Source organism: Pelobates fuscus, chromosome 10 (genome assembly GCF_036172605.1).
Source record: "Pelobates fuscus isolate aPelFus1 chromosome 10, aPelFus1.pri, whole genome shotgun sequence".
In the NCBI taxonomy this organism is placed as follows: Eukaryota; Metazoa; Chordata; class Amphibia; order Anura; family Pelobatidae; genus Pelobates; species Pelobates fuscus.
Genome location: NC_086326.1, coordinates 70,338,306 through 70,840,610, shown reverse-complemented (window position 1 = coordinate 70,840,610; position 502,305 = coordinate 70,338,306). Strand labels below are relative to the sequence as shown.

The 502,305-nt window shown below is 40.8% G+C and overlaps 2 protein-coding genes across 9 annotated transcripts; one reads left to right on the top strand and one right to left on the bottom strand.

Annotated features, from left to right (window-relative positions):
* Nucleotides 1-85,192: 85,192 nt before the first annotated feature.
* Nucleotides 85,193-427,161, top strand: PLCE1 (phospholipase C epsilon 1). Of its 8 annotated transcripts, none has more exons than XM_063434567.1 (35): nucleotides 85,193-85,297; nucleotides 149,791-151,324; nucleotides 263,925-264,186; nucleotides 310,863-311,179; nucleotides 346,798-346,943; nucleotides 348,117-348,375; nucleotides 354,461-354,669; nucleotides 364,692-364,724; nucleotides 365,642-366,314; nucleotides 370,990-371,172; nucleotides 372,645-372,762; nucleotides 373,559-373,721; nucleotides 374,012-374,134; nucleotides 374,215-374,351; nucleotides 375,346-375,584; nucleotides 376,098-376,159; nucleotides 376,247-376,412; nucleotides 377,380-377,487; nucleotides 378,964-379,080; nucleotides 379,175-379,333; nucleotides 380,316-380,445; nucleotides 382,708-382,749; nucleotides 383,916-384,040; nucleotides 384,136-384,253; nucleotides 385,876-386,007; nucleotides 386,704-386,994; nucleotides 389,669-389,832; nucleotides 405,485-405,746; nucleotides 406,849-406,967; nucleotides 410,131-410,259; nucleotides 419,562-419,771; nucleotides 419,878-420,045; nucleotides 422,142-422,360; nucleotides 423,440-423,557; nucleotides 426,686-427,161. In XM_063434567.1, exons 2-35 carry the CDS (start codon nucleotides 150,149-150,151, stop codon nucleotides 426,841-426,843), a joined length of 7,035 nt encoding a protein of 2,344 aa, XP_063290637.1. In that variant the 5' UTR covers nucleotides 85,193-85,297; nucleotides 149,791-150,148; the 3' UTR covers nucleotides 426,844-427,161. The 8 variants fall into 8 exon arrangements, with proteins under 8 accessions (XP_063290637.1, XP_063290644.1, XP_063290640.1 ...); XM_063434574.1 differs by having other exon boundaries at nucleotides 423,440-423,650; nucleotides 426,686-426,772; XM_063434568.1 differs by lacking the exon at nucleotides 85,193-85,297 and adding an exon at nucleotides 101,155-101,242.
* A 3,963-nt stretch (nucleotides 427,162-431,124) lies between these two features.
* NOC3L (NOC3 like DNA replication regulator) lies at nucleotides 431,125-474,394 on the bottom strand. Its single transcript, XM_063434582.1, has 21 exons — nucleotides 474,331-474,394; nucleotides 471,302-471,509; nucleotides 469,182-469,305; nucleotides 465,943-466,100; nucleotides 465,558-465,614; nucleotides 464,683-464,813; nucleotides 463,746-463,907; nucleotides 457,703-457,796; nucleotides 455,133-455,308; nucleotides 451,756-451,884; nucleotides 451,118-451,249; nucleotides 449,404-449,484; nucleotides 448,632-448,732; nucleotides 447,266-447,338; nucleotides 442,537-442,600; nucleotides 441,187-441,258; nucleotides 438,091-438,272; nucleotides 436,900-437,028; nucleotides 433,530-433,627; nucleotides 432,250-432,334; nucleotides 431,125-431,457 (listed from the first exon to the last, which is right to left on the bottom strand). The coding sequence occupies exons 1-21, from the start codon at nucleotides 474,337-474,339 to the stop codon at nucleotides 431,338-431,340; spliced, it is 2,385 nt and encodes a 794-aa protein (XP_063290652.1). The 5' UTR covers nucleotides 474,340-474,394; the 3' UTR covers nucleotides 431,125-431,337.
* Nucleotides 474,395-502,305: the final 27,911 nt, after the last annotated feature.

Below are 502,305 nucleotides of genomic sequence, written 5' to 3'. Positions count from 1 at the left end.
GGCTTCTGCTGGGGATACTAGAGCAAGAGCTAGTTAATTCTGGTACTTCGTACATTCTAAATAATTCCATATTCATTGAGCCTTCTATACCCATCATCCTGAAATTCAATGCTGCATTGACTGGGACACGTGGAGTTGAGCTACAAGCATAGATTAACATTACAAATACTAGAACCGAAACTATGAAATACTGAAATGTGTGCAGTAAGGTATACACCACTCAGTCACAGCATACCCCCCAAGTGTCCCTATTCAGGAGGGACAGTCCCTATTTTGGACCCAAATCCCTCTGACTCTATTTTCTATCCCAATGCTTCTTCTCTAGGAGATCTATATTGCTAGTGTGTTATAGTAGAACAATGTTGCAATAATACTCGCTATAATGTGTCTTTAAACTGCAACAAATGTGTTTAGAAATCAAACTGTGTAAATAAGATCAATTGTTATTTAAAAAAAAAACAAACATATATTTTAGTTGTACAAATTGTTATTAGTAAATCACCTAAAATGTTTCAAAACAGCCCCGCCCCTGGCCACCCTCCCTCTTGCATGCCTAACCTTAAAGTGTTCCTTTTTGCCCATTTAAAATGTTGAGAGGTATGTATGCAAAATCCCCACCCCAGTCTCCTACTTTAGGACAAAACTGAAAACAGATGATGTCAATTACATTTGATGACTGTGTAATGAATCCATCAAAAGGCGGACCCCTTAACATTCTGTTTTTACAAAGGCTATAAGGAACCAGGGATGCTCCCTAAACTCTGAACTAAAGCAAACTAATATCTTAAAATGAAAGCTGAAATAGTCAAGCTGTGATTATAACTAATTTAGAGATTTTTTTTTGTCTAGGTCAGTTATTTTTGCCTGTATTTCTATATTTAGATTTTAATTAGTTACAATTTTGAGTTTAGTTAAAAACCAAGAGAAATGTTTTTAGTCCCATCTTTGCATGGAGTAAGCGGTGACGAAATCTAATTTGAGTTGCTGGTGTTTTCCTTTCTTTATTGTAACACATACTGATGGCTGTAATTACCTTTTGGATTTATGTCAGCCAATTTTCTATCCAATAAGCCTAACTTTGCAGGAGTATAGGAATGGGAAAATTGCCAAGAAGACGTTAGTCTTGTATAAATCGGTAGAGACAGCACCAGTATTTGTTATTTGGCTGCATAGATGCCAGTAACACAGTTCATCAAAGTGTGCCCCTGAAATATTTAACGGTTTGGATTTTTAGTTTAACAAAATAAATAAAGGTGGACATTTCTAGTATGATCATTCATAAAACACATGAGAACAAGGGTACATTATTGTTATAAATTATTTTTTTTCTATTTCCTTTTGACAAATCAGGCCCAAATAGCCACGAATAAACAACATCTGGTGCACACTCTGCTTCCAACGACAACTGATGATGTCACCCAACCCACTTACCCCTATCACGAATGCCGAGGGCAGATACACAGACCCCTAACGCAATATGAGTTTCTATGCACCAGGAGAGAATATGTCTCAAGGGGCATCTCTACCATGTACTCGGTGCTCTTGTCAAATAGAGGTGACGTTTCACTTGGGTACACAAGTAGAAGGGAGAGGGAAATGGGAGTCACTCTCACGGACCAAGAATTGGACAATATCTTTACCCTCACACACAAATGCTCGATAAACTCTAAATTCCAAGAGTTAAGCTACAAACTGCTAACATCTGGTACCGGTCGCCAGACGTCCTGCACTGAATGCACGCGGGAATGCTGTTGTTGTGTTCGGGGAGAGGGGAGCGTACTCCACATATGGTGATCCTGAACTGCAATCATTCCCTTTTGGAAGACGATACATGCTAAAATACAGGAAATCACTGACACCAACTTATCATTCCAACCACTGACCATGCTGCTACACCAAACCTCAATTTAAAAAAAAAAACATATTTAAAAAATCACTAACCCTCTCTTTGCTAACAGCCACTAAGTCCCTGGTCCCAGCACTCTGGAAACAGTCCGGTGTCCCCACCCTTCAGCAATGGCTAGCTAAAGTCAAAGAGATCTACAACATGTAATCTCTGATGGCGACCCTGTGGGGACATCTTGAGGGCCCGTGCAGGAACGTAGGTTCAATTGGGTTATATTATTACCAGATCGTGACACCTAGTGGAATAATTATGTTGGACGGGGCGGAGGGGTGGAGAGGAGCGAATTTGGATCCGAGGTGGACTACAATAGTACTGCACATCCGGCCAGATTTACCATTAGGCAGAGTAAGTACCTGCCTATAGGCGCCTATCCTCTACAGTCTAGAGACTAGACTAAGGGCACCTGTTTTCAGCACTTATAAAAATTTATATTTTTTAGCTAAAGTGGGTGGGGAGAGAGAAGTACCAAGAGTCTTGGCCAGTGTCCTCTGTAGTGGAGTTAGCCTCATGTGCTTGATAGCAGAGCTGCACAGTTATAGAGGATGTAAAACTCAGTGCTGCCCCAGCTCCTCCAGTGTTTGTGTGTGGGGCTGAAGAGAAAGTGAATTGGATCACTTTCCACTGATCCACTAACAGCCTTTCACATAGGAATGCCTTGCAGGAGGAGCAGGCAATGCTCTGAGTGATGCACTCTGTATAACAGCCACTGCAGCTCTAATATCAGTCTTAGGAGACTGACTGGAATACCGAAGACATAGGTGGGTGAGTACTTTGCAAATAATCCTTCAAACTCCACCTGCTCTAATGACCTAATCACTAATCACCCATTTCCCTAGCCATACATGTACCATCTCCCAAGACATAAACAAATCCTACATCCAAAATGTAAGAACTAAAAGTTCAAAGTTGAAAAAACCCTTTACCTTGAAGGATCACAGGAACACAAATGTGTATTTCTGACACTATCGTTCTAAAACACCATTTAAAACCAAACCCCACCGTGGCCAATCAGCATCACCTCATAGAGATGCATTGAATCAATGCATCTCTATGGGGAAAGTTCAGCCATTGAGACGCTGAACGTCAGTCCTGCACATTGTGCCACACTGATCCAGGAAGCACCTCTAGTGGCCATCTGAAAAGTGACCACTACAAGTATTTCTAGGCTATAATGTAAACACTGCCTTTTCTCTGAAAAGCCTGCATGGACTGACTATACTCCCCAGAACAACTACATTAACCTGTAGTTGTTCTGGTGACTGTGTGTCCTTTTAATCCTAGATTAAACTCCTCTTATTATACCCAGCTTGAAAGGTGTTATAGGTGTGCTATAAAGATTTTTTAGGGTTAGAATGGGGTTGCATTTAGTATCTTGATACTGGGGGTTCTTAGGTTTATTGAATTTAGGTTCAGAGTTAGGTTGAAATTAGTATCAGCCCCCTCCATCATTGTGGAGGAACTCTTCTTTACAACGTTGCTTCAATTTATTGAGGTTTGCTGGCACTTGTTTACGCACAGCTCTCTTAACGTCCCGCCACAGCATTTCAATCAGGTTGAGGCCTGGACTTAGACGGGGCCATTGCAACACCTTAATGCTTATCTTTTTCAGCCATTCTGTTGTAGATTTGCTGGTGTGCTTGGGATCATTGCCCTGTTGCATGACCCAATTTTAGCCAAGCTTTAGTTGTCAGACCGATGGTCTCACATTTGACTCTAGAATAGAGATGAATTTGTGGTCGACTGAATGACTGCAAGATCCCAGGTCCTGTGGCTGCAAAACAAGTCCAAATTACCATCCCTCCACCACAGTTATTGACAGTTGGTATGAGGTGTTTGTACTGATATGCTGTGTTTAGTTTTCACCAAAAATCTCCACTTTGGTCTCGTCTGTCCAATGGACATTGTTCCAGAAGTCTTGTGATTTGTTCAGATGCAACTTTGCACCCCTAAGCCGTGCTGCCATGTTCTTTATAGAGAGAAGAGGCTTTCTCCTGGCAACCCTTCCAAACAAACTATACTTGTTCAGTATTTCTCTAATTGTACTGTCATGAAATGTAACCTATAACATGCTAACTGAGGCCTGTAGAGGCTGAGATGCAAATGTTGTTGTTTTTGTTTTTTTTGTAATTTCTTTGAACATTGCATGGTCTGACCTTGGAGTGAATTTGCTGGGACTCCACTCTTGTGAAGATTAGCGACTGTATTTAATGTTTTCCACGTTTTAATAATCTTTCTCACTGTAGAATGATGGACTTTAAATTGTTTGGAAATGGCCTTATAACCTTTCCCAGATTGAGGGGCAGCAACAATTGCTTCTCTCAGATCATTGCTGATGTCTTTCCTCTTTGGCATTGTGTTAGCACACACCTGAATGCTCTAGACCAGCAAACTGCTAAAACCTCTGCAATTATAGAGATGGTCACACTTGATGATCAATTAATCAAGGCATTTGAATAGCAGCACGTTTGCTACTTAGCCTTAATTCTTAATACTTCGTTTTTCACACGTGGCTTCTCCATTTTGGCGTTATTTTTGTAAAATAAATCATGATATGGTGTAATATGTAATGTGTTGTATTTAATTTTGATACCTGCTAAGGAACAGATAATTGTTATGTCCTGATATATAAAATCATAAAATTCAAAGAGGGTGTACTTTCTTTTCCCTATGACTGTATATACACACACCAATTTAAACATTCAGTGCCCCTCCTGAGATTATAAACGGAATGTCCAGAGATAAGGACATATTTCATCAGATAAAAATATAATTATTATTATTATTGCCATTTATATAGCGCCAACAGATTCCGTAGTGCTTTACAATATTAATATTATTATGCTATATTAATATTATTTACATTTTATTTTCTTTTAGATGAATGGCTATGAAGTGTCCCTCAAATTAAATTGTAACCATAACTGCTTTAGAAAGTACATTACTGAATAAAACTTGGGAAATTATTCATCGTTTGTGTTCACTTTATTTATGTGAAACTTAATTTTCTCTTAACTGTATACTAATGATTTAGCAATTAACAAGACAATCCAGTTAACCCATGCACCAAGCTGGGCGCACATTGCACCGGAGGAGAAAACAAACAAACATTGTTTCTGGTTCTCCACCTATCTGCATGCTCTCTCTGTGCTAACTGACAGATGCAAAGGATGTTTTTATTACAAAAATGAGCAGAACATAAAACAATGATTGACATGAAGATAAGATGGAGGTGCTCAGTTGCACAATAGAAGTGAATACAGCTTTGTCGATTTCTACATCTCATTTTTAAGAATGCACAAACACATTTTTATTCCCGATGTTAAAGATCCCATTAAATCTCTGCTCCACTTCAAGTACTATGGAATAAGACTTTCTAGATTTGTACATTTAATGAAAGTCACAAGCTTATAGAGCCTGTTTGGCTCCTTGTTGATGTATCAAACCACTTTACAGTAAGCTACGTAACACGAATCAACAGATTTACCATTTCTTCACTCTCTGAAGATGAAAGGCTAAGTGGGAACTGAACCGGTAACCTTGAGGTTATACTCCAATTTCCAGGCCAGACACATCTACGCACTGAAATATTCCACCAATGGTCAAAGAAACCCTTAATAAAACCTTCACTTAGGGTCACTGAAGTGTTAATATTATCAAATATTTCAGGGTCTTTATATGTCAAACGTCCCATTAGTTTGATAAGTGGTTTAAAAATACAACTACTCTGCATTGAATCTGAGAATAGACACATAACTGTATCTCAGGAGCAATGCAATTCTATATAAACATTTCAAAATCGTATTATTTCATTGAGCTCTAGAGGGCTCTTAGTTTGTTTTAAATGTATTCCGTCCGTGTCTCTTTACTTTAACCGAAAATTGCTTATATCTTTACCCATTCTTTCTCTGCCTGTATAAATATGTTTATTATGATGCTAAATGCTGTCAAGGCAAAAATTGGAATGCCTAGAGTGTAATTCTTGCTAATGCATGTCCAATGTGTGACCATTTTGCCTTTCGCATGATTGAATACCTTAGTTTATGAAGTTGGACATTATAGGATTTTTTCCTGGTAACCTCTATAAAATCAGAGTGTAAAATCTAACAATATAGTCACCAGAGGATCTATGGTTTTGTTGCCTGTGCAATTATATGCTCCGTTGGCTGCTCTGTTTTAGGCAAGCAATTTCCTTTAAATTCATGGATAAATTGTTTATAATTGTTCACAGGTATATATGCTGAGATCCATTCACAAAATAAAAAATCCTTAATCCGTAGCTTGGTTAGTGATGGATGAAAAAAAAAATTAATGTTAATGTAGGTCATATAAATACATGCTGTTCACAGATCTCCTGTTTTTAATTACATGGATGAAGTGAGAGTACATGATAAAGCATTGGCAATGGTGCTTCAAAATAACAAGGGGCAGCTTTTTCCTATCAAAATCCAGTGCCCCCTTATAATACATATAAATACACCATATAGCACCTAGTTTTCTTCAAGTGCAAATAGTCACATTAAGAGTTTGAACAGCATTTCGAGTGTGTTTGTACCAGGTATGAACTGAGATTTGTATTTGTTTATTGTAGAGAAACTTATGTACGTTTTTTGAAGACAAGGATGGACTATACATTTTTTGCATTTGTTTTTTAAATGTCCTGACTTCATTGTTTTAATATATAGTAATGTACACTATCTCACTAAACAATCTTAATTTGCACCGTGTATTTATACAAAAAGATTATGATATACATTTCCACTGAATGTATTTTGCATTTCCTTATTAAAATATCTCTTGGCTTGCCTGTAAGAAATCATTTTTATACCTGATGTAAATAGTTTTTTTTTTTTGTGTGTGTGTTTGTTAAAGAGACACTATAGGCACCCAGATCACTTCAGCTCATTGAAGTTGTATTGGTGCACTGTCCCAGTTCACTTAACCCAGCAAAGCTAATTATTGCAATTGTTATGAAACTGCAGTAATTAGCTTGGTGGGTTAACTCCAGCTCTAGTTGCTGTCTACCAGACAGCCATTAGAGGGACTTCCGGGCCCTCAGACGTCCTTCCTTGTGCAAGGGGACGTTCAGTGTCACCCAAAACCACATAGGAAACCACTTTATAACACTCCGATGGGGAAATCCTAATGCGAGTGGGGCCATTGCCACGCATGCGCATTAGGTCTCCCCCGCCAGCTGACGTTGCCGGGGGAGGAGCAAAGGCGGACTCGAGGGTCTAAGGTAGGTGACTGAAGGGGTTTTTAACCCCTTCTGCACAATTCTAAATCTTAAGTCTAAAAGGAGTAATACAAATTTATAAACTTAATAGGTGATAGGGTGGGTGAGAAGTGATTTCTGTATGTATATGTCATTGACCTTTTTTTAAAATTCAAATGTTTAATGGGAAATAAGAAAAGCTATAAAACAAGTAATTATGCACACAAACCTAATAAGATATGGCACAAGTTAAGTGTATTTAAATTTGCAAGTGATTTAACCAGTACCATTTTTATACAGGGATGTTCACTAAAATGAATTGGAATTCCCAACAATTTTGATACACACTTGAGCTAAACCTACTTGAAGATACAGGGTTATTTTATACAGAAATTAACTTTGAATTCACTTTTAAATTTGCTGTCAATTTCCATTTTTCATGCATAACCTTGAATCGTACAATATAAACATTGCAATTAATTACCCAATTCTCAATATCTGTGTCAGGCTAAATAAACTTTAAATTTATTTTTAAGTTTGCAATATTGATGCACTTTGTGCAAAGAGGTATAGGAAATAATGTACATCGATACAAATAACATTCCTTTATTAGTTTGTTGAAAAGTATTCTTTCTGGTACAGGCTAGATTTCACAGAGATTATTTTCAAAAACGTCAAATGTTGCAAAAGGGTGCAATATAGAACCAGAGCAGCTGTTCCACACACAGTAGAGATTTCCATAATTTAACAAACCGTACGTAAATAGAAAGTCTTACCAGCAATATTATATGGGAACAGCTGCTGCAGAGGTTAGTATCTTTATAACATTGGTGTCCCGTCAATATGTTGGTAACAAAGGCACAATTTTAGAAAGATTCATAAAAGAAGATATCAAGCCAAATTTACAATAAAGAGATTATGGTCACAGACGGATAAGTACTTTCATCCATTCTATTTCCTTTCTATTCAAATCACCTAGTCTGATCATCCCAGCCCCAACTAATTTAGACATTTTCATCAATGGCTAAAATTTTAAAGGGGTCTATGACTTCCAAGTATTTTTAATATTATGTTTCCATGTCCCTTATATTTAGCAAATATGTGTTTGTGGAGTCTGAAAAATAAAATTAATTGTATAAATCCACATGATTGTATGAAACAAAGTGACCTCATGGTTCCCTGTCCATAATGTTTGTTTTTCCTTTAGCAAAGTTTTCCCAAAATTCATATAAAAATTCTATTTAGCCCAATAAGGCTACCCTCATCAAATTACAAACCTTTACATGTATCTATTTAAATCAGTTTTTAGTCGGGTGAGAAAAAATTCTCTCTCAGGCCCCCGATTTAATGTTTGTTAAGCTTTTCAAATAATTAAATATTTTTAGATTAACTTTAAAAAAAAAAAAAAAATCAAAATATTAGAATATAGAAAAATATCAATAAATCAAAATATTAAATAATTAGAAAAAAATCTATAAAAATATTAAATTGGATCCTCAATTTAGGAATACAAGTTTTGCGTTTTGTAATATGGGCATTTATTATTTTTTTTCTGCTTGTTTATTTTTTCTGTTTACTTTTTGGGGTATGGTATTGTTCTCTCTGGGGAAAAAAAATTCTGTGATTGATTCAGAGACATCTGTTCATGTTGGATAATGTAAGTAAAACTGTTGAATTTATTCATATGCACTTTGTTTTAGCTACATAATAAAATATGCTGTCTCAGACAGACAACATATGTGTTCGTTGAAATCACACTGCTCATCAAATCATGTTTGTTACTGCACTTGGACTGTAAATATCTGTGTACAAGAATCCTTTGACTAAAGTGTTTTAGATAAGGACCTGCCGTGTATAACAAATCGTTTCTTTCATTTTAGCTTCACAGGTTAGTTAAATAATCTATCGCAGTGGTTAAAAGAGTAACACCATGGAGTGTGATGAAAGTTACATGATCAAGGCACAATTCAAAATACTTCATGTGTGTCGGTGCCAGACCACAAAAATGCAATATAATCTATCTACCTGTCCTGATACAATATAGCACAGATTTATGGATGACTCATGAACATTTAGACAGCATGGATAAATCAATTAAAACCAAAACAAACTCCCTTAGTCTAGACTCACTCTGGATATAATATATCAATATTATAAACACAAAGGTTCTTGTTGTGTTGGCCTAATGTGCTACTGTTTTTTTTTTTACATTTTTAGAATTTTGTTGGTTGCATGTGGCTATGATTAGACTGAAGATGCTCGTGAGACAGGTGAACCAACATGATAATGAACACTCTTTTGGTGTCTATAACTTTAATATTGAAATGTGACAATGAAGGCATTGTCATGCATAGCATAGGACAACTAATCTACTTCCATGTTATATCAGGATATACATATTTTTGTCACTGCATGTTATTGCTGTAATGTCCCCTTACTGTCCCTTCTGATCTGAGCTCCCTCTAGCTGCTGACAGTAGTACATTTCATATTGTTCATTAAAATGCATCTATGCTTTATAATGGGCCCTTCTATGCAAAATGCAAACCAAATGTGCACTCTTGCATCTCGTAGAGCAGCTGGATAAAAAGGGTTACTGTCAGGGACCAGGAACCAGACAGAGACAGAAGTAGATGCAAACACACCTTTATTAATAAATAACAAATAATAAACAAAAGCAAAGTCCAGGAATCAAGCAGGGGTCAGTCACCAGAGCGGGTAGTCAGACAAGCCAGGATCAGGAGCACGGAGAGCAGCGGAGTCAGGAACAAGGCCGGAGTCAGGAACCAGGATCAAACAGGAAACACAGGAACAAGGAGACTTCTGGGAAACAGGAAACCACGCAAGGGCAAGGAGGTTCTGGGCTTAGCTGCTTAAATAGGCAGAACTGATTAGCAGCAGGGTTGATTACTACTCACAGGTGAGTAACCGTGGCAACAAGCAGAAGCAGCTCATAGTAATTGCAGCTGAAAACTCAATCACTGAAACAGAAAGGGTTGCTGTTTAAAACAGCAAAGAAACCCTGACAGTTACACTATGCACCATGACCACTTCGCTGGTTTGAAATGTTCATGGTGCCTCAAGTCTCCACCTCCAGCGGCGTCATTAGCCAGCTCGGGACAACTAGTGCGGTTTGGCTACTTTCAATTCTCTACATAATTCTATGCACAGAGTTGCATTCCCGGGCTGGGGGTGATCATCTAACACTTAGACAATAAATAGCGATGGTTTATGGCTTCTGTAGTTTTGCAATCCAGATGTCGTCAGAGCCAGGAGAACAGGACCCTCTGCTACCAGAAGGACCATTGAAGTGGTTGTAGTTCATATGTTGCTTAGAGTAAATGTTTAACACCAACTTGAAAAATAATTCTGCCCTATATAAGCCGAGAACAACTGGGGACAAACTTCCTTTTTATGGCACTAAGCATTCCTACGTGCACCATGTTTGATCCTAATTTATTGTGTTTTGGCTCTGTTTGACTATTCTCATATGCCAATATCCTGGGTTAGTGTGACTATCCTATATTCTGGTATCATGCTCCACTGTTCAACTGTATTTTTCTCAGCACTACATGTTGTATGGGTATCTCTGTAGTCTAGCTAAATCTGTGTATTGTATAGGTATCGTTGTATTGCCCCGCTCTCAGGGCTGGATTAAGAGCACACTGGGCCTGGTGCTGACAATTATGATGGGCCTAATTACGGGATCATATTGACCAAAAATACTAAAACAATCATGCCTCCCAAAAAGGGGGCATGTCTGTCTAAAGAATTTGAAGGACAGCCTGGCATGAATGCATGTCAGGCTGCCAGCCAATCCTGCAGGCTGTCCAACTAAGGGCATACTATGCAGGCAGCACCCTGAGCTTGACATAAATGCATCCTAAAATGCGCTCACTCCATGCTTTCTAAGGACGGTCCCCTAACACTCACATGTCCACTTGTCTCCTTACCTTCTTACTAGCAGGCAGAAGTTCCTGGTATATAGTCTGAGACAGAGAAAAGGTGTATGTAATGCGTGTAGAAGAAAGGGGACATGCCACAGTGTTAGAGAGACCAGCGTCTGTATTACCCAAACTCATTTCATTGTAAGTCAGTCCACACAAGTTTTGTTCCCATACATCCCTCTTAAGCTTCTAAACTTAAAGGGACACTATAGTCACCATAACAACTACAGCTTATTGTATTTGTTCTGGTAAGTAGAATCATTCCATCCAGGCCTTTTGCAGTAAACACTTTCTTTTCAGTGAAAATAACTCCACTGGGCACTCTTTAGATGGCTTCTAGAGGTGCTTCCTGGGGCAGTACTGCCTAGTGTGCAGCACTGCCATTCAGTGTATCCACCCTCGGCATGCAGACACTGAACTTTCCTCATACAGATGCATTGATTCAATTTATCTTTATGAGGAGATGCTGATTGGCCAGGGCTATGTTGGACTTGTGCTGGCTCTGCCCCTGATCTGCATAGTTGACAGTCTCAGACAATCCTATGGGGAAGTATTGTAATTTGCTCAGACCACCACTTCTGATGATGTCAGAAGACAGTCAGTTCAGAGGCAGAGCCAGCAGCTGCAGATTTAAATACAAGTTATATTTTACTATACTTAGGGAGGCAAGAAGGGGTGGTTTTAACATAATAGGGTCAGAAATACATGATGTGTTCCTGACCATATAGTGCTCATTTAAACAAGAGTATGGGAAGAGTAGTTAGGGTTGCCACCTTTCTTGGAAAAAAATACCAGCCTTAATCATTTGTATAATCACAAGGAGTGACATCAGAGAAAATTCTGTAAAATCACCAACAGACTACTCACAGTTTGATTCTGCTGTATAGATGGATTGCTCCCAGTGTCTCAGTCTCGCAAGTCACCCAGTGTCTCAGTGTCCCTATGTATCACAGTGTCAGTGTCCCCATGTCGCCTAGTCTCTCAGTGTCTCAGTGTGTCCCCATGTCACTAGGATACTGGGGACACAGTGAGACATGGGGACACAGTGAGACATGGGGACACAGTGAGACATGGGGACACTGAGAGACCCGGGGACACTGAGAGACCGGGGGACACAGAGACATGGGGACACTGAGACATTTAGGGAAACTGGGAGAAATTGGGACACTGAGACACTAGGGAGACATGGGGACACTGAAACATGTGTGGACACTAAAACACTAGGGACACAGAGACATAGGAACACAGACACTGAGAGACTAGGGGAAACTGGGAGACTAGGGGACACTGGGGACACTTGCTGGGAGACAGACACTTGGAGACACTGACAGTTGAGAACATAGACATGGGGACACTGGGACATATAGGGACACTGGGAGACATGGGGACACTAGGCACACCGAGACACTAGGAACACAGACACTGGGAGACAAGGGGACACTGAAACATTTGGGGACACTAAGACACTAGGGACACAGAGACATGGGGACACCGGGAGACTATGGGACACTGGCTGGGAGACAGACACTTGGGGACACTGGGAGACATGGGGACAGTTGTGGACATAGACATGGGAGCACTGGGACATATAGGGACACTGGGACACATGGGGACACTAGGCACACTGAGAGACATGGGACACAGACACTGGGAGACTTGGGGACAGTGAAACACTAGCGACACTGGAGGGGGGACATGGGGACAATGGGAGAAATGGAGACAGAGTGTCTCTGTGTCCCAATTTCTCAGTGTCTCCCAATGTCCCTATGTTTCACAGCATCCCCATGTGTCTTAGCATCCCCATGTGTCTCAGCACCCCCATGTGTCCCAGTGTCCCCTAGTGTCTCAGTGTCCCCATGTTTTCCAGTGTCCCCAAGTGTCTGTGTTACCAGGTCTCCCAGTGTCTGTGTACCCATGTGTCCTAGTGTCTCAGTGTCCCTTAGTGTCTCAGTGTCCCCATGTGTCCCTGCTGCCTTTCCCCCCATCCCTCTCTTACCTGAGCTGTAGAACTGCTGTCTAAACTATGTGTTGTATTGCTGCTCCCCCACGGATCAGTAAGTAGTAGAGAGAGGCAGGGATATGCTGTAACTTCCTATCCCTGCCTCTCTCCACACACAGTGACCCCTACTGGCCGGTGCTGGTATTGCAGAGTAATCTCCATTTATTCTGAGAAAAATACCTGCATTTGTATTGCCGGTATTACTGCAATACTTGCACGGCCAGGCAGCCTCAAATACCAGTCAGGTGGCAAACCAGTAAAATACCAGTCAGATGGCAAACCTAAGAGTAGTGTTTAAAAAAAAAATGTTTTGTTTTTTATAAATGGGCCTATAACATGGGCCTGGGCCTGGAGCTGCAGCTCCATCAGCCCCTATGTTAATCCGGCCCTGCCCGCTCTGTGTATTATATTCTATATTTTTCTCAGCTCTGTTTGTGGTATGGTTATCTCTGTATTGTACTCCGCTCTATGTATTCTATATATAGCTATATGTTGTGCACAGCTTGTTTTATTCCATGAGCATCTCTGTATTATGGTCAGCTCTCTGTATTGTATGAATATCTATGTATAGGGAGGAGTCCGTTACCCCACCATCTTAAAATTTCGCCAGCTGCCACTGCCTACAGGACCATGACACCCAGACCACTTCATTAAGATGAAGTGGCTTGAATGACTCGAGTGGTCCTTTAATCTCTTTAGACTATAATTTATCTAAACTTTACTTCTTATTTCATGCATCATATTCTAGAATACTTGGTGTTATCATCCAATATTTACTTTAAGTTGTTTTGGCCAAAACATAATTTTAAAACCCACGATATAATCACAAATTAGTCATTTTTATACCCGTCTCTCTATTAGAGACATTTTATTTTTCAACATTCACCCTGTGTAGCGGTACTTACCTTATCCGGGGGCCGGACGCGGTCCTCTCTTCAAGCCGCGCGCGGTCCTGCGGCTGCACGAGCCGCGCGCGGCTCGTCCGACTGTTCAGACAGGAAGGCGGGCAGTGACCGCGAGAAGCGGTCACGTGTCCCGCCTGCAGCTAAGAGCGCGCCGCGAATCTCGGGCGCGCTCTTAAAGAGACAGTGGGAGCCTAAATTGCAAAAAGGCTCCCATTGGCTCCTGTCATGCCAATCACCCCATACACTTACCTGTTGGGGGAGTGGAAGTGACAGGAGCCAATCACATTAGTTTGAAGGCTACTTATACTTACCCTTTTCCCTTAGTTCCTTGCCCTATCGTGGTTTCTGCTACAGTTCCCTTTAGTGCTTGTTGTGTTCAGTTGTGTTTCTCCGTATTTGACCTTGGCTTTGTATTCTGACTTCGTTTTCGCTTTATCCTATTCTGTACTGTTTGCCGGCTTGCTGATTCCTGTGTACCAGTCCCCGGCTAGTTTTCGTTTACGCTGTCTCTTTGTGCCCTTGACCTCGGATCGTTCCTGACTCTGTCTTATCCTATTACGTCGAGTCCGGCCACTCTAAGGTCCGGTAGACGTATCTCTCCTCTGTACTGTCTTCTGTTAGGCTGGATCCTGCGTGTAGGGGTATATACTCGTTACATTACGATAGGGCCATGGACCCCGCAGATTTAGCTCAACAGATGGCGACCCATGAGGCTAGATTTGTAGAGCAGGATCACCGTATGGATCAAATAGCTCAGGCTCTCCAGACGCTCTTAACTAGAACCATTCCAGCAACCGCACCTAACCCTCCTGCACCCCTGCTTCCTGAAGTATCGACTATGCCTAACGCTACAGCACATTTAACGCCTCCTCCTAGGTATGGAGGGGATTCTAAGACATGCAGAGGGTTCATTAACCAAATAGAGTTTCATTTTGAAATGTATCCACGTTCATTTCCCACAGAGAGGTCTAAAGTTGGATTCTTTATGCACCAACTTACCGACAAAGCACTTGAATGGGCAAACCCTATTTGGGAGGCTAATGGACCTATGGTGCATAACTTTCACAGTTTCCTAACAGCTTTTCGCAGAACTTTTGATACTATGAAAAGGTCTAAGAATGCCGCTAGAGCATTAATGAGGGTTAAACAGGGTTCTAGGTCTGTGGCTGATTACGCTATACAGTTTCGTACCCTTGCCTCACAGGTCGATTGGACCAATAATGGGTTAACTACGGCCTTCATGGAAGGTTTATCAGACTCTATATTGGATGAGGTAGCAGCTAAGGAGCTTCCTATTGCCTTAGAGGACCTTATTGACTACCTCATCGATATAGATAATAGGATTCGTGACAGGCTCTATACTAAGAACAGGAATAGACGTTTTGTTACACCTATTCAACCCAGAGTTAATATACCAGAGAGTGTTAAAGTATCTGAAGAGGAACCTATGCAATTAGGGGTTGCCAAACTCTCAGATACTGAGAAATTACATAGGAGAAGGGAGGGACTCTGCCTATATTGTGGTAAGAGAGACCATATGGTAAAGGAGTGAAGCCTGCCATGAGTCATGTACTATTGAAGTCACGCCTGTGAATTCTATTAACGTTCCTACTGTTCCTCCTTTATCTACGACGATACCCTCTCAGTATTTAACTTTAAAGACTGTCTTTGATAAAAGAGAAGCTGACAAATTACCGCCTCACAGACCCTACGATTGTGCTATTGATTTGTTGCCTGGTACTATACCTCCTAAGGGCAGGGTGTACCCCCTATCGGTTCAAGAAAACCGTGTCATGGAGGAATACATTAAAGAGTCATTAGACAAGGGATTTATTAGAAGATCCTCTTCTCCGGCTGGAGCGGGGTTCTTCTTTGTATCAAAGAAAGAAGGTGATTTAAGACCTTGCATTGATTATAGAGGTCTTAACAAGATCACCATCAAAAATGCTTACCCTATACCTCTAATAACAGAATTGTTTGACAGGCTCAAACATGCTACGGTATTCACCAAATTAGATCTTAGAGGAGCATACAATTTGATACGTATTAAAAAGGACCACGAATGGAAGACAGCCTTTAACACTCGGTCAGGTCATTATGAGTATACCGTCATGCCATTTGGGCTTTGCAATGCCCCAGCAGTGTTCCAAGAATTTATTAATGATGTCTTAAGGGACTTTATTCACTCATTTGTTATTGTGTACTTGGATGACATTTTAATATATTCTACAGACATTCACACTCATCACAGACATGTTACGACAGTTCTGAAGACCCTTCTTGCTAATGGTCTTTATTGCAAATTAGAAAAATGTCTATTCGACCAGTCCGAGGTCCAGTTTCTAGGGTATTTGATTTCCGCCGAGGGTTTTCGGATGGATCCCCAGAAGCTCGCTGCAGTCATAGAATGGCCTCTGCCGCAAGGTCTGAAAGCCATCCAGCGTTTTCTGGGTTTCTCTAATTATTATAGACGTTTTATCAAAGGTTTTTCGTCTATAGTAGCGCCTATTACTCGTATGACTAAAAAGGATGGCAATACACGTGTCTGGTCTACTGAGGCACTTCAGGCTTTTGACTTTCTTAAAACTACGTTCGCCTCTGCCCCTATTTTACAGCATCCTGTCCCCTCATTGCCATATATACTTGAGGTTGATGCTTCCGATATAGGGGTAGGTGCTGTCTTATCCCAAAGAGAGTCTCCTGACAAGCCATTGCATCCTTGTGGCTTCTTTTCTAAACAAATGTCCAAGGCAGAGAGGAATTATGATGTGGGTAATCGCGAACTCCTTGCTATCATTTTAGCACTCAAAGAATGGAGACATTTGCTAGAAGGAACTAAGGATCCTATTCTCATATTTACAGATCATAAGAACCTATCCTACCTTAGCGAAGCTAAAAGATTGTCTTCAAGGCAGGCTAGGTGGTCACTGTTCTTGTCTCATTTTAATTATATAATCACCTATAGGCCAGGTGACCGGAACACCAAAGCGGACGCTCTGTCCAGACAATTCGAGACTATTGACAAACAGGAGATTGATGTCACTCCTGTCATTCCCCCAGACAGGATAATAGCAACTACTATATTGTCTATTTCCTCGTCCCTCTTGCAGGCCATACAAGCGAAACAAGGCATGGCACCCAGCGAGAGGCCTAATGATAAATTGTTCGTTGACATTCCCGAGAGACGGGATATTCTGTCACTTTATCACGATACTAAGACTGCTGGACATCCTGGTATTTCCAAAACAGTGTCAGCCGTTTCTCGGTATTTCTGGTGGGATACCTTACGTAAGGATGTTACTGACTATATAAGTGCTTGTACTACTTGTGCATGTATGAAAACTTCTCGTAGAGTTCCTTGTGGGCTGTTGCATCCGTTGCCCGTTCCCGAGAGACCTTGGTCTAATCTATCAATGGATTTTATTGTTGAATTACCCCCTTCGAATGGTAACACAGTCATCCTAATGATAGTAGATCGGTTTTCCAAAATGGCTCACTTTGTGTCTCTTCGCAAGTTGCCCACTTCCAAGGAATTGGCTCTTATCTTCGCTAGAGAAGTGTTTCGATTACATGGTATTCCCTTATCTATTGTATCCGATAGGGGTAGCCAATTTGTTTCCAGGTTCTGGAAAGCCTTTTGTTCGGAGATGGGTATTTCCCTCTCATTTTCTTCCGCTTACCATCCCCAGTCTAATGGAGCTGCTGAACGTGCCAACCAGTCTCTTGAGCAGTACCTCCGTTGTTTTGTGTCTCACCATCAGGACAATTGGTCTGACCTGCTTCCTTGGGCTGAATTTGCTCGGAATAATGCCACTCATGATTCTTCCGGCAAAAGCCCTTTTTACGTTGTCTATGGCCAGCATCCCGTTGTTCTTCCGGCTGCATTCTCCTCACAGGGCATGCCAGTTCTGGATGAGCATTTGGCTGGTTTGCGTAATACTTGGGAGCAGGTTCAGCGTTCTTTGGTGGACTCTGCTGCCCGCCAGAAGGCTCAGGCTGACAAGCATCGCAGAGCGGCTCCTTCCTATGTTGTGGGGGACAGGGTTTTGCTTTCCACACGGAATATTCGCCTCCGGGTGCCTTCTATGAAATTGGCTCCCCGCTTCATTGGTCCTTATCGCATTATACATAAGGTTAATCCCGTTTCTTATGCCTTGGGTCTGCCTAAGAATCTGCGTATACCCAATGTATTTCACACCTCTTTGTTGAAGCCTTACGTACGCAATCGCTATACCCGGCATACTCCCCCTCCCCCTCCTGTCTCTGTGGAGGGTCATGAGGAGTTCGAAGTATCTGCTGTTATTGACTCTCGTTTTCTCAGGGGTCGGCTTCAGTACTTGGTACATTGGAAGGGTTATGGGCCTGAGGAGCGCAGTTGGATTTCTGCGGATGCTGTTCATGCTCCCCGCCTTGTACGTTCTTTCCATTCGCGTTTTCCTGCCAGGCCTGGTCCTGCCCGCCCGGAGGGCGTGTCCTCAGGGGGGGGTACTGTAGCGGTACTTACCTTATCCGGGGGCCGGACGCGGTCCTCTCTTCAAGCCGCGCGCGGTCCTGCGGCTGCACGAGCCGCGCGCGGCTCGTCCGACTGTTCAGACAGGAAGGCGGGCAGTGACCGCGAGAAGCGGTCACGTGTCCCGCCTGCAGCTAAGAGCGCGCCGCGAATCTCGGGCGCGCTCTTAAAGAGACAGTGGGAGCCTAAATTGCAAAAAGGCTCCCATTGGCTCCTGTCATGCCAATCACCCCATACACTTACCTGTTGGGGGAGTGGAAGTGACAGGAGCCAATCACATTAGTTTGAAGGCTACTTATACTTACCCTTTTCCCTTAGTTCCTTGCCCTATCGTGGTTTCTGCTACAGTTCCCTTTAGTGCTTGTTGTGTTCAGTTGTGTTTCTCCGTATTTGACCTTGGCTTTGTATTCTGACTTCGTTTTCGCTTTATCCTATTCTGTACTGTTTGCCGGCTTGCTGATTCCTGTGTACCAGTCCCCGGCTAGTTTTCGTTTACGCTGTCTCTTTGTGCCCTTGACCTCGGATCGTTCCTGACTCTGTCTTATCCTATTACGTCGAGTCCGGCCACTCTAAGGTCCGGTAGACGTATCTCTCCTCTGTACTGTCTTCTGTTAGGCTGGATCCTGCGTGTAGGGGTATATACTCGTTACACCCTGGTAATGTCTTTCCTTCTTTGGCTGCAGTGTCAGACTCAGATAGCGATTTGGTCATGCAAGCAATAACAACATGACTCACAGAAGCCTAGTCTGTCTCTCAAGAGCAATAAAAGCTGTGGTTCATCAAAGTCACTAACTGGTCAGGTTGCCTTGCTGAATCCTGACATAAATGATTGATATAATGTCTGTTTCTGTAAAAAAATTCCGATAAATGGGGCAGAAACGAGGAGATGGGGAAAGCAAACTTTGACATTTTATCCATGTTTGTAAAGTAATTTTTTTTACTTTTGTTTTCTTTACTTTAAGAAAGAATTGTCAGGAATTCAAAGTAAATCTTAAATTTAAGATCAAAGTAGCAAATTAGAAGGCAGATAATGAGTATTTTTCCAATGTTGGTGTTGTGAAGATCCAGTAGATTTGGTGATATGCTGAAATTGATTTTTATTCTGTAAGGGTAATAAACATGGATTATTTTTAACTAGTAAAGATGTGCACTGTGTGTCTTGTTTCCCTCTCCATATATGGTTTGTTGTTGAATAGGAAGAGAGGAATACCTCCACTGATGTTTGTATGGTTTTCTATCAATTTGCTCTTTGTGACTGTGATATATACACAATCCCTCCTTTTTATTTTTATTGTATTACACTATTTGGAGTCTTTCATATTTGTAGATATTGGTGTATATTTTATGATCTCAAGAAGACCTGGAGAAGTCTTTCTGTATCTACATTTTAAAGAAAGGGGTAATTAAAACATATTTACCCTTTTATTTTTTATTTTATGTTTTCTTTCACAGTTGTTGCTATTTGTTGGGCGTATTAGCGTGTGTATTATTTTCCAGTTTCGGCTACTATGTCTTTAATTTTCAAATTCACTTTGAATTCCCATGAGTTCTCCATAGTTTAAATGACTTAGCGTAACGTTATGCTCCAAAATCAGTCAAAACGCATGAACAGGTGGCATGGGATAAAGTCAAAGATTGTAGACGTGCATTAGAAATCGAATTTTAGGACCTATTCAGGATCATCAGAAATCGAACAGTATAATCCTTTTAGGATTTAGACAGGTAATCTATGAGTTAGCTTTGTATTTGGAATCTTGTAGAATTGTCAACTCAATATTTATTCTATGAAGCTTCTGTCCTTTAGTACTGAAGGTTGAGCATTTTATCCAGTTCAATATCTCGTAAGAGCATATTTAAATTGATCACTATATAATTGATGCTGTACACAGAGATGGTTAGAGCAAGATTAGAGGGGTGGCTTGGTCTGCTTAAATTTGGGAGGTTATGGTTGGGGGTTGTGGACATTATGAGTAGGGTTTGTTAGGGCTGTAGGCTTAGAGTTTAGGGCTCCATAAGATTAGTTGGAACAGATAGTTGAGGGGCATTGTTAGACTATAATTCCAAAATTCTTTTTTAACCCTACGTTATTATAGCACGTGATAAATACTCCATGCCAACAGCAACAACTTCAAAGTAGCTGCTAACATTATATAATCTGATCAGCAAAACATACTATATTGGATTTCACACTACAATTTAAATTATGAAAAACTGACAAAATATTTACAGATTTGAGGTAAAAATAGCCAGAATGAAAAATGAGCTATGTTTGAGTATTTTACAGTTTGTCTACTCTGGCCTAAAATTGCATTTATAATAGTCATCACAACAGTCATTTTGCATCCTTTTTAGTGCGATGCCAAATAAATGTCAGTCTAAGTGGTGGAGATTTTTTAATATTTAAATATCTATTATTGTAGTGAATTATAATAGTACAAAGCATGAACTTTTCTATTGTAAAGTGTGTCGATGTATATTATAGTGCCTTGCTGATAGAAAAATACTGTGCAGTACTATATATATATATATATATATATATATATAATTTGGAGTTATTCATTATACGAGGAAGTATGGATAAATGACAAAAGAACTGCACATTTTTGGCTAAACTACCTGGAAGATGAGCTTATTTGGAAAATGTGTCTAGTTTGATATTTTGCCCTACAATTTCCAATTCCGTTGTCCGTTTTTAGCACTACCTAACTTTCCAAATGATTTAATATTTTTGGAAAAGCTTTCAAAATACAATTTCCAATATATAAAAATATCAAAAATATGATATTAAAAAATGAAACTATCAAAAAATATTACAAAATTAAAATTTTTCAGAATATTAAATAATTTTAACAGTTTATCCAAACATTAAATAATTTGGAAAATGTATCCAACAATATTAAATCAAGTGGAATGAAAACAGCTGGGACCCCTTTTCAACTGCCGATAGGAAGCCCAATCAGAAGAGGATTATGTACCAACGCCCACCACACCACCAATGGACTCCCAGCTCGAGTATATTTAAGGGTTTGAGGGGAGGGAGAAATAGGCTCATTTGTACACTTGTTGATTTTTTTGGCAGTGTATGTGATTGTATGTTTTAACTATAGCGATTTAATATTTGGTCCCTGAGGAAGTTTCCTAAGGGAGACGAAACGCGTAGGACCAGTAATAGTATTTTATTGTTTTATTTTTATACTTTAAAGCCAATAAATTCCCTTTTTTTTTTACTAACCATTGGGAGTGTGCGGACTTCCTAATTTTGGAATTGGCGTGGTAACCAAACAACAGGAGGAACCCCCCTAACCCTAGGGGAGGCAACCTGAGGGCTTGCAAAAAAACATCAATTTGTGAGTGCAACCTTGAAACATGAAATGCATATTTAATTTGTAACTTTATTACACTATGCTGCATTTTACGTTTATATTCTAGTGATACAAGCTGGATCCCTGGTCGATTTGTATTTTGTAATAATATTAAATCAAGGTCTGTGTACTCATTATGAATTATAGATAGGGCTTAACTGCCAAGGCATGTCTGAAAGCACATTAAACCTGTCACGGCTTACCTTAGTTGGGAGTCTGTAGTGCAGATATGTGCTCACCCTTACAATTAAACACAGGCTAAGGTGGTCAGGTAAGAACTCACCAGGCCTGTGAGTCTGTGCACGGGGGCTGTGCAGGATAAGGCTCCAAGTTGCAGTACAGATACGGACATAAGCAGGAGAATCGTTGTGGGTAAGCCAAAGGTCAGAGGGTGCCAGAAATCAGGATACACAAAATAACAAGCCAAGGTCAGGAGGCAACTAGAGAACACTGGAACACAAACAGCAATACGGGAACCAGAGTCAATGAATGAACAATGCATTAATAACTAAAATAAGGGGCAACAGACCACTCTATGCAAAATGCATACCTCTAGTAATAGCTGAGCCCAGAGAAGACTCAGAATTCCTAAGAGACACAACACGCAGAATGTAAAAGAAGAACTTATACTGGGCCTTAGAATGGCCGGACTTTACATTAGACAGATAAAGAATGGTCGGGGACCAGCCAAAGTCGAAGGAGCCAGAAATCACAGAAATTAGGGATACAAGTTGAGTCGGGGGTACCAGAAAACACAGTAGCGAGGTACAAAAGCCGAGTCAGGGATATGTAAAGGAGAATGGTCAGACAGTCGAGATCGATACACAAGATAACACAGAGAAAACATAGCACTATTGGGAACTGAGATAGTACCACAACAGGCCTAAGTGCTATGGGTGAACCAGCATTTTATAGTCTGGATCTTTAATTTTGCAGCCACACCCCCCAAACGTCCGAGTTCGGATGTTTGGCGGGCCGTGGAGTCATTTGCGCCATGACGTCGGCACGCACGCAAGCATCGCTGTGATGTCATTAGACCAGCGTGTGCGTCATAAAACTGGACAGAGTCACAGCGGCCACTATTTGAACCACTGGAGGGAAGCCTGACACTGTGGAGAGGTTCCCTCTCCATCTGCTGACAGTCCCCAACCTAGGTAAGAATGACATGCCAGCAAAGAAGAGTGACGTGCATCAACAGACCCGAATTCCTCCCGTAACTAAACTCCTTTACTCACCACTTGCACTCCCCTCACGATCTGTTTTAGAACTCCTGATCCATAAATGCAAAGTAATGGAAACTGAAGAAACTTTGGAAAAGCCATGAATCCGCCCATTTCCTATCCGCAATAAACATTCCTATGCAGAGTGCCCCATAAAAAGCAGAGACAAGACGGCTCAGTAAAGCAAAACCTCAGAGTATAAAAAGCAAACAGGTTGCAGAACATGAAACAAACCGTGATACCAGGCAGGCTCCTTCTCCTCCATCCCCTAACCATATTCCTTATCAGAAAAGCCTTAGAAATGTCCTTCCACTCAGGAAAACTAAAAATAAATGAAAGTGTAAAATTGCATTCCACCTCAGAAGTGGACAATCCCCTTAATCGGAGATTATTATTATTATTATTATTATTATTATTGCCATTTATATAGCGCCAACAGATTCCGTAGCGCTTTACAATATTTTGAGAGGGGGGGATGCAACAATAAATAAGACAATTACAAGAAAACTTACAGGAATAATAGGTTGAAGAGGACCCTGCTCAAATGAGCTTACAGTCTATAGGAGGTGGGGTATTAGAAACATTAGGATAGGAAATATCAAGTAGGAGTGAAGCAGAGCTGGAGGAGAGAGCAAAGCACTATCCCATAGGAGAGCAAGAGACAGGTATGTAAGGGAGAGATTACTCTGGGAGGCCATACGCTTTCCTGAAGAGATGGGATTTAAGGCCCTTCTTAAATGATTGAAGACTAGGGGAGAGTCTGATGGCAGTAGGCAAGTTATTCCATAGGAGAGGAGCCGCCCGTGAGAAGTCCTGCAAGCGTGAGTTGGCCGTACGGGTGCGAGCAGCGGTCAGGAGGTGGTCGCGGGCAGAGCGGAGGGTACGAGGAGGGGCATACCTCTGGATCAGTGAAGAGATATAAGAGGGGCTGGAATTGTTCAGTGCTTTAAATGTATGGGTTAGCACTTTGAATTGACTCCTATAGGATACAGGGAGCCAATGTAAGGACTGGCAGAGGGGCGAGGTGTGAGAGGACCGACTGGATAGGAAAATCAGTCTAGCTGCAGCATTCATTACAGACTGTAGCGGGGCAGTACGGCTTTTGGGGAGACCAATCAGATGGGACAAAAAGGACAAAGTGGAAATCACATGACTGTGAACATCAGAGAAACCACACTTGCCCTGACAGATCTGAAACCACGACCTCCAAATTTTATCCTAAACTCACCAAGTGGAAGGGTCCAGGGGATCCCGAACTAGTGCCATCAAGTGCCAGAAGCGAGGCTCCAGATGCACCTTCCCCTTTTCCCTTCCCCCTGCCTCCAAAAAACGCAGCCACTGTGAATGAGAAAGAGAGAGAGCATCAGCAATTATGTTCTGAACACCTGGAGTATGCACTGCTCATACCAAATATTAAGCTCCATACACCTAAGGACCAAGAAACAAAGCAAAGAAAGAGCTAAGTGAAGACCTCTCTAGAACCTGAACCACCCCCATATTATCCAACCGGAAAACAACACTTTTGTTGGCCTGATGCAAACCCCCACCACTATGGGAAAACTGCTCCAGAAAAGTTAGATTCTGAAGTAAATCCCCATCCTAATCAACAGGCCCAGAACCCACATACCAACCATCCTCAAAATATGCCTCAAACAGTAGGAACCTGTAGCGTCCATAAAAAGCTTGCCCTCCTGCCAAAAAGACATGCCATTATATTAATCCAAAAAAGTGAGCCACATCTCAAGGTCAGCTTTCCTTTGGCAAGATACTCTAACAAAATGAGAACAAACCCGCACTCCTCTAGCCACCAGGGACAGGCACCTGCAGAAAGCACACCCCATGGGCAAAACCCGGCACACAAAATTGAGATGGCCCATCAGACGCTGCAACACATGGTGATCAATGCCTCCAGCTTATCGGCTGGGAGACAGAAAACCATGTCTATCTTGTTAATTTCTATGCCCAAGAAGGAAAGAAACTTCTCCAATTGGACCAGTAGACTCTGACAGTAACTTGGCAGCCATTATAATAGCTATGTTCTTCTTTTCAAAAGGAGCAGAGTCAGAGATCTGTTCTTGTGCTGCCAAAGACCGAAAAGGAGTAGTGGTTTTATGGAGTTTTAAGATTTTATAACTTTCCTAAACACTAGTGTAGCCAACCCATTACTGCCCTGCAAACAAGTCCTAAACAGTCATGCAAGGCAGTCATGGCCCAAAAACACCTAAACAGTGCCTTGGGCTCCCCTTCACATTATGCATGAGTATACTTTTCTGTTGGTTTGCTTTTTAAGACCATTGATGTCTATCCCTCTATAACTCAAGTAGTTTTCTTTTGCTTAAACCCCCAACAAACATGAACAAATGATGGCATGGTATGTTGTAATGTGAGAATTGTAATACGCCCACCCCTATGGAATAAATACTTTCTCTTTTTTGTGAAGGACTGTAGGTCAATGACATGCTCCCTATTTGTGTTGTAGCATTGTGTCTGTAAACATCATCATTTAATCAGTTTAGTAGAGAGAAGATCAATTTACGAACACATAATTGCATTGTGAATAAGCAGTAGCTCATTCAGGCTTAATCTCATTCTGTTGCTGTATGTACATATTTTATCCTTTTTCTTTTAATTACTTTATATGTTCTTTTATGTATATTTTTTCAACTGTTTTTCCACTTTTCAGTGTATTGTTAGATCTTTTGTGGGCCTTGTCTGTCCAATAAACAAAACTAGGCAGTAGTGACATCTACAGGTTGTATTTAGGAAAGACGCTGGCATTTTAGTATTATGTATTTGTAAGGTGATGGTTTATTAACTAAATAAGAAAATCTAACCCATTCTTCTGCGAAAGGCAATATTCAGGGGGCAAAAATTGATTTGAAAGAGTCATAAAAAGCTTAAACTATTTTAACCTGGATTTTGCAATTAAATTCACTGTTAGATCAATAAACGCATTAATCTTATATTATCATAGAAAATAAATGTGACTGCCAGACAGTTTGTACAATAGTCTGTACAATTTAGATACTATAAACACTGTGTTCTGACCAGCAGCAGTTGTGCCTCCCCCTTTCAGATTTCACTGGCAGAGAGATGTAGGTAGGTTCCGCTTCATTGCTTATGGTCTCAATTTAATATTGTTGGTTCCGCTTCATTGCTTATGGCCTCAATTTAATATTGTTGGTTCCGCTTCATTGCTTATGGCCTCAATTTAATATTGTTGGATAAGCTTTAGAAATGATTCATTATTTTTAGATAAACTTTTAAAATGATTTGATATTATGAAAAATACTGTAATTTTGTAATATTTTGATATTTTTGATCTATTGATATCTTATTTAGATTTGAGATCTCTTTTTGGCATATTAATATGTTGAATAAATTATTCTAAAAGTTTATCCAAAAATATAAAATAATTTGAAAAGCTTAGCCAACAATATTAACTTGATGCATATGTTTGAAAACCTTTCTATAAAAGTGAAAGAATGTTTTCCACGCACTTACCAGCACCAACATCCTCTGCTGATTAGCTGAAGTCTTAAATTAGAGGGGCAAATATTTAAAAATAATTTCAGGAAGTATTACTTTACTGAGAAGGTAGTGGATGCATGGAATAGGCTTCCAGCTGAACTGGTAGAGGTTAACACAATGAGGGAGTTTAAGAATCCCTGTAATAGGCATAAGGCTGTCCTAGACTTAAGATAAGGCCAGGGTGTAGCGGGCCGAGAGTAACTCGACCGGTTACCTCGGCTAATACAGAATGAAGAAGGAAGAAACCCATCTAATGAAGAATGAAGAAACCCATCTTCCCCCCGGTAACTGGTAGACACACAGGTCCAGGGGTACAACGACAACTCCTTTGTCCCCAGTTCCCGCCACCCATCCTCAGGATTTCCCACCTCTGGGGACCGCCTCTGTGACTCCCAACCACAGAAAGCCTGCTAAGCCGCCATTGTCCCCAAGAGAGGGTCCCCACCAATCTCAGGGACCCTCAGAATGGTAACTGCTACCGCTCATGGGGTCCCTGGGTGAAACCAGTCAAGGGTGAAACCAGGCAAGGGACACAAATGCTCCCCCTGGCCGCTGTTCGTCTATACGAACGGCGGCCGCCCAGGGAAGCACTTATTATTTACTTACCTTGCGGTTTCACACTTATGTTTCTATGAAAATGTATCTTGATTTAGTCCCAACAGGCCTCCAGTTTGATTATTGTGTTAATTGTAAAACAACAAATATACATGGCACCTTCATCACTATTGTCCACTGTAGTGGTTATGGTGCAAGGAGTGCTCTAATGCAGTTCTAAGTGGCGCCACATGCTTTGCCTCAAATCTTCCCATACAGGAGAAGTTGGTTGTCTCTGTAAAATAAAACAGGGCCATGTAGAATCACGCTCATTTGCCAAGAGCATCAGTTAAGTGTTCTCAAACAATAACCGCTAACCTGCATGGCCCTTCTTTACTTTAAACTAAAAGGGGTAAGCAACCTTTGGCACTCCAAATGTTGTCGACTACATCTCCCCTGATTCCTTTCCAGCATTATGGCTATAAGAGAATTATGGGAGATGTAGTCCACAACATCTGGAGTGTGAAAGGTTGTCTTCTTCTGCTCTACAGAGCAATCCCGACTTCTCCTCCTCTTGGAGAAGACAGATACAGGAGATGTGGTCACAGATGCACAATAGCAGACATACAATAAATGCATGCATAGCAGAAATACATAATTAAATCCTCAATACACCTCTATCAATACTCTGAAATTATCTAAAAAAGTACCAAAACATTGGTAACACAGCGTGGGAAAACAGGGGAGAAACAAAGAAAAATATATTATGTTGTATAGTCCATCTGCTAGATGGAGGGATTAGAGTAATATGTACTAAATATTGCTCAGACTGGGTCAGGGTACACCAATCCCTGAATGGAAAATATAAAATAAAAATCAGCTAGAAACTAGTAGGATTATCAGGGGCTGATATTTACAATGTACAATAGTAGGTAAAATATATTTAAATCATAATCTAATTAAAATCACAAAATATATAGCAACAAGTAATATGCAAAGTGTGATAAAGGGAGTAGTGGGGATACCAATAAAACCACAAGAGACATAAAAAACAAGCATATTAAAAAACAAAAATATACAATAATCGAGGATCTTAAAGTAAATAGTGAAAAATAAAAATATTGGGTAAACAATATAGTAAAATGCAAGTCTCTTATAAGTGACTAATAAGTCTATGTAAAGGCAATAGGTCTGAATTATGTCACAACAATTAACATTACACCTGTGGGGTGAAAAATAAATGTTGCCTTAACAGACCTATTTGCTGAAAAAAATATATTATTTGTCAGTTAACCAGAGAAGTACAGTAATCCTGAAGTATAGTCATATATGGAAAAAAATGACCTTATTAAAACAAGATTCTACTTCAGTAGCCACGAGGTGCCTGAAATTAAAAAAAAAAATGCTCCATAGTTCTCACTGTAATAAAATTGCTTTATTAGAAAATAAGAAAATAAGCACTATGGATCATTTTCTAATAAAGTGGTTTTATTACAATGAGCCCTATGGATCATTTTCTTTAATTCCAGGAACCTTCGGGTTACTAAAGTGGAATTCAGAGTCTTGATATACATTATAACTGCATTGCATTTTTGATTCTCCGAATAGCACTGACCTTTCTTTTAGTATGTTGATGATTTAGTTTTGTATTTCTGTTATGTGTGTATTCATGTATGGGATTTTGTTTTATGTAACTCCTAATGAAAGTCCTTTCTTTTTAATATACTAATCATAATTATATTTATATTCCTGTTAACCCCTTAAGGACCAAACTTCTGGAATAAAAGGGAATCATGACATGTCACACATGTCATGTGTCCTTAAGGGGTTAAAGGCACACTCCAATGCCCAAATACAAAATAAATGAAAATCACTTTTTTGGTAGATATACCACAAATGAAAACTTGCATACATTTAATTATGTTTTTTTTTCATTGGAGTTGAATCTAAAATCAGCTTGCAAAACCTGCAGTTCTCTTGTCTGCTGTCTTTGCAAGCCCTCCCCTTCTAACCCTTCCCAGACTTTCTGTGGCTGTCCAATCACAGACTTCCCAATACAGCTCAATGAGAAGTCTTTGCAAGTCAGATGCTTTAGGCAATTGCTGCCTCTTGAGGTCAGCTGCATTGAGCTAATGAAACCAGGAAGCAACATTACCATGTAACCAGGTTCATTTATAAAAGTGTCAATTTCTTTTGAAATCTGCAATTTTTACAAAATGAAAAAAAGAGGACACACTCTTCACACATAAAGCTTTTCAGCAAGTTAAAGTTGTTTAGGGGTCTGGAGTGATCCTTTAGTTTGGTGAAGAAATGGCGACAAGTTAAGGCACAATATACACCATATAAGATACCCTGGGGTGTCTGCTTTATCAAATGGAAGCCCTTTGTGGGGTTATTTGAACATTCAAACAACTATAATACCCCAAAATGAGACCTAGCCCCATCATATCCATCTATGAAATTTCTAATTATAGAAACTGAAATTGCCTTTTCTCTTATAAGGCATTGTAGCTTCACAGAATATTGCCGAAGGCATACAATGGGGGTATCGTTATAATCAGCAGATGTAGCTGAACACAATATGGGGTTCTGTGCAGGAATAGCACACACCAGCTTTACGAAATACACATTACATATGTGTATATGCCAAAATAGAGAAAAACACAATTTTACTCCAATATTTAGCAGAGATTGGCAATGAAATGGCTACATAAAATGTGTCAAAATAACACTAGGTAAACAGCCTGTGATGTCTACTTTATATAAATATATACTTCTGTGTGGCAATTTTGTTTTCTGTGATGGCTACTAAACCTACAAGACAAACATACCAACTTCTAAAATTGTTTCACATTGGAATTTTATTTTAGTCCTTTTATTTAGTTTTTTCCCCATTTTTTGGCATTTGTTTTATAATTAATGAGAATTTATCTATGTATATGTGACATAAAATTAATGCCCTTTTTGCCCTCTAAAACCGGTATATAATATGTTTTGGTGCAATAAATGACAGAGATGCAAATTGCGTTTGAACACAAACAGCAAAAAAAAATGGCTTGTGTCCTTAAGGGTAAGTCCTGTTTTTGAAGCTGTGTTCCTAAGGGGTTAAAAGAGAATTGTATTGATCAATCTCTTACACCTTATTTTAATTTTTTTTTGTTAAATGGATACTATAGTCACCAAAAAAACTTTACCTTAATAAAACCGTTTTGGTGTATAGATCATGCCTTCACAAATACATATTTGTTAAATATAGGGATAAGTAAACATAATCTTAAATATAATTTTGGAGGTATTTGTGGTTCAGTGCAAATTGGAGATAGTCACTATCCTTCACCCCGAAAATATTGCATTTCTTTATGTTGTTATTATTATTATTATTATTATTAATAATATTTATATAGCACCAACATATTCTGCAGTCAGGGATGGATTTAACCTCCTTGATGCCCCAAGGCTAGTTTCCTTAATACATCCCCCCCACCCCCAGTTCCTTTGTCAAAATGTTGATTTAATTTCACACAGATGACATGATGTCTACATTAATCACTAATTGCTAGATTTGAAGACCTTTAAGTGTCCCTCTTTTTTGTTTATTCTGTCTCTGTCTCTATCTATCTATCTATCCATATATTTATATAAAGAAAAAAAAAAATCTGTCGGCACTGAAGTTGCTGTTTAGTGGATAAGGGAGTGCGCTGGATTTCCTTTTTTATTGTACTGTATAAATTGGTACCCAGCAGCACCCTACTTATGCATGTTCAGGTAAGTGCAGCCAGCCCCCTGTTTTTATTTATATATATATATATATATATATATATATATATATATCTTTTTTTAAATGAAAACTGTCAGGTTCCTTGCTGAGCATGTTGGTCCTGGTATTGGCAACTAGCTGGAAAGGAGATTGAGAAGGGCAGGGTAATGTAGTTGTCAGGCCCCCTGCCCGCTCGCCGCTCCCGGCGGCTTCTGTTGCTCACTCACCGCGAGCGGCAGGTTCACTTGCCCGCTGACCGCGAGCAGCGACTTCTGGTTCCCGCTCGCAGCCACTTCACTTGCCTGTTCGTGTTATAATTGATTCTAATTATAATTATATATTAAGAATTATAATTCTTGTCTGTGATCTGTCAGTGTGTCTGGTTCCGGAGAGCGTGGCAGTACTGGAGAGCAGTTGCTCTTGCTTGCATTGCCTTCTTTTTGGCCCCATCTCCCTCCATCACATGGATGAGGTCCTGAAGGGGTTATGACAGTGATGTCAAAGCCCTGCTCACTCTCCTCCACTTGGTGCAGCTGCTCAGCAGCCCGCCGGGAAGGAGAAGAATCAGGTCTGTGGTCTCCTTCCACACACTGCTACAGCGGCCTGTTCCCTCAACTGGAAAATGGTCTGGTCTGGACGGTGAGGAAGATCTTTCATCTCCCCAACGACCATACCTAGAGGACATTCAACCCGTTTGGCCTTATGGGAAATCTCTCTTTGTCCACAATGCTTTACAGTTATAAAAAGGAGATATTTAGAGTTTTAGAGTTTACAATCTATGAGGATTTGAAACCTGCATTTCCCAGATCTAAGAGAAATAACATTACTACTGTTCTAACCAGCCAATATGTGTCATAAATTACCTTACACATAGAGAAGGAAAGAGCATTAGCGCACCCCATAGGAAAGCATTGAAAGCGATTTTCAATGCTTTCCTATGGGGAATTGAGCGACGCTGGAGGTCCTCACACAGCGTGAGGACGTCCAGCGACGCTCTAGCACAGAAAACCTGTGCTATAGAGCAGGAAGTTCCCTCTAGTGGCTGTCTAATAGACAGCCACTAGGGGATAACTTAACCCTGCAAGATAATTATTGCAGTTTTAAAAAAAACTGCAATAATTACACTTGCAGGGTTAAGGGTAGTGGGAGTTGGCACCCAGACTACTCCAATGGGCAGAAGTGGTCTGGGTGCCTACAGTGTCCCTTTAAGTATTCAATCTAGAGTCTTTCTCTCTAATGCAGGTTGTGCACTACAGAAAGAGCAATTTGGCCATTTACAGTCCAAGCTACATTTTACCACTGCTGAAGAAATGATTGCTTCAATCCTTTCTCAGGAAGATTACTTTTTCTCCAGACTAAAATGTTACGTGAAAGCAGCCAGACAACCAAACCAAGGATTAGCTGGAAACAGCCCCAAATGCCTTCAGGTTAATTATTACTTAAAATTGCAAATAAATTCTTGGTTGATATGTCCAGCTTTCGGGAAAGCTTATAAGGTATGGTTTTGGTTGTGTGCCCTGGCACAAGAGATAGTAGTATAAGTATTCTCTGTCTGTCTTTGCTCAAACTTTCCATTACAGTCTCTTGAAGTTTGAATTCTATATCGTGTCAGTAAAAGTGAATTTAGTTTGTGAAATACAGGCCATTTCTGGAATCCACTGTTCTCTGAATCTGTCCTCAGCAGCCCTTGGCAACTTCGAATTTCATAATACTCCTGCTTTAGCACAAGGGGGGATTAATTGGTAGCTCAGTTTTATCACCATACCAGAGCACTGGTTAGTACGAAATCTTGGCCTATCGAAAAGTTGAAGAATACTACTCCACTCTATTTTGTTATTTTACTGTAAACCAGTGGGCTCTTCGAAAAGATTAATGGTGACTGATTACGCTAATTCCGGACTATGTATGCCAGTAGTTCATTTTATCAGAATTCTCAAAACTAAATATAAAGGATTTCCTTCTCCAGCGCCATGGGGATAGTTAAAGCTTTGTGGTTTGTTTTTGTCAAACACTCTGGAATTATATGCATTTGTGCTGAGAAAATAGGAAGTTAGGATTGGCAGAAAATTTTGTGATGTCTGCAGAAGCTGCAAATCCTTGTGATTTAAAGTATGCCCTGGAACTTTAAAGGTGAGTGCCCTATTATTTCTATAAACTTATATTGCATATTTTAGTGACATTCTATGGTGTATTTAAAATGTGAATTCACTCCCGCCTGGAGTGTGCCTTTAAGTAAATTTAAAATATTCTGTGAGATTGCGTGTTTCGTTTTTACACATGTTATATAATTCTTTTAGAGCTAGGGTGTCAAACCTCAGTTACAATAATAACTTTATTACTAGCTGAGATCTCATCTTTCCTACATCCAAGTTTATGACTGTGGTTCTGTTCTTACATCATCAGTTTCACAGCTCCTAAATCAGTGGACTTGAATGTCATATATAATCTCAACAATGGAACCATTGAGATTATTATGTCTCTAGCCGCAAGATTCCAATCTACAGCTTCGAAAACCTCTTGAGCTCCATGTTGTTGCTGTGGCTGTGTCTGCACCTGTATAGGTTTAGTATCCTCAGTCTCTAAACAGATGCGTACAAACACCTGCTTACTCATTCACCACCTGCTATTCTGAACACCTGCGTGTGCCTCGTTTATAACTGGACTTTAATTGCCATACGTTTTCTGCACAATCGATTCAGAAGGTTTATCAAGCCTAAGAAATGCATGCCTAATTACCATTTCAAATCTGGTTCTTGAAAAAACTATCAAATGAACATGTTTAGCTAACCTATTTTGAATGTCCCTGAATAATATTTGGATTTCAATTGAAAAAGTTATCTTGACACAGCGCCTTACAAGCATTGTGTTCAACAAGAAGACTAATAGGATTTCATATACTTAATTTCTATTATACTTTAATAATGGCTCAAGAAGAAACTTCATATAAACATTTAGTGCAAATATCCAGAACTTGGGGAAAAGTAGCAAGTTTCAACACACACACAACATGGCATGATTATAGGGGGCTTTTCAATACTTCAATAATCAAGACCGCACCTTTGATCGCCCAAGTGGGTCCTTTGGACACAGGTGGCACTTGGAGAGGGTGAGGTACTTTTGCTACAGTTGCTTTCTCCTACAGATGCTAACTTTTCATGTTGCTTTAGGATGGTGGCCATTTCATTATTCCATGGGAGCATTCTGTGAGTCTGTGTGTAAGTGTGTAGATCTTTGTGTCTGTGTCTGCATGTAAGAGTGTGTTTTTTTTTGTCTCTATCTGCTAGTGTCTAAGAATATGTAACTGTGAGTTTGTATGTAAGGATGTAGAGTTCTTTGTATGTTTGTGTGTGTGTGTCTGTGAGTGTCTAAGAATTTGTATATGTCTGAGTTTGTATTTGTTTTGATGGGCAGGACAGCTCTGTATTTTGGAATCTGGGAAACGCAATGTATTTGATGTCCCTGCGTTAAGCATACAGTGGTGAGTAGAACTTTATGAATCCATTTGTCGTTATCAGCATTCTTTCCTTGCTTTGATCTCTTGCAGGATTTATTCTTCACTTAGGCCTTAATGGTAGATAAAAAGAATCTCTTTGAAAAAAATAAAAACATTTATTTTTATGTCTTTATTGAACACACTGTTTCAACATTCATTATCGTTGTTGGCAAACTGTATTTACAGTTACTGGCAGCACCTCCCTCAAGAACAATGCTTTGTACATTGCTTTAGATGTAATTTGAACCATTACTCATTACAGAATTTCTTTTTTTTTTTCTAAGAGGAATTATTGGCTTGACTGTCACCAACATGGTTTAGCATAGGTTTTGAAACCGTTTACAACTTTGTGAGCACAAACTCCAAGGTGTGTAATTCACTACACAAATCTGTGTGCAAAAAACGCTGACACTGATGGTTAAAAACAAAAGTTTATGATTGGGTTGTAGAGATTCACTATGTACCATCTGTGCTCTCACGTTCAAATAGACATCTGACAAATAGACATACCCCTTAATAGAGATATTAAAGGAACACTACAGACCCCTAAAGCACTTTAGCTTGCTGAAATGCTTTATGTGTGAAGAGTATGTCCTCATTTTTTTTTTCAAAACAGTCCTGTTACTTCCTTGTTTGGTTAGCTCAGTGGAGCTAAACTCAAGAGACAGGCAATTGCTCAGAGCACCTGCCTTGCAAAGACTTCTCATTGATGTGCATTGTGAAGTCTCTGATTGGACAGCCATGGAAAGTCTGGGCAGGGTTAGAAGAGGAAGGCTTGCAAAGGAAGCAGACAATAGAACTGCAGCTTTTGCAAACTGTTTTTAGATATAACTCCAATGCAAAAATGCGTAATAGACTACATAGTTATATAGTTACATAGCTGAAAAGAGACTTGCGTCCATCAAGTTCAGCCTTCCTCACATTTGTTTTTGCTGTTGATCCAAAAGAAGGCAACAAAACCCAGTTTGAAGCACAATTTTGCAACAAGCTAGGAAAAAAAATCCTTCTTGACCCCAGAATGGCAGTCAGATGTATCCTTGGATCAAGCAGTTATTACCCTACATTGAAAGATTATATCCTTGAATATTCTGTTTTTGCAAGTATGCATCTTGTAGCTGTTTGAACATCTGTATGGATAAAACCACTTCTTCAGGCAGAGAATTCCACATCCTTATTGTTCTTACAGTAAAAAAAAACTTTCCTTTTCCTTAGACAAAATCTTCTTTGTTCCAGTCTAAACGCATGACCTCGTGTCCTATGTAAAGTCCGGTTTGTGAATAGATTTCCATACAATGGTTTGTATTGGCCCCGAATATATTTGTATAATGTTATCATATCCCCTCTCAGGCAACATTTTTCTAAACTAAATAGGTTTAAATTTGTTAACCTTTCTTCATAGCTGATATGTTCCATTCCTTTTATTAATTTTGTAGCCCGCCTCTGCACTCCCTCCAGTGCCACAATATCCTTCTTTAGAACAGGTGCCCAAAATTGCACAGCATATTCAATATGTGGTATTACCAGTGATTTATAAAGAGGCACAATGATATTCTCGCCCCGAGAATCAATGCCCTTTTTCATGCATGACAATACCTTACTGGTCTTGGCCACTGTTGATTGACATTGCAATCTGTTGCATAGTTTGTTGTCTATAACAATTCCCAAGTCCTTTGGGTGTTGTTATCCCTAATAAGCTTCCATTAAGGGTATACGTTGCTTGTGTATTCTTTACGCCGAAGTGCATAACTTTGCATTTTTTTAACATTAAATTTCATCTGCCATTTGAGTGCCCAGTCCCCCAGTCTCTTTAACCCCTTAAGGACACATGACATGTCTGACACGTCATAATTCCATTTTATTCCAGAAGTTTGGTCCTTAAGGGGTTAAATCCCTCTGCAGCAAAGTAATATCTTGCTCACATTGTATTATTTTACAAAGTTTTGTGTCATCTGCAAACACTTAAACATGACTTTCAATGTTTTTTTCAAGATAATTTATAAACATGTTAAATAGAAGGATTACGAGATCAGAACCCTGAGGGACACTACTTGCCACCTCTGTCCAGCTTGAAAATGTACCATTAACGACAACTCTATTTTTAAGCCAATGTTCTACCCAAAAATAAGTCTTCATCTAGACTGATTTCTTTTAGTTTGAAGACTAATCTATTGTGTGGAACTGTATCAAATGCCTTGGCAAAATCCAAATAGATCACATCCACTGCAACACCCTGATCTATACTTCTACTTACTTCTACGTAGAACGCAATCAAGTTAGTTTGACATGACCTGTGCTTCATAAAACCGTGCTGATTTTTGCTGAAAACCATGTTCTTCTCAAGGAATTCTTGAATATTATCCCTTAATAACCTTTCAAATATTTTCCCAGCCTCCGAAGTTAAGCTCACAGGTCTATAATTTTATAACAGGACAGGAGGCTTCATATTTTGCATAATCTTTCTTTACTAAAACTCCAGCAGCACAGGTTTAACAATAAAGTTTAGTGAAAAAAACATTGCCATAGGTTATAAAAGTCCCTTTCCTCTTTCTTTGCTGCTCCAGTCAGACAGGTCAGAATATTTTATTCTCTGCTCTTGAATTTACATTTACTCTGTCAGAATATTTTATTCTCTGTCCATTCTTACTATGGTTTTACATTCACACTGGGTTTGATGGGTTGTCTCTATATTTGATTATCACTATTTATTTTCTTAAATATTTCCCTTTCTCCCCTATATCCCCACCTGTAGTACCTTTGCTTCCCTCTCACTATCTCGCTGTCATTCATTTCGCGATTGCGGCAAGTTACCATCGCGATCGGGGCAAGTTATGGTCTATAATTTCCAGGCAAGGATTTTGAACCCTTTTTGAATATAGGAACCACATCTGCTTTCCTCCAATCCTCCGGAACATTTCCTGAAAGAAAAGAATCTTGAAAGATTAAAAACAGAGGTTCACTTATTTCTACACTTAGTTCCTTAAGTACTCGTGGATGGATACCATCAGGCCCTGGAGCTTTGTTTATATTAACTTTCTTTCGTTGCTGCAGCACCTTGTCTTGAGTTAACCAATTACAATTATTCTGCAAGTTTTTAGTAGCAATCATTTGCACATCTATTGCCATGGGTTCTTCCTTAATATAAACGGAGGAGAAATAGTTATTTAAAATTCCTGCCTTTTCCTGGTCTTCCTTAACTAACACCCCTGATTCAGATTTTAGTGTACCTACACTTTCATTTTTGCTGTTTTAGAATTTATGTACTTAAAAAATGCTTTGGGTTGGTTTTGCTCTCGTTAGCTATCATTTTTTCATTTTGAAGTTTAGCAAATCGAATTGCCTTTTTGCACGCATTATTTGCTTCCTTATATCTTTGTGCGATTTAAATGCTTTAAATGCCCTTTTCTTATTTTTAATCTCTTGTTTTACTTCTTTACTAAGCCACATTGGTTTTAATTTGTTTCTTTTATATTTATTTCCCAATGGTACATACTGAGAAATGTACCTTTCTAATATTTGTTGGAAGATGATCCATTTATCCTCTGTGTTCTTTTCACTAAAGAGTTTATGCCAGTCAATATATTGTAAAGCTGCCCTTAACTTATTGAAATTGGCCTTATAAAATTATATGTTTTAGTATACCCCATGTGCTTTTGTTTTTTTGAGTTTATTTCAAAGGACACTACATTGTGATCACTATTTCCCAAGTGCTCACCTACTTAAATGTTGGTCAAAAGATCAACGTTGTTTGTTAAAGCCAGGTCCAGACAAGCGTCCATTCTAGTTGGTGCTTGTACAAGTTGTGACATGAAGGTGTTATTTAACAAGTTTAAAAGCCTAATTCCCTTTGCTGAGTTACTAGTCCCTCTGTCCCAATTTATGTCCGGTTAATTAAAATCTCCAATAATTAAAGTGTTACCCAGATTTGCAGCTTTCTCAATTTGCTCACAGCTGTTGTTCCTCGTCAATATTAACATTAGGTGGTTTATAACATATCCCAACAAATAGTTAGTTTCCCTTCTGTTGCCCCAAGCAGATATTTACCCATAAAGCTTCCACATTTCCTCATTGCATTCCACTTGCTTAAGATTTGGCTTTAAAGGAACACTATAGTCACCTAAATTACTTTAGCTAAATAAAGCAGTTTTAGTGTATAGATCATTCCCCTGCAATTTCACTGCTCAATTCACTGTCATTTAGGAGTTAATTCACTTTGTTTCTGTTTATGCAGCCCTAGCCACACCTCCCCTGGCTATGATTGACAGAGCCTGCATGGAAAAAAAAACTGGTTTCACTTTCAAACAGATGTAATTTACCTTAAATAATTGTATCTCAATCTCTAAATGTAACTTTAATCACATACAGGAGGCTCTTGCATGGTCTAGCAAACTATTAACATAGCTGGGGATAAGAAAATCTTAATTAAACAGAACTTGCAATGAAGAAAGCCTAAATAGAGCTCTCTTTACAGGAAGTGTTTATGGAAGGCTGTGCAAGTCACATGCAGGGAGGTGTGACTAGGGTTCTTAAACAAAGGGATTTAACTCCTAAATTGCAGAGGATTGAGCAGTGAGCATGTTCTATACACCAAAACTGCTTCATTAAGCTAAAGTTGTTCAGGTGACTATAGTGTCCCTTTAAATCATAGTTGACATACAAACATACCCCACCACCCTTCTTGTTTTTCCTATTCTTCCTAAATAACATGTACCCATTTAAGTTAACTGCCCAGTCATGTGTCTCATCCCACCATGTTTCAGTTATGCCTATTATATCATATTGTTTAGTGTATGCTACTGCCTCTAGTTCCCCCATGTTGTTATTTAGGCTCCTTGCATTAGCAAGCATACATTTAATATCATGAGTCACTTGTACTTTTTGTGAATTGTCAACATTACATAGCTTCTCTGTTCTGAGCTTGCCCCTCCCCCCGTCTCCACCCCCCTTATACTGTGCTAAAGCCCATCTCCTTTCGGTCCTATCTCCATTTTGTAGATTGCTATGACCCTCCCCCCCTACTACTAGTTTAAAATCTCCTCCAACCTTCTAGCCATCCTATCCCCCAGCACTGCAGACCCTCTCCCGTTTAGGTGCAATCCATCACTACTATAAAGGTTGTACCCAATCACAAAGTCAGCCCAGAGCTCTAAAAACCCCAAACCCTCCTTCCTGCACCAAGACTTAAGCCACGCATTGACCTCTCTAATCTCACGCTGCCTTTCCACTGTAGCGCGTGGCACAGATAATATCTCAGAGAATACCACCTTGGAGGTTATTTTCTTAAGTTTGCTACCTAATTCCCTGAAATCATTCTTTAGGACCTTTTCATCTTCCTCTTACTTTGTCATTGGTACCAACATGGACCATGACCGCTGGGTCATCCCCAGCCCCTCCCAATAATCCATCCACTCTGTCAGCAACATGCCGGACCCGAGCACCCGGGAGACAGCCAACTGTCCGGTTGAGCCGATCAGAGCGGCAGATTGCCTTATCTGCTCTCCTAATGATAGTCCCCTACCACCACAACCTGTCTTGCCTTCCTTACATTTTGATCTCCACCCGTACTAGGGGGGCTGTTACCCCGGCTGTTAGAAGTAACAGCTTCCTCTAATACAGCTACTCCTGAGCTGATGCTCGCAACATCTTCACTCAAACGGGCAAATCTGCTAAGTTGCACCAAATCAGGACTCTTCCCTTCCCCCCTGCTTCCTCGCCCCACTGTCACCCAGCTACATGCCTGTTCCCCATCTGTTTTATCTCCTCCCTCTCCACTACCTGTCCCCACTAAACTCTGCTCAGTGAGCAGCAGACTCCTCTCAAGATTGTCAATCTCCCTCAAAGTTGCGATTTGCTTCTCGAGATCTCCAATCTGAGCTTCCAGCGAAGCCACTTGCACACGACCATCACAGAGGTATGGACCCTGGACGGGTACATCCAGGCATCCATACATGCAACAAGATCTGCATTGAGTCAAACCACCACTCTTGCTAACACTCATTTCCCCAGATACAGAACAATAAAACAATTACCTTGTTAGTTTTAACTTCTGGTTTTCTAACTCCTACTTGAAAGCGTCTACTTAATGCAGTCTGCTTTTCAAGTAATGTGAGCAAGCTTTATGGGGATACAAATCCCACACAGGTGCAATTAATGAACACTCCCCCAATCAATCAAGCAGCAGCACAAATATGGGGGGGAAACCAGAACACAGAAAAAAAAAATTACAATGTTTTATTTTATTTTTTAACTTTACCAATTGAACAGATTAAACAAAAATAAAAGACAAACCACTCTCCACAGTATACAAGCCACTCCAAGCAACTCCTGGTTTTCTAACTCCTACTTGAAAGAGTCTACTTAATATAGTTTGCTTTCAAGTAATGTGAGCATGTATGTTTTAATTTGGGGTATATCTACTAAACAGTAATATTTTTTTTTTTTGGGAGGGGGCAATGGAGTGTCCCTTTAATTTCATATATTTATAATAATAGTAGCAGGGGCCAAACTACCCACAATGCAGCCTGTGAATCTGCACTAGGACCTACAGCAGTGTAGGAACAATTCAGAGTTCACATCATATCCTGGCCAGTTTGGGCCCAGGGCAATAAGGTAATGAGCACTCAACTCTGCTAGGGGTCGCCTCAGACTGAATCAAGCCAACCAACCAAATTACAGAAAGATATTGTGAAGTGGGCGATTGGCTGCCTGCTGTTGATCCACCTGTTCGCAAAACTCAACATATTAGTTAATCCTAAATAAGAAACACATTTGGGGCAATAATAATATTTCTAAACAAACTGTGTGCATGAGAAACAAAACAAAAAAAGCTTTTTATTTGAGTAAAATACATAAAACTGCAGATAAGGTATGGAAATTGTGTCATAATAAAATGATCTGGGGAAAAAATAGGGCATTTAAAAAATATATATATTTTAGTCATTGTTTGTGATAAAATTCCTAAACAATATTTTGAGATTGCAGATCTATTTTATTGCAGCTGGCACAGATACCTATATCTACAGGGAATCATTTTATACATAAGCACAGATGCCAATTGTGTTGCAAATACCCAGTTTTCTTTCAGAATCCCTCTTATACATAATTCCCCACTGCACAGCTGGCGATTAAATTAACCTGTCTGCTACAACATTTTCAGGATTATAAGAACGTACTCCGTTAGTTGTTTGTTTTTGGTTTTTAGAGGAAATGAGACAATCTACTAAAAGATATTCAGCATTAGTGGACACTTGAAAAACTCAGAGCTAAAAACACTGTAAAACTCCTGTACTTCATAACGAACTAACTAAAATGTGCAGTTTTTTCCCCTGAAGTTGTAGATTCTTTAGAGAACAAACACTGATTTCCTAATTATATCCCCCTACCCTCCTTTTAATTAATAGTGAAAACGCTTTATTTTAATGAGACGCCAGATGGCAGCAAAGTGAACATTCTATTGATGTTTTTTCTTTTTAAACCTATCCATAGAGAGTATAAGTTTGAACCCATATGTACCTTTTAACATGCTACTATCAGCCCCTCTGAAGGGCCTCTTTTATAGTAGGAGGGTCTCAAAGTCACTTAGCATAATCTTTTTTTATGTAGATCACTGAATCCTATCCATCTGGACAATGCAGGACCAGAATTCAACCTTCATTTAACCTCATGCCTGGTTTATAATGCATGTAACAATGATATGCAACTTCTAATACTCCAACCACTGTGAATTCCAACTCCAGGATGCCCTGGCTTTGTTCCAGGCTTGTGGATAAAGACCAGTTTCCTATTGTCTAGTACTATAGAACATCGTATTTGAACAGAAAACTCTTCTGTTAAAATACCACATGACTCCACTGCAGACATGTATGTTACCTTTATGCACAACCAAAAAAAAGAATTTAAAAAAAAAAACAATACCACATGACTTTTGCTACAGAGAGTACGTATCACAAAAGGACACTAAAGTTTACTTTTGGCTAAACTAAAACAACAATCCAGCCAAAAGTATGCAGTGCTTAGGGGAAACATCTGTATCCTGAAAGACCATGATGACATCAACAGCAATATAGGAGCCACAGGTATAAGGAGGACCAGAACCCAACCCGAAACATTAAATGTATAAATGAATGGAAGATGATGTCTGCAGCTAATATATCCAGGAAGCTATTATCACAAATGGGGAGGGGTTTTGCAAATTTACACATGTATTTGTATTCATAGGAGTTCAGTAGCAATTTGTCATCAGAGTTTTCATTTCACTCAAACAAACAAACTTATGGCATAAGACAGGCCTGTCCAACCTGCGGCCCCCCAGATGTTGCTGAACTACAACTCCCATGAGTCTTTCAATGAAACAGATAGCCAGTGAATTATGGGAGTTGTAGTTCAGCAACATCTGGGGGGCCGCAGGTTGGACAGCCCTGGCATAAGATATACCTATACCTAATTTGTGATAACCTTTTGTTGTTAAGCACTGTATAAGTACAACCTGTGCAGGGGTTTAACTTACCCCACAAATTCTTAGTATGCTGTAAGTCAAATAAATAAAAGACAAAAGTAAAAGGACAAAAAATAGTGCAGATGGTACTAAAAACCACAATTAAGTTTAGATAAAACCAACTCGCTCACATGTAACGGAGCCTATAAGAATTTGCTCCGTAAGATAAACTTTTATGCTCTTAGGACAGCATCACACCACTGCTTCTTTAAAACGTTTTCTCCAGAGAAAATATAAAGAGAGAAACAACCAATGTGGATTATATATGCTTAAAAAACTTTAAAATGTGAAATATGATGGTCTTCTTCAGCTCCTGGTGCTTCAGCTGTCAGGAGCCAATATCAGCACTGTACTCTCACGTATGTTTAAGAGTTTAGCATTGAGGTCTCTGCAGAATTCAGCGAGACCGTAGGATCCTCCTTAGAAAGAGCTTAATTTCCTTTCAGCTGACCCTGGAACAGCTTGGGGAAATTACAAGTTTGATGGCAGTATCTCCGTCTAGTGTCAAGATTGTCAGGTATAGAGAAAATACTACCACCTACTTTGTCTCATTACATAATTTCACTGCGTTGGAATTTCGGTGAAATTCCAACACAGTCAGTCTGAGTATTTAATAAAGATTCTATATTTATAAAATACTCATTTTGCAGGTGATTGTACCGCTTTAAATGTAATAGAAAATCAAAAAGATAGTTTTTTTTTTTTTTTTTGTAAAGTTACTAGATGGTATCGAACTACGGCACGATTACATAAATATTGCCCAACTGTTAGCGAACTCTGCTGGAGGTGCGAGGATAGTAGGGGAGACATGGAACATATTTGGTGGGAATGTAACTATCTTAGAGCTTATTGGCAACAAGTCTTAGGGGTTATATATAAGATCCTACCAACCCTTAAACGATTAAACACTTCTAAGATATTGTTGGGATGGCCAGTCTCTTTTAAGAGAAAATATAAACCGGTATTGTTGAATTATTTGCTGAATGAAGCTAATGCTATGATTCCGGTCCTTTGGGGTAAAGCCATATCACCAACTAAGGAACAATGGATACAGATAGTGGAAAGATGAGGGAAATTGAGGAAATCCACTGGGAAGCTCAATGGATTGCCTCAATTTTTTAAGATATGGGAGCCCTGGATGGCTCAGTGGAAGGATCATGAGTAGATAGCTATTATGAGTCTTTTGATAATGGAGATTAATAATTAGTTGAAAAGAAAATAAATAGGCAGATATAGTCTCCCCCATTCCCCATCTTTTTCTATATATCCTTTCTTGGATTTTGTCCCTTTATTGACTTAGGATTGACTTAATAAAAGAGAAAATAAGAAACACATGATGATTTGGTACGTGGCGAAGCCACTCTTGAGATAAATAGGCCTAATCTAAGGCCAATTCTGATGTGACAAAAAAAAAGATACAGTTAAAATTCCTGAATTGGAAGTCTTTGCAGCATATGCATTGTGAGCCCATGTACTGTAGTTGCTGTGATAGAGTAGAAGAGCCACTTGTATAATAATTCTCCAGCTGTCAACTGAGTCAGACTGTTCTAAAACAATTTTACAGTTTACCATTAGATGTAAGTCCTGTCTGCCTAACACATTTTTGGGTCCGGTCCTGGTGTCCCGACTTAATGATGTGCTGGCGTTATGCTTGTTGGGGACAGTTCCCTGGTGTGTATGTAATTTAAACCCATCCGGGGGATCTAAGGTTCTGTCTGACAGTAACAAAAATCCATTTTATGATTTGTACAAAGGGTTTTCTGCACTTAACATGTGGCTTTGCTGAACACACAATCTCTTTCTTAACCCCTGCAGGATTAATGACATAACCATTCTGTCAGTTTAAAAGGGGCTCTTCCTAACTCTGATCTTGAAAAGGTTAATCAAACCAATGATTAAGTGTCATCTCCATTGGGTGTAACTTTTCTCACCTTTTTATGACTGGTGCCTATTTGCAAATTGGAATGAATCCTATCAGCCCTCCATATACACTAGGACTTGGAACTAAAATTGGTCTATTCGCTATGGACCCTTAGCATACTACATTCTGTATAAACAAAATAGTTACATGCTGTTTTCATACATAATAAGTAGCTTCGTTTTTTTTTCATATAAATTGCTTTATATAGAAAAACAACTAATATTTACTGTTCATTAATGATTTATTCTGGAGTGTCTGTGTTGTATATTATCACCATCATAATATAGATTTCTGTCCATTGCATTAATAATAATTAGCTTTTATATAGCACCAACATGTTCTGTCGAGCTTTACAATTTTACAAAGGGGATATAACCGCATGTGAGAGAAAATATAACAAATGTTAACAGCAACAAAAGATTAATGATGCCTGCCCAAATTAGATTAAAATCTAGAGGATGTGTCAAGTTGTGAATACCCTTATGTACAAACCCATGACATATGGTATAAACAGGTGCATATTACCGGTCCTTAGAATGGCTGGAATTCAGATAAAAAGGTAGAAGATACAGTCTGCAGGAAGACAAAGAACAAACAGACTAGTCAAGGTCACAGAACACAGACTTACACAGAATCAATAAACGGGTCAAGGTTAAGGATCACAGACGTCAAGAAAGTCGATAAACAGGGCAGAGTCAGAAACCAGAAAATCAAATCATCTGTATGAAATGTATTATTGGATAGTTAACACCATGACAATGCAATGGACAATCTGTGGAGTGATTTTAAATAGCCCAGAAACACATTCTATTAGAACGCTTCATAATTGCAAAGCCAAAACATTCGTGAAATTACATGACCTGCTGGGGTTATAAAAAATGACGCATGTCAGGATGGATGTCGGGAACCAACAGACTGAGTGGTCCACATAATAATGGACACCACAAAGACTCATGGGATCAATATGAGTCCTATGGCAGTGTCCAGAGAGGATAGTGAGGAGGTAGTCATGGGAAAAAGAGCATGGGTAGGTAAACTAATAGATGAACATGTGTAAAAATAAGCTATGTGATGGGAAAGAAGGTGAGAGAGTGAAATGGACTATTAATCCACTAATTATATTAGAAGAGACAGGGTAGACAGGTTTAAGGAGTGAAAATTATCCAGAGAGATTATAGGCTTATCTATAGAAATTATATTTAAGAAAATTGTTAAAGGATTGAAGACTAGGTGGAAGTCTCAGTGGAGACAGGATGTTCCACATGAATGGATCTTCTCTTGAGAATTAATAGCACTGGAACAAACCGAGAACATGACGTGTATTTGAATTATTGAAGAAATGTAATGAGTGTTGGATTTTACAGCTGAATTTGTTTATAGATTTTTAGGCAATTGTTATGAATGTTAAGTGCTTTGTCAGTAGGTATTTTTAAAGGAATCCTAAAAGATTGTCATGGCTTCTGTCCCGTCCAAGTACCACCATAGGGCATGTATTGATACTGTGCGTCACACTGGAGTCCTTTCTGATACGGAATTATTTTACTCTGGTGACAGGTAGAGACGTACATAGGTCACTTGTCAATAAGTATGTCTATGCTGTGGTGGAATTAAGGGAGGTGAACAACTGTAGTACTGTATGGTGCATGTTTGCCATTTATAAAAGAACATTTGAATATCTTATCTCCCTCTCCAAAAATGTCAGTAGTTTACTCTTTTACCATTGGCAAATAGATTTTTATTCAGTTTGAAATCATTTTTTTATTGTATAACAGAAAGATCCATATATCCTGCGCAGAGGATGCATTACCATTTACGTCAAACATCGTACAATAAAGTCATATAAACAGTGTAACATTCAAGTAGATTATCTTCCGTGTAAACACATCAAAGGAGCCAGGACTGCTGCCAGCAGGTAACCTATGCTGCGCTGTCCATGTGTCTAGCCCTGGTTTACACCTAGAGCCTACACTTTTTTTGCATTCAGGAAGCATGCGGTATATGTTGAGCATGTAGGAATTATGTCTGTCCCCCCATCCCCCCCTCTCTCGTCTACATCGTAGATTTTTATTTTGACAACAATTAGCTGGTGTGGTTCGACCTAAGTTTTGCTATAGGTGATTCATCAGTGGTAGATAAGTTGCCTCCCGTTCATACACTCCTGATGACAGGTAAGGAAGACAAGTCTGGCAGAGGTTTTGTAACTATTTATTGGGAGAGAGAATAATATTGTGAACGAGGGCCTTAGTTGCACGAGAAAGGAGCAAAGTTATTAAGGTAAAAATGGCAGGACTTGGAAACAGATTGCACAAGGGATATGGAAATGAAGCTAGAATCAAAGATTTCAACAAGACCATACATTTGCAAGTTTGGATGAACCACTGACAATAACCGCAACAAATTAGGATTCATTTTAGGAAATGGAAAATAACTTTCCATTAACAAGTTTTGGAATGACTGAGAGACAATTCTCTAAAGTTAGAATTTTAGGGAACTCTATGTGGATTCAGTGATCAAAATAGCCTAACTGTAAACATTCTCCAAGTCAGCTACCAGTTCAGTTTCTTTGACCTTAAATGTAAAAATTGAATTCCCAACAGTTCACACATTGACAAATAACCCTGTGAGTTTTTGAAAATGGGAGGACATAAAGTGGTAAGCAGAAGAGAGGCAGTTGTTGACACATTCTAGGAGGGCTACAGCCTAGAGCAAGAATAAAATAAAAGCTAATAATCACAATTTTCACACTGCTCTTACATATATTGACTCCAGCCTCCATCCAGCGCAGGTCGCTCAGAAGAGATCGAGCCACACGCGGCTCGTGTGGATGTGGGAGTGCACGAGCCAAGGAACACAGCCGGCCCCCGGATAAGGTAAGTACCGCCACAATTCACTTCAGAATGCAAGATACCCTACTACAGGCATAGGCAACCTTCAGCACCTCCCATGATGCTTTGCCAGCATTATGGGTGTAAGAGCATTATGGGGGATGTAGTACAAAACATCTGGAGTGCCGAAGGTTGCCTATCCCTTCCCTAGTATATCAATTATTGTAAATAACTATGTATTATCTGAAAATGCTGCAATCTAAGGCTTTTGAAAACATCTACCAGCATATGTGTGTGTAATTATTTCTTTATTTGATAAAACAGTAACAATTACATCTGTAAAATGATTTATTTTACGATCCTTGTACTGAGATTTTATAATTTTCCGCAAGTTCTCGTTTGCTTAGCTAGAATCCACATTTTCCACAAAGTCAGCACAGTCTAAATTGTTGGGGAAGCGATTTACTGATATAGGTTTTGTCTTTTCTGCGAAACACATTATCTCCTTTACTATACCATTTTTTTCAAGCCTCCCAGAAGCTGTAGTGATAATACCTGCAGGACGCATTCCAAGTCATATTGTTTTTACGATGTCTTCAATGGTTGATTAGGTGCTATTGAATTTGAGCGCAGTTTATTCCGTCTTTTCCACGTCTCTAGCCAGCTAATTAAACTACAGACAATGATGTAAAATCTGTGGTGAATATCCATTCATTTTAGCTGCAAAAGACGTGACGTTAACAGTTGAAATGGTTTTGCTAGTTTATGACAGTTAACCCTTTAAAGCTTTTAAAGTAAAATTCAAATGTATTTTTAAGGGACGATCTAAGTACCATAACCACTACAGGACCGGGGAATTTAGTGCAAGGGTAGGTTTTATGGCCCATCCCACATAGGTTTAACTAAGCCCCTCCCAAATTCTCCATCCTATAGCACACCCTAAGTCCAACACAAAACCCTAACATGTTCTGTAAATCACATTATGACACAGAATCTTTGAATTAATTAAGATTATTATGTAAACTAGACTTGTGCATGTTGGAACATTTCAGTTTGTTCGAATGAATTTGAAAATAAAACTTCTGAAATAATTTTAGTCTGTTAGTCGATTTGCTCCAGCCAATATTAGTTTACTATTTTTTCCGTTCTGGTTTTCCATTTGGAAGAATGGAATGCCGCAATTGCTGAATAATCTTTCGGTAGTTCAGATAAGTAGATAAGTCCCTATTGTGGTACCCTTATGTGGGAATGGGCTAACAAACTTATTGCTGTGACACTGAACCTGCCTCAATAAATTTGTCCTGTGAGTGATCTCTTCATTTGTTTGCTCATATATCATTATTATTTTAACTTCTTCTATATTTGTACATTATTAATTTACGGATGTTAACGTGACCTGCTCAACCAATTGCTACAGTCCAAATTTTCATTAACTTCTAGAGGCTGCACACAGTGTATCACCCCCTGCCATTGATGGTCTAGCTACAAGACCAATAACACACATATATATTACAGCTGCCCATCACTGCATCTGGCTCAGTGTGCGTCACTTTAATAGTTCCTGAGGCAAACATACTTGGAAATTAGAAAAAAACTACTCCACTGCTTGCCAGTAATAAAAAAATAAAACAACATTAAACATTGGAAGGGACAAGCAAAATATAAGTATAGGTGCTTATACATCTCTTTTGGGATGCACATAAGGGTAATCCCAAATTAGTGCAAAAAAAAACAACAAAACCGATACTAGAAAAGCTACAATTTCTGGGGAAATTGTGTGAAGTGTTCTTGCCTCCACCAGTAGTCTACAACTGGAGTGGGCGGAGCAATTGTTATTATTTATATAGCACATTTTATTGCAAAGCTGTTGCCCAAAGTGCTTCACAGTTACATTAAAACATACATTTATAAAAACATTAGATAAATCAGTTCAATCAGGTGTGTGGTATGTCTTTCTCACCTGCTCCATACAGGGTTTATTTATTTTTTACTGGTTTTCTGACGTGGTTGTAGCATTTTTAATGTACATAGATGCTGAATAAAGAGAATATCTTCTAATGCTCACCCCTCTTTTACTTTTTTCTCCCACACTGGAGTTTCAATGCTCGGTTATATTATTTTCTGTTTTGCAACACCTAGGAATTCAAAGTGAATTTCTAATTTAAGGGCAGAGTAGCTTTTTTTAACAGAATGTTTGACTATTTTGAACTGAAATTTAAAATTAACTTTGAATTCTCACTTTACTAAATGACCCTGTAAGGAAGGGGTGCTTTTTTTTGAGAGAACAGTATCTAAATAGCTTTTGGCAATTGCCTTTTTATTTTTTTAGTTGGGAAAATACCCACATGGGACACATATACAAAAACGTGCTTATTATTATAAAAAAGAAACAAAACAAAAAAAAAAAAAAACTTTATGGTCACATATTTATGGGAAATATGTAGCTATCAGATGGTGCAGGCTCAGAATGACTGTGTGTCTGAGAGAATTAATGGCTGAGTGAGACTGTGATCTGAGTGAGAAAACATATAACAATTTTGAAGATGTAAATTCATTTACACTGCTGGGCCATACTTCCCAACTGCCCTGATTTAGAAGGCACAGTACCTATTCTGGGCACAAATCCATCTGTCCCTCTTTTCAATCAGCTTCAGTCAGCACAATTATAATCAAATGAATGTATTTAAACTACACTAGGTGATTGAATTCAGTCTGTGTAAATAGCATGCATTGTTCTTGTTCTAAATTATTTTTTTATTTCATAAATTCTTATTAGTAAGTCAGCTACAATTTCTCAGAACAGCCCCTCATCATATCCCTACTAACACCTTAAAATTAAAGTGTCCCTCTATGTCCATTTGCTTTTGTTCTGAGGTACGAGCTGGGTGCTAGGTTTGGGGTCTCTTATTTTTACTAATACAGATAGTAGCAATGATGAACCTGCAGAAAAAGACTTATGCAAAGGATTACAGAGTTATTTACTAAAGGGAAAATTACTGGGAATGCAAAGTGATTTTCAAGTTTAAAGCCAAAGTAGCAGAAGTGAAGCCAGGGACATTGTGCTGCCTAGGTCCAAGGATGACATCCTGCCCCACTGACCAAAACCACGCCCACCAAACCACGCCCATATCCATTATGTTAGGCCCTTTTATATGCCCTTCTCTCTTTTCCCATTGTGCCTTATACTTACCTCGCTTCGGGTAGTGTGTCCAAGTGGACCATGGTAGAGGAGCTTCTGCTTCCACTAGCCAGACGGACAGGAAGCTGTTCAGTTTTCTCACTGAGCACTTCCTGCCAGACCAAGTAGAAGATAAATATCCTCTACTACTGCGCGATCCACTTAGCCACACTACATGATGTGACTGACAGGAGGCAAAGCACTGTGCGCTCTCCTTCTGCCAGTTACCCAGAGCCCAGATATTGCCCCCCCTGAGTCGGTGCACCCTGAGGCTGGCACCAGTACTGCCTTGTGGTAGTGTCTGCCCTGACTGTCCCCAATAACCCCACTGTTACCTGAGGCTTAGGCTCCCAAAGACCATCCCGGTGGGTACCAGCTGCTGTCAGACCTGGCTGTGAGAGCGGTTTTGGGGCAACACCTGTGTGACCACAATATCAGGCCTGCTGCTGTCTGAAATGCAACGGCCCCAAATTTCAGAAAATAATATATACACACATTAACATAAACTACCTAATCATACACACACAAACTACCTAATACATACATACACACTGCCTAACACATAGGCAAACACATTTGCTCATTTATGCACATACAAACCTTCTAATACATAAGTACACACACACACACACACACACACACATAGATACTGCCTAATACAGCCATCACACAAACAGACTAATTTATACACACACTGCCTAATGCATACATACACACTGTCTCATTCATGGACACACACACACCCTGCCTAACACAGACACTCTGCCTAATACACACAAACCCTGCCTAGCACAGATACTCTGCCCAATACATACACAAACCCTGCCTAACACACTGCCTAATCAGGGCCGGATTAACATAGGGGCTGATGGAGCTGCAGCTCCAGGCCCAGGCCCATGGAATAGGCCCATTGGTTTAAAAAAAAAAAAAAAAAAAATTTTTTTTTTGTACATTTTTTTTTTTTTTTTTACACACTACTCTTAGGGTTGCCAGATATTTCTCATGTATTTCTTAGGGTTTCCAGGTATTTCTCAGAAGTATTTCTCAGGTATTTGAGGCTGCCTAGCTGGTGCCGGTATTGCAGTAATACCGGCAACACAAATGTCTGTCTCAGTATAAACATAGATTATTCTGCAATACCAGCGCCGGCCAATAGGGGTCGCTGTTTGTGTGGGGAGAGGCAGTGATAAGAAGTTACGGCATCTCCCTCCCTGCCTCTCTCTACTCACTGATCCGCGGGGGAGCAGCTCTGCACAGAGTGTCCAGACAGCAGCTCCGAGACATGGGGACGCTGATACATTGGGACACTGGGGAACATGGGGACCCTGAGCATGGACGTCCGCAGGAATATTTCCGTGGGGGGGGGGGGGGCATAATTGTAATGACATCCATGCTTGGCCCCTTTTTGACAGTGTCATGAAAGGGAAGGAGCATAGTCATTTTCACATAAAGCAAGGATGAATAGCGTTTTCGCAACTATGGTGTCAGGAATATATGTTTGTATTCCTGACACTATAGTGTTCCTTTCATCAAATTACAGGAACATTCTGGTCACCATAACAACTTTATCTAAATGAAAATGCTGTGATGCAAAGAGGCCCCTGCGTGCTCTTTCTTTGAAGGGGTGAAACTGCTCTCAAATGGTTTACGCCCAAAGGCTTCCTTCAGCTCCAGATCTCCAGGTCGCTCAGTGGTATTCGACTTCTGAAACAGAGTGTCAGGAAGTGCAGATTGACGTTGGGCATGGGTGCCGCTGATTGGCTAGAGTGGTCAGCTGACACTCTAAGCCAATCGCTAGTTCCCGATTCATAAAAATGTTTTAGCCAACAATGTTTTAGCCAATCAGCGGCACCCCTGCCTAGCGGCCCTCTGTGTTTCCTGACACTCAGTAAATAAAAGTGAACACATTAACACTGATATTGTTTCCTGTTCCCTCTTCCTACTCCTTGCTGCCTCTTCCTACTCCTTGCTGCCCCTTCCTGCTCCTTGCTGCCCCTTCCTGCTCCATGCTGCCTCTTCCTACTCCTTGCTGCCTCTTCCTACTCCTTGCTGCCTCTTCCTACTCCTTGGTGACCCCTCCTGCTCCTTGCAGACCGTCCCTACCCCTTCCTGCATCCCCTTCCTATTCCTTGCTGACCCCTCCTGCCTCTTGCAGACCATTTCTACTCCTTGCTGACCCCTCCTGCTCCTTGCTGACCCCTCCTGCTCCTTGCTGCTCCTTCTACTTTACCCTCCTGCTCCATGAAAACCTTTCGACCCCTTATTGCTTCTTGCTGCCCCTTTCTATTCCTTGCTGACCCCTCCTGCCCCTTGCAGAACCTTTCTGCTCCTTCTACTTTACCTTCCTCTATGCGGTCTCCCCCACCCCCCATCCCTCACTTACCTGCTCTGTAGGCTGCCTTTGTGCTGCTCCCCTGCGGTTTCAGTCATGAGAGAGAGGCAGGGATTAGCTGTAGCTTTCTGCCTTTCTCAATTCACAGCGCCACCTACTGGCCAGCGCTGGTATTGCACTGTATTCTCACACTAAAATGAAAAATAGCAGTACAAGCTGAAAAATCCGTGGGGGGGGGCAAGTACCCCCCTTTACCCCCCCATTCGGACGCCCATGACCCTGAGACACTAGGGACACAGTGGCCCCATGTCTCCCAGTGGCCCCTAGTCTGTGTCCCCATGTCTCCCAGTCACTGTCCCTAGTGGCTCAGTGGCCCCATGTCTCCCAGTGTCCCCATGTCTCTAAGTGTCCCCTAGTGTCCTAGTGACATCAGGACACTGGGAGACATGAGGACACAGACTCTAAGGGACACTGGGAGACATGGGGATACAAACACTAGGGGACACTGGGCGACATGGGGACACTGAAAGGCATGGAGACACAGGGAGACATGGGGACACTGGGCGACTTTGAGACATAGGAGACATGGCAGTGTCCCCATGTCTCCCAGCCAGTGTCCCTAGTATCTCAGTATCCCCATGTGTCCCTGGTGTCTCTCAGTGTCTGTAGTGTGCCAGTGTCCCTAGTGTCTCAGTGTTCCCTAGACTCCCAAAGTCCCCTAGTCTCCCAATGTCTCTGTGTCCCCATGTCTCCTAGTGTCTCAGTGTCCCCTAGTATAAAAGAAAAAATCTCAGGCACTCACTGTGATAGATTTAGGCAGGTTTATTGGACACCGCAACGTTTCGACCTGTGCCCAGGTCTTTATCAAGTCTCCAATGTCCCCTATGTATCAGTGTCCCCTATGTCAGTGTCTCAGTGCCCCATGTCTCTATGTGCCCGTAGTGTCTCTGTGCCTGTAGTGTCTCTGTGCCCGTAGTGTCTGTGTCCCCTAGTATAAAAGAAAAAAATCTCAGGCACTCACTGTGATAGCTTTAAGCAGGTTTATTGGACACCGCAACATTTTGACCTGTACCCAGGTTTTTATCAAGTCTCCAGTGTCCCCTATATATCACAGTGGCTCAGTGCCCCATGTCTCCCCGTGTCCCCTCGTGTCTGTCACCCAGTGTCCCCAAGAGTCTCAGATTTCCCAGGTCTCCCAGTGTTCCCTAGTATCTGTGTCCCCATGTCTCCCAGTGTCCCAATGTCTCTCAATGTCCCCTAGTGACATAGGGACACTGGGAGACATGAGGACACAAACACTAAGGGACTGGGAGACATAGGGACACAGACATTCCCCTTTTTGTGTATGTTCGCCCTTTCAGCCGTTCTGGTTAGGTGATTTGTGTCAGTAGCCCACCATTTTACCGCATCCATAGACTTCCTGCTTTACTGGACACTGCTGTTAGGGGGTATGGGTTTACTTGAAAGATGAAAGCATGAGATTAGCAAAGGGTATGTGTTTTCTCATAGTTGCATCCTATGCGTTTCCCTACAGCATCATCTCCATCAGATACATGACGCTTAGGAGGTAGGACTGTTTTAGTGTTTTTGGTCAATAAGATTTTGTAATTAGGCCCATCATAATTATCAGCACCAGGCCCACTGGGCTCTTAATCCGGCCCTGTGCCTAATACACACACGCACTCACCATGTCTAATACACACATAAACTGCCTAATGCATACATGCACACCCTACCTAGCACAGACCAGGGCCGCCATCAGGGCATGACAACCGCAACGGTTGTCATGGGCCCGGCGGTCCTGGGGGGCCCGGACTGCTCAGGTCGTCCGGGCCCCACATTCAGTGGGAACATACCGGGTCGCAGGGGGCCCTGCGACCCGGTATGTTCCCACTGGGCCAGCCTCTTCTCCTGGGGGGCCCAGCAGCCGGTCACCTCAGGGCCCCCCAGAGGCTGGCCCTGCTGACACCCGGCGGGCGCGCGAGGGAGCACTCTCCTCTGAGTGCTTCCTCTTCAGCTCCCTCGCGCACCGTACTGATGCCGGAGCCGGAAGATGACGTCATCTTCCGGCTCCGGCATCAGTACGCGGCGCGCGAGGGAGCTGAAGAGGAAGCACTCAGAGGAGAGTGCTCCCTCGCGCGCCCGCCGGGTGTCAGTAAATTTGAGTGAGTGAGTGGGGGTGGGGGTGGGGGGGAGAGGGAAGGGAGGAAATTTGAGGGAGTGGGGGGGGATTTGAATGAGGGGGGGAGGGAAAGGAGGAAATTTGAGGGGGGGAGGGAGGAAATATGAATGAGTGGGGGAGGGAAGGGAGGAAATTTGAGGGAGTGGGGGTGGGGGGGGAATTTGAATGAGTGGGGGGGAGAGGGAGGAAATTTGAGGGAGTGGGGGGGGAGAGGAAGGGAGGAAATTTGATGGGGGGAGAGGAAGGAAATTGGGGGGGTAGGGAGAGGTAGGAATTTGAGGGGGAGAGGAAGGGAGGAAATTTGAGGGAGGGGGAGAGGAAGGGAGGACATTTGAGGGGGGGAGAGGAAGGGAGGACATTTGAGGGGGGAGAGGAAGGAAATTGGGGGGGTGAGAGGAAGGTAGGAAATTTGGGGGGGAGAGGAAGGAAATTTGAGGGAGGGGAGGGAGAGGTAGGAATTTGAGGGGGGAGAGGAAGGGAGGAAATTTGAGGGGGGGGAGGAAGGGAGGAAATTTGAGGGAGGGGGAGAGGGAGGACATTTGAGGGGGGAGAGGAAGGGAGGACATTTGAGGGGGGAGAGGAAGGAAATTGGGGGGGGAGAGGAAGGTAGGAAATTTGGGGGGGAGAGGAAGGAAATTTGAGGGAGGGGAGGGAGAGGTAGGAATTTGAGGGGGAGAGGAAGGGAGGAAATTTGAGGGGGGGGAGGAAGGGAGGAAATTTGAGGGAGGGGGAGAGGAAGGGAGGACATTTGAGGGGGGAGAGGAAGGGAGGAAATTTGAGGGGGGGAGGAAGGAAATTTGAGGGAGGGGGGAGAGGAAGGAAATTTGAGGGAGGGGGGAGAGGAAGGAAATTTGAGGGAGGGGGAGAGGAAGGAAATTTGAGGGAGGGGGAGAGGAAGGAAATTTGAGGGAGGGGGGAGAGGAAGGAAATTTGAGGGAGGGGGAGAGGAAGGAAATTTGAGGGGGGAGGGAGGAAGGAAATTTGAGGGGGGAGGGAGGAAGGAAATTTGAGGGGGGAGGGAGGAAGGAAATTTGAGGGGGGAAGGAGGAAGGAAATTTGAGGGGGGAGGGAGGAAGGAAATTGGAGGGGGGAGAGGAAGGAAATTGGAAGGGGGAGAAGGAAGGAAATTGGAGGGGGGAGAAGGCAATGAGAGGGAGGGGGAGAAGAAGGAAATTGGAGGGGGGGGGGAGAAGAAGGAAATTGACGGGGGTAGGGGGAGAGATTGACATCCATCACACACACACACACACACACACACAATGCACCCCTTGCACACAGAAAAACACACAATGCATTACACACAGACACACATACACAAGCAATGCATCCCTTACACACAGCAACACACAATGCACCCCTTCCACACACTCAGTGCATCCCTTACAGACACACACACTGCATCCCATACATACACAAACTCACCTTGCAGCCCTTACACATACAAACACAGATTCACACAATGCATTCCTTACACACATCAGGACATCCCCACACACCCCCCCCCCCACACACACCCCTGTGAACAAACTCATTCAGGGAACATGAAGGTGGACCCTGGGACCCAGACCTTGAGCTGTGTAAAGGGCCCTCAAAAAATGGAGCTGCTTCCCGTTCTCCCAGAACATTGATTTTTGTGACCACAGTTACAAACCGCCTCCAGAGAGCCTGTTCTACACCAGACCAGTGGAGGCAGACAGCAGCTGAAGCCCATCATCAGCCTCATCTGGTTGTAAGTAGGCAATCTAGTATATTATTCGTGGCACTAATCTTTAATTTACCTCACATTAAAGGGACACTATAGTCCCCAGAACACTGCAACTTAATGTAGTGGTTCTGGTGTTTATAGCCTGTCCCTGCAGGCCTTTTATTGTAAACACGGCGGCACTGCAGCACTGTGTTAGTTAACATGGCAGATCATATGGGTGGGGCACTGTGATGTCACATGGGGGGGCGGCAAACTTTACTTTTGCCTAGGGCGGCAAAAATCCTTGCACCGGCCCTGCAGACACTGCATCCCTGTGGGCGGACTGGGGGGGGGGGGGGGACTCGGGTGCAGGCGCCAGGGGGCCCAGACCTTGAGCTGTGTCAGGGGCCCCAAACTTTCTGATGGCAGCCCTGGCACAGACAGTCTGCCTAATAGTCTGCCTAATACACACATACACACACACCCTCCCCAACACACACATACACAAACGCATTCACAGCCCTTCCTTACATACACAGGTGGTGGGTTGGAGGAAATCCAAGCAGTCCATTACACACACCACAGTACCTCTTACATGCACAGGGCAGGTGGCGGCAGCTCCTGGATGCCATGCCCTCGCGGTACCCTGCTCTTCAGGAGTCATGCACTGGCTGTCCACATCCTGCCTCGATGCCAGGCAGGCTGGAGTAATTACTGCTTCAAACAGCAGTGCGCCGCATACTCCATCTTCGCTGGCATTTGTGTTCACGTGGGGGTGCTCCAGACAGCCAGTAAAGGTGCTGAGAGTACCCCCTCGATCTAAGTGAAGCACAGGCCTTGGGTAAGTTATCCACTGGATGGTGTGACACACGGGGCAGGGAGGTAGGGAATAATTTAGGTGACACCTGCCCACCTTAAGCGGCGCTCATGGAATGTGATAATTGCAGCATGCAAACATGCTTTGACAGGAGCGGCAAAATGCCACTACTGTCATAGTGCTGCCTGGAGCCCAGGACGGGCTGGTCCTGGTTGAAGTATAGATGACTGGAAGAATGTTTCCATTTCAACTATTTTGTCCTTAAATTTGAAAATAACTTTGAATTCCCGGTAGTTTTCACTTTAGTGCATAATCCTGTGAGAGTTTGCCCAGCAACACTGCAGCCCGTGGAGGATTCATGGTCAAGCGTAGGTACCGTAAAAAACACTCTTCATTTAAAGGGACACTCCAGGCAACGAAACATCTTTATCTAAATTAAGTTGTTTTGGTGCCTGGAGACATTCTTACCTCTATGGGTTAAACCGTTCTCAAAAGTTTTAACCCCTAAGTTGCCTCAATTGCTGGTTTCCACTCCTCCCATGGTGGCTTCCGGCTTTGAATTTTGAGATTCAGGAAGTGCGGAGTGCCGCTGATTGGTTGAGAGTGGACAGCTGACCTTTTGCAAGTCAGTTTAGTGAATGGGGAGACACCGATTGGCTGAGAGCGTCAGCTGACCACTCTTAACCACTCTGCGCTTCCTGAATCTCAAAATTCAGAAGCTGGAAGCCACCATAGGAGGAGTATACACCAGGCCTGTCCAGCCTGCGGCCCCCCAGATGTTGCTGAACTACAACTCCCATGATTCTTTCAATTAAACAGAGAGTCAGGGAATCATGGGAGTTGTAGTTCAGCAACACCTGGAGGTCCGCAGGTTTGACAGCCCTGGTATACGCCTTGAGGTAAGAATACCTTCTGTTCTCCTCACACAAAAACAACTTAATTTAGATTAAGTTTTTTTGGAGCCTGGAGTACTCCTTTATTACAATGTTGATTATATAATTAATAACTCTTCTCTAAATAATAGTCCACCAAAGTTAAGAAAACTTTTATTTTGAATTGGATCTATCATGTGGCTACTACTGCCTATTTTTATGGGTGTGTAAGGACTCCCCTGTCAGAAATTAAAACCAGGAGCAGACGCTACAAGACAAACCACAAGAAAACATCGAAAGCATCAGCAATGAGTAATTCAAAAACTGTCAGTGAGAGACATGAGGAGCTATTTCATTGGTTCTATTCTATGCTGTCCAAGTATTCCCATTGCAGACTTTGATTAACATGTTGATTTATATAACCATTTCAGAACAGTTAATTTAAAGAAAAACTATAGTCACCAGAACAACTACAGCTTATTGTATTTTTTCTGATGAATAGAATCATTTCATTCTGGCTTTTTACAGTAAACACTGTCTTTTCAGAGAAAAGGCAGTGTTTACATTACAGCCTTATGATAACTCCACTAACTACTCCTCAGATGGCTATTAAAGGCACTTCCTCTAGTAGCCATCTTCCTGGGGCAGTGCAACACCATGTGCAGCACTGACATTCAGTGTCTCCACCCTCTGCATGGAGACACTGAACTTTCCTCATAGAGATGCACTGATCTTCCTCCTTGACAGTCTCAGCAAATCCTATGGAAACACATTGAGATTGGATCAGAGAATCACTTCTGATGATGTCAGCCAAGCAGGCAGATAAGGGGCAGAGGCAGCAGCTAGAGACTTTAATAGGAGTAAGATTTTACTCTATTTAAGGAGTCAAGAGGGCACCAAGAGGGCACCAAGGGGGGCTAGATGATGGTGGTTTCTAACACTAGAGGGTCAGAAATACATGTTTGTGTTCCTCACACTATGGCGTTCCTCTACAAGGGTTTTTTTCAAACATAAAGCACACAAACCGACCAAGTGGTGTTCGTGACAGGCTGCGAGACTAGGGACAATACCATTAGGGCATTGACAATCATGCACGGGAGGCCGGATGGGCGTGGGGGCCTTCTCCTGCTCTCTACGGATGCAGAGAAGGCCTTCGACAGGGTTGGTTGGACTTACTTGTTTCAGGCAATGTCCCACCTGGGGCTGGGGCCACACATGAGGGGATAGATAGAGGCACTATACAGGCAGCCTAAGGCAGATGTGATAGTGAACGGGGCCCTTACAGAGGAATTCATCATCTACAACAGCACCCGTCAGGGATGCCCCTTACCCCCGCTGCTCTTTGTCCTTGCCCTAGAGTCATTCCTAAATGCAGTTCGACAAAACCCAGACATTACGGGGGTGGAGAGGGGAAAGGCACACCACAAGATTGCGGTGTACGCAAAAAGCCTTCCACGAGTACGGAGCAGTCTCCAAAATGAAAGTCAATTTCACCGTCAGAGCTACACATTCCAATGGGCTGAATCTAAAGTCCGATACCTAGGCATATGGCTCACCAAGAATAGCACCGACTTATACGCAGAGAATTTTGCCCTGATGCTGAACACATTTAAGAGAGACCTGCAGGAATGGTCGTACCCACACATCTCCTGGTTAGGGCGCATTCAAGTGGCCAAAATTAACTTTCTCCCGCGGCTTCTCTACCTAATGCAGGCCATACCTATACTGATCCCACAGTCATACTTTAATTCCTTACACACAGCATTGGGGAAGTATGTCTGGAACGGGAAAAGACCCAGACTAAATGTTACGCTACTAGGGGTGATTTGGATTGGAACTCAACTGCAGCTTGTAATCTCCCTAATTACAATAGTGAAGAAATGGAGAATCCTTAAGTATCAATACTGTAGCTTTAAAAAAAGAGAATCACTGGTAACTTGATTCAACCGAAGTTTTAATAAGTGTTAAACTTAAATGAATTGCATTTAGGGAATAATCCAATAAGAAGAAGTGCAAGTAATCAACAACACAAAGTTCATTGTTAAGTATTTCTTCAGAGATGCATTAAGTAACATTAGTTCATGAGACTAATCTTCAATAGGAACAATAATCAAGTAGCTAAGGATATTTGCAAAGCAAGAAGAGTTCATAGTGAAGAAGCATGATGGGAGTTGTCCTTCATGAGATTAGTAACTTGAAGCACTGAATGTAATTGCAAAGCAAGAAACAGTTCATAGTGAATAAGCATGATGGGAGTTGTCCTTCATGAGATTAGTAACTTGAAGCACTGAATGTAATTGCAAAGCAAGAAACGGTTCATATTGAATAAGCATGATGGGAGTTGTCCTTCATGAGATTAGTAACTTGTAGCAATGAAGATTTGAGTAAGCAAGCATTAGTTCATTAATAAATGATATTGCAGACAAATAGCTGAAAGATATACTTAAGGTTAATATGGGTAGTCCTCCAATAGTTCAGCGATATGGTCCACTTGTAAAGTAGCAAAGTATCCGTTCTCCAGTAATCCTTTATGGCATGCAGCAATCCTTGCATTTGCTCAAAGGCTGGAACGGCTTGTCTGAGCTTGTGGAGAGGTAAGTCTGGTGGAAGTAGCTCCCAGTAGCTGAGCCTGTGGAGCCCGCGGTCTCGCGGAGGCAGCTCACACGTTAGCTCACACAATCAATCACCAAGCACCCTCTCTCTGGCCCAGTCTCCCTAAATACCGTCAGAGCTGTGTCAGAGGGGGGCAGGGTCCGGCTCCTCACCGCTGAGTGCCGAACCCGGAAGTGTTACTCCATGACACTAAAATATGTTCTACTCACACAGACCAAGGAAATGGGAGGTCTGGTATTACCGGATTTCTCTCTTTACTATGCCCATAGCCCTACTCCTGTGGTTGCCTGGGGGAGGCAGGGGGGACGCATCCATGTATGTCAAAGCCACCTTACAGGTCTGGCACAGGATAGCGGGACGGAGAGGCCTAACTTCCTATCCATCACCACTCCTCCCACTGACGCACAATACAGACTTTCAGCCGGGCCTCGACCTTAATGCATTCCAGGATCTCTTCCCAGACTCACTACCTAGGCTCCACCACATACACCCAACGACGGGACGGAGATCTCTCTCAGACATCTTAGAAGACTCCACCCCGACTTTCATACAGACGTACAGATACACACAACCCTACCGCAGGTCAGGCAATTCAGCGCCCAACTACATCATTTGAACAGACATGCATTGACCCAGAGCCGCTCCCTCATGGGGTATCCTTCCTATATTCCACGCTGCAGATGCTCATCCCAATCGAAACACCGAAATTTAAGGGGAAGTGGGAAACGGACCTGAACTGTAGGTTTAGTGAAGGGTAGTAGGAGAAAATATGCTATCTAACACCAGCTCCCCCCCCCTCTCCCCTCCAAAAGTACGCGATTACCAGTCAAGGCTCAAATAAGTCTCATGCCCTAATGGACCATCACATCCAACACTAATATGGAATGCAGTACAATAAAGTCCTGCGAGGCCCATACATGATCTCCACTCACATAACCTGAGACCCTTGACTCTCATGTACTTGAACTCATGGTAGTAGACGACAGGGGCGGACTGAGCACTCGGGCAAATCGGTCATGGACTGAGGGCCCGAGGCATTGGGGGGCCCGCCCCTGCTGCAGTGCAGTAACGGCTGAGCTGGGGAGTTAGCTTAGCCTGCACTCAGCAAGGGGCCCGCACAGCCATCCGCGGGCCCCTGCTGCCAAAAATATTCTCCCTCCGTGCAGGGCACACTGAGGGACAGCTATAGGGCCTTCCCAAAGACCCCACTAGGCTGCCCCTCAGTGTGCCTGTCTCAGAACACAGCCTCACTGAGCTGCCTGTAACACTGCTCAGGGCAGTTCCGTGCGGCTTGTTCTGCAGGAAGTGACATCACCAGTCACAGTGCAGAGTGAGCTGTGCGGAGCTGCCTGATTAGAGTTACAGACAGCATGTCAAGATCCTGTGCCTGGAGTGGTGAGGGACTTTCCAGGAGAGGATTACCAGAGAGGTAAGACTTGTAAGGGGGGGCTTTAATTTTTTTAAAATCATTAATTTTTTTTACATTACAAATCTTTTAATGATATTTCCCCCACTACTGCCCCTGCACCCTCTGCCACCACAACCCCCCTGCTCCGTCTGAAGCCCCCTACCCCCCCGCTCCCTCTGAAGCCCCTACCCCCCCTGCTCCCTCTGCAGCCCCTATTCCCACTGCTCCCTCTGCAGCCCCTACCCCCACTGTAACTCCTTCCTTTACACTTACAACTCCTATCATGCCAAGGCACTTTAAACTTACAACTCCTATCATCCATACCCCCAGCTCCCTCTGCACACCCTACTCCCCTGTCCTCTCTGCAGCCCCTACCCTACTGCACCTTCTGCTGCCCCTAACCCATGCTCCCTTTGCAGCCCCTACCCCCTCCCTTTGCAGCCCCTACCCCCCTGCTCCCTCTGCAGCCCCTGCTTCCTCTGTAACTCCTTCCTTTACACTTACAACTCCTATCATGCCAAGGCACTTTACACTTACAACTCCTATCATCCCTACTCCCTCTGCAGCCCCTACCCCACTACACCTTCTGCAGCCCCTAACCCATGCTCCCTCTGCAGCTCCTACACCCCACCCCCTCTGTAGTCCTTACCCCCCCCACTCCCTCTGTAGCCTCTACCCACTGCAGAGATCCTACCCCACTGCTACCCCTGCACCCTCTGCTGCCTCTCACCCTCTGCACCCTCTGCTGCCCCCACCCTCTGCACCCACTTTAGCCTCTACCCCAAGGCACCCACTACAACTCCTATATCCTATGCACCCACTACAGCCTCTATACCATATGCACCAACTGCAGCCCCTACACTCCCTGCACTTACTACATCTTATATTTCCCTTTGCAATCACAACAGCACCTATTATCCTACCCCCCTGCTCCCTTTGCAGCTCCTACCCCCCCCCCCTCTCTCTGCAGCTCCTACCCCCCTGCTCTCTCTGGAGCCCCTACCCCCATGCTCTCTCTGGAGCCCCTACCCCCTGCTCCCTCTGGAGCACCTACCCCCCTGCAGAGATCCTACCCTCTGCTACCCCTGCACCCTCTGCTGCCCCTCACCCCCTGCATTCACTTTAGCCCCTACCCCCAGGCACCCACTACAGCCTCTATACCCTATGCACCAACTGCAGCCCCTACACTCCCTGCACTTACTACATCTTATATTTCCCTTTGCAATCACAACAGCAGCTATAACCCTCTGCACCCTTTACAGCCTCTCTTCCCCCCTGTACCCTCTGCAGCCTCTTCCCCCCGCATCCTCTACAGCCCCTTCCTCCCAGCACCCTCTGCAGTCCCTACCCCTTTGCACGCACAACCATAAAGGAACGCTATAGTTACCAGAACAACTACAGCTTAATGTAGTTATTCTGGTGAGTATAGTCTGCCCCTGCAGGGTTTTTGCTGTAAAGGCTGCCTTTTCAGAGAAAAAGCAATGTTATCTTGCTGCCTAGGAACATCTAGGTGCGTCTTGTGTCAGTGTTGCAAAATGTGCAGCACTGACATTCCGCATCAACATGCTCCGTATGGAGACGCTGAACACTTGTCATAGAGAAGCACTGATTCAATGCATCTCTATGAGGAGATGTTGATTGGCACAGCGTAGTGTTTTGCCGCACATGCACAATAGCCTTGCAGTGCTTTCCTATGGTAGAGCATTGGGCTGGCTGAGATCATCTAAAATTGTTGAACTGTACCAAGGAGTTTGGTCGGTGATGGAAAAAAGGTGAGTAAATCCCGTTTTTAAGGGGGGTCAGAAACCTATAGCGTCAGGAATACACTTTTGTATTCCTGACACTATAGTGTTCCGTTAAAGGGACACTATAGTCACCCAGACCACTTCAGCTCAATGAAGTGGTCTGGGTGCCATGTCCCCCAGGTTTTAACTCTTCAGATGTAAACATAGCAGTTTCAGAGAAACTGCTATGTTTACATTGCAGGGTTAATCCAGCCTCTAGTGGCTGTCTTCCTGACAGCCACTAGAGGCGTTTCTGCGGAGCTGCATGCGAAAATCGCATTCATCATGCAGAACGTCCATACGAAAGCTTTGAGAAATTATTTTCTTTGGACTGTTTGAATGCACGCACGTTTCTTGCCGCGCATGCGCATTCCGCTCCACTTGAAAGCTGACGTCGGCGGGGGAGGGGAGGTAACCAGCACCGAGGGAGCCCAGCGCTGGATAGAGGTAAGTGGCTGAAGGAGTTTTAACCCCTTCAGCCCAGCGGGAAGGGGACCCTGAGGGTGGGGGTTGGGGGGTGGAACTAAGGGTTATATAGTGTTAGGAAAACTAGTTTGTTTTCCTGACATTATAGTGATCCTTTAAGGTAGGTTGTAACATTTAACACTTGATGCATTGTAATTTAAGACGCAAAATTTGGACCTCATACAAACTCATTGTCAAAATTCAGAAATACCCCTTTATACAAACTGCCATACTACACAAACACACAAAAAAAATACTACCCTATTTATAAAACCCAAAAAATGTATTCAAATATACTATGAATTCACATATCCTGACACTACACACAAAGACATACATATATTCACTCACACTAGCGCTTACAGTTAATATACACACAGAAACATACATTAACTTTACACGTACATATAATCAAATACACGGTACACCTACACCAGCATATATATCGGTCTGCTTGGGGCCCAGTTGCTAATTTTGCCCGGGGGCCCAGGCCACTGTCAGTCCGTCCCTGGTAGACGACACCCCTTACCATACCATTTGCAACAAAGGAGCCCACAATTGTATCCACAACTCGCCAAGATGCTGGCCATTCCCGTCACCTTTCCCACCATTCCTAAAACCTCATCCCTCCCACCCATCCCCAGTACTGCTCTACAGCAACACAGAATGAACATATGGTACAGATCCATAGACTACTAACGTGCAGGACTTATTCCTATGGTTTTTTACTGTTCACATTCTTAAGGGACCTGCATGTCCAGTTAAGGATGAAGGATGCTATTAAGTAGAGACCTGCGTGTCTCACATGTGGAGCTCAAACCGACATATCGGAGACCTGCGCGTCTCTTGAGTTAAAGTTTCCTGCTGTTCTAAGAGGACCTGCGAGTCCCACCCCTGTTTACGGTTAAATGATATCCAATGAATATTGAAAATAAAAATCATATTCACAAAAAAAAAGAAAAGCACACAAACCAGTCACTCAAAATTATGCTGTGTTTAGGCTTAAAGAGGTTTGCATAATGTTTCCCAGGTTATACCACCAACTGAACACAATCAGAGTTCTCCACTAAACTGAAATCTAGAAACATACTGTGTTTCCAGTTCAGCTACTCTGGCCCTAAATGTGACATTCACTTTGAATTCCCAACAATTCTCACTTTAGAAGATAACCCAAAATGATACTGAAATCTATATTTCTTTGGTGAATAGAGAGGTTATTTAATTTTTGTAGTATGCCCATTTCACCAAAAATGGTTCAAACCTTACTGCAGACAAAAAAGTTCAATGTAAGATTAATCTTGCTCAAACTTGCCAACAATAATGTTGATTATGTGAGTATAATAATGATGTATATATTATATGTGGATGCATACAGGTCGACTGATTATGGTCCTACTTTGGAGTGACCATGCTTGAGCTATAACTGCACATAGTGTGTATTAGACTGCATGGTCAGTGTGTAACAGGGTTATTCAATAAGGTCCTGTACTTAATGGGGAAAAACAATCCGGCTGCATACAGGGCCATTCAGAAAGTAAATTCCAGACATTGTTGATGGAATTCATCAATATCCCGATTTTGTAAATCCGGCCCCGAGCAAGCCTGATTTGGTCCAAATTTCAGCCGTACCAATCCCAGACCCATTCTGAATCACTAAAGAGCCTCATGCCTCAGTTTGTATCCAATCTGTCAGGATTACTATAGATGCCCAACACGCAGAACTTATATAAAGTAAATACCTAAGATGTATTACCGAGCCTTAGAATAACAGGGTTATTCAATAAGGTCGTATAAAGGCAAGATTTAACGTTTAAAGGCAAGAAGTCACAAGACAAGGAAAAGCAACAACAAACAAATAACGCAAACGATGAACAAGCCACAGGTCAAGGAATGGAGATATCAGAATAGTCAGGAGCCAAGCCAAAGTCAAGGAATACAGAGATCGGATTGTCAATATGGAAAGCCAAGGTCGAAATACACTAGCATTAATACAAGGAACGCGCTCTTGGATAACCAACTGGAAACCACGACAGGGCACAGAGAAATGGACAAAGTAGGCTTAACCCCTTAAGGACCAAACTTCTGGAATAAAAGGGAATCATGACGTGTCACACACGTCATGTGTCCTTAAGGGGTTAAATAGCTTAAGATGTTCCCTGATTGGCTGTAGGGAACATGTGATCATGTGATCACACCCACAAGATAATTACTGGTCTGGCCCTTTAACCCCTTAAGGACACATGACATGTGTGACATGTCATGATTCCCTTTTATTCCAGAAGTTTGGTCCTTAAGGGGTTAAGGGTTAAATAGGAAACCCTTAAGTATTTTACAATTGCAACGGCCATCGTCTTTAATGATTACAGACCCGGCCGCTGAGAGGAGGAGCCACCACCATGGGTGAGTGATTGGTGGCATTCCCATCAACACGTGGGAATGCCGCCGGACCGAGACGTGCCCGTCGGGTATGAGCAGACCCGGCGGGCGAAGACCTAACAGGTAGGGGATCGGCGGCATTCCCCTTAGTGAATGGGTATGCTGCAGCAACAATGTGCGCCCGCCGGGACCCACGCTGCTCGCTGACAGGAGCTGACCCATCTGGCGGCGTGACACAATCTATAACCCTAAGCCTATTCATCCACTAGATAGAAGATTCCCCTGAGAAAGCTGTGTTATCAAAACTATAAGTAATCTGTGGCTGTATTGCCATTTAAAACAACACAAACTATTATATATTTTTTAATTAATGTTTCTAATAGTGTACTAATAATATGTATTTATTATAATAAAGTTTGTAATGGAATGCGTATACAGTGCCTCACACGGTAAAAAGCATTCTCGCAGTGAATGTTAACCAAAATAACAAAACAATCTAAAACCTATGAGTTCAAATACACAAAGGAACTTCTTGATTCGAAATGTATGCGATTCTGTCAAAATGACTAAGAGCTTCTATAAATATTATTATTTGCCCCTGAAATAGAAAGAACAATTGATGTAATAAATTCTAAAAGTAATGGGCTATTTTTAGAAATTGCTGCCACAATTGGATGTATAAAGAACTCTCCAAAGTGAGCATTTTATAATTTCACTTTGAAAAGCCCTATTAGTGGTACTTTTAATACTCTTGGCTTTTTTTTTATCACTTTATTTTTTTGTATAATAAAGGAACTCCACAAATCTTTTGGACTTCATCCTCCATAGTCGGGAATGTACCACCGGAACCTTATGGATTGAGCAAAACCTTACCGTGCTCCTAGGCTAGTAAATGATCTTCATTTATTATAAACAGTGTGCACTATATATTTGTTTTTGTCTTTCACATATACCACGGTGAAGGCACTACACCATCAACACATTCTTAGAGTGGGATTATACCACTTCACACTGTTTCAAGGAGTCATGCAGAAGGCTCCAATTAATGTGAGTGCACCCTTATCCACCTATCTTATAGACCCATATAATCCCAAGAAAAAAAGGGATGGAACAGTGATACATAACTGGCCAAATAAACGTGTGGGAGGATAAGGGTATCCCTCTAACCCTTAAGTAACTAGAGAGACAAAACAGAGAGTACAGGTTGCCCCAAGAAATATATTAAAAAGTGCTAATAGCTTATAGACATATAAATGAGAAAGGTACTGGGTATAAAAAAAACACATAGAAAAAATAGAAAAAAGTCCAAATGGAATGCCAATAGTCTAAAACAATCCTACAAAACAGTATTTCTTCAGGACAGGAGGAACCAATAGTGCAATATGGCAAAATAAAGTGCGCTACAGACAACACTGAGATATAAAAATGCCAACTCATATATCATAGAGCTATGCCCAGCTCTTGGTAAAACAACATATAGTGGTGTAAAATCCCCCAGTTGTAGGGTATGCCTCTGATGGTAATTTTCACAGCTTGGTAATGATGGTATGGGTCATATGAAATTATGAGTGGAATCTTAAAGCCCTAAAGGGTGAAACACGTTATGGTTTTACTACTCCTTGTTTAAATAAAAGTATATACTATTTGGCTACTTTATTGTCACTAGTTAGCCTATATATCTTTTATTATTTTATTGCATTTTACCTGGCATTAATTTTATCATCTGAAGCACCAGCATTACCACCATCTAAAGAATCCTTGGTGGGGATTGTTCCACTTACGCCTGGTACACAGAGCAGATAGTCTGCTGTTTTCAGGGTAAGTACATTTCTTTATTTTTATTCATACTTACCTGTATGGAGAGCACTTTTAGCTTCCTTTTTCATATGACCACATCCTGTTTGTAGAATATACTACAATTGTCCATTGTCCTTCTATTTCTCATTGCATATATCAACTAAGCAGGGCCGGTGCAAGGATTTTTGACTACACAGACGCATTTTGCCGTGTCCCCCCCCTCCCCCAAATAAAAAAAAAATCTTCACCTGTGTGTCTTGTAACCCCCCTTTTAAATTTCATACCCCCTTTAGTGTTTTATACCATAATTTTTATACCATCTTTTTCTATTTATTCATTCTGCTCTATTTTATTCCTTGTGTCTCTTACAACCCCCCTTGTGTATATTTTACTTCCACAGCCCCTTTGTCTGTCTCTTTAATCCCCCCAGCCCTTTTGTGCGTCTTTCCCCCTCCCCCCAAGCTCCTTTCTGTGGCTCTTTCTCGACAAACACATTTGTGGGTCTTTTTACCCCATCACTTTTGTGCATCTCTTTCTCCCTCCAGCCTCTTTGTGCTTCTTTCCCCCCAGCCCCTTTGTGCTTCTTTTCTCTCCCCAGCCCCTCTGTGCATCTTTCTTCCCCCGGGCCCCTCTATGCGTCTCTTCCTCCCCCCAGCCCCTCAGTGTGTCTCTTTGCCCCCTCAGTGTGTCTCTTTGTGCCCCCAGCCCCTCTTTATGTCTTTGTGCCACCAGCCCTCCTGTGCCTTTCAATATCCTTCCTGTGCTTTTCATTGTGTCCCCTCCTGTACCTTTTTATTTTCTATCGTCCTTCCCTCCTTACCCTTTTAGAGTCCCCCTTTCCCTCCTGTGCATTTCAATATCCCTGCTCCCATCATGTACCTATTATTGCCCCCCCTCCCCTTCTGTACCTATTATTATTCCTCCTTCCCCTCATGTACCTTTCCTTGTCCTCCCCTCCTCGTCTGTATCTTTCTTAGCCCCCTCCCCTCCTGTATCTTTCCTTGTCATCCCATCCTCTCCTGTATCTTTCATAGTGCCACCTCCCCTTCTGTACCTTTTATTGCCCCCCCTTCCCTCTTGTACCTTTTATTATCCTCCCTCGCCTACTTTCTATTGTCCACCCTCCTGTATCAATTTATTGTCGTCCCCCGTACCTCTCTGTGCCTTCCGCACCTCCATCCATGTAGCTGAGCGGGCAGTCCGCAGCGGAGGATCTGGGTTTCCTGTCCCGGTCTGACAGGAAGCAGTTTGTTAAATTTCCTGTCGCGGTCTGCCCACTCGGCCACACTAATGCAGTGACCGACAGGAGGGGAGTGCTGCTCTCTTCCTGCCAATAGCCCGGAGATCACACCCCCTGGGTGTGCGCCCCAAGGCGGCCTCCTTATGGTAGCGTCTGCACTGTAACTGAGGATACATCAAGATGCTACTCCCAACTCCTCCCTACAAATATTTTATTTAAAGAAAACTGTAGCATCAGCAGCACAAACATGTTTTCCTAACCCTATAGTGTAACAAAAAAAAAACAAGCTTGCCTCCTTAAATAACTAGAAAACGGACCTTATTTACAGTGCTGCACGGGTCTGCCAGGACTGGCTCCACCCCAATCTGCCTCCTTGGCTGACATAATCAGAATTGATTTCAGCCATCCCAAAGCATTGCATTGTCTGAGAGCGTCAATTCTGATGATGCAGCACTAACCCAGAAAGAACCTCTAGTGGCTGTCTGAGTGAATGCCACTAGAGGTGTCCCTAGGCTGTAATGTAAGCATTGTCTTTGCCTACAGGGTTATGCTATAGTCACTAGAACAACAACATTAAGCTGTAGTTGTTCTGTTGACTATAGTGCCCCTTTAATGTTTAGAATAGTGTATTAATAATATTCATTTGTAACAGAACGGATGTACAGTGCCTCACACTCTAAAGAGCTTTCTAACAGTGAATGTTACCCAAAAAAGATACAATCTATAATGTATGCATTCAAATACACAAAAGGAACTTCTTATAAAAAAATAAATCTGCAGATTCAAAATGTATGGAATTCCGACAAAATGATCAAGAGCTTCTATGAATAATATTATTTGCCACTGAAATAGAAAGGACAATTGATGTTATAAATTCTAAAAGCAATGGGCTATTTTTACAAATTGCTGCCACAATTGGATGTATAAATGACTCTCCATAGTGAGCCTTTTATATATAATTTACAGACTCGGAATCTAAGACGCCATGTGATTGGTATTATTTGGGATCTTGTATTCATTTTGCAATTTTATTGTAATTTCAAATGTAGGCATTTGAGACCTATTTGTCGTTTAAAATACAAATTAAGACGTCTTTCTATGTACTGTCCTGCGCACAAACAAAACAGAGGCTTATGTTTCATGTTAAAACTCTCCCCCGTATACTCTGCTTGTAAAGAAACAGTATGAATACTCCAGCTTTTAGTCTGTACTTTAGATTTATTGAAGCACATAACCTCATTTTATTCTTTTTTGCTTCTCCCCCACTTACTAACATATGGTGTTGTACAGCTCCTGCGCACTTACTGGTACGGCCAATGGGACCATCTCCCCTCCTCCCCCCCCCCCCCCCCCGCACTTGGTGATGTCATTTATTCCCCTCGCTATAGCAGTGGCGTCAGCGTGCTTGTTCAAATTAAAATGTGACATTTAAATACTATAAATAAGGATATTTAATTAAATAAAAAATTCTCACTTGATTAATTGACTTTAAACAAGCACAGAAACCGTCACCTAACTAAAATTTAAGTAATTATATTAGTTTAGAAAATATGATTTATGCTTGAGAGTGTGTGGTTGCTATGTGTGTGACATCATGGGAGGAATGCATAAACATTCTTATGTGGTTTTATTAACCCCTTAAAGCCCAGCGATGCTTTATGTCATAATACAGTTTTTCTAAAGATCTTATTCCAAAATGGATGACCCATTTGTGACAAAAACGCTCCTTTACACAAACGTTTGCCACAAACTCCTAGAGGAGTGTGGAAGCTGGCCTCCTGCCCACCGACTATGGTCCAGGTCAGAGACCCCATTCAGAAGTTACCCTACACAGCCGCCATTAGCAGCTTTCCCTCGGTGCTCCTGGTCATGCACTTTCCCTTCATTCCCTTCATTCGAATGGAACTGAACTCTGGATCCCAGCGGCCGATCGCATGAACAAAACCCACGAACGGTCCTTAATGGTACCTAGCAGTGACCGCTATGGGACTAATTTCACCATGAGGACTTCGTGGTTTCCCAGTCACCTCAGCGTCACTTAGCCGGGAATTTTATTGAATTGTTTTTGGCATGAGGTGACCTTGCGGTTCCCGGACAATTTGGTCTGGGGTTTTAAAGCACTTTGTGACCCGCCAGGAGAGTGCTTTTTGAAGGGAAGGTGCCTGAGACTAAGGGAAACAAACGCTACCTGAGAGCCAGATGGAGCACCCCATATTGCGGCCACAGGAGCTCCCGAAAGTTGACCGTCAAAAGCACCAAGCGCCCTGGAACTATTTTGGGCATAGGACCATGTGTGCAGCTGGTCAGAACTTTAACGTGGTGGCATTTCCCCTACACTGCATGGGTCTGAGTGTTATTTAGACAACTTGGGCGCTCAGATCAGGGCTATTTGGGGATGTATGATATGTGGGGTTACTGTATATTTTTATGATGTTTTGGGATATTTTTATGTTTTTGTGTTTGCCTCTCTGTTCATGGGAGATAATTAGCTTACCCAGGCAATTATCTCCCAGCCACAGAGATCTGTGGGACGGGCTTGCATTGTATTGTGTGGAGACCCCCTGCTGGGGGTTGTGTATTTAAGCAGACAACTTGGCCATAATAAACCAGTTCCTATTTACCCTTCACTCAGTCTGGACTAGTGTTTTGGTGCATCCGCTATACTCTCTGCAGGAGAGCTTAATCACTTGAAGCTTGCCCAGGACCTTGTTTCAGGGTGGGAAGCGACGGAGAGACCCCTGCCAAGCAGCGGCAGCTAGGGGCTGAAGCACTCCTGTGTCCCGGAGGAGAGCTAGGAAGCGAGCTTGACTGAGGTACCCAGTACGGGTGCCAGGCGGTCCGTCACATCATTCAACTAACAATCACACGGCAACATGGTGCTGCCAAAGTGAAAGAGGCAATGCATGCTGTTCCGTGGCGACATTAGGTATTTTAAAGGGAAATTATAGTGCCACGAAAACAAAGTTGTTTTCCTCTCTAATGTGGGTAAGGGGTTAAAAAAACAAAAAAAAAAAACTTCTGTCACATACCTAAATCCATTATCGATGTCAATTTGCGCTGTCCATTGGCGCTTTGTTTCTGCATGATCAATGCAGAAACAAAATAATTAGCATTATGCCAAAATTAAATTTTGTCCAAGTTTTAGAAATTAAAACAGCTGGTTATATTTCAGCGGGCTGAATAAAAATAAATATCCCTAATAATTAAGCATTCAATAATGGAAAAAATTAACATGTTGCACTTGCATGTAAATGGCAGTCTTGTACAATTAAGTGCAAAGTTGGTAGACACTGACCCCCAAAGGGCTTATTAATAGCATTTAAATTTGTCAAGACACACAGAGACAGACCAGAGATATAAAGGCGGTTACCACTGGGAGTTACACATAACAATTTATAAATGACAGACAGCACACGTGTTAAATCCTGTAAGCCATTTACATCCATATGAACTTAGTTTACACTTACCGCACTACTTTACCCCAAAGTTTGTGAAATTCCAGGCAGCCTTACATACCAAGTGCTGCACTACTGTTGTGCCACCAATATAATCTTAAACATGGCTGTCTTGTCCAGAATCCCCATGGGAATTCTCAGTTCCTTTACATAGTCTACTACTATGAATTTCAAAGGAAGATGCAAGCCATGCTTTTTAAAAAAATTTTTTATTAATAACTGACATTTTGATTACACGATTACAGGTTGGTAATATTTTTTGGTATTTTAAAAAAGCTATCCTTAAGACAAAACAATTTCTTTGTCTTTAGCAAAGTAGGGTTCATATAAAAGTCAATTTACTAAAAAGCAAACAGGAGAGAGAGAGAGAGAGAGAGAGTGTGTGCGTCCGTGCCTTAATGTTTATCTGATATCTTAATTTGAGAACTCAATAGATAGAACAGATTCAATTATGAAGATACATGTTTTACTTAACGTTACTTATAACATTTCCTGTAAGAGCTGAGTCTGACTAAGTAACCTTTAAGACATAACTGAGAACCAGCAAATTAGCTACTGGGCTGTTATATCTAGAATCATTTAGATGGGAGTAATTCATTACTTGTTCCTGAATGCTCTGTTCCTCTTCCAAATTCAACAACAATGTATCACTAAACTGCCAGTGTGGAGTTCCTTGCCAGAATGTGTAGGCAATCCAGTCTTTAATGGCGATAAGAGATCAGTCTGAACTTGATTATCTTTTGGAAAAGCTAAATAAGGTGACTTAGTCATCATTAGATGAACTAGTTTGGGAGCTGTTTAGTGGATATGGATGCTCTAATGAAATTAGGTGTTTGGTCTCCAACTTTGCGACCAGACCAAAAATTGGTCTGAGAATATCTCAGGAGGGGCACTGATAGATTATTTAAAGGAACAATCCAGGCACAATAACCACTACAGTCCTCTGTAGTGGTTATAGTGCCTGGAGTGCTGTGGCACCCTCTCAAAGTAAAGAGTTAAACCGTCTAAGAACAGTTTGAGAACTTATCTGGGGTCTGCCGTAATAGGGGCTTTAGTAGTCAGAGAAACCAATATAATTTATAAAAGTGTCAATTTCCATTGAAATCTGCACTTTTTCCAAAATGAAAGAAAGCTTTTCCGCAAGTTAAAGAGCTTTAGGTGTCTACGTCCCCACTCCCCACTCCCCAATGATGCTGGGAGCGCCAACCTTCAGGTACTGGAAGCCTGGCACTATTATTATTTTTGGTATTTGTAAAGCACCAACTTGTCCTGCAGTGTTTTACAATATTAGAAAAAGGGTGCAACTTAACAATAAATGAGACAAATACAGAATGTTATAGAAACAATAGGTTAATGAGGACCTTGCTCAAACGAGTTTCCAGTCTAAAGGCACTACACGTAGGACATTTCAGTCCCGCATTCCACTAAATAGATTTATAAATGAGGGTTATGTTAGAATTTGGTGTTCCATTAATATCTGTATGTAACATAACGTGCAGAACTTGTACTCCACCAGTTTAACTACGTTTCCCACAATTCTCCTCTTGCCACTTGAAATATAGTCCAACAATAAGCAGTTCACTTATTGGCACTAAGTTCTTGAACATGAAATTTACAATCAAACTTTTTTTGTTATGACTTTTGGTTTTCTGTTCTGTTTTGTTATACTTGTCCTAGTTACACTTTCACATATTGTATGTTTCTAATTTCTGTGATATCTCTGATGGCTCAAGGTTACTTTAGAGTCAGATAATGGAAAGTCGGAGAAAGGCAACCGCCACAAAGTTGCCTGCTCCATATTTTCACATTCCCATTCTATTTATTTATTCTTCAGTCCAAAATATGCTAATGTTTTTTGTTTGACACCGTGTGGAATAGGAATAAGTCCAGATCGCTTGTCTTATTTTATCAAGTTTTTCATCCCAGACAAGAGAAAATAGACCAAATTTAAGGAATGGATTACAAACTTGAAATTGTGCAATCTTTCAGTTCATTTCATCTGGAAGCCAGTGGCTATGTGTTATATAGTTCATGTACGTGACATATAGGGGGCCGGTGATCTAGAAAATATTGGCAGCCAATAAACATTACATTAAAGTGACCCTATAGTCACGAGAAAAACTACAGCTTATTGTATTTGCTCTGGTGAGTCTAATCAGTCCCTGCAGGCTTTTTAATGTAAACACTGTCCATTTAGAGAAATGGCAGTGTTTACATTACTGCCTAGGAGCAGGGGCAATACTAGGAGTGTGCAGCACTGCTGTTCAGCATAGCATGGAGACACTGCTCCTTATAGAGATGCATAACTTCAATGCATCTCTCTGAGGAGATGCTGATTGGCTATGGCAGAGTTTGAACCCCTTGGCTGAGATAATCAGAATTGACTATCTATCTATCAATTCTGATGATGTCAGCCAAGTAGGTAGATCAAGGCAGACCCATGCGGCACTGAAAATAAGGTAAATTTCCTTATTATTTAAGGAAGGGGGGGGGGGGGGGAGGAGACCTCACATGTGTTTTTAACACTGAAGGGTCAAGAATACATATTTGTGTAAATGACCCTGTAGTATTTCTTTAAGTCCATCATATCGACAATCAGAACTATGCACTAAACTGTGAATTGTTGGGAATTCACCAGAGTGCAAATTTTAGTCCAAAATAGCTGAATTTAAAGTTTTCCAAGACAGCTATGCTTTCAATTTAACAATTTTGGCAAAATATTTTATAAATAAATAAAAAATTAAAAGTTATTTTGGATAAGATTTTCAATCCCCGGTCTATTCCTGCCAAATCATGGTCTGTTGAGTAACATTGATCAGATTGTTCACTAAAGTGTAAATACAAAGTGAAATTCTATTTTTAGACAAAAATAGCTGAATTGGAACACTTGATCAATTCAGCTACATTGGTCAAATATTTGAAATTGTATTTGCATTCACAATGAATTCCACTAATTCCCACTTTAACCCCTTAAGGACCAAACTTCTGGAATAAAAGGGAATCATTACATGTCACACATGTCATGTGTCCTTAAGGGGTTAAGGAAAACTCCTAAAAGCATTCAGATCAGGGCCAAGGAAATGTGGGTGCAAGGGATCAAGGCAGCACATCTTTGAAGACAGATGTAAATTTCCTGCAGCTACTGATGATTTTCATAAAACCTGTTCATCCATTCAGCTTAATAAGAGCATTGTGGCTGTAAACATATATGGTAGGTGACAACAAAATAAATGTGCAGTGCCTGCCAAGGAAATATACCAAGGAAGGCATTGCAATATATCTTAGCCAGGTGCCCTCTAACCAACACAGCTCATCAGAAGATTAATAAATAGATGTGTAAAAAAACAAAACTATACTGCAGATTTACTAACCAACCATGTGTAAGAATGATATATACAGTTGTAAAAAATATTGGTGCTCTATTAAGTTCTAAAGATGTTTGCCATGATGGGGTTGAATAATTTTGAGACTGCAGTAGTCATAATAAGTTACATTTTCAGTTGAATTTGGGGAAACCACTTAAAGCATTTGTTGTGTTGAGCTATTTCAATTGCTTTGGTTTTAGTTTGTCATGATTACTATGTGACACAACACGCAAAACTATATTAACACAAACAACGTATACCGGACCTTAGAATGGCCGGACTTAAAGTAAAAGAGAATGGTCAAAGAACAAGCCAAGGTCAGGGATAAAGAATGAGACAATATGAATAAATAGCCAAGGGTGAGGATACCAGACAGCGGCGTACATACTACGGTTGCAGGTGTCGCAGCTGCGAGTGGGCCCATCACTCCAGGGGGGCCCAGGCTGCCCTGCGGACCCCCGTAACTGAGTACCAGCTGCCCCATTTTGTGGCCTCGGCCCATTCGGCAAACCGCCGGGGCCACATGTTAACGGGTCCATCGGGTGGCCCATGGTGTCAGGGCCACCCGATGGATAGGGATTGTGAGGGGGCCCGGTCTTCTTTGGGCACTTTAACAGCACGACCGGGCCCCCTGTGATGACATCACTGTTGGGAGGAAGTGACTCCCCGGTCACTCCTCCCAGCATACAGAGAGCCCGGGTGGGAGGAAGCAGGAAGGAGGAGGGACTCAGAGTGGAAACTCTGACTCCCATCAGGCTGAGCCCCCACTGGACCCCAGGGAAAGTAACAAAAGGTAGGAAGCATTTTGTGTATGTGTGTGTGTGTGTCTGTCTCTGTATGTGTGTCTGTATGTATTTGTGTCTCTGTATGTGTATGTGCCTGTGTGTGTGTGTGTCTGTGTCTCAGCATGTGTGTGTGTGTGTCTGTATGTATGTGTGTATGTATGTGTCTGTCGGGGGGGGTGTCTGTCTGTGTGTATGTGTTTGTGTCTATGTATGTGTCGGGGGGCCCACTGATCGGGGGAGGGAAGGGGAGAGAGGCGAGAGGAGGGTGGCCCATGGAGCAGTTTCGTACCGGGGCCCCATGGATTGTGTGTACGCCACTGATACCAGAAGTAGGGAAAGTCAAAAACAATAGCCAAACTCAATAACCAGAAAAATATACAAAGAACGCACTCTCTGACAACCAACAAGTGGAAACCATGACAGGGCACTGAGAAAAGGCATTACAGGGTTTAAATATGCCTCTCAGTGCTGTGATTGATTAGTACATGTCCTTTGAGCCCAAAACGTGTGTGTGTGTCGTTAACATGATGTCACACGCATGCCAGCACCATCTTTAATGTGGGCAGTGCGCCTTTTATCAGTAAGAATGGGACCGCAGAGGCCGGCATCCCTTAGAACATCGCACTAGCCGGGACCCGTCTTCTTGAGGATCAGGCGGCACTCCGCCGTGATCCAGTTAAGTTTTCCCTTTTCAATTATTGCACATGTGTGCCTTAGGCTGGCCACAATAAAACGCCACTCTAAAATGTGCAGTGTTATCACATAGCACATTGCCACAGATGTTGCAAGTTTTGAGGGAGCGTGCAACTGGCATGCTGACTGCAGTAATGCCCACCAGAGCTGTTGCCGTGAATTGAATGTTAATTTCTCTACCATAAGCAGTCTCCAAAGGCATTTCAGAGAATTTGGCAGTACCTCCAACCGGCCTCACAACCGCAGACCATGTATAACCACACCAGCCCAGGACCTCCACATCCAGCATCTTTACCTCCAAGATCGTCTGAGACCAACCACCTGGACAACCACCTGGACAGCGGTTTGCATAACTAAAGAACTTCTGCACAAACTGTCAGAAACCATCTCAGGGAAGCTCCTCTGCATGAGATACTGTGCCGAGATCCTGAGGCCCATTGTTGTGCTGTTCATCCACGACCACCACCTCATGTTGCAGCATGATAATGCACGGCCCCATGTTGCAAGGATTTGTACACAATTCTTGGAAGCTGAAAACATCCCAGTTTTGCATGGTCAGCATACTCACCGGACATGTCACCCATTGAGCATGTATCTAGGATTGCATCTAGGATTGCATCTAGGATCTTTTTGTAATATTTTGACTTTTTTTTTTGGCAACATTTTGCAGAAGATTCTTCATTTTTTTCATATATATTTGCAGTCTTATTTAAAATAAATAATTAAAAAAAATTGTATTATAAAAATATTTAACCATTAATATTTTGTAAATCTATTTCCAAAATATGTTTTCAAAATGATCATTTTTATACTGTAATTTTTATCTATTTACTGTTTATTGAAGTGATAGGTAAAATAGCCTGTAAATTTTGTGCCAACAGACGTATGATATATAAATTAAGCCCGGACTACGAGGATACTTGCCAAGACATAAGGTCAGCACATGTGATATCAGCTTAGCATCTGCAAGAAAAAAAAACAGATAATTAATCATCAATGTGGGTATAAATATTATACTAGATCCACTTAAAGTTAAACATTTTCCCCATGTGCCTTGTTCTATGATGTTGTAAGAGGTTTTTTTAAATAATCACTATTTATTTGTATTTTTTATAGGGATGACGCTTATGTGTATATTTTGGATTTGATTCTCCCACACCCTGCTTTTCTTTCAACTTAATCATAAAAAAAAAATAAAATTGCTTATTTCTAAAAAAAAAAAAAAAAACTATTACTGGACGACTGGTTTGAGAATATAAAAAAAATGTCATCATCTGGACTCAACAATTTCCCGTACTTTTGAGATGTGTAAAATATTTGAGTTTAATGTTCTAGAAACTGTATTTTTTTATTGGTCTGTTTTTCTCATTTTCCTGACTCTCTTTTTACACAAAAGGGATTAAAGGCTCGCATGCAATGTTGCACAGCTGAGTCCACAAAACCATATTTTTCATGGAAAAGATGGAAAAATGGGCAATGTTTCTTTGCACAGAATTTATAGTGAGTAGTCTTTCTTCATCCAGATAATGGCTGGCAACATTACACAGTGCAGAGGTTGTGTGCTGTACTCATGAATTGGGTCATTGTGTATAACACAGGCTATAATTTTTCTGGAAAACTTGGTCGAGGAGAGAAAACAGTTACCTTGTGTGCAATTCGTCTCCTTGATCTGTGAGCATCGAAGAGAGAGAGAGAGAGAGTGAGAGTGTGTGTGTGTGTGTGTGTGTGAAAAATAGAGAGAGTGTGTGTGTGTTTCTGTAAATAGAGGATTGAAATCTATGCAATAAACAGATTTATTGGTTAAATTACTTTGCTGAATAATTAATCCACTCAAATTGTAGCTTGCAATTATCTGTCCAAAACAACTATAATTTAATTTCCAGTTGTTGTTGTAATATTTCATTATATTTATACGTTGAAAAATGAAAAGGTTTCATAATTGTTTTAGATAATTATATAGTTTGAAAACGGTTTTAAATGGTTTTCTGTGTGATCTCTGTAAATCTTGTAATGTTATGGTATTTCTGATGATAGGCATCACCGAAAATATTTATTTTGAATAAACATGTGTGTTTAGTCTTTCAGCATTAAAACAAATGTGAAATTTAAGAATTACATTCATAAGTTTATTAAAGAGGAGGTGTCACTTTAGGAATTTTACATTTTATTTGTACGTATCCGTATAACTAACAAATCAGTATTTGTGAGATATGAGAAATATAATTAAATGTAAAAAATCCACACCTCTTCATCTTGCAACTAAGCTCTATCCATTACACCAGGCAGCTAGAATTGAGAAAGCATAAAGAAACGAGGAGAAATTAATCAAAGTTGCAAAGTGTCCATTAGCCTCACTGAGCTTCTTCCTGCCGTGTAAAGCTGACTAATTGGCTAAGATTGTAAAATCAGGACAGCACTTAGCACAGAGGCTGCAAGAAAAGCCAGACCTGTCCGAAGGCCTATACGAGCCAAAAAATACATAAATAACCAGCACGTCCTCTGGGGTAAATGTCCCCTTTTTAAAGTGGAAAATAGCAACGTTTTGGCCGACAACATGGCCTTTATCAGCTGAGATGTTGCGGACTCCCACTTGTGGCAATGATAAGGGTACAATGATACATACCTCTCAACACTGGGGAATATGAGATTGTGACGAGTGGGCGAGTGCTGGTGGGAGGCATTGTTAAGTATGCTACTTGCCTTAATGGTAATGCCCATGACAAGTGGCCCAACTTGAAACGTAGCATGTGCACCCACTGAGAGGCATATCAGCCTGGCATCAAGCAGACCATGCTGACTGACTGCCTGTCTGGCCAGCCACCAATATAGAGGACCATGTAGAGAACACTGCTGAGGCTGTCTTGCTCTCTGAAGTTCTTTCTGCATTGTCCTCGTGCCCGTTTACAGCGAGAGTGCATCTAATGATACTGTGCTGCCCGAGGACATTTTCCCTGGTGTCCCTAAATGAGCTCTCTCACCCAATCAATGCCTGCCAGCACCACAAGGACATAGCTTACTTGCAGAGCTTCTGGCTGCAGAGGAAGTGGTGGTAAGCTGCACCGCCAATGTTCCAGGTTACTAATTAAAGGGCAAAGAATCCAGGACACCACTCTCCCGCATTTAATCCTGACAATCATATGTAATACTCCATGTGTCCACTGTGTAGTTCTCCAAACGCTGGCCCTCCAGATATCGCTAAACTACAACTCCCATTAATCTTTGAATGGAATAGATAGCAAGATAATCATGGTAGTAATAGTTCAGCAACATCTGGAGGGGCAGAGTTTGGAGAACCCTGTTATAGAAGGAGCATCATGGGTAATATAGTTCATATACATCTGATTTACTCATTGTTGCTCTGCACTTGTTCCATTATCATTTTCAAAAATGACTTTCACATGTCTTTCCCGGTATTTGAATCACAAGCCACCCAGGCTGTGGTCATTTTGAACAGCTTAATGCTCAATCACATTCTTTTAATATCCTTATAATTGCATTCTTTTAATATAGCCTGACTGCATTTCATCATCACTTGGCACGGTAGTAATTGTGTGTGCCTAGTCGGAGGATTACACTCAATATCTCTGCAACCAGCTGTTAAATTTCCAATTCACCAATTTAATTTTCCTATTAAAAAAAATAATAATAAACCCTTTTTAAAAAAAGCTCACATCATTGAATGAGAAAAGTTTGATGATTCTTTTACGTTATAATATTGCTCATCAATGCATGCCAATCCGGGCACTGGTACAAAAACTTAATTGATAATATTAAAATATTTTCAACTTGTCTATTGTTTTAGTTGCTGTGTTACCTTGCTGCCATCTGCTAAAATGTGCAGATGTCCAGTTGATATTAATGTACAAAATGAAGGAGCATTGGATGATTTCGGAAGATCAGGAAGCCTTATTGTTATTTGAACTCATTCACAACAAGTTGAGAGCTCTCTAGGAGCATATTATACTATAGAATGTATGACACATTGAAAGCTCTGTTCAGTCCCATCAAAAATGAGAATATTTTCTATGACAAGCATTGGATTGGTCAATCAGCTCTGTGAAAAGCATTTGATTGGTTAATCGGCTCTGTGAGAAGCATTTGATTGGACACTGCCCAACATTATGTAAGCAAGTTGCTTCGTAGCAAAAGGGCGCATAAGTTTAGTTTTGATCTGCAGATAATGCAAGTTACGCATTTTGTATTCAAGAAAGTCTTTAAATGTTTTCTATAATGCATTACTCATTTGTATTTAAAATGCAAGTATTAGCTTAACATGTCCCTTTAACTTCTTCACTACCAAGCACTTTGATTGAAAAAAATATTAGCGTAGCATTTATTTGAATGGATGCATAGTTAGCATATAAACATATTGTAATTAAAAATATGTAAACTAACACAGTTTAGATTTTTCACTTATTCGTTTATCCTCTCTATGCAAATATTTGGGAAATTAAAAGCTTTAGACAGTATACAATGTCCGTTATCTCGCAATACATCACACAGAGTCTGAAATGTTAACATAAAAGCAAAAATTATATTTTTCTCTCATACAGTAGGTGTCACAAAAATGTATATAAATAAAATGCTTTTACAAAAAAAACAAAAAAACCACTTACTTATAAGTATTTGTAAGGACCCTGAAGGCATCACTAGCAGTGCAGCTTACTAAAAAATGTAAGAAAAAGAATGTCTGCATTTGAACATAATGTCCACATACAGTAAATACAGGAAAATCATATATTTCTACAATAAAGGTACTTTAACCTGTGCATGCGCAATTGTACCTGTGCAGAGCCAGCAATTGGAACAATCACAGACTTCTCCATGATGAGCCTGTGATTGGACCGCGCACAGCCCCATTGACGTCAGGAGGGGGAACGGAACCGCACATTGAGAGACCTTGAATACAGCAATGGGTGAAGATCCCAGCACTGCTCTACCATACCCCCACCTTCCCCACAGTGCCCAGTAGGGCATATTACACCAGAATGGTCCATCCTTCAAATGGTACATGTATTGTAATGAAAGGATGGATCACACACATTCAGGAAGACTCACAGTTATTAAAATTGCAATTCAATTTGTGTCTTCATTACCTGCTAAACACTTTCCATATGGCCATGATCACATGCAAGACAAGATCCGCAGGCACAAGGCCTGGGAAAGCAAATGTGAAGAAATCAGAAGTACAGGTAGAATTCGCTGACTTTAAATGATTCATACACATGGAAATAAGCAAATAGAATGTTTCCAATTCTTCAAATTCATGTCTCTAACCATCTCACCAAACACGTTTTCTTACCCAGAGACTGAACCAGCAGGACTGTTTCTGTGAAACCTTCATATTTCTAGAACATTTAAGGCAGAATATATATATTTCAAACAATTGCAACATGATAAATGTGAAAAAAATTAAGAGATATGAATGCATATATATTTAATCCACAGAATAGCCAGAATATGAGTAGACCCATGATCGCCCATATTCTTGCTACCCATAGATTATACTTTGCTGTTGTTGGTGCACACAGACGTGAAGTTTTTGTTTTATATACCCGAGTGGGGTTGTACTGCACTGTGGGATACTATAGCTTCTGTTCTAAGAAAATCCTACCCATTATAGTTTCTATTATTATTATTATTTACAAAGCGCCAACAAATTCTGCAGCGCTGTACAATACTGTTGACATGAATGGTACAAAATAGGAGTGTCAGCCAGGAGTAAATACATAAGGACTGTCTATCAAACCTGGGACTGTTGGGAGGTGTACAATTGAGAAGAGGAGTTTTTTTTTTCTCTCTCTAAATGTTATCAAGTGATGTCAATTTGATATGTTGAAACTCTTAATTGCTTTGCACTTGTAGCATTTGAATTCTGCGTACTGCAAAACAACACTTATCAAGTACTGTCCTTCAGCATGACAAAATATGCTTCTAAGAAGAGCAACCCAACTGTACATCCATTTCCTAACATGAACTCTCTATCTGCACCTGTCTGTCTGTCAGAAAACAAGTTTTGATGTTGCAGATTTTTTACAATTTTGTTACACTATGTCCAGATTAAGAACAAAATGTACAACAATTCTTTCCTTTGGAACATTGCCATTTTGGAGAGTATTCCTATTCCCTTAATTGTAATTTGACACTTGGAAAAAAAAAGTTAACCATAACTGCTTTTACTGTATTATCTCCTAACATATTTGTATGGAGTTATCTAAAAAAAAAAAAAAAAATTAAAAAAATAAATAAAAAATAAAGTTTTCTACATGTCAGTGGCAAATCAGGAGTGTGAAAATATTGACATTTCCTCCCTTTTTTTTTTAACACTGGGTTTCCCCTCTGCTTGCCATCTCTCCCCCTCTGCTGTCCACATGGCTTGGCTGTCTGATCAGTAGTGAGCCATTTAGCTTGTTAGCTCAGACATTCCAATGCTGTGAGGCAGCACTGTCAGAGCTGGTCACCCAGCCCAGTAATTACCAGGCAGCAACACCCCAGCCCACATCTACTGAACTCCCCATTCACAACATACAGGGATACTATGGCTACAAACCAGTGCTCAGCACTGCAAGGACCTGAAACCTCCTATAGCCCAAGATCACAGCTTGTACATGCAAGGAAACTTCTGTGTCCAGCCCAGGGGTAAGAGATCTATCATACAATGTGATCTGCTGATTGAGAGACCAGCTGCAGCCTTGGCCAATTCATTGGGTTACACAGTGATTTGTTTGCTTTACACAACGTGCTCTGTTCTGCTCCTGAATATTTGCATACAAGCACCATGCAGAGCCTGCACTTTAGTCTTTTGTTAATGTTCCATTCTGGCAGAGTGTTCTTTATGCTATTATACTCAGTTACTATATTTGCTACATTAGAACTTTATATTTTGTGCACACAATAGAAATGTTATTTGCATCTAACTTTATGTTTTGTCTGTTGTTTTTTTCAGTCAGTGGCTTTTTTAATGGTTGTTTACTGAAATCAAAATGTATTCACTTATTCTGTACATTATGGTGAAGTTCAGAATCGAAATTTATAAAATGTATAAGGCGATTTAATCTAAAAATTTACAAGGCGATTTAATATATATATATATATATATAATTTTTAAAAAACGTTTTGGTAAAAGTGTATTTTAGCGTATTTTATTATTTACCGTTTCGTTCACGTGCATTATAGTGTTTAAAAAAATAAATAAAAAAAATTGCATTGCTATTATGGTGCACACCCATTGCAGAGCACCCATTTCAGAGCACACTCACTGGCCCAGACAGAACCCATTGCAGAGCTACCTCACTGGCCCAGACAGCACCCTCACCCCATTGCAGAGCTACCTCACTGGCACCGACAGCACCCATTGCAGAGCACCCTCACCCGGTTGCAGAGCTACCTTACTGGCACAGACAGCACCCATTGCAGAGCACCCTCACCCCATTGCAGAGCTACCTCACTGGCACCGACAGCACCCATTGCAGAGCACCCTCACCCGGTTGCAGAGCTACCTTACTGGCACAGACAGCACCCATTGCAGAGCACCCTCACCCCATTGCAGAGCTACCTCACTGGCACCGACAGCACCCATTGCAGAGCACCCTCACCCTGTTGCAGAGCTACCTTACTGGCACAGACAGCACCCATTGCAGAGCACCCTCACCCTGTTGCAGAGCTACCTCACTGGCACCGACAGAACCCATTGCAGAGCTACCTCACTGGCACAGACAGCACCCATTGCAGAGCACCCTCACCCTGTTGCAGAGCTACCTCACTGGCACCGACAGAACCCATTGCAGAGCTACCTCACTGGCCCAGACAGCACCCTCACCCCATTGCAGAGCTACCTCACTGGCACCGACAGCACCCATTGCAGAGCACCCTCACCCTGTTGCAGAGCTACCTTACTGGCACAGACAGCACCCATTGCAGAGCACCCTCACCCTGTTGCAGAGCTACCTTACTGGCACAGACAGAACCCATTGCAGAGCACCCTCACTGGCCCAGACAGCACCCTCACCCCATTGCAGAGCTACCTCACTGGCACCGACAGCACCCATTGCAGAGCACCCTCACCCCATTGCAGAGCTACCTCACTGGCACCGACAGCACCCATTGCAGAGCACCCTCACCCTGTTGCAGAGCTACCTTACTGGCACAGACAGCACCCATTGCAGAGCACCCTCACTGGCCCAGACTGCACCCTCACCCCATTGCAGAGCACCCTCACTGGCACACAGAGCCCCCAATGCAAGGTATTCCTTTGAACGCACCGCACTCATTGTACTATGCACATACAGCACCCAGCGCAGCGCCCACGGAGGTCTGGAGCTCTTGCCCATTATCCCAGACACAATGTTTTTACTTTAATAGTGACTGTTAATAATAAAATACGCTATTTGCTTTTTGTAAAATTGAAAAATAATAAAATACGCTAAAGTACACTTTCCCAAAGTTTTTCTATTTAAAATTCTTATTTGTCATAATTTCCTGTTTCGTGCATAAATCCATTCTGTAAAGTTTTGATATAGGAATATTTGAGGCAGGCTAATAACAACAACTTCACACACTTAGTGAAAATATTATTACATATCTGCATTTGTGAATTTATTAGTCAGACTGGATTAACCTTGAAGAATGTGTGACTAACAGGGTTATTCACTATAGTGGGACTTGTCAAGAAATTAAAGTGAATTTCAAAGGCAAGGCCAAAATAGCCAAACTCGAAAGAATATCCAAGTCACCTCTGCTTTCAGTTTAGCTACTTTAGTCTTAAGTTTGACATTCGTTTTATATTGCAGACATTTCTAATTTTAATGATTAACATTGAAAGAATTAATAGATATGTCATACTGAGAATACTCTGACCTTACTGCAGTAATATTGTAAGAAACATGTATTTTTGTATTCTTTTTATTGCCATAAAATTAGTTTAAAAAAATCAAACTGCATCCTATTTTCCATTACAATGAGTGAATATCACTTATATGTATTTAAGAAAATACTTTTCACACCTCAAAGGTTTAATCCTATTTTACAGGTAAACAGAGTATTGGAGGTTGAGATTTGCAGAACAGAACGTGAATAGCTTTTTGTTGTTGAGTGGCAGCACATGACAACTGCTGCTTGGGGTATATAGAACTCATATGCTGTAGGATTCCTAATTGATTGGCTTGCAGTCTGTTAATATTATCATGATGCTTACTGGTTACCGCATGTAGATAATCCATCTGTATTCAGGGATATGCACTAGAACAGGGGTGTGCAAAAGGTAGATCCCCAGATCTACGCCTCCCATGATGCTTTTAGAATGCCTTTACAGTTATTATTATTTTATTTATATAGTGCCAGCAAGTTCCGTATCGCTGTACAATGGGTGGAAGCTGTAGTTTTAGAACACCTGGGGATCTACCTTTTGGGCACCCCTGCTCTAGAAAATCTTCAGGTATCTATGGTCACTTTGATTTACCACATCAACCTAGGAAGCTGTTTAATTTTTATTTTTTTCCTGGATGTGACAGGTGAGAGTTTTAGTAAGTCCCAGCATGCAATTTGCAGTAATAATTTGTACTGCTAGCTTTAACGTCTGAAGATGTAGGTGCATGCATGTGCTGGGAGGCGGACCCTGAATTAATTCCTACTGCAATTATGTTAATTTATTCCTTCACCTAATCCAGAGAATTTAGTACTAGGAACCCCATGCAATTAGATTCCGGTTACCTACAACTTAATAGCAATTACATCCATACAGTCTGCTTCATTTCTATGTCTTAAAATACACATCTCAGTTTAATATGGAATCGAGGTGCAGGGCTGCACTGTAGTCACCAAACCTTTTTTTTTTTTTTCTGTTCAATTCTATGTTTCTACAAATCTTTCTGTCATTTTTTTCCAAAAGATCTTGTATCCTAGTAGCTTCAGTCCGAGTATTGAGAAGGGAGCTAGAGTCAGTAATTGTACTAATCCTATAACATTTGCAACAAAAGCCAGAGATGTGTCTGGCAGTTCTTTGTTCTTGTTCAAGAAGATCTGTTGAAGATATTTATTGGACTGGTTTGCAGTCTTGAGCATGCGGGAAAGTCTAGAAATTGTATTTATGGTAGCACAGCTCCCGGATACTTTATTTGTCAGTACTTAAAGAGAGAAGCTGTTGACATTGAGGACAGAAGTTCTCACTTTTCTTCCTACGGATGCCATGATTGATTTCATCCTGTCATCTGGTTGGTTGTTTAAAGAAAACACAAAAAATATCAAAACAACCAACCAACCTGTCAATGGTACAACCATCAACCCAACTTGAGCTTCAATTTGAGTTTGATCTTTATTTTAGTCAAAGTCGCTGTTCACATTTCCTCTTTACCTACCTAAGAAGTACCAAATTGCAATCAATAATCGGGTATAAGGTGGCACTCAGGAGTTGGTGGTGATGGTATCTGAGAGCAAGCCCCCAAATTCTTAATGTAGAAAATGCAACAAAAGCAATAAAGATACAGCACTGATAGAGATTTAGATATGTAAAAAAAGTATATTTTTTAGCACACAGAAAAGATAAGGTCATACTCCTGAGACCCATTCTCATGAATTCTACTTCTTATCTATAGCACATATGTTACCTTTTGGAAGAATGTACCTGTCTGTACCACTTTCTGTAAAGCCCTTTTATTTCATCCTACTCATGTCTAATATCTTCATACCTTCAATACCTCCTACCTCATAATCTTTTAAGACTCTATAATCTATTTATGAATTTACATTTGTTCCATCCCCTCCACTATACCGGAGTATTAGATCATTCTCTTTAGCTTCCCTTTTCCTCAATAATAAACGCCAGTTATTCATATTTTGTAAATGTGTACAATTTTAATTCAGGTATCAATTCACACTTCGCATATAAATTGTCGGTAAATTTGTAAGAAAGATCGACACCTCTCTATTTTTTTTCGTCAAGATAATTATAAGAGAAATGCTCACCTCAAAGGCTGCGGCATTGGATATAATGATAGCTACAGATACCATTTTATTGCTTCGAGCCCTAAAGCGTGCAATTTTTATGAGCATCCGTGAATTAAAGAGCAGAGTGTTCACTGTACTTTTAAACCATTGATGCATTTTGATTATATGTTCGAAAAGTGCAAAGGAACAAGCTTAAGTTTGAAACAATATGCCTCGTATTTGCAACATCCTACTGGAATCAAGGTGCTTTTCATACGTCAACGGTTGAATTTGATCTCCGGTAAAAATACATATTTTTTATTAAATTTTGATTTTAGCTTCTATTCAGCATTCTATTCATTCTCCCAAGTTGTGTTTGTAGTTTGCTACTCCAATCCTTAGCTTTCTACCTGTCCTTGATTGTCCCCTTATACAAGCAGGCTGCCCTCTATAAATTCTAAACTTCTCACCTGTGAAATGGAATAGAACATATGGTACACAAGTGTAACATAAAACCGTAAGCATTTGTGCAGATTTTGCAGTGTGTTTATGTAGAAATAATTATAATTTACTGTAGTGCATCACCTGTATATTCTACGTTGAACTTTGCATAGACCCCTTTGGCACAGAAACTCGAGAAATCGTGTCTCCACAAGTATCCCAGAGTTCCCAGCTTGATATGCAAATAGCACAGAAACCTAGCAGGTTCCCTTAGTAATGGACGCTGTGTTAAAAACAACTGTTTTAAGCCATAACATAGATTATGATCCAATAGGACCGTTGGCCAGAAACCAGCGATGGATTGTACAGTTTCAACCATTTTGGGACCTAGATATATATTATATATAGAAACACAGTAACATAGAATGTGGCGGCAGAGAAGAACCATTCGGTCCATCTAGTCTGCCCAATTTTATACATACACTGAACAAAATTAAAAAACGCAACACTTTTGTTTTTGTCCCCATTTTTTTCATAAGATGAACTCAAACACCTAAGACTTTTTTTCTATGAACACAAAAGTCCTATTTCTCTCAAATATTGTTCACAAATCTGTCTAAATCTGTGTTAGTGAGCACTTCTCCTTTGCTGAGATAACCATCCACCTCAGAGGTGTGGAATATCAAGATGCTGATTAGACAGCATGATTATTGCACAGGTGTGCCTTAGGCTGGCCACAATAAAATGCAACTTTAACTTTGGAGAGAAATAGGCCTTTTGTGTACATAGAAAAAGTCTTAGATCTTTGAGTTCAGCTCATGAAAAATAGGGGCAAAAAGTGTTGTGTTTTATAATTTTGTTCAGTGTACAGTCCCTGGCCTTATCATATATATAAAATTGCCTTATTCCTATCCCATATAATGTGACAGCAGGTAAGAACCATTCAGCCCATCTAGTCTGCCCAATTTTCTAAATACTTTCATTAGTTCCTGGCCTTATCTTATAGCTAGGATAGTCTTATGCCTATCCCATGCATGCTTAAACTCTCTCACTGTGTTAACTTCTACTACTTCAGCTGGAAGACAATTCCATGCGTCCACTACCCTGTCTGTAAAGTAATACTTCCTGATATTATTTTTAAACCTTTTGTCCCTCTATTTTAAGACTATGTCCTATTGTTGTGGTTGTTTTTCTTCTTTTAAATATATTCTCCTCCTTTACTGTGTTAATTCCCAAAAGTTGTGTTGATTATTTTATATATAATGGTGTGTATTCAGATATCTGAAAGATCGGTAAGAACACATGAAAAGCAGTGTGTAGATATAAACCACTTTATATGTGTCAGTACATGGAATAAGTTTATTTAGTTTTTTTTTTTTTTAAGAAGCCGTGACTTCCATCATTATGCTATACTAGGTTCCAGCTGGGCAGTCAGCAAATATACAAAGAGTCGTGGTTTGGCAGGTGTTCTCTTGGCTTCAATCTACTTTACATTTGACATTGCTTGTCCCGTTTTGCTCTGCTTTAGATTGCTAGGATTTGAAGTAGATTTAACCACTCCAAAGCAGAGCACTACTAAGAATCGCATTCTAGAATTGTGGTGAAAAGTAACCAGAGCATTCTAGAGGAGAAGGCAGAGTCCAGCAGCAACATATCGGGAAAATATCTTCTCGGGAAACAACTGTCCCTGCTTTATGACTGAAGCCAGAACAGATGTAAAAGAAGAAAGAAAGAGAGAACTATTATAGGAACACAATTTTGAGTAATTATGTACATTTTTACAATTTACATTTTTATCTTGTCTTTAACCACACACTCTGCTTGCATTTGTGGCCTGTGGTATCATCAGGATTCATCTGGAGTCTTTGTGTTTTGGAAAGTAATTACCAAGATTACTAGTGGAACAGCTTTTCCACAGGTGGGAAGCCAGACACACCTATTGTGTCTGGCTTGGTACCAAAATATTTAGAGTCCGGATAACTTTCCTCCAGCTTCCTCTTTGTTTTTGGTTAGGTCTTCACACATTTGTTGTTGGGTTTCTCCCCCTTTTTAATCTTCTTCATTTTTTCTTTCTGAGTGAAATTCCACTGCTCAAAAAAATCTGTTTAGTAGATCTACACTAATGAAAAACCTCCCCTTCTAACCTCACCCAGACTTTCTGTGGCTGTCCAATCACATACTTCCCAATGCAGCCCATTGAGCAAGTGCCTACCTCTTGAGTTTAGCTCCACAAGGTAAAATGCCCAGTTGGCCAATTGACAGCCAAGAGGTGTAACCTGGTTAATTTTTAAAAGTACAATTTACTCCTGAAGTTTGCCTTTTGTAAAATGAAAAAAAGAGGATAAACTCAACACACTGCGCCATTGGCTGTCTGGCGTCAGACTCCAGTTTTGTACAGAAACAATATTTGCCAGACCTGAACTTAGTTAAACCTCCAGTAGTTGAGGTGTTAACATCTGTGCATAGCATAACTCTGCACATACAGACTACATGCACCATAACCACTTCAAATCAATGAGGTGGTAAGGTTGCTTGGAGTAAACGTTTAAGTACTTATTTCCTTTCCATTCCACAAAATATATTATTTTAATAAGTGGGGAAAAAAATCATTCTTATAATATATATTTATCTTTTTTCTTCTTCTTGTTGGTTGGCTTGCCATGATGTTAATATACATGTATTATAATTCTTCTGTGTGTCTATTAGAAACTTATGTTTTCTTTAGGTTTATTCTACTTATAATTACTAATATAAAATAAGATAACAAAGGATGTTACAGGATGATGGATGTTCAACAGCAGATATTAATTGTTGGACTCCAGTTAAATAAATGATGTATGTGACGAAACCTTTTTCTTTATAGTTACACAAATCAAATACATTCATATGAATCCTATTGGTTCAGACAAAGAAAGCCATGTGACTTACTGATACCATCGTTACTCATGCTTACTCCAGACGCCTGGATCTCATGTGAATAGAATATGCAAGATTCCATATAATATCTACATTTTATCTATATTTTAATTTGCCTCTGCCCATTTGTAATGGTTTAATGATTTGCTATTCCAGTTTGTGGCACAAATCGTTTATTCAGTTTATTTGACCATCCAAAGGTCTAATGGTGTGCAAAGCATACCTCTGTCATAGACAGTCCGTGTTGCCAGGTTTTTACTGTGACAATATCATGTTTGTCACTTTGAATGAACAAGAAACTACTTATTCCCCTTTTAAGTTCTGTAATGTGAATTGCATATCTTAAAGGAACACTATCGTCACCTAAACAACTTTAGCTAAATAAAGCAGTTTTAGTGTATAGATCATGCCTCTTGGGTTTCACTGCTCAATTCACTGCCATTTAGGACTTAAATCACTTTGTTTCTGTTTATGCAGCCCTTGTCACACCTCTCCTGACGATGATTGACACAGCCTGCATGGAAAAAAACTGGTTTCACTTTCAGTCAGATGTAATTTACCTATAACAATTGTATCTCTTTCTCTGTAAATTGAACTTTAATCACATACAGGAGGCAAGCAGGGGATACGAAAATCTAAATTAAACAGAACTTGCAATAAAGGAAGGATAAACTTTAAATGACTCTTTACAGGAATTGTTTAAGAAGGCTGTGCGAGTCAGGTATGACTAGGGTGTGACTAGGTGTGACTAGGGTTCAATAACAAAGTGATTTAACTCCTAAATGGCAGAGAATTGAGCAGTGAGGCTGCAGGGACATGATCTATACACCAAAACTGCTTCATTAAGCTAAAGTTGTTTTGGTGACTATAGTGTCCATTTAAGCTGTTGGAGCTGAAGGGTGGAATATTTTTATTTATTTCACAATGTTAGGGATTTTGTAGATATTGGTTGGTGATTGCACTTCAGATAGTGCATATGTAAGACAGAGAAAAGGCCTTCTTGACAAGCTGAAACGCATTAGTGTTTTTATATGCTTTTTATTGTTTTTTTTATAAAGTTACTTTTTACCTTCCTTGTAGATCTTGTTGATCAGAAATATGTAAGCAGGATTTATTTATTTTTTATTCCACATGGTTTTGTCTACAGAGAGCACTATTTTGTCTTTTTTTTTTGTCTAACACAATACGGCTGATTACATCTGGCTGAATATTACCCCAATATTACCCCCTTATTGGAGCCACACAAGGCTCTGAATCATGGGAGTGCATGTATTATACATTTATATAACTATCCAGAGCTGTATTACATGCTACACTATATATTGTTTCAATATTCTGCTCTATATTTCATACACGCGTTGTGGTGAAGACCTATATATGTTATAAGAATCAGGGGCGTACCTAGAGCACTTGGCACCTGGGGCAGATCCTGTGTTTGGAACCCCCCCCTCATACAAATGTTAAAAAACACCCACTAATTTATTTGAATGTTTTCTAATGTTTGTTTGTTTTCTTAATTGTCTTGTACAAAACCCTGCCCGGTCCCCCTTCTACAAAACCCCTGCCCAGGCTCCTGTTTACAAATCCCCTGCTTCCTTTTACAAAACTCACCTTTTCTGTAACCCGTGGCCACCGGACCCACACCGGATCTGTGCAAAGACACCTGAAATTGTTAGATATGCTTTAACTTTAATAAAATATTTGTTTCTCTCACAAGTCTAACATTTTTACGAACATCCAAATGAGCATTTAGAAAGTAGTAAATGTGAATGTATTATTGTAAAGTACCCAGTGCATCCATTAATTGTTCCATGCAGGTTATAAATTCTGTTAGGAAAAAAGCATTTACCAGTAGCACTTATAGGTCATGCCCTTTAAGGGGATTACATGATGTAAAGATCACAGCTAAACATAAAACTATAATACTGTAAATGAACTGGAACAATACACAATAGAGGAAAGGGCATATTAATTAACACAGATAAGTGAAAACTGGAATCCAATACTGATATTCAGAAAATAAAGTTGACACCAAACTAGGTCATCTCATAAATCTCTTGCATAGTTAAGAGTACACAGGTCTAGTCCTTTGAGCTAATTTTGTAGACATGAAAGAAGGTGTAGCCAATCATGCACATAATTAAGGTAAAGAAAAGGCCAAAAAAAGATGAAAGAAATATCAAAAAGCCAAGAAGTGTCACTGAATGCAATTAAAATATTAGCAGTACTACAAAAACCTTTCATGGAGTAGAAAAAAACATAATTAAGTCAGAGGATTTATGGTATGTAGTGCATTTTCCATGGTAACAGAAAGCATCACAGCCGCGCTATGCAACCAGATAGAATCTTTAAGTAGTGATACTAGTAAAGTAGGATATATTGTATTGTTGCGTGTTCTGCTGCAATTTGTTCCTGTGTTAAAATGGCTTTAGTCAGCGTACCCACCTCTGTTTTTGGAATATTTCAAATTAATCAAGTTCCTACCACATTGATTATGTCTAATTAACATTTATGCATTACCAATGTAATGTTGTACCCAATCTGGCTAACATTGATTAGGAGAAAGCGTTAGAAAAACCCACCCATAGCACTCTCATTATATTATATAAGAAACCTGCATTTGCACAAAATCCGGTGAAAATGGCCAACTTACGATCGGGATGGGAATTCTCATATTTTACTAAACCGTGATCCAACGGTTGGTGTTATATGAAGAGTAACACCCACAAAGACGAGGAAACAGCAGTGCTGGATTAGAGGTCATCTTTGGTGATCTCTCAATATTTGAATATTTACATTGAATATATCATGTATATTTAAATGAAGTATTCAATGCATTTGGGGGGGGATTTAACATATGTTTTGCATGTGCATGATAATTTCAAGTAATAATTCCCCGCTTGTCATTGCAAGGGTTGACCATATGGTGGCTGGCCAGCACTTGCTATCCAGCCGCTACATCAAATTGTAAAAAAAAATAAAAAAAACAAAAGTGGGTTAATTTGACCTCCGTATTACTATTAGGTAGGTGTAAAAATGTGTAAAATTGTTTGATCTTCTTACGGTAACATGTAGTGGTTATGGTGCTTAGAGTCCACATTTAATGCTAATATTTTTTTTAAGAATGAATCTACTGGAACATGCAGGGATTCATATGCCATTAATTCCTACTGAGTTGGGGATTTATGGAATTTCAATAAGACTACCTTTTAAGAACCAAAATAAATCACGAGGCCAGGGTTGTCTGTGAAATTTCATCCACTTCTTCGCTCCTGAAAGGACAGAACAAACTAATGACATTTAGAAACAGGTTACATTTTTTTTATGTATTATTAACAAAAATCATGAAGCTCTACTCTCACTACAGCCGGGGGTGTCCTTGTGTTATCTGCTAACACAAAAACAAGTTTTTGATTGTCGGTTGAAAAAAAATGTGTGCTCCTGTTTGTTTTGCAATACGCACTGTGTGTCTGTGACCTTTTCTTCATGTTTCCATGTTTGTTTTTCTTTCTTTGGAAAGCTGCTAATATGCCCCTTTTAACCCACAGTCAAAAAACCAATATGGTATATTACTTGTAAAAATGTATGTCTAGGTTACAGGGGTAGGCAACCTACGGCACTAGTGCCATGCACGGCACTCGAGGTGCCTTTGCACGGCACTCAAGGCTACTAGAGCCAAACAGGCTCTGGCCTATCAGGAGTCCCAGTAAAACAGGCTCTAGCTTATCAGGAGTCCCAGTAAAACTTCAGATATCTGCTAATCCGAAAAGGTGGTGAAGGACAATCCTCAATTTATGCATTGCAGCATGTAGAGGAAGTGATCTCAGATCACTTCCTCCCAGCTCTTGTGAATGGGAATCCACACCGTAGTAGAGCAGCACGCAGTTGCAGCTCCTGTCTTTGACATGTACCTGGCCGGCCTGGTCCCCACTGGAACCCAGGGAACCCACCCACACTGCTAGATACACACAGAAATGCAGAATAACCCTTCCCACCATACAAATAATATGGACAGCCCACACACAAACATACACACAATTTGAACAAACGCAACACCACTAACAATCCACATACATGCACACAACCCCACATGCAGCCTCTCACATGCAATACCCCAAACAGCCCCCACACACTACCAAACACACAATGTGACATATCCATCCACACACACAATTCCACAAGCAGCCCCCATACACAGCTTCATATGTATCATACACAATACCATAAACTACTCAGAAACATATACAATATACTCATATACGCTCATATACGCATAAACGCCCATAAACATATACAATACATATACAATACTCATATACAAAACATATACAAAACATATACAATACTCAATATACTCATATACGCTCATAAACATATACAATATACTCATATACGCTCATATACGCAGGGCCGTCTTTAACGTGGGGCAAACGGGGCAGCTGCACCGTGAGCCCCGCTGGCCTGAACTATTTCTCACCCCCCCCCGGCCGGTAATCCGCACACTAAGGAGGCCACCTGGCTGGCCCATGCACAAAGGGCCACCCAGTGGGCTTCTGTCAGCAGGGGTCTGGTCGCGTGCTGAGGTGCTTTAACAGCGCGAGTGGGCCCCTTGCTTTTTGGCAGCAGGCTGGGAGGAAGGGACTGCCATGCATCACTTCCTCCCACAAAGAGAGGGGCGCGCAAGAAAGAAGAGTAGGCAGAGTGGCGGGGGGCTAGACGAGAGAGCCAGACCCCAACTCCCAACACCTTCAGCCACCAGCAGGAAAGGTAGGAAACTGGAGGGTGGGTTTTTAAAGTGTAAATTTTGTGTGTGTTAGTATGCTTGTGTGTGTGTGTGTGTGTGTCAGTATGTCTGTGTGTCTGTCTGTCAGTGTGTGTGTCAGTATATCTGTGTGTGTGTGTGTCAGCATGTCTGTGTGTGTCAGCGTTGGGGTGGAGGACGTGATTGCACGCCTGGGGAGGGGGGACAAGGTCCAGGGGGCCCCAAGCAAATGCTTTGCCCAGTTCCAGTCAATATTAAAGACGGCCCTGCATATACGCACATATACAAAGATACAAAGCAATTACAGTAAAAATAACACAAGCAGAATACGGCAGCACACGCACCTCAATTAAAAAAAAAAAATAGGGCCGCACGCTTCGGGACATCACAATCCTATATCGGCACAGTGCTGCTAAAAGGTTGCCTACCCCTGGTCTAGGATATCCATTATTACAGTTTGTATTCTTCTTGTTTATTTTTTACTAAAAGTGACATCTCCAACTAGATGCAAAGAAACATTTACATATATGAGTTTGTAACACAGGCAATGCTTACTTAAAGAAAAAGGACCTTTAATTTTTATCATTGTCATTTTTTTTCAACTAAATGTTATAACATTTGTCACAAAATCCTTTTTTTGTGTTCTATAAACTAAGGGACTAGTACCTCAGTATGCTGCTCTGAGTATTTGCATTACTTGTCCCTTCCTTAGTTGTGGTACTGCATGCCTCCCAACTATCCGTATTCTGGGTCCTGTCCCACCATCCTAACTTTTGGGGTCACCTCAAACTCTCCCCAGCAAGCATAGTGCGAGTGCATTATTAGACAGGCTTGCGCTATGTTGCCATTACTGAAACTGTGCTTGCTGCAGGGTTTTCCCTGAGTGGGCTGGCCTTACGTGATTGGCAGGCAGCCTAATGTACATTCATGCCAGGCTGATCTGCTAGTGTGGGTCAATCACGTTACTGGCCCACCACCTTTCACCTCCTCCCTGCAGCATCCCATTTTGAGAGCTGGTAGGAATGGCATTGTGGGGGATACCATTTAACAAAAAGGGACTGCACTCCTGGTTGTTGCCCTATACCAATGACTTGACAACTGCCAATTTGGCTGAATTACTAGCTTTTGTGCTCATGGTTCCTAATAAAATCTGCACCTAGTGAGAAACTTTGAGTGACCCAAAAATTCTATGTATTATGGCAAGTAGTATTGTGGGGGAATAGAGTTTTGCTGCTCTCAGAGGTGTGAGAGAGGGACTGGGGAATATTGTAACCTTACCTTCTCCAAATTTGGCTCTCACAAAACAAAGAGGAAATTAGAGAGCTGGACTGCGCACTGACCACCTATCTCATAGCTACTTCACCACTAGAGTACCAGCCTTGGGGGTGGTGGATCTTTGAAGCTAGGGATAAAGTCAGATGTATGTGTAGCTAGGGACACAGAAATTCTGGCAATATGATAGCATGTTGAGTGGTCTGTGGGAATGGAGCTAAGTAAATTAATGAACCCCATCTTACGTTAGAAGGACACTATATAGTCACCAGAACCACTACATCTTAATGTAGTATTTCTGGTATCTATAACCTGTCTCTGCAGCTTTTTCACTGTAAACACTGCCTTTTTTGTTTTGTTTGTTTTTTACATTGCTGGCTAGTTACACCTCTAGTGGCAGTCACTCCAACTGTCACTAGAGGTGCTCCTTGGGACAGTGTGCAGCACTGGCGTTCAGCATCTTTACGCTACATAGAGGCGCTTAACGTTCCCCATAGAGATGCATTTATTCAATGCGTCTCTATGAGGTGATGCTGATTAGGGCAGTGCTGCTCATGCACAATAGCCTCCCGACGCTTTCTATGGGAAAGCATTGAATGGGCTAAGATCATCAAGATGAATAATTTCAGCCATGAAGGCGGGGCAAGCCAAGGCAAGCGATTGGCGAAAACGGATTTTAAACTACATCTTCTCATGCAAGCTAAGGGGAACCAGGTACCAACATAATTAATTTAACTCTAAAGTGTCCCTTTAAATGGTTAAACCATTACCAAAGTGATGATAGAAATTGGAGTGAAAAGGGTCTGAGTCTTTTTTACTCTGTTTTCCGAATGGGGATCTAGTGATAAGCTGAGTGTGTCAGCTGACACCCTCAGCCTGTCAGCGGCGCCCGGTCCAAAGTTTCCTGATCAAAGGCTCTGTGGGGATTGGGGTAAAAATATTGGTATAATGTGATCATTGGTTTAGGGGTATGTGGGGATATGATTGAGTTTGGTCTATTGGGAGATTGTAGGGGCATACTTAAGATTTAAGTAAATCTAGTCCCTTGGGTGGTTTGACAGTAGCTACACATGCTGCAGAGTCTGCATAGATTAGGTGCTAGGGTTGCTACCTTATGACTGGCAGTCCACCTGTATTATATATGGCAGGTACACACATTGTTATATATACACACAATGACTCCCCTACACTCACAGTAGACACACAAAACAATCAGACACCATATGCATGCACTGCTCTACACACACTTAGACAATGACAGCTATACACACTCAGACACAGCATGCACACACCACTATATACACCCAGACAGTATACACCCATGACACAATACTAAAAACATTGACACAATCTCACAGAGTATACACCCTGACACAAACACCTATGCACACATGCACAATTAGTACACACATTTTGAGTAGTTTTTCAGTGATTTAGGGAATTTTCCCATTCCAAATCTGGTGTGTCCCCCCCCCTTCTTATGTCCATCCCTGTGATTTTACATGACATCTGATTATGTCATGGCCGGTAATATCATTCATATATAATTATGCAAATTAACATGATCTTTTATTTATTTTTTCCAAGAAAGGTGGCAACCATACAACCATACTTGGTACCAGCCAGTGGTTAATTCTCTACTTGGTGCCAAAAGATGTTGGTATGAGAGCATGAATAATTGCAAAGGGAGCACTTGCCTAACCCAAAGGATGGACTTCATGCACCATCTATTATCACTGAGCCATGAAGTGTTGGGAATGGTAAATTCTAACCCAAACATCAGAATTGAGTTATAAAACACAGCCTTTACCATACTCTCAATTCTCAGCTAAATCCTACCAGTTTATTATGGCTGCTGGTTTGGGATATGAAAGGTTAGCCTTGTCTCATACAGGGTGATTATGGTTAATACATTTATATAACTGTTGGAAGAATTTACATAAATATAAGTAACAAACTTGGGGGTATAAAAAAAAAGTAGTAAAGTACTTAAACAATACTTTACTTCTTTAAACCCCACATTAACATTACTAACACAGTCGCAGTGATATAGTGCATGAAGCAGACAGAAACCCCCCTCCCCTCGCTTTGTCCCCTCATTTTGTCCAGCGCCCCCTCCTCTCTCCCTCCTCCCATTCCCTGCCGGCGGGGCACGTGACCTGACACCTCAGTGTGCGGCTCGGACTCCTGGGCTGCGCTGGCCGGCTGGGCTCTCTGATTGGCTCCCTGGCTGTTCGGATGGCTAGCTGTCTGTGTCCCCGGGAAGAGTTTGGGTGAGTTGGAGTGTGTACTCATTGCTCCCTTCCCGTCAGACCTGCCGCATGGCATCCCATTCAGTGTGCCTGTTCCCCATTCAGTCCCATCCAGGGATGCAATTGGCTGTCCCCTCACCTAGGACTTGCTATCAGCCTGGGGCACACAGAGACCTGCAGCCATCCCTGTATAACGGGATCCCCGGGGGGGACACAAACTGGCCCCTGCATGCACCATGATCTGCTCCTATTACCATAGGCAGCCTTTACTATCACAGTCTGGGCTCCTAAAGTGTTATTTCTGGCTCCTACCTCCTGAGTAGCATTGACTTTCCTGGCTCCAGCATGCTCTGTGTTGGCTGCCTTCTCTCTCTCTGTTATTAACTCTGTGTACTCACTAAACTAGAGAAGAAATACTTATATCTGGGATACTTTGCAAGTGTTCTAAAGTGTAACGTTCTAAAACTGGCGCAGTCACCATGGAAACCAATGGAATGCCCTTGGTGTTTGCACTTTGAGAACTTTGTCTCTTTATGTGTAAGCTCCATTTTGTGTAATTTTAAGGTTAATATTGTTGAAAGTGTTATTATTGGTATATCATTTTAACATTGCACTGCAGTTACATATTTTATTTCTGATATGTTTAGAACACATCGTGATACTTGTTAAATGCTTTATAACCATAATAATAATATAACAATGATGCATGTTTAAGCTACACATTGCAACATTTCAAATTGTCTTACTGAGAGTATCAAAACGGTTTTGTCCAGTATAATACTTTTTTCCACCCTTTAGCCACAACTGTAAAATAAATAGAAAGATGCATTCATAGCTGCCCAGATGCAATGCATAGGAATGTGATGAATTGTAGCAGTTAGTGTTAATTGTTCAGCATAGATGGCCTTTTCCTGTACTAAATATAAGTCATAGTATCAGATGAAGAACAATAAACTGAATGGGTTTTGTATTAGTTTATGCTTCAGTTTATTAAAAGGTGTATAAAAGTCTATAGATATGTTTCATGTATATATATTTTTTTAACTTCAGAATGTTAAAGTGAATTATATCTGGCTCTCTGGGGTGAGTTGCAAGTTTTGGGCACCCATAAATTCAAATCAGATTGAATTGATAGTTTTCCTAAGTTGCTTAAATGCCAGACCTGTTAATTACTTTCAAAATATATTCTCTCAATAAAAAAATAAAAAAAACTTCCCTGGCTTAAAGGGTAACTCTGTGCACCATAACCACTGTAGCTAACTGTTGTGATCATGGTGCCAGCGCACCACTTACGCCATCCCCTAGTTCTGTGTTAGACTGTTTTTAAGAGGTTTGACTCAAATCAAGAGTCCCCTCGGTGACCCACGGCCAGCCACTTACTCAGAATATTGCGTCTGAATTCAAAAAACACTGGTTGGCTAAATGCAAAGACACTAGACTAGAGCACATTGTGGGTGCTGTTTAACTTTCAATTCTTTGGTGAATGTTTTAGAAAGGGGACTCTGGGCATATTGGGTGCTTGCTTTACCTGTGAACTCAAACTCCTTTTGGGGCAGTAAGGTTTAAGGCATGATGGTTGTACCCTCTGTTTTCCATGTCAGGCTTAAGTCTTTTCTGATATGGAGTGCACTAATCATTAGGGGATAGGATGCCTCTAGCCCTCTTAGACTTTGAATTAAAGAAAAGCTCCACACACCCCTTCACAGCCCGCCTCCTCTCCCCGTCCCCCTCCCCGTTGCTGTTAGACAACTAGTCCTGTTACTTCCTGGTAGTTTAGCTCAGTGCACCTGTCTGGCAAAGACATCTAATTGACCAGTGGTGAATCTGTGATTGGACAGCCACAAAAGGTATGGGTTTAGAATAAGGGGAGCACTTGCAAAAGCTGCAGACAATAGATCTGCAGCTTTTGCAAGTTGTTTTTAGATATAACCCAATTAAAAAAAATGCATAATTAAAATATATGTATGTTTTCTTTTGGGTTATATGTACTAAATAATGATTTTTATATATTTTGGGCAGTGGAGTGTCTCTTTAAGTAGGATCCCTTATCTCAGACTTGTTCAGAGTCATTGATTACAGAACTAGATTGTCTATAGCTAACAGCTAATGGAATTGACTCTCCATTACCCCTTTCCCAAGTCTCTATTGCTTTCTGCTGTATCCGGGGCTTTTTTTGTTGCCCTAGACATTCTGTAGTTCTTACCTTTTGACTTTATTCATTTCATTATATTATAAATGCAACAGGTCATCACAGGTAGCAGAAACGTTTTTAATTTTGTACTTTTCCTGAAACTCAGCACTGGATCTGTTTGTGATTTGCGGATACCTTAAGTCATTTGCTATTAAATTCCTTTTCAGTTCAGACCTCAGTTGTTCCTCCAATTAAAAATGTTATTCTTCATTTTATTTGAGCTGGAACTTCATTATATTTCACTTATCTCATGTATGTTTGTATTTTAACACCCAGTGGTCACACTAAAAGAAAATCAAGTAATCTTTTAAGTTACAATTATAGACCTAGATTTTTGTCTTTGTGCTTAGGTTTTGAGTTTAATCCTAACTTTCTCTTTGGTAGCTGACAGATTGAGCTCAATTGAAGTGGATTTTGTCAGGAAACCATGTCAGCTGACAGATAAAACAGAAGATGGAATTTTTGTATTGTATTTCTGTATTGTGTGTTGGCAGCTTGAACTTCCCAAACCAGAGTCTCTTCTTTCTGGTGGTAAGATGGATGTAACCGGGAGTTGCGGGGAGCAGTGCCTGTGGTGATATTTCTCAAATTTGAGGCAATATAGGGGATAAGATGGGAAAACATAATATAGTGTAGTATGTATTGGATATCTAATAGATACAGAAAAAAATAAATGCACTTACATTTTTACGGAGCTTGAAAGCAGCTCCAGATTTATGAGCCTGGATGGTACAATCCCTGTCTGTAAATGTGATTGTGGTCCTTGTGTGTATTCGGAGATGTTTTCCACAGTGGTACGGTAGTCCAGGAGTCAAGTATCCTCAGTATATAAGGAGAGGAATAAAAACAGAATATAGTGCTCTCTGTATGTATTAAAATGAATTAAAAGCAGATTAAAAGAGGTATACTCACAAACGGACCGCAATTATAGGTATTGCTCAATTGCTTAATCCTAATAGGTGTGGGTGGTATAATCCCCACTAAGGATATCACTGTATGGGTCCTCTGATAAGAATCTTCAAAGATAGGTCTGGAGGCTCCAAATTACATAAAAATTACTATCTTTATTTGGAGACAAACAAAACAAGGTGTAGTATAAAATAAATAACACTAATGTGTTTCACCTACATAAAGCCTTTGAGCAATACTGTGGGTATACCTCTTTTTATCCGCTTCTTATTCTTTTAATACATACAGAGAGCTTTTTATTCCTCTCCTTATATACTGAGGATACTTGACTGCTGGTCAACCGTACCACTTTGGAAAACGTCTCTGAATACACACAAGGACAACAATCACATCCACAGATTGGGATTGTACCTACCAGGCGCATAAATCTGGAGCTGATTTCAAACTCCAGAAAAATGTAAGTGCATTTAGTTTTTCTGTATCTATTAGATATCCAATACATACTACACTATACTATGTTTTCCTATCTTATCCCCTATATTGCTTCGAATTGGAGAAATATCACCACAGGCGCTGCTCCCCGCATCTTCCTGTTATGTCCGCTGACAGCGATAGTAGCGGGTGGGCTAAAGTCTCTCATGGCCATTGGAGAAACTAAATAACCTCCATTTGTCTAAATATGCATAGGGATTTAGGAGAGCGCGCAGGTAACCTTTTTTTCTTTGGTTTTTACTGTATATATTGGGGCTGATGTGTACTATGGTCGTTGCTGCCACCCAGGAGTGATGGGAGTTTGAGTGCAGGACTTGTTTTTTTTTGTAGCTGACAACCCTAACCAATAAATGCAGATCAAATGTGTGCAAAATTCATATTGCTTATGAGAAAAGGTAACTTTCACATCATCAATATGCCGAGCGAGGCCCCTGACTGTGGGCACCTGGAAACCTTTAAAGTATATGGGGATGCCCAAAAAAGATGGCAAAATAAGCAGTATCAGAATGCTAATTTGTTCATTTACCACGTTTAAGCCACCCTTTCTTTTTATTTGCGTTACTTGTACCATGTTACTCACAAGTCTTTATTGAGAGGACAGCCCATTTTTCGTTCTATCCCAAATTCCTTTTTTGTTAGGACACAAAAAACCAAATTCTTGAGCTCTGACAAGAAGTGCCCAAAAAGTGAAAGAATCCAAGCAACTACAAAAACGACTGTATTATTAAGTAACAAACAAACCGACCAGCATACATTGGATTAGAATTTTCTTTAACACAGAAATGTCAGATTCGTTTTAAGCTTTAATTAAGCATTTTTTTTTTCTTTTTAAATAAAATGATCTTATTGCTTGTAATACGTGTTTAAGAATAATATAATTTCTGTTTAGATAGCTGATATTTTTTGACATATTCATAGTTCTCTAGATTTGTCAGACATATTACTATGATGTATTAGATTGTCTTCATTGTTTTGAAGAACAATTGGTAAGAATTGTATTCGGCTGATAAGAAATGTCTCTTCACTGGAAGAATATTTTGTCAGTTCTGTCCCCGTTCAAAACATTTGCTAAATAACACTGTAACAGCTTTCAAAATAAAACAAAAAAACCATTCCCTTAAGAAATTCGCTTTTTTTGGCATTAGTATTTCGATGGGTATGAAAGGAGGCAAGCAAACGCTGTATCACAAACTGATAAGGAATTAAACAAGTTGAGAAAGATCTGGTAAATGGCTATTAGTCATTTTAAAGGCTGCACAGAGGTTTGTGAGACTTATTAGGGGAAAGTGACCTTTTGTTATCTTAGTAGAGTGAAGGGGTAAATAAATTGACTAAACATAATAAGACAGATCATTTGTACAGAAGAAACTAGGTAGGTCATTATACCTCATTCTGTCAAATTATCAAGAGGGAAACCGAGGCAGAGAAAGTGAGCTAAATTTTAGACTGCATGGACGGATCCTGGAAAGTTTTTAATGCTAATTACAAGAACGTGCATTTGCAATTAAAGTATTTATTTATTGACATTTTCAGCAGTAGATAAAGAATCCTAAAGTAAGAAGATGATTCTTATTGTTGGTTAATTATAATTGTTTTAAATGGGCATCCTCCAGGGGATATTGTCTCCTTATATCGGAAGTGGATGTCTCAGCAGGTAGACGATCGGAAGGAAAATGATAGAGGGAAGATTGTGGAAGGGTGGTTAGAGTGAGAACAAAGGGAAAAAACGTTCGGGAAAAATAAATTTAAAAAATCCACACTTACACGTCATATTCCAAGAACATGTTTGAAGGAAAATGGGATAGTTCATGTAACTACGAGTAAGTTGAGAACTGTCTGTCTTTGCAGATTGTATCAATATAAAATGTGTATTATAGGAAGAAATTAACTTTATGTAGACGCGAAGCAAGAACAAATGTAAAAAAAACTGTGATAATGGTTTACATGTGTTTAAACTTTTTTTTTGTTCTTATTATGTATATTAAAATACATTTTGTTATAATATTAAACATTTTAGTTAATTGCACCACAGTCCAGTTCTGACAAGACTGCATCAGTGAAAACATTGCTAATGAAAAGGAGAAATTTAAACACGTTTTACTTTTTCTCATCTGTGCAATCTTTCTCTGTGCTGACAGCCAGGGAAAAAGGACAGAGTGTAGAACAGTGACTGTCAGGGAGCCAAGGTGGAGGCTTCCAGTTGCAGAGAAAGATTTATGCATTTCTACATTCAATATTTTTTTCACACCTCACAAATACATATTTGTTAAATACAGGGAATGAGTTAAAATAATAATAAAAGAGGATGGACAGGCCCCTGGGACGGTAGTCACCATCATCTGGACCTCCACACAGACTATTTATGTAGGTTGCTGGACTTTTCTTATGTTTTAGTCACCCTGTACCCATTATAGGTGCAGGGTGTGTGAAATGTAATTGTTTTTAATGTGTGTATACTGTTAAATGTTTTGCCTGTTCTCCTGTACTGTTGAGGATTGCTGCCAACTAGATGGATTTGGCTATGGAGCCTGTGTAGTGCCCTCTGTTGGTAGCAACAGCAATATGCACTACCTGAGTAGCAAGGCTGGTCTGACACTCCCCTACAGTGTACACAATCCCTCCCCTATGCCTGTGATACAATTAACAAAGACAATGGGCTAACTCAATGAACTCCAAACAGAAAAAAACATACACTTTTACAAACCCCAAAATACAACATATCTCCACAATCACATAATAGCCCCGATCTGGGTGAACAACATATCCAAAAATCACCCAGATCGGTTCAGGGGTTCAGGAATTTCCTGTAAGTCATGGTCCTATGCCAAAAACAGTTCCATACACTCGGCGACAAAACACTGCTGGACAATTTAAGATGGCCTCCAGTGCATGTTTTAATCTGTTCCAGTTAAAAGTCCAAGGGGCGGAAACAGTACTTTTGAACATGGGTTATCACAGGGCCAATAGTCCCAGGGTAATAGGCTGGCAAGTAGTCCCCTCCAAAAACTCGTGGCAAATTCAGCTAAAAGGGGGAGTTTGCCACATATCTTCCCCCTCCCGGGGAAACTATCCAAACCCCAGACCTTCAATCGGTCTGGGTCTGTGATGGTCTTGTGGCCTTTCCAAAAAGGCATAGTCATCCAGACGGCCTCCTGCCACAAGTGCCCAGTTTTAGATCCAGCATCTGGCGGAGAAACAACCTGGATGCACTCCCCCCTGGTTGGATCAAATTGATGCTGGGGGCTGGGGGTGCATCCATGCCTGGCGGGCAGAGGCCAGCGGCACTCTGCCCCGTAGCCAGAAGTTCAACTGGGTTGGTTGGTGGGTCGTCAGACCCCGGAAAAAAAGGCCAGTTATGCTCTGCCCAGATGCCAGCTCTTTTGCTCCACTCCCTGTAACACAACCTGCCGCAGAGGATCAAGACCAGTTGTCTCCACTCCCTGTAACACCTCCATCTGGGATTGGAGATCTGGGCTGGCTGCCCAGCATCCCTGTAGGACCTCGGTCCCATTTCCACCTGCCAACTGGGGGTATTCCCAGGACCAGTCGATAAGGTCTCTCATCTTTGGGGATGGTTGGGAAGTAGGTGGTACAATACCCAGGTCTCCTGATGACAGGCTTAGTTGCTGGGGAGGAGGGACAAAACTCAATGCTCCCGGTGGTGTACAGTTCATAAGCCCCATCATGTCAGAGACAGGCGGCGTTGGCCGTTGGAATAGGCAAACATAATCCTGTTCTAGTTCCCACTCCCGGTTGGCAAGAAAAGATAGGTCTGCCTGAATGGTATTGATCTCAGTAAGGTCCCAATTGTCTGCCCGCTCAGCTCGGATGGACCAAAATCGAGCAATGTCGGCTTCTCCAAACCAGAGACTAGTTTCCATAGTCTCCCACAACAAACCAGGGCCATCGTAGTCTCCCCCCTCAATAAACTTATACTCGATCAGCCACGGGTAGAGGTGGTAGGCATGCCAGCACAGGGCTGTGTAGGAATCATCTAGCCACACCTCAGTCTCCACTAGCATCTCCAGTTCGCTTACCCATTCCTCTGAGGGCTGGTTTCCCAGGTACAGCATCAGCAACTCTAGCTGTTCCCCTTGGCGCTTGTTGGTGGTCAGGATTTCCTCCCTCCAGAAGGGTCGAATTTCGTCGAGGTCCTCCTTCCAGAGATACGTTCGAAGCGCCACCCTCCACTCTGTCTCTTTACCCTCTGGGATAGGGTATTCCATACTGCGCAGAACATCCTGTAGTCGCTGCTGGAGTCTGACATCGATGCCGGGTACTGCCCAGCAGTACTTGTCTTCCATACTGCAGTAGTGCTTGTTTTCCCAAGGCTAGGAAGCCATCCCACCGCTGCCACCAATTGTAGTGGAGCCCCCTGTACCCCACTGGGTACCTCCTTCAAAGGACCGCTTCCTAGCTGGAACAGGGGACAAACCGCAGCACTTCTGCCCACAGCCGCCGTGGCTGGACTGGGGCCCTGGAACTGCTCCTTGCTGGAGCCGAATGGGGAATTAGCTCTAGTCTTTACAAGGACGTTCCCAGTTGAATCTCCTGCAAGCTGGAACAGCAGACACAGGATCAAGTCTTCTTTCCCTTCAATAACAGGAAGACACACAGTTTTGGAGTGTAAGCAGGAATCTCAGCTTTAATGGTTAAGGTTGGCTTTTATACAATTCCTCAGGGCAGGGGAACACCCCCTGGACCCGATGGAACACTGAATTACAAGATGTACAAACCAATACAGTGTACACAATCCCTCCCCTCTGCCTGCGATACAATTAACAAAGACAATGGGCTAACTCAATTAACTCTAAACAGAAAAAAAACATAAATTTTTACAAACCCCCAAAAGTACCCCTAAATGCAACATATCCCCACAACAGTCACATCCTGATAGCCCCAATCTGGGTGAAAAACATATCCAAAAAATCACGCAGATCGTTTCAGGGGTTCAGGAATTTCCTGGAAGTCTTATTTTTGCCCCACCGTGCACATGGTCCCCTGCCCAAAACAGTTCCATACACTCGATTACAAAACACCGCTGGACAATTTAAGATGGCCGCCGACGCATGTTTGAATCTGTTCCAGTTAAAAGTCCAAGGGGCAGAAACAGTACTTTTGAACATGGGTTATCACAGGGCCCATAGTCCCAGGGTAAAAGGCTGGCAAGTAGTCCCCTCCAAAAACTCGTGGCAAATTCAGCTAAAAGGGGGAGTTTGCCACAGATGGCAATTTGCATATTCGGGTAGATTTGCATATTGCTTATTCTGCAGACAGGAGAGATATTTTCTGATAATTATTGTCTTCCCCACCCTTTTATAAATATGTCATTGTGTTATAATAAGTTGCTGTATGTTGTCTGCTATGATTTGACTTTGTATTTTTTTATTGAGTTGTCACAGCAATCTTTATGTAATAATCATATGGGCTAGTCTCAAGAAAATGGAAGTATTGTATGTCAATTCCTTTTGGAACTTGTGTCCTGTGTTGATTTGTAGGGCTTCCAGTGACAGTCTATGGACCTGTTTGCTTAGACCTGGGATAAAGCAAGATAGCTAGGTCTATTTAAAGAGCTATAACATTGCAGGCAGATGTGGATACCTGCCCGGAAGAAGGGTTGCAGAGGCAGAGAGGACTATACCAGCCTGGAAGCAGGGTTGCAGTGTATGAGGCAGAAGGGACGATGCCTGGAAGGAGAACTGCAGCCTGGTTGAGTGGAAAAGCTCCAGAAGAACCCCAGTCAAGCTTTGGCAACTGTGGCTGAAGCCTTTCAGGGTCCCTGCAAGCAGTTAGGAAGCGGACTGGGAGAAGGTACAGGAGCTCCGTCATAGCCGTTATGCTTTATTCAAAGATATTTACATTTATCTGCCTACCTAATGCCTGAAACTGCATCATACTACTTCGGCAAATGTCGGTGCTGCTAATCAGTCGTAAAATGGTATAAATGTGAGAACTGTGTTCCCTGAGACTGCAACCTACATGGGTGGGGAGAGAAGTGGACAGTCACTGCTTGCTCTCTTAACTGACGGCTGCTCATCACCAACTCGATCCATCATTTGGCTGATTATGTTTCCCCCATTTGGACCGGTGGGAGTTAACCCGGCCCTTACTGGAGGGCTCGTAAGTTACTCAGTGGCCGATCCCTGTCAAAACCTGTAGTGCGTGAACATGAGGCCTGCTTCTAAAATGGCTGCCGCTAAGGCCCCTTGGAGAACTAATTCAATGCTAAGCCTTCAGAGAGGCACTATCGACATGGCATTCAATAACTTATGCTCTCCATCCTGGTTTCTGTGGTCCCAATGTCGCTGTCCACCTAACATTCGAATTTGACCTCTCTCTTATATCTGGTTATGTTTTGTATTTGTATTTTATTTTTTTCACTATGTAAAAATTAGATGTTACTCCTATCGGCTTGCATTTTTTAATGTTTTATGTGTAAGTCTACCTGTTACTCAAATGTACGCTGGACATATCTGCATGTATAATGCATAATCATTTCAATAAAAAAAAAAATGTCATTGAACAAAAAAATAAAATAATGATATAAAAAACTGGGATGTGACAATTCCCCTTTAACAGAGCAAACGGTGAAGAATTGCATGACATAAAAGAAAAACATAATGAGTAATACAAAAGTGATAAATACGGTATCCTCAAACAGGGAGGAGGGCTATTTACAGTAAGGAGGCAAAGCAAGACGCCAGATATCTGATAGTGTAGGCACATCTATCTTATTAAATGTTTTATAAACTAGATATGTGGAATGTTAGACGTGTGTTCTTAAGTAGTGGAAAGTGGGAGTTTCGGCAAGTAAGTATTACATTTCATAGGCCTTCTGCATACTATTTCTGTACTAATGGTTTGTTCAGTTGTTTGAGTGCCCTTTATGACAATCTGTTGTGGAGTTAAATCAACTATTCCCTGTTTACAAGTTCAAAAGTGCCAAATTATGGTGAGCAGGAGACGTTCTTGGTTGTTTTATGAATTTGTTCCAATTGATCTTTGTTAAAGATTTGTTAAACCACTCGTTGAAGTGGTTTTGATGCAGTGTTGCAGTCCCCTTAGCCCTGCAATTGTAATTATAGCAGTTCTTGATAAACTGCAATAATTACATTGCAGGGTTAACTCCACCTCCAGTGGCTGTCTACCGGACTGTCTGCTAAATGACGCCAGATGTCCTCAAGCTCTGCTTATGGACAGCCAGCGTCCGCTAAAACCCCATAGTAAAGCATTCATTCAGCAGAGGCGGGCCAGGACCCAGCGCCGAGGGACATCAGCGCTGGAATCAGGTAAGTGAAAAAAGTGTTGAATGAAGGTGATTAAACTTTTTTTTTGCCACTATAGTTTCCTTTTAATAGCTGGTCTTTTTAGTGACCGCATCAATAAGAGCTTGACCCTCCACTACACGGGAATTCTATTTTTCTGGTGCGGTACTTTCACTCACGAATGGTAGTCCTTAGGCTAGCAAGGAACATCACCACTCTAATAAATATATTAATACAAAATAAAAACGGATATATACTACCTAGTACGTTGGCTTTGAATTTAATATCTAATTCATATAAGAAAGCCGCATGACAAGCATGACAAGTTAACCTTCAGAGAGGTAGGTATACCTCTATTGTTAGACAGTGAAATCACAGTCAAATGTTTACAGTAAAGGTAACAATTACCTGAAATAAACTTCCTTATTCTCTCCAGCATTAATTATGGTAATAGTTGCATTAAGAGGGAAATTACACTATCAAATAAAACTTTGAACATCACCTAGATCTTGTGTTCTTTCGTGTGATGCTCCATTTTTATTTTAAGTGTAAATATCAAATTAAAAGAACACTCCAGGCACGATAACAACTTTATCAAAATTAAGTTATGGTGCCATAAGGTCACTGGCTCTGGCTCATTTAAAACAGTTCTCGGTTTAACCCCAACGTCAGTATTTAACCCTTTAAGGACCGCGGATCTACTAGGTACGTCCGACAAAAAGGCAAATCTATTACTTACCTGATCGCCGCCGTTTCCCCGCCGTCGATCTGTGTTGCTCCCGGTCTGGGGGGACTGCCTGACAGTCCCCCCTCGGCAAATTGGGCCCCGCATGCCATGTGATCGCTCTGAAAGAATGAAATTATATGTATATAATAGAATGAAATATATGTATATATAAATAAATAAAAATACAAACTATATGTATATCCATATACATAATTTCATAAATATACACATAGACTTCAAATATTTGAAAATGTATATATATTTAAATTCTATGTGCATATTTATGTAATATTTTTACATAATTTAAGTTCTTTTATTTATTGCAATTTGAGGGACCTGCCTGACAACCCAGGCCAAAAATTCAGAGCATTTAGTTTGCTAGCACTGTATTTAACCCTGTAACTTTCTATGACACCCTAAAACCTGTACATGGGGGGTACTGATTTACTCTGGAGACTTCACTGAACACAAATATTAGGGTTTCCAAACAGTAAAACATATGACAGCGATGATATTGTTAGTGAAAATTATGTTTTATGCATTTTTCACACTCAAACATCACTTTCACTGACTGATATCATTGTGATATGTTTTACTGTTTTGAAACACTCATATTTGTGTTTCTCCTGTGAAGTCTCCTGAGTATAACAGTATCCCCCATGTACAGGTTTTATAGTGTTTTTGAAAGTTACAGAGTCAAATATAAGGCTTGATTTTCTGGGTTTTTTCACATTGAAATTTGCCAGATTGGTTATGTTGTCTTTGAGAGCGTATGGTAGCCCAGGAATGAGAATTACCCCCATGATGACAACCCATTTGCAAAAGAAGACAACCCAAAGTTAGCATCCCTAATAGTCTTTTGCATTTTTAACACACAAACAAATATAAATGCTAACTTTGGCCATAAAGTGACTAAGCAGCTACTAAAAAAGACTGGACATACCCCATATTGAATACCTTGGGTTGTTTACTTTAAAAAAATATGTACATGTGAGGTCTGATTCAGAGATTTATGACAGATAACAGTGTTACAATGTCACTATTGATACATTTTTAAAATATATATTTTGAAATGGCAATGTCCTGCTTGTACTTATTGCCCTATAACTTGCAAAAAAAACAACTAAGAACATGTTAACATTGGGTATTTCTAAATTCAGGACAACATTTTGAAACTATTTAGCATGGGTATTTAGTGGTTGTAGATGCGTAACAGATTTTGGGGGTCAAAGTTAGAAAAAAGTGTTTGTTTTTTTAATTTTGTCATCATATTTTATAACTTATTTTCATAGTAAATTATATGATATGAAAATAATGGTATCTTTAGAAAGACCATTTAATGGCAAGAAAAATTATATATAATATGTGTAGGTACAGTAAATGAAAAGCGGAAAATTACAGCTAAACACAAACACCACAGAAATGTAAAAACAGCCCTGGTTCTTATCGGTAAGAAAATTGAAAAACGGTATGGTCACTAAGGGGTTGATAAAACGAAAGGACGGAGAGGGAGGGAAATTCAGAGCTGGACCACAGATTTTGGGGTAAGCTATTTAAGAGTGATTAACCCCTTAAGGACACATGACGTGTGTGACACGTCATGACTCCCTTTTATTTCAGAAGTTTGGTCCTTAAGGAGTTAAACACCTTAAAGTGAACCACTGCCAGGTACCTCCTGTCACCATAACAACTTGATTTCGATTAAGTTGTTATGGTGCCCAAACTGGTGTTTTAAGTCACATTTCAGTTCAGTACTGGCACAACTAGGGCACCCATTACAATGGAGAAACTCAAACATGATTTCTGTTTATCCTTCTCTCTACACCTTTATTCTGACTAACCGATACAATTGCTATTTTTGTTTTGTGGTTTGTTTTTATTACAGTAACGGCACAGCTTTCAACAATAATTGATTGACAGGGAGGGAAGGTGAAGGCACTTCAAGATATAAATAAATACAGAGAGTTCTGTGTATACAAAAGTGATGTATGTGATTGGCTTTAGAGCAAACATAGTCTACCACCAGCCTCTGTAGTGGAGCCCTGAAATAAATGCACTTACCTCTATATAGTCTTTTAGATATATAGGTCTGGTTCTGCAATGGGGGAAAAACAAATATAGTCTATTGATCAGAAAAAATTGGGGCCTCAGAAGGCCTAAAGCTAAAAATTGGTTGGTAGACAGTTTCAAGGGCATGACCCTAAATATATATAAAACATAACCTTCATTAATCAATTAAAATCCCTAAATTAATTTAAGTCAAAGCCAAGAGAAAGTATTTATAAAGTCAATTTGAATTGACTGATCGACACAAAGGTCAGCAAACCTACATTGTAGCTTTAGATTTCAGAAAACAATTAGTAGCCAACAACCACCAAATATATAGACATAGAATTAGTATATTCCGAGGAAGATGTCGGCATGTAGATTCAAATAGAATTGGGCTTCTATTATGACTCCTAAGAGAGAAAGTTGGACAATTCCTAATCCAGATATTTGATGAAAGGTGAAATTCCAGATTTAATCCCAATATGGAGTTCAGAGGTATAGTAATATTAGTTGTTACCATGTATCGATAGATAGTAACTGTATCTACTCAGTAGGTCTGCTAGAAAGTTGCTCTACATATACAATAATCCAAGCTACAGCTTTTTACTGTTGTGGATCAGATTCTAGAATGTAGGATAATTTATTAGAAGCACAATTGCAGTCCTTATAGCTCATATAACAGATAGCTGGGTAGGGGAAAAATCACAACAACAAAAAAACAGGTCAGATAAAGGGAAAAAGTTAACCCTATTAAGTATATCAATTTTCGACTGGGGACTTCAAGGCAGTCCCCAGTCTAAATAAAAATCAACCCACACCCTCCGTCTGGCATTTTACCTACTGCCTAGATACTACGTCATTGGTGATATTGTGGATTAAAAACACATCAACACAAAAAATGAGGAGTGAAACTTCAGAGGCATAATCTATACAACAAAACTGCTAAGTTAAGCTAAAGTTGTTTTGGTGACTATAGTGTTCCTTTAACTATCCAATTTGGTTTAGTTGTCTATAATCTTATTTTTGATATTAAGGTAACTCCCGACCCTCCACTCTAATAGTAGCCCAAATCTATTTGAATCAACATGCCAACACCCTTGGAATGTACTAATTCTATGTTTATATATTTGGTGGTTGTTGGCTACAAATTGTTTTCTGAATTCTAAAGCTACTAATTGTTTTCTGAATTCTAAAGTTACAAGTGTAGGGTTGCTGACCTTTTGTGTCAATCAGTCAATTCAAAGTCACTTCATAAATATACCTCTAACTATCAACATTCATCACATTTCAACAAGTTTTTTTATTTCTAATACATTTTGGTGTATATTGTCTTTTTGGCCTAATTTCTGTATCTTGGCTTTGACTTACATACGGTAAATTATGAGAGATCCAAGAGGAAACTTTTCCTTTAATTTGAGTGAAATTGAGTCAACTTTTCAGTTCTTTATGCAAACTTTCATCAGGAAACGTCGACTCTGTAATTTTACTCATTTCATGGAAAACACTTTTTGAAAATTAATAAAGGAAACGTTTCCGCTTGGATCTCCCTGAGTGAGTGAGTGTGTGTGTTTGTGTGTATTAATAATATACAAACCAAGGTGCTGCACAGAAATAATATTCAATACCAAAAATGAGAGCAGTCACTGGATATCAAAATAGTATATTGTGTTGCAAAAAAAAAAATGAACAACGTTTCAACCTCACGGTCTTTATTTGTCCTGATGAAAGCTCCATGTGGGAGCTGAAACGTTGACTTTTTAAATGGATTGAATAAAAGTTAAATTTTATTTGAAAATCTCTATAAAGTCCTTAGAGTGCGGTCATTTCTGCTATCTGTATGTATGTATCTGTGTGTGTGTGTATATATATATATATATATATATATATATATATATATATATATATATACACACCTTGAAAAGACATGCACTCTCCGGTCTTTTATAAACAAAATACTATTTTAATCCAAATGTCAGTTTACATTCAGCTTGATCTTGAGAAAGACCCGAACGGGTCGAAACGTCGATCAAGCTGAATGTAAACTGACATTTGGATTAAAATTTGTATTTTTTTTTTTTTTTTTTTATAAAAGACCTGAGAGTGCATCTCTTTTCAAGATATATATATATATATATATATATATATATATATATATATATCTGCTAAAGTGGGATTGCACCAGGGCATTAAACTACACAGCAGGAGAAAGGGTGAGTGCCAAGCTACTTATCGTTTTTTGTGTGTGTATGTATGTGTATATATATATATATATATATATATATATATATATATATATATATATATATATATATATATATATACATACTCACCATGGATTAGAGCCAAATTAGGATAGGCTCAAATCACACCAGCTGGAGTGTACTCGGGTGACACTGTCCCTCTTTATATATTCAGTCAGGTGTACTCAAATGAGAAGGAGAGAAATACAGAGCTGTGGTCAGTGGCGGAACCGCCGGAGCCGCATTGAAGGGGCCCGTCAGCACTTTAACAGCACGGCCGGGCCCCCTCTGATGAGGTCAGAGGCTGGGAGAAAGTGACTGCCCCAGTCACTTCCTCCCAGCAACCACCGGGAGCCATGCGGGAGGAAGGAGAGGAGGGAGTCAGAGTGGGTACTCTGACTCCCATCAGGCTGAGCCACTGGAGCCTGGGAAAGGTATGTGTGTGTCTATGAATCTCTGTATGTGTTTGTATGTTTGTGTGTGTGTCTGTGTGTATATTTGTGTGTGTCTGCATGTGTGGGGAGGGAGGGTAAAATGTATTGGAGGGGGATGGAATACGTATAAGGGGAAGTGTTGGGGGGTAGACGTACAGGGGGGGCCCAGGGCAATTTTCGCACCATGGCCCTGTGGTTTCTAGTTACGCCTTTGGGTGTAGTGTTTAATTTTTCCTTTTTTCCCCAGACGTTACAAACACATAATATAGGTAATGAAAAAGCACAGTATTAAAAGACATGCAGAATGACTCCTGTTTAAGTTACTGCATACTTGCGTGTGACCTTAATAGACATGTTTGCAATGTTAGACTTTAAGCTTGTAAATAGTAGATAAAACCTTTTGTGAAGTTTAAATGTTTCTAAAGTCATAGTAATTATTTACTTTCAATCTACTCAGATAATATACCAGTGAAAGCAACCAGTCTTTGGACTGAGATTGTAGTAGGCTATATTGTAGGAGAAATAGTTGGTTGTTGCCATTGTGTCAGTTGGAGTAGACTGGCAGCTGTGTGGTTGCTACTGTCACACTCTATTAGAACTCGGTGTTCTGGTTTCAGTTGGTGACGTTCGGTTCTATTAAGAGAGCTATCAGTTGTACATACATGGAAATAAAAGGGCAGTGACTTCACAAGTTATTTACTTTTTGTAAATCGGCTCATTATTAGAACATGCAAACAAGAGTTTTTTGTTGTGTAGACCTGATACAATAAGGTAATGGGGTAACAAAAATTCACTTATTGGTACAGGTACACTTAGAGGCTCTTGTCAGTGACTATTTTATGTTGCGTTTTTATCTTTTTCTATTTTTATTATTTATTTTCACTGTTCCCTTACCTCTGTACAAAGGGCCAGGTCTAATTTTGTCATTTTGGCCCTCATTGTAGCAAGATGGCTGGGGAAGGGATGTGGAGGTGGATGCATTTTGGATGCAATAGCTGATAAAGCAATGGGACAGGAAGCCTATTAAACCTCAACCTCACCCCAATCTCACTATGTGCTGCAGAGTGAATGGTTCTCCTGTACAGAGTGAATGGTTCTCCTGTGCAGAGTGAATGGTTCTCCTGTGCAGAGTGAATGGTTCTCCTGTGCAGAGTGAATGGTTCTCCTGTGCAGAGTGAATGGTTCTCCTGTGCAGAGTGAATGGTTCTCCTGTGCAGAGTGAATGGTTCTCCTGTGCAGAGTGAATGGTTCTCCTGTGCAGAGTGCATGGTTCTCCTGTGCAGAGTGCATGGTTCTCCTGTGCAGAGTGCATGGTTCTCCTGTGCAGAGTGCATGGTTCTCCTGTGCAGAGTGCATGGTTCTCCTGTGCAGAGTGCATGGTTCTCCTGTGCAGAGTGCATGGTTCTCCTGTGCAGAGTGCATGGTTCTCCTGTGCAGAGTGCATGGTTCTCCTGTGCAGAGTGCATGGTTCTCCTGTGCAGAGTGCATGGTTCTCCTGGTTAATATTTTTCTGTATGATGGCAACAAGCAACAGCTGCCTGTTCAACTTTTATAAAGTAAGCAGCTTAGGATGTTCGCATGGATATTTTATCTTTGGTCTACAATTCATGAGGCAGTGGTAGTCGCCCTGGTCTGTGTGGTACCATCGTGTTGATCTATATCTATATTGGTGAGTGTCATTCCTCATTAAGACTTTGGAATCAGTGCCAGTTACTTTCTAGAAATTGCCATTTTTACTTATGAGTGCAGCAACTGCCAGTGCCTTTCTGTACACATTATTTATATTTTACTTTGGTATTCTTCAGTATAAAAAAAAAATAAAGCATTTCCCCATATTTTCTTTTCTTTTGTTTTTGGCCATGTAGATGAAGCAATAAGAACTCTGGACTGCACATTCTGGTTAAAACATATTTTAGTAGTAAAACCAGAAATGTAAAGAAGTAAATAGCATTTTGTATGCTCATAAGAGACATTACCAAATATTCCCCTCAGCCACATTACTGACAATCCTTGGTCATAATGCAAGTCTAATTCTCTTAGTAGAATATGAATTGGCTATAAATAAAATATCAAGAGAGAATTTACTGCAAAGTTTTGAATAGTAAAGCAATGCATAAAAAAAACATACATTTTTAAGAGACGGTATAATCACCAAAACAACTACAGCTTATTGTGTTTGTTCTAGTGAGTAGAATCATTCCCTTCAGGTATTTTCAGAGAAAATTCAGTGTTTACATTACAGCCTAGGGATACCTCCACTGACTACTCTTCATATGGCTACTAGAGGTGCTTCCTGGGGCAGTGCTGGACAGTGTATTCTCCCTCTGCATGCAGACACTGAACTTTCCTCATAGAGATGCATCGATTTAATGCATATCTATGAGGAGATGCTGATTGGCCAGGACTGTGTTTGACTTGTGCTGGCTCAGCCCCGATCTGCCTCCTTGACAGTCTCAGCCAATCCTATGGGAAAGCATTGTGATTGGCTCAGACAATCACTTCTGATGAGGTCAGCCATGCAGGCAAATCAGGGGTAGAGACAGCAGCTGCAGATTTGAACAAAAGTAAGATTTTACTATATTTTGGAGAGAACGGAGGCTAGATGGTGGTTTTAACACTAGGGTCAGGAATACACGTTTGTGTTCCTGACATTATAGTGTTCCTTTAATAGGCTTTAAAAAATGGTGTAAATGTGCATTGTCTCATAACTGCTTTAGTGGAGCAGTCTCAACGTGAGTACCACAATCATGCAAACTTATGAAGAGAGAAATAAATTTCTAAACGCCCAAGTAAATAAAAAATGGAGTAATGACCTAAAACAAAGAAACGAACAAACACATATTAGTATTAGGACTATAAATGATAAAACATTGATCAGAATCTATTAAATTCTTCAAACAATACAAACACAATGTCAGTAGGTTATATACCTGTTTTATGAAGATTTATTTGTGCGGGGTTAACAAAAAAAAACCATCTCATTATGGTGAACCTTTTTAAATATCTGAAACTGTGGTAATCGTTGTCTACCCAGTAATAACAGGGGCTTGATTTAAAAAAAAAAAAGAAAAGAATTTTAGCAAATGTATAAAAGAATGGTACTTCACAGTAAATTATATGGTTGAATAATTGGTTAAAATTGATTGACAATTTGTTTTAAATTTTCTTGAGATGCTCGGTTTAAAAAAAAAAAAATAGTATAAAAGATTTCGAAAAATCTAGTTCAGATGAAAAGCCAGGACAAACACTACAAATTAGACATAGCAATGTTGTGTGAAGTGGCACTGTCACAAAGTGGCAGATGTAATCTTTATGAAATACTAATTTCACTGAAATTCCAACCCAGTCAAGACATGTAGCGATAAAGTAGGGACTACTTGGTCTTTGTATTTCTACTCCACCTAACTTTCTTAGACTCAGGGAGGAGTGGAAGTGTCAATCCTGGCAGGAAATTGGATAAGTCCCCAGGATACTCAACAGACCTCAATGCTGTACTCTTGACCTGTACTCTTGCGCATACATGAGAGTACAGCAGTGATGTTGGCTCCCAAGATGAGCCAATGATGACCCTGCCCGCGAGGGACAGGTTCACGCAAGTAATCTCACCTTTACTGGCACCCACAACCAAAGAACACCCAGCTGTGATTCTGCAAAGTCCCCCGACAAAGAGAGTGCTGCTTTAATTTCTCCTCTTGTGTGTATACATTCTTTATGCCAAGTGTCTGGAACAAAGGACAGAGCTTATAACCCTGATTAACAGGGAGCTAATATGGAGACACCCGGTTGAAGGATATAGAGATTTCTACATTTAATTTTTTTTTCCACACATCAGAAATACATATTTATTAAATATAGGTCATATGCAAACGAATTATAAATCCTGTGAAATAGCAGTTCCCCTTTAACAGTTGTGTTGCTCATTTACATGGCATGCCCTAACTGTGCCTTGACAGCCAAGCATTTGCTGTAAATTTATAATTAATAAAAAAAAAAATAATAACTTCTAGGAATTTTAGGGGGGGGGGGGGATAAAAGCACAACCCACAACTAACATATTGCCTGTTGTGTTGTGCTGAAATATAAGAGGTGGCAACAAAGATACCCGCACAGCTAAACTGGTTACAGGAACAGTTTTATTTGTCATGCCATAGAGAAAGTGAACAGCATGATATTTTAGCCAGATGACCTTCAACCAGCAGTACATCAAGTGATTTAGAGAAGACAGAATCTCTTCTGAAATTCCCGTACAATCAGAAATTCTCATTTGACAAAGTGTAGAGAGCTTTTTCTTATTGTTTGTTGTTTGTTTTGTGTGTTTGCAAATGCCTGGGTAAGTGTAATCATAATCGAGACATGGACAACTTACTCAATATGCCTAGAGGGTTGTCACCCACACCCCACTGACAAGGCACACCAAGTCCAAAACCATTGCTATATCTGTCATGCAGAGGGAACCAGCCAGCATATTGGATACGGACCAATCTTTAGTTCTCTCTGCAATGATACAAGATTAGCTAAAACTAGCTTGAGAACAGAATGAGGACCGACCAGAGGGCAAACTACCGGAGTTATTATCCATTTTCAGTATACTCTTGTGCTCTGTTTTGCTTTGTTGACTTTGTCTGTGGACAAGATGGCTTTTGGCAAAATGTAGTAAAGAGTGAAACATCAAGCTGCTTCTTGCTGTGACATCTGGCAATTTTAACATCAGTCATCACCTGTGAGAGGGATGTTAACAGGCATCTTCCTTTTCGATGCTTACTTGATGCCTATGATATGTTATTGTGCGTGCAGGAGAAAATCTATAGAGGATCCTGTGGTTTTTCTATAGATCCCTGTTTCTACTCTTCTGGCTTTATCTGCCAAAAATAATGAGGCTTATGGGAAGCAACGTGACACATTTATCTATGTATTGCTGCATACTAAAGGAAGCAGCAGGATATCCTATTTAACCGAAATAAAATGAAATCCCTGTGTACCTCTCATGTCATAGGAAGGACAGACTCATGATGTGCAAGGAGTTAATCACTTCGCAATAAAATCCTTTCCCAGCTTCTATCACACCGGTATAGACTGTGTTTGCTCTTGGCACATGCAAATCTAAGCATGATCAGAGGTTATGCATGAAGTGATAGCCTCAACACACACAGAGTGATAATCTACCACCTGCTGAGCCTTCTGGCATAGTGTGTCTGCAGTGTAAGGGAGTGTGTCTGTGTGTGTGTGATACCTATGTATGTCCATGAGTGTGTGTATGTAAGAATACTAGTGAGTGTGTGTTAGTATGAAAAAACATTCCCAACCTAGTATCCGTTTTAAAATGCTGTTTTAAAAGAACACTATAGTCACCATAATAACTTTAGCTTAATGGAGCAGTTTCGGTGTATAGATCATGCCCCATGCAGTGTCACTGCTAATTTCTTTGCTATTTAGGAGTTAAATCACTTTTGTTTCTGTTTATGCCACCCAGGCCACATCTCCCGTGGCTGTGACTGACACAGCCTGCATGAAAACAAAATGGGTTCATTTTTCAATCAGATGTTAACTTGATATAGAAGTTTTTATCTCCAGTTATATAAATCGAACTAATTGAACTAATCTAGGTCTGACTAGAGCTGCATAGATTTATCGAATTGAACTAATCTAGGTCTGACCAGAGCTGCATAAACAAAGTGATTTAACTCCCCAATTACAGAGAATTGAGCAGTGAGACTGCAGGGGCATGATCTATACACCAAAACTGCTTCATTAAACTGAAGTTGTTTTTATGACTATAGTGTCCCTTTAAGGTTCTAAGCTTGTACACGTTGCTTTTTCTGATTGGACTTTGCATTTGGTAACTGAGCTGCCTCCCACCTTTAGTTAGCTGTGTGGTATACTTTAGTAATGGATATGGAGGTAAGGTATCGGTATCGTTATAAGGTATCGTTTAGCTGTTGTTATGTTCATTGCTGCCAATTATTTGCAAAATAAACAATCCAAGTTTTTTTAAACATAAACCTGCGTGCAAAGTGCTTTTCTACTGTGGGAAGACTTTCAGACTTATTTACTAAAGGGTGAGATATCAGGAATTCAAATCAAATTTCAAATTCTAGGCTAAAACAGCCATAGCTGATTTGCATAATTTTTCCAATTCAAACATATGTATCTAATATTTGAAATTCACTTTGAATTACTGATATTTCACACTTTTGTGAATAATCCTGTTAGTGTTTAACCCCTTAAGGACCAAACTTCTGGAATAAAAGGGAATCCTGACATGTCACACATGTCATGTGTTCTTAAGGGGTTAAGCTGATCCCAGGTTTGGACAAAGTGTGTATGTATGTGTTTGGTGTGAGCTTGGTAACCTGCTTACTGAGGGAGCATAGATATGGCTGGGCTTAGTACGGTTAAAATAAAAAAAATAAAAAAATTAAAATACACTACCGACTGAAAAGGTGGCATTATGAAAAGGGAGACATTTATATCTCACTTCTACCTTTCTCCCAAAGGGAGCCCTGCTCCTTTTTGGGAAGAGGGGTCTGCGCAATTTATAGGAACACCATAGGCACAGGGACCACTTGATCCCAATGAATGCCCCTCATTTTAACCGTGCTAACCACTAGAGGTGCTTCCACGAAATAGCAGAGTAAAACTCTGCAAGAAGGCTCGACGGCAGCGTGGATGTGTGTATGCATAAGGGTCTATTCATTAAATGCTGAATTTGCTTTTGCAAATAAGGCCGATTTAATTCCATTCAATTCGTCTCTGCATTTTACAATTCCTGTCTGGTTCACTGCCGTTTGCTGCGGACACGCACCAGCCTCACACTGCTTCCTATAGGAATGCGCTGAATTGGCTGCGATCATTGATCGTAACGATCACAGCCAAAGAAGCAGAGTTTCGCCAAATATTCCCAGAGTAAACTACTTTTTTGTTAACCCTGGCAGTGCTGTCCCAGTCATATAAACAGTGACCAGGGCACTATAGCATTAGCAATACATATTTGTACAGTATTCCTTTAATGCAAAACACAGCGCCATTGTAACCTCTAGCAGATTCTATTAATTACAAAAAAATGGTTGTATGATGACATGTATTATGATAACAACTAGTTACAGTGATATGTAGGTTTTCCCCGTCCAGAAAGGAAGCCGTCGCCTCACTCACTCTGCCGCAGAATGAGACAGGGGTTTGGTTCCCATTTATGTGTTTTGTTTGGCAGCTATCCTGACTGTCATTGAAGTCTCTTCCTCTTTAGTTTTGGAAATACTCCGTGTCTGCAACATATTTGCTGTATTTCATTACAATTTTTTACCTTGTTGTCACATTTTGCAAATAGTTCTAACAGTGCTATAAGCAAAATCAATATTTATTTATGTCGGGGTTATTTTTGTACATTTTTCATGTGTTAAAAATGTATGGGCTATTTTTAGTTCTGCCTGTGTCCAGTAAAATATGTGACCGAGTGCAATCCGTACAATAAATACCCATGTTTTTAGCCATAGTCAGATCAGGACGTATTTGAAAGTAGGTACAGATATGTGCTTTAATCTATAAAAACCTGTCTCTTGAAATCCCTCCTACTCTCAATCCGTTTTTATTGAAAGTTTACAGCGCATACAAGAAACAAATTGTCACACAACATACTTTCATCTTTCGTACAATATAGTATGAAAGGGATGATTTTAAATAACCGAGAAACAGCTGTAGTATGGGCCAGTACGTCACCAAAAAAAATCAATAATAACAGTATGGCCATTGTTCTGCCTTTATAGGTAGAGATAAATGAAAGAAAAATTACTGAGAAAGAGGAGTTGAGGAGAAGAAAACATGGGGTTGGGAAGGGGGAGAGAGGGAATAATTGAATCTTCAAGATGAACCTTGCTCCATATGAATTAAAGGGACACTATAGTCTCGAGAACAACTACAGCTTATTGTATTTGTTCTCGTGAGTATAATCATTCTGTTCAGGCTTTTTGCTGTAAACACTGTCTTTTCAGAGAAAATACTTTGTCTACATTACAGCCTAGTGATAACTTCACTGGTCACTCCTCAGATGGCTATTAGAGGTGCTTCCTACTGACATGCACTCTCTGCATGGAGACACTTAACTTTCCTCATAGACAATAATTGATTTATTATGTTTTGGCTCGTGCTGGCTCTGCCCCTGATCTGCCTCCTTGACAGTGTCAGCCAGTCCAATTTCCTATGTGAAAGCATTGTGATTGGGTCAGATCACCATTTCTGATGATGTCATAAAAACAATTTCTTATAAAGTTACTGTGTAATAGAATAAACATTGTAACACCTGCACTAAGTGGTAATGTGAATTTGCAATATATATATACACCACAGTAAATTGATGAAAAAAAATGTGGAAGACAAAAAGCAATATCCAAAACTGGTTCAGTATAAAATGCAATAAAATAGTGAAACATCGGTAGCCTTTCCTACCGTCTTGTATATTTTGCAGGTATACACCAGTTTGTCTTTACTGGTGCTGCCAAGTCATGGTTTCCAGTAAAATGCCTGGAATGCCTTTTAGTGGTTTGTCCTGAGCTATTTCGCATTCATGTATATGACCCATGGACACAGGTGAGGCGATTATGACCTGTCTATATACGTATTTACACCATGCTTTAGAAACTTGATAATAAGTGTTCATCTTTCTCGAAGTGACTAAAGAAAGCTTTGGGTTAGAATATATTTTGAACTGATACTTTTGCTGAGGATTTGGATAAAAATGTGACTTTAAATATATAGGAATATCTGAATGTAACTCTCTGTGGATGACCGATCTACTTTAAATTTTTCATTTCAAAAACTGCAATAATTACAATTGCAGGGTAAATGGGCTTAGGACACTGCACCCAAAACACTTTAATTAGCTTAAGTGATCTGGGTGCCTATAGTGTCTCCTTTAGGCTCACTCACTGAGGATCATGTGACTAGCTCACCTTGTTTTACTTCCTCTCTACATGTTGTGCAATGCCAATATTTTGTGCTTCAACAGTTTTCATGACCTAACCTCTCTGAAAACATGTGAATGTATAAGGGTGTATTTATTAAATGCCAAATTTGCTTTTGCAAAGAAGGCTGATTTTATTGCTTGTTCCTCTCTGTATTTGGATGTTACAATTCCTGCCTGGATCACTGTATTCACGAACAGCTGAATGCTTAACACATTTACCAGAGTGGGTCCCTGCTATTTTCAAATGGCTCACGTGTCTGCAGATTCATTACAAAATAGCTCAGCTGAATTGCAGCTGAATGGCAGCCACATTTTAAACTGGGTTTCCCTGCCACAAAGAAAATGCTGATAATGTAAGAGTAGGGTTTGGGGGGAGATTAGAGATTGGGGTCTCATTAAATAGTTATGGGGAGGTTTGCAGAAGGAGTAAGGATTTCAGTATTTTAGGTGCAATTTCCCTGGTTCGCATTGGGGAAATTGGAACAATCGAATGAAGGTAATAAAGATACAGTTTGGCTGTTTTGACTAACCCATGTTATTCAAATGGAGATTTGGCTGAATTCATCAAGCTGCAGCCGAAACGGAAGTGCAAATTTAGTTGAAATAACCGAACTTCCCTTTTTTGAATAGTCAAATGTGTTAGAACACTTAAACATTTAAAAACTGATATTCAATTTCAAAGTTTGGAATTTTCCTTAACCCCTTTCATGCCAGTCGTTTCCACAACCTAAAATTAAAAATAACATATCTTTTTCTTTATTGGAAAGTTGAATCCTAATGCTTCCCCACTCCGCCCCAAGGAGTCGGTCAGAAAAGATAGTCTCCCCTCTACCTAGACAAATTTGGCGCATGAGCGGCAATTATCAGTAATTATAAAGGGCCATCACATTTCTGAAGTGCTGTACAGTACGTGGACTAACAAACAAGTATTTGCAACAAGACAAGGTAGACGTACGGAACTGGAGGTGCTGATAGCCTGACATTGTAAAGGAATGACTGTAAGTGCACCCCTCACACAATAGAAGGCTTCTCATAGTGAAGCATTAGACTAATACTCCCCTATAAAACATCTCAATTCACGATTGTTCAAGCACTTCTGACCATCAGCTTGATGACTAGGTGGCGCTACTAAATCAATTCTTTAAAGCTGAATTGCTTAGGGCAGTGCTCCTCAACCCTCTCCTCAAGGCACACTCAACAGTCCAGGATTTAGGGAGGATCCAGGTGTATCTATGGTGTTTAGAAAAAGAGAAAAAAAACAAAAAACTTGGAGTCCAAGATGTTTTTTTTGTTTGTTTTTGTTTTGTTTGTTTGGGCACACCATGGTAATCCCTAAATCATGGACTGTGAGCTGTGCCTTGAGGAGAGGGTTGAGGAGCATTGCTTTAGGCTATGGAATTTACATTTAAAATGATTGAATTGTGACAACCGAACTGCATTCAGCTGCTGTTTAGTTCCTAGTGGGTGTATTTATGTAAATTCCCTACGTATGCGTCATTTTATTCATCTTTAAAAAGGGACACTCTTCCTGATCTTTGCACACCTATGTTGTGTGTGTGTGTGTGTGTGTGTGTGTGTGTGTTTTTTAAGGTTTTTTTTTTTTTTCGCACTGTAACTCAAATTAATTGTACTGGTTATGGTGCTTCGAGTGCAAGTTTAACTTTGGTCTCATATGAAATATTTAAATGCTGGTAAAATCTTTTTTTTTTTTTTTTTAAATCTTTTTTCCTCATATTACGGCAGGGCCGGACTGGCCCACCGGGATACCGGGGAATTTCTCGGTGGGCCGTCTGCACCTGGGGCCGGGCAGGCAGCTGGCTCTTCTGGCGGCCGTAGGGGAAGCTCTTTTGGCGGCCGCTGGGGGAGCTGGCTGTTCTGTCTCTGCTCCCACCCCCCGCGCGCTGGAAAAAGACTGGGGCCGGAATATTACGTCATATTCCAGTCCGGTCTCATTAAGCTGCGCGCTGGGAGGGGGGAGCAGAGACAGAACAGCCAGCTCCTTCCGCGGCCGACAGAAGAGCCAGCTCCCCCATGCGGCCACCATCAAACTGAGCTCCCCATGCGGCCGCTAGCACAAAGGTAGAAATTATGAGTGTCAGTGTGAGTGTATGTGTGTGTCTGTGTCATGGTGTGTGTCTGTCTGTGTCATAGTGTGTGTGTGTGTCTGTCTGTGTCATTGTGTGTGTATGTCTCTGTCTGTGTCATTGTGTGTGTGTGTCTGTCATTGTGTGTGTGTGTGTCTGTCTGTGTCATGGTGTGTGTGTCTCTGTCATGGTGTGTGTGTCTGTCTGTGTCATGTAATGTGTCTGTGTCATTGTGTGTGTGTGTGTCTGTCATGTAATGTGTGTCTGTGTCACGGTCTGTGTCATGGTGTGTGTGTGTGTTTGTCATGGTATGTGTGTGTGTCTGTCTGTGTCATGTAATGTGTGTCTGGCTGTGTCACGGTGTGTGTGTGTCTGGTGTCTGTCTGTGTCACGGTCTATCTGTGTTATGGTGGGTGTGTGTCTGTGTGTCATGGTGTGTGTCTGCATGTGTCATGTAATGTGTGTCTGTGTCACAGTGTGTGTGTGTTTGTGTCACGGTCTGTCTGTGTTATGGTGTGTGTGTCTTTTTTAAGGTGTGTGTCTGTCATGGTGTGTGTGTGTCTCTGTCATGGTGTGTGTGTGTCTGTCTGTCATGGTGTGTCTGTCTGTGTTTCTGTCTGTGTCACAGTGTGTGTGTGTCTGTGTCATGGTCTGTCTGTGTCATGGTGTGTGTCTGTCATGGTATGTGTGTGTATGTGTGTTTTTACTCACCTTTTTTTTCCCCACGTCGTGCTGGTCTCCCCTCGACTGGCCCTGCCTCTATGGCTGAGATCATCAAGCTTGATGATCTCAGCCAATCCGTACTGACACAGGAAGCACCTCTAGTGACCATCTGAGTGTCTGTCACTAGGAAGCAATGGAAACACTGCCTTTTCTCTAAAAAGTCAGTGTTTACATTGAAAAGCCTGCAGGGACAGGCTATAGACACCATAACCACTACATTAAGCTGTGTGTGTGTGCGCGCCTGCTAGTGAGTGGGCTTGCTTGTGTGTGTGTGTGTGCCTGCTACTGAGTGAGCTTGTGTTTTTATGTCAATTACCTTATGTATATCAGTGAGATTTTTTGTCTATGAGGCTGTGTATCAATCAGCTTGTGTCAGTGAGATTGTCTGTGTCTGCATGTGAGTATGCTTACTGTATAATTAAAAAATTTACTCTGAAAGGACCAATATTTTATATTGGAAAAAGCAATATATATATATATATATATATATATATATATATATATATATATATATATAATATATATAAAATCAATCATCTGGGGTGGCAAGACATAGCCTTACATGACTTATGACTTATGGGGCTGGCATAGATTTTTTTTCCAGGGCTGCTTTGTATCCCCAGTCCGGCCCTGTATTACGTTGCATTTCTCGTTTTCAGACGTGTAGTTAAATCACACTGCATAAAAATATGTATGTCTTGCGTGTCTAATGATTAAGTTCTTTTACTGTTTCATGGATTTCCTACATTGCTAAAAGAGCTTTTTCTTTTCAATAGCAAATTTTGGACATGGGATTTTACCGTGGGCTGCTCTGAGTTGAAAGAAAATGACTCATACATGACTAAATGGTAGCCCTTAAACAAAGCCCTCCTTTTGGCTTTTACACTTGGAAATATCTCGACTTTTTTCAGGTTTGTCAGATGTAGGTCAAAGATCTCACACTATGTAATATTGGAATGGGTTTTTTTGGGATTTTTTTTTCTCTTGTAAGAATTTTTTTTTAAATCTTTTTTTTTTCTGGCTTATGTCTGCACATACCGTATATAAGATTTAATTATGTGTGTGAGTCACACCAGCCCCTTGAGAAACCAAGCGCAAACTTCGTTACTAGCATTGCAGAGTCATGAATTAAATAGTGCTTTATTCTGACACAGGCAGCAGGTCATTGTGTAGGTTGATTATCGTTGGTTCGAAATCCCAGCCATCTGACACAACCTGCCTGGAGATCATGCACTCAATCTACCTTTATTATATATCTGCCATCCTGCACCCACATTATTGACATCACTAACTTTGTAGCTGTGGTAATCATGCTACTTGGTACTTCAGGCCTTCATCACTAGACAGGCGCCATCTTACTACTCCCACTCGTTATTGGCACCATTTTGCTACTCTGTTTACTAACGGAGGGTAAGGGAATAATGGGAATTCCCTAATTTTCTTACACACAACCACGTAACAGTTTGAGTTGCATTTTTCATATAAACACATTAAAATATGCAAGCACTGAAACTCGATTGTATTTATTGCTCTTTTTAATTTCCCTTAATACTTGACTAATCAAATTAGGATCACGGTTCTGTTGGGACCTACTTTGGAAAGGACATTTAGATAAACACTCTGCAGACCACACCAAAACATTTAGGTTGCCTTTCAAATACATTAGCCTAGCCAGCCATGTTGTAGTTGGCGCAAATTCCTCCAAAACTGCATTTGTGAGGAAGACCTTCAGAGGCAAAAATTGTGCAAACTCGGGTGGCTCTGGATTGTGGATTGACAAAAAAATAGTGAAGTGGTGTAAAATATTGTTAAAAGCATGCTATTAACTGGTTATTGTGACTGGCAGATATTTAATCGAGTGTGATTGGTTGAGAAAAGGTGAGATAATTGAGATACCACACAGTAGAAATCGTGTTAACCTTATTTGGCAGTACAGTAATGCATTACACTACTAGTTTTTTTTTGTTTATTATTTCCAATTCTTTTAATTTCTATTAAAATATGTTCACTGAAGTGAACTGGTGGAAAAACAAAAAAAACATGACCTAAGTCATTTTTTTGTGTTTATTTCCACTTTCAACAGATGTACAGTGCCACTTTATGTGGTTTTGTTACTTGTGTGTTTTGTGTAAGGTGCAGCAGAGACCACCTTACTTGCTGCACCTCACTCTATTACATATTTCACATTTGTGCTAATTGCACCCTTTTACTTGGCAAAGCCGCGCTGAATTAGTATATGCAAATGTTAAAGCCATTCGCTTGAATGTCTGAATCCTGCCAAGCCATCAAAAGATCTGAGACTAATGACAATAGTCCTTTAATTGGTCTAAAACTTTGATCTCACCGAACAACATTTTTTTTTAAATTGCAGTTGAGGATACAATCTTGCGTTACCATACCTCCAAAGTGTCCCTATATAGGAGTGACAATCCCTATTTTCAGCCTGAATCCCTTTATCCCTCTTTCCTATCATAATGTCCATCTTTTATAGGAGCTCCATATTGTTAATGTGTCTGAGAGTATAGAAGAGCTTCACAGCAATGTGGCTTTAAACTGCAATAATATGTTTAGAATTCACTTTGTGTAAAAAACATACATTGATCTATTTTAGTTCCATAATTGCCTTGCCTCCATAAATAGCCTTTTAGGTAAAAATAAGTCGCCTAGAAATAAGATCACCCCTGTTCCACTCACACCCCTAAAATTAAAGTGTCCCTTTGAATTGTTGGCAGGTATGTGAAGTTTTAAAACTCAAATCTCAACAGTCTAGTTATGTGGTGTTGTTTCTCCAAAAACCTTTACCATTTTAATTGATGCACTCATTTATAGTTTAGGTCTTCATTTCTACTAATATTTCAGCTTTTATTTAACCAGTAACCAGTTATATTCTTCTCAAAGTTGATTGGCCGGAAAGGGACATATACTTATTACAGTGCCTGCACTATCTTCTAACAAAACTTGTTGATTTTGCAAAAAGTATGATTTTACAACAAAGTATTTTAGAGTCAAATGTGAGGCCACCTGTCTGACAGCTAAAGTTTGGCTAAAATTGGGTCATGCAACAGGACAATGATCCCAAGCACACCGGCAAATCTATAACAGAATAGCTAAAAAAAAAGAAAAGAATCAAGGTGTTGCAATGGCCCAGTCAAAGTCCAGACCTCAACTCAACTGAAATGCAATGATGTGAGAGACTGATAGTCATACAGAAAACGATTACTTCATGTTATTGTTGCTAAAGGTGGTTGTACAAGTTATTGAATCATATTATGTCTTGATATGTAAAACCATAGTATTCAAAGAGGGTATACTTTATTTTTTTGCACGACTGTATGCATGTACATATATATTTATATAATTCAATTTTGTCTTTGCACAGCTGCATTCCCACATCAATGGGACAATCTGGCCACTGTCCCTCCATCCCAGATCTGTTTTTTATTTTTCTGCATCTAGGTACAAAAGGGAAATGTAATTAATACATGAAGCACAATTTAATTATTTTACTCTGCACAAAATACAGTCCAGGTATTATACTGATATGTGACTCACATCTTGAGCAATCCCACAGGGGAGCAAGACGTCTGAGCTGCGGGTCAGCCTAGTCCTAGTGTGTCTGCATTCCGGACTGGAATGTCCATTTTTCAGGAGTGTCTATCTGTAAGCGAATCTCATTATGTATCACTATTCTCATATACAAGGGATTCACACTTGGGAACAAATTGGCATTTTTCGATCTGACTGTGTAATATACCGTGGCATGTGTTTTCAATTATATTTGTGTTTGTAGGTCGCATCTCATGAAATACACAAGTTGAGTGTATCCTTCTGAAATAATTGTTTCCTAACAATTCTATTCCATTCCATGAAATATTCTCAGAATACTCACACAAACATCCTAAGCCTTTAGGTGCCCACACGATGCAGTTAAAAATTTCAACCTCAGAGAATAAAAGATTTTTCCTTATGACAGATGTATTGTGCATTACCGGATAGGATTTCCTGAAAGCTTCAGTGGTTTTGACTTATAAAATCTGACTAGCCAATTTTATTTTATGGAGTTCATGTGCTAGAGGTCTTTTATAAAAATAAAAAAAATCCTGAATCCTTTATAATGTGTAGAGTCTAGTAATCTATCATCTGGTGTTATGTTGATATAAAACATGACTCATTGACTCCTACTGCAATTTATTACATGATCTTATAATAATACAGGCTATGTTTGAGATTGATAGGCAAAACCGTATGGATCAAGTAATTGGAGTTAAAGGTGATATTTTTTACTTGTAAAAGGAAGGTTTGAAGAAGATACCTCTGTCAAGGCTAGATTAAAAAAATATGTACAATTTTATTTGTTTTAAGTGTTTCTGTGTCCTTAGAATCTTTTCATAGTTTTCAATTACTTACATGTTCTGCTAAATGTTTAATTGTTTATCAATAAATGTTTTTGCCTTTGATTTTGCTTCAGCAAATATATAATTCTTTGTAGATCACATTAAGGAAAACGCCAAGCACCATAACCACTGGAACTCTATAGGTTTCACTGCCAAATGCTGCTCCCTGTCTTCACTGCTAATGTCAGAGAGATGGAAGCTCTTAAGGGGCAATGCATAGCTTAGTTCATTGGCTGAGAATGACTTCTGGTTCTCCGGCATGAGTAGTGGAGGCGGAGAAAGGTGTCAGGTAAGAGGAGTGACAGGACGCCTTAAAAAGTAAGTAGTCAAACAGTTTAAAAATACACTGCTACCCCAGTTACAGGAGTTCCTGCCAGTGAGCTGGGCTCACGTGGCTAAGAGCACGTATATGACATGCTCAGGGAATGATCTGGTAATGAATAGAAGCTCAGTGGATCAAATTGAAAAAATCATTGCAAGGGTGGGAGCAACTGGCACCTGAAGGGTCCCAGGTAGGTTTTTAAACCTATTTTGTTTGGTTTGACTGCTTAGTCTGGGAGGGAGCAAGGACACCCCTGGCACCATAAACACTGCAGCAGGCCATAGTGGTTTTGGTATCATAACTACTGGTTAAAAAAAAAAAAAAAAGGTGCAAATCTGGTACTTACCAAATATCAGGGAACAGAATGTTGGATAAACTGACACTAAAGTATGCAAGACAGCAATCAACATATCAGGGTAGTAAACAGGGTATCAAGAGTCAAAATAAATGAGAAATTAGCAATAAATCAAAATTACAAAGGTAGTGCTCTCAAAAGTACAAAACCAGGTAAGTGCACCGAGTAATAGCATGAGGAAAATAGAGTCAAAAATGACAGAAAACATGTAATTCATGGAATCCTAAAAATCAGAGTGTACAGATCATGCTTGCAATACAATCCATAGAGTGGGGTAGGTTTTATATGCACAGACTCTTTCTGCTTCTAGATTGCAAGCTTGTTTAAGCAGGGCCGCCTTCACCTTTGTCAGTATTTTGTATGTCAATCACTTGTTGTCAGATTACCCCTTTATATAAGTGTATTTATTTATATCATTGTAAAGCACTGCAGAAAATGTTGTCACTCTATAAATAATGATAATGTTGATAATACTAACAAGTTTGTGTACGAAAGTGAGAAAGTGAATTTCAAATTTAAGCTGAAAGTACATAAATTGAAAGCGTAGCTGACTTGGATCATTTTTCCAGTTTTGACCTTAAATTTGAAATATAGTTTAATTTCTCACTTTAGTGGAAAACTATGTTGTTTATTATTATCTGGTGTTGTGCAGAGAGGCACTGAGGCTAGTGGTGTTGTGCAGAGAGGCACTGAGGCTAGAGGTGTTGTGGAGAGAGGCACTGAGGCTAGAGGTGTTGTGGAGAGAGGCACTGGGGCTAGAGGTGTTGTGGAGAGAGGCACTGAGGCTAGTGCTGTTGTGGAGAGAGGCATTGAGGCCAGTGGTGTTGTGCAGAGAGGCTTGAAGACTATGATGAGGCCTAATAGAAAGCAGTTGTTGTTGGGGGATTCCATCATAAGAGGTGTGGAGATGGACAATGGTGGTCTTGTGAGGTGTCTTCCCGGAGCTACTGCTCACAGAGACAGGAGACGTATCAGTAATATTGTTAAGCAAGCAAAGCAGGAAGGGGAATTGGATGTACTTGTCCATTTAGGGACAAATGACTTGGCTTGCAATGAGGTTTCAGAGGTTAAGGAAGTTTTTAGTGTTTTTGCCAATGATATACGGCAGGTTGCTTCCACACTGTCATTCTCTGAAGTTCTGCCTGTGCATAACACTCAGAATGACAGGCGGATGCGTATTAGGGACTTTAACTTGTGGCTTGGTGAATGGTGTCGGGAGCAAGGATTTGGCTTTATTGCTCATGGTAGCTCTGTTTGGAATGGAAATAAACTGTACAAAAAAGATGGTTTGCATCTTTCTCAAAAGGGAACAAATGTTCTCAGTGAGCAGTTCAGAGGTTTTGCTAAGATGTATTTAAACTAGGAGGGGGGGGCAAAAGGGTGATAAAACATCAATCCAATTGTCCCCCAAAACAAGGACAGAAGGTGCCTGTAGCAAGTGTGTTAAAAAATGATAAGCTTAGAGTCATGTCTACAAATGCTCACAGTTTAGGGAATAAGATCCATGAACTTGTGGCAATAATGGCAACTGATAGTGTAGATTTAGTCGCTGTTACTGAGACATGGTATAATGAAAAAAATGACTGGGACATAGAAATACCAGGGTACTCTTTATATAGAAAAGACAGGGAAGGCAAGAAAGGGGGAGGGGTGGCCCTGTATGTGAAGGATAGCATAAAATCTAGCCTAATAAAGGTTAGTGAGACGAACATAGAGTCCATTTGGGTTACGTTAGAATTTGGTAATCACACAGTAGTTCGTGTAGGTGTAATTTATAGGCCCCCAGGACAAATTGAAGAGTTAGATAATCTACTAGTTGAAGAAATAGCTAAAATGACAATGAAGGGGGAAGTTATCACCATGGGTGACTTTAATCTTCCTGATGTGAATTGGAAAACAAAAATAGCTACTTGTGCCAGAAGCACACATATTCTAAACTCCCTACTGGGATTGTCTCTAAAACAAGTCGTTGAGGAGCCAACTCGTAAAGAGGCCATACTAGATTTAGTGTTAACAAATGGAGATTTGGTATCAGATATTACTGTAGGTGAAAGTTTAGGATCCAGTGATCATCAGTCAGTGTGGTTTAATATAAGAACAGTGACTGAGTCACACCACACAAAAACAAAAGTTTTAGACTTTAGAAAAACAGACTTTTCTAAAATTAGAATATGTGTAAAGGAGTCATTATCAGACTGGAGCAACTTAAATGGAGTCCAAAATAAATGGGATTATTTAAAAGCTGCACTACTGAAGGCAACAGAAAATTGCATTAGGCTTGTCAGTAAAAGCAAAAAATTCAAGAAACCACTGTGGTACTCCGCAGATGTGGCCAAAATAGTAAAAAACTAAAAGTTAGCATTTAGTAATTATAAAAAAACCCAGAGTGAGGAAGACAGAATGACCTATAAGATTAGGCAGAAAGAGGCTAAGCAAGTTATAAGAGCTTCCAAATCACACACAGAAGAGAAAATAGCACAGTCAGTAAAAAAAGGGGGACACAACTTTTTTTAGATACATAAATGAGAAAAGAAAAGTAAAACAAGGATTAGTTAGATTAAAAACAAAAGAAGGAAGGTATGTAGATGAGGATAAAGGTCTAGCTGACTGCCTCAATGAATATTTTTGTTCGGTATTTACAGCTGAAAATGAAGGAAAGGGACCTCTGTTAAAAAAAAGGATAAATGAGTCATTTATTACATGTGAGTTTACAGAGGAAGAGGTTCTATTTCAACTGTCAAAAGTAAAGACAAATAAGTCAATGGGACCTGATGGAATACACCCAAAGCTATTAAAAGAGCTTAGTGGTGTACTAGCAAAACCATTAACAGATGTATTTAACCAATCATTGATAACAGGAATAGTCCCAGAAGATTGGAAGTTAGCGAATGTTGTGCCCATTCACAAGAAAGGTAATAAGGAGGAGTCGGGCAACTATAGGCCAGTAAGCCTTACTTCAGTAGTGGGGAAAGTGATGGAAACCATGTTAAAGGATAGGATTGTTGAACATCTAAAAACACATGGATTTCAAGATCAGAGACAACATGGGTTTACTTCAGGGAGATCATGCCAAACTAATCTTATTGATTTTTTTGATTGGGTAACTAAAATTATAGATCAGGGTGGTGCAGTAGACATTGCTTACCTAGATTTCAGTAAGGCTTTTGACACTGTTGCACATAGAAGGCTTATCAATAAACTGCAATCTTTGAGTTTAGATTCCAATATTGTTGAATGGGTAAGGCAGTGGCTGAGTGACAGGCAACAGAGGGTTGTAGTCAATGGAGTATATTCGAAGCTTGGGCTTGTCACCAGTGGGGTACCTCAGGGATCTGTACTTGGACCCATTCTCTTTAATATTTTTATTAGTGATATTGCAGAAGGTCTTGATGGTAAGGTGTGTCTTTTTGCGGATGATACTAAGATATGTAACAGGGTTGATGTTCCAGGAGGGATAAGCCAAATGGCAAATGATTTAGGTAAACTAGAAAAATGGCCAGAGTTGTGGCAACTGACATTTAATGTGGATAAGTGCAAGATAATGCATCTTGGACGTAAAAACCCAAGGGCAGAGTACAGAATATTTGATAGAGTCCTAACCTCAACATCTGAGGAAAGGGATTTAGGGGTGATTATTTCTGATGACTTAAAGGTAGGCAGACAATGTAATAGAGCAGCAGGAAATGCTAGCAGAATGCTTGGTTGTATAGGGAGAGGTATTAGCAGTAGAAAGAGGGAAGTGCTCATGCCATTGTACAGAACACTGGTGAGACCTCACTTGGAGTACTGTACACAGTACTGGAGACCATATCTTCAGAAGGATATTGATACCTTAGAGAGAGTTCAAAGAAGGGCTACTAAACTGGTTCATGGATTGCAGGATAAAACTTACCAGGAAAGGTTAAAGGATCTTAACATGTATAGCTTGGAGGAAAGACGAGACAGGGGGGATATGATAGAAACATTTAAATACATAAAGGGAATCAACACAGTAAAGGAGGAGACTATATTTAAAAGAAGAAAAACTACCACAACCAGAGGACATAGTCTTAAATTAGAGGGACAAAGGTTTAAAAATAATATCAGGAAGTATTACTTTACTGAGAGGGTAGTGGATGCATGGAATAGCCTTCCAGCTGAAGTGGTAGAGGTTAACACAGTAAAGGAGTTTAAGCATGCGTGGGATAGGCATAAGGCTATCCTAACTATAAGATAAGGCCAGGGACTAATGAAAGTATTTAGAAAACTGGGCAGACTAGATGGGCCGAATGGTTCTTATCTGCCGTCACATTCTATGTTTCTATGTTTCTATGTTTCTATTATTATTATTATTATTATTATTATTGACATTTATATAGCGCCAACAGATTCCGCAGCGCTTTACAATATTATGAGAGGGGGGATGTAACTATAAATAGGACAATAGCAAGGAAACTTACAGGAACGATAGGTTGAAGAGGACCCTGCTCTAACGAGCTTACAGTCTATAGGAGGTGGGGTATAAGACACGTTAGGACAGGAAATATCAATCAAATAAAGTAGGAGTGAAATAGAGCTGGAGGACAGAGTGAAGCACTGCCCTATAGGACAAAGCAAGAGACAGGTATGTGAGGTAGAGGTTACTCTGGGAGGCCATAAGCTTTCCTAAAGAGACGGGTTTTAAGGCACTTCTTAAACGATTGAAGACTTGGGGAGTGTCTAATGGCTGTAGGCAGGCTATTCCAAAGGAAAGGAGCCGCCTGTGAGAGGTCCTGCAAACATGAGTTGGCCATACGGGTGCGAGCAGCGGTCAGGAGGTGGTCAAGGGCAGAGCGGAGGGAACGAGGAGGGGCTGTGGATCTGTGAAGAGATATAAGAGGGGCTAGAATTGTTCAGTGCTTTAAATGTATGGGTTAGCACTTTGAATTGACTCCTATAGGATACAGGGAACCAATGTAAGGACTGGCAGAGGGGTGAGGTGTGAGAGGACCGACTAGAGAGGAAAATCAGTCTAGCTGCAGCATTCATTACAGACTGTTGCGGGGCAATACGGCTTTTGGGGAGACCAATATAACCGATTGCTCCAATTAATATTTTTACTTTTTCCTGATTCATTAATTAGGAATTAATTATGCATTTAACATCATGCATGCATTTATGCTGATTTATTTTCCAATGAAAAGCTACGTTAATTAAGGAACTGGCTTAGAATACTCAGCCATGTCCTGAGTTTGGTGAGAAACATATGTGATTAGAACAAATACCTAGATTGAAAGGAGAAAAAGGAAACTTAATGTTTAAATAGATTTTAATGTCTGTCTCCTGAAGTATCCTTTTAATATCGACAGATTCCAATAAATATTTTTACGTTTTTTTTTTTTTTCCATTGTTTTATTTTTTCTAGAATATTTGCATCCTTGATAAAATTGTTCCACACTGATTTAAACATAAATAAATTAAAAGCTCTATTGTGTTAATTGGTTTGCGTTTGTATTCAACAAATACATGAAGTTGAGCTAGTCTTTCCCCTCATACAATATTTACTACAGTTGAATATTGTATTGTGCTCAGTCCTCGTGTCCTAAAACTTTTGCATAGATTAAGACTTGATTAATTAAGTGTTCTTGCATAGCAAGACCACTTAATGCTATCTCACATATATATTATTAAGTGTTCTTGCATAGCAAGACCACTTACTGTTATCTCACATATATATTATTATTATTATTATTATTATTATAGCCAAGTTTACCACCCTAACTCCTCACACAGTTTTTACACTACATAGACAGTAATATACCAAAACGTGCAGATTGTTCCCGATTGGATTGCTATTACTTAGTGGAACGTTTCGCCAATAAAAACACAATATAAAGCTCTTTGCTGTAGGATGTATGCTTTTTAAAATACGACCGTTTGAAGATGGCAACCACCAAAATACTCTGACCTGTGCCAGGCTGGAGCAGCACGTGATGTCATAGACAGGGCCGTGATGTCATGTTTTTATAAATGTATGTTTTAATGTAACTGTGAAGCACTTTGGGCAACAACTTTGCAATTAAATGTGCTATATCAATAAATAATAACAGTCACTCCGCCCACTCCAGTTGTAGACTACTGGTGGAGGTAAGAACACTTCACACAATTTCCCCACAAATTGTAGCTTTTCTAGTTGTGTTCTTGCAAAGCAAGACCACTTAATGTTATCTCACATATATATTATTAAGTGTTCTTGCATAGCAAGACCACTTACTGTTATCTCACATATATATTATTATTAAGTGTTCTTGCATAGCAAGACCACTTAATGTTATCTCACATATATATTATTATTATTATTATTATTAAGTGTTCTTGCATAGCAAGACCACTTAATGTTATCTCACATATATATTATTATTATTATTATTATTATTATAGCCAAATTTGCCACCCTAACTCCTCCCACAGTTTTTACACTACATAGACAAAAACCTGTGCAAGGCTGCAGCAGCAAGTGATGTCATAGACAAAGCCTTTTACACCTGCTAATGTTTTTATAACTGTATGTTTTAATGTAACTGTGAAGCACTTTGGGCAACAACATTGCAATTAAATGTGATATATAAATGATAACAGTTACTCCGCCCACTCTAGTTGTAGACTACTGGTGGATGCAAGAACACTTCACACAATTTCCCCAGAAATTGTAGGTTTTCTAGTTATTAAGTGTTCTTGCATAGCAAGACCACTTACTGTTATCTCACATATATATTATTATTATTATTATAGCCAAATTTGCCACCCTAACTCCTCCCACAGTTTTTACACTACATAGACAAAAATATACCAAAACGTGCAGATTGTTCCCGATCGGATTGCTATTACTTTGTGGAACGTTTCGCCGAATGGTTCTCGGAATATCGTCGTTCTTGTGGCGAAATTTGTCCCATAGGAATGAATGGCAAAGCTAGAGTGAGAGCTGGCAAAAGCTGAAAAATCAGGACATGATTTCTAAACTGCCACCACTCCCTCATTTTCAGGCCCACCTACACAAATCTTGTATCAAAACGTTCAGCTATCCCTGCTGCCACTAAAAATGTCAACAGCTAAGCCATAGTCCTTATAGTTTTCACAATATGACCATTTGTTTGCAACTCACGCAGTCCATTGACATTCATTGAAACTCCACTCTGCAAAGCTCACATTTGAAGGGCAATTTCTAAACTGCGACTGTGCCTTCATTGTTCATATCTCAGAGACATACTATACATCAAAATGTAGGTCTGGGTTTTGTGATTCTCACAATATAAAGCTCTTCGCTGTAGGATTTATAGTTTTTAAAATACGACCGTTTGAAGATGGCAACCGCAAAAATACTCTGACCTGTGCAAGGCTGCTGCAGCAAGTGATGTCATAGACAGGGCCTTTTGCACATGCTAATGGTTTGTATAACTGTATGTTTTAATGTAACTGTTAAGCACTTTGGGCAACAACGTTGCAATTAAATGTGCTATATAAATAAATCATAACAGTTACTCCGCCCACTTAGCAAGAACACTTCACACAATTTCCCCAGAAATTGTAGCTTTTCTAGTTCTTATTATTCTTATTATAGCCAAATTTACCACCCTAACTCCTCTCACAGTTTTTACACTACATAGACAGAAATATACCGAAACGTGCAGATTGTTCCCGATCGGATTGCTATTACTTTGTAGAACGTTTCGCCGAATGGTTCACGGAATATCGTCGTTCTTGTGGCGAAATTTGTCCCATAGGAATGAATGGCAAAGCTAGAGTGGGAGCTGGCAAAAGCTGAAAAATCAGGACATGATTTCTAAACTGCCACCACTCCCTCATTTTCAGGCCCACCTACACAAATCTTATATCAAAACATTCAGCTATCCCTGCTGCCACTAAAAATGTCCACAGCTAAGCCATAGTCCTGATAGTTTTCACAATATGACCATTTGTTTGCAAGTCATGCCGTCCATTGACATTCATTGAAACTCCACTCTGCAAAGCTCACATTTGAAGGGCAATTTCTAAACTGCGACTGTGCCTTCATTGTTAATATTGCAGAGACATACTATACATCAAAATGTAGGCCTGTGTCTTGTGATTCTCACAATATAAAGCTCTTCGCTGTAGGATTTATAGTTTTTAAAATACGACCGTTTGAAGATGGCAACCGCAAAAATACTCTGACCTGTGCAAGGCTGCTGCAGCAAGTGATGTCATAGACAGGGCCTTTTGCACCTGCTAATGTTTTTATAACTGTATGTTTTAATGTAACTGTAAAGCACTTTGGGCAACAACGTTGCAATTAAATGTGCTATATAAATAAATAATAACAGTTACTCTGCCCACTCCAGTTGTAGACTACTGGTGGAGGCAAGAACACTTCACACAATTTCCCCAGAAATTGTAGCTTTTCTAGTTAAGTGTTCTTGCATAGCAAGACCACTTAATGTTATCTCACATATATATTATTAAGTGTTTATGCATAGCAAGACCACTTAATGTTATCTCACATATATATTATTAAGTGTTCTTGCATAGCAAGACCACTTAATGTTATCTCACATATATATTATTATTATTATTATTAAGTGTTCTTGCATAGCAAGACCACTTAATGTTATCTCACATATATATTATTATTATTAAGTGTTCTTGCATAGCAAGACCACTTAATGTTATCTCACATATATATTATTATTATTCTTCTTATTATAGCCAAATTTGCCACCCTAACTCCTCCCACAGTTTTTACACTACATAGACAAAAATTTACCAAAACGTGCAGATTGTTCCCGATCGCGTTGCTATTACTTTGTGGAACGTTTCGCTGAATGGTTCTCGGAATATCGTCATTCTTGTGGCGAAATTTGTCCCATAGGAATGAATGGCAAAGCTAGAGTGGGAGCTGGCAAAAGCTGAAAAATCAGGACATGATTTCTAAACTGCCACCACTCCCTCATTTTCAGGCCCACCTACACAAATCTTATATCAAAACATTCAGCTATCCCTGCTGCCACTAAAAATGTCCACAGCTAAGCCATAGTCCTGATAGTTTTCACAATATGACCATTTGTTTGCAACTCACGCCTTCCATTGACATTCATTGAAACGCCACTCTGCAAAGCTCACATTTGAAGGGCAATTTCTAAACTGCGACTGTGCCTTCATTGTTAATATCTCAGAGACATACTATACATCAAAATGTAGGCCTGTGTCTTGTGATTCTCACAATATAAAGCTCTTCGCTGTAGGATTTATAGTTTTTAAAATACGACCGTTTGAAGATGGCAACCGCAAAAATACTCTGACCTGTGCAAGGCTGCTGCAGCAAGTGATGTCATAGACAGGGCCTTTTGCACCTGCTAATGTTTTTATAACTGTATGTTTTAATGTAACTGTAAAGCACTTTGGGCAACAACGTTGCAATTAAATGTGCTATATAAATAAATAATAACAGTTACTCTGCCCACTCCAGTTGTAGACTACTGGTGGAGGCAAGAACACTTCACACAATTTCCCCAGAAATTGTAGCTTTTCTAGTTAAGTGTTCTTGCATAGCAAGACCACTTAATGTTATCTCACATATATATTATTAAGTGTTTATGCATAGCAAGACCACTTAATGTTATCTCACATATATATTATTAAGTGTTCTTGCATAGCAAGACCACTTAATGTTATCTCACATATATATTATTATTATTATTATTAAGTGTTCTTGCATAGCAAGACCACTTAATGTTATCTCACATATATATTATTATTATTAAGTGTTCTTGCATAGCAAGACCACTTAATGTTATCTCACATATATATTATTATTATTCTTCTTATTATAGCCAAATTTGCCACCCTAACTCCTCCCACAGTTTTTACACTACATAGACAAAAATTTACCAAAACGTGCAGATTGTTCCCGATCGCGTTGCTATTACTTTGTGGAACGTTTCGCTGAATGGTTCTCGGAATATCGTCATTCTTGTGGCGAAATTTGTCCCATAGGAATGAATGGCAAAGCTAGAGTGGGAGCTGGCAAAAGCTGAAAAATCAGGACATGATTTCTAAACTGCCACCACTCCCTCATTTTCAGGCCCACCTACACAAATCTTATATCAAAACATTCAGCTATCCCTGCTGCCACTAAAAATGTCCACAGCTAAGCCATAGTCCTGATAGTTTTCACAATATGACCATTTGTTTGCAACTCACGCCTTCCATTGACATTCATTGAAACGCCACTCTGCAAAGCTCACATTTGAAGGGCAATTTCTAAACTGCGACTGTGCCTTCATTGTTAATATCTCAGAGACATACTATACATCAAAATGTAGGTCTGGGTCTTGTGATTCTCACAATATAAAGCTCTTCACTGTAGGATTTATAGTTTTTAAAATACGACCGTTTGAAGATGGCAACCGCAAAAATACTCTGACCTGTGCAAGGCTGCAGCAGCAAGTGATGTCATAGACAAAGCCTTTTACACCTGCTAATGTTTTTATAACTGTATGTTTTAATGTAACTGTGAAGCACTTTGGGCAACAACATTGCAATTAAATGTGATATATAAATGATAACAGTTACTCCGCCCACTCTAGTTGTAGACTACTGGTGGATGCAAGAACACTTCACACAATTTCCCCAGAAATTGTAGGTTTTCTAGTTGTTATTATTATTATTATTATTATTATTATTATTATTATTATAGCCAAATTTGCCACCCTAACTCCTCCCACAGTTTTTACACTACATAGACAAAAATATACCAAAACGTGCAGATTGTTCCCGATCGGATTGCTATTACTTTGTGGAACGTTTCGCCGAATGGTTCACGGAATATCGTCGTTCTTGTGGCGAAATTTGTCCCATAGGAATGAATGGCAAAGCTAGAGTGGGAGCTGGCAAAAGCTGAAAAATCAGGACATGATTTCTAAACTGCCACCACTCCCTCATTTTCAGGCCCACCTACACAAATCTTATATCAAAACATTCAGCTATCCCTGCTGCCACTAAAAATGTCCACAGCTAAGCCATAGTCCTGATAGTTTTCACAATATGACCATTTGTTTGCAACTCACGCCTTCCATTGACATTCATTGAAACGCCACTCTGCAAAGCTCACATTTGAAGGGCAATTTCTAAACTGCGACTGTGCCTTCATTGTTAATATCTCAGAGACATACTATACATCAAAATGTAGGTCTGGGTCTTGTGATTCTCACAATATAAAGCTCTTCACTGTAGGATTTATAGTTTTTAAAATACGACCGTTTGAAGATGGCAACCGCAAAAATACTCTGACCTGTGCAAGGCTGCAGCAGCAAGTGATGTCATAGACAAAGCCTTTTACACCTGCTAATGTTTTTATAACTGTATGTTTTAATGTAACTGTGAAGCACTTTGGGCAACAACATTGCAATTAAATGTGATATATAAATGATAACAGTTACTCCGCCCACTCTAGTTGTAGACTACTGGTGGATGCAAGAACACTTCACACAATTTCCCCAGAAATTGTAGGTTTTCTAGTTGTTATTATTATTATTATTATTATTATTATTATTATTATTATAGCCAAATTTGCCACCCTAACTCCTCCCACAGTTTTTACACTACATAGACAAAAATATACCAAAACGTGCATATTGTTCCCGATCGGATTGCTATTACTTTGTGGAACGTTTCGCCGAATGGTTCACGGAATATCGTCGTTCTTGTGGCGAAATTTGTCCCATAGGAATGAATGGCAAAGCTAGAGTGGGAGCTGGCAAAAGCTGAAAAATCAGGACATGATTTCTAAACTGCCACCACTCCCTCATTTTCAGGCCCACCTACACAAATCTTATATCAAAACGTTCAGCTATCCCTGTTGCCACTAAAAATGTCAACAGCTAAGCCATAGTCCTTATAGTTTTCACAATATGACCATTTATTTGCAACTCACGCCGTCCATTGGCATTCATTGAAACTCCACTCTGCAAAGCTCACATTTGAAGGGCAATTTCTAAACTGTGACTGTGCCTTCATTGTTAATATCTCAGAGACATACTATACATCCAAATGTAGGTCTGGGTCTTGTGATTCTCACAATATAAAGCTCTTCACTGTAGGATTTATAGTTTTTAAAATACGACCGTTTGAAGATGGTAACCGCAAAAATACTCTGACCGGTGCCAGGCTGCAGCAGCAAGTGATGTCATAGACAGGGCCTTTTGCAGCTGCTAATGTTTTTATAACTGTATGTTTTAAAGTAACTGTGAAGCACTTTGGGCAACAACGTTGCATTTAAATGTGCTATATAAATAAATAATAACAGTTACTCCGCCCACTCCAGTTGTAGACTACTGGTGGAGGCAAGAACACTTCACACAATTTCCCCAGAAATTGTAGCTTTTCTAGTTATTAAGTGTTCTTGCATAGCAAGACCACTTAATGTTATCTCACATATATATTATTATTATTATTCTTATTATAGCCAAATTTGCCACCCTAACTCCTCCCACAGTTTTTACACTACATAGACAAAAATTTACCAAAACGTGCAGATTGTTCCCGATCGCGTTGCTATTACTTTGTGGAACGTTTCGCTGAATGGTTCTCGGAATATCGTCATTCTTGTGGCGAAATTTGTCCCATAGGAATGAATGGCAAAGCTAGAGTGGGAGCTGGCAAAAGCTGAAAAATCAGGACATGATTTCTAAACTGCCACTACTCCCTCATTTTCAAGCCCACCTACACAAATCTTATATCAAAACGTTCAGCTATCCCTGCTGCCACTAAAAATGTCCACGGCTAAGCCATAGTCCTGATTGTTTTCGCAATATGACCATTTGTTTGCAACTCACGCCTTCCATTGACATTCATTGAAACGCCACTCTGCAAAGCTCACATTTGAAGGGCAATTTCTAAACTGCGACTGTGCCTTCCTTGTTAATATCTCAGAGACATACTATACATCAAAATGTAGGTCTGGGTCTTGTGATTCTCACAATATAAAGCTCTTCACTGTAGGATTTATAGTTTTTAAAATACGACCGTTTGAAGATGGTAACCGCAAAAATACTCTGACCTGTGCAAGGCTGCAGCAGCAAGTGATGTCATAGACAGGGCCATTTGCACCTGCTAATGTTTTTATAACTGTATGTTTTAATGTAACTGTGCAACAACGTTGCAATTAAATGTGCTATATAAATAAATAATAACAGTTACTCCGCCCACTCCAGTTGTATACTACTGGTGGAGGCAAGAACACTTCACAATTTCCCCAGAAATTGTAGCTTTTCTAGTTATTATTATTCTTATTATAGCCAAATTTGCCACCCTAACTCCTCCCACAGTTTTTACACTACATAGACAGTAATATACCAAAACGTGCGGATTGTTCCCGATTGGGTTGCTATTACTTTGTGGAACGATTCGCCGAATGGTTCACGGAATATCGTCGTTCTTGTGGCGAAATTTGGCCCATAGGAATGAATGGCAAAGCTAGAGTGGGAGCTGGCAAAAGCAGAAAAATCAGGACATGATTTCTAAACTGCCACCACTCCCTCATTTTCAAGCCCACCTACACAAATCTTAAATCAAAACGTTCAGCTATCCCTGCTGTCACTAAAAATGTCCACAGCTAAGCCATAGTCCAGATAATTTTCACAATGACCATTTGTTTGCAACTCATGCCGTCCATTGACATTCATTGAAACTCCACTCTAGCCAGGTCAAACTTGAAGGGCAATTTCTAAACTGCGACTGTGCCTTTATTTTTGTTACTTCAGAGACATACTATGCATCAAAATGTAGGTATGGGTCTTGTGATTCTCACAATATAAAGCTCTTCGATGTAGGATGTATAGTTTTTCAAATATGAACGTCTGAAGATGGCAACCGCCAAAATACTCTGACCTGTGCCAGGCTGCAGCAGCGAGTGATGTCATAGACAGGGCCTTTTGTACACCTGGTAATGTTTTTATAAATGTATGTTTTAATGTAACTGTGAAGCACTTTGGGCAACAACATCGCAATTAAATGTGCTATATAAATAAATAACAGTTACTCCGCCCACTCCAGTTGTAGACTACTGGTGGAGGCAAGAACACTTCACACAATTTCCCCAGAAATTGTAGCTTTTCTAGTTCATTAAATGTTATCCATTTACTTCCTCTTTTCTTTGCTTTGCAACTTTTTTCCCTCTGTTTTTTGTTTCTTGTTATCCTAAACATGCACCCTCTTATGGCACATGTTCAAGCTCAGTGACTGCTGAAGATATTAATTCTGGTAATAAACTATTTTAAGATTAGACATAAGACTGAATAGCTCCCGCCTGTGCTCTGTAATGCGCATTTTATGTGTTCACCGGTTGACATATGCAGTTGTATTCTATGTCAGTTATTGACTTGTGAAATGCGTGGGGGATCTGCATGAACTACCCTGAGTGTGGCTACAGCCAGTTTTGTATTGAGCCAGGCTGGTGCACACATTCTTTGGATAGCTCAATCTCATTTCTGGTCATTTTGGCCATTTTAATTATCACTAATAATGCAAGTAGCGTCAGTGGAACACTCCATAGGCCCCCTCTGTCTCAATTGTGTACCTTCCAATGTTGGGAAGCAGTTGTTTGGGCGTTTTGCAATTGTCTAGACCAGGGATGGGGAACCCTTAGCCCTCCCGATGTTGTGGACTACATCTCCCTTGATGCTTTGCCAGCATTATGGCTGTAAGAGAATTATGGGAGATGTGGTCCAAAACATCTGGAGGGCTGAAGGTTCCCCATCCCTGGTCTAGAACAACTGGCTATACATGCTTACACGGTGAAGGCCTTGCTTCACCTGCTGCAGATACACAATCCTTTATTATCAACGTAACAACTACCAACTATTATCAACTTTGCGTAGTGCACAAATCTACTGAATATGATCTTTCCATCTTATTATTCTAGTCGGGGCCAATGGTCATATTTGGAATACATGGGCTTTTGCATGACCCTCAACTTGCTTGAAAAACATTGTGCTATAAAACCATTATTTATTACAATGCAGAACAATATTGGTCTAGACCAAAAACTAAATGTGCAGTTATTAAATTAACTTTTCATTGTCTTATTCATATAAAAGGAATCCGTACATCAAATACTAAAACATATATTCTGGATTTACAGTAAATGGGTGTGTGTGAAATTACTTCAGGGATCTCTCTGAAAGAAACCTGTTATTTGTCATACATTACCATGCAGAGGTCCATTTTTAGTCTAGACAAATAGCATCTAAAAAATAAATAAGTATTGAAACGGTTTAAGACAGTTCTTACACTTCCATAGTGTTTTTTTATGTGTGTGCTACTCGGTTAAGTGTGATCTAGCATCCTCTTCACTCTTGACTCTTAAAAATATAAATGTGTCAATTACCAAAATATGTTGCTTTTTGGTCTAATTTATGTATTTTTGTTTTTTGCAGAAATGATATTTCAGTCAACCTTCTGCAACATTAGAGTCTCCTGGAATGAAACTGACAATCACATGATGTTTATCGGATATTTAAATAAGAGCTAAGCGCTGCGTTCATGTCTCCGGTGTAAACAGCTGGATGAAGCTACTGTTAAAAAATGTATAATCTTTGACAATTCAATAGAGCATTTACAAAAGGGGATAACTTGTTTCAGCATTCTAGAGACATCTGCTCTCAAACAAAAAATTGAAAAAAAAAGTATGTTTTATATTTTGTTGTAAGCGTTTTCCAAGAATACAAAACACAAATATATGGTAAATACTTTAAAGAAGTCTATGAAAAGAGAGGCAGAAGCCTGGGTGTCGAGATGACCTCCGAGGATATAGCAACTTCTGTTGTTTTGCCACCAGTGGAAGGAAAAGTGATATCGTCTCAGTCAGCCGGAGATGAAAATTCTATGAATGCTTCGGATACTAGTGTTATAAAAAGACATACGACAGAGCAAGAACTTGAGAAGACTGATACTTTGCCTTGCTTAAGTAGGTTAAAAGGCCAATTTGTTCAGAACTCCATGACACAAAACGTTTCACTTATAAAGAAAGAAGAGAACGCAGAAAATTCCACTTGTGGCGGTGTTCCAGAAAAAAACAGTTGTATTTCTCATTCGGTTCAATATTTCAACCTTAATTGCAATATCTTAGAGAAAGCCAACCTACGTTTTAATCACTTTTACAAGTCTTACAAGCCTCTGAAAGGTAACAACCAGTGTCATGAAGCTAGAATTCCTGCTATGCTGACTGAAATTAATTTTAAAATGGATACAACTGACATGGACAAGAGGACATTAAAAAGTCGTTTAGTAATGAATGATCATTGCACAGATGCCGTCAGTCACATTCCAGCATTACAGATAAGTTATTCTACTGAGAAGTGTCCTTTATATACAACAAACAGCAGTTATATTTTCGGCAAACATTTGCAGAGCTTAAAAGAAAATTGCATTGACCTCTATACGACTTGCACTTGTAGCTTGCGTGAACATTCTGAAACTTATCGCGATAAAGATGGACAGCATGTTCTCTACTGTGAAAAAGATCACTGTGCGAGCACTCCCTCAAAGTGTAACGTGGAAAAATCTCTAGTGTTTTCAGAAGACCATGTCTGTGAAGAAACAACACCTTGTAATTTGCTACCGCATCCTTTAGAAAGTCACTTTGACGATATGGGAGAAAGCTGTGAAGAAGATCTAGAAAAAGATTGTGCTCGAAGCAAAAAAGACCGTTCGACGTTGCTAATCAGGAGATTTTGTAAAAACTATAAGGAGGTGAAAAAGTCCATTTATACTGGAGCAAACGCAATTGTTAAAACTATACCCTCTGGTCATATTGGAACTGAAGCTTGCATGTATATAGAGAAAAATAGAAAAAGTGGAAATGATGAGTTAAAATACTTTTGGCTTACAAGCAAACGCTCAACACTTACTCAGAGATCCATCAGGACAGAAGATCTTCTTTGCTACTTGGTGAAAACTACAATGTGTCAGGTTTGTGTTAAAATCTTTGCATATGTTTGTTGTGGGGGTTTAATTCTGGGATGAGTTGAGTTTTGATAGACAAAAGCAATATGGACCTTAAGAAGCAAATGTCTGTTAGAAAAATGAGTCATCTCTAAATCTTTTTTGGAAATAACTGCAGGGTTCAGTGGTATCAAATACACTGAAATGCACACAGTTCTAGATGAAAAATTACAAGCTGAACTTTCCCAACATCTTGTAGATAATCTAGAAAGATCACAAGGCTGCCAGTTCTCTTATATATTGAATACCTGAAGATAGACATGGACAAGAAATCCAACTAAAAGAAGTACCAGCAGAAGGAAATGGCTAAATCATTTGGTGTTTTATATCAATTAGTAGGGTAGGCTCTCCAACAATGCACAAACAAAAAACACAATGTTATGCATGTAAAACAACATAGACACAATACACCGTATATGATTTAGGATTCTAAAAAAAATGGACATCAAAAATACATTTTAATTCTAGAAAATTCCTTAATGGATCTATTCCAAAGTAGGCTTTAATGTTTAGAAAAATGTTAAATAAGAATAAAAAATGACATTCAATGACATTACTATAGCCAAAATAAAAAATAGTGCTAAATATTAACAAAATCTCTGAATGATGTGTATAAGTTGACAAATGCAGTAGTGGTTATTGCTTAATGCGTATTTAGGGTGGTCTTCGTAGGGGAAATATTTATCACACTGGGAATTAAGAAAACTGACCAGGAATTATTTAACATTTAGTATCATATCTGGAAATGCATAAGAATTGGATATTTTTCCAAAATGACTCCTTTGGCCTAAAATGTGAAGGTCCCCGTTGATTTTTGACAATTCGCAGAAAAAATTACCTTGGTATAAAGGTAAAACAATGTAGAATGTTGTGGAAGGCATAGCAATTTACATTAGAAACTATTTTGATGTCCTGAAACCTAAACCCATCACAAAACCCTTTTTGTCGAATGACCCGACAGAGCATTTTCAGAAATGCTTTCTTGTTCTACAGTTGATGTAATGATCATTAAAAAAAATTACAAATACTATGCTTGCCTTTCTCAGTAGGGATGTGCATAGGGAAAAATTTCGGTTGGGTTCGGCATTCCAAAATTCGGGACTTCGGAACTTCGGCATTTTGGAATTTCGGGACTTCGGGACTTTTCTTGCAGCCACTTAGTAGATAACTCCCTAATTCCCACGGTATTAGGGAGCTATCTACCAAAAGGCTGAAAGATCTAAATTGGTCTTTCAGCCAAATTTACTAATACTAAGTAAAAATTACTCAGTATTAGTAAATTGTGCCCCTACTCGCTATACCGCGAGTAGGGGCATGTCTATTAAACAGTGAGCAGCCTGTGGCCTGAACAGAGGGTGGGGGCCCTAAAGTAAAATAAGGGGGGAACCTATTGTCCTCCCCCATGCCCCCACCCCTGAACAGTGGGTGGGGGCCCTAAATTAGAATAAGGGGGGACCTATTGTCCTCCCCCCCCAACCCCCACCCCTGAGCAGCGGGTGGGAGCCCTAAAGTAAACTAATGGGGGGGGACCTATTGTCCTCCCCCTGGCCCCCACCCCTTGAGCGGTGGGTGAGGGCCCTAAATTAGAATAAGGGGGGCCTATTGTCCTTCCCCTCGGCCCCCACCCCTGAGCGGTGGGTGGGGGCCCTAAGTTAGAATAATGGGGGGGACCTATTGCTCTCCCCCCTGGCCCCCACCCCTGAGCGGTGGGTGGGGGCCCTAAGTTAAAATAAGGGGGGGGACCTATTGTCCTCCTCCCTGGCCCCCACCCCTAAGCGGTGGGTGGGGGCCCTAAATAAAAATGTAACCCCCCAGGTTACTAGGGGTCCCCAAACCCCTAGTCACCCCCCTCCCCCCACAAAAATAACCCCTACCTAACCCCCTCATCCTAAAAATATTGAGGGGGGACCCGTATCTAAATACCTGTAAAAAAAAAAACACACAAAAAAAAACAACTTACCATTTGATGTCTTCTTTCTTCTAAACTCTTCTTTTTTCAGCCCCCAAAAAGGCCAAATAAAACTCCATAATAACCAACGCAATTTAAAAAAAAAAAAAAAAGCGAGTGCAAAAAAAAATCCATCTTCACCCATGGAGGGCTCCGCGCAGACTGAGCTCTGCAGGGTAGGGGAAGGCTTATAAAGCCTTGCCCCGCCCTGCAATTAGGCTCAGAGCGCTCTGATTGGTGGGTTTAAGCCATCCAATCAGAGTGCTCTGACAGGTAAATGTAGAAACTGACAGGTAAATCTCTACATTTACCTGTCACAGTACTCTGATTGGTTAGCTTGAAATCCACCAATCAGAGTGCTCTGTGTCATTTTACACAGCGTGGGAATGTTCTTTGGAATTTTCCCACGCTGTGTAATTTGACTCATAACTGTCTGATTGGTTACTTTAAATCCCCGCTCAGGGGTGGGGGCCAGGCAGGTGGGAAATATATTCATTCATTTTTTTTAGGTTTTTTTTTTTTTTTTACAGTGAGCAGCCGCAGGCAAAGTATATTAGTACTTGGGCAATACTGTGCTTCGGAACTTCGACACTTCGGAAATTCTGCAATTTCGGGACTTCAGGAATTCGGCACTTCAGCAATTCGGCAATTCAGCTATTCAGACATTTGGAAGTACCCGAATGTCTGAATTGCCCGAAATTCGTCCGAATTCGGACCGAAACGAATTGCACATGTCTATTTCTCAACACTTATGGAAATACTAAAAAAAAAAAAAAAAAAATGAAACAAATATAAGAGTAAATACTTATGAAAACAAAATGCTGGTTAGACACCAAAGAAATATAAACAATAGCTACAGAAATGTATTAGTATATAATTCCCAAATACATCTAAATATTGTTACATGTATAAAGGTGCATTTCTGGAATGGCATTAGGATGTATTCTAACCACGTATCCTCATGTCTATAAAACAAATTGCTGGTATTTAAAGTAGTCATATGTAAATTAGTTGATGTAAGCGTGATGTGAATGTTTGCTAAAGTGCTTTTTAACTTTATATCCGAGCACTATTTTTATATATTTTTTTATTATTATTTTTTTTAGTATTATGTTTGGAGATGTACCTAGAATATATTCACAGTTTCTGGCTTGTTTAAAGAGAGAGAAAAAAAATAGGAAACCAAAAACCTTTTTTATTGCTGTATTAATCTTAAAAGGTCAGATCTAGTAAATGACTTGGATTACCGTCCAAGATTTATATGTTGCTCTCTTTTTTTGTATTTAGGGCAAACCAACCATGGAAATAAATGTACTTTAAATTTAAAATTAAAAACACAAAATCTCACCACAGACATTCAGGGTGCTCATGAGGCCCACATTTCTGCAGGCTACCTAATTTATACATTCGGTTCACAAAGCAGTCGATAATATGAAAGGTCACTGAAAGGGTTGCTTTGGAGTGATTTTGCAGAGTTAGAATTTTCAGAACCCTTTCTGCAAAAAAATTACAAAGAGCTCAAATTCTTTACAAAGAACACTAACTTTTACAGTTATCAATGTATAAATTATTGTTTTTTATTTTATTGATTGATTGGAAATGCCTTTACATAAATCTTTTTACAATATTGCCAAGAGATTAACATTTTAACCAGGATTATTTTTAACCAATTACTTGCAGTCAGGGAGTGGAAATGTAACCCTGGTGAGTGTACCTGTAAATGGATTTAGGCTGAGAATCGTGGGAGTTGTAGTTCAGCAACATCTGGAGGGCCGGAGTTTGGGGAAGCCTGCCCTATGTTATTAGAAGCTGCTGTTTTTCAGACAGCACTATGGATAGTGGATAGATTTCCTACGCCTGACCAGCTATGACCAGCGGAGGAGCAAAGTGTGCTTCATTTTCGGTGGTCAGAGCAATTTTCCCACAATTCTCCCCTTTCCTCCATGTTCCTGCGAAGCCTCCTTTCACTTTTACCGAATGTCTGTCTTTTAGACAGAACGCCGGCCAAACTACCGAATTGCATCCTAACAGAAGGAGAATAGTTCTTATTTAGGCCCACACCCGCCGCTCAGGGGTGGGGTTTGGGGGGGAGGACAATAGGTCCCCCCCTGTTGTTATTTAGGGCCCCCAGCCCCCACTCAGGGGTGGGGACCAAGGGGGATGGGGACGCTATGTCCCCCCTTCAGTTTAATAGCCCCCACTTGCGCGCGCCGGGTGGGGGCTCGGGAGGGGGCTCAGGAGGGGTGATACTAGGGTTTGTTGGTTTTTTTTTTAACAGTGAATAGCCATTGGCTGCTCACTGTTTAGTAGACATGCCCCTACTCACGGTATAGCGATTAGGGGCAGATTATTTACTAATACCAAGTAATCTTTACTTAGTATTAGTAAATTTGTCTGAAAAACCTATATAGGTCTTTCAGCCTTTTGGTAGATAGCTACCTGGTACCATGGGAATTAGGGAGTTATCTACTAAGAGGCTGCAAGATGCAGCCACGGCACGAATAGATCGGAATTTCATTCATACAAATCAAATTCCAAATCCGAACAAAGTCCCAAATTGCACCCTAACATGAATTGAGAAACTGTTCTCATTCTGCTCGGACGCAATTTGGTAGTTTCACTGGCGTTCTGTCTAAATGACAGTACGTTCGAGATAAGTGAAAGGAGGCTTCACGGGAACACAGAGGAAAGGTGAGAATTGTGGGGAAATTGCTCTGACCACCGGAAATGAAGCACACTTTGCTCTTCCGCTGGTCAGAGATGGTCAGGCGTAGGATACCAAACCTCCATAATACAAATAGTCCCTACTTTGTCTTATGTTTTAAAGAAAACTAGAGCAGGCAAGAAGAAATGAAGAACAGATCCTGAGAGAGATGAGGAATCGATTAAAGAAAGGTAAGTTTGATATGATCGTTCCGCTTTAAAAAGGATTTATGAGAGTAAAGTTAATAATGTATCATTGTATTTTGCTATAACTTGTGGTGAAATGTGTTGGTTGTGGGATGAAAATGAGGAAGGAAGTGTTTATTGAATGCTAAGAACACCCCAGACTTCCTATGACTGAGTGTTTTTTCATTTATGACTAAAGTCCATCAAGTTCAACCATGATGCCCATTCTTTCATGCTGCCATCCAAAAGAAGGCAAAATAAATCAACAACAACCCAGTTGTAGCCATTTCCAATTATGCAGAAAAAAAGGAAATAAAATCCTTTTTGACTTCATAATGGCAATTTTTTTATTGGAACGTTATTTACCTATAGAATCTGATAACACAACCTCTTTAGGCAGAAAATTCCACATCTTTTTTTGTTCTTACTCTATCCTCTGCTGCCTTTCATCCAGTCTCATGTCTATTGTATGTTCCTGCAGCTTTTAACCCCTTAAGGACCAAACTTCTGGAATAAAATGGAATCATGACATGTCACACATGTCATGTGTCCTTAAGGGGTTAATGCAGTGGCGTACACACAACCCATGGGGCCCCGGTGCGAAAACTGATCCGTGGGCCCCCCCCGCGCGTGCGCTTACTCTGCGCGGGCTGGGGCCGCAACACATGACGGCGGGCACCTGGTCGCAGGGCTGCGACCCCTGCGACCACGTTATGTACGCCAGTGCATGCATAAACACATACACTTAAAGGACCACTACAGACACCCAGATCACATCAGCTCAATGAAGTGGTCTGGGTGCCAGGTCTCTCTAGTTTTAACCCTGCAGCTGAAAACATAGCAGTTTCAGAGAAACTGCTATGTTTCACTGAGGGTTAATCCAGCCTCTAGCGGCTGTCTCACTGACAGCCGCTAGAGGATTTTCTGCGATTCTCACTGTGAAAATCACAGTGAGAAGACGCTGAACATCTATAGGAAAGCATTGAGAAATGCTTTCCTATGAGCGGTTTGAATGCGCGTGTGGCTCTTGCCACGCATGCGCATTCGGAGCTGAGAGGCGGATCGGGGCGGAGAGATCCCCAGCGCCAAGGGAGTCCGGCGCTGGAGAAAGGTAAGCGCTTAAGACACACACGCACACATTAACTGACAGACACACACTCAGTGACAAACATACATACACACACACTCACTAACAGACGCACACAGACACACACTAACACTAAGACAAACACACTCTAACACTAACACACACCCACTCTAACACACACTAACACACACACACTCTAACACACACACACACTCACTAACATACACTCACACTCACTAACATACACTCACACACTAACACACACTCACTAACATACGCTAACACACACTCACTAACATACGCTAACACACACTCACTAACATACACTCACACACTAACACACACTCACTAACATACACTAACACACTCACACACACACACTAACACACACTCACACACACACACACACACACACTAACTAACATACACTAACATACACTCACACTAACATACACTCACACTAACATACACTCACACTAACATACACTCACACTAACATACACTCACACTAACACACTCACTAACATACACTCACTAACATACACTCACTAACACACACTCACACTAACTCACACTCACACTAACTCACACTCACTAACATACACACTCACACGTTTTTTTTTTTTTATTTAATCCCCCCAGCCTCCTTACCTGTGGGAGAGCTGAGGGGATTCCCTGGGGTCCAGGGAATTCCCTGGGGTCCAGAGGGGATTCCCTGGGGTCCAGGGGATTCCCTGGGGTCCAGTGGGCAGTCAGGCAGGCGGGCGCGAGAGGGAGCACTGTCCCCTGTGTGCTCCCTCTTCAGCTCCCTCCGCGCCGCGTACTGATGCCGGAGCCGGAAGATGACGTCATCTTCCGGCTCCGGTATCAGTGCGGTGCGCGAGGGAGCTGAAGAGGGAGCACACATGGGACAGTGCTCCCTCTCGCGCCCGCCTGCCTGACTGCCCGCCGGGTGACAGCAGGGCCAGCCTCTTCTCCTGGGGGGCCCTGAGGTGGCCGGTTCCTGGGCCCCCCAGGAGAAGAGGCTGGCCCTGTGGGTACATACCCCGGTATGTACGCCACTGGGTTAATGAACAGGGTAGCACAGAATAAGGAGTAAAATAAAATTTCAATTTGGAACAATTTTGGAATTTGGTATGTTTTGTTTAAGTTTAAGTTAGTTGGAATTTTGATAGATGGATTTGGTGGGCCTCTGTCTCATTTTAGGGCATTATAAAAGTAGGCACTCTGGGGTGTCTCATAAGGTGTATATATATTTGTATCGTGCTATCATACCCCCTCGGAGGCACCTTTTTTGTAATGTAAACAATTTAACTTTTTCTAGCCTTTCCTTATAATGGTTTTCCATCCCCCTTATTAGTTTTGTTGCCCGCCTCTGTACTTTCTATAGTTCTGCAATATCCTTTTTTAAAATTGGGGCTAAAAATTGCAACACATATCCAAGGTGCGGTCGTACCATTGATTTGGAAAGAAGCAAAATTATATTTGGATCACGTAAATTTTTATACACAAGCAATTTACTATCTTTTGAAACTGCACCAAAGCAATATCCTGCTTACACTGTATTACAGAATTTTGTGTCACTTACAAACATTGAAACATGACTTTCAATGCCTATTTCAAGATCATTTATAAATATGTTGAATAGAAGCCATCCCAGAATAGAACCCTGATGGACATCACTTACCACTTTTGTCCAGCTTGAAAAGTTACTATTACTTATAACTCTCTGTACTTTATCTGTAAGCCAATTCTCTACCCAAGAACAAGAACTATTATCTAGACCAGGGGTTCCCAATTATTTTTGACATAGTGTATTAACATCGTAAAAACAGCAAAACTCTCTCTCCCCCCCCCCCCCTCCCCATCCTCTCCTACCTTCCCAAAAAAATACATAAAAATTGTGCAGTTTTTTGTATGTGCCGATGTGTGTCTGTTTGTCAGGCTGTGTGTATCTGTGTTTGTATGTTCCAGTGTGTGTATTTGTGTGTGTGTGTGTGTGTGTGTATGTAGACAGACACAGACACACACACACACACACACACTGGCAAATAGTGGCACACAGATACACAGACTGACACACAGATACACACACCTTGACACACAGTGTGTATCTGTGTGTCAAGGTGTATGTATCTGTGTTTGTATGTGTCTGTGTATCAAGGTGTGTGTATCAGTGTTTGTTTGTGTCAATGTGTATGAATTTGACACACAGACACACGCACACACTGACACAGATACACCTTGACACACAGTGTGTATCTGTGCGTGTATGTAGCTGTGTGTCAAGGTGTGTGTATCTATGTGTCAAAGTGTATATCTGTGTTGGTTTGTGCCGGTGTGTGTATCTGTGTCAGTGTGTATCTGTGTGTGTGTGTATTTATATCTGACACACAGATACACACACACTGGCATATAGTGGAACACACAAACACACACACCTTGGCACACAGATACACACATTTAGATACACATACACACATTCAGATGCACACCATGACACAAACACAAATCTTGACTCATAAATACACACACACTCAGATACACACAATGAGAGATAAGGGGACACTGAGACGCTACGGATACTGAGAGACACCAGGGACACTGGGAGACATGGGGCACTGAGACACTCTGATACATAGGGGACACTGTGATACATAGGTGACACTGGAGACAGGTCGAAACATTGAGTGCCTGATATTTTTTCTTTTATACTAGGAGACACTAGGAGACATGGGGACACTGGGAGACATTGGGACACTGAGACACTGGGAGACTAGGGGACTTTGGGTGACTAGAAAACACTGAGACACTAGGGACACTGGCACACTACGGACATTGAGAGACACCAGGGACACTGGGAGACATGGGGATACGGAGATACTAGGGACACTGGCTGTGAGACATGGGGACACTGCGAGTGCCCCATGTCTCCCAGGTCTCAAAGTCGCCCAGTTTCCCCATGTCTCTCAGTGTCCCCTAGTGTCTCAGTGTCCCCATGTCGCCCAGTGTCCCCTAGTGTTTGTATCCCCATGTCTCCCAGTGTCCCAATGTCACTAGGACACTTAAAAACATTGGGACACTGGGAGAGACATGGGGACACAGACACTGGGAGAGACATGGGGACACTGAGATACATAGGGACACTGAGAGAATAGGGGACTCTGGGAGACTAGGGACACAAACACTAGGGACACCAGGGACACTGAGAGACTAGGGGCCACTGGGAGACATGGGGCCACTGTGTCTCTAGTGTCTCAGGGTCCCCATGTTCCCCAGTGTCCCTATGTCTCCCAGTGTCCCAATGTCTCCGCGTCCCCATGTCTCGCAGGCTCGGAGTTGCTGTCTGGACTCTCTGTGCAGAGCTGCTCCCTGCGGATCAGTGAGGAGAGAGAGGCAGGGAGGGAGATGCTGTAACTTCTCATCCCTGCCTCTCTCCACACAAACAGCAACTCCTACTGGCCGGCGCTGGTATTGCAGAATAATCTCTGTTTATACTGAGACAGACATTTGTATTGCCGGTATTACTGCAATATCAGCACCGGCTAGGCAGCCTCAAATACCTGAGAAATATTTCTGAGAAATACCTGGCAACCAAAATAAATACATGCGAAATACCTGGCAAACCTAAGAGTAGTGTGTGTAAAAAAAAAAAAAATATATATATATTTTTTTTTAAATCAAAGGGCCTATTCCATAGGCCTGGAGCTGCAGCTCCATCAGCCCCTATGTTAATCTGGCCCTGATTTCCCCCCACACACACTGCCCCACCATACACACACTGCCCCACACACACACACACGACCCCACCATACACACACTGCCACTGCACATACAGTGCTCCCCATACACACACTTCCACCCATACACACATTGCCACATACACATGACCCCCCATACACACACTGCCCCCACACACACATACAGTTCTCCCCATACACACACTGCCCCCCATACACACACATACACTGCGTGCAGAATTATTAGGCAAATGAGTATTTTGACCACATCATCCTCTTTATGCATGTTGTCTTACTCCAAGCTGTATAGGCTCGAAAGCCTACTACCAATTAAGCATATTAGGTGATGTGCATCTCTGTAATGAGAAGGGGTGTGGTCTAATGACATCAACACCCTATATCAGGTGTGCATAATTATTAGGCAACCTCCTTTCCTTTGGCAAAATGGGTCAAAAGAAGGACTTGACAGGCTCAGAAAAGTAAAAAATAGTGAGATATCTTGCAGAGGGATGCAGCACTCTTAAAATTGCAAAGCTTCTGAAGCGTGATCATTGAACAATCAAGCGTTTCATTCAAAATAGTCAACAGGGTCGCAAGAAGCGTGTGGAGAAACCAAGACGCAAAATAACTGCCCATGAAATGAGAAAAGTCAAGCGTGCAGCTGCCAAGATGCCACTTGCCACCAGTTTGGCCATATTTCAGAGCTGCAACATCACTGGAGTGCCCGAAAGCACAAGGTGTGCAATACTCAGAGACATGGCCAAGGTAAGAAAGGCTGAAAGACGACCACCACTGAACAAGACACACAAGCTGAAACATCAAGACTGGGCCAAGAAATATCTCAAGACTGATTTTTCTAAGGTTTTATGGACTGATGAAATGAGAGTGAGTCTTGATGGGCCAGATGGATGGATTGGTAAAGGGCAGAGAGCTCCAGTCCGACTCAGACGCCGGCAAGGTGGAGGTGGAGTACTGGTTTGGACTGGTATCATCAAAGATGAGCTTGTGGGGCCTTTTCGGGTTGAGGATGGAGTCAAGCTCAACTCCCAGTTTCTGGAAGACACCTTCTTCAAGCAGTGGTACAGGAAGAAGTCTGCATCCTTCAAGAAAAACATGATTTTCATGCAGGACAATGCTCCATCACACGCGTCCAAGTACTCCACAGCGTGGCTGGCAAGAAAGGGTATAAAAGAAGAAAATCTAATGACATGGCCTCCTTGTTCACCTGATCTGAACCCCATTGAGAACCTGTGGTCCATCATCAAATGTGAGATTTACAAGGAGGGAAAACAGTACACCTCTCTGAACAGTGTCTGGGAGGCTGTGGTTGCTGCTGCACGCAATGTTGATGGTGAACAGATCAAAACACTGACAGAATCCATGGATGGCAGGCTTTTGAGTGTCCTTGCAAAGAAAGGTGGCTATATTGGTCACTGATTTGTTTTTGTTATGTTTTTGAATGTCAGAAATGTATATTTGTGAATGTTGAGATGTTATATTGGTTTCACTGGTAAAAATAAATAATTGAAATGGGTATATATTTGTTTTTTGTTAAGTTGCCTAATAATTATGCACAGTAATAGTCACCTGCACACACAGATATCCCCCTAAAATAGCTATAACTAAAAACAAACTAAAAACTACTTCCAAAAATATTCAGCTTTGATATTTTTGAGTTTTTTGGGTTCATTGAGAACATGGTTGTTGTTCAATAATAAAATTAATCCTCAAAAATACAACTTGCCTAATAATTCTGCACTCCCTGTATAGTGCCACCGCATACACACACTGCCCCACACACACATACAGTGCCCCCATACACACATTGCCACCCATACACACATTGCCATACACACACTGCCCCACACATACATACAGTGCCCCCCATACACACACTGCCCCACACACATACAGTCTTCCCCATACACACACTGCCCCCACACACACACTGCCACCCACACACATACAGTGCCCCCGATACACACACTGTCCCAAACACACATACAGTGCCCCCACACATACAGTGCCCCCATATACACACTGCCCCACACACCTACAGTGCCCCAAACACATACACACTGCAACTCCCACACACACTGCCCCTCACATACACACTGCACCGCTCACACACACACACTGCAGCTCTCACACACACACTGCCCCACACATACACTGCCCCCTAACACACACACTGCAACCCTGACTTACACTGCCACCCTCATGCACTCGCACACACACCTTTCACACACACTTCACCCCTAACACATACCACTGCTCTTATGCCCTATATCCCAGCAGGCCCCAGGTAAGTTGTAAAACTGTTCTTAAACGGTTTAACTACTTACTCTGGGATGGGATCCTGGCACTACTGGCACCATAACTACTACACTGAACTGTAGTGGTTATTATGCCTGGATTATTTCTTTAAATAATCTACAAGTGCCCCTCCCGAGATCAGGCTCTGGATCTGCCACTGTATACACACACTGACACACACGCACATACACACGCACATACAAAACACACTGATATACACTGGCACATACACACATACTGACATAGACACACATTCATATACACACAGTGACTCATACACAAACCTTGACACACAGATACACTGACACACTCAGACACACACATACTCTTTGACAGACACACATACATTCTCACTGACAAACACACATACTCTTTTACAGACACACATACAAACTCATATACACTCACTGACTAGCACACATACATTCTCACTGACAAACACATATGTACTCTTTGACAGACACACAAACACATACAAACTCCCTAACAGACACACATACAATTTATTATTTTTTTAAATTCCACCCAGCCCCCCTACCTTTGGGAGTGCTGGCATGGAGTCTCTATGTGCCATTTTGTGCTGCCAATTTTTCACCAGTTTATGTAAAAAATTTGTGATAAAATATTTTTTGCATTTGTTCCTTTTTTTTTTTTTTTTTTTTACAGACACCTTTTGCAAATCTGATATGTGCTACTATAATCACCCCCCCCCCCCCAAAAAAAAACCACAAAACAAATAAACATGCACAGCAAACTCTTCTGAATAAAACAATACCCCCAGTCTATGCCTATCATGTCACTATCATGTGAAGTTACAGTGCCATAATGACCATTTCAGAGAACATTTCAGAGACCTGACCATTTCATTTTTCCAGTTAGAATTTTGAAGATGAATTTGATGAGCCTATTCCACATTTTGGGTTATTGTATCAGTTTGCAGTTCAAATTACCCCATAAATGCATACCATTTGTGAAAATAGAATTCACAGGGTATGTCATATGGTATATATCCTTTACATGCACATTGTAATTTAGAGGTATATTTATTTGTAATCCTGTTTTGTGCTACTATAATAAAAATCACTAGATTATGCCCAGCTATATATCCTAAGTAAAGAATTATTCCCTTATAAATACCCGTGTCCTGTTTTTGTGAAAATACAGCACTGAATTTATAAGCTGCCCATTGCAATAGTTGTAGAGGGATTCTATCTGCTGATTTTGGCAGAAGAATTCCCTTGCTGATTTCAGAAGAGGGAGTTCAGTGTTTCCCCTATTGGTAAACTGAAGCCTAATCCTAAATCTAATCCATAATCTATCTAATCCTAATGGTTTCCCTCTGCTAATATCAGTACTGATATGGGCAAACGGAATTCAAAGTTAAAACTGTAGAGAATGGTCTGTGATGGCCATCTACTGGCTGTGTTAAGCATGACAGGGAGATTCTGAGCATGCTGAACTAGATGCAATGCTATTACAGCAGGCAGAGGGGAGTCAAATGTATTTATTATTGGTGACGGCATATTCCACAGTGCTGTACAATAAGCAAAACAAGACCAAACAATTTGAACAAAACATGTTTGACGTACAGGAACAGTAGGGGAATAGAGCCCTGCCAAAAAATAATTTTAGAAAAGCAAATTTCGTTTGCTATTTCCAGTTTTTCCAGGAAAACAAAAACTATGAAAAATGTTTCCGTGGCTTCCATGACTACATGATACCTTTTACCAAATGTTCTGAATATTCAATAAAAATGTACATTAGCACACACAGTAATATAATTTATTTACCATTGAAACAGTATTGGAACCCATTTAATGATCAAAAGAAAGGAAAACTGCTTATGTAAAGCAAATATATTTTATGAGTGGAAAAAGTATTTGAGCCCAAGAGTAGCGGTAAAGAAAAAAAATTATATTACAATGGTGAATTCTTCTACAGACTTAATATAATTCTTTTCATTTTGGCATGCAGGAGTTAGAAAATGATCTTTAAAGTTTGCCTTTGTAAAATACTCTAATAAATATTTTGCGAGTAAAAAAAATAAATGCAAATTTAAGTTGAATCTATCATTAAGAATTACTTGTGTCCTTTGACTATTGTAATACCATGGTACTTGTTTTTTAACTCGCTTGATTCTTTTAATTTTACATTTCTATTTTTTTTACTCTACTGCAACCTGCAACGTAAATGTATTTACTTTCCCTTTTTTCCAAAGTATCTACAGCCTCCTTGTATCTTCTTACTGTTTGTTTGACGTGCTACTTATTCTTCCTTCTGTAACCACCCTACCCAGGAAGTTGTTGCCAGGAAAAAGAAATGGCTGCTTCATTCAGTCATCAATTTGAGTTTAAGCAAAACCACCAATATTTCAAAAAAATAAAATTAAAACGCACATTTGGTTAACTATAAGCTTTGCTTCAGATCATTGGGAAACTAGAAGGGATCACTTTTTGCTCCAAAGTAGTCATCCGTTCTTGAGAATACTCTGAAGTATAATGTATTTAATAGGTTGTACTGTGGCCTGGTGTAAGTCCAATACTTAATGTAATGGTTGTGTTTGTCCTGCTACTTGGATATATGACGGTATGATGGTAGTGCCATTGGAGATCAATTAAAGGCCATTTCAGATTAAGTATTTGAGCTGCTTGGCAGGATTCTTAGAATCACGATCCATTTTAACCACTTTGTTGTACTTCTGTAACTTGCCCTGTGACCCAAGACCTTTAAAAAATAATTAAAACTTTAGGAAGAAGTTCGTAGAAAAGCATGGCTTACCATCTGTAGTAATAATGAAAAATGCAGCACACAAAATATGATATACTTATACAACAAACTGAAGTGTCTCTTGTATCCTACAATAACAAATATTGAATAATACTGTATAAAAAAAAGTAGGTGCAAACTCAAAAAAATAAACGAGGTTATGGAGCATTTAAACAGCCAAGACATTGGAGGATCTGCCCCTTGAGACCATTGGATCTGAGATAATCCGTCATATTTGAGGGCTGTCATTAGATGTTTTAGGGCCCCTATAAACCGTTCAATGCCTGGGGCCCGCCCCACATCTGCAAACAACGCAGACCCTGAGTCTAACCTAGAAGGGCCTTTACCACCATCCAATGTCAACATTTTCAAAAATTATGAATAGAGTGGACACATTATCGAAAGGTATTCTCATTATTGCAGGTGACTTTAAATGTGTTTTTGATTTGACAATAGATAAAAAATCCCATTCCCAGCTCAAGTCTAACAAACCAGTTTTACAACAATCCAAGAGATTAATTAATATTGATAAAACATATGGTTTATACAATGCCTGGAGAACTATTACTTCCAGAAGGTAGAGACTACACACATCTGTCTAAAGTACACAATTCTTATTCTAGAATCGATATTTGCTTAGTCAAAGCAGGCACAATTGAAAATATTAATAAAATACTTGGTCTGATATTAGTTTTGTAGTATTAGAACTAGGTAAATCTAAGACCCAGGGATTAAATACTTGGAGATTGTCTGATTCTATTCTGAAATCTAATGATAATCAAAAGAATTTGATGGAATTATCAGGTTTATTTTGGAATGAAAATGCCTCTCCAGATATTTTAGATTCAACATTATGGGCTACATATAAAGTAGTAATAAGAGGATATATTATTAAAATTGATAAACATCAGAAAAAACTAAGGGGTAAAGAGCTTGCTGATTTATACATTTCTTTTTTAAACTTTCTAACTTAAATAAAATTCAACCTTCTAAACAAAATATGGTAAGGCTATCTGAATTTCAGAATAAAATTAATCTAAAAATAGAAGAAAATATCAAAATGACCTTAAACAAATTATGATCAAATAAATATTATCAAGGCAATAGAGCAAATAAGAATTTAACTAAAAACTTAAGAAGCAAATTGTGAGAAATAGGATAAATAAATGTAATTGATGATCAAAATGTATATTCTTCTCCCGAGAAAACTGGTCAAAAATTGCATGGATTCCACAGCAACCTATATAATCTCTGATTAAATCCCAATAGAGATAAAATAAAGGAATATTTAACAAACACTAATATCCCTAAATTATAAAACTGTGAGTTAATTGCTCTAAACACGAAGTTTAAGGTAGAGGAAGTTGAAAGAGAAATAGATAGACTGGAGGCATTTAAAACCCCCGGGTCCTGATGGGTACAGTAATCTTTACTAGAAGATCATGAAGAAAGAATTTTTATTTCCATTAACCGCTCTATTTAATGAGATGGCAAGTAGCTCCATAGTTCCCAAAGAGTTATTGCAAGCTTATCTCTAACCTATATTGAAACCTAATAAGAATGAAACCGATGTGAGTAATTCTAGACCCATCTCATTGATAAATGTGGACATGAAACTATATGCCTCAATTTTATCAGCAAGAATTAAACGGGTAATCGATAGAATAATTCATCCAGACCAAGTAGGTTTTATTCCTGGAAGATCTACCAAAAGTTGCACCAGGAGAATTTTAGATGTTCTGGAGCAATCAGGTCACCACAAACTCACCCTGCTGACCCTGTCATTAGATGCTGAGAAAGTTTTTGACAGGGTCAGCTGAAATATTTTAGATATAGTTTTAAAGGACCCCTCTAGGCACCCAGACCACTTCAGCTTAATGAAGTGGTCTGGGTGCCAGGTCCAGCTAGCTTTTACCCTTTTTTTTAATAAACATAGCAGCTTCAGAGAAACTGCAATGTTTATACTGAGGGTTAAGCCAGCCTCCAGAGCCTCTAGTGGCTGTCTCATTGACAGCCGCTAGAGGCGCTTGCGTGCTTCTCACTGTGAAAATCACAGTGAGAGCACGCAAGCGTCCATAGGAAAGCATTATGAATGCTTTCCTATGCGACCGGCTGAATGCGAGCGCGGCTGAATGCGACCGCGGCTTCTGCCGCGCATGCGCATTCAGCCGATGACGTCGCGAGGAAGAAGAGGAGGAGGAGGAAAGCTCCCCGCCCGGCGCTGGAGAAAGAGGTAAGTTTAACCCCTTCCTTCCCTCAGAGCCCGGCGGGAGTGGGTCCCTGAGGGTGGGGGCACCCTCAGGGCACTCTAGTGCCAGGAAAACGAGTATGTTTTCCTGGCACTAGAGTGGTCCTTTAAGTTCATTTGGATTTGAGGGTTAGATTTACATGCCATAATGGCATTATATTTTGAACCTACGGCTAGAACAGTAGGAGTTAATATTTCTGCAGGATGGTTTGATCTACATAATGGAACTAGGCAGGGTTGTTCCCTGTTCCACCTTCTTTATATTTTATCGATAGAACCCCAGGCAATCAATATTAGAGCTAATGAAAATAGAAAAGATTTTTTTTTTTTTTTTTTTTACTAAAAATAAAGAATCAAACATTTTCCTTTATGCTGACAATATTTTGTTATAATTAACTTATACAAAATTCTCTTTTCTATGGCTGATTCATGAAATTTATAAATACAGTGTAGTGTCAAATTATTAATTAAATATATCAAAATCAATCGCCATGACACAAAATGTAAACAACACTACTATTAAAAAGCTCAAAGAAATATAATTTTACTTTAACAATGAAAGAACTTAAATATCTAGGAGTGATAATTTCAGCTCAAATAGAGAAGACGATGGAAACAAATGTTCTGAGCCTTTTGAGATTTATCAAAAAATCATTAAAAGAATGGCGCCCTCTAGAATCTTCCAGGACAGGCAGAATCAATACGATAAATGCTTATATTATCCCAAAATGGTCATACCTGTTAAGGATGTTACCATTTAGAATGCCAGAAAGTTGCCTAAGCATGATACAATCCAGCTCTCAATCATATATATGGAAGGGTAAAACCCCAAAATAAGCTCAATGGTTCTGTCACGGAGATATAGACAAGGCGGTTTAAACTATTCAATTATAAAACAATGCTACTCTGCCAATATGATTGGACATGCATATAAGATACAGGCCGATAAATCAAAAAATGAAATGTGGTATATTATAGAATCTGAAGCTGTAGGAAAGGATAGACTTGAATACTACTTATGGCTTCAGAGTGGCAAAAAAGAAACAGACCAAATATTCAATAAATCATTGTTAGCTCAGACAATCCACGCATGGGATGCAATAAAAAAAGGTTTCAAATTTGACACAAAAAAATCCAAAGACTTTTTGATTACCTTAGAAGATAATGTGCAAGATATATCTTGTATATAAAATATATCTAAATTATTGGTTTAAAAACAAACTACGAAAAAGCAATATACAGGAAGATCAAATATTAACCTTCGCTGACATCATGTCAAAATTTCAACATCCCAATAAAGAACTTTTTTTCCTTTTTAAGAATAAAAATGTTTTTGAACAAGGCCTTATTAAGGAATTCAAATACAATCACTAAATTAATAGAAGGGATATTTTCATATTATAAAATTAAAAAAGGTGACATCAAAAGCCAATAACTTAATATTTTCCACAAATAGACACCATTCCTTTTCAGTTATGTCCATATCCATATCCAATTCCTTTTTCCATTGATCTTTAGGGGATTACTATCATTTAAAGATATAAAAAAAAAAAACATCCACTGTTTAAATTTAGTTGAATGCCACTTCAAGGTAATGAATAAATGGTACTGGATGCCCCAGGAGATAGCCACGATGTATTCTAATCAAACATCAAATTGTTAGAGATGTGGTAGTCTAGATGGCTCCTTTTTACACATCTGGTGGCATTGCAAAATGGTTAAACCACTATGGTCTTGGGCATATAGTCTTTATAAACATATAATAGGCTTAGATTTAAAGTGGAAACCAGAAGTAGCATTAATGTATCTCAAGTGATACATGGCAGGGAGGGGGGCTCTCACTCTCTGGTGGTCCAGTGGATGGGCACTCTGTAGGAAGGGGGCTGGCAGGAAGCGCTTACCTCTCCTGCAGCTCCTGTCAGCTCCCTCCTCCTCCTCGCCGGTCCGTGCAGCTCCCCTGTCAGCTTACACTGTAAGTCTCGCGAGAGCCGCACTATGACCCCGCAGCTCTCGCGAGACTTACACGGGGAGCTGACAGAGGTGGTGAACGGACCAGTGTGGAGGAGGAGGGAGCTGACAGGAGCTGCAGGAGAGGTAAGTAAATGCTCTGCAGCCCCCACAGCCCCCAGTCTGTATTATGGCAATGTAAATTGCCATAATACAGACAATTGACTCGAGTATAAACCGAGTTGGGGGTTTTCAGCACAAAAAAAGTGCTGAAAAACTCGGCTTATACTCGAGTATATACGGTATGTGTTTATACATACACACACACACGTATTATATATATATATATGTATTTATAAATATATATATATACAGGGAGTGCAGAATTATTAGGCAAGTTGTATTTTTGAGGATTAATTTTATTATTGAACAACAACCATGTTCTCAATGAACCCAAAAAACTAATTAATATCAAAGCTGAATATTTTTGGAAGTAGTTTTTAGTTTGTTTTTAGTTATAGCTATTTTAGGGGGATATCTGTGTGTGCAGGTGACTATTACTGTGCATAATTATTAGGCAACTTAACAAAAAACAAATATATACCCATTTCAATTATTTATTTTTACCAGTGAAACCAATATAACATCTCAACATTCACAGATATACATTTCTAACATTCAAAAACATAACAAAAACAAATCAGTGACCAATATAGCCACCTTTCTTTGCAAGGACACTCAAAAGCCTGCCATCCATGGATTCTGTCAGTGTTTTGATCTGTTCACCATCAACATTGCGTGCAGCAGCAACCACAGCCTCCCAGACACTGTTCAGAGAGGTGTACTGTTTTCCCTCCTTGTAAATCTCACATTTGATGATGGACCACAGGTTCTCAATGGGGTTCAGATCAGGTGAACAAGGAGGCCATGTCATTAGATTTTCTTCTTTTATACCCTTTCTTGCCAGCCACGCTGTGGAGTACTTGGACGCGTGTGATGGAGCATTGTCCTGCATGAAAATCATGTTTTTCTTGAAGGATGCAGACTTCTTACTGTACCACTGCTTGAAGAAGGTGTCTTCCAGAAACTGGGAGTTGAGCTTGACTCCATCCTCAACCCGAAAAGGCCCCACAAGCTCATCTTTGATGATACCAGCCCAAACCAGTACTCCACCTCCACCTTGCTGGCGTCTGAGTCGGACTGGAGCTCTCTGCCCTTTACCAATCCATCCATCTGGCCCATCAAGACTCACTCTCATTTCATCAGTCCATAAAACCTTAGAAAAATCAGTCTTGAGATATTTCTTGGCCCAGTCTTGACGTTTCAGCTTGTGTGTCTTGTTCAGTGGTGGTCGTCTTTCAGCCTTTCTTACCTTGGCCATGTCTCTGAGTATTGCACACCTTGTGCTTTCGGGCACTCCAGTGATGTTGCAGCTCTGAAATATGGCCAAACTGGTGGCAAGTGGCATCTTGGCAGCTGCACGCTTGACTTTTCTCAGTTCATGGGCAGTTATTTTGCGCCTTGGTTTCTCCACACGCTTCTTGCGACCCTGTTGACTATTTTGAATGAAACACTTGATTGTTCGATGATCACGCTTCAGAAGCTTTGCAATTTTAAGAGTGCTGCATCCCTCTGCAAGATATCTCACTATTTTTGACTTTTCAGAGCCTGTCAAGTCCTTGTTTTGACCCATTTTGCCAAAGGAAAGGAAGTTGCCTAATAATTATGCACACCTGATATAGGGTGTTGATGTCATTAGACCACACCCCTTCTCATTACAGAGATGCACATCACCTAATATGCTTAATTGGTAGTAGGCTTTCGAGCCTATACAGCTTGGAGTAAGACAACATGCATAAAGAGGATGATGTGGTCAAAATACTCATTTGCCTAATAATTCTGCACACAGTGTATATATATATATATATATATATATATATATATAGATAGATATATAATATAAATTGAAGGGAAAAAACATTTATTAAAAAACACTTTTGGCCAGCGTTTGTGACTAAGTGGCTACTACAAAAGACTGGAAATACCCAATTTTGAATACCCTGGGTTGTCTACATTTGAAAATGCTATGCCATGATGGGGTTATTTCACATTCCTGGGCTACCATATGGTCTCAAAAGGCAACACAGACCGAGCAAACCAATCTGGCAAACTGAAAAGCTCTATATTGAACCTGTAACTTTCCAAAACACTATAAAACCTGTATATGGGGGTTATTGTTATACTCGGGAGACTCGCTAAGCACAAATATGAGTGTTTAAAACAGTAAAACTTATCACGCTGATTAAATCACCAGTAAAAGTGCAGTTTTTGTGTAAAAAAAAAAATGCAAAAGACAAATAAAAACGCTAACTAACGGCCAGCGTTTGTGACTAAGTGGCTACTACAAAAGACTGGATATATCCCATTTTGAATACTCTGGGTTGTCTACTTTTACAAATGGTATGCAATGATGGGGTTAATTTTAATTCCTGGGCTGCTATATGGTCTCAAAGGCAGCTGCAAACCAATCTAGCAAATTCCAATGAGCAAACATGGAAAAATGGAAAGCCCTACATTTTACCCCTGTAAGTTTGCACAAACCTATTAACCTGTACATTGGGGGCACTGTTGTACTTGGGAGATGTTGCTGAACACATATTGAGGTGTTCTTTGTCAGTAACACATAACAGGAACAGAGAATCCATGCCTAAAGTACAATGTACACAAAAAAATGACTATTTAAAAGTTTGATAAAAACTGGTGGTAGAATTAGTGCAAAGAAAGTGTTAAAATACCACCATTTGAAATACCCTAGGGTGTCTAGCTTTCACAAATATATGGTTTGAGGGGGGTAAATTACATTGACCGGCTTCAAAAAATGTCCCAAATAGGACATAGGTGCATGATGACCTGCTGTGAAAATTCCAAGTTGGAAAACTGGAATGCGCACCCTCCAAATAAGGTATTTTAGCCCACAGAGAAATCAACACACCTACACATGGGTGGTATCACTGTAATCAGGAGATGTTGCTGAACACATATTGGGGTGTTTTGGGCAGTAACCCTCAATGTTCTCCATACATGTATTCTTAAATTGCTATGTATGTCAAAAAAATCAACAATTATTTTTTTTTTTATTTAAATTTGGCATAGATTGATGGTAAAATGGTTGCATTGAAAGAGTCAAAATACCCTAAGTTTAATACCTTAGGTTGTCTTATTTTAAAAAAATCTATACATGTGAAGGGTTATTCAGGGATTCCTGACAGATATCAGTGTTACAATGTAACTTGCGTTAATTTTTTAAACGAATGTTTTGGAAATAGCAAAGTGCTACTTGTACTTATTGCCCTATAACTTTCCAAAATAAAATATTTCTAAACTCGCAACAAAATTTAGAAACTATTTAGAATTGTTTTTTTTGGCGGTTGTAGATGCATAACAGATTTTGGGGGTCAAAGTTCGAAAAAGTATGTTTTTTTTATAGTAAATTATATGATGTAATGAATGGTATCTTTAGAAAGACCATTTAATGGCAGGAAAAGCAGTATATAATATGTGTGGGTACAGTATATGAGTAAGAGGAAAATTACAGCTAAACACAAACCGCGCAGAAATGTAAAAACAGCCATGGCCCCAAAAGGTAAGAAGATCAAAAAGTGGTCTGGTCGATAAGGGGTTAAAAGTAAGAGCTTACCATTGATTTCTAAAGAGGTAAATATTTACATCACATGCTAGTGCTTACTGACTGTGGCAAGCCAACTTTGTACACTTTTGTCTAGTATACTGTCTATAACTGTTCCTAAGTAATTTTAATTTAAATAAGCATTCCACATACATAAAGAACTTCACCATGCTGTTTTTCCATATACCCCGAAAGAAAACATGCAAAAATACATGTGTGGGTTTTTTTTCTTAGGAGTTATATCCATAAAATTTTTCGAAAAAAATAGATAAATGGAGTGTTCTCTTAACCCTTCTATAACTCAACCCAGTTTAATGTATACTCTGGTGTTCCCACCCTCCTACTCATACTGATTGAAGCCATCCCACAACTACTCTCTGCACACTATCTGTAAGCCAGTATTCTATCCAAAACAAGATTTCTTTTTTTTTTTTAACTGCCTTCAGTGTGTAACGTAAAATTTGGGTTGAACTATATCAAATGCTATGAAAAAAACCAAGTAGATCAAGCTCACTACAATACCTTGATTCATCTTTCTACTCCCTCCTTCGTAGAACTCAAGTTAGTTTGAGATGGCCTGTTTTTACTAAAACCATGTTGATTCCTACTAGTGATATTGATGATTTAAAATGAATTGCTGAATACTATCCTGCAACCACCATTCAAATTATTTCCCAGTCACATATGTTCTGCTCATGTCTGTAATTTCTGGATAAGATTTTGAACTTTCTTTTTTTTTTTTAAATGTAGTCACCACTTCTGCTGCTTGTGTTTTATGTTGAATTTTAAAGTTGAATATAGTCCCTTTGAAAAATTACACATCAGAATATCAATATCTCCATAAATCATGCACATAGGACGATATAAAAATGATGTCCTTCTGAAGCTTAAAGCAAAACTTAGATTGAGTCTGTAAAACTTGTCCAGAATAATTATCTCCATACACCACATGTATATCCCTGTAGATTTCCATTAATAACATCGTTGGGTCCTTTATCATAGCAGGTAGTTCTTAAGTTAGCAGTTGGATTGCTTTCCATCCCAGTTAAGGATAGCATTGAATATATTTTCCTTTGATGTTGGAGTCACTGTCTGATCAGACCATGGATTTATCCCCAAGGAAGATACTTCAGAATATTCAGTCCAGTAGTCTCTACAAAATTAAAATATTCAATCCAGATTTTTAAAAAGCACAATCTAGATGTCCTGCTGAGTGTTAGTGGTCCTTTTTCTTTTTTTTTTTTTTTCTTGGTCTTTCTGTTTCCTCCTCTGCCTTAATTGGGAATTGCAGTGATAGTAGATGGCCCCTTGCCTGTGGCTTCCATGCTCACAACTCCTGGGACTTGGCTTGCTGTTGTGGTAGGGAAATCCATTTGCATCAATCAGGGTTTCCAGGCCTGGATGTCCTGTGCAGTATTGCCTTCAAAATGAGCAGTGATGCTTCCCTCTTGAATAATTTCAGAACCTTGGAGTTATATACAGATGTATATTGAAAGATCATTGAAGTGTTAGCTGCATTCAGTCGACACAGGATTGTGCTTTTACCATTTTGAAGTCGGCTGCAATAACATCTTATTCTTCAATGTAAAAAAAATTCTAAAATACGTTTGATTATTTTATTCTTTAGTCTGTGCACAACCTTGATTTTATCAGTCAGTGGTTGCAAAGGAAATAATAAACCCTTGTAACAATGTTTGTAAAGTTTTAAATGCATTAATTTACAGTGTAACTGTCACTGTGATTGTAACCGAAAACACAGGTCCAAAACGTAATAGGGCGCCGAATGGCGCAGATGCATGCCAGTTATGTCATGACATCATGGAAAAAAAGCACAGGTAAAGAACATGTTACCGGTCCCTCGAGGTGGCTGGGCTTCACAAAAGACAGGGTAATCGAATAACTAGTGATGGTCAAGGGATTCCGGAAAGCAGGTCAAAGAGATAAAACTAAGCCGGATCAAGGTAAACAGAGGTCAAACTGGTCAGAAGGATAGCCAGGTCAAAATCACAATAAAGAACTCTATAAATGCACTACAGGGATCCAGAAACTGCCATAGGGTAAGCAACGTAAGTTTTGGTGTTTATTTAAATGATTTGGTATAGTCGTTTCCCCAAAATGTAAGAGGGTGTCGAATGACACAGATGCAGGTCAATTATGTCATGACGTGGGCACTCCATCATAAGAAGAGGCCGAAATGCAGCATTTGGCATCTGAAATGCCAGAAGAGAAGATGGAGAGAAATAGGGATTCAGGAGACCAAATCGCCGCACCATGTGACTGGCTGGAGGGGAGTAAAGTTGCTGGCCTTCTGATAGTAACCATCAAATCATGTTTGAATTGTTCTGCTACACCTAAAACTTCTGTGAGTGATGCAGTCATTTCATATGGCTGCAAATTTCTGGAAGTCCTACATAGTTGTATGCCGTCTCGGTACCTCCTATTATGAGCTGACGTTGGGCTTCATGTTAACATTTCTGCATGCCAGTGTTTTTTTATTTAATGCTTTAAGAATTCAGTTGTATAAATCAATGTTCTAATTATCAAATATACTTAATATTTCACAAGAATTTTTAAGTCCATTTAAAAAGAAAATACAGTAGGTGCTACGTCCTTTATATTTTCAGTGTTGGGGACCGTAAAAGTAACCGTTAGCTTTGCTGCAAGTGACCCACAGCAACATTTGTGCATCACTCCACTGCTCCAGAAATATTATAGAGTAGGGAATAAAAAGCAATCTCTACAGTCATGTGAGTGTATGTATTGAAAATTAACATGGTTTAACGAGATGACCTTTATGTAGCCCACTTGAGCATAAAGTAATTTGAAAGTGCTTTCATAAGACTGTACCATGCAAAAAAAAAAGGTCTAATTTAAAAATATGGATAATAAAGAACAAATATGCAGGGTAAGATATATCTAACAAAATTGCCACCAATTATGTCTAGTACAACCCAATGTTATTTATGGGGTGTTTGGCTCCTTGAAACACCTATATTGTTAATAAGAACATCATGCAAATGACGTAGATTATCAGATTGGATCTTATCAACTGTCACACTCTATATAAATATTTTTTTTTCCCTAAAGTAAATATCGTAACACTTTTTTTTCGGAGAGTCTTGATATTAAAAATTATTACATGCCAATAGAATACCACAATAATATGTTTTTCTAATAAAAAAAAAAAAAAAAAGGTTTATTTATTTATTTTTATTCACATGGCACTGATACACTATTAGAGCTAGGGCTTACAAGGCTAATCATTGCCTATCCAAATTTGCCTATCTCTGTATCCGCTCTTTTAGAGTAATATTAAAAAAAAATTAAAAAAAATAGGGCTTTTCCCAGACCCACAGCCTGTCCCTTCATCGGAAGCAATGTTGATCCGAGATTTACACTTCCTCATTATCAATGTGCATTTTGTCCAACCTGGATGACCGTGATAGGCTGGAGTTAGAGAAGTCCAGTGTTTGCAGAATCTCACTGCAGGACTCATTCCAAGCGTTCTGACAACAAAACTGTGAGACAGAGCCTCATGTCAAGTTAACCAGTATGCTGAGCTGTACTGATTATGTTGTTTAGGCAGCCTTTTTAAGTATTCTTATGTTTCACTAAACTGCAACTCTTCCAGCCTGGGTCCACTCAATTCTAAAGTGCTGCGGCTCCAAAGTTGTATTCAATGTATTTGGTTTTAAGTGTTTTAAGTAGTGTATGTAAGTAGAAGCAACACTTGTCTATGCAGCAATGTGTTCATGGTGATTTAGCCCTGTGATGCATTTTGTGTGCCTCTGCACGTCCAGGCATCTGCCATCAGAGTGTATTGTTGAATTGTTGAAACTTTGCATTGTATCCCTTGACTTTGCCAGAATAGCTAGATGTATTAAAAAAAATACAAATGGTTCAGAATTAGAAATAAAATAGCGCAAACAATGGCTACATTTTAGACTACAATCTGTGATAAAAACATATCAAGGTACCACTTTAAATGCCTTGTCGGTAAAATATACATGTAATTGCATAACGCTTAAATAACACACCCAATTCCATGTAATATAAAAAATAAAAAAATAAACCTGGCAGGGTTATGTTTTTCCATTTAGTACAGGAAAAAAAAATATATTGACCACAGTGAACAGACCTCAGGTGTTTCCCGTGAAAAGGGTATACTCCAAAACTAAATTCGGGTTGCGTTTAAGCAGTAAGGTTTTACCATTGTAAACGGGATGAGATCGATACGGCTTTGCAGTATTTTTCTCCTTTTCCAAAGGTATCACCGTATATTTTATACTTGCAATTGACTAGGCCTTTCTAAATCCGCATTGTAATTATATTGGAGAGGTTTTTAGACAGTGGACACACACAAAATCTTGTGTGCAGCATGCACACAAGTCTCCGGCCTGAATTTATTGTAAAAAGATTTATAGGTCAAATGCTTCCTGAAGTCATAAACTAAAGTTTCTTTCTTATCAGTAGAAATGCAGTACATGATATTCAATATAGGATGTGACTGACCTCTAGTGGTTCCTTCATTCTACATTCCCTTTTTTTTTTTAGATTTTGTAGCAACATTAAAACATAATGTTGGAAGGGATACAAATATTTACGTATATTATGTGTTTCTGTTTGACATATTTAACTGACATTCAGAAAAGAAATCTAAAGAAAACACTGATCTTTAACCCCTTAACGACGAGTGACGGACGAGGTCCGTCACTCAGGGGGATTGCCTTAACGACGAGTGACGGACCTCGTCCGTCACCCGTTAAAATTAACCCCAGATCGCCACAATCCCGGCGATCGCGGGGTTAATGGTGCTCCGGTCTGCCTCTGTATTAGAGGCAGACCGGGAGCACCCGATAGTGCTGCCCCAGTACATGTGCTCGCTCTGACAGCATGTCAGAGCGAGCACATGTGCTCAGTATACTTACCTTCCGCCTCCCTGCACGTCCGGGTTCACAGTGAAGTGCAGGGAGACGGATCAGTGCTGATCCTGCCCCCTGTAAAAAAAAAAAAAAAAAAGTTTAATTTAAATCCCACCCCCCTTTACCCAGTTTAATTAAAAAAAAATTAAATTTATTTTATTAATTAATTTAAATATTTTAAAATTATAAATGTAGCTAGCTGGGGAGGATGGAAGTTAGTGGGGAATTTGGGGGATTTAGTGTTAGGCTAACTAGGGGTTAACGTTAAAAAAAGTTTTAAAATAAGCTTTAAAAAGTTAATGAATTAAGTTAAAAAAGTTTTAATAACGTTTAAGTAAAAAATAACCCCCCCCTTACCCAGTCCAAATAAAAATTAACCCCTTCCCTGCAAGTCGATCACTACCTACAGTGTTCAAAATATAGATCACAGTACTATACTGTGATCTAATTTTTTTTAAGCCCTGACGATTAACTTTTATTTATTTTTTAACCCTCAGGGGTTCAATTTATTTAATTAACTAATTTAAATATTGTAAAATTAAATATTTTGCTAGCTGGGGTGGGTGGGAGCTATGGGGAATTTACTGTTAGTGCTGCTTACTGCTAGTTAGGGGTTAACGGTAAAAAAAAAAAAGCTTAGAAAAATGTTAAATCTGTAAAAAAAAAAAAAAAAAAAAGTTTTAAGAAAGTTTAGGAAACTTTAAAAAAATTAATAAGCAAAACAAAAGTTTAAAAAATAGTTTTATACATTTAAAAACGCTCATTACCACTACACCTGGAACAAACTAGAGAAAAAATTATCCAACGCCAAGGTTCAAAATATGCCTTTTGAATTACCCCAGGGTGTATTCTTTAATAAATAGTATGTGTTTGTGGGAAAGTTTCAATAACCAACCATCTAAACTACTCCAAATTGGAACATGGACACAGCGTAAAACTTCAAAGTTAGAAAAAAACTGAATTGCTGCGTCTCAAATGTGCCCCTTCAACATCCACATATACCTGGCAAAGGTACATACGGAGGGTATTGCTGTACTCAGACCACATAGCTGAGCAACATATGAAGTATTATGCAGTGGTAGCACACATAAGGTTTGCAAAATATACTGTGCAAACTCACTTTGTGTATCAAAAAGGCAGAAAAAATGCTTATTACCACTACACCTGGTACAAGCTAGCGGAAAAATGATCCCATGCTAAGGTTCAAAATATGCCTTTTGAAATACCCTGGGGTGTCTACTTTAAGAAATGGTAGGCCTTTGTGGGGTAGTTTGAATTTAAAACCTGCGAAGATGCTTGGAAATTGCACATAGGCCCAGCGTCAAAATTCAAAGTTCGGTAAAAACTGATATGGCTTCACGAAATAGTGCCAAAGACATTCATTGGGGATGTCTTTTTACTCAGAAGACTTAGCTGAGCATAATCTGGGGGTTTTCAACTTAGTGGCACATATGAAATATACAAAATGCCCAGCAAAAATGTAATCGATATGTAAAAAAATGCCCAAAATTATTTTTTACCACATACTTTGACATATATTGGTGAAAAAATGGGGGCATGCTAAGGCACAATATGCACCTTATGAGATACCCTGGAGTGTCTACGTTTACAAATGGTAGGCCTTTGTGGGGTTTTTTTGAACAGTCAAACTGTTATAATACCCCAAATGGAAGCATAGGCTCATTAAATCCGTCTCTCAAAATTCGACTGTGAATACTGAAAAGGACAGGTCCAGGGCCGGACTGGCCCACCGGGATACCGGGAAATTTCCCGGTGGGCCGCGGCACCTGTGGGGCTGGAGGGAGTCCTGCTCCCTATATTTTAATAATATTGCGGCCGCCGGCCGCATTGTCGGTGCCGCCGGGTGGCCGGTCCGGCGGCACACTCTGAGGGTGTATACTTACCTTGTGGCCGGCGGCCCCATCTCCTGTGCTGACAGCTGTACCTGCTGTCAGTATCAGTGAGTGAGCCGGGCGGCCGCCTAAGCGATCCGGCGGCACACTCACTGATACTGACAGCAGCATAGCTGTCAGCACAGGAGGACTGAGGGAGGGGGCGGAGCTAACGACCATGCTCCCTCGCGGTTCCCATAATTCCTAGCATCTACACATCATAGAGTAATCACTACTCTATGATGTGTAGATGCTAGGAATTATGGGAACCGCGAGGGAGCATGGTCGTTAGCTCCGCCCCCTCCCTCAGTCCTCCTGTGACAAGTTAAGCAGGTACACAGAAGGGGAAGGGTGGGCAAATAGAGGGGAAGGGGGCAAATAGAGGGGAAGGGGGAGACAAATAAGGGGGGAGGCAAATAGAGGGGAAGGGGAGAGGCAAATAGAGGGGAAGGGGGGGACAAATAGAGGGGAAGGGGGGCAAATAGAGGGGAAGGGGAGAGGCAAATAGAGGAGATGGGGTAGGCAAATAGAGGGGAAGGGGGGGAGACAAATAGAGGAATAATAGAAACACAGGGAGAGGGGGGACACAGAGACTGAGGGGTAATAGAAAGACACCAGGTTGGGGGGGGGGGGACAAAGAGACAGAGGGGTAATAGAGAGACATAGGGCAAGGGGGGACAAAGAGACAGAGGGGTAATAGAGAAACAGGGGATGGGGGGGACAAAGAGAGGGGTAATAGAGAGACACCGGAGAAGGAGGACACAGAGACAGATGGGGTAATAGAGAGACACAGGGGATGGGGGTACAAAGAGACAGAGGGGTAAGAGAGAGACACAGGGAGGAGATGGGGAAGAGAGACACACAGACAGGGCCGGATTAACATAGGGGCTGATGGAGCTGCAGCTCCAGGCCCAGGCCCATGGAATAGGCCCATTGATTTAAAAAAAAAAAATGTAAAAAAAAAAATTTTTTTTTTTTTACATTTTTTTTTTTCACACATTACTCTTAGAGATTCCACCTGGCTTTTATTTTATTGGCACAGCCAGTATTTGAGGCTGCCTGGCTGGTGCCAATATTGCAGTGATACTGGCAATACAAATGCTGGTATTTTTCTCAGTATAAACAAGAGCTTACTATGCAATACCAGCACTGGCCAGTAGGGGTCACTGTATGTGGAGACAGGCAGGGATAGGAAGTTCCTGCAAATCCCTCCCTGCCTATCTATACTCACTGATCTGCAGGGGTGCAGCTACAGAGAGTCCAGACAGCAACTCCCACCCTGCAGAGACAGCCTACAGCTCAGAGAAGTAAGGGATAGGGGAAAGGCTGCAAGGAACCATACACTGAGACACTAAGGGACATTGGAAGACATTATGACACAGACACATTGGGACACAGTGTCCCCATGTCTCCCAGCCAGTGTCCGTGGTGTCTCAGTGCCCCCTAGTCTCCCAGTGACCCCTAGTCTCCCGGTGCCCCCAGTCTGCCAGTGTCTCACTGTCCCCATGTCTCCTAGTGCCTCAAGTGTCTCAATGTCCACATGTCTCCAAGCTACTGTCCCTAGTGGATGTGGCCCTGGTGTCTCAGTGTCCCCATGTCTCCCAGTGCCCCCATGTCTCAATGTCCCCATGTCCCCCAGCCAGTGTCTCTAGTGTCTGTGTCCCTGGTGTCTGTGTCCCCATGTCTTCAAGTGTCCCCTATTTTCCCATTGTCCCCATGTGTCCCAGCCAGAGTCCCCTAGTCTTCCAGTGTCCCTAGGTCTCCCCGTGTCCCCAGGTCTCCCCGTCTTCCTAGTGTCCTAGTGACATGGGGACCCTAGGATACATGGGGACACAGGGAGACATGGGGCATTGAGACACTGTGACACATAGGATCACTGGGAGACCTGGGGACATGACACTAGGGGACACTGGGAGACATGGGGCACTGAGACACTGATACATAGGAACACTGAGACCTGGAGTAATCGACACATGGGGGCACTGAGTCATGAGGGTACTGGGAGACATGGGGGCACTGGGAGGAATCCATCTATACAGTAGAATCAAACTAAGTAGTTTTTGGTGATTTTACAGCATTTTCTCTTATGTCACTCCTTGTGATTTACATCATGTGATGTCACCCATACATAATTAATTATGCAAATTAGCAAGGCCGGTATGTTTTTCCAAGAAAGGTGGCAACTCTAACTACTTTTCACATACTCTTACTTAAGTATGGAAACGTAAGAGGGATGCATGGGAACAAAACTTGTGTGGACTGGCTGACAATGAATATAGTTAAAGGGACACTATAGTCACAAGAACAACTACAGCTTATTGAATTTGTTCTGGTGAGTAGAATCATTCCCTGCAGGCTTTTTGCTGTAAACACTGTCTTTTCAGAGAAAGTGCAGTGTTTACATTACAGCCTAGTGATAACGTCACTGGCCACTCCTCAGATGGCTGTTAGAGATCCTTCCTGGGTCATGGCTGCCTAAAATGCATCCAAACATTCAGTGTCTCCTCCCTCTGCATGCAGACACTGAACTTTCCTCATAGAGATTCATTGATTCAATTCATCTCTATGAGGAGATGCTGATTGGCCAGGGCTGTGTTTGAATCATGTTGGCTCTGCCCCTGATCTGCCTCTTTGTCAGTCTCAGCCAATCCTATGGGGAAGCACTGTGATTGGATCAGGCCACCTCTTCTAATGATGTCAGCAGACTGCTTGTGTTTCTGAGTCTAACAGCATGCAGAGTTACAGCTTCAGGCTTGAATACAGTAAGATTTTGCTATAATTATGGAGGCATGAGGGGCCCAGGGGGGCTAGATTGTGGTGTTAACACTACAGGGTCAGGAATACATGTTTGTGTTCCTGACCCTATAGTGATCCTTTAAGGTAATGCTGACTTTGGTCTCTCTAACACTGTGGCATGTTCCCTTTCTTCTACACTCACTACATCCAGCTTTTCTCTGTCCCAGACTATATACCAGGAGCGTCTGCTTGCTAGTAGAAGGTAAGGAGACAAGTGGACCAGCGAGTGCTAGGGGACAGTCCTTAGAAAGCGTTGAGTGAGCGCATCATTAGATGCATTTATGCCAAGCCCAGGGTGCTGTCTGCATAGTATGCCCTTAGTTGGCCAGCTGCATGATTGGCAGTCAGCCTGACATGCATTCATGCCAGGCTGGCCTTCTAATTCTTTGGGCAGACATGTCCTCTTTTTGGGCATGTTCGCCCCTTTTGGCAGGTTACATGATTTGTGTCAGTGGCACACCCTTTTACCGTGCCCATTGACTTCCTGCTTGACTGGACGTTGCTGTTAGGGGTTATGGATTTACTTGAAAGATGAAAACATAAATTAGAGAGAGATTAGCCTAGGGTATGTGTTTTCTTATAGCTGCTGTTTTCTTTCTCTCCAGCACCATCTCCATCAGATACATGACGCTTGGGAGTGTTTTACTGTTTTTGGTCGATATGATTCTGTAATTAGGCCCGTCATAATTGTCAGCACCAGGCCCACTGGGCTCTTAATCTGGCCCTGCACACAGAAGGTTTGTTGGGGTGACAAAGAGACATACAGTAGGGAAGGGGGACAAAGTGACACAAGATTTGTGGGAGGCAATGCTGGACTGGGGAAAACGAGATAGAGAGTGACTGGGAGAAGAGAAAGAGGAACACAGAGTCTGGAGTTAGAAAGAGACACACAGATGAGATTTGGAAGGGGAGAAAGAGACAAAGTGTCTGGGGCTAAGAACAACACAAAAGGAGATGGGGGAAAGAGAAATACAGAGGCTGGAGAAGGGTAAAAAGAAACACACATGGACTGGGATGAAGTAAAAGATGTACAAGGGTCGCTGTAAGAGAAAAAAAAGGAGACAATTGGAGACAAGATACACTAAACGAGGTAACGGTAATAGACGTAAATTGATGTGATCCTGACAGTAATACACACATATATATGCATGTACATTGATGTGTGTATTAGTAACATATAACTATGCCTATAATATTTACACATATTGTAATATACATTTATATATGCATAATACACACATAAATGTCAAATGTGTGTGTGTGTGTGTAATGAGCACGTATTGGCCCTGTCTTGTTGCTAGTTGCATACTCATGCACAATAACATATTCAAAGTGAAGAGCGCACCCATAGAACTTCAAAATTAACCAGATCACTTCATTTTTTTAGTTGTGCAACTGCAGACATTCAGCATTTCAGTACCATTACTAAAATGTCCTTAATAGGCCAAAGTAGTTGTACTGAAACATTGATTACATGCAAATGTACGTCTACTTAAAAAAAAGGCGCTCTTTTGTTTATTTTGACGCCCTATATGCGTTCCTTCGTTGGAGTAAGAGTTTTCAATTTCAATTTATTTTTTCACCCTCTATATCAGTACACTATGCTGTCGCGACGCATTATTGGGCTGGTATAGAATTTGTTTCCAGGGCTGATTTTTAGTTCCCAGTCCGGCCCTGGACAGGTCTCCTATATGGCACTGTAGCTTCACAAAATAGTGCCAAAGACATACAATGGGGTGTCATTTTACTCAGCAGATGTAACTGAACACAAAATAAAACTTTGTACAGGAATAGCACACACCAACTTTACAAAATACACATGAGAAGTTCTTTGTTATAAGTTTGTGTGCCAAAACCCCCAAAAAACACAATTTTTATGTCTCTTCTAACTGACGGATAGCACTTGGATGTTACCCTCCCCCCACCCGCCACCATTTTTGTCTTCTGTATCATCCTTATGTTTTCTATAAACGAAATTAAAATTTTAAAATTTAAAAATAAAATAACACAATTTTACTCCAATATTTAGCAGAGGTTGGTGGTGAAATGGCTACGTAGAAAATGTCAAAACAACCTTAGGTAAATAGCCTGTGGTGTCTACTTTAAATAAACTTTTGTGTGGCAATTTTGTTTTCTTTTATGGCTATTAAGCTTACAAGACAAACATACCAAATTCTAAAATCGCTCCACATTAAAAGTTTATTTTACTCCTTGTGCTTTGTGACCTGTAACTACCAAAAAAAATACTTAAAATCCCAGACACATTAGATATTCTGTAAATCAAAACAAGTAAATGAATTTATTTTTAATTACTTTCCTTAACCTGCACTAATTGTGCACACATTATTATTGCAAAAACTGTAAAAAAAAAAAAAAAAAACTCAATTTTTTTTTTTTTTTGCATTTTTCGGTATTTTTTTATAATAAATAAGCATTTATGTGTATATATATGTTACATCAAATTAAAGCCCTTTCTGTCCTTTAAAAAACGGTATATAATATGTGTCGGTGCAATAAATTAGTAAAATGCAAATAGCAGTTGAACGCAAACAGCAATGCAAAAAATGCTGTTGTCATTAAGTGAAAGACAAGCTTCTGAAGCTCTGTCCTTAAGGGGTTAAAGCAGTACTGTCATCCCCCCTTGACAAATTAGTGTTTCATAAAGATAACATCTTCATGATATACTCATTAATAATGACTGTGTTTGAATTTCACTGGAATTCCAACCTAGTCAAGAGATATACTGACACAAAGTAGGGGCTTCTTTGTCTCTGTATTTTTCCTCTGCGTGACTTTCTTTGACGTAAGGTGGAGCCTAAGTGTCAATCCCTGTCAAGAAAAAACACCAATAGTGTAATCTGTACAGATATATCACAAATAGTAAACTTATATCATTAAGCTTACTTTAATCAGAGCCCTCTAAATTCCTGGCTTTGAGATTGAGAGACTTAGTGTCAGTTTGTGGAGTGACACCTTCAAATAAGCATATTCTTGGAACTGAAAATCAGTGTGGTTGATATAACACTACTATTTGTGATATATTTGTACATATTACACTGTTGCTGTTTTTCTTTATTTGTTTGAGACCTAAATCCCTTAGCAGCAAGGTGTGGGGATACATAAGGAACACAACTGTGCAACTAATTGAGCCATAATTGCAGTCTCTTATCAATCCCTTAAAAGTAAAGTGTGGTTCTGACTAAAGAGCTGTACAACTAAATGAAACAAACAGAACAAAGGATACAGGTAGCACCAAAATAAATAAAATATTGTAGTAAGTAATCAAAAAAAGGTACCAATAATAAAATCACAACGCGTTTTATCCCTATTAGGCTTCTTCAAGTGAAGAAGCTTAATAGGGCGAAACGCGTTGTGATTTTATTTGTTTAAATCAAAGTAAGACTTTTAGACTACCTATTTGCTTTGGGGCAGTCTTTTTTACACTTTAGTTTTTATTTAATTTTATTTGTACCTGCCGCAACCTATTTCCCGTACACATCAGGTCCATCATCAAAAGTATCCTAGGTGGGATTTGTTTCATCCACGCTGTTACCATAGAGCGGTTTGTCTGCTCTCAAAATTGTAAGTACATTTCATTTTACTATTACATATTTGCACATATGGAGAGCACTATGGGCCTTCTTTCTCTTCAATTGCATATAATCTACACTACAACTACCATCTGATGGATATCCTACAAGTGGGGAGTTTAAATACCACTGTAAGCTGTTTTACCGAGAGCTGGTTATAGCTCTGAAAAACTTGAGTTGGCAATTTTTAGTTTGTTGTTGTCTATAGTCCATAGACGTACAATACTGCACTATTGGTCTCCTATATGCTTTTTGCATGTGCCGTCAATGTGTTATACCACTCCGTAGACATCTTATTCAACTTTTAAAACCTCAAAAGGACATTTTTACTTTTTACCTGGTACCTTTTTTTTGATTACTTACTACAAAATGTTATTTATTTTGGCGCTACCTGTATTCTTTGTTCTGTTTGTTCGTTTTTTTTCCTTGAAGATTTTGAGGGTTACCTTCCTTTTCAGGTGTGCAGCCCCCTTGTGATCAGTTATTGTAGCACTGTTCCACCCTTGCTTTTTGTGTTTTGTACAAATAAATGAGCCATAAATGCTGGCTCTAATAACGAAATGTAACAGGAAAAATAGGTAAAGCTTACGGTTTAGAGGAGGTGGGGCATAGAACACAATAGAAAGGGTATTGAGTGAGACAGCAAATCAACATGGTGGGAAAGTAGCAGAACTGGAGGTAAGCATGGAGTATGGTCCTTTAGGAGAGAGCAAGAGGCAGGTTTGTGAGTTTGAAGTTACTCTGGGAGGTCATGAGCATTCCTGAACAGATGTTTTGAGGGACTTATTAAAGGATTGAAGACATGGGGAGAGTCTGATGGGGGTTGGCAGGGTGTTCCAAAGGAAAGGAGAAGTCGCGAGAAGTCCTGCAGGTGAGAGTTTGCATTAAGCATGCGATCAGCAGACTGCAGAAGTTCACCAGTAGAGCGGAGAGGGGGCATACCTATGAATCAGTGAAGAAATGTAAGAGGGGCTAGAGTTGGTTAGTGCTTTATAAGTAAGGGTTAGTGTTTTGAATAGAGACATTTAGGGTACAGAAAGCCATTGTAATGATCGACAGAGGGGGTGAGGGGAGTGACAGAAGAGAAAGATCAGCCTGGCGGCAGCAATACTATCTATTCTATACTACATATTTTTTCTGTTTTGTACATTTTATGTCATACTGGTGAATATTTCTATTTAGCCAAATATTGTCATAAGTAAGAATATTTTACTTTTCATGATTTTAAAGTGCTCCACTATTTTAGATAAGTTTTTCAATTATAGCATTTTTTTAATGGAAAATTTCCTTCTAAACTTTACAAAAAAAATACTGATTTAGAAATGATGTGCAAAATACACATTTTTACTCCAGTGCACTGTTAACCAGGTATATTGATATACACACAGGGACCTAAACAGAGGACAAGGTGTACATTTTGTTGATATATTAAAGAATTCACATCAGCCTGTGTGTTTAAGAAACCAGTCTGTCGTTATTGTCCAAGTTTGGATGAATAATTCAAAGGGATTCTTATACATTATTTGAGTGGCTGCAAAAAGGTTAGGGTTTTTTTTTTATGACAATCTTTATTTCTGGTAGTGTGCAGATTTACAAATATACTTAAAATATACTGAAAACGACAAGTCCACAAAGTGGTAGAAAACAAACAAAACTGCAGTGACATTACCTGACATATCTTGAGTATCACACTTTTTATAAAGGAAAGCAAGAATAAACAAAATCAATTAACTCATATGGAGCATTGCATATAAGAAGGGTTCCCAACCCAGTCCTCAAGTACCCCTATACCAGTCCAGGATTTAGGAATTACCTTATTGTGTCTAAAGTGCTTTTTGTGTTTTTTTTATCTAAACACCTGAGGCACAACTGGGTAATCCCTAAATCCTGGAGTGTGAGGGGATACTTGAAGACTGGGTTGGGGACCACTGGCATATAAGGTAAACGGTTATGAAGAGGCAAAAGTAAACCCAAGATAAACAGTAGGGGTGTCGGAGAACCTGGGAAGGTTTGAGCTTGTTCAGACCCATGCTGGTGGTCTACCTCAGCTGATGGCATGGTTCAGTGTTCAGCATAGTATGCCTAAGGCATATGAATATTCCTTAAATATGAGGTAACTCCTTAGCCCCAAAGTGTGTGGTGGGGGGAGGAGAATCCGTTGTGTAGGTAAGGTTTGCTTTAGAGGCCAGGTGGAGTTCGGGGTGGCATTGAGGCAAGGCTTACTTCTTTTTTTTTGGATATATCACATCAGGCTTACAATGCCACAACAGCTAGGGTAAGAAGTTTGCTAACATATAGGCACATTGGAGTACTGCACATTTTTATATAGTAATGGTGCTTATCTAGGAGTTCTTCTATGCTGCTCAACAGAAAAGGTAAGATACGAGTGTAGACATAGTAATAGAACATACATTTAGCACTATAGATTAAGGTATTTCTATTGCAGATTATGCATGAGTGAAAGGTATAGTGACATTTGTTTAACGATTTCTGCATTTTTAGGATTCCACTAGCGCTAATAATTATATATAAAATGTCGCTTGCTTGCAAGATGGCTAGCTCAGGTATAGGCAAAAAGTTGAGTGCACACATTGTGTTAAGCTTAGTGTGCTGCGTCTGTATTAAGTAACGCAATGTCCAGCCTGTATGGCCTAACCGATCCCCATCAGTCGTCGGGTTAGTGCCCGGAGCAGTAGGCGGTGGGGGTCCCCCCAGTCAGTGCTCTTCCAGTGTCCAGCCGGGATGTAGTCAGAGGGTATGGTTGCAGAAATCCCCTGTCTTGTGATGAACCTGTTGTGGGTTTGTTGTCCCTGGTGGGGATAGTGGGTCTTATGGTGATTGGTATCCTCTGTTAAGGCAGTTTGGTGAGTATGAGGAGGTCCCCCACCACGCCACAGCACTTTTAGGTAGTGGTACTGGGATGGGCTGTGCCTGGGAGTCTGGTGGTCTCCTCCATGGTGTCTTTGTCCAGGTGGGGTCGTGATCGCAGTGCGGGGAGGGGGGGGTTTGGGTGGATAGTCCTGGGGTTTGTCTCCTTTCAGTTAGGTGACTCACCGCTGGTGGGCTGTTGCCGACCCGCAGGGGCTTGCGTCTGGTTTCCCGCCTTCTCCTTCCCGCTTTCCATGCTGTAGTTTGGCCCCATCCTGGAGCCGTGCGCTGTATCGCGGTGACCTGCGTGGTAGTAGCCGCTGGTGTCTCTGCTGGGGTGGTTCTGTGGGCAGATAGCTTCGCCCAGAAGTCTGCCAACAGGCGGTCCAGCCGTTCCGAGAGTGGTGGCAGTGGGGTTCCGCGATCTAGCTGGCACGTGGCCTCCGCCATGTTATGCAGTGCCGGACCGGTAAAGCCGTTATGCCAAGGGTGGTGCCTTGTACCTGAGGCATGAGCTGTGTGCCGGGATATCCCTCTCCGGCAGGGGGGTGGGGGTGAGTGTGTCAGGAGGCCTCCAGATAAGTTGGCTGCAGTCAGCAGGGGGATTGGCCACTTCCCCGTGCCTTCTGAGTAGGCCGTTCGTAGGCCTCAGGTCGATCCCCGGGATGCCGTTGCTGTTTTCAGCTGTGAGCTCGCTCGTACACTTCCTCTGTGTTATGCCCCCCTCTTGGAAGCTGAGAAGCAGGCAGTTTTTAGGCTTAAAGTGTGTTTTCAGGCTTAATTTAGGCGTTTTTTGTGAGGAGCTCTACTGATGTGCTGCCGTTCAGCTTGGCTGCTAGGCTCTGCCCCCGGCAAGGCTAAGTTCTTGGTAGGATGAGGTGATGCTTCCAGGTAGTCTCAGTTCTCATCTTGTGAGGCTGATACTGAATCTCGAGGCGACCCAGCATGGCATCTGTCATTTCAAGTTTGCCCTTCACCAATCCCTCTGAATTTTTGGGACTGCTTACCCATAGCTGTGGGACTCTGTCAGTAGAAGGTGTGCATCCAAAATCTGGAGCAAAGTGCAGTAGTAAGTCAGCCAGAGCTGTGTGGCCATGAGTCTCGTCAGCTTGCTAACTACAGCTAGGTTTTGACCTGTAATGGTTTGACTAAAAATGTGGGAACACTACTCAAAATTCATAGCAGCATAGGACTCACTATTGTTTTCTACTGGCTATGGCCAATAGCAAAGAGGGCCATGGAATTATGAATTCCTTTAATTATATTTGTTTATAATTCCTTTTACAATTCCTTTTTTTGTTTTGTTGGGTGTTTTTCTCCTTTTGATTTTTATCAGGTTTGCAATGAATTGATCACCCTTCTTGTTAAGATTTATTTCCTTAGAAGGATAAAACATTTGCTGTGCAATAACTGCATCTTCTCCAATGAAAGCACGTGGCATTTACATATAGTGATTGATTATGTTTTATTTTTTTTGTCATTTTTATTTTATATGTTCAACTAAAATGACTCTGTAACTATTCTGCATTATGTGCATCGCTGAAAACTACGTCACATCCATCACTGACCTTTAAAGGTCAGTATTGCATTAATGTTATTTTTTTCCATTTCAAGTAGCGTATTGAGATGTATTTAAAAAGTAATTCAAGACACTGGGATCTGGTCACTAAAACTAAAGCTATGTTCAGTTTACAGTAGAAGTTCAGTTCCATAAATTGGGGCAAAACATCCAACTTGACGGATTATCAGTACCACCAAAGAATGGCATCCATGTGTTTTTCCTCATACCCCAGGGAGTAAAACAAAAGGTCTACGTAACCTGCCCTGCACCACCTCACTGTAGCGAGGGAGTATATGGCCTACCTGACTGGTGAGTTCAGATCATGTTGGGTTACCATGGGAAAGCTCATTCAGTGACCATGGACATGAAAAATAAATATATTGGAGGTGTAGATCCACCCACTGGACCACAAAAAGCTTTCGGAATTGAGGTAGTCATTCTTGAAATGATCATTGCAAATTCACATTTTTTTTCTTTCATATATTAAGGGTACTGGGATTTTTTTTTTTTTTCATTCAAACTGAGGTATATGAACTCTGAAGCAATCCACTCTCATCAAGATGTGCGACTGAAAGTAAGCACAGGAGATCCCAACAAATAAGTCTTCATAAAGTGGTTTGGGCCATATTCCCCAAATCTCCATTTCACATAAGGGAGCCTGTCATTTAATAAACATACAAGCCAGATTTTATAGTAAAACCTGTTCTTTTCTGTTACTAAAGTATATTCTAGGATAGTGCTCTGTATTGGTTTTGTTTAATGTGTCTGAAGTGAACAGGAAATTCTATTTTTTATAATGTTTTAGCATGTGTGTACAGTAGAGGGAGACATTGCAATGCTCTTTGGGAATGGTCCACAAATCAATTGCAGCAACAAGACCATTCTTTTCTTTTTCTTTTTTTTTTCCATATATATTTTTTTTGGTCTGTTCATTGGCTCTTACACTTAATGGGGCTGTCAGGGATTTCTGTTACCCTTATAAGGGAAATTGTATTTTGTGCTTAAACACTATTTGTTTATAACATTAGAAAACATGATAGGAAATAAATGACGACTTGCATCATCAGTACAGTTTCTTTAAAGCATGAGTTATATTACTACGCAAAGACAACATGTTTCCATGTGGTATCAACAGAAAATAATATATTTATTTATTTATTTTTTTTACAAAAAAAGTACTTTAGTGCTTTCTTAAAAATTCAGTTTGGTACTTCAGATGCTGATTGGATGTTTTTTTTTTTTTTTTTTTTTTCTATTATAACAGTGAGCTCGCTGTCCTAACTTTTTTTTAACAAAATTCTTATTTAATAAAATGGAAATGATCTTATTTTTCTTTAGAACCACCCTTTAGTCATCTGTGTTAATGTGAAACTGTTTTAATAATACATGACATCACTTTAATTAGCAGTAATGTAAGCAAGCCACTGCATGTTCACTAAACTGATAAATGCCAGATATCAGCTTTGAGTTGTGTGTTTTTTTTTTTTTTTTCTTTTCCCTCTTCTCATCATCCGGCAAGCATATATTCCTCCCTTGTTGTAGGAACGAGTTTCTCAGGAACAGGAACTTTAGAGGTGAGGCAGACCCATGTGAAATACAACAGAAGAATTAGGATTTGGCTGCAAACTTCCTCTCTCTTCATTCATGGAGAGTTTTCCTCTACTGGAGAGCAGTCATTTGTACTGAAATGCCTTTTTCTTTTTTAAATCCCTTAACGCCCCCCCCACCCACCCACCCTTTTTTTTTCTTTCTTTTTTTTTTTTTTTTTTTTATTCTACATTAAATGGTTTGTGAAGGATGACTGGACCAAGAACAGGTATTTTTTTTCTTATGAATTTTGAGTAGAATAGCAACAGTACTTTCTAGACTAAGGCACTGAGAATGTACATTCATTTATTTAAATGCACAAAATATTAGAATGGTTATATTATAAAATGGGTTGTGCTCCTGCTTTTTATTATTATTATTATTATTATTATTATTATTATTATTATTATTATTATTATTTTAGAGGTGGGAGTATAGCCAAATCAGCTAAATTATTCAACATCTAAAATAGAATTATTATCTTTGCTCCCCATATAATTTGTTAATTGATTGTACACATGTAGGAGCTTTAATACTGGTATAACAGTCAGCTCGCCTACCTTTCTGTAGACCATTACAAATTTGGCATTTTTATACTTATTTCATTAAAATCTATTTGTAATAAATAAACAGTATTATACAATATTACTATTATTTATACGCGCGACATTGAAATATATTTCAGGTATCATATTCAAGTACTAACTGTCTGCCGTGTGTGTGTGTGTACAATATATATTTAAATAATAAAAATCACTATGTCATTATGAAAATGATGTTATACGTGCGTGCACAATATTCTTGCCCACTCACATACCTATATGTGCATGTATGTGTACATTTGTGTATATGTAGAATATATTTTTTGTACATATATGTCTGTGTATATATGTCAATGTGTGTATATTAATTATTAATAATAGCCACCCTAGTCATACCTTGGTATGGGCCCGGCTGTCGGTTGCCAGGGGCTTTCATTCAGCTTTAAGACATTCACATTTTAACCCGGAATGTAGGGATGGCGTCACGGGACTCCAGGCACTATAACCACCTAAGTGAGGTGAAGTGGTTGTAGTGGCTAGCGATTCCGTTTTAATTGTTTTTGCATTGAGAAGACAAATAAAAGAAAATGCAAGGAGGCTACAATTATTTTTATCAATTTGTGTATGAAAAAAATATTTAGCAATACTTTTTTTCCTCAACCTGTTGTACATAATTAAAAACATTTTTAATAACAAGATTAATGAAGGGACTTTGCTTTCCACAACCTAATTCAATCTCTCTTTCGCATTATACCTCAACAAACTAGTAAGTTGCTCCACTAAAACAACACGTCCCATAGATTAAATTAAACTATGTATTTTTTTTTATATAAGCACTTGCTTTAAATATGTTGCTATTAAAAGGTTTACTGAATAAAGTATGTCTTCTTTTATAGGCATAATTAGAAATTCTGTTTAAGAAAAGTAAAAAACTCAGGCTTAAACAATCTCATGGAAGAATTGTTTATATTTATCCCTTGGGGATGAAGCAAGTTCAGTTCCAGTTTTTTACCCTTTTCTTCTAGTTTTTTTTTTCCCTGATGATGTAAATTAGAGGGAAAAAAAGCAAAACTACATTCTGCTATGGTGGGAAAACATGGAGATTCTACAATAAAGACTTTTTTTCGCATGTGTTTGTTAAATCCACTTTTGATTTCTTAACCCTTCATGGACAAGGTTAAGCAAATACGTAGTCATGACAGCATTGATTGATTTATATATTTTACATTTATGTCCAGGGGTAATTAAATGGACACTATAGGCACCCAGACCACTTCATCTCAATGAAGTGGTCTAGGTGCCATCCCCCCTAGTTTTAACCCTGCAGTATAAAACATTTCTCTTTTAATACTAATGTTTGTCGGTCACCTAAACGGTGACTAACAAACTATAGCGTTGGAAATACACATTTGTATTCCTAATTCTTATAGTGTTTCTTTAACTTTATTTTACACCTCCTTATTCCATAAAATGTTTTTTTTTTCTTTATAAAGGGTGTCCTATTTTGTCCCTCCAGTTGACATTGAACTACATCTTATCTCTTCATTTTCTGGCATGTCCTTTGCATCATGCAGATGCTGGACTTCATCATGTGTTGACTTTCTCATGGGGTCTGACCTTCCATCCGTTTATATATGTCTAGATAAAGCGAATAGGGCTCCTTTACATACATCGTACCAATCTATCCTAAACTCACTTAACCTATGGGACAAACTATGCACCAAATATGAACTTGCTCATGATCCTTCACCAATGACTCCGGTCTTTCATGACCTCCTGTTCATCGCTGGCATGAGACCGCAGGGCTCTCAGAATATCGAAGAGGCACGTATCAAAAGATTTAACCAACTCTGGCCAGGGGATTCATTAGTCAGTTTTGATTCTTTAAAACAGATGACCATTAAGGACTGCTGACCTTTTCCATTATCTCCAACTTTAAATTGTTGCCCAATCAGCAACCCAGTCACTACCTGTTAACCTGTTAAATGCAATAACTTTAGCACCCTGTAGGTGTTACTTTAGCAGCAATTTGGGATTCATGGAGGGACTATAGCTCTAATAACAGTTAAACGTAGAGCCTTAGGTGGGGTTGGGGATCTCGAGTCATGGCACCTTTCTTCTTCTTCTCTTTTTCCTCTCCTCTTCCCTTTTCTTTTTTTTCTCTCGTAACTGTATTGCCATTGTCATTTCTGATTCCTATTTTATTTTTGTATTCTTGAGTTTCCAAAACATAAAAGTGTTTGGAAGTGACCTCGGATGACACATGCCCTAAGGAAGACCAGCTTTTCATGGCCCTTTCGTACATCTGTAATGAGGTCATACAGGAATGGTTGGAATTGTTTAATTCCAAGCCGAGCTTATACTTCAATTGCGCTGTATATTGTGAAACTCGACAGATCTGTTGTAATCTACCATTTTATGTGACATGCACTTATGCTGTTTGTTTGTAATGGTTTTCACATCTTCATTGTGCCACTGTGATGTGTATGCTATCCTGCCGCTCTTAAATAAATAATGAATAAACATGTGTTGACTTATTGACAGACAAACTGCTGTGGACAAAAATCTCAATAAATTGTATATGCATCCTAATACAACAACCTAAGATGCCTAACATGTTGTGAGTGAAAAATCAAGTCTGCTATTTTGGGCAGTTAGTTGTGTGTAGAAAGCAGTTAGTTTGCACATCCTTCATCAAATAGAATATGTTTATTCAGAAAACTAGTTTGTTCTATGGATCGTGCCAGATGTTGCACCTAGAAGCTAAGGACCAAATGTAGAGATCAGATCATCTTGTGTGACTTGTACAAATATGTACTTGGTGATGTAGCACTCACAATGTTTGCTGGAAGTTCCTTGTTTCCAAAGCAGCCGAGGAGGATATAATTATAATGTTATAACCTCTACCAGTGCTCAGATTAAGCGGTATTCCACAAAGTCCTGCAGAGGCAGCAGCAGCCTTAATCCAAATAAGCAATTACCTAAGGCCTTGCCATAACAAAGAAAGGGATGGAAGGGGTAAATATATGAACAACCTCAGTACCTCTTGAAACTAGTATGAGTGCACTGACTGGCACAATGTGAGGTAGCCCATTGGTGCCTTCTCACATTGCTGGTGGTCATTGTGCTGGTTTGTGCATCACAAGTCCATGCACATGTTCTACTCTCTCCTTTGTTGTCGTATTGCAAGTGAAAGGCAGGTTGTGTGTATTTTTTCTGCACCCAGTTTGTCATGAGTCTCTTGTGATGCTTTATGTAAGGTAAAGGCACCTACCAAGGCAGCAAACTGGAAAGTGTTATCGCTCACTGCCACTGCCATTGTGTGTCAGTCAGGCCTGAGAGCACAGCGGCGGCTGTCCACTGCACCTCCCGCCCGAGTAGGCCTTAATTTGCAATTTCAGAACACCCGCCTTAGGGCACAATTGCAGCCCAGCCCAGGTAATCACTTGTGTTACAATCCAGATTTGTTGTAGCTCTGGCTGATATTTTCTCAGTTTGATCAAAGATTAAAGCCAGAACCATCAGGAGCTGTTCTGACCTGTGGCCAGCCCTGCATGCCTTCTTATTTTTTTTAATTTTTTTTTAAACCCTGTATAGCAGCATATAATTAAATTAATGGATTTTCATATGTTTGAATTGTAAAATTGCATGCGTGGTACACACATGTACAGGACAATACAGTAAGTACTTGATTCGAAGATTGTTGTAGGTATTTTTTTGGTCATTAAACTTTTCTTTGTATAGTTCCATTATCTCCATAATTAGTCTGAAAAGGGAAGGAGTCTAATCCAATCTGGAGAGTTCTTTTTAAACAAAATTAAAGCTGCTTCAATAGAACAATTGTGAACAAATTGTTTTGCAGTGACTCACAGCCGCGTGTCTGTGTTATGCAATTAACATCTGTCAACCAATGGAAACAAATCATCTTCCACGAGCTGCCTCGCCATGTTGCGTAGGTCCAGCCTCCATGGTATATAGTATGTTATAATGTCTTTCAGTCCAATTGTGTCTGTAACACTTCTGTGTCTCTGTTATTAAAGTGACCTTTCACTTACCATACAATTTTAATAATATATTTAATTATCCCCTATGTGTGACAAATATTTATTTGTGAGGTGTTTAAAATAATATATTAAATGAAGAAATTCATTTATCTTTATCCTACACCTGCGCGCCTCCCAGGGACGTTTTAGCCGCGAGGCAAACAAGGCATTTGCCTTGGGCGGCATTTTCCAGGGGGCGGCAAAAAAAGCCGCCCCAAATGCCCAGGGCAAATGCCTTGTTAGCCTCGCAGCTAACTGACATGCCGGTCGGGCAGGGCTGGCGGGCGGCTGGCGAGGGAGCACTTCCTCTGAGCTGTCTGCTCAGCGCCCTCGCGCGCCGCAGAGTGAGGCTGGGAGCCAGAATAGGATGTCATATTCCGGCTCTTAGCCTCACTCTGCGGCGCGCGAGGGAGCTCAGCAGAGTGCTCAGAGGAAGTGTTCCCTCGCCGCCCGCCCGCCCAGCAGACAGCCCAGCAGCCCGACCGGCAGCCCCACTAGACCCCAGGGAAATAGAGAACCCCCCCCCCCAGCATTCCCAAAGGTAAGGAGGCTGGGGGGGGGTAAATTAAAAAAAAAAATATATATATATATATGTTAATGTGAGTGTGTATGTCTGTCTGTTAGTGAGTGAGTGTGTCTGTTAGTGAGTGAGTGTGTCTGTTAGTGAGTGAGTGTGTCTGTTAGTGAGTGTGTCTGTTAGTGAGTGAGTGTGTCTGTTAGTGTGTGTCAGCCTGTTAGTGTGTGTCAGCCTGTTAGTGTGTGAGTGTGTCTGTTAGTGAGTGAGTGTGTGAGTGTGTCTGTTAGTGAGTGTGTGTGTGTATGTCTGTTAGTGAGTGTGTGTATGTCTGTTAGTGAGTGTGTGTATGTCTGTTAGTGAGTGTGTGTATGTCTGTTAGTGAGTGTGTGTGTCTGTTGGTGTGTGTGTGTGTCAGTCTGTTAGTGTGTGAGTGTGTATGTCTGTTAGTGTGTGAGTGTGTATGTCTGTTGGTGTGTGTGAGTGTGTCTGTTGGTGTGTGAGTGTGTGTGTCTGTTGGTGTGTGAGTGTGTATGTCTGTTAGTGAGTGTGAGTGTGTCTGGTGTGTGTGTATGTCAGTGTGTGAGTGTGTATGTCTGTTAGTGTGTATGTGTGTCAGTCTGTTAGTGTGTGTGTGTGTGTGTGTATGTCTGTCTGTTAGTGAGTGTGTCTGTTAGTGTGGGTGTGTATGTCTGTTAGTGTGTGTCTGTTAGTGAGTGTGAGTGTGTCTGTTAGTGTGTAAGTGTGTGTGTATCTGTTAGCTAATGTATGCGTATCTGTCAGTGAATTTGTGTGTGTGTGTGTGTGTATTTAGAAGGCGGGGCGGGGAAGGGTTGGGTGGGGGTGAGGGGGGCGCCTGAGTTTTGTCCTGCCTAGGGCAGCACAAAACCAGGATACACCACTGGCGCCTCCATCTTGGCTTCTTGGCAATTATTGTTATAAGCACCTGGCAGTCCGCATATAGAAAGCGAACAGAGAGGAACAGAAATTAAACAAAGTTTCTATTTGTCCTCCTCATTTTCAACATGTGTCTGCCTGTGCCTGTACTTATCTGGATTGTGATATAATTTGCTAAATCTAGTACAAAATATAATAGTAAACAGAGTATCGAGAAAAATAAGGTTAAAACCAGTTGTAGGTAATTTTTCAATGCTTTATTAAGTGGTGTGATTTCCAGAGATGTTACAGTTCCCTTTTACAATAGGTTCTTAAAGTCAACAGGATAACTGCTGCAAGCATTTGTTCAAAGAACTGTTATATGTCATATTGCATTAGATTTTAACAGTTATGGCATCTTACATTTCTAACATGAGCTTTTTCAAAGTGCAAAAGGCAAACTTTGCTCTCTAGATTGTTTTAGTGTATCTATGGTCATGCTCGCCTAGCCATCAGCTTGGTAATTATCTGAAGTAACTTGTAAAGAATCCACTGGAGAGACAAGTTAAATGTCCGTCCGTCCCCACTTACAGTTGTGTTTGGCAATAAAAACGTATTGTTGTCAACAAGCAGCGTGATATTTATGTATCTTATGTGGTCACCAGTTTTCCATGCTTTGGGAACTTGTAAACTGTTTTGTGCTATGATTTTTGACATCTCAAGGATTTTACAAAGGTTGATCATCCTGACCAAATTTGAGGAAAATCTGGATATACCAGTTATATGGAATTTGTTGACTAGTTTTATAAGCCAGTAGCTTTTGTGGTGTGACTAGATGTTTTATTGCACGTTACTAAACATCCGAGTAGATAAAGATTTTTTTTTTTAATTTATGTAATAAGTTTTAGTTGTTTTTTTTTAAATTTATTTTAGTTTTTATTTTTACATTTTTACAAGGCAATAATGTTACACAACACTATATGTCTTTGAGTATTTATGCATAGCAAGAAAAGAAAACAAAACAAAAAACAAACCCAATTATTATCCCGTTCTCTCTTTTTCCTTTTTTCAACAATTTATCTCACTTCTTACTTTAACAGATATCACAGTATTCATTGACCACGTTTTCCTTCCTTTTCCCCTCCCATCCTACTTTTTCATCTTTTCATTATTACCCTCCGACCCCTCAGTTCTTATGCTTATCCCGCATTAAATCTATACCAGATACACATTGCCTTACTTGTACACTGCCTACATCTTCTTCCTATTAAGAAAATACAAAACAAAACAAACTTCACAAACACAATCACACACCCTGTCCTCACCACTGCTCCCCTCAAAAAAGGCCCAGGGCACCATGGTACAAAATATATATACACGCAAGTTAATTAATATCTGCACCAAGGAGTTATGAGAGCTCCAATTAGCTATTTTTTAATATTTATGTACAGATCCCAGTCTGCCCATCTATTATATTGTTCCATTGTTCCCATAGAATTATGAACAAGATATTTCAAATCTATTGGTTCAATTACAGCAACATACCACTCATGCATAGTGGGGTCATATGGGTGTTTCCATTATAAAAAACAAAGCACAGCACTGCTAATAAGGCAAATCAGTAATGAATTTTTAAAGGTTTGGTTATGGAAACTTTGTATGGCATAGGATTACCAATGCCGGACATAATAAAAAAAATCTGAACCCATAAATTTCTATATGTTCTTCTAACTACCTCCAAAATGTATTAATTTTCAGGCATTCCCTGTAGCGGAGGCCTGGTATTCCACAGTAAAATCCCCCTGCTCAGCTCCATATTCAACCAATGCCTATCTATTTGACTTGTATTTAATACTCTATATAGTTTCATTTCTCCTAATTGCATTAAGGAAGGGTTCCATACTTAAAATAAAAAGCAAAGACGATACGGGCTAGGTCTGACAGGTACCGTTAGTCATCTCTATCTCATCAGACAAAATTCCTTTAACTTTTGTTTGGCCACGGGAGTGGGAAACAAGGCACCAATCCGTATAAGAAAATTTCCACCAAATTCCATCTCCTTTTAAACCTCAAACAAAAATATAAATTTACCCTATCAAATGCCCTCTTGGCATCAACGATAGCAGAATTAAAGGGATATTTATTTAAGTCAGAGGCTAACAGAATGGCATTTATTATATTTATAGTATTATCACAAGCCTCTCATCCACACACGAAGAGTGATTGATAATCCATAAAAGGATTAAGGACTATATATTTCAATCTAGTAGCCAATACTTTGGTAAAAAAATATTAAATTAAAATTTTTAAGGGATATTGGTCTCTAGCTACAACAATTATCACGTTTTCCTTACCTTCCCTTAAAATGAATGTTATATTGGCTTGGAGCAAGACAGTTACCCGTAAGAATTGAATTAAACGTGTCTGCAAAATAAGGAGATAGCTCAGAACAGAATCATTTATAATAACTTGTCCTAAATCCATCTGGACCCCGGACTCTTTCCTGAAGGTAAAGCACAGATTGCTTGTTCAATTTCATCAATTGTAATTAATCTCTCCATCTCCTCCTTTTGTGAACCAGTAGCTCCGTTTATTATATTTTCACTCAAATAAAATCTCATTTATTTCTAACACAAAATGATTTTCTTCCTGTATTCCCTTAACATGGATATTGTAAAGTTCTGTATAATAATCAGAGAAAATCGTTGCATTATATCTATAATATTCTTGTTGTTTATTTTATCTCTGGAATAAAATGTTTTAGCATATTGTTTCCTAAGTTCTTGCATATGAACTCAACAAACACCTTAACCAAGATTTTAGTTGTGATAATTCTATTAATAGTTCAGCAGCTAGTGTTGGCTTATGGACCATATCTAAGCGTGAGATCTTGCTTGCCAAGTTTTCAATTTCACTTAATCTCTCTTTTTTTTCCAGATGGATCCCATTTTGGTTAGGTCACCCCGAACAATTGCTTTATGAGCTTCCTAAAGTATAATTTTATTGACACCCGAATTCCCATTTTGATGGAAATACGGTTTAATAACCCTTCTAGTATCTTCCAGATCTTGCTTATTCGTTCACAGACTTTCTCTGAGTTTCCAGTTATAGCTATTCTAAAACTTACTCATAAATTCAACAGAACATAATGGGAGCATGATCACTCCATGTTATCAGACCTATCTCATCTTTTAAGAGATCCAAATAAAATTGGGTTCCCAAAATCATATCTATCTGAGTATATTTCGTATCTGTAGATGATAAACAGGAGTGACCTCTGTTCTGTTCATATTGTGCCCTCCAGATATTTACTAATTGTAAGTATACCAAGGCTTATTTAACCTCCGCTATTTTTGAAAATGGTATTGAAGTGGTTCCATCAGATGAATTCCATAAGGGTTCCAAGATCAAATTAAAATCCCCACCCAGAATTATTATTCTTTCAGCAAAATCCTTTAATTCCTGTATCATTGTGCAAATAAAGATATGTTGATTTCTATTTGGGGCATATACATTCGCTAGAGTTACTATTTTAGACCCAATTTCTCCTTTTTAGAAATCATACATACATCTTGATCTGGCAAACGGACTCTCCGCTCGAATTGAAAATCATGTGAAATCAAACTTGCTGCTCCCTTTGTTCTATCTAAGGCTGCAGATTTATCCTATTTTGTGAAAATGCAGGTCTTGAACAAGTTACGCATTCTAGGGGAGTTAAATCCCTTAACTTTTTGTGAGAATATTCTAATCAAGTCCCCCATATCCCCCCACTCATAGCTACACCAAAGTCCCTGGACCCCAGAGATAGTGGGTCACCGACTGCAACAGGATGGTGAGACCATAAACACAACACATACCACATATTTTTTTTAAAAATGCCAAGTGGGTGATTTAGTCCAACAATGAACCATCACTCCCAGATACTCGACCCTAGTCCACATGATGGAGAACCTTGTAGAAGTGGGAGTCTTAATGCAGTCCCCCATGTGACACCATGCCTAATTCCTCTCCACCTAATTAACTATTTAACTTTACATCTATCATAGAAGGGACAGAATATTGGGGATGAGAAAAGGGAGAAAAAAAAAATGAAATGCCCACCGCTTCATTCTCCCAGCTTCCTTACAGCAATACATTTCTTAAATGTATAGATTATATGTCTCCTCCCCCCTTTCACGTTACTCTTTTGTTTTTCTCAATTTTCTTTCCTTTCTAACAGTCAATGGCACATCCCACAAAAAGGAGGAAAGAAAAAGGGAAAAAACCCAACTTCTTTTAATATCTCTTTATATATATATCTTCTATGTCCTTCTCCCTTCTTTCAGGTATAGTTTGCTATTTCTTGATCATGGTCTATTTTAAAGATCTTCTTGAGGAGGATTCATTGGAGTTGTTGCTCGTCATTTTCTTTTTTGTGGCTTGACTTCCCACTTTTTGCCTTTGTCCATCAATTACTTAAGCGGCTCAGGGAGTTGAGGCCAATCAAGATTTCTATTTCCATTAGATTCACATTTTTAAGGAAGCAGGAGATACCATCATACAGCTTGACCGTATATTGCTTATTACCTTGCGCTACTGTCACACTGAAGGGTTATCCCCATTTGTATCTCATATTTGTTTCCTGTAATGCCTTAGTAATAGGGCCTGCAACATTCCTCACTTGGTCCTTCCATCACGAGACTTTCCAAGTCTCTGTATTTCCTTATACTTTCTTCTTTCTCCAAGTAGTAATGTATATGACACATTCTAACCCTGGGCAAGGAGTTAGATATTCAAAGAAACACGAAACAGTATAAACCAGGCACTTCAGCATATTTCAATATAAATGAGTGCAAATGTGCAACTATTGAATAGGCCGATGTGCATTGTTGAGTGTTACACCAATAAAAGAAGGACTGGTGAAGCCTATAGGATTAAAGTGTTTCTTTTAAACTGTACCCTTAGGAATTTAAAACTTTGCTTTGTCAGTAATAGCAATTGGTGAGTAGATTTCTCGAGTACATCATGAAGAGCTAGCCTTGTGCCGCATCCTGGAGACTTTAAATATCTGTATATGCTGTAACGTTTGAGAACTTACTAATTGGACTAATTGGAAAAGTGGACTGAGTGTCCTGTATCACCTGCTGTTCACCCAGATTATGTACTGGGGTTACATTTTCAATATTTGTTTCCATCTGGTCTTCCTGCACATCTGTGACCTCATATGAAGTTAAGGACATTCCTAAAAATGCTCTCCGAAGAGAAGAGAGAACAAGAAAAAAAGAAAACTTTTTTTTTTTTTCCTTAAGTCGAGCATGACATTCAATTGCAGATATATATGTAGATTATACTTTAGTTCCCATCTGATGTTTTTATATAAACTCCACTTGAGTCTCGGTCGCAGGTGCATCTATACATTTTGTTTGTTCTTTAAGCCTCGTGTGACATTCAGTCACAGGTAAGTCTATGGATTATGTCACTGTGTGTCCCACTTGGCATTCAATCTCAGTACTTCTAGTCAAGACAAGTTGTGCAGCATAATCACATAAAAGTGTTGGCTTCATCTTTAAACCTCATCTTTAAATGTATGTATTTAAATCTGGGCGGGATTGTATGAATTATGATATGAAGGCATCGCCCCTCCCTTTAACTTCCACTTGATGTAATCATTAAAAAACAGAAATGTTTTTAAAGGTTGTTTCTTTTTGTAACATCCTACTTATTTTTCAAATAGAGATATGTCTATTATTTTTACTTCTTTTTCAAGCATTCAGCCAACAAGTTCTAAAGTAGATCTGTAAATTGCACCACTTTTCAGCTTAACATTGAGTCACAACTCTTTATGTCAAATCACACTGCCCTGAGTTGCAATATATGTTTAATTGCCTTTCTCTCAGTATTTCTTCTTTAAAGGGACACTATAGGCACCCAGACCACTTCAGCTCATTGAAGTGGTCTTGGTGCAGTGTCCCAGGTCCCTTAACCCTGCAAAAGTAATTATTGCAATTTTTAAGAAGCTGCAATAATTACCTTTCTGGGTTAACTCCACCTCTAGTGGCTTTCTACCAGCGACTTTTGGTTGTTATTTTGATTTAAAAATTTAATTCTTTTAATAAATGAGTTTGAAAGAAAAATCTATATCAGTTTTCTATTTAAGAAACTTTAGAGTAAAAAGGTTATTCAGCATGAAATAGGGATTAGTTTTGTGGCAAGAGGTTGTATATTAGTGCAATATAATTTTGGGGGGGGCAAAATAATTCTATTAATTCAAGTAAATTGAACTTGTGTCTGCAGACATACCATGCACTTTTTCAAGCAAAAGTCATAGACATACCTTAATCCCATTGTTATTCTGCAAATCTACACTCATTACCCACAACATTAAAACCACTGACAGGTGAACTGAATAACATTGATTATATCATTACAATGGCACCAACCAAGGGGTGGTATACAGTATCTCACAAAATTGAGTACATCCCTCACCTTTTTGTAAATACTTTACTATATCTTTTCATGTGACAACACTGAAGAAATGACACTCTGCTACAATGCTCCAGTTGAAAGAAATGTAATTAAAGGGAAAGAAATTAAATAGTAGGAGCCAAGTGACATGACAAGGAAGCGGTCTGCTTTTTAGATCTGCTAACACCAGCGTTCATAGATAAAACCAGAAGTTCCAAATGTGGAAAAAATCAGTTCTGTAGCTACAGTGTATTCTTTTAACCCCTTAAGGACCAAACTTCTGGAATAAAAGGGAATCATGACATGTCACACATGTCATGTGTCCTTAAGGGGTTAAAAAGGTACATTTTCATGTGTACCCATATGCAGTGGTGTACTAAGGGGAGGTAATGGAGGGCGTAGACTGTGTCTGGTCCTGGGTCACTGACCGAGGACCCAATATGTTTATAGGTTACTATAGTAATGTTTATTGACATCATACCTTGGTTTCCTGTAGATTGGAAGCTCATTTGAGCAGGGCCTTATTAATCTCCTGTCTCTGCTAATATTCTGTTGGTTAATTATTTGTTGTCAAGTATCCAATTTCTATAATTGTAAAGCTCTGCGGAATATATTGACGCTTTATAAACACTAATAATGATCAAGCGGCAAAGGTGTCTCTGTGCCCCACGAATAAGATTGCTACATCCATTTTTTCAGGTTAGGAAAAGATCAATTATACATGGCGTAGAGATTTAAAGGGCACCAAAACCACTACATCTTAATGTAATCGCTCTGGCTCTCTCTATCGTAAGAAAAAACAAAACTTCCATTTATCTATAAAGATTCATCCAGAGTAAGACAGCCACAAGGGGCACTACTTGGTGAACACTTTCAAACCTATAGACTGTAAGCTCGTTTGAGCAGGGTCCTTTTCAACCTATTGTTCCTTTAAGTTTTCTTATAATTGTCCTATTTATAGTTAAATCCCCCTACTCATAATATTGTAAAGCACTGCGGAATCTGTTGGCGCTATATAAATGATAATAATAATAATGTAAAGAAGTCAGTGTTGTGACAAAATTCCCTTTTCAAGTGAGTTTGCCTTGAGTTCCTGGAGGAGTCTGTTTGCCAGCCTCCTGCCCACAGACTCTGGACCTTGTATAATGTGATATAAAAGTCTCAGTTCGTGTATTTGGGTTATGTGGTTCGGGAACCGAACAGCCGCACGAACCGGAGAGCCTGGAGCTTGTTAAGCCTAATTGCTGATTGCTACTGTAACAATTTCCACCTCAGTGTTCTAAGTGTTCGTCTGGGTGGCCACAATTCCTATGGACGACCACGAGGTGGTGGCCATTTTGTTCGCAGGCTGTAGTGTTTGGGGCATGGATCTCGTGGAACTAAAATCGGACACAGAAACTCCCGAACACCGCTGGACTTCCATCATTGCCTGCGTTCGGTTCTACACAAGTTAGAAGGGCAAGATTATGCTAGACAACCTATAACTGTCAAGAGGGCAGACTATACACGCTAATCATTAGTCCATTCATTACATACATAATTTTCTTTAAGCCAAATACCAGCGAGTTTAGCCTGTTTAATTTCATGCTTATTAATGCAGAGCCACAGACGTAGCGAACTACACTTGTTTATACTACGAAACCATAACCCCAAACATGTATTTAATGCATATTAGTAAGCTTTGCTGACCAGCTTCTTGATACCTGTAATCTGCTATATTTTCAGAGCACTAGACATTTATCTTGCTATTCTAACCTTAAAGGAACACTATAGTCACCTAAATTACTTTAGCTAAATAAAGCAGTTTTAGTGTATAGATCATTCCCCTGCAATTTCACTGCTCAATTCACTGTCATTTAGGAGTTAAATCACTTTGCTTATGTTTATGCAGCCCTAGCCACACCTCCCCTGGCTATGATTGACAGAGCCTGCATGAAAAAAAAAAACTGGTTTCACTTTCAAACAGATGTAATTTACCTTAAATAATTGTATCTCAATCTCTAAATTGAACTTTAATCACATACAGGAGGCTCTTGCAGGGTCTAGCAAGCTATTAATATAGCAGGGGATAAGAAAATCTTAATTAAACAGAACTTGCAATAAAGAAAGCCTAAATAGGGCTCTGTTTACAGGAAGTGTTTATGGAAGGCTGTGCAAGTCACATGCAGGGAGGTGTGACTAGGGTTCATAAACAAAGGGATTTAACTGCTAAATGGCAGAGGATTGAGCAGTGAGGCTGCAGGTGCATGTTCTATACACAAAAACTGCTTCATTAAGCTAAAGTTGTTCAGGTGACTATAGTGTCCCTTTACCATTAAAAAATGTGCCGACTCATCCAAATGAAGCAAAGTGATAGCTTTAAATCTTCAATACCTCATGTAACCGGTTTCATTGTGAATTCTGCATATTCTTGCATTTGTTGTTGTGACAATGCAGGATGCTTTGTTTACTTATGCACAACAAAAATAAAGATTTACAAAAAAAAGTTAGAAGGGCACTGTTCGGTGGAATGGTTTGTCTGAGCAAGGGGAACAAGCTCCAGGGTGAGACCATTGACTATGTTCGGTAGTTTGTTAGTTTTTAAACTACCAATCTAGATCAACCGCTAGCCCTGCTTCTATGGAACTGTTTTGGGCACGGGACCATGCGTGCAGTAGGTGAAACAAATGACTTTCAGAAAATTCCTGAACTGATCTGGCTAATTTTTGGAAATGTTGGTCACCCAGATCAGGGTTATCAGGGAATGTAACTGTGGGGTTTTATGTGTTTTTAGGGTACTTTTGGGGTGTTTTGGAAAAAGTATGTTTTTTCTGTGCTTGGAGATAATTGGATTAGATTAGTACACTTCCTGATCCAATTATCTCCCAGGCACAGAGGAGGGATTATCTGATTTTGTGTGGGAGTGTCCTGGACCTGAGAGCCAATGTAATTGTGTATTTGTTTCTACGGTGGTTTACTCTCAGTCCAGGGGGGAGTGCCCCTTGCATGGGGACATGCATATAAGGCTAGTTGTGGCTGTCATTAAAGTATTCCAACTGTACTCTTATAACGATGTGTTGTCTGGTTACTGGGAGGGGAAAGGACTATTCTTTAATCACTGTTCCAGTGTGGAGGATTCAACTAAGAAAGTCCTTGTAAGGACTGGAGCTCCCAGGACTGAGTGTCGTCCAGTGCCTGGGGGTGTCTAGAGCGAATTCTCCATTAGGCTCCAGAGCGGTTCCAGGGCCCCAGTCTGGAAGCCACAACGACTGTGGGCAGAATTGCTGCGGTTTGTCCCCTGTTCCAGCTAGGAAGTGGTCCTTGGTGGAGGTACCCAGCCAGGGGTACAGGGAGCTCCGTTACAAGTGTATAGCTTGTATAACAGTGTAAATTTGCTGTCCCCTCAAAATAACTGAACACACAGCCATTAATGTCTAAACCGAGTGTAATTTCTTCAGTGTTATCACATCAGTGTTGTCTGAGTGAAATTGTTTTGGTGCCATGATGTCCCTGGCGTTGGCTTACCATAAGAGGTAATACCGTTCTCAAACAACTTAACCCGAAAGTCTGTGTTCCAGTGTTGAATCTCCCTGTCTCTCCACCCTCTCTTGCCTCTGGACAATGTTCCTTGGGTCCTGGCATTCATGTGGATGTTATTTTGACATGTACCACCTGCCTAGAGATTCTTGCATCCACGTACACCCCTTCGTGGCAGTGGCCTAATTCAGCAATTTAATGCTGCACAAATTTCCACACTGCAAATTTGTTCAGAAATGGTTTGAGGAACATGACAAAGACTTCAAGGTGTTTACTCTGCCTCCAAATTCCCCAGTTCTCAATCTTATTGAGCATCTGTGGGATGTGCTGGAACAACAAATCTGATCCATGGAGGCACCACCTCCCAACTTGCAGGACATAAAATATCTCATACTAATATTGGAGCAAGATACCACAGAACATGTTAGGAAGCCTTGTGGAGTCCATGCCTCGATGCATCAGAGCTAGCACAAGGAGGACCTACACAATATTAGGCAGATGGTTTTAATGTTGTGGCTGATCAGTGTATGCGCTCACAATAAACACCTTTTAAGTTGGTCTTCAAATATTAATATTTATCCTATTAACAGGAGTTGGTTCATCATTATCTATGAACATCTTGTGGTACAGGACAGAATCGGTTGTTATATAACTGTAAACTAATCTGAAAAGTTTGTTTTCTACATATGAAATACTCATCTGGTTGCACATATTACAGATTTTAAAAAGCAGCAAGAATGGTTATGATTTACGGTCAAAAATCGTAATCTAAAGGACACTCTGAACACAAAACAGCTTTAGTTACTGAAAAGGTTTTTGTCTCACTGTTCAATTCTCTGCCATTTAGAAGTTAAATCCCTTAGTCTGTGCAGCCCTAGTTACACCTCCGCTGGCTGTGACTTACACAGCCTCCTTAAACACGTCCTGTAATAAGATCACATTTTTAAATTTCCTTTATTACATTTTATTTTTAATTTAGAATGTATTCCCTGCTTGGTTAATTGCCTGCTAGACCCTGCAAGACATCAAATTGAATTAACAGAGCAGGAGATAAAAATGTCTAAAATAAACACTGTAAAATCTGATTTTTTTTTATTTATTTATTTTTTACATTTTTCATGGAGGGTGTGAGAGTCACAGCCAAGGGAGATGTTGCTAGAGTTACATAAACAGGAATAAAAGTGTTTTAGCTCCTAAATGGCAGATAATTGAGCAATGAGACTACAGGGGAATTAACTATACAACAAAACAAAGTCATTACTTCATTAGTCCAAAGTTGTTTTAGTGCTGACACTGTGCTTTTTAATTGAGTCTTATTAAATAATGATTTAAATATACTGATTTAAATCACATTCATCCTGTTTGACATTCAAATGCAAATTGTGGTCCAACAATGATATCAAAAATTGTATAGCCTACATTTTCATGTCTTTAAGATTACAGATCCATTTTTTTTTAATACTGTGATTTGCAGATGTTTTTCTGTAGCACACAGCAAGCCCTAATTTTGTAGAACAGCGTGAAATTGATTACAATCTTGCACGCTATGCATAATGTGTGTCTCAATTCAACATTCACTAAACAGAGCTTTGTTGTTTGCATGCTTTATTGTACTACGGCAGGCCATTAAGTGGAGTCTCAAGGGTGACAGTCACAAAAGTAGTGTTTTTATACCCTATTTACTAACAAAGCTTTTGAGTCTTGGAACTTTGTCACTTAAAGCATAATTTTAAGCACCATGACTACTGCAGACCAAAAAGGAGCGTCTGTTGACTCCTCTGAACTAAGCCCTGCTGTGCAGAATTTATTAATTGGCTTAGAGCGCAGCTGAGTACTAGCTTACAAGCAAACATTGTGTAAATATCTTTTGTATTAGTTTTTCAAAGGTATCAGGTGAAAATTATATGGTAGACAATGAAACTCGCAGGTCTCGCAAGTAACTTGGACGGTAAGAGTAAACGCACAGTTCTTTAAAAGTAGAAGAGAATAGGAGACTCACAGGTCTCAAATCATGAGTAAAGTAACTCTAGTAACAGTTATAATCCGGTACATCAGAAACTCTAACTTAGTCATGGTGCCACTAAACAATAACCGTCATTTTCCAGTGCCATCTTATCCGGTATTTCTATTGTATTATGGGGGTTTCATAAACGGAGGGAAGAAAGAGAGAGAAAAAGAAAGGGTGGGGGGAGGGCAACCCCCTCCTCCCCCCCACTCTTTACTGAGTGTTGCATCTATGTGTTTCTCCAAATGGGCAGCCTCAGTCCTGACTCATTGGATGGGGCCTGTGTCCTGGTGAATAAGTGGCTGGAAGTCCATAGTAAGTAGCCAATGTGTCCAGATATCAGAGTTTACCTACGTTCCACCACTCGATTGAAAGGTAAGTACTGCCATGGAGCGGATCTCTTATATGCATTGGTTCCAGAGGTAGAGGGGTGGGGCTATTTATTTTTTCCAAAAGAGTGGTGTAGCGGATGGCATTGGGCTGTCCTAAAAAGTACAGTTCTGCTTATGTGTTCGGTTAAATTGTAACCTACATATGTGAATTGTATGCAGCATTCCTCCGATTGCTCGGTAGAATCACTCCAGTTATTATGAGAGTGAAACTACCGAACAGTCAGACCACCCCAGTATTAAGTGTGCCCCCAAATTACCGTTTGCAACAATGTTGCGAATGGTAATTGGCCCTTCATGTAGTGGGTTCTTTGTTCTCTGGGTGGCTGATGAACACGTGGCGGCGGCCATTTTAAACTCCCAAACAGCGGTGTTTTGCCGTCGAGTGTCTGGAACTCAAATCGGACACTCGGCTAGGCAAACACCGCTGAGACCTCCACACTGCCGTAAATTCGTATAGAAACTACCGAACGGCCCCCCGTTCGGTAGAAAGAAACATCCGCACAAGGGGATTAATGCAAACTCTCCCTAGTCTCCATAGCATAAGTCTTTCGTGCAGTTTATTCCCTTTTTCTGTTACCGACCACAGGGCCAAAACACATGGAACCAATTTTGACTGTTCCCTCCAGCGCGGTCGGTCTTTTTATTACTTCCACAAATTTCCCGAACCCCTGGTCTGATCTGGGTGATTTTTGGATATGTCACTCACCCAGATCAGGGCTACCAGGGGATGTACTATATAAAGGGGTACCCCTATGTTTAGGGGTACATCCAGAAACCCAGGGAATTTGTGTACTGTATAAGGGGATTATGAGTCAGGCTAAGGGGAGGAGATGTGTGGGCGGCTACTCAAGTATGATTGGATACTGTACTACTGATTATAAATCCCTCCCTTGCATGGGAGAATGCTTTATAAGGAAGTTGTGTGAATTTTATTAAAGACACGGAGGCTCCTATTATGCTTCTCTTTCTTTAATTCTCCCTCAGCAGCGAAGAGAGATATATGCAAAAGAGAGAAAAAAACCAATATAACATTAGCATATTGACAGTGCTATCATTGGTATCCACCCCCTTAGTATATAAGGTGTAGCACTCCATGCTTCTTCCTCTTTCTTCGCTGCTCCCTCAGACCAGATAAGTACACTCTCCTCTTACCATTAGTGTGCTCTGGTGGGATTGTATTGTGTTTTCATTATTTGCTCTGTTTATTTGCTCTGCTTATTGGGATGTTCTTTATTATTTAATCCCTTCCCACTGCATTTGATCATATATCTGTTTTTTGCTGTACATTACATTTTTGTGTGACCGATTTTCTACTCAGGTTTTCCCTTTGGGCATTTCTGTTTCCCCCCCTCCCTCTCCCCTCGGGTTGGGGCTCCCTTCCCCGGTCACACTCTGCCGAGTATCGTCGGTGGGGCTCATCCAGCACCCCCGCGGCGTTTCCCGGCACTAATTTCTATACCGCTGGTGGACCTACTTTCATCCGCACAGCGCTTTCAGTTTACTTTCAGTTTCGCCGCTCACGAGCGGCGCGCATGCGCGGTGACTCGCGGCGGCTATTTTTTTGGTTTCTAGTCGCCTATTAAGGCGGTGGCCATTTTAAAGTACCAGTACATCGTGGGATTTCCTCTCACACGATCTGAGAATCTGTATTTTTCTCTCTCCAAACGGGTACAGTTTATTGGTAGCAGATATATACTTTGGAGCTATCCTCCATCTCCCTGTACCTGGGTTAATCAATCCTCGTACTCTGTCTTTTCAATTTGTTGTTTTCTTACTTGCACTCAGTTATCTGCCATGCAGTCTGATGATAACTTCCCTGGCAAACTTAGTCCCTCAATGGCCACTACTAACCCTGACCCCCAGGCTGACCCTGTTCTCATGGGCTCTGAAGAATTCCAATCCCTTCTGGACACCACCATGTCCAACTCTATTTCAAAGGCCATATCGTCAGCCATGGGTGCTATGTCCTCTACCATCTCGAACTCCATTACACAGGCGCTCAGGCAAGTCCAACCTCACGCTACTCCTGCCTTGACCCCTACTCCTCCTGAAGGGACACAACCAGGGCGCAAAGCGCTAGGCAAGCGCACACACTCTCAAGACCCCCCCCATGCAGGTTAACCCTGCTCTGATTGACACGCCTCGGGCTGTCCATGGTGGCGCGCAACAACCACGCAATAGAGCTTCTGGGGGAGCTACGGCTACCAGAGACTGGAAACGGGCAAGAGCCCAGGATATACTGTCTGACTCAGACGAGGAGGGGGATGAGGGGTCAGACATCCCGTACTCTGATCCGTACGAGGACGAGCTATCGGAGGGCGAAAGCCTCCAGGGAAAACAATTCCCTTTGGCACCGACACGTGCCTCGACACAATCAGGGACGCTTGGGGCAGAAGCAGCCCGCGACTCTAAAGATATACCATTATTTGACCCTGATAACTTAAGGCACCCACGCTCTGCTAGTGGGAACCCTCTGAACACATCGCCAATACCTGGCCCTCAGGGTACGTAAGTCCCTCTCCCAAGAGGGCCGTAATAAGTTAAGAGCGGAATGCCCCCGACCCATAATACCAGATGCTGTGGCAAAAACCCCAGAAGTGGACCCTCAGCCCAGTTTCTAGCCAAAACCGGCTGTAAACCTAAGAGGGGACTAGACTATTCCCTCCGCAACTGTCAAGACAAGTTCCTAGACACACTGGGTCCCGTCACTAAGCTGTATGAACTGCTGGAAGCAGCTCAGTCAGGTGAGGCACCATTGGATTTTGACGTGGCGTTTGGCTGGCTCCAACGCTTGGTCTGCATGATCGGCAACGCCAATACAGCCATGTCAACGGAACGCAGGAAAGCTATCCTGCTGAAGATTGAACCCAAACTGGCTAGCATGGCCTCATCTGAACCAGGGGCCTCGGCTAAGGGTCTGTTATTTGGTGAATCCTTCGTCAAAGATCTGGGTTCCTATGTTAAAACCTTCACGGCTCTGGATAAAGCACAATCGTCCATTAAAAGAGTCTTCCACCAATAGGTTTTTGGTGGGGTCGGTAGAGGTAGGAGCCGTCTACCTGGCCGCAATCCCCGAGGTTTCTCCAGACCGGGCAGAGGCTCCTTCAACACTCAGAGGCAAAACGTTCCAGAGGCAGAGGCAGGAACGTTCCTACACTCCATTCTTCCCCTCTCGAGGAAGACCTTGGAATGCCCACGGCGGCAGAGGAACAACCACAGGAAAACAGGGTGAGTAAAGTTTTTCCCCATTTTTCCAATATAAATGTGGGGGTGCAGATTGGCTTTGTTCTCTCAGACTTGGGCCACAATCACATCCGACAGCTGGGTGTTACAGACTATAGAGGGTTACCACCTAGAACTGACGGGTCTTCCATTTCAGGATTCCCTTCTACGTGTGCCACACATGCCAAAGTCTCACCGCGACCTCATCTCCACGGAGATCAAGGTCCTGCGAAACAAAAACGCTATAGAAGAAATCCCTCTAGATACCCCAGGTTTTGTGAGCAACCTATTTTTAGTGCTGAAGAAAGGCGGGGGTGTCCGCCCGGTTATCAACCTAAGACCCCTCAATGCCTTTATCCAATATCGGCATTTCAAAATGGAGGGCATACTTTGCCTCCGAAACCTCCTCCTCCCGGGGGACTGGATGGTGAAACTCGATCTACAAGATGCTTATCTCACGATCCCAATAACACCGACGCACAGGAATCTACTACAATTCCAGTGGGGAGCAAGGAAATGGCGTTTCTGCTGCCTTCCTTTCGGTCTATCCTCCGCTCCCTGGTGCTTCACAAAAGTGTTGAAACCAGTGGTTGCATTCCTCAGATTACACGGAATTCATCTTATTATCTACCTGGACGATATCCTCATACTGTCAGGGACACGATCCCTTCTGTTGTCACACCTGTCGTGGACCCTTCATCTCCTACAGAACCTCGGTTTCCTGGTGAACTGGGAGAAATCGGTGCTACAACCCTCTCAACAGATGGAATTCCTAGGATTCCAAGTAGACTCCGTCCAACAAATTCTGTGCCTTCCGGCGGACAAGATGTCCAACATCAAAAAGGAGATAAGGAGGTTAATGAACCGCCCAGACATTTCTCTGAGACAACTGGCTCGAGTAATCGGCTTACTAGCGGCCTCCATCCAGGCGATCTTCCCGGGACCACTTCACTATCGGGCGTTATAAGGTATGGTCAGTCGTATGAGACCAACATCACTTTGGACGAAGAATCCAAGGAAGAGCTGAACTGGTGGTCAACCCACATGGAAGCGTGGAACGGACGGGCGATTTTCGGTTCCACTCCAGATATAGTAATAGAGTCGGACGCAAGCTTACATGGCTGGGGCGCACGCTGCGGTTCCATATCCACAGGAGGCAGATGGAACTACTGGCGTCCTCTTTTGCCATCCGCAGCCTCTCGCCCAGGGGCATTTCTTGCTCAATCCTCCTCAAGTTGGACAACATCTCGGCGGTCAGGTACATAAACCATCTAGGTGGTACCAAATCACGCATCCTGGCGGTTTTGGCTCAAGACTTCTGGCATTATTGTTTGCGAAACAATGTGTCGGTGACCGCGGAACACATACCAGGCCTAGACAATTACACCGCGGACTGGAACTCCCGATACCTGAGGGATTTAGGGGATTGGAGACTTCAACCGAAGGTATTCTCCAAGATCGCACAACTATGTGGACCCTTGAGTGTGGATCTCTTTGCGTCCAGATTGAACACGCAACTTCCTCAATTTTTCAGCTGGCGACTGGACCCGGAGGCCTTGGAAACAGATGCCTTTCTTCAGGACTGGACCGGGGGACGAGCATATGCCTTCCCCCCCGTTCAACCTGATTGCCCGGACTCTGGCGCACATTCGACGCTACAGGACCACATTGGTCTTGATAACAACATGCTGGAGATCTCAACCTTGGTTACCCCACACCTTCTGGAAATGGCGATCGATTTCCCGCAGTTACTACCAGATCAAACCTCCCTGTTAACCAATCCAGATGGGGAGAACCACAACCTGATAGAACGGGGAATCCTCCGGCTCATGGCATGGCTCCTTTCCGGGGACCCTGGGAAATCACAGAAGTTTCGAGAACAACTACCCAACTCTTGGCGAACGCCTGGGCACCAGGAACACGGCGCACATATGCTACGGCATGGAGAGCTTGGTACAATTGTTGCCTGGAGAAATCAGTGGATCCCGTATCAGCTTCTGTAAAGACGGTACTAGACTTCCTTACACAACTATTCGAATTGGGCAAAGCTTTCCGTACAGTCAACATCTACAGATCAGCTATCTCGGCAGGTCATGATACTGTGGACGGAATTCCTCTCGGACAGAACCCCTTGGTCTGTCGCCTACTCAAAGGTGCACGTTTCTCACGCCCACCAAAATCCAGATATGGATCCTTTTGGGATGTCAACATAGTGTTCAAATTCCTAGAGGAATGGCCCGACAACACGGCACTGTCAATTAAACAATTGTCGGCAAAATTACTTATGATATTCTGTTTACTATCCTGTAAACAAGTGTCAGATGGAAGGGCTTTGGACTGGCAAGCCCGTATGTTTACTCCGGAAGGAGTGTCATTTGATATTTTACGGAGACAACGAAATCGGTGACTAAGCAAGTCTTCTACCCACGACTTCCAAATCAACCAAATCTGTGCCCGATACTGTGCTTAAAAGAATACGAATCCCTTACTTCTCCCCTACGATCATCAAACGACGGTCCTTTGTTTATTTCACTGAAGAAACCGTGTTACAAATCGCTATTTGTAACTGGCCCTTTAAATGAGAAATTGCCCTGCTTCCCTGGATTGTGGAGAAGCATGTTTGCCAGCCTCCTGCCTCATGACTATGGCCCCTGGAAGATTGTGCCCCTGAAAACTTATTAACATTTATTGGGTGTGTATGGCCCTTTAAGAACCGTCTGGGGACATATTGTGACTTTGCTGAACAATGCCCCTTTAAGACTATGTCCCCAGACCGGTAAAATAACTTGTTCCTGGCTTTCCCCCACTTGGTTCAGTAAATAGGGCTTACTGAACCAAGTACCACACAGGCAGACCACCCAGAAGCTAAAGTGTGCAGGCAATTTACCTCCCAGGCTGTGAGGTTACTGCCGGTCAATTGCACGTGGCGGCGGCCATCTTGGTTTCCTCGAATGCGGTCAGCGGTGTATGCTAAAGATTCTGTGGAACTAAAATCGGCTACACATTCTGCCGAACACCGCTGACCCTTACCTTCTCCCATACGGAACTTGCAGCTCCAGAGACTAAGTCCCGTTCGAAATGGGACTTAGTCGTTTTTTCGCATGAAATTGACCGACCGCACAGCCCAAATCTATGGAACTGTTTTGGGCAGGAAATTGTGCTTGCGGTCGGTCATAAAGGACTTCCAGCTAACTTTTGATCCACTGGAGGGATTTGGCTGATTTTTGGAAGGGTTTATGTTTGATGTATGCTGAGTCTGAATATGCAACTTTTATTGAAATTGAATGTATGGTTTTAAAGTTACAGTGTGTGTGTAAAAACTGTATTTTTATTGTATGTAATAATTGGTTTAACTGTTTATCTGAGGGGAGGGAACCTGTGGGCTGTACTATGCTGTTATTGGTTAATTTCATCCTCCCCCTGGGAGTGTCCTGTGTGTACCTTATCCTAATAAAAAGCAGGCTGGGTGTTCCAGTCCTCAGACCTCTTCTGACCCTCAATACGTAGCCGTGTCTCGTTATTGGAGGGAACTGCTATATCACACTGGGGATTGCTATGCGCTGCATATTCCCCTGAGCTCTTAATCACTTAGCTCTTTTAAGAGCTTGTTCCGGATACGCTCTCCAGGAGGAGAGATCTTCCCCACACGGTCCTGAATGCTGAAGGTTCATTCCAGGGTGGAAGGAAGACGGCGCGGCTCCAGTTAAGCTACGGCGGTTGTGGAGCCTGCGGTGGTTGTGGTGTCGTCTGCAGTGCTTGGAGTCCTCTGAGAGCGCTAGGAGCATCCATCAACGGAGGGTACTCGGTCGGGGTACACGGAGCTCCGTTACAGTGGTGGCAGCGGTGGGATGGCGTCCTAGTGCGAGGAGAAGCAGCTCAGAGACACTGGTAACGTTTGGAGTTACAATTGAGGGCAACGCTAGCCATTGGGCAGCGCCCCTGGCTACAACAGGATGGAATCAGCTGGTTTGCGGACAGCGTTCCATGATGAGGAGGAGAAGGAGGCCGCAGATTACAGGGATGCAGCCAGAAAGGAACTCTGGTATGATGCCCTGGAAGACGCCCAGTGGCGGCGAGGTGAGAGTCTCCCCAGTGATGAGCAGCGGCTACAGAAGCGTGTGGCAATGCGAATGTGTCTATTGGGAGAGCAGCCCCTGGATGAATGGGTGGCAAGACTAGAGACCCTGGTATGGCGAGAGATCGGGTTAGACAACGCATACCAGGCCCTCTGGTGGCATACCATTCGACTTACTCCCTGGACAGCCGAGCACGACTTACCGGAGGGGGATGATTATGATGGTCCTGGTCTACTTCTGGACGCCATGGAGGAGGAGCCTGATTTCGGCAGCACGGAGGAGTCTAGGTTCTGGGACATCTACGACTACCGGATGGGCATGTATGTCTGGGCTGACGAACGAGAGGTGAGAAAAGACATGACCCACCTGGCAACAAGGGAGTGGGAGCTGGAGCAGGACTACCTACACCTGCTCAGCTTCGTGCAGCCCCAACCTACCCGACAAGCAGAACCAGACCTCCCTGACTGGTCCGGCGATGCCCTCCAGATGGCAGGTAGAGATGGGACCGAGGTCTCTCTACCGGCCCTACAGGGATGCTGGGCAACCAACCCAGATCTCCAGCGGCAGTGGGAGTTACAGGGGGACGAAGGTGCCGTCCTTCCCCCCCAGCAGCAGTGTGTCCTACAGAGAGCAGAGACAGTTGGTCCCTCTCTACAGCAACAGGACAATGGTAAGGGAGTGGAGACAGGCGGTCTCCCTCTCCAGCGGCAGCCTGTGTTTCCGGGAAAGGAGCACAGCACCCCCTCTCCCCAGCGGCAGCTTACCCTAACAAGGGGAGACACCAATCCCCCAGACGGCGCAGATGGGACCGTGGTCTCTGTGCCTGACCTACAGGGATGCTGGACAGCCTTTCCAGATCCCCAACTACCCTCACCGGGACACCCAGAGGAGGGGGTAAGTACAAATTCCCCTCCCCAGGTAACTCCTAGCATGGCACCAGAGTTAACAGAGGCAATGTTAACCCCTACTGACGTCCATGTTCCCTTGGCTACTGAGCCGGACTATGTCCCAAGCATCCCAGCAGACGAGCTGGCAGCTGGGCAGAGTGCAGTCGGCCTCTGCCCTACCTTTGTCCCTGGTCCAGAGCCGGATGTCCGGCAGGCTACCCCAGCCGAAGAGCTGGCAGCTGGGCAGAGTGCAGTCGGCCTCTGCCCTACCTTTGTCCCTGGTCCAGAGCCTGATGTCCTGCAGGCTACCCCAGCAGAAGAGCTGGCAGCTGGGCAGAGTGCAGTCGGCCTCTGCCCTACCTTTTTCCCTGGTCCAGAGCCTGATGTCCTGCAGGCTACCCCAGCAGAAGAGCTGGCAGCTGGGCAGAGTGCAGTCAGCCTCTGCCCTACCTTTTTCCCTGGTCCAGAGCCTGATGTCCTGCAGGCTACCCCAGCAGAAGAGCTGGCAGCTGGGCAGAGTGCAGTCGGCCTCTGCCCTACCTTTGTCCCTGGTCCAGAGCCTGATGTCCTGCAGGCTACCCCAGCAGAAGAGCTGGCAGCTGGGCAGAGTGCAGTCGGCCTCTGCCCTACCTTTTTCCCTGGTCCAGAGCCTGATGTCCTGCAGGCTACCCCAGCAGAAGAGCTGGCAGCTGGGCAGAGTGCAGTCAGCCTCTGCCCTACCTTTTTCCCTGGTCCAGAGCCTGATGTCCTGCAGGCTACCCCAGCAGAAGAGCTGGCAGCTGGGCAGAGTGCAGTCGGCCTCTGCCCTACCTTTGTCCCTGGTCCAGAGCCTGATGTCCTGCAGGCTACCCCAGCAGAAGAGCTGGCATCTGGGCAGAGTGCAGTTGGCCTCTGCCCTTCAAGTACCCTCGGCATGTGGCCTCATTACCACAGCCAAATACCCAGGTGCAGTGACTGTGTGTTGTGGGTGGGCTGTTCCTGTACTTTGATGTTGTGGGGGGGCTACTCGGACATCTGTTTATTGTGGGTTGGTGGATCGACTAACGGAGGCACTGACCGACAGAAGGTCAGTTGCCTGGTTAGTCTTCCCCCCAAAGGGGAGATGTGTTACAAATCGCTATTTGTAACTGGCCCTTTAAATGAGAAATTGCCCTGCTTCCCTGGATTGTGGAGAAGCATGTTTGCCAGCCTCCTGCCTCATGACTATGGCCCCTGGAAGATTGTGCCCCTGAAAACTTATTAACATTTATTGGGTGTGTATGGCCCTTTAAGAACCGTCTGGGGACATATTGTGACTTTGCTGAACAATGCCCCTTTAAGACTATGTCCCCAGACCGGTAAAATAACTTGTTCCTGGCTTTCCCCCACTTGGTTCAGTAAATAGGGCTTACTGAACCAAGTACCACACAGGCAGACCACCCAGAAGCTAAAGTGTGCAGGCAATTTACCTCCCAGGCTGTGAGGTTACTGCCGGTCAATTGCACGTGGCGGCGGCCATCTTGGTTTCCTCGAATGCGGTCAGCGGTGTATGCTAAAGATTCTGTGGAACTAAAATCGGCTACACATTCTGCCGAACACCGCTGACCCTTACCTTCTCCCATACGGAACTTGCAGCTCCAGAGACTAAGTCCCGTTCGAAATGGGACTTAGTCGTTTTTTCGCATGAAATTGACCGACCGCACAGCCCAAATCTATGGAACTGTTTTGGGCAGGAAATTGTGCTTGCGGTCGGTCATAAAGGACTTCCAGCTAACTTTTGATCCACTGGAGGGATTTGGCTGATTTTTGGAAGGGTTTATGTTTGATGTATGCTGAGTCTGAATATGCAACTTTTATTGAAATTGAATGTATGGTTTTAAAGTTACAGTGTGTGTGTAAAAACTGTATTTTTATTGTATGTAATAATTGGTTTAACTGTTTATCTGAGGGGAGGGAACCTGTGGGCTGTACTATGCTGTTATTGGTTAATTTCATCCTCCCCCTGGGAGTGTCCTGTGTGTACCTTATCCTAATAAAAAGCAGGCTGGGTGTTCCAGTCCTCAGACCTCTTCTGACCCTCAATACGTAGCCGTGTCTCGTTATTGGAGGGAACTGCTATATCACACTGGGGATTGCTATGCGCTGCATATTCCCCTGAGCTCTTAATCACTTAGCTCTTTTAAGAGCTTGTTCCGGATACGCTCTCCAGGAGGAGAGATCTTCCCCACACGGTCCTGAATGCTGAAGGTTCATTCCAGGGTGGAAGGAAGACGGCGCGGCTCCAGTTAAGCTACGGCGGTTGTGGAGCCTGCGGTGGTTGTGGTGTCGTCTGCAGTGCTTGGAGTCCTCTGAGAGCGCTAGGAGCATCCATCAACGGAGGGTACTCGGTCGGGGTACACGGAGCTCCGTTACACCGCACCTTCCAGTAACTACACCTACTCTCGCTCGTTGGGCCAAATGGTTATTAACTTCGGCCGGGATAGACGTCACAGTCTTTTCAGCCCACTCGGTCAGAGGCGCTATGGCTTCTAAAGAATCGACAATAGGATGTCGATTGGAAGACATCCTGAAGGCCGCAGACTGGTCTACGGAATCCACATTCCGGAATTTCTATTTTAAACCAATCCAACATTTCTCGGAAAGAGTTATTGCTCTGCTTTGAAAGAGCATAATAGGAGCCTCTGTGTCTTTAATAAAATTCCTAGATTTTACTATTAACATGACGTAAAGTCGTAATTTTATTAAAGACACGGAGGCGAGTATTATTCCCTCCCGCCCTCCCTGGATGGAGGGATTGGATTTCACATGGGTATCAACCACAGATTGGATGTGTCTTTATGATCAGGTTACCATATTAGAATGTTTCCCGTACGTCACGCAGCTAAGTGACCATAATTGGATGTAAGTAGACATAATCTTAATTAAAAAATATCATATGTTATGACGGCATGACAACAATTTTGTCCATACTAAGTTAAAGACCTATGTTGGAGTATATGAGACAACCAGTTACCAACCAAATATTACCATACTTTCTCCTCTCATTTTAGCCTGAAATCCCCCCCTAACAGTCTCTGAAACGCTTACAGATCTGGTGGATTATAAGGTAGAGGGGCGAAGGGAAGGAGGAGAGCTCCAACTTTGAATCCGGTAAAAAGTAAATATTTTGACTGCTTACCTTGGTAGGTCACACCGGGCATGTTTGGCACCATATCCACTGCAGCGAGCTGTAGTGGTTATGGTACTTGAAGTGTTTCATTAACACAATCACTTAAGAGTATATGTTCAATATTCCATAGCTCACAATAACATAAAAGAAGGTACATCCTGTTTTAATTCTTAACCTCTCCTTTTAAAATCTGCGACCAGGAGGTCAAAGGGTATGCTTCGCTATGCAGGAATAAAATTCTATTTGGATGGTGTAATTAGGAGTAAGTGAAGCACAAACAATGCATTCAACATAATATTTGTTACAAGGCTTTACGATTATGTTAGCTACTTTGGATAGTCAGGTTGATTGTACATATTCACAGATGGTGGTCCAACAGACAATACCAAATACTGTGGAACAAAATGAATTTGGCATTGAACTGCCTGTCAAACTTGTAAAAGGTCCAATTTTTTTCTACAGTTTGAATAGCTGTTACATAATTGTAAGCCACCCAACGTGATGTGATAATCCTCAAAAGCTGTCCCCTATAAAGTGTTTTGTGTTTTTTTTATTATTTATTTTTTTATAATTTTATAAATGTTTTACCCAAAAAAGTTACGGTAAATTAGAAACCAAATTTCAGGATTTAGAATAAAATATATGATAGTGAAGCATTTTCCAACTCAACTATAATCATCACATAGCTATCTCAGCCTACATTTTGCATTTCATTTTGCAATTCACTACAATTTAGTAACTTTTATAGTAAATGTTGTAACTTTTATAGTCTATCTCTGTCTGAAATCATTTGTCTTAAATAAATTACTGTTTAGTAGCCAATCTAATCTGGCTAATGAAGCAATCTCTTTACTGGCCTGCCCCCTTTACCACACTCCGAGCGGTGTCCCGTTCTCTGGCAGGGCCGGACTGGGGATACAAAGCAGCCCTGGAAAAAAAAAAATCTATGCCAGCCCCATAAGTCATTGCGCCATATATTGCCGTATGTAATATGTAAGGAAATGTCTTGCCACCCCAGATGGTTGAGTAATATATATATATATATATATATATATATATATATATTGCTTTTTCTAATATATAATATTGGTCCTTTTAATTTAATTATACATTAAGCATACTCACATGCAGTGTTTACATTGCTTCCTAGTGACACCTCTAGTGACAGTCACTCAGACAGTCACTAGAGGTGCTTCCTGTGTCAGTGCTGCACAGCATGATTGCACAGTGTGCAGCACCTACTATCAGGGCCTTTGCAGCCAATCCAATGGCAGAGCATTTGATTGGCTCAGATCATCATGCTTGATGATCTCAGCCATAGAGGCAGGGCCAGCCGAGGGGAGACCAGCACGGCGTGTGTGTGTGTCTGCCTGTAATACGGAGAAGGCAGCTTGGCACTTCTGGCTTGGCACTATTGGCTGCAGACCACAATTAGCTGTCTTCTGCGCTCGGGCCAAACAGTGCTCTGCCATGGATTACCAGAGAAAAGCTCTAACAATTAGCTTGCGAAACAGATTCCCAGCACACTGGATCACCAGGAATATCAGAATTCCCCTCTCACTGCAAGGTAACAGGGAAGGGAAAATTAATATTTGGTTTTAAATCATTAATTTAAAATATACCCTATACAAACACTACACTCCTATACACACACACATACATGGATGAAAGTGTATGACCTTGGGAGGAGGGAGGCGCTGTAAAGATTTTTCGCACATGGTGCCTAATGGCATAAGGTCCACCCTTCTAACTGTAATATTTACTTCTTAAACAGCTTCCAGAAACTCCTCAATTTATACTTTCTGTGGTCCCCTTAAAATGGGCACTCATAGTGGATGGGTTGAGTGCTCAGTACAAAAGGAATCTAGTCTGGATCCAAATATACACAGAAAGAAAATAGGTTAAATAACCCTTAACATAGCAAGGGCTCACCATGTGGGAGCTGGTCAGCGCTTGCTAGCCAACCACCACATTAAAAATGTAAATAAATAAAAGCCTATGGGGGTTAATAAGACTTCACATTACAATAGGGGAGATGCTAAATCTCCCTATGCCCCCACCTATCATGGGGTGGGTGTGGGCATATCTACTATATATTGAAAACTAGTAACATGGGGAGCCATTGCTAACCAGTCCCTTGAAAACCCCCAAGCAGATGAGCCTGTAAAATAACAGGGAGACATAGACAGCTGAGGGGGCTCTTTACAACTATACTAGGAGTGTGGAAATGCTATTGTCAACCACACCAATTAGCCACCCCTCCTTAAAAAAAATGAACCATACCTACCCCTTTGATCCTTATAATAGTGAGTGGAGACGGACCATCAAACTAAAAACCGCGACCTGAGGCTTGGAAAACCGAATTCACAATATAAAGCCCTAAAAAGTCAAGTTGGTCATTTAGTCAAGTGTGGAAAATATTCAGTCAGTGTTTTTTTCCCCTAACTTATCTAACTGGTTAATTCATTAAAAAACAAAAACAAAAAAAACATTAAAGCTTTTGGAGATAAAGGCAGACTGTAAAACAAAATAATTATACTTACCATAAGAAGTCTTCTTTTCAAAATCTTATATTTATTCTTCAACCCGGCGGCCGCTGGCTGGGGTAGATCTGCTGGCCGCTGGCTGGGGGAGGTCTGCTGGCGGCCGCAGGGGGAGCAGGCTGTTCTGTCTCTGCTCCCCCGCCCTTGTGCGCTAGAAAGAGACCGGCGCCGGAATATGACATCATATTCCGGCCCCGGTCTCATTAAGCTGCGCGCGAGGGCGGGGGAGCAGAGACAGAACAGCCTGCTCCCCCTGCGGCCGCCAGCAGACCCAGCTGCTGCCCGGCCCCAGGTGCCGACGGCCCACCGGGAAATTTCCCGGTATCCCGGTGGGCCAGTCCGGCCTTGTTCTCTGGTCACAGGAGTTGGGAGGTATGTGGAAAGAGATTAAAGAACCACTTACAGTGGTGTATCACTTTACATATCCGTTCACAAACAAAATACTTGTTTACATGTCCAAATAACTTCATCAAAATTAAGGTGTTATGGTGCCAAGAAGTCCCTGACACTGGCTCACCTTAAAAGGTTAAACCATTCTTGAATTGTTTAACCCCAAAGTTCTTGCAGAATCGTGAAGCAGCGCCGCTAATTGGCTGAGAGTGTTCAGCTGATGCGCTCAGCCAATCAGTGACTGCCCATTAATAAGTTTCAGAAAGTTTATTAGAAGTATCAAAATTTATTACCATAGAAAGAATACAATGAAATAAAATACTGGGCAATATAAAACAGAGAGCCAACACCAACCACTGAGCTAGCAAATACAAAGATGAAACAAACAACCCTGGGTCGCGACTCCAAGGGCTGAATATACTTGCGGCTCCTATTACAATAGTGGTGATGAAGTCTCTGGACTGCAATGTGAAGGCTCAACGCGTTTCGTCCTGTGTTTTTCGGGACTTCCTCAGGAGCTGTGGATGCTGTAATATCTTCTCCGGATCTCTCTCTTCTTATACCTTCTGAATCTTCAAACTTCGCGCTAAAAACTGCCGTAGCGCATGCGCATACTGACATAGAGTTCCATGTAGCTACGGGTACCTCTAAGGACCAGTAGCTATCAGGAAGTCGCCAGTGCGCATGCGTGGCCAGTTCAAAGCACACAAAACTTTATCGGCACTGAGTGTAGACACTACACAGCACGATCTAAGCTGTGAGTGACCAAAGCTCATTACATACATGCCCATAACGGTTGAAAAAACCTTGAATTATACCACAAATGTAACAAATGTATATAGACTTTAAAAAATTGGTAAATCTACAAAAAATATTAAATTAAAACATTCTAAAAAACTTTTAAGTAATAATGTTGTATGTATTGTATATTTGTGGTAATCCTTACAATCTAGGCATATATTATATACCCCTTCCTAACACTGCTGATAAGGATGATTCAGTACAAAATATAACTATCTGGATATATTCCATCTTTGTATATAACCAAAAATAATGATAAATAAAAAAATAAAAAGATAATAATGGTAATCTTACAATCTAGATATAGGGATTGTGTACCCCTTCTTGTTATTACTAATACAATTAATTCCGTACAGCGTATATTTTTCAAGATACATTCCATCTTTTTATATGATCAATAAAATAATATAATGAAAATGATAATAATAACAACAATAGAATAATCGCAAACTCCATATTCATATTGTTCGTATATGTACTATATGAAAAAAGGAATGAAAGAGAATCGTGAAGCAGCGCCGCTAATTGGCTGAGAGTGTTCAGCTGATGCGCTCAGCCAATCAGTGACTGCCCATTAATAAGTTTCAGAAAGTTTATTTTCAACCTAGTTTTATTAATGCAATTTACTGATTGAAAATGTTCTTTTTCAATCTCGTTGCTAAGTTTTATCGGCCAGCCGCTACATTCCTTGTGCTACTGGCAACACAGGGTGAAGCATATATACATACATGCATGCTTTGGTGTGTTTCTGTGCTTTACCATTCTGTACCTCAAATGTGGTAGACAGTGTTTAGTATCTGTAGCTGTAGCCATTATTAGCCATTATTATGGCTCTAAACCATGGATAGTAGTACTATGTATCTGCAATAAGCTACCGAATGTTGTTATTGTTGTTAACGGCAGCTTACTGCAGTTACTTACCATTGGTTGGAAGCATGCAAAAAAAAATAAATTGTTTGGTCTTGTATATAATCCACCTTTATTACAGAACTCTGTTATCATGTTTAGAATATTTATTTGAGTTGTTTTTGTTTTTTTTCAACTTGAAATTTTATTAAGGTTTTTAGGATGGGGGATGTACAGAAGGCAAAAGCGGGGGTGGGGAGGGGGTTTTCACTTTGGTATGCGAATTTGTTGAGCATTACATGTTACATCACGGTATCTTGAATATCTTGCATATCAATGGTACATTACAAATCAATGGTGCATTGCTGTCAGGGTACCTGAGGCCTCTACCTCTAAGGGAGGTAGAGACTTGGTGGTTTATCCGTCCAGGCGAGCTGTTTCCTCCGTTCCTCGCGGTTCATCCAGTCACTTAAACACCGGCCGCGAGGAATCCACTTCCTTTTCTAGCAGGACGCTCAATACGTGACGTCATGACGCTATCACGAGCTATCTGTCACTCAAGTGTCCGATATCCAATCGGTACTTGTCAGAGGCGTGATTTCCATCCAGAGCCAGGGTATTTAAGCTTACTCCTTACTTCAGCTCATTGCCCTGTCGTGGTTCTAGCCTGTCTAGTCACTCAGTGCTCTGGTATTCTAGGTTGCTCTATTGGTTTTGACTCGGCTCGTTGTACTACCCTGCTTCTCTGTTATCCCTTGACCCGGCTTGTCTCTCGCTTATCTGTCTTCTCGTTCCCTCGACCTCGGCTTGTCTCTGACTATTCTTTATTACTCTCGGTACGTTAGTCCGGCCATTCTAAGGCCCGGTATACGTACCTTTCCACTCTTTGTACTCTGCGTGTTGGATCCCTGTCCCGATCCTGACATTACGACAGGGCCAATGGATCCTGCAGGTACAAACAGTCAGCTTGGTTCTTCGGATCCCAGGTTTGATGCCATGGAACATAGGATGGATCAGATGGCTTTGGCACTACAGGCACTTTTGTCTCGTGCTAGTAATCCACCTGAGGAGACACGTACTCCTTCTATCTCTCCTGCAGTCTCAGGTCTAGAGGTAGCCACTGTAGGTGCTTCTTCCCGTATTACCCCACCAGTACGTTATGGCGGGTCACCGGAGAAGTGTCGTGGCTTTCTAAACCAGATTAGCATCCATTTCGAATTACAACCCCGCTCTTATCCTACAGATAGAGCAAAGGTTGGATTTATTATTACTCTACTCATTGAAAAAGCTTTGAGATGGGCCAATCCTTTATGGGAGAATGATAATCCACTAGTCTATAATTATAATGCCTTTGTAGCTGCGTTTAGAAGAACTTTTGACCCCCCTGGCAGAAAGGTCAATGCAGCTAGATTAATGTTGCGCCTTAGACAGGACAATCGAACACTTGTGGATTATGCACTAGAGTTCAGGTCCTTGGCGGCAGAAGTTAAGTGGAACGAACAGGCTTATATAGATGTGTTTCTGAATGGGTTATCAGATGTAATTCTTGACGAGGTCGCTACTAGAGAACTCCCTGAAAATTTGGAGGATTTAATTTCTTTTATATCTCGTATTGATGAACGCTTAAGAGAGAGGCAGAACACTCGAGATAGGACCCGTAGACCCTCCTTTAAACTAGCGCCTACCTTTCAAATCTCTGAGTTCGAAGACTTACGTATTCCTGAACCTATGCAGATAGGCAGTACTCATCTCACTGAAAGGGAGAGACAGTACAGGAGAAGGGAGGGTTTATGTATGTATTGTGGAGTCAGGGGTCATTTACGCCTAAATTGTCCCAATCGTTCGGGAAACGCTCGCACCTAAGTTCCTCTAGAGGACAGGCCTTGGGTGTTTCTACTTTGTCCTCTATTCACAACTACAAGGAGCTCAGGCTTTTGTTACCCGTTTCTTTAAAGTGGGAGAAGGGAGTAGTTAAGACTATGGCACTAATCGATTCTGGAGCTGCTGAGAGCTTTATAGATCAGGGTTTTGCTGCCAAGCATGCTATTCCATCCCAGTTAAAAGAGACACCACTGGCTGTTGAGGCCATCGATGGTAGACCGTTACTTGAGCCTGTTATTTTCCATGAGACCATACCGATTAACTTAACTGTTGGCATCCTACATAGAGAAGACATATCCTTACTGCTCATTTCTTCTCCGTCTATTCCCATAGTTCTGGGGTACTCCTGGTTGAGGAGACATAACCCTATTATTAATTGGGAGTCAGGGGAGATAGTTTCGTGGGGACAGAATTGTCAAGAGAAATGCTTGCGGAAGGTCTCACCTCTCGGCTTAACCAACACATCGGCTAACTCTGACAACACTACAGAGACACAAATTCCGTCTCAGTATCTAGATTTAAAGGCTGTATTTGACAAAAAGAAAGCCGATACCTTACCTCCACACAGGTCCTTTGATTGCAAAATTAACCTACTCCCTGGTACCATGCCGCCCAGAGGTCATGTATACCCGTTATCTACGAAAGAGAACTCTGTTCTAGAGGAGTATATTCACGAAAATTTAGACACGGGATTCATTAGAAGGTCCTCCTCCCCTGCCGGGGCTGGATTTTTTTTTGTTAAAAAGAAGGATGGTTCTTTGAGACCTTGTATTGATTATCGAGGCCTAAATAAGATAACCATTAAAAATGCCTACCCGATTCCCTTGATTACCGAACTCTTCGATCGTTTGAAGGGCTCTACGATTTTCACCAAGTTAGACCTCAGAGGGGCATATAACTTGGTGAGAATCCAGCAGGGACATGAGTGGATGACGGCATTCAATACTCGATATGGTCACTATGAATATACTGTTATGCCTTTTGGGTTATGCAATGCACCAGCTGTATTCCAAGATCTGATAAATGAGGTTCTTAGGGAATTTCAGCAAGATTGCGTCATTGTATACCTAGATGATATACTCATTCATTCTAGTGAGATTGAGATTCATCACAAACAAGTCAGGAGGGTTTTGCACAAGCTTCTCCAGCATGGCTTGTACTGCAAGTTGGAGAAATGTAGCTTTGATCAAACCCAGGTAACCTTTCTCGGCTATGTGATCTCTGGGGAGGGATTCAAGATGGATCCGGATAAGCTCCAATCCATTCTAGAGTGGCCTTTACCCAAAGGTCTTAAAGCCGTACAGAGATTTATTGGTTTTTCTAATTATTATAGGCGCTTTATTAAGGGCTATTCTTCCATTATTGCACCTATCACTAACATGACCAAACAGGGGGCTGATACTAAGAATTGGACTACTGAAGCCCTCCTTGCGTTCAAGACTCTCAAGGAGCTTTTCGCTTCCGCTCCAATTTTAGTTCACCCCGACACTTCTCTGCCTTTTTTACTTGAGGTAGACGCATCAGAGACTGGTTTAGGTGCTGTCCTATCTCAAAGGTTGGGTGTTGATAAACCATTACATCCATGTGGATTTTTCTCTAAAAAATTGACCGGCACTGAAAGCAGGTATGACATTGGTGACAGAGAATTACTAGCGGTTATCAAGGCTTTGAAAGAATGGAGACATTTATTGGAAGGTACATTACATCCTGTTACCATTCTGACAGACCACAAAAACTTGTCTTATATCGGAGAGGCCAAGCGTCTGTCCTCCAGGCAGGCTCGTTGGTCGTTGTTTCTTACCCATTTCAATTACGTTCTGACTTACAGACCTGGGTCAAAGAATTCTAAAGCCGATGCGCTATCTCGCCAATATGAACCTTCTGCTTCAGTTGAACCACTTTTGTCCTCCATTGTACCCAAATGCAATATTATTGCTAATACCAGTCTCAAAATTCATTCTCCGCTACTTGACCAGATCTTGAAGTCACAACATCTAGCTCCCGGAAACACTCCTGAGGGAAGAAACTTTGTTCCTCCTGAACTACAACTGGAGCTCTTACAATGTTTTCATGAAAGTAAAATAGCTGGTCATCCTGGTATTCGCAAGACATACTCTCTGATATCCAAGGATTTCTGGTGGCCTTCACTTCGAAAAGATATTGAGGAGTTCGTCGCAGCTTGTGAGACTTGTGCCAAGACTAAACTACCTCATGCATCTCCATGTGGCCTGTTACACCCCTTGGACATTCCTGAGAAACCTTGGTCCTGTTTGTCCATAGACTTTATCGTTGATTTGCCTGCTTCCAAGAGACAGACTGTTATTCTCACGGTGGTGGATAGATTTACTAAGATGGCCCATTTCGTGCCATTACCTAAACTTCCGACTTCTCCTGAATTGGCGGAGATTTTTGCGAGAGAGGTTTTTCGCCTACATGGGATTCCTTCAGAGATTGTTTCTGATAGAGGTTCTCAATTTGTCTCACGTTTCTGGAGATCCTTTTGTTCTCAAATGGGCATCAAATTGAACTTCTCCTCTGCCTATCACCCTCAGTCTAACGGAGCTGCTGAACGTACTAATCAAAAGATCGAACAGTATCTGCGTTGCTTTGTTTCCGAACACCAGGACGATTGGGTCGGTCTGATTCCTTGGGCGGAGTTCGCACACAATAACCTTGTTTGCGATTCAACTCGCTCTAGCCCTTTCTTCATGAACTATGGCTTTCATCCTTCGATTTTTCCTTCGGTTTCCTCTTCTCAGGGGATACCGTCGGTTGATGATCATGTCGCCAACCTGAAGAAATTATGGGATCAGACTCGGCAAATTCTATTACATAGTTCCTCGCTGTTCAAGAAACACGCTGACAAACATAGAAGAGCGGCTCCTGTTTTTGTTCCTGGGGATAGGGTATGGTTGAGTACTAAGAATATTCGCCTAAAAGTTCCATCTATGAAATTTGCTCCTCGCTACATAGGTCCTTACAGGGTTCTCACTCGTATCAATCCGGTTGCGTATCGCCTTGCTCTGCCACCTGCCTTACGCATTCCTAACTCTTTTCATGTCTCCTTGTTGAAACCTCTCATTTGCAACAAATTCTCCTCTAAGGTCTCCTCGCCTCGTCCTGTTCAGGTGGAGGGTCGGGAGGAGTACGAGGTCAGCTCCATCATTGACTCCAGAATTTCAAGGGGAAAATTGCAATATCTGGTCAACTGGAGGGGATATGGTCCTGAGGAGAGGAGTTGGGTACCTCAGGAGGACGTTCATGCTTCTCGCCTTCGCAGAGCATTTCACCTCCGTTTCCCATCTCGCCCCGGTTCATTCCGCCCGGTGGGCGTATCTGAGAGGGGGGGTACTGTCAGGGTACCTGAGGCCTCTACCTCTAAGGGAGGTAGAGACTTGGTGGTTTATCCGTCCAGGCGAGCTGTTTCCTCCGTTCCTCGCGGTTCATCCAGTCACTTAAACACCGGCCGCGAGGAATCCACTTCCTTTTCTAGCAGGACGCTCAATACGTGACGTCATGACGCTATCACGAGCTATCTGTCACTCAAGTGTCCGATATCCAATCGGTACTTGTCAGAGGCGTGATTTCCATCCAGAGCCAGGGTATTTAAGCTTACTCCTTACTTCAGCTCATTGCCCTGTCGTGGTTCTAGCCTGTCTAGTCACTCAGTGCTCTGGTATTCTAGGTTGCTCTATTGGTTTTGACTCGGCTCGTTGTACTACCCTGCTTCTCTGTTATCCCTTGACCCGGCTTGTCTCTCGCTTATCTGTCTTCTCGTTCCCTCGACCTCGGCTTGTCTCTGACTATTCTTTATTACTCTCGGTACGTTAGTCCGGCCATTCTAAGGCCCGGTATACGTACCTTTCCACTCTTTGTACTCTGCGTGTTGGATCCCTGTCCCGATCCTGACAATTGCAAAGTCAGAACACAGGTCTGTGAGGCAGGCATATATCAGAGATAGGTTAGGCATTGTCTTATGGTCAGGCAAGTTATGCTAACGGTTCAGATGTGTTCTAATACAGCTGTTCAGGTACCCAATCTCCATGCGTCCCACATCAGCAGGGCCGGACTGGGAAGAAAATTCGGCCCGGGCATTTTTTAATTACAGCGGCCCACTCAAAAGGGGGTGGGGCCAGATAGGGTGTGTTTTGTCATCACCAATGACAAGCACGCCCCATTAAAAAATGAGCATGTTGGTTCAATGCTCTTCCAGGGTAGACCATGCGCAGAGCTCTGCTGAAGAGCTCTGGCATGAGAAAAATACCTTGTATTTGTTCTGCACAGCGCAAGCAAATTCAATAACATGCTTGCACTGTGTTTGCTTGAAATTTGTCTCTGGTGTCTCCATAGTTGGGATACCAGGAGACAAAAATGCAAGGAAAGCATATTTTGCAGTGTGTGTGAGGGTGCTGTGTGTGTGTGTGTGTGTAAGGGGTGTAGTGTGTGTGCGAAAGGGGTGCAGTGTGTGAGGTGTGTAGTGTGTGTGTGAGAGTGATGGGTGTGGTTTGCGTGAGGGTGCTATGTGGGTAGGGTGCTGTGTGTGTGTGTGCTGTGTGTGAGTGGGTGCTGTGTTTGCATGAGGGTGCTATGTGCGTGTGAGGAAGCTGTGTGTGTCAGGGGTGCAGTGTGTGTGTGAGGGTGCTGTGAGTGTCAGGGGTGCAGTGTGTGTGAGTGAGGGTGCTGTGAGTTCCAGGGGTGCAATCTGTGTGAGTGAGGGTGCTGTGAGTGTCAGGGGTGCAGTGTGTGTGTGTGTGTGCTAGTGAGGGTGCTGTGAGCGTCGGGTGCAGTGTGTGTGTGTGATGTGAGTGTCAGGGGTGCAGTGTGTGTGTGTGTGTGAGGGTGCTGTGAGTGTCAGGGGTGCAGTGTTTGTGAGTGAGGGTACTGTGAGTGTCAGGGGTGCAGTGTGTGTGTGTGTGTGTGTGAGTGTTAGGGGTGCAGTGTGTGTGTGTGTGTGTGAGAGGGTGCTATTAGTGTCAGGGGTGCAGTGTGTGAGTGAGGGTGCTGTGAGTGTCAGGGGTGCAGTGTGTGTGAGTGAGGGTGCTGTGAGTGTCAGGGGTGCAGTGTGTGAGTGAGGGTGCTGTGAGTGTCAGGGGTGCAGTGTGTGTGAGTGAGGGTGCTGTGAGTGTCAGGGGTGCAGTGTGTGTGTGTGTGTGCTAGTGAGGGTGCTGTGAGTGTCGGCTGCAGTGTGTGTGTGATGTGAGTGTCAGGGGTCCAGTGTGTGTGTGTGATGGTGCTGTAAGTGTTAGGGGTGCAGTGTGTGTGTGTGAGTGAGGGTGCTGTGAGTGTCAGGGGTGCAGTGTGAGTGAAGGTGCTGTGAGTGTCAGATTTGCAGTGTGTGGGTGTTAGGGGTGCAGTGTGTGTGTGAGTGAGGGTGCTGTGAGTGTCAGGGGTGAAGTTTGTGTGAGTGAGGGTGCTGTGAGTGTCAGGGTGCAGTGTGTGTGTGAGGGAGGGTGCTGTGAGTGTTAGGGGTGCAGTGTGTGTGTGTGTCAGGGGTGCAGTGTGTGTGAGTGAGGGTGCTGTGAGTGTCAGGGGGGTGCAGTGTGTGTGAGTGAGGATGCTGTGAGTGTCAGGGGGGTGCAGTGTGTGTGAGTGAGGGTGCTGTGAGTGTTAGGGGTGCAGTGTGTGTGTGTGTGAGTGAGGGTGCTGTCAGTGTCAGGGGTGCAGTGTGTGTGTGAGTGAGGGTGCTGTGAGTGTTAGGGGTGCAGTGTGTGTGTGTGTGTGAGAGTGAGGGTGCTGTGAGTGTTAGGGGTGTCTGTGAGGCTGATGTGACTTGGGTGATTATTTCCCAGGCTAGAGTTCACTCTCGCGAGATCCGGAGCGTTGCCATGGCAACGCTCCGAATCTCGCAAGAGGAACCCGGCGGAGCTGCAAGTTAGAGCTCCGCCGGGTTCCTCTGCTGGCAGGCTGGCTCCCTCTCTCCCCGCCGGCGGCCGCAATATCCTGCATGTGGGCCGGTGAGGGAGATTTCTGATCTCCCCACTGGCCCGCCATGGTCTACTGCAGGGCCGGCGCTCGGATAGCGCCGGCCCTGCAACGACCGGCAGGGGAGATCCTGTGATCTCCCTGCCGGCCTCGGCCCATGGTCACCGCGGCCCACCGGGCATTTGCCGGTGTGCCCGATGGCCAGTCCGGGCCTGCACATCAGCCATGCTCGTGAATAGATGTTAGTGGGGGAAAAGTTGGGGGGGAGATGTCGCTCGAATGAGCATTGTCTATCCATGTCTTGTATTAACTCCCGGACAGTCGGGCATTATTGGATTTCCACGCTATGGCTATTGGTTTTTGTGCAGTTAGTGTTATGTGGACTATGAGTTTGGTTTTAAATCTTGGGATATCTGTAGGTATATCCAAGAGGAGATACATGTGAGGCAAACATGGTAACTTGACCCCAGTCAATTGGGTGATAGTTTCTGCTATATCTAACCAAAAGGGCTTGATGACCCTGCACTGCCACCACACATGTAATGTAGTGCCCACTTCTGCCTCACACCTCCAGCATGTCGGAGGGGCATTAGGGAACATCTTCTGTAGGCGGCTGGGTGCCATGTACTACCTGTATAATGTTTTACAGTGTTGTTCTACATGTGCCGCTGATTTGGTTAATGACTTAGGTAGGTTTATGATGTGTTCCCACTGTTTACAGGTATAATTGCGTTGTAGGTCTGCTTCCCACTGCGTTGCTCGGTTGGTGGTGGCAAAATATGTATGCTGATGCACATGGAGATTGGTTACAATGTGGGATCTGAAATTGAGTAATACACAGGTGTTCCATTTCCGTGAGTTTATTGCTGGGGGGTTGGGTCTTGGTTGCTCTAGGTTAGGATCGTGTTAGGATCGTGTTAGGATCGTGTTAGGAAGGAGTGTAGCTGTACATATGAGTAGTAGGAGGAGTTCGGAAGGGTATACTTGCACATGAGGATGTCAAACTTTTAAAGGTTGTGTAAGGAAAATAGGTGGTAAAGGTGTGTGATCCCCTTTGTCAATCCAGGGCTTCGCGTTAAAGGTAGGGATCAGGTATGGCAGCGCCTCTAGCAGGGTGGCCAGTGATATTCCCTCCCTACTGCACAGGCCAGCTTTTTGTTTGTCCCATATTTTGAGGAATAAGGCCACCTCCATTAGGTTTTCTGGTCTCGGAGGGCGCAGGTGCTTTGAGATGTTTTTGAATTCCATGCATCCATATTTTACTTTCTTGGTTGTCGTCTTCTAAAACCTTCGCACCATTTTCAATGGTATACTTTATAGAAAATGTTATTATTATTTATAAAGTAGCAACAAATTCCACAGCACTGGGTTTGACATCCCCAAGGACATACATTACCATCCTTTAGACATGCTCTTTGGCTGTAAATATTTCTGCACCCAATTTCAAATTGTGCCCTCTGCTCAGTGTCCTAAAGAAAAAAAATAAAAAAAAATGTTATTGTAAAAATATCCTATTGCATATTAGAGATGACGATACTAAGGCATTAAAGGTGATTCTTGCATTAAAATATTTGTAAAATGCTAATGAACATATGGCAGTTTTGTTGGTCTGATGTAACAGTTTATTGGTTTCAACAGCTGATTGTTTTGTGGTCGGAAATTTTTCTGCTATCAGTTTTCAAAACCGGTGCAGACAGAAATGTCTGACACTTCCACTTCTACAGTAAAACTGTAAACACCTTCCAGAAACTTTAAAGAAAGACTGATCTTGAAAATGATTGCCCGTCTGGACTGCTGTAAAGATCCTAACGCAGTGTCACTGTTGTGAGCTCATCATTGCTCTAATATTACTTGGGTCAGTAAGCAGATGTCCTGTATTTAGAGCCTGCCAGTTTGCAATATTCCAAGGATGTAGACATCCTATCACACAAAGTCTGGAACAGGCAGTCCCAGGTGCAGGGCAGGAAGTTATTCTTTGTGTTTAGCCCTGCCGTGGCCAAATAGCATGGATGGTACTGTGGTGGAATCTCGGTAAAAATAAATTTAGTAGGCCGAGATTACCACGTGGCATGTGTACGTGCATATGCTGACGTATCGATCAGTAGTGTACGGAGCATGTGCAAGAATACAGGATGTAGTATTCCCCTCCTCCATTGTGCTGGACAAGCCATGCGGTCAAGCAGGAAGTTAATTCTTACTTGTATTGATTGGTCAAGAGAATGTGCGGGTGGAGCTTAATATGGGAGGAGTTATGTGCCTATATAAGGAGCCTGCACTATTGTCCGGGGCTCAGAACTTGCTGTATTTTGGTGACGCTAGTCCCTCTGAGTCCTGATCGGTGATCCAATAAAGAATCTCTTCCTTCCTGAAGAAACCTGTGTCCATCTCTCTGTGCTTGGCTTCCGTCAGTTTCTCCGGTATCATTTGGTGCATTGGCCGGGAAGCTCATCGTTCAACGGTAGCTGAGAGGCAGAGGCGTGAGACGGTCTATCTTTGCCCACGTTCTCTTCGGCTGCACCCCTGAACTTCTGCGTGGACCTCCCTTCGTCTCGGCGCCACTGGTCTGTTGTCCAGGAGATCATCGGCCTCTACGTAAGAAGTGCTGGGGTGTCCCCGTCGATGAGTGTGAACTCAGGTTCAGGAACGAGGAGGTAAGACAACTGCTGTTTTAGACGGCAGACCCACTAGGGGTATACCGATTGTGCGGTAGGCCCATAAGGGGTTATTTGTGTATGGAATCTGCCCCCTCTGTCGGAGGGAAGGAGCGAAGGCGCACCGCTCAATCGAACGCTCTTTAGTAAGACCGTTTGATTTGGTTAGTCAGGCGGGGTCCTGTGTAAATAGCCCTAGCCGGACACCGGTGTCTTGTCTAGACTAGCGTTCTAGGGTGTATACTACGTTCGCTAGGTCGGAGGGACCGGGAGACTAAGCGGCGCCTGTGTAAATTCGGTTCGCTAGCTCTCAACCTATCTTGGCTAAGTGGGAAGGCGTGTAAATTTGGAACCCACTAGATTTTTGATAGTAATCGACTAAGAGGCGCCTGTGTAAATTCGGTCCTCTAGCTCGCTATATGTGGTGCTTGGGCAGTGTGGCTAACCAAAACGGGTGTACATAGTTTTAGGTAGTCCATCAAGGTACTGGCCAATAGTTTAGTTGGGAATTGTAAATGTGATAAAGATTGTTTAGTAAAGTGTATATCTTGTTAGATAGCGCGAGCTCAGCCGTCTAGCGAGAGTGTTAATAGTGTGTTGCTGTATTATAGTGCACGGTACCATAACCCTGTATATTTACTGACACTGTATATAAGTACTAATAATTGTCGTCCATTGCATGTTTAACACCATAACCACTAATAATTGTGTTGTGACCTTAACTTGTGCTTTGACCTATGCTAACCGTACTGTAACCGCTATTTGTAAAAGACGATGTTACTGGGGTTTGTTATAAACGGGTAATTCGTATATAGAGAATTATAGCGTGGGTGACTGTATAGTTTCGCCAAAGGGCATAATATTGATTATCTAGTGACTGGTGTAACAGCTGTGTGTGTACGGGAATTCCCTGAGTGTTTATTGTGTTATTGTATACGTTTCACTTGGTAACTGTACCACGTGGTGCTGTTGCCAGAGGAAACGGGTGTGACTGTTGAATAGTGCGCGTGCATAGTATTCGTTGTCAACGACGTTCCATTGATAAGTATGGGCGCGTCGCAGTCAACGATTCCGGATCCCTTAGGTTGTATGGTGAAGAATTTTAAAAAGGGATTCAAAACTTGTGATTTTGGGGTTAAAATGTCTCCTGTACGTTTGGTCACTTTGTGTACTAGGGAGTGGCCTACTTTGGTTGCGGCATGGCCGCCACGTGGCAGTTTGGATCCAACTCTGGTACAGCGCTTACACGTGGCTGTATCGGGTAGGCCTGAACTTTACGGCCAGTTTCCTTATATTGATTGTTGGAGACAGGCCGTAAATGACTCGCCAAAATGGCTTCAGACATGCCACGAGGAGCAATGTCGCCTCATGGTAGCTAGGACTTGTTTGTCCACTAGGACTGGTGTTAGGCCCATTTTGGACACGCCCCCTGAGTCCGAGATCCCTTTGCCGCCCCCTTACTTTCCGTTAAGAGGAAGTGACGTAAATGCAGGAAGTCCTGCAACCCTTCCCTCATTACCCTCATCCACTTCCGCTTCCTCCTCCAGTACAGAATCCACCCCCTCTCGTACTAAATCTCCCCTTCCGGAATCAGAGCCAACCCCCATTAGATCCGAATATCCTGATTTGGCGCCACTTCAGACTTCCGGTCAAGCTTCTTCTAGCTCGACTCGAAGTGTTTTATTTACAACCTTTTCCCAAAACCAAGCTCCCACATCCCCATACCCTATTTCTCCCCGACTGGAACCTATGACTGACGCCCCTCCACGTAGCCCCATACAAACCCGACAACTGACCGGTACCCAACAATTAAAACACTATCAGATGCCTCTTCGTCTGAATCCTGGGTCAGCCTATATCGATGCCGCAGGCCAAATGGCACATGCTGACCCAGTCTTCGTATATGTCCCGTTCACGACAACCGATCTCTTAAATTGGAAGACCCACAATTCCTCGTATACTGAGAAACCACAAGCTATGACTGATCTGTTCACCTCAATAGTACAGACACATAACCTGACATGGGCTGATTGCCAGCAGTTATTAATGACTTTGTTCAACAATGAGGAAAGGACAAGAATTAATCAAGCGGCCATTAAAGCGCTAGAGGATAAAGCCCGTACTTTAAACCAAGCCAATCCATCAGCATGGGCCGCAACACATTATCCCAACACCGATCCCGATTGGAATGTAAATGGTGCTGATATGGTTCAACTCAGAGCCTATAGAGACGCTATAATTGCTGGCATGAAAGCCGGAGGAAAGAAAGCCATTAATATGTCGAAGACAGTTGAGGTGATTCAGAAAAGTGATGAAGCGCCCAGTGTCTTTTATGACCGATTATTGGAGGCATACCGCTTGTATACCCCCTTTAATCCGGAAGACGCAGATAATTCCCGAATGGGGAACTCCGCCTTTGTCAGCCAAGCTTACGGAGATATTAAGCGCAAGCTACAGAAGTTAGAAGGGTTTGCAGGTATGTCCATCACCCAACTAATGGAGGTAGCGAATAAGGTATATATGAATAGGGAAACAGAAAGTAAGAAAGAGGAAGAGCGCAAGATGCGTAGAAAGGCAGACATGCTAGCGGTAGCAATCGCAGGCGTAGATAGACGGGGCCCAGATAGAGGCGATAGTAGATGGAGTAGGGAGCCTTTGAGTAGGAATCAGTGCGCGTATTGCAAGGAAGAAGGGCATTGGAGGAACGAATGTCCACAAAGAGAGCAGTACGAGAGAGACCAACCCAGGGCAGGTTACGGAAACTTTAGAGGCAGAGCGAGAGGTAGAGGAGGCCCCGGAGGGAGTAATGGTAATAGAGGGAGCAATGGGAACAGAGGAAGTGTTAGGGAAGATAGGTATATCCCAGCAGCGCAAAGGTCCCGTGATAGAGAAGGCAGGGACTTTGTAGGATTGGCTGACACGGTCATGGAGGACTATTGATACCGACCGGGCTCCATCCCCCTTGGTCGAGCGGAGCCTATGGTCGATGTATCAATAGGGGGAAAAAGGAGTGCGTTCATGATCGACACTGGTGCTGAACATTCAGTGGTGACTAATCTAGTTGCTCCTCCATCTGGAAGGACTATTACTGTAATAGGAGCAACTGGAAGAAGTGCTGAAAAACCGGTTCTTAAAAGTCGACTCTGTACATTGGGAGGCCACGTAGTAAAACATCAATTCCTTTATATGCCTGAATGTCCAGTCCAATTGCTGGGACGTGATATGCTATCAAAATTACAAGCGCAGATTACGTTCCTACCAAATGGAACAACATCCTTAAAGTTTAATGGACCTCCAGGTATTATGACATTATCCGTACCAAAGGAAGAAGAGTGGCGACTTTATACAGCGTTGACTAGCCAAAACCCTAGGAGTGATGAGTCTTTATTCAACATACCAGGAGTTTGGGCAGAGAACAACCCACCAGGACTGGCCCGCAATATTCCACCTATTAAAATTGAACTAAAACTTGGGGTTTATCCAGTAAGCCTAAGACAATACCACATCCCGCAGAAGGCTAAGAAGAACATCCAATCTTATCTGGATAAGTTCATACGGTATGGTATCCTAAAATTCTGTACTTCCCCCTGGAACACCCCATTGCTGCCTGTTCAAAAGCCCGGTACAGATGAGTATCGACCTGTGCAGGACTTGAGAGCAGTCAATGATGCGGTTGTTAGTATACATCCAGTTGTACCCAATCCATATAACCTGCTTGCTTTAATTCCGGGCGGGGCTACTTACTTTACAGTCTTAGACCTCAAAGATGCCTTCTTTTGCCTCCGAATTGCCGCAGAAAGTCAATGTATTTTCGCTTTCCAATGGGAGAACGCTGTAACGGGCTCAAAACGCCAAATGACCTGGACAAGACTGCCCCAAGGGTTTAAAAATTCACCTACCCTATTTGGTTCAGCTCTAAGTCAAGATCTACTGGATTTCGAGTCCATCCCAGGAGAGTGTGTATTGTTACAGTATGTAGATGACTTGTTGATAGCAGCAGTTACAAAAGAAATCTGTCAGCAAGCAACGCACGATCTACTACACATTCTCTGGAAGGCAGGATTCAAGGTGTCTAGAAAGAAGGCTCAGTTGTGTTTGCCAACTGTCAAATATCTGGGATTCCATATCTCTGAAGGTCAAAGAATTATGGGGCCAGAGAGAAAAGAAGCTGTGTGCCAAATACCGATACCCAAGAATAGAAGACAAGTGCGAGAATTCTTGGGGGCAGCAGGCTTCTGTAGGATATGGATTCCCAGCTACGCGATACTGGCAAAACCTCTGTACGCAGCTATCAAAGGTACAGAGCACGACCCCTTCTTATGGACTCAAGAACAGCAAACGGCATTTGAAGATGTGAAGAAGGCTTTGATGAGTGCCCCAGCATTAGGTCTACCTGATCACACACGACCATTCTACCTGTATGTACATGAGCAAAGAAGAATGGCTGTGGGAGTATTGACACAGTACTTGGGACCATGGCAAAGACCTGTTGCCTACATGTCTAAGCAATTGGATGCAGTGGCCAGCGGACTTCCACCTTGTCTAAGAGCCGTAGCTGCAGCCGCACTGCTAGTAGCTGAAGCTGATAAACTCACTCTGGGTCAAGAACTTTATGTACGAGTCCCACATGCAGTACAGACGTTGTTGGATTACAAAGGAAATCATTGGTTTAGTAACAGCCGTATGACCAAGTATCAAGCAATGTTGTGTGAAAACCCAAGAGTGCATTTAGAGACTGTAAACACCTTAAATCCAGCTACCCTTTTGCCACAACCTACTGAAAGTCAACATGATTGTTTGGAAGTAATGGATGAAGTATTCTCAAGTAGACCAGATCTTCGTGATTTTCCCATCCAGAACCCCGATGTTCAATATTATACCGACGGCAGTAGTTATGTGAAAGAAGGGATCCGCTATGCAGGATATGCAGTGACAACAATAGACAAGGTGATAGAAGCTCGGCCACTGGCGAAAGGAACATCAGCACAAAAGGCAGAATTGATAGCACTGACACGAGCGTTACAATTGGCTGAAGGTTTAAGAGTGAACATCTACACGGACTCCAAATATGCGTTTTTAACCACTCATGCCCACGGAGCTTTGTATAAAGAAAGAGGACTACTGAATTCAGAAGGCAAAGAAATCAAATACGCAGCTGAAATCCTACAACTATTGGAAGCAGTGTGGGAGCCGAAAGAAGTCGGTATCATACATTGTCGAGCGCATCTGAGAGGAGATGGTGATGTAACCAAAGGAAATCGGATGGCAGATAGTGCAGCTAAGCGTGCTGCTGAATCAGGAAGACAGGAATATGTGGGGCATATAGCTGCTCTTATACCAACTCCACTGTCCCAATGGATTCCAGTTTATACAGCTCAAGAAGAGGAGTGGTTAAAGACTGAACCAGGAAAGTATTTGGAGAACAAGTGGTATCAGCTAGAAGATGGAAGAATAGTCATACCAGCATCACTAGCGGTAGAAATTGTCCAAAATGATCACAACGGGACACATTCTGGGAGAGACAGCACAGAAGAATCTCTCAGAAAACATTTCTACATACCAAGATTGTCCAACTTGACTCAGGCCATTGTACGAAGATGTGTAACGTGTGCTAAAAATAATGCAAGACAAGGACCAGTAAAGCCACCAGGAGTCCAGTTTATGGGGGGACTCCCCATGTCCGATTTACAAATTGACTTTACAGTGATGCCTAAATCGGGTGGACATCGTTACCTGCTGGTAATTGTGTGCACCTATTCAGGCTGGGTAGAAGCATGTCCTACTCGTACAGAGAAAGCAGGAGAAGTTGTGAGATTCCTGCTATGAGAAATAATACCCCGATATGGACTACCCTGTTCTATAGGATCGGACAATGGTCCAGCTTTTGTTCATCAGTGCCTACAACAACTGACTCATATGCTTGGTATAAAGTGGAGGCTTCATACGGCATATAGACCCCAGAGTTCTGGTAAGGTAGAGAGAATGAATAGAACTATTAAGAATCAGTTGGCTAAAATGTGTCAGGAAACCCAACTTAAGTGGAACGTTCTCTTACCCATAGCTCTATTGCGAATCCGCAGTACCCCTACCAGAAGGATGGGCCTCTCTCCTTTTGAAATCATGTATGGGCGACCACCTCCCGTACTTGGTAACTTAAGGGGGGACTTGAGTCAGTTGGGAGAAGGAATTACCCGGCAGCAGGTTGTAGAGTTGGGTAAGACTATGGAGGAGGTACAGAAATGGGTACAAGATAGATTACCTGTGAATATTTATCCCCCAGTTCATAGTTACCATCCAGGAGACCAAGTGTGGATTAAAGAGTGGAATAATGTACCGTTAGGGCCCAAGTGGAGAGGTCCTTATGTTGTTCTTTTGTCTACCCCTACAGCGATAAAAGTAGCCGAAGTGACTCCGTGGATACATCACTCCAGGGTTAAACCAGCAGCAGTCGATTCTTGGCAAGTTACAGCAGATCCAGAGAATCCCTGCAAGATCCGGTTAAAACGCACGACTCAGTCGGAGTAACGAGGAACTATTGTGGATTATAAATTTTATTATTTTTGGGATTTGGTGCGTGAGTGAGAAGGCCATAATAAAGCCTGTCCGCCCACCGACGTATAGTATATAAGCCAGGGAAAGTCTCGAAGGGACTCCTGTGAAGACGAGCAGAACTCCATTCCCTGCAGCCCTTACATCCTGGAAGCTGAGGTGCCTTCGCACGGACGAAGACTGAGGATGACGGCGAAAGATGTGTTGATGATAATGTTTATTTATGTGTATTTTTATATTCAGGAAGGTAGAGGTACCGACACTCCTAGCTGTGAGGTATGCATTAAGACTACAAGAACAGGTAACCATATTTCCCAAACCCTAATTTGGCATTCACAATACGAGTGTAAAGGAGATGTATCGAGATGTAGATACCTAAATATAGACTATAGTGTGTGCCATTTAGGAATAGGAGAACCTAAGTGCTTCAGTCCAGAGTATCAACCCCGTACAATTTGGTTGACTCTCAGGAATGGAGATCCTCAGGGGACCCTAATTAATAAGACGGTGTTAGAATCCGTACATTCTTCGGGTGTTCTGCTATTTGATGCGTGTAAGGCGATATCAAGTGGTAGAAAGCCGTGGAATGTATGTGGGGATCTTAGATGGGAGAGGACGTATGGGTCTAATGATAAATATATTTGTCCCAGTAGTAAAAATAAATATGTGAGTCCTAGATGCCCAAATAAAGACTATAACTTTTGCCCATATTGGTCTTGTGTGGGGTGGGCAACTTGGGGACAGACAGTAGACAAAGACATGATAGTGACTAAGTTGCCTACCAGTCCATATTGTAAGTCTATGGAATGCAACCCAGTCCATATACTTATAAATAACCCTGATAAGTTCTTAGACAAGTATGGCAATTTATTTGGGTTTCAAATATACGGGACGGGTTTAGATCCTGGGACAGTATTGTTTATAGGGATAGAGACTGATACGGTATCCTCCCAAACTCATCAAGTATACCATTCCTTTTATGAAGAGATGAGTATAGATAATAAGATCCCCCATAATGCTAAAAACCTGTTCATTGACTTAGCTGAAAGTATTGCCGGTAGTCTTAATGTTACCAACTGCTATGTGTGTGGAGGTACTAACATGGGAGACCAATGGCCTTGGGAAGCAAAGGAGGTAATGTCCGGTTCTGAGGCAGTTGACCAACTAATATCTACACAAGCCGATTATCATATGAGTGTTAGAGGTAAATCTGAGTGGAGATTAAAGACCTCCATCATAGGTTATGTTTGCATAGCAAGGAAAGGAATAATGTATAATACTTCTGTAGGAGAATTAACTTGTCTAGGGCAAAAAGCTTATGATGATGATACAAAGAATACAACTTGGTGGTCGGCTTCAAATGTCTCAGAACCATCTAACCCGTTTGCTAGATACGCCAATTTATAGGATGTGTGGTTTGATTTATCCATCACATCTACCTGGAGAGCCCCAGCAAATTTGTACTGGATCTGTGGTAAGAAAGCCTATTCGGAGTTGCCACAGGACTGGGAAGGGGCATGTGTGTTGGGTATGCTCAAACCATCCTTCTTCTTGTTACCTATTGAAACAGGTGAGACTTTAGGTGTTAAAGTGTATGATGTGAATCATAGGAAGAAAAGGGGACCCATAGAGATAGGCGCCTGGGAAGATGATGAATGGCCTCCCCAGCGTATCATAGATTATTATGGGCCAGCCACGTGGGCAGAAGATGGTACCTTTGGTTATAGAACCCCTATTTATATGCTCAACCGTATTATAAGATTACAGGCGGTGGTTGAGATTATTACTAACGAAACATCACAAGCGCTTAATCTTCTAGCGAAGCATAATACCAGGATGAGGACAGCAGTCTACCAAAATAGATTAGCCTTGGATTACCTTTTAGCAGTAGAGGGAGGTGTATGTGGGAAGTTTAACCTGAGCAATTGCTGTCTTCAAATAGATGACGAAGGGCAAGCAATAGCTGAGCTTACTAGCCATATGGTTAAACTAGCGCATGTGCCTACTCAGGTATGGAAAGGGTATAATCCAAGTAGTTGGTTTGGTAGCTGGTATGAGTGGTTTGGAGGGCTTAAGGCAGTGGTAGGTGGAGTCCTACTGATTTTAATGTTGTGTCTACTCCTGCCGTGTCTTATACCCTTAGTAGTTAGGTCTGTGCAAAGCCTGATAGAAAATATAGCAGAGAGGAAGGCTGCTGCACAGATAATGGCAATTTATAAATATGAGGCTCTAGATCAGGGAGAACCAATGCAGGAAGATGAGTGTTGAAGATTCACATCATAAGTTAAGTCTGGTCTGGTTCAGGGTAACTTGCGGTGTATGCAAACTAAGGTTAAGTGATGCCTCAAGTAATTGTGAAATATCAAGAGGCATCAAAGGGGGGAATGTGGTGGAATCTCGGTAAAAATAAATTTAGTAGGCCGAGATTACCACGTGGCATGTGTACGTGCATATGCTGACGTATCGATCAGTAGTGTACGGAGCATGTGCAAGAATACAGGATGTAGTATTCCCCTCCTCCATTGTGCTGGACAAGCCATGCGGTCAAGCAGGAAGTTAATTCTTACTTGTATTGATTGGTCAAGAGAATGTGCGGGTGGAGCTTAATATGGGAGGAGTTATGTGCCTATATAAGGAGCCTGCACTATTGTCCGGGGCTCAGAACTTGCTGTATTTTGGTGACGCTAGTCCCTCTGAGTCCCGATCGGTGATCCAATAAAGAATCTCTTCCTTCCTGAAGAAACCTGTGTCCATCTCTCTGTGCTTGGCTTCCGTCAGTTTCTCCGGTATCAGTACAGGGGCACAAGGTTAGCAGGGCGCTTGTGGTTTGTACCTCCGGCAGGTGTGAACCTCAGTAAGTACTCTCTAATGAGCCAATCACTCAATGGAGGTGCAAACAAAAGTCTTACTCACAGTTCTGAATCAAAGCCCCCCTCATAACAGAGAACCCCAATACATTCAGTAGCCTACATACACACAATAATGCCCTACACATTACACACAGTTTACACCACAAACATATGACACACAGCCAACAAACTCCCTTCACATTACATACAGACAGCGCACACCACACATTACAAACAACCAAAGTAGACACAAATATTATACACACGCATCCTAAACGCAGCCAGTGCACACACAAACCAGACACACTACACACTGACAGCACAGAGGTAGGACAGAGGTAGAGATGCTATAGGTAAGGGACACAGTTTTTCTTTTTTTTTCTTCTTTTTTTTATTTACACCTCCCCCCCACATCCCCTGGATTCTGATATTTATAAACGCATACCCCAGACTTCATAAGCATTAGTGCTGCTTTTAATATATATTTATATTTGGAGGTGCAAAAATAACTGTGCGTTTAAACCGGCTCACCTGAAAGATAAAATCACAGGAGAAAACTGTGACGTTCCTTCACTTAGCACTTATATGGCTTGGTCAAGTACCATTTGCACATGCCATTCTTGCTAACATTTATAGTTTCTCTGACATTGTCATACCTCCATGTAAATGGACATAGAAGGACATTTTAATTTAAGGTGTGATCAGGGCTGGGGCTGTATGAGAAATTTTAGGTGACTACTAAAAATAATCTACACTACTAAAATGTTATTTAGAACAAGAACCATGTGTCGTATTTACAAAGACTGACTCAGGGCCGGTGCAAGGATTTTTGCCGCCCTAGGCAAAAGTAAAGTTTGCCGCCCCCCATCCCCCCCCCGATATGACATCACAATGCCCCATGTTAACTAACGCAAGTGCTGCAGTGCCACCGTGTTTACATTAAAAGGCCTGCAGGGACAGGCTATAGACACCAGAACCACTACATTAAGCTGCAGTGGTTCTGGGGACTAAAGTGTCCCTTTAATGTGAGGTAAATTAGAGATTAGTGCCACGAATAATATACTAGATTGCCTACTTACAATCAGATGAGGATGGTGATGGGCTCTACCTGCAGTCTGGCTCCACTGGTCTGGTGTAGAACAGGCTCTCTGGAGGCTGTTTGTGTTCTGGGAGAACAGGAAGAAGGCTCCATTTTTTTAAGGCCCTTTGCACAGCTCAAGGTCTGGGCCCCAGGGTCCACCTTCATGTTCCACCAATTAGTTTGTTCACAGGAGTAGGGGATGTCCTGATATGTGTGTAAGGAATGCATTGTGTGAATCTGTGTTTGTATGTGTAAGGGCTGCAATGAGTGTTTCTGTGTATGTACGGGATGCAGTGTGTGCGTCTGTAAGGGGTGCATTGAGTGTGTGTAAGGAATGCATTGTGTGTTTCTGTGTGTGTAAGGGATGCATTGTGTGTAAGGGTTGAATTGCTTGTGTGTGTGTCTGTGTGTAATGCATTGTGTGTTTTTCTGTGTGCAAGGGGTGCATTGTGTGTGTGTGATGGATGTCAATCTCTCCCCCCTCCCTTGTCACTCTCTTCTCCCCCTCTCCCTCCCTCGTCACTCTCTTCTCAACCCCCCTTGTCCCTCTCTTCTCCCCCCCATGTCCCTCTCTTCTCCCCCCTCTTGTCCCTCTCTTCTCCCCCCTCCTCCCTTGTCACTCTCTTCTCCCCTGCGTGTCCCTCTCTTCTCCCCCTCCCTTGTCACTCTCGTCTCCCCCGCGTGTCCCTCTCTTCTCCCCCTCCCTTGTCACTCTCGTCTCCCCCGTTGTCACTCTCTTCTCCCCTCCCCACTCTCATTCCCCCTCCTAATCCCGTCAATTCCCCTCCCTGTCAATTTATCCCCCCCCCTTTCAATTTATTCCCCTCACCCTGCCTGTCCATTTATTCCCCCACCCTGCCTGTCCATTTATTCCCCCAGCCTGCCTGTCCATTTCCCCCCCCCCTCCCTGTCCATTTATCCCCCCCGTCCATTTATCCCCCCCCCCTCCCTGTCCATTTATTCCCCCCCCCTCCTGTCCATTTATTCCCTACCCCTCCTGTCCATTTATTCCCTACCCCTCCATGTCCATTTATTCCCCCCCCTCCCTGTCCATTTATTTCCCCCCCTCCCTGTCCATTTATTCCCCCCCCCTGTCCATTTATCCCCCCCCCTCCCTGTCCATTTATTCCCCCTTCCCTGTCTGTCCATTTATTCCCCCCTCCCTGTCTGTCCATTTATTCCCCCCACCCTGCCTGTCCATTTATTCCCCCCTCCCTGTCCTCCCCCCCTCCCTGTCCATTTATCCCCCCCCCTGTCCATTTATTTCCCCCCCTCCCTGTCCATTTATTTCCCCCCCTCCCTGTCCATTTATTTCTCCCCCCTCCCTGTCCATTTATTTCTCCCCCCTCCCTGTCCATTTATTTCTCCCCCCCCCTCCCTCTTCATTGATTTCTCCTCCTCCCCTCCCTGTCCATTTATTTCTCCCCCTCCCTGTCCATTTATTTCTCCCCCTTCCCTGTCCATTTATTTCTCCCCCCCCTTCATTGATTTCTCCTCCTCCCCTCCCTGTCCATTTATTTCTCCCCCTCCCCTCCCTGTCCATTTATTTCTCCCCCTCCCTGTCCATTTATTTCTCCCCCTTCCCTCTCCATTTATTTCTCCTCCCCCCCTCTCCATTTATTTCTCCCCCCCTCCCTCTTCATTGATTTCTCCTCCTCCCCTCCCTCTCCATTTATTTATCTCCCCCCCCCTCTCTATTTATTCCCCCCACCCTCCCCTACCTCTATAGTAGCGTGGCCGAGCTCTGTATCATGGTCCGCGGGTACAGGGAGCTTTTGTTTCCTGTACCCGGCGGACTGACAGGAAGTGAACACCAGTGTTCACTTCCTGTAAGTCCGTCCGAGTACAGGAGACAGATGCTCCCTGTACCGGCGGACTATACTGCGCTCGGTCACGCTACAGAGAGGGAGTGACAGGAGGGAGCGCTGAGCGCTTCCCTCCTGTCAGCCCCCTCCCTCTCCTCATGCTGTGCCCGGGCGGTGCGCCCTCATGGACGCACCAGCCCGGGCAAAGCTGCAGCCGCCTGAGGCTCTCTGCAGAGCGCTCGGGCGGCTGCAGCATTAGGGGGGCCGGCGCTCCTGGCGGCGCCCCTTCGCAAAGGGGCGCCCTAGGCGGCTGCCTAGTCCGCCTTACAGGTAGCGCCGGCCCTGGACTGACTTCTAAAGACACATTGGGACTGTTCCTCCTAAATCAGAACACTTGCAAGATATATGTCTTCTTTCTTTGTATGTGGCTGCATGATCTTCATTCATGTGAAAAAAAAAAACTAAATAAAATTTTTTGAATAAAATAATAGTAGTCATGCCTTATATTTGCTTGTAGCTGTACAATATTTCCAGAAGAGAAACTGCGGCAAAGTGGTGAACTATATATCCCATTAAATACAAATCACATTGATCCCTGCAATGGAGAGGTTTATAGAGTATGTTCAGGCTGCCCCAATATTATCAATGCAAAGATAGAATTTACAACTGATTCCTGGCCTCTAAATTTGCAGCAAATAAGGGAAATTGAAGATGATTTCCAGACTCTGCAAATATCTACCAGCAGAGATTTACTAAAAAAAAGTGCCTTTGATAAAACTGCTACACTTTACTCAAGTGAAGTCAAGCCACAGGTTTATAGTGTATATTGCAGAGATTACACCACTTATAGTTTGCATGAGTGAAATAAAATCATTACAGGGGTGTTCATAAATGCGCGGTCTCCCAGCGTGCAGCGTTATACATGCTGCCGCAAGGAGACGAGAAGGAGGATGCGAGTGGCATCCGAGGCTGTGAGGACGCCGCTCGCCAACAGGCATAGGAAGGGGAGAGCGCGGGACCCTGACATTACCCCCCCTCGAGGACCGCCCAGAGGGCGGGAAGCCAAAGGCTTCAAAGGAAACCGCGCATGAAAGGAGCGGACCAAAGAGGGAGCGTGCAAATCAGAGACAGAAACCCAAGACCTCAGGACCTTAACCCTTCCAATCCACCAGATACTGCAACCGACCCCGAGAAAAACGAGAATCGAGGAGAGCAGCCACCTCGTACAAGAGGGAATCGGGTTGCCTGAGAGGACCAGAGAACCGATTACAGAGCAAAGGCTTCAAAAGGGAGGTGTGAAACGTGTTAGGTATACACATGCAGGGAGTAGGACACGGGATTCACCCTCTGCAATACCCTATAGGGGCCAAGGAACCTGGGCGCAAATTTCATTGAGGGAACCCTGAGGCGGAGATTCCTAGAGGACAACCAAACCTTATCACCCGGAGCATAAGAAGGAGCCGCACACCTATGGCGATCAGCGAATCTCTTCTGAGCAACCGCTGCACGAGAGAGAGCAACATGGACCTGATCCCACATCTTCCGTAAGGAGGCGAGGTGCTCGTCCAAAGCGGGCATTCCCTTGTCGGAGAATACACCAGGAAGGACAGAGGGTTGGAACCCATAAGCAACCATAAAAGGACTTAGGCCAGTAGACGAATGAGTCACAGTATTCCTGGCGAATTCAGCCCAGGGAAGAAGATGAGACCAGTTGTCTTGGTGTGCATTCGTGAAGCAGAGTAAATACAACTCCACAGACTGATTAGCCCGTTCAGCAGCTCCATTAGATTGTGGATGATAGGAGGACGTAAACGACAAGGAGATCCCCATCTCAGCATAAAAGCCTTTCCAAAACCGAGAGACAAATTGAGAACCCCTGTCGGATACGATATCCAGTGGTATACCATGCAACCGGAACACCTCTTTGGCAAACACCTGAGCCAACTGAACCGCAGAAGGAAGCTTCTTAAGCGGAATAAAGTGTGCCATTTTAGAGCTATCTGTCACAGTTAAAATTACTGTCTGTCCATCAGAGGAAGGAAGATCCACAATAAAATCCATGGATAAGTAGGTCCAGGGTTTCTTGGGTACAGATAGGGGCATCAGGAGTCCCTGGGGTTTAACATTAGGCGACTTACACTGTGTACAGACACGACAAGCCTGCACATAATCCACCACGTCTTGTTTAAGTGAAGGCCACCAAAACTGTTGAAGGAGACCCTTGTACGCCTTGGTAATCCCCGGATGACCAGCAGTTTTGGCGGTGTGAAATAAAGCTAACAACTTTTTTCTGTCTTTTACTTTCACGTGTAGTCTACCAACAGGTGTCTCAGAGGGTGCTTGGGTTTGGTATGTCTTGATACTATCAAGGAAAGGAGACAAAATAACCAAAGGAGTAGCAGCTATTATCTGAGACGCAGGTACAATGGGTTCGGGAGCGGGGGCAATAGACTCCAAAGGTTCGTACTGTCGGGAGATAGCATCAGCTTTGACATTACGGTAACCAGGCCTATATGTAATGACGTACTGAAAGCGTGAAAGAAATAAAGACCATCTAGCCTGCCGAGAGGACAATCTTTTAGCATCTGCTATGTAGGAGAGATTCTTGTGATCAGTTATAACCAAAATTTTGTGTCTAGATCCCTCTAATAAGTACCTCCATTCTTTAAAAGCCATCACAATAGCCAATAGTTCCCTGTTCCCGACGTCGTAATTCTTTTCTGAATCAGACAGCCTTTTAGAAAAGTAACAACAGGGATGGAGGGGTTCGTCATACGATAATCTTTGGGACAACACTGCTCCTACACCTGATTCAGAAGCGTCCACTTCCATAACAAAGGGAAGGATCAGTATGGTGTAGCACAGGGGCAGTGGCAAATGCCTTTTTAAGAGTCTCGAAGGCCTCAAGGGCTTCAGGAGTCCAAACCCTGGGGTGCAAACCTTTTTTAGTTAGTTTTGTAATAGGGGAAATAAATGGTGAAAAGTTTTTAATAAACTTCCGATAATAATTGGCAAACCCTATAAAGCGCTGTATTGCTTTAAGTCCTTGGGGAAGAGGCCAGGACAGTATGGCTTCCAATTTAGGAGGATCCATGCTGAATCCCTGTTCAGAAATGACATACCCTAGGAATTGCACAGAAGTCTGGTCGAACAAACATTTTTCTAACTTGCAATAAAGACCGTTCTGCAACAATTTCTTAAGCACCATCCTCACATGAGTATGGTGTGACTTTAAATCAGGAGAATATACAAGTATGTCATAAAGGTATACCACGGCACAGACATGCATTAGATCCCTAAGGACATCATTTATGAGGTCCTGAAACACAGCAGGAGCATTACACAGTCCAAAAGGCATGACTAGATACTCATAATGTCCACTACGTGTATTAAGCGCTGTTTTCCACTCATCATTCTCCTTTATACGAACAAGGTTATAAGCCCCCCTTAGGTCTAGTTTAGTAAAATATCTAGAACCTTTGACACGATCAAACAACTCAGTGATGAGAGGGATAGGATAGGCATTCTTGATCGTTATATTGTTCAGACCCCTGTAATCTATGCATGGCCTTAAGTCACCCTCTTTCTTGGCAACGAAAAAGAAACCAGCACCAGCAGGAGAGGAGGACCTTCTGATAAAACCTTTCCTCAAGGATTCCCGTATATACTCCTCCATAACCTTATTTTCTTTTTCAGAAAGAGGGTAGACCTTACCCCTAGGTGGCATAGTACCCGGTAAAAGGTATATGGCACTGTCATAGTCACGGTGTGGAGGTAGCTTATCTGCCTCCCTTTTTTCAAAAACCAATGCAAGGTCTGCATACACAGAAGGGACAGAAACAGAAAGTGGTTTAGCCATGGGCACATTGAGTAAACAAACAGGATGTACATGGGCCATACAGTCTCGTTGACAAGATTCCCCCCAGGAGAGTATATCTAAACAACCCCAATCAAGTACTGGGTTGTGTTTAACTAACCAGGGAAAACCCAGAACGATGGAAGCAGTAGGGGAGTCAATTATTTGGAAGGGTAACCTTTCCTTGGTCAAAGCACCCACAGACATAACTATTTCTTGGGTTTCATGGGTCACCAGAGGTTTCTCAAGTGGTCTACCATCTATGGCCTCAATGGGCAATGGTGTGGCCTTTTGGATCAAAGTCAAGGCTGCGGTTTTAGCAAAGTTTTCATCCATAAGGTTGTCTGCCGCACCTGAATCGATCAAGGCTTTGGTTGTTATAGTGGTTTTATTGACCAAAAGAGAAACTGTAATAAACGGTCTGGAGATGGACCCATGAGGGGACAAAGTCATAACACCAAGGCCGACCTCTCTCTAGGCCTTAGGTGCTGAAGTTTCCCTGTAATTTAGGGCAGGTATTACAGTGGTGTCCCCTCTTTCCACAATAAAGGCATAACCCCTTCTACGATACGCTCTTTCAGCCTCAGTTAACCCCATAGCACCCAATTGCATGGGTTCGGGGGATGGTTGACTAGGAGCGGGTAATGCTAGTAATGCAGTACTGGGTAGAGCAGGTAACACCTGTGTATTCATCCGTCTTTGACTACGCCTCTCTCTAATATGGTTGTCAATAAGAATTATATAGTCTATAACATCATCCAGAAGAACAGGCAATTCCCTGGATGCTATTTCAACCAGTATGTAAGCGGCCAAACCCTCCTGAAAGGCTGTTATGAGGGCGTCATTATTTCAAACCACTCCAGCTGCTAAAGTGCGGAATTTGATAGTATAATCCGCTAAAGATCTGTTACCCTGTCGGACCCTAAGCAGAGCTTTGCCAGCAGAGGCAACCCTACCGGGTTGATCAAACGTACGTTTGAAAGCTGTCAAAAAATCTGCAAAGGACATAGGAGACGTATTCTCCCACATGGGGTTGGCCCATGCTAAAGCTTTCCCGGACAAGTGGTTTATCAAAAAGGCAATTTTGGTTCTGTCAGTGGGATAGGAACGTGGATTCATCACCAAATGGATATCAATTTGGTTGAGGAAACCACGACACAATGCTGGATCACCGCTATAGCGCTGTGGCGGCGTCATATGAACTACATGAGCAGGAACGGGTAACGGAGTAGGAATGGGTTTGGGCACAGCAGCAACAGCCTCCTGAATGGCAGGTTGCAAGTGTGCAGTACGAGCCAGTATGGTTTGTAAAACTTGAGCAAACTGATCCATACGGTGGTCTAAACCATCCATTCTAGCCTCCTGATTAACTAATAGCTGTGGAAGGTCAGCAGGTTCCATTATGGCCCTGTTGTAATGTCACGATTTGGGGAACCTAACACGCTAACAGGTCACAGAGAGGAAAAGGTGCAGTACCGGTCCTTAGAATGGCCGGGTTAAGCACACCAAGAATAGTCAGGAGACAAGCCGAGTAAGGGGAGCCAGAAAACAGGAGAACAAGAAACAAGCCGAGGTCAAAGGGATGGAGAATACAGGAGAGTCGGAGGAACAAGCCAAATAATCTGTAACCAGAGAGAAACACAAGGAAACAGCAATACAGGTAATCAAAGACCACAACAGGGCACCGAGGGACAGGAAAGGTAAGTATTTAAACCATGTGGTTAATTCTGATTGGATAACTTCCAATCAGAATTAACAATCACACGTGGGAGATATTTATACCTCCTACTGTGATTGTCATACTGTGACTTTAACGCCAGGTCACGTGGCTGACCCCGGCGTTTGCATAAATGCGCAGTCTCCCAGCGTGCAGCGTTATACATGCTGCCGCCGGGAGACGAGAAGGAGGATGCGAGCGGCGTCCGAGGCTGTGAGGACGCCGCTTGCCAACAGGCATAGGAAGTGGAGACCGCGGGCGGCGAAGAACCAAGGGTGAGTGCTGCGAGCGGCTTGCAGCCTCCCCTTACAGCTGCCTGCGGGACCCTGACAGAAAGTTGACGTCTTAAATGTAAATTTTTCATATCGTATATTCTCTATACTCACTTTTTGGCCAACTGTGTGGCTTGGTCAAAATTCACTGCAGAAGCTGCAAACACCTAAAAGTTGATGACCAGTGATGGTGCTCAATTTTTTTTAATGGCTTGTAAACGATGATGTCCAGTTTTATGTAGAATTCATTTTTAGCCTCTCCTCCGGTTCCTGTTTCACACCATGTTATGTTGAAGCAGAGCAGTTGTTGGTAGTGAACATTATTTCCACATTCTTCATCTCTGATATTCTTCATCTTCATAAGTCAAGAGTAATTCTAGTGTAACGGTATTATGTATTTTGTGGCTAGTATTATTAATTAACCTGGGTTTTGGGGAGTCATCAAAGGACTTTTAATTCAACATTTCCCAAAATCCACTCTTATGGTTGATCTGTACTACCTTTCTTTGTCTTTTTTACTCTCCCTCTCTTTCCTTCATTCTTTTAGTTTTACCTTACTAAGGCAGGACCCTCTGTTAACTTGGCACAGGACCGAGTGTCCGTGTGTAGTTAGTTGTATAACATACTTCCCAGGTGTCCCTAGAGATACAGTCCCTATTAAAAGCCCGAATCCATCTGTCCCTCTTTTCTCTCCTAATGTCCCTCTTTTCTAGAATTTCCATATTGTTGGTGTGTCTGAGTGTATAGCATAGCTCCACAGCAATAATACTCACAGTAATGTGTCTTTAAACTATAACATATGTGTGTGAATAAAGATACATTGTTCTTACTCTAAATTATAGTTTAGTAGCATTAAATTATTAGTAAGCCACCAAACATTTCTCAGAATAGCCTCCACCCTGGCCATACCTCTTCTTGCATCTCTAAAATGAAAGTGTCCCTCTTTGTCCATTTGAAATGTTGATACAGGGATGTTAATATTTATATATTCTTATATGTGACTGGTCAAATAGTCATGTGATAAACGTATGGTGGAATTTGGTGCGTTGGTTGGGGATGCATTTTATTCTTATGCTAAATACAGTGTTGCCATGGTAAATAATATTTAATGGGCCAGCCATAGCTTAGCATGAGTGCTGACTGTGTTGAGGGTCCATTGGCTTATGTGCCTTTGTCAACTTTTCAGTTTTGCTGTAGTTATCCCTCATCATGGTTTGATGGACAGAGCTGTGCTACTTCTTATTGTGAGCCAACTATAATGTCTCCAGGCCGATAGGTAGAGCTGTGACTACATAGTCTAGTGATGATACCATGTATTAAATAGGATGGCATGCTAGCCCCACTAATCAAAATATTTTACTCCTTCTCCCAGACTCTAGAACAGAGGTGTGCCAGCATTATAGCTGTAAGAACATTTTTGGAGATGTAGACCACAACATCTGGAGTGATGAAGGTTGCCTACCCCTGCTCTAGAACATCTTTGATATGCTTAGAGTCAAGCCTCAACATCATGCAAATCTGTAATGCATTTACTGACATTAAGCATCCTACTCTCCAGTAGGCTGAAATATGTTATAGAACTGTCTTTTCCAGCTATGGATTTTTTTTTATTTATTTTTTTATATAGCTTTCTGTTTTTTTTTTTTTATTTGTTTTTATTGTACTGAATGATATAAATCAGAAGGTGACTTTAACCGGATAGGCTTCTGAATGTGAAGAAGTGTAAATATTTTAGAATTTATTTATTTAGATAAAGGCACATTCTAAACCCCGTTGTAAATTATGTAGAATAAATAATCAAATGCAAGACCCGAGCCGATGAAGAGGACCAGAATTGGAAAATGTTCTACAAAGAACAGATTTTCTGGCGACAGCCTTGAAGGCTACTTTACACATATTAAAGTAACACCATTATTTCATATATAATCCATCTGAGGAAACACTGTCTCCTTTTTTTGTCAACAATGCATTTTTTCCTGTAACTGTTAGAAGATACTTTAATTTAGTGTAGACATTACGGCTTGCTTTATACCACAGAGCACACATTTTTTGAATGCTTTTTCTGGAGTGCAACTTCTATATTTAGACATAAAACACATTGTTCATTAATTCTTTTTAGAATGCAATCTCTAGTCAGAATTATGCAAGGACATTTGTAAGACTGTTTATTGATGTTGACCTGCTTGATGTAGGTTTTTGAACTCATTCAGGAACGTTAGATTTTAAAGTTGCTCTTTGAGAGTTTACGATCTACATATATGAAAGTGAAAGCGTATTGACTGGGCTTTGTAATATCATTAAACTTAAAGGGATACTCCAGACGCCTAAAGCACTTCTGCAAGCTGAAGTGTTTTTGGGTTGAGAGAAATCACCACTTTTTGGAAATTAATTTGGGAAAACCTCCCTCCCAGTGAAGCTGACAAGTCAGAAGAACTTACGAATTTAAGAACTTAAGAACTTACCCCCCCTCCCCCCCCCCCCCCCCCCCCATTTTAATACTGCAGCTGGAAACAATAATCTTGTGCATGGTTTAAATGCCTCTATTGGCTTCACTCTGACAGCCACTAGAGGCACTCCTGATGGAAAAGCAGAGTAAAACTCTATTTCAATCAGAGGGTTTCAGAGAGGCCAAGTGGTTGGCACAGCTCTGCATTTTGCCACGCATGTACACTAGCCTCCCAATGCTTTCCTATATTCCTCGATGATCTCAGCCAAGGAGGGAAAGTTTCCCCGCTGAGACCGGCGCTGTAAGAAAGAAAATACAAGTAAAGTACCTTTTTTACTCCCTGCAAGTAGGGGTCGGGAGCTTAAATGGACACCACCAGGGCATTATAGCTTTTGGAATACACATTGCATTCTTAAAGGACCACTATAGGCACCCAGACCACTTCAGCTTAATGAAGTGGTCTGGGTGCCAGGTCCAGCTAGGTTTAACCCTTTTTGAAGTAAACATAGCAGTTTCAGAGAAACTGCTATGTTTACCTATGGGTTAATCCAGCCTCTAGTGGCTGTCTCATTGGCAGCCGCTAAAGGCGCTTCCGCACTTCTCACTGTGATTTTCACAGTGAGAAGACACCAGCGTCCATAGGAAAGCATTGATAATGCTTTCCTATGAGACTGGCTGAATGCGCGCGAGGCTCTTGCCGCGCATGCGCATTCAGCCGATGATGGAAGAAGAGGGAGGAGAGTCCCAGCGCAGAGGGAACCCAACGCTGGAAAAAAGGTAAGGGATTAACCCCTTCCTCCCCCTTCAACGCCACGGGAGTGGGACCCTGAGGGTGGGGCCACCCTCAGGGCACTATAGTGCCAGGAAAAACAGTATGTTTTCCTGGCACTATATAGTGGTCCTTTAATGCAATAGTGTTCCTTTAAAAGGCAACATGGTAGAGCATCCATGATTGAATATCACATGAGTATCAAGTGCACATACACTTAATAAGTAATGCAAGTATAACACCCAAGAGTAAGCATAGACACACATTGATCAACCGAGACTTAGGTAAAAAGTTTGTTTTCAACAAATTAAGAATTGACTATATTTAGTTGATTTCTGTTTTAGTAATGAGCAATTTCAGGATCAATTTATCTTCGCTGTATTGTTGATTTGTTTTCTTATTACTTCTTGTCAAGTACAGCTGCTAAAGGTCAGACTGTCCCAGCTCTTTATTTTTATTTGTGGAAACTGCTTTTCTCAGAGGAATGTAAAGCCTCGAAGGTGACCTACTTTGAACATTGTTATATAAAGTATCACGTATTTGAAGACCATTTGATCAGTGGCAAAGATGTACGAATTTGAATATGCATTTCATTGTTATAGATTTTAGATATTTTTGACTATGATGTACTTTTATTAGGTATCAATTTTTATATTTTCTAAAAATAGTTCTTAAACATAATTTTTAATACAATATCTTCTTAAATAAGGGTAGGTTTAAAAGGCCATGTTTTAGTGCTAAATTTAAAGTTTAGGGGGCACCACTTTTGGTAATTATTAACCTCTCCCATTCTATGGCTTCAGTGGCTTGGGGAAGAAAGGGGAGCACATGCATTGTCCCCTCTGGTTTATAGGAGCCTTCAGGACCCCCTGTTTGACTACGATACGGAAATTATTTGTGAAAGCAGCACAGGGATTGTGCAATTTTTATTTTTATTTTACTCCCCTGCCTTCCAGAATTACATTAATTTTTCTCTGTTTACTGTGATACGGTATTTGTCCTACTGATTAGTTTAAATAAGTTTCATTAATAAAACAATTTAATTAAGAATGCTGAATATACTTTAGTTTTGGTAACAACTTTTTATTTAATTTTACGATTTGGCAAAAAAAGTTATTCTGGATTTTTTACCACTCATGGTGGTAGGATGTCACATTGACAGATGATGGCTCAGTATCACTGTAGACCTCCTTCCATTTTTGACATGTGCTGAAAGAAGCAATTGTTCCAAAATGAAGGATGGACCCTCCTGAATTCTTATCTTTTCGAGTTCTAGAGTCAACATGACCTTCACTATTACCCTAGCAGGAACAGGTGCAACCTTGCAACATTTAGAATACTTATTCTTTATTTGGACGAAAGTAGTGCAAAAGCAAAAATTAATTCTCGATATTTAATTTACCCTCTTCCTGTTGTGTCATATACCCAATTAAAGTGAAACTGACTTTTCCAAGCATTTTTTTATATTCTGTTTACTTCATCCCTATATTCAACAAATATGTTTCGGTGAAGTCTGGAAAGTAACATTAACAGGATTTGTCCATATTCCAACCGGAATGGAAATTATCATATGTACTAAAGCTAATTCGGGTCGGATTTCGGTCAATTTGATCAGATTGGCAACAATATGCTGGAAGCATTCGGTGTCTGGTTTAAAATCTGTGCTTTCCATGTGTTCTCATATTCTGTACCAGACAATGCATTGCTGTTTGCTGACTAAATGTACGGAATTGTGATCACTGTGATATGACATGCCATACTTTTTTATTTCTGTATTGCTGAATCTTTGAACTCCTAAATAAAGGATTAGGGAAAAACCCCAAATCTGTGTTTTTTGAATCCGAACCTTGTACAAGGTATAGGATCTGGAATATCATATGTACTGGTTTTAAACTAAATAGGGGCTGAATTCATCCAGCATGATACACTTTTGCAAATTATCGTTCAAATTATTGTTTTATTACATAAAAGCAAGTGAAGTGTGATTTGCCTGCTGTAAGCCCTAGCAGGGAGTTGGCTGATAGTGGGGGAAAAAAACTCTCTGCTCTGCAAGGGCTAAGGGTAACCATGTGGTAACTAGCCAGCCACCGCATTAAAATATAAAAAATATTTTCCCTCGCCTCAAAAAAAGTTGACACCTAATGAACAATCCTTAGCCTTTTCTGCTGAGCTACTGCCTGTGTTTTGTAATCCTCTTTTCACATTTAAACAGCAAAATCCTTGTTCGAGTCTTTGAATTGCCTCTCATTACTTTGTAAAGTATGATACCTGCGTGACTGTTGCCATGTTTTTTTATTATTATTATGATATATATGCTCTGTACTGGAACAAGTAATATATATATATATATATACAAAAAATATATATATATTATATAAAAATAAAAAGTTTGAAGTAAAAGAAGCTTCTAGGAATAAATATAGGTTTTAAACCTTCCGTATGTCCCCAACTGTCATGACGTGGGTGGGGCATATCTATTGAATAGTGAGCAGCCAGGCCCACTCGGTAACTACAAACTATCGACTAGTCAGATACTACTACCCAGTTACTAAGCAAAGCTCCATCTAATTGGAATGGGGCCTGTAAAATAGCCTATCACTGGTTTCCCATGTGCCTCCACCCATGAGCACAAGGGGAGGAAGCAGGAATTAAATAATGGGGTGTGGACAGGTTACTGTCCACTGTCCATAGTCCTTCTCCCACCTATGGCCAATGGGTTGGGGATATATAATAAAACATTAACATTTCTACACCACATTTGTTTTAATTCCTCCCACATAAAGCCTGTGGAGGTAGGGGCTTGGCCATTTCATGGTTGCACCCTTCTTTTTAAGTATAAAAGAAACCAAGGGGAAATACTTCCTCTTCGATAGATGGGAAGGAAAAGTTATGGTCTAGAGAAAGGGGGGATATCCACTAAACAACTGGTAAAACAACCCACACCCTAGGTTGAATAGATAGGCAATAACAGATAAAAAAAAAGCAAGGAGAAACCAGTCTAATTGCTTAAACCAGGAGTGTTTCTTCTTTTTAAGTAGCCTCCCTCCTGTGACCCACGGTTGGTGGCTAGGAGGGGTGGTTATAAAATAGTAGCTCCTGTCCGCCACCATATTATTTACTTTTAAATATGGTGGATGGCTAGCAATTCTGTCCAGCCAGTATAGAACCATCGCACCATTACGTTTTTTTATTTTATTTTATTTTATTTCCTTTTTTTTTTTTTTTTTTTGCCCACTCACTACTAGCCCCAGTAGAGAAATAGTTTTGGATTTCAAAATCGTAATTCTATATTGGGAGCAATGTCCAAATGTTGTAGTCGATATGGCCTTGCAGTACTCCAGATGGTTTTGCCCCATTTGGTATGTGCCCAGTTAGACGTTAGTGAATAGCCCTGTAAATTTAGATATCTCAAGGTGCTGGAACTGAGCACCTCCATTTTGGCTGCCAGTTAAGCATTGTTATAAAATGTAATTTTCAGCAGTCAGGCAGCATAGAAAGAACACAGAGAAAGGCAAAGTAGCAGAAACAATGTTCGGTTTCTTCCCTTCAACGTCATGTGTGCCCTAGCTGTGCCTTGACTGAACTGGATTGGGATATCAACTCATAAATCTCTAACATACATTTAAAGAAAATAAACCATCTAATGAAAAATGTAAAATAAATGTATGTGATTTTTAATGTTTTTATTCAGTCGGTGATGGGTCCCAATTTTATAAGAATTTAATACAACATGATATGATAATAAAATAGTTTATGTAATTAGAAAAGTAAAAAACAATACAAAAACATTGTATAGTGTTCTTGTTCTCAACAGGCTACCAACTTTAATTTTAGCTGTGATAGTAAGGTTATGGTTTTTGTTATGATCGATGCTGAATTTGGCTTAATGGCTGATCAGTTTGCAAGTGATATAATTTCTTACAACAAACTATGGCCTTAATTTTAATATTTTTGGATACAATTTTCACATTATTTAATATCTTTTGATACACTTTTACAATGATTTCATATTTTGAAACATCTGAATTTTTTTTAATATAGTCATTTTTTTTAATACATGCTACATTTTGTATATTTTCATATTTTTAAAAGAATCTTCTGAAAAGTTTATACAAAAATATTGAATAGTATGAAAAGCAAATCCAAACATATTAAATGTAGACATTCGTTGATAATCAAAGCCAAAGCCAGGAACGTTGGAATCAGTTCTTATACAAGCAGAGTCCATAAAAAGGAAAATAAGGTCATTTTCAGCTAAAGTGAAGACCGGTGAAAGTTACACAAGTAGCATAGCATATGATATCAGGTATGCGTTTTTTCCAATAGCTTTAATAGTGTTTTTAAAAAAACAAACAAAAAAAAACAAAAAACTAGTTTTAATTTTCTTACAGTACTTGGGAAAATATATATATATATATGAGTGATGGTACATCCTAGTCCTTATTTCCTTCTACAGTATTGTAATCTTCTTCTTATTGATTGTACAAATTCAGTAGCTTGATTTAACTATTTTAGGACGTTCACAAAATGTTGGTGAGCTTAGACTTTATTATTTGTTTGTTTACTTATTTGTTTGTTTTCATGTTGTATACACTATGAATGCTCATTTACATTTTTAGAACGTATTTTATATGACCTAGAACTTTATGTTAGATATAATGTTTTGTTTTTTTTCCCCACAGATCTACAATGTAGAACCGTTTGAAGGGGACAGTGATACTTCTCTATGCTTTTTACAAAGACGCTTGATCACTATCAGTTGTAAAGAGGTCCTGAGCACCTCTTTGGAGCAAGATGTTCATGTTGGATTTTGTGCAACTCTGTATAGAACTTCCATTTCTAATTTCTTAAGTGGGGCACTATTAGAAGCAACTACATCGTTGGGGGCAAGAAGTGGCCTTATCAACCTATTTGGCTGCTCGGCTGGAAGAAAAATGTTAAAAGGTAAGCTGTAATTTCTGTGAACCTAAATGTGACAAAATAAAGCGTTTGTGAATTTATGTGATATTTAGCTTTTTTGCATTATGCTAAATGTCACAATTTGACAAATATTCTCCCTTATTGATTAAAGCTATTTGAATTAAATGAAAAAGTTTCACTAGTGAAAACTTGGCACATCTTTGCCCCAGTGACCTAATGTTCATTGCTTGGCAGTGTTATGGGCATACTGTAAGATTATTGTTAGAGTCTTTATTCAATTAAAGTGTGCACACAGATGTGTCTCCTATTACTAACAGGGGTTAAAGGACATGCGAGGCCAACATTCTGAACCTCCATTAACCTTATACATCCCGAACAAAAGTTCCAGTCGGTAGAGTGTTAACCGTTAAGCATAATAAATACACAGCTTTGAGCCTATGTACAAGGAAGGGACAAAATAAATGAAAAAATAAAAAAGGGAGGGGGTTGAGTGAGAGGGGTGCTTTGGATGAGCAGGGAGAGAACAAGTGCAAGAGAAGTGAGGGAAAAAAGTAAGGTAAAAATAGTAAGTCATCCACACATTTGTGAATGTTTTGTTTTAAAAGGCCAGTCTTCGCGCCAATAACCCTTAGCCAATCAATTGTTTTAACATGTACATTAAAACATTTAAAAGATTAAAGTGATGTTGCTGGTGCAGAAATTGCATTTCTACATTAACAGGAGATGACCACAGGTTAATGCCTTTCAGTAATGAAATTCCCCCGAACTTCAATTTTTACTCCAAAGTAGCTGAGCTGACTTGGAGAATGTTTCCAATGGGGACATCTTTTTGGAGTCTTGCCAACTGACACTTTGGTGGAATAAACCCGTAGATGTTAACTCTCTGTTTTTTGTTTTTTTTTAATTTTATGTTCTTTTCGCTGCTAGATATTATAATAAAAAAAAAAAAAATTCAGCGGTGTCATGCTTTGATCCGTCTGTAATTTTTAAGTAGCGGCAACAAAGTGGTTGTAAAAGGAAATTGAATAAGTGAGCAAGGCTACATGATCACTCCTGCGGTGTGTTTGTACACTGATGTCATGCTCTCTGTTTAAACAGTCAGAATTATTTCAGAGCGTCCAATTAAGACAAGAATGCTTTCTGAGTATTTTCTGCTTCAGACTGCTTCTATGCATTTTACAAATGTATACGTTAATCATTATAGCTTTAGGGCAATAATTAAAATTGATAGCAATAATTAGGATTATTTAAATTTATTTAGCAACGTTTACTTCTGTTAAGTGACCCATTTTCCAATGCAATATATTTGTGTCTGTCCAATTTGTAATGCAGCTTCGCAGAACCTCTAACGTATATATCCACTCATTTTGATAGCATCGTTGGTTTGTAATGCGATTCTCGTGCATAATCAGTTAATAGAATTGGAACTGCATTCTTGCGTCCCAAGCGCATTTATTTCATTACAAATTACATATTTGTATTGGCTTCTAAGCAGCACAGGACTGCTGGGCACGAGGTAAACAAATACTTGATGTGGAGGATATAACTCTAAGTCAATAAAGCAATGACAGGCTGAGACCATAAAACATAAGGAAATGAGACAATGTGGAAATTTAAGAGAGTGCGGTTTTACAGAGCTTCCAGTGTCACCTGCTCGTTATAAAACGCTATTACCATTTATCAGGCGTGTTTAGACAGGGTTCACTCAAATGCACAATAATCTCTGAAATTAATTTTCTGCTTCTCCGCTAGTCAGTATATGTTACAGGTTGTGACGTGAAGGAAGGGCGAAATAACAGTGTCTTGTATAAAGATTTTTTTTCAATGAAAGGTATAATTATTTTGGATTTATTCTTTTTGCTTTGCTAATCATGCTTAAATACGTAGTCTGGTTTTGGATTAGCAACATGTCGCTCCCAAGTCTCTTATCTACCCTCATATCCCTATTTTCGAAGAGCTCAAAATAGTGAGTTTTGAATATACTTCAGAGCTACAAAACATTGTCAGTAGACCCCCCCCCCCCCATCACAATGTTCTTATTTACAAAACATTAAAATTTATTAGCTGGTACTCTTTGCAGATCTTCTATTTTAAATAGCTTTTCCCCAATTTGCACTGGCAGAGACATAGGAAAGTTTATGACCTGAAACAAATTTTAAAGGGCTGGTGCATATTTGGAACCGACCATGTTATTATTAATTATAAAATTGTCTTATATGCTTCTTATTAGGGTGTTTGTTACCGTAACCGCAACACCTATTATGTCCTTGTATTTCATTTACAAACAAATGTTTTGAAACCGTTAAGTGTAGTAGTAATTTTTACTGCTGCTAAAATAACTGGTTGCATGTAATATTGTATTATAGCACTTTGGTGCGGTATTTTGTAATGCATACATATGTTACTATCTTGTTACAGTGAATCTGGCTCTTTTGTGGGCAGCCATCTTGAAGCCTGTATTGGTCAGAAGTCCCACTCATCTGCGAGGGCCACACACTATCTGAAACTCTGAAACTATCCCAGAGTGCTTTTTGAGATGCCTGGCACTCGCACACGTTGTTAGGCTTTTTGAATGCATACTAGCTCTCGATGGCTAGCCCCCTCACCTTCCCCACAGAACCTGGGTGACTCAGCAAAATACAAACAGAAGCTGTGCTATTTGCTTTAATGCTAAATAAATATTAAAAGGTATAATTTTTCTTTATACCATACTTGAGTTATAAGCATGTAAGCATGGTCTAATATTCTACTTTATTTAAAAGGCTGTAACAATGAATGTGCTAAAGCCTTTTACAAATATTGCATACAGAATTTTCTATATTTTAATATATAATAATAGTTCTATATTTCTATAAGTGTATGTATGTGTTTATATGTATCTTATATAATATATATAAATTGATATTATTATTATTATTATTGCCATTTATATAGAGCCAACAGATTACAATAGAATAAGAGGGGCGATTTAACTATAAATAGGACAATTACAAGAAAACTTACAGAAATGATAGGTTGAAGAGGCAAATGCTCAAACGAGCTTGGTCTTTTGGAGGTGGGGTATAAAACACATTAAGACAGGAAATAGCAATCAAATAAGGTGGGAGTGAAGCAGAACTGGAGGAGAGAGTAGAGTGCTGCCCTTTAGGAGAGAGCAAGAGACAGGTATGTAAGGTAGAGGTTACTCTTGGAGGCCATAAGCTTTCCTATAGAGATTATAAGGCACTTCTTAAAAGATGCAAGACTAGAGGAGAGTCTGATGGCGGTAGGAAGGCTATTCCATAGGAAGGGAGCCGCCCGCAGGAAGTCCTGCAAGCGTGAGTTGGCCGTACGGGTGCGAGCAATGGACAGGTCACGGGCAGAGCGGAGAGACCAATAAGGAACATACCTATGGATCTGTGAAGAGATATAAGAGGGGCTAGAATTGTTCAGTGCTTTATAGATATGGGTTAGCACTTTTAATTGACGTCTATAGGATACAGGAAGCCAATGTAAGGCCTGACAGAGGGGTGAGGTGTGAGAGGACCGACTAGAGAGGAAAATCAGTCTGGCGACAGCATTCATTACAGACTGTAGCGGGACAATACTGCTTTTGGGAAGACCAATTAGGAGAGGGTTACAATAATCCATGCGGGAAATTACTAGAGCATTGACAAGCATCTTGCGTAAGAAAGGATGCGGGCTATGTTTTTAAGATGGAATCTACAGGATTTGGCAACATACTGGATGTGAGGCTCGAAGGTAAGGCCCGAATCAAGTATGACCCCAAGACAGGTCGCTTGCAAGGATGGACTTATGTGGATACCACTTACTTGAGGGGAGAGCGAAAGAGGAAGATCAGTATTAGGAGGAGAAAAGACAAGGAGCTCAGTTTTGTTTCAGAAAGTGGGAGGACATCCTGCCAGATATGGAAGAAAGGCAAGCATTGACACATTGCAGGACAGCAGGGGGGAGGGAGATATTTGGGTGTCATTTGGGTGTCATCAGCGTACAGGTTGTAGTGGAATCCAAAAGAGGTAATATGTTTGCCAAGAGAGGCAGTATAAAGAGAAAATAGGAGGGGTCCAAGGACAGAGCCTTGGGGGATTCCAACCAAGATAGGACGAGTGGAGGAGATATCATTAGAAAAGGAGACACTGAATGAGCGTTGGGAGAGATAAGAGGAAACCACGATAGGACAGAGTCACAGAAACAGAGTGACTGAAGAGTTTGAAGAAGGAGAGCATGATCAATGGTGTCAAAGGCAGCAGAGAGGTCAAGAAGAATTAGTATGGAGTAGTGGCCTTTGGATTTAGCTGCGAATTAGGTGGTTAGGAACTGATAAAAGCAGTCTCAGTAGAGTGGAGAGGGCGGAAGCCAGATTGAAGAGGGGCAAGGAGAGAGTTGAAATTGAGGAAGCAAGTCAGATGGGTAAAGACAAGTCTTTCCATAAGCTTTTAAGAAAAAGGGAGCAGGGATATGGGACAAAAGTTAGAGGGGGAGGACAGGTCAAGATATTTTTTTTTCAGGATAGGTACTATAGTGGCATGTTTAAGGTCAGCAGGGACAATGCCAGGAGAGAGAGAGAGCAGTTGAAGATGCGTGTTAAGGAAGGCACCAGAGTAGGGGAGAGAGATCTGATAAGGTGAGATGGGACAGGATCGAGCGGTGAAAGGAAAGGAGAAGCGCAGCCATCTCTTGTTCAGGAGCCGGGACAAAGTCTGAAGGGTAGGAAAGGCATGATCTACGTGTGGTTGAGAAAGAGAACGGCAAGGTGGGGAGAATTATTTTCTTAGCTGTTCAATCTTGTTGGTAAAATAGCATGCAAAGCTATCGGCTGTGAGGTTAGTTTGGGAAGTGGCCACAGCCAGGGCAAAGAAGAGAGTTCAAGGTGTCAAAGAGACGCCTGGGATTGAGGGAGCATGAACTAATGAGAGAGGAAAAGTATGACTGTTTGGCGAGGGCAAGGGCAAGGGCAAGGGCTGCGCTGTATGAACACAATATGAATCTATAATGGTGAGATATTGTGACACCATATTCCTACTATCCCCTAATCAGAAACCTGTTAAGGGGTGGACAGTTAGTGTAGGTGTCAAGCAGGGGGATAAAGAGACAAATAGGGTAAAAAAAAAACATACAAAAAGAGAGAGATACAACACAAATGCAGAAACCCCTCCATAAAACAGTGTAATTAAGATGCATATTAAAAATCTATATGGACTTTTTTTTTTTCAAAATCTGTTCTCTATCACTTAAAATCTAAACGTACGTTAGGTGTAGAAATGGCTTCTGTATCTAATTTTGATCATTCTACTTTTCTCATTGGATGACTGTCTGGGTGACCAACCAATCCAGTGCTTCTCATAGACTGGATTCACAAGCTGATATGTCTAGCGTCTATGTCTAGAATCTGTATGAAGTTACAGGAAGAGGATTTGGCTGTACAGGAGGAGAGATAACAATGCAGTTAAGTTAAAAGGCTATGCATTTGTTTTCTGCATGCTGACAGCAAAGGCAAAAGTTGGACAAAATTGACATAGCCAGTTTGAACTCCTGTTCCAGGTAGCTGATGGATGTCTGTGGTAGTTATAACTCCAGCAAAAACCAAACACATGCAGTGTCCTTGTGTGGTGGCATGGTTTTTACCATACCACCAAGAGTGATCCTTTAACAATGTAGTGTTTGAGGATAAATTACATTTCATTCACTTTTTTTAATTAAGGAAAATATATGTTTGAGTGAGTGTGCTATTGTACAGAGGCACCCCGCCTGTTATCTCATGGTCAACTGAGTGGCCTGTACAAAGGAAACTTACTCTAAATAAAAGTAAAAAAAACTTGTAAAGTTATCAGAAACTTAACCCATGGCACCGGAAAATGCACTACTACATTGTCCCCTTGCGCTGTGCATTTTTAGCGATGTTGATGTGTGGATGTCACTCCACGTAATTTTCCCACACTTTGTGGAAGGTTGTCAGGGTGTTTTGCACTTGGGCTGTCAATTTGTCCATTAAGAAATCCTGCATTGATCCCCTTTCTGCGCTAGTGCTCTACAAGCCGCTAAGTAAATCATGTTTACAAGTTTCTGTTCTGGGTTGGTGAGGCCCTCAGTAGGTTTAAAGGGGAGGCATGTCAAGGGATCTAAGTCAAGTCCCAGAGTCTAATAGCATTAAGAATTGCCAGGCATGTAGTCCGCACAAAGGCTCTGTATTCTTTGGGGAGCCATATTATGAATTGAGGAAGGTCTGTTTCCATGAGTAGTGATTCTATCTCGATCCAGCGTCTTTGGTCAGGGAGGGAGTGCCAATGAGCTATTTGGGCTAATTGTGCCGCTAGGTAGTAAAAGTATAGGTGTGGTAAACCAAGGCCTCCCCTATTCTTAGGTTCATCCATCCGTCCATTGCTACAATTAATTTGTTGACCCACTATTGTCACCCCCCTTATGTGTGAATGTTGCCTAATAGATTGTAACAGTGGCTCCAGGGAAATCACAAACAATAAAGGGAACAGTGGGCATTCCTGACGGGTCCCATTACTCAGTGTGAATGATATCCATCTTGCTCCAGTGATAATCATTTGAGCTTGCACACCAGCATACAAGGCCTGTATCGCCTTAAAATACGGCTCTGGGAAGCCCAGGGATTCAAGCAGGCTAAATAAAGGAAGCCAAAGAATGTTGAAAGCCTTCTCACTATCTAATGAGAGTGCCAGAGCAGGCTTCCCTGTTTCAGCCATGTGCCAAGTTAGTACCGCTCCTCGACTGGTGTTTTCATATAATTGTCTGCCTGGCATAAAGCAAACCTGGTCAGGATGGATCATACGCGTGAGGAGCGGAGTGAGTATGGTGGCTAGAATTTTGGCAAATTTTTTTAAGTCTGAATTGATTCTGGAGATAGGTCCGTAATTGGAAGCTATCATGTCATCCCTATCCAGTTTGAGGAGTAAGATGACATTCGCCAGGGCAATATCTAAGTCCCGAGTGCCCTCCTGTAGGAAGTGATTGTATGTTAGTTAGGTGTGGAATGAGTTCCTTCCTAAATTTCTTGTAGTAGCCTATGTCGTAACCATCTGGGCTTGGGGCCTTGTTGCCTTTCAAGGATGTGATGGCCGCATCTACTTCTATCTGTGTGATGGGCACCTGAAGCACTTCAGCCCGTCACTCTCAGCAGGAGTGTATTGGCAAAGAACGAGCGCTACTCCTCGATATAGGTTTTTTAAGATGGGCTTAATCACATGACTGTTGTTTAAATCATATTAATTGTAATCCCACTAAATATTCCCTTCCAGGAATACCCCATGTCTCCTAATTTGTCATTTTTGGACTCCTTCCACTTGACACTTGACCAAATATAATATGAGATGTTGCACACTTTTGTAAATGGATGTACCCCACTTTTCTTCAATTTAGTTTTTCCAGGGATTAACTGGATTTACTGAGTTTACTGTTCTCCCTGGACTAGCTTGAAAGGGTAACGGCAAACGAAAATCCCATAAAATATATATCTTTCTTTCAAGATTAATTTGGCTTTAGTCGTAACTTCCAGATATATTTTAAGGGTTCCTAACGATAATAAATCCTCTTTCCCACAGCATGGAATGAACACTACATGTACAGATCTTGTAGATTGTGACCTTTTAAGAAAGACAAGTGATAGTTTTTTTTTTTCTTAGAGGGGAAGGAGGGGGTCATTTATTTAGCATTCTGTTTATTATCACAAATATTTTTTGACTTCTGACTATTCATCTTTGTCTGGGATCCAACCACGGGATTAATGGAAAATGTAGGCTTCTTCTATTATCTCTGAATGATTTATTAACTCTTACTGAAATGCAGAAAACAAAAATCAAAACTACTCTCAATATCTCCTTTTGCTACATGGTGATATGTAATACTTGATAGGTAATTTGTCTGTCCTGCTGAATAAACATAAAAATGGACATGCATCAAACAGGCATGGCAATGATATCACTGGCGTAAACCGAGAAGCTGCAAACATTAACCCCTCCACTACCAAGCACGTTTTGTTTTATTATAAGAACATTTTAAACAAATAATGTCTAGCTAACACATTAAAACTGCAATGTTGTACATAAAGTGCTTTCCAGGCAGACTGAAAAAGTAGAATTATGAAAATGAACACTTGTTTTATTTGCTCCTTATTGAAATAATTAGAGAATGAAATTCTTTACATAATACAGTTTCCTTTATCTTTCCATTTTTTACAAAGCGGGTCTGAAATGTTAGTATAAAAGCAAAATACGGTATATAGTTTTTCTTACGTACTCTAGGTATGGGAAAAATAGATAAAATGGTCAAATAGTCTGCTTCTATTTATTTGGAAGGACACTGACTACATTACTAGCAGTACAACGCACTATAAATTGTAACTAAATGTTAAAAAATGGTCAGCAGTTGAGCCTATTGTCCACATACAATAAGCACAGCTAAATCATATATTCATAAAACAGTGAAATGGGAGTTCTCATCCACTTATCCCCCATCCTGACTGTAGGAATGGTATGACCCTCTGAAACTACCTTTACTGTTTGGGAAAAGCAGCTGCCATTTATAGAATTTTGTTTCAGAAATAAAATGAGTGAAATGGATTTCTGGTAGAGAAAATTGTTCCTCTATGGGCTGGAAATTCCTGGAATATAAATGTGGAAAGCAGGAATAGAATGTTGAGCCATCACAGCCAATGTACCCATTGTATAGGTTTCATAGTAGCTTTGACCACTGTCAAGGGATGAGTGCTATCCTGAAGCTAGACTGATCTCTGAACTGTCTGGGCGGTTAGAACCACTTTGAAAAGTGAGCCATTTTTTATCTTGGTCACAATTTCCATATGGTAAAAAAGCAGAAAGTCCATAGGTCTTTTGCTACAGTATTTTTATGTGGTGCTCCGTATGCAATTGATTGCAGTAGATAGAAGAGAGATGCTAAAGATTGGCTCATCAGCTAAGGCATCAAATTCTAATGGCAATCCAAAAGACAAAGTTGGGCTCATCAGGGGTAGTCACAGGTGCAAAAGTTCAGGGTCAAAGGCAAGCAAAGGGTCACAATAACGCTGGAGCACAGAGAGAGATAAGGTAGTTAGCAATAAAAACACACTAGATGCAGCTCACAATACATCCAAGCACTGTCTGAAGTGTCCACTTGGTTTATATAGGGGATTAGGCAAATGTTACGCCAACCGGTCAGGGCTTGTGCTGGTAATTTATTCCATTGTTTGGCCACTTTAAAGGGAATCTTAAGCCACTGACCTTCTGCTCCCCCTGGCTATTGCCAGTATGCCAGTGGCTGGCAGAGGTGACTGAAGTCATTTAGTTACTATACTCTATATCTGTCAAGGTTAATACCCCCCCCACACGCAAACCAGAGAACAATAAAGGCGAACACAGATAGACGTATTACCGGACCTTAAGGTGGCCAGGCTTAACGTAGGAATGAGAGATAGGAATAGTCAAACACGCCAAGGTCAGGAATACAGAGATACGGGAAAGCGAATAGACAGAGCCAAGGTCAGGGAGCCAGAAACGAGAATAACCGATAAACAAGCCGAAGTCAGGAAACAAAAAAAAAGACAACTATTCAGAATGCACTCTCGGGCTATAATAAACCACGACAGGGCAAGGACAAGTGATGTCAGAAGGATGTTAATATAGGGTAAGGTGAATACTGATGGGCAGGGACAGAATTGAGGGAGGTATAAATAGGTAGTAGCAATTGGCTACTATCTCTTTAAGAGAAGATTATATGCTACCCCTGCCGGATACCTTGTGCGCACGTCCGCGGACGCTTTCCCAGATGCCCCTGGAGGTGTGCGCGCGCAACGCCCGCCAGCGATCCACACCGTCCGACAGGAGAGGACGGACTGCGGGACCGGAACGGCGCGGGACACAAGGTATGACAATATCCAGCGCTAGCAGAGCTGGTTAGGTAATTCCCATATCAACCACAATGCACTATGGTTGCCTTGTGTGCATACTAGAAAGACCACCTGTGGAAGGTACCTATTTCTCTCCTAGTCAAAAATGCCGAAGAATTGAATGAAAGGTGGGAGAAAAAAATATTTTTAATAGATTTTACTCCCAATCTATACATTTGCTAGCAATTCAGAGCATGAGTGATTTGGGGTGATGATTTTAGTTTATTAATAAAAGTGACTCCCCCTAGGGCATGCGCACATAAAGCCTGCCACTGCCAGACAATCAGGACTCTGGTGGAATTCCTCCGCCTACTGAGAATCTCAGCCAAGCCCAAAGGAGATAGAAGACTCACCTCAGCAAGGGAATGTCAAGTTCGGGGCAATGAGTAGTACCAGCAGCTTCCTCGTAGAAGTTTTTTTGCTCCTTTTTTCCCCAGAATAGAGTGTTGTTTTAGTCAAAATTAGGTTAAACTTATCTTTCACCCTAACTGAATAAATTCCAGTAATATGGCAAACAGAAAATATTCTGACTGTTAACTGTTTCAAAAAAAAAAATTCTAGGAAAATAGAAAAACGTTCACAGTAAGCCAATATATGGGTATGGCTATGGGCAAGTATACATCCTGTAGAAACAGAAACCTTGAGATTGGCATTGAGAAGTTGATGGCTTTCGAGGCTTATTGACGGTAGATGGAATGCAGACTCCATACAGATCTCTCACTAGATCCTCGGGTCCAGGCACCTAATCTTTCTTCCCCTTGCCACTTTTCTTGGGGGGGAAAATACCAGACATGCTAATTTGCATAATTGTTTATATATGCATAAAATCACAAGGGCGTTAGGTAACATTACAGGGAATTACAATGTCCCCATAATACTGACCAAGTATCAACCCTTTTTACTGCGATATTCATACGATTTAATTCATTTTGGAGCATACAGTACTTTAAATTAATGTTTATTTTATCTACATATGCCCCTCTATTGTGATCTACTCTTAATTGGCACATAGTATACTGTAACTGTATACGAGAGCGACACTTGAATTTAGAGAGGCAAATAAATTTTGTTCTCAAAATGTAAGCATATTACTGTCTCCATTGCTAAGATGAGTTTTCAGGTAGTGGTGGTGAAACAACAGAATAATGGTAGTGACTTTTTAACTCCAAGACCTCCCTTTATATGTATAATGTAGCAGATGGCCGTCATAGGACAACAAACTGTTTTTATTAACCTTCAGGACCCCAATCCTTTTCCTGTCTCGCTGTCTTTAATTATGAAGTGATTCACACTGATGGAGAAACTGTATATGAATGTCATATTTATATACAGTGCGCTCTGGTAGAAATCAATGTAAAGGCGTATGTAGTACATCAACTTAAAGCTTTATTCAGTAAACTGTGATGAATTCAGGGCTCGAGTCCTGCAGGAACGCGTGGGAACGGCGTTCCTGCACTTTTTCCACAGCAGGAACGCCGTTCCCGTTGTTAGTCCTGCACAGGGCTTGAGTCCTACAGGAACACAAGGGAATGATGGCGTTCTGAATGACGTTCCTGCTGAGGAAAAAGTGGGCAAGGCAGTACCAGCCTACATAGGGATTTTTGTAACTTAATTGGCTGGTGTGATGATTCTCCACACCAGCCAATTAAGTTACAGAGAGCCCTATTTATCTAGTGCCACAAGCAAGTATCTCTCACAGAGTTCTCCACACAGATCCACAGTGCCTCTAACACAGCACTCCAATGGCACAAACAGATCCAAAGAGTGTCCCACACAGTACTCCACTGCCAGAGATACCGAGTGTGTGACAGTGTTCTAATAGCACATATCCCAAGGGTCTCACAGAGGGCACTTCAGTGTCACAAACACTCTGCATTCCAATGCCACAAACAGTCTGATACCAGCTTTCTAACTCACTATTGCAGCGAGGGTCTCTCACATAGTGCTAGATGGTGCCACATATCCCGAGTCACTCACTCACACAGTGTGGAACTCTAGTGCCCCTCTCACACAGCATTCCAGTGCTTCACATCCTGGGTGTCTCAATATTACAGACTGCCACAACACACCGATCCCCAGTATTTCTTCACACAGCACCCCAGTCTAATAAAAGCAAGTCCCTTTTTCTGCTATTATTTCCACAGAGATGATTATACATTCAGCCAGGGTTACACATTCCCAAGGCAGAGACTCTGACCAAGTATTACTCTCCCTCACACATTGACTATATATCCGTCTTTCAATTAGGCAGATCAGTTTATATTACAGTGTATGTCATGAAAGGGTTAAACTTGATATCAAACATCTCCCTCAATAGCCCAGCAAACTTTAATGCAGTGTGGGGCGTAATGCAAGTCCCGGGCTGTCTGGCTTTTAGTCTGTGTGTAAGGTTAAGCCTATGTTTGTATGGGTCAGTCTATGTGTATGGATGTGTTTGTCTCTGTATGTAAGGGACAGTCTGTGTTTGTAAGAGTCAGTCTGTGTGTGTGTATGGGTCAATTTGTGTTTCTATGAGTCACCATGTGTTTGTATGGGTAAGTGTGTGTGTCATGCTGAGACTGGTTGCTGCCTCTATAAGGAGTTCAAGAAGGGCATTTCCCTGGCAACAGGCTAGACCCCCCCTTCCCCTCAGCTGTTCATTGCTTCCTTATGTTTGAGACCTCAGTTGGGTCCCCCACTCAAGTTAAGGAGTAGGTATAGGTCTAGCAAGCCTAGTCCTTAATCAGGTTGTATGAAACCAAAAACAAACCAAAAGTGTTTACTGGTTAGTAAAATATCAAAGAGCCTACCAGTTAATATATTGACTGGAGAGTCCTTACATTAGGAGTGTTGCAGTGTCTGTGAATTTGTGCATGTTCACATGGGTAAGTCTGTGTGTATATGGGTAAGTGTGTGTGTCAGTGGGAGCTTGTGTGTACCTGCAAGTTAAGAACAGGGAGGGGGGAGGGATATTTTTGTTATTATTTTTTTTAAAATAACAATAGTAAAGACCCTCCCTATCCAACCCTCTATACCCCCACATAAAGTGCACTCTCATATACAGTAAACCATCACACACAATCAGTACATCCACACACCACAGTACAGTACATCACCCACACACTGTACACTCCCCCAAATACACAGTACTCTTCACCACAAAAATGAAATACATAGCCTCAAATATACATTTCACCTGCATACACACTTCATCCCCACATACATACACACTTTACCCCTTATAAACACATTTTAACACCTATGTATGTGTGTGTGTGTATATATATATATATATATATATATATATATATGAATGTATGTATACATACACACACACACACACACACACACAATACAGCTCCTTGATGCAAACACAAAATGCAACCCCAAGACACATACACTCACACACACACTCTTCAGACCCTATTAACATACTACCGGCCCTGTCAGCACACACATAGTACGCCACAAACAGAGTTCTTTACATACACACTTTACACACACACAATTCTAAACACATGCCAGCCCTGTCCAATTCTCTTCTTTGGTATCCCACTTATGGGGACATCACAGACAAGACACCAGCATGCATGTCATTAAAATCACTTGCACTGTGCAAAACAAACACAGGGTGCCATATCCCCATGTGCCCGCTGTCTGTTTCTATGGGTGGGAGATATGTGATGGATGGCCTGATTTGTTTGGCCTCCAGAGCTGTGTGTCGTCCAGTTACTGGGGGGCAATGGGTCTCTTTATATTCGAAGTGGTTCCTGAGCGGCTGAAGGGAGCTATTAGCGGAGGTAACCGGTCGGGTTACCCGGACTCCGCCACAACTGGTGGCAGAAGTGGGATGGTACTTCCCAGCCAAACTGAACCAGCGATTCGTTAATAGAACAAGCATTGCGCCCAGCTACAGTAAGGATGCTTTCGACAAAGAGGTGGCTTATCGCCTGGCGTACTATAGAGAAAAACCCTCAACAGAAATCACTTGAATTTTGCACTTCATTATAAATCACTATTTAGGGAATAAGCACCGGAATGATTTCATCTGTGCAAGTGCTAATGTCTTCTTATAATTAATACTGAACAAATACCAGGCGCAAAATGTACAGAACATATCGGCATAGCTATTCACAATAGTCTTTGTCTATGTGACAACATGTTTCAGTGCTCCTGATTTTCTATCCGATACCAACTTCATATTGAAAGATTTTTACCTTATGAAAACTTCTACCTTTTGCATTTAGGATCCCTTTAATTATATTTAAAACACGTTATTTTAAATGATTTGTTTATCTGGAGTGTTTTTGTTCCATGTTCTAGATATTGCATTAGCATACTTTTGAAGCTAAGCTTTTCTAATCCTTTTCTCTTGGTCACATTTTGCCGATTGAAAGTATTCTTTTATGTTGAAAATCACTTATTCAAAATTTTAGGTTTTCTAAAAAAAACAATGTAATTTAAAGGACCTTTTTATTCAGTGTTTTCTCAACTGCTCATTGAAATTATTATGGTTATATGAGCACTGCTCCCATTTATTTATTTAGAACAACATATAAACTACACTTCCTCACTCAAAAAAGTTTAATAAAAAAATACAACAACATGCACCTATAGAAACATAATCACTTTGATGAGCTGTAGTGATTATGGTTCTTACCGGTTTGACTCTTTAACATGGGACAGCACCAAGGGACTTCTGTCACTATAACCAGTACAGTACAGTAGTCGTTAGTGGTTATGGTCCCTAGAATGCCTTTTTAAAGGAACACTTGAGCATTAGAGATACAAACCTATATTTCTAACATTAGACTGATCTAGGGTCAATTTAGATTGAGCACCCCCAATAATAATAATTATTATTTTTTACTCCCTGGCAAAAATCATCATTAGTAATAATCTCAGCCAATCCACTGCTTTCCGCAGCATTGTGGGAATCATTTGGGGGCTAATATACATGCGCGGCAATCGCTGCACTGCGTCAATCGGCTTCTCTGGATGAAAACATTGAGCGTCCACCAGAGATTGCAGGACTGCAATAGAGGTGTTCTTGCAGCTCAACGTAAACACCTTTTAGATGTCCCTTTTTTTTTTTTTATTGTGCACCACAGAGCAGGGAGTCCGCATGGGCATGACCTATACACCAAAACGGCTACATTAAGCTAAAGTTGTTTTGGCGCTTATAGTATCCCTTTAAGAATGAAAGGAACACCGTTATTGCAGACTAAAAAAAAAAATGACTTGCATAGCATGAACTTCAAAGCATACTAAACCACTGGCTGTGTTTATTATTTTATACCACCATGATTAAGGTAAGCTATCAAACTTAATAACGGTCATATGGTAAAGCAATCAGTCTATGTAAAAGTATAATCATTTTTTTTTTCTTTATTTAAATAGAAGGTTCTAGTAAATGTAGCTTGCTGAAGATATATATTTAAACATTTTTTGTATACTTTAAACTAAGGAAGTTCTAAATATTGTCAAAAGTCTCAAAAGTGTATATACATATCTGTTAAAGACTGATATTGATCTTATAATACAGCACATGGAGAATCATACAATTGTGTGATTTAGTAATAATTGTTTTTCCACAGATTCACTTGATAAAATTGATTTATGTGCTGCCCATTACAGTAACAAATCAAATGTGTAAGGAAATCTTAATACTTGTTATCAATTCCAATTTTCCCTTCCCAGCAGGGTCACAAAGCCTGTGCAATTTATTCTGGTTGGGATTGATGAAACCATTGGGCGATGGTTACCAATAATATACTTTACAGCGGTATATCCAACTCTAAACGTAAACAGCATCTACTCTAACCCTAATTAATAGTATCATCCATAAATGATTAGACAATATTCAGATTATATTCTAATGTAATTGTTTTTTTTTTTTTTTGCATTCTCAAATGAAAGAATTTAAATTAAAATACTAAAATTATATTAATGTCTTCTTTTTAAAAAAAACAAAAAATGTTCATTATACTTCAGTCTGTAAAACAAACTGTTTTACTTGTGTATACCACCCATTTCTGGCGTCCATAGAAACGGGACGCTGGTGGGGGAGGGATAGAGAGGGACAGGCTAGTGATTCAATTGCATCGCTGGCTCTACCTCAGAAGGTGCAGACCCATCCAGAAAAGGGGTGCTCTGCCCCATATCAGCATGGATGATTCATGTTATGTTAGGTCAGCCCACTGAGGGCCGACAGTCCAGGGAGCACAGTTTCAGCTACTGCTTTGAACATAGTGCGAGCAAGTCTTATGATGCGCTCATGCTGTGATTGTTTTGGTGCCTCCAAAAGCGGGACATCAGGGAACTAAGTTGGACTGGATCTGAAAATTAGGACTGTCCCACCAGAATCTGGACTTTTGGGAGGAATAACTATATACCTATCATTTGGAAAATAAAACGCCATATGCAACGATCTAGTCCACATTACTAGAGGTATAGCCATTTTTAATATGGGGGCCATTTCATTTTAGAAGTTTATATATAAGCACAAATCAGACAAGGAGAAATCCCATATTATGGCACAATAAATGCAAGGATTCAATAACACTGATATAACAGTGCTCATCTTAATAAGAGTTCAGAATTAATCTTGTCATCCTGCCTAGTTCAAATGTGGACTGGGTATTCTACCACAACAACCTCACTTCAGTAAAGTCATTAACAGGTTAGAGTTCCTGGCCATTGTCCTATCTTATAGGGTTAAACAGTTTTTAAACCGTTTTTGAACTGTGTAACCTCAAAGCGGTCTGTGTCCATCAGCTGCCTACTGTCCTTTCTCAAGGCCACTGAGTTCTTAGAATGTTCTTTATAGAGATAAATGCACTTTTCAACATTCTGTTTCGATAGTTGTTTGTAGGCATGGTTTGAGAAATTAACAAATTACTGCTGGAAAAAAATATTGTGAAATACAGAAATAAACAGTGAATAAAAACAATAACAATATTTCCTCCAATAACAAAGTTTCATTATTGAAAAGAGATTTTATATAAAAGTAAATCTGCAGCTTACTTTTTAATGTCTTAGTATTTCTATGTTTATTAAACATTGGGCAAATATTTGAATTCAAGACCTGGTGACACAAAAGCCTTTTTGTTTGGTTTTAACACACTTTTAATGTTTATACAGACATGCTAAAAAAAATTGTTATCTCTGGGTTTGTTGGGTCAGTATGTCATGTCAGAGGTGTTTTGTAAACAAGTAGATGTGTATGCACATAAAACATTGCATTTGTACATAAATAACATGGTCGTAAGTGTGTAGAGTATTCGTTTTGATGTGTTTTTGGAAATTTGTTGGGTTCCTGGCTTTTGTGTATGGTAATGGTTGCACAAATATAAGACTTGTCACAAAGTTCAAAAACAGATGTTTACGAAAGTCAGAATGCGTCTCTTGGATTTGATCTCTTACATTTCTCATAATTTCTTTAGATTTGTATAAATATCCACCATCTTTGCATTAACAGCCTCAAGTGCATTCGGTTAACAATTTTCATCAGGAATTCACCCAACATTTATTCTTCGCTATTATGGAGTAATAATTTCCAAAAATGTAAGGCATTTGTGTATAGCTCGGCTATTACCTTTTATGTCATCCTAAGTAATTATGCATTTGTTCTGGTGACTTGATATGACAAGAAGGTACATCTTCCCTTTCTTCCCCTCTGTATCTTTCTTGAAAAAATTTGAAGTGTGATCTGGAATTGGTTTTCTCAGTACTTCCAAACTACCATATTCCTGGTAGGATGGTCTACCTCTAAATTATGGTATGATAACCATGGTGGCCGTGTTTCCCTGCTCTAGCAAATTGTCATGAGCCCATGCTTGACACATTGAGCCATACACTAGGAACTTATAATTTGTCCCATTCTGTGACTCATAACTTCAAGGCAGTTCGACCCAGAGGTTTAAATAGTTCCTGTCTATTTATTTTAGCATAGCATTATTGGAAAAGCATTTTGATGACCTGTGACTTTGAAAAACTTTTATTCTTCATGAATCCAAGTTTGCATTCGACCTTTCTGGTCGTGTTCATTACTTATGACTGCAATCTTTTTGTGTACTTAAATTTATTTATTTATTTTTTGTTTAATTCAGTTGTTTTTTTGTTTAGTTCACTAGACTATTCAACGAAGGCAATGCTATTTCTTTACACTCTTTTATATGTATTATTGCTGAGAAAGTTTTAGATACGTGGTATCATAGCTGGTGTTCTAAGGTTTGTGATGAATTAAATCACACTATTTAATTGGCTGTCTTGTGTCTCTCTATTCGTGAAAATAGTGTAATGACTATTAATGTCCTGCACTCAGACGCAAAGCCAAAGGGAGATTTTTCAGTGAAGATTTCCCATGAACCCTGGATTTAGTGGGAAAACTCTTGATTTGGGGCACTTGTCCTGCTATTTTGGCCAGGTAAATGTCTCCACTAAGTATGTGACTCTTTAGATCTGCAAAAGAGCACCTGCAAGTCCCTCGTATTCAGGGTGACCATATACATCATGTTAACAGGGACACATATGAGTTTCTCATATTTAAGAAAATGCACGAAAAGGGTTGCCCTGCAGTGTGTATATTGCATATTCTTGATTTATTATTCCCTACTGCCAAATTGCTTAATTGCAGGATTATTCATTTCCTAATTGCTTAATCTAATACACCTTCTTCTGAAATCTACATACTACAGGGTTACCCTATTAATGTGCTGCCCATCCATATGTATATATGTGATATCTGGTCACCCTGCTCATATGGGCATGCTATGTATGTAATTCCAGGTTCTGTGATTGACAAGGCTTCTGGGTGGAGCTATGATCTATCATTTAAAGCTCTGTTTTGACAGATCTAAACACAATTTGAATTGTGAGAAGGATATTATCCTAGCATCATAACTATATCAATGAGCAGACATGTTAATGGCGCCTAGAATATTCCTTTAACTTTAACCTACTCTCTCTCCTATTAGAGCAAAGGTTTTTCCATGTCATCCTGCACTCCTTATGCCTATTGCTTAATACTAAGAGGGCTAATTGTCATTTTACTATATTACTGAGCAGCCTCTGTTGCTTTGCAGGCTTGCAGCATAAATAGAAGAAACCCAACAGAAAAAAAACCAGTAGAGACCCTATGAATCGAATAAAAACAAGCAAATCATGTTAAATAAAACCTATACCTATTTTTCTACTCAATTTAAAGTTAAATGCCCAATGTCAAGCATGAACATTATTTGCATGCAAATTCTTTCGAACATTTTTTTTTTTTTTTTTTTTTAAGTATATAAACAATTTATTAGGCATAAATGTATCTTAAAAACAAACAACAATAATCAAAAATGTAAAATAAAATGCAACAATGTGCCCGGTCCCACAATGAGCCCGTCCCAGCCCAGCACCTGGGGTATATAATGCCTTTAGGCATCGAACATATTTTTTATTAAAGAATTTTGTAAATTTAACAATATTTGCTGCTAGCAGATTTTTTGTTAATTAATGTTCATTATTCTTGTTCTTGTCGTAATACTATGTTTCAAAAGGTTGAGTTTATAAGCTCTTCATGGAGATTCACATTCTAATTCTAGAATGGATATTGTTTGAATTGTACTAAAACCATCTCTTTTTTTTTTTTTTTTTTTTTTCTAGTTTGTTATCAGCCAGATCATCGTTAACTTTTTTTTGTCCTGGAATAAAACCATGTATCACTTTTAATATTCTTAGGGAAAGGCAATGTAACATTGTCTGTCTAGGTGCTGTACTTCCTCTCTTTGACTCACGGAATAAAGACTTGTGCTGGGGGAGGTGGGTAATTCGACCTTCTCACTAGTGAGCCAAATGCATTTCTTCTTAAGGCTTATACAAAGCATGTCAGTTATGCATTTGGCCATAGTTTGCAGCTTTAATCTGAGCAGCTGCTCTCTGACAGTTCAGTGTGGACAAGTGCAGTCTGCTATCATTTGGGAAGCTCTTGAGTGTAATACCTGCTCATCCTTGGTTTAAGAAAGATATGAATCTTCCGTGGAAGGTGCACTGATAGGTAAGAAGCACTGTGTTTCTGTAATGCTTTTGAGAAAAGGCAACTTGATGCAAAGATATAAAGATATATTAGATGCATTAAATGCTGCTTTGAGTGGCAGAGAGAGAGAGACGATAAAAATACATTTATTTAGAATACATTTTTACTGAGAATGGATTATTTGAAATATATATATATATCACATGCATTCTTTATTACTTGTTCTTTTATATATTTTTTCTTTCAATTACTGTAAGAGTTATGTTAGTGGCACTGTGTGTGTATGTGTAGTTACATGTCTGTTCGTATAGATTGAGCAGGGTCCTCTTCAACCTATCGTTCCTGTAAGTTTTTTTGTAATTGTCCTATTTATAGTTAAATCCCCCCTCTCATAATATTGTAAAGCGCCACGGAATCTGTTGGTGCTATATAAATGGCAATAATAATAATAATAATAGATATTAGAGTTTTATTCAATCACAAACCACTGATTGAAAACATTAATCCAAATTGATAAACCTATCCTTTTCTGTATCATTTTCACAGTTAACCTCACTTTATCTCTCCTTTATATTTGCAACTTGTTGTGATAGATGCTGCAGACTCGCTTTCGTCTTAGAATCAATGCATATATGTGTTATATTTTATATTATAAACATTTCTCTTTGTAAGGGATGATTTGATATTTCTATTTATAAGAACCTGCAACTGTGTACAGTACTTTTTTCCGTAATCCCAGTATGATATTTTCATTTATAACATGAAGATTCTCAAAGTGCATGTTCTTGAAGGAAACTTTCTCGAAATCCAATGGAGACTGGCATGTTACTGATGTCCGTGCCAAAGAAAGCATTTTTTTCAGCCAAAACTTTTTTTTTCTTCTGTTAAAAGTAATAAAAACGAGTATCCTTCAGATGTCTTGCCTTTTCTGTCATCAAACATTAATAATACCGTTTATGTATTAGAATATTAAATACTTCTATTGTTTACGTGCCAGAAATTTGAGCAATTTTACGTTATTTTGAAACTTAGGAGGAAAATATTCTCTTTAAATCAGTAAAAGATGTATACATTGCATTCATGTTTCTAGCATTTAGTCATGCAAATTCTTCAGTCATGTGGCTTGATCATCTAGTTTTAGGGTCCAACTTTACTCCTTTTTGTAATGAGATTTGTAGTCCGGTGAGAGTGGGGGGCCAATGTTAGACAGCCCTTATTCTAGCCTACAGGTTAGACACTAAAGGCACTCCTGTTGTTACAGCTGTAGTGGCTAAACACCTGGACCTCCAAAGGTTGATTACCTCCACTCCAAACAAAGATCTACCGTGATCTGAAGCTATCGATATGGGAGTTGGCTACACGACCAACTCTTGTTTTAAGCTTCTGTTTATGAAAGTGTCCCATCCCTTCTTGTGTTGACTAAATAAATTGGAATTGAACTTTTTAAATTAAAGATTTCTTATGAAAAGCATCAGCCTACAGCTTAGATGTGTTTGTCATGTATTACAGCATGTGATTGCTGTAGGAGCCTCATAGAGTCAGTGGCAGTCAGTTTGTAGCTGTTTTTACTCCGAAGGAACCAACGTAACAAGTGTTGGATGACCTTGGTAATTTTGTCCATGTAGTTTTACGATGTCTGCATACTGCATTTTGGAAACATATTATCCTTCATGTATAAATTGTCAAATATTCCAAGCATTCTGTTGAAACGTGTGTCACTCAGAACATATTTAATGTTTAATGCAGATTAAGATGCTCTTTAAAGCTTACTTTTGTGTTGTGTAATTTGTCTGCTAATGCATTACAAGTGTAAAGTGTTCTGTAGAATTCTAGAGTCTCAACTAAAGTGGACTTATACTAAAGAGAATAAGCTTTTGTGCAAAAGCTAGGATATTGTTTATTGAGTTCAAGAACAGTTTGTTAAAACAAGGCATATAAGATATTTTATACATTTAGCACCTTGAAGAAGCTAGTGCTGTTTTTGGTTCGAAGTGCTAAATGTTAATATAGATTCTGTTGGTTTCCAACGTGATAGCTCCTTATTTAGCACTTTTAATTCAGAGTTGACCAGCAACCTCTAATGTTTATGGAACGATATCGCTTGTTATGAACGGTTGGGTTGAAGTGGACATTAATAAATGTAATAATTGGAATATCCACTAATACCTCATTGGAATTATAATCAGGGTTTAAATCAAATTATGCACACATGATTAGAGTAAGTGAACAGTGTTCGTGAGGTTGCTGGGGTGTAAATGTGAACCTGACAGCACAAAATATTAGGGGGCCTGTAAATCTCTAAACGTATATTTGTACAAAGCAACAATTTTGTTACTGCATTACAAAAACTATTGTCTATATCCTATATCTATATCGCACATCAAAAGCAGGGCTGCGTTAAGAGCTGGGAGGGCTGACTGTGCAATAACGCAGAGTAGGCACCTTCTTACCTGGATAGCAGGAGCCTATGCTGCCCAAATAAAGTGTACGGGGGGAGGCTGTAGCCAGGTGGTGAGGGAGCTGTAATCACTGTGCTCTTCCAGCACTGCTGCCTATCGCACCCTGCGAAGGACTCCCTAAACAACATGCGAGGAAAGAAGAGCAGAGTAAGAAGACTATAAAGATGACAGCAGGTATATTAGACCCAACTTGACCCCAGAGAAAGGATCCACTCCAGCTCTCCAAAAGGTATGGAGGCTGGGTGGACTTATATACATAAAAATAATATAAAAATAATGAGTGTGTGTGTGTCTGTCAGTCAATGTGTGTGTCAAACCTGTGAGTGGTTGTGTCAGTGCCCTCTGTGTGAATGTGTGTCGGTATCATCTGTATGTAACTACTATGTGTGTACCAAGTTTTAATTTTGTGACTTTCATGCTTTAGATCAATAGTTAATACAGTCCTCATAACATACACAATATTCACATTATGACATATTTATTTCACTACCTAATTAGGCCTTTTCTCCAATATCAGAGTAACTTAAATATCAGTGTTTACAGGGTTCATTTGGAATCAAGGCAGGGGTAGTTAGGAATATTTTTTTTTAGACCTGCAGGGATACTTTTCATGACATATATGATGTCCCTGCTAGTTTGTGATCCACAACCAGCCTGTGGCATATATAAGAAGAAAAATTGGAAGGAGAATGGATTTGGGCCAATGGTAGGCTTTGCGTGACAAAGTAATGGTAGTCTATGGTTAAAGGGATGGTGATTGAGTGGATAAAAGCCTGCATTAAGAGGCTTGATGTTTGCAGAAGATTTGTCTTTAAGAGGTAAAGAAGGAGTTGGGTAAGAGAGAGCAGAGAGGTTGGATTCGGTATGAGGTTCTAAAGTAAAAGTAGAGCTGTGAGTACGACCAAAGGTCATAGTTGAAAAGTTTTAACTCTCTTCCCGTACAAACAGTGATTCATACTGTCTATTTTACCTCCCTCCACTGAGACAGGTGGAAGTGTGATAGCCAACGTAAATACAAATACACAAAAATAAATCCTGCGCTCAGACTCTCACTACTCCTGGATGGGAGCAATGACCATAGTACACACCAGCCCCAAATAGTACTACAGCTACTCTTTTCTTTGGTAGTGTGAGAACAACTGGCATAAAACTGTGTCCATCAACCCACAGTGGTATATACCTAATGCTGCATTATATAAGGTCTTTGACCATTATAGGTTGAGGTACTGCCTAAACTGTTCTATGAAAAAGGTACCATGACTTTAGTACTCCTGAAGAAGGTATGATGTGTGCCAGTCTACTGGTAACATTGGTACTTTTGCCCTATCTTTGCATGCAATATATGACTTCGGTGTGAAGGAACTTCTGACTTTATAGGATCCTGACAAATTTTCAGTGTAATAAGTGACATAAACAAAATGTATTTTGACCTAAGAATGATACGCACTAATTCTGTTTGACAGACTTGCATGCATATCTATTATATATTCTCCAAATGCCTTAACTTTGTAAGGTAGCACAGTAGATTTCACAAGTAGAGTTGCTCTGTGTTTTTCCTCAAGTTCAAGATGTTAAGTGAATCTTAACCACATTTAGCTATAAACTGTCAGAGAGACCTTAACTTCCAGAGCAGAACCAGTGTCATGCTGACGAGACCCACAAGGTCAAAAAAGGACAGTCCATGGTTTGTTTCTGGATCTCAGCCCATGATTTGGTTTAAAAAGAAAAAATTCTGTATTTAAACGGTATCCATTGGTAGGGTATTGGTATCTGCAGAAATGCCGGTCTGTGCTCATTTAAATGTCCAGCTTGGAAGTCGGGGGTAGTTTGAGAAACATGATTTGTGTCTAATGGGGACTTTCCAAAGTCCAGCTCGAGATGGACAACACTGATATATAATATATTGTAATGTGTTTGTATGCTGTTTATACCATATTTATTTAGAAACAATTGTATAAAAAAGTCTTACAAGTTTCATCTTGGGGGTCAAGTGAAAACAGTAGCCCTGGAACACGATACCCTCAAAATACTTTCATACACAGCCTTTCCCAGGATTTTATTAAGAGCTTAATCATTGTATGCCTGTAGCACTCACGAAGAGATTCTAAGAAAGAACATGGCAGGAGCAAAATTAATTAAATGTTTGTTTCTCCGGTGGCTATGTGTGATACTACAGAAAATTAGCTTCCAGACCAACGTATGTCAATGAGAATAGATCGATGCGAGTTTGCTCTGTTTACTCTGTTTGTCATCTTGCCCATACATTTATTTTTGTTTTGGTTCTTTTTATTATTTGTTTGTTGCTTTGTTTTTTTCCCCAGCCATAAATGTTTTGTATTTACTTTTGCAAATATTGCTAAAGATAGTTCCATTTTTTTCAAGTGGGTTATTATTTTTTATAACAACCCATTATTGAATGGTACATAGAAATCTGGCAAGTTTACTGATGAAAATATGTTGTCCTTATGGTTGTTTATAACTAGTGATTCAGAACGTTTTTTCCCCCCTTTGTTAGTGAATTACCATTTCTGGATTAATATGAATTTACCTATTTATACACTGTAAACACCAAAACAACTTTAGCATGTGACCTACACAATCTCCCTACTCATTTCTTATAAAGAAAGATCTTGTGTTTAAACTTTATTTCTGTCAGGGTACCTGAGGTCTCTACCTCTAAAAGAGGTAGAGACTTAGTAGTTTATCCGTCCAAACGAGCTGTTTCCTTCGTTCCTCGCGGTTCATCCAGTCACTTAAACACCGACCGCGAGGAATCCACGTCCTTTTCTAGCGGGACGCTCAATACGTGACGTCATGACGCTATCACGAGCGACCTGCCACTCAAGTGTCCGATATCCAATCGGTACTTGTCAGAGGCGTGTCTACCATCCGGAGCCAGGGTATTTAAGCTTACTTCTCTCTTCAGCTCATTGCCCTGTCGTGGTTCTAGCTTGTCTAGTCACTCAGTGCTCTGGTATTCTAGTTTGCTCTATTGGTTTTGTCCCGGCTTGTCTCTCGCTTATCTGTCTTCTCGTTCCCTCGACCTCGGCTTGTCTCTGACTATTCTCTATTACTCTCGGTACGTTAGTCCGGCCATTCTAAGGCCCGGTATACGTACCTTTCCACTCTTTGTACCCTGCGTGTTGGATCCCTGTCCCGATCCTGACAATTTCTTGCACAGTCTGTTTAATTTCGAATTTCTCTCCTGCTCTGTTAATAGACTTTTAGAGTCTGCAGGAGCTCCCTGCATGTGATAAAAGTTTAATTAACAGAACAGGAGATACAAATGTCTAAAGTAAACACACTGTGCTGTAAAATCTGATTGAAAATGAAGCTTCTTTTCATGCCGGCTTTGTCAGTCACATGCAAGGAGGTGTGACTAGGGCTGCATAAGCAGAAAGTAAAGTGATATAATTATAAATGAGAACTGAACAGTGAGATTGTAGGGGCATGATCTATACACTGAAACAGCTTCATTAAGCTAAAGTTGTTTTGGTGCTTATAGTATCCCTTTAAACACTTCCAAATAATGATAAAGATAAAATTATTGTACTTATTAACACTTCACAAAGTGTGTAAATGTTACTTTCATAGTAATTGAATTAATTTGTAGCATTACACGCTAACTTACATTGAAACCTTTGCCTATGCGGCATATTTGCTGTTAATCCTATGATCTTCTGTTGAAAGATTTACAATCAAAACATTTCTAGCATATTTTACAAAGCGACAAAAATGCATCGGACAAACTACCCAGTAAGTACTCTGTGGTCAGTTTGTTTTTAGCTCTTACATCATTAGCTATGCATCAGTAGTGTGTACAATTTTCTAAAAATAAAAATCATTGTATAGTCTGGACTTGAGATAAAACTGTTTTTGAAGGATTTTCACAGCAAATTGTCCTTAAGACTCTTTCACAGACTCCTGGGCAGTTTCAGACCGCAATGCATAACTAGCCTGCGCTTATTACAATTGAAGGAGGATTGTCTTCCCTTGTTGCCTCTAAATGCACATTATATAATGTTGCTATCTGTTGCAGCCCATCTGTTTAAGTAATTAGATCATTCTATATAGAAAACCATGCTACGCCGAGTATTTATTCATTTTTATATTGGCTTGTTGACTTAAAGCCAATTTCTAATTCTGACACTTCTGCGTCAAATTGACTCCTCTCTCTTCGATCCAGATGTTTGTCTTTTTTTTAGTTCACTCGTGTTTGACGAACCAATATCAAAACCGCTTTGTTCTCAACCAACCAAACATGTACGTCATTCTTTGGAGTCGCTCATTATTTTTGATTCACCAAAGTCAAATTCTCACCAATCTCTTCCATTCAGACACAGCACCATTTTTATTAGGTCTCACTCGCATCATTCCAGTCTCAATCAAGCTTAAAATGATGCAAGCTGCGGCTATCACAGCGTTTTATTAGTTATGAGTTGTCATCTTGCTCAACGCAGTGCGGCTGCGCAAATCTGACACAAATGTGATGCAACAGACTAGTCCATTGTAAGCCCCTCTAGCTTGGGGACCAGTGACCTTTTGCTTTTTTCAGAGCCTTAAGTGCGTTCTTGTGTTGTTGCTGTTTTTTTGTTGGTTCATGATATTGGTTTCCTTGACCTAGCTCGTGGTTTGATTTTCAATTTGGCTTCACCCATTAGGGGTTATGGCTTTAGTCATTAGTCTTGATACTATTTCCTGCTAAGCATCAGTATCGGCTACTCTGAGGTCCTTTCACACTGTGCTTCTGGTAGATTGCTGTCTTACATCTTGCTAAAGTTGATCAGTGGTAAAATCAGATTATTTCAGAATTAATATTTTTCTCCTTTGAAACAAAACTGGTTATCATTTTTTTTTTTCTCTTATGGATCAGATCCAGCAACTTGCATGTGCGAATGGTTAACTTGATGGACTATTTCTTACCTTTTTTTTTCTGTATTCCCCTCCCCACCCCCCCTTCTTCTTAAGAGATTGTCTTACACTAATTGCTAGGGTAATATTTGTTAAAATAGTTTTGGCCTATATATAATGTTGATGGGAAGCATTTTTTCCACTCTTTAATGGACGTACTATTGTCTGACAATGTAATTATTATTATAACATTTAAATAAAAAATGAGGGGGGGGGGGGGGTTGTGGTGAGGGCAGGGGTCTAAGTCATTGTCAATAATTCATAATAAACGTTTGGTTTGAAAATTACTGCAAACTGTCCCAATATTTTAATAGAATATAGCATTTTTCCATGCACTATTTTGGCACTTAATAGTAATGGAGAATGATAAATCAAGCACAATAAAGTGATTTCTCTGTGGTTTGGGGTTTAGGCACAAAGTGTGGTAGCAGCTAATAAAATTATTGGTGTGCATATCACATGAATAGCTGTTTTGTGTTATTGAAGGACTTGGCAATACTATATACTTTATATTCAGAATGTTGACTCTATATTATTTGTAAATAACAGATGTTAGTCAACTAAGCCTAAAATATTGCACTGTAATTACTGCTTGTACATGTCATCAAGCATGCGCGGAGCATGATAAATGTGTAGGCTGCTGCATGTTAGACTCCACTCAGTAGGGATTTTGTTCACCATTTGTTTATATTTCTACTACCCCAGCGATTGTTTGTATACTATGATGCAAAAAAAAAAAGCTGAGCACTGTGTATGTCCAGGCCTGGATACGTTCATGATACTGGAGACTAACTTCTCAAGTCCATACCCAAGATGTGGTTGACGGTATGAGGTACCAGCTAAAAAGGACAATTCAGACACCAAAAAAGAAACGTATCTTTCTCAAGCCAGTTTAGTGAATGGAGAGTCACTGATTGGCTGACTGTGGCAGATAACCGTTCAGCAGCGCCCCTGCCAATCAGCAGCGCTTCCTGTAAGTGAAAATTTAGAAGCTGGATGCCGCCAGGGGAGGAGGAGACATCGCTGCTGGAGGCAACTTAGGGGTTAAACTGTTCCAGAATAGTTTAACCCCTTGAGGTAAGAGTGCCTTTGGGGGCCTCTTGGCAGCATAACAACTTAAAGGGACTCTCCAGTGCCAGGAAAACAAACGAAGTGGTCTGGGTGCCTGGAGTGTCCCTTTAATTTAGATTAAGTTGTTTTGAGGAGTGGAGGGTCCCTTTAACCACCTCATCAGAGGAGTAGCAGTAAGATGTTTTGAAGTCCTGATAGAAAAACTCCGCTCCCAGCTTACCTCTTGTGTAGGGGTTAGTGAAGGCTGGTCAGTCCATGGCAGTTCTCCTGCTCGGGTTAAAGAATTTTCCAATGCATCCCCAATCCTTTGACCCATGTGTCAGTTTCATAATTAATAACTAAACCTGTGACCGTGTGGTTTGAGCTAGTATTAGTTTTCTATGCGGTTGGCATATTAACGACTCTGTATGTATTGTACATTCGCTATTTACTAAAGTGAGAATTCAAAGTGACTACTGACTTTTTACAGTTTGGCTACTTTGACCTTAAATTTTAAATTCACTTTGAATAACAACTTTATTGAATAGCCTTGTTGGTGTCTGGCGCTTTTTTTTCTTCTTCTTCTTTTTAAATAAAGCAAAGCATAAAAAATGGATGCCCCTTTGCTATGGTGTATCAGTTGTCATACATTCTATAATACTATAATTAAATTAGAATGTAGTCCCTGTGTCCAGTGAGAGAGAGTAAAACATTTCAGTGTGCATGGTGGTATTGGCTGTAAGTCAGTGCTGTGTGTGAGGCCAAGTGCCTAATACCTTTTTTGGAATTTCATATCTGAGGAGTTCAATACTGCACACAGCCTGCATCTTATGTGGTAATGTGAGAGTAGTCTGGGGGGGCAGCTTTGTGAATACCCATTAATATGGTGCTAATTAATGAATGCTACGTATGGTCAATTATTCATACAGCTTTCTTTTACAATGCCTTTCATTCTGCTGGCCCTGAACATGCTGTGAAGGTGGTAATGCATTTTTATATTGTAGGTCACATTACGCAGTCGGCCTTGCGTAGACAATAACGAAGTCCTTTTAAGCGTGAACATGTTTTGGAAGTAGCTTAAATGTAAACATTCTCAGAATTTCTCACCACCCAAAGGCAGCTGCTGGTGTTCCACCAGATACGGTGAGGAAAAGGAATCATAGGATTAATTTAATGAATAAATAAGGCTTTGCTACAAGAACACGGTTACAGGAATAAATCAGGCCAAATCAGTTTTCCATGTTGATTATTGAAGCCCACCTAGGAATATGGACTCAAATTGAAAAGTTATAGTGAATAAGTGTTTGAATTAAAAATATTTATGTCATTCTGTAGAGCTATAGAAATTAGTTTGCATACTCGTGCTATATGATATGTTGCTTTAGAGCAGGTCTGCCTAATTGGAGCCCTTAGTTCATTGTTGGAACACAAATCCTAGTTATCTCTGCCAGCCTGGAAGACTAACCATGAAACAGGAGAGTTAGCAAAGGTCTACGGTGGACCCCAATCAAATTAGAGGTTTTTTTCTTGTTCTAAATTCCATTTTCTCTGCATAAATAAGCAAGTCCACTACAATTTCTCAGAACACCCCTGCCCCTGGCCACACCCCACTCACACCCCCTAAAATTAAAGTGTTCCTCTTCCATTTGAAATATTGGGACGTATGCCTTAGATTGGTGGCAAGTTAAACAGTTATAGTTATAGTTATAGTTACAGTTATAGTTTCCAGGTGTTGTTTTTAACCCCTTAAAGGACCACTCTAGGCACCCAGACCACTTCAGCTTAATGAAGTGGTCTGGGTGCCAGGTCCAGCTAGGGTTAACCCATTTTTTTATAAACATAGCAGTTTCAGAGAAACTGCTATGTTTATAAATTGGTTAAGCCTTCCCCCTAATCCTCTAGTGGCTGTCTCATTGACAGCCGCTAGAGGCGCTTGCGTGATTCTCACTGTGAAAATCACAGTGAGAGCACGCAAGCGTCCATAGGAAAGCATTGTAAATGCTTTCCTATGCGACCGGCTGAATGCGCGCGCAGCTCTTGCCGCACGTGCGCATTCAGCCGACGGGGCGGAGAGTAGGCTTAGAGGAGGAGGAGAGCTCCCCGCCCAGCGCTGGAAAAAGGTAAGTTTTACCCCTTTCCCCTTTCCAGAGCCGGGCGGGACGAGTATGTTTTCCTGGCACTAGAGTGGTCCTTTAAGGACACATGACATGTGGGACATGTCATGATTCCCTTTTATTCCATTAGTTTGGTCCTTAAGAAGTTAATTTACTCCTCTTCGCATTACCAACATGCTTGGAATTTCCAATAACATAGGGGCAGTGAGATTCCCTTTCACTGTTTACTCTCCAGGCATATCAGTAATGGGAGTGGGAAGAATTCATGGGGCTACATCTCACTGCAGTTATTAGATCACCAGAACAGAGGAGGAGCAATATTATTTTTTAAACAGCAGTCTCCTTAGAAGTAAGGTACCATGGAGGTTTGTGTAATTGTGTGTAATCTATGCATGTTTGTGACTGTGTATGTATGTGTGCATGTATGTGGCACTGTATCTGTGCCTGTCTATGTCTGTATGTAAGTGTTTGTATGTGTGTCTATTTGTATATGAATGATTTGTGTTTGTGAATGACCATGGGCATTTATTTCAAACGGCCCGGTTTCATATGATCAGTGTGTCTTCCAAGTGCCAAGGGGACACCTATCTCAGTAGCATTGGTAATGTGTAATTAAATCTTCTGCATTATCGGTTTCATAAGGCTGGTTGATAAAGGCTGGTTGATATTGATTGATTGTGCTGGGGGCATGTTAATGCTGTGCTCTTAGCCAATCATTGGCGTCCATGTTGTTAATGTGGAGGTGTTAATTCTGCGTGATCAATGTGGCTAAGTTGATCCTTCAACTCAGGGAAGATTCCTAGGTTATATTGGTACTTAGTTTGATATGAAACCTAGACACTATGCCAGGGGACTCTAAGCAAGCTTGGGTAAGTGACAGCTGCAAATTGCTTCTTCTGCATGGGAGTTTAACTCCCACTAATCTCAGGCCAGGAGATGTATGTACTGGCATTGCACATTATGTGTGATGTCTAACAGTGGCATTGAACACAGCGAAACACTGCACATGCAGACTTTATGTACCATGATCACCTTCAAATCACCGAAGTGGACAAAGTGCTTGGAATAACCGTTTGATTAGAAAGCATTCCTAAATCTCTGGATTGTTTATAATTCTCAATGACAGGGTTTGGCATCTCTGCCATATCACTTCAAAATTCATCACGTATTTTATGAGGTCTGTCATTTTTATACACATCATACGCCTGCAGAGCATTTATTAGATCTGGCTGTAACTGAATAGCAGCGTATATCTCTGCAGTGCTGCAAAAACACAATATACATCAACGATCTGTTGGTGTCATGTGGAAATGTAGATTGGTAATAGCGCATCTTCTGTTAATTAACATAAAATAAAAAATGTAATTCAATGTTAACAGTACAGGAAATTGGCATAAGCCTATTGGTTGGGTTGTTATGGGATTTGTTGATTTTGTACCATAGCGACACAAAAGCCGCTTTGCTGGTAAGCTGTGGCTTATGTGAGTTTCAGTGTAATATTTAAAAGATCTCCTGTTTTGCTTAATTAACATCTGCAGTTCGGGTAATGACCACGGTGGTTTTTGAGACGTTAACCCTTGTGTTTTCATTCTGGACAGACAAAAGTAGGATATTTTTTGAAGATGTACTGTACTGTACTCCTATTCCTTTTTTCTATCATATACACATTCAAACTAGTTAAAGACCCAGCAGTAGGGTACCAAGCAGGTGTACCCCAGCTGACAGACGGGAGTGGGTGCACACAGCAACCTAGTCCCCTCTGTGACTCTTTGTAGTGCAACAGTACTAGAGCTCGCAATAGGACTTGGGCCAGCATGTAGAGAGCTACTCTGATACAGGATACAGGTAGCACCCGGCTACCAGCTAACAGCTGCACGTAGGAAGGAGTCCCTGCTTCTCCACTACTAGACATCAGGGAGGGACTGCAGGGATTTTAACTCTGCCCAGCCATCCTCCCTGTGCCCATACCGGTGATGTGCAGGAGAGGAAGATCTGATGACTGTGGGTTACTGTGTGTGTAACTGTGGATGTGACTATATGTGTGTGTATGAGACTGCATGTGTCTCTGTGGCTGTTACTGTGTATGTGAGTGTGTGTGTGTGTGTGTATGTGGCTGTGTATTTGTGACTGCATGTATGATTACATGACTTATTTTGTGTATGCATGTGACTGTATTTATGTGAGCGGAACAAAAGATGGTTAAGAGGTATAAAAGAGGTAAGAGGGTTAAGAGACAATAAGTGATCTGGGTTAAGAGAAAAACAAGATCAGGAGATATACACGGGGAAGGGAAAAGAGGGTGCAGAGTGACACAGAAAATGGGTGCAATGGGGTGAGGGCCAACATACACACCTGCCCCGGATGCTAAGCAACCTTGGTATGCCCCTGATGGGCAGTAAAACCACATACAAATTTATGTTAAACCATGATGTAAAAAATGTAGTTAAATGCTATATACAACACATACAAAATTGTTATGGCTTGGTTTAAAATCTTTTACTTATGATTTAATGGTAAACTAAGGTTCTTGGCTACCTGTGGAGTCTCCCCATGACTTCTGCTCTGGTTGGATTTTCCTTGTTAACCATTGATAGGAGAACATATTTTACCAGCAGTGAACTGAGGGACAGTGCCAGTCTAGAGATCATGCTCCTGCAGTGTCACTCCTTAATTCTCTATTTATCAATGGAATTACTTTTTTTATGCCTTCGTGGATGAGACTCACAGCTTCCTTACACAGTTCTTGTAAGAGTCTTTAGCTTCTCCTTTTGCAGTGTGTTTAATTTAGACAAACACACTGTGCTGTAAGTTCTGATTGAAAATGAAACCACTTTTTTCATGCAGGCTGTGTGAGTCACAGCCAGGGGAGGTGTGGCTACGGCCACATAAACTGAAGCAAACATTATTGAACTCCTAAATGACAGTGAATTAAAGAGTGAAACTGCATTGGCATTTATATTTTGTAACTTTTGAAAGAGAATACAATGTTATCGAACATTGTGCTAGCAGATTTGCTAGCAAATTTATAGATATGGAGAAAAGATCTATTTAAAAACTAGTCTTTCTCCCACCTGTCAGTAAATTCTTCAGCATCGACTCTATGCCAAAGAATTGGCTGACAATATTGCTAGCACTGGCTATAGGAATGCAGTGATCCACGTCACTCAGCTTAAACAGCGGCATTCTGGAAATGAAGCTAGTCTGTCCGCATCACAGGTGTGAAAAGAAGCCTGCAGGATGCACGAGCGCGGACTGGTAGTGGGTGTTACAGAAGGTTAACACCCACCTCTGTGAGGACAATGAGATGCTTGATCGGAGGTATAGTGAGTGAATATGCATTGAAGACATCATATAGCTCTGTGATATGACTTTTTCAATGCATTTTGGGACAATTTGTGTTAATGTGAACATGCCATGACAGGTTCACTTTAAAGGGACACTCCGGGCACCAAAGCAACTTAATCTAAATTAAGTTGTTATGGTGCAAGGAGGCCCCTGGAGGTACTCTTACCTCAGGGGTTAAACTGTTCTTGACCCTTTTTTTTTTTTAATTCTTTATTTATAACAAGGTGAAACACCAGTTGCAGAAGAAACATTAATACATATCACACTGTTAGGACATTTTCATGAGTTAGTATGCGCAGTATGTGTGCATGGTGTCCCTCCAACTTTCCATATACATAAAATTAAAAAAGAACTTGAATGGCTATAGCATATGAAGTATATTTTGTTGATAAGTAAACATATATAATCACATATCCTTCGGAATACATGAGGACCGGTTCTTGACCCTTTTAACCCCAAAGTTGCCTCCAGTGGTGATTGTCCACCCTCTTAATGAAAAAGGACTTTTGTTTTATGTCCTGAAAATAATGTCACCTGGATAGTATCAGCAGGTGTTAGCCTTGTTACTGATTGGAACATAAACGTATGCAGCTATACCAGTTTCCCCCATATGATAGGTGGTCCTCACAATAATATTTAAAAGGATGAAGTTCTGCATTCGGCCAAGCCTTTGTTGTGGTCATTCATTACTGCATCACGGTCAATTATTGAGATGGAGTACCACGGACTGTATAAAGATCCTGTCTGTCTCTGCTGCACTGATTACACCACTATGCTCACTGTGCATGAACAAACAGGGGTAGAACATCAAATCTTATCCATGTCATCATTGAAATATATCATGCTGCTCATACTACTCTCTGCTCCTTGTAAACCTGGGGAATCCCTCCTGTTATGTTGTTATTATTAGAGACAATTCTTATAGACACTGTTTGACACTCAAATAGAACTGCTTTTCTTTAAATTCTTTCCAGTCCTCCTTTTTAAGCAATGTACTGGTAGTTAGTATCTTTTTCCTTTTTGCATAATCTAGCTGCTTTGCGGACAGCTTTAAATGTACCATTATGCACTGTCTCTTCCTTTGTGGACAATAGGATCCCTCTAGTCTAGTATTTTTTTCCCTCAATTACCTAGCTCGATAGGGATAAGGCTGCGTGTGGCAACCATCATGGATGAAGAGCGCATCCACTTAATGCCTTCCACCCCACCTTCCAGTGTGTGTTAGTCACAGTGGATTTATAATAGATTACATGGAATGTTCTGGCTACACAGATTTCCTAATTCTTCTAGGAGGAACACTAGGGAGTAAATAGCAACTTTTGGAGTACAGCAATCTACATCCCATGAGAATGATCATTAATTAAGCTTATTTAAGTGTTTTTAATCTCTCACTGTTCTGGGCATCTCCATATGTCGTGATGTTTGTACGTTTGACTTGTTATTTTATATGCATACTGTCATGTCTGAAATATACGTATTGTGCGCTGTTACCTCAATAAAAGTTGGACTGACAGAAAGAACACGGGGGAGGCGAGTGGTGTTGAGAAAGAATTGTGCAAGTTTTACAATGCATTCTTCTGTTTGAGAGCAGAAAAGATGATGTTACCATAGACGTGTGAGGTTTTTAAATAACAAAAATAGCATTATTCAAAAAAGTACCTTATTTCATTATAGAATTGTGGTTAAAGAAGGATCAACTGTTCCTTTCTTTTAAATGCAGTTTACAGTGTGATAGTTTGTTTTAATTTTCTATTAAAGGAGCTGGAATTGTTTTATTAAATGTTCCATTTCTATGACTGTTTAATAGTTGTAAAAATGTCTCAACTTCCTTACAACAGAATATTAAAATGGTTTTTGTAATGTAGAAACGATCTAAATAAATAAATGTGTGAGGCTTTTCACTTTAATATAATCGTAGAATCTGCCTATAAGGCAACCAGCAATACCCCAGTAAATGAAAGGGAAGGTAAAGCATTGGAAACCAGGGTAAATCTGTATTGCAGGGTTTTGTGTTTTACAGCGTTCGCTTGGGGTGAAGGTATAGGTATAGTGATGTCACGAACATAAAATTTTCCGTTCGCAAACGGCGAACGCAAACTTCCGCAAATGTTCGCGAACGGGCGAACCGAGCGAACCGCCATAGACTTCAATAGGCAGGCGAATTTTAAAACCCACAGGGACTCTTTTGGCCACAATAGTGATGGAAAAGTTGTTTCAAGGGGACTAACACTTGGACTGTGGCATGCCGGAGGGGGATCCATGGCAAAACTCCCATGGAAAATTACATAGTTGATGCAGAGTCTGCTTTTAATCCATAAAGGGCATGAATCACCTAGCATTCCTAAATTGTTTGGAATAACGTGCTTTAAAACATCAGGTATGATGTTGTATCGATCAGGTAGTGTAAGGGTTACGCCCACTTCACAGTGACAGACCAAACTCCCCGTTTAACGCACCGCAAACAACCGCAAACAGTCCATTTGCACAACCGCAAACTCCCCATTTGCACAAGGTTGGATACCAAGCTAGCCATGTCCCGTTCCTTGTCCTCACTGATGTCATTGAAGGTCTCTTCCTCCACCCAGCCACGTACAACACCAAGGGTCCCCGAAAGGTGACAACAAGCCCCCTGTATTTTTTTTAAAAATGTACACTACTGTTACACCAGATATGAGTTGCACTGGTGTGACACTGTGCCCTGGCAGGCCCTGAAACGCACACGTGTGAAGGAAACTGACTGCTATTATTTCACAGTCAAATTTCTAGTTTTTTTTTTTTTTTAATGTACACTACTGTTACACCAGCTATGAGTTGCACTGGTGTGACACAGTGCTCTGGCAGGCCCTGAAACGCACACGTGTGAAGGAAACTGACTGCTATTATATTATAAGTCAAAAAAGTTGTTTTTTTAAATGCAAGCTATTGTGACACCCAGTGGCGTACTAAGGGGGGGGGGGGGCGGCGGGGGTGGTCCACCCCGGGTACCACTCACTAAGGGGGTGCCCGGGGCGCACTTTTATGTAGACTTTTTTTTTTTACATGCAGACTTTTATGAAAAGGGACTGGGGTGCCGCGATTTCCCATCAAGCAGCAGTAGGTCGAATTCTCGCGAGAACAGAGGACCCTGCTGCTGCTGCGTGATGGGAAACGGGGATGCAAAGTACTGGGCCCCTCTCCACTGCCACCGGACCACCAGTCAAGGAGGATAGGACGGGCAGGTAAGTGGCAGCACTTATTCCACACAACATGCACACTGCACACACTATACACACACTGCACACCCTATACACTGCATACACTCACTGCACACACTATACACACACACTGCATACACACACTGCACACACTATACACACACTGCATACACTATACACACACACTGCATACACTATACACTGCATACACTATACACACACACTGCATACACTATACACTGCACACACTATACACACACTGCATACACTATACACTGCACACACTATACACACAGACTGCATACACTATACACTGCATACACTATACACACAGACTGCATACACTATACACTGCATACAGCATGCACACACTGCATACACTATACACTGCATACACTATACACACAGACTGCATACACTATACACTGCATACAGCATACACACACTGCATACACTATACACACACACACACTGCATACACTATACACTGCACACACTATACACACACACTGCATACACTATACACTGCATACACTATACACACAGACTGCATACACACACACTGCATACACTATACACACAGACTGCATACACACACACTGCATACACTATACACACACACTGCATACACTATACACACACACTGCACACACTATACACGGCATACACTATTCACACAGACTGCATACACTATACACTGCATACAGCATACACACACACTGCATACACTATACACACACACTGCATACACTATACACTGCACACACTATACACACACACTGCATACACTATACACTGCATACACTATACACACAGACTGCATACACACACACTGCATACACTATACACACACACACTGCATACACTATACACACACTGCATACACACACACTGCATACACACACACTGCACACACTATACACTGCATACACTATACACACACACTGCATACACTATACACTGCATACACTATACACACACACTGCATACACTATACACTGCATACACCATACACACACAAATTCCAATTGCAGGCACGCTCCTAGAGCTGAAAAGAAAGAAAACTGGTTGTGCCAAATAACTAGACAGTACTGGTATTGCTAATTAATACAGTTGTATGCAAGTAGTAGTAACTGGAATCTATAATTACAAAGAATGTCCTCGTAAAACAATAAGAAAGTCCTTGAAATCAGTTGTAGTAGGTAGTTCAATGTATTTCACCGATCAAGATAGGTTCCAAGATATGAAACGAAATGAAAAGTAAATAACAGAGAGAACAAACAATAGTGTGATATTGTTTGTAACCAGTGGAGAAGCATTAATTTTTATAAAAATACACTCACAAACAAGGAGTCGTCTGTTGACTCGATTGTAGCAGATACAATCAGTGCTTCTGCACTCTTTACAAACAGAGGTGTAACTAGAAACCACGGGGCCCGATGCTAAAATTGTCCTGCCCCCCCCCCATTCGTCTACCCCCCACCCCATACGTGCCTGTCACCCCACGTCCCTGCCCCCTCTCCCCCAACATGCAGACAAACAGATACACATGCAGACACACACACAGACACATTCAGGCACACATACATGTAGACACAAACATACATACAGACAGACGCACAAACACACACATACACACAGAGACCCATACATACAGACACAAATACATACACACAGAGACCCATACATACAGACACACATACATACACACATACAGACACTTACATACTGACATACATACACATACATATACATACAGACACACAGGGACACATACATACAGACACACACATAGAGACACATACACGCAGCCACACAGAAACAAAGATAAAAATGTAGCGCTTATAAGAAAATTATCTTAAATATAACAATCCGGGTACAACTGACTTTAAGGCACTCCGGATGCCTAGAAGTAATAATAATACAACATATTGTAATAGAAATGTAAAACGAATGGTAAAAAGAATAGAGAAGAATGTGCCCCACAAACAAGGAACTATGGACTTAGCTCCAGTGTGGATGGCTTTTGGGTCCGTTAAGGCAACCAACCCCTGTAGGAGATGAATATCCACTCCTAGGGGAAGCACATAAACCAAAAATAGGGTAGTACAGTATAAACTAGTATTGTAAGATTGAATGCCAAATCAATACTTACAAGTGTAGAGCCCCTATGGCTCTGCAGTAGCATGTTGTGTAGTTAAGGACTACACTCCCTCTTTATGGAAGGTATTCGTTGATAGCTGGAAACCAGGATAAAAAGTAGAGATAAATGTATTGATACACTTGTATAAAAAAAGAAAAACATATAAATAAAAGAGGAACAATGTCCATATAATGTCCCAGTACGCGTTTCACTACAGATGTAGCTTCCTCAGTCAGGTACGATGTTTGTGGATTCCTGGTTTACCGGTCTCTGTTTATACACCCTCTTGATGAGGGAATGACGTTCCAGTGTTTTTGTACCGTAACGTAATTACCATCACGGGATAACATGTTGCGGTTGAAGCCTCAATTTAGTGCTGAATATGCATTACGGCAGATACTCTCACTAGGAGCTCCATCATGTTCAATGTCCGTTATACAATATCGGTCCTAATTGTTTCCTTGTATTCCAAGCCTGCAGTATTCTAAGCAGAAACTTACAGGAGCCTGCCACCATAACTACTTCTAAAAGCAGAAGTGGTCATGGAGGCTCTAATGCATGTATTCTAGTTGGAAATAAAGTCAAAACATGTTTATAATTTAGGTAGCAGGTATAGTGCTAATCTTACCCATCAGTGAAATGCAATATATTATTTTTTTAATTACATATTTATTTATTTATATGTACATTATATATAAAAAAAAAATCAAATTTTTTTAAATTTTCTTTTTGGTTTACCTCAGAGTTTAATTTCTATAAAGTAATCAATTCTATCTCTCTTGTGCCTTTCACTGTTTTAAATATTTTTATTTTTTTTTTAGTTCTATTAAACGCCTTTCAGTATAATTTTAAGAATACATTAGATATGTCAGTTCTGTTTTTTTTATTTTAAATTCTTAATTTTTATATGCATGGAAGGTACATACTTACTGGTATTGCCACAACGGCCGATACCAGCAGCTCAGGGCAGAACAATGAGTTAACACTGCATAATTGTGATAAACATGCTCAGAAAAATCTTTGCACAGGTCATGTACGTAGAAATTTAAACAAAAAATAAAATAAAAATATAACAGGTTCAATGCTTCTGTCACACCCAATGCTTATGTACTTCTAACAATCTCAATGTTGGTTACATGGGTTATGCTTATATCAAGCTCTATGCTTTTATCAAACTTAATTCTTATTTCAAACGCGATGCTTATATATCCGTCACAATGCTTATATCTACATTGCTATATTAGCTGTACTAGTGCAGTTAGTGCTATATGTTGTGTTACATGCTAGCGCTATCTTTTCAGTAGTCGCTTACATAGTTGATCGGCTGGTCCAGCAGTATATTATGGCATAGCTTGCCGGCAGGGTTATGTGAAGAGTGAAACTATTAACTAATAACTTGGAGGACTAAACAATGCAACAAGAGTCCATTTATTCACATAACAGTAACGTCATTGCAGGAGATCCTAGAATGTGCGACCGGCCATTTTGGCTGTCAGGCCAAGCCCCATGTCAGTTGTTTTGATCTATTGTTTTGTTCACTTTTTCACCATTTTATGTGTTTCAGCGGGTATCTGGTACATGCGTGTTTTTAGATTTGTTTTTTTTTTCACGTAGTTATAGGTTGTAAATGTGTCACATTACGTTCCAAACAACTAAATTAGAAACCTGGTACTTTTCAGACTAAGTAGTGTGTGACATATTCTTTATTACAATAAAGCATGAAACATGTTTGAAAGAAATGTATTTGTTAAACTGTAAAGATCTCTCTATGTATACATTTGCTTGCAGAATTTAAAGGTTGTTTTTTTCTATGTTCACACTGAGGACACCATGTAGATGATAGAGAACATTTAATAAGGCAAGTTACAATAATTTCGTATAAACATTATCATTAGATTTGTACGAACTTATATATAATTCAGTTTTTGACTGCTGCATACGTCTTTATTATTTCATAACTTGATTATTGGAAATGAGTTTATCAAAGCTGTCGGAGAAAATATGGCTGAATATTCCATGGTTAAAGGAACACTATAGGGTCAGGAACACAAACATGTATTCCTGACCCTATTGTGTTAAAACCACCATCCAGCCCCCCCTAAATATTGTAAAATCTTACTTTTGTTCAAGTCTGCAGCTTCTGGCTCTGTCCCTTATCTGCCTGTGTGGCTGACATCATCAGAAGTGATTCTTTGAGCCAATCAACGACTGTCAACGAAGAAGTTCAGGGGCAGAGCCAGCACGAGCCAAACACAGCCCTGGCCAATCAGCATCTCCTCATAGAAATGCATTGAATCAATGTATCTATATAAGGAAAGTTCAGTGTCAGTATGCAGAGGGTAGAGAAACTGAATGGCAGTGCTGCTTACTCTGCAACACTGCCCCAGGAAGCACTTCTAGTAGCCATCGGAGGAGTGGCCAGTGGAGTTATCCCTACTCTGTAATGTAAACACAGTGTTTACTGCAAAAAGACTAAAGGGAATAATTCTACTCATCAGAACAAATACAATAAGCTGTAGTTGTTCTGGTGACTATAGTGTCCCTTGAAGCTACAAAATTTTTGCATAATTATAGAAATTAGATACATTAGAACATCTTAACACCTTAGCCTTACATTGGCTTTTAAGCTTGCTTTCAGTACAAGATACATGTACAAACTAAACAGCCACATGCCTTTAACATGTTTATTTTGTTACAGTTCAATGATATGTAATTTTAATTGGATTGATATTGTATGTTATAGCAGTGATGTGATCCAAACTATAAATTATTCCATCCATCAGTTTTTTCTATCTCCGTGCTATATTCCCAGTGTGTTTGTTTCCCTGAATTATGACACATTGTGAATTCACTTGACATGCGCATTGTCGTCTCTTTGGCCTATTCCAGTTATAACCAATTACCTCCAATAAACACAGACACCAGAATTGTTTGGCAAAAATATTCCACGGCTTTATTAATTACATAAATATATAAATTAAAATATAAAATTTAAGAGGTCATTGTCACCAACATTTGATTTCACATTTCACAGTAGGGGCATACCAAGACACCCCTACACCATCACATAGCCACCAAGGGCATCCCTTTCCACTGTAGGGGCATACCAAGACACCCCTACACCATTGACCCAGCCACCAAGGGCATCCATTTCCAGTGTAGGGGCATACCGAGACACCCCTACACCCCCAGGTTCGTAGCTACCGCCGAGCTCGAACCTACCACCAAATCTAAAGGTAAGTATTCCTCTTGACCTATCCCACTTACCAAAAACCGACCTACCCCCAATTAAACTAAACCATCCCCCGCCGCCGTGACAAAACGGGGGAGACATAAATCTTAACCAATTAACCCACTAAATTAGGGAGGGTGGGCGGGACAGCTAACAACAGGTAAAGATTTCGAATTAAAATGGAACCCAATTTTAAAATGGCGAATACTTATATGGCTAAGCCACTCCCCTTATTACAATTGACCAATCAAGAACACTCCTCCATAGGCCTGCCTCCTAGCTCTGTCAAGGCCCATTCCACCTAGCTTTGCTTATTCCATGGGCTTCAGTAATATCTGAAATGAAATATATTTTAGCTATACATTATATGAATAATGCATAATACCCACTGGTAAAAATGCATAAAATATGTATTGGAAACAATCGAGATTAACAAACTCCCAAAACGTTAAAAATGACATACTTCTTTAATTGAGGAAAGTTAGATTTGCAATGCTAAATGGAATCTGCTTTTTCATATTCATGCTGCTCTGCAACCTGACTCTTTAAAGGGGAACGGACATTTCCAGGCTTTTTAATGATGTTTACATATTGCTATATTTAACGAATATGTATTTGTGAGGTGTGAAAAATAAAATTTAAGATTGAAATCCAAACCTCTTTGTCCTGCAACTGACCATCTTTTCTCCCTGTCAGTCATTGGTATAAGATCTGTGCTTTGCACCTGGCAGTCAGCATAGAGGAATCATATACAGAACAGGAGAAATTAAACAATGTTTGTATTTCTCCTCTTCACTTGCATTGTTTACCCTTGGCATTGCCTTGTCTGAACTGATTATGATGTAGTTTGTTACATTTTAAATATGTATTTAGAATAGAACTAAACTTCTTGGGAAAAAGTTTAAAGGGACACTATCTCAGCCATGGAGTTTGGGCCAGCTGAGGCGATATTGGGGTGGCATGGGGAAACTAAAGGGGGAGTAAATTAACCTTTTCAGAGTGATCTCAGGGGGCCCGAGGTTTTAAACAGCCACACAGGCTCTATAGTTTCAGGAATACATGTTTGTATTCCTGAAACTATAGCGTTCCTTTAATATAAGTTACAGGTGGTTTGTAATGTTTTATTAAGTGGTGTACGTTCCAGAGAAGTGCGACCGTTCCCATTTAAATCTTAAGCTAAGGGGTAATTTCAGCAACTCTCACTCACTGTTTATTTCTTGGAGACTTTGATTTTCATGAAATCTCCTGTAGAGGTTTGAAAATGATGTCACATCATAGAAGTAGCCTTGGTGGAAGTTGAATATATAAAAGAGAAGACATACAGCGAAATATAGTGTAGTATTTTCTGTTTGTGATAATTCAGAGTAAGAAGAAGTGCACTTGCTAAGTGTGGAGTTCGAATGTTTTTCTTTTTTTTTTTGTAAATCTCTTTTTATTGAGGAAGGAAGTGGAAAAGCGAAAAAGGTAGGCACGCAGGCCTCCATGTACAGCATTTGCAAGGAGACATTACAGGTCGCATGTCAAGCATTGTAGTTACAATTTAAACTAGCATAGAACAATATAAAGCGTAACATCGCTCAGATACTCAGTCATAATGTAAAAAGTATAAAATTGCGTAGAAGGTAAGTATGCCCTAAAATCGACGGCATTGCTTTTAAACTTTGAACTTCACATGGATACGTATCTTAGTTGCCACCTAACACCTAGTGCATGGGGACATCTTCCAGTCCTCTGTGTAAGTTTGGGGTCTAGTGAACAAGTTAAGGGAGTCAAGTGCTATATACATAGTCCACTGTAGTTGAGCAATGATTAACAGATCAAGTTATACAGACCCTCATATAGTGTGTTCGAGGGTTGATATCAGGTTTGAAATGTGAGTCTCTGGGCTCGCGGGCCCAGAGTAGTGGTGTACGTAATGTCCGTACGTGTCGTTTGTGCAACTGGAGTGATCTAAGAAGGATGCAAGCTTGGTAAGTCAGGAGGTACGTTCCCAATTAATCTCGCTGGACCAGAGAGTCACAGTGAGGCATTGTGTCTAGGGTTCGGTTCACCCTCGATCACATACCTGTGGACGGTCGGGTGGACGGAATTGTAGTGACTGGAGGTGTCTGTCTGAAGACCGAGTTACATGGTATCTGTCTCCTGGTTCTGTGGGTCAGGGGTGGGGTGTGACGTGTATCTCCCCTACGTCTGACTACGGGCGTCGTGAAGTCCATATGGAGGGTGGTTTATGTGCTGAAGGTCGGTGGGTTGGAGATTGTGAAATATTGTGGGTATCACGTGTCAGTTCTACGTGTGTATTCCCCGTAGTCAGAGTGATTCACGATAGGTATCGCTACTCACTGGAGGTAGAATGCTTGTATCAGGTTGTGGCGATGGTGTTTGCGTTGCATTCAGTATGGTCACGGTGTACCATGTGGAGTTCGAATGTTGAGTCTGGGTGGTATAATCCCCGCCTTAAGATAACTGGTCTTTTCTTCCAATAAAGCGCTCAGGTGCGTGATGCCCTAGAGTAGGCAGCTTGTTTGCCTCAACGAAAAACCTTGTAGACTTGTAAGCAGATGTTGTGATAGTTTATATAGATAAAGGCAAAGATAAAAAATATAGTGCTCACTGCTAAATATAGTGCTCACTAGTAAAAACCACAAATTACGGTAGAATAAGATAAAGATAGGAGCGGTACTTACAAAGGAAGAGAAACGCTTAGGTGGTATGTTCCCCACCAGGGAAGTATGTATTCAAGCTCCAGCAGAAATGATCAAGGTAAGTGTAGGAGATATGTTGAAATAAACAACTACTTTATTAAACAAAATAAGTATATAAAATCAATCCAGGTAGTAATAAAACATTTAACGCATTTCCCCTACATCAAGGCTTTCTCAAAAGTGAGATAAATGCGTGCACTTGTAGTTTCTGCTGATTGGCTGAGGATGCACACTCTTCTTCTAAAAAGAGTTGTCCTGTTTTTCATCCATCTCGATGCACAGTAAAATCGTTTTAATTTATTTCAGAAAAGAGGTGACTTTTTTGTCTACTGCAGTTTCCTCAAGGCTGTCATAAATAACTTTTGTACGCAAATGGCTTGATGCAGAGTTCAGTATTTCAGAAATGACGGTTGCAATTTTGCCGTTTCCTCATTATCTGTGTACTATGCGATACATACTATTTTTTCCTTTCTGAATGTGAAATATACTTGGTGTAATGTGAAAATGTGTTGTGCAGCATCTAGATTTCTCTCTGTGAAGAGCTGTAAAAATGATTTGTTTTCTGTTTGTAGAACGTAGACATGATTTACAGTACAACCTTTGTGCCAACTTTTAATGAACTTCTTAAGTGCCTGTAATGGAGAAATAGTTTTTAAACAATTGCATGTGTGAAGTGCACAGCGTGTTGTGCCTTAGCATTGTTTTTTTGTTTTGTTTTTTTCTCTGTGTATATGACCGTAGTCCGTTATGTTACCTCTTGCTAAACATAGTAACTTTAGAAAACAATTATAAATATATTGAAGAAAAAAATTGTAAATTTAAAGGGTTAATCCAACCAAAAACTGGTGTTTTAAGAAACCACTGGCATCGTGCCCTCTGTCTGCAGGGGGAAAAAAGTAAAGGGAGCACGGGACGACGGGCAGACATAGGTGGCATGGAGGGGCGGGGGGTGCGCTGCTTTTGGACACCTGTCACCAGTATCCTGTGCATAGTGATGTCAGATGTCGAATATGCACAGAATTAAATTAGCCATCTTTGAAATCTTGTTCCGGGCTGGCTAATGGCACCTCTATGACGCTGCCAGAGTTGAAGTTACACTTTTGGCAGCAGAGGGGTTAAACTCTGTATATGCAGCGGTTGGTGGCGTAACGCTGCACTAGAGTTCTGGAGTTCTTTGTTATACGAAACCCACAAAGTTCAAAGTGACACCCACCTCTGAAGTCAATAATTCATCATTTGGTTTTATTATTGTTAATATCTCCTTAAATGACCGAGATATCTAGGTCTTTGTGGGAGTGAACAAGTGTGTACACTAGGTTATAGCTCATTATGCTGTACAGGCTTTTTTAAATCAATCTCGATTAGATACTTTTTTCTTTTCTATTCTTTTTTTTTTTTTTTTTTTTTTTTGGTGATGTGGAGAAGCTCCCAAAGCTGGAGATTTTCTGCAAATGCAAATTGTAGTACATTTCCTTTTAGAATTTTTATTAATTTGTAATGTATTAGTGTCCATTTAACAGTTTAGTAATTACATGTTGTTAGTTTAAATATTTAGTATCTTACTGATAAACACGATCTTCGATAAAGTTGCGTAACGGTCATTTATTAAACCACCAGCCTTTTGCTTTGCTTTGTTTCAGAGCGTCAGCCCTTTTCAAATATGGCAGCATCAAGTTCATCCCCAGCAAATGCAGCAGGACTAAGTAAGGAGTTGGTGGACCTACAGCACCTCATTCAATTTCCAGAAGAGATCGCAAGCATTCTCACAGAACAAGAGCAGCAGATTTATCGAAAAGTTTTACCTATTGACTATCTCTACTTCTTGACAAAAGACCTCAGTCTCCTGGAGTGCGAAACTTCTTTCCCGAATTTAAAAACATCTTTATCTGCTTCTCTCCTGAAGCTAAAGAATGGAGAGCACAACACTGTGGAAGGCCTTGTGGCAAGATTCAATGAGGTAAGTGCTTGTTTGTGTATGTAAAGGTAGGAGGTATGTTCCGTTAATATACAAGTGTTAAATACAGAAGAATACAACAAAATAAAAGACACACATTAAACATCTGTACTCTGCATTGCACCTCGATAGGCAGTTCCTCTGTGGAAAACCATTTTATTAAGTATATATATTTGATTGCTGATACATAAAATAAACCTGCTCCAACCATTGGAGAATCAAATATGTGTTCTGACCCATTTGTCTTGTACCGCAGATCTGTATCTCAACATTCCACCCATTTCAGTGTAAAGTATGGCTTTACTCGCGTGGACAAAGTCATTGGAGCTTTCTAGCACATGGGAAGTCATTTCCTGCCTGCAACCAGGTTTAAATAGAAAGATGTTTGGGTTAGGACTCAATAACATATTTATCCATGATAAGGATTGCATTTTTAGGTATCTTTGAACATTGGAAGGTGACAGATCATTGTCTAATGGCAGCTGTGAGGACATTTTGAGACATTCTATCCCATTGAATAAGTCTGTAATTAGGTATTTTTGCAAACTGTAGTTGTAAGTATAGATCTGACACCCTATATTTTAACAATCTAAAGGGACCGGTGGGAATCCATGAAGAGTATAGTAGATGGCAGAATTAGGTTCAACCCTATCTTAAATCCTTTTTTGAATTGTTTGCAAAACTTGCAAATACCTATGGTCTCCTTTTGGTTAAAGGGTAATGCAGAAGTTGACTCTTTGCTTAATGTGCCTAGAGGGGTATTAGCTACATTTCACTGACACCCAATAAAGGGTGAAATGTTTATCCTGAATTGCTGTATCTCTAATGCAGAGGGAATTTGCTGAGATTACACATCTGGACTGCCTTATTTTGGGTGTCATCAGCCTGATATGCAGATGGAAAGGTTCTCTCAGTAATGAAACATATGAGCTAAAACTACTTTGAGATCTGAGTGGGAACTCACCGAAGGGCAAGCTATTTTAGTTGTCCTCTTATTTCTCTTGCACCCAGCTTACAGTATGGTTTTGACTTATTCTAGATTAAAAAAAATACTATTCCTCTGGTCGATGGAACAATATTGGGGAGAGGACAGTGTAACTGGTGTGATATCAAATGTAATTTACAAGGGAATGTCTATAGATTGTATTTAAAAAAAAATTTGTTCGGACTTTGTTCGGACCATCTCAAAGATTATGGATAGCAACATTTGTTACAGAGCATTCGTGATCTGCTTTACAGTCTTCCACATTTTTTTTTTTTTTTTTTTTACAGAAAGGGTTATTTTCCCAACATATAACTAAAATAAACATAAATCAAACTGGAATCTGAGTTGGGACAAGAAGAGAAAGGACAGGGATGGGGTTAAAATATGGTGTGTTTTTTTTTTTTTCTCTTGACAGGGTGTGAATATAGATTTTATTTTTAAAAAATGTTTTAATCCTACTGAATCATTTACATAACTAACAAACTTTGTGTATGAGCATGAGCATTCCCTCTAGCAAAGTACAACATTTGTGAATATCCTTGTTTATAAAGTTGCCGTAGAATTCTTAAACAGAGAGTCATGCTTTTGTTGGCTTCAGCTGGTGAGTGGTTGATGATTTTTCTGGCTATTGGGAGCAAAAAAAAAAAAAGAAAAGAAAGAAAAAATCTAAAGTGTATTTACACTGAGGGAGCCAGGGTGAATTTTGGAATGACAGAATTCAGATATATAATTGGTAGAGGTAGAGATACTTCGCTCTTTGATCTCCAGAAGAATTGTTTAAAGAATGTATTAACGAGCACGGGTCTGAGAGCTATCACAAAATATGTAACATGCAGATTATTATCATAGCTATTATTTTCAAACATCCTGGATACTGCATGTTTCTAAACATTACTTGTCTGATTTGATTTAATTATATGGCCCATCTTGAGAATCAAATAGTGCTGCCAAAAGCTGTTAGCTAACTTTCCATCATATTCATCCTAATAGTTCATTTTCTCGAAAACCAAGCTTTCATAGTTAGCCTTGTTTTTTTCCTGTGTCTATGAAGTACATCATTTATGATTATAGATGTCTTAGTTTGTTTGTGCCTTGGCATTTCCATTTAGCAGAGTTGAAAACTGAGCGTGTAATAATAGTATAATACTTCCGATGTATCAAGGAAAAATTGCATAGCATGCTCTTATTTTCCATTTAATTTATCATTCTTAAGGACAATCTCTGTTGAGTGAAATGGAAAAAAGTTATCTTCATATAATGCATTATGATAAAATATATACTGATAGTTGGAACTTGAAGTGCAAGAAGCATATACAGACATGTATGTTTAATGAATGGAAATTTCATTGAAAATTATCTTTTGAACAGCAGTGCTGTCTTTTAGGTCACTGTTCTTTCTATCTGTAATGTTGCAATTTTCCAAGTATACATTGGCAACATTACCTGTTTGAATAAATGAACATCTTTTAAAGAAACACTATAGTGTCAGGAATACAAAAATGTATAATGCTGGTATGGCTGTTTAGGCAACTGTCCCAGCTCTGATTACCCTGAAAAGGTGATTTTATTGACTTTTTTCCCCATGCCACGCCAGTCTCTCCATAGCTGCCCCCCCTCCATGGCTGAGATCATCAGTCTTGATGATCTCAGCTAATCCAATGCTTTTCCATAGGAAAGCACTGGGGGCTATTGCGCATGCACGGTAAAACACCTCATGGCGCCAATCATCATCACCTCCTATGGGGATCATTCAACGCCTCAATGCAAAGCGTGGAGATGCTGAACGTAGGTGCTGCACAGTGTGCAGCACTGACATAGGAAGCACCTTCAGTGGCCGTCTGAGTGACTGTGACTAGAGGTGTTACTAGGCAGCTGTTCTTCTTCTGGTGACTATAGTGTCATTTTAAGTTAAATGTGAACAAAACATTCTTCCAGTAAAATGTTTATGAAGAGATGATTGGTTTCCTTAACAAGCACATGTAAACGTAAAAAAAGAGATTTACCCTATCTCCGCTATCATGATCGTACAGTATCAGTGCTTTCTGTATCTTCTTAAGATAGTCTGCTTTATGATTTGTATATTGTATATATTTCCATCATATTTTTAGCTGTATTTTTTATTTATAGACATGTGGCATAGTCCATTAATGAATGCATCCAGAGTTGTTGTTTTTTATTTTCTTGTTTTTTGTTGTTGTTGTTTTTTTCAATAATCAAATATGTCGTATTCAAATATAAGACAAACTAATTGGGTACAGCTCCCTTTAGTATACTACAGAAAAAGGGGGTAACCCTTGGTAGAATAGAAGGAGGAAGAGGATGGGTAGTATACTGATGTAAGGGTATTGGAAACGTATAGAAGGTATTATGAATTATAATACCGATGGAGGCTGAAGGTACCAATCAGAGAAAAGGATGAGAAATAAAATAAAAAAGAATTTATTAGAGAAAAATATATATGTGTTAAAAATTGCCTAATAACTTGGCAATCACCCAGAGTGTCACACACTAGCTAAATACTGTGAGAGGACCTGGAAATCAATAAAGTAGATTAAAAGAAAAAGGGCTTGATAACTGGAAATTCAGAAGTTCCAAAGTTGTACTCCAATAAGTATCTGTAAAAACACAGACTAGCTAAATACTGTGAGAGGACCTGAAAATCAATAAAGTAGATTAAAAGAAAAAGGGCTTGATAACTGGAAATTCAGAAGTTCCAAAGTTGTACTCCAATAAGTATCTGTAAAAACACAGACTAGCTAAATACTGTGAGAGGACCTGAAAATCAATAAAGTAGATTAAAAGAAAAAGGGCTTGATAACTGGAAATTCAGAAGTTCCAAAGTTGTACTCCAATAAGTATCTGTAAAAACACAGACTAGCTAAATACTGTGAGAGGACCTGAAAATCAATAAAGTAGATTAAAAGAAAAAGGGCTTGATAACTGGAAATTCAGAAGTTCCAAAGTTGTACTCCAATAAGTATCTGTAAAAACACAGACTAGCTAAATACTGTGAGAGGACCTGAAAATCAATAAAGTAGATTAAAAGAAAAAGGGCTTGATAACTGGAAATTCAGAAGTTCCAAAGTTGTACTCCAATAGGTATCTGTAAAAACACAGACTGTGTTTTTACAGATACTTATTGGAGTACAACTTTGGAACTTCTGAATTTCCAGTTATCAAGCCCTTTTTCTTTTAATCTACTTTATTGATTTTCAGGTCCTCTCACAGTATTTAGCTAGTGTGTGACACTCAGGGTGATTGCCAAGTTATTAGGCAATTTTTAACACATAAATATTTTTCTCTAATACATTCTTTTTTATTTTATTTCTCATCCTTTTCTCTGATTGGTACCTTCAGCCTCCATCGGTATTATAATTCATAATACCTTCTATACGTTTCCAATACCCTTACATCAGTATACTACCCATCCTCTTCCTCCTTGTATTCAAATATTCAGAAAATTATTATATCCCTAATATATTGTAATAAAATCAAGAGCCATTCTTAAAGGATTCTGGCGTCAACCATCATTTCACAAAGCCAGTTCCTGTTATACCTCACAATTTGTTGTAATATTTATATATATATATATATACGCATGTAGAAATTAAAAACAAAACAAAAGAACCTTCCTTTTTGCCATTCAGATGGCCACATCTGCACAAAGAGGTTTTCATTTTCCTTATTTAGAACCACATAGTAAGCAACCCATGTTGTTGATGGATGCAGACTGGTAGGAACCCAAATGTGACACAAGTAGGGTAATTCAGTCCTGTATCTTGACATTCCATTTTTACAGTTTCTTTGAAAAGTAAAACGATATGACTACAAACCTGCTAGCCACATCCCCACCTGTTTTGCCCTTTGGGTGTCTGAGATGTTGAATTCATGGTTCCTGTGTTTCCTAACCTTTTTGCATATAACCTATCTTGTGTATATTAAATGGCAAACTTTAGAAAATAACTAGGATCTGGTTATGGCTACTAAAGATGCTAATCTGTATTGCAGGGAGATTAGAGTAGTCTATGTATGAAAATAACTACTGTATGTGACAGAATGCTGTTCAGTTAACTTGTTGGTTTTATTGGCACAACACAGTCTCTTATGCCCCCTGAAATATTCCCTTCCATACTGGATAACTTCCTGCTCTGGTGAACTGAGGTAAAAATAATTTATAATGTCTTTAACCCCTTAAGGACACATGACATGTGTGACATGTCATTATTCCCTTTTATTCCAGAAGTTTGGTCCTTAAGGGGTTAAAGGGACACTATAGTCACCCAAACAATTATAGCTTAATGTAGTTGTTCTGGTGAGTACAGTCAGTGCCTGCAGGCCTTTTGCTGCAAACACTGTTTTTTCAAGGGTACCTCAAGTGGCATTCACTCAGATGGCAAAACATTTGGATTGGCTGAGGTAGATCAGGAGCGGAGCCAGCATCTGTGGGCCCTCACAACGGTGGACTAAAAGTGAGTTTTCTACTTATTTAAGGGGGAGTATGGGTAGCACGGTCAGCTAAATAGTGTTTCTAACTTTATAGGGTCAGAAATACACATTTGTGTTTCTGACATTATAGTGCTCCTTTAAATACTCTATGTTTGAGACAGTCATGACTGATTTGGTGTAGGAGGTTGGTAAAATAAAGCTTTACACTGAGGTGAAGAAAATGACAGACATAACATAGGAGGTAGAAATGAAGAAACTGGAGTGTTGCCTTATCGGTGGTAGGTGGTACATACAAAGAATGTACACAAAGACATGCAGGACATTTGCAAAATATGATTCAGGCTAATAGTAAGTAGACCCAATAAAAAAAATTCTGTATGTACACATAGAGCCTATTTGCTGGCAAATCACCTCCTGCAAGACAAACACGTTTTTAGTATATTTACAATGCTGGTTTGGAGAAGCATGTTTCAATGTTTAAATTAAACGTTTCAAATTATAGACCTTAGGGTTGTTTGATTTCCAAATCCTGTATCTCATGGCTTAATAACTGAAAATATGCCATTAATCAGGGAATAGCAATACATAATGTTGTTTAGAATGTCTAGGATGCATCTTTAGAAATCAATTCAAAATATTACAAACCTCTCTGTCTGGTTTTATCTATCTCATAGACAGAACAAATCCTTATTTTATACATTACAATTACAATATTAGCTGAACCATTGGCTATCTTGCTTCCTGGGATATGTACAGAATTCCCATTAAATCATTTGCGCGAAGGATATCATTATGCAGTTCCAGAGTTCATTATAACCCATCTTTTACAATGCTCATCACCAGTCACTTGTATATAGAACAAATCTCTACTGTTTGCAATTTAACCAAGAAATTGCTTATACTATTTACAGACCACCCATAAACATGTCTGTAGATATGAACGTTCTTTCTTCAACACTCATATCTGCAAACCTCACAAATAATATCCTTTGTTGCCTGGGACCAAGGAAGCTAGCCAGCACTACCACCAAGGTTTATAAAATTATAACTAGCTTCCTTGGTCCCAGGCAAGTATCAAGACTAACCCCGTTTTCCTGGCACTATAGTGTTAATAGGTCCCCCCCACCCTCATGAACCCCTTCCGCCGGGCTCTAGGGGGAGGAAGGGGTTAAGCGCTTACCTTTCTCCAGCGCCGGGCTCCCTCGGCGCTGGGGACTCTCTTCCCTCTTCCGCCGAATGCGCATACGCGGCAAGAGCCGCGCGCGCATTCAGTGAGTCCATAGGAAAGCATTCTCAATGCTTTCCTATGGACGCTGGCGTCTTCTCACTGTGAAAATCACAGTGAGAAGCGCGGAAGCGCCTCTAGCGGCTGTAAATGAGACAGCCACTAGAGGCTGGATTAACCCATATGTAAACATATGAAACTGCTATGTTTACAGCAGGCAGGGTTAACCCTAGATAGACATGGCACCCGGACCATTTCATTAAGCTGAAGTGGTCTGGGTGCCTATAGGGGTCCTTTAACCCCTTAAGGACCAAACTTCTGGAATAAAAGGGAATCATGACATGTCACACATGTCATGTGTCCTTAAGGGGTTAAGGACACTGTCATGCTAATCTTTTACTTCTGAAGCTGTGTCCTTAAGGGGCTAATGTCTGTACTGTACTAGTTCAGTTTTGTGATTTTTACATTTTTTAATTTTTTTGTTTCCTGAAACATTTATAGGGAGTTTTTGGTGGAAAATATAAAAATATCACCGATACAGGTGTTTTGTGAACACCCTAGCTTTGAGATCTACACCAGTATCTTTCACATATTGGGATCCTATATTAACCACGTATGTACTAAAACATGGCTTATTCAGGTCTTTCCTTGTTTCGCTACATGTAACCCACTTCCTCTCACTGATCACGTTCTTTAAATCATTACAAGATAAAAGTTCTAGGTCACATCGTTTTATTGGCACACTCTGTGTGGATGGCATACAGTTTCTCTTCTTAATTAGAAACTATGTTATCCTGCCTGACACATTCAGTACATGCTGTACTCAAGACACATAACGGATTTTTTTTCCTTCTCTTATATAGTGTTATAATAGAACAATGTAGCACATATTGGCCCTTATACTGTAGATGCATAGTGTGTCTTCTATACTTAAATATTTAGTGGCACTGCATTATATATTGAAATGCAAAGTTAGTTAAGTGTTATTCCTGTTCAGGGAGGTTGTCTGGGTTTAGTATATATAATGGCCAACAGGATATACACTGATTTAATAAATCATTGTTTCATATAGAAAGTGATGTTTCTTTTTTTTCTTCCTGTTTTTATACTAAGGTCCGTAAGCAACCAATACATTTTTGCATCTCATCTGCTTTCCTACATTGAGAGGTCAAATTAAAAGAACACCCCAAGATTCATAACCTCTGTAGTTCGCTGTAGTGGTTATGGTGCCAGCTATCAGAAGTGCCCTGTCCACCCCTTCCTCATTGTAAGTAATCATAACTTTCTGAAAGGTTTGACATCTTAGGTTCACCGGGGCCGGCCCGTCCATTGGATCCAATGGGGTAATAGCTCCAGATGGCACCTTGACAGGGTCATAATTTAACAGCAGTTTGAGAAAAACTTTAACCTCCACCGGGATGAGCTGTCATGCCGCACAAAATGTAAACATAATAGGGGCGTCTGGGACGGGGAGGCTGACCTGGGGGTTATACACACATTTCACACTGAAGTTCCGGCGCTCTCTGATTACCTGCCGCGAGAACTGGAATATCAGTTATTTACTGCACTGAAAACATTGCGGCAGTGCTGTGGGCGGGCACCGGATGCTCAATGTTGGATTATCTGGGTGCTGCAGTGGCGGTAGGACACAGATAACCCTGATGGAGGAGTAGGCGGACAGGAGTCTAGGAGTCAGGTTAGACTCCAGTCAGAAGCCACACCACTGCGGATAAAACAAAGGTAAGTGTCATTTGTGGCTGCAGTACACAGCCACACATTCTCTCACCCTCCCCCCCCCCCCTCTTAAAAAAAAGAAACAAAATGCAGAAGAAGAAAAAAGGCAAAACTCACACTCTCTCTCTCTGGGACACACACTTAAAAGCAATGTGGCTCCCCAAGTTTGCAACAAGTGGATAAGTGCAAGATAATGCATCTTGGACGTAAAAACCCAAGGGCAGAGTACAGAATATTTGATAGAGTCCTAACCTCAACATCTGAGGAAAGGGATTTAGGGGTGATTATTTCTGATGACTTAAAGGTAGGCAGACAATGTAATAGAGCAGCAGGAAATGCTAGCAGAATGCTTGGTTGTATAGGGAGAGGTATTAGCAGTAGAAAGAGGGAAGTGCTCATGCCATTGTACAGAACACTGGTGAGACCTCACTTGGAGTACTGTACACAGTACTGGAGACCCTATCTTCAGAAGGATATTGATACCTTAGAGAGAGTTCAAAGAAGGGCTACTAAACTGGTTCATGGATTGCAGGATAAAACTTACCAGGAAAGGTTAAAGGATCTTAACATGTATAGCATGGAGGAAAGACGAGACAGGGGGGATATGATAGAAACATTTAAATACATAAAGGGAATCAACACAGTAAAGGAGGAGACTATATTTAAAAGAAGAAAAACTACCACAACAAGAGGACATAGTCTTAAATTAGAGGGACAAAGGTTTAAAAATAATATCAGGAAGTATTACTTTACTGAGAGGGTAGTGGATGCATGGAATAGCCTTCCAGCTGAAGTGGTAGAGGTTAACACAGTAAAGGAGTTTAAGCATGCGTGGGATAGGCATAAGGCTATCCTAACTATAAGATAAGGCCAGGGACTAATGAAAGTATTTAGAAAACTGGGCAGACTAGATGGGCCGAATGGTTCTTATCTGCCGTCACATTCTATGTTTCTATGTTTCTAAGTAAAATACTATAAATGTCATGTAATTTATCTCTCTCAGTCTCTTGTGCTATCACAACTAGTCTCTCGTGCTATCACAACTAGTCACACCCTCTCTCTTGTTTTGTCACTTTTCAGAAATCCGAATCACTTCGGCATTTCCGAACTACCAAACTTCGGCACTTCAGAACCTCGGCACTTCGGACATTCGTAAGCATCCGAATGTCCGAATGGTATGAAAATTTCACGAATGTAGATTTGGAACGAAACGAATTGCACATGTCTACTGCACCCCTAGCACACAGACATACACACTATACATCCCCAACACACACACAGACACACACTGCACCCCTAGCATGCACACTATACATCCCCAGCACATACACAGACACACACTGCATCCCCAGCACATACACAGACACACAATGCACCTGCAACACACATTGCACCCCCAGCACACACACATACACACACTTCATGCTCCAGTACACACACACTGCATCCCCAGCAAACAAACACACCGCATCAGCAGCACACAGACACACACTGCATCCCCAGCACACAGACACACAGCACACACTGCATCCCCAGCATACACACACTGCATATCCGACACACACTGCATATCCAGCACACAGACACACATTACATCCCCAGCACACAGACACACTGCATACCCAGCACACACAGACACTCCATCTCCAGCATCTCCTGTCCGTATATCCTCTACTGCATATAAAGTTATTCTGTGGCTGCCAGTTTACTGTGACTGAAGATCGAAACTGATAGCATTCTATACTAATAATTTCTTTTTCTATAGTTTATGCACACAGAAAAAGAGAATGTTAAATCTTTTTAAAATGTCTAGTTCTGGGCTGGAAGATGACACATCTATGATGCTGGTGGATGGGGAGTTATACCTCAAACAGCAGAGAGGTTCATCTCTGTATGGGCAGCATTTCACAATGAAACAGGGCACATAAAGATTCCAGGCACCATGACCACTTCAAATCAATGGTGACACCTAGACCATAGCACATTGAATGAAAATTAGTTGAATCATGTGTCAATGTGGGCTTTTCAGTATGTAATAGTGGTACTGACAGTTTTCTTTTGAGACTCTTCCTCTTTTCCCTCACCCCAGTAAATACAAACTAAGCATTTTGCAGTGTAAGGTGTGCAACATAGGTAAGTGTGTGTGCAGTGAACATCTGTTTCCCACAATTCCTTGAACACATATGTGTGATCACATGCTATACATGTTAAAAAATGTCAAAATTAAGGTACATTTTGAATTTGTGCTAATAGATGGCCATGCCATTCATAACCAAGTTATAATTAATAGCTACATTTTAGCTAGCTATTAGATGGTGTCTTTATCTCCACCATAACAGCTAAAAGACTTCTAAAGTCACCCAGACCACTTCATCTCAATGCAGTGGTCCTGTAATTTTAACCTGGCAATGTAAAAGATGACCGTTTAAAAGAAACTACAATGTTTACATTGCAGCGTTAAATCCACCTCCAGTGGCTGTCTTACTAAGGTACTTCTTCCTCCAGAACCAAGTCAAATCTGGTCTTGGAGTCTAATGTTGCTGATCGCAACTATCCAGGTTAATGTTCTGCCTGATTTTGATTGTTTACCTGCATGTATCAACCTATACCTAGACCTGTGCGTCTCATGCTACATCTATCGTGGTCTATAAGTCTAACCAGATCCTAGTGCTGTTTGACTTTTATGGGTACTTGTGTGTACCACCCCAATGTTGATACATTTTTGGGTGTCATGTAGAAAGCAATAACTTGACTCATCACAAAAAACTAAAACTTTACTATAAAAAGAAATGTACAAAAAAATGTTGATGATAGCAGCCTCTGATTGGAGGAGTGCTGTGGTTTTTATGCGCATGGATATTGCAGAAGACGTCAGCAGGCATGTTGACGTCTTCAAAGGTGGTACGGGCAGCTGCAGCTGAGTAGTCCCGGCTCCTACATTTAATCAAGTAATCTTTGTATAATTAGTTGTTTTGGGTTTTTTGGGGGGTGTACAAAGGGGAACCTATAGTCTCGGGGGGGAAAAAAAATATTTTTAGGACTCTAGGCTTCCTTTAATCTTTAACATTAAGTTGATTTGTAGTGTTTGCTGTTACCAAGAGATAACCGATAGACCGTGTAGGCTGTGAGAATTTACGAGACCCAGGAATAAAAAATAAAAAAATTATATATTTATTAATGTGAGTGGGGAAGGCGTAACTATTTTATGTAAAGTTTTTCTTTTGAAATGAAAGATGCCAAATATTTTTGAGCTTTAAATAAAACTTTACAATATGTTTTCATTGAAAACCCAAAAATATTCATATGACTAGTTTGTTTGTTATGTGCAAACCTGACTTTCCTAATTGTTAATAGAAATCGTTTTATGTGATGTTATTTGTAGTTTCAGCAATTCTAAGGAATAGGCCAAGTAAGTACAGTTCACAAAGCGGAACCATCGCTTCTCTGGACATTACATTGTTAAAAAAAACATTGAAAATAAGCTATAACTTGTGTTAAGCTTTATTGTTATGCTCCATTTTTTTAAATTAAATATCTAGCAAATGTTATTTAAAAACAGTTTAGTTAAAGGATCACTATAGGGTCAGGAACACAAACATGTATTCTTGACCGTATAGTGTTAAAACCACCATCTAGCCCCCCTTGGGCCCCTCATTCCTCCATAAATATAGTAAAAATCTTACTGTATTCAAGCCTGAAGCTGTCGCTCTGCATGTTGTTAGGCTCAGAAAAACAAGCTGTCTGCTGACATCATCAGAAGTGGTAGCCTAATCCAATCACAATGCTTCCCCGTAGGATTGGCTGAGACTGACAAAGAGGCATATCGGGGCAGAACCAGCATGATTCAAACACAGCCTTGGCCAATCAGCATCTCCTCATAGAGATTAATTAAATCAATGAATCTCTATGAGGTAAGTTCAGTGTCTGCATGCAGAGGGAGGAGAAACTGAATGTTTGGATGCATTTTAGGCAGCCATGACCCAGGAAGGATCTCTAACAGCCATCTAAGGAGTGGCCAGTGATGTTATCACTAGGCTGTAATGTAAGCACTAAAGCCTGAAGGTAATGATTCTACTCACCAGAACAAATTCAATAAGCTGTAGTTGTTCTGGTGACTATAGTGTCCCTTTAAGGCACACCCAGCGCACTGACTGCAAATAAACGGAAACATTGTTTCATTTCTCCTTGTCTCTGTATGCTCTCTTTTTGCTGACTGCCAGGTGCAAGGACAGAGCTTATAAGAATGATTGACAGAAAGCCAAGATGGAGTCACCCAGTTGCAGGATAAAGAGTTGTGGATGTCTACATTTAATTTTATTTTTTCCACACCTCCTAAACACATTTTGTAAATACATTTCACAAGTAAAAGTAATACTAAAAATTCCAGCAAGTTACAGTTTCCCTTTAAATACAAGTACATGTGCATTTCTGCACCAAAGGAACACTGCAGACTCTCACAAATTAGAGGTCACTTGGACTTCCTCTCTCATTTACTTCTGACCTAGAGGTCAGTGAATCTGCTTTTACTATGAGTTTCACTTATTTTTAACTTGAAAGTGTGCCTGCTTCTCATACACAGACCACTATGTACCATTTTCCCATATTGTACTTCATTATCAGATTACAAAAAAAGGATAAATATATTGTATGTATTTTTAAATTTTATTTTTTTGGAGCTGTAATCTGATAATGGAGTCAAAAACTGAAGTACAATATTAATTATTTTTTACATATTGGTCTGTTTATGAGAAGCAGGCACACTTTAACCCCTTAAGGACACATGACGTGTGTGACATGTCATAAATCCCTTTTATTCCAGAAGTTTGGTCCTTAAGGGGTTAAAGTATCTAAATTTAATTTGCAGTCATTATCTGAATAAATAATTGTTTTAATCTTCTACACATCGTATTATTTTGAACATACCAACACATAGTAAGAGTGAATGAAATAAATTTAGTCTAGAATATATACTAAGGAAATTATTATATTTGAATTTTAACTCATACAACAAAATGGAGAAGTGCAATATCTTATAAAGCACTGTTTATAGGACTTGACAGTATTTTGTAATAACACACTTTTAGCAGATGTTCTTTTATTTCATGTCTTAAGCATTCTGACCAATTTCAAATAAACTGTTTAGGCCTAGACTAAAATATTGTGTTAAAATGACTGGATAGATAATGCGCAAAGAATTAGGGATTTCAGCAGGCAGATCGATATGTCACTAAAGTAGTTACTTTGTGTTTAAAGGAAAATAAAAGGCAAGCAGTAACTAGATCTATAATACGTCAAGATTGAGTTATTGCAAACCAGTAACAAGTGCATACCTTACATTAAAGGAACACTATAGTTACCTAAATTACTTTAGCTAAATAAAGCAGTTTTAGTGTATAGATCATTCCCCTGCAATTTCACTGCTCAATTCACTGTCATTTAGGAGTTAAATCACCTTGTTTCTGTTTATGCAGCCCTAGCCACACCTCCCCTGGCTATGATTGACAGAGCTTGCATGAAAAACAACTAGTTTCACTTTCAAACAGATGTAATTTACCTTAAATAATTGTATCTAAATTTCTAAATTGAACTTTAATCACATACAGGAGGCTCTTGCAGGGTCTAGCAAGCTATTAATATAGCAGGGGATAAGAAAATCTTAATTGAACAGAACTTGCAATAAAGAAAGCCTAAATAGGGCTCTCTTTACAGGAAGTGTTTATGGAAGGCTGTGCAAGTCACATGCAGGGAGGTGTGACTAGGGTTAATAAACAAAGGGATTTAACTCCTAAATGGCAGAGGATTGAGCAGTGAGGTTGCAGGGGTGTGTTTTATATACCAAAACTGCTTCATTAAGCTAAAGTTGTTCAGGTGACTATAGTGTCCCTTTAAAGGATTACTATAGTGCCAGGAAAACATACTCATTTTCCTGGCACTATAGGGTCTCTAGGTTCCATCCACCCTTAGGGTCCCCCTCCCGCCGGGCTCTAAGGTGAGGAAGGGGTTAAACACATACTTTTTCTCCAGCGCCGCGCTCCCTCGGCGCTGGGGACTCTCCTCCTCCTTTCCCGTCATCGGCTGAATGCGCATGCGCGGCATGAGGCGCGCGCGCATTCAGCCAGTCCACAGGAAAGCATTCTCACTTTCCTATGGACGCTTTCCTATGGACGCTGGCGTCTTCTCACTGTGAAAATCACAGCGGAAGCGCCTCTAGCGGCTGTCAATGAGACAGCCACTAGAGGCTGGATTAACCCATTTGTAGACATAGCAGTTTCTCTGAAACTGCTATGTTTACAGCAGAAAGGGTTAACCCTAGATCAGTGATGGCGAACCTATGGCACGCGTGCCACAGGTGGCACGCCGGGCCCGCTCTGCTGGCACGCGGCCATAGGTCGCCGGGAGAGAGGGGGCTGCTGGCTGTCTGCAGAGTAGGCACCTGCCTGCCCGAAACGGCAGGTGCCTACTCTGCTTCCGTGTCGGGAGGCAGGGGGAGGGCTCTAGCAAGCAGCTCCCCTGTCCTCACGCGCGATGCTGTGTGGAGCGTTGCCGCGCGTTACCATGGCAATGCTCCACACAGCATCGCGCGGGAGGACAGAAGAGCTGCTAGCTAGCTGCCACAAACAAACTTACCACCGGACCACCAGGGATCGCTGTGCCCCCCCCCCCCCCCGCCCCCCCTTCACCAAAGGTAAGAAGAAGGGAGCATTGATATATATTTTCTTTTTCTTTTTTTTTTTATGTATTTTTACCCCTACCACCCACAGCACCCCTTACCCCTACAGCACCCCTTACCACCCATTACCCCCACAGCACCCCTTACCCCCCCTTACCCCCACAGCACCCCTTACCCCCACAGCACCCCTTACCCCCACAGCACCCCTTACCACCCATTACCCCCACAGCACCCCTTACCCCTACAGCACCCCTTACCACCCATTACCCCCACAGCACCCCTTACCCCTACAGCACCCCTTACCACCCCTTACCCCCACAGCACCCCTTACCCCCACAGCACCCCTTACCACCCCTTACCCCCACAGCACCCCTTACCACCCCTTACCCCCACAGCACCCCTTACCCCCACAGCACCCCTTACCCCTACAGCACCCCTTACCCCTACAGCACCCCTACCACCCCTTACCCCCACAGCACCCCTTACCACCCCTTACCCCCACAGCACCCCTTACCACCCATTACCCCCACAGCACCCCTTACCCCCACAGCACCCCTTACCACCCATTACCCCCACAGCACCCCTTACCACCCATTACCCCCACAGCACCCCTTACCACCCCTTACCCCCACAGCACCCCTTACCCCCACAGCACCCCTTACCACCCCTTACCCCCACAGCACCCCTTACCACCCCTTACCCCCACAGCACCCCTTACCACCCATTACCCCCTCAGCACCCCTTACCACCCATTACCCCCACAGCACCCCTTACCACCCCTTACCCCCACAGCACCCCTTACCACCCATTACCCCCACAGCACCCCTTACCACCCATTACCCCCACAGCACCCCTTACCACCCACAGCACCCCTTACCACCCCTTACCCCCACAGCACCCCTTACCCCCACAGCACCCCTTACCCCTACAGCACCCCTTACCCCCACAGCACCCCTTACCACCCCTTACCCCCACAGCACCCCTTACCACCCCTTACCCCCACAGCACCCCTTACCACCCATTACCCCCACAGCACCCCTTACCCCCACAGCACCCCTTACCCCCACAGCACCCCTTACCCCTACAGCACCCCTTACCACCCCTTACCCCTACAGCACCCCTTACCCCCACAGCACCCCTTACCACCCCTTACCCCCACAGCACCCCTTACCCCCACAGCACCCCTACCACCTCTTACCCCCACAGCACCCCTTACCACCCACAGCACACCTACCCGCCCACACACACACAGCACACCCCACACACAATGAGCACACCCCCCACACACAGCCCTCCACACCCTTACACACACACACTGCACCCCTCAATGCAGTATGTGTGTGAATTCAGCAGTCTGTCTGTATGTGTACTCAGCGGACTGTGTGTGTGTGTATTTAGCGGACTGTGTGTTTATGTATTTAGCTGATGGGGAGTGTGTATTTAGTGGAGGGTGTGTGTGTATTTATTTAGCGGACGATGTGTGTATGTGTTTAGCGGACGGTGTGTGTATGTATTTAGCGGACTGTGAGAATGTGTTCTGCAGTCTGTGTGTATGTATTGCATTTGTTGGAGATACTAATAAATATAAGCTGAATTTTATCTATTTGTATCATTATTTAAAATCTGTATCATTGAACTCTCTGTTGTGTTCTTCTTTTAAAACAAAAGTTGTTAATTAGTTCGGACAACTGTACAAGTTGTTTTTTCTAAACTTAAACCTCAGTATTCAGGTTTAATTGCAGTGTTGGCACTTTGAGGAAAAAAAAGTTGGCATATATTGCGGTTTGGGCACTCGGGCTCAAAAAGGTTCGCCATCACTGCCCTAGATGGACCTGGCACACAGACCACTTCATTGAGCTGAAGTGGTCTGGGTGCCTAGAGTGGTCCTTTAATGTGAACCCATCTTGTAATTGAAAACTAAAGTTTGATTCTGTTTATTAGAAAAGCTCAATGTAAAATTATTATTATATAGAGACTGGGGTTGAATAAGGATATTTTTAGTTTTTAGTGTTAGGATTACAAACATGTATTTCTAATGCTATAGTGTCCCTATCAAGTTTAGTGCCCCCCTCAATCATCATAAAATTAGTTTTTAAAATGTATCAAAAATGTAATTTAAAAATCCTTCCTTTTCCAGAGCTAAGATTGCATTGGAGCTATTCAACTTTACTCTACTCCTCCCACCAACATCATCGAGGAGACATGCCTTCCTACACCAATTGTCCAATCCGATACTTCTATTAGGGGAGCATTGGGAACCTGATACACCGTAGGCATTGAATGTCCTCAATTGCAGCTCATAGGAAAGCACTGAAATCAACGTTGAACTTCACAGGACCGAGTTTTAGTCAGTCAGTGCAGTCTAAGCTCCTCTAGTAGCTATCCATATGACGGCCACGAGAGTCATGTTTGAACTTTCAAGTTAAACATTGCCATTTATGCTAAATGGTTAAAATGACAGGTCCACTGGACCTTGGAAACGAAGTGGCCTGAGTGATCTCAGCGATCTTTTAGGTTGAATTCAGTCGTCTGTATTTACTGTCAGCTTTGGCCGCAGTTTAAGTTGTGTATTTTTGTCAAATAAACTGCTGCTAATAATAACTATATTTCTGGGCGGGTTCATAATACATAGGCAATGTATCTGTGGCTGGTGTGCCTGAAAAGTGTTAGGGGTGTCAAATTAATTTGTTCTAGAGAGTCAGATTGTCCACTGTAATATGTATGGAGGGGTGGATACATAATATATAATATAGTGCTTGTATGTATTGTTGCCATTTTAATACAGGGGTGTGTAGCGTGTCCTTTTGAATGCAGGGATATGTTTGTAGTAATGGTGTTTGAATGCAGGGATATGTTTGTAGTAATGGTGTTTGAATGCAGGGATATGTTTGTAGTAATGGTGTTTGAATGCAGGGATATGTTTGTAGTAATGGTGTTTGAATTCAGGGATATGTTTGTAGTAATGGCGTTTGAATGCAGGGATATGTTTGTAGTAATGGTGTTTTAATGCAGGGATATGTTTGTAGTAAAGGTGTTTGAATGCAGTAATATGTTTGTAGTAATGGTGTTTTAATGCAGGGATATGTTTGTAGTAAAGGCGTTTGAATGCAGGGATATGTTTGTAGTAATGGCGTTTGAATGCAGGGATATGTTTATAGTAATGGCGTTTTAATGCAGGGATATGTTTGTAGTAATGGCGTTTGAATGCAGGGATATGTTTTTAGTAAAGGTGTTTGAGTGCAGGGATATGTTTGTAGTAATGGTGTTTGAATGCAGGGATATGTTTGTAGTAATAGAGTTTTAATGCAGGGATATGTTTGTAGTAATGGCGTTTGAATGCAGGGATATGTTTGTAGTAATGGCGTTTGAATGCAGGGATATGTTTGTAGTAATGGCGTTTGAATGCAGGGATATGTTTGTAGTAATGGCGTTTTAATGCAGGGATATGTTTGCAGTAATGGTGTTTGAATGCAGGGATATGTTTGTAGTAATAGCGTTTTAATGCAGGGATATGTTTGTAGTAATGGCGTTTGAATGCAGGGATATGTTTGTAGTAAAGGTGTTTGAATGCAGGGATATGTTTGTAGTAATAGCGTTTTAATGCAGGGATATGTTTGTAGTAATGGCGTTTGAATGCAGGGATATGTTTGTAGTAAAGGTGTTTGAATGCAGGGATATGTTTGTAGTAAAGGTGTTTGAATGCAGGGATATGTTTGTAGTAATGGCGTTTGAATGCAGGGATATGTTTGTAGTAATGGCGTTTGAATGCAGGGATATGTTTGTAGTAATGGTGTTTGAATGCAGGGATATGTTTGTAGTAATGGCGTTTGAATGCAGGGATATGTTTGTAGTAATAGCGTTTTAATGCAGGGATATGTTTGTAGTAAAGGTGTTTGAATGCAGGGATATGTTTGTAGTAAAGGTGTTTGAATGCAGGGATATGTTTGTAGTAATGGCGTTTGAATGCAGGGATATGTTTGTAGTAATGGTGTTTGAATGCAGGGATATGTTTGTAGTAATGGCGTTTGAATGCAGGGATATGTTTGTAGTAAAGGCGTTTGAATGCAGGGATATGTTTGTAGTAATGGCGTTTGAATGCAGGGATATTTTGGTAGTAATGGTGTTTGAATGCAGGGATATGTTTGTAGTAATAGCGTTTTAATGCAGGGATATGTTTGTAGTAATGGCGTTTGAATGCAGGGATATGTTTGTAGTAATGGTGTTTGAATGCAGGGATATGTTTGTAGTAATAGCGTTTTAATGCAGGGATATGTTTGTAGTAATGGCGTTTGAATGCAGGGATATGTTTGTAGTAATGGTGTTTGAATGCAGGGATATGTTTGTAGTAATGGTGTTTGAATGCAGGGATATGTTTGTAGTAATGGTGTTTGAATGCAGGGATATGTTTGTAGTAATAGCGTTTGAATGCAGGGATATGTTTGTAGTAATGGCGTTTGAATGCAGGGATATGTTTGTAGTAATGGCGTTTGAATGCAGGGATATGTTTGTAGTAAAGGCGTTTGAATGCAGGGATATGTTTGTAGTAATGGCGTTTGAATGCAGGGATATGTTTGTAGTAAAGGCGTTTGAATGCAGGGATATGTTTGTAGTAATGGCGTTTGAATGCAGGGATATTTTGGTAGTAATGGTGTTTGAATGCAGGGATATGTTTGTAGTAATAGCGTTTTAATGCAGGGATATGTTTGTAGTAATGGCGTTTGAATGCAGGGATATGTTTGTAGTAAAGGCGTTTGAATGCAGGGATATGTTTGTAGTAATGGCGTTTGAATGCAGGGATATTTTGGTAGTAATGGTGTTTGAATGCAGGGATATGTTTGTAGTAATAGCGTTTGAATGCAGGGATATGTTTGTAGTAATGGTGTTTGAATGCAGGGATATGTTTGTAGTAATAGCGTTTTAATGCAGGGATATGTTTGTAGTAATGGCGTTTGAATGCAGGGATATGTTTGTAGTAATGGTGTTTGAATGCAGGGATATGTTTGTAGTAATGGTGTTTGAATGCAGGGATATGTTTGTAGTAATGGCGTTTGAATGCAGGGATATGTTTGTAGTAATGGTGTTTGAATGCAGGGATATGTTTGTAGTAATGGTGTTTGAATGCAGGGATATGTTTGTAGTAATAGCGTTTGAATGCAGGGATATGTTTGTAGTAATGGCGTTTTAATGCAGGGATATGTTTGTAGTAATGGCGTTTTAATGCAGGGATATGTTTGTAGTAATGGCGTTTGAATGCAGGGATATGTTTGTAGTAATGGTGTTTGAATGCAGGGATATGTTTGTAGTAATAGCGTTTGAATGCAGGGATATGTTTGTAGTAATTGCGTTTAAATGCAGGGATATGTTTGTAGTAATGGCGTTTTAATGCAGGGATATGTTTGTAGTAATAGCGTTTTAATGCAGGGATATGTTTGTAGTAATGGTGTTTGAATGCAGGGATATGTTTGTAGTAATGGCGTTTGAATGCAGGGATATGTTTGTAGTAATGGCGTTTTAATGCAGGGATATGTTTGTAGTAATAGCGTTTTAATGCAGGGATATGTTTGTAGTAATGGTGTTTGAATGCAGGGATATGTTTGTAGTAATGGCGTTTGAATGCAGGGATATGTTTGTAGTAATGGCGTTTGAATGCAGGGATATGTTTGTAGTAATGGTGTTTGAATGCAGGGATATGTTTGTAGTAATAGCGTTTGAATGCAGGGATATGTTTGTAGTAATGGCGTTTTAATGCAGGGATATGTTTGTAGTAATGGTGTTTGAATGCAGGGATATGTTTGTAGTAATAGCGTTTTAATGCAGGGATATGTTTGTAGTAAAGGTGTTTGAATGCAGGGATATGTTTGTAGTAATGGTGTTTGAATGCAGGGATATGTTTGTAGTAATGGTGTTTGAATGCAGGGATATGTTTGTAGTAATGGCGTTTGAATGCAGGGATATGTTTGTAGTAATGGCGTTTGAATGCAGGGATATGTTTGTAGTAATGGCGTTTGAATGCAGGGATATGTTTGTAGTAATGGCGTTTTAATGCAGGGATATGTTTGTAGTAATGGCGTTTGAATGCAGGGATATGTTTGTAGTAAAGGCATTTGAATTCACAATCCACAGTAACCACATTTTGGCCATAAAGTGTATATGCAGTGACTACATATCCATACGTACATAGACGTGTATATGCAATAACTGTTGCGGTAGTGTTAGTTGGAATGCCTGTACATATTCATACTGCTCATTTTGGATATTAAACTTTTTAAAATTCCTCAGATGTACTTCACATTACCCAGAGACAATAATCAATCCAGGGCCTTAAAATTAAAATGCTTATACTGAAACTTTTGAAGCCAAGATGATCGCATTTTTCAATTGTAAATACAAAGATCTTAATATGGATTTGGGTTCTTGACACACTGCCAAAGCCTTGTATGAATCTTCTCTTGTCTTTTATTTGCAGGTTGGTTTTCAGTGTTTTACGGGAATGCTTGTGTACACATATGTGTATGCTTTGTGTCTTTGTGCGTGTGTATAGAGTCTTTGCATTGTTCCACTGTATACCATTAAAAAAATGCATCCCCCAAATTTATATCCTTATCTTTATCTGTGAATTTCTTTCAATACTATGCTAATGTCTTTTGGCTTGTATCTGCAATGAGCGATGCTATATATGTTCGAAGAAATCCATCAGAAACCTCAGACTTTTTAGTCTGGAGGAATCTTTATGGATAAATGGAAGTTTTGTTTTTTCTTACAATAGAGAGCGCAGGATCAGGATTGCTGCACCAGAGCGATTACATTAAGTTGTAGTGGTTTTGGTGCCCTTTAAAGCTCTAGACCATTTAGAAGTGATCTTTTCCTAACCTGAAAAAATTTATCTAGCAATCTGATTCGAAGGGCACAGAGACACCTTTACCGCTTGATCATTATTAGTGTTTATAAAGCGCCAATATATTCCGCAGAGCTTTACAATTATAGAAATTGGATACTTGACAACAAATACTTGACATACAGAATATAAGCAGAGACAGGAGATTAAGAAAGCCCTGATCAAATGAGCTTACAATCTACAGGAAACCAAGGTACGATGTCAATAAACATTACTATAATAGCCTATAAACATATCGGGTCCTCGGTCAGGCACCCAGGACCAGACACAGTCTGCCCCGGGCAACCCCCTGGTGAGTGGCACCCGGGGCAGTACGCCCCCCCATCACCTCCCCTTAGTACACCACTGCATATGTGTACACATTAAAATGTACCTTTTTCAAAGAATACACTGTAGCTACAGAACTGATTTCTGCCACATTTGGAACTTCTGTTTTTTATCTATGAACGCTGATGTTAGCAGATCTAAAAAGCAGACCGTTTCCTTGTCATGTCACTTGGCTCCTACTATTTAATTTCTTTCCCTTTAATTACATTTCTTTCAACTGGATAATCCTGATTAAGGAGCATCATGTAATTTTGAAAGTCCCTGAGTATAAATTATTCTAAGGAAATAGTCTTTTGCTCACATGCAATTAAGGTTGGAGAATTTTGACACTAACTTGTATATTTTGCCTAAAATCTTAACCGGTTGTTTTCAATAAAGCTGTTGACTGTCAATTTGTTTTTAGAATTATTTTTTTTTAGCCACTTTCAGCAGAGCTGTAACAATAGCAATGGATTTTCCTAATTCTTGCGTCGTAGAGGTTAAATAAGAATGGCAATATGGAGTTTGTAGGAGCTGCATGATTAAGTTTTGCTTTTAATGCGGGTGCGGAGAAACACCTTCATTTGACTTAATAAGGAAGCAGTGTAGGCTTTTGCTTACGTTTCGCCTGGTCCAACATATGCATAACCTCTGTCAGCACGCAGTATGGTAAACATGGGGAGATTTTTTTATTTTATTTTATATACATATATATAGTGTACAACAGTGAATGCTTTCCAGATACTGCCTGTTCCTGTTAATGTGCAATGTGATGCCATTTAGTTGAGGGATTCCATTGCTCGCTTCTTCAAATATGCAAAGACAAATCAATAGGACCTTTCAGCCCGTACATGCCAAAAAACAGAAGAACTGTTTCATTTACACAGCAATACTTATGTCCTCAACATGTAAACAGAGTTGGCAGTTAAATAGAAAGGAAACTTTCAATGTGGAAGTGAGTGTCATATATGTATTAGAAGACACCTCAGTTGCATTGCTTTTCATAGTGGCTCGAGTTTGAACGTAGTATATCTGAAATAGATTTAAACTTTCCACGTGTTCTTTTCAACACATGAGTTAACAAGCAAGTCGCACGTTTTTCAAGTCTGTTATCCTGTCTTTGTTGCTCATGGTCTGGTTATTAACCCCCTTAAGGACGGAGGCAATTGTATAACTTCTGAACCAAAAGTGGATGCATGGAATAGCCTTCCAGCTGAAGTGGTAGAGGTTAACACAGTAAAGGAGTTTAAGCATGCGTGGGATAGGCATAAGGCTATCCTAACTATAAGATAAGGCCAGGGACTAATGAAAGTATTAAGAAAATTGGGCAGAATAGATGGGCCAAATGGTTCTTATCTGCCGTCACATTCTATAAAATGAACCTAGAATTCATGTTGTGTGTTTGATCCACCATAAATTAAGGGTTTCTCTTTAAGTGTATTGGTTTTAATGTACGTGTATATCTAACACAACATTTAGTATAAATAAATGTTAAAAATAGAGGGTGGGGGAAGCATTTTCACATTTTTGCATTTAAAAATGTTTACCTGCCAAAAACTCAAAATAGATTCATGCATCAGTCCTGTTTGTTAAATGACTTGTGTCTCAAATATAAAAACATTTATGGTAGTTAAGCAATCCCTTACCAACATAACTCTAACTGTATATATATCCTAACCTTAACTATACACTATTTGTAACCCTGAAACAACATTAAGTCTAACCCAACATTAACACTTGTTTTATCCTATACTAATTCTACACAGAATACCAACCCTAACCCTACGTTTATCCCTAACCAACTAACCTGAGTCTTCCTGTTTTTTTTGTTTTTGTTTTTTTATTTAGTATTTTTGCAGTGCAGTTATAGGTATACAAATAGGCACAGGGTACCCCAACGGCATTCCTCATGCATAACATAACAGATCAACAAAGTAAACTATTGGGGTATTTGGAAGTTCTTGCACAATTTTTTATATTATAGGTAAAGAGAAGAGAATATGGTTAAAGCAAAAAGGTTGCGTAGCGAAGTGACCATGTCTGGGCTGGGACCAGTATATGTAGTTGCTGGCCTGCCTCCCCTTCTGTCCCCTTAGGTACAATAACTGAATCTACAAATCAACCGTGTTACAGTGCGTGTTGTATGTCTATTGTGGGAGCGCAAATAGAGTAGTGTATCTATATGAGCTTGCTGACTCCCATGGGTGTGTGTTGCTTAGTGTGGTTAAAGCATTGCGTGGGTATGGTCAAGTGTCTGCGAGTGACATGTTAGGCCCACTGCTCTGTTGCTGTGACTAGATTTGTGCGTTTTTTGGTTGGACGTAGTCCAGAAAGGGTTAACAAGAACAACAAAGGGGACATATGTGAATATACAGGCATATGAAAAGATAGGCTGGTATCATAAGCTTAGGGTAGTTCTCAAGTCCACATATTAGGTTGCCATATGCAATAACGTATACGAGATTGTGTCCAACTAGTGTGAGTCTGTGGGATTATTAGACTGGCCAGACATATCAGACTTTGCCAACCATTTCTTTGCACTGTTGTCTGGAGCTTCAAGAGAAAGTCACCTGAGGCTTTAAGAGGTATTGCCCCTGGGAGATGAATCCGCATGTCTGTGTGAGGTATCCACGGGTATGTGTAGCTGATAACTGGAGACATGGGATGGTATGCGTGTATCTGTCCCAGTCAGCCCACTCCCTCCGCTGGGAAACACATGGAGTCTGTCGGTGGGTCTTGGCGTGCCGCTGCTATACAGGTTCGGATGTAGGTGTCCCTACAGCCCCAGGCTGGTGTGAAGGCCCGCATCTTTTTTGCCACTAACTCTGTTCTTCTTGGAGGCCGAGTTCTCTCCACTTGTGGGAGCGCTGGGGTGCCTGATGGTCTGTTGCCGCTTGCGGCGTCGGCACCTCCGCGGGTGTGACCGATGCCTCTTGGTCTGTACCCGTGTGGCCTTCAGCCCGGGTGGGCTATGGAGAGTGTGGGTGGTCGTTGCAACAAGCGCTGTTCACAAGGGTGACACCTTCCGTCCCCGCCGCATGCGGCCTTGCTCACCCTTGTCTTTCGGGTATAGTAGCTTGGTCTCCGCTTTCTGTTCGCGCTCCCGGAGTTTCTCCCAGAAGCGGTGAAAAATTTCCTCCAAGCGCTGCAGGGTGTCTGTGGTTTCCCCGCGTATGGGGCCTTGACTGTGGTGCAGTTTGTGGTCAGCAGCCGCCATCTTGAGTTGCATGAGCTGGGTTTTGAGGCTTAAAATTCGGTCTAAGCGGTTTGCTCCAGACGCTTTAGAGTAGACTGGGATATCCCCCCCGGTCCAAAGGGTGGGGGGAGTTAGGAGACAGGGAGGCCAAGGCGGGTATCTCAGGTCCCTGGGCGGTGATAAAGGCAAGTCAGGTATCAATGAGTTCAGCCGGGTGTCCCCTTCTTGCTGATGGCCCTCCAGGAGGCAGATGTGCCAGGTTTGGGGGGTTATTTTCCCCTAAAGCGGCAGTTTTCCAGGAGCTCTGTTCAGGCACGTCTGCTCAGCCAGGAAGCCAGGCTCCGCCCGAGTCTTCCTGTTTTGAGTAGGGTTGAAATGACCTTTAAAACCCCTTAAGGACCAAACTTCTGGAATAAAAGGGAATTATGACATGTCACACACGTCATGTGTCCTTAAGGGGTTAATGAGTTGTATGTAGCGCTTACTTTAGGTGCTGCATACAGCTCCTCTGTCAGTATGGGACCAGGTATTGATACCTGGGTCTCCCTAGTGTAACAATGGCCTAATCCTGCTCACATGAGAATGTTATTGAAGCAGAGGATTGCTAGCATGTTAGGGCATGTCCTAAAATTGTTAAGGGGTAAACCCCAAGGTCATTAGCATATTCATAGGGACATAAAAGTGTTAATGTATCTGATTTGGCGTAATAAAGAACACTTTGTGTTTCAAGCATACATTTTTATTGTTGGTCAAAATAGCTAAACCGGAAATATATTTTTTCTAGTGCCATGCTGATACCATATCCACTACAGTGGGATGTAGAGGTTATGGTGGTTAGAATGCCCTTTTAAATGTTTTCTTGCATTACATTTGGATTTTCACTATACAGTCTGTGTTATGCAGGGATCTGTTTTGTGTTTTCTTTTGTGAGTTTTTTTTTCTTTATTATTTTGATTTCATTTTTTTTTATTGACCCTATAATGTAAAATAAATTGTGCAGAAATCAACAGCTTTTACCAATCTGAAGTAAATGTCTAGCAGTGGGTAATGCTCATAAAACATAGCAGGTCAGTCCCCTTCCTCAGGAATGCCTGGAATTAATCATTTATTTTAGTTTTCCTAATATGGAACATGTATGTGGAGATATTTCTTTTTGGTAGTTAAATACAACTAATTAATTAAACACTATCAGTGTAAAATCACTTTTAGAATAACAATATGACTAATCCCTTAAAGCTGCGTTCTGTCACACAACGTGGAACTTTTCTACTTTTGAGGATTAAGCAAAAGAATTATGGGGCAACTTCATTGTGTACATCTGAGTTTAATGAAAAAAATTGAAGAGTAATGTTGTTTGACAGGATTGTTGAAAATACTTTTAATTTCGTCTGCCTGGTTTTGTATAGGAGATACGGATATGTGTCTCACATTTATTTAACCCCTTGGGTATAACTAGTAATGTAATCTGACCGATTCCACTACTCAGTACATGAGTAGTCGTAAACCAGAGTAGAATTTATCAGATCTTTAAAGATAATCATGTTGCATTACTATTGCTATCAAATATACCAGGGAGGGGGAGAGGGGGCAGGGGGGAATAAGATAAATGTTTGTTTTCCTAAATTATCAAAATAGCATTGCAAGATGGTAACATTTCCACAATTGTTTCAATTCCAGAAATGAGATTACGTAATGCATTAAGTAGGAGAAATTAGATTTTCTTACCAGGGAAGATCCTGGAGGTAGATTAGATTACTAAACTATTTACGCAGATTTACACAGACTTATGATCAATCTCTTGCTGGTTCTGCCTAAATTCTATCCCATCTGGTTTATAATTGGGATGAAATTCCTAAATGAAGCTGACACAGATTTATTTATTTATTTATTAAATATTTTACCAGGAAAGATACATTGAGATTTCTCTGGTTTTCAAGTATGTCCTGGGTCCACAAAACATTGCATTGATACAATAGGGTACAATAAAATACAAAAACAATATTAATACACAATATATACAAAATTTAACATAGAACATGTAAGAAATATATAATCAACCATGACAGGTGCATTCTGTTTTGAGAAAGATGTAGAGAGGGATCTATTAAAGGACTTTAGGCTTAGGGAAGATTTGAAAGTGTGCGGGAGGTCGTTCCATAATTGCGGTGCTCTGTAGGAAAAGGAGGATCGGGCCGCTTTCTTTTTGTATTGATGTAGACTAAATAAAGTGCTGGTACTGGATCGGAGGTTATAGGAGGTGGGAATAGCTGGGGAGAGCATTCTGCTCAGGTAGGGTGGGAGCTTCCCAGAAAAGCTCTGAAACACAAGGCTGGAAAGATCAAGGGTGTGTCTGGAATCTAGCGACAGCCAGTTTAGTTCTTTTAGCATGTCACAATGGTGGGTCCTGTAATTACATTGTAGCACAAAGCGGCAGAACGAGTTATACAATGTATTAATTGCAAACGGTGTGTACTATAACCTTAATCCAAATTAGGAATAGAGAGTGTGCTATCACCAAGAGTGTACCTCACTCACTCAAAACAGTAGTTACAAAACAAAAATAGCAAATATGGCTGAACAAGCAATATACGCTAAAGAGAGGGATAGCACATCAAAATAGAAGATACAACCTTAAGATAGGGCGGGATCTTGCAACAGATCTAGAATAAAATGGAACAATATGGTGAAGTATGAAAGGGCAAGAAGTTTGATATCCAGGAGGTAGAAAACTTACAAAAAGTATAGCCGTTCTGCGCTTGTCTCCCTTAAAGGGTGTCTGTAGCAATTCAATGTCTGGCTTGCACGGTGAAATTCCTCCAGATATTGAATCCTCAAAAGGATAAAAAAGGAATATACATAGAGTAGTACTGTACAAAATTATCAAAAGTTTATTTCACTGATTGTACTTACATCAAGGTAACAATCAGCGAGCATATCTCCACTAGCAAGTGGACCAGGATGATAAATGGATAAGTATGCAGATGGTATATCGATTGAAGTACCGTGTAAAATACAGGAACAAATATGAATAAAAACAAATACAATAAAATATAAAATATAATGTTGATACTCAATCCAACGCGTTTCGTCTTGGGAGACTTCTTCAGGGATGTGAGTGCTGTTCCGAAAAGTTCTTACTTTTGTATCCATGGATCCAGGTGATTTCTATTTGGTCTTCCGAAAAGAATAAACTTAATACAATGTATTAAGTTTATTAATGTGGGATTGCAGTGCAAGAGCATATACTACATCCCCATAATCAATGATTGGCATCAGCATTTGCTGTACAATCTTTTCCTTTACTGTAGAGCTTAGGCAGGATTTGTTTCTGTACAGGGCACCTAGTTTTGGATAAAGTTTAGATGCAAGTTTTTCTATGTGGAGGCCAAAAGATAGATTGGGGTCTAACAATATACCCAATTATTTAAAAGAGTGGACTGCGGTCAGTGTGCTATTTGATTTTGTTTTGATAGATAGGTGGGAATTGTGTAATTTGTGTAATTTAGGTACTGTACCAAAGATCATTGTGACAGTTTTGTCAGTGTTTAGGAAGAGTTTGTTTTTTGCAATCCACTTTTTTACCTCTGTAAACTGGTCTTGGAGCACAGCCTCAAGCTGCGGTAGATCGGATTTGCTCGCATAGATTACTGTGTCGTCTGCGTACATGTGTACATTTGAGGATTTGCAGACATTAGGCAGATCATTTATAAATAATGTGAATAGTAGGGGGCCGAGAATGGAACCTTGGGGAACACCACACGTGACTGGGAGAGGGAGGGAGTCGCTGTCAGAAATGGACACATATTGTGAGCAATTTGATACATATGATCGAAACCAGGTTACCGGACAATCACTATTACAGCATTTATTTAAAAATATATATATAATTTGGATTTTAACCGCAATCTACAGGTGACTGCTCAAAAGTATGAAGACCTTTTTCCCCGCTAAAGTGATAAGGTGCTAGCAGTTTGATGCCTTCATACATACATACTGATACAAATTTTGTTGCATAGTGATGTTCTTTTGCTCAAAGACATAATTTATTACAAATACTAAGGATCTCCAAGAACATACACAGAATTCACGTTGGGTATACACACAACCTCTTCTGTAATCCATCATGCTGAAATAAGTGTTGACTTGTCATAAACACATGCCTAGTATCAGGGCCGGATTAAGAGCACAGTGGGCCTGGTGCTGACAATTATGGTGGGCCTAATTACGGAATCTTATCGACCAAAAACACTAAAACAGTCATACCTCCCAAGTGTCATGTATCTGATGGAGATGTTGTTGGAGGGAAACTCAAAGGATACAGCTATACGAAAACACATACATTAGAGTGCTAATCTCTCTCTAATTTATGCTTTCATCTTTCAAGTAAATCCATACCCCCTAACAGCAGTGTCCAGTGAAGCAGGAAGTCAATGGACAGGGTAAAAGGGTGTGTCACTGGCGCGAATCACGTGACCAGACCTGCCAAAAGGGGGTGAACATGCCCAAAAACATAGACATGGAGACATAGACATAGACATAGACATGGAGACACTGGGACATATAGGGACACTGGGACACATGGGGACACTAGGCACACTGAGCGACATTGGACACAGACACTGGGAGACTTGCGGACACTAGGGACACTGGCTGGGGGACATGGGGACACTGGGAGACATGGGGACATAGTGTCTCCGTGTCCCAATGTCTCAGTGTCTCCCAATGTCCCTATGTCTCACAGCATCCCCATGTGTCCCAGTGTCCCCATGTTTTCCACTGTCCCCAAGTGTCTGTGTTCCCAGGTCTCCCAGTGTCTGTGTCCTAGTGTCTCAGTGTCCCCTAGTGTCTGTGTCCCCATGTGTCCCCTAGTGTCTGTGTCCCCTAGTGTCTGTGTCCCCTAGTGTCTGTGTCCCCTAGTGTCTCCATATGTCCCCTAGTGTCTCAGTGTCCCCATGTGTCTCAGTGTCCCCATGTGTCTCAGTGTCCCCATGTGTCCCCTAGTGTCTCAGTGTCCCCATGTGTCCCTGCTGCCTTCCCCCCCCCCCCCATCCCTCACTTATCTGAGCTGTAGAGCTGCTGTCTGGACTCTGTGCTGTGTTGCTGCTCCCCCACGGATCAGTGAGTAGTAGAGAGAGGCAGGGATATGCTGTAACTTCCTATCCCTGCATCTCTCCACACACAGTGACCCCTACTGGCTGGTGCTGGTATTGCAGAGTAATCTCCATTTATGCTGTGAAAAATACCTGCATGTATATTGCCGGTATTACTGCAATACCAGCACGGCCAGGCAGCCTAAAATACCGGCTGTGCCAGTAATATACCAGTCAGGTGGCAAACCTAAGAGTAGTGTGTAAAAAAAAAAAAAAAAAAAATGTAAAAAAAAAATTTTTGTTTTTTTAAATGGGCCTATTCCATGGGCCTGGGCCTGGAGCTGCAGCTCCATCAGCCCCTATGTTAATCCGGCCCTGCCTAGTATAACCTTTCATTGACTGTGGTGCTTGTACGATTTTTATCAATATTCTGTGTTTAAAGTAGATTTTGCATTTAATAGGCCCTGGTAACATTTATTTAGTCACCTAGCAGGGAAGTTTATATTAGCATAATAATTTTCTTTAAACCGTGAGCATAAAGTAATGCAACAAGAACTAGGTATAGATATTTAATGGGTTGTTTATCTTCGATACTTATGGTGGTTTGATACACTAGGTTTTGAGTTGGCCATATCTTTCAAATATTGTCTGTCTCCCATGTGATCACTTAGTATGATTGAAGGTAAGATTTAAATCAAATATCTTAATCTGGCCACTTTGGAGTTTTGACCTTCACATTTTACAATAAATTAATTCTAAAAAATGTAGCTTTATTTGTATTATTAGCGTATTTACTCAAATTTAATGTGCCATCGAATCTAATGCGCATCTCAATTTTTGAAACCTGGAAGCTGAAAAATGTTTTTATTTGCTGGCGAATGTAATGCGCATTTAAACTAAAGATACTACTATACAACATTGTGCTCCAATGAAAATGTTTATTGCCATGTAGCATAGTAACATTGATGGTATTTCCATTTTAGTGCTACATGTTAAGTCTATTCTTTCTTAAGCCCTCTTTCAGGAATGAAATTTGCCTGTGTGAATTTGCCAAAATGCAATTTGCCGGAAAATTTAGAATTTTGCCCCAAATGTAATGCACTATCGAATCTAATGCACATTCAAATTTTGGAAACGTTATTTTCCAGAAAAAAGGTATACATTAGATTTGAGTAGATACAGTATGTTCTCACAATTCTGTCACCAAAAGAGCAGTGATAACTTTTTCAGTTGTGCTATGTACTTCCCAAGACGTATCTTTCTGCCATTTTACTTGGCAGAGATTTCTTGAAGAGACATCTGAGACTATGGAATAAGAAGGCAATTCCACTATGAAATATGTGTGGCATACGCCTGTAACCATGATATATGTTTGCCATATGTTTGTAGTCCTAGATTATGTTTGTGCAGCTAGTGCTGTTTATTGGTTACTTGATTATTTATGGAGCACTTGGTATCAATATATGCCCTACAAAAGTACTTCTAGATAATATAGGGAAACCTTCTGAAATAGTTAATCCAATCTCAAGGACTACACAAGTTAAACATGGGGGGTCTTGAGAATTTCAGTTTGGCAAGAACCGTGGGTTATTTACTTATAGTATGTGAATGGCGTGATGTGCAGCCAAGTAAGTGCTGACGATTTTAACAGCTTTTTCTCAAGGCAACAGCTCAAATGTTAGTGGAATCAACCTAATGGTATCTTGTCATGATGAGCTATGATTTCCAGCCATTATGAGGATCTGCAGGCATTAATCCGATGGAATATTTTAATCCCTTAGACACACTTCGTGTTTTGTTCATCAAACAAATGTATGTTAAAAATGGCTTTAAACAAAGACCAAGCTTTCAGGTTTGCTTATGTTTATAGAAAATACCAAAAAGTTCTACTGGATTCCTAGTTCGTGTAGGCAAGGCGTTGCAGTAGGTTTGTCACATTTTCCAGAAGTTCTACCGTTCCATCGCATAGATTGTGATAGAGTGTGTGTTCGAATTTCTTTCTGATTTTTTTGGACACATTGACAGATTGTCAGACGCAGACGGAACAGACCCTTTTCTTGTATTCCTCAGGAAAGGACCAATTATGGGCAGAACAGATGTGATGATTAAATTTTTGATGTAGAGTTGAGTAAAAGGCCTGAACTTTCTTCTTCTCTTGACAGAACATCAGATGTCACCTTGTATATTGTCCTTGTGCCTAGTCAGAAGTAAGTCCCTCCCTGTTTGTAATAAAAAGAAAAAAAATGAAAGCTTTACTTACCTTATTTCACCAACAAGGGTCTCTCTGCACTGCTTACATTTCCGTCTCCTCTGCCAACGTCCAATCCTCATTGGGTGACCTAATGCACACGAGCAGCAAGCACCACAAGCGCATTCAAACTTCCCTGTAGGAATGCATTGAATCAATGCTTTCCTATAGGGTCTTCCCCGTCACCTGACAGAGTTTTACACTGTCAGTGAAGGGGAAGTGCCTCTAGTGGCTTTCAGCCAAGAGGTTTACTTAACCCTGCAATGTAAGCATTGCAGTTTCTATTTAAAAAAAAAAAATGCAACGTTTTGCATTGCAGGGTTAAAAGAACAGTGTCCCTTTAATTCCGAGTCATGTGGCCTGCTGGACCCAAGTCTAGCAGCTGGCAGCCTGAGTTTTGTTATAAGACAGGGACGTGTTTATGTTATGCTGGTTTATCAGTGTTTGATCAATAAAGTTGTAATTGAATAATACAGCTGTGGCCAAGCTCTACTATATTAGCTTTGCGTCTGTGTACATTGATTCTGGTGGGAGGATTGGTTGTTATGGGTTCTGTTCCTTTAGCCTTTGTGCAGTCGTGAAATATTAGCTTTATTTTTCAAGTACATCTAGGCATTCGTGAATTCCTTTATTGTAATATTGTCTACTACGTCCACTGAACTATACAATGCAAACCTGAGAATGCAATGACTTGCAACCTGGTTGTGCACCCCTCTTCACAATGCTGTTTGCATGTATGTTGAATGATTTATAAAATAGGTTTACAAATTACAGTTTGTCATGAATTCATTGAAATAAGCATTGTCTTCAAGGAATTTTTATCTAAACAGTGAAGAGTTAAAGGACCACTATAGTGCCAGGAAAACATTCTCGTTTTCCTGGCTCTATAGGGTCTCTAGGTTCCCCCCACCCTCAGGGCTCCCCTCCCGTCGGGCTCTAGGTGGTGGAAGGGGTTAAATTTACCTCTTTTTCCAGTGCCGGGCGGGGGACTCTACTCCTCCTTCTCGTCGTCATCGGCTGAATGCGCATGGCATGAAAATCACAGTGAGAAGCGCGGAAGCGCCTCCAGCGGCTGTCAATGAGACCGCCACTAGAGGCTGGATTAACCCATATGTAAACATAGCAGTTTCTCTGAAACTGCTATGTTTATAGAAGAAAGGGTTAATCCTAGCTGGACCTGGCACCCAGACCACTTCATTAAACTGAAGTGGTCTGGGTGCCTATAGTGGTCCTTTAATTTGTAAGAGCATTTGTCCATACTATATTTGGCATTTGATAGAATAAACATATGTACAGTTTGGATATGTATGTATATATAAAAAATATTATTTTGTAATTGTATTTCCTTTTTTTTTTCCTCTGGACATATGTACAGTTACTGCTAAAATGTGGATGGTTGGAAGGTCTGGTTAAAATGGTCGCACAGTACTGCTTTGCTAAATCATACCTGTTGATGTTTGTACTTTAAGCCGTTATTGGGTTTATTGCAAGGTGTATCCTGTCTTGTGCTGTTCTCCCCTCCATGTATGGTAGTATGAGTTTGATACTGTCACGCTGCCCGCCGGCGCTGCTCCTGTCAGAGGGCAACATGAGTCCCGGTGGGCGCGTATCACTACCGCGGTATTCCCACAAACTAAGGGGAATACTGCCAAACACTCACCGGAGGTGACCTCTCCTCTCTCAGCAGCCAAGTATGTATCATTAAAGACGCCATCCGCTGCAGCTGTAAATAATTTAAGGGTTTCCTGTTGAACCCTTAAAGGGCCAGATCAATTAATTTAATATGTGTGTTTTACACACATAAGCTTGATCACATGTTTCCCTACAGCCTATCAGGAAATGCCTTTAGCTATTTAAACCTAGTTTGTCCATTTCTCTGTGCCCTGTCGTGGTTTCCAGTTGGTTATCCGAGAGCGCGTTCTTTGTATTGATTTCTTGTGTATCTGACCTTGGCTTCCCTTATTGACTATCCGATCTCTGTATTCCTTGACTTTTGGCTTGGCTCCTGACTATTCTGATATCTCCATTCCTTGACCTTTGGCTTGTTTATCGTTTGCGTTATACCTTTGTCTTGGCTTTTCCCTATCTTGTGTCTTTTGCCTTTTTCCGTTAAATCCGGCCATTCTAAGGCCCGTTAATACGTCTTAGATATTTACTTTATATCTACTTAAGTTCTGCGTGTTGGGCATCTACAGAAATCCTGACAGATACTTGTTAACGTTTTCAACTCCAACAATTCTGTTGAGGCCTTTTCAATATATGCAACCGCTAGTATTATAGAAAATCTGTTAATGTGCCTTATCTACCTTTGGCCTTAGTGAAACAGGGTGGGAGATTTATCAAAGTGTCACAACACTTCTACAACTATTTTTTAGTGCAATTTGTTAAATATTTTTTTTCCTCCTTAGCCTTTTTTTTTTTGCTCCCTGTCCTTTTTGAAAATACAACTTTTTTTTTTTTTTTTTGTGATGCTACTTATTTATTATTATTTCCATTACTTTAACCAACAGGAATGTTTTCTTCTCTTTTACCACTACTGTTTGACTGTCTTTCCAAATTTAAAACTGGAGGAATGTACAATGAAGAGAAACATCATTTTTAGATCATTTCATTAATCTCCCCAATATTGTAATATGTTCCCTATTTATTATAATCTGTATCAATTGTATGTTTCTAAAATTAAAAAACAAAACAAAAAAAAACAAGATTTCATGATTTATGTCTTTTGTGATCTACCTAATCTTTTTAAACTTCCTAGGAACACAGAATGATTAAAAAATAAATAAAAAAAAGGAAAGTCTGACATTGTTTTGTTTTTCTTTTAAGGTTAGCTCCTGGGTGACCTGGCTGATACTTGCGGCAGGATCTATGGAAGAAAAACGAGAGGTTTTCTCGCACTTGGTTCACATAGCAAAATGCTGTTGGAACATGGGCAATTACAATGCTGTGATGGAATTCCTGGCAGGACTCAGGTACTTCTTAACTAAGGAGAGGTAAAAGCTGCTGTTGTAAACACACAATGGCACCACGTCAGATATGGTTTAAAATAGCCGTACAGTAACAAACCTTTTGTGGATGGTTTTTAGTTGTGTTTAATCTTTTAAAATAGTAAGTGTAGTTAAAGTAAATTGGAATGCTGCTCCTGAGTTGAAAGAGATGGAAAACATCAATGAGGCAATTTAGGAATCACAGCTTTGCCACACAACCAGACAGCTCCTTACTGCCAAAGGCTGATGAAATTATACAGGCTATTTCTTTTTTTTTTTTACATTGTTTGTTTGTTTGTTAATCCTCAGCGCAAATAAAAATAAAGAATGTGGAAAAACTTAAAGGGACACTTCAAGATCTAACACAACTTTAATGCATTTAAAAGACTTAAAGGAGCACTATAGGGTCAGGAACACAAACATGTATTTCTGACCCTATGGGGTGAAAAACACCATCTAGCCCCCCTGGTCCCCTCATGCCTCCCTACAAATAGCAAAATCTTACTTGTATTCAAGTCTGGAGCTGCTAGCTCTGGCTCTGTTTCCTTTAGACCTGTCAATCAGCATCTCCTCATAGAGATGAATTAAATCAATGAATCTCTATGAGGAAAGTTCAGTGTCTGCATGCAGAGGGAGGAGACACTGAATATTTGGATGCACTTTAGGCAGCCATGACCCGGGAAGGATTTCTAACAGCTATCTAAGGAGTGGCCAGTGAAGTTATCACTAGGCTGTAATGGAAACACTGCATTTTCTCTGAACAGACCGTGTTTACAGCAAAAAAGCCTGAAGGTAATGATTCTACACACCAGAACAAATTCAATAAGCTATAGCTCTTTTGGTGACTATAGTGTCCCTTTAAGCCTCCTTGATAGGCTGAGGTTTTCTTTGTTTTATTTTTTGCATGCTCAAATCTTCATAATGTTGCAGCGTTCTGCCAAACATAATTTTTGTGAAAAAATTATTAAGATTTGAACATGCAAAAATATATCATATTAATGAGGCCTAAATCCCTTTAACTGCAAAAATTATGAATTTTAATTGTCCATGTCTCACCTAAAAAATATTTGTAATAACTCTCTCCCATTATAAAATGTGTAAGTAATATGTAGAATTCTCCAATGCCTATGTTTCTTTTCCTTATTTTAATTAAATTAGGTCAAGAAAAGTTTTAAAAATGTGGCAATTCATGGATCAGTCTGATATTGAAACAATGAGAAGTTTAAAAGATGCAATGGCTCAACATGAATCTTCATCAGAGTACAGGAAAGTGGTAAACAGGGCTTTGAATATACCCGGATGTAAAGTGGTCCCCTTTTGTGGAGTATTTTTGAAGGAGCTCTGTGATGTCCTGGATGGAGCAGCAAGTCTCATTAGATTGTGTCCACACTACAATTGTCAAAATGAAACATTGGAGGTATTTGTAATTCCAATACTTTGCTTTTTCATCTTTTTTGCTCTTTTCATTAGTTTCCCCCCCCCCCCCCCATTCTGTCCCTTGACTGTTGTTTTATTTATTTTGTAATTGTTTTAATTTTTCTAATGTAGTTCCAGTAAACCAGACAAAATGAACGTGTTATTACTTTCTATTTGGAAACAGATAATGTAATGTCTGAAAACAAAGTCACATCAGTTGGGGTTTTTTTCTGTCATAAGTATGACTTTACAGATTCACTCTTTTAGAATTGCCCAATATGTTACTGGACACATGAAATTGGGCATGTAAAACACTTTTGACTAATTCAATTAATTTATCTCCTTTATCACCGAAATAAATGGTGATGTATATTAAATTATTTTCCCCAAGTATTATGTAATCAAAAACGGTTCACTGCTGTTCATCTCCCTCTGTCTCCCCCCCATAAAACTTTGACTTTTACAATAAACGTACGATGAGTTGACCATGATTCATTTGTTTCTTAGGCAATGCAAAGTTTGATTTACTGTGTAAATAATATTGTTGTCCATGTTTTCCTGCCAAGAGAATAGTCTACTATTATATTATCATTATTACAATATTGTGTATAGAGGGTATTTTGGGGGTATCTCCACCAGTGTCTTGTTATACGAGATGCAAGTCTGCGTGGAGATACTATAAGTGTAGTGTTGGGTTTCCAAGTTGCAGGAAGAATAAAATGATTGATTTATTTTTATATATCCAAAAACAATTCAACTTAGCTTCATAAATCAAAATCCACGTTTAGCCTTTTGGGCTGTAGTGTATGTAGTTTATATATCCAAAAGCTTCATAAGTCTGTCTTTTTACAAATTGGAAAGATGTTGTGGAATGAGTTACATTGGGGCAATGGTAGACATTTTCTGATCAATGCTATACCTAGTGATATTACAGCATTCACCTTAATGAGAAATGATTAGATAAAAAGCAAGCTTTCCATAAATATTCTAAATTGTTAGAATAAAGCTGACTTTATATACGTACTGCAGATTAAAGCAGTGAACTTTCACGATCCCACCATTGTATGGAATGTAAAGTGCGTTGCCAATATGTAGACTGGCAAACCCTTTGTGTGTGTGTGTGTGTGTGTGTGTGTGTGTGTACATATGTAACAGCCGTCTGCTAGTTAGCTTGGAACGGAATGTATTGCTTTGACTAAGTATAGCTGTGGCTTCTTCAGAATACAACCACCACCTGCCTTTTTATGGGACACGAATTAATATGACTAAGTGTGGCCTCAGCACTTAGAAACCCGCTATGTGTTTTCCACGACAAACATAAAGGCTTATTTCCGTTGAGATATAAAGATAACAGTACGTGACCTAGGATGTTTAAAGGTTCACAGTTTCTGCTTAAGTGAAAAGCTTTTTCAAATAAAGCTCTCTAAACATGTTTTAATAATGATGCCATAAATACATAAATTCTATATGTACCGTAAGTAAGCATTATATTCTAAGAAGAAAGAATGTGCTAAATGTTAAATGATCATAAAGGTCTGCTAAAGAGGCCACTGGAACTATTGCACTATTGGAACTATTGCATACAAGCTCTTAAAGGGACACTCCAGGCACCCAGACTACTTCTGCCCATTGGAGTGGTCTGGGTGCCAACTCCCACTACCCTTAACCCTGCAACTGTAATTATTGCAGTTTTCATAAACAGCCACTAGAGGGACTTCCGTGTTCATAGAACATGTGCCGATTGACGTTGGCTGGGGGGTAGAGTAGGCGGAGCCTGACGCAGTGCCGAGGAACATCGCGCTGGACTCCGGTAAGTCATTGGGTTTTAACCCCTTCAGCAACTTGGGATGGGGGGGGGGGGGCATACCTCCCAAGCGTCATGTACTTGATGGAGATGGTGCTGGAGGGAAACTCATAGGATGCAGCTATAAGAAAACACATAAAAAACACATGCTAATCTCTCTCTAATTTATGCTTTCATCTTTCAAGTAAATCAATAACCCCTAACAGCAGTGTCCAGTGAAGCAGGAAGTCACTGGGCAGGGTAAAAGGGTGGGCCATTGGTGACCAGACCTGCCAAAAGGGGAAAACATGCCCAAGAAGGGGGCATGTCTGTCCAAAGAATTTGAAGGGCAGCCTGGCATGAATGCATGTCAGGCTGCCCGCCAATCGTGCAGGCTGTCCAACTAAGGGCATACTATGCAGGCAGCACCCTGAGCTTGACATAAATGCGTCTAATGATGCACTCACTCCATTCTTTCTAAGGACTGTCCCCTAGCACTCGCTGGTCCACTTGTCTCCTTACCTTCTTACTAGCAGGCAGAAGTTCCTGGTATATATTCTGGGACAGAGAAAAGGTGCATGTAGTAAGTGTAAAAGAAAGAGGACATGCCACAGTGTTAGAGAGACCAACGTCTGCATTACCTAAACTAATTTTATTGTCAGCCTGTCCACACAAGTTTTGTTCCCATACATCCCTCTTAAGCTTCCAAACTTAAAGGGACACTATAGTCACCAGAACAACTACAGCTTATTGTATTTGTTCTGGTAAGTAGAATCATTCCATTCAGCCCTTTTGCAGTAAACACTGTCTTTTCAGAGAAAATAACTCCACTGGCCACTCCTTAGATGGCTGCTAGAGGTGCTTCCTGGGGTAATACTGCCTATTGTGCAGCACTGCCATTCAGTGTCTCCACCCTCTGCATGCAGACACTGAACTTTCCTCATAGAGATGCATTGATTCAATTTATCTTTATGAGGAGATGCTGATTGGCCAGGGCTATGGTGGGCTTGTGCTGGCTCTGCTCCTGATATGCCTAGTTGACAGTCTCAGCCAATCCTATGGGCAAGTATTTGTAATTTGCTCAGACAACCACTTCTGATGATGTCAGCAGACAGTCAGTTCAGAGACAGAGCCAGCAGCTGCAGACTTGAATACAAGTTATATTTTAGGTAGGCAAGAAGGGGCCAGGGTGGTGGTTTTAACCCAACAGGGACAGAAATACATGATTGTGTTCCTGACCCTATAGTGCTCCTTTAAGCAAGAGTATGTGAAGAGTAGTTAGGGTTGCCACCTTTCTTGGGAAAAAATACCAGCCTTAATCATTTGTATAATCACAAGGAGTGACATCAGAGAAAATTCTGTAAAATGACCAGTGTCTCAGTCTCGCAAGTCACCCAGTGTCTCAGTGTCCCTATGTATCATAGTGTCAGTGTCTCCATGTCACCCAGTACCCTAGTCTCCCAGTGTCTCAGTGTCCCCATTTCTCCCAGTGTCACAATGTCTCAGTGTGTCCCCATGTCACTAGGATACTGGGGACACAGTGAGACATGGGGACACAGTGAGACATGGGGACACAGTGAGACATGGGGACACAGTGAGACATGGGGACACTGAGAGACCCGGGGACACACAGACATGGGGACACTGGGAGACAAGGGGACACTGAGACATTTAGGGAAACTGGGAGAAATGGGGACACTGAGACACTAGGGACACAGACACTGGGAGACATGGGGACACTGAAACATTTGGGGACACTAAGACACTAGGGACACAGAAACATGTGAACACAGACACTGGGAGACTAGGGGACACTGGGAGACATGGGGACAGTTGTGGACATAGACATGGGGACACTAGGCACACTGAGACACTAGTAACACAGACACTGGGAGACATGGGGATACTGAAACATTTGGGGACACTAAGACACTAGGGACACAGAGACATGGGAACACAGACACTGGGAGACTAGGGGACACTGGGAGACAGACACTTGGAGACATGGGGACACTGGGACATAAGGGGACACTGGGACACATGGGGACACTAGGCACACTGAGAGACATGGGACACAGACACTGGGAGACTCGGGGACACTGAGACACTAGGGACACTGGCTGGGGGACATGGGGACACTGGGAGAAATGTGGACATAGTGTCTCCGTGTCCCAATTTCTCAGTGTCTCCCAATGTCCCTATGTCTCACAGCGTCCCCATGTGTCTCAGCATCCCCATGTGTCTCAGCATCCCCATGTGTCCCAGTGTCCCCTAGTGTCTCAGTGTCCCCATGTTTTCCAGTGTCCCCAAGTGTCTCAGTTTTCCCAGGTCTCCCAGTGTCTGTGTTCCCATGTGTCCTAGTGTCTCAGTGTCCCCATGTGTCCCTGCTGCCTTTCCCCCCCATCCCTCACTTACCTGAGCTGTAGAGCTGCTGTCTGGACTCTGTGCTGTGTTGCTGTTTCCCACGGATCAGTGAGTAGTAGAGAGAGGCAGGGATATGCTGTAACTTCCTATCCCTGCCTTTCTCCACACACAGTGACCCCTACTGGCTGGTGCTGGTATTGCAGAGTAATCTCCATTTATTCTGAGAAAAATACCTGCATTTGTATTGCCGGTATTACTGCAATACCGGCACAACCAGGCAGCCTCAAATACCGGCTGTGCCAGTAAAATATCAGTCAGGTGGCAAACCTAAGAGTAGTGTGTGTGTAAAAAAAATTAAAAAACATTTTTTTTTTTTTAAATGGGCCTATTCCATGGGCCTGGGCCTGGAGCTGTAGCCCCATCAGCCCCTATGTTAATCCGGCCCTGCAGATAACAAAGGAAACTTCATACACAGATAATCAGCACATTGGCACTATAGCACTTCACAGCAAACACTGCATTTGTATGAGGTGGTAGATAACTATGTAACTTGGCACCAGCTGCCTCCAAAGTACAGTTAAGAGACTGCTACACTAGTATTCTAGACTAATTTGTCTGGAAAAAGTGGATAGTGCAGACCAAACCATGAGAAGAGCCCAGGACAGGCGACTGAGCTAACGAACGATTAATTACATCGGACAATTTTGTTAACGGTAATGCTACCGATGACCGGCTCTGTATGAGACTCACAATATGAGCCGATTCCAAATTAAATACAAATCTCATAGAATGGCATTGACACCTTAATTACCAAGTTACTTCAAGTCCCTGCAATAGGGAATTAAGTCTGCAGCCTGCATACCAAGGATTGTGAAATGTGGCGTGTGTCATTTTGGGGACGTTGCTGTCTACCCATTTGCTAGGTCAGCATTGAAGTGGGATTAAGCAATATTAAGGCATGTGTATCATTTGATCAACACATTAAGTGCTGTTATCACAGGTGCCATCCATATACAAAGTGAACGTTTACAGACCTGTTGGTGACCTAGTCATAATTTTGTGAATTACTGGTCAACTTTAACATTGCAATAACAAGTATCAACAAATAAATAAGAATTATTAAAAAAAAAAAAAAAAATCCCTGAAAGTCAGAAATATTTAAGTGACTGATGAGTTCCTTGTATCAGTATGTGGATGGATTGCAGACGTGATGCTAATCCACACAACCACTTAGCTTTTCTTGTTTTGTAGTCCTTGCGGTAATGGGATTGATTACCCGATTACACCTTGTGGTTTATTGTTCTAATTAGTGCACTCCTCTCTATTCAACTTTTTTTTGCCCCAGTATTCTAACAAGACAGCCAATCATAAACTGTAGTGATAAACAGCATGGTGTTAAGATTCTGGTTCTTCCTAGTAAGGCATAATGTAAAGCACTGCGTTACCATTACTTTTGGTAGATCCATTTAAATTCTCGTTTTTAGGGACCAAAATGAAATGAAAATATCAGTGTAGCCTATTTGCAAACCTGTGAAACCGCTCAGAAGTTACAATGAATGAAAACTTAGTATTTGATTCTTGGCAAGGTCAAGTCAGCCTCTCAGGTTTATAAGATCTATAAAATGAGCTCCAATACGTTCGGTAATAATAATATTGAAATATGAGCTGAAAAATGATCAGTCACCATGGAAACCAGTGGAATCTAAGGCTCATTCCATTGATGGTTTCACCCCTTTTCTGTGTGTGCACCACTTTCCTGAACATATATTTTTATACATAGCCCCCCCCCCAATGTGTTTACATTATATAATAGTAATATTTTTTTTTTAAAGTTTCAGAATGAATCCATATAGTTCTCCACCTGACCTTCAATTTTAGCTTTGCTGCTTTTTTTTTCCTTCATCTGTGTTTATAATCAATATATGTTTTTTTTTTATAGTTTGTTTCAGATTACAACGGACAGGACAACTTTTTGCAACGAATAGGTAAAGATGGAATAAACAACACAGAAAAAGAATCAACTGTGAATAATATCATGCAGACTATTCGTAGCTGCAATCGAAGTCTAGAGTCCGAGGAGGGAGAGGAAAGTCTGAGCGAAAGCAATATATCTAGAAAAAACTCTGTTATCGATAGGAACAGATTCCAGTAAGTCCTTTTTACTTTTTTTTTAACTTTTATTTTTTGGATCATTGTTTTCTAAATATTATCTTTTAAGCTGCGTTTTCACTTTCAACCATTTGCAGTGCTCCTTCTTGAGATTTCCAAATTGGCAACAAACAGACCAAATCTAAGAATCTCACTAATGCAGCCTGTTCCAGGGCCAGTTATTTTCCGCATTAGGCTTACATTGTTCTTTGTCTCGCTGATATTTGGATCCTTCCTCGACGTTTATCTTCTCATAAATAACCAATAAACCTCTATCGTTTCATAGAAGAAGCTGAAAAATGCTTCTATCTCTGTTGGCATTCCCAAAGCTCTGAACAATGTAAGAAATGGTTTATTTAATTTATTGTGTATGGCTTTTGATATGCAAGAAACATTAGTGGTCACTGTTACATACTTAATCATTTTCGTTGCCACAATGTTAGTGCTGAACCTTTTTGCAGCATTTTCATGTCCAAGACACCATTTGCTCGAAACTATCCAAGCGCTATATTATATACTGTGTATAGTTCTATATCTGTGTATAGATTCTGATTTTGTCCCATTTTACTACCACTCAAAGATGCAGGATTTTCAGACTAATTATGCTTTGAGTACTTGATCACATAGATTTAAAGGATTAGTTCAAGCAACATGAAGTGGTCATGGTACCTGGAGTCAGTATGTGCAGCGTTACGCTATGGAATGCTGTACAGATTTTCAAATCTGTGCTGGCAGAGGTGTAACTCCTTCTTTGGCATCAGGACTAGCACATCATTAGCAAGCCCGTAACAAGAGTCCCAAACTAATATTAGTTTTGTACATATTGGATGTCTATCATCAGCACGCACAGCATTCTTGCGACAGGCGTCCAGCAGTAGCACAACCCTCCCCTTCATACTAACCAAGTTTTTCCCTCAACCTGTCCTCGACATTCCTACCCCTTTAGCGAGGTGGAGTGATGTCACTCTGGTCGGATCGGTCTGCTGGGAGAAGTTGACCTCTGTGCTGGAACAGAGGTAAAAATTAGATATTTTACTTTTTGTTTTTTTCGGATGGACCTGTACTGTAAGGTTATTCTGACCAAAAACAGTGTTTTTTTTTCCTGAAAACACTCCTTTTTTCTTTGGTTGAAATAACCCTTTAACAACATGTCATTGGTGAAAACTATAATGAAATACTGTGAAAATAAATTGTTCTTGGCCATGTGTTCAGACCAGAAAACATTATACTTACCCTTATGTATTGAGGGACTAACAGAATTTATGCAATGCCGCTCTCTGACTATTTGATTTTTGGAGTGTCTGCATCATAATACTGTCGTAATCTTTGATTAGATTCCATATTAATGTTGTGCGTATGTATGTATAGAATAGATACTATTTCTGTTACCACTGCATTCTGTGGTTTATACGAACTGTGCCATTTTAAGGAACCTCTGGTAGAGAGAAAATGAGGTCATTTATTTTGTCTATGAAGTAAACTAGCAGTTTCCTGCAGAGTGCAGACTGCTTATTTCATTTACCTGCAGTTTGAAATCTCATTGTAGTGATTTAATATGGCTTTACAAAATCATTTTTTCTAATATTATTAAAAGCATCTGGTATAAGATTTGGTTGAAGCATCTGATGCCAACAATGATTTTACATTTCCATCAAGGTTTATGATGTTTGAATAATTTGACAAATATATATTACTTAGGACGGTTTCTTTAAAATATCAACTTTTATAATATAAACATTGTGCATGGTGGCCACCCAAGTTATTCAGTAAAATGTAACAAAGCTTTTTAAGCATCACTTACGTAGAGTGTGCATTGTCCATTAGCTCTATATGACCTCCTATTGATCAGTTGTGAACCACTGAGGTATAATCTCATGTTATTGATATCAGAGATTGGCTGCTGTTGCCATGGATATTCCACCGAGAAAGTTTGTTTTTATTAGTGCTAAATCTACTTACCACTTACCAATTATTTTTAAGACAAATTATTGAGCTACCTCGTATAACCCTTTTGTTACCAAGCACTTTATGTGCGAAAAAATATTAGCATAACATTAATTTGAAACATTGGCTGTATAGCTGGCACATTAACGCCTGTTTAAAAACAAAACAAAAAAATAAACAGTACAGTTTTGTGTACATAGATTGCTTTTCATACAAACATATACATAAAAATTATGCTAATCTCCACAATTTTAAAGGGACACTGTAGTCACCAGAACAACTACAGCTTATTGTATTCGTTCTGGTCAGTATAATTCTCTTACAGACTTTTTGCACAAAATACTGTCTTTTCAGAGAAAATGCAGTGTTTACAGCCTATTGATCACTTCAGTGGCCACTCCTCAGATGGCTACTAGAAGTTTTTCCTGGGCTGCAGCACTGACATTCAGTTCCTTCACCCTCTGCATGGAGACACAGAACTTTCCTCATAGATATGCATTGATTCAATGCACCTCTATAAGGAGATGCTGATTGGCCAGGGCTGTGTTTGACTTGTGCTGACTCTGCCCCTGATCTGCCTCCTTGACAGTCTCAGCCAATCCAATGCTTTCCTATGGGAAAGCATTGTAATTGGCTTTTGATCATCACTTCTGATGATGACAGCCAAGCAGGCAGATCAGAGGCAGAGCCAGCAGCAGCAGACTGGAATTTTACTATATTTAGGGAGACAGGGGGGAGACAACGACTGCTGAATGCATGCACACAGACTGCTGAATGCACACACACACACACTGCTTATGCACACAGTCAGATTGCTGGATCCACAGACAGACTGCTGAGTTCACACCCAGACAGACTGCTGAGTACACACAGAGAGTGCTGAATACATACACACAGACTGCTGAATACAAACACATACTCACACTGTTGAATACATACTGTTTGATTACCGTGGGTTGTTTACTTTTACAAATGGTATGCCATGATGGGATTAATTTTCATTCCTGGGCTGCCATACGGTCTCAAAGGCAACATGGGCCCAGCAAACCAATATGGCAAATTTCAATGGGCAAACATGGAAAAGGGGAAAGCCCTACATTTGACCCCTGTAAGATTGCAAAAACCCATAAAACCTGTACATTGGAGATGTTGCTGAACACATATTGGGGTGTTCTTTGTCAGTAACACATAACAGGAACTGAGAATCCATGCCTAAAGTACAATGTGAGAGAAAAATAAAACAAATAGTGACTACCCGAAAGTGGTAGAATTAGTGCATGGAAAGTGTTAAAATACCACCATTTGAAATACCCTAGGGTGTCTACTTTTCAAAAATATATGGTTTGATGGGGGTAAATTACTTTGGAGGGCTTTAAAAATGTCCAAAATAGGACATGGGTGCATGATGACCAGCTGTGAAAATTCCAAGTTGGAAAATTTGAATGTGCGCCCTCCAAATAAGGTCCTTTGGCTGCCAGAGAACCCGACACACCTATACATGGGTGGTATCACTGTACTCAGGAGATGTTGCTGAACACATATTGGGGTGTTCTTTGGCAGTAACCCTTAAAGTTCTCAGTACATGTATTCTTAAATTGCTATGTGTGTACATTTTTTTTTTTTACATTTCGCACAGATTAGTCGCAGGGCCGTCTTTAATATTGATTGGGCCCTGGGAAAGCATTGGATTGCCCTCCCTGGACTCTGACCCCCAGTTCCACTCCCTGACATGCAATCACGTCCTCCACTCCCCAACGCAGGAGCAGAACTAAAGTAGAGAGGGCACAGGTGCAATAGTTTTTTGGACCTCGCAAGGGTGACCAAACAATAGATCCCCATCTGTCTTGCAACTCCAACAATGCTTTGACAGCTGGTGCTCTGCCATTTTCCCATGCTTGCAGGGTTGTATTTAGTACTAAGCAGTGTTTGTGTGTTTGAATGTAAGCATGTTTTTGTATGGAGTATGTTTGTGTAAATGTAGTGGTGTGTTTGTATGTGGTGTTAGCGTTTGAATGCAAGCATGCATTTTTGTGTAGTGTTTGTTTTTGAATGCAGGGGTGTGTTTATATATATTTTTGGTGTTTAACACAAAGGTGTGTTTGTATGTAGTATTGACCTTTTAATGCATGACTGTGTTTGCATGTAGTGTTGATGTTTGAATGCAGGACTGTACTTGTGTGTAGTGTTGGCGTTTTGAATGCTGAGATGTAATCACATGTACACATACACTGACACACACACAGACTGTAATACACATACACACACAGATACACACACACTTTGAAACACATGCAGACACACAGATATAAACACTGACACTCATGCTGACACAGATACACACACAGATACACAACCTGACACACATGCAGACACAAAAATGCAATCATTGACACATGTGGATACTCAGACACACTGACACACATGCAGATACACAGATAAACACGCTGACTCTATACAGATACACAGACAGATATACACACAGGTACACACACTGACAACATAGATACGCAAATACATACAATAACATACAGATACACACTGACACACATACAGACACGCAGATACACAGCCTGGCACACATGCAGATACACATACACACAGATACAAACTCTGCCACACATGCAAATACACATACACACAGTTACACTAACACATGAACATACACACAATGACACGCATGCAGCTACAGATACACACAGACTACACATAGAAACATAGATATAATAGATATACTGACTAAATACAGATACACAGATATACACACTGACACACATACTGACAACATAGAGATACACGCTGACAGACATATTGAGACACACCCACTGACATAGTGACTGACAGACCTATGAACACACACAGACAAACTGACACACAGACATACTGGCAAACGCTGACACAGACAGATATACTGACACACAGACACATACTGACACACAGACACATACTGACACAAACACATGCACAGACAGACATACTGACACAAACACACGTACACACAGACATACTGACACAAACACACGCACACACAGACATACTGACACACACTTACTGACACACACACAGATATACTGACACAGACAGTTTCCTACCTTATTCAGGAGGGTGGCTCCCTGGGGTCCAGTGGCAAGCTGAAGTAGTTGGAAGTGAGAGGCTCAGCCCCCTACTTATGACCTTCTCCTCCCTCCCACATGGCTTAACTCTATCTGGGAGGAAGCAACTCATGGCAGTCATGTCCTCCCAGCCTGCTGCCGTAAAGCAACGGTCCCCTTAGTGTGTGTGCCCCCGGTGCAGCCACAACACCGGTGGGCCCATGGGACAGATAAAAACAATTTTTGCGGACATCGGGGCTTACAGGGCAGCTGCCTTGGGCCCCCCAGAAGTAACTGGGCCCGGGGCAGCTGTCCCGTTTGCCCCACTTTAAAGACTACCCTGATTGGTGGTAAAATGGTTGCATGAAAAGAGTCAAAATACCCCAATTTAATACCTTAGGTAGTCTTATTTTAAAAAATATATACATGTGAAGGGTTATTCAGGGATTCCTGACAGATGTCAGTGTTACAATGTTACTTTAGTTCATTTTGAATAAAATGGTTTGGATATAGCAAAGTGCTTCTTGTACTTATTGCCCTATAACTTGCACACAAAACAAAGCTAAGAACATGTTACCATTGGGTATTTCTAAACTCAGGACAAAATTTTGAACCTATTTAGCAAAGGTGTTTTTTTGGCGGTTGTAGATGCTTAACAGATTTTTAAAAATATTTTTTATCATATTTTAAATTTTTTGTTATAGTAAATTATATGATATGATGTAAATAATAGAGCCAAAAAGCTAATAAATTGGTAATAAATGCTTTGTTCAGTGATACGTTCCTATAGTCCAACTTACAGCCCCAACTTTTAAAAAGACAGTGTCTCTCAATGGCACTATGTTGAATAGAATGTTCATTATGAAAATGTGATGGTAAAAAAAAAAAAATGTTTTATAGTGTAGTTGACACCATATTAGGTTTCTGTAAGCTGCAGGTTTTCATTAAGGGGTCTGTGGGATCTGCTAAAACTTTGAAGTGTTTTTGTTGTTTTTATTTATTTATTGTATTATTATTTTTATTTCTTAAGTATTTTGTGCCTAAATAAATGAACTGGCTGTAGAAGATGATGTGAAATTCCATGTAAGATGGGTGTGCACATTTTATAAACATAGCACAGCAGTGTGATTTTATTTATTTATTTACGTTCGTGACATAGTCTTTATGAAATAATTGCATCATTCACATCTTATCTGTAAAGTAAATTCTACTTTGTTTGTCTTTTGCCAGCAGGTAGAGAGGTTTGTGTGTGTTTTTTTGTTTTGTTTTTTGAAGCGATACTGTCTCTTTCCAGACATGCACTTGTCGTTTATATTTAGCAAATATGTATGTGAGGTAGGCATGTGCATGGGAAAACATTTCAGTTTGATTCGGCATTCCGAAATTCGGGATTTTCGCAATTCGGGACTTTGGCAATTCGGCACTTCAAGACTTCGGAACTTCGGCAACTTCGGAACTTCGGCAACTTCGGAACTTCGGCACTTGAGCACTTCGGCACTTCGGCACTTCAGAAATTCGGCACTTCGGAATTTCGGGACTTCGGCACCTCGGGACTTCTCTTGCAGCCGCTTGGTAGATAACTCCCTAATTCTCACGGTATCAGGGAGTTATCTACCAAAAGGCTGAAAGACCTAAATTGGTCTTTCAGCCAAATGTACTAATACTAAGTAAAAATTACTTAGCATTAGTAAATTTTGCCCCTACTCGCTATACCACGAGTAGGGGCATGTCTAGTAAACAGTGAGCAGCCTGCTCACTGTTTAAAAAAATAATAATTGCGTCGGTTATTATGGTTTTTGATTTGGCCTTTTTTGGGGCTGAAAAAATAAGATTTTAGAAGAAAGAAAACATCGAATGGTAAGTTTTTTCTTTTTGTTTTTTTTTACAGGTACTTAGTTAAAGGTCCCCCCCTCATTAGTTTTTAGGGTGAGGGGGGTAGGTAGGGGGATAAGTTGTATTGGGGGACTAGGGGTTTGGGGAGCCCTAGTCACCTGGGGGGGACATTTTCTTAGGGTCCCCACCGGCCGCTCAAGGGTGGGGGCCAGGGGGGAGGACCTTAGGTCCCCCCTATTAGTATTTAGGACCCCCACCCGCCGCTGAGGGGTGGGGGTCAGGGGGGAGGACACTAGGCCCCCCTTATTCCAATTTAGGGCCCCCACCCGCCGCTTAGGTGTGGGGGCCAGGGGGGAGAACATTAGGTCCCCCCCTTTAATCCAATTTAGGGCCCCCACCCACCACTCAGGGGTGGGGGCCAGGGGGGAGGACATTAGGTCCTCCCCTTATTCTGATTTAGGGCCCCCACCCGCCGCTCAGGGGTGGGGGCCCGGGGGGAGGAAAATATATATATTTTTTTACAGTGAGCAGCCACAGGCTGCTCACTGTTTAATGGACATGCCCCTACTCGCGGTATAGCGAGTAGGGGCATAATTTACTAATACTAAGTAATCTTTACTTAGTATTAGTAAATGTGACTGAAAGACCAATTTAGGTCTTTCAGCCTTTTAGTAGATAGCTCCCTAATACCATGGGAATTAGGGAGTTATCTACTTATTTATTCCTGTCATTACACTGACTGGCCAAGTAACTTACATTTTATATGAATGTATGTTACTTGATTGTTGTAAGTGTTGCAAATGCTTACAGCTGAATCCTGGCTATGTTTGTATACTTTTTATTTAAAATTGTATACAATGTAACATTCTTCTTCTTTCACTGGGTTAGGCAATACTGTGCTTCGGAACTTCGGCACTTTGACACTTCGGAACTTCGGCCACTTAGGAACTTCAGCACTTCGACACTTTGGAAATTCGGTAATTTCGGAACTTCAGGACCTCGGCAATTTGGCACTTCGGCAATTCGGACATTCCGAAGTACCCGAATGTCCGAAATGTCCGAAATTCGTCCGAATTCCTATTCGGACCGAAACGAATTGCACATGTCTAATGTGAGGTCTGAAATTGTAATATAGATAAATGGAGAAATGCACACAACTGTATTTACCTCTGTAATGGAATGTAGGCTCATCTTCCTGTCCGCCCGCATCTCCCACACCTCACCCTTCTGTCAGTCCCTACATTGGCTTCCTGTAAGATATAGGGCTCAATTTAAAATTCTGATTCTTGCTTTCAAATGTCTACATAATTCTGCTCCCACCTATCTATACTCCCTAATACACAAGTATGTCCCGTCTAGGCCCATACGCTCTGCTGAAGACTTACGTATATCTTCTGTCCGTACTCCCACCTCTGATGCTCGCCTTCAAGACTTCTCGAGGGCTGCACCGTTCCTGTGGAACTCACTTCCCTCCGCCGTTAGATGCTCACCCAGTCTCCACTCCTTCAAAAAATCATTAAAAAACCACTTCTTCATAAAAGCGTATCAATTAAACTGTTAATAGCTCCCGACTGATTCCTCTCTTGCAACTGTCATTAGTCTAATACTATCCTTACCGTTTGTGTCACTTTATCCCACTCCCTCTATCATGCAAGCTCAACCCATCTGTTCCTGTGTGTCCAACTTGTCTGGTTACAACGACATGTTTGTTCGTCCACCGACTGTAAAGCACTATGGAATTTGTTGGCGCTATATAAATAATAAAATATTAATATTAATAATAGTGCCTCCATCTTGGCTCCCAGACAGTCATATACCTCATCAGTCTGCATAGGGACCTCGCCTCAATTTACATCAAATATTTTAATGGTGGTGAAACTAATAGATAACTGGGAGCAACATAGAAATCAGAGGAGGAAAAATGTGAGAGGTTTAAGAAAGTGTTGCTAGATAACATGTGCCTTTTTGTGAAGTTTTCCTACTTTGAATTATCAGTTAACAGTCTTTATGTCTATTAATACTTTTGTGAGGGTTTACATTTTTCATGCACATTGGCTGTGCCAAGATACATTTAATAGAAAGAGTTGTCTGCAACCTTTGCAAGCCATCCTCTTCTAACCCCACCCAGACTTTCTGTGGCTGTCCAATCACAGACTTCCCAATGCAGCTCAGTTAGAAGTCTTTACAAGTCAGGTGCCCGTCTTTCAAAGGAGCTAAACAACGAGAAAGTAACAGGGCTGATTTACAGCCTGTAACAAGATTAATTTATAAAAGTGCCAACATCTAAACTAGCTAAATTGCTTTAGGGGACTGGCGTGTCCCTTTAAGGAATATTTAGTAAAATGTGTTTTAATTAACATTTCACTTTAAGGCTCACAGTGCTTTTGGTTATTCTTTGAATAGGGAAATAAAATCAGATATTATATCTAGAGAATTCTCACAGAGCAGTTTCTAATTTATGGACCTCTTGATGACAGCCAGGGCTCTCTGCTCAGTAATGTGTCCACATTGTGACATACCCAGCTTAGAGAATCAAATATGTGAGCCAATTTTTTTGTATTTTTTTTTTACAGGTTTCTAAACAACACATAAACCATTATAAAACATTGAGGAACTCGTTTAGAAACAAAAGGGAAAAGGGTAGGCAAGTGTTTCATTTCAAACAACCTAATCTCTAGACAGAAAATTTTAGTTATTGACGACAAAGATAAATCCTAAAAATGTTTTCCGTGAGAACCAAATCAAATTAAAACTTGTATGTATTCCATTGCATAAAAAAACAGAACCTGTCTTAAAGAATTGTATCCCATATATAGTGGGATTACTAAATCATACTGCCCTGTGTTTAATTGGTTCCACGCCATGCAATGAGTGACCAGAGGTTATGGGCATAAGGTGGACTATCTATGCTGTTCCAGCTCGTATCATTAATGACATACAAAATTAGGGAGAACAGAGAAGAAGCAGAAGAAAAAAAAATTATAGCAGAAGAAATTTTAGGAAGGCACTTCAAATAGCAGATTCCTATGTTCCTGGGCATACTTTTTCACTTTGGTTTAACCTAATTGTAAAACTTTGATCAAACACATCCTCTTCTATACATGTGGTCGTTTTTATTTATTTTAAATTTTTTTTCCCCCAATACTTTTTGTGCAGTTCAAAGAGAGCTTATGAGTCAAACCGGGTTCTGTAAGTTAACATTGTTGCATTTTGTTTAATCTTGTGATGATTTGCAAACGTATTCACAAAAGCATATGAAATGTGTTTGTGTGCACGGGTAATGCATGATGGCCATACGTATCTTGGCAGAATTTTGGAAGAGTTGACATGAGCCAGTTAGAAAAGTGTTTAACCTGTTAATTACATGTTTTCCCATTCTTGAGCTTAGTGTAAAATGATGAAATAATTGTGAGCAGTATTTTAAACAAATCTACTGCTAGAATTATCTAGTCATGCTTTTATTTGTTAGACTGTACTGGTGAAAAATGCTTAGAATTCAATGAATCACAAGCTGCATACCTAGAGTGTAACAATGAAAAGCCTCTTTTCTACAATGTAATCATTTAAAAATTTTAATATTTGTGCTGTGAATGAACTCAGAGAGTGAGTTGTTTGTAATACTGGCTTGCGCATGACGTGATGCTTTTATTCATGTAATGACAGTGTTTAAATGGAAAACACCATCCGTGACTGTAATTCAATGATCACTGACTCACCATTCTTCTCAATGGAAAAACACTGTGAAGGATGCTTTGACCACACAAATAAAAGAAAGGAAATTGTTGCAATTAACGTATATAATTGCAGCACCGGTGGTATTTTCCTTGAGGTCTGTGTTTATACACCTGTCGTATGTTTTTTTTTTTTTTCTTCCATCTTCCATGATGGGTTGAAAAATGCATCATCTGGAAATTACTGTTATTCACTTTTTCATTTTTCATACTTTTCTACTTTTATTTTGTCTCTGTTATTGTCTTTTCAAACATTAATGCCTGTGTGTGTGTACATGCGTTTGTGATTGTGTCTATATAAAAAATGGAAATACATTAATTTAATTATTTGTTTATTTATTCATTAATGTCCTTTTACAACCGTTTCCGTTTTAGGTTTCTTATGGGTGACCTCTCTGACTCTGAAAGTGACATTTTTGAGCAGTCTAAAGACTGGGATTTGCATGGGTCCGAAGAACAGCAGAAGGAATTTAGTCATGGCACAGAACTTATTCCCTGGTATGTGCTGTCAATCAAAGCTGATGTCTACCAATTCCTTCAGCAAGGAGTGACGGTCATTCGATATGACCAGGAAACGCACCTCTCGGTTCGTTGCTTTCTCCAGCTTCAACCTGACAACAGCACATTGACTTGGACAAAGCCCTCCACAACTTGCCTTACACATACTAAATCTAAACTGGGTGTCCTGGGGAGCGGAGCAGAGATCAAGTTTCAGTTCCTTGCCAATGCTGGAATGAGTGGACTATCCGAGGGATTCTTGGACTTATTTTCGGTTAAGGCTGTTTACATGGGACATCCAGGCATCGATATGCACACTGTGTGTGTTCAAAACAAACTGTGTAACATGAACCTGGAAGAAAATGGTGTCACACTGCTTTTTGGACTCCATACTACTGACAACAAGTTGTTGCACTTTGTAGCTCCAAAGTATACAGCTAAAACCATATATGAAGGATTGCTGGAACTAACGAAAGCAGTGCGGAAGATAAAACACTTCCCTGATCAGAGACTGCAGTGGTTAAGGAGACAGTATGTTAGTCTTTATCAGGTAAGTGTATAATGCAGAAGACTCCAAGTCAGTGTGTCTACTTATTAATAATTGGTGGTAATTTATATTTAGTCCTACCACAATATTTGAATTCACAATTCAATCATTGTGGAATAGCATTTTGGTAGAATTATTTTTTTTTTTATTATTATTATTGCCATTTATATGCCAACTTATTCCACAGTGCTTTACAATATTAAGAGGAAAATTTAGCAATAAATGAGACAATTACAAAATGTTACAGGAATAATAGGTTGATGAGGACCCTGCTCAAACAAGCTTAGTCAGTCATGAATAAGGTAATGTAAAATTGGGATAGTTAAAGTTACACACATAACATTCATCTTTGTTTTTACATTGTCTCATTAGTCTGGTGGATTTGCCCATTTTGAAACTTAAGAAGGAAGATGATTTTGTGGTTAGTCCGAATTTATTAATTTTCAACATTTTCTATATGAAATCTTCTGCCCCACATCTACTTCAATTCTGACCCCATGAATTCAAATAGATTCCTGTAGATAAAAGTTGGAAGATGATAAATAACTTTGTAGCAATTGTCTTTTAGTAGGGTGCAGTATATAAGTTCCACCTATAAAGCACTGACCAATTCTAGCCCCTCCTATATCTCTTCATTTTAGGTATGCCCCTTCTCGGTCTCTCTGCTCTGCCCATGACCTTTTCCTTTCTGCTGCTCGTACCTGTATGGCCAACTGATGCTTGCAGGACTTCTCGAGGGTGGCTTATTTCCTTTAAAATAGCCTGCCTACCGCCATCAGACTCTCCCCTAGTCTTCAATCATTTAAGAAGTGCTTTAAAACCCATGTCTTCAGGAAAGCTTACGGCCTCCCAGAGTAACCTTTACCTCACATACCTGTCTCTTGCTCTCTCCTAAAGGGCAGCACTCTACTCTCTCTGCAGCTCTGCTTCACTCCCACCTTGTTTGATTGCAATCTACTGTTCTATTGTGTTTTATACCCCACCTTCTCTAGCTCATTTGACCAGGGTCCTCTTCAACCTATCGTTCCTGTAAGTTTTTGTAATTGTCTCATTTATTGTTAAATTTCCCCCTCTGATGATGATGTAAATTGCTTCAGAATCTGATAGCACTATATAAATGGCAATAATAATAATACGATTCCTAATCTAATCCTCATCTAAGGTGTATGAGCTACGCATCACATGTATGTGTATATATAAAAGCCAAGATGTATTTGCAGTCATTTCTTTCAAGTGACCAAATGATTGGCATGTTTTGTGTCTATCATGCGTCAATCTAATGGCATTTGGTAAGTGTAAAGTGTTGACTTGCCCCACTATCATGTGGACCACAATACTTTTTACATCCATGCCCAGGAAAGAAGCATGTAAATACTTGAACTGACTACATCTGCAGGAGTAAATGTTATAGGGTGGTAGAAATGAAAATGGACTACAATAGGTTTCCATCTCGTGAATCGGGGTTCGAGGGGAGAATTTCAGAGGCAATCATTGTTGACTAATCTTGACATCACAGATATTTGCATATTATGTTCCCTATAATTTTCACCCAGTTCAAAAATATTTTGGGTACAAAGGTTAGCATCACCGCTATATGACATTTGGATCATACAGGTTTTGATGCTTCTTGTTCCCTGTGATGCACATTTATTTTTAGGATAGTTTATAAAATAGTTTTTTAGATTTTGTTTGCGTATGATAACCGCACACATCTGAATCATACATATATTCAATATTTATTTTTCTTTACAGGATGGGATAAATTCAGCATATAAAAACTCTTTGTGTTTTTTCTGCCGAATTGTTTTTTTATTCTGCTTGCCATCAAAGTTGTAAACCTGTTATGTCATCTCGGTTTTAAACTAGCCCGTGTTAAAGTAAAACATTTTCCTTGGGGATTTAATTATTAAACCTTTCGACTCCAGATATGATGCCTGGTGGGCAGCCACTGTACACACAAAATGTAATTTTATAACAAAATATCGAAACTTTACATTTGTGTGGGGCATTATTTAACTGAAAACCAACGCATAGCTCCCACAACATAAATAAATCTAGTTGTGAAATGTACATTATACGTACGTAAAATCCTCACACGGTTTATAGTATTTTACTTGCGTAGGTTTTGTTCTCCATGTTTACAGAAAAAAAAATAAGCACTGATGGTTTTCTACATATCTCTTAAATTGTTATATTTTATAGAATTCGCTAAGCTTCCATTCAGATATCTAAATTGCAGTTACCTAAATACTGGATGCTGATGGCTGTGCCTCAATTATAGTGTAATTAAACAATTTATCCATGCAACTTTTCCCATATTTGCATGCTAAAAGCTTTTGTTCCGACTAACCAGTGCCATTTTGAGAAGTTAATAAGCCGTAAAGTTGAAAATAAGCTTGTGTTTGTGTTTAGCTAGATGGGTTTGTCAGTTTGTTAACTACTGAGGAATGTCTGCGTATCTGTAGTCACTGACACTGAAACTGGTTAATTCAAAATGAGCAGGGGTATAGTGAGGGCAGGTGATCAAAACACATTTCTATGGAGAAGTATGGATTGTGTCAAAACCTGCTTGACAGGAATTTTGCTGAAAATTGAACGTTCCTGGCCTTTGGATTCCATTACATCCATTTGAATGACTCCGGTATTTTCAACTAATGCAAATTGCCATTGATCGGCCAAACATTGGCTGTTAAGTCTCATTAGCAATCTTATACATTCTATTGATTTCCATGGTAATTTCTTATAATTTGCACTTTGCCTATGAAAATACCTGTTTTTTGCCTTGATGATGATGATGGGCCTTGTGTTCACGTGAAAATTGTATATTATTATTTATGTTATTATTAGAATTTATGTAACTCTAACTTATTCCTCGGCTTTTTACAATTTTATAGTGGGAATAAAACTACCAAGAGAGAGACTCTGACAAATATCAACAGGAAACAAGCTTACTGTAGGCCTGTTTGTAGACGTGTTTTAAGGGACCTTCTGATGGAATGCAGACTAGGGGAGAGTAAGATGGAGGGGTTTTCCATAGACATTTCCATAGGAATGCAACTGTACTTGAGATATCCTGTCGACGAGAGATGACTGTACAGGTGCAAATAAAGGACATGAGAAGATCACTGGTGACCAAGAAGTGCTGGACTTCTGAATTAGTGACGATGGGCAATCAGGGGTAGAGTTACTAAGGATTTCATAGTTATGAGTTAGTATCTCGTATTGACTTTTAAAGGGTAGATGAACACATTTAAGGATTGTCCCATGGGAAAACTGTAAGAGGGGTTTACAGAGAAATTAAAATAAACTTGGCAGCAGGATTCATTATGGACTGTAGATATGTCCCTCCATATGGACACTGCCACAGCTCTCAAACTGACCCTGTGCATTATACCTCCCTGAACTCGCATCATTTTTTATGAAACTGTAGCAGCCTGTGTCATTATAGTAATACCACTCTTAATTAAGATGCTTCAAAAAAGGGGCAGTTAGCTAATACATCTCTATTATGAGATGATGATTGCCACAGCCCACACAGTAGTCTCTCAATGCTTCCCTATGGGGAAGTATTGGATAGGTTGAGATTATAGTGACTGATGATCTCAGCTTGGGTGGAGCAGCAGCCGCAGCAATGAGACCAGTGCACTGTGGGATATAGGCGGATTTGATTTATTTATGAAAATTAAAAACATTTCAACCGTGATCAATAATCTAAACAGGAAGACAAACATTGTTCATTTAAGTAAACAAAAAACAATAAAAAACAAAACCTAATGTCACAATATCTACCTAAAGAATAAAAACAATATAAGAAAAAAATATATATATCAATGAAAATTAATGGATTTATTTAGCACTCCTAACAAATCAATTTAATATGCCAGAGTATTTTACTACTTTAATGTGTGACTTTTATATTGCATGTTTTATTATTTTTTGTTATTTTTACATTAAATTATTAATTTAATTTATATTGAAAGGCGCTGTAAATAACACCTTAAAGGTCAAGCCCTACAACAGTCAAAAATAAATAACAATATAAAAAAAATACCTGGTAATGTCTAAAGCCCCTGGGAAATTCATCCCATGGAGGTAGTCTTTAAAATCTATTTAAAAGTCTTTAAACTTAAAAAAAACAAAATCACCTTTGTGGGAGGTGAACACTTAGACACAGTAGTATTTAAGATTATGCACTATGTAGACTAAATCCTACACACACACACACACACACACACACACACATATATATATATACACATGCTTAAGATATAGTTTTTAGAAATGTTATGGGTAATGATGGAGCAAAGTTCTACAGTGAATCATTGGTTTCCATGGTGACTGTTCTGCTTTTACAACTTTTTAGAACTTTGCCCAATTACTACCCTTTCTACATAGCCCCTTTAGAGTTAAAATGAATGCTCCTCATTGCCCCTCATATTGCATGCATTATTTCAAAAAATGAGGTAAAATATAAAATTTTCAGTTCTCTCACTGAACATGAGCCGGTACAATATGGAACCCCCATTAAGGGGCAAACTATGACCGTTTTTGTAGGAACTGAATATATTGTCATAAACTGTTTAGAAACATTGTTTATGTATCTTGTTTAGAACAACTTTTTAACTTGCTTTACGCCGTGTCTATTCATTGTTGTCATTAGTATTACTTTGTTATTTAGGAAGACAACAGATTTGAAGGACCAACATTAGCACAAGCCGTTGAACTTTTTGGTGGGAGACGCTGGAGTGCCCGAAACACAAGCACTGGGACTTTAACCAAAAGTGCAGAGAAACCGAATGTGCAGAGGAACAATACTCTTGGACTAAATACAGCCAAGAAAAAGAAGAAAGTGCTCATGAGGGTATAATGATTCGCTGTTCATTGTTTCATCCTATTAAAATTCCAGTTGTTCTTTGTAACGTTTTTATCCCTCTTTAATCTTCCATTTCTGGGTTTTATTCTCGCAATACAGGATTTTATCACCAGCTGACATTTTTATGCAACATTGTTGGTTTTATAAGAGAAGGAGGAAAATAGAAAAGCAGCCAGAGTTCTGAAAGTCAAATTTTTAGTACTTACAGCTCTATTATTCTTCCTTTTTAAGTACAATTTTGACATGTATATTTTTCTACAATAAAATCTGTACATACAATTGCGTTCTGACTGTGTTTATGAAGAAAAATATTTGTGTATAATATAAAATGTAGAGGATTTGTTAATCTAGTTTTCATAGTTTGTTGAAACATAAATATGTAATGAAAGGGACACTGCAAAGACAAAAAACGGAATATAAATATGAATAATTGCTTAAAGAGAGACTATGGACATCAAAACCACTTTACCTAATGAAGCCGCTTTGGTGTATTGATCATGCTCTTGTAGTCTCACTGCTCAATGCTCTGCAATTTAGCAGTTAAAGCGACACCTGAACAACTTTAGCTTAATGAAGCAGTTTTGGTGTATAGAACATGCACCTGCAGCCTCACTGCTCAATCCTCTGCCATTTAGGAGTTAAATCCCTTTGTTTATGAACCCTAGTCACACCTCCCTGCATGTGACTTGCACAGCCTTCCATAAACACTTCCTGAAAGAGAGCCCTATTTAGGCTTTCTTTATTGCAAGTTCTGTTTAATTAAGATTTTCTTATCCCCTGCTATGTTAATAGCTTCCTAGACCCTGCAATAGCCTCCTGTATGTGATTAAAGTTCAATTTAGAGATTGAGATACAATTATTTAAGGTAAATTACATCTGTATGAAAGTGAAACCAGTTTTTTTTTCATGCAGGCTCTGTCAATCATAGCCAGGGGAGGTGTGGCTAGGGCTGCATAAACAGAAACAAAGTGATTTAACTCCTAAATGACAGTGAATTGAGCAGTGAAATTGCAGGGGAATGATCTATACACTAAAACTGCTTTATTTAGCTAAAGTAATTTGGGTGACTATAGTGTTCCTTTAAGATCCATATAACATATAGTGCTTGAATTTTACTTGTAACTGAACTATTGAATACTAAATGATTCTATTGTAGTTATCCTTTTGTATAATTTACGTAATATTTTAGTTTTTTTGTCTCGTAATTGATAGAGTAGCAGTTTTTGATAAGCAGGGAACATGCTCCATCTAGATCAGTATGAGCAATCTGAAAAATAATATATTTTTCGCCGATACTGCCTAACATTTCACTGTTAACTTAAGATGTGTATTCTGGTTACTGTCAAATCAGCATAATTCAACAACGCTTTGTTCTTTTTTTTGTAGTCACGAACATAGCCCACGATACAGTTAATGTGCATTGTAGAAAATTAGTTCTGACATGTAAATTGTTTTTCCAGGGAGAGAGCGGAGATGCTGCAGATGATGAGATGGCAACCCGCAAAAGTAAAAGCTGCAAGGAGACTCGCAGTAGAAGTGGATCTGATCCTCCAGAAACTGATGAGCAAGCAGAACAAGGTCTGAAAGTAAAATCCAGAATAGGGGAGACAGATATTTATGTCTCTGGGATGCAAATCATTTGGGTTAAAAACGTAAAAGCCATAGCATGGCAATACATCCCGCAGATACATAAAACAATAGGTCAACAAATATCTTTGTGCTTCTCAGATGTGTCAAGGTATATGCACATATTTACAAAATCAAATCCTTAATGTTCACTTATTCAACAAGTTCTGACAGCATGGAAAATTATTTCTTTGTTGAATATTCCTCCCACTGTCCATTTGAATATTTCTGATGCCTATGAGAGAGGCTTTTAAAATAACTTCGGAGGCAACATTTTAAAACTGAATTAGTCACCAGGAGGGCTATATGTGTGTATTCCTCTACATTTGTGCCCACTGCAGATTTGCACCAAAAGAAAACTGGAATTGTCAGTTTTGGGTTTTTGTGCCATGGTATTCATGATTTTAAACTGTTTAAAATAAGCATAACTTGTGTCCTCATACTGCTCCTTTGTCTTGTCAATTCATGATGGATGATCCTAGTATAAACTGTTCATTGGTAATATGTGTCTAAATGAATGATATGTGACTTTGAGACCAAGCATTAATATCGTAGCATGCTAATCTACATTCAGGAGTCACTAGGTCAAACTGAATTTTAAGTGTTCCAAGGCACTAATATATAGGCCACATTTTAACCAAGGAACATATGTGGTAATGCACACAGATATATATGGAAAAATAACTGATTGAAATAAATATTACACATTTCAGTGTGGTTTGACTGTAATTGTATGTGTTGGTTGCAGATCAAAATATAACCACCAGTTTTTCGACATCTCATACACTTCCATCTCGAAGAGCCCACTCGTTGTCTGCATCTGCATCTCCGAACTTGACACCTGGATCATCAACACCAATGCGTCCAGCATCCTCTCCTGTCCTGTCTAGCTCAAATAAGCCCCAAACAAAGTAAGGTTCTACATAATAGCAGTATTTTGTGAAATCGGCATTGTATTTGTCTCTTTCTGACACTGATAGATGTTTTTTTTGTTTTTTTTTAATTTCTCGTATATGTTTAATGCTGCCACCAAAATGCATTGGTACGGTATGTTTATTTTAACTTATAAATGAAGGGAAATTAAGTCCCCCATCATTTACTGGCAACGTATATATGACATAAATAAACAAATTGCCACTGTATATACTGTACTACAAATTTTAGCAATTTAAAAGTATTCTATTTCCGATTTCTTTTCCAGTACGTGGAGCAGTTCAAGTTGGCATGGAAGAGTAAAGGGTGGGATGAAAGGATTCCAGTCGTTCATGGTATCTGACAGCAGTATGAGCTTCATTGAGTTTGTAGAACTGTTTAAATCTTTCAGGTGTGTAAATGGTCATTTGTAGAACCCAGCTATATGTATCTGAAGGCCATTTGGATTTACTGGACATTCTCTGTCTTTAGTGTCCGAAGCCGCAAGGACCTGAAAGATCTTTTTGATGTCTATGCTGTGGCCTGTAATCGGATGGGATCAGAATCTACTCCACTTTACACAAATTTGACGATAGATGAAAACATCAGTGGTGTTCAACCGGACTTAGGTGTGTTACCTATCATTGTTTGTATGTATTGGATTGAAATGTCAGAAAATTTCAAACAACCTGCTGTCATGGCAAGAAACAGTGCATGATTGCTGTGGTGATGATGGTATTGTGTTTACCTTGTCTGATAATGAAAAGTAACATGTTCATTATTTACAATAAACGGATACACATATTACAGCCTATTTCTATTTTATTTTGCAATGCTTATGTATAACATTACTATTTTTAGTGAATTTCCTGATTTACCCTTGCACTATTAGGCTACCATCTTTAAGATGCCTTGGGTGAGAAGTGTAGCTTATCTGACCAAAAAACATGTAGGTATTTAAGAGTTACGTAGTTTGTATTCACAAAACCTGGTATTATATGCATGAGCTGGACATCTCAAAAATACAACATAGGGCTGATTCAACCACTCAAATTGTATATGGTGTGAGCCGGTAAGTGTTGCTTCCAAGTAAAGATGACTGTCACAGGTAGCGGTTAAACTTGGAGACACACTGCAAAGTTATTAACTTACATGTATTCATTAAAAATAAATATAAAATGAGGCTAATTTACATGTAAACATTGAACTGTATTACTATTAAATAATAATCTTTAAAGGACCATCATTTTTATGTGTAGGTACATTAGAAAGGTAAGTGCAAATTGTTCTGATAAAAATCGTTAATATACAGTGTAATTTTTTAGAATGTTGGCTATTGATCAGTAAATTTAAATAATGAACTTTGGTCATTAAAAGGCACTGTAACCAACATAACCATTACAGCTTACTTATAGTTTATTTGATATTAACTGGGGTTCTTCTCAAGACCAAGAAACTGACTCGTTCTTGAGTTATGATTCTGTCAGCATAGTCTTCCAAATAACTCTTTCCTCAATGCCTCGGTAAATATTGAAAACCACATCACTCTGTAATAAACAAGTATGCTTTATTTTCACGTTCTTTAAATATTTCTGTACATTTTTCCTTTTACGTTCTTTTCAGATTTATTGACCAGGAACGTCTCCGACTTGGGTCTTTTCATTTGCAGTAGACAGCAGTTGTCTGAAAACCAGAGGCAGATTTCTGATGCCATTGCTGCTGCAAGCATCGTAACTAATGGCACGGGAGTGGAAAGCACATCCCTGGGCATATTTGGAATGGGGATACTGCAATTTAATGATTTCTTGGTCAACTGTCAAGGAGAACACTACACATACGATGAAGTCCTAAGCATCATCCAGGTTAGATAATGTGTTGCTTTGTAATGTTTAAATAGTTCAACGTTTTAAACCTCTCTTTAAGACTGGAAAGTATTATCAGAAAGCATCCAAATGTTTACGAAGAACAAATTATTTGGTATATTTGCTTGAAATACCAGAATACCAAGGACATCATACATTTTGGACAGAATAAGGAGGAACTGTTCATGGTATATTCTGTTTTGTATTTAAATCCATTCGTGGGAGCTCTTTAGATTGTACTTTAAGGCTCTGAGTTAGCTTGTAATTAGGTCTCTAATGTTTATTGTCTGGGAGTGAGTAAGATCTGTGGGACTCTTAAATTTCCTTCATTGCTAGTCAGCTCTGGAACTCTGTTATTCTGTAATTGGCAGCCCACTGGGTAAATGCCTTATTTGCCCAGTGGTCAGTTGGAGTCGGAAGGGTGATATTGCAACAATAAGAATGCGGTTCCATAACCATGACATCAATATGTCAATAGAAGAATCCTCACCTTTTTATTTATTTTTTCTTTAGAAATTCGAACCTGGCATAAATATGCGCCAACAGGGTGTGATGTCATTCGAAGGATTTGCAAGGTAAGAACATGGATTTATTTGTCATGTTTCACTGCTGTCTAATCATACTCTATGAATTGTTAACATTCCTTTGTTTTGTTTTTTCAGGTATCTGATGGATAAAGACAATTTTGCATCAAGAAATGATGAATCTCAGGTGAACGTAGATGACCTCCAGTTGCCTCTTTCCCATTATTTCATTGAATCGTCTCATAACACGTACCTTACAGGCCACCAGTTAAAAGGAGAGTCATCCGTTGAGCTGTACAGCCAGGTATGAAATCTGTAATTATAGAAATTATTTAGGAATTATCCTACTACTATCCAGTGATATAATATGTAAGCATGAGATATATTAATTGAGGATATTATATAGTTTGATTGTTTGTTGTTTTGTTTTTCTTCTCATGACCAGCCAACCTCAAATTTTAATTGTATCAAATTGGTCCTTCATAATGAGATCCAATCTTATTTAAATACTTAAGAGTTATAAAGTGAGTTATTCTGGCTATGTGTGTATGTGAGGCTGGAAGCATTTTATAGGCTGGGAGGATATGACATCATACCTCCACCTACTCCATCATCCGGAGCTTCAGTCTGTGTTGAAATACCAATGGTGGTGGTTCTCTATGCATTCCTGACAATTCTCTCTTTAGTGTACAACCTAGCAGTGCATGCATAGAATGTGATAACAGATGCATAGAATGTGACATCAGATAAAAGTCTACGGGAAGGGTAATAGCTAAATCGGCAGCTACTAGGTCTGAAGAAAATGGAATTTAGGCTGCTGTATTAGAGACTAGTGCACCTGGTGGAAAACTAACATTGAATTTCCTACTTTTATTAAACCTGCATGAAGAGTGGAAACTTAGAACTAGGTGGATCCGTCTTTCTTTAGATATGTGTATAATATAATTTTTTTATTTTTAGTTTCTTCCCTCAAAATATTTAACCGAGTACTTGGATATGTTATACACATATTTTTTTATTCTTTCCGTTTCATTTACGTATCAAAGCTTTGTTTTGGGGCAGAAATAAATGGTCATCTTGGAATACTATTTTGACAGAAGTTAGCCTGACCCAAGCTGCTAAATTTAAAGTTTCCCACAGGAAATGCTGATCTAACATGCCCGTTAGGATATAGTGCTGAAAACATGTAGGATGTTGTGTGGCGATGTATCTGAACTACGACAAAAAAAAAATATATATATTAACGTAAATAATTTAAAATGTTGTTTTAGGTCCTTTTACAAGGGTGCAGAAGTGTTGAATTGGACTGCTGGGACGGAGACGATGGCATGCCTATTATATACCATGGACACACTCTTACCACTAAAATACCATTTAAGGTACAGTAACAAGGCAGTTAGAATGAATCTATGTGTTCCACAGGTGGTATTATTGTACTGGGGGTAGTAAACATTTGCAAATAAGTTTGTTTTGCATACATAATTCACAATTTCCTGTGTAAAAGTTAATATGTTTAACTCTCATATCCTTTAATGTGCACTTGTAAGTTTACACACGTTTTTATGAATTTATGTAACATTTGTGTAAATGTCAATCATTTCTTGGCATAGGAGGCTATTCTGGCATCATAACGTCGAGGAATAAAAATACATAGACTTCAGTACACAGTTGGAAACTAACTTAAATGGTTGTATTGCTATTATAATAATTATCTACCTTGAGAAGTGACCTGTTGTGGAAATTCTCATTTTGATGAGAGTATAGGCAGTTTACACTGTATGCCAACAACAGTAGTAGACCAGACACCCTCCTGGTTTCAATTGTTGTGCACTGTAATCAAGACAGACACTTGATAAAAGTGACATTATATGTTTTGGTTGTTTATTTTTAAAATAAACTCTACTTTAAACCGCAAAAAGTTAATATACTTGCAGAAAGCAAGTACGTATATTTATTCTATCGTCTGAAGGGCCGGATTAACATAGGGGCTGAAGGAGATGCAGCTCCAGGTCCATGCCTATGGAATAGGCCCATTGATTTAAAAAATATATAGGTTTAAAAAGTTAATATATATGTTTTACTACTCTTCACATGCTCTTGCTTAAGTATGGAAACTTAAGAGGGATGTAGGGAAACAAAACTGGTGTGGACTGGCTGACAATAAAATTACTTAACGTAAAGGTGACTTTGTGCACCATGCAAATACATTTGCTGCTTCAGTCTTCATTCACTACATACACTTTTTCACTTTTCTCTGTCCCAGACTGTACAGGAACTTCTGCCTATTAGTAATCGGTTAGGAGAGGAGTGGACCAGTGAATGCTATGGGACAGTTCTTAGAAAGCATAGAGCTAGCGCATCATTAGAAGCATTTATGCCACGTTAAGGGTGCTGTCTGCACAGTATGCCCTTGGTTGGTCATCCTGATTGGCAGGCAGCCTGACATGCATTCCCACAGGATGTCCATCTAATTCTATATGCAGACACCCCCCCTTTTTGGGCATGTTTGTCTCTTTGGGCGATTCTGGTTATGTGATTCACATCAGTGGCCCATTCTTTTACCTTGCCCACCCAAATCCTGCTTCACCCAACACTGCTGTTAGAGAGTATGGATTTACTTGAAAGATGAAAGTGAGAGATTAGCAAAGAGGAGCTTGGGAGGTAGGACTGTTTTAGTGTTTTTGGTCGATAAGATTTTGTAATGAGGCCCATCAATATTGTCAGCACCAGGCCCATTGAGCTCTTAATCCAGCCCTGACCGTGTGATACACTGTGGTAATTGCTTTGAAATGGAAATCTATATATATATCTTGGTAAACCAATACAAGTGCTGCTAACATTCTGTTTCATTTCAGGATGTAATTGAAGCTATTGATCGTAGTGCATTTATCAATTCTGAAATGCCAATCGTACTGTCCATTGAAAACCACTGTTCATTACCCCAACAACGTAAAATGGCTGACATCTTTAAGGTAACATGTAAAGAATGATGTTTCGATTTATATTTTTTGTTCTTCTGGGTTTTTTTTTGTGTGTTTAAAACAATGTACATCTGTTCTGTTCTAGAGTGTTTTTGGTGAAAGGTTGGTGACAAAGTTTTTATTTGAAAGTGACTTCTCTGATGATCCTATGCTTCCTTCGCCATGGCAACTGAGAAAAAAAGTACTGCTGAAAAATAAAAAGCTCAAAGCGCACCAGACACCTGTGGATATTTTAAAGCAAAAGGTTATTTTGTTATTATTTTTTTCATGACTAATTTTTAAAATATCTTCTACATTGATTTATTCTTTATAGAGTTAGTCTTCTGCAAAAACAACTCTCTTTCTCTCTTGTCCCAATCTAAATCACATGATGTCAGCTAGCTGGTAGTGATGGTCATGTGAAATATGAATACAGAAGGTATATGATATTTTTGTATTGCAATAGTTTAACTAGAACTCAGCCCAAATGTTACTGGAATCTGACCAGTTTATGGTACTTTGGGGAAATTGGATATCTCGCAGTGAGTCAAACACGGGTAACAGGAATGCAAAATAACATTTATGACTTAGCTAAAGAGCAAACTCCACCTGTTATTCATCTCTACCACGCATTAAGAACTTGTCCAAAACAGACAATGATTTTAAAACAAAGCAAAAAAAGAATCCCTTAAATTAATGGTTTTTTTCTCATCCTATTGTGCATATTAGCTCAAACAGTTGTTAAGTCTAGACTATTAGCCTTTAATTATAAATTGTTACACTCTTACTTGGCTGGGCATTAACATGGGCCATAAGACTTCCAAGACAAGTGAAGCATGCAATATATCTGGAATGCAGTTAAGGTCTTCTTATCCAATCGCATGTTAACCAAGGAAAATACAAATAAATAACGCTAGATAACATTGTAAGATAGCCAGCCTGACAACTCAATGGGTTTGCAGGTCAGAGGCTCAGTCTAATTACATTCACATGTCAAACTGAATGTTGGGTATCATCATGTTATAATAATCAGGCCTTGGAGCTAAACAAAGCCAAGATTTCCTAACATGTTTTTGACTTGTTGAATGCTGTAGATGACTTGAGATGCTGTTCGTGTACCCAATGTAATTTGGAAGACTTGACATTTCTTGACAAATTAAATTCAATATTAAGTGGTTTACTGATGACAAAATGTACTAATGACACTACTCTCCAAGTCTAATTAATGTTGTTTTAAATGACCCTAGGCCCATCAGCTTGCAAACATGCAAGCACAAGCTAGCAATGGGACCCAAGTGCTGAACACAAGCACCAACAACGAAGAAGAAGAGGATGAAGAAGACGAGTACGATTATGACTATGAGTCACTTTCCGACGGTAACTAAATATTAGAGAGCTTCATTTTTGGAATGTATTAAACAAATACTAAGAATCAGTTTTACGAAAAAATTGATGTTCTCGGGATTGCGAAAATGGGTTTTGCACACAGGTTCTCTATGATGCATGAAATATGATAGTTACGACTTTGCCACAGAGTCCTAAGGCAGTGGTTTCCAGTCCAATGGCTTAAGAACCTTTGCAGTGATTTAAAAACAAAACTGGACATTACTAACGTTACTAATCCATAACTAACCTACTGTAAAAGGAAGATGTTCCAATTTTTAACCTTTTCAGAAGTCATTCTGAAACCATCACTACAAATAGTATGTCCATGGTTAGCCAAATTTGGAATGGTAACCCCCACCATGATGGGGGAAAAACATTGACTGCAGTGTATTTCATTGTTGTTTTCATGGCATTTGGACAGATTTTTATTTTTGTTTAATCGCCCCACCTCTTTTCAAATTAAATGGAAATCCTAAAAGGGTTTTGACATCAATCAAGAGTTCACGTTATTGTGTTTTGTTTGTCGTGCTTATGTGACATACAGTTTAATATAAACATGTGCAATTTATTGTTTGGAGTACAACCACTTTCGACTTTGTAATTTAAAAAACAAAAAGCTTTAATAGAGCATAGGAATAAAAGACTCGCACAAAGGGAATACTGCGGTTTGGAAATTATCTTAATAATCTAAGCATGCAATTTACTCAAAAAATACAAAACTGAAAAGAGAAAAATAAGCATTTATCTTCTTTCATTATGTATTTTTTTTCCCCAGAAAATTTATGTAAAATGCTCCCACTTTTTCTTTTAACCTTATTTTAATGGCAGAGTTATGATTTTTGTTTTTACATTTATTTATTTTAACTGGGTGTAACCTGGAGGTCTTTCTAGCCAGAGTTTATTAGACAGGAAGTTACAGTAACCTGTATGTATAAAGGGCAGTTCTGGGGCAACGTGCTAAGTCTACTGCAGTCATATGGGAAGCAGCACTGTATGTTCTGCCTATTGCTTGTTTTACCTATAGTCTATTGAATATTTCCTTCAGTGTAAACACATTAAGAAGAGATCCCGCACTACTATTGTGGCAGGGAGACAAACCCTATGTACTTTAAAATGTAACTTTTAACTCAACTATTAAAAAGAGGGTTACCCAGCAAAAATACATTCTCTGAAGTTATTCTCCTCATTCTTTTACGGCGACTCTATTACTCAAAACGTGCACCTGTTCGAATTAAATTAATCAAGGCAAGTCACTAGTACTTAAATTATCATATTGTCAGACACGTACTCATGCCTCCCACCTGTCCCGAATTTTGCGTCTTGTCCCAACTTAATTCCATGGTGTCCTGCTTTTGGGAACACCAGGGAGCTTTCCCCCACATTTACATCACTATTAGGGCACTAAGACCCTGCAGGGAACACTAAAACTGTAGTTCCTGCAGGGTCTGTTCTCAGTGGGCCGACCTGAGTCATGGACAGGCAATTTAGTGCGCATTCACATCAGGCTGACCTGCCATTAACTTGGGTGGTCCCTCTCCCTTTTTGGGCAGGTCTGCTGCTTTAGGGGCAGAGCGAGTAATGCAATTGACCCACAGGCCTGCTCCCTTTACCTCCCTCCCACCAGCGTTCGGATTCTCAGACACCCGGAGTTGGTAGGTATGCGTACTCATTACTTCATACTTATTTGATTCCAGTTAGTGCTGAAAACACTAATAAACCCCACAAGTATGCGACTCTAAAAAAAAATTATTAGCATTTATGTAGCGCCAGCATATTCTACAGCGCTTTTCAATTATAGAAAGGGGGCGCTTAGAGGTGAACAAACGAGCTTACAATCTATTGTAATAATGTTGTATTGATGGAAATATATAGACTTTGCCTTTTGCAATATAAGTTGATAAATATAATATAATTGCATTGTATCAAACACTTACCACAACTAGAGCATCCTAGGACTGCAATTTATCTAATGAATGAATTCTCTTTCACTTTGAAAATATTGCAATTTGTGTGCATGGCAAAGTAATTTTCTTTTAATTAATAATTAAAATGTCCCAATGCATGTGTCACAGCTTTTAATATTGTATAGTAATGGCTGTTTTATTATCTTCTTAAATAAAAAGCTAATTCCACATCTTTTTGTTAACACTCTATTTGTGATTACAACAGCAAACTAATGACTTGCAATTACTTGTGTGTTCTATTACTTAACCATCTCATTTTCTGATTACTTCTTTAACTCTTTTCCTGTAGTTGATGTCCTTAATGCTTCCCCCGCTGCTAACAGCCAGGAAGGTAAAGGGTATTCAAATGGATATTCTAACTGCATGGATTTAGGCAATCTATCTACTGTCAATTAAAATAATTCCATTTATTAAACCCAGGCTTTTGCATGTATCATACTGTGCTTGCATGTCACATGTGCATATACTTTTATATTGTTTGTAAAACAAAGAACACGATACACTTTTATTTTAGATGGCACCTTTTTTATCACCTGCATGAATGCTTGTTATTTGCAATTATTTGTTTTTATTTTTAAAATAAAAATAAGAAAATATAGACGGGCTTAAAACCAATATTTTATGATTTTAGACACGTAGGCCTCATTTAAATATTTTTGGATGACCTTTTTAAATGTTGTAATATTTTGGATATGCTTTTTCAAATTATAAAAAAAAAAAAAAAAAACAATTAAAATAGGAAAAAAATCAATATATCAAACTGGTAAAATATTATTCAAAAACTAAATCATTTAAAAAATGTATCCAAAAATATTGGTTTTCTATTTCCCATGGTCTCCTAAATTTACACTCAAATGTTTTGTTATTGCCTATTCAAAATTGTTGAAACCATGCATGTTTTTTTTTTCTTTAATATTCTTTTTTTTTTTTACATGTTTTAATACATTGTAAAACTCCTTAAAAACGCTGTCACTTCCAACCTAAAGTGCCCTTTTAAATATATAATGTATGGTACATGGATGGAATTGGACTGGTTGGGGTATTTATTATACCTGAATACCTTTGTCCGTAGAAAATGAACTCACCTTAATAAACTTAGCAGCCATGGTGAAGTAGATATTCTGTAAATACATAATCTCCTAGAAGTATTATAGTATATTTTTGGGCATTGCATTTAACGTGTAAAACTAATACTTGATTCTAAAGTTAATGTGGCAATATGACGCAGAACAATTACTGTACTTTGTAATTTCCCTTAAAAATTCCACAGGTGATAAGGTATCTGCATCCAGCCCCGTACATTTTATCTCTACTAAAAAAAATTTGTATTTTTTTATTTTTTTATTTTGTGTTTTTTTTTTGTTGTTCACAGAAACAAAAGTTAAAAATTAAATAATTTTGCAATTTTGGCATGTTTCGCTAGAAGTTGGACCTGTATTGTATATGTCTTATTCGAGTATCTGTCTTGCTTAAATGAAATCAATTCATTAATTGCAGACAATATTCTGGATGACCGACCAGAAAGTAAACAATGCAGTGATAAATTGCAGTTTGAATACAGCGAGGAAACACCCAAGAGAATCAAGAAGACAGACAGTAGCAACGTTAATAACAAAGGAAAGGTAGACAATTTTTTTCAGTATGATCTATAGATTTAGAGCTAGGTACATTTTTGAAGAATGCCTTAAATAAATCCAAGTATGTGTATGGCTTATAGGTCTACGACATGGAATTGGATGAAGAATTTTATCTTCCTCAAAACAAAAAAGAAAGTAGACAGATCGCTCCAGAACTATCAGATCTTATCATCTATTGCCAAGCTGTGAAGTTTCCTGGTATGTATCCTAACCTCTCACAACATGATTTGTTACCATCCTATAATTTGATTGCAGACCGCCATGTGTTTAGTATTAGGTGAAACTAATGCCTAGACAGAGTTGTTTTGATGTATCTGACTTCCAGGGTCCTCAACTATGGATTAAGAACGTTCTTAAAAAAATTCTAAACTTACATTTTTTCATTTCTTCTGAGAACCTTGCCCGCGCTGGATATCTAGCATTGTTAAAACACACGATCCTCCAGCTATTGCAAATTGAAAACAATTTATTATAACAACTATAAGAATATGTGGGGTTTACATTTTATTGAGCTCATGAAAGCTTGCGCAACGTGCACTAAATAATGTTGTTGACGTTAGCCAATCCTTTTTGTATTGTTTCCATTTAATAAGTTATTACCGTGTCCCACTCTGTTCAGCTCTACATAAATATCGCATATATATTCCTATGCATACCAACTACGAAATCCAGTAATAAATTGCAGTTAGGTGGCCGTTTCAGAGACTCATATATTGTGCAGGATAAAGCTAATTTTTAGAGAACTAAAAAATATACAGTTAGTTCAGACAATTTTTTAAATTTTTTCGTATATTTTTTAATTATGTAATAAGACGATGAGCCAGAAAACACTCAACTGAATTGGCTCTACATTGGTCTTGGGTTTTGTATCATTCCGTAACCCATATAACCACAGAACTGTTGTTTCATATTGCAATTGGTATCCAGTTGCTGTAACAGTCCAACCTCAGTCGTACCTCAATAGGTGTACGATTTGATGCCATTACTTTACATCTGTCTGATTTCTGTAACGGAAGTATAAGAACACTGCATACACTTAAGTATTGTTAGCATTCTTCTAAATAACAGCTATTGATCAATATGTAGAAACGGGAGGGAAGGATCGGCGCTTGAATATCTAACTAGAGTAAGTAAAAAAAAAAACGGCAGCTAACCCCAAAAGTAGGGATCCCTCGTGTCCTACTAATGCAAATAAAACATTTCCCCTTTTTTCATTGATCAATATGTGTTTGTTCTTTTTAAATGCATACCTTGATTTCTGCAATTGTGTCGATAATTCAGTTGGGTAAAATGACATTTGGAAATGTCAATTGAAATTTAGAATTTTCAGTTTAAAAAGTCATTTTGCTAATATGTGCTGTGTGACTCCAGGGTTTTATTTGTACAACTAACAGTGTTACAGAATAAAATGAAGAAACCGACGACATATAAATTGTCAAACTACCACAGTCTATTGATCCGTGACATTTATTTTTATCGTGTTTGGTAATATTTCTCTTTCTGGATAATTTAGCAGTATTTGTATTTTGTAGCTTACTGCTTTTCTTAAAGCACAAATTGTTGATACTTGCTGGCACACAACACTCAGTACGCACTACGCATATTATAAAAAAACGGCTTGGCCCTATGCCATTAATTGTTCCGGACTAAAAAAAGAATACACTAGATTTAGAAACGATTGCCGATTTTGATTTTGTAGTGTATTCTATTGTGGGATAAGCAGGTTCACTTCTATGAAACATCGTCTAAAAAGGGCAGGGAAAATATTGTGTTCTCTTCCTTTACTTCTTGGTTCATTAGTCTTAATTTTATGGGAACAGGCCTTACAACATTAAATCCATGTGGATCTGGCAGGGGAAAGGAAAGGAAAAGCAGGAAGTCCATTTTTGGCAACAATCCTGGTAGAACAAGCCCTGGGGAAACGACGACACTTGCCAAAACATCTGGAAGAGGTAATGTTTGTATATTGCACTTTGATTTAATAATGGGATCAAAACTGTACACAAGACATGGATAGTCAAAAGGTAAATCCCCAGCTCTAGAACTATGACTCCCATTAATACATGCCAGCCTGGGCTGGCAAAGCGTTATAGGAGATTTAGTTCTGCAATATCTGAGGGACCACCTACCCATGTGCTCTGTGGCATAAAATGATTTGCGATACTTTAAGATGCTCCTGGTCAGATGCATTTATTATTTGTCATTAGTTATTCAGATCTTTAAAAGATAGTGTGCTGTTTTTACATATTGACCTGATGCTATATTTTGATGCAATTTTGTTCTTTAAACCATTAAGGACACATGACATGTGTGACATGTCATGATTCCCTTTTATTCCAGAAGTTTGGTTCTTAAGGGGTTAAATATGGGGAAAAAAGGATAATTTTCTCCTTTTTTGTCATAAATTGAAATAGCTTCAATTGTTTTTTTTTTTTGTTTTATAATCAACAGCATAAAAGAAGGGTTTTCAAGGTTGAACTTGATGAAATGTACTATTTTTTTTCAACCTAGATCACTAGCTAACTATGAAAGGAATACAATATCTAACATTCAAGGTTTTGCTTACATGTCTAGTATTTATTTATTTTTAAATCTCAAACTGGAGCAATGTAAATAGACAGTGCTTAAAATGAATATATTTTCTACAGTTTCAGGAGACATTCGACAGAGCTGGGAGGAGCCCTGGTCCCCTCCATTCAACCCCAGCACCTCCCTTAGTGCTATCATAAGGACCCCCAGGTGCTATCATATCTCTTCATTAAATGAGAATGCTGCCAAGCGTCTATGCAGACGTTATTCACAGAAGCTGATTCATCACACGTCATATCAGCTACTAAGGACATATCCAGCTGCAACTCGCATTGACTCTTCAAACCCACACCCACTTATATTCTGGCTTCATGGCATACAGCTAGTAGCCCTTAACTACCAAACAGATGGTAAGTCAAATTATATCCTCCCTGTATAGAAATAGTTACATTTATATAGAACAGTTTAATAGTGTTAGGTAGAACAGTCAGTGTTTAAAAAGAGCTCCATTTAATTAACGTAGACATTTCATTTTATTATGTTAGGTTCGTTACACAACCTGATTAGTGAAACCTCAACCAGGAGAGAGAATTTTCTAATGGTTCCTTGTGGGTGTGTCCTATTCCCTTTTCATAGACATGTTTATAGGAAATCATGGAAGCTTAGCTCATTTCCATACAGTGCCTTTCTGTGCCTTTGAAGAATGCCTAGATTGTGAAGCAGATGTAAGCAGGTTTTTACTTACCTCTTCTGCATATCTTACTTTAGCCATACAGCAATCAAATATACTATTGTGAATAAAAAAGCAATTCTTGCTAACAAAAAAATGCAACATTCTCTTTAATTTAAAGTGGCAGACGGTTTACTTAATTATCCTATCAAAGTATGTTGTTTCCCCTAATGTTATTGCAAAATGGTCCTGTTATTAGAAGATGAAGGTAGATGAGGCAAGGAAGTTCTTAATTGTAAAGTGAGTTCTGCAGGCTGCAGTTATTGCAGTTTTTATGATTCTATGAGTTCCCTGAATGGGTTCCCCAGTAATGAAGCAATTCTTTAAGCAATAGTTTGCCCTATTATTTGGATCCTTACTAGGCTCCAAGGCTCCATCATTCCTAGTGAAGCACTTCCAGCTTTTGCTGAGCTGCAGAAGATAGAATCTTATTCAGTCTCCATTCATTGGCTGAGAGTGTCAGCACACACAGAATCCAAGCACCAGGACCACTTCAAAATACTGAAGTGGTCATGATGCTTGGATTAACTCCTTAAAATTCAGCTCTAGTATTAGATCCCATAGGCTTATAGGTTTTATTCCTATTATTACCGTATTTATTGTTTGAATTGCTGTGAATTGCCAAACTCATGCCTTCCGTGTCAAACATTGTCCAGCACGTTTTGTATTTTCTTTAAACAAGTTCAGTTTTTGTTGTTTTTAATCCTTCGTTGCTATAAATAAAAGATTTGTATAGCAGTGATTGCCATAGTAAGTTACATTCTTCAGTTGCATTGGAATGGTTGTGTCTTGACATTAGCAGATGTGTCATTTAGAAAACGAGTGTGTCTTAAATGGTAACGTTAAGCTTTACAAATTACACAGACTCCTATGTTTGCTTTACGTGGCCATCATCCAAGTTATCTTATGATGTCATAACCTGAATTGAAGGTGGGATCTTCTTCTTCCCATGGCCTTCACTGCTGTTTATAAGACTTCTGAACCCATTTCTTGTATTTGTAACCTTTGCAAATGTCCACATCTGGCCCACAGTATTCATACAGAATATAATCTTGTCTGTTCAGAAACTAAAAATACTCTGACATTTTTTGCTTTTGTTTACGAGTAAACTCTAGCGATGATGTTGTAACAGTCTGATTTGTAATAACGCCTTTTAAAGCGTTTGTATCCACTCATAATTGGTGTAGTTATGCACAAACATATATTTATTTTAAATTTGCCAGATTATTCAACAAGTGAAGAAATGAGTCACACATAAAGTAAATTAAATATTCATTAAATAATTAACTGCAAAGCTGTTTGAAAGCAATAACACAGCTGTATTGCCATGTTTTTCATTTTTAGTTTATTGTGCCACCTGGCCCCTAAAGAAGTTCAGCTTATGAGTTGACCATATATTCCTGCAATCTTATTTTACAAAAGTTCAGATTTCAATTGAACTCAACACGTCTATTAAACACCTTAGTAATTGCATTTCTGCCCCTTTTGCATCAAAGAGAATTTCCCAGCTCATTAAAGGACCACTATAGTGCCAGGAAAACATACTCGTTTTCCTGGCACTATAGTGCCCTGAGGGTGCCCCCATCCCCAGGGCTCCCCTCCTGCCGTGCTCTAGGGGGTGGAAGGGGTTAAATGTACCTATTTTTCCAGTGCCGGGTGGGGGACTCTCCTCCTCCTCTCTTCCTCCTTCTCGTCGTCATCGGCTGAATGCACTTGCACGGCAAGAGCCGTGCGCATTCAGCTAGTCCATGGGAAAGCATTCTCAATGCTTTCCTATGGACGCTGGCGTCTTCTCACTGTGAAAATCACAGTGAGAAGCGCGGAAGCGCCTCTAGCGGCTGTCAATGAGACAGCCACTAGAGGCTGGATTAACCCTATTATAAACATATAGAAGAAAGGGTTAATCCTAGCTGGACCTGGCACCCAGACCACTTCATTAAGCTGAAGTGGTCTCGGTGCCTATAGTGGTCCTTTAATGCCCGTGCATGAGCCGCGTCTCTCTCTGTTGATAGACGCGTTTTCGATAAAGCCAATTTTATTAATGCACTCTTCCACTCAGTTTTGGTTTTCCTTCGGATATTCATTTTTTTTCTCACTTTTGATTGTGACTCTGTTGTGTTCTATGTGGACATGTTTGACAATTATAATATTACGAGTTATTAACCAAAGTGAGAATTCCAAGTGAATTCCAAATTTAAGGCCCAGAAGCCAAACTGGAAGCATAGTTGACTTACAGGATGTTTACATTTGTGCTACTTTTACCTTTACCTTTAGTGACTAGCCCTCATAGTAAAAAAAAAAAAATGTTTAAATTAGTCTTTAATATATTTCCCTTTCTTTTTTTATTGTAATAGATCTTCCAATGCATTTGAATTCATCCATGTTTGAAGCAAATGGAGGATGTGGGTATGTGTTAAAACCTCCTGTGCTTTGGGATAAAAGCTGCCCCTTGCACCAGACATTCTCTCCGTTGGAGCGAGACTTAGAAAATGTGGAACCAGCGATATATTCCCTATCGGTAAGAAACCTATTTATAAACTGTTCGGCTTTCAGGTGAACTGGTTTACTTCTGAACATCCGTGGGTATGGCCATGGTAGAATGCTGACAGGTTGAGCACTGCAAAACGTGCTTAAATAAGTTCAATACAATACAAAACAATAAATGTTTATGTAATTAATATGGAAATCCTGTGAAACAAGAAAAAATATATTTATTAATACAATATCACCAGCATATTCACTGGAAATTAAACGTATGTAGCTATGTGAATTATTACTGTGATAATCTGGGATACACTCAATCACACCCAACATCCTAAGCATTTATGAACTATGGAAATTGGGGGGAAAGGAGTTATGGAAGGGATATGGCAAAATATTATAGAGCAGAGATATGCAACTATTGGAAGTCCCAATTTTGTGGACTGTGTCTACCTTGATGGTTAATTAGCATGTTGGCTGTAAGAGCATTATGGTAGATGTAGTCCACAACATCTAGAACTCTGAAGGTTGCCTACACCTGCTCTAGGGGATAGGAACAGAGGAATTTAGGTTTTAAAGATTGCCTGTTCCACCTAAAGAGGGATTATGATACAGTATGAGTTGATCCGTCCTTGTCAGCCAGCTACTGTTCAGAATTTTTCATAGATACAAAACGGGTCACTTAAAAGCTTTCAAGATCATGGCATGAGTGTAACGTAAGGTATCTGGTGCTGTTGGCCCTACACCCATTTTGCTCCATTGAGAAGCTGCTATTGATAATGTTTAGATAGACATGAGGATGCACAAAACCATCTTGTTACTATTAAAATCCATGTAAATACTGGTGTCACGGCAGGTTGCATATCCCACACTGCTTGTCTAGAAACCCACTGTTTTTAAGTATAAAACATTGTAGCGTTGAAGAGGAATTGGCATTCTTCCTCAATATATTAATACAGAAAATGGTTACACCTCTCCTAAATGTGCCTAGAGACAATGCAACGTTTGTTAGCACCCAATATATATATTTTTTAAATTCTTTATTTTTGTTGTGCAATAAATCATCACAATCTGACATGTTGAGAACGTACTCTTTGCATTACTCAGCATCGCACAGGGACAGCCCTGTAGACGCGTATGACATGCGTTCATTGAAACAGAGTTTTTAACAACAATTTTAACATGAACCTAGGTATCACTAACACTTATTTAACATGCTAGATAAGACATACAGTATTCCATCTCTTGCTTCGAATGCAGGGTTCGCTGTACCTTGCGAAGCGTCGGCACCACTCCCTATGGGAGAGGTTCGTGGTGGCCAACAGGAGAAAAAAGTGAATGGACAGAACAGAGTAAGAAAGTATAGAGAAGAGGCAAGATGGGGCTTTGGAAGCATGAGGGAGGAAGCCGCGGGGGAGAGAGGGGGAAAGGAGGGGGAAGAGGGGGGAGGGAGAGGGGGGCGTGAGCCCCCCGGCCGATCCTCAGGACTGCAGAAGCCCCGCTGCACACCCTAGGCGCCCAGCGGGCTTCCATCCCATGGCTCCCATAGTCTACTGAATGCCCCCGAGGACCCCCTTATCCTGGCCGTCAAGTCATCCATAAGGCGCACCTCCCTGATCCGTGAGATAACACTCGCTACGTGTGGTGTCTCCGGTTTCAACCATGTGTATGCGATCACTCGCCTTGCGGCCAAGGTAAGTTTGTGAATCAGTTTTTGCTCCCTTCTCGTCCAGCCGTCTATAGTTCTATTTAGGAGATACACCCACGGGTCCAAGTCTGGGGCTCTGGAAAAAACCTGTGTCAGAAGGTCCTGTATGGCCCTCCAGAATCCAGTGATTCTTGGGTACCTCCACCACATATGCAGGTAAGTCCCCCTCTCCCCGCACCCCTTCCAGCATTCGTCCATGGTGGTTTTGAGCATCTTAAATAATTTGACTAGGGTTGTATACCAACGGAACATTGTTTTAAGAGATTGTTCCTGTAAGGTTATGTGATGTAATTCCAGTAAAATACAAGTTTAGCAGGCTAAGATTGCCACAAGGCATATGTATGTATATGTGTTTGTAGTATCAGTTGGTTAATTACACGTAGCTAAGATACTGTCATCACTGTACTGACCAGGTGCAGGAATGTAAGAACTGGAATTACGCGTCCCTCTCCTTTGTATCAGATGAGCCACGTGGTTAGACCGGATGGATGAGTTTAGACTCTATTCATTAAATAGGTTAAGGGTATGTGTGGGTGTAGTTAATTGTGGGAGGAGCTACAGTGCTATATAAGGAATGTACTCTATGTATTCAGTACTCAGACTTTGCTGTATTTTGGTGACGCTAGTCCCTCTGAGTCCCGATCGGTGATCCAATAAAGAATCTCTTCCTTCCTGAAGAAACCTGTGTCCATCTCTCTGTGCTTGGCTTCCGTCAGTTTCTCCGGTATCATTTGGTGCATTGGCCGGGAAGCTCATCGTTCAACGGTAGCTGAGAGGCAGAGGCGTGAGACGGTCTATCTTTGCCCACGTTCTCTACGGCTGCACCCCTGAACTTCTGCGTGGACCTCCCTTCGTCTCGGCGCCACTGGTCTGTTGTCCAGGAGATCATCGGCCTCTACGTAAGAAGTGCTGGGGTGTCCCCGTCGATGAGTGTGAACTCAGGTTCAGGAACGAGGAGGTAAGATAACTGCTGTTTTAGACGGCAGGACCCGCTAGGGGTATACCGATTGTGCGGTAGGCCCAAAGGGGTTTTTGAATCTGTATCTGCCCCCTCTGTCGGAGGGAAGGAGCGAAGGCGCACCGCTCGATCGAACGCTCTTTAGTCAGACCGTTTGATTTGGTTAGTCAGGCGGGGTCCTGGTGTAAGATAGCCCTAGCCGGACACCGGTGTCTTGTCTAGACTAGCGTTCTAGGGTGTATATTACGTTCGCTAGGTCGGAGGGACCGGGAGACTAAGCGGCGCCTGTGTAAATTCGGTTCGCTAGTTCTCATCCTATCTGGGCTAAGTGGGAAGGCGTGTAAATTTGGAACCCACTAGACTTTTGATAGTACGACTAAGAGGCGCCTGTGTAAATTCGGATCTCTAGCTCGTTGTATAGTGCGACTAAGAGGCGCCTGTGTAAATTCGGTTCTCTAGCTCGCTATGTATATGTGGTGATTGGGCAGTGTGGCTAACCAAAACGGGTGTATATAGTTTTAGGTAGTCCATTCAAGGTACTGGCCAATAGTTTAGTTGGGAATTGTAAATGTGTTAACGATTGTTTAGTAAAGTGTATATCTTGTTAGATAGCGCGAGCTCAGCCGTCTAGCGAGAGTGTTAATAGTGTGTTGCTGTATTATAGTGCACGGTACCATAACCCTGTATATTTACTGACATTGTATAATAAGTACTAATCATTGTCGTCCATTGCATGTTTTAACACCATAACCACTAATAATTGTATTGTGACCTTAACTTGTGCTTTGACCTATGCTAACCGTACTGTAACCGCTATTTGTAAAAGACGATGTTACTGGGTGTGTTATAGACGGGTAATTCGTATATAGAGAATTATAGCGTGGGTGACTGTGTAGTTACGCCAAAGGGCATAATATTGATTATATAGTGACTGGTGTAGCAGCTGTGTGTGTATGGGAATTCCCTGAGTGTTTATTGTTATTGTGTACGTTTCACTTGGTAACCGTACCACGTGGTGCTGTTGCCAGAGGAAACGGGTGTGACTGTTGAATAGTACGCGTGTATAGTAATCGTTGTCGACAACGTTCCACTGTTAAATATGGGTGCGTCGCAGTCAACGATTCCGGATCCCTTAGGATGTATGGTTAAGAATTTTAAAAAGGGATTCAAAGTTTGTGATTTTGGGGTAAAGATGTCTCCTGTACGTTTGGTCACTTTGTGCACTAGGGAGTGGCCTACTTTGGTTGCGGCATGGCCGCCACGTGGCAGTTTGGATCCAACTCTGGTACAGCGCTTACACGTGGCTGTATCAGGTAGGCCTGAACTTTACGGCCAGTTTCCTTATATTGATTGTTGGAGACAGGCCGTAAATGACTCGCCAAAATGGCTCCGGACATGCCACGAGGAGCAGTGTCGCCTCATGGTAGCTAGGACTTGTTCGTCCACTAGGACTGGTGTTAGGCCCATTTTGGACACGCCCCCTGAGTCCGAGATCCCTTTGCCGCCCCCTTACTTTCCGTTAAGAAGAAGTGACGCAAACGCAGGAAGTCCTGTAACCCTTCCCTCACTACCCCCATCCACTTCCGCTTCCTCCTCCAGTGCAGGATCCACCCCCCTCGTACTAAATCCCCCCTTCCGGAACCAGATAGACCAACCTCCATTAAAAATGAATATCCTGATTTGGCGCCACTTCAGACTTCCGGTCAAGCTTCATCTAGCTCGGCCCGAAGTGTTCTATTCACTACCTTTTCCCAAAACCAACCTCCCACATCCCCATACCCTATCTCTCCCCGACCGGAACCCATGACTGACGCTTCCCTACGTAGCCCCATCCAAACCCGACAGTTGACTGGTGCCCAACAATTAAAGCACTATCAGATGCCTCTTCGCTTAAATCCCGGGTCAGCTTATATCGATGCCGCAGGTCAAATGGCACACGCTGACCCTGTCTTCGTATATGTCCCTTTCACCACTACCGACCTTTTAAACTGGAAGACCCATAATTCCTCGTATACTGAGAAACCACAAGCCATGACTGATCTGTTCACCTCAATAGTACAGACACATAATCCGACATGGGCTGATTGCCAGCAGTTACTAATGACTTTATTTAACAATGAGGAAAGGACAAGAATAAATCAAGCAGCCATTAAAGCATTAGAAGATAGAGCCCGTGCTTTGAACCAAGCTAACCCAGCAGCATGGGCCGCAACACATTATCCCAACACTGATCCCGATTGGAACGTAAATGGTGCTGATATGGTTCAACTCAGAGCCTATAGAGACGCTATAATTGCTGGCATGAAAGCCGGAGGAAAGAAAGCTATTAATATGTCAAAGACAGTTGAGATGATTCAGAAAAGCGATGAAGCGCCCAGTGTCTTTTATGACCGATTATTGGAGGCGTACCGCTTGTACACCCCCTTTAATCCGGAAGACGCAGACAATTCCCGAATGGTTAACTCCGCCTTTGTCAGCCAAGCATACGGAGATATTAAGCGCAAGCTACAAAAGTTAGAAGGGTTTGCAGGTATGTCAATCACCCAACTAATGGAGGTAGCAAATAAGGTGTATATGAATAGGGAAACAGAAAGCAAGAAAGAGGAGGAGCGCAAGATGCGTAGAAAGGCTGATATGCTAGCGGTAGCAATCGCAGGCGTAGATAAACGGGGCCCAGATAGAGGCAATAATAGATGGAGTAGGGAGCCTTTGAGTAGGGATCAGTGCGCGTATTGCAAGGAAGAAGGGCATTGGAGGAACGAATGTCCGCAAAGAGAGCAGTACGAGAGGGTCCTACCCAGGGCAGGCTACGGAAACTTTAGAGGCAGAGCGAGAGGTAGAGGAGGCCCCGGAGGGAGTAATGGTTATAGAGGGAGTAATGGGAACAGAGGAAGTGTTAGGGAAGACAGATATATTCCAGCAGCGCAAAGGTCCCGCGATAGAGAAGGTAGGGACTTCGTAGGATTGGCTGACACGGTCATGGAGGACTATTGATACCGACCGGGCTCCATCCCCCTTGGTCGAGCGGAGCCTATGGTCGATGTATCAATAGGGGGGAAAAGGAGTGCGTTCATGATCGACACTGGTGCTGAACATTCAGTGGTGACTAATCTAGTTGCTCCTCCATCTGGAAGGACTATTACTGTGATAGGAGCAACTGGAAGAAGTGCTGAAAAACCGGTTCTTAAAAGTCGACTCTGTACATTGGGAGGCCACGTAGTAAAACACCAATTCCTTTATATGCCTGAATGTCCAGTCCAATTGCTGGGACGTGATATGCTATCCAAATTACAAGCGCAGATTACGTTCCTACCAGATGGAACAACATCTTTAAAGTTTAATGGACCTTCAGGTATTATGACTTTATCCGTACCAAAGGAAGAAGAGTGGCGACTTTATACAGTGTTGACTAGCCAAAACCCTAGGAGTGATGAGACATTGTTTAACATACCAGGAGTTTGGGCAGAGAACAACCCACCAGGACTGGCCCGCAATATTCCACCTATAAAAATTGAACTTAAACATGGGGTTTATCCAGTGAGCCTGAGACAATATCACATCCCGCAGAAGGCTAAGAAGAACATACAATCCTACCTGGATAAGTTCATACGGTATGGTATCCTAAAATTCTGTACTTCCCCCTGGAACACCCCATTGCTGCCTGTTCAAAAGCCCGGCACAGATGAGTATCGACCTGTGCAGGACTTAAGAGCAGTCAATGATGCGGTTGTTAGTATACATCCAGTTGTACCCAATCCATATAACCTGCTTGCTTTAATTCCGGGCGGGGCTACTTACTTCACAGTTTTAGACCTCAAAGATGCCTTCTTTTGCCTCCGAATTGCCGCAGAAAGTCAATGTATTTTCGCTTTCCAGTGGGAGAACGCTGTAACGGGCTCAAAACGCCAAATGACTTGGACAAGACTGCCCCAAGGGTTTAAAAATTCACCTACCCTATTTGGTTCAGCCCTAAGTCAAGATCTATTGGATTTCGAGTCCATCCCAGGAGAGTGTGTATTGTTACAATATGTAGATGACTTGTTGATAGCAGCAGTTACAAAAGAAATCTGTCAGCAAGCAACGCACGATCTACTACACATTCTCTGGAAGGCAGGATACAAGGTGTCTAGAAAGAAGGCTCAGTTGTGTTTGCCAACTGTCAAGTATCTGGGGTTCCATATCTCTGAAGGTCAAAGAATTATGGGGCCAGAGAGAAAAGAGGCTGTCTGCCAAATACCAATACCCAAGAATAGAAGACAAGTGCGAGAATTCTTGGGGGCAGCAGGCTTCTGTAGGATATGGATTCCCAGCTATGCGATACTGGCAAAACCTCTGTACGCAGCTATCAAAGGTACAGAGCACGACCCCTTCCTATGGACCCAAGAACAGCAAACGGCATTTGAAGATGTGAAGAAGGCTTTGATGAGTGCCCCAGCATTAGGTCTACCTGATCACACACGACCATTCTACTTATATGTACACGAGCAAAGAAGAATGGCTGTGGGAGTATTGACACAGTACTTGGGATCATGGCAAAGACCTGTTGCCTACATGTCTAAGCAATTGGATGCAGTGGCCAGCGGACTTCCACCTTGTCTAAGAGCCGTAGCTGCAGCCGCCCTGCTAGTAGCTGAAGCCGATAAACTCACTCTGGGTCAAGAACTTTATGTACGAGTCCCACATGCAGTACAGACGTTGTTGGATTACAAAGGAAATCATTGGTTTAGTAATAGCCGTATGACCAAGTATCAAGCAATGTTGTGTGAAAACCCAAGAGTGCATTTAGAGACTGTAAACACCTTAAATCCAGCTACCCTTTTGCCACAACCTACTGAAAGTCAACATGATTGTTTGGAAGTAATGGATGAAGTATTCTCAAGTAGACCAGATCTTCGTGATTTTTCCATCCAGAACCCCGATGTTCAATATTACACCGACGGCAGTAGTTATGTGAAAGAAGGGATCCGCTATGCAGGATATGCAGTAACAACCATAGACAAGGTGATAGAAGCTCGGCCACTGGCGAAAGGAACATCAGCACAAAAGGCAGAATTGATAGCACTAACACGAGCGTTACAATTGGCTGAAGGTTTAAGAGTGAATATCTATACGGACTCTAAGTATGCGTTTTTAACCACTCATGCCCACGGAGCTTTGTATAAAGAAAGAGGACTACTGAATTCAGAAGGCAAAGAAATCAAGTACGCAGCTGAAATCCTACAACTATTGGAAGCAGTGTGGGAGCCGAAAGAAGTCGGTATCATACATTGTCGAGCGCATCTGAGAGGAGATGGTGATGTAACCAAGGGAAATCGGATGGCAGATAGTGCAGCTAAGCGTGCTGCTGAATCAGGAAGACAGGAGTATGTAGGGCATATAGCTGCTCTTATACCAACTCCACTGTCCCAATGGACTCCAGTTTATACAGCTCAAGAAGAGGAGTGGTTAAAGACTGAACCGGGAAAGTATCTGGAGAACAAGTGGTATCAGCTAGAAGATGGAAGAATAGTTATACCAGCATCGCTAGCGGTAGAAATTGTCCAAAATTATCACAACGGGACACATTCTGGGAGAGACAGTACTGAAGAATCTCTTAGAAAACATTTCTACATACCAAGATTGTCCAACTTGACTCAGGCCATTGTACGCAGATGTGTAACGTGTGCTAAGAATAATGCAAGACAAGGACCAGTAAAGCCACCAGGAGTCCAGTTTATGGGGGGACTCCCCATGTCCGATCTACAAATAGACTTTACAGTGATGCCTAAATCGGGTGGACATCGTTACCTGCTGGTAATTGTGTGCACCTATTCAGGCTGGGTAGAAGCATGTCCTACTCGTACAGAGAAAGCAGGAGAAGTTGTGAGATTCCTGCTACGAGAAATAATACCCCGATATGGACTACCCTGTTCTATAGGATCGGACAATGGTCCAGCTTTTGTTCACCAGTGCCTACAACAACTGACTCATATGCTTGGTATAAAGTGGAGGCTTCATACTGCATATAGACCCCAGAGTTCTGGTAAGGTAGAGAGAATGAATAGAACTATTAAGAACCAGTTGGCTAAAATGTGTCAGGAAACCCAACTTAAGTGGAACGTTCTCTTACCTATAGCTCTATTGCGAATCCGCAGTACCCCTACCAGAAGGATGGGCCTCTCTCCTTTTGAAATCATGTATGGGCGACCACCTCCCGTACTTGGTAACTTAAGGGGGGATTTGAGTCAGTTGGGAGAAGGAATTACCCGGCAGCAGGTTGTAGAGTTGGGTAAGACTATGGAGGAGGTACAGAAATGGGTACAAGATAGATTACCGGTGAATATTTATCCCCCTGTTCATAGTTATCATCCAGGAGATCAAGTGTGGATTAAAGAGTGGAATAATGTACCGTTAGGGCCCAAGTGGAGAGGTCCTTATGTTGTTCTTTTGTCTACCCCTACAGCAATAAAAGTAGCAGAAGTGACTCCGTGGATACATCACTCCAGGGTTAAACCAGCAGCAGTCGATTCTTGGCAAGTTACAGTAGATCCAGAGAATCCCTGCAAGATCCGGTTAAAACGCACTACTCAGTCGGAGTAACGAGGAATTATTGTGGATTACAAATTTTATTGTTACAGGTGTGAGTGAGAAGGCCATAATAAAGCCTGTCCGCTTACCAACACATAGTGTATAAGCCAGGAAAGTCTCGAAGGGACACCTGTGAAGACGAGCAGAACTCCATTCCCTGCAGCCCTCACATCCTGGAAGCTGAGGTTCCATCGCACGGACGAAGACTGAGGATGACGGCGAAAGATGTGCTTTTGATTGTGTTTATTTACATGTGTTTTTATATTCAGGAAGGTAGAGGTACCGACACTCCTAGCTGTGAGGTATGCATTAAGACTACGAGAACAGGTAACCATATTTCCCAAACCCTAATTTGGCATTCACAATACGAGTGTAAAGGAGATGTATCGAGATGTAGATACTTAAATATAGATTATAGTGTGTGCCATTTAGGAGTAGGAGAACCTAAGTGCTTCAGTCCGGAGTATCAACCTCGTACAATTTGGTTGACTCTCAGGAATGGAGATCCTCAGGGGACCCTAATTAATAAAACGGTGTTAGAATCCGTACATTCTTCGGGTGTTCTGCTATTTGATGCGTGTAAAGCGATATCGAGTGGTAGAAAGCCGTGGAATGTATGTGGGGATCTTAGATGGGAGAGGACGTATGGGTCTAACGATAAATATATTTGTCCCAGTAGCAAAAATAAATATGTGAGTCCTAGATGCCCAAATAAAGACTATAACTTTTGTCCATATTGGTCTTGTGTGGGGTGGGCGACTTGGGGACAGACAGTAGATAAAGACATGATAGTGACTAAGTTGCCTACCAATCCATACTGTAAGTCTATGGAATGCAATCCAGTCCATATTCTTATAAATAACCCCGACAAGTTCTTAGATAAATATGGTAATTTATTTGGGTTTCAAATATACGGGACGGGTTTAGACCCTGGGACAATATTATTTATAGGGATAGAGACTGATACGGTATCCTCCCAGACTCATCAAGTATACCATTCCTTTTACGAAGAGATGAGTATAGATAATAAGATCCCCCATAATGCTAAAAACCTGTTCATTGATCTAGCTGAAAGTATTGCCGGTAGTCTTAATGTTACCAACTGCTATGTGTGTGGAGGTACTAACATGGGAGACCAATGGCCTTAGGAAGCAAAGGAGGTAATGTCCGGTTCTGAGGCAGTTCAACAATTAATATCTTCACAAGCCGATTATCAGATGAGTGTTAGAGGTAAATCTGAGTGGAGATTAAAGACCTCCATCATAGGTTATGTTTGCATAGCAAGGAAAGGAATGATGTATAATACTTCTGTAGGAGAATTAACTTGTCTAGGGCAAAAAGCTTATGATGATGATACAAAGAATACAACTTGGTGGTCGGCTTCAAATGTCTCAGAACCATCTAACCCGTTTGCTAGATATGCCAATTTAAAGGACGTGTGGTTTGATCTATCCATCACATCTACCTGGAGAGCCCCAGCAAATTTGTACTGGATCTGTGGTAAGAAAGCCTATTCGGAGTTGCCACAGGACTGGGAAGGGGCATGTGTGTTAGGTATGCTCAAACCATCCTTCTTCTTGTCACCGATTGAAACAGGTGAGACTTTAGGTGTTAAAGTGTATGATGTGAATCATAGGAAGAAAAGGGGACCCATAGAGATAGGCACCTGGGAAGATAATGAATGGCCTCCCCAGCGTATCATAGATTATTATGGGCCAGCCACGTGGGCTGAGGATGGTACCTTTGGTTATAGAACCCCTATTTATATGCTCAACCGTATTATAAGGTTACAGGCGGTGGTTGAGATTATCACTAATGAGACCTCACAAGCACTCAATCTTCTAGCGAAGCATAATACCAGGATGAGGACAGCAGTCTACCAAAATAGATTAGCCTTGGATTACCTTTTGGCAGTAGAGGGAGGTGTATGTGGGAAGTTTAATCTGAGCAATTGCTGTCTTCAAATAGATGACGAAGGGCAAGCAATAGCTGAGCTTACTAGCCATATGGTTAAACTAGCGCATGTGCCTACTCAGGTATGGAAAGGGTACAATCCAAGTAGTTGGTTTGGTAGCTGGTATGAGTGGTTTGGAGGGCTTAAGGCAGTGGTAGGTGGAGTCCTACTAATTTTAATGTTATGTCTACTCCTGCCGTGTCTTATACCCTTAGTAGTTAGGTCTGTGCAAAGCCTGATAGGAACTATAGCAGAGAGGAAGGCTGCTGCACAGATAATGGCCATATATAAGTATAAGGCTTTAGATCAGGGAGAAACTATGCAGGAAGATGAGTGTTGAAAAGATTCACATCATAAGATAAGTCTGGTCTGGTTCATGGTAACCTGAGGTATATGCAAACCAAGGTTAAGTGATGCCTCAAGTAATTGTGAAATATCAGAGGCATCAAAGGGGGGAATGTGATGTAATTCCAGTAAAATACAAGTTTAGCAGGCTAAGATTGCCACAAGGCATATGTATGTATATGTGTTTGTAGTATCAGTTGGTTAATTACACGTAGCTAAGATACTGTCATCACTGTACTGACCAGGTGCAGGAATGTAAGAACTGGAATTACGCGTCCCTCTCCTTTGTATCAGATGAGCCACGTGGTTAGACCGGATGGATGAGTTTAGACTCTATTCATTAAATAGGTTAAGGGTATGTGTGGGTGTAGTTAATTGTGGGAGGAGCTACAGTGCTATATAAGGAATGTACTCTATGTATTCAGTACTCAGACTTTGCTGTATTTTGGTGACGCTAGTCCCTCTGAGTCCCGATCGGTGATCCAATAAAGAATCTCTTCCTTCCTGAAGAAACCTGTGTCCATCTCTCTGTGCTTGGCTTCCGTCAGTTTCTCCGGTATCAGTTACACATACCGAGGTTGTTCTGCTTGCCTCCCAGATTTCCTATCACTCTACCCCTTCAAGTTCTTCACCCAGGTCTCTCTCCCATTGTGCAATGTATGTCAGTTCTCCCCATTCCCAGGTTTCGGAGCATAAGTGTGCGTATAGTCGTGTTATGAGTCCCCTCTGTATATTTCCCGAGTCACACATGGATTCAAAGAACGTCAGTGTCTGTCGCGCTTGGGCTTTTATATGGGGTTGTCTGGCATAGTCCTTAATCTGCAGATATCGAAAGAAGTCTGCAGGTGTTAGGTGTCTTCCCTGTTTGAGTTGGTCGAAAGTAATTACATCAGAGCCCTGGTATAAGTGGAGTAGTCTTTGCAGACCCGCGCGTTCTAGTTAGCACCCAATATATGTCGTAGAATAAAAATAAATAAATAAAAAGCTCTGCATTTAAAAAAAATCTAGTGTGTAGTTTATTGATTCATAGGAAAAAAGCACCTACAAAGTGGTTAGTTGTTTACAGTTATATAATTATAGGCAATGCAATATCTTCTCTGGGAGAATGGACTATTAATATTTGGATTGGTTGAGTCTAGTAAGCATCTACAAGTACAATTTCTAATATGTTAGATGTGTATGCTTGTTCTTTGAGTACACTGCATTTTGCTGCGAAAATCAGTTGCAGTTTTTGTTATCATTCACATTCATAGATTTATTGTATATGTTTTTTCGGTAAGAATGTAGTGGTATTTAAAGTCTGTTTTGTTGTTCTTGCAATGGTGAAGAAGAGCTTTTGATGGAAAAAGTACTCACTTTTAAATGCTGTCAGTTTCAAATAATCTGTGGCCAGGGCAGCCAATGGTGGATCCCTAGATGTTGCAGAACTACAACACCCATGATGCTTTGGTAGCTTGTATTTCTAGATCATCTGGGGATGTTCTGTCTGGTCACATCTGGTTTAGGGTTAAATTGAATACCATTTTCTGGACTAAGTTTCCTTAAAATCTCTTTGGGTGCTGTCTGACAGCATGTCTTACTTTGTTCAGTTTGTTGATAATCTTTCTCTTAGAGAATGTGTAGATAGAACCGATCAATTCTATGTTGTTTTAGACTTACATTTGGTCCACATAAATATTGAGCGCTCACTCGTGGTAAAATATTGTTTTTAACGCTGTATCAGAGAAAGTGTAATGTTACAGTGAATCACGGTGTGTCAGTGAAATGTTAGCAGACAGGATCTGATCTGCTAATTATTTTACACCATCTAAGACTGTTTTTGCGATTTCAGAAAACGTTAATGATTCCTTTTATCTGCTTTCCTCTTGAAATTTATTAACAATTTAATTAAAGATGCTGGTTCACTGACTTTGCCAATTAAAAGGAAAAAAGCTTATTTTTCGTTTGCATAAGCCATTAAATCACTCCATTCTTCTGAACAGGCTAAGTGCGTTACTTACAAACACTGAATTTGACTGAAATTACATTTCTTAGAAGTATCTTAATTATGTCTTATTTCTACTAAGGTTTCCTGGTACACTAGATTTAGATTGTTATCAACAAATCTATATAATATTTTCCCTAGGATTCATTATATCCTGCAATGGGAAATGAACATCTCTAAACTGTTACAAAAGCAGACCATGTTAAGATCACAAAGTTAAAGGATCAGGATCCTATAGTGAAAACCAACCATTTAGGTGGCTTGCCCTCCCCTTAGCCCCCTCAGAATGGGTTAAAACTCATCTTATTTTCAGCTCTCCACGGGTCTGCCGGCACTGGCCCCGCCCCATTGGTGACACCAAAATTGCAGATTTTTTTGCCAATCCAATGCTTTTCCATGGGGAAAGCAATGGATTGGTGAAAATTGGCTAGGGTCTGCTTTTGTAACAGTTTAGAAATGTTTTATTCAGGTAAGACTCATGCTAATCTCCCATGGGCTAAAAGTGCACACTCCATGAGGAACTGTCATTTTTCAGGATTTCAAATATTATATTTTTAGTAAATATGTCATTGTAAGGTGTGAAAAATAAACTTAAATGAAGAAATCTTCCCCTCTTTATCCTTCCAACTGAGCGTCTCCATCCTAGCACCACGTTGGTCATTGTTATAAGATCTTTGCAAAATAGAAAAGGGAACTGCACTCAATTCACACAAAGTAAAGGGTTCTTAGCTGGACTATGGGCCAGCACTAGCCCAACTATAATGGATACCAGTAGCTGAGAAAGGGTTCTGGCACCCCAATGACTTCAGGAACGTGTGGAACACGGCAACGTTTCGACGCCAGATAAGGTCTTTGTCAAGCTTCACAAAGACACTATCTGGGGTCAAAATGTTGTCCCATATGTTCTAATAAATGTGCCAGAAGTCATTTGAGTGCCAGGACCCTCTCTCTGCTACTGGTATTGTTATAAGATATGTCCTTTGCTCCTGACAGTCAGCACTGAGAAAGAATACAGAGAAGAGGAGAAATGAAACAATGTTTTTATTTCTCCTCTTTATTTGCAATATTTTCCCTGGCAGTTGTTCTGGTGAATATAATTGCTCCCTTCAGGCTTTTTTCATGCACACACTGCCTTTTCAGACACTGCCTCTAGGGACACCTCCAAGTGGCCACTCCTCAGATGGCCACTGGAGGTGCTTTCTGGGTCAGTGCTGCCGAAAAAGCAGCACTGACATTCAGCGTCCTCACGCTCTGGATGGAGACACTGAACTTTCCTCATTGATTCTATGCATCTCTATTGGCTAAAACTCGTTTTTAAACTTTTGAAGGGGGGCTGAGGGAGGGCAAGCCACCTAAATGGTGGGTTAAACACTATAGGGTTAGGAATACATATTTGTTTACCTGACCCTATAGTGATCCGTTAACAAAAGTTGTAGGCTATTTTCAATTAATGTTGTACATTTCAGAGAAGTTACAGTACACCTTTAAATATAAATGCAAGATGGTTTTAATGAACCTTTGTACTACACATTTCCGAATTAGCTATTTTCATTTTTCTTGTGACAGACGTGTCTGGAACGCTAGTTAAACAGGACTTATATTTATAATAGAAACATGTTTTAGACAAGTGGTTCTTAACCAGATTATGTACATGGCATTGGATTGGTGACCTATTCTTCAACTGGAAAATAAGTTAATTAATGTGAATTTACCATTCCACTGGGAAATACAATGGAGCTACAGTAAACCTCCTATTGTGTGCAGTTCACGGGAGCCTGAAGATAATGATTTTCCTGTTCTGCTAATGGGGATGGGGAAACCCATTAAAATGACATGCATACGCATTTGTGGTTCCTAATGAGGGCTTAAAACCACAGTTTTGGAGGCTTTTCTGGTATTGTTTTAATGTTTTTAATAACAAAAAGAAAAATTACTACCGTATTTGAACACTGTGCTAAGCATGTGGCTGGACATAGTATATTCTTCTGATAACGTACATAAAATACATGTTAAAGGTTTTACTGTTTTTGGGGTTTTTTTTTTAAGCAGCCATTTTGTAATTATTCTCTGGGTTCTATCCAGTCTATTGTCTGAAATATCCTCTGGTGGATAGAATGATTAAATGATTTTGCTGATAAAAGTTGATTTTTGAACGGCCTGTTTTTTTTTTCAGATAGTCTCGGGACAGAATGTGTGTCCAAGTAACAGCACTGGAAGTCCTTGCATTGAAATTGATGTCCTTGGGATGCCAGTGGACAGCTGCCATTTTAGAACAAAACCCATCCACCGCAATACCTTGAATCCCATGTGGAACGAACAGTTCCTCTTCCGGGTTTATTTTGAAGATCTTGTCTTTCTACGTTTCGCTGTCGTGGAAAACAACAGCTCTGCAGTAACTGCTCAAAGGATCATTCCCCTTAAAGTTTTAAAGAGAGGTAATTGTGTTCTATGTAAACTTGTATTATTTTAACAAACATGGAATCGTTATTATTTGGACAAGGACAATAGGGGCTCATGAGCACCATAACATCCTATAAGTTCTGCAGCATCTCAATGCCTGCTGTGAGAGACCCTCATTGTTATGTAATAAGTATAAAAATGTCTATTTTTTTTGTTTGTTGTATATGAACAAGGAATTTGCATTTGACTAAAATTACTTTTAAAGTAGTTAAAACTAAATTTTTTCCGAAATATGTTTTCTGCAAATCGGATTATTTTTGTATAAATTACCTTATTTGCAGTTCCATAATTAGAGTTTTTGGGGACAGATAATCAAGTCTGGGTGCTTTATATTGAATTGCCTACTTGGAGTAGTTTCAATTGTTAATGAGAAAACTCTAGAGTATGGGATTCTGTATAAAACATTTTTAAAAAAACAAAACAAAAAAACATCCGCATTTAGGAATTAGCCATGCATTCTAAGGAGCTGTGTGAATGACTTTTTATAGTAAGTTTATTTTTGCCTTTTGTTTTGATATGGTCTCTCATCACAAAAGCAATTTCTTTCAAGTGACCTGCTCCAGACTGGTACAGATGTGACCAGTTCTAAAGGCCACAGTTATACTGACGTCAACATTCCCTCGAGGAGTGGGACACAAGGGAATGCAAACTACACAGATGTATGTTTACTCAGCCAAATTAGCAGTGCCCATGCCCCGTCTGTTAGCTGCGTTTCGATGCTTTTCTGTATATATGTTCAGTCTTATAATACACTGCCTTAGATTTTTGTATCGAAGGAACAATTATAGAATTCTGTATTCCCGCAAACTCATTTACCATTAAAATTGACACCGGGATATCAATATTTCAGATAAAAGATTTTTATTAAAAAGCTCAGGAAGAAATCAGCTATATAAAAAAAAAAAATAGAAATTTTGTAAAAATTACCATCCGAAATCATCTAAAGTTTGTTAACTTTTTAGACTATTTTATGAGTGTTAACTTTTTTGTTGTTGTAATTTTTATTTATTTATTTTTGCAGTCTATGGTTTCCAAGGTCATAGTGCATTTTTTGGTTTTGTTATATATTTACTCTAGGTTACCGACACCTGCAGCTCCGTAACTTACATAACGAGTCCTTGGAAATCTCCACTTTATTCATACAGAGTAGAAGAATGGAAGAGATTCCCAGTGGAAGTGCACTGCCGGCGTCTTTGGTAGGTGAATGTAATTAATTCATTGTTTCTCATCTACATTACTTAGCTTCACAAATGCACCACCAAGAGAAGTATTTTAGCAAGGTATCTGCAAATAAGCAAAAGAATATGTATGCTGTGTCCCGTAGCAGAACTAAAGTAGAAAGGGCCATGGTGCAAGAATTTTTTTGGGCCCCCACCTCGTAATGATTGGAAAAAAGGTAGATTCCCATCAGTCGTACAATTCCCACAATGCTTTGCCAGCCGGGGATCTACCATTTGCCCAACCTTGCAGGCTTGTATTTAGCTCTGAACAGTGTTTGTAGGTATAAATGTAAGCATGTTTTTGCATGGAGTATGTGCGTGTGAATGTATATTTGTGTGTACTGTTGTGTTGTGTGGTTTTATGTACTGTCACCATTTAACTGAAGCAGCGGTTTACTTCTGTGTAGTGTTTGTCTTTGAATGTAGGAGTGTGTCTGTATGCCGTGTTGATGTTTGAATGCAGGGGTGTGTTTGTATGTAGTGTTTGAATTTGAATGTTGAGATGTATGCACATTCATACACACACATATACACACATCCAAATACAAACACACACACAGACATGCAGTTACACTGACACACATATGTACACAGATACACACCAGCACACATACAGATTTACATACTGACAAACATGCAGATACACAGACATAGACACTAATACATACAGATAGGATGTATCTATCCTCGCCCCAATCCCCCCACAAAAAAGATTATGTAGAAAAATATACATGCATGATTTTTTCGGGGGGTATATATATTAGATTATTGAAAACATTAGTTGGGTGTTCCTTTAAAAGGTTATATACAGATATTTGATGTATCAGTACTTATTGATAGAGTTCTCTGAAGTAATAATTTATAGAAACAGGGCCTGAAAAGGCCGTTGTTAATTGATGGTTTAGATTAGGGGTAGGCAACCTTTCAGCAGTATTGTGCCAAAACAAGATCTTGACGTACGTTGGCGTGCCGTTCCTGTTTTTTTTAAATAGAGGTGTGTGTGTGTTGCCAAATACTGATTGCGTTATTTATGGGTGATACAGTTGCTTTGTAGCATTGTATTTGTGTGTATGTGGCAGTTTTATATGTTCATGAGTAGTTTGTGGTATTGTGTATCATACCTACGAATGTGTGCTGTGTATAGGGGCTGCTTGTGGAATTGTATGGATTATATGTCACATTGTGTGTTTGGTGGTTTGTGTATGTGTGGGACTGTTTGTATTATTTCATGTAAGAGGCTGGTTGTGGGGTTGTGTGTATGTATGTGGATTGTCTGTGGTGTTGGTGTTTGTGGGGACTCTATGTGGGCTGTTTGTATTACTTGTATGAGGTTGAGGTTTCTTCTCCAGCTCTGTGTATATCTAGCAGTGTGGTTTGCTTGCTTCCCTGAGGTCCAGTGTGGACTGGGTAGGCCAGACACAGGACACGGACAGGAGATGTGATAGCTGCTGTGGGTTGCTCTACTCCAGTGTGGATTACATTTCACAAATGCTGGGAGGATGTTTTATGAGATAACCTCCTCTACGTGCTGCAATGAGTAAGCTGAAGATTGCCCCTCACCACCTGCAATCACCGCTCCATTTGTACTAGCAGATATATGAGATCGCACTGGGACTCTTCCTAGGCAGAAGTCTGTTTGGCTCTGGCAGCCTTGAGTGCCGTGCAAAACCACCTGGAGTACCATAGGTTGCTGACCCCTGGTTTAGATGATTACCATGTAATATCGCCATCTTACACTTGCATTGTCAAATACATTAATATGGTGAATTTTAGGTTATTTTTTATTATACAAACTCTTTAGTTGGTTCACAGCTAATATCGGAGATGGATGCTGGCAAGAAAATGGTCTGCTTTCACTAATTTATCTGTGGAATGCTATTTTACAATTTAAATATATTTGTTTAAATAGTGAACTATATGCACAATATGTTATTTATATCAATAACTCATTAATCATTTGGGCATGCATGCTGCTTTGTAAAAATAAAATCCCAGCATTACATTTAAAGAAATGGACAATATAAAGAGTTATTTTAAATAACCACGTCATCTGCATGGAATGTCTCAGTTTTCATGTAAAAATAATAATTAGAGTTATTACAATTAAAATTTGATTTATACTCTACTACATCTTAATAAATATTGATTTAAATCGGCGCAGAATAAAACGGAATTGGGATTCTGTTTTAGAAAATATAACTTGATCCTCACCGGCTATTTTTTCCCCAATATCAGCTTGGTACAGAGCCGCGTAGAATTGAAGAGGCTTATTTGCAGAGATGGCTTGGGGATTGGGCTTTAAATGATCACTATAGGGTCAGGAACACAAACATGTACTCCTGACCCTATAGTGTTAAAACCACCATCTAGCCCCTCATGCCTCCATAAATATAGCAAAATCTTACTATATTCAAGCCTGAAGCTGTAACTCTGAATGCTGTTTGCCTCAGAGAAACAAGCAGTCTGCTGAAATTATCAGAAGTGGTGGCCTGATCCAATCACAATGCTTCCCCATAGGATTGGCTGAGACTGACAAGGAGCCAGCATGATTCAAACACAGCCCTGGCCAATCAGCATCTCCTCATAGAGATGAATTGAATCAATGAATCTCTATGAGGAAAGTCCAGTGTCTGCATGCAGAGGGAGGAGATACTGAATGTTTGGATGCTTTTTAGGCAGCCATGACCCAGGAAGGATCCCTAACAGCTATCTCAGGAGTGGTCAGTGAAGTTATAACTAGGCTGTAATGTAAACACTGCATTTTCTCTGAAAAGTGTTTACAGCAAAAAGCCTGAAGGTAATGATTCTACTCACCAGAACAAATTCAATAAGCTGTAGTTTTTCTGATGACTATAGTGTCCCTTTAAAGTTACAACTTTACAACTTAATTTTTTCCCTATCCAGCCCCCTCATCACTGCAGGAAGCAGTGATCTGTGTTAGCAGAGTTACAGATCTCTACCAGTTCGCTAGGAAAGCATAGTCTGCCATTGTTTTCTTGGAACTTTTTGTACAGCTCTGAGCCTCTCCATACAAGATTTGCATTTCAGTGTCTGTGGTTTTGACACTTCTGTTAACATAGGTATTCCTAGAAACACGTGGAAACATTCTAATCATGCATTATTTCTATTTGCTCTCAAGTTTTTTAGCTCAGAAGAAAGGAGGGTGACTTCTATGTTTAAAGTTACAGTACATGAAATTCCTGGGCCAGAACCCTTCTCTGTCTTTAACGTTTGTTGTGGGACAACAGCAAAACAACTTCTAGATCAAGTAAGTTTATGAAAATGCGATAGTTTGTATGCACTTGCGCAAGGAAACTGAAGGTGGCAGATGTTTATTTATTTTTTTGTAGTTTCCAAAAACTGCCCAGTTATACAAGCAGTACAAGCACTTGTACTCATTCTGTGTAGTCTTTCTTATCCTTTTGGATGAGACGACAGGGGAGGTGCCATGAAAAGTATTTTTTGCAGCGTCTGCCAAAACATGCATTGTTGTCCATTTTTGTGTGATGATGTGTTATCTGCAATTTCAATTTCAGTGTCTCAATAATAAAATAAAAAAGTCTCTCTTTACTGATGTTCAGTATAACCAATAGCTCATTTATGCCATTAACAGTGATTGAGTGATTTTTTTTTTTTTCGATTTTTTTTTTTTTACCTACTAATCAAGTGTCCAGTGTAGAAGTAGTGTCTCTGGGAATTTATTAAGAGTGACAAGACGACATTGCATGATGAATGCTAGTGCGTCTACTTTGTGTTTAAATTCCCATTCTATTAACTTTAATGCCAACACCATCAGCACAAAATATACTACTTCCCAGTAGATCCCGCAGTTACTATTGCAGTAGCATTGATATTTCATTTGGTGTCAATTTGCTGACCTCTGTATCTGCAATTCTATACTGTATATTCTGGGGGTTTTTTTATTATTATTCATTTCTGAGATGGTTTGCTGTAACCAGGAGCTTTAAGATATTAATCCAACATTCATTCATTCATTGTGAAGAAATGTGACCGCAAAATGCTCTTCCTGCCGTCATACTATGAAAGGTTTCCTATTTCATTACAGTAAATAAGAACGTGTGTCTGTCTTTTCACTTTTACAGCGGGGCTAAGAGAGCATTTTAATAGGCGAATGAGTTAAGGACACAGATATGTTAGCCCGTTCACTTCCAGATATTTTTTGCTAGAACTTTTCGTTCTCAGTTAACACGCACGCTGCAACACTTAGTGTCTGCCTGTGTTGCAAGCTTTATAAATATATATAATGAAGTTTATATAAACTGGCATATTACCTTCTATGGCAATTTGAAAGTAAATTCAAAAGTAATAATAATACTCGAGCGATTATGGTGACAAGCTCATTTAAATTTTAGCTACACAGTCTACAGATGATTCGCTAATTAACAAAATGTTGTAGAACTAAATTGAATAATTCAGGCAAAATTAGCAAAGTTGTGTTTAGTTGGTGAATTTCTCTTTTGGCCTAAATTTTACAGTTGGGTCATCCGTTTCTAAACGGTGTATTTATTTTATTTTATTTTTACATTTTCTGTATGTTTTGATTTTTTTTTTTTTTTATCTTTTCAGAATCAGCCATTCATTTAACTTTACAGCAATGTTATTTTTTTTTTTTTTTTGTTTATTATTGTTTTGCTTTACAGGTGTAAAGCTTGTGTACATTCCAAAATGTGAGTCAGAAATAATGACGCTGGTAGTCAAGTAATTACTGCAAATGTATCCGTAAATAAGCCCAGTATTTCACTACCTTCACTTTAGTGTGACCTAGAAAAAAATAAATTAAAAAAGCACAACAAATTCACTTTCGATCTTTCTCCAACTCTTATTTTTTATTTGTCCTAACTAAATGTGGCTCTTGCTGTGCACATTGGCAATGACTGTTACAATATAATTGTAGTATTCTATTGAACAACATCAATACCTCTCTGGATTGATGTCATAATGTTATATATGGGTCATGTTTTTCAAGTAAAATATCGTGGATAGATTATGAATATATTGTTTCAAATGTTTGACTTGCCTTTGCCTTGTTGGATAGTTTAAAGGGACACTATACGCAATATAACAATTTCACATTATTTAAGTGGTTATAGTGGTTTGAGTATAACTTTCCTCACTGAATAAGGGCCCTCTTGGGCTCCCACATTCGCATGAGCAGCGGTGATTGGCTGAGAGCATGAGCTGACCACTCTCAACCTAGCATACGCTCCCATTCTTTGTGTGAATTGGAATGTAGCCCATGGAACAGCGCAGCTAAGGGGAGTGGGCCTTGACAGAGCTAGGAGGCGGGCATATGTGGAAAGGGGAGTTATGGTCAGGTGGTCACAAGGGGTGTGGCCATTAACAGGATGCCAGATATTAATAACCAGCATCTTAGATCAGGAGCCATTTTAAGTAATCACACTTACCTGTTGTTGTGCTGACAGGCAGGGAGAAGAGTGTGGCCAGACAGAGCTGCAGAATGGGGGAGGAGTGGGGCCAGACAGAGCTGCAGGCAAGGTGAGGAGTGAGCAGGGGCCAGACAGAGCTGCAGGCAGGGAGAGGAGTGAGCAGGGGGCCAGGGAGAGCTGCAGGCAGGGTGAGGGCTGAGCAGGGGGCCAGACAGAGCTGCAGGCAGGGAGAGGAGTGAGCAGGGGGCCAGTCAGAGCTGCAGGCAGGGAGAGGAGTGAGCAGGGGGCTAGACAGAACTACAGGCAGGGAGAGGAGCAAGCAGGGGGCCAGACAGAGCTGCAGGCAGGCAGGGAGAGGAGTGAGCAGGGGGCCAGACAGAGCTGCAGGCAGGCTGCTTCTCAGCCAAGAGCTGAGCAAGCACAGATCAAGGAGCAAGGTGGGCTCAGTGAGCTGTGGCACCCAGGGCTGCTTTTTATTCCCAGTCCGGCCCTGCTGAGAGACCGCCTTGGTGAGGCCTTGCCGCCCGGCTCTGGGATCTCCCTGGGACAGAGGCCGGTCAGGAGGACAAGGCACCCCCTCCCTTTCAGAGGTTGAGCCTCAGCAGGGTTACAGGCTCCCGGCATCCACGGAACCCTTCTGGAGGCGGCGGGCAGGAAGGCCGCAAGTGGAATGAGGTCGCGGGAGGTGTCGCTGGGCGGCCGTACAAACACGGCGTCGAGTGAGGTAGGAGTTGCAGGCTGCTGGTTCGGGAACTGAATCTGACACTGCCGAACGTTCGGGAAGTGAGCGTGGAGGTAGGGGAAGTAGCGGAGGGGCTGAAACTGCCGAACGTTCGGGAGGTGAACGTGGAGGTAGCCATACTGCTGACTGTTCGTTTGCCGAACGGGGAGGTACAGCAGGAGAGGTGGCGGATGGAGACAGGAGTTCGGGCAAATGGCCAGTGCAGACGGGGATCTACAAGGAAGGGAGGATCGGTGCGGCAGGCTTGGCAGCAGGACTTGGGAGCGCTGGAAGTGCTGTTGGCGGTGGCGGAATTAGGACAGCAGGAGTTCATCGCCCGGGTGAATCGACCTCTGACACCATTGCCCCTTCGGTTGCCATGCCAAGGGTAGCCCCGGTGGTTGGCCCCGGTACGGGTCAGGCTGGTGACGGCGGGGGGGGCAGTTGGTAGGCAGGGGGCTACAAGGGCAGCGACTGGACCGGAGGGTTATGGTGACACACAAGACGCCCTACCCAGGTCTTCTTCTTCTCCTTACAGATCACTGGAGCATCCTTCCACGGGCCATGAGAGGGCCTAGGACACAGGGACCGGATGATTGGCAAGTACTCCTGGTCCTTGGACGGCGGAATCTCGACGGATCCCCCCACGCTCTCGACCAAAGGAGCGACTGGTGAATCTGCTAATACAGATAAGTCGGGCAATTTTACAGGGTTTGAGGTCATTTTTAGATAGTTGGGGCTCTGGGCAGGATCAGCCAGGGATTTAATTTTTGGGCGTGTCTGGGAACCAAGCCCGGGGGTTTAGGGGTTAAGTTAGCGCAGTCAGAAGCAGGTAAGTTGGTAGTCACGGCTGGGGCATCAATATCGATGTGTACGGAGGGCGGAAAGAATGCGCGGAACTGGCGGGTAGCAACCCTGATGCTGCACGGCAGGATGTACACATATCCTTCGCGGGGACGCTTGGTTGCAAATTAAAACATTGGACTTGAAGGGAAGGATTTGGAAGGGTGAGTTCCTTGAAATTTTGTGCTTCTCCCATTAGGGAAGTGCATTTGATTTGAAGGACAAGGACGCTAACAAGGAGGGGGAGGGATAAGTATAGGATGATCCTGAAGTCCTTTGGCAATTGGTTGCGAGCGTTCTGCATTTGGGCCGGCGTGATTGGCAAGAAGTGTCCAGGGAAGTGCTCACAGCTCTTTTGTTATTTAGACGTAATTGGGAGGCTCATAGAAAGTATGGGGGTCTAGCCTGGGGGCGCTACGACAAGCAGCTGCGGGAGGGTTTCCTACTCGGTTTTGTTCCCCCCCCTTTTTTCTGGATCGCCGTCTGTAATGTCTGTTGCATGAAGAGAAATCGGTGGTGGAATTTCCAGAGGTAGTGCGAGGTAGGTTGGCGGGACCCCCCCCCTTCACCGTCCCGCCCTTGGGGAGTCTTCGGGTTCCCCCCCCCCCTCTTTTGGGGGTAGTGCCGAAGAAGGAGCCGGGGAAGTTCCGGCTCATACATCACCTTCGTACCCAAAAGGGTCGTCAGTCAACGACGACATTGACGAGGGTTTACGCTCGGTGTCTTCTACATTATTCGACACGGCTGTCGAGTTGGTTTGGCATGCAGAGCGGGGGGCGGTAGTGGCGAAAGCTGCTGGGGAATCGGCTGTCTGTCTGTTACCTTTTGGGTTGTTGGGTTGACGGGGAGCTCTTCATTGACCTTTGTTTGCCCATGGGACGTTCCATCTCATGTGTGTATTTTGAGAAGTTTAAGACTTTATTGGTAGGGATAGTTAAGGTGGAGTCGGTAGCAAGTTTATAGTTCATTATCTGGATGACTCCTCCGTGTCTCTGGAATGGGTCGCCCAAGTGTTTGGGGTCCCTTTGGCGGCTGACAAACAGTGGGACCGATCTCATGTCTCAGTTTCTTGGGTTTGGAAATAGATTGGATGGCAGGGGAATGTCAATTGCCGGTAGATAAATTGGTGGCATTACGTCAGGCTGTCCGGGAGGCTGGGGCAGCGCGTAAGGTGACGTCGAGACCGATGCAATCATCGCTCGGGCGTTAGAATTTGCTTGTAGCATTGTGCCAGTGGGGCGGGTTTTTCAATAGGTTGTTAGCAAAGGCGACATGTGGGGTTAGTTCCTCTCATCATTTATTTGGGTTACGATCCCGATGTGGGAGGATTTGGCTGTGCGGGAGGTGTTCCTTAGGGACTTTATTGGCAGGGTCTCTTCCGGGAGCCCACGGGTCAAGCTAAGGAATTGGTACTTTTTTACAGACGCCTCGGGGTGTGAGGGGTTTGGAGAGTATTTTGCGGGACACTTGGGTGCGGAGCCGTGGCTGGAAGAGTGGAAGGCGGACCCTATAATTCGTAATCTGGAATTTTGGTATCGTCTCCCTTGGTAGTTGCGTTTGCACTAGGGGTCCTAGGTTACGGGATACTAAAGTGCGCTTTCTTTCAGACGACATGGCGGTTGTGTCCGTGGTTACTCATTTGTTGGCCTTGTCTACTCCGGTTATTCGCTTGTTGCGGCATTTTGGGTTGTTTTGCATGCAATTTTAACATAGTTTTTAGGGCATGTCATGGGCCCGGTTTCTTGAATGTTGTCGCTGACGCGCCGCCTCGTTGCTGGAAGAAATTCTGTGCGGCGGCGCCGGGGGCTCAGTTGGAGGGTCTGGTCTGTCCAGACGACATGTGGCAGCTAGGGACCTCCTGTTTGGACGCCTAATCAAGGAATCGTTAGCCGAGTATTTGGAAGGCGTATGTTAAGGTCAGGAGGGAGTGGGAGGAGGTGTGCAGATGCGTGGGTGGCCACCATTCTGCTGAGGTACGGGCGGATACACTAGTGTGGTATTTGCGCAGGTTGTTTGCTGCTGGGGCCTCTCATCTCATGGTGGATAGGCACATGGCTGCCTTGGCTTTTCTGTTTCAGTTGAGTGGCAGGCAGGATATTAATAAGAGTTTCCTTATCCGCCAAGCTGTCGGAGGACGCCTGATCCCAGGAGGCCGGTGTCGATAGGGATTCTGAGGCAGCTGGTAGGGGTGCTCCCAGGCCCCTGTTACTCTCGCCATGAAGTACTTTTAATCTCGCTTGCGCTTGCGTTAGCGTTCTTTGGGGCGTTCCGGGTAAGTGATTTAGTGAGTGGTTGTCGAGCGGGCAGTGGAAGAATCCAGGTGGAGGATGTGACGTGCGGCAGGATCGCATTTGTCGCGAGTTTGAGGCACTCGAAAAAAAAAAAAAAAACATGTTTTGTTTGGGGGCTTGGTCACACCTTATGAGTTTCCGGGGTCGTCAGTGTGTCCGGTTGCCTGTGCAACTGCATATGTGCGGGCCCGCCCAAGGGGGACGGGCTCCCTTCTCACTCATGAGGAGGGGTCGTCATTACCGGAGTACCAGTTTTCAGTAGGGGTTGGGTCCTCTGCAGTTTGGTACACATTCGCTCAGAATTGGGGCTGCTGCAGAAGCAGCCAGGTTGGGCCTTGGTGAAGAGTCGGTTAAGCGGATTGGACGGTGGGAGTCCGTCAGGTTCCGGTCATATGTAAGGTTAGACCGTAATAAAAAAAAAAGAAAAAGAAAAAAATGAAAAAATGAAATGAAATGAAAAAACAATGTTGCATGTAAATGGTACAGTTACGCTTACGGGTTGTGGTTACATGTGGTTAACCTGTTTCTTTTCCTCCGAAGGTTCGGTCGCCTGGTTGGTGGGCAACTCATTCATCCATTGGGCGCGCAAGAGAGCTGCAGTTCGACCCCAAGGAGGACAGCTGGGCTTTCCACAGCGCGTGGTCAAGTTATTGTGGTTTGGCTATAGGGATTTTGTTGGACAGAAGTCTGCTCAGAACTTTGGAGGCGTTTAGGTGCAGGGCAGTTGCAAGATTTTCTGCTGCGTTATGCAGTTGGTAATGATTTTGGGGGGGTACCCCAATGAGAGCTAGTGCACCGTAGGTAACAGGATTTAGACGGATTGAGGGCTCGGGTACCAGGTGTAATCTCGATTTGGTCGGAATGGGTGCCCCGGTTCCTTTGGCGTCACGCTAGGGATCGAATGGCAGTGTCTGGGGGCAGGGGACAAGTTAATAAGCGGTTGTCCATTTTCGTGAGATGTATAGGGGGAGTGGTTGTGCGACATATAGTTCTGGAAGCGAGGCTCCATGGTTATTATAGGTATGATGGGGTGCACCTTTCCGATGTCGGTAATGAGTTTCTTAATTTTGGTTCAAGAAGGCCTGCAGCGTGCGTTGTTTCTGCTGGGGGGGGGGGCGCTCAGATGGCTTGAGGGGTCAAGCCCTGAGCTGTGGCGGAAGATATTGGAGGCTAGGTAGTTTTGCTAGCTGGAAGCTTGGTTGGTTAACAATGTTTACATGGTTGAATTTGGTATTTGGTAGGTTGGAGCCCGTAGGTGGTTCTCAACCTGGTGGTGTAGGGGGTGTCTCGGTATGCCCCTGCAAGAAAAATTGGTAGGTTGGAACCCGTAGGTGGTTCTCAGCCTGGTGGGGTAGGGGTGTCGGCGGTATGCCCCTACTATCTAAATTTGGAGGTTGGAACCCGGAGGTGGTTCTCAACCTGGTGGGGTAGGGGTGTCTCGGTATGCCCCTACTACGAAAATCAATTGGTATGAGGCATGTTGTGGCCATGTTGGTTATGTCAATTATGTATGGTTATGTGCTATTGTATTATATGTTAGGGGTCATTGCCGGTGGGTCTAGTACTGTTAATAATTGGGGTAAAGTACAGATTATATGATCTTGGGAATGTTTGGCAATGACCCAAATTATTATTTATATATTTATTATATTTAATAAAGCCGTGGCAAAGTTTTTCTCCACTTTAAATCTGTGTCCGTGTCTTATTGGGGAGGTGTAAGGTAATGTCTTGGAACATATGCCCAAAAGGTCGACTATGCGCATGTCATGTAGCCCATGGAACAGCGCAGCTAAGGGGAGTGGGCCTTGACAGAGCTAGGAGGCGGGCATATGTGGAAAGGGGAGTTATGGTCAGGTGGTCACAAGGGGTGTGGCCATTAACAGGATGCCAGATATTAATAACCAGCATCTTAGATCAGGAGCCATTTTAAGTAATCACACTTACCTGTTGTTGTCCCACCCTCCCTCCCTTTATTTTGGTTTTGGTTTTGTTTCTCCCGTTGGGCCACGGTGACGGGGGTTGGTGAAGACATTGGCGGAAGATATTGGAGGCTAGGTAGTTTTGCTAGCTGGAAGCTTGGTTGGTTAACAATGTTTACATGGTTGAATTTGGTATTTGGTAGGTTGGAGCCCGTAGGTGGTTCTCAACCTGGTGGTGTAGGGGGTGTCTCGGTATGCCCCTGCAAGAAAAATTGGTAGGTTGGAACCCGTAGGTGGTTCTCAGCCTGGTGGGGTAGGGGTGTCGGCGGTATGCCCCTACTATCTAAATTTGGAGGTTGGAACCCGGAGGTGGTTCTCAACCTGGTGGGGTAGGGGTGTCTCGGTATGCCCCTACTACGAAAATCAATTGGTATGAGGCATGTTGTGGCCATGTTGGTTATGTCAATTATGTATGGTTATGTGCTATTGTATTATATGTTAGGGGTCATTGCCGGTGGGTCTAGTACTGTTAATAATTGGGGTAAAGTACAGATTATGTGATCTTGGGAATGTTTGGCAATGACCCAAATTATTATTTATATATTTATTATATTTAAAGTTTTTCTCCACTTCAAATCTGTGTCCGTGTCTTATTGGGGAGGTGTAAGGTAATGTCTTGGAACATATGCCCAAAAGGTCGACTATGCGCATGTCATGGCTGGGGAGAATGTAATTTCACCTTAGACATAGCACCAGCTGGAGCCGGGATGCGGATCCTCGTTCACCGTTACACATTCGAAAACTGTTTAACATTAAATGGAAAGATTGTGATGAAGTGGTTAAAGTGCCTAGAGACTCCTGTTCACTTGTGGTGGCTCACTAATCAGCACTGCTCACAGACAGCTCATGCTGTAAATCTGTAAACGACATGTGACATAGCCATGCAGTCTACGCTACCAGGAAATAGTACCAGTAGCCACTGGACAGGCAGCAATCAGTGCAGGTTACTTACATATGTGATGTGACATGGGACAGGCAAGGTGGTGATTTGATGAGGGGAAAAGTGTCCATTATATGAAGACGGGATTGTGGTGGATAGATTGAATTATGGAGAATATTGGGGTGTGTGGAAGTGGCTTGGAAGTATAAAGGGGTGCATATGTGACACTGCACTAAAATTCCAACTAGAAAACACAAGTATATTTGTAAATGTACCACTCTGCAGCTATGGGAGGTGTGACTAGGGTAGCATAAACACCTGAAAAAAAATCCACAGCCATCACATAACCTTGCATAACAGTGCGATGTCCGTGCAGGCAGTGGAGTCTGGGGAATACAGTTCTTGTTAGTCTGATCTAGAAAGTTTATTTTTATTGCCTGTCTTACAGATCTTAGCTGCTGAAAAGAAACATGAAGCAAACCCCAATGACTATTTCTTGATGGAGGAAAAATGTTTTATATCCAAAGACAAGAACGAATGCAAGAAACAGCCATTCCAGAGACCGATCGGCCCAGAGGAAGACATCCTGCAGATCCTTAATAGCTGGTTCCCAGAGGAAGGATACGTGGGAAGAATCGTTCTAAAAACTCAAGAGGAAGTATGTTGAGTTGACTTCTAGAATCTATGAAAACTAGTGTCCGTAATAGAAATGATCAAATTGTTTTCATTTTCTGTTTTGTTTTCTTGTGTTGTATTTTTCTCAGAATATGAATGACAAAAATGTTTATCAAGAAGAGAAAGAAGAAAAGGAGTCGACTGTTAGCTCAGATGACGACAGTTTCTTTGTTCAGGTGCATGATGTCTCTCCTGAACAACCACGCACTGTTATTAAGGCGTTACGATTCAGTACAGCGCAGGACGTTATTCAGCAGGTAACAGGAATGTCTGCTACACTTTTTAGAACTCTCTAAATGCTCGTCATACCATTAAAATTGTATAACTCTATACCAATCAAGGCTATTTAATAATAGCACAGATGTTGGAAGGGCTCTGCTTGATTGCAAATACATTTTAAAAATCACTAGCCATGTATTAAAAAACCCCAAAAGTCTATCTAGTGTGCAATAAACAGGTCAGTGTGTGAATTATAGATGTTGCTTTCAATGAAAAATCTGATTCTTCCATAATTAAATCAATATGTCCATACGTAACTACAATCTAAGCTGCTTTTATAGGAAATAGATAGTAATGAAAAAACAAACCATGTGGACATAAAATGAAAGCCAACACTAAAATGAAAACCTGTCTCTTGCCTCCATAATGGTTTGTCGCCAAATTTTAAGTGAAGAAAATGAAGTAGTACTTTTAATAAAAATGAGTGCTTCTTTCCCATTTGTTTAAAACAGTATTGTATGATATGCACTGATCAACCACGACATTAAAACCACCTGATATTGTGAAAGTCACACTCTGGCTGCCAAAACGGCTCTAATGTATCAAGGCATGGATTCCACAAGACCTCTGAACATGTCCTGTGGTATATGGCACAGAGACATTAGCAGCAGATCCTTTAAGTCCTGCAAGTTGCGAGGTTGGGTCTCCATAGATCAGACTTGTTGTTCCAGCACACAGATACTCAATATGATTAAGATTTGGGGAATATGGAGGCCAAAGCAACACATTGAGCTCTTTGTCATGTTCCTCAAACAATTCCTGAACAATTTTTCCATAGTGGTAGGGTGCATTATCCTGCTGAAAGAAGCCACTGCCTTTGGTGGTCTACATGGGGTCATCATGGGCACTCTGCTGCATATTGGGCTGCGTAACCACAGACCAGTCAAACTGTGATGCACTTTGTGTTCTGACAATTTTCTATCATGGCCAGCATTAAAATGTTCAGCAATTTCAGATAAGCTAGCTTTCGTTCACCACATGCATTAATGAGCCTTGGGTACCCATGACCCTGATGCTGTTTCACCAGTTGGTTGTCCTCCCTTGCACCACGTTTGGTAGGTACTAAATACACCCCACAAGACTTGTCATTTTGGACATGCTCTGACCTACTTGTCTATCACGATTTGGCCATTGTCAAAGTCACTCAGATCTTTTCGATTGTCCATTTTTCCTGTTTCCAACACATGAAATTCAAGAACTGACTGTATATATTCCACCCCTTGACAGGTGCCATTGTCATGATATAATCTATGTTAATTACTTTACCTGTCAGTGGTTTTAATGTTGTGACTGATCAGTGTATAGTGTATGCTCCAAAACAATCAGTGGGCAGAAAACAATTATAAAAAAATATATAGATAGGCACACATAGAACGACTCCAACCATGCCTTCAGTCCAAAGGTAACCAAGCACCAAATTAAGTATAAACAAGGAAGAGGACTGAGCACAGATATAAAGTCTTCTACGGGTTTATTGGATGAGGTATTATTTAGGCTCTTGATTATATAAAGGCTATTTATGAGCCAAACATTGACGTACCTCATCTAAAAAAAACTGCGCTGGACCTCATACCTGTGCCCAGTCCTCTTCCTTGTTTACAGAAACCAACCATGGACTGTACAATTTCAGGTTTTTGGGTCTCATCAGCATGGTACTGGTGTGGATTTTGGAGTTTAAGTCTCCCCATCAGTGTATAGCCAAGTACTAAATAGGTTGTTGTGAGATTAAACTCAAACCTCACCACAGTTGGATAATTTAGCGTTTAATCACAGCCTATCTAGAGCAGGTAACTCCAGGTATAGGCAACCTTCGGCACTCCAGATGTTTTGAACTACACCTCCCATGATGCTTTGCCAGCATTATTGGTGTAAGAGCATTATGGGGGATGTAGTCCAGAACATCTGGAGTGCCTAAGGTTGCCTGCCTGATTGGTGTCATGAACAGTAGAGATAGAACAAAGAATATAAACATAGATATTGTTGATGTTCTTTTTGGAACACATATTGTGTAATATAAAATCTGAAGCAAAAAATTTGCTACACATTCTGATTTTATTCAATTTACTTGTCTCAGGCACTCAGCAAAGCCAAATATTCATACAGCATCCTCAGCAACCCTAACCCAGCTGACTACGTTCTACTGGAAGAAATAACTAAAGAATCTTCAAACAAGAAGTCTTCTACCACCAAAACCTGTCAAAGGGTCCTGTCTGATCATGAATGTGTGTTCCAGGCTCAGAGCAAGTGGAAGGGAGCAGGGAAATTTATTCTTAAATTAAAGGAGCAAGTGCAGGTAATATTTCCAAAAGCTTTCTTAAATGCAGTTTTCCAAAACCAGTGATGATGTGATGGAAGAAATGCCTTCAGCCATGCGAACGCTTGCTGCTATGCTGTGTCATCACCTCCTGCGATTTAAGAGGCGATGTCTCGGCCATTTCCGCTCGATCATCCCATGCAGGCTTAGATGTCTGCTTTGCAGACCAAGTACATTCTACAAACAATCTTCCAAACACCTGTCTTCCCTTTTCACTCTCTAGTTGTCTCTTTGAAGCTAGTGTTACCAATTCAAATAAATATAACTTGAAGGTTAACTTGTGAACCAGTGTCACTTGGTGACCAGAATAGCACAGTTACAGCACAATGTCCCATATTTACATGTTTTATTGCTCCCAATCATTTAGAACAAGTTTCTCCAAACTCCTGCTCTGCAAATGTTGCTGAACTACAACTCCCATGATTCTCTGGCTATTTTATTCAAAGAATCACAGGATTTGTATTTCAGCAACATCTGGAGGGCCAGACTTTGGAGAACCCTGAGAAGCATTAACCATGTTAAAGGATTCCTTGTCATTTATTGAGAGTTCTGGTGTTTTGCTAATCAGACATTAGGGTTTATTTATTTAACTGTGAATTTTAGAACGTTTCAGAAGGGAATTACAAATTGTAAGCCAAAATAGGCTGGAAAACAGCTTAGTTTGACATTTTATTTTTTAATTCAGCTATTTTGGCAACCATGTGTTGATCCATACTGAATTCTCAACACCTCCTAGTCGTATTTTTTTTTTTACGTTAGAATACTTTGTCATTAAATAGAAGAGTGAAATATTTCGAATTTTGCCTTGACCATTCACGTTTGCCTAATTTGCTTCCCATTCTCGCTTGTTTAAGCCTGTCTGACATAGTCGGATGTGGGAAATAAAAACGAGTCGTAAAGATAGCGGGACTCAGAAAAGGCTTTATTTTTAAAAGCATTGTAAAAACGGTGATGCTAGTAAAATTCAGTCTGATGAGTGAGAAAGCTTTCACACTCACCCCTGCCTATAAAACGTTTAGATAACCAACCACATGTTTAATGTCGATGTGTATTTGCAGGCAGCAAGAGATGACAAGAGAAAAGGCATTTCCATTGCCAGCGAACTGAAGAAATTCGCCAAATCTAGCAGACAGTCTCGGAACTTCACATTATCTCCGCATATAATAGCACCAGAAGGTACCCAGCATAGGGATGAAAAACCTGCATGTAGTTTGTCCTTCAATGACATCAGTGAATAGCAACTATATGTGTGCAACATAATCCTTGCAGGTACGATCATTGTAAAAGGTTATTACTCCTGAAACACACACAGTATTATTCATTTATCAAGCACTGAGGGGTTTATGTACTAAAAACCAAACACATTGAGCACAATTATATTGTTTAATTAAATTGAGTTGCTGAAGTAGAATTGACAGACTGAGATGAATTGCTAAGTCAGCCACTGGTGGAAAGAAACAAAAACTCTGCATAAATGTATACCCCCCCCCCCCCCAAAAAAAACAACTTCGTAAATATTTTGTAAATGAAAACATGCATGCATATCTTAAAAACAGCTTGCAAGAGCTGCGGATCTCTGCACAGTCACCAAGTCTGGGTGGGGTTAGAAGAGGAGGGCTTGCAAAGGCTGCAGACTAGAGATCTATCAAGCCCTCCTCTTCTAATCCTGCCCAGACTTTGTGACTGTCCAATCACAGACTTCCCAATGCAGCTCAATGAGAAGTCTTCCACAAGTGTTAATTTCATGTTATTTTGAAATTCTAAGACAATTTTTTTTTGAAAGGCCATTTACAACTGCAGACAGCTATATTCACTATAGTCCTTTTTAAAGTTTTAGCCCAGCACAGCGTCTGTGCATTAGTGTTTTATTGTTTTTCGTAAATAACCGTTCTAGAGGGTCCAGTCTGAAGAGAACACCCATTCCATGTTCTTTCTCAGTGGACACAAACGCCAGGTCTTGCCCCCTTGCATGTTTCTTGAACGTCCCTTCAGAATGTCTGTGTACTTCAGTGCAATGCTATCTGTTGAAAACGGTTTCTGAAAAACTGGCTTATAACCCTAATATGTTTGCATTCTGCATGCACGTTTGAATGATTTATTTGGTTCCATAGTTGGTGACTTGCTCCTGCAATAGACTGCATCTGTAATATAAACTACAGAAAAGTATATATACGTAAAAATAATATCACCACAGTAGATAGTGTGTATAAGTGACAAAGTATATACTTATCTCAGTATTCAAGTAAGACAGCCTCCCAGGTCATCACCCAGATCGGATGACCTTTACACAGCAAAATACAAGACAACAGGGATATTTGGGATACGGCTGAGAAATCTACAATTGAAAGACAAAAGTGTACATAGTGTAAATCTACATTAAATCATTAGTAAGTGATCATGAAATGCACTCACGAGATGTAGATGAAAAGATAGCGTTCTAGGGTGCCTCCCCCGATTATAATGGGGGGCTGGTGCCTTTCTCCACTTGCTCCAAACGATAAGTGAAAAAACAGGACTTCCAAGGTGGTAGAAAAAATAAAACAATTTATTAAGGATGAAAAATCACCCAGCAATAAAGGTAGAAATACAGGCTTAAAAATGAGGTCCTACGCGTTTCGTTCACAAACTGGAACTTCCTCAGGGACCAAATAAATTAAAATTACATGCAGAAGTGACAGAATGAAAAAATACAGGCTGTATTATAATCGGGGGAGGCACCCTAGAACGCTATCTTTTCATCTACATCTCGTGAGTGCATTTCATGATCACTTACTAATGATTTAATGTAGATTTACACTATGTACACTTTTGTCTTTCAATTGTAGATTTCTCAGCCGTATCCCAAATATCCCTGTTGTCTTGCATCTGTAATATGCTTGAAAATAGTTTTACAGATATCTATTAGATGCATAGATTCAGCTTTGGACATTATACAGATTTTTTTTTTGTGCTGGTTAGAGAGTAGTTACAATAGCACTCCACAAATGTACATTAAAGGGAAACTCCACTGCCCAAATTAAAATAAAATAACTTTTTATTGGATATATCCCAATAAAAACAAGCATGATGTAATTATCAATGTTTTAATTGGGATATATCTAAAAACAGCTTGCAAAGGCTGCCCTCCTCTTCTAACCTCACCCAGACTTTCTGTGGCTGTCCAATCACAGATTTCCCAATGTAGCTCAAGAAGACGTCTTTGCAAGGCAGGTGCTTTGAGCAATTGCTGCCTCTTGAATTTAGCTTCACTGAGCTAACCGAACTAGGAAGTAACAGAGCCAGTTGTTTAATAGATAAATAAAAGTACCAATTTCTATTAAATGTAAAATGAAAACAAAAAAGATCAGTCTTCACGCACAGAGCATTTCAACAAGCTAAAGTGTTCTAGGGGTCTGGAGTGTCCCTTTAAGTATAAGATACTTAACATATTTATCATATGACGAAAATGTATTACGCGCTACAAATATTACTGAAAATAGCGTTAGATACATAAATGTGCGTAAATAGCAAGTCTAGATTTCCTGCCATGCTATTTTAAACATAGCTTTTCATCATTGACCGAATGATCAAAACTGTATGGGGCTGGCTAAGCCAAAGTTTACGAATCAATCATTTACATTTCATATTTTGTTTGCCTTATGACATGCAGATGTTATACTTCATTGTATGTTTATTTTACTTATATTTCTGGGGATTTTTTTTTTCTCCCCACATTCTTTTGATATGTAAATGATAATTTTATAAATAACTTTAAACTCTTTGAAAGAATGAAATAGTTTGGAACATGACATATTGGGTCATCAACACATCAATATTTTGTGGGGCAAGATGGGTAGCATTATAGAGTCCTTCTGAGTGAGTGATCCTATTTTCAAAATGCTCCCATAGACAAATATTCTTAATAGTCGTCTCCTTAAAACAGGTATCTCAAATGATGGCTCCCTTTAGATTGATGGCCTACAACTCCCCAAAATTTCTTAAATACAGTAGATGGCCAGATAATCATGGGTGTTGTAGTTCAGCAACATCGCGGATATACATACTACAGTTTAGCATGAAATTAAGGAATAGATGAAAATCAGACAAACATGTTTACAATAAAGCTATGCACATTATCTACCTGGTCCCAGTGTGCTGTTAATGTGTAAGTATTAACCCCCTTTAGTAACTATATATATATATATATATATATTTATATTATATATATATACTGTGGTCACTAGTGAATTGGCATGTGCATGGTTTTACTGCATATAAGCATCTATCAACAGATTTTTAAAAAAAAATTATTTTCTTCATTACAGCAGACTTAGCAAGACCTCAAAGTTTAAAAATGAAACTGAAAATCGGTCAACGCTGTTCAGCTGCTCACAGACATCTAAATGTACACCCATCCTGCTGTAGGAGGTCATCTGCTGCCTGGTACATACTGCTACTCAAAAATTGGAAGATGCCAAAATGATAACATGCATCAATTTCCTGGAAATCATGAAGATAAATGTGTTACCCTCAGTGATCAACGAATCACATTAATGGCAGGTGCACAATGCTCCTTAGAGGCAGAGCGATGATGTGCTTTGAAGTACCTGTATCAGCACGGAAGAGAACATTTAAAGGCTCAGTGACCTTTAGTATGCCGTTGGAAGGTACGATGAGTCTTGACTGAGTGTACACTGTATCAGCCAGAATTGGTGGACTCCCCCCAACCCCCTTTTCTTGACTAAAATTTACATTAATTTAGAGCATGCCAGTCCAGCTACTGCAGCTTTCCAATAGATTTTTTTTTATATACATTTACTCCAGGTATCATGTAGAAATGTGTTTTTTTTTTTTAAAGAATATGTACAATGCTATAGAGTAGAATGAGGACACAAATAAGATTGTTTCGTCAATTTTTACAATGTGTTTTAGCAAGAAAGTGTTTCACATATTTAACCACTTTCATTAATACCAGTTATCCTGATTTCTTAAGCATGCATTGCATTGTTGTTTTTGGTACTGATGTAAGAATCCATTTCATTAGCAACAGCCGACTTATTTATTCTGTAAAATCTGAGCTTGCAAATGCTAAATGTATTTATCTTGCAAAGCAAATTCTGTAAAATAGCACCTTAAAGAAAACATGGGAGTTTTAGACACTTTAAGTTATTTGTTGTGATGCACCGTGACTATCCAATTTTGTATCATTTGTGTTTTGTATAGGTGTATAGTTTATTTTGAAAATAATATTTTACCCCTAAATGATAGGGAAGTTTTAAAGTAAAAATAAAATATAAATAGTGGTTTAAGGTTTAATCTCTTGTTGAAGTAACACACTTAAAAAAAAAAAAAAAAAACTTAGTATGTTTAATATGCTGCGTGGAGACCATCCCAATATAAAATGTTTTCTTGAAAAATTGAGTTCCACTAAATGTTGCACAAACAAATTGATGCTGTGTAGGTTGCTCACTTAACTCCATCATCTAGGTGCAGACTTCTTAAAAAGGGTGTGACACTAAATGTAACATGTATTGAGATATCAATTAAACAGTCGACTGCTAGTTTTTAAATGATCTTGTTGACCCCTTTACTACTAGGCTCTTTTAGAATGATTTAAAAAAAAAAAAAAAAATGTAAAACATTTATTTGGGTGTATAGCCTGCAGAAATAGGGGAAGGAGTTTAAAAAAAAATAATAATTAACAGCAATTTATACATGAATTTGTTTATCCTTTCAGGAAATATTGAGGGAGGATTTAGCCACGCTATGGTATCCCATTTGTTACTTATAGTGGTTGTGATAACATTTGATTAATACACTAAGTGGTGTATCTAAAATTGTGTATGTGTGTATATTTTGTTTGCAATTCTACATGATTTTGCCATTTAATTTACAAACTTATGAGTGAGTCTATACCCCATTACACAATGTATGCATCTACCCTTTTCATAAAATAGTCAAAGCATTTCTTCTGCTTCAAATAGCAGCAAAATGTACACGGTTACTGAAGTTTGATAAGAGCAGAGATCAGCTATATGTTGTATACATCAGCTATTTAAAAGGTTAATATCTGACGTGTATATTCTCCCTGGTATCAGACCAGCTCCTTTGAGATTGCCCCAAGGTTCAGAATGAATAAACCGTACTGATTACCTAAGTCTTGGGAGAAGGGTGAACAAACTAGTCTTTTAAATGTTGAGAGTATAAAAATAATCAAACAGTACTTAACAGTTCGTGTACATCACTTACCAGTCCAAGAGGATATGTAGAGAAGTAGTTTGATGTGTTATGTGTATTATATTGGGGGTGTTTTTACTGTGCAGTTGTTAACACTTGGTACTTTCAATTAGTGAAAAACTAAGCATGTATACATTTTAGCTGTCAGTAAGTTTTATATCTATATATATTTTTATTTTTTTAATAGACCATAAAACAAGACAGACTTGCCTGAATCTATATAACCAAATACTTCAAGTGAAAGGGCATATTTCATTTGGTGAACTATTTAAAAATATTTACAGCACTTAAAAAATGACTGTCTGGGTGTTTTTTTTAACCTCACGTCCTGTAATTGGCACTAAGATGTGTACATTCCCTAATGACGTTTCAGGCCAACTGTTCCAGCAAACACAGAATGACAGTCACGTTGAACACAGATCTAACAAAGGTTGGGGAGCCAGTCATTTCACAGACATATTCATTAAATCATTTTTTGTGATTGCCTTTCTCCTAGCCTGCTTCTGTTTAGTACGAAAACAGCGAGTGTAAATTTGTTCCCAACCCCAGTCTTTAAGGCACACCAATATCTGTGTTTTGTCAGCGTCCATATTGGAACAAAATTCCAAAATCCCTAAATCCTAACCTTTTAGTGTGCCTTGGAAACAGCAGCTGTTGCTCCCTTGATGTTTTGCTTGCCTTCAGTCTGGCAAATAGTCATGGGATTGATGGTACTTGTGATCTACTTTTGTGCAAGTCTGGTTGCAATATCAGCTTCTATTTCAGAACATTATACTTGTATTTCACCACACTTTGTTCCATGCGTCCAGCAGGTCAATGATTACCCTATAGTTAGATGAAGCACCATTCCAAAATGGAATGAGTCACTTTAGTGAACTGGTGATCCCCTAGTGCTGGTCTTTAGAGACTGTTTAACACAGAATTCCTTTTTTTGTTTGTTTGTTTTTTTTTTTTAAATGCTGGAGATTCCCCAGCAGCCCATCCTCTCTGTATGCGTTGCCTAATAAAAAAAAGTATTGGCCTGAGCAGCAATGGACAGCTTATCACAGCTTCCATTGTCACTATAAATTGGTATGAAAGGAAGTGAGTAATCTCTGCCTTAGCCATACCTCCAGTAGAGGTCTTGTGGGTAGCCATGGGCCCTTAGTGTTAAACAGCTCGAAAACAGTTTAACACTGAATGGAGGGACAGTACCAGAGGATGCCAGGCACTATGAAGGAGTTGGAGGTAATTACCATTTTATCTCTTTGAATTAGTCAGAGTACTTTGTGTTCATTCAAATCTTCCTAAAGCGCCTGCCCTCCCAGCTTTACCTAAAAATGAAAAACTGATCATGCTTACATTCTACAACTAGAAAACAAAAGGCAAAGGAATACTTCCAATGATGTATCAAACAATGTATTATAATTAAAGTTCCATTAATGGTCTGGCATAGCAAGTAACACCTGACAGATGAATGCTTGTATCCAATATTTATGATGGGTCTCAGGTGTAAATGTTTAACATGGCAACGTTTTTTGGTTTTTTTAAATTTGATCCAGCATTATTTGTGCCCCACATCATAGCAGTAATAACAGAGGGGTCGGCTACTGTGTAGTTATCTCTATTTTGTAACTAATTTTCAACATAATCTGTTAATATCCATGTATCCAAAAAACATGGAGTAGTACAATTTATGAAGGATTCAACTGTGTTTAAAATTATTCACATAGCAGCTATATATTCACACACACAAAAACCCTCACTGCCATGGGGTTTTTCAAGGAGCTAAAAGTCTCACAGCAAAAGGACATCCAGTGTCGTTTCACAGAGTAGAACTCTGTGAAATGTTAGGAAACAATTATAGTGGCTGTCTGGAAGACAGCCACTATAGAGGAGTTAACCCTGCAATATAATTATTGCAGTTTTTCAGAAGCTGCAATAAACAACATTGCAGTGTTAAGAAAACAGGTGCACTGCACCCAAACCACTTCAATGAGATGAAGTGGTATGGGTGCCTATTGTGTCCTTTTAGGAGTCCTGTGACCTAAAAGGGCCAGTAAATATTAGAAAATGTGTCCTGTGCATGTTGAAAAGAGAACATGTCTGCTGTTCTTAGGAGGTAAAATGCCACTTTTGTCTTAAACTCTAAAATGAATAGCCGTGACAAGCCTTTTTGAAGCAGAAGAATGACACTGTTTTTGGACAAGGCAAGTGAGCCTTCACAAGATTACTATTTAGATCCTAGGTAATGTGTTACTTGTGCATTTCTGTGACGTTGTCTTGATTGTACCTAATTTATGCATGTCATGAAGTGTTTTGACTATATCTGACTTCTTGTGCCAGTTTTGAAACCCTGTTGAATTTGTAAAATGTATTTTCAATCTGGACTACTTAATGTATACAGACTTGAAACACTGTTGTATTTGTATATGTTGAAAATAAAAAATAGTTGGTGGTATGTCTGTCGTGCAGTTGTCTGTAGACCTCATCACACACTCAGATTGTGAATATTTATGAAATAAATAGTGCTGGCTATGGGGCGATGTAAAGAATCTAGGACTGGAAATCTTTTATTTCTGCTTTACAAAGGCTGGTTTGCAACTTTTGTTTAAACCCTTATATACAAAAGAGGCACAAATCCATAGAGAATGCAATCGCGGTCTCCAGAATTGTGGGTTTTTTTTTCTCACTTCTTCAAACATCCACTTCCAAAAACTGGCAAGTACCGGGTTAGTCCATCACCGAATATCACTTAAAATTATGTTGAAATGGGCTTAAAATAGGAAGCAAAGTCCGGTTGTACTGAAGATACTTTTTCAAGATGTTTTTGTATTAGTCCATTTAGATCATCTTTTACCTCATTCGCTCTAGCTTTAACCTGTAATAGAAAAATGCAGATTTTTGTCTTTAAAAAATAAAAATAAAAAGCTTCATTATAACCACATTGATGTAATGAGCACAATATATACTACTTCAGGCATTAAAGGAAAGCTCTAAGCACCATAACCACCCATATGCTGTAGTTCTTGCAGTGCCAGGCATGCCCTCCCCCCTATTGAAAGTATTCACCATTTTAAAACAGTCTGACCCCTTAGTTAAGGGTCCATCAGGCTCTGCTACCCACCAAAACTACTTCCTCTACAATTTCCAGCTTTCAGTGAACTCCAGTGGAGCCACAGAATGGAACACGATAGCCGCCGGTAAACCTTTTGGCAATTGAGAAGGGGGAGGTTCAAGGCTCTACTGGCATCAAAAATCACAGCAGCAAGCTAAAGTTGTCTCAGTGCTTGGAGTGTCCCTCTATGGCTTAGTTGAAATGTTCTATACACTCCGAGTGGATTATATACCCTGTTGGATAATTTGTTTACATTGATTATACACACGCGCGCGCACACACACACAGCTGGTTCCCAGATTATGGAAACTTCCCACATAGAAGTCACTTGCAGTGGCTATGGCTGAGAAATGAGTCAGTTTCCAAGCCAAATGCATTTTTGAAATTTGATGTTGTGAGACTTTCATGAAAATCCAAAGAAAACAAAAAACGGGCCCAAATACATTTTTCAGCAGGTTAATCTGGACCTTAGATCACAGCGAGGCCAGCTCAGAGATCATTTCTCATTTTCTCAGCTATGACTAAAATGTACAAGACATCTTTCTGAGGACCCACCTTTTTCTTGCAAACTGTATCCGAAATTGGTGGATTGAATGTCATCCCGTTGATTGTGTAATCTGCAAAAAGTTCTACTGTAGATCTGCAACAAATGAAACAGTTATTTAGGAAGCAACCCACATGGAAGTTAACCCACAGACACACTAGCATTATTCTCTAATTAATTACATATCGGTATTTAAATGTGAAAAACTATTAAACAATTATCTCCAAAGTCACTGGAGAGTATTACTGTATATTTTCTGTAGCTGTATAGGTCTATGCAATCTATTATTTCATTGCAGTGTTTACTTATTTTGTTTTAAAATGCACATTGCTTACATTTCCATTTTATCATTAAGCACTATAGAACATTTTTGAATTAGGTTGCTAGTGGGTAAGGCAGCAGCCAGCCTATAAATGATGATTATCACTATTGGGGGATTTAAAACATTTTTAATAAAATAGAAAATAAATATCAAGTGCCTATATTATTAGTCTGCCAATTAATAAATAAAGGGCACAATAATGGGGCCGTGTTACGCATAATACTTGCCCCCACTTTGCACTGATGTTAACCTGTATCAAACCTTTAAGAAATAATATGTTCAGTTTCTAAGCACTTGGACTTTGCACATTCAGTAACAGTAATGTTATATTACCCCAGAAAACACTGCAGCTTTCATTAAGTGCCAGTCACTATAGAAAGTATTACTACCAATTGCTCTTAAAGGAACCATAGTTTTTAGTGGATTCATGGTTCAGTAAGCAGTTTTGATTCTTGCCCACTATTGAAGGGGCGCTGTGAGAAAAACCACCATCCATAGTGCCGGACTGCCCTCTTTTCTGTGGCTCAGCATTCTAACTTGTTTAACGTGTCTTTATGCATTTAGCATAGTTGTGATCAATTCTGCACTTTACCATGGAAGGGCAATGCGTTGGGACCCACTGGTCTTTGATGTCCCCACTAATCTGCAATGTTACTGCATAAACAGTTAAGATCACAGGAAGTACCAGGTAAGTGAAGTAAATTAAAATGCAGGAATAGAAGGCTGTGCAACGAGTCGTCAAAATGTGTACATGTGATATATTAAAGCAATGTACTGCTATTTTGGAGTCAAGAAGGAATTGTTTCCTAGTTTGTTGCAAAATTGTGAAAGCGCTACAGACTGGGTTTTTTGCCTTCTTTTGGATCAACAGCAAAAACATATGTGAGGAAGGCTGAACTTGATGGACGCAAGTCTCTTTTCACCAATGTAACTATGTATTTTAATACTGTGTATTTAATATTAACGTACTTGCGACTTAGTTCTGCTCTGAGACCTTCCGAGCCTTCAGATGGAGCTCCGGCACAGAGGTGAGCAGCAAATATTCGCACTACAGGATGATAATGCCTCTGAAATTAACAAGGGAGAAAAAAAATTAACAAATCATGATTATATGACATCACGCCCTGCTTGTGGATTAAAATTTTTTTTTTTTTAAATAGAAATCCGTAAATTGTAAACATCGGTTACTTTCTATACAGAGTTTGTGTGTTATAAAATGTTAATTAGCACATGTAATTGGGCAAATGTAATTCCTCTGCTAAACCACAGTTCTGCATGATCTACAAATCTCATCATAAAACATATTTACTGTTCAATCCAAAACCTAAAACCCCAAGGATTACACAGATAAGCACTGGCTTATTTAATGCTTTTGGATATCTTCAATCAAGTCTAGATTTTAATCGTTCTTGGGTCACAACTTTCACACAACACTGACAGAATTAAAACTGTAATTTACGGTGGGGTTGTCCCAGCATTTCGAGTTCTCTGGACAGACTGACTGTTTAATGGCCGGGAATGTGTAATAATTCTCATGGAGATGGAGAAGACAAATCAGTCGCTGCTTGGAATTTGGGTGGATGTTTGTGGGGAGTTCAAAATTTAACTCTCCCGGCAAATCCATCAACATCCTCTGGTAACAACAGTCACTGCTAGTAAAAAGTGTGCCATGTTATTTAGTAAAATTAAGAGCTATTCTGAAACGGTAACCCTTTAAACTCGATGGACTGACAGTTAAGTGCAGTGTGTTTCTCTTTTTACAATTTTTATTTAGCTTTAGTTTGCAACAAAATGCCTACTCCAAACTTCTCAGATAACTAATAATCTTAATGGGTCACCAAAACAACTTTAGCTTAACTAAGTAGCTTGTGTATAGATCATGCCCCTGAAGCCTCACAGCTGATTTTTCTGCCATTTAGGAGTTAAATCACTTTGTTTCTCTTTATGCAGCCCTGCCTGTAACTGACAGCCTGCTTGAAAATAAATGTTTTCACTTTCAATCAGATGTAACTTACTTTAAAAGTTTAAATCTCCTGTTTTGTAAATTGAACATTAATTACATACATGATGTTCCTATAGGGCTTAGCAAGCTATTAACTTAACAGCAGAGAAGAAATTTGAAATTAAGGAGGTGTATACATTAGATGACTCTTTACAGGAAGTGTTTAGGAAGGCTGTGTAAGTCACATGTAGGGAGGTGTGACTAGGGCTGCATAAACAAAGTGATTTAACTCTTAAATGGCAGAGAATTGAGCAGTGAAACTGCAGGGGCATGATGTATACATCAAAACTGATTAAGCTAAAGTTGTTTTATATAAACCTGTTTGTTGCTAACAGAATATCTTAGAAACACGGATTTAAGTAAGGGATCATAATGTAGATAAACAAACAGACAATGTACCTAAAACTCCCATAATGCTTTTGCAAGGCTGTAGAATGGCATAAGCATCATGGAAGTAAAGATGCTAAGAAATATGGGGATCCAATTTTTTGGCACAATTAAAACTTTTATAAATACTTTTAGGCAAGGCTCGACAAATCCCAGGCGCCAGGTGACTAAATATTTTGCCCTAGCGCATGGGATGTGTCAGGTTTTTTCCATCTAAAACATCCGGCTGGGCAAATAATGGAGCCGGACGGCTGAGTGAGCTTTGTAGCTGGCCAGCTGAGTGAGCCTTGTAGCCGGTTGCCCTGGGCTTTATGGAGGCGGCCGGCTCAGTGGAGCATCAAGGCCGTTGGCTGGAGCTACTCTCTGCTCCCTCGTGCTGTTTTTAATGATGCCGGAATAGGACGACATTCCGGCCCCGGCATCACAGGGAGCAGAGAGTAGCTGCATGGTAGATTACTGCTCCCTCTCTCACAGGACGAGAGAGCAGCCCCACTGGACCCCAGGGAAAGCCCACTCAGTTCTCCCAAAGGTAGGGGGCTGGGTGGATTAAAATAAAAAAAAAATTAATTTGTGAGTGTTTAAAAAAAGTGTCAGAGTCTGTGTTTGTCTGTCTGTTTAGGTACCTGCCCCCCTCTGATCACATGATTGGTGTTTTTACTCACCTTTTCTCTCCACACGCCGTGCAGGTTTTGCCGTGGCTTGTCCCGCCTCCATTGCCGAGTTCATAAATCTTTATGATCTCAGCTAAGCCATTGCTTTCCCATAGGAAAGCATTGGGACGATATTGCGCATGTTCTGTATGGGTAACATTCAGAGCACTTACAAGACTCTAGTGTCCGTCTGAGTGACAGCCACTAGAGGTCTTCGTAGGCAGCAATGTAAACACTGCCTTTTCTATGAAAACGCAACATTTACATTGAAAAGGCTACAGGGACAGGCTATAGGCACCAGAACAACTACATTAATCTGTAGTGGTCATGACGACTATAGTGTGTTTTAAAAACAAACAAACTGGCACCTAACTTTAGCTGGCTCCTAGATTCCAAACAAATTTGTCAAGCCCTGCATTTAGGTTTCCCCCCTCCCCACTTCTGAAGTCAATAATTTGAGTTACCAAATAAATTTGGATAAGAATATATATTCCCCCAGGTTGTACTGGAACACCAGGCAAGTTGTATCACAGTATATAATATTGTGTTTAATTTGATTACTAGCACCAAGAGCAGAAGAAATGGACCATGTTATTTAAGAATGTAGAAAAAGACAGACTTAATTTTAAAAGAATTTACTTAGGAGGAGAATAAAACTGAGCCAACATTTATTGTAGGGTTCAGGGCAAATATATGAAGGCAACATGATCTAATAAAAAAATACAATAAAAAAAAAAATTATATACACACACACACACACACTTTAAATATAATAATTTAAATGGAAATTCTAAGTCGCAAACTGTAAATAAAAAAAAAGTTTGGGGAAGGCTTTATTTAATTTTTTTTAATACCCTCCCTGTGTGCTGACACATAATGTAAAATATTTATTGATATATGTAAGATACAAAAAAGGAACATTCCAGGCACCGGCACCGCAACCATTCTGGAGAGACATGTTCCTGAATAGGAATCATACGAAGGATTAGACACGTACAGCCAATAAGCTAAACCATCTATTACAGGCCTTCGCTCAGGAGAGCTAATGTAAGTTCTTACTAAGGACCTTCTTCCTCAGCAGTAAGGGAGCAGCACCCGGCAGACCCAAGGTGAGAAGTCAGAATGTTCGAACACGGTTTGCTGCCTTATAGTGGGGGTGCACCATAACCACTGAAATGTTCTTTAACAAATTCAGCTTTGCAACTATTTTGTAGTGTCCAAATCTTTCCCCTGTAGACATTACATTTACTTTACACAATCGATACATAGATAACATCTTAATGACAGATTGAAAACTTACCCGCAAGCAGTGCAGCTCCCACAGCGCAGTGTTCTGGGCATTGCAGTATTCTGGCTCATCCAGCTCCGGTAGGTAGAGGCCGCTGCCTTGGGACTCGTTGTCAAGCAGGATGTCGGTCTTTGGGAATGTCTGAAAGGAGATGGATTTATGTTGAAGGTCATGTGCAAAGTACAACCGTAGCTCCTGATCACAGGGTGAGGTATAAAATACCATCAGTTAATAAAATGTAAAGACCGATATCACTCCCTGGACATTGTAAAGCATTTCTCAAACCTTGCCCGTTCATTTAAACATCACCATATTTTAAGTGCCACAAATATCAGTAATAAATATAAGTTGCCAAAAGTAATAGTCCATAACACAACACATATTTAATGGTTTCCTTAAAGGACCACTATAGTGCCAGGAAAACAAACTAGTTTTCCTGGCACTATAGGGTCTTTAGGTCCCCCACCCTCAGGGTCCCACTCCCGCTGGGCTGAAGCCGCTTATCTTTCTCCAGCACCGGGAACTCTCCTCCTCCTACCGACATCCGCGCGAATGCGCATGCACGGCAAGAGCCGCGCACGCATTCAAACCGCCCGTAGGAAAGCATTACTCTATCCTTTCCTATGGACGTCCAGCGTCTTCTCGCTGTGATTTTCACAGTGAGAAGCACGGAAGTGCCTCTAGCGGCTGTCAGTGAGACAGCCACTAAAGGCTGGATTAACCCTCAGTTAAACATAGTTTCTCTGAAACTGCTATGTTTTCAGCTGCAGGGTTAACACTAGACGGACCTGGCACACAGACCACTTCATTGAGCTGAAATGGTCTGGGTGCCTATAGTGGTCCTTTAATTATGCAGGCGTTTGTTTGCTCCCCTTAGATCCTCACCTGAGGCATACCATACAAAACACAATACACAAAATACATATATGCAGAAGATGACACAGCTTTATTGTATGACAAAAGGAAATTATGACAAACAAAATATCACTAATTTAGCCCCACCTATTCCTAAAACACTTTGAATGGTGCATATTCAAATCAATATACAAACTTTATAGTAAACAATAAAAATTAGGTAAAGAAATATATTTTTTTAAAAAGGAAGAAACCTGCATTAATGTCCAAGTATACAAATGAACATTAGGATGTTTGTATTTACAACACCCACAGTGGTTTTTCAATAGCTATTGAAAGTGTCCTTACTTGCATAATTCCTCGATTGGTTGACAAAATCCCAATGCAGGAGTCCGGGAGCACGTGCAGAGCCAGTGTGGATAGCCGCTTTAAGAAAGAGAGGGCTCTCTGCTGGGATACTTGCTTCCTACGCTTGGCAAGCATCACTTCCAAGCATTGAAGGGCTATCAGTATGTCGTCATTGTTAACGCCTGCAAACAAAGCACAATAACAGTACAATTACTGTGTGTAGTTCATACACAGTCAAACAAACACAAAGTGAATGCCTTTCTGCAAACAAAATGGGGTCGACAACAATGATTCCCCCATTTTGTTTTGATACATTTTTAAATTATGCTCACATTGTAGGGATTGCTCACTAAAAAGTGAACTGTAGTGAAATTAAACACAAATTACAAAAAGGAAGCCAAAATGGTGTTGACATTTGAGAACTACAGGCCTATAATAGTCAGACTCGCAAAATCATTTTAAATTCTTTGTAACTTTAGCTCCCATGACACTTGGCCAGCAGGAAGCTACAGTTTGCCCATCAGCAAATTATACAAAAGCAGGGATTTCACTTCCTCCAAATTAGAGTTTTCCAGCTTCTCAGGATGATCCTGGTTACTTTAACACCAATTTATTTCTCTAAAGGCAGAATGTTAGCACTTTGAGTGCTGCTACCAGTTTCCTTATTTTGCAGTATTTTGTTTCACTTGGAACCAGAAAACATGCAATGTAACTCCAGCCTCAAACAAAACCACAACTTCTATTCTCTACTCCTGCAAAAGGCAAAACACTACAAACCTACTGAAATGTGCAGTGAGAATCCCACAAGTGGCATTGAACACATAATTCACACAACAGTTGTTCTTCCTGTCTGACATCTGTGTGGCCTGACTGTATTGCAGAACAGTCTTCCATATATTGTAAATAATTCCCCTGGCTCATCCGTGAACTGAAACATTGAAGCAGATCGTGTCAGTTCAAACTGAAATTTTAAAAGTGAGGAAGGCCAGGTAAAGAATGCAATCACAGATCATTAGAAATACAATGACTACAATCATAAAAGCACAAAAACAATTACATTTGGCAAAAGTTTTCTTTTCAAATTTTAAGTCAACGTTGCCACCCGTGTTACCCACTCTGCTCACGAATGAAAAAGGTGTTTGTTGCTTTACAATTCTACATAGAAACGTAACCGTGTAAGTACCAGAAGCCCCATCTTTAAGTTAAATTTCACAGTACTGCCAGTATATAACAGATCAATGCTGATCTGGGAATAATAAAACATGCAGAAAAAGGGTATTTCTATTTAGATTCCTTAACAACCACAACAACCATACGCAAACCTATTCCTACAGAATACTCCAGGGTTCTGGGATTAGTTTCACAACAACAGACCTACAGGCAGGGATAGCGTAACAAGAGGATTTAATCATGGCTTGTGGGACGTCTCGGCAGTGAAAGGTCATGAGAAATATAACTCAATTTTATTCCTCTGGCTCCAAGCATCTTGCAATGAAACAACCCGAATGAGAAACTGGAAATCCCAGAACACTATGCCAGATCGGACATGCAGCGACTCAGTAACAGAATGACAAAGTAAAATGTTGGGTTTTTATTCAGTAAACGGTGAGCTGTGAGGAAAATGGAGTTTGGAGGAAAGATTCTCAAACACTGCCTTGTTAGGATTTTATGTTCATCAACTCATTTATAATTGTACCACCACTGAACTTACAAATTAAGGAGAGGTGGGGATAGTGAAACACTTTTTGTGTCAGGAATACAAACATGCATTCTTAACACTATAGTGTTTAAAGGAACACTATAGTCACCTAAATTACTTTAGCTAAATAAAGCAGTTTTAGTGTATAGATCATTCCCCTGCAATTTCACTGCTCAATTCACTGTCATTTAGGAGTTAAATCACTTTGTTTCTTTTTATGCAGCCCTAGCCACACCTCCCCTGGCTATGATTGACAGAGCCTGCATGAAAAAAAAATCTGGTTTCACTTTCAAACAGATGTAATTTACCTTAAATAATTGTATCTCAATCTCTAAATTGAACTTTAATCACATACAGGAGGCTCTTGCAGGGTCTAGCAAGCTATTAACATAGCAGGGGATAAGAAAATCTTAATTAAACAGAACTTGCAATAAAGAAAGCCTAAATAGGGCTCTGTTTACAGGAAGTGTTTATGGAAGAATGTGCAAGTCACATGCAGGGAGGTGTGACTAGGGTTCATAAACAAAGGGATTTAACTCCTAAATGGCAGAGGATTGAGCAGTGAGGCCGCAGGGGCATGTTCTATACACCAAAACTGCTTCATTAAGCTAAAGTTGTTCAGGTGACTATAGTGGAGAACCGGGCAGAGCTGCAAGTTAGAGCTCCCACAAGTCCTCTCTCCATCACTCGCCTGCCGGCTGTCAGCATTGCAATGCCAGCGTGCCAGAAAGATCTCTGATCTCCCCCGGTCCTGCAGAGCTGGCAGGGAAGAGTTACAGTATTCAGAGATAACATTGATCATGTCAACAGCTACATGAACAGAGAAAATTGAAGGAGTTCCAATTCAATAGATATTTATAATAATAATAATAAAAAAACAAGAAGAAAAAAAACCAGAACAGTCAATTGCTAAAATGAACACAAAAAAATTCAAATCTGCAAGAATTTTTTTTTTACTGTAAATTCGTTTTACACAATGTGGTGTACGCAAGATATACTGAGCTGATATCTGGTTACTATATGATATTCAATCCATCCAATGTACTGGCAATACTCGTATTAGTAATTACTCTATAGAGGACAAGGAATAGCCATATCTTGTGAGACCTTAAGGAAGAAACAAATCATCTTCTTTCTTGGAAACTCCTTAGAATTATGACTGTTTATTGTATCCAGATCCAACTAGGTCACAGCATACAGTATAATAAACATTGCACAAACATGGTCACCAATGGGAATACAGAACAGGGCACAGAAAAAGAACTACAAAGCAATTCCTTACACTACTTCCATCCCTTCCCTCCTCGCCCCGCAAAATACTAGGATTATTGCCACATGCTCCCCATATTAACAGGGAAAAAAAGGCATTAAATAAAGAGATCTTAAATGTAAATTACCTGCATGGAGCTTAAGTAATGTTTTATAAAGGTGTGTATAGAATTTCAGGGGATCAATATTCAGAACATCACCTGTTAAAAGAAAAATAAGTACATGAGAAAAATCAGTTCATAAGTGGTTTCCAAACAGCGTTTAAGAAAGCCCATTCTATAAAAAAAAAAAAATACATTTAAAAAAAAAAGCTTAAAATGCAAATTTGTGTCTGCACATCTGTCAGGAATCAAAATCCCAAATCTTTCCCACTAGGTATAATCTGGGAACAAACAGACTTTCCCATTTCTTATTTATAGCTTTCACTAACAATATTAGGTCAGTCATTACCAAATATTATAGCTAGGGTAGTAACATCCACCATCTTTTTCTAGATACACATCACTTCTCGATAGGCAGCACTTGAAAAGTGTTGCCCTGGTGTATGATATTTACAAGCAATGTAAGGCAGTGGCTTTGATTGATTAAAGATGTATACATCATACAAATAGGGTTACTCACTAACGTGAGAATTTATACTCAACTTTAAATTGGGGGCAAAATGACATTTCCCATTACGCTCTTCTACGTTCTATGTACATAACGTGTTATCGTTGAACCCAGTATTTTACTGACCTTAACCTATGACAGGCTCCTAGACCACACACATGGATAAGGTGCCGCTGGGTTTCACTGTCGTACTCTGATACAGTAGACAGCGCATACAATGCTTTTGTTAAATCAGCAATGTATGGTTTTATTTCAAGATCTCTTTGTCAGTGAGATTAACAACAACAACAAAAAAGCTCATGCAGAGTACCAATTTGTTTTATGAAACAACATTTAGTATCATTGAATTGTGTGTTTTACATTGGAAACGATGTATAGAAAGTCACTTTTTTTTTTTTAATGCTGCAGAGCTTCCAAAACTAGCCCACACCCTCCTCAAAACAACTCTGACGTGGTTTCTCTGGTGTAGGGTTGCATAAAGTAGATGGCCTAACAAGACGGCCAAGGATATCTTATTCCTACAGTAGCTAACATTGGCTTGCGGGATTTTTGCAAACTTAAATATTACTGATCTATATACAAGTAACTTGCACTGGCTCAAGCAGCAGACAGAGCACACATCTTTTTGGAAAACGAGCAAAGAATTTCCTGTCCTTAAAAAGCTGCAACATAAAAAATATTCAACAAATCATTTAAAATATTAAGCCTGACATTAAAAGCTGCACTGTCCTCTTTGCTATGATAGATCCTTCTTAAAGCACAGGATACTGGCACATTCAGCTACTTGGAGGAAGCTGTGACATCCTTACAGGGCCTCATCAACGTGTAACCACATAATAATTGAAATTTGTTTTGGCTGGAAGCCTCACCTTGCCCAGAAAGGATATTAAATGCTGTCTGGACGCAGTGCAGACTCTCTCTGTAGTTGAGATCCTGGGAAGAGAATGAACAAGAATCATTAATGCCACTGAGGATCACTCAACGGTTAAAACTTCGGTCAAGTTGGACTCCATGCTTTACCTTCCCGTATTATTAACAGTTTCTGGTGACACGAGGAGTTGCCATTAAAACAATGTGTGTTTCTACTCAAATTAACCCTTCTGGGATTCATTACCTAATGACTAACTAGTTATTTTCTGCGTAACCTGGTATCTAAAGTGCAATTCAACTTCAGAGTTCCTGGTTAAGTGCGCAACAGTTTAAAGAGTCACAGCAAGATCCAGTGCTATATGGCGAAAATTGCAAAAGATTTGTACATTCGTTTTCAGATGGATTTTGGGCGATGGTCGGATCGTCCAATATCCGTAACTTCAATTAGACATTTGACCAAATCATGAAGCAATAAAAACAGACAATGGATGAGATGGTTTGGTCGTTTTTAGTTTGGGGTTCCACCCATGGCACCCATCAAAGATTGATGGTTAGGGGAAAGCCACTAACTTATGTTAGGAATACACTGATGGGCTGTTCGCCAGAATAGTTCTCTTTTTCAAATTATTTAAGTTGCATACAAAATAACATGTCACAATTGGTGTACATTAGGTCACGCAGCATTTTCAGTCAACATGAACAAGGGCAGAAAGCCCAGAAGAGATTTATACAGATAGAACCATAAATAAAAGATTGAAAAAAAGTACCTCAGCCGTTGAATTTACCCATTAGGGACCGACATCGCAAACTGGGATGTGCTTAAGGCTCAATGTTTCAAGAAGAAACGGTGCACCTTTGTTAAAACCTCTAAGACATTTGCTAAATGTCTCTTGCGAAGGAACACCAATTTGGACAGTCAACGTTTCATTAATAGAAATTCTTGTATGCATTTTCTGTCCCATGTTATAGTGTGTGTGAGCGGTGACTCATTTTGATAGGAGGAAGGTGGGAGAAAAGAGTAGAAACAAAGAAGACAGTATTGATTAGAAGAGGAATCCGAATAGCTGTTTTAATAGTAGCATGGATTATATTCGGTCAAAGCCAAACCAATGCATCAGCAAAATTTGGGCGGGTTGAAAACATTTTCTCTTTTTCACCATACACAAGTCTAATTGGAATGTTATTTCATGCTATGGATTCCAATAACAAAATAATGCTTGAGTTCCAATCCCCCTTTTAGACTGTAACCCAGCCTGAACATGGCAGATATTGTGTAATAAAGAAATGGGATATTTTGCTTGTACATCTGGATAGAATGCATTGGCGTTTCTTTTAGATACAAGTCAATGACACACGTTTTTGGCAGTTGTTACATTTACTTTAATTCCATGAGAGAAACTGTAACAATGGTTTGTGTTTCAGATCATGGTGTAATGTCATATTAGCAAGAAAACGCTCTCCCTAATGCTCTCCCCCCTGTATGCATGTTCCTGTTATCAGTTTGGAAATTACAACAAGTTAACCTTATTTCAGATTTAATATCCTGTTTAATTTATTTCGCTGGCCTTCACGATGTGGACTCTGCTGACTTTAAAAGCACCTCATGCAACATGTTAGCACAGTCACAATTATAAACGGACATGTCCAATATATTCTCAAATCTACACACAGCATATAAAGATGCAATCTGGCACACAGGTGGCATTAACATAAAAAAAGCATTAATAAGGTCACTGACAGAGAGAAAGTGTGGAGAAAAAGAGGACCAAGAACAGAGCCTTGGGGGGTCACCAACTGAGACGGGCACTCACTAAATAAGCGTTTGCAAATACAGGATGAAACCTGTGAAAGTACAGCAAGTAGGTAAGTGTATTTTCATAAAGTACAAGTACACAAAGGGTTGGGGAGTGTGGTTGTAAGGAGGGAAAAAGCAGCACTTGGAATGAGAATATAGGATTGGGACCAGAGTTGTCTTAGTCTGAAACCTAATGTTTCAGAATAGATGGTGGAAGAAAACAAGTTATACTGTTATTGCTACGTGATGTATGGACCATTGTACCAGTAATCCTTACAATCCCTCAGGAGAGCCTGGCCAGGGAGACACATTCCCAGAATACGAAGCGTGTCGCTTTCTGCATCCCCACCTAGGCACAGCGCAAACACATTCCTTGCACATATCATGCTATAAAATAGTATACAATAATTTTCTAGAGTGAAGTCATACAGAAACTAATAAAAGGCTCTGGTGATATTTTGCAGATCACTTGGAGGGAGGGAAAGGGGCATTGCTTTGTGAGTGTTGCATAAGATGGGGTTTAAAAGAAGTCTCTCGGCTTTGGAGTTGAGTATAAAGGTTTTCTGTGTACTGAACGATAACCAGTCTAATTCAATCAACTAAACTGGTGCAGAAGATACAAAATATAAAGCTATTAAATTTTTTTATTTTTTTTTAAATGGCTTAAGGTGGTGTATGTCAACAATACTTTTTCTAGATTGTTTATCGAATCCCTGGGTATTGAAAAATAAGTAAATTTTGTATTTTATAAAAACATATTTTGAAGAGGTCATTAATAAGGCCTTTATCAGGCTAAAACCAATGCCTTTTTAGCTTGACAGCTGTGATGCGTCAAGGGTCCTAGAAAGGTTAAAAGGAAAAAAAACATTTTGGATAATTTATTTTTTATTTTATTTTTTTAAACTTCGTCATACAGAGTGCTGTGTTGGGAGAGTCACATAAATTGTCTCTAAAGAGCAAGTAACAGACCTGACAGTCACCAGGATAATGTTTCAGGACCAGAGCAGTTAGTATCAGCCCCCTAACCAGCACATAACTGTCCAAGAGAGTGTTTCCCTGTATGCAATCCAAATCTCTCAATTATACATAGAAATCTAAACTGGTGTGCAGATTTTTGGTTAACATTGTATTAACTATCCATAGAAATCTAAAGTAGGAGGAAGGCAACGTAAACAAAGGAATTGCCCCTTCCCATAAAAAATATGAGAAACCTTCCCGACAGGTGCCAACCCCATGCCAAAAGAAAACAAAGAATACCCCTTTTATCATTGTATCACACAGTGATAAAGAGATACACTGTGTCATTTAAAGTAATAACCCATTATTCTCTCTGAATCATGCAGGGATTGTAAGCAAAGTTTATTAGTAAACCTAAACAAAGTCCCCATTCCCTTTTATACAACTCAGATTTTCTAAAATAAATATTTAACGCATATAGTATTGCAATATACAGCAACAATGAGGACATACATCAATTATCATAATCATCAACCCTTCCAAAGCTCTAACAACCCTCTCTCCTATTGAAAAAAATAATCATTAGATTCACACTTCCATAAACACACTCACTTAGAGGCTTTCAGGGAGTCTGTTTGGGTGCTGGTTGGGAACATTTGTAAATGAAAATGATGTTGTACTCAATTATCCCAAAATAGGACAGCATAACTACTAAAATGGAACTGGCCAAACCTCTTATTTGCTGCTACAGGTCCTCATAAATACACCCTCACACCCTCACACCCCCCCCCCCCATAAAAATAAAAAAATAAACAAACAACGTTAGGGGCATTTCTATATTCATGGGAAACAATATGAACACTAATTAGTTTTTTTTTCTAGTGAAAAACATATCAGATCTACATCATTTACAACAAAAATGTTTATAAAAATAAACACTCCGATCACACAAAAATGTAAAAAATCACTTCAAGTTTTTAAGTGAAATTGCTCTTGCCCATAAGGGGTTAAATGCATTTGCAATGAATCACATGAATACAAAGTACAAACACATGAAAGTGTCATTATAGATAAAATATTCTGTTTTTTTCCAGGAAATCCTAAGACTTGCCATACACAAGAATTACCAATAATGTGCTTTAGGGCCAGGAAATAAATACATATTAACCACCCACATTGTGTCATATTAAGTGTAACTCCCACAAGACGAGCACAGTAACATTATTAACACCAAGTGTTCCTTCCGTCCCTGTTTTAAATGGCGATCTTGATTAGCAATAAGAAAATACACATCATGTCTTTATACTGTCTTGCTAAAGTCCCTTATCTTTATTATTGTTGGATAACAGATGTTCATTACTTGTAATAAAAGGATGTATAAAGTACTCACAAATCTTACATTTTCAATTCTTTCATTGTGACTGGATCAGGCTACCACTTCTGGTCAAAAGGAAACGGGGACAAAGCCAGCAGCTTCATGCTTGAATACAAGTAAGATTTTACTGTATTTAGGGAGGCATGAGGGGGCTAGATGGTGGTTTTAACCCTATAGGGTGAGGAATACGTTTGTGTTCCTGATCCTATGGTGCTCCTTTAACGTTGCCAGACACACAGAGAAATCCTGCTGACTTTCCAAATTTTTTTCTTATTACTATTATTTTTATTTACCACTTTACCCACAAAGTGATATTTTTGCTTTGAAAAATATTTCCAGCAGAACTTAAACGTATACACCAATAGTGCATGCAGAGGTGGTGCTGAAGGGTAAAATTTAATTTTCCAAAATAATGGTCACTATGAGTTTTCGACAAAGTAAACTACAACAAGCTCTAAAGTGGCAAATGTTTAGTATGGAACAAAGGGAAAAATAAAAAGATAAAAATCTCCATAACATCTAGTGTATACAGCAAATAACGTTCAAATAAGCATAAATGTGCATTACTAGACATTAGTAGATAAACCCTGGTAAAACTTACCCCGGAATCAATGAGAGTATAAAGGACCTTGAGAAGATCATCAAAAAATTCTATGTTGATAAGATGAGCAAACCTGCAAGTGTAGGACAGCGGTGATTAAAGTAGAATATAATAAAAGACACCCAGTTTGCAGTGCACCCAGCTGACATTGCTTCATAGAGAGAGACACCAGTATTGGTGTGGGGAGATAGGATCTTATTAGAAGAATTACAATCATTACGAGAATTCCAATATTATTGCTCTAAAAAAATAAATTCATTTCAAAAAAATGTTTTTCCCACAAGCACTTGTTATCTCCCAAAAGGAAAACAGTGAATGGCACCAGTATCATTTACAGAACGAATAGAATCCCCCTTCAAAGATAAAACCGCAATCTACAGAGGAAGAAAATGAATGTATCCAACATGTAATTTGCCAGCCCTATTTTACACTGCGCAGTGGAAATGAAAGTTCAAAATCTATACTTTACTTTTATACTCGCCATCTAGTTGAACAAAATATTGATGACATTTTACCGGATGTGGATTTTGTGATTTATGGTTGATAGATCTATACTGAACAGCATTAAGGGTTATTATATGTAACAATTTGTAGGTACCATGGCCTACTTAGCAATAATATATCACTATCTTCAAATACATTCTTGCTGTTACTGTAAATTGTTCTAAAAAAAAAAATAAGCCGTTCGGCCTACTGTGATATTACAAAACTGCACATTATAAGGAAACTGATTAAGGGACAGGAAGCAAGAAATACCAGTGTCTTATTGAGTAGGAAAGCTACTAAATTGAATATTTTCAATTCTCAAAATTGTATATTTACACACAATATTGGAACTTTCATTATTCATCATATATTAAATCACATACATAGGTACAAGTAGTAATGCCATCCTATTTGTTTTCATTTTCTGTAAGTATATATATATATATATAATTTTTTTTTTTAAAGAGCTAAAATTTGTAGTTATTGTTGTGGCTTTGGGTTCTTTGGTTAAAGTTTAGAATTTAAGCATCTAGCGCAGTGGTTTTTCCAAAAAACACCTTAGACACACAACCAGGTACTCCCTAAATCCTGGACTAGTAGGGGTGACTGGAGGACTGGTTTGGGAACCACTGATCTAGTGCAACGATCAACAAACCTATTAACAGGAAAACAATCTCTCCATCTTTAAATCCTAAATAAAACTGCAAGTTTCCATTTCCGTTTGTTAAACAATGCAAAAACAAAAAAGCTTAAATAAATGGCAGCTCAAAATGAAAAGACGTTTATTTGTCACATTACAGATGAGAATAAAATAGAGGATCTCTTGCTATATATGGCTCTGGTATACAGACTGGACTGGTCATAATATAAAATCCCTTACTTTGCAAGGCCTTCCAGAACAGCAGGTAGGAGTACAGACTTCTGCGCTCTCTTCAGTATTCTGAAGTAGGTGAGAAAAACGATGTTCAGCGTCTCCGTGTGCTGTGGGAAAATTTAGGAAGGAAAAGAATAAAATAATTATACACTGTTTGAGAAAAATATATTTTACTGTGATAGCACATAACCTAAATCTAGATGGTACTACAAGAAGATACTTCCAGGCTCGATAAAGACTTTATGTCACTACCTACTGGAAGAAAGGTTTTAACACCAACAAACATTATCCAGTAAGTTCAGGAGCCTTATTTCACGAGCGCCCAGCTGGCGGATGCAGAGACCATGTTTAGCTTTACAATTTAAAGGCTGCACACAGATGCGCTATGAGGGTAAAACTCGAAATGTAACAAAAAGGTAACATTTTAAAAATGACAAATGTATCATTAAAAGTCATGGATAATGCTTGTTTTTTTTCTGAAATGTAATCGGCATCTAAATTGATTATTAAATGTACAATATAGTCATAGAAAGATATCAAAGTTAAATGTAAAACAATACAGGTAAATCAGCTCTTAAGACAAAAGGGGGCATAAGAGAAAGAAATGTTATGGAAGCAGAAGAAAAAGGAAATAAAGGGGTGGCACAGGAGAACGGCCCACGTATTTAATATTTGCATCTTTTAAAATCTCTTGATAACAGAAAAGTCCCCAGAATGCAGACTTTTTGGGGTAACAGGAGATCAGAGGCAGTGTGGCTACACCAGATGGTTGTCTTACCAGCTTCAACTTCTTCTCCTTGTTTTCAGAGGCCTCTGCTTCCAGTAACTCTTTTTCCAACTTTTCCTCGGCTTTCTTCCACTGAATGATGAAAAAAAAAAAAAAAAGAGAATAAAAAAAACAGTTCGGGTAAGAAATAATCCAAAATGGATAATTTTGGCCAGATTGGTATTGATAACCCTACCATCTAGAAGTACCTTATCACTGAAGTCAACGGTTCTAAAAAAAAAAAAGTTCTCCAATGAACAGTCACCAAATTCGTTCTGCTACAATAAAGTAACACTTCCACCACCTAATGACTCCAATATATTTAATGTGTTATGAGGGCAGTAGTGTCTGGACAGCATCTTACCTTCAAAGGATAAACCATTTTGCAACAGTTTAACCCTGAAGTTGGACCTACAGTGCATGACATAGTTGCTCTACCCCTTCTTTCCCTCTCCCAGATTTGGCTGATGATGGGTTGAGTGGATCAGCTGACACACTCAACCTACCACTGGCCTCTCATTGAGAGAAACGTGCTCACTTTCCAGAAATGTAAGGTTTATAATACACAAAGTACTTGATGTTCCTGCTAACTGAACGTAATAAATATGTTTAAGACATTTAATTGAAAGAACTTCTTAGGAATTCATGGGAACCCCGAATTGAGATCAAATTTAGACTGCTGAAAGGCAAGGGACACTATAGTCACCAAAACAACTTTAGCTTAATGAAGCAGTTTTGGTATATAGATCATGTCCCTGCTGTCTCACTGCACAATTCTCTGCCATTTAGGAGTTAAATCCTTTTGTTTATGAACCCTAGTCACACCTCCCTGCATGTGACTTGCACAGCCTTCCTAAACACTTCCTGTAAAGAGTCATCTAAAGTTTATCCTTCCTTTATTGCAAGTTCTGTTTAATTTATATTTTCTTATCCCCTGCTATGCTAATAGCTTGCTAGACTCTGCAAGAGCCTCCTGTATGTGATTAAAGTTCAATTTACAGAGAAAGAGATACAATTGTTTAAGGTAAATTACATCTGATTGAAAGTGAAACCATTTTTTTCATGCAGGCTGTGTCAATCATAGCCAGGAGAGGTGTGACAAGGGCTGCACAAACAGAAAGAAAACTCCTAAATGGCAGTGAATTGAGCAGTAAAACCTGAGAAGCATGTTCTATACACCAAAACTGCTTCATTAAGCTAAAGTTGTTTAGGTGACTATAGTGTTCGTTTAATTTACCTCTTCTAGAAATCAGCTTCATAATTTTCCTGCATCATTAGTCTGAGCACTGTAAGGTCTACAAATTCACTATCCCCTCCCCCCCCACCTCCGAAAAAAAAACGAGTATTTCATAAAGACAGAAACTTTAGAAAATACTTATTTTTGACTGTTGTAATTTCACTGAAATTCCAATTCACTCAAGAGATATACATAGACAAAGTACTACTTTATCTCTGTATATTTCCTCCGAATCATTTTACTTAGATTTAAGGCAGAGTAAGTGCCAGTGACGGCTGCAGGGTATTCACGGTCTAGTTAGGACTCCTCTGTCTCCTCCATAGACCTCAATGGTGTACTCTCTTAAATGTCTTCTCTTGATAAAGATATTTAATGTTCAGACTTATTCTGTATTACAAAACCCAACACGAAAGCATGAAATACATAAATGGCAGGCACATTATTTTTCTTAAACTGAAAATGAGGTGTTAAAGGCTTTAAATTGTGTACCTTTCTCTGCATTCTTGAGAGATTTTTCTTCTTTTCTTTATAAGACATGAATTTTTGTTTCGGGGCAATATCTTCAGTGTCTTTTTTTACTTCAACCTCTTTAATCCGCAAGTTAAGCAAGATGTTGAGAACCTGGGAAGGAGATGAATCACAAATGACTGCGTGCATAATCCCGTCCAGCCAAATGCCCTGAATTTCAACCACACCACTCGCATGTAATTCACAATTCTGATCAAATCCTGTGTCATAACAAGTGCACATCCAGCATACTTGTTTGGCACATAGTCTCAACAGGAGACATAACTGTGTGAATCAATAGGTCTGTTCCTTGGTTATGATAATTAAACAATCATAAAACTCACAGTAAAAATATATATATATGTATATATGAGGCACCAAGCACAAGATATTCGTGAAAAAATAAAACAGAAAACACAACGTACAGCTTTCGTGTTAAATAATAATTATTATAGTTTCAGTTTTTCACCAAAAAAAACAGACAAAACAAAAAAAAAAAACTCATCAAATATATGTGTTGGCCAACAAAATTGAAACAAGACATAAAAAAATTAGAATGATGGTTTAGAGTCATCACCTAGTAGAGAAAAATTAAAATAAAGTGAAGTATAGTTTTTTACCTCAGGACGAACATCGTAATTGTGGCTCTTCACCAGGCCAGAAATGATTTTTACTGCAGCCAAAGAAGTATGTCCAAGCTTATCCTGTCTGAGCATTTTTTTTACAGCCTCAAAGCATATTCCTGAAATCTGTAGGAAGATTTTTCAAACACAAAGATTCCATCAGAGATCAAAACTATTCTTCATACAAATAGCAAAAAAGAAAAGTGTTACTAAACTGCACTTTGGTTTGAACACGACAAAACCACCCAGAGAGTCCCTCGTCCCTCGTCCCGTTAGATTACTGCTTCAACAGCTTAAATTCAAATTTAAAGTTCCCTAAAAATTGATGTTTTTAAAACATGTTCGTTGTTGACCAGTAAAACCAAGAGAGAAGAAAAAATATATTACATTATAATAACTAAAATGTTTCAAATTTCTCTAGATTTCCCATGGTGACTAGTGAGCTCCCTATACCTTCTTGTTCTTGAAATATAGGTAGTTGGGGAAATCTAGCATGCATGTTTATCATGTCACATTCACACACTACCACTCTATACAAACACCCCCTCACAAATTCATTCACACACACTGCCACCAAAAACAGTTACACAGACTGTCACTGTGCACATATACACGCCGACATTCACACACAAGGTCATTGTGCACAAATACACTATACCTAACTTTCCAACACACGCTGCCACTGTGCACAAGAACACCCCCTCACATTCACAGACTGCCATTGTGCACATTTACTGCCACTGACATTCACACACGGACACTATACACAAATACACTCCTATTTACACACACACACACACACTGCCCAGGCCTATTTTTAATTCTTGCCCAGCCTTATGTTGAGCTAAATGGCAGTGCGATCACTATGATGGGCACCTAACAATCTCAAATCAGAGACTGGTGGCATGAATTGTGATTTGTTGTGTTTGTAGGGAAATTTGTTGATTTGTTGATTCACCTATACAGTTTAATTGCATTAGGTTCACGAAAATTTATATAGATCGCTAGTGAGAAACTTCAATCCACCTTAAATGCAATTAAACGATCTTAATAGTCCTACCTCCCTCTATTATTTAACACAAAACCAGCAAAGTTACTGCACATGTAAACATCTTGTAACTGTGACTTTTGGATAGAACACCCATTTTAATAGATGTCTTTCCTCTACAATTCTTTCAATAAAAAAGTAGGATTATTAAACATGAGTTATACAAATCTAAACATTTTACATTTTCAAGTGATTAAAGCAAAGCCATTTTTAACCCTTTCACTGACAGAATATACAAAAATGTGCATTACTTCATGGGTGATGGTGGGGAGAGAGGAGTCTTTTTTCCCCCCTAAACAGGAATAATAATTAAAATCGCTTATAAAAAAAATTGAAATTTCCGAATACAACCTAGTTATTAAAATAAAGTTTGTTTTTTTAACTCTAAAAACATCTGGCACTGCCCATGTGGTGATCCCTACAGATCCCTTTAGAACACAGATAGATAGACTTCTTCGTTACCATAACTCATCCAGACATTCTCCCATCATCCCTCCTCCAGTTACTTGTGCAACACAGAGACAGAGCTGTGAGTAGGAGTAAGAGAATATCTGTCTCTGTGCAGTGCCCCGATGCACACTGATAATCCTACTTGTAGTGTCAGCATGACTGCCAGTAAAATACATTACTGAAAAAGCTAGTTCCTCTGGATTTGATGCTCAAGAAGATGCTTGCACACAGCATCCACTTTTACTGTGCTGCAAGCTGCCCACCCTATGCCATTTGGCAGAATTTTGCTAAATAGGTTTGGTTTGTTACACTTGCTGTAAGACACACCCTCTCCTGCATACACCTGTATGGCAAACACAGACTTTCCAAATAGGGGTTAAATGTTAGTAAAAACATATTTGTACTCTTTCTTCATTCTCAGACTGCATGTCCAAAGCAGCTGCAATAAATCATTTTTTTTCTCACCACAGTGCTGCTGCCACTCTCACACAGAGCCTGCCCCTCCTCCCTCCTTCCCCTTGCAGGCATTGCTTCCCTTAGGATGAAGGCAAGCAGGAGAGATGCCCAGAGGAGAGTTTCCCTGATAACAGACAAGCAGAGCACAGCCTCATCTATGGGCCAATCGGCACAGATTGAATTGACTAACAAGAGGGGATTATTAATCTCTGATTTGAAAGAATCTATAGATTTGCTAGCACAATGTATAGATGAAATTAGATTCTCCATCATTTAAGATCAAGTTGGATTTGTTATAACAGATACCCACTAAACTTTTAAATTGCTGTAGAAATGTCCTGTTTTATATGCCTGCACTTTCTGAATGTATTTAAACAAGGTTAAAATAAAGAACTCACATATAGGATATCACCGGGCACACCATGCCCATAAACACATAGTTTTGAGATTAAAGCACCAAGGAGTGAGGACCACAATGGGGATCATTCAATTCAACCGTAATGCATGTATAATGCTAACTTTTCTTTTCTTTTTTAGGGTCTGGGGGGTGTATTTTTTGTGTCACTGCCCTACAAACCATTTCATTGCTGATTAATTACATTTTAAAATACCATGCATTTTACTAAGCTATGGAAACATTTATGAGGTTAGTACAGCAGTGATAGAGTTACCTTTTTGACCACAATAATTGGGTCTCTCTCACGGCTCTTTCCCCTCTTATTTGAAACTGCCAATTAAACCTTCATACGATTAGATACCGTTCGTATAGCGATACATTCCAAGATTGTAACATGTATATGTTCCATTTTACAAAAATAAATTCAATCTCTAATCTCCTTTACTGTTGAAATATGTGTAACACAATACTGCCCTCTAGCTGCAGGAAAAACATATTAGTAATGCAATACTGGGATTCTTACCTTGTAATATAAACAACATCCTATACCAAGGAGATTGTCCAAGTAACAAAACCCTTACGCTTATTGAAATAATTTGGGGGAATACATGCTGCCTCTGTAATCTTTCAAATTAAAACACCAATATGCCTGGTTCTTTTCACTACTCTATCCTTTATCACCCTTACCCTCATTTACCCTCAATATAGGTTTGTGGGTTTGACCTCTAAACTTTGAAGGGTTAACCATTGTCAAGATACACACACAGGACTTTGAATGTGTAGTCCTATGCCAATAGCCAGGCCTTAAAAGTTACTTGTCACTCCAAGCCATAGTACATCCTCCAGGGGTGTACAACTTTCTTCACAGGGGCTAAAATTTTCACTTGCCAATGACTAAATAAAATGTTAAACGCAGAGATATACCACACACACACACTCTTCCCCAAACCAATTATCAGAAACGTAATGCAGAAAGTCAATGTCTAAACATCTCATTTCCCAGACAAGCCATCCAGTTCTGACCTGCTTTGATTTGTCGTTGATAAGGGGTACAACCAAGACGACGATATTGTTATGGAAGTTGAAATGTGATAGTGACACCATAAGCTCACATAGGCATTTAACTGCGACCTCGGCCAATCCTTTGTAAGCCTTTACTGAGACCACCTCACTTTTCTTCACCTTCATTTGCTTCCAATCTATACAAGAAAGAAAAACAAAAAAGCAGGGGAGAGGTGTAGGATCAGACAATGACTGGCGCCTACAGAGGATTAGCCAAAAAAAAAAAAAAAACACTACATAATGTAATCAAAGCCAAATACACTCTATTCCTGGTATTTCTTGTAAAAATTTTATATTCCCAAACAGTTTATGGAACAATGAAAAGCTGCTGCTGGCATTCAAATGATCCGATAAATATTGGATAAATCTTTGGCAGTGAAAACTATAGGAAAATTCAGGTGTTCCCCACTTCACATTACCAAAATGACAAAAGGCAGCATGGGTCAATTTGGCGGAGCTGAATGTTTTAACATTAAAAGGGCTGAAAATATTCAGCACAGCCAAATTCTTCTATACACAGATGCCCGTAGGGCTTAGGGGACTGGGGAATCTTTTTTTTGTCAAACTGCTTCTGGAAAATAATATGGCAAAATAAACAGTAAAAAAAAAAAAAACGTTATTTTCAAAATTACTTAATCCAAGGGCTCCTTGCACAATAACTGCTGCACAATGTTCTTGGAATGTCCCTTTCAAATGTAAATAAAACGTTCAATGACCACACAATTGCGGTGTCTTTTTGTTTAAGACCTTGCATGACCTCAAATTTTGCAATAACATGTTGAGGAGATTTGTTGACTTTGGTTTTTACGTAATAAATTATCTTGGTTTACTGTAGTCTGCATTTATCTTTCTCATCTGTCTTCAAATAATTCATTTAGGAGAATAAGTGAGAATGGAGGTTGGAGAGCATCAATATATGACTAGTTCTACTATTGGTTTATTTCATAAACAGAAGTTTAAATAGATAAATAATCTCAAGAAGGGGAAACAAGTTTCCCAACCAAGCTAAATCAAGAAATTCCCAACGGAAGGATCTGTTTTTCAGCAGATGACGGAGGTTTTTGATTTGCACACCATGGGGTAAAACTCTTTAGTGTTGATGAAATAGTGACAACTTTCAGATGGAAAAAGTCTTAAAAGAACTCAGGTGATCACAATTTTTTTTTTGACCAATGGCCATCAATGTGTTAAAAACTAGAGGTCCAAGGCAAATGTTAATGCAGTCAATCTACCGTCAAGTGATGCAAAGGCTTCCCATAACTTATCAGGCATCACCATGCTAATGTGGAACGACAATTGTGTAATTTGGTATTAGGGTGGCTAAGTGTGCAGCCACTCCTCCATTTCAGAAGTCAATGTTGGGTGAGAAGGAGAAAGAACTTTAGTTAACCCGATCTTTAAAAGGAACGTAAGAGTTTTACAAATACAAACTCTGTATTCCAAACGCTATAGAATCAATGTGCTGTTTATAGCAGTGTTCGTAATGTTTCCCCTCTGCCGTTTGTCAAAATATTAAAAGTTTTAATTAACCCTTGACGCTGCTCACCTCTCTATCATCATCAAGGTGGCATGGCCTCTTCTTGATGATCCAATCTAATACCTTAGCTTTTATGTCATGTGACAGTGCAGTGGAAGAGCCTCCCGTGGCTGGACTTAAAGGGACACTTTAGTCACCTTTAGTCACAACTAAAGCTTAATGTAGTTTTTCTGGTGTCTACAGCCTGTCCCTGCAAGTCTTTTGCTATAAACAGTGCCTTTTCAGAGAAAATGAAGTGTTTACATTGCTCCCTAGGGACACTTCCAGTGGCAGTCACTATAGGTGCTTCTTGGGTCAGTGCTTCACAATGTACAGCACTGACGTTCAGCATCTGCATGCTCTGCATGGAGGTGCTGAACATCCCCATAGAGATGCATTGATTCATGCACAATAGCCTTTCAGTGCTTTCCCATGGGAAAGGATCTGATTGGCTGAGATTGTCAACTTGGATGATCTCAGTCAAAGAGGAAGATCAGGGGTGGGGCCAGCACCAGCAGACCTGCGCAGCACTGGAATAAAGGTACGTTTTCAACTTATTTAATGGGGGTAAGGTGAGGCCGGGCAGCTTAAAAGTGTTGTTAACACTAGAGGGTCAGGGATACACATTAGTATTTCTGACACTCTAGTGCTCCTTTAATTCTGCAATGTAAACATAGCAGTCTCTAAACAAACTGCAATGTTGTACGCTACAGGTTTAAAAGTAAATAACCACTGCAATAAGATGAAGTGGTCTGACTGACTATAATGTCCCTTTAACTCCATACTCTGGGCAATTTGCCAGCACAGTGTTTAGATTCAATATACACCTACCTGAATGTGTACTCTTCACCCACACAATCTATGAAATTTCAAATATATACTTGTATATATGATATGAACACCACAAGCAACAACAGCATTTTTGAGCCGGATTTCAGAACATAGTTCAGAAATAAACGTTACACTAGATCTGATTTCTTTACATCTGCCAAAAATCATGATGCATGAAGTTTACCTTTTAACGTTTGCTCCAAATTTTCCAAATAAAACTTGTACTGGCTGACTAAGCCTTCTTCAAATTCTCTGATCCTCTGAGTGTCTTTCTTGACCTGTGTTCCAATTACATATTAGAGAGATTAACTTAACGAAAATTAAAATACATATTTTTCCAAAAAGTTTAAGAAATAGGTTAAAGGGTTATTTAGTATACATTCCACCGAGTCCTCTCTCTCCCCTCACCCCCATCTTTAATTCATTACTTAAAACATTAACATTACAGAAAAACACAAACACGCACTGTGTAACAACAGGACACATAGAACTTAAAGGAGGAGGTTTGTCAATGTGTTGCTGTATAACATGAGTCTTTTTAGGAAATATAATCTAGTACCTATAATCTAATTACCAATTCGGATAGTCTTTTTTCCCTCTGTATTACTTTAGTGCCCTTTCTGACATCTTTCTTTGGTATCATGTTTGTGCAGCACATTCAGTTTATCAAAAGAAACACTCCCACCTCTTAACAATGGGACACTCCACTGCCCAAATACATTAAATTTAAAAAAATCATAATGCATTTTTTCTTTATTGGACTATATCTAAAAACATCCTGCGAAACCTGCAGTTCTCTTGTCTGCTGCCTTTGAAAGACCTCCCCTTCTAACCCCGCCCATACTTTCTATGGCTGTCCAATCACAGGCTTCCTAGGGCAGCTCCATGAGATGTATTTGCAAGACAGGTGTTCTGGGCAATTGCTGCCTCTTGAGTTTAAGAGGATCGGTTGTCTGACACCCAGTGTAGTGTAACAAGATTAATTTATAAATGTGGCAACTTCTATTGAAATCAGCACATTTTATATAGAATATTTGTTAATCACGATAAAAAAAATAAGTTTATGATTAGTCGCTTCCGGGACCTGGATTCTTCTGCTGCAGCCTCCAGCACCTCTGTTGATGATCTCAGCATTCAAGCAGTCATGACATTAGTCACAATCTCCTCCATTCCATTGCTCCTCATACAGAAAAAAGGATTAAAAGTAGGCATGCAAGGTCAATTACTGACTCCTCCAATCAAATGCTGCGATTAGCAGCATGTGATTCCCAGACCAAGTTTTTGACCAATCTGGAGGAGGAAGCGTCTCTAGCGGCTAAAACTAAAAAAAAAAAATAAGAGTTGGGGCGGAGCCAAGCAACTGACCTGAATGGCCACATGCCGAGCGAGCTCCGCTGCAAAAGAATACTTTGGAACAGATTACACGAACCCAGCCCAATGAAAACGGTGCCAAACCGACCTGCAGGCATCCAAAGATATGGGCTTCAAAAATAAAAACTCTAAGCACGACAACCAGCGGCAGCACCACAGCATTGGAGACATGTGGAAGCAGGCACTTAACGCCCAAGGCCCCAACATGGCCGCTTACAACGACTACGGCTCGGATATCTCTGATGATTTCACCACGGAGACTGAGATGGAGCACCCACACGAGGAAATACCACTTCGCAAGTCACCCCACGAAAACAGACTCCTCACCTGTGACCGTTACGGTCATGAAAGACCTCCTAGCAGACCTCCGCTTAACAATACAGGCCGACATGGCTCAACTGCGCAAGGACCTACAAGGCCTAACGGGCCGCCTGGGCACACTGGAGGCTGACTCCCAGTGCAACAAACAACACACTCAAGTCCTACAACAAACGGTCCAGGAAATCAAATTACAGCACTCCACATACGAGCAACGCATAGCAACTTGAGGATCGGAGTCGCTGCCGGAACATAAAAATCCGAGGCATAGGAGAGGAGATACCAGAGTCTGAAATCCCACACACATTGCGGAGACTAATGCAGTCACTATTACCTCCCAAGCAAGCCAGACAGGTACCCATTGAAAGGGTATTTCGCCTACCACGAGCAGCTAAGGCCCCATGAGACCTACTGGCTTGCTTCCAAAAACACAGAGACAAGGTGGCGGTGATGCAGGCCACGCGGAACCAATCTCCTTACCTGTTTGAAAATATGCAGCTATCTTTTTACGCGGACTTGTCGGGGTCCACCCTGGCGTGGAGACGCACACTTCAGCCTTTTACAGCCCTCCTACATCAACATAAAATCACCTACCATTGGAGAGGTTCGCGAACACTGTTGATCCACCACGGGAATGCGACCTCTACCATCCGGGACTTACAAGAGGCAACTGAACTACTACCGACCCTGGGACTTCCCCCGATCGCTCATCCTCCACCGGAGAACAGAACCACACCGACACACGGCACCGCGTGGAACCCCGCAACAGCGGTCCCATTCGCCCCTAGAGGAGCCGAAACGGCAATCACCGCGGCAACCAACACCTAACGCAGCCCTGAAGCTACCCGGTATCCAGACCAGACTACCTTAAGCAGCATTACACGCTGCACCCCCTGGACTCATGAACCAGTTACAATGTATATATGTTGAAAGGATATTGCCGAAATTGTACGGTAGAACTCACACGAGTGTTGGCAACCTAGGGCACTTTAAAGCCACTTATGTAAAGCCATTTGAAATCTCCCCCCCCACCCCCCTCCCCCGGGTAACAGGGGATCTTTAAACAACACCAAAGGGGGCACCGACTTACTTGTTATGGACTGACACCACACAACAGAACACACAAGGTCCACACCACACCAAGCTTCCCAGAGCAAAAACCGCTGGCCACAGAACACGGCACCACTCACACCAACGTAGACAACTCTTTGGCTAACTTATTCACAGTGAAACATTAAAGGTCAAGACAAGACTGTGGTACTTATGCCCAAGTCGACAGTTATCGCCCCCCCCACCACAACCACCCCAGCTACACTCACACAGTACTACAGCTACCTACCCAAAACATGTTAACCTCATATTGTTTTGATGTTATGATTTATGTTTAACGTTAAAGGGTCATTATCTCCGCTGGCAACAACCCACAGCCCGGACGACCAACTCACAATATGTGTTCCTATTGAACTGTAAACGACAAATCGCATCTGGCATTACTTAGACATGCATGTTACTAGTTTTACGCAGCATGTTTAGCCTGTGACTAGCTTAACTAACTCAGTTGCACTAGCCTGCTTAATTAACTAGCACACTGTACTCACACCTTTTCTACTATAACTAGAGCAGATTGGGTATTAGGAATTGTCTAGCATGTTACTGAACATATAATTAATAACCTGTTACATGTTTAAGCTACTTCAACCCTTGTAATGATCTTGAATTGTCAGAGCTTACCTAGACCTTGCCAAAATGCTTAATCAGTGTGTCTAACCTTAGCATGACTTATTATATTTACCATGCGCCTGCCCGATACCCAGCGGACCATAAGTGTCATTTCAAATTGTCAATGTTAAGTGCAGATCAAGTTACCTCTGTATTCATCTACACTACAGTTCGGCTCTTTCTAATTTATCTGGGAAGCCACCCGGGGGGGTACTTTAAGCAGATACAGTATGCACTCTAATCACCTTTTGTATCGCGATAGATTAAGCCTAACTAGCACTGTACATGCCACGTATGTAACTCGCCCTAGAGTCATGCTATTCATTTTTCTGCCTCATAGTTGAGACAGCGTACATCAACATATTTTGTAGGGGCACATATGTCTACCGAAGCAAGTTGTATAAACTGCCACATGTTGAAATGCTGACAAACCGCTTGCAGCAGCTGAGTTCTGCACCCAGACCACTCTATTGAAATTAAGTGGTGTGGGTGACTATAGCGTTCCTTTCATTTTGATATAGAACATGTGGAAACATTTTCCCACAGTATTCTTCATTAATATAATCCTAGATGTGCAAACAAAACTAATTTAAAAACAATTATATATTGATTCTGGAACGATTCGATTGCGGTGTATATGTGTCCATACTAGCAGAGGGTGAACTTCCTTACATTTAACACTTAAAGCAGCACTTTGCAAAGACCTTTACACATGACATGTCAGCTGTATAGTGGCACCTGGGCTAAAGAATAGAGGGAGATATACTTACCCGAGTCTCCACTTCTTCGCCACCATTAATCTCCCACTCATAAGTTCCTGAGAAATGAATGTACCAGGTTCTAAACCATTTGTGGATATCTGCACCCATTCTATGAAAGATCCTACAAAACTCTCTGCACATCTATTGCACATTTTTATCAGTGATGACTGATGGGAATTGGCAATGAAAGTCTAAGATTATTAAAATTCCCTCTTTTGTCATATTTTACATAATAATTCTATTTGTGACACTTTGACCTGTGGATCACTAACAAACTTTTAATCTGCACTCAAAATACAGCTCATATTTCTTAAAAAAAAAAAAAAAAAAAAAAAAAAAAAAAAGATTTAAAACACACTGCAGTCTGTTAAAATAAACGTTTAAATAACACCTTCTCACATTATGTTAAAAAAAAAAATGTAAAAAAAATAAGGGGTGGGGGGAATCCATCAATACATTCTAAGTAATAAGCTTTGTTTAAAAATGTAACCGAAATTCCAAAAATGTAACTATATCAACTAAATGATAGAGATTTCCCTAAAAGGTGCCATGGAAGAACAGAATCCAAAGCAATGGGGGTCTGGCCAGTTCACAGGACAGTTACAAATGAACTGATTATTAAACTCTATTGTTTTGAGCACTGCATAAGCAATCTTACTGTAGCTGATGAAGGTCACTTGGAAGGGTTTTAGCCGGTTACTGCGCTCTGCAGAATTCCCTTGGTACAAACGATATCAAACATTCCATTCCACTTATATCTAACTTGGACAGAACAATATCAAGACATCCAAAACTTTTCCCATGAACGATGAAAAAAAAAAAAAAAGAAAAAAAAAATATGTATCCAAAGTTGAACGCAGGGAAGATTCTCTATTATTGGCACACTTTGCTAATGTTAACGGTTTTAGTGCTGGGGACAGGGAGTGTTTTTTCCCTTCATTAGCAGTCTGATGGGGTTGCATACGTTTACATTTTAAGGATAACAGAAGAGCAGATAAAAACATGGTGGCTTGTGATGTATTTCAATAAGTTGAAAAGTTCCTTTATAAAAATAGTTTTTAAATGGACAGTCTAAGTACCATAACCACAACCATGAGCTGTAGTTGTTATGGTGCTATGAGTTGTAGGGCTGTGCACTGGGTAAGGGTCAAACCATTTTTCAAACAGTTTGACCCTTTTTTAGGTTGATAAGTCACCAGTCGTGGCCTCTGTATTTATTAATGCAGAAGTTGTTAATGCAGAAGTGATGTTAAAAGGAACTCTTGAAAGTGGTTATGATGGCTGGGTTGCCCTGGGGTCATCTTTCAGTTCATTGTTGAACAGGTAACTCTTCCTTGTTAATTCGAACATCAATGGGGGCAGTGATTGGCTAAGTGCACTCACGTAACACTCTTTGCCCACCACTGCTGAAGCAGTGCCAGGTGAGTCTTTTTATAAGTGTCTTGATATTCTGAGGAAAAGTTAGGCAGGCATGGGAAAATATTTTCTATATTGTATCTAATATAACTAATACCATTATTCCACCAACAATTGATAACCATGCTTATTAACCACGAAAATTGTCATCGCTAGGAAATGGTGTCAGCAAGATGTAATTAGTAGTCCAATAATAATAAATCAAATAAGATATCACAGTCTCAAATGGAAAAGGGATATTACCATGCACAACAGAGACAGGAAAAATACCATTTAATTTGGAATGGTTGGCTACAAAAATATCCTAGTCGATCATTTCCATTACCGAATAGGATAGAAGATAGACTTTACCGGTCTGGTTTGGTTAGTCGTGCCTGTTTTGTGTTTTTTTCTGATCACTTTTAATAAGTTCTGTTAACAAGTATATATAACATGGATCATTCAAACAGATCTAATGTTGTGTAAAATGAATGCAATAAGTAAGGTCTGCTACATTCTCTGTTTGAAAACAAGGACTATCAATCACTACTTGTTTATTGTCTTATGAAAAAAAACCTCAAAATTTACAATAACTAAAAAAATAATTGACCTACTTTATTTTATATAAAAAGGTATTCCGGAATATAAAGAGCTAACCCTTACCCTTGATGATTTTTCTTCTTCTGTTAGAGGTCGAATCCTATACGAAGGTGTAATGTCTTTAAAGACTTCCATTAAAGACAACATAACTAATTTCCTGACGGTCACAGCCACCGTAGAGTCCTGCTCCATCAGCATGGATCGCAGTTCTTTCAGCTTTTTAATCTGTTGGATGAAAGATTTCACAAAAATGACTCCAGCAAAGGAGAAAGCTATTAAAGAAAAAGTCAAAACATCACAATCCCTACCCCATTGTAAGTAGTAAAGCCATTTTAGAACAGTGTGATTTCTTAACTGGTCTTCAATGCAGTTCTTAGTCAGATCATTGGCTGAGAGCTTAGCTAATGAATTAAGCCCTGCACCACTAGGTTTAGCCCGGAGCTGAGAGCTTCCAGTAGTAATGGAGACAGGGAGCTGTACCCTGTGAACCCTAGGTAAGAATGTAAGCTGTTCTAAAATGGTTTGACTACCACTCTATTAGGAAGCCAAGGCACATCTAGCAACATAGCCACTACAGAACACTGCTTGAAGTGTTCTTTTGTTCGCTCACCTAAGAAAAATATTTAATCGAGAAGTGATGGCTATGTTACTACAGATATTCACAAACTCACCGAGCCCCATGTGAAACGTAGATTCATCTAAGGTGTCATCTTGGTTTACTGCCAATGCACACTGAGGGCATCAAACATCTTTTAAAGACATCTACATAATCTGCAATCATAATCTCTAGGGATTTACTGTCCACGCTTTATAAATTTGCTTCCCTTGCCAATACTTAAATACTATCCATACCATGTTCTTTTTTTCTCATTTTGATTCATTCAGATTTAATTAGTTATATTAGGAAAGTTTGTCAATTCAATTGACAAGTTAAAGCGGAGAAGAAAATCAAATCATTGTATTATACTACAGTCCAAGGAAGTTAATACAAGCCACACACATTGTTCTCTGGATCTGTAAGGATAGAGGAGGCCAGAGTGGCAATTTGGGTTTTCCTCTGATCCAGCTTGACTTTCCTCTGGATCAGCAGTTCCTCTGTGCTGAGTATCGGCATAGGTTCTTCGGGGACACCTGGAAGAAAGCAGAAAGGGATAGGTGTTTAGATGCATTCTGGGTGGCAAATGTATGTTTCTAAAGTGTAAAAGGTGAAGACACACTTAATTTCCATGCAATGACAGACACTAAGCCAGAGTGAGGAGCCTGAAGAGATTCTAAACAACATGTCCAATTTATCATGCACCCTACATTTACTACTCATATGACTGTAACTAATAAGTTATAGATAAACCTCATGGAAGTTCCTTTTCTTTTAGCTTCTCTCTGCTTTTGTCAGTAAACCACTGTGTCTTTTCCTCATATTTATGTCATAAACCTCATTGTTTGTTTTTATCCAACTATCTCTGGTGGCTGATTCTGTCTCTTCTGTTTTCAGTACTACCCCAACTCAACATGTTTGTATTCCACTCCATTCCCATGTAACTGTCCTGTCCCCTCTACTCATTTGATTCAAACCTATTTCCTCACCATTGTAACATCACTTAATCCCACTTTGTCTGTGTCACTTTCCAACATGTATCCTGTTCAATACGCTGTCACAGTGTTCCATCCCATGAACATTCTCCAAACCCTTGCACAACTTTCCGCATTTCACATTAAGGTTCCATCTCCCATGTACAGTTCTACTACAATAGTTATCACCACAATAGACATCGCTTTCTGGTACAACTACTGCTCTCACTCCAAGAGACCCTTCCTGCAATAAAAATTCACTGAAAACTATTCCACTGTGTTCTCCAAAGATTAACCAAATGATACCTTCAGCAGGTTCCTCTACTTCCATCTCTTCATCATCTTGTTCCTCTGTGTGAGTAACTGCAGAAAGACAGGCCGGGTTATTTTTGACAATACTAGGATTCAAAAAGGGCAATGATGTAACTTAAAGACGTAGTAGAAAGATAAATGAAAACAAACCCAGAAAACACACATTATAAAGAAGTTCATGAGATCTTCATAAAAAGTACAAACTAAAATGTAGGTTGGTGGAAGACAGAATTAATTAAAAACACGATTTTACATAAAAGGAATCAAAATGTCTCTCTGCAAGCAGCGGTGGCTAAGAGTGACACGCCAGCCATATTGCTCACCTGAGCATTAATGGAATGGTTCTTTACAAGCAACACAAGTGCATGTAGAAACGTACCTGGCTTCTCCATGGTCTGAGGAATGATGCCACTTTTATCTTTAATGGGTAACAGGTGAATAACTTCCTTCTCAGCTTCCATTTTCAAGCGTCTTGGCATCTTCTCATATTTTTCAATCACACTTTCCTGTTTATTTTTGGTGGCATGGATTGGCTCACTGCCAAGAGAAAACCAGACACAATTAGGACAAGGGCAATATAAATATAGGCACCATAACATCCTTAGCTTATTGAAGACGTTTTGATGTATGGATCACGTCCCTGTAGTCTAACTTCTCAATTCCCTTCCACTTAGGAGTTAGATCACTTTGTTAATCTAGCCCTAGCCACACCTCCTTGCAAGTGACTTATACAGCCTTCTCAAACACTTCCTGTACAGAGATTTAATGTTTAAACTTCCTTTATTGCACATTCTATTTAATTTAGAATTTCTTATCTCCTGCTCTGTTAATAGTTAAATTTCTGATCACATTCAGAGATTTTCTTTATTAAAACGGTCTCTTTTAAAATGAGCAACCACATAAAACCATTGTTTTTGGATAGTCAATTAGGCTTATTGTATCTACAATTTATTCGATTATTAAGCCACAGAGGAACATTTCATATTGAAGTTGGATGTCCTTTTTATAGCTATATAAACATGTCTATTGAGCAGATGTTCATGAAAAAAGTTTAGGTCCATAGCCTTATTAGGGAAAAGTTTGGGATGCTGAATATCTGTGCCTCTCTTACAGTATTCAGTGACTTGGCTGATTGAGGGCAGGGGACTATAATAAGAGCAGCTGCACCAAATATTGGTTTGTGTGTGGTTTTTTTTGTTTTATTCAGATGTTATCAATCTGCACTATTATCTTTTCCTTACTTTATATACATGGCTTTCTAACGGCAGTTATGCTTGGGTTTATACAACAACATGTGGTGTGTTTAATAACATTTTATTATACGGCCATGTGACTTACACCCAAGCCAATTTAAAGAAGACAGGAATCTTCCAGGAGGGGGGGCGGGGCCGGGCCGCCGAGCTGAGCAGTCGCAGGACAGCTCGGCTCCTGCACACAGGGCCACACATAGCCCATAAATAGCAACAAAACGCATTTTTAAGGGGAAATCCCGGCAACTACCTACCTGCGACCCTCGATGTAACCGGGTTGCCGAGCCGAGGTGAGGCTTGCTCTCGCAGTTCTATTCCTTCGGAGGATGGGGCCCGCTGCACCAGGCGAGACCCATGCTGGCGGTGAGTGACGCGGACGGCCGCCGCAGCACTATCCCGCCCGACGGAGCCCGACCAGCGTGAAGAGCCGGCGGACCCGGTCCTGCTTCCCCCCCCACCGGACCGGGGGGGTGATCCCGGTCCAAACAAATCCGAGCCAGACTCCTCTACCTTCGGAGACACGGATAACGGGTAACCCGCGACCAGCACACAAGATGGCGGTGGCCATGAGAGCACAACAAGCTACCTCGAGCACAGGCCGACCAACAGCCTTCCTGTTTTCCTGCATGAGGGGTAATGCCACACGGGGTCCCAAACACCCAGTGATGCCCCTGACTTATGTCACCCTCCAACTACCACACCTATGCATGCCACCGTTTAGAGGCCTGCTCACTCTTCTTCTGAGCCGGGCGCTCACAGGGGAGGAATTTTCCCCCCACAGCCTGCCATACACCCAGGGAGAAGCCGGGGAACATCCTGCTGTTTCGGCACTGATACCTTTTGCCGAACAACTGACCGACTACTGTACCGACCCGGCGGAAGCCTGGGCCCACGGACCTGGTGATGGGCCCAATGGCAAAAGGCAAGAGCACCCACACAGGCCTCAGGCCGAAGACCAGCGGCCCTAGACAGCAGGGCAGCCACCAAAGGGAACGTGGCGCAGCGGCGCCAGCCCACAGCGACCACCAGCGGACCCGGGGCGCACACCTGCGGACCGACACCTAAGACCTACAAGCCAGGAACCGGCACAGGCCAAATGGGACTGTTCTGTGGACTAGTAACATCTGTTCTCTCTACGTCCCCCTGCAGGAACTCTCACCAACTCACGCTTTGGGTAACCAGTCATGCCACTCCTCACTGATTCTGGATGGGCTACCATACAGAAGCCCGCTACCACTTCAGCCTCCCTGCTAACCACATGGTATAATGTTATCTGGATTACAGAGATGCTTGGGACAGCTAGCGTAACGTGATCTTCCATATAAGCATGTCTTTAATCTGCATGTAACTTATGGTGTCGTTTTACCGTGTTTTTTAGTAGCCAACATGTGCCCTACTATACCTCCTGCTGTAATACCCATAGTGTGACATCAATACATACAATAGCAACCGTAGTAAAGCATGTGCACCCATCTACAGCCAGGTCACTCAACGTTAATGTTAAATTAATGCTCTTACCTGACTGATATTTTCTTGTTATTAAGCATGGCACTAATACCCAGCCTGGTTACACCCGTGTTTAACTTACGTAAAATTGTGATTGTAACTACAAAGAGTCTGCCTTATTAAGTAATGGATGTCATACGATGTTTTTTTCTGCCTAGCGTTGTCTCCTTTACTTTAACTCTGTCGGAGATTCCATTTAAAGTATAGGCATAAGCATTATCACATCTTAGACCAACTTTACACATCCTGTTTAGCTATGAACACCAACTTGTATATGTAACCTGTCTACACTACATTGATTACTCTTGTTTCTTATCCAAGCTTGTATCACTCTGTTTACTTGTATACTTCACAAAAAAAAAAAAAATGGCAATCTTTCTTTGAGGTGCATTGCGCACCATCTTGATATTATTGTCTCCTGTTATCCCTCAATGCCTCCTCTTTCTCTTATGTACCCCATGACGTGTATGCCATAATAAAAGAAAGATTTACAAAAAAAAAAAGAATCTTCCAGGAGAGGAAATTTGCCAGGCAACCCAATGTATATTACACTCCCAGAATTGGGTCACAAAAAAAGGTAATATTGCTTTTTTAGAGAGTCATGCAATGTTGTGCTAGTGACGGGTTCCCTAGTTTTCATTTGAAAATGAACTATCTTGAAGTAGTTCAGTATTCACACTACAACTTTTTTGTTCTCTTTGTTTGGCTCAACTGCAGATACAGTGAGGTGTAATTTGGTGAACCAGCGTCTTTTTTTTTTATATTATCTGATCTAACACTAATGAAATACTGAGATTTTAAAGTAAGTGACAAAACATTAACATGGTGTCTGCTAGAAATTAATGCAACTACGTTACTGTACCTAGACGATAGGTCTCTGGTGAGAAAAGAAGCCCTCTGAGCCATTTCCTTCATTAACTGAATGTCATCTTCATCCATCATGTCCAAGGGAAGACAGTCTTCGTCCACCTCATGATCTTCAACAGCTAAACCAAGAACAAAGAAATTACTGAAAATTACCGCAAATATTAAAGCATTACAATGAAAACATCAGCCTAGGAAAGATATAACAAATAAAACAATCCAACAATAGGAATTTACTTAATTTGCTAAATCCAAGGCAAACAACACTGGGTATCAGTTATTGAAAGACACAACCATAAAAACTACAAATAAGGACTGTGGCGAAACCGACCTCGCCACGTGTCCTTGGAGGGGGCTGATTGCCCGCCTCTTGCCTTTGGACTATGGACCAGACTTTATGGGAATGTGATACCCCAGATAGCTATACCATGGAGCCTATTCATATAATGAAAGACTATGGGAAAGGCTTTAGCTCCATGGCAATTGTACTGTGTGAATAGGATCTGCGCGCTATTCGGTAGTTTTGTGCGCTCAGATCCCAGCTATCTGGGGATATGTGAAATGTCTGTGTGTTATGGATAAAAAGGAACTTTCTGTATTTTAAAGTGTTTTATGTCTTTCTGTAACCATGTGGTTAATGGAGTCTGTCTCTGTGCTGGGAGGTAATTGGATTACTTCTCCAGCACAGAGAAGGCCCTGTAAAACCGGTCTGAGCTGGAAAGCTAGGGGTTTTAAAAGATACTTTACTAACTTTTGAACCCCTGGTCTGATCCATGCCATTTTTTAATATGTTGTTCCCCTGAATGGATTGATTGTGGATATGTAATTTTGTGTGAATGTGATGTATGGTTTTAGAGTTATAAATATTGTGTAAAAAGTATATTTTAAACTGTATGAATAATGGGATTATGTGTCACACTAAGGGGAGGGGATATGTGGGAGGTAACATCTATGTCATTGGTTATTGTATGCCTCCCCCTGGGTGTGGCCTGTAAGTGTACAATTGTAATAAAAGCCAGGCTGGATGTGCCAGTCCAGAGTTCCTGCTTAACCCTGAAGCTGAAGTGTTGTCTCATTCTTGGGGGGAATTTGACTGTATGCCGACTGCCAGGAGTGTAAGCTGTTCGTATTGCTTTTCCTGTTCGGCTGCTTCCAGGGTTCGTGTGTCTGCTGGTCGAGAGTTGGTGAATCTCTGCAGTTTGGGAGTTCGAGAAATTGGTGCTTACAGTAGCTGCTGGTCTATCTAAAGGGGATTATCGCCTAAACTGGGTTTTATCCTCTTGTAAGTGAAACGGTCCGTTACAAGGACATCATAATGGTGTGGTGGTATCTCTCCAGGCACCTGCACAATAGTAATGGTGGGAAGTCTCGTGATTCACTGAGTTAACGATAGCAAATAGACCTCATTTTACAACAAGATATGTTTTAATCTATACATATATATGTTATGATGTAAAGAATCTTGTTTTGTACATCAATAGTTAATCTTAATGTGAGACTTAATGCAAACATTCTGAATGGATTTGTAATTTGTATACTTTTAATTTATTTGGCGATAAATAGTTTTGGTCTGATTTTTACCATATAGTATTTTAATGCATTGAAAATAAGAGCAGTTGGTAGTGGAACCTGACTGTCTTTAAAAGTGGAGACATGATACTGTAGTTCCTACAACCCAAACATAAAATAAATAAAAAGCAGAAAGACAGTCTGACCCCTAATGAGATGCCTTATTAAGTTGTCTGTCCAAGGCTAGGTGCTTGTTTCAAAAATCCACTTTAAAGTAGCGCTCCAAGTACTATTACCAATAAAGAGGTACACAAACAATCTGCAAATAATTTTTCTGGGGGTCTGTTAGGCAGTTACCTCCTAAAGGTGTGCCGGTGGCTCTCAGCATTGAGCTAGACCGGCAGTGCAGGGCTTAGCTTATTGGCTGTTAGCACTGCGCGGACACTCCGCTTAGGGGAGCTAATGGAAGGTGCATGAAGGAGCTTTCGGCACTCCTGGTGGTTGTGACAGGAACCTGTGGGCCCCCAAGGAGCATCATGGCACTCCTAACACCATATCCACTACAGTTCACTGGTTTACGTAACGCAGTGTAAACAATTCTCGTGTTACCTGGTTGCTTCTTCTTCGGCTGGTCCAGAGGTTTTGGAATCTTGGAGGTAACATCTCGCACTGCCTCCCTGAGTTTCTTCTGTTCTTTTCGGCTTTTCTTGGCAAAGCTCTCCTGTTTATACTGCTTGTTTTTTAGTTTGTTGTCAAGCTTTATCTTGCTGGTTTTAAGCAGCTTGCGAAAGCTTGGCGCTTGCTTCCGATTTCTTCTCTGAAAGTGAAAACGAGCAAATTAATGCAGGTTATCCCCCAAAAACAAAAAACACCCATCAAATATGGGGATGGACTGAAATTTCAACGGCAGTTAGCAAATTATTAAAACTGTGACAAATCTGCTTTTATCAGATAAGATAATTAGGATATCAATAAATTAGAGCTCACTGGTCAACATCTAATTAACAAAAGGGTGAGCATCTCTAGATCAACTCTCCAACAAACAATTTGAGATTTTTGTTTTCCTTTTTTTTTTGAATAAATATGGGTGTTTGGTACAGTAGTAAGCACACGTCTACAAAAATAAATAAATAATAAAAAAAAAAAAACACCCTGTTATATGTGTGTATGCTAAATATCAGGGAAAAATGTTAATACAATATTTAGCAATATTTGCAGAGATTGGCTACATAATGTGTTTCAAAATACCCACAGGTAAATAGCCTGTGATATCTATTTTTTATAAAAATATACTTTTGTGTGGCATTTTTTTTTTGTAATTGCTATTAAAGGATCACTATAGGCACCCAGACCAATGGTGCCAGGTCCCCCTACTTTTAGCCCTGCATCTGTAAAAATAGCAGTTTCAGAGAATCCAGAATCACTGACAGCCACTAGAGGCCGCTTCCGTGATCCTCAATGCGAAAATCGCACTGAGGACATGCTGACGTCCATAGGAATGTATTGAGTAATGCTTTCCTATGGGCGGTTTGAATGTGTGCGGTTCTGGCCGCGCATGCGCATTTGGAGCTGACGTCGACAAGGGGAGGAGAGGTCCCCAGCGCTGGATTAAGGTAAGTGGCTGAAGGGGTTTAAACACCTTCAGCTGAGCGAGAGGGGGGACCTAATAACCCTATAGTGGCAACAAAACAGGTTTGTTTTCCTGGCACTATAGTGCTCCTTTAACTTACAAGACAAACCTACCAAATTCACATTGAGGTTTTATTTTACACCTTGTATTTTCTGACCTGTAAATACCAGAATTACACTGAAATCCTAGACATTTAAAGGACCACTATAGTGCCAGGAAAACACTCGTTTTCCTGGCACTATAGTGCCCTGAGGGTGCCCCCACCCTCAGGGTCCCCCTCCCGCCGGGCTCTGGAAAGGGGAAAAGGGGTAAAACTTACCTTTTTCCAGCGCTGGGCGGGGAGATCTCTGCCTCCGATCCTCCTCCGTTCCGCCCCGTCGGCTGAATGCGCACGTGCGGCAAGAGCTACGCGTGCATTCAGCCGGTCTCATAGGAAAGCATTTACAATGCTTTCCTATGGACGCTTGCGTGCTCTCACTGTGATTTTCACAGTGAGAATCACGCAAGCGCCTCTAGCGGCTGTCAATGAGACAGCCGCTAGAGGCTTTGGGGGAAGGCTTAACCCATTTATAAACATAGCAGTTTCTCTGAAACTGCTATGTTTATAAAAAAAAAAATGGGTTAACCCTAGCTGGACCTGGCACCCAGACCACTTCATTAAGCTGAAGTGGTCTGGGTGCCTAGAGTGGTCCTTTAAATAAGGAGAAATAAATTAACTTATTTTGAATGACTTTACTTAACCCCTTAAGGACCAAACTTCTGGAATAAAAGGGAATCATGACATGTCACACATGTCATGTGTCCTTAAGGGGTTAAATGGATACTATAATCTGCAGAACAACTACAGCTTAGTAGTTGTTCTGGTGTTTATAGTATGTCAATGCAGGCATTTTAATGTAAACACAGTCTTTTCAAAGAAAAGACAGTGTTGACATAGCTTCTTAGGGACACCTCCAGTGGCAGTCATTCAGACAGCCACTAGAGGTGCTCCCTAGTTCAGCGCTCTACATGGGCGGAGTGAATTTTATTCATAGAGATGCATTTAGTCAATTCATGTCTATAAGGAGACGGTGGTTGGCGCAAAGCGGCATTTAGCTGCACATGCACGATAGCCTTCCAATGCTTTTCTTTGGGAAAGCATTGAATTGACTGAGATCATCAAGTTTGATTATCCCCAGTAGAGGGGGCGTGACCAGCCATGACCAGACCCTCACGACGCTGGAAAAAGAGACAAGTAAATTACCTTTTTAACCAGAACCGGAGGCCAGGGGACTAAACTATTATATTGACCTATAGTGTCAGGGATACACATTTGTATTCCTGACACTACTGTGTTCTTTAAGCTGCATTTATATCACACACACACACACACACACTATTAATGCCAGAAGTGCAAAAATATTTTTGTTTCTAAATCTTTTGCATATTTTTATTTTATTTTATAATAAATGATAATTTATATAGGTTTGTCACTTCAAATTAAAGCCATTTTTGTCCTTTAAAAAACGGGAAAAAATACTGTATATAAGATGTGTATATGACAAAAATGGAAACGGAGGCTGAACACAAACAGAGCAAAAATTGCTTTGGTCCTAAAGTAAAAAAAAAATATATAAAAATTATATTTGAATGGTTATGTTTACATATGCCAGCAGAAGTCTGCAAGAGGACGACTGCAGCTGTGTCCCTGTCAGAGTATACCGTATCCAAACACAGCAAGGCAAAAAAAAATACTACATCGGAGTCAAGTACAGTTTATTTCCTACAAGGTGCACTCCAAGTTCAGATGTGTAGAGCACAAACACTGCCTACTGACACCGAAAACAGAGCACCATACTGGTTACAATTGTGACCACTGACAACTGGCACTTCAGCTTCTACAGACTACACTTCCCATGATGCTCTGCCAGCCATGCATTATGGATTTCCACAACTGGGATAGCAATATTTAGTCTTCACGTGTTCGTATCATTTAGTCTTCACGTGTTCGAACTAGCTCCTAACTCACCGGCTTCATGATGTTAGAAACAGCACACAGCTCCTGCACAGCCTGCACACGTGGGGAACCAGGAAGTGCTTCCAGGAGCAAACAAGCTGGATAGTGGCAAGATAATACCCTCAACAGCTCCACCGCGTCGCATTTCTGCCGCGCCCTCTAATGGCAGCCTAGAGGAAGTGACTTTGGACTATTTCTTTAGCAGCCAGTTGGAGGCACTCTGTGCAAGGATTTAAGTATATGAATGTAATTACCCAACAATAAAACTGCAGGATTTCTCTCTAGGGCAATACAAACTTGTAATTTTAAATTCTAAACCATAATATGGAAACCATTAAAGAACTGCCTTCCTGAAATTGAACCTTTTTGCAATGAGGCTGTCATATAGGACATTATAGGAATACATCATATCTCTTCAGTCTGCATTAATTAGCATTGTGAGTTTCACCTTGAGATTAGTGCTGCATTCACTGCCTTATGTCAATGCACATATACACATAATATATGAGACTAGGCTTTATCTGGATCATTTGGTAAATGGTAGTCGGTGATCAACGTTGTTGTTATTATCAGAATTGATATAGCGCCGACATATTCCGCAGCGCTTTACAATTCTAGAAAGGGGATATTTAGAGGTGAAGATGGCCCTGCTCAAGCGAGATTACAATCTATGAGGATTTACGGTAGATGGTTATTTCCTGGATATACCCATGGCAGCACTTCAGATGGGTATAGCTCCTTCCACTCCTCAATTGGACAGGAAATACCTAATAAAAGAGAGACTCCCTCCCCTGTCCCCCATCTCTTTTTTCCTGTCTGCTTCTCAAGGACATAGGATGTTTCACCTCCTGCTTTTTCTTTTGTGGCTTACTCGGGTCTAATCGTACCCCTAAGCTGATGGGGAGTTCAGCCTCTCTCCCCAAGGAAGCCTTAGTACACGGCACCTCACCAAGGGTGACCACCTGGAGGATTCTCCCCTTAGCGACTGGGGAAATATGCTGCAGTGACCCTATAGGTAGCAGCTGGATGTGCCAGATCCATTTGGGTGATAATTCCTGCAGTATAATTCTGAGGTTTCCTTGGCTTTCCCATCGCCTGTGGTATGTAATGAAATACTGAGCTTCGTCCAGCTGTGGCCCTGACATCAGTTTCCAGAGCCTTAAAACAATGGTTGGATGACCTTGAAGAGGGTATATTTTAAGGGTGGCCAGTAGATCCAAGCTGTTGGAATCACTGAATAAATTTAAATTGGCTATTGATTTTTCATCAGAGGCTTCTATAGATTTGGTAAGATCCATTTCCAGAAACATGGTAGTTTCGGTAGCTTCAAGATGAGCTCTTTGGCTATGTAATTGGGTGGCAGTTACATCTTCCAAAAACAGCCTCTGCATTCTCCCTTTCCAAGGGGATATGCTGTTTGGAAAATACCTGGACGAATGTATCAAAAGAGCAGTGGAAGGGCGTAAAGCTTTTCTTCCTCAAGACAGACGACCAAAAGAGATCTTTTCCACAGGACAGACGTTCCTTTTGGGATAAGGAATATAGACACTACAAGCCTGGTAGAGAGTTCTCCAGATTCCAATCATGTAAAGGAGGATATTCTTCCTCCAAAAACAATCGGGTCGAGGTGGCAGTGTCAAACAATCAAAGCAATTCTGTTGGGACGTTAGTCCAGTCCTTGGGAGTGGGAGTAAGACTTCTAAACTTGGCAGATATGTATTGACACCTGTCCTCAGAGACCCGGATACACACTGACACAGAGCAGAATAGGGACTGTTCCCCCTACATAGGGTCACTTGGCAGATATGTATTGACACCTGTCCTCAGAGACCCTGATACACACTGACACAGAGCAGAATAGGGACTGTTCCCTCTACATAGGGTCACTTGGCAGATATGGATTGACACCTGTCCTCAGAGACCCTGATACACACTGACAGAGCAGAATAGGGACTGTTCCCCCTACATAGGGTCACTTGGCAGATATGGAATGACACCTGTCCTCAGGGACCCTGATACACACTGACACAGAGCAGAATAGGGACTGTTCCTGCTACATAGGGTCACTTGGCAGATATGGATTGACACCTATCCTCAGGGACCCTAATACACACTGACACAGAGCAGAATAGGGACTGTTCCCCCTACATGGGGTCACTTGGCAGATATGTATTGACACCTGTCCTCAGAGACCCTGATACACACTGACACAGAGCAGAATAGGGACTGTTCCCCCTACATGGGGTCACTTGGCAGATATGGATTGACACCTGTCCTCAGGGACCCTGATACACACTGACACAGAGCAGAATAGGGACTACATAGGGTCACTTGGCAGATATGTATTGACACCTGTCCTCAGAGACCCTGATACACACTAACAGAGCAGAATAGGGACTGTTCCCCCTACATAGGGTCACTTGGCAGATATGGGTTGTCACCTGTCCTAAGGGACCCTGATACACACTGACACAGAGCAGAATAGGGAATATTCACTAAATGCCAAACATTGTTATACAGGGGAATATTCAGTAAATAAGGATAAGGGGGGGGACCTACTGTCCTCCCACCCGGCCCCCACCCCTGCGCGGTGGGTGGGGGCCATAAATCACAATGGGGACACCTACTGTCCTCCTGCCCGCCTCCACCCGTGAGCGGTGGGTGGGGGCCATAAAAATAATGAGGGGGGGACCTACTGTATGATGTTGTATCGATCAGGTAGTGTAAGGGTTACGCCCGCTTCACAGTGACAGACCAAACTCCCCGTTTAACGCACCGCAAACAACCGCAAACAGACCATTTGCACAACCGCAAACTCCCCATTTGCACACGGTTGGATACCAAGCTAGCCATGTCCGTTCTTTGTCCTCACTGATGTCATTGAAGGTTTCTTCCTCCACCCAGCCACGTACAACACCAAGGGTCCCCGAAAGGTGACAACAAGCCCCCTGGGACGCCTGCTGTGTTTGGTCTTCCACCTCCTCAAAGCCACCTTCCTCCTCTGACTCCTCTCTCTGCGTTGCCTCTCTCTGCGTTATTATAAGGTGTGTTAAGTAGTACTATTCTTATCAGTTTAATCCCTGTTACGAGTAGAGGACTATTTCCTTGTTTCGCCAAACCCCTTCAAAGATGGAAAAAGCGGTATGAGTGGAAGAAACGAGGAAATGTGGTCAGGTAGTGGTGCCAGCCCCACCGAGGGCTTGTACCCAGGTATGCTAATAAACTGAAAAAAGAAAAATCTCCCAAGAAGGAGATCTAAAACTGGCATAGAAAAAGGTTAGACAACTATAATAAAGTGATACCTACAAATCCTAGTGAGCATAGGTGTATAATAGAGGGAGAAAGGGAAAGCAGAGTAATGCTTCCTAATACCGTGGTTAGTACCCTTTGTTAAAGTAAATTGAGTAATGGACACAAGTCTTTATTGTATCATTTATAAATAACAAAGGGATACTATACTCATTCCCCTATAGTGGCTAATTGTGTAATAATGGTAATACTATTACCTATTATATAATATTGCCAGGGGCAAGGAAATTCCCTCTAAATAGATGAGTATAAGCGATATAAGTGATATAAAGTTAAATGTATCACAGACACACAGCCACCCTTTCTCTTAGCTAGTTTCCAGAAATGCTGGATAGGTAGAAGGGCTATGAAGACTCAGAGAGGTCTAAGAAGAATCCTCTAAACTAGCCCTAATCTCCTTAAACACCTTCAAGGGTGTTCTAAGCTAAAGCTCAATCTAAACGTTTAGATGACTGCCTGATTTCCCATCACAGATGCTGGCTAGGAATAACATTGTGCAAGACAAAGAGTGGGTCTAAATGTCCATAGTGCAGTAAAGTGTCCCTAGTGAAGTGAAAGAGAGAATAACGAGCTGGCGCCCAAGAGAATAACGAGCTGGCGCCCTATCAGGGGACGTGTATGTGGCATCGATTTTAGGAACCGGAAGATGGAAAAAGATGCTTGGTCGGTCCTCCTACTTCAAATTTGGGGCACTGCGTGTGCAATCTAATGTGCCACCAGATAGGAGTGGTGTGTTAAGTAGTACTATTCCTGTCAGTTTAATCCCTGTTCTGTGCCTTTTTTTTGGTTTGGTTTTTGAAGCCACAGTGCAGCACCAGAGGCCCGAAAAATTAGGCATGTACACATGCCTGAAAAATTAGGTATTGTAGCAACGGCCAGAAAAATTGATGTTTGTTTCCCAGGCAGAAAGTGCCCTAAAACATTGCGGCTTGAACCCTAGTTGGTGGCGGATAAGTCACGCAAGTCAACCGGAATTCAGAGCTAAAATACAGCAGCGTGTGGACCATTTTTAGCCCAAGGCAGCTCATCTCATCAGGCCTTTTTTAGTCGAATGTATCGCCCACTGTCAGTCCCTTCGGGATCCATCCCTCATTCATCTTAATAAAGGTGAGGTAATCTAGACTTTTTTGACCTAAGTGACTTCTCTTCTCAGTGACAATACATCCTGCTGCACTGAAGTTCCTTTCTGACAGGACACTTGAAGCGGGGCAGGCCAGAAGTTCTATCGCAAATTGGGATAGCTCAGGCCACAGGTCAAGCCTGCACACCCAGTAGTGAAGGGGTTAATCGCTCCTCAGAGTGTCGATATCTGCAGTTAAGGCGAGGTAGTCTGCTACCTGTCGGTCGAGTCGTTCTCTGAGGGTGGATCCCGAAGGGCTGTGGCGATGCGTAGGACTTAAAAAGCTCCGCATGTCCTCCATCAACAACACGTCTTAAAAGTGTCCTGTCCTTGCCGGCGTGGTCGTGCGAGGAGGAGGATTACTTTCACCTCTTCCCCTGTTAGATTCCCGTTGTGCTGTGACATCACCCTTATACGCTGTGTAAAGCATACTTTTTAATTTATTTTGCAAATGCTGCATCCTTTCCGACTTGTTGTAATTTGGTAACATTTCAGCCACTTTCTGCTTATACCGGGGGTCTAGTAGCGTGGACACCCAGTACAGGTCGGTCTCCTTCAGCCTTTTTATACGAGGGTCCCTCAACAGGCACGACAGCATGAAAGACCCCATTTGCACAAGGTTGGATGCCGAGCTACTCATTTCCCGTTCCTCCTCCTCAGTGATCTCAATGAAGGTATGTTCTTCCCCCCAGCCACGTACAACACTACGGGTACCAGATAGGTGACAACAAGCACCCTGGGATGCCTGTTGTGGTTGGTCTTCCTCCTCCTCCTCAAAGCCACATTACTCCTCTGACTCCTCTTCCTCACAATCCTCTTCCAGCGTTGCCGCAGGTCCAGCAAGCGATGCTGATAAGGCTGTTTCTGGTGGTGATGGTGACCACAACTCTTCCTCTTCACGCTTATCTACGGCCTGATCCAGCACTCTTCGCAGGGCACGCTCCAGGAAGAAAACAAATGGTATGATGTCGCTGATGGTGCCTTCGGTGCGACTGACTAGGTTTGTCACCTCCTCAAAAGGATGCATGAGCCTACAGGCATTGCGCATGAGCATCCAGTAACGTGGCAAAAAAAATCCCAGCTCCCCAGAGGCTGTCCTAGCACCCCGGTCATACAAATATTCATTAACGGCTTTTTCTTGTTGGAGCAGGCGGTCGAACATTAGGAGTGTTGAATTCCAACGTGTCGGGCTGTCGCAAATCAATTGCCTCACTGGCATGTTGTTTTGCCGCTGGATATCTGCAAAGTGCGCCATGGCCGTGTAGGAACGCCTGAAATGGCCACACACCTTCCTGGCCTGCTTCAGGATGTCCTGTAAGCCTGTGTACTTATGCACAAAGCGTTGTACGATCAGATTACACACATGCGCCATGCACGGCACATGTGTCAACTTGCCCAACTTCAATGCCGCCAACAAATTTGTTCCGTTGTCACAAACCACTTTGCCGATCTCCAGTTGCTGCGGAGTCAGCCACTTTTCCACCTGTGCGTTCAGGGCGGACAGGAGTGCTTGTTCGGTGTGACTCTCTGCTTTCAAGCAAGTCAAACCCAAGATGGCGTGACACTGCCGTATCCGGGATGTGGAATAGTACCTGGGGAGCTGGGGGGGGGGTGCCGTTGATGTGGAGCAAGACGCAGTAGCAGAAGAGGACTCAGCCGAGGAGGTTATGGAAGAGGATGGAGTAGGAGGAGTAGAGGAGGTGGCAGCAGGCCTGCCTGCAAGTCGTGACGGTGTCACCAACTCCTCTGCAGAGCCACGCATTCCATGCTTGGCAGCCGTCAGCAGGTTTACCCAATGCGCAGTGTAGGTGATATACCTGCCCTGACCATGCTTTGCAGACCAGGTATCAGTGGTCAGATGGACCCTTGCCCCAACACTGTGTGCCAGACATGCCATTACTTCCTTTTGCACAATCGAGTACAGGTTGGGGATTGCCTTTTGTGAAAAGAAATTTCGTCCGGGTAGCTTCCACTGCGGTGTCCCAATAGCTACAAATTTTTTGAATGCCTCAGACTCCACCAGCTTGAATGGTAAAAGCTGGCAGGCTAATAGTTCAGACAAGCCAGCTGTCAGACGCTGGGCAAGGGGGTGACTTTCTGACATTGGCTTCTTACGCTCAAACATGTCCTTGACAGACACCTGACTGTGGGCAGATGAGCGGGAACTGCTCAAGGCGAGAGACGGAGGGGCGGATGGTTGAGAGGGGGCAAGGAGGACAGCAGTGGTTGATGTGGCTGAAGATGCTGGACCAGGAGGAGGATGGCGGCTTTGAGTTTGTGTGCTGCTTGTACTCATGTGTTGATCCCATAGGCGTTTGTGATGTGCGATCATGTGCCTACTCAAAGCAATTGTACCTAGGTTGGACTTCCCAATGAGTTTCTTTTGGCACAGGTTGCAAATGGCATCGCTGTTGTCAGAGGCAGACACACAAAAAAAAATTCCACACTGCTGAGCTCTGCAATGACGGCATTCTGGTGGTGGACACAGCATGCGTTGATTGGCGTGCTGTCGGGCTGACCCCGAGTGCCGATGTATGCTGTCTAACTGTGCCACTAGCTCCTTGCGACGACCTCCCCCTGCTTCCAACTCGTCTCCTCCTCCTCCTCTCTGTCTCCCCATCTGAACTTTTGCCCTGTTCTTCTTCTTGCCGAGTGGGCACCCACGTGACATCCATGGACGCATCGTCATCATCAACCGCTTCACTTGTATCTGACAACTCAGCAAAGGAAGCAGCAGTGGGCACAACATCATCATCATCACACCGTACGTCCATGTGTGTAATGCTGCCTGCCTGAGACATATCCCTGTTATCTACATCCTCTGGCAATAATGGTTGCGCATCAATCATTTCTTCAAACGGATGTGTAAATAACTCCTCTGACATACCAAGTAAAGCGGCTGTGGTGCTAGTGTTGGTGGTGGCGGCAGGCGGGTGAGTGGTATCTTGAGAGGTGCCCGAAGCTAAGCTGGAGGAGGATGGTGCGTCAAGGTTCCGAGCGGAAGCTGTAGAAGATTGGGTGTCCTGTGTTAGCCAGTCAACTATGTCCTCAGAACTTTTGAAGTTCAGGGTACGTGGCCTCTGAAAACTGGGCATTATTCTAGGGCAAAAGGGAATCACAGCACCACGACCACGATGGCCCCTGCGGGGTGGCCTGCCTCTGCCTGTCATTTTTTTGGATTAGTGGTACTATGCGTGCAAGCTACTGTGAGACCAGATATGAGTGGCACTGTGCAGTGGCAGAGGTTGGCAGAGTACACGCTGTAGGCCTGACACACCCGCTTGAAGACAACTAACTGCTATTCAATCTATAACAGTGAAAACTATTTTTTTGTTTTTAAATGCACGCTATTGTGACACCAGATATGAGTGGCACTGTGCACTGGCAGAGGTTGGCAGAGTACACGTTGTTGGCCTGACACACAGATGCTTGCAGACAACTGACTGCTATTCAATCTATTACAGTGGAAAAAAAGTTTTGGGTTTTTTAAATGCACGCTATTGTGACACGAGATATGAGTGGCACTGTGCACTGGCAGAGGTTGGCAGAGTACACGCTGTAGGCCTGACACCCGCTTGAAGAAAACTGCTATTCAATCTATAACAGTGAAAAAATTTTTTTGATTTTAAATGCACGCTGTTGTGACACCAGATATAAGTGGCAATGTGCACTGGCAGAGGTTGGCAGAGTACACCCTGTAGGCCTGACACACGCTTGAAGACAACTAACTGCTATTCAATCTATAACCGTGAAAAAAGTTTTTTGGTTTTAAATGCACGCTATTGTGACACCAGATATGAGTGGCAATGTGCACTGGCAGAGGTTGGCAGAGTACACGCTGTAGGCCTGACACCCGCTTGAAGACAACTAACTGCTATTCAATCTATAACAGTGTAAAAAAATGTTTTGGGTATTTAAATGCACGCTATTGTGACACCAGATATGAGTGGCACTGTGCACTGGCAGAGGTTGGCAGAGTACACGCTGTAGGCCTGACACACACGCTTGCAGACAACTAACTGCTATTCAATCTATTACAGTGAAAAAAAGTTTTTGGGTTTTTAAATGCACGCTATTGTGACACCAGATATGAGTGGCACTGTGCACTGGCAGAGGTTGGCAGAGTACACGCTGTTGGCCTGACACACAGACGCTTGCAGACAACTAACTGCTATTCAATCTATTACAGTGAAAAAAAGTTTTTGGGTTTTTAAATGCACGCTATTGTGACACCAGATATGAGTGGCACTGTGCACTGGCAGAGGTTGGCAGAGTACACGCTGTAGGCCTGACACACCCGCTTGAAGACAACTAACTGCTATTCAATCTATAACAGTGAAAAAAGTTTTTGGGTTTTTAAATGCATGCTATTGTGACACCAGATATGAGTGGCAATGTGCACTGGCAGAGGTTGGCAGAGTACACGCTGTAGGCCTGACACACCTGCTTGCAGACAACTAACTGCTATTCAATTTATAACAGTGAAAAAAGTTTTTTGGTTTTAAAGGCACGCTATTGTGACACCAGATATGAGTGGCACTGTGCACTGGCAGAGGTTGGCAGAGTACATGCTGTAGGCCTGACACACAGATGCTTGCAGACAACTAACTGCTATTCAATCTATTACAGTGAAAAACAATTTTTGTTTTTAAATGCAAGCTATTGTGACAACAGATATGAGTGGCACTGTGCACTGGCAGAGGTTGGCAGAGTACACGCTGTAGGCTTGACACACACGCTTTAAGACAACTAACTGCTATTCAATCTATAACAGTGAAAAAACATTTTTTGTTTTTAAATGCACGCTATTGTGACACCAGATATGAGTGGCACTGTGCACTGGCAGAGGTTGGCAGAGTACACAGATGCTTGCAGACAACTTACTGCTATTCAATCTATTACAGTGAAAAACAATTTTTGTTTTTAAATGCAAGCTATTGTGACACCAGATATGAGTGGTGGCACTGGGCAAGTGGGCACAGTATTAACTGTGAGCCTGACACAGAAGCTGGCAGGCAGGCAACTGCAATTAGATTACACAGGAAAAAAAAGCAGACTGATGTTCTAGCCCTAAAAAGGGCTTTTTGGGGTGCTGTCCTTACAGCAGAGATCAGATGAGTCCTTAAGGACTGTAGTGGACACTGAATACACTAGCCTAGCTATAAATTTCCCTATTAAATAAGCAGCAGCTACACTGTCCCTCCTCTCACTAAGAATGCAGCTTCAGAATGAATCTAAAATGGATGCTGTACAGGAGGTGGGAGGGTCTGGAAGGGAGGGTCTGCTGCTGATTGGCTGGAATGTGTCTGCTGACTGTGAGGCACAGGGTCAAAGTTTACTCAATGATGCCAAATAGGGGGCGGATCGAACCGCGCATATGTTCGCCCGCCGTGGCGATCACGAACACACTATGTTCGCCAGGAACTATTCGCCAGCGAACCCTTTCGGTACATCACTATCCCACACCACCCCTTCTTTTTTTCTTCTATTATTAATGCAACAAAAACTGTTCCACCTGGAACTATGGACCGGTCTCCCATTCTAAGTTAACTGCAGGGTCTTTGGAGGGATCGGAAACACTTTACAGCCACGTGAAAGTGCAAAGGTCGACATTTATAGGTATATTACACATGGATGTTATATTATAGGTATTGGATTGTTTATAATAATAATAATAAATGGTGACAACTTTCATTGAGACTCCTTAAAGTATTTTTTATTTGTTGTTGTTGTTCATGTTTCATTATTCCTGACATCAGCTCTGTACATAAACTCAAATAGGTGCAAACCAATTCATCCTAAACTAATGGCAAAGTATGCAACACTGACTTTTATGATAGACGAAGGCATTACTAAATATCCAAACCAAAATAAAGTTTGCGAAATTGTGCACTCTATGTAAAACAATTGCACACCTGGAAAGGAAACATCCTCAAAAGCACATAAAGCACATTACCGTTTTGCTAAAAGCATAGGTTCGTGCAATATAATTTGCATTTGCAGTCCGTAATTGGCTCCATCCTGAGCCAGACTTCATTATAGGATTCATGTTTTTTTAGTTAATTAGAAAACTCAAGCAATGGTCTACTGTGTAGATGAAGGTAATGTGCTTTTAGAATTCTAATGAGTGCATTTACACCACCTTGTAGAACACACTGCTCGCCTCTTCCAAAGAGCGTTTTTCAGAAATCACTGTTCCACCATTAGTTACAACTCTGTTAACCCTTAGAAACAATTACAAGGAACTTACAGCAAAAATGAGTTATTCATCTCTCTCTCTCTCTCTCTCTCTCTCTCTATATATATATATATATATTTTTTTATTTTTTTACTTGCTCCTCTCTTTTTAAATTGTATAACTACAGACTTGTCATATACATGTATGTTAAAAAAAAATTCCCAAAAACTAGAGAAGCCATCTTGACATTTAGGGGTTATTCAGTTCTGAATTTAAAGTAAAAAAATAAAAATAAAAATTGCAACACTGTACTCACGGATATTACTATTAACTACTAAAATGAACCAGTGCATTCAAAAGTAGATAACGTTTTGGGGAACCTGCACGCACCTTCCTCAGGGAGAAATTTGTCCTTGGACTTTATCCCGGTTTACTAGATATACTCTTGGAAACTGCCTATAGAAAGTTTTCTGGAGAGCATTGATCGTAGCTTCTACAGTTTCAGCAGTACTTGTGTGCTCATTGCTTGTGAGTTTATTCCTTCTGTTTTTAGCCCATCTGTGGATTTTGTTGTTGAAAGTGACTAGGTACTAGCATATCATGTAGGTTTCTGCCTCTATGACATGCAATGGGTACATGAGGGGTGAGTCCATCTTTCAGATGTTTGTCTCGGGTAAGTAAAGGCACAGCTCTTTTGCATTAATGTTTATAGGGTCTCTATAGTCCCCCAGACCACTTCATTTTAATGAAGTGGTCTAGGTGCCACGTCCCTCTAGTTTTAATGCTGCAAATGAAAATATTGCTGGGTTTAAATGAGGCTAGTGGCGGTCAATGGCAGCCACTATAGGCACTTCCTCAGAAATAACCAAGCACCACTCAGCTATTTCAATTATACGGTCTCATAGAGACCATCTGATTTGTACAGTGTGGCATGGCTTCTGCTCTGTGCACTAGCCTCCCGATTTTTTCCTATGAGAAAGCATTGGAATTATCTCAGCTAAGTAGATGTGCCGACAGAATGAAGACCGGTGCAGTATAGGCTGAAAAGTAAGTAAAACTCACCCTTAAAGCCCTCACACAGCAGTGGGGACATCAATACAGTCAGATAAACAATAGCGTTAGGAATATAGTGTTTTTTTTAAATCTTGAATGGTTGAGCAGTTGCTCAAACTCATATATTGCCCGATTGGAACTTAGTTGACCAGAGAGTAGTAAATATCCCACTTCAAGAAAAAGACTGTTGGTTTTTTGTAAAGTGTTGAAGTTATCTTTCAATCTGAGGATAATGTCATACGCTAAAGATATTGTCTATATAGCATTTCTAGGTTTGAATATTTTGTTTTGATAACATAACCCTTGTGATTTATCAGTCATCACCTGATAATAGAGGAAGTTGTTAATGATGAAAAAGTTAATTTTCACAAAGCATGCTACTAAATTATACAGAGAAAAGTAATGTGCGTATTTCCAAGAACTGGAAAATGGGATTCTCCTCTCAACGCTATATGTAAACTAAAAATGTAGTGCATAGAATGTTAAATTAAAGCATGCCTGGGGTCAGACTCAGCAGCTATACTGACAAGTTGGTACCTACTGTGGCTCCTACTTACCTGGTGTTATCGCAGCTGCGATAACACCAGGTAAGTAGGAGGCACAGTAGGTACCAAATACTTGCCAGTTCTCTTGTGTTTTAGGTAGTTTTTGAGTTAGTGCACTCTGGGCTGTAGCAATGTGCAACTTGTCAGTATACGTGTCAGTATAGCTGCTGACTCCGACCCCAGACATGCACGATGGAACCTTGACACAATAGCCCAGGCTATCAGTGGAAGGCCCTGTCGGAGGCCCGGTTTGATGCCATCTGCCACACATTCTGGCGATGTATTGCCCAGAGAACAAAGCTGCCGCGAGCCGCAGACTTCGCAACTCTTTCCTGAGATGGAAGCTCACCCTGAGAGGCCTCCGGCCGGCAGCGTCAGTAACCAGAGAGGAACAGGGTGGGAGAAATACTCCAAGCCCCAAGACCACGCTGAGAGCACGGTGAGGCTGAATCGAAAGGGGCCGCACTTGGGCACACCACGCAGAGCCGCAAATGCTATCCACCTTAAAAGCCATCCTGGGCCGAAGGCCAAACTGAGAACACCTCCACGGCACCGTCCACATCACCGGAAGCCCTCCCGCCCGACGAACACCAGGGCATTCTGGGGCACCCAAACAGGGGAAAACCAGGCCTCAGTGAGGTCCCGGGTCTGTGGCTCACAGGTGCTGGCCTTCACAACGACCTGGGGCTGGAGGGCGGCCTCCCAACGCCTGCATCTCACTGTCCGCCTGGGGACGTTTCAGACACAAGGCACCTCCCTGCCCTGTAAAAGCATCGGCTGACCATTGACGCACTGGTCCACAGGACCAGCTCACGGACGCCCCCGGCATTGAGCTTTAACACTCACATGGAACTCCAATCGGACTGCCCATGAGATTATCCACGAGTTAGACCGCACGGCTAACCGCTATCTGCCTTTACCCTGCAACAATACGACAGACTGGTGACTTTCATAGCTTGTATGGTGGACTGCTGTGGCCTGATTCCATGCTATTTTTACTACTAAGCATACCATAAAATAGTTCCACCTGCTAAGCAACTTTGACAGCCCAGCATATCTCGTTTTATCTTATTCTTTATAGCCTGTACGCTAGCCACATAATTTAGCTGTTAAGTGGGCATTACAAGTACTAGCCTAGATGAGGTGTATTCTGCTATGTCTTTAGCTAGTAATGAAAAATACCTTGCAAGGGGGTCAGGTCATATACGTGCCTATCCTACCAGTTACTAAGTCTACTGAACGCATATCACGGCATAGCACATTTGTTCAGCTCACACAGATAAGCCCAGCTGTTTTTGGTCACCCCTAATCTGCTCCCCCATCTAAAATATGTGCACTCAGCAATTAAATAATCACCCAGAACTAGCTTGTTATAACAACCAACATATTGCAGCGACTTTAAACGAGACAAGCACGGTTAGCATGTTTATTACTATTACTATATGTTAATATCTTTGCGGCGACTCCAGCCTGAGTCACAAACTACTTACCTAATGCGTGTCTAAGACCTTACACAGCATAGTATTATTCTCTTCATAATCTAGCTAGACAGGCATTGCATCTGTTTATAATATGTTTTTGTTACACGACATAAAAACAAAAAATGAGGCATCAATATCCAGGAAATGTAATCTGTCAGTGTTAACGATGTTTTAATCCTATATTATATACCACTCATACATTTCTCTCTTTATTTTGTATCCCATCTCACATGCCTAAATAAAAGAAAGACAAAAAAAAAAAAAAAAAAAAGTTATATCCCCCCTCCCTTCTTACCTTTAGTCTGGGAGTGGAAGTTGTGCTGCCATGAAGGGGGGGGATCATGCTGCCATCCCTGGCGGTCCTAGTGGTGAGAGTGAACTCTAGCCTGCAGGGCTAGAGTTCACTCTTGCGAGTTCTGCGCATTGCTGTGGTAACCCGCGGCAATGCTCCGACCTCGTGAGAGGAACCCGGCGGAGCGGACTCCCCGGGTCCTCTCTTGCCTCCCTTCCCAGCTGGCGACTGCATATCAGTGCCTGTGGGCCAGTGAAGGAGATCTTTGATCTCCCCCACCAGCCCATGAAGGCACACAGTAGGGCTGGCGCTCTGATAGAGCTGGCCGTGCAAGGGTCTGCCCATGGCTATCGCGGCCCACCGGGCATTTGACTGTATGTCCGATGGCCAGTCCAGGCCTGCTCAACAGCACATATTTTACCTACTTCTGACCTCGACACTGCCTAACTGACAGGTAGCTTATTTCTGGTCATTACGACCCTGAGATTCCATCCTCCCCATCACTCATCGACCACTGTAAAAATTTTATAGTACCGTTTAAGTGGGGTAACCAGCCTCCTTGGTTTCCCGAGAGAAATATTGCCTCTAGATCACACTACCCAAGCACGGAGGCATAACCTAATCCATGCCCATACGTACCCTACCAACCATATCTCTATTATATCACGGGTAGCGGATGCAAGGTGTTTAACCAACCATTGAAATTTACTTATCGTAACTAAAAACTATAAAACCCCATGGTCAAAGTTACAGGTGATACTCGAAAAATTTGAATATCGTGCAAAAGTTCATTTATTTCAGTAATGCAATGTAAAAGGGGAAACTAATATAGGAGATAGACACATTACATGCAAAGCAAGAGAGTTTGAGCCATGATTTGTCATAAGTGCAATGATTAACCCCAAATCCACAATCTCAGTAAATTAGATATTGTGAAAAGGTGCAATATTCTAGGCTCACAGTGTCCCACTCTAATCAGCTAAGTAAGCCATAACACCTGCAAAGGGTTTCTGAGCCTTTAACTGGTCTCTCAGTCTGGTTCAGTAGGAATCACAATCATGGGTAAGACTGCTGACCTGACAGTTGTGCAGAAAACCATCATTGACACCCTCAAAAGATAATTGCGAAGGAAGTTGGATGTTCCCAAAGTGCTGTATCAAAGCACATTAATAGAAAGTTATTTGGAAGGGAAAGGTGTCGAAGAAAAAGGTGCACAAGCAGCAGGGATGACCGCAGCCTGGAGAGGATTGTCAGGAAAAGGCCATTCAAATGTGTTGGGGACTTTCACAAGGAGTGGACTGAGGCTGGAGTCAGTGCATCAAGAGGCACCACACACAACTTTACTCTTTTCATTTATAAGCAAAACAGACACCATTCTATGCATATAGCGATGTTTGAGTAATATTAGTTTAAGCTAATACCGCTCTAACGACCGGTTTCATGTTCTGGCTGTCTAGACACACGGTACATCAGGCACACATATTGCAATCACACTGGCTTAACTAATCAAGCATTGTAACATTTTGTGTACCTAACTAATTTGGACATAGGCTATGTCATTTTTGCTAACCCTTATTTGCTACGGTTCTGCATATGTTCCCACTCATACTTTTTCTCTTATAAAAAAAAAAGAGGCATTACTAATCTGGAAATGTGACACGTTACTGTTGTATATACCCAAAGCTGTAACCCATTCGAACATTTTCCCTGCTTTCTCTTCTGTACCCTATCTCATATGCCTTCAATAAAAAAAACAGATTGACCAAAAAAAAAAAAAAAAGAGCCACCACACACAGACTGATCCTGGACATGGGCTTCAGATGTAGTATTCCTCGTCAAGCCGCTCCTGAACAACAAACAACGTCAGAAGCGTCTTACCTGGGCTAAAGAAAAACAGACCTGGTCTGTTGCTCAGTGGTCCAAAGTCCTCTTTTCTGATGCGAGCAACTTTTGCATCTCATTTGGAAACCAAGGACCCAGAGTCTGGAGGAAGAATGGAGAGGCACACACTGCAAGATGCTTGAAGTCCAGTGGGAAGTTTCCACAGTCTGTGTTGATTTGGGGAGCCATGTCATCTGCTGGTGTTGGTCCACTGTGCTTCATTAAGTCCAGGGTCAACGCAGCCATCTACCAGGAGATTTTAGAGCACTTCATGCTTCCTTCCGCAGACGAGCTTTATGGGGATGCTGACTATTTTCCAGCAGGACTTGGCACCTGCCCACACTGCCAAAAGCACCAAAGCCTGGTTCAATGACCGTAGGATTACTGTGCTTGATTGGCCAGCAAACTTGCCTGACCTGAACCCCATAGAGAATCTATGGGGCATTGCCAAGCGAAAGATGAGAGACATGAGACCGAACAATGCAGAAGTGCTGAAGGCCGCTATTGAAGCATCCTGGTCTCCCATAACACCTCAGCAGTGCCACAGGCTGCCACGCCGCATTGAGGCATAATTGCTGCAAAAGGGGCCCAAACCAAGTACTGAGTCCATATGCATGCTTATACTTTTCAGAGGTCCGATATTGTTCTATGTACACTCCTTGTTTTATTGATTCCATGTAATATTCTAATTTACTGAGATTGTGGATTTGGGGTTTTCATGAGCTGTAAGCCATAATCATCGCACTTATGACAAGTCACGGCTTGAACTATCTTGCTTTGCATGTAATGCGTCTATCTTCTATATTAGTTTCCCCTTTTACGTTGCATTACTGAAATAAATGAACTTTTGCACGATATTCTAATTTTTCGATTATCACCTGTACTTACAGCTATATACTACAATGTATTATTTTTGTTCTCTGAACATTACTTTTTCCTGATTTTTTTTCTGGATTTCTGTATTGCATTTTGAACATATTTACGAGAATAAAGAAAGATTGACAAAAAATAAATAAAATTAAATCATGCCTCAAAACATGTGGCCTCCCTGGTTCGATACACTATCCAAAAGGATATATCCTACTTGTACTTTTTCGGGGCAAGACGCGCTGCACTGGATTTCAAAGGTTTCTCTAATGGCCTAATAATGAAAAACACACACTGGATGCTAAGGTTGTGTCCCTTTAAAAGAGAAACTACCCAGCAAGCTGGTAAGATAACAAACACTAATATGAGCCTAATAAATCTTAAGATTTGGAGTCCAGCAGATAGGAGAAAAATAGGGGAGAGAAACTAGGAAATACCAAATAGTGCTAGATATTATTGATACAGTGCATAGAAAAGTATCTCAAAATCAACAGTGATACACTGAAACTTTATTAAACTGCTTATAGAAAGAGATACAATCGCACCTGTGTATCCAAATATAATTCTGTATCCTATAAATGGTTATAATGTCTATCCTTGGTATACAAATGAACACTTTGTTCAAAATGTTATTCCCAGAGGAGTATAAAACGATAATCCCCTAAACAGTGTGGACCCTTGAGGTATCTCTTATGCAATCTATAAATATGACCATGAAAAACACAGTATTGAGTAAGGGAGGACGTTGTAGCGGTACTTACCCTCTCCAGGGGCCGGCCGGGGTCCTCCCTTCTCGCCGCGCGCGGTCCTGCTCCTGCACGAGCCGCGCGCGGCTCAGCCAACGATGGGATCAGTCAGGCGGGCAGTGACCGCGAGAAGCGGTCACATGTCCCGCCCGACACTAAGAGCGCGCCGCGCGTCTCGGGCGCGCTCTTAAAGGGACAGTGGGAGACTAAATTAGAATCAGTCTCCCATTGGCCCCTGTCAGGCCACATTCCCCATACACTCACGTTTTGGGGGCGTGGATATGACAGGGGCCAATCAAAGTGAACCTTAAGGGTATTTATACTCACCTGTTTCCCTTGCTCTTTGCCCTATCGTGGTTTCTGTCCAGTTCCCTTTAGTGCTTGTATCGTTCAGTTGGTTTTTTGGTGCTTGACCTTGGCTTTGTTCCTGACTCCGCTCTCTCCTTATCCTTGCTTGCTTATCCGCTGTTTTGTCCTCTGTGTACCAGTCCTCGGCTTGTTCTACGTTACGCTGTCTCTCAGTTCCCTTGACCTCGGCTTGTTCTGACTCTGTCTCTCTCTCGTCCTAGTCCGGCCATTCTAAGGTCCGGTAAGACGAACTCTGTTTCTTGTCTCTTGACTGTGAACTATTCCTGCGTGTTGGGGTATATTACCGTGACATTACGATAGGGCCATGGACCCCGCAGGTTTAGGTCAACAGATGGCCACTCATGAGGCTAGATTCGCAGAACAGGATCACCGTATGGATCAAATGGCTCAAGCCATCCAGACACTGTTATCCAGATCTGTTCCGGTACCTGTACCTACGCCTCCTGTAAACCCTATACCGGACACAGCTAATATGTCTAATGCTTCTGCACATCTAACCCCGCCACCTAGGTATGGAGGGGACGCTAAGACATGTAGGGGATTCCTTAATCAAGTGGAATTCCACTTCGAAATGTACCCACGTTCATTTCCCACTGACAGATCTAAGGTGGGTTTTCTTATGCACCAGCTTACGGATAAGGCACTAGAATGGGCAAATCCTATTTGGGAGGCTAATGGGCCTATGGTACACGACTTCAATAGCTTCCTCACAGCGTTCCGTAGAACATTTGACACGACTAAAAGGTCAAAAAATGCCGCCAGGGCATTAATGAGAATAAAGCAAGGATCTAAATCTGTAGCCGATTATGCTATTCAGTTCCGGACCCTTGCCTCACAGGTAGATTGGACTAATAATGGCCTTACTACTGCCTTTATGGAAGGTCTGTCTGATACTATCTTAGATGAGGTAGCAGCTAAGGACCTCCCTGTACCCCTGGAGGACCTGATTGACTATCTTATCGATATAGATAACAGGATCCGTGACAGGTTATATACCAGGTCCAGAAATAGACATTTTGTTCCCTTTAACTCCCCTAGAGCTGAGATTCCCGAGGGATCTAAAGGTTCTGAGGAGGAACCTATGCAGTTAGGGGTTGCTAAACTTACCGACGCTGAAAAGCTTTATAGGAGAAAGGAGGGACTTTGTCTTTATTGTGGTAGGAGGGGTCATATGAGACAAGAATGTCCCGTGCGTCCGGGAAACTATCGCACCTAAGACCGTATAGAGGACTGGCCTTGGGTGTGACATCACAGTCCTCACATTTGCCTCTTAATAAGTTACTTCTTCCTGTTTCCCTGCACCTTGATAGTGACTGCATAGCAGGGAATATACTAGCCCTGGTTGATTCCGGAGCGGCCGAAAACTTTATTGATTCCAGTTTTGTCAAGGAGAATAACATACCCACCAGAGAGAAGGAGACACCCTTGGCCGTTGAGGCCATAGATGGTAGACCATTATGCTCTCCAATTATCACACATGAGACTGTTCCCCTACATATGTCTACAGGGGTGTTACACTCTGAGACCATTCGGTTTCAGATCATTACTTCTCCTTCCTCTCACCTCGTGTTAGGGTATCCTTGGTTACGTACTCATAATCCCACCATTGATTGGGAGTCAGGACAAATAGTTTCTTGGAGTGATTCTTGCCAAGAGTCTTGTGTTGTTAAAGTCACCCCTTTGAATTCTACTCATATTCCTCCCGTGCCTACGGTCATACCCTCTCAGTACCTGTCTCTTAAATCTGTTTTTGATAAAAGGGAGGCTGAAAGATTGCCACCTCACAGGCCTTACGATTGTGCAATTAATTTATTACCTGGTACGATGCCTCCCAAAGGGAGAATATATCCTTTATCTCCTCAGGAGAATCTGGTTATGGAGGAATATATCAAGGAATCTCTAGAGAAGGGATTTATAAGAAGATCCTCTTCCCCGGCAGGGGCTGGGTTCTTCTTTGTGTCTAAGAAAGATGGCGAATTAAGGCCTTGTATTGACTATAGGGGCCTTAATAAAATCACCGTCAAAAATGCGTACCCCATACCTTTGATCACAGAACTTTTTGATAGGCTTAAACAGGCCACAGTTTTTACTAAATTGGACCTTAGGGGTGCTTACAACCTCATACGTATCAAAAAGGATCACGAGTGGAAGACTGCTTTCAATACCAGGAGTGGCCACTACGAGTACACTGTGATGCCCTTTGGTCTTTGTAACGCCCCAGCAGTTTTTCAAGAATTTATTAATGATGTCCTACGTCAATTTATACATACATTCGTTATAGTATACTTGGACGACATATTAATTTATTCTAATGATTTACAGACTCATCACATGCATGTTAAATTAGTGTTGAGAACTCTTCTGGTTAACGGTCTCTATTGCAAACTCGAAAAATGTTCATTTGATCAATCTGAAGTCCAATTCTTGGGTTATATAATCTCTGCCAAGGGTTTTCGTATGGATCCCAAGAAACTGTCTGCCATTATGGAATGGCCTCTGCCCCAGGGTTTGAAAGCCATTCAGCGTTTTCTGGGGTTCTCTAATTATTATAGGCGTTTTATTAAAGGATTTTCTGCCATTGTAGCGCCTATAACCAGAATGACCAAGAAGGATGGTAATACTCATGTCTGGAAACCAGAAGCACTCGAGGCCTTTGAATTCTTGAAAGCTACATTTGCCTCTGCTCCTGTTTTACAGCATCCTGTCCCTTCACTGCCCTTTATTCTTGAGGTTGATGCTTCTGAGATAGGGGTAGGTGCTATCTTGTCTCAAAGAGATTCACCTGAAAAGCCGTTACACCCTTGTGGCTTCTTTTCCAGACAGATGTCCAAAGCAGAGAGGAATTATGATGTAGGCAATCGTGAACTCCTTGCTATCATTTTGGCGCTCAAGGAATGGAGACATCTGCTAGAGGGTACCAGGGATCCTATCCTCATTTTAACGGATCACAAAAACCTCTCATACCTTAGTGAAGCAAAAAGATTGTCTTCTAGGCAGGCCAGGTGGTCTCTCTTTTTGTCTCGTTTTAATTACATAATCACTTACAGACCGGGTGATCGTAATACTAAAGCTGACGCTCTGTCCAGACAATTCGAAACTACTGACGAACTCGAGGTCGATGTTACCCCTGTCATTCCGCCTGACAGAATAATAGCGACTACTGTTCTTTCTATTTCGTCTTCTCTCTTACAAACTATTCAGGCTAAACAAAACTTGGCTCCTGAGGAGAGGCCTGCTGATAAGCTATTCGTTGATATACCAGAGAGACGAGACATCTTGTCATTATATCATGACACTAGAACTGCTGGACACCCTGGTATTTCTAAGACAGTCTCAGCAGTTTCTAGATATTTCTGGTGGGCTTCCTTGCGCAAGGACGTCACCGATTACGTTAATGCCTGTAGCACTTGTGCCAGTATGAAGTCCTCCCACAGAGTTCCTTGTGGGTTGTTGCATCCGTTGCCCATACCCGAGAGGCCATGGTCCAATATATCCATGGATTTTATTGTTGAATTACCTCCCTCTAATGGTAAAACTGTCATCCTGATGATTGTGGATCGTTTTTCTAAGATGGCTCATTTTGTGTCTCTTCTCAAATTGCCATCATCTAAGGAACTTGCCTCTATCTTTGCCGGGGAGGTGTTTCGGTTGCATGGTATTCCCACTTCGATCGTGTCCGATAGGGGTAGCCAGTTTATTTCCAGATTCTGGAGAGAGTTTTGTGCAGAGATGGGTATCTCCCTCTCGTTTTCTTCAGCCTACCACCCCCAGTCTAATGGAGCTGCTGAACGTGCCAACCAATCTCTGGAGCAGTATCTTCGCTGTTTCGTGTCCCACCATCAGAACAATTGGGCTGACCTGCTTCCTTGGGCTGAGTTTGCTCGTAATAATGCTGCTCATGAATCCTCCGGTAACAGCCCTTTTTACGTTGTTTATGGCCGGCATCCCGTGGTTCTTCCAGCTGCATTCTCCTTACAGGGCATGCCAGCTCTGGACGAACATTTGGCTAGTCTACGTAATACTTGGGAGCAGGTTCAGTGTTCTTTGGTGGCCTCAGCTGCTCGCCAGAAGGTTCACGCTGACAAGCATCGCAGGGCGGCTCCATCCTATGCTGTGGGAGACCGGGTTTGGCTTTCTACTCGCAATATTCGTCTTCGTGTGCCTTCTATGAAGTTGGCCCCTCGTTTTATTGGTCCTTTTCGTATCTTGCATGTGGTTAATCCTGTCTCGTATGCATTGGATCTTCCAAAAAATGTACGCATTCCTAACGTGTTTCATACCTCCTTGTTAAAACCCCTCCTGTGCAACCGTTTTACTCGGCATGTCCCCCCTCCTCCTCCGGTTTCGGTGGAGGGCCATGAGGAGTTTGAAGTGGCGGCTGTAATTGACTCTCGCTTGCTTCGGGGTCGCCTCCAATATCTGGTACATTGGAAGGGCTATGGGCCTGAGGAACGCAGTTGGATTTCCGCTGACGCTGTTCACGCTCCTCGCCTTGTGCGTTCTTTCCACGCTCGTTTTCCTGCCAGGCCTGCTCCTCCCCGCCCGGTGGGCGTGTCTTCAGGGGGGGGTACTGTAGCGGTACTTACCCTCTCCAGGGGCCGGCCGGGGTCCTCCCTTCTCGCCGCGCGCGGTCCTGCTCCTGCACGAGCCGCGCGCGGCTCAGCCAACGATGGGATCAGTCAGGCGGGCAGTGACCGCGAGAAGCGGTCACATGTCCCGCCCGACACTAAGAGCGCGCCGCGCGTCTCGGGCGCGCTCTTAAAGGGACAGTGGGAGACTAAATTAGAATCAGTCTCCCATTGGCCCCTGTCAGGCCACATTCCCCATACACTCACGTTTTGGGGGCGTGGATATGACAGGGGCCAATCAAAGTGAACCTTAAGGGTATTTATACTCACCTGTTTCCCTTGCTCTTTGCCCTATCGTGGTTTCTGTCCAGTTCCCTTTAGTGCTTGTATCGTTCAGTTGGTTTTTTGGTGCTTGACCTTGGCTTTGTTCCTGACTCCGCTCTCTCCTTATCCTTGCTTGCTTATCCGCTGTTTTGTCCTCTGTGTACCAGTCCTCGGCTTGTTCTACGTTACGCTGTCTCTCAGTTCCCTTGACCTCGGCTTGTTCTGACTCTGTCTCTCTCTCGTCCTAGTCCGGCCATTCTAAGGTCCGGTAAGACGAACTCTGTTTCTTGTCTCTTGACTGTGAACTATTCCTGCGTGTTGGGGTATATTACCGTGACAGACGTATAGCCAATGCTGATGTAAAGTTGTAAAGTAGAAGGGAAATGTCTAATGACATACAAAAGCAGCGAAAATCATGATGTATAATGAAAAAGGTTGTATCTGATAAAACAAATCTATCGCTGGTCTACTGTAATTCCCTTGCTTCTGCTAATAAACACCTTTGTGGTTGTTCTAAGCTAGATGGCTAGACTAAATACTGTTTCCCATCAAATGATATCGGACTCCAAAAAAATAACCAAAGAGATAATTGTTAACAAAATTTAAACATAACGAAAATAGTGCAGAGAGGGTTTCCCTTAGTGCATAGTAGGTGGTGCACGGTGAAGTGTCAAAGTGTAGTGGGGTGAAGTGTCAAGTATGGGGGATTCCCAGCCACTACACTTTGACACTTCACCGTGCATTTATAGGATACATAATTATATTTGGATACACAGGTGCGATTGTATCTCTTTCTATAAGCAGTTTAATAAAGTTTCAGTGTATCACTGTTGATTTTGAGATACTTTTCTATGCACTGTATCAATAATATCTTGCACTATTTGGTATTTCCTAGTTTCTCTCCCCTATTTTTCTCCTATCTGCTGGACTCCAAATCTTAAGATTTATTAGGCTCATATTAGTGTTTGTTATCTTACCAGCTTGCTGGGTAGTTTCTCTTTTAAATGGACACAACCTTAGTGTGGCGGTACCAGCCTTGCCACTGGGCATTGGAGAAGACTGATTGCCAGCCTCCTGCCATGTGACTATGGCCCCTGAGATGTATTGCCTGCTCTCCTGTACTGCTGAGGATTGCTACCCCTTAGGTGGATTTGGCTATGGAGCTTGTGTAGTGCCCTCTGTTGGTAGCAACAGTAATATGCACTACCTGAATAGCAAGACTGGTAATTTGCATATTCGGGTAGATTTGCATATCGCTAATTCTGCATGCAGGAGAGACATTTGTGTTAATTATGGTCTTCCCCACCTATTTATAAATATGTAATTATGTTATAATAAGTCACTGAATGTTGCCTGCTATGATTTGACTGTTTGTAATTTTATTGAGTTTTCACAGCAATGTTAATGTAATGACCAAATGGGCTAGTCCCAAGTAAAATAAAGATTTTGTCAGTTCTACTTCACCCTCAATTTTGGAGTCCTGTCTCTTATTGGGGGAATCTGCTACAAGGGATTGCTATGCTCTGCATATTCCCTTGCTATAATCACTCCTAAGCTCTTTTAAGAGCTCGTTCCTGCTTTGCTCTGGAAGGAAGAGAGGTTCGTCCTGCGGTGGTTCTGTTGTCGGCTAGAGTGCTTGGAATCCTCAAGAAGTGCTAGGAGCATCCATCAACGGAGGTACCCAGTCGGGGTGCCAGGTGATCCGTTACATTGGTGGCAGCGGTGGGATGGCTTCCTAGCCTTGGGAAAACCAGCACTACTTCAGAGATGGAAGGCCGTGCAGTATCTCCCTTTGATGCCAGGCTTCAGCAGCGACTACAGGATGTGATGCGCAGTATGGAGTATCCTATCCCAGAGGAAAAAGAGACAGAGTGGAGGGTGGCGCTTCGTACCGATCTCTGGAAGGAGGACATCGACGAAATTCGACCCTTCCGGTTCGAGGAAATCCTGACCACTAACCAGCGCCAAGCAGAACAACTAGAGCTGCGGATGCCATTATTGGGAAACCAGCCCTCAGAGGAATGGGTAAGCGAACTGGAGACGCTAGTTGAGACTGAGGTGTGGCTGGATGATTCCTATCGGGCCCTGCGGTGGCATGCTTACCACCTCTACCCATGGCTGATCGAGTACAAGTGTATTGAGGGGGAAGACTACGATGGCCCTGGTTTGTTGTGGGATACTATTGAAACTAGTCTCTGGTTCGGAGACACCGACATTGCTCGCTTCTGGTCCATCCGAGCTGAGCGGGCAGACAACTGGGACCTTACGGAGATCGATGCCATTCAGCCAGATCTATCTTTTCTTGCCAACCGGGAGTGGGAACTAGAACAGGATTATGTTTGCCTATTCCAATGTATAACGCCGCCTGTCTCTGACATGATGGGGCTTATTGACTGTATGCCACCGGAAGCATTGAGTTTAGTTCTTCCTCCCCAGCAACCAAGCCTGTTATCAGGGGACCTTGGTACTGTACCACATATGTCCCAACCAGCACCAGAGATGGAAGATCTTATTGACTTGTCCTGGGAAGACACCCAGCTGGCAGGTGGAGATGGGACCGAGGTCTCTCTACCGGCCCTACAGGGATGCTGGGCAGTCGGCCCAGATCCCCAGCGGCAGTATGTATCCCAGGGAGCTGAAGGTGCCGTCCTTCCTCCCCAGCGGCAGTGTGTGTCCTTAGGAGAGGAGACAGTTGGTCCCTCTTCCCAGCAGTCCAGTGAGTCTCAGGGAGCCGAAGGTGCAGTCCTTCCTCCCAAGCGGCAGTGTGTGTCCTTAGGAGAGGAGACAGTTGGTCCCTCTCCCCAGCAGTCCAGTGAGTCTCAGGGAGCCGAAGGTGCAGTCCTTCCTCCCCAGCAGCAGTGTGTGTTACAGGGAGCTGAAGGTGTCGTCCTTCCTCCCCAGCAGCAGTGTGTGTCATTAGGAGAGGAGACAGTTAGTCTCTCTCCCCAGCGGCTGAAAGTATGTATGGGAGCGGAGCTGTTTACCCCCTCTCCCCAGCAGCTGAAAGTATGTATGGGAGAGGAGCTTGTTACCCCCTCTCCCCAGCAGCAGCTTAACCCACCAAGGGGAGACAGTAAGCTCCACAACAGTGCAGATGGGACCGTGGTCTCTGCACATGCACCACTAGGGGTAGGGACAGTCGGTCCTGTCCACCAGCAGCAGGGCTGTTTAGCCAAAGGGGAGACAGTCGGTCTCCCCCTCCAGCAGCAGGACTATGTAACCAAAGGGGAGACAGTCGGTCTCCCCCTCCAGCAGCAGCCCCAGATCCCGAGAGAGGAGCCTACCAACTCTTCTTTTCAGCATGGCTCCAACCAGGCTACTCCCGTGGTAGCGCTGGCACTCAGCAACCCACCAAGGCAGCCTATCAGTATCCCACACAGCCTTGTTGAGGCACCTGGACATGGACGAGCTAATCTTTTACCCAGGTGTAGTAACCATGTATTGTGGGTAGGCTGTATTACTGTTTGTGCTTTGTGGGTGGGTTGCTGGACTTACCAGGGCACTGACCGGCAGGAGGTCAGATACCCTGTTAGTCTGTTTGGAAAAGGGGAGAAATGTGGCGGTACCAGCCTTGCCACTGGGCATTGGAGAAGACTGATTGCCAGCCTCCTGCCATGTGACTATGGCCCCTGAGATGTATTGCCTGCTCTCCTGTACTGCTGAGGATTGCTACCCCTTAGGTGGATTTGGCTATGGAGCTTGTGTAGTGCCCTCTGTTGGTAGCAACAGTAATATGCACTACCTGAATAGCAAGACTGGTAATTTGCATATTCGGGTAGATTTGCATATCGCTAATTCTGCATGCAGGAGAGACATTTGTGTTAATTATGGTCTTCCCCACCTATTTATAAATATGTAATTATGTTATAATAAGTCACTGAATGTTGCCTGCTATGATTTGACTGTTTGTAATTTTATTGAGTTTTCACAGCAATGTTAATGTAATGACCAAATGGGCTAGTCCCAAGTGAAATAAAGATTTTGTCAGTTCTACTTCACCCTCAATTTGGAGTCCTGTCTCTTATTGGGGGAATCTGCTACAAGGGATTGCTATGCTCTGCATATTCCCTTGCTATAATCACTCCTAAGCTCTTTTAAGAGCTCGTTCCTGCTTCGCTCTAGAAGGAAGAGAGGTTCGTCCTGCGGTGGTTCTTTTGTCGGCTAGAGTGCTTGGAATCCTCAAGAAGTGCTAGGAGCATCCATCAACGGAGGTACCCAGTCGGGGTGCCAGGTGATCCGTTACACTTAGCATCCAGTGTGTGTTTTTCATTATTTCTACAATAAAGGGTTCATGCCCATATTTGGTGGAGCTGGTACGACCTACTCTGACCCATTTCCCTAGCCACAGATTCAACTCTTTGTTGATCTAGGGCTAAGGGGAATTTCTCTGTTTTTTATATTTGGTTCTCTAATGGCCTATACTGAAGTTCTAGTGTAATTCCACTATTTTCATTTAGTAATTAACATTTTTGTATTAAAGGAAAAAAAAAAAGTGAAACTATACCTTATAACGCCTTCCATTATTTGCTACTCATCTTCCATTTTCCTTGCATTTATACAGGTTTAGACGGCAGCCCTAGGCAGGTTTTTGGTCACTGATCCTTTTGGATCATAGCCCTTGCTTTAGATATAATTTTTTTTTTTAATTAATATGCAGTATGTACTCTAAAACACGATGCCTGTCTGTGCTCATTTGTATGTCAAGCTGATAACTGCAGTAGTTGTAAATAGATGATTTTTAGAATTTCTGTGCTCAGGGATATGCAGGTGAACCATTACAGTAATATTTTTGTATTTGCATTTTGGGTAGTTGTATCATGTTTGGCCTCACCACAATCTTTTTGGCACCTAGCTAAATGTTCTCAGAGACTTCAAATTCCAGACTTGAACTTGTGTCTCCCTGAAGAGACACAAAAGGTCAAAACTGCAGTCCGTGGCTGGTTTCTGGTCGCTGATCTTTTAGGATAACAGCCCATGCTTTATGTGTAAAAAACCAAACAAAAATAGTGTCCATTGCAGAGAGTATCCGCAGAATGCAGTATGAAGTCTGAGGCACAATGCCGGTCTGCTCTTTTTCATGCCAAAATGGGAACTCTGGGACAGTTGTGGAAACATGATTTATTGAATTTTTGTGTTTCTCAAAGTCTAACTTCAGAAATGCAGATATTACATAACACTACTTTTTTGTATTTATATTAGCAAAATATTAATTTTCCCTTTTGTGTTTATTTATCCTTGTGATATCTTGGAACTT

Bases quoted from the DNA above. Each gene is read 5' to 3' on its own strand.
- NOC3L (XM_063434582.1), bottom strand. The intron at 451,250-451,755 runs GTAAAAAACTAT...TCTCCTTCCCAG, and splicing joins ATTACGATGTTCGTCCTGAG to GTTCTCAACATCTTGCTTAA. The intron at 438,273-441,186 runs GTAATTTACATT...CTTTGTTTGCAG, and splicing joins ATTACTTAAGCTCCATGCAG to GCGTTAACAATGACGACATA.
- PLCE1 (XM_063434567.1), top strand. From the start codon at position 150,149: ATGACCTCCGAGGATATAGCAACTTCTGTTGTTTTGCCACCAGTGGAA. The intron at 371,173-372,644 runs GTATAATGATTC...TTGTTTTTCCAG, and splicing joins AGAAGAAAGTGCTCATGAGG to GGAGAGAGCGGAGATGCTGC. The intron at 380,446-382,707 runs GTAACTAAATAT...CTTTTCCTGTAG, and splicing joins CTATGAGTCACTTTCCGACG to TTGATGTCCTTAATGCTTCC.